The sequence below is a fragment of the Microcaecilia unicolor genome, chromosome 2, assembly GCF_901765095.1.
Source record: "Microcaecilia unicolor chromosome 2, aMicUni1.1, whole genome shotgun sequence".
In the NCBI taxonomy this organism is placed as follows: Eukaryota; Metazoa; Chordata; class Amphibia; order Gymnophiona; family Siphonopidae; genus Microcaecilia; species Microcaecilia unicolor.
The window spans coordinates 107,103,069-107,671,060 of NC_044032.1; the positions used below are offsets into that span (position 1 = coordinate 107,103,069).

The 567,992-nt window shown below is 43.0% G+C and overlaps 2 protein-coding genes across 2 annotated transcripts; one reads left to right on the forward strand and one right to left on the reverse strand.

The window, feature by feature from the left end:
• Positions 1 to 16,848: 16,848 nt before the first annotated feature.
• SREK1IP1 (SREK1 interacting protein 1) lies at positions 16,849 to 80,071 on the reverse strand. Its single transcript, XM_030193181.1, has 5 exons — positions 79,692 to 80,071; positions 53,608 to 53,655; positions 45,952 to 46,098; positions 25,070 to 25,148; positions 16,849 to 17,544 (listed from the first exon to the last, which is right to left on the reverse strand). The coding sequence occupies exons 1-5, from the start codon at positions 79,702 to 79,704 to the stop codon at positions 17,340 to 17,342; spliced, it is 492 nt and encodes a 163-aa protein (XP_030049041.1). The 5' UTR covers positions 79,705 to 80,071; the 3' UTR covers positions 16,849 to 17,339.
• Positions 80,072 to 80,158: 87 nt separating this feature from the next.
• On the forward strand, positions 80,159 to 445,537 carry CWC27 (CWC27 spliceosome associated cyclophilin). Its single transcript, XM_030193180.1, has 14 exons — positions 80,159 to 80,359; positions 94,186 to 94,282; positions 100,497 to 100,609; positions 105,409 to 105,552; positions 131,814 to 131,912; positions 132,361 to 132,461; positions 142,057 to 142,126; positions 168,874 to 168,953; positions 173,377 to 173,407; positions 198,524 to 198,699; positions 269,665 to 269,768; positions 295,803 to 295,912; positions 333,440 to 333,543; positions 445,075 to 445,537. The coding sequence occupies exons 1-14, from the start codon at positions 80,318 to 80,320 to the stop codon at positions 445,235 to 445,237; spliced, it is 1,434 nt and encodes a 477-aa protein (XP_030049040.1). The 5' UTR covers positions 80,159 to 80,317; the 3' UTR covers positions 445,238 to 445,537.
• Positions 445,538 to 567,992: the final 122,455 nt, after the last annotated feature.

Here is a 567,992-nt window from a genome sequence, read left to right on the forward strand (position 1 = left end):
AAGATGTGATGGTGAGACTACATACCAGGCTTTATGACAGCTTCAGACATGATGGTCATTCTTGTTAGAGCAGCAGGCAGATCCCAGGAATAGCCTTTTGGTTGGTGCACTGGACTCTAGAGAAGAGGACCCAGGGCCATATCCCACTCTAACTGGTACACTTGTGGTGGAATGTGTGAGCCATCCAAAAACCACTAAATACCTAATGTACCTACGTATAGGTGAAACCTGCAGGCTTGAGGGCCATAGTAGTGGTGTACAGCGAGGTACAGTAGATTTTTCTCTGTTCCTGGAGAGCTCACCATACAATTAAAGGAGTTACATTGAGATGCGTACCTGGGACCTTTTATGTGAAGTCTACTGCAGTACTCCCTAGACTGCTCCTCTGCTGGGACATCTGTGTGGCCAGTCTACTAAGAACGATAGCCTCCAGACATCCCAATGGCTAGTTTGGGGGTATTTTTGTCTTGGACATTTTTTTCCCCAAAATGGTCCCAAAAGAAAAATGCACTGAGCTTAAAACGTCTAGAAAAAGACGATTTTCAAACAAAAAAGACAGACATTTTTCCGATTTGAAAATGGCTATGTTTGCCACTTGATTTTTGGATGATATTAGCAAAATGTTCAAAATCGGACTTAGACGGTTTATCAAAACTGCCCCTCTAATTCTACTACTACTACTTAACATTTATAAAGCGCTACCAGGGTTACGCAGCGCTGTACAATTTAACACAGAGGACAGTCCCTGCTCGAAGGAGCTTACAATCTAAAGGGCAAAAATGTGCACTCAATCAAATTGGGGCAGTCTAGATTTCATGAATAGATGAATAATGGTTAGGTGCCGAAAGCGACATTGAAGAGGTGGGCTTTGAGCAAGGATTTGAAGAATCTAGCAAAAATAATATAGTGGTTGATCATCTGGCCCAATCCACTTATGCTTTTCAAAAATATCACAAATGAATCTATCTTTTAAAATAACTGAAATACAATAGAACAATTTCCCCCCTGTTTACAAAGCCTCGCTAGTGGCTTTGTAAACATGGGGGTCTATATTTGAAGGCCTATTATCCCAAAATTCCCAATTTTTAGAAGAATTGTAGCCACTGGGTCATGTTCCATTATCCAGAAGCATTTATATTTTCCAGAATTTGATACTACTCAGATTTCATAACCCTAAGTGTCAGCTTAGTGGGTCTTCTAGCCCTTGAACACTCCTAATATCAGATAGCTTCCTCTTTCATTTCTTCAGTCTTTCCTCTTCTATGAAATACCAATCTGAGAGGTAAATCTGAACTTGGGGTGCTCAAACATTCGAGGTACCCAATCAGCTGGCCCTTATGGTCATAATTTAGCATGTCCCACCTCCTAGAGCTTCATTTGCCCCTCTCCCACAGCCTGATCCAAACTTCTAAGCCCTATCATCCTTGTGTATTTTGCCCATGCACCTCTCTCTCATATGCTTTGTAATCTCCAATGAACTGCTTGAGCTGAACAATACTCCATAAATTTCTATGCAATTTGAGAAGATACCAAAAAACTGATCTGAGATTGTGAACCATGTTGGAGGGACAAACCTTGGCCAATGGAGAAATGGGTTACAGAAGTGCCAAACTGAGCTGGATCAAATTGGTTTACAGAAAGGAGATGGAGATAGAAAGAAACAGACAAGTATTAAAAGGGAGAATTCCTATTATCTGATACCCCAACTGAACTTTCAAACATATGGTGATTTTTGTTACTATGATATTTATTTATTTATTTATTAGGATTTATTTACTGCCTTTTTGAAAGAATTAACTCAAGGCGGTGTACTGCAAGAATAAGTCAAACATAAGCAACAGACAATTACAGCAGTAAAAATATTCAAACAATACAAAGTATGGCATAGTATACTACATTACAATGTCAACACAACACATAATAAATCATTTTGATATACGGCATAGGGTGTAAGCAAAGATGGAACATATACATAGATAAGATAGAGTAAAAGGAGTAAGAAAATAAGAGACTAGTTTAAAGAGAGTTACAAATGAAGTCAGAAATGTGTTTGAACATTATCTTGGCTAGATTAGGTGTGGCTCACTGATCTCATCTCATGGTTTTCAGTATCATCTTTATGCTGATGACACCCAGCTATATCTCTCCACACCAGACATCACCACGGAGACCCAGGCCAAGGTATCGGCCTGCTTATCCGACATTGCTGCCTGGATGTCTAACCGCCACCTGAAGCTAAACATGTCCAAAACCGAGCTCCTCGTCTTTCCACCTAAACCCACTTCTCCTCTTCCTCCACTCTCTATCTCAGTTGACAACACCCTCATCCTCCCCGTCCCATCTGCCCGCAACCTCGGAGTCATCTTCGACTCCTCCCTCTCCTTCTCTGCGCATATCCAACAGACTGCCGAAACCTGTCGCTTCTACCTCTTCAACATCAGCAAAATTCGCCCTTTCCTTTCTGAGCACACCACACGAACTCTCGTCCACGCTCTCATTACCTCTCGCCTTGACTACTGCAACTTACTCCTCACTGGCCTCCCACTTAGCCATAACGCTGCCGCACGTCTTATATTCCGCCAGAACCGATATACTCATATCACCCCTCTCTTCAAGTCACTTCACTGGCTTCCAATCAGTTACCGCATACAATTCAAGCTTCTCCTCCTTACCTACAAATGCACCCGGTCTGCGGCTCCTCACTACCTCTCTACCCTCATCTCCCCCTATGTTCCCACCCGTAACCTCCGCTCACAGGACAAATCCCTCCTTTCTGTACCCTTCTCCACCACTGCCAACTCCAGGCTCCACTCATTCTGCCTTGCCTCACCCTATGCCTGGAACAATCTTCCTCAACCCCTACGCCAAGCCCCCTCCCTACCCATCTTCAAATCTCTGCTTAAAACTCACCTCTTCAATGCTGCTTTCGGCACCTAACCTTTCAAGAAATATAGTATGCCCTATCAGATCGACTCTACACTTGTCTTTTAGATTGTACACCTGTCTTTTAGATTGTAAGCTCCTTGAGCAGGGACTGTCCTTCCATGTTAAATTGTACAGCGCTGCGTAACCCTAGTAGCTCTTTAGAAATGTTAAGTAGTAGTAGTAGTAGTAGGATAAACATGTCTTGCTATAATATGTGCAGCAGGTGTCAGTTACTTCTGTCAAAGGCCTGGTTGAAGAGCCAAGCTTTCACCTGCTTCCTGAAGTAGAGATAGTCTTGTGTTAAGCGAAGCCCTTTGGGGAGTGCAGATTAGATACAGGAACATTAGATTGTTAGCCCACAAGGGACAGGGAAATAGCTACTGTACCTAAATCTAACTCACCTTGAATCACTAATAAAAAGGTGTGAGATAAATCCCAAATAAATACAATGTACAAAGCCATGTAGCTGCAAAGATCTGGATGACTGTATTACATAAAGAATACTGTTTCTTAACAGACAAAATGCATTATGATGACTTGACTTTAATCATTTATCAAGACAGTACTATATAAAATAATTGTAGTATAAATGCAATTTTATCTGTATAATTGTTTTGTTGCCTTTGTCACCACTGTTGTGCATTCTGTTTGTTTTGTTTTGCTAAAAAATGCCACCTTAAGGTGAAACTACGAAGAAGAAATGTTTATTTTTTTCTGTTTGGTTCTTTCTTGAAAGTTATGATGTAGGGGGGGCATTACAGTTGCACAGCTGTATTCATCCATGTGAAGGATCTGGGTTAGATAGATTCCTGCTCCTCAGGCTAGCTGGAGGCAGAGATGAGGTGGAGACAGCACCCACAGCCCTGGTAGAAGGAAAGCTCTACTTACCAGTCAGTGATGACACCCGGTAGTCAGACTAAGGATTTTAAGGGAACCACAAGCTTTGTGGCCTGTAGTTATTCACTGCAACAACAGGCTAAGCTGTGAGGGGTATTACATAAGGGGAAAAGAGAGAAATGTGAATGAAGTGTAACGCTCTCATAACTCTATCATGGAGGCCAGTTCAGACTGAGTTAGAAGTTCAGATTACAAAAGGAAAATGTCTATCAACTGCCCCCCCCCCCCACCCACACACACACACACACGCAAAAAGTAAACAGTAATGTAAAATTCCAGTGCATCTAGATACCTTTTAAATGGTACACAGGACTACTTATGTAGATTAAACATAAACAAACAAAAACAACAAAACCGTGGAAGATCTATTCGTAGAATTGATGAGACATACCCAACGTCTGATGCAGCTTGAGGGTACTTTCAGTCTGATGCAGGTGAACGTGGATCAGATTTGGTTGAACTCAACAGCCTTTCTTTCTGTTGTTCAAAGTCAGAAAGATCTCTTCATTTCACCTGTAAGCACAAATGACATTTAGATGCCTCGTAATTTGGGCCCAGGTACTGCAAACTCCAGTTCTGGATATCTGCAGTGGACATGGTCTTGCTGCACAGCTCATACTTGCAAGGAGCTTTCTTTTGGGCCTTAGTGCTAAAAGAAACAAAAAAGAAAAGAAAAGAAAAACTACAGCTAGAGCAAAATGAAATGACTCAGGTTATGGGGAGCAAAGATATTTGACGTAATTGCCAAGAGCACAAGAAAAATGATGAATTATACACAAAAACAGAAAGAAAACTTTCAAAATGTTCAAAATACATAACATCTTGAGTTATTAATTGTGCTACCTCCTGTACATGCTATTTTATCACAGGTCCCATACCTAGTTACTAATAATGCATGTTCATGGTATAAGAAAACTAAGGGGTCCTTTTACTAAGTTGTACTAAAAAGTGGCTGGTGGTATTTTTAGCACATGGGTTTCCTGCACGCTCGGGTCATCTTTAAGCGTGACTCTAAAATGGCAGTACAGGCTCACGCGCTACTCATGCAGTAATCGGGCAGCGTGCATCAATGTGCCCACTCTGCCCAATTACTGCCAGGAATGCCTACTCCCCACCCCCTGCACTAGAAAACAAAAATTATTTTCTAGCACGAGAAATGACATGCAGCAAAAGCAGAACTACCACAGGATGCCCTACTGCGCCTTCGTAAAAGGGCCCCTAAGAAGGGAAAAAGGTGACCCATGTGTGAGAACATAGGAAAATTAATCTCTAAAAGAACTAGAAAAGACCACAAAGAGATGCATCCATTTGGTTCCACAGAAAGAAAGAACAGAGGCATCCCTATGCAACAATGCAGTGCAAGAACCAGGGCTAATATTGGAGCCTAGAGCTGAATTATGGGAGGGGGCCCAAAAGTCGCCACCAGGCTCTTGCTTCTTCAGTTTCACACAGGTGAGACGGTGTGGTTGGCATTCTTCCCTGGGAGACATACTAATATATGCTGTAGGCGTAGCCAGACCTCAATTTATTTTTTTTGGGGGGGGGGGGGGGGCACAAGTTGCACCACCTTCTCACCGCTCTCAACCCCCACTGCAACCCCACATTCCTGGGCTGGCAGGAGGTCCAAGCCCCAGTCAGTAGAATCCTTCCTTCAGCGATATTTGACACCGCACTGTGTGCCCTGCTTACCCCCTCCCCCACCAGCCAAACCAGCAGACCTTGGGGGCTTGAACCCTAAATTGGGGGGGGGGGGGCTGAGGCCCCCCTGTGGCTATACCACAGGTCTAGGATAGAGAGGGAGAAAGCAGCTAAGCAGTTCCTGACCTTAGCTGCATGGCCAGACAGTTCAGAGATACAAGACATAGCTGAAAGCCAAGGCCCTGAGAAGGATAGACTTCAAAAATCTAAATTGTTAAAGGTCACCCTTTTTTGTTTGGCTGGAAGAATGGATTTTTTGTTTTGTTTTGTATTGTTTTAAGAAAGCCTGAAGAGCAGTAAGCAATAAATGTGTTGCGGTAGGAGGAACCTTTCCCCTGGCTATTTCACAGAGCAAATGAGAGCAAGGTGATTTTTCCTTTTGCTTTCTACTAACTGTTTTATGTATATTACAGTGTCAAACTCAAGGGGAGCTGAGCTCTGGAAAACTGACTGGGATGTTTTGTCCTTTTTGTGGTTAAATTGTGCAAATGGGAAATTGAACTGTGCTGAATGGACTGAACTGAGAGCCCAAAAGAGCTCAAGCCCTTACAGGCAAAGTAAGAGGAAAGCAGATAAGTTAAAGAGAGACTGCTGGAGTTTACAGAGGGCTGACAGAAAGGCAGGCTACATAACAGCCAGCTGGCTGGTGTTTTCTCTAAGAGAAGTGGGATCTCTTATTGTAGTACAGACTGACCAATGAGAAAGAAAGTCATCAGCAGTGCCCCTGTAGGAGCTGGGGTGGGGCTTGGCCAGCCATAAGAGATAACAGGGGCACACAAGAGGAGCCTTGCTATATTTGGAGAACTGTAAGGAGATTGTGTGAACACAAGGAGGGAAATCCTATATAAGGCGCACCTGCATTTAGGCATGTCTGATGCGTGTAAGTACAGAATAGGTGTCACTTTCGTGCATGTTTGCTCAAAGTGCTATTTTTTAAGCTTGTGCCTAAGTGGCATAGGAGAGAATTCAATAAATGGTGCCAAAGATTTGGCACCGAAATACTTGAGTGCTAAGCATTATTCTAAACCCTTTATAAAATAGCATTTGGCGTGGATTCTGCACCTAAATTTTGGGTGCTGTACTTATGCCTGTTAAAAGCGGTCATAAATGCTGGCATCCAATTTAGGTACGCACAACCTTTTGGAATGCCCCTGACACGACCCTGGCCATATCCACTTTTCAGATACATGCAATTGAAGTTAGGCACTATGTTTTATACAATAGCACGCACTGAGATGTGCACAAATTTATAAGACTGCCAATTAACATCAATAATTGGTTGTTAGCATCCTATTATTGATGTTTTCAAACTCATTTGTCAATTTATTTGCACACGCATCTCTGATGCACACACAAAGCTGGGTGTGGAAATTTGGGCACAATATATAGAATCCAGGGGATAGTGCACAACTGAAAATGGGGTGTACTTGCGGGAGGAGAATGGGTAAAAAGTGGGAGTGTCACCTATCAACATGCACATCTTAAAGAATCCTATACGATGAATGTGTTGACTGACAGATCTAGGCATGCCCTTCTATGTCTGACACTGATTTGGCATAAGTGGGCACGCCTCCTTTTTGGTACAGCAGTGCAAATTTGTTTTAGTATTCTGTATTGGTATCAGAGTGCTTTGATGCCATTATAGAACTGGCACTGCATCAAGGTGACAAAAAGGAGGTGCCAATTTCCAGAATTGCTGCCATAGTATTCTGAACTTAATTAAAAAAAAAAAAAAAAAAGACCCTCAGCCTTTAAATGGCCATTAGATTCTCCTCCCAGGAGAGGACCATAAAATAATGGTACACCGCAGATCTGTACTGGGATGGCAGAGTCAGCCCTAGCTGCACATCCAACCCTGTCAACAACAACAGACAATGTAATAATGGTTTGGACAGGTGGGATTGACACATAGGCGTGTTACTCACTTTCCATACAAAAAAGCCATGGGATCCATCCAGGAACAGAAAAAATGCCTACTATACCTCTATGTACATCACTTCAATAGCCTTCAGGCATGCAGGTGTTTTATATCTTTAGGTACAGTAAGTATTTTTCTGTTTTGTAGGGATTATCAGGGAAAAAAAGAGTTACAGTGGGATTTGAACCTGAATCCCTTTGTTTACAGTTGACTGCACACTAGGCTACTCCTCTGATCTATTTGCTGCTTTGTTCAGAATGGCCATAATACCTGCAGCTGACACAGAGCCTAGTTTTCCTGTTTCACTTTCAGGGAAGAGGGAGGGGGGGACAGCAACCACTGAGGGGATTAAGGAGGAGTCATGCCTTAATCCCTCCAGTGGTCAGCTGCTCAACCAGAGCAACGTTTTGTAACTTGAACATGTCCGTAACAGGACTAAATAAAAATGCCCTTTTTTTTTTTAAGACGTGGACATTTCTTCCCATTAGAAAAATACTGTTGGACGTCCTACTTTTGAGCCCTCCCTAATCTGGCCCAAAACATGCTCCCTTGTTATTTGGATGAACTGCAGTGTGAAACATCCAAATTCTGTTTTTCCAAAACCAGGATTTGGATGTTTTAAGAAGACAGACGTTTTTAAAAGCGTTTTGAGGTGTCCATCCTCTTTGAAAATGAGCAACAAAGGGTCAAGTGGTATATTAAAATCTCCAAGCACACATAACTGCTCTGCATCCAAAAGCAAGGGCGCTAAAATAAAAACCCTATCAAAATAGAAAAATCTACCCCTGATGGTAAATAAACACAAAAAGATACAGCCCCACTTTTAAAAACCATACATTCAATTCCTCCCCCCCCCCCCCCCCCCCCCCACTATCTCAATATCCAATACTCTAACATAGTAACATAGTAGATGACGGCAGAAAAAGGCCTGCATGGTCCATCCAGTCTGCCCAACAAGATAAACTCATATGTGCTACTTTTTGTGTATACCTTACCTTGATTTGTACCTGTCCTTTTCAGGGCACAGACTGTATAAGTCTGCCCATCACTATCCCTGCCTCCCAACCACCAGCCCTGCGTCCCACCACCAGTTCTGGCACAGACCGTATAAGTCTGCCCAGCACTATCCCCGCCTCCCAACCACCAGTCCCGCCTCCCACCACCGGCTCTGGCACCCAATCTCGGCTAAGCTCGTTAGGATCCATTCCTTCTGAACAGGATTCCTTTATGTTTATCCCACGCATGTTTGAATTCCGTTACCGTTTTCATTTCCAATACTCTAAAATCCAAATCTTCTTTATAAAACACAATTCCACCACCCCTCTCACCTTATGATATACCCCTGCCCAACTATACCCACTGGTAGAGCACTGTCTCACTACAACCATATCTAACTTCAGCATCCCAGACTCGGTCAAACATAACACATCATGGGCTACATTCTATATATGGCAACTGAAAATTATGTGTGTAAAAAAATACACCTAAGCGTATTCTCTATAGTATGCCTACATTTTTTTAGAATAGGCTTAAATTTTTGTGCGGTATATAGAATTATGCAGAGTACCTCTCCATGTGACCAAATCTAGTCATGGCTATTTACGCCATGTTTTTACCTAGCATAAATCCTGATGCCTAAATTAGACACAGAGTGGGTGTCTTTTGTAACAACATACAGAGATAGAAACGACCATACCCCGCCCATGACCATGCCTCCTTTTCAACTATGCAACTTAGAATTTACGTGCACTAAGTTACAGAACATGCTTAGCAAGTTGTGCGCTAAATCTTAATGCCAATTAATGCTGATAATTAGCTAATTAAGTTACACGTATTGTTATAAAATACACTTCAATTTCCAAACAGAAATTAAGGCACAATATGTAGAATCCTATAGCATATTTCTCGCTAACAATCAGATTAAAAATTAAGGGGGTCTTTTACTAAGGTGCACTTTTTAGCATGTCCTAATCATTAGCACATGCTAAAAACGCTAACATGCCTTAGTAAAAGACCCCCTAAGAGACTTATTTCTCACTGACCGCACATTAACAACAACCACCTTCATCAACCGCACTCCCAATTCCCCCTCTGACAATGTAGTCAGCTGATACATTGCACTCGTTACCTTCCAAGATTCTTATCTGAACTGGGATAAAGATGTTAAAGACATGTATCTCCCCAATCCCAACACACCTCAATATTAGTCACTGTCCTTAACAGATGTATAAAACAAGTTACCAGAAATGATAAAATACAAAACTATATCATCCCCTCCCCCCTAAGTCTGCCCACAGGAGCGCCATAAGGGGCTTCTTAGTTGCTTTCCTTTGTTGGTGCGACATAGGCAGCACTTGCATCTCCAGCACGTCATGCCTCTGGAGCTCCTCTGCCCTTCGTGCTGGTGAGTGAGGTCACTCTGGGCAGAGCTAGCAAATGCCCGGGCAGCAGGTAATCCACAGCCAGAGGGTCTCCCGTTAAGATGGCACCATGGGGGGGGGGGGGGGGGGGGGGGAGAGCAGGTAGCACACAATGAAACAGCAAGACAGGTCCCAGAGCAGACTTCCCCCTCCTTCAGTGCTCCTCTGCCCTTCTTCACCCCGCACCAGGGTGAGAGTTTCTGTTAAATGGTTTTAATTATTTTATAGATATCAATGTATGCGCTTGATACATTGGTAGCCAAAATGTAGCCATGTTGGGCTGCCTCTCAATAAAGTGATTTTTACCATACTACTGCGCCTTTTCTTTTCTCCCAACCTTTTTCATCCATGACCTGTGGTATGTTTGGGATTAGCCTGTTTTTCATCTAGCTACACAGGAACTGCATATGGAGTATTGAAGACCCAGTGCCACCACTTCAAAATTCTGCTTCAGTGGCATTTGAACCACGTAGTCCTGAAGATCCCTGAGGTTGGCACCACCTTTTATCAGGAAAATGGTCCTCCTCACGACTGTTGGAACTAGAGCATTCACCTTGGCTGGCTGAAATTTTCCCATTCATCCAAAAGGAAAGAGTTTGCCCATATCTTCTCCCACCTTAAACCCTGCCTTGGGAGGGTCTCCCATTCAGCCAAAACCTTAGCCTGGATGGTGTAATGATCAGGAAAGGCATGAGGCAGCTTCTGAGAACCCTCCATGATGGAATCCCTAGGTGAAGAAGAGTCTGGTGGCATGAGTGAACAAGCAAGGTCTCCAAGGATTTCAAAATAAGAGATGACAGCTCATCCTTGTGAAAATCAGCACACAGAAGGGATAATCTCCTTCCTCTACTGGCAATTCTCCTTCTAAGTGCTCCTTAAAGGAGGAGGACTGGGAAGCTAGGGACTAGGCCTGCTCAGATACAGTAGAACAGATGGATTTTGATTTCCAGGAATCCACTTGTTTGAAGTGGAGCCACGCTGTAGATGCAACTACTGCAGACACATTGCGGGGGGGGGGGGGGGGGGGGGAGGGGGGGGAGGGGGGGGGGCTGATCTTGGTCACACTTTGCCCTCTTCAGCAAACTAACTCCATGGAGAAGGAAGAATTCCCTGCTGGATGCCCAGGCTGACCAAGGAGCACCACTACACCCCATGATTATGCCATACTCTGCAGTCTGTAAGAGAAGTGTCCCCTAAGGTCCAGAATCAGAAGAGACATGAGAAGACAAGATGGCTTCCATTCCCATATTTTGTGGGCCCCTCCCTGGAGACTGGGACTATTCTCCTGCAGGCTGAGGGGACATGTTCCGAAGTTAAAATAGGATCCTCTGGCATCAAACCTGAAAAACTGAGGTCTCCCACTGAAGCTGCAGGGTAACAGGCAAGAGGGGCAATGTCTTGACTTGGCTTGGCACTTTGCTGTTTCAGCTGGTGCTGCTATCAACAAGCTGCTGCAGAAAATCTGAACTGCCCAAAGGAAAAGGGCAAAGGAGGAAAACAACAGCGTCAGCCATAGCTCTCAACCAGCCAAGACCCAATATGCTTCTGGGTACATAGAAGAGAGGCTTACTAGCAGCTTGCTTTCAAATCAACTCCTTCCTTTCAAAATCTTCAGAAGCTGTTTGGATTTGATTTAATAATTTGATATACCAGATACACACAAGTGGTTTACAATAACAAAAAAAAAAATAGCATAATACAATAAACAGATAAGACAACTGAAATTAAATCCCACCCAGCAATACTCATAATAAAACCTCAAAAAAGGATACAATTAAAACTCAACTAAACACAATGTGAATCTCCTATGCACACTTAAAAAACCACTGCGTCTATGCGCATATATTGAAAATGAGAGGAAAAAACCTCATACTACTGTGGCTAAACTCGGTTACCTTGACAGGAAAAGCAACCAAAAAAAGCTATTAGCTCACAGTGAAAAAGTAATCATTGGCAAAAAAAAACCTCTCGTTACTCTCTTTGAGCAATGCAATAAGACAATCAAAACCACTTATCTGTGTTTTTGCTGTGCTCTGTAAATGTTCTTGCAAGGAGTGAGGTCTTGATGGACCCGTTTCGCTTATGCTTTTTCAAGAGTTCTCATCATCTGACCTGGAACAGTGACAAAACACATGATGAGTGCTAGAAAACTAGACCACAATTGTTTGGTGCGTAGATACTGAGTCCTCCTGTACCCTGAGAGCTGCAAATTCAAAACCATACCAAGCCAGGCAAGCCAGCTGGCAAAATGGTGCCTCTGAAATTTAAAGCTATGCTTCTCCATAAAGCGCATGCGTGGGTCATTGCGTCGTGACGTTCTCACGCCTGACGTCATTCGGCTCCAAACGCCCACAAACTTCAAAACCAAAATCAAAATCCGGAAAACTCCAAACCAATGCAAGAAGTCCTGTCTTTTTGAACCCGATCATGAAAAAACTGCTCATGAAAACCGAGGCTGTGTCGAACCTGGCCCCCAAATATTCTAGAGATTGCGAGGGGGTCAGGTAACTTTTGGCCATATTGACGACCCAGCCCAGAGAATGAAGGACTGAAACCACTCTGGCTGTAGCTAGATGACTCTCTTTTTCTGAGTCTGCTCTGATGAGCCAGTCGTCTAGGTACGGGTGAACCCGGATACCCTCTCGCCTGAGAAAGGCAGCTACTACCACCATTACCTTGGAGAAGGTTCGGGGAGCTATGGTGAGGCAAGGCCCGAAACTGGAAATGTTTTCCCAACACCGCAGTAAACCGCAGAAACTTCTGGTGCGGGGGTCAAATTGGTATGTGCAAGTAAGCTTCTTTCAGGTCCAGAGACGTGAGAAACTCTCTTGGCTGTACCGCCGCAATGACGGAATGCAGGGTTTCCATGAGAAAAACCGCACTCTTAAGGACTTGTTTAGCTCTTTTAAGTCCAGGATCGGGCGAAAAGATCTGCCTTTTCGTGGCACAACAAAGTAAATGGAGTAGCGGCCTAGACCTTGTTCGGCGGGAGGCACCGGGGTCACAGCCCCTATCTGGCACAGACTGTTCAAAGTCTCCTCTACCGCCGCCCGTTTGGCGGCAGAACCGCATCGGGACTTCACAAACACGTCTCTCACCGGGGCATCGAATTCTATTCGGTATCCATCTCTGATCAGGTCCAAGACCCACTGATCTGCGGAGATTTTGGCCCACTCCTCGAAAAAGAGGGAAAGTCTTCCTCCGATGACAGGAAACGAGGAGGGGGCTGGCGCACCATCATTGAGAGGGTCGCCCCTGAACTCCAGGCCTTGAACTGGCAGCTGCAGAACGTTTGTCCGAGCGAAAGAAGTTTCTCTGCTGAAAGCGGGCACAAGAAGTGAACCCAGCAGCACGCCCCGGGCGGTACCTTCTAGCTTCACGGAAGCGAGGTCTGTTAAGAGGAGCGGACCGCCTGACCCTTAGAGGAAGGCTTCGACCTATCTTCGGGCAAGCGCTGAGGTTTGGAATCCCCCAGGCCTTTAACAATGTTTTCCAGCTCCTCACCAAACAGGAGAAGGCCTTGAAAGGGCAACTTCACCAACCTTTGCTTAGAGGCCATGTCCGCCGCCCAATGTCGTAGCCAAAGAGTGCGGCGAGCCGCCACTGCTACAGCCATTTGTTTAGCCGAAGCTCTGACCATATCATAAAGGGCGTCAGCCAAAAAGGACAAGGCCGACTCCATCCGCGGAGCCACTTCAGATAAGGTCTCCGCTCCATCACCGGGCTGTTCCACTGCCTGCTGTAACCAAGCCAGGCAGGCTCGGGGTCAGCCCACTGAGCTGAAATAAGCTCTTGGATGGAGTCATGCAAAGGAAAGGCTCGAGCAGGCTTTCTGGTACTAGCCATCCTTGGATTAACAGAGGAGGCTGTGCCACTCCCAGGATCTTCAATCGAGAGGGCTTGTAAGGCATCTGAAATAAGCGCTGGCAGCTCCTCGCGGTGGAAAATCCTCACCGCAGACGGATCATCAAGCTCCTGTGGCAATTCTGCACCCGACTCTGGCTCCTCAGCCCAAGAAGTTCTGCCAGACCCCTCAGAATCCTCATAGCTCGACCACAGGGGGGGGGGGGGGTGCGCCACACTCAGAAGGGGAATTAGCCCTTCTGCGTTTATCAGGAGGATAAGAAACAGGCAAAGCCAACTCCAAAAGGCCAGGATCTACCGGGGGGGGGGGGGGGGGGGGCAGGCAGAGGGCCCGAAGATCCTTGTGGAAGAGCTCTTTTAAGCATGTATGCCCTATGCAGCATTAAAACAAAATCAGGGGAGAAAACCGCTCCCTGACCACCCGGATCCTGCCCAGGGCTATCAGCTCTATTATTAGCCTCACTCAGAGGACCCCCCCCCCCCCCCGGATTCAGGGCTCTCCTTTGCAACGGAGGCCGTGCCATGTGGAAAATCCAAAATGGCGTCCGCTGCCAGCTCAGAGCGTGAAAGATCGCCACTCGCCATGCTTGGGCCGGCTCTACTGTGTGTATAGCACGAATTACAGAGCCCTGCTGCTGATTTGCACTTGCAACATTTAGAACAGCGCTTTACAGTCTCCGCAGCCATCGCCGAAAACGGTAAAATTAAAAAATGGTGGTTCGCGCCAAAAACGTCCCGATCGCGGGCCCACCCCAGTGGAGTCAGAAAACACTCTTACCTGACTAGACCGACTATCACAGCTCCGGTCCTGCAGAAGAATCTCAAGAAAAAAACCTCTTTTCCAAGATCACTGCGCTAAAGCGCGACGCGACTTTAATTATTTATTTTTAATGCTGTGAGGAAAGAAGAGGCAAAAGAGGTAAATAAAATCACTCCAGAGGCTCAGATAAGTGGGAAAGGCCAGGGAAAAGCAAGCTAATATGTCCACATCCACGGGGGCATGGGTAAGGCAGGGAAAGGGCTGACCTATGTGCCTTCAAAGTGAAGCTGCTATAGCCTCTAACACCCCGGCTAACAACTGGCAAGCCAGGAGCCACCCCCAGGCAGATTTTTGATGGAGCTCGAAGAAGCTGCAGCCACCCTGCTTGGGGAGATAGAGAATACTGAAGAGGCAGTGGAGCTAGCTGGCCATCAGGCACTGTGAAATGTTGAGTGCTCTCTATCTCCCCCTGCTGGTTAATAGACACAACCCATACGTAATGGCTTCATCTGCTTGATGACAAGGAAGAAGTTTTTTTCCTCTCATTTTCAATATATACGCATAGACGCAGTGGTTTGTAAGTGTGCATAGGAGATTCACATTGTGTTTAGTTGTAGAACAGAGGTAACTGTGAATCGGATCTATTTTTGAAGTACAATTAAAACTCACCAAAGGTATTTTGAAGTATCCAAGTTTTCAAGGCTTTTTGTAAACTTTCTACCAATCGACTGAAATCTCCTCATTTGTTTCTGGTTAGCCTGGCCTATTCCCACTCCTTGTGTACTTCTGTAAACTGTAGCCACTTAAACTGCTAACCACATCAGATAACGAATTCCATAAGTGACAGTTTTTAAAGATGGAAGTTGTCGTAAAGATCTTGAACACTCTCGAGGAGCCAATTTTTCAGAAAGATATTGTGGTACACCAATACAAAAAGCCTTAAAAACCAGGCATAAAAGTGTGAAACACATTCTAGCAGAGACCGGAAGTTAGTGTAGTTATTGCAGTATAAGAGCAATGTGGTCAAATTTCTTTCCATTAACTATCAATCGCAATTTAAAATGCCCCAAAAATTACAAAACTTGTACTGTGAGTCAAATAAATAAAAGAACCCAGCTCAGTTAGCACATGAACATAGGTAGGAGTCTGATAATCTGTGAATGGAGACCTCGGCAGTGACTCGTTTCATGCTGGGAGTACTGCCTGAAAACTCACTAATCTCATCATCAGTCTCCAAATTTTAAAAAAAAATATATATATATATGAATTTAAAATTAATTCAAGCATTTATCTTCAAACAACTTAATCAATCTTCTGTCTTGGGAAAGTGCCAATGTCATGTTTCACAAAGCTGTGTCAGGGCCCGGTCCTATGTTAACGCTGCCAATTTCCCAGCATCTAAAATGATTTTTAAAAATTTGAAGACCGATGATGAGCTGGGTGAATTGTCGGGCAGTGCTTCCGGCATGAAATGAGTTACTGCTAAGGTTTCCAGACTCCTACCTATGTTCATGCACTAACTGCTCTGGGTTCATTTATATATTTGACTATTGACTATCAGTCGTGCAGCCGTATTCTGAATTAACTGCAGTCTCTTGAGACTTATTTTTGTCAAACCATGAAACAGCGAATTGCAATAATCGAATCTGCTAGTTACAAGTGCATGAACAATTTTGACTAGACTGTCTTAGAAAAGGTTTCAACTGATGAAGCAGCTGTAAGTGAAAATAGCATGAACTTACAACTCTACTATTGTCTGTCAAACTTCAGGGCATTATCACAATGAAATCTAAGAGTAATAATTTCTATGAGAGGTATCAATTTATCCTGCATCACTGGCTGAGTAACAAGTGGTTCTGTTTTCAAAAGTCACATAGCAACAGATTTATCAACATTACTGATTTGCAATGCTTGGATCACCGTTTCACTACTCCTTCCCCCACCCCCTAATATGCTTCTCTCTGGTTTTATATACGTGTGTGTGTGTGTGTGTGTGTGTATCTATCTACAGTCTTGAAGATACAAATTAATACCAGCTGGGGGGAGGGCAGGGGGCCAGACAACCGTGTGTACTCTCTGTAACTAATAGCTCTAGACACCCTCAGCTCAACTAGAAGCCAGCTAGGCAATGGATAAGGAGCTGGCCTCAACCCTCAGTCCAGGAACTGCACTGCAGACCACCTTCCACTTGCTGGAGATAGAAAATACTTTAATGTGGGAGTCTCCTTATGAAGCAGACCACACTTCTGTACCTTTTATCTCTACCTGCTGGCTGATGGACACAACACCTGCAGCTTCTGGACTGACCGGATTAGAATGCTAAGGAACTACTCCTTATCCATGCTATTAAAAAAAAGTCTGAACAATTGAACATCCGGCTAGATTTATTAAAACACGACAACAAAAGGATTTCAGAGACAATGTCTTTCATAATTCCATTTCAACCAGATCATTATTATAATTGAAAACAATGCAGTTCCCCACATTTGCTACTTAATAGAGGGATAACATATGACCAAATATCCACATGTTTTACATTAATGGAAGGTATTTACAAAATTGAAAAAATATCAGGTTTATGTAGGTACATACAAAGGGAGAACATGTGATTTAAGCATTTTACTGCAAAAAAAATTAACCTCCTCCCCACCCACCATTATTTACCAGGTAAGTATGGAAAAGTTAACCTGAGTAAAAATGAAAACACTCAAAATCTGGTGTTTATGTAAATTGATAAGGTTTTTTTCCTTATAAAGTCAGTTGTAATTACTATACTATAAGAAATGTAAATAGAAAATGTTTCAAAGTTTAATGATTGTAATTGGCAGACAGTAGGAAAGCGAAGCACTTAAAATACTCAGTCACTATCAGAAGATTCAGAGCTGCTAGATGATGATGATGATGATGAAGAGGAAGAATATTTTTCCTGCTTTTTACTCTGTCTTTTTTTGTGGTGCTTTCCTTTCTTGGATTTAACCTTTTTTTTCCTTTTCTTCTCCTTCCTCTGGTATTTTTTCTTTTTGGCTTTTTGATCTTCCTCCTCAGTGTCACTCGAATGAGACCTACAATAAGAAACAGTTATGTTCATTGCAAGTATGTAATACCAAAAATATACATCTACCCATAAGTGGGAATCAGGAGCTGTGTTTGAAGCCAACTGGAGTGAAGAGGGTGCTCAGAGGTCAAACACAATTTTAAATGGATTTTAATGATGGAAAACTGACAGGAGCTGTGAGAAAAAAAAACAGAGAGAGAAGACACACATTCTTGAGCCATTTTCTTTAATAGAACAGAGAGCTAAGCACATGTAGATGAAAGAGTAGACACAAACAGACTGAAGGGATTTGAAAAGCTGCTCGATCCAGAGGACAGTGCAGTTGAGGACACCCATCCAAAAAATCAGATGAGCTCACACTTGTTGCACCACTCCTGTAGCCTCTTGGGACTGTGACGCAATTCTCACTTTTATAAGCAACTCCTATACTTCAATCAGAGTGTTCACCTTTTTTTGGATACCATTGATTGTGACTAGTAGTCAAAATAGGAATGTCCATCTATGTCGCAGATTCGTTTGCATCATAGCTTTAGTGACCTCCTTGAAAGCTTTGCATTACTGAAGCGTGCTATAAGATAACTACTGGAACAGTTCCACTTTAAATCCATTCCATTGCAGAGTCCCCATAGCCCTGTGCTTTCTAGATTAACCTCTTTTATGTTTAAATCTGTTTTATTGGAAACAATCATAATCTACAGTACATGTACATAGTTCTTCCATTTGTACTTAAAACCAAATATTTGACAAGTCTTTCATCATATGATTATATATATTATAGGTGAATGTTATCGCCTTGTCTCTTAAACTGTTAGTAACAAAACATCCGTATTAACAACTTACATTGTACATTTAAGATTGGTTTTCTTTTGTCCTTTTAGGAATTTTTATCTCCTTTCTCCCCCCCATTCTAACTCCCCCCTCCCCCACCTCCCTTCCCTCCCCCCCATTCATTGTAAGTCATAGCCGCTTTGTCAGTAATTTAGTATGTGACTGCGTGCTGCAGATGTCATTGAATCCCAAAATGGACTCCAACGTTGTTGGAATTTCTCTCCAGTCCTTGACTCCAAGTCGCTTATGGACATGCGCTCCATACGTAATAGGGACACCATACGAGCGTGCCACTGCTGCCAGGTAGGGTATTGATAGGATAGCCACTCTGCAAGAATCGCTTGTTTACCAACAATTATTACTCTCTGTATAAATGCAGCATATCCTCTTTTTTTTGAGGACACCCCCAAGTTTGGTTGTCCAAATAGCAACAGTGGTTCATAATGCCATATCTGTCTCCATATCTTGGTGACCCAGGCTATAATTTGTTTCCAAAATTGCTGTATACCTACGCAAGTCCAAAACATATGGCCTAGAGTGGCTCCTGGGGCACCACATTTTACACAGTCTCCCCAGGGTGATAACCCCATGTAAAATGCTCTTTTTGGTGGGCTATTTTATATTGTAATTCCCAGTGAGTCGCAAAATCTGTGATTCGTCTTATTTGTTGAACATGGGATTTCAGTTGTTGCTCCAAGACTGTCATTTGTAAATCCCCAGTCCACAAGTGTGCCAATCTGCGGTATTCCAGTTCTGGAGTTGTATCCCGTATATGCCTGTGATGATACGACATCGGTACCCTCTGCTGTGACTCCAAGGTAAAAGCCGAGGAGAGTTCTTCTTGAACATCTTCTGTCATTGATGTCCATGGCAATGTAGAAATATAGTGGCTCAACTGTCCATAGTGAAATTTATCTCTGTCCGACAGCGTATATTCGCTTTGCAAGTCTGAAAACGTTCGTATATGACCTTCTCTAGTCACCACTTGCAATAAATATACTATTCCTTTTTGTTTCCATTTTTGAAAAACAGAGTACATTTGACCTGGTACAAAAGCAAAGTTATCACAAATTTGTAGATATGGTGTCACTTTTATATCAAAATGGTGTAACCGGCACACCCATCTCCATATTGCTCTAGCCGTTGGCATAATCCCAGAATGTTTTAGAGTATATGGCATGGGTGCGCCTGTAGCGTGTAGATAATTGCTAAAATGTAGTTTCGGGGTAAGGCTCAATTCTAGGGCTGTATTTGTGTAATCACTGGTATTCCTATACCAGTCATTTATGTGCCTCATTCCGCTAGCAACATTAAGATAGCGAAGGTTTAAGAGTCCCAACCCTCCATATTCCACTGGTATACTTAAAGAATTAACAGATAAACGGGCCTTTTTCCCTTTCCAAAGAAATGTCTGTAGCTGTTGATTCAAGATTTGTTCATCTTTTCTCCTCAAATACAGTGGCATAGTTTGAAAACAATAAATCCATCTGGGGGCTATGATCATGTTAAATAATGCTATTCTCCCCAGTAATGATACCGGAAGTGTACTCCAAGTTTGTAAACTTAACTTTGTGTCTGTAAGTAATTTTTGTATATTAAGTTCATATAGCTGTGACAGCTGATCTGGAATGCGAATTCCCAAATACTTAATAAATCTCTTCTCCCAAGTAAGTGGGAATTTATTCTTCCAATCTTGGTTGTCTCCTTTAACTACCTCTAACGCTGACGATTTAGACATATTTAGCTTAAGACCTGATAGTTGTCCATATCTATTTATTTCAGCTAATAGAACTCGCATTGATCTAGGTGGGTCAGTGACAGTCAACAGCAAGTCATCAGCGAAAGCCAATACCTTCACCTGCTGTCCTGCTACAGATATTCCTGTGATGTTTCTTTGTTTCAGGAGTGTACGGATAAGTGGTTCTAATGATATCACAAAGAGGGAAGGCGAAAGAGGGCAACCTTGCCTAGTACCCCTCATAATCTCAAACTCTTTCCCTCGCAATCCATTGACCAACACTTGTGCTCCCGGCTTGTGGTAAAGAGCCTGCGTCGCCCACAGAAACCAGCCTGTAATTCCCATAGCTTCCATAGTATGAAATAGGTATTCCCACCCTACCCTGTCAAATGCTTTATCTGCATCTAGGCTCATTATTACTGATGGGATCTCCCCCTCTTGGCTGGATGCAATCGCCAATAATAGGCGGCGTACATTGTGTGTGGCTTGTCTATTTCGAACAAAGCCCACTTGCTCCATTCCAATTAGTTTGGGCAAATATTGTGCAAGTCTTTCCGCCAATATTCCTGCCAATAGTTTTGTGTCTACGTTCAATAGAGATATTGGTCGGAAATCTTCTGCTCTATTATGCGGTCTTCCCGGCTTTGGTATTAATGTAATTAAAGCTGAGTTGGCATAACGAGGGAGACCCCTCCTCTCTATCACCTCCTCAAAATATTCTAGCAGTGCCAGCTGTGCTTCTAGGGGCAAGCTTTTATAGTATTCCCCGGAATATCCATCGGGTCCTGGTGCTTTGCGTAATTTAAGTTTCCTGATCGCCTGTTGCAGTTCTCTCAGGGTTAATGGTGCATTCAGCACAGTCAATTCCTCATTCGTCAACTTTGTGAGCCCTGCCTTATCTAAGTATTCGTGTACCAAGCTTGGTTCTGGTGGGGCACTGGCCGAGTAAAGTGAGGCGAAATGCTTAGTAAAAGCCTGCCCAATTTCATTTTGTGTGACTATAATTTTACCTGTATCCTCCTTTAACGCAGTCACCACTCGAGGTGCACCCCAATTTTTGATAACTCTAGTTAATAACCTCCCTGTTTTATTACCAAAACGTTGCAATCTATATTTGTAATAAATTGAGGATCTGGTCTCTTGTTCATGTAATAAAGTGTTTAGAGTTATTTGGATTGTTTTCATATTCTCTAAAGCAGTTAATGTGTGCTTATGTGCATAAATTCTCTTAGCCTTCGCTAATTGTTTTTCTAGGTGTAGAATGTTTGCCACCCGTCGTTTTTTCCTGATATTACAATGTGCTATGAGGTCACCTCTCAGGACTGCTTTCGAGGCAGACCAAAATAATATTGGGTCTGTTTGTGCATGTTCCTTATTATTAATGGCGTAATCCTCCCACTTATTTGCCAAGTATTTCTGAAATTGGGGGTCGTTATGTAAATATGCCGGGTATCTCCATCCTGCTCCTCCAACACCCCCGCCCGTAACCTCGAGATCTAACCACACTGATGCGTGGTCTGATATTTCTTCCGGTCCTATATGGGCTGCTTTTACCTGGGAGAACATAGATCTTTCTAGGAATATATAATCTAACCTCGCTAAAGTGCCATGTGCCCTGGATCTATGTGTGTAATCTTTTTCCCCAGGATGCATCACTCTCCAGGTATCTACTAAATTTAGAGCTTTCATGAACATTTTCAATCCTTTCGCCCTCTGACCTAAATAATGTGATGAAATGGGGTTTGAGGTATCTTCTCTTGGATTAGATACTAAATTAAAATCACCCAATACTAACAATTTAGTTATTTTATGTTGAATACAACTGTTTTCTAGTGATCTGAAAAACCCTGGGTCATATTCATTTGGGCCATATACCCCCACTAATAAAAATTCAGTGCCCTGTATCCATACCTTTAAGAGGAGGGTACGCCCGTGTTCTCCTTTCTCCACTACCGTTATTTTACATGCTAATCCTTTTCGAGTTAACACCGCCACTCCACCTCGGCGCCCTTTGGCTGCCACTGCATAGCATTCTCCTACCCATGTTCTCTGTAACTTTGCGTGTTCCACATCATTAAGTCTCGTTTCCTGAAGGCAGACTATATCAGCCTTATACCTCTTTAAGGCCGTTAAGATTTTATTTCGCTTTATAGGGGACGTTATACCCCCCACATTCCAAGATATTATTCTAATTGGCATACCATGAAAATAATATTATTATTCCCACCATCACCTCTACACAAGGGCATCCCCTTGTTCATTGAGCACACATTGGAGTTTATCAGATGTCTCATAATCTGTGCACATACATATTCTATTGATAGATTTCTAAATAAACATTTCCTACTGACCATCTGCCAAATATTTCCCCCTGATCCATGTCCCCTTCCCCCCTCCCATCCCTTTATCCCATCAGCCCCACATATACCCTTCCTCATCCACCTAAACTAGTCAGGTGTCGAGATTAGGACTTCAGTGAACAGTAGAGACCCCAAACTCCACAATTTAACCAAATATGCATACATATACCTATCTGAAAGTTCCATACAGTGTAACTCCCACAGAGCGCTGTTGCACAAAGGAAATAAACTTATGTTCAAACAGCATCAATGATGTTATTTTCGACGAGATATTTTTTCGCCTCTGATACTGTAGGAAATATTTTCCATTGGTCCCGTATGAGCACTTTTAGTTGAGCTGGATATTGCAATACAAAGCGGATTTTCTTAAGTACTAAGGTTGAGCAAATCGCATGATATTGCCTCCTTTTTTCCTGAACTAGCGTAGAAAAGTCTTGAAAAATCAACACATTCTTTTTGTTATATTTCAACGTATCTCTTTTATGCTTGAAACCCTGAAGGATTTCTAGTTTGTGGCGATAGTTCAGTATTTTCGCGACGACCACGCGTGGGCGGTTATTATGGCGATCCTCTGTTCGGCGGCCCACGCGGTGTGCTCTTTCCACAATAAGCGGTCCCATCGTATCTGTAACCGCTAACTCTTTTGAGAGCCATGTTTCCAACCACGTGTCAAGGTTTCTTTCTGGAAGTGCCTCGTCTAGCCCGACAATCCGTATATTATTTCGACGTGCTCGATTTTCAAAGTCATCCAACAAGTTTCTCTGATCTGCGAGCTGACGTCGTAGGGCTACAATATCTGGGCTAAATCCACGTGTATCGTCTTCAACGGCTGAGACTCTGGCCTCCAAATCTCCGACCCGGATTCCCATCCCGTCTAATGTGGTTTGGTAAGCTTCTATTTTAGTATTCAGCGCTTCCCATTTCGGCTCCCATGCTTTCGTGATTGCCTGGGTAAGCTGCAGGAGTTGATTTTCAGTAAACGCAGGCTCCACAATCGCGGGTGCCTCCGCCATCTTGGTATCCCCGCTGCTTGTTTTAAGCTTATCTTTTTTTGCGGATTTTTGTGCCATGTCTTTCGGAAGCACTTTGTAGTATTTTTCCATACAGTGAAGTCGCTCCGTAGGGTTTTTTGTTCAAGATTTAGGTTTTAGTGGAGTCGGGGGTCTCAGAGCTTCGACAGCACGCTGCTCCCTAGCTCATGACGTCACCGGAAGTCCGATTAACCTCTTTTATGCAGAAAGCTTTGAAAACATATGATGATGACACATGGCCGCTCCAGACTTTGTTGGCCCACAGATTTGTGTGCTCACTTAGTGCTGGGGTCAAAATTGTCATCTTGCATGAGCCAGTGTGCCAAATATATCACTACCACCTGAGTTCTTACAGTCTGCTCTTGGGAATTCCTCTCACTCTCAAATTATTTTGCCAGGTGCGATTCTCAGTGTCCTCTAACTTCTCAACCAGCCTTGATATTCTGCCCAAAGGTCTTCCAGCAACCTTTGTACTTCTGTTGCCACCTCCTCGCAGCTATCCATCTGGATCTCCACGCCCCCGTATCTGCCAAGTCTGCTTTCAGGTCCTGTACTGCATCCTGAACCTGTGTCTTCTTGGAAGAGATTTCAGACTTCATTTCATCGATCCAGCCATGCAAATCTGCTTTTGTAACCCCCTCAGCATGACCAGTCACTACTACATCAAACTCCTCCATCTCTGATCCAATCTTCATATTAGTTGTGGCTCTGCCACGATCCTCCAACGTGCTTGTGCCACGTGGGCCACGAGCTGATAATTGTTGCCTAGTTATAGATGCTATCTTTCCTTCATTGGGCTTCTTTTTTGATGCCATAGCTAACCGCAACATACAATCCGCTTCAGGTCCTAGGTCAAGTAAATGCAAAACCAACGACAAAAGCATCTATGCAGACTTGCTCAGGCTTACAACAGAGCATCAGACACAGGCATCCATCTTTCCGGGTAACCCTGTGATCCTCTTCTTGTGTTCTTTTGTATTTCATGAATGCCATTTTTTTTTGCCTTTGTCAGCTACCTATTTTGAGAACCATATCAGTTTCGTTTTCCTTAGTACACTTTCATGCTAGTCTTTCCCTCCTGCTAAAGACATTTTTACTGCAGATGAAAAGTGGCTGATTTTCTATATTTTGGTATTAATGCCCATGCACTAATGTTGCCATTAACACACGGCCATTTTTAAAAATTACATGGGCGCATACCACTACCCATTTTGTAGGCAGTAAGGGCTCACATGGAATTCTTGTGCCAACCAACTACCGATCGCTAATGTAGATGTGCTGTTTAGCATAGGAACATCCACTCTTCATCCCCTGAAAAAAAATATTTTTTTAACATGTAGTTATTGTGTCCTACAGTATGCCATTTTAAGCTGTGTCAAGCGTGCTTTAGTGCCTAGTGCAGCTTAGTAAAAGGGCCCCTATTTTACCATCATAATTGTGAAAATTAGAATTAGCCTTAATTTTCGGGGCACTCCAACCATCCCACTTTAAGATAATAATTGTAATTTTCTTTTGCAAAGCAGCAGGAGCCAGTCCAGGAGAGATCTTCATTAGGCGCTAACAAAAAAGAAATACCTTTTTCTTTGTTTCTTCAATTTTTTTTCTTTGATTTTTCTTTTTGGCTTCTTCTTTGCTTCTTCACTGTTCGTACCTGCTGGAATTCAAGGTCAATGTCAACAAACATCCTTTTAGGTTTTGCCACACCAATATACTCATCTACCTTCAATGAAAATCTATTAACACTTGTGCACTGCCAAAAAAAAAAAAAGTTACTAGTCCTTTAAATTTAATATTAATATATTTAATTTTACAGGATGCAATATGCAGAATCATAAGTAAAATGTTTTGATGCAGAAAATGAAATGTGTATTGTAAAAGATGATAAATAATTGCATAAGAAAAGTAAATCTCATTCATATATCAAATTTGGTTTCTTGGTAGCGCACTGTCATGGGGCTGGAGCATTGAACCAACCGACATGGCCTGTGCCAGGCATTGTTGGTTTGTTAATCATTAATAAACTGATTTTGGACTGTTTTCATCTGTTCTGCTCCTTTTTTTTGCCTTCATTTTCAATGTGACAGAACTTGCCCATGACTGCAGACAATCCAGCACCTGTTTAAACTTAGATGTTATTCATGAAGTATCTCCATCTAGACGGACAAAAGTTCTTATATTGTCCATATAAAGGGGTGCAACCCCAATTGTCCCAAAGACACCATCAGAATATTAAAAAGAGTTGGAGACAATGGGGAGCCCTGTGTACCATCACATACTGGTAACCATTCTTGGAAGAAAATCCCTGATATTTCCTATTAGTGAGAAAGCCTCTAAACCATTCCAGTACTACTCCAGCTGTACTAAACTCACTTATTATATTCATCATGATATTGTGGTCAACCAAATCAAAAGCACTGGACATATCAAACTGAAGCAGCAGAATTTGTCTACCCAAACTAATTTCTCTTCTGATATTAGATATCAATGCTGTTAGTACAGGTTCAGTACTATAACCACTTCAAAATCTCGATTTAGAATGATGTAAAATATCATACTGATCTAGAAACTTGGCTAATTGTGCAAGACTTTCACTAATAACCTCTTTAACATAGCAAACAAATTTAGAAAAGGCTAACCTTATTATTGAGGGTGGACATGCATCAAGCATACAGTACAAGCATTAATTTTTCCTAATACAGGCAGACACTGTTTAAATTGTATGTGATGCAACAGAGGACCAAATCTGCTACTATACTTAGGCAGTCTCCACCCTCTATTATCTACCACATGTATTTCATCAGCATTGAAAGGGAGAATCTCTGTTCTGATCTTTTCTATTTTGGTTCTAAAATAATATGCCAATTATTCTGTTTTTGGAGTGTTCTGAGCAATAGTACTACTACTACTACTACTACTATTTAGCATTTCTATAGCGCTACAAGGCGTATGCAGCGCTGCACAAACATAGAAAAAAGAAGACAGTCCCTGCTCAAAGAGCTTACAATCTAATATGCAGTTCCAGCACTTTATAGTTTGTTCACCAGCCTGTACAGACTTATAAAATCCAATCTATCTTGTCCAATTTATTCAGAATAAAAAGACATTTCACCTGCTTTACCTTTAGTTTATGAATGTTAATGGCAATCTACTCAGTTTGATATTTCAACCCCATTCCTTTCCAATTTTCTACAATTTCTTTTCTCACTCATCAAATCTAGAGAGTACCACTCTTCTCTTTTCTGCCCCTATATTTATACAATTTTAATGGTGCAATTTCATCCAATATACCTTCACTCAATTTATTCCAATCCGAGAGTAATCACTGAAATCTCTCCTCTCTTTATCTCTGTTATATGTATAACCCCACTTTTGGTACCTTTTTGCTCAGTGGGTCACAAAGGAAATCTGAAAATAAATTTATGGTCAGGAGAAATATATATAATAATTAACAAATCATTGACACAACATTTAGGAAAAAAAAGATGACTAAAATGGTATGGAGTCTGTGACAAAAGACATTTGAGAAGAGAATTGAAGACTTTTATATGTAAACCCAAGAGGAGAGACACGTGATAAGATACAGGCATTTTAAGTATTTAAAAGAAATTAATGAACAAACAAATCATTTCTGAAGACAGGACATGAAATGAAGCTGCAAGAAGATAAGCTTAAAAGCAACATGAGGAAATACTTTTCACAGAAAGGGTAGTGGATGCTTGAAACATCCTACCAGTGGGGATGGTGGGGACAAACACAATGACTGAATTCAAAAGGGTGTGGGATAAACACAGAGGGTGGGATCAAAGCATAACAAATGATTTTCACACTTCAAAAAAAAAAAAAAAAAGGACAGAGGGGTGTAACCTATTTACAAAATAGAAGGTTAAGCCCCCCCCCCACAAAAATAAATAAATAAATACACCCTTAAATGGCTGAAGGGGGGTGGATGTGTGAGTGACGCTTGGATGGCTACTCCAGCTGTAAAGAACTAAGGGCCAGATGCACTAAACAATCGTTAGAGCCCTTCCCTTACCGATCGGTAAGGAACGGGCATGCATTAAGGAAAGGGAATGCAAATGAGCTGCTCGTTGTACCTCACTTGCATTCTCTATGCCATCGTTAAACAGTCAGCCAATCGGCCGGTCGAGCATGCGCAGAGCAGCCAAGCGTTATGCTGGCTGCTCTGCGCATGCCAAATACGCCTCCCTGTGCCGCCCGAAGACGCCGCGCCGCTCACCCCCTCCGATGTGGCTCGACAGTGCAGTTGAGGATGCCGATCCCAAAAACAAAACAAAACGTCCCTTTTGGCCGACATTCTCCCCCCCCGCCCGAAGACGCCGCGCTGCTCACCCCTTCCGATGCGGCTCGCTCCAGAAGACAGTGCAGTTGAGGACGCCCATCCAAAAAAACCCCACCCATTTTGGCCGTTATTCCCCCCCGCAATAATAAAAACATCTTTTTTGGCAGTGCGTCACTCAGCTGAGAGACCTGGAAGTCTCTGAGCCAATCATAAAGTTTAAACAGGATGTGAGGTCTTGAATGAAATGAGGGGCGGCTTTTAGTAGGTAATTAGGACATGTATCCAATTTGCAGAAGGAGTTTGAGAATTTAGAAATTGCTTTGGTGAGGTAGACTGAAGGTGATTAAAAATCCATCAATGTCAGAGTTTTGTAAGGTGAGGGAGTTGCGCAGTTTTAGGATTTTTTCTTTGAAATAGTTGGTCAGTGAATCCGCCGATGGGGAAGCTGAGCTTGTAGAGGAGACTAAATTTGTATCAAAAAGATTGTTGACAAGTTGGAATAATTTTTTTGGATTTGAATAGTCATATCAGATTTTTGATTTGTAATATTGCTTTCGTGCTTGTTTTGTAGTATATTTATATTTTCTAAGGGTATGTTTCCATTCTGTAAGGGTGTATTCATTTTTATTTTTTCTCCATTTACGTTCCAATTTTCTGGTTAGTGATTTTAATGATTTTAGTTCTTCACTATACTAAGGTGTAGTAATTAATCTTTTTATCTTCTTATTTTTTAAAGAAGCTAGTTCATCTAAAATATTGTTGCATCTTTTATCCCACTCAACAAGGAAGTGATTAGAGTTCGTGTTAGTACACCACTTGTTGTCATACATCATATATGTTGTCATATATCACATTCATTGTTGATTTAATCATGAATTGATAAGAAGTGTGACTGTTGGGCAGACTGGATGGACTGTTCAGGTCTTTATCTGCCATCATTTACTATGTTACTATGTATAATCTACATGGAGTAGCAAGTACAATCTTAAAGGCATGAAGGAGGCAACCTGCACATTCTGCAAAGAGTGGTAAATAAGACTCTAGCCACCTTGCTGGGCAGACTAGAAGGACTATGCTGATTACATAGTAGATGACGGCAGGGAAAGACCTGTACGGTCCATCCAGTCTGCCCAACAAGATAAACTCATATGTGCTGCTTTATGTGTATACCTGACTTTGATCTGTGTCTGCCATTATCTGCCATTTTCAGGACACAGACTGTAGAAGTCTACCCAGCACTAGCCCCGCCTCCCAACCTCTAGCCCCGCCTCCCACCACCGGCTCTGCCACCCAATCTCTGCTAAGCTTATTATCTGCCGTTTGTTATAATGAATCAGTTGCTTGCAAACATTATCATTTGTCATCTCATTGTTTACAGCTAAACACATTTACTATAAAAACCAGACACTGTTTTTGTCTATAGTCGTCATCTTCACATTTAAATAAATTACTAACAGTCCCAGGCAATTTTCTCCTGAAAGACCAGTAATTTTCACTTGTTATTAAGCTATATAAAAAAAAAAAACACTAGGCAAATTAAATTTGATAATATATTTGAGGAAATGGACTCTGGTGCTTGAAAGCTCATGCCTCAATAAATTGGTTGGTGCCTGCTACTTCTGTCAGAGTTTGATGATGTAATCACATTAGCTACCACTCGCTATGTGAACTATTGTCCTTGGTGGGCAAGGCAGAAACCATTATCAGCCAAAGGACAAGAGATCAGATGCTTTAACGGGAAGCTAATTGCTCAAATGGATATCCTAGCACTGGATATAAATTAAAAAAACAAAATGTGAAAAAGTGCAAGTCGTGCTGATTTTACGGAATGACACAGAAATAAAAGTAAATCAAATAAAAAATAAATAATGCAATACCTTTTCACTGGACTCATTTACATATATTTGTTAGATTTCGAGATTTAACACTTTACTCCAGGTGGAAACAGAGGAAGAGAGTACCAACTCTGGAAAGCTAGTCAAGCAATATATTATGTTAGTCCAAAAAAGTAGTTTACTTAACATAAGAACATAAGAATTGCCATACTGGGACAGATCAAAAGTCCATCAAACCCAGCAGTGGCCAATCCAGGTCACAAGTACCTGGCAAGATCCCAAAACAGTACAATATATATTATGCTGTTTATTCTAGAAATTAGCAGTGGATTTTCCAAGTCCACCTTAATAATGACTTATGGACTTTTCTTTTAGGAAGCTATAACCCCGCTAAGCTAACTGCTTTTGCCACATTTTCCAGCAATGAATTCCAGAGTTTAATTCTCCGATTTGTTTTAAATTTACCACTTTGTAGCTTCATTGCATGCCCCCTAGACCTAGTATATTTGGAAAGAGTAAACAAGCGATTCATGTCTACACATTCAACTCCACTTAGTATTTTATATATCTCTATCATATCTGCCCCTCAGCTGTCTTTTCTCCAAGCTAATGAGCCCTAGCCACTTCAGCCTTTACGCACAGGGAAGTCATCCCATCCCCTTTATCATTTTCGTCGCCCTTCTCTGTTCCTTTTCTAATTCCACTATATCCTTTATGGTGACCAGAATTGCACACAGTATTCAAGGTGAGGTTGCACCATGGAGCGACAGTAAGGTATTATAACATCCTCATTTTTGTTTTCCATTCCTTTCCTAACAATACCTAACATTTTATTCACTTTCTTCACTGCCGCCGCACACTGAGCAAAAGGTTTCAACATATCATCAACGATGACACCTAGATCCATTTCCTGGTCGACCACTCCTAATATAGAACCTTGCACCACGCAGTTATAGTTCGGGTTCCTCTTTCCCATATGCATTACTTTGCAGCTGCAACTTTGAATACGTTTGTATCAGCAAATTTAATTACCTTACTGATCATTTATAAATGTGTTAAAAAAAAACAGCAGTCCCAGCACCGACCCCTGCGGAATCCCACTATCAACCCTTCTCCATTGAGAATACTGACCATTTAACCCTACTCTCTGTTTTCTATCTTTTAACCAGTTTTTAATCCACAATAAAACACTACTTCCTATCCCATGACTTACCAATTTCATCTGGAGTCTTTCATGAGGTACTTTGTTAAATGCCTTTTGTAACAGGTATTCTCCAAGTACAGCAGAATATCAGCCTTCACACATGGAAGGCATCATCTGAAGTCCAGGGTCAAAGCAATGAAATGCAAGCTACTTGAATTTTCTAAAATGCACAACTGAGCTTGTGAGAGATGTTCCACGCCAGGGCTGTTATATATGAACTGAGGTGAACTTGAAATAAATAAAAGACGTCAAGTGACAATATTAATACTTCATGTCCCTGTCTAAGGTGGTATGAATGAAATCAAGCATACCAAGCAGAGTGGTGTAGTCTGAACCTATTTTGTCTGGGATGTAAAGCATTAATTTTATCCATTTAGGAGAATAATTGAGTAGTTTTCTGTAACTTTGGAGATAAATGGTAAGTTAGATATTGGGTGATAATTTTAATAGTGTCAGAGGGATCTAATTTCATATCCTAGAACCATGGATAAAAAAAATAACTTCCACTGTTACTACTACTACTTATCATTTCTATAGCGCTACTAGACGTACGCAGTGCTGTACACTTGAACATGAAGAGACAGTCCCTGCTCGACAGAGCTTACAATCTAATTAGGACAGACAAACAAGACAAACAAGAGATAAGGGAACATTAAAGTGAGGATGATAAAATAAGGGTTCTGAACAAGTGAACAAGGGTTAGGAGTTAAAAGCAGCATCAAAAAGGTGGGCTTTTAGCTTAGATTTGAAGACGGTCAGAGATGGAGCTTGACGTACCGGCTCAGGAAGTCTATTCTAGGCATATGGTGCAGCAAGATAAAAGGAACGGAGTCTGGAGTTAGCAGTGGAGGAGAAGGGTGCAGATGAGAGATTTACCCAGTGAACGGAGTCCCCGGGGAGGAATGTAGGGAGAGATAAGAGTGGAAAGGTACTGGGGAGCTGCAGAGTGAGTGCACTTATAGGTCAATAAGAGGAGTTTGAACTGTATGCGGAAATGGATAGGAAGCCAGTGAAGTGACTTGAGGAGAGGGCTAATATGAGCATAACGACCCTGGCGGAATATTAGTTGTGCAGCAGAATTTTGAACAGATTGACGAGGAGAGAGATGGCTAAGTGGGAGACCTGTGAGAAGCAAGTTGCAATAGTCTAAGCGAGAGGTGATAAGAGCGTGGATGAGGGTTCTGGTAGTGTGCTCAGAAAGGAAAGGGTGAATTTTGCTGATATTATAGAGAAAGAAACGACAGGTTTTAGCAGTCTGTTGAATATGTGCAGAGAAGGAGAAGGAGGAGTCGAAGATGACCCCAAGGTTACGAGCTGATGAGACAGGAAGGATGAGAGCGTTATCCACAGAAATAGAGAATGGGGGAGGAGGAGAGGTTGGTTTAGGGGGAAAGATAAGAAGCTCAGTCTTGGTCATGTTTAGTTTCAGATGGCGCTGAGACATCCAGGCAGCAATGTCAGACAGGCAGGCTGATACTTTGGCCTGGATTTCGGCTGAGATTTCTGGTGTGGAGAGGTAGATCTGGGAGTCATCAGCATAAAGATGATACTGAAAACCATGGGATGAGATCAGAGTACCAAGAGAAGAAGTATAGATGGAGAAGAGAAGAGGTCCCAGGACAGATCCCTGAGGTACACCAACTGACGGATAGAAATAGAAGAGGATCCACTAGAGTATACACTAAAGGTACGCTGGGAGAGATAAGAAGAAAACCAGGAAAGAACAGAGCCCTGAAATCCAAGTGAGGACAGCGTATCAAGAAGTAGGCTGCGATCAACAGTGTCAAAAGCAGCAGATAGATCGAGAAGGATGAGGACATAATAGAGACCTTTGGATCTGGCCAGGAACAGATCATTGGAGACTTTAGCAAGCACTGTTTCAGTTGAATGAAGGGGGCAAAAGCCAGATTGAAGTGGATCAAGAATAGCTTGAGATGAAAGAAAGTCAAGACAACAGCGGTGAACAGCATGTTCAAGTATCTTGGATAGAAAGGGGAGGAGGGAGATGGGTCGATAGTTGGAAGGACAGGTAGGGTCCAATGAAGGTTTTTTAAGGAGTGGTGTGACTACGGCATGTTTGAAGGCATCAGGAACAGTCGCAGTGGACAGTGAAAGATTGAGGATATGACAGATAAAGGGGATGGCAGTAGACAGTAGGAGAGATAGTGTTAAGTAGATGGGTGGGAATAGGATCAGAGGAACAGGTAGATAGTTTTGAGGAGGAAAGAAGATGTGTAGTTTCCTCTTCAGTGATTTCAGAAAAGGAAGAAAAGGAGGCAGGGGTTGGAGGGTTTGAGAGAATGGACTAAGGGAAGGAGAGGTGGAGGTGACCTGGTTGAGAATTCAAGTTTAATCTTGTGAACCTTATCATGAAAGAACTCAGCCAGAGTCTGGGGGGAAAGTGAAGGGGGGGGGGGGGGGGTTGGAGGTGAAGGCACTTTGAGGAGAGAGTTCAGTGTGGCAAAGAGATGACGAGGGTTTGAGCCAAGAGAATTTGTCAACTGGATGTAATAGTCCTGTTTGGCAAGTAAATGAGCAGACTGGAAGGAGGTCAGCAAGAATTTGAAATGTATGAAGTTGTGGAAAGATGCCAGACCAAAGAATAAATATAATGATAGAAAGCAAAACAAGCAATAAAGGATCAAGGTATGGTTTCAAGAAACAGGTGGGTATAGGTAGGGTCTGTGGGGGAAATAGAAGATTTAAGGGAATCAACCACCCAAGATATTTCTTATGTTGATGACAATGCAAAGTTGTAAAGTATCTTCTAGGGTTAGGAATTGGTAAATTTATAGATTCCACAGATATGACAACAGCTACAGAAGAATTAGACTGTGGAAGTATAGTTTGAATATGTGGTAATAATGACTAAAGTATGAATTTTCTGCACAAAGGCGGAAACAGTCAGCTGTCAAATCAGAGGAAGAGGTGGAGCCTGAATAAACAAGAGTCTATAGTGATTGGTGACTTTCTGAAAATGTTTAGAATAGTAGTCCTTCTTAGCTTTGTTAATGGCATTACTAGAAGCTTTGGATGAATGATTAAAAGCCATTAAAATTTGGGGGGGGGGGGGGGGGGGTGACACACATGTTACACCATAGGCACTCCCAGTAGTATATTTGTCTCTTCATAAGGCAAAGAGCTGAAGAAAATCAAGATTGACAGGATGAGGGGTGGGAAGTAGTAGTCTGAAGAGGTGGGGTGGGGCACCTTTTCAAGAGCAGTCTAAGATGGAATGCTAGACAGAGATTTGCTCAGAGAGTGATAGAGAAAAAAAAAAGTCATCTAGAGAGAAGTCACTACTTTCTTTTCCCATTGTGACATCAATTTTGAAGAATTTCCTAAAAATCAAGAAATTGTGTCTTACCTGATAATTTTCTATATGGGTTGTGCCTATCAACCAGCAGGTGGAGATAGACAGCACTGAGTTGAACTGTGCCTTATAGGACGACATGTTCCTTGGCCAGTCAGTATTTATTTATTTAGATTTTGCTCACACCTTTTTCAGTAGTAGCTCAAGGTGAGTTACACTCAGGTACACTGTGGATATTTCTCTGTCCCAGGAGGGCTCACATCTAAGGTTGTACCTGAGGCAATGGAGGGTTAAGTGACTTACCCAAGAACACAAGGAGTAGCAGTGGGATTTGAACCGGCCACCTCTGGATTGCAAGACCAGTGCTCTAACCACTAGGCCACTCCTCCACTCTCTCATAACAAAGCAGAAGGAAATCATGAAACATAACACATTTCCCCTTCCTCCCAGAAAGTGCATATGAAATTCCAACCTTCAAAATAAGAACCACATATAGAGGGAAAAAAAAAACCAAAACAAAAACTAGAAAGGGAACAAGAAAAGTGCAGTAAAACTTCTTCAAGACAAGATTCCGTGAGACGTCATAACAGAAAAGAAGGGTGGAGATCTGGATTCATCTGCTGCCACTAAAAGAAAGAAAATTATCAGGTAAGACATAATTTCTCATTCCTTACGAGCAGCAAATAAATCCAGAGATGTGTGGGATGCAGCAAAGTAGTCCTTAAGAAGGGTAGGAATCATAAAATAGCAGACTTGGAAAAACAGTTGGAACAATCTAAAACTTTTGAACAAACAATTATACTTGAAACAAATCAAATTAAAGAGAGTCAAATAACTTTAATAAAAGAAAATGTATACTTACAGAGGAAAATAGAAACTTTAGAAAATTTACAAAGGATGAAAACATTGAGATTTATAAATTTTCCTAAAGTTCCAGCAGTGGCTCCTTTAATAACATTCAAAAGATATCTTTCTGAAGTATTAAAAATTACTGAACAATTGTTTCCACCTGTAGCAAGGATTTATTATTTGGCTCCCTATGTTAAGAAACCAAGTGAGCGCATAATACCATCTATGGAAACCCCATTTGAGGAGCTAAATTTGAATTTATCACAAACAATTGAAGATGAACTATGTGGCGTACAACCTGCTACATTAATTATAGACTTTGTTCTACAGCCGGATCGGGACTGGATCTTGAAAACTTTCTTTAAACATAGACATGAAGTCTTTCTGAATTGCAAAGTCAAAGTATTTCCTGATATTGCTAGACAAACTCAGAAAAGAAGTCAGTCTTTTTTGAAACTTCGTGATTGTGTATTGTCACAGGGGGGAATTTTCTGGCTTAATTTTCTTTGCAAATGTGTTGTTAAATTTCAATCAATTAAATATGTTTTCTTTGAGAGTGATCAGTTAGCAAAATTCCTGGACTCCAGACAAGAACCAGCCGTAAACTCTCTTATGCTTCCTCCATTAGTATCTACTCCGTGATAGGATAAGTGGGAACATGTTCTACTCATTTTTTCCTATGTTAACCAATTTTTGAATTGTGCCTTGCCTATAATTGTGGACTTTAGCAGTAATTATCATTTAATAGATTCTCTTTATAAAATATTTTCTTGTATGGTATGATAATACTCCTTTTCTGTACTGTAATGGTATCAGTTTATTACTGAAATATGTAGCATGTTTGCTGGATTATATATACACCAATGTATTTGTGTATCTTTTGAAGATATATGTTTGTGCAGCTTTTGGAGAATAGTTTCATTTCAAGCCTCTCTCTCTCCATTCCTTTTTCTGGGAGCTTCTGAGAGCAGGAATAAGTTAACTACAAACACTTAACAAACACAAAAGAGCTTCCTCTGCCCTCCCACCTAACAAAAGATGGACTAAGGTGGACACCTGAATAAAACAAAGAAACTCAGGGGAACCATAAACAGGACATTTGCTTGTCAAAGGTATACCTGCCCCTCCCATCAGCTTCCAGACATGTGCAGAAAGGAAGGACTTGTAATGTGTATCTGCCCCAGAGACTGAACAGGACATCAAAAGACATTTGCCAGCAAACTCCAGACTGTAAGTCTCGTGATGTCATAAGACATGGGACCAGGACTCAGGGGTCGTGTGCAGACATGAGACTACATTAACCATAATGCCTTGCAAAATATCCAAGACATGCACACACCATGCTTCTCTGCTAACATTATAAAAGGCCTGGAAACAGCCCAGCTCGCTCTCTTGGAACCTGCTCCTCTTGGAACCTGCCTCCTCTGGAAACCTGCCTCTCTTGGAAACTGCTGCTCTCTTTGGGGTCTGCTGATGCCTCCTGTCCTCAACATGTGCTCATCAATCAGCTGGACCACAGCATGCTTGTAACAAGGACTTGTAAGTTGATCTAGCTGCTACTTTGTTCTATTTTATGCACAGATTACCTGTAAAAGATTCCCCTTTAAAACCTACCTCTCGTGTGCAATTGTATATTAAATCAACCTTTTTTGAAGCTAAAAATACGGTCTCTTTGTGTTCTGAGTATATTGAAGCTATATATATATTTAATTTATTTAATTTATTGCAATTATCACCTTTGGTGATTGGTGGAGAAATTAATATCCTAAAACTTATAAATACAGCGCTTGCTCTTAAATTATAAACAGTAGCGAGTTGCTCTCGAGCTATTTTCCCCAAAATAAATCATTTCTTCCAACATATTAATTGCTGGAGAAGTGGGTAGAATTTCTTGTAACATATTAATTTGTGGAGAATGTGGGCATGTGTAAGTGTATCTTGTAAAATTCATTAAAATTACAAAAAAAAAAAAAAAAAAGAAGGGTAGGAATCAGAAGCTCCCTCGAAGAGCCCCAATACCTGAAAAGTTGCATTTGCCAGAGCAGACTCTTCCAGACCAGAAAAAAACGTAGAAGGCCAACCTAGAACACTGACCATGCTGCCATTCGATCTATGCCCCCCCTCCCCGGTTCAAATACAAGTCACTGCTCCGGACGCTGTGACTGCCTGAGCCGTCGAGACCTGGTCGGTAGGGAGAGACCAGGAAGGAAATAAGAGAACTGAGAGCTCCCGGGACTCGCAGCTATGGAAACCACTGTACCCGACAAGGCCTTGAGCAGACCACAAAGCAATGCACCTACCGAGAGAAATTTGTGGCCCCCTCCAGGTGGTGCGATAGAGCCAAAAATGAACAGCCATCAAGCAGGAATACAATATCATCTGATAGAGATGAACAGAAAAACCACTGTAAGAAGGACAGGACTGCATTCCCCATCTCCTCTATAGAAGAAAACCGTGAGACCTCGAAGGAGCAAAGCCTGGAGGGTCGAACATCTGTCCAAATGTATACTTAGGCTGCCCAGCAAAAGCAGACTGCCCAGGATGAAAGAACCCAGTATCTTGACAGGGAAGGCAAATCCAAACTGACCAGACAGAAAGTTTGGACTTGTGCCCAGCCAGATGCTACGATTCACTGAACAATCTCTCCTGAAAGAGAGATGCAGCCACTGCTTGAAGCTGCGGCCTGGCAGTGCAACCACAGCTAAAAGGACAGACGGAGCCCCCAACCCAAAGTCCGAAAAAACAAACAAACCAGGAATTCGCCAAAATACCAGCCCAGACCTCCACGCTGACAAGTCAGGTGGATGCTGACCATCGGACTCTTGGAGGAATCCGAAATTTGAACTGTCCAGTAAAGACATACCCCAGCAGCAAATTTACTGCAGAAGGATGTCTATGGATAGGGATTCTCTCTGCATCACAGAAGAAAGAAGTCTGCCTGGAATCCACCAGGCTGGACTGAGACAGGCACGAAGGATCCAAGAGTGAGAGATGTACTGCAGAAAGGAACTGCTGAAGTTGCCCTAAAGGAAAACCGGTGCGTAGAACATTCATCCAAGACCGAGACCACTAAACTCAAAACGGAAACATAATCCCAGGACGGAAGGGATATAGACTCAGGCCTGAGTGGGAAGCTCTCTTGTGAAGTAACAGGAAGGAAGTCATCCCTAAACCATTTCGGATATCCTGCCCAGAAGCTCCCAGAAGTGCTGGAAACACCACTTGGGTGTAGTAAAATGGAATTTAAGCCTAAAAACTGAAGAAGCACATCATTCTGGATGTAAAGTGCAGTTAGCAGCTTGCAATTCTGCCTGAGAGGTAACGCTGAATCTAAAGACCCTCCACCTAAAGATCTTACTACATTGACTAAAGAGTTAGCAGAGACTTCTGGCGTTTGACACATCCTGTACAGAGGTTAATTGAAAATGCTTTAAGAGAGAGGCTAATGCACATGCTTATGCTCTGGCTCTGTATGAACCATTACGTGCCAATCCAGATGAAGATAATATGTACGTGCAAATACGAACTCCCTCGCAAGGGAGTGTTGATGTTGAAAATCCTGACACTGCTCTTTGAATTTTACCTATGCTACAATTTAAGTCATCCTTCTTGGGAATTTTGGGGTGTACGTCTGGTAAATTCAGCTATAAGTAACACCAAGGGGTGGTTGTTTAAGGGCTACCCATTATCCATCATATTCAGTTTGTCTTGTAATACAATCACCCTACGTTGCCCAAACTTTGATGTCAACTTTTGTCACATCCCTCTTGTACATGATCTCCCCATGCTTCCTTATGCTTTTGGTAGTCTTTCAATGCTCATACATGAGGTCTTGTAGCCATGACGGGTAAGACAGACCCTTTCCAGTACAAGGAATCTAAGTGGTCTGCAACCTAAGATAGCCTGCGGCCGGGGCATTGACAATGTCTTCAATTTGTGAAGCCCTTATTCTCAAAGGCCTTCAAGGGGGGAGATGTAGAAAATGATCTATGAACCATCCTAGATGAGCCATGGTTCAGGCCTGGAGAACTAAAGAAAAGATCTAGGCCTCAGTGATTTCAGTTTGACATCTATATGACTCAAGGACTCATGATCTGTTGAGACACTCTTGTGGGTAAGCAAAATGAGGAATGGGCGAGGGTGCAAGAACTGGACAAACTGGTTTAGTAACATAAAGGGAAACAGATGGCTGAATTGGGGAACAGAGTAGTTACCTAAGAGGGATGACAAGGTCTTCCAAGAAAAGGTTGGCCTCTTCCAAGAAATGATAACCAGCTTATTATCATATAAACTGTCCAGCTTATTATCATAAGATCTGCCAACAAGCTACTGCATAAATGGGAAAATTAGGTTCTTACCTTGATAATTTTCTTTCCTTTAGTCACAGCAGATGAATCCATTAACTGATTGGTTGTATCCGCCTACCAGCAGGTGGAGATAGAGAACACTGAAAGCACATGGTGTTCCAGGATGCCCAACCCCCTCTGCCTTCAGTATATGAAATTTCCAAAACAGAGTGAATAAAAAAGGCAATATAACATAAACTTTCCTCACAGAGAACAAACGCCCCAGAACCGGGGCAATAACCAAACAAAGGAGGGACGTTATCAACCTCCTGCAATAAAAACAGCATGTAGAAACTCTGATAGCTTGTCTTCAAGTACTCCTGTTGAGGCACAATGTCTGTATGCAACATCTGTACAAAAACTAAAGTCAGTCAGGGAGGGATCATGGATTCATCTGCTGTGACTAAAGGAAAGAAAATTATCAAGGTAAGAACCTAATTTTCCCTTCTTTGTCATCAACAGCAGATGAATCCATTAACTGATGGGATGTACCAAAGCACTCCCTAAGTAGGGTGGGAACAGGCAACTCCGCGAGCAAGCACTTGCGCTCCAAAATGCGCATCCTGCCACGCTTTCACATCCAGCCTGTAATGCCGCATGAAAGAGAGCTGAGAAGCCCAGGTAACCGCACGACGGATCTCCTGAAGAGAAAAAAACACCCGTTTCAGCCCACGAAGAGGACATTGCCCTCGTAGAGTGCACTTTAAACGCTTCAGGTGGCGACCGCCCTGAAAGCAGATAAGCCGAAAAAATGAGTTCCTTAAGCCATCGGGCTATAGTGGCCTTAGACGCCGGATACCCCAGTCGGGGACCTGCCAACAGAACAAATAAATGATCAGAATTCCTAAACTCATTTGACATCTGCAGATACTGCCACAGAGCCCTGCGGACATCCAAAAGGCGCAATTGCCCAAAGGAGTCCAGAAACTCCACCTTAGAGAAGGAAGGAAGAAAGATAGGCTGGTTGAGGTGAAAAGCTGAAACCACCTTAGGCAGAAAAGAAGGCACCATACGAACAGTTACCCCAGATTCCGAGAACTGCAGAAAAGGATCCAGACAGGAAAGAGCCTGAAGCTCAGACACTCTTCTAGCTGACGTCATTGCCACTAAAAAAACTGTCTTGAGAGTCACATCCTTCTCAGAAGCCCATTTAAGAGGCTCAAACGGAGATCGCTGGAGCGCCTTCAACACGAGCCCCAGGTTCCAATCCGGACAAGGTGACTACAAAGGAGGATGGAGATGAAGCGCCCCTCTGAGAAAACGGAGAATATCCGGATGAGCAGCAAGGGACAATCCGGAGACTTTCCCACAGAAGCAGGCCAACGCTGCCACTTGAACTCAAAGGGAATTGTAGGCCAGGCCCTTTTGTAGCCCGTCCTGCAAAAAGTCCAGCAAGAGCGAGACTGTCGCCAGAGTCGGCAAGATAGACTTTGGCGTATACCACGCCTCAAAAGTGCGCCAGATCCGAGCATAAGTCGCAGAGGTAGACTGTGTGCGAGCCTGCAAGAGCGTGGCAAAAACCTTAGTAGAATAGAATAGCCTTGTCCCTCAATTGCGCCCTCTCAAGAGCCAGGCCGTAAGACCAAAGCGGCAAGGATCTTCCAAAGTCACCAGATCCTGAGCTAATAGGTTCGGAACCCGTGGCAAAGGAAGAGGCGTATCCACTAGCATCCACCGGAGATCCGCGTACCACTGACACCTTGGCCAATCCGGGGCGATGAGAATCACCAATCCTCAGTGCAGACGAATCCGAAGTAGAACTCGCCCTATTAAGGTCCAAGGAGGGAACACATACAGGAGGCCCGAGGGCCAAGGTTGAGCCAGAGCATCCAACCCCGCCGAGCGAGGATCTCTCCTGCTGAAAAAGCAAGGGACTTTGGCGTTTACGCTTGACGCCATGAGATCCAAGCCTGGAGTCCCCCATTTGGCACAAATCTGAAGAAAAAATTTGTCTGCCAGTTCCCATTCCGCCGGGTCGATTTGATGTCTGCTGAGGAAATCGGCTTGCACGTTGCTCTGACCGGATATGTGAGCCGCGGACAGCAGCTCTAGGTGGCGCTTGGCCCAGTCGCAGATCTGAGACGCCTCTGCAGCCATGGCCCTGCACTGACTGCTGCCCTGGTGATTGATATAGGCCACTGCTGTCGTGTTGTCCAACAGAACTCAAACAGGAAGTCCCTTCAGCGTCCTGTGGAAGGCCAGTAGAGCCTGAAATATCGCTCTCAGTTCCAAGCGATTGATGGACCATCCCGCTTCCATGGTGGACCACAGACCCTGAGCATAGCGTCCCCGGCAATGAGCTCCCCAGCCCGAAAGGCTGGCATCCGTTATTACTAGACACCAAAAAGGAAGAGCCAGTGGCACCCCCTGCCGCAGCCTGCTGTCAGAAAGCCACCAACCCATACTGCGGTGGGCCGCAGGAAGCCACCGTAGTCTGCGTTGGTATTCTTGGGAAATCGGAGACCATTGCTGAAGCAGAGCAAGCTGCAGCGGTCTCATGTGAGCTCTCGCCCAGGGAACCACCTCTATGTTGGCCATCATCGATCCCAGGAGCTGAATAAAGTCCCAAGCTCGAGGGCGAGGCATCCGCATGAGCAGGCGGACCTGATTCTGAAACTTGAGCCGCCTGCTGTCGAGAAGAAAAACGAACCCCGAAGCCGTGTCAAACCGGATCCCCAAATACTCGAGAGACTGAGAGGGGGTCAGGTGACTTATGGGCATATTGACAACCCAGCCCACAGTCTGAAGAACTGTAACACCTCTGGCTGTGGCAAGTCAACTCTCGTCTGCCGAATCCGCTCTGATGAGCCAGTCGTCGAGATAACGGTGAACTCTGATACCCTCTCGCCTGAGAAAGGCAGCCACTACCACCATGACCTTGGAAAAAGTCAGAGGGGCAGTCGCCAGGCCGAAAGGCAAGGCGTGAAACTGGAAATGTTGGCTCAATACCGCAAACTGGAGAAACCGCTGATGCGGTGGCCAGATGGGAATATGCAAGTACGCTTCCTTGAGGTCCAGAGACATGAGAAACTCTCCTGGCTGTATCGCCACAATGACGCAGCGCAGGGTTTCCATGCAGAAGTGTCGCACTCCTAAGGCCTCGTTGACTCTGCGTAAGTCGAGGATAGGTCTGAACGACCTGCCTTTTCGAGGCACCACAAAATAGATGGAGTAGCGACCACAGCCATGTTCGGCGGGAGGAACCAGAACCACCGCTCCGAGCTTCAGCAACACCTGCAAGGTCTCGTATACTGCCGCCCGCTTGACGGCAGTGCCGCATTGGGACTCCAAAAACACGTCTCCTACTGGGACTGCAAATTCTAGCCGGTAACCTTCTCTGATCAGGTCTAGGACCCACTGAGCTGAAGTAATCTTGGTCCACTCCTCGAAAAAGAGGGAGAGACGACCCCCTACTGCCGGAACCGACGAGTGGAATGGCGCCCCATCATTGTGGAGGACGACTCTGAACGTTGCCCGGACGCCGCCGCGCATTTGTCCGAACGAAAGGAGTTCCTCTGCTGGAAACGGGTACGTTGACCAAACCCCCGCAGAGCGCCCCAGGCGATACCTGCGAGCTTCGCGAAAACGTGACCTGGAAGAGGAGGGAAAAGAAGGACTTTTGGAAGAAAGCCTCGGCCTATCCTCAGGCAGCCGTTGGGACGTAAGTCCCCTAGGTCCTTAACAATCTTCTCCAAATCCTCCCCAAATAAAAGAAGGCCCCGAAAGGGTAACCTCACCAGCCTTTGTTTAGAGGCCACGTCAGCCGCCCAATGCTGGAGCCAAAGAAGGCGGCAGGCAGCAACCGCCATAGACATCTGCTTAGCCAAAGCTCTGACCAGATCATAAAGGGCATCAGCCAAAAAAGACAGGGCAGACTCCATACGTGGGCCGACCTCAGTGAGGGAACCCGCTCCATTGGCGGGCTGCTCAACCGCCTGCTGCAACCAGGAAACGCAGGCCCAGGTTGCATAGGAACTGTAAATAGCCGCCCGTAAGGAAAGGCCCGAGATATCAAAGGACTGCTTCAGCGCGGATTCTAGCCGCCAGTCCTGCATATCTTTCAAAGCAACCCCTCCCTCCACCGGGAGAGTAGTCTTTTTTAGTCACAGCCGTGACTAAAGCATCCACTTCAGGCATCCCAAAGAGGGTCAACTGACTTTCCCTCAGGGGGTAAAGGTGACACATAGCCCTGGTCACCTTCAAGGGACCCTCAGGGTCAGACCATTGAGCTGAAATAAGCTCTTGGATGGAAGCATGCACGGGAAAAGCCCGAGAAGGCTTCTTAGTGCTAGCCATCCTAGGATTAATAGAAGAGGCAGTGCCCTAGTCAGAATCTTCAATACAAAGGGCCTGTAAGGCATCAGAAATGAGAGCTGGTAGCTCATCACAGTGGAAAATCCGAAGCCTTTTAGGGTCATCCATCTCCTGTGGCAAGCAGCCACCCTCATCTGGATCATCAGTCCGTGAGGGCCTGCCAGACCCCTCAGACTTCCCGAAACTAGACCACGGGGGAGAACAGAGTGAAGAGTCCCCTTCAGACGGGGTATTCACTCGTCTACGCATAGCGTCAGCCAAAAGCTCGGGGGAAGAAATAAAGTCTCCAGCAGACGCTGGGCTATCAAAGAACTGGAGGCAACCCAGTCCGAAAGGAACTGTCAGGAGCCTCAGGCAGTGCTCTTTTTAATATAAAAGCATTATGCATCAGCAGTACAAATTCAGGGGAGAAAAACTCACCCTGTACATCCGCCCCCACATTGGGGGAAGCGGAGGCAAAAGCTCCTCTAGAAACCTCGAAATGAGGCATCCCCCTGCACTCAGACCCCTCCGCAACCGCGAGGGTCGAATCACGTGGCGCCTCCAAGATGGTGGCCGCTGCCAATTCCGGCGGGCGGGAAGAATCACCACCTGCCATGCTCGTGCCAGCATTGGCATCTAGGCAGCATGTGCTGCAAAGCCCCGCTGCTGATCTGCATTTCCCACAGTGAGAGCAACGCTTAACCCCCTCAGCAGTCATCAAATAAAGAAAACAAAATGGCACCTTCGCGCCAAAACTTACCTCGCACAGAGCGCTGTCAGCGGGAACCTCCCCGGAGGAGCTGGGCACCACTCTCACCTCAGGAGGCCGAGTCAAACGAGCTGCGGTCAAGCTGCACCGAACAAGGAGCTCAGGATAAAGCCTCTCTTTTTTTTTTTTTTTTTACTGTGAGAAAAGTTAGAGGCAGGCAGCCACAGAGGATCTCCGGGAGAAGGGGGAATGGGGTAAGGCAGGGACAGGGAAAACCAAGTATGCCTTTAAAGTGGGCACCACCAGCCACAACACCCCCTTCTCTACTGGCAAAGCACAGGAGCCACCCCAGGCAGAAATCCAGGAGCTGAGAAGCGACGTCCACACCTGCTGGGAGATAGAGATATACTGAAGGCAGCGGGGGTTGGGCATCCTGGAACACCATGTGCTTTCAGTGTTCTCTATCTCCACCTACTGGTAGGCGGATACAACCCATCAGTTAATGGATTCACCTGCTGTTGATGACAAGGAACAAACATTATATAAGTGATTGTATGTATTATGTACTTTGGAGATTCAGTACAGCAAACACTGATGTGTAGTAGTCTGTTCTCCCATGAGAAACTATCAATTGTAATCTGTAGTTGGTAAGTAAAATAAAATTGCTTTTCTCATATGTGGCCTTGGGTCTTTCTATCATTCCGGATTGTGGGTGGCTGGTACATAGTAATCTTGGGGTGGCAGAAGGGACCCTAAAAACAATAAGGAAGAAATTCAGCTTCTGGTTCTTCCCCAGGCCATCCATCCTGTTATTTTGGGCCTGCCCTGGTTACGACAACACTCACCTAATATCAGCTGGACCAATTTCAGAAGAACCACAGAAAAGGGGGAAGGGGTGAAAAAGTTTACATTACTAATTCTCTTTAATGTTAAAAGAGTGTCATATCTAACACTAACCTCTGGGCGGTCCCATGACTAACCGAGTAATACCCTGTAAATACTGTTAGTGTTATACTGTTGAGGATAGTATTGTAGTCCCTTGTTGGTTTTTGTTAAGTGTGCACTGTCCAGTTGATTGCTAAACCATTTCTGAAGCAACATTTTGACCAAGATCCTTTGTTTAAAATTATAGGTAAGATGCCTTAAGTTTCATTCACACAAATACTATCCTCTTCAATCTTTTTCAGAGTCCTTTGGTTGACTACCTTTGTAACACTCCCCTTATTCTATTCTGATCTCAGAAAGCAAAATATGACAATCTAAGTGAATACTTTGGCCATTATGTTCTGATCTAAGGATCTAAGGAAGAATGTTATCTCCTGAAAACTAGTCAAGATATGTATTAAGTTAATCCAATAAAAAGGAAAATCTCCTTTATATATGTGTGGTTTTGTTTTTAATAACTTCTGTTTCTGTGTATTTGAGTGGTCTGGCATAGCAGCCACACTATTTTTAAGTGCATATTTTAGAAACAAAAAAATTATATCTCTATATAGATACAGATATAAAAAATATAAAGGGTACACTCCCTTTTTTACATTAAAATGCATATAAAAAAATTAATCCAGAGTTTAATACTGTGTCGGTGTGACTGCTATAACTTACTCTTATTATCAGTTACGGCCTGCAATCTTGCCAATTCTTCATTCTCTTCTTCACTGTCTTCACTGCTTGTACTGCTGACATCCAGAACAATGTCTCTCTTGGGGTCTACCCGTAAAAAATTTCGGCATTCAAATGTTAGATGGCCAGCTAAAGAACAACAAAACATTTGAATGATTAATGATGAGGAAAAGATAACTCTTTAATAACAAAGATTAGTATGACATCTCCAAACTCTTGACTGTATGTACAACTTTGCTAAAGACATACTTTGGAAATGATGGGGGAAGCAGCCAAGAAGGCAATGGTGCAGATTATGTTTGCTGTTTATACACCTTGCATGCAGCATCGGTGAGTCATTGTTTTCTACAGTATTTGATGGACAGACTAAAAGTGGTACAAATACAACAGGTTACTGACAAGCACAACCAATTCCTTTACCACCTTGGACGTTCCATTCAGTGAAATTTACTGAGTTCTTGTAAATCATGAGCAAAGTGATTTTGTTGTGAGTGGACAGAACCACTGATCAGTATTCCATGATTTACCCACATAAAAATTTTCCTACACTGACATTGTCATCTAGCATGCTTTCTCACTTATTCCCAGAACAAAGCCTCCCAAGAGTGTGGGGAAGGTTTCTAATTTCTAACCACAGGGGCATGTAGAAACATTCAACAGAATGATTGTAATGAACAGTAACTTCTGACATGTTTTGTTGATTGACAGAAAAGCAAATATCTTGAATACAAAATTATTTAATTTTACATTTCCATATTTTTCATTATTTTTTGCAAATTGTGGGCTCCTAATAGAAGTCAACATACCACAATTATCATAAAGAAATTTGCTGCTTTCAAAGATTTTCACAAGTGCTGTCGATACATGTGAATAAAAGTGATCTTACTAATATAGCGTATATGGATCACAGGGTGTTTCAGCATCCTTCATTACATTACATAAGGCTCTTATATTCGGCCTACACCATTTATTTATTTGGATTTATTTACTGCCTTTTTGAAAGAATTCAGGTGATGTACAGTAAGAATAAATCAAACATAAGCAATAGACAATTACAGCAGTAAAAATATTCAAATAACAATAAAAAGTATGGTACAGTATACTACTTACAATGTCAACACAATATGTGATAGAACATTTTAATAGACAGAGTAGGATATAGGCAAAGATAGAACATATAGATAGGTAAGAGAGTAAGAGAAGTTAGAAAACAAGGTGACCAATTTAAAGAAAGTTGCACATGAGGTCATGTTGATTCTATACGAATTCTAGAGATTTAAGAGAGACAGACATCTTCTGGGATAATACATTACAAGCACATTTTTAAGAACTATCCTCAAACAGCCAAATATTTTTTTAATAATCATTAAGCAACGTTCTAAATAACAAATAATTCTGTAGCTCCCATTCATTACAGACCACTGAGAACATTTTTAAAAGTCATACGATAGAAAGCAATGGTCTAGCATGGATTGGGATCTGGCTAAAAGAGAGGATAAAGAGTAGTACTAAAAGGTAAGTTTCTCAAAAGAGTAAAGTGAACCGTGGAGTATACTTTTTAAAATATTTATAAATGACTCAGAAAAGGGAAAAAGTGAGGTGAAAAAAGTTTCAGATGATATAAAATGAATAAAGTCGTTAAATCACAAGTGGATTGAGAGACATTGCAAGACTGGAAGACCTAAACATTCAAATGATGGTGCAGGGATGAGGGTTTTAGATTTGTTAAAAAGGGGAAGCCTATTCCAAAAGAGGCAAAAAATCATAGTAATAACTTTTTCAGGTATATTCCCCTTTGAGGGAATCAGTGGGATCTGAATCTAAGGGTGGGGTGAAGTCTCACTTTTAAAGGAAATACTCCCTGAAGAAGCTGTTGATGACAAAACTTGGATCCTTGTTGGTATGAACTTAATGTACTTATTCTGCTGAGGCACCTCTCTAATATGAAGCACAGAGATTATTGAAGTATTGCCCCTGAAGAATATTAAGGATTTATTTAGAGTCTGAAGATGGATCATGGACAATCACTTACAGATAAGTTATTCATACTTGTGAAGAACAGACTAAGAAGATTGTGTTTGAACAAAGTGCACTGATAGAAATGAGGTTCCTCGGTTTTTGCGGACTCTTTTGGCACAATTTGATTCCTAAGTACATTGTTCCATAATTTTTGAAACTGATAATTTGAGATAAGTTGAGACACGATAGTGATTGATGAAAATATATTAAATAGTATGTTTATATAACAGTTTTGAGGATATGAAAATTATTATTTCGGAACCTAGACCGTGGACTATAGAATTTGAAAATCCAATTCTTCACATATCTCCCTTTCAGTGACAATTCCATATCCTTAAACTCCACTCCCCCCTCCCTTTTCATTGAAGCCTTACTTCCTTACCCTGACCATTCTTCATGAGATGTATTAATTTATACCAAGGCTACTCAAATGGCAGTCTACAATCCAGACTGCCAATTTTTTTGGCCCTGTTGCTGCATCCAGAAATGATGGTATATCACCATCTCCCTTTCCTCTAGTCCAGGTCAGCCTCCCATGTCCATTCACTATCTCTCCTGTACCTCACCAGCACTTCAAGTTTATTTTATTCTTGATATACTGCCCTGGGAAGTACCATCTGAGTGGTTCACAATATAATAAAATGTGGAGAAAAGAGAATGAAAAGAACCACAAATGTAGACAGAAGAGAGACAGGCAGAACAGAGAAGGAGGGAGAACAAAGGAGGCGCACCGATATAAGCAGGCAGCTTCTAGCTGGATCTGAGGTGTTCCCTCAGCTACATCCCTTCTCCTCTGATGAAACTTTTTGTTTCCTGCCAGAAGCTGCCTGCTTGAATTGCTGAACCTGCCGATCGCCTGAGATGAGAGGGGCTGAAGAGGTACAGAAGGTGAGAGACTCGATGGACCTGGAGAGTGGAGGGGGGACCAGGATATGGAGAAGAGAGAGCAATAACTGACCTAATCATTTACTGAAATGCACTGGAAAGTAAAAACTAATTGCAAGGAACAATTAGTTTGGCTTGCCAAGAAGGAAAGAAAGTCAGATAATCAGAGAGTGTCAGAAAGCATCATCCTTTACACAAGTGACTTTTATGATGCTGTGGGAATGAAACCTTTGGGTTGTCTGTGTGTGGTTTCACTTACTATGTCTTTTTAAATACCCAGATTCTTCAGAAGGGGGGAAAATGTATCCTTTCTGTAGATTAAGTCAGACAGATAACTAATGTGAAGGGGGGAGGGAGAGAGAGAGGGAAGATAGGACGATGGACATGAGATACAATGTGCATGTGGATGTTTGTGGACTCTGGGTTTCAGACAGCCAAAGATTCTGGAACCCCATTCAAAACATTTGAGTAGCTCTGATTTACACGATTTCTTTCTGGTGAAATACCATTGAAGGTGGCAGACAACTGGTAAATAACCAACAGCAAGATCCAAGGCACATAAAATAAATGGACTCCAGAGAAAAATGTCTGAATATTATATTAATTTTATTATTGACTATGGAGATAAGACAAAACTAAAGGCTACAACTTATTACAAGCTAAGAATATAAATACAAGCCAGTTTGACAATAAATCCCCAAACATTCCTAAATGGAAAAAAAAATGGAAAAAAAAATGAAAAAAAAGAGAAAGAACACAACACAACTAAAATATAACATCTAAAAGGTAGGAATTAATTCCACCTTTGAAATGTTTTAAACTGCTAATTTACTTTCCACAAGTCCTGCAACACCAGGCCAGACAGATGAGTTATGATCCTACCAGTAGAGGAAGACAAAGAATCTGAGCTGTCCACTGACATCATTCATATAAGGAGTGGTGCACTATGGAACTTGCCAGTATGCCAGTGACAAACCAGATAACTAAATGGCACAACCAGTGGCGAAGCAGGGGGGGGCTGCCACCCAGGGCGGGGTGGTTCACCGTTGCATCCCCCCCCTCCCGGGTGCAGCACGATGACACCGCCCCCCCCCCCCCCCCGACGACCAGCTCCCGCACCCTACCTTAAAAAAGAATACCGGGAGTCGCGCCTGCCCTGCACGTACAAGAAAAGTGCACCGTCGGCTCTTCTCTCGCTCTGTCCCGCCCTTGCGGAAATAGGAAGTTGCATCAGCGGAGGGTGGGACAGAGCGAGGGAAGAGCCGATGGTGCACATTTCTTGTACGTGCAGGGCAGGCGCGACTCCCGATATTCTTTTTAAAGGTGGGGGGTGTTGATTCGCCGAGGGGGGGGGAGCTGGCAGGGAGCACCCCCTCCCGAGCAGACACCCGGGGCGGACCGCCCCTCCCGCCCCCCCTTGCTACGCCACTGGGCACAACAAACCAACAAACAAAACCGCTTAACCGAGATCTTCCAAAAGGGAACCCTCAACAAGGGTAAATTGTGTGGAGAGAGATAGAATCTATCACAAAAGACAAGTATGGATATCAGCAAGAAAGAACTAGCAATTCTACGAGGACAAGCAGGCCTACTTACTTTTCCCAAGTGGGTGACGTGAACCCGCGTTGCCTGGTCCTGGACTTATGACTAGTATAAGTAGAGTTTTGTGGCGCGCACGACATGCTCCACCGCACATGTGCAAGTGCCTTCCTGCCCAAATCGAGAGCGCAGTCTCCTCAGTTCTTTTTCTACCGCAGTGAGGAAAGGGTGTGCTTTTTTTTTTTTTTTTTTTTACAGTCTCCTCATTTTACTTGGTCCAAAGAGCTTTTTTTTTGTGCCTTTCAGCAATGTTTTCGTCCTTTTTTGTGTTCCTGTTTGTGGAACCCCCTCCCCCCCCCCTTCCCTTTATTTCTTCGTTTATTTTGCCCGGTTTTAAGTTTCTTTTCTTTTCCACTGTCAACCGGTTGTTTTTAGGCCCTGACTTTGGCTGGGTTTTTCCCTTCCTTTTATTTGTGCCTTGCCCCTTTTTCAGACACCATTGCTTTATTTAATTTAGTCGAGAAAGTTTTTCCTTCCATGTCCACGAAGGTTTCCAGTGGCTTTAAGCGCTATACCTGGTGCAACCGAATGATCTCTGCGTACTCTGCCTTTGTATGAAGAAAAGGACCCAGGTTTCCAGAGAGGTTCAACAAGAAAGGATTTTTGCCAAGTCCGGTTCCTCAATGTCAGTATTGGCATCGGGAATCGAGAATAGCACTGGCAGTGGGAGCATCGGTAAGCATGGATGCTGCTAGACCCTCAGACACTGGAAGTAGTGAAGCATTGAGTGGGTCTCCGCCTGCCAGGGAGGCCTCCTGCTGTGCAGGGCCCCCCGGTACTGTCCGTTGGACCTGAGCCCAAGGCGACATGTGGACTGACGTCGTCCTCATCGGCATCAAGAAGCCTCGATGACAAGCTTCGGGCGAAGGCCAAGAAGAATTTGTATCAATCACTTTCGACACACTGTATTGGGAGTTCCAGGGCGTCGAAGGATTTGGCACCCAAGAAGCGCTGGAGCCAGGAGGACCGCTCCCCCTCCATAGAGGTGCCACCAAAGCACTGGTCTCCCAGCAGCCAAGACCTAGCTCCCACATCAAACTCAGCAGCTCTGCAAACTGCGCCTGAACCAGCACCCCAGCTTTTCCCGGAGTCAGCCCTCGATGAACGCACCTGGGCCTTGCTCCCTGACATTGATAAGTCATTACAAGAGTCTTGAATTGAACTCTGTACATTACAGGAAGCCATTGTAATTTTTATGATGTTGGGGTAATGAGTTCAGACCTTGAGATTCCAGTGATCAATCGTGCAGCTGCAATTTGGATGACCTGCAGAACTTGGATTCAGGAAGAAGATACACCCAGAAATAGAGAGTTACTATTTTTGGCAGTATCAAGCTCTCGACAATCGTCTGAAAATCGTATGGTGTTACCATCTCTTTCAACGAGCTCAGCACGCAAAGTTGAAAAAAATGAAGCAGAGATCACATGGTCTCTGTTTTTGCATTCTCAAATTAGTATTTAGGAAAACTCTCAGACTATAGACAAAGGACTTCATAATCACTTTTTCACCCTGACATTCAAACATTGTTGGCAGAAATGAGTAGAGTCCTACCTACATACATTATTTGTCTTTGCAACATTTATTATTATTATTAACATTTGTATAGAGCTACCAGACGCACGCAGTGCTGAACACCTGACACAGAGAGACAGTCCCTGCTCAATAGAGCTTACAATCTAAAAATAATACAAACAGACAAGACAATTAAGGGCGAGGGAAGTACAGGGTGAGAAGGAACAAGGGGACACTAGCACCCAACCTCCCAGTCCGCCCCACCCTCTCTCACTTTCACACACACACAAACTCTCTCTGTGACACACACATTCTGTGTCACACACACAGTGAAGCAGACTTACAGATTGCAAAACACGCCCCCTCCCCAACATATGCCCCCCACCCCCAAGCCCACCAAACTAACAAGACACCTGTACCTCTAAGACAAAAACAGTAAAACCCAACAGCCGACCCCTCCCAGTTCACCAGACACCCCCCCCAACATTGTTACACACACACACAACAGGGGCGTAGCCATGGGCGGGCCTGGGCCCACCCAATTTTGGGTCAGGCCCGCCCAGCAGCAAAGTTCCTGCAGGAGAGACTTCCGGGTTAGCGCTTAGTAGCGCACAGAGATTGTTGAGCGGCAGCCAGCAGGCAGCGTGTGGGAATCGCTGCGACTGCGAGCGGAGCCTGCGAGTAGAATCGCCGTCAGGAACACTGCTGCTGGGCGGGCCCGCAAGGAGGGTGAGATGCTGCAGCTGCACGGGGGGGGGGGGGGGGAGGGATGATGGGGGAAAAATGTCACATGGGGGAGGAAAGACGGGAGACAGCAGCTGCACAGGGGGAAGGGAAGATGGAAAGAAAGATGCTGCACAGGGGGGAGGAAGATGGAAAGATGAGGCTTGGTTGGTGGGTGAGGGAGATGCACGGGGAAAAAGGGAGAGATGCAGCAAAGGGGTGAAGGGGTGAGGAAGGGAGAAGTCTTGGCTGTGTATGAGGTGAAGGGGAGGGACACATGCTGCATACAGAGGGGATAGGTGGGGAGGGGGAGAAATGGTAGGCATAGGGGTGGAGAGGAGGGAGAAATGGTGGGTATAGTGGTGGAGGGAGGGTGGAGCTGAGAAAATTTTGTGCCCACCCACTTTGGGCTCAGGCCCAGCCAAAACTGGCTGTCTGGCTACGCCACTGACACACAACAAACACCACACACACACACTGATACTCACCCCCGCACTCCAAATTTGCCCCACCCTCTTTCACTTCCACACACACAATCTTTGTGACGCATGATTCTTTGTCTCTCACACTCACACACACAACTACCGCCCCCCCCCCCCAAAAAAAAACACACTCACACAGATGCACAACATGGAGAGATGGACACTCACTATCACTCCCCGCCACACCCTCACAGTTCACCACCCCCGCCCCCCTAGATACTGCACATAATACAACAATGTAAATTATTTATTACCAACACAACACAATTATCCTAAAAATCCCTTTCACAACATTCATTGCAGAAAACAAATACCTTGCTAGCACCCGTTTCATTGCTCTCAGAAACGGGCCTTTTTTTTACTAGTATATATATATAAACAGGTAATGCACAATAAAAGTCATGTAGTATGTACTTACGGTAGCCACACTTTTTACATCCTGCTCTGATATTGTCCTTGTTTCCACCTAACAAGCAAAATGTAAGATTAGATTTTGGAACCTCCATACGTAATGATGTGCCAATTCAATTTAAGAAGAACCACAATACAATATATAGGCCTTTAGAGTATTTTTCCTTATTGCAATGCTCAAGTATGACATATAACAGGCAATTAGAAGTGATGATAGTTAAATTGTTATTTACAACAAATTTGAAAAAGATTTTCTTCCATTAATCACTTTCAATACAAACTAATGGGCCATGACGACAGATAGCGCATGCTAATGCCATTATGCATTAGGCATTAACAAAAAGGACCTTTAGTGAAAACACACTTTCCTTCAGTATTTAATACTCTTTTTTTAACCTAATAGGCTGCATTTAGAGAGCACCATGGAATGCTGATGACAAGCTTATCTTTTTTGTTCTTTTCACTAACTTTCCAACTAATTGATGCCCACCCAACTGTCTGTGAGCACAACTACTCTTCAAAATGAGCTGGAGATAAATCAGATTCAGCATACAGTGACAAAAATGTGAATATCTTACAAATTTTGAGAACCAGAAATACCAGGTCAGCATTTCAGAGAACAAAGCCTCCAAAAATACCCCAAATTCCCATTGTTTTCTATGTGAAGCTGTTAAAAGATGTAGAATGCTTACATATGTCATTCTAAAAGACACCTTCCTCCCAGTGCAGAGGCAGAGAAAAATAACTGAAGCAGCTGGAAAAGTAGTGTCAAAAAGCATCTTCAAAACCACGTCCTCATACTTACAAAGCCACTATACTTACATATAAATCATATTACTCTGCCCAAACATATACCCCAAATCCTTACACATCCACCCCCTAACTTCACAAACACAATTGCACATCACATATGTACACATTCCTTACAACTCTCCCCTTCATATACCTACAGATTCTCAAACAAGCTGAACCCCAACACACACTCATCATGTAAACATGCGCTACCCACACAATTCCATGCCTATATCATTCCCCTACTCCTCCTGAGGTAGAGAAAAATAACTGACACATATGGCTTATTTACTTGATATACTACCTTTTGCTCAAATGTTAAGGTAGTTACTTCAGAAAAGCGAAGGATACATACCTGTAGCAGGTGTTCTCCGAGGACAACAGGCTGATTGTTCTCACACTTGGGTCGATGTCCACGGCGGCCCCAGGAATGGCAATTTTTCAAAGCAAAAATCTTCAAAGTTTTGTCAGAGCCTTCTGGAGCACGGGGTGCGTGCACCGCGCATGCGTGGCCATCTTCTCGCCCGTTGCGTGAATGCTCCCGCTTAGTTATATCCAAAAGCAAGAAACAACAACAACTCCAAAGGGGAAGTGGGCGAGTTTGTGAGAACAATCAGCCTGCTGTCCTTGGAGAACACCTGCTACAGGTATGTATCCTTCGCTTTCTCAGAGGACAAGCAGGCTCCTTGTTCTCACACTTGGGGTATCCCTAGCACCCAGGTTCACTCAAAACAACAAAGAGAGGTCAATTGGGCCTCGCAACGGCGAGGACATAACAAGGATTGACCTAAAAACCAGAACATCTGAGAGTGCAGCCTGGAACAGAACAAAAATGGACCTAGGGGGGTGGAGTTGGATTCTAAACCCCAAACAGATTCTGCAGCACTGACTGCCCAAACCAACTGTCGCGTCGGGTATCCTGCTGAAGGCAGTAGTGAAATGTGAATGTGTGGATTGATGACCACGTCGCAGCCTTGCAAATCTCTTCTATAGTGGCTGACTTCAAGTGAGCCACCGACGCCGCCATGGCTCTAATGCTATGAGCCGTGACATGACCCTCAAGAGTCAGCCCAGCTTGGGCATAAGTGAAGGAAATGCAATCTGCTAGCCAACTGGAAATGGTGCATTTCCCGACTGTTCTGTTGGGATCAAAAGAAACAAACATTTGGGCGGACAGTCTGAAGGGGCTTGTCCGCTTCACATAAAAGGCCAATGCTCTCTTGCAGTCCAAGGTGTGCAACTGACGTTCAGCAGGGCGGGTATGAAGACGGGGAAAAATGTTGACAAGACAATTGACTGGTTCAGATGGAACTCCGACACCACCTTAGGCAAGAACTTAGGGTGAGTGCAGAGGACTACTCTGTTGTGATGAAACTTGAGATAAGGAGCATGCACTACCAAGGCTTGAAGCTCACTGACTCTACGAGCTGAAGTAACAGCCACCAAGAAAATGACCTTCCAGGTCAAGCACTTCAGATGGCAGGAATTCAGTGGCTCAAAAGGAGGCTTCATCAGCTGGATGAGAACGACATTGAGATCCCATGACACCGGTGGAGGTTTGACAGGGGGCTTTGACAAAAGCAAACCTCTCATGAAGCGAACAACTAAAGGCTGTCCAGAGATAGCCTTACCTTCTACACAACAATGAAAAGCACTAATTGCACTAAGATGAATCCTTACGGAGTTGGTCTTGAGACCAGACTCTGATAAGTGTAGAAGATATTCAAGCAGGGTCTGTGTAGGACAAGAGCGAGGATCTAGGGACTTGCTATCACACCAGACAGCAAACTTCCTCCATTTGAAAAAATAACACCGCTTTGTGGAATCTTTCCTGGAAGCAAGCAAAACCCGGGAGACACCCTCAGAAAGACCCAAGGAAGCGAATTCTACGCTCTCAACATCCAGGCCGTGAGAGCTAGAGACTGGAGGTTGGGATGCAGAAGCGCCCCCTTGTTCTGAGTTTGAGGGTTGGAAAACACTCCAATCTCCATGGTTCTTTGGAGGACAAAAGAGGGAACCAAATCTGACGTGGCCATAAGGGAGCAATCAGAATCATGGTTCTGTGGTCTTGTTCGAGTTTCAGCAAAGTCTTCCCCACCAGAGGTATGGGAGGATATGCATACAGAAGGCCCATTCCCCAATGAAGGAGAAAGGCATCTGACGCTAGTATGTTGTGGGCCTGAAGTCTAGAACAGAACTGAGGGACCTTGTGATTGAGTTGAGTGGCAAAAAGATCCACCGAGGGGGTGCCCCACTCTCGGAAGATCTTGCGTACAACGCCCATGTTCAGTGACCACTCGTGAGGTTGCATTATCCTGCTCAACCTGTCGGCCAGACTGTTGTTTACACCTGCCAGATACATGGCTTGGAGAAACATGCCATGATGGCGAGCCCAAAGCCACATCTGGACAGCTTCCCGACACAAGGTGCGAGATCCGGTGTCCCCTGCTTGTTGATGTAGAACACCGCAACCTGTCTGTCTGAATTAGGATGATTTGATTGGATAACCAATCTCTGAAAGCCTTTAGTGCGTTCCAGATAGCTCGTAACTCCAGGAGATTGATCTGAAGACCTTTTTCCTGGAGGGACCAAACTCCCTGAGTGTGAAGCCCATCAACATGAGCTCCCCACCCCAGGAGGGATGCATCCGTTGTCAGCACTTTTTGTGGCTGAGGAATTTGAAAGGGACGTCCCAAGACCAAATTGGGTCGAATTGTCCACCACTGAAGGGAATTGTGAAAATCGGTGGACAGCTGGATTGCATCCTCTAGATCCCCTGCAGCTTGATATCACTGGGAAGCTAGGGTCCATTGAGCTGATCTCATGTGACGACGCACCACGGGAGTCTCATGAACTGTGGAGGCCATATGGCCTAGAAGTCTCAACATCTACTGAGCTGTGATCCGCTGAGACGCTCTGACCATGGAAACTAGAGACAGAAGATTGTCTGCTCTTGCTTCAGGAAGATAGGCGCGAGCCGTCTGTGAGTCCAGCAGAGCTCCTATAAATTCCAGTTGCTGAACAGGGAAAAGATGGGACTTGGGGTAATTTATAACAAACCCGAGTAGCTCCAGCAGTTGAATAGTCATCTGCATGGACTGTAGAGCCCCTGCCTCTGAGGTGTTCTTCACCAGGCAATCGTCGAGATAAGGGAACACATGTACTCCCAGTCTGCGTTGCGATGCTGCAACTACAAAGTTTGTTCATCTATAAAGGTACTATTAGGCCTCTCTGTCAGTTATGTTCCTACAGAAAGCACAGTTACTCTCCAAGAAGCATTAAATCCTAGAAGTATGTGTCAGGGACTCGCATAAAATCTAGAGTTTCTCATGTCCCATCAGACTCCTGGAGAATCTATAAGAACCCATAATCTGTAATTTCTGTAATCAATCAGTTTATTTGCAAAGAAAAATAAGAAGCAATGGGAAGGAGAGTGAATTCTACATTAAGCAAACTAATAATTGGAAAGAGTAAATGGATTTCACAGCATAAACATTGCTGTACTAGGACAGACTGAAGGTCCATCGAGCCCAGTATCCTGTTTCCAGCAGCAGCCAATCCAGGTCACAAATATAGAATATGATCCCAAATTAGCAATAGATCCCATGGTGCTTATCCCTGGAATAAGCAGTAGATTTTTAATGTCCAACTTAATAGTAACATATAGAAACTTAGTAGATGACGATAGATAAGACCTGTACAGCCCATCCAGTCTGCCCAACAAGAAAAACTGATAGCATAAGGTTTTATGCAATACTACATATTAGGGCTGTACCGAATTTGTATTTGATTCGATACTGAATACTTTATTCGTATGCGTCCAAATAGTGATTAAATTTGAATACGAGTAATCTGGAGCTATACTGTGCTAAATCCTACTGGAATAGATATTCGATCTCCGATTTCATGTTGCTTCTTTTATTTATGTTAAAGCTCAATGCTCATTCATATTTGGCTGAATAATATTTTTCATTATTTGTATTCAGCCGAATAGTAAAATATGCTATTTGGTACAGCTCTACTACATACTGTATGCATACTTGATCTTGATTTGTCCTTGCCATTTTCAGGGCACAGACCGTAGAAGTCTATCTGCCACTTGCCTTCTTTGTCAACTATTGAAGCTGTCATCGAAGCCCCATTCCAGCCCACCCAGATCCATGCAGTCATGATGAGGGCACATATCATATAAGTCTGCTTTGTTTCCCAATTACTGGAGTTGCCATCTAAGCAGTACTAAATTTGTCTGGTTCCATTCTCTTTCCATACAGGATTCCTTTGCATTTATCCCACATATTTTTGAATTCCGTTACCGTTTTCATCTCAATCGTCTCCTGCGGGACAGCATTCCAAATATCTACTACCCTCTCTGTGAAAAAGTACTTCCTGATGTTATTCCTGAGTCAGACCCTCTGTGACCTGAATTCATGTCCTCTAGTTCTACCGCCTTCCTGTCTCTGGAAGAGGTTTGACTGCATATTAATACCTTTCAAATATTTGAATGTTTGTATCTTCTCTCTCTACATCTTCAGGTTTATGGACTTTTCTTCCAGAAACTTATCCAAACCTTTTTTAAGTCATGCTAGCTGATTTTTTTTTTTACCACATTCCTTGGCAACAAATTCCAGATTTTAAATTATACATTGTGTGAAGAAACATTTTATCGGACTTGTTTTAAATGTATGACTTATTGCATGCCACCTAGTACTTGTGCTTTTGGAAAGAGTAAACAAGCGATTCATGTCTATGTTGATACTTTAGATTGTGCTTTGTTTTCAGTTGGTCCAAGTTTATGGAATAAATTACCAGATACTATCCGGATGATTTCATCAATATTTGATTTCAAAAGGAAGCTGAAAATGGTGTTTGTACACGCTTATGCATGATGTTAGTTAAGACTGATGCTGCAACTATTAATTTTCTTTAATTTTGCATAATTTTTATGTATGTTTTTAATTGTAACCCGCTTAGCTAATAGGTGAACTATAAATTAATACAATCAAATCAAAATACCTGTTCCACACCACTCATTTTATAGACCTCTATCACATCTCCCCTCATCCATCTCTTCTCTAAGCTGAAGAGCCCTAACCTCTTTAGCCTTTTTCTGTACCTTCTCTTTCTTCCCTCAATAAAATGGGTGAATGCAAGAACAATGAAAAAAAAAAGACAGAGTGCATCCATTACAGACAAAAAAAGGAGCTATAATGGCAAAAGAAAATGGTTTGTATGCAGCAGAATGATAATGGTCTCTAATATGTTGAATTCAGATACAACTTCAGAGAAAACAGAACAGACCTGATCTGAAAATAGTAACTTACCATGGGAACAGAGAGTGGAATTCAGAATGAGTGTCAGAAATGTTTCCATTTCACGGACCGATATAATAGTCAAGGAAGCTGGAGACTAAGCAGTGTCAAAATATATGAAAACAGAGAACAGGGAGAGCACTCAGTATTATAATACAGGGTTAATTCACTCAGGGGTCCTTTTACAAAGGCACAGTAGCATTTTAGCTCATGCTTATTTTTAGTGTGCGCTAAACATGCTAGCGTGCCTTTGTAAAAGGACCCCTCAGTTTTAGACCAGAAAAAGGGAAAAACAGAATTCAAAGGATGAACAGCGACAAACTAGCTGATAATGAATGTATAATCAGCTACTTCCATTTCTATGGTGCTACTAAACACACACAGTGCTCTGCCCATCTGGGGGCTAAGTCTGTTCTAAGCCAAGAAATGCATTATCAGGCTTGTTATTCTTTCTCTAACATTCAAAGATGCTCATGTGATCTTGGTATCCATAGATTAAAGGTAAGGAACTATACTGCACATACACAAGAAATGACAGACTTACAACTAGAGCGTGGGTAAGTCAGCCTCATTTTCTTAGTCTGCAACACAAGAATAAAAAAAGAAAACCCAAGCACACATATACTTATAAAAATGATTATTACAACAACTGGGTAAAAGGCTTAGCAAATAGCAGTGCATAAGGAACTGTTGGCATGCAAGGCTAGATGTATCAATATAATAAGAACATAAGAATAGCCATACTGGATGACCATTTAGCCCAGTATACTGCTTCTAGCAGTGGGCAATCCAGGCCACAAGTACCTCGTAGAAACCCAATTAGTAGCACCATTCCACGCTACCAGTCCCAGGGCAAGCAGTGGCATGTCCATCTCAATAACAGACTATGGACTTTTCCTCCAGGAACTTATCCAAATCTTTTTTCAAAGCCAGATATGCTAACCGCCGTTACCACATCCTCTGGCAGCGAGTTCCAAAGCTTAACTGTTCTTTGATTTAAAACAAATAAGAGGAAATATTTGTCAAAGTATTCCCATGCAATTTCATTGAGTGTCCCCTGGTCTTTATACGTTTTGAATGAGTGAAAAATCAATTCACCTCCACCCACTTTTTTGCCCCACTTAGGAATAGTTTTAGCTCCCATCCTTGAACAATATCTGTGGCGTTCTTAAGACTGAATTTATAGGACCTTGGTCAGACACTCCTCCAATGGGCTGGTCTCAATAGGATACAGCAGTTGGATTTGGTTCACACCTTTTCAGTTGTAGATCAAGGCGAGTTATATTCCGGTATAGTCGGTATTTTCCTGTCCCAGGAAAGTTTAAAAATCAAATGCTGGGGTTTACTAAGCCACTAACATGGCTGGCAGTGCGCTAGAGAAGACAGCCCATTTACTTTGAATGGGCTGTGTCAGCAATGCTGTGCAGTTTAGCAAACAGACCCCTAAGTCTGCACCTGAGGCAATGGCAGGATAAGTGATCTGCCCAGGGTCACAAGGAATCACAGTGGGATTTAAACCAGGCTTCCCTAGGTCTTACCATACAAAACAACTTCACTAAACTTGTGTGTTCAGAGATTTAAAATCACCAATTGGAAGAAACAGTGTATCATGAAGGAAAAAGCCTCAGTTATAGCATGGATTTTTAAATTTATACATGCAAAATATCAATCATAGGAAAAAAAAAACCTTCAAACTGTACAATCACATCATAGTAACATAGTAGATGACGGCAGATAAAGACCTGTATAGTCCATCCAGTCTGCCCAACAAGATAAACTCACAGTGAGCTCAAACTTTTCAGCCAAAAAATGTGACATTTAGCTTTTTCTAGGCTCAGTTGGTCACAAAAGTATTTAACCTAACATTGGCCACCGTTTCAAAGTCTTTACTGCTGCTTCAGGGGGGTAATATAACCTTGCTCCAATATGTCCAAAAAAAAGCAAAATTTGAAGTGTATTCCAAAAGCCAAAAACATTCCTTAGAAATGGATAATACTCACTGTGCACACAGTCTCAACCCATTTTCTGAGCACTTAAAATGGTGGCCTGGAGTATCTACTGGTACTTAAAGCAAAATCTGACCAGACATAAGAGAAAAATTAGGCAGATAAAGACCATGCATGTCATCTAACTCTCTCTATTAATCCCTTACAGATCCTATGTACTTGTCCCAAGCTCTCTTGAAATTCACATACTGTTTTTGTCTCCACCACTTCCACCGGGAGGCTGTTCCACGAATTCACCACCCTTTCCATGAAGTAGTATTTCCTCAGGTTACTTCTGAGTCTATCCCCTGTCACCTTCATCCCATGCCCCCTCGCTCCAGAGATTCCTTTCAATTGAAACACTCACCACCTAAGCATTTATGCTGCATGGATATTTAAATGTCTCTATCATATCTTCCCTCTCCTGCATTTCTTCCAAAGAATACATACTGACTAAGTCTGTCCCCATATGCTTTATGACAAAGACCACGGACCATTTTAGTAGCCACCCTCTGGACAAATTCCATAATTGTACACAATATTCTAAATGAGCTCTTATAGAACATTTGCTTAAAACAAATTTATAGAAAATGGTGCTATTCAATGCTGGACTTTAAACCTTTAGGCTGTATTGTGTCAGGTTTAAATATCCATTGTAGTTCTTTTCACAGAAGCTGCAAACATCTGTCACCACCTCTATTGTCCACAGGAACTGAATCAAACAGAAAACATTTTAAATCCCAAAAAGGAATGATAATAAATCAACGAATAATGATGAATCAAACAATGTTCTACTATGGGTGCCTCACATTTACTACGATTAAGGGCACTCCGATGTTCTGCTAACCTAATTTGTAATTTTCTTGATGTTTGACTGATATATATGTAACCCCAGGCACACTCCTCCGGCTCAGCTCCTCATCTCGGGGTTACTTCAATCCTTACCCAGGATCACAAAAACAGATATTTCTCTCTCTGCCATACACAGAGCTCTCACTGGCAGATTCACACAAGCTGGGTGGAGGCCAGGGCTGGACTTATTTGGGTAGGCACTCACTCGATAATTAGCAGTCTCGGTTGCAATAAACTTCAACTTGCTTTACTAACACAACTTGAAAAGCAATTCATAAACTTGATAACTTGGTCTGTACAATGCAGGTAGGGCCTTTCAGGGTGATCAGCACAGCTGAAACAGGTTCTCTCATACAGCCAAAGCACATAAAGCGAAGATACTTAGCTGTAGCAGGTATTCTCCGAGGACAACAGGCTTCATATACTCACAAGTGAGTAGACGCCAATCTGTATCACCTGGTCCGGCATTTATGCCAAAGTAAAAAAAAGTCAGACCTTTGTGAAGCGCGAGCCGAGCTCCACTGCGCATGAGCGAGTGCCTTCCCTCCTGCCGCGAGAACGTGGTTCCCTCAGTTTAATTTTAAAGCAAAAACAAATTTAAATAAAAAAATTTCGATGTAAACCAGCCAGTGCTCAGGCCTTCAGAGCTGAAAAAAATAAAGAAAACAAACTCTAAGAAAATATATAGGAAGGGACAACTTGGTAAAAGGAAAGAAAATTGAAGGAAAAAGGATTAAAAAACCCACAAGGGAAGGAACCTTATAAGCAAAAAACGAGCATGCTGAAGAGAACCGCTAACAGAAGAGACCTCTCTTCACTATAGAAGAAAGGCTGTTGGTCACACACTCACAACTCGGGCAGGAAGGCACCCACGCATGTGCGGTAGGAGCGCTGCCTCAAACTCTTAAAGGGAAAGCATGCTAGGCATTTTTTACGCACTGGGCTCTGTGGATGACATTACCCACATGCGAGACCGATATGGCCAGCTTGCCCTTGGGGAAAAATATTTTCACTGATTTGTTTTAAATTTACTGCTTAGTAGCTTCATTGCATACTCCCTAGTTCTTGTATTTTTGCAAACAGTAAACAAGCATTTCATGTCTACCCGTTCCACTTCACTCAGAATTTTATAAACCTCTATCATATCTCCACTCAGCCATCTCATCTCCAAGTAGAACAGCCCTAGACACTTTAGCCTTTTATTATAGGGAAATTGTCCCACCCCCCCTCTATCGTTTTTGATGCCCTTCTCTGTACCTTTTCTAATTCCGTTGTATCTTTTTTTGCGACCTCCTCGAGTATTGCCGTATGTGAAAAAAAGATATGGTGTTATTAGAAAAGGTTCAAAGAACATCAACCAGAATGATAAAGGGGATGGGACTCCTCCTATATGATGAAAGGGCTAAAGAGGTTAGGACTCTATAGCTTGGAAAAGAGACAGCTGAGGGGGGATATAATTGAGGTCCATAAAATCTTGGGTGGTGTAGAACAAGTAGAAGTGAATTGATTTTTCACTCTTTCAAAAAGTACAAAGACCAGGGGACACTCAATGAAAATACTTTAAAAACAAATAGGAGGAAATATTTTTTCAGTCAGTGAATAGTTAAGCTCTGGAACTCTTTGCTGGAGGATGTAGCAACAGCGGTTGGTGTATCTGGGTTTAAAAAAAAGTTTGGACAAGTTCCTGGAGGAAAAGTCTACAGTCTGTTATTGAGATGGACATGGGGGAAGCTACTGCTTGCCCTGGGATTGGTAGAATGGAATGTTGCTACTAATTGGGTTTCTGCCAGGTACTTATGACCTGGATTGGAACCATTGGAAGCAGGATACTGGGCTAGATGGACCATTGGTTTGACCCAGTATGGCTATTCTTATGTTCTTATGAGATGTGGTGACCCAAACTGCACACGATATTTGAGGTGAGGCCTTGGGTGTATATATATATATATATATTTTTTTTTTTGTGTGTGTGTGTGTGTGTGTGTGTGTGTTCTTGGGTGGTGGTTGTTCCTTTCCTATCCGGTTTAGTCCCCACAGATCAATCCAGAGACAAATGGGTTATGTCCACCTAACAGCAGATGGAGCTAGAGAAAACACCAGAAACAACAGATTTCTGCCATATAGGATCCTGTGTGGCAGATTCCCTTTCAGTATGAGGGATACCAAAGCAGAGAGGCACCCAAAATATCAGAACCAAAAAAAAAAAAAAAACTTCCCTGCTTCCCAACAACCAGGCAACAAGCCCAAAACCTAGCCAACACGCTAGAAACTGCCAGCCAGCTAAAGCCATGGCACCACAAGCAAAAGACAGCCAGAGACGGAGAGAGGGGATATGATAGAGGCGTTTAAATACCTCAGTGGAGTTAATGTACAGGAGTTGAGCCTTTTTGAAATGAAGGAAAACTCTGGAATGAGGGGGCATATAATGAAAAGAGGAAACAGGCTTATGAGGAATCTAAGAAAATACTCTTTCACATAAAGGGTGGTGGATTCGTGGAATAGCCTCCTGGTGGAAGTCGTGGAGACCGGGACTGTGGCAGAGTTTAAGAAAGTGTGGGACAGGCATGTGGGATCCCTTAGGAAAGAAAGAGTTAGTGGTTACTGAGGATGTTTCTATGTTTCCAACTTAACAACAGGAAGGGTCCATCATGAAATGTCCATCTTGGACGTTTGTGACTGAAGCAAAATGTAACGTGCAGTGTGGTGGGGTGAGTAGTCTTTTCTCTTTCTTCTTGTGTTTTGTTTTTATTTAAATGTGTAACACACCTGAAATTCCAGGTGCAGCAAAAGGATTCTTCATGTGGTGCATCCATCGAAAGCCACCTTCCAAAAACAGAACCGAGATCAACAGGGCAGGCCTCTGGAGTGATCTGTGGGGACTAATGGAAAGAAAATTATCAGGTAAGAAACTAATTTTTCCTTCCACAGCATCTCCCACATCAATCCAGAGACGAATGGGACGTAAAAAAGCAGTTCTCAAGAGGGATGGGATTCTTCAACCCCAACTGACAACATCGCTGCTCCAAATGCTGCGCCAGAATGTTCAACCTGTAATGCCTTGAAAAAGTATGAACAGAGAACCTTGTAGCCAAGCAATATCATCAACTGAGACAGTCTGTGCCTCCGAAAAAAAACAGCCATGGCCCTGATCGAATGGGTCTTCAACTGGAACTGCAGAGACTTCCCTGCCAGGATGTAGGCTGCTGAGATGGCCTCCCAAAGCCAGCGGGCAATCGTAGCTTTGGACGCAAGATTCCCCCTTCTTATGACTAGAAAACAAGACAAAGAGATGATTAGATCTCAGGAAATCGTTGGTAACCTCAAAGTACCATAGCAGCACTCAATGAATGTCCAGAAAGTAGAGCACGAAAGTCGGCAGGGTAGTCTTCCCGACGGAATGAAGGGAGAGAAATAGGCAGATCCAAATGGAAACTGGAGAGGGTACCGTCCAAAGTGTGACACACGCCTCCCTAAAATGGATGAAGGGGCCCCGACACAAAAGCACCTGCAACTGAAACTCGACGAGCCGACACCATTGCCACAAGAAACACCAACTTCAAGGTAAGATCCTTAAGAGAAGTATGATCCAACAGCTCAAAAGACACTTTCTGCAATGCTCGAAGAACAACATTTAAGTTGCCACTCAGGGTAAATTGAGCGATGAGAACTAAGATGGGTAATCCTGAAGAAAACAGACCACGTCCAGATGGAAAGCCAAGGAATAACCCTGGATCTGGCCCTTGAAGCAGGTCAACGCCACAACCTGCACCTTCAGCGACCCCAGTGCCAAACCTCTTGCAAGGCCATCCTGCAGGAATGAAAGCAGCTGGCCCAACGATGTGGAAGTTGAAACCACATTCCGCTCCTTGCACCAGGCATCAAAGACCCTCCAAACGCAGGTATAAGCCACAGATGTGGACATCTTCCACACATGCTACAAGGTCACCAGATTCGAACAGCCCCGTTTCCTCAAGGTTGCCCTCTCAAGAGCCAAGCCATAAGACCAAAGGGGGAGGGATCCTCCATCACAACTGGTCTTTGGAGTAGGAGACCGGTCTCTCCTGGCAGTCGAAGAGGCTCGTCAATTAGAAGGTGGACAAAGTCCGCATACCACGGCCATCAGGTCCAGTCTGAGGCTACCAGAATCACTGCCCTCAGATTACAAAAAAATGCGACCTTGGAGCCTGCCGATCAAAGGCCATGGAGGAAAGGCATACAGGAGGCCAGATGGCCATTGCTGAAGAAGGGAGTCCAGCGCCACCAGCCCTCCATTTCATCTGCGGCTGAAGAATCAGGGCAACTTGGCGTTTAGACTGGAAGCCATTAAAACTGAGATCTGGAACCCCCCCCCCCCCCCCACCCCATGCTCTGTCACCAGAGAGAATGCTGCCCAGGAGAGTTCCCATTCCCCCGGATCCAGCAGGTGACGGCTGAGAAAATTTGCCTCCACGTTGAGGTCGCCCGCAATGTGCGCCGCTGAGAGGCGAGCCAAGTGAGCATCCATCCACTGGAGGAGAGATGCTTCCGCCAGAAGGGAGCACTCTTGGTGCCACCCAGCCTGTTGATATATGCTACCACTGACGCATTGTCAGACAGGACACGGAGCTCCCAGCCCCTGATGAGGCCAAGGAAGGCCTTCAACTCCAACCAGTTTATCGACCACCGTGCCTCCAGGGGAGAACACAGTTCGCATTTGTAGTCACCACCACCCAGTCCAGAGCTGCCAGGGAGGAGCCCTGGGCTAGGCTGACTGAACTGAGCCACCAACACCTAGCCAGCACCATCCAAGGCAGCCGACGATGATACCCGTCCATCAATGGCGACTAATGCTGGAGCAATGAGAGAGCTGAAGCGGCCACATGCGAGCCCAAGTCCACGGTAGAACCTCCAATGTGGATACCATCGACCCCAAGACCTGAATGTAGTCTTAGGCCTGAGGGGACGGCACAAAAGCAGATTAGAAACCTGGGTCTGCAGCTTCTGCTGGTGGGCCTCCAGGAGGAATACCATCCTCCATTGTGTGTCCAGAACCACCCCGAGGTACTCGAGGGACTGAGAGGGCTTCAGCCTGCTCTTGCTGAAGTTGACCACCCAGTCCGGGAACTGAAGAACACCTACCACCCAGGATGTAGCCTGCATGCTTTCCACATGAGAGGACGCCCTGATCAACTAGTCGTCCCAGTAAGGGTGTATCAACACCCTCCTTTCCTAGAAAGGCTGCTGCCACCACCACCATGACTTTGGAGACGGTCCGCAGCGCTGTGGCCAGACTGAACAGCATGGCCCAAAACTGGTAATGCTCGCCCAGAACCACAAAGTGATGGTGTGGTGGCTACATGGGAATATGCAGGTACGCCTTCTTGAGGTAAAAGGACGTGAGGACAGAACGCAAGGTCTCCATTACAAAAATGCTGGACGTTCAGACCCCTTGAGATCGAGAATGGGCCGGCAAGAGCTGTCCTTCTTGGGCACCACAAAATAAATGGAATAGCGACCCTGATGTGCCTCTGCTGGAGGCACAGGAATCACAGCCACGAGCCGAATGATATTTTCCCTCCATAGCTATATATTATTACTATTAATATTTATTAAAATTTGATATACTTCCATCTTCTAAATAGAAAGTTGATGCAGTTTACAATTCAATAAAAACAAGAAAAAAATAAGAAAAGGAGATATATAAATTATAGGAAAGAGAAATCAATACATAACAAATAATAGATATTACAAAATAGGGCCATGAACCATCTATGGCCCTAAAGCTCCAAGCGCAGCTCCCTGAAAGCTCTTTGGAAAGCAATTATACTTACAAAATTACATAGAAGGGTATTTTTGATAGGATGTCTAAGTCCGACTTTGGACATTTTGCTCAAAATGTCCAGAATCCAGGTGGCAAATATAGAGGCATATTTTCAAAGCACTTAGCCTTCCAAAGTTCCATAGGTTTCAATGGAACTTTGGAAGGCTAAGTGCTTTGAAAATATGCCTGATAGTGATTTTTTAAATAGCAAAATGCTTATCTTTTTCTTTTAAATTGCCACTTGCTAGATATTTTTGTGCTCTGTGCATTTATCGTTTTGGTCCATTTTCGAAAGAAAAAAAAAAAAAACACCCAAAAAAAGATCCAAGTGAAAAATGCACAAAATGAAGCCATTGTAGGAGGAACCAGCACTCTTAGTACACTGCCACACAGAGAACCCAGCAGAGTTGTGGAGCACCTTAGGAGGCACTGCAGTAGACTTCACATAAAAGGTCCCAGGTACACATCTCACCCTTACCCTCTTAAATTATATGGTGAGCCCTCCAAAAGCCACCAAAAACTTATTGTACCCAATTGTACTTATGGCTGCAAGTGTCACCTATATTTGGGTATAGTAGGTTTTTGGGGGCTCACACATTCTACCACAAATGTAACTGCTAAGAGTGGACTATGAGCCTGGGTCCTCTTTTCCACAGTGCACTGCACCTACCACTAAGAGACTCCAGGGACCTACTTGCTGCTCCAATAGGACTGGCTATAACATCAGAGGCTGTCATAGAGGCTGTCATGTACTGTTTCTTTCACATCTTGGGGGGTGGTGTGATAATCCTACTGAGACAAGCATGGTGGCAACAGGGTCTTGGTCCTGATTGGCTGTGTTAGGGATTGGGCTGACATCTGAGGCAGATTCCAGACCCTATTTAAAACTACCTCTGCTTGTATAGGACATTCTGAGGCATATTTTCAAAGCACTTAGCCTTCCAAAGTCCCATAGGTTTCTATGGAACTTTGGAAGGCTAAGTGCTTTGAAAATATGCCTCTCTAGCGTTAATTCCCTCAGCTGTGAGCTTACCTTGTGATTCTCCATTTGTCTGTGTGTGTGGCACAGTGTGCGTTCTCTCTCTGTGTGGCTTCGAGCTGCCTCTTTGTGTAGTTACCCTTTACTTGCTGTTTCTGCTGTTTGAGCCTGTGTGAGTTGCTCTTTTGCACGACTGTGCTTTTAGGCACAGTGTGAACTACCTCTTTGCGTGTTGTTGCCTTTAACCCTCTAGCTATTGTTTGTGCCTGCGTGAATAGTCTTTGCACCTTTCATTTGTGGCTGTATTCTGCAGCGTGTGCTGCCTGGTTAGTATTCTCTTAGGGGACCTTGTTCTGTTTCTTTCCCCTTTCTTCCTGTGTGTTTGGGTTCTAGTTCGGCCTTGTGGCCTACCCCAACGACCCTATGTAAACCCTTCACCCAAAGAATAGCATGCCTAATGAGTGCACTGGACAACATACAACCTTCAACCCTTCCGACCCTCCACACATACCTCATTCGACCACTATACAACCTTGTATTTGTTATCAACCGACTGGGCAAACGCCCAATGGTACTATGTAAGCCACATTGAGTCTGCAAATAGGTGGGAAAATGTGGGATACAAATGCAATAAATAAATAAAATAAATATGAGTGTTCTGTCTTTCCTTCCTGGTGGTGCTCTCTGGTTTCTCCGAGTGTGCTGGGCTTTGTATCCTTTTAGTCTCTGTACTAGCGTGGGCTCAGTCTGCCCTAGGCCTCTGCCTAGGTCCAAGGTCTCACAACCAAACACAACAGGTGGAAGGGGGTCAGTGACTACTGGGGGAGTAATGAGGGCCACTCCTTTAGTCCTCCAGTGGACATCTGGTCATTTAGGGCACTTTTTTGTAGCTTAGTCATTATTAAAACACGTCTAACTCAAAACATCATAGTTTTAATCCTGGATGTTTTTGTTTTGTTCCGTTATGGCAGAAAAATATCCAAGTGTTAGGAACACCCAAATCCCACCCTTAACACACCCTCTTCTGATCTGAATGCACTGTGGATGAACAGCATAGAAAAGAGTTTAGCAAATGTGTGTTGAAAATAGCGATTTGAACATTTTAGCAAGCAAAATGTCCAAATGCTGCTTTATGCCACTTTTTAAACATTTTGTCTCATTCGAAATGAGTCCAATAGTAACATAAGGAACTTTGTAAGTCTAAGCGCTTTGAAAATGAGCCCCAAAGTCATTTCTTATATTCATAAGTTTTCTCCTATGGCCTGCTCCTATAGCCCACAACATATACTAATCTGCTGCTTCAAAAGGCAGCACAAACCGCTTGCTTCTGTCCTGGATTCCCCAAAGTTCAAGTTCTGTCTTTCAATACTCAGCATAGTTGTGCTCAGCTTGGACCTGACTTCCAAAGTCACAAGGTCAACCAGATTCCAAGATACTAGGTTTACCTTAAATAAATTTCCGCTTCTGCCACATATAGGGAAGCAAGGTCTGTTGTGATGCTGCTCCTCTTCCTGGGCTCCTCTTAGGAATGGCAGCTAACAAAAACACCCTGGGAGAATTCCTTCATTCAGGGACTCCCTGATCTGTTCTGCCAGAGGGCTTATGACTTCCTGCTCTACCCATGAGCCCTATCTTGGTGCTTGGTGGCCACACAGGCTAACATACTTATTCTTAAGGTGGCTCCATTTCAGTGAGGGAGTGTTCCTATAGTAACAGAGCCATATACCACCCATTCCCACACAGATACTTTACAGGTCTTAAAATACAATTCCCCTCATATGTGTAAAGGCAAACAGTTCTAGAGTACTGGTGCCAAGCAAAAAAGGATGAGTGTCTAGTAGATTCAAGATAGGAACGGGAAAATTAAGCAATGATCATTGAGAGGGTCTTTTACAAAGGCGTGCTAGCATTTTTAGCGTGCGCTAATGATTAGTGTGCGCTGCCTCTGTAAATGGGGCCCTGAAAGAGCAAACAACACAGAGGCATATAAGTTTCAATCAGAGAGGCAAGGTAAGAAGGACAGTCATTAGAAAAGGCTTTGACTGATAATGCCCTGGGAGCCGATGTTTGTGAACGAAAAGTGGAGTAATATGATCAAGGTTTTTTAGAATGACATAGGAAGCAGATTGCTGCATTCTGCAAAGTTTGAAGTCTTTTGATGTTAGATGTAAGAATATCTGCATAAATCACAAGGCAATAATCAATGCATGAAATTAAAAGTGCATACAACAGAGTGTAAATGAATCCATCATCAAAACAGTTGTGTAATGTATATAACTGATGGAGAACTGAAAAAAACTTTCTGAACTATTGAAGAAATCTGCAGGTCAAAAGTCAATTGATAATAAAATATAACACCTAGATGTTTAAATGAATACACTATCCGAACGTGGTTGAAGTAGTCAGTGTGATACCTAGAATTGTCCACAGTGCAGAGCTACAGGAGTGTCATTTCTTTACAGAGTGTATTTCTCTCAAAGCAGAGCTTACTTAGCAGGCTATGCAGACACTCCCTGCTGCTTAAGAGTAAGGTGGGCCACAACTCTTTTTATCATGGTCTTTGGCAACGTACAAATGTTATATTGTGAGAAGCCGAGCTGAACAGCCAGACTGGAGTGAGCTTGTGTTTCATGGACCCTGATGAAGGTTGGCTGTGGAACAGAAATATATGGAGAAATGAGGGGTCAGTGCATCTCCAAAAGCTAAGTAAAAGTTCGTTTGGACTTCATATATAAAATAAATAAGTTTTTGAAAGGTTTGTAGCCAATGATGACTGCATGAACTCCCAGAATTGATCGGCTTTGTAGCCAAGGAGTCAGTTGAGGCTTTTCTTCCCGTTTTTATTAAAACTGATAGTAAAATTGATAAAACTTGATAAGTTTGATTAGGTTAAAAAGTTGACAAACTCATTGGAAGAGGATTATTTTGAAGTTGTATAACATACACACGTTGCCAGGTTCTGGAGAAACCTATTCCAATATTTATCTTTAGTGTTGGGCTATCCTCTTAGTCTCCTTTGTGGGAGCTCTTTTTGGTTCCACAGGGCAGCTGGGTTTACAGAGAAGAGGAGATAAATTGTTTGTTCTCAAATCTTGTATTTTGGGGAAAAATGCATCCTTAATCACTGGTTGTTGGACTACCCCCCTTCTATTTGGTACTGGAGAAATAAACTTCATACCTTAATGCTCTGGGAATCTTTTGGTGCACATTTGTCTCTTAAAAGCGCTTATAAGTCTGGAGTACATATTTGCAACAGATATCTCCTACAGCACTTAGTCAAGTATTGAATTTTCTGTTACTCAGTTCTGTACCTTGTTCTTTCCAGTCAGCATTAGGGGGAGGGGGGGGGGGGGGAGGATAGGTTATGGAGAGTTTCAGGTGTGTGTGTGGGGGTGGGGGTTACTGAACTTTTCTGATTGTGGTTCAGGGTTTGAAGGATAAGGCACTGACTTGTGTTTGGTTTTCTAACATGTATTAATATCTTTGATTAATCTGCTTTATGATTGTCTGGGGGAGGTGGGTTTGGGATTCCTTTATTTTATGGGGATATTGTTGTATGTGTTCCTGACTTAATAAAAGATTTCAGTAATAAATGAATGCACTATCAGAACTGTTCTCCAAAACAAATTGGGTTTTATAATCAGACTTTAAATGACCAGAGGATCTACCATACTATAGTATGTCTAGGTTTAGAACCAAGCAGTAAGTCATGGGTCATGGATCTGATATATCGCCTTCTATATCCAAGAGGCTACCTTCTCTAAAAACTCATACAGATGCTGTTACACAGGGTTGGCCAGGCAATGTACTAGATTAAAAAAATAGTCTGCATATTTGAAGTCTAAAAGTAATGCTTCCACTTCCAATATTCATCAACAGATGGCAGCACTGAAACACTACATACACTCACTTATTATTATTATTATTAGCATTTGTATAGCGCTACCAGACGCACGTAGCGCTGAACACCTGATACAAAGAGCTTACAATCTAAGTAATACAGACAAACAAGACAGTTACGGGTGAGGGAAGTAATGGGTGAGAAGGGAGGAAGGGACAAGGGGAGGGCAATTGTGGCTAGGAGCTAAAAGCAGCAGTGAAAAGGTGGGTTTTCAGCATATATTTGAAAACAGGAAGAGGTGGAGCTAGCCGTATAGGTCCAGGAAGTCTATTCCAGGCATAAGGTGCCGTGAGAGAAAAGAAGCGAAGCCTGGAGTTAGCAATGGAGGAGAAGGAGGACGACAAGAGAGATTTGTCAAGCGAGCGGAGTTCACGGGGAGGAATGTAGGGAGAGATGAGAGCGGAGAGGTAATGGGGGGCTGCAGAGCGGATGCATTTAAAGGTCAGTACGAGAAGTTTAAACTGAATGCGGAAGCGGTCAGGGAGCCAGTGAAGTGTCTTGAGGAGCGGGCTAGTATGGGTATAACAATTCTGGCGGAAACAAGTCGTGCCGCAGGATTTTGTTCTTTGAAATCAATTTTTTCACCTTAGCTGGTGAGAGGTGTCTATATTAAAAGGCTGTTTTGCTTTTGCTTGTGAAATGGAACAATGTGGTGAGCACTCATTGCTGTGATTTAAGCAATGTGCTGTAATAGAAATTTTATCCGTTAAAGGAGTCCCTCCAATTGAAATTCACTGCCGCATGCAAGTTGCTTATGTTGATGACTGTACTGAAATGACTACTATGCTTCACTGGGTCAAAAAATGTAAAGACCGTGGATCTGAACGGGCTGATTTGTGCGAAATGAAGTGGACAACCCATGATTGCTACGGATGAGTCTCACAGAGAAAGGTTGATGATCCTATAAAGGACAATTTGACAATCACTCACAGCATTACACTGCAACCCTGAAAACTTTGAAAGAACGAATGAAAAGGGTTCTGGAGATGGAAATTTTGTTGCAACATGACAACGCTAGGCCTCACACTGCATGACACACCTCAGAGACAATTGCAAAGATGGGCCTCACAGTCTTAGCCAATTCACCATACAGCCTAGACTTAACGCCATGGGATTTCCATCTTTTTCTACAACTGAAGGAATAACTTTGGGGGCATCTGTTTGATTCACATGAGGAGTGGAAAGGACTGTGAGCAACTGGTTGAGGAGAAAAGATGTGCAGTTCTTTTGCGATGGTTTTCAAAAACTTGTAAATCCTTGGCAGAAATGTGTGGCAACTAGGTAGAAAATCAAATACATGTAATAACAAGTTTCAAGCATTATTTTTTTAAATTAATTAAAAGATTTTCTTTTAAACAAAAGTTATGGAATTGGAGGCAATACTTCATTTAACCCTCATATATATGTGTGAATATATATATATATATATATATATATATATATATATATATATATATATATATATATATATATGAACTAATGCCAAAATCTTGAAAGAAATAGGCTAACGGACTCAAAAAAATGTTAAATAGTGGAAAGGAAAAAAAAATAAAACCTAGGTACACACTGGTTCAGAGTAGATATATAAAAAGAGCAATCACTAAGAACTGATCTGAACAAGAGATCTGAACGAGAGGCAAATAGACCAACTAACATTCTGGCAACAATTCTACACCGAAGAATGGACAACACCTACAGACTCGCTCCAATTTCTCCAAGAATGGGACAACAGATGCAGAACACTACTAGACAACATAGCCCCACTTCAAACCAGAACCTCACATAGAAAAAACTCGATACCATGGTTTAATGAAGAATTAAAAGAACTGAAAACACAGTACCATGGTTTAATGAAGAATTAAAAGAACTGAAAACACAGATCAGAAGATTGGAAAGAGCCTGGAAGAAGAAAAAAGACGAATACACACTCAAAGACTGGAAACAGTTACAAAGAAAATACAAATACACCATCAGACAAACTAAAAGAACGCACTACAAAACCATAATAGGACCAAACTACAAGGATACACACAAACTCTTCTCACTCGTAAACAAACTCCTAAATACTACACCGGTTACCTCTAATAATACAGACACCCCATCCGCAACCAATCTTGCGAATTACTTCAATGAAAAAATTATAAAGCTCCGACGCATGATACCTACCAATAGCATTGAATACACAAGCATCCTTGAATGTCTAGACCCAAAACCTGGGGAATGTCCAGCAGACCGAACATGGAGCAACTTTGACACGATTTTGTTAGATGAACTCTCACAATGGCTTGGAAAATACGCCAAGTCACAATGCAAACTAGACACTTGCCCTACTAGCCTCATAAGATCCGCACCCAAACAATTCAAAATAGACCTCATGAATCATGTAAACCACAGGCTTCAAAATGGCCTCTTTCCCACGCTGCCAAAAGATGCTAAGAAAAGTACAATGGACCTAACCAATTATCGCCCAGTAGCTTCTATTCCGCTCATAACCAAACTCACGGAGGGAATAGCAACGAAACAACTCACTGAATACCTAAATAAACACTCAATCTTGCATGAGTCTCAATCTGGATTTCGGACAAATCACAGCACCGAAACTGTACTAGTGTCCGCAATGAACTCATTCAAACAAGCAATAGCAACTGGCAACAACATACTCCGCCTACAATTCGACATGTCCAGCGCCTTCGATATGGTTAATCATGGAATATTATTACACATACTAGAATACTTCGGAGTAGGAGGTACAGTTCTCAAATGGCTAAAAGGATTCTTGACCACAAGATCATATCAAGTAACAACGAATGCGGACATATCAACCCCATGGATGCCTGAATGCGGAGTTCCTCAGGGATCCCCCCTCTCACCAACTCTCTTCAATTTAATGATGATACCTTTGGCCAAACTTCTAGCCAATCAAAACCTCAACCCTTACATATATGCAGACGATGTCACGATCTACATTCCGTTCAAACATGATCTAAACAAAATCACCAACGAAATCAACCAAAGCCTCCAAATCATGCACTCCTGGGCGGATGCATTCCAGCAAAAACTCAACGCAGAAAAAACACAATGTCTTGTACTCACCTCTCAACACAACACAAACAAATACTCCACCATAACCACACCATACTGTTCTCTCCCCGTCTCACAAACCCTGAAAATTCTTGGAGTTACCATTGATCGAAACCTCACACTCGATACCCACGTGAAGAATACAACGAAAAAGATGTTCCATGCCATGTGGAAACTCAAAAGAGTAAAACCTTTCTTCCCGAGATATATCTTCCGTACCCTGGTACAGTCAATGGTAATAAGTCATCAGGATTACTGCAACGCACTGTTTGCTGGCTGTAAAGTACAGACCATCAAAAAAACTCCAAACAGCCCAGAATACCGCAGGAGGAGTGGCCTAGTGGTTAGGGTGGTGGACTTTGGTCCTGGGGAACTGAGTTCGATTCCCAGCACAGGCAGCTCCTTGTGATTCTGGGTAAGTCACTTAACCCTTCATTGCCCCATGTAAGCCGCATTGAGCCTGCCATGAGTGGGCAAGCGCGGGGTACAAATGTAACAAAAAAAAAAAAAATCTCTATATATAAAAGGCAACACCAACGTTCTGAAGCCTCCAGCCGGAAGTGTGAAGCGCCAGAGATATCCGGTTTCCCCATGAGTGAAGGAAAACAGCACAGCACGAAATCCCTCTCTGTAACAGTGAAGGACTCAGAGGGGGGGAGGGGACAGAGACGCCCTCACTCTCTCTGTAACACAAACACAGTACAGCAGGAAACTTAACACAGAAGGACTGGACTCGGAGGGGGGAGGGAGAGAGAGAGGGCAGAGGGCAGGGACACACACACTCCCACATGCACACTCTGAAGAAAACCTTGCTAGCCCCCGTTTCATTTGCATCAGAAACGGGGCTTTTTTTTACTAGTATATATATTTTTGGAAAAGCTAAATATGAAAGTGCTAAACCCTTAAGAGAGAAACTTCACTGGCTCCCACTAAAGGAACACATTACGTTCAAGATCTGCACGACTGTTCACAAGATCATTCACACAGATGCCCCAATCTATATGCTAAACCTCGTGGACTTGCCTCCCAGAAACGCTATAAGATCAGCCCGCAAATTTCTTGATCTGCACTTCCCCAGCTGTAAAGGACTAAAATACAAGCTGACACAAGAGGCCACCTTCTCCTACGTGAGCAGGCAGTTGTGGAACGCATTACCTACAGCCTTGAAAAATATTGACGAATTAACTAACTTTCGCAAATCTCTGAAGACACATCTCTTCAACAAGGCCTACAAAGAGAACCCATAACCTCACATAACTACCTCTCTAAACCACCCAGTTACTATAATCCACCTTCTATATTATCCTGCAATACACCTTCCTTCTCTCTTCCCTTACTAAAGCTTTGTACATTACCAATTATATCTGATACCTTGTAATGTCTATGTCATAACAAAACTCTGTAAGCCACATTGAGCCTGCAAATAGGTGGGATAATGTGGAATACAAATGCAATAAATAAATAAACCAGTTTTTTCTATTACTTAATTGTATTTTGAATTTCATTTGTAAAATAATGCCGATTGCATATTTACACTTTGTAGTGAAAATTGAATTTATTAATAAAGATTAAAAAAAATAAATAAATAAACCAGTTCAAAACATGTCCCTGAATTCTAATTTCCATTAATTAAGTAATTAGCAAATGATGATTCACAAAGAAAAAAGGCGGTCAAAGGCTGCCAAAAAATCCGGAGATACTACTAAGGCACTCATCCACTATCTAATGCATTATGAACTTTACTAAGAAAGGATGTGATAGTCTCAGTATTGTAACCTATGTGAAATCCAGACTGTTTAGGATGTAGAATTTTTCTATCTCCACAAACAGGAGAAAACCATACAATTCCCACAAAAGGAGCAGGTAAAGTACAGATTGTAGATAAAGTAAATGGGGCTTGTGACAGAGCTAAAACCAGGTCTAATGTATGGCCTGCAACATATATATCTCTGGAAGTGTCACTCTGAGCAAAAATGGCTTCTCTTAAAATTGCCTGGGCTACATACAGGTAAAAGTACGATAAATCAGCTTCAGTAGGCCCACATGAATCTCTCAATTGCAGTAGATAGAGGCAGGATAAACACATAGCAGTCTCATATAGCCCAGCATCTTATACTTCCAAGAACCAGAATTAAAGCAGTTTTTTTTTAAGGTAAAAATTCACAGACCTCAGTGGTGACTCGTTTCTTAAGCCAGATCAACTCTTAGCTCGCCTTGCCTCTTCACTGGTCTATAATGACTTTTAAAGCCTAAATTTGGACTCACTTTTGCTATTTTATTATAATTTATTTTCATTTTTTTACTTTTTTATGACTTTAAAATGGGTTGACATCCAAACATTACATTGCTTAGCTCATATCTCATAAAGCATTACAATGATATGCTACTTAGCTTTTGTTTCCTGTTATAGATGATAGGACTGCTGGCCAACACATGGCAAGTTTGGCTGTGTCAGGGTCCGGTCCACACAATGCTTGCCATGATATACATCTCTTTAAATAATACAATAGCAAAAGTGAGTCCAAGTTTAGGCTTTATGTCATTATAGACCAGTGAAGAGGCAAGGCAAACTAAGAGTTGATCTGGCTCTTATGAAACGAGTCGCCACTGAGGTCTATGACTTTTTACCTTAAAAAACCTGTTCCAATTCTGGTTCTTGGAAATATAAGACGCTGGGTTATACGAGACTGCTATCTGTTTATCTTGCCCCCCCGTCTATTGCAATTGAGACATACATGTAAAAGTATGCACACACAGCATTTTTATTTCAACTGAATAGGGGCAGAGTATGTAAGTATAATTTAAAGTTAAGTGTTAAACTAGGAATTTTTCTCATATTAAAAAGAACATATGTTAAATGTGGGCAAGCACTTTTCGTGGGGTAACTTTCAAAGAGAATCTAAATGCATACTTTCCCCTTGAAATCTGGTGTGACATGTCCATATTGGCGCTGGCCACAAAAGTTAAATGATCTACTATATAAAATTACCCTCTTGGCTTATGGAGGCGACGGAAAAGAACACTTAAATCTTATTCAAAGGGAGTAAAAGGGTCATGGATTTGATATACCGACTTTCTGCGGGTACAGTCAAAGCGGTTTACATATACTAATTGAAGGAACTTAGCAAAAAGTGATGTGTATTGCAGGTACTTATTTACAGGTTTTAGTTCTAAAGTATTTAGGCATCCGGCATCCAGTTGGGGTATAACCAGTTTTTTTTTTCTCCTACTTGGGAAAATGCTGTGATGGAACGACCATATGTTCTTTAATCCTGTAACAGTACCAGAAAATTTAAACGAGTCTTTAACTCTCTATACATACGCTGACAACCTGGCTTTCCACATAGAGTTGAAAGCAGATTTAACAGGAGGTAAAGCACCATAACAATCACCTGAGACAGCCATGGGAAACAGTGTAGTAAAAACGTAAACCTGCTTGGCGGCTCCTGCTGCAACACAGTATTACTAGTACACCCTCACTCCTCTCTCCCCGAGGAGCAGGAGGACTCGGAGGCCGGAACACCATCAACGTGACACCAGGATGCTACCATTGTCTGCCATCAGGCGGGGGTGGAAAAGAAAATACACTATAAATCTATTGCCAGGAACCGGCAACGATTCTGTTTGTTAAATTTTGTCTAGTATGTTTTCCGTATTTTTATATGAGTATATATATCTCGGTCTGGATAAGGGCGGGATATGAATAATAAAATGTAAATCTAAACTGTGCAGGGAAAGGGTCTGGGCAGGCTCCACAAGCGTTGAGCAATTGAAACCGGCTCCGAGAAGCCTGTGTTCTCCGCACCCACCCCCCTTGCCCCGCACTATATTTGCGTCCCCACTCTCGCCAGGCGCTGGCAGTTTCTCAATGACGTAATTGTCCGCGCGACGGTGGTTCAGGGCTGGCGAAGAGTAGCTGAGCTGCTGCTTCTTCAGAGGAGGACGGAGGTTAGATTGAGAAGTTTGGCTGTTGCGAAGGTGCATCTGGTGTTAATGAGCGTACGGCACCCGCTGCAAAATGAGTAATATCTACATACAGGAGCCGCCGACTAACGGCAAGGTGAGAGGTGACCGACAGCCGCCTGTGCTCCAGATATATTCTGATGTTTTTCATGGATAGAGCCTGTGAAAGAAGTAGGACTATAAATATTGTAATACACTGTGTTGAAAGATCTTAAAAGTGGGACTCGAGAAAGTAAACTGGGCATATGACGGTCTGTGCTTTTTAATGATGTCTAAAACTGAAGTGTATTGCTGTTCAGAATCAGAAGCATACCCTGGTTCCAGAAAATGTGTACTTGAAGTAAAGGGGAAAGGGAAGTAGGCAGGATAAGGTGTGCTCAGATTTCTTCCTACTGGTTGGACCATTTGGTTTACTTCTCTAAAAAAGCTTCCCTCTCATGAAAGCAATGATCAAAATCAGTGTACTGGTAAAGTGTTGATGAGTGAGAAATTAGGCTGAGAGAGTGAGCTTTCAAATGAGTGTGACACACTCCTAATCAGTGAATCTTGGCATCACTGCTGGCATGTCAGGAGATATTTTTTATTTGGTGTAGCATTTGTATCCCACATTTTCCCACCTATTGGCAGGCTCAATGTGGCTTACATTATGCCGTGATGGCGATTGCAATTTCACTGCCCCTGGAGGAAGACCCCAGAGGAGCGCAGTGATGTGACAGGCGAGAGGAGGAGCGGCTGCAGAGACTGCGTTTTAAGAGTCGGGCATTTGCGAATGATTTGGGCTGTTTTTAAAAACGTTATTTGCTTTTCTTTTTGTAGCGGCTGCTGCTGCTCAACAGGAGAAACAGCAGTGGCCGGACGTTACTACTGGAATCTGCGGGTGGCGAGGGAGTTTGATGCGCCGGGGGTGTTTGATGTGCTTCGGGGGGGGGGGGGGGGGGATGTTTGAGGGGTGGGGGGGGGGGGCTTGGGTGATGCGCCGAGGGGGGGGGGGGGGGTTCTGTGGTGCCGCACTTGGACTGGAGGAGTAGGGAAACACGTTGGTTGGTTGCCTTGCCTCGCACTGTTCCGCCCTCAACGTCATCACGTTTTGACGTGAGGGCGGGACAGAGAGAGATGGTGGCAGACTGACGAACCACCCTTCACTTCAGTGAAGCCACGGAGTCAACGTCAGTGAAGCCACAGAGTCAGCTTCAAAACGTTGGCGGTGGAAATTATTATAGTAGATTATGCGATCATACTCAACAGGTCAAGCGACTCTTAAAGACTCATCGGTTTTTAAAGGCCTTTCTAGAGGAATGAAGGATGCTGACGTGACTGACATGAGTCTTTGCACTGTCTAGGGAGGGACATATATCATTTATATTTTGTTTTGATTATTTTTAGGATGATTGTTGGTTCATTTTTTTGTTTGATTATATATGTTTTATTGTTACCCACTTTGGGTTGAGGCAGGATACAAATGTAAAAATAAATAAATAAACTGGATTATAGAACATCACTTACTCCAGGGGGAATTCTGTGCAAAACAATTTGAAAATTCTGCACACTTTGTAAAATGTGTGTGCAGAATTCCTCTATTATAAAGGCTGGTATCTCCCCTAGGCATGAAATGCATCCCCCACCACTATTTCCCATGCGCTTTCATGCAGACCTCCACTCCATATTCTCACACACATACCTCATCCACCTTTTTTTCCAACCCCTTCCTTGCACCTGCATTCCAGGCCCCCCTCCCTGCACCCACACTTCATCCTCCTTTTTTCTAGTACCCTTCTTGCATCCACACCATATCCATATTTTTTCCAGTCCTCCTTGCACCCACCCTCTGCATACATTTTTACAGACCTGCCCACTCCCCTACAAACTCGCTGGCCTAGTGCAGTAGGAGGAGTTGCAGAGCTGTACATCGGGCTGCTTTCTGCCCCTCTTCCATCCCGGGCCAGACTGTTCCTTTGAGCCATGTGGGCTGCTGTACAGCCACGTGAACCGCTACAGCAGAGGAGGAAGCAGCCTGACCTGCGACTGTGCAGCTCCTGCTCCTACATGCTGGATTGATGTGTAAGGAAGGTGGGAGTCGCTTTCCTGCTACCAGTATCTGTGTCACTCTGCCTGCAAAGGCAGACTGCACAGAATTCTGCGCTACTGGGCAACAGGCGTAGAATTTCCCCAGGGGTAATCACTATGAGAAGACTCTGAACTCTTGAACCAAAATCTTTTTTAATGCAGTAATCAAACAGTTCAGATGTGCTGGACAAGAGTTTTTGCCTTGCAAACTGGGAGTCTGTTCTCAACCACCTCTTCCTCCATTCAAGAGAAGCTGGGAGGATTTCAGCAATATGCTGTAGTAATTCTGTATGTACTTTATATTGGTAAAATCTTGATGGAATCGCAATGGCTTGAAGGGATCATTCAACAAAAATACAGCATAGGCAGTTTCAGTTCACAGAGAAAGCATGTTGCAGACTAGCTTTTACAGACCTGATGGAGAGAGAAAAAGGGAGGGGGGCTTCTTCTCCAGCATGCTTAGAGAAGAAGGCAAGCCAATAGAAAAAGGCCCATAAGGCACAAGGCTTTGGGTCATGTAGTTTCCTGTCATAGACTGTTCCAGAGCATAAGACTACAGAGACTTGTAGTCCTGTTACACAACCCTATTACCTGCTTCCATGCAAATAGGGTCATTTTTAGAATATAATTTCATAGAAATAAAACACCCATATAAAACAAATAAAATGCATTAATAAATATGTAGATAAAATAAACAAATCATCACATCTCTTAACATAAAAAATGTTTAAACTGTTAAAAAAATTGTGTATGTTTTTTTTTATATATTTTATTTTTTTATGTGTATTAACAGCAAAGAAAGGGCAGTGGTGTTTTAATTTATTTCTATGAAATTATATTCTAAAAATGACTCTTTGTTGATAATTCATGTCTATGTTGTACATGTACATTTTATAGTTCATATTTTAGTATTGTAAATCATTTATTTGTTTATATTGTATAATTTGATATGTTTATTTTAGTCCATGCAAATAGGGGCAGAACAGTCTCTGTAAAAACAGCAACTGTTGAGAGCACTGTGTGAAGTGCAGCTAAAAAAGAAGTCAGTTGTGCAGGCTGAAAAAATGTATTTCATTAACTTATATTGACTTAACAATACACTTGCTCAGGAACTTGAGGAGGAAAAGGGCCCCAAATTGCAACACACTAAGGGTTCCTTTTACTAAGGTACGGTAATGGATTTAGCATGCGCTAAATGCTAAGAAGCCCATAGGAATGTAATGGGCTGCGTGGCATTTAGTGTGCAATATATCCATTAGTTCACCTTGGTAAAAGGAGCCCTAAGTCTCAATAACAAATGTTCTTTCCTATGCTTTTGTGTCTCTTTTGTTACATCTGGAAAAATCCTGATTTTACTATTCAGAAATAAATTCTCCTTATGCCTGAAAAGGCGTAGCAACCAGTCTCTCTCAGACCTTAAATCAAAGGATACTGTCACTAAATCTCCAAAGTATCTGAAACATTTAAAGTGGGAAGCTCAGAAGATCTAGACTGATCTTCATTAGATTTTCACTTAATAGTTGGAAGGTAGTAAATCTGTACTATAGGAGGCATTAATTCAGGAGAAACCTTTGGTACATCAGTTAAATACTGAATAACTACGTCTTTAGGTAATCTCGGAGGTAACTTATGAAAATTCAGTATTCTTCAGATGAGTAGCTCTAGCATGATTTTCCAATTTATTAATTTGGATTTTGCTCACACCTTTTCTGTAGTAGCTCAAGGGGGCTCATTTTCAAAGCACTTAGCCATCCAAAGTTCCATAGAAACCTATGGAACTTTGGAAGGCTAAGTGCTTTGAAAATATAAGGTGAGTTACATTCAGGTACACTAGGTATTTTCCTGTCCCCGGAGGGCCCACCAATGCCACCGTCTTCACATTTAATATAGTATTATTCTTAAAGCATTATCTGTGTTTTGCAAAACCATCATTTTTGTTTTAACATCTGCCAAAGAGTCTTTCAAAATAGTCAAATCCTTCTCAATATTTTTGATCTTTTTATCTTGCCTCTGATTTTTCAAATGCAAAGCTGTTATTTTGGGACAAATAGCCAGCCCTAATCCAGTTATCACATTCCAAATGAAACTGTTCAGGTCTGTCAGTGAAAATTTAGTCAACCTGGAGGCCATAAGCTACTGACCTTCATCTGGCAAAGGAGGAGAAACAATATCTACTGAATTAATAGCAATCTCATTTCTTCCTGTCCCTGTTAGCAATTTCACAACACTGGTTTCCTGTTCCTTTAACATGGACTGCATTTACCTCATTCAGAGGTTCTACTCGGATCCCCAGTCTTTGAGCTGGACCTGAATCTGAACCTGGTACCCCAACCATTTTGGTATGAAATAGCATAGCATGCTTCATCATCGGAAAAGGCGCTTCAGGCTGCAGTACTAAAAGTCATTAATCAGGACTTAGTGTGATATCAGATGCTGATAGGGTGCCTGGTCTTCCTGTCTCTGGTCCTCCTCCTGCTGGCCTTTCTCCAGATGCCTCCAGTAGAGGCCTCCAGATGCCTCTACACTCCATAAATGTGTCCTTGGGACCTGCCTCAGGGGCACTAGGGCTTTCCGAGAGATAGACCCTCACTTTACCTCTGCGCTTATCAATTGAAAAGAAGAAAAACAGACCAAAAGGAGCAGCTGGAGCAGGTAATACAGCTGTCTGCCATATTGGCCCTCCCTCCATTTTCCCTAGTTGATGCAGTTAAGTATATAATGGACAAGAGGGAAGCTTACATTTTGGTCTAGTTAGGCCCCCATTGTTGTTTATGATAAAGTAGATTATGGTATTTTGGGGGTGATGGCTGCTGGTTTGGGTATATGAGGTAAGGATCCTTGGATGCAGGCATTTTTGGAGGAGGAGTGGTGAGGTCTGTGGGTGGGTAGCCAGATATGAACATTTATGGAAGCTAAATGGAGAGTACCACAAGGATCTACACTTTGCTGTTCAATATGTATATGGAGCCTTTGACTCATAGACTGCAAGTGCCTAATGTGTACCATCATTCTTAAGCCGATATCTGTTTCTGGTAGGAAAACACTTGGAACAGTTTGTGGAGTAGATTAATAGTTGTTTAATGAATGCTTCTGTTGGTTAGTGGTTAGTACATCGAAATTAAATATTCAATAGAAGGCAGTTTAGACGACTGGCCCAGCATCACCTTATTTGACCAGTGCGTTGTTTAGTGTATAAAACTGGAGAGCATGCTTAGTATGGAGGCATTTATGTCTGAAACTGTGATGAAATTGATGTTGAAGCTCTGTATTGTGCACCAGCTGCACCCTTTTCAAGTTGATGCCCTAAGGAGAGTGGTCCTTGCCCTTTTCATCACCCACATGTATTATTACAGTGTTCTTGTGGGCATCCCAGGATCGATAATAAGGTCACAATGTTCTTGTTTCAAAAAAGGAAAAATAAAGCTTTTTATCTGGCTCTAAACCTGTGCATTGCATTTTAAAACCTGTTAGTTGTGATATCTGTTTACCTGAGCAGTACATTTCAAAACTGTTAAATCCCTGATATTTTTAGCACTAGTCTTGGGAGAAATAAGATATTTATCTGTAGTTTTCTTGCTTGCTTTTATTCCTTAAAGCATTAGACCCCTGCCCTTCCCCCACCTTTTCTGTACCCATAGCTAAGTCACCTGGTGTCTTGTAGTCAGGTTTGAAAGCAGAGGAGGGGCTAGCCTCCTGTAATAAGGAAGCTAAAGGCCAGCACATGGTCCTTTGAGATCTACCTTTGTGGTTGGAACATCACTATCTGGAGATATGCCAAATTTGTTCATTCCCTACTCCTATCTACCTGGATAATCTTACCCTTGTGCTTTGATTTGATTTCTCTGTTTTTTTTCTCTAAACTGTGTCTGTTCTTGTAGGCTGCTTTGTAGAATAGCAGAGGTAATGAGATGTTTGGAGATTGGTTTCACAGCTAGTACAGTCCACAGATCTTTGGTTCTTTAGGCCTACCCACCTCAAGGTGATACTTCTAAATCCACTGCCTATCCCCTTCAAACAAGTCTATCTCAATTACAGCCAGTTTTGAGATGATTTCTGATTGTATTTACTTTTAGCTGTCTGCTTCCTATCAGGTGCAGTTACTGATTTGATATTAACAGGGGTTCTTGTAGTACAAATATACATACTATATATAAAATCAGGTTTACTGTTCCCTCTTATATTCATCTAAGAGAAGGATATTTTTACCTTTACTTTTCCTTTAAAATAAACTCATCAGTTTACTCTAGGCTTCTTTTTCCTCACTTTAAAAAGGGAAGAAGTTATTTATATATATATATATATATATATATATTTATTTTTTCCAAAGAACCAGCCCTATTGAAACTTACAGGCACAGGATAAAATAGGATCAGGTCTTTGGGACCTCTTCTTTCTGGTACAAAAAGCATTTGCAGTTGAAGTATGGCTAAACACTGAGCCCCCAAAGCTGCTACTCTCCTTACAGCTTCTTCTTCGTTCCAGCCTGAATGTAGGATCCAAGGCGAGGGTCTGACTTCTTGTGCTAAGTGTGTGCACATGGAATCTCTAATGAAAGAAGTACAAGAACTAAGAGAGGAGGTGGCAAGACTAAGAAGCATCTGTGACAACCAGAAATCAAATCCAGAAATACAACTCAAGGCCTTGGGCATCTCCAACAAAGGGATAGGAAGTCTTGTACAGAAAGAGGAAAACTGGACACAGATCACCATCCTGCCAAATCAACCCCCGAACTCCATCTTCTGTTGAAATGAAGAACCTGTTTACAGCCCTGGAGGTAGAAGAGTTGAAAATATCTCAAGAACAAGAGGAAACAAAGCTCAACAATTCCAAAGCTGCCAGATCGAAGGTCTATAAGAAGCAAAAGGTAGTTGTAGTTGGTGATTCTCTTCTGAGGGGTACAGAGGCGCCCATCTTCCACCCAGACATTATGTCCAGGGAGGTGTGCTGTCTACCTGGTGCAAAGATTTGGGATGTTGAAGAAAGTTTATTGAGACTCATCAAACCTACTAACCATCCTATGCTGCTCATTCATATTGGCACAAATGATCTGCTATGTATTCGGCTGAACATATCAAATATGACTTCATGGTTCTAGGACAGAGGGTGAAACAGGTGCACAGGTGGTGTTCTCATCCATCCTTCCTGTTGAGGGTGAAGGCCGAATAAGGGAAGTTCACATTCTGGAGCTGAATGTGTGGCTGCGGCAATGGTGCCAGCAAGAGTGCTTTGGTTTCTTCGACTGTGAGATGCTTTTCCAAAATTTACTGAGCAGTGATGGTGTCCATCTATCAAAGAAGGGGCGAAGTGTGTTCTGTAACAGACTGGCTAATGTATTAAAGAGGGTTTTAAACTAGATTCAGTGGGGATGGGTGAGAAAAGCCCCAAAGTCATTAACAACTCTCTGGAATGTAAGATATCTAAATCTATTATAGAATCGGGAAAAAAGAGCAATATCTGGAGTGCCTTGTATACCAATGCCCATAGTATGGGAAACAAAATTTATGGATCTGGAGGTAGTAATGGTAGAAGTCAACTTGGATTTAGCAGCAATCACGGACACGTGGTTCAAAGGCAGCCATGACTGGGATATAGTTGTATAGGGCTATAATCTATTCAGGAAACGTAGGGCAGTTAAAAAGGGTGGAGGAGTGGCATTATATGTTAGGAATAATATTAAAGTGACAGAATTGCAGGACATAAGGGGTAAGGAAGAAGCACTATGGGTTAATCTAGGAAGAGGGAATGGGAAAAGTATTTACATTGGTGTGATATACAGTCCTCTCACACAATCAGAAGAAATGGACAGAGATTTAATCAACCACATTTTACAAGATTGCTAGAAAGGGGAATTACTACTGATGATTTCAATATGCTGGATGTTGATTGGGGTATCCCTGCTGCGGGATCGTCTAGAAGCAAGGGGATCTTGGATTCTGTACAGGAAGAATTGTTCCAGCAGTTGATATTGGAGCCTATGAGGAACAAAGCTATTCTGGACCTAGTGCTTACACATGGGGAGAGTGTTTCTGATGTTACAGTGGTTGGTCATTGGCATCTAGTGATCATGTGATGGTGTGGTTCAATATTAAGACACAGGAAGAGAGGGCTTATTCAGGTTTGAAGGTTCTAGACTTTAAAAGAACTAACTTTGCCAAGATGGGGGAATGTCTAAAGGGGAGTTAGTTGGCTGGGAACAACTGAAGGAAGTAGAACAGCAGTGGGCGATCTGAAAGGTGCTGTTATATAGGCGACAAACCTTCATGTTAGAAAAGTACGTAAAAGTAAGAGGAAAAGAAGGCCGTTTTGGTTCTCAAATGTAGTAGCTGAAAAGGTAAGGAAAAAAGGTTAGCATAGAATAGTAACGTAGTAGGTGACAGCAGAAAAAAAGACCTGTACAGTCCATCCGGTCTGCTCAACAAGATAAACTCATATGTGCTACTTTATATGTATACCTGACCTTGATTTATATCTGCCATTTTCAGGGCACAGACTGTAGAAGTCTGCCCAGCACTAGCCCCGCCTCCCAACCACCGATGTTGCCACCCAATAAGTTACAAGTTGACACAGAAAGTGGAAGACAGGCAAAATAACCTAGAACAGCTAAGAGGAGCTGGAAAAGCTGTCAGGAAAGCAAAGATACAAATGGAAGAAAAAAGAGCCTGTATGGTAAAACTGAGGAACAAGACATTTTTTTAGATATGTAAGTGATAGGAGGAAGTGCCAAAATGGCATAATGAGATTCAAGAGTGAAGGGGAGGAATATGCAGAAGCTGATAAGGACAAAGCTGAACTGCTTAACAGCTATTTCTGTTCTGTGTTCACAGATGAAAGACTGGAAACAGGGCCACAGAAAAGAATTGCTAAGGGTAATGGATGGTAGACCAGGACTGATTTTCAGAAAACTCTGTTAGCGAGTAGCTAACTAAACTAAGAACAGATAAAGCAATGGGACCTGATGGGATACATCCGAGGATGCTCAAGGGAAGTTTTGGAGTCTCTGTTGTGTAGGAAGTACTTAGGCTGGCAGAAAATTACTAGATAACAATTATTCTGGACTCATATGCAAAGGGATATGACAGTACCTCTTATTTGGCCCTAAGCTCGGCTGCTAGGCTGTACCAATGAAAGGAACAATGTAGATGTATAAATAACAATATAGCAAAATGCAAAGCAAGTTACAAAAATATACTTGTACTACCAAAAATATTGATTATTACCAATAGATATATAAAACTATGTGTGAATGATTACACAACTATAATATATATCCCGAGTAGATGACACACTTAGCAGTGAGACTACTGACCAGTAATCCTGGGACAAACTAGTCCTTCACCAGCAAAAACCATAGACTGACTGTACCCTAAACCATAGGTATAAAATCCGTAGTTTGCAGACTTCTGGTGTGGTGAACAATCAGGATTTTTTCGTTGAGACTCTAGTAGAATTTTCTACGAGTCTATCCCAGTTCAGGAATAAAATCTAAGGTCTTTGCTCAGTGCCCTGATTCACAGTCTTGTGGGAACCTACAGAGCTGCAGTGGAACTGACCTTATCAACTTTTATCACAAGGAATTCAGTTCACTGGTGTTTAGGAAAATCAGTCTTTCTAGTTTCTCTGAGAGAGATGATGACTAGGCAAATCTTCTCTTCTGATCTTATTTCTTTCTCTTCTGTCCAACATTGGCATCCCTCTTGCTCAGGTGATACTTATGGGCCAATCACAAACTGTGTACTTCTGTCCAGCAGAATTTACGAAGAATGACCACTGGGGTGGAGAAACCAGATGCAATGAACAAAGTGTAAAAACAAAAAAAGTAGCGTGATCAACAAAACTTTTTCAAAAATCCGACGAGATGTGATGAAGAAGTATGCACTCTCATGGCACCGTGTTTTGGCAAAGTGCCTGCCTAAGGATTCTTGTATAATAGTGATTGGAAGGAGGATGATGAAAATATGCAAATCAGAAATGAACAGAATCGAGTCTTACTAATGATTCTAGTATGCAGTTAAAGCTGCATCAGCAACAAAAAAGTAAATGAGCTTCACATCTACCCGTTCAACTCCACTCATTATTTTATAGACCTCTATCATATCTCCCCTCAGTCACCTTTTCTCCAAGCTGAAGAGCCCTAGCTGCTTTAGCCTTTCCTCATAGGGAAGTCGTCCCATTCCCTTTATCATTTTTGTCGCCCTTCCTCACCTTTTCTAATTCCAATCTTTTTTGAGATGTGGCGACCAGAATTGAACACAGTATTCGAGGTGCGGTCGCACCATGGAGCGATACAAGGGTATTATAACATCCTCATTTTTGTTTTCCATTCCTTTCCTAATAATACCTAACATTCTATTTGCTTTCTTAGCCGCAGCAGCACACTGAGCAGAAGGTTTCAATGTATCATCAACGACGACACCTAGATCCCTTTCTTGGTGTGCGACTCCTAACGTGGAACCGTGCATGATGTAGCTATAATTCGGGTTCCTCTTTCCCACATGCATCACTTTGCACTTGCTCACATTAAACATCACCTGCCATTTAGACGCCCAGTCTCCCAGTCTTGTAAGGTCCTCTTGTAATTTTTCACAATCTTCTCGCGATTTAACGACTTTGAATAACTTTGTGTCATCAGCAAATATAATTACCTCACTAGTTACTCCCATCTCTAGGTCATTTATAAATATGTTAAAAAGCAGCGGTCCCAGCACAGAGCCCTGGGGAGCCCCACTAACTACCCTTCTCCATTGAGAATACTGACCATTTAACCCTACTCTCTGTTTTCTATCTTTTAACCAGTTTTTAATCCACAGGAGAACACTACCTCCTATCCCATGACTCTCCAATTTCCTCTGGAGTCTTTCATGAGGTACTTTGTCAAGCGCCTTCTAAAAATCCAGATACACAATCGGCTCACCTTTATCCACATGTTTGTTCACCCCTTCAAAGAAATGTAGTAGATTGGTGAGGCAAGATTTCCCTTCACTAAATCCATGTTGACTTTGTCTCATTAATCCATGCTTTTGAATATGCTCTGTAATTTTGTTCTTAATAATAGTCTCTACCATTTTCCCCGGCACCGACTTCAGACTCCCCGGTCTATAATTTCCTAGATCTCCTCTGGAACCTTTTTTTTTTTAAATTGGCCACCCTCCAATCTTCTGGTACCATGCTCGATTTTAAGGATAAATTACATATTTCTAACAATAGCTCCACATGCTTATTTTCATTTCTATTAGTACTCTGGGATGAATACCATCCAGTCCAGGAGATTTGCTACTCTTCAGTTTGTAGAACTGCCCCATTACATCCGCCAGGTTTACAGAGAATTCATTAAGTTTCTCTGATTCGTCAGCTTCGAATACCATTTCCGGCACCAGTATCCCACCCAAATCTTCCTCAGTGAAGACCGAAGCAAAGATGGATGAAGTATGCCAAGCAGTAGTATTCTATTGTAGAAAGCTGGTTTCTGATGTATTCAGGCCACAGGCTGTAGAATCCATATTACAACAGGAAAAGATGTTCAGGCTTACCTGGCCTCTGACCAGCAAAGGTGAGATGGCAGGAAAATATCCCTACAGTCTGACCTCTTCAATGCTTCCTTAGTGTCTGGAGTGGTCCCAGAGGACTGGAGAAGGATGGATGTGGTTCCTCTGCAGAAAAGTTGGAAGTAAGGAGGTGGTTGAGAATTACAGACCTGTTAGTTTGACCTTGGTGGTGAGAAAACTAATGGAGATGCTTCTAAAGAGGAGGATTGTGAGGTTTCTAGAACTGAATAGACTGCAGGACCCAAGGCAGCATGGTTTCACTAGAGGGAGGTCTTGCCAGACTAATCTGATTGATTTTTTTGACTTGGTGATCAAACAGTTGGATATAGGGGGGCGCTAGATATGGTGTACTTTGATTTTAGCAAAGCCTTTGACACGGTTCTTCACAGGTGACTGATAAGTAAACTGGGTGCCCTCAGGATGGGTCCTAAAGTGATTGACTGGGAGCTATGTAGTGGTGCTCAGTTCTGTATTTTCTATCTGCACCTGCTAGTTGATGGACATAACTACCCACTTGTCCTGGAATAGTGTGAAGAACTAATGGAAAGAAAATTATCAGTAAGTCCTAATTTCTCCTTCTGCCACTGATGTTCTTTGTGTCTTTGGGCAAGTCATTTTATCTCCAATTGCCTCAAGTTCCCACTAGGATTGTAAACTCTTTGGGGAGGGGACATATACTTGAATGAGTAACGTATCACCACTGTGCAGTGTTGCTTATGTCCAGTAGCACTATAAAAGTTTCCCCAAAGGGTGTTTTAATAAATTATTCCTGTAGTAGAAAATTAGGTGAAAAATCTACCATTGCCAGGAAGAGGCAGTGATTTCTGGAAACTTGCAATTCTTCCATCTTTCACCCCCCCCCCCCCCCCCAAAAAAAAAGGAATGAAAAGTAACAGCATTCTATATTGTTTGTGTTCCAGTTGCTGTGACTTTAAACTGATGATTTGTATATGCTCAATTGTCATAAAAAGTGCTTATATATTGGTGCAAAACATCAGTTTGCCAGTGATATGAAAATACTTCAATGGTGACTTCTATTTCCTACATGTTGCATATAATTCTTGGTATTTGAACATTAAGTTCCAATATAACTGTTTTGAAGGAAACTATCATGATGTTGCATGATATTCCTCCGAGGAGGTGGAAATGTAGATCAGGATTTTTGATAGCAGTACTTGCAATAAAATAGCATTGTTAATAAAAATGGCTATATGCAGCCTCTTAAACCCAAGTTGTAAATATTTATTGGCATTTATTAATTATGAGAAGTTTAAAAATTATGCAAATGCAGTTCTGTTTACATTTGTTATTAAAAAATCTATCTTACATTTCAAGTAGCTGAATATGGTTATCCACTAAAATTGTGACCTTGATGCAACTGTAAAAGTAGGTCATAGGAAGAATAATATTTTACAGTGGGTGTGAGGGGGTTTATAGAACACTGCTCCTCACCCTTAAGAGAAGTCCCTCTCTAACTAGCTTGGGCCACCTTAAAAGACAGGACCAGTCTGAGTGAGGTTAAGGAGGCCCAGGGAAGGAAGATTAGGAGCCCCAGCAGATACGGCTGCAGTGGTTGTACACAATTTGTGACCTGGCTGAGATAAGCCAAGTTTGCTTCTTGTTAAGACTTACAAACCTTCTGAGATTTGGCTAGATCCATACCCGAGTTCCCAGAAGACCTGAGAACTAGCAGGCTGTGTTTGGGGTGGGGCAGTCCCACCAGCCATAGACTGCTTGGCCTGCTTACCAGAGGCCTACTCAAGACAGTTACTAAACCAGAGAAACTGTTGCATCTGAGGTTCCTCTTACATTTATATACCTTGTCTGGCTGAGTTATTCCCAGGGCTACCCCTTAACCCTTGCCCGGGGTCTCACAATGGGCTTATGCACTAAGTATGCACATATGTTACACCAATTTTCAGAGGGACAGTATGCATATACCTTCCCTTTGACAATTCCCCCATGGAACGTACATACACATATTTACAAATTTTACTTTTGTACACAAAAATTTGCCAGCTCATTTTGTGCCCATATTTTATAAAGAATGCAAATAAGCACTGACATCATGCTGACTCTGGTCCTGGTAAACATCACTACTCGGGGTTGAATAAACTTATTTGCATACAAGCTGTATTTGCATACTTTTATCTGCACATAGTCAATGATATTTTAAAAGAAGCGATTTCTGTACTTAAACTTTGTTTTATATTATGATTGGTTTTAAAATTAATCCCATAACACCTGCCATTCTTGTGAGGCTTGTTAAACGGTTTTTCTAAATTTAGAACACTGACTATCAAAAATGTTTTTGCAGGTTCTACTGAAGACAACAGCTGGTGATATTGATATCGAGCTTTGGTCTAAGGAAGCACCGAAAGCTTGCAGAAACTTTATTCAGCTGTGTTTGGAAGGTAATGATTTTCCAGATGTTCATATATTTGAAGCATTTTTATTATCTAATTCAAGAAAATAACTTACAGCATGAGATTGACAAATAATTGTGGTAGCTGAAGTGTTTATAATGGTGGAAACTATTATAAAGAATAAAATTGTGGAACACAGAGACAAACAAACATGGTTTAATGAGGCAGAGACAGCATGGGTTCAGCTAAGGGAAATCTTGCCTCAACAATTTCTTTGGAAGCGTAAATAAACATGTGAATAAAGGTGAGCTGGTTGATGTAGTGTATATACCGTATTTTTCGGACTATGACGCCCTTTTCCCCCCCCCAAATTTGGGAGGAAAATGGGGTGTGCGTCTTATAGTCCGAACGTAGAGAAATTCGACTTCCGGGATCCCCAGCCCGCCCTCCCTCTGAGTTCCGAGATTGCCCGCCCTCCCGAGCTCCGAGATCCCCTTCCCTCCCTCCCTCTGAGTTCTAAGTAATTTTACCTAGTCGGGGCAGCAGCAGAAGCGAAAACCATTCAGCCTCGGCACGTCACTCTTCCCTGTTTTTCTCAGCTCTGGTCCCGCCCACTGAGGGCAGGACCAGAGCTGAGAAAAACAGAACAGGGAAGAGTAACGTGCCGAGGCTGCATGGTTTTCGCTTCTGCTGCTGCTCCGACTAGGTAAAATTACTTAGAACTCAGAGGGAGGGAAGGGGATCTCGGAGAGAGGGCGGGTGATCTTGGAGGGAGGGTGGGTTGGGGATCCCGGAACTCGGGAGGGAGGGAGGGACACGGACGGACCCTGGAAACAGGAGACATTCGGACAAGACGCACCGGAGCACCTAGGTTGTAGAGGAGGAAAAAGGTGCGTCCTATAGTCCAAAATGTTTTTCCTATTTCCCTCCTCTAAAACCTAGGTGTGTCTTATAGTCCGAAAAATATGGTAGATTTTCATAAAGCTTTTGGCAAAAGTTCCTCATGAGAGACACCAGAGAAAATTTAAAAGTCATGGGATAGGAGGCAGTGTCCTGTGAATTAGGAATTGATTATTGGACAGAAAAACAGGGTAAGCTAAATGGCCATTTTTCTCAGTGGAGGAAGGTGAATAGTGGAGTACTGCAAAGATCTGTACTAGGACTGGTGCTATTTAACACATATATAAATAATCTGTAAAATGGATGATAAATTTTGCAGGTGACAGAAAACTATTCAAATTTGTCAAAATATATGCGGATTGTGAAAAATTGCAGGAAGACCTTAGGAAATTGGAAGACTGGGCATCCCAACGGCAGATGAAATTTAATGTAGACAAATGCAAAGTGATGCAGATTGGGAAGCATAATCCGTATCATAGTTACCTGATGCTATGGTCCACCTTAGGAGTCGGCATTCAAGAAAATGAGCTAAGGGCTCTGTTTATCAATGTGCACTAGCGTTTTTAGCGCATGCTAAATGCTAGAGACACCCATATATTGCTATAGGTGTGTTTAGCGTTAGCATGTGCTAATTTTTAGCTCATGCTAAAAACGCTAGCGTGCCTATAGTACAGTTTAGTAAACACGTCCCTAAGTGTCATTGTAGACAATGCACTGAAATCTTCTCCCTAGTGTGCGGCGGCGGCAGTCAAAGAAGCAAACAAGATGCTAGTAGTTATTAGGAAAAAGATGCAAAATAAGACTAAGAATATTATAATGCCTCTGTATCGCTCCATGGTGCGACCTCATCTTGAATACTATGTTCAATTCTGGTCACCATATCCTAAAAAAGGTATAGCAGAATTAGAAAAGGTTCAAAGAAGAGTGACCAAAATGATAAAGTGGATGGAACTTCTCCCATGTGAAGAAAGGCTGAAGCAGTTAGGGCTCATCAGCTTGGAAAAGAGACGGCTGAGGGGGATATGATTGAGGTCTATAAAATCTCATATGGTGTAGAATGGGTAAAAGTGAATCGATTTTTCACTTTTTCAAAATTACAAAGACCAGGTGATTGACACTCGATGAAATTATATGCAAATACTTTAAAAACAAATAGGAGGAAATATGTTTTCACTTAAAGAATAGTTAAGCTCTGGAACTCTTTGCCAGAGGATGTGTGTAACAGCAGTTAGCGTATCTGAGTTTAAAAAAAGTTTTGAACAGATTCCTGGAGGGAAAAGTCCATAGACTGTTATTGAGATGGACATGGGGGAAGCCACTGCTTGCCCCAGGATTGATAGCATGGAATGTTGCTACTAATTGGGTTTCTACCAGGTATTTATGAACCTGGATTGGCTGCTGTTGGAAGCAGGATACTGTGCTAAATGGACAATTGGTCTGACCCAGTATGGCTATTCTTATCCTCCTGCAGTAGTGGCTGGACTCTCTCAGTGGTTTTCTTTTCTTTGTACTTTAATAGGTTTTCTCTGGATATTTTAAGGGAAGAGGGCAATATTCTTGGAGACTATTGTAGAGTTGTAGCCTTTTCGTTTGAAGGTTTTAGTCAGGTTTTTGACGTGTTTATCTTTGTCTCTTAGGTTAGATCTGATACGATGGTATCATGTGGCCTGGCTGTGTGTAATGGATTTATTTATTTATTTTTTGTATGTGAAGGGTGGAAGCTGCAGTTGTGGAGGTAGCTGCATATATCCTTAGGTTTCCGGTATATAGATGTTTTATATAGCCATTGTTGATGGAAACTGTGATGTCTAGAAAGTTGACTTTTTCTGGGGAATAATCAATTTTGAATTTGATTATAGGATGGTATGTGGTGAAAGAACTGTAAAATTGTTTGAGAATCTGTTCTCCTTCGGCCAAAATCATAAAAATGTCATCAGTATACAGGTAGTATCTTAGGGGTTTAGTCTCTGTATTCAAAAATGTCTCTTCTAGTTCTGTCATGTAGAGTTAGTATATTGTGGTGCCATTCTGGTGCCCATTCCAGTACCCATGATTTGGTGATTGATATCATTGTTAAAGCGGAAATAGTTGTGAGTTGGTATAAATTTGATTAATTTTGTAATAGGTTCCTGTGAGTATTGGTGGTCCAGGGTGGATGGTTTTAGGAATTTATCACATGCATCTAGGCATAGATGCATCTGCATGGGGAATGTGGCTGTATAGTGATTCTACATCCACTGAGACCAGAAGAGCACCCAGTGGTAGCTGCATAATGTTTTTTTAAATTTGTTCAGAAAGTCTGTAGTGTCTTTTATGAAGCTGCTTGTCTATATAAGTCCAGATATTTCCTGTATAAGTGTGCCAGTACCAGATATGATTGGTCTGCCAGGGTTTCCAGGTTGCTGTCTCATATGAGAATTAATTATGTATTCTAATTGTAGTCCTGATTGGTAAGTGAAATAAACAATTACTGAGTATTGTCATATTACTAAGGCCTTCTGTGTCTTTCTGTCTCTCCACCTGGTGGCATTAGGACCATAATCTCTAGAGTCCTGGACATTCCAGGTTACAGGTAACTAGAACCTTTATACCTTGGAGAAGGCAGAAAGATAAACAACTGTGAACTGTTAGGCCACAGTAAATATGAATTATACTGTGACTTAGGTCCCCCTATTGCATAAAATGGGACCAAAGATAAATAATGCATGTTAGTCCTTGGTAGCAAGGTAGCACTTTCTAGTAAATTTAACACTAAGGGACCGATGCACAATGGTTGCCGTTAAATATGGCAGCTGCGGGTGAACTTACTGACAAACAGTGTCCGATGCATGAAGGGGATGGCATGCAAATAAGGTGCACGGAAATTTAACTTTGACCTTTTTGCATCGGCCCCTGTAAGCACCTAGCACATGCACAGAACAGTTGTTTCCATGACATGGGGTGGGGGGGATGGGAGGGGAGAGAGCTCCTGCGCTGAAACGAGCTCACTTTCATCTTTGGGACAAACTTGGAGCTCCTGAGATTTCCTGCATAGCCATCCAGTTTGTAAAGATGGTGACAGGAGCTTGGGTGCGTCTTGAAGCTGAAGCTCTTGTGTACGAGCAGCTTGCAGGGTACCGAGAAGGGGAACCAGGAGAAATAAAGGTCAGTAGAACCCCAGAAGGAGGGGAGGGCTACCTGCACCAGGCCTCGGGGGGTGATCAGGAGGCAGAGCCTGAAGAGAGATGGGAATTGGACAAGGGGTCAGCCCCGGAGTAGCCGGTGTGGATGAGGAAGGCTCCTTTTTGACAGATCCTGACCTGCCGTAAAATCTAGCAGGTTTAAGGTAGGCTTTCCTTTCTGTGCATCGCACAGAATGCTCATTTTTATACTGATGGGCTTGTTGTAATACATTTTAATAAGGTTATCGGTAGCTGCTACTGCGAACAGTACAAGGAATGCGAGCCCCTTTGTGTATTAGATGCTAAATAACGTTTGGTTTAGACCAGCTACAACCAGTCTAAAGCAAGCGTTGAGTGGAGGAGTAGCCTAATGATTAGTACAGTGGGCTTTGATTCTGGTGACCTGGGTTCTCCACTGCAGCTCTTTGTGACCTTGGGCAAGTTCCTTAACCCTCCATTGCCCCAGATACAAAAACTTTAGATTGTGAGCCCTCTAGTGACAGAGAAAGTACCAGCTTATAAGTGTACAGTGCTGTGTATGTCTAGTAGCGCTATAGAAATGATTAGTAGTAGTAAGCATGGTAAGCTTTGTGCATCAGCCCCTAAGACTTTAGTTAAGAGACTATGGATGACATGACATGACTCAACTTCGTACAATTTTGGGGGCCCTTTTACTAAAACTTAGCAAGCGCTAAATGCTAAGAAGCTCATAGGTATAAAATTGGCTTTATAGAATTTAGCATGTGCTAAACTTTAGTAAAAGGGCTTCATTGAGATTTGTAGGATAGTAATACACCGTTTTAAAAAAACTTTTATTTTGGTCAGTTCTGGGTAAGATCTTCTTTGTGTTCTGGTAAACTAATACATTGTTTTCATAACTACCAGAAAACAGTTCTAGAGTTATTTTTGAGGCTATCAATATCTACTAGTTTTTTTTTCCTCGGGCTTTGTTAGCTTGTAGCCATTTCTTCAATGATACTGCAGATAGAAAAATAAGTTTAGAATTATTTTAGATGCCTTGAGCCACATAAAAAAGCATTGCAACATGAAGCATAATGGGACTAGCCAAGGACTGTAATGTTTAAAATTACAAAAAAAAAAAAATCTGAGGAAAGATATTAAATTTTTTTTTAGTATGAGGAAAAATGTTTTAATATTTCTTGCTAAAGGCAGCTGCTTTAAAACATTGGAAGTTTGCTCTTTTGGTGGACATAAAAAGTTGCCCCCACTTTAGAGAGCATCATACTTTGGTAAAGGAGTGAAGTGAGTCATATTTAACTAGAAGATGTCTCAGTCGCACTGTTGATTTCGAAGTACCACAGTATTTACAATTTATTTGAGTCCCAACAGCATATATATATCTGATAATTAATTTTCCTCACAGATGGCAACTTGATAGCTCTTTAAAATGGAGAATACCAGATAATTTTCTAATAGACATAGTGCATATTCATGACTGGAGGGTTTCCATTACCAACTTGTGAAAGAGTATCAGGGGTCAAATCCCATTTCTCTTACTGGTGCTGCTTGTGTACAAGTCCCATTATCCTCCATTTCCTTAGATAAAAATTTTAGGCCTAGAATAAGGGGATGGGATTTGATATACTTCTTTTCTGTGATTACAGTCAAAGCAGTTTACATATTATATGCAGGTATTTATTTTGTGTCTGGGGCAGTGGAGGGTTATATTACTTGCTTAGAGGAGCTGCAGTGGGAATCTTGGACTCACTGCAGTAACCATTAGGGTACTCCTCCACTAGACATTCATAGAGTTACTTATGAGTATTGTGCTACTAGTTTTGCTTTTACAATATGTTAGTACTCGTGCCTGAAATGTGACTTTCCTTGAGCTTAGACTTACAAAGACAAGTCATCAAATCTAAAATCCAAATCCAGTCATGATCTTGGAGAAAGAGAATGACATTTATAAAACTATCAGTTACCGATTTCATTCCTCCAACTTCTCTATAGCCATTTCTGTGTTCTGAATTTCATTGCATAATTTTCCAGTTTGAATTAATTTTGACAGCTGCCTTACCTTGTAAAATTTATGCAAAAGTTTCAGCAAAAGATAGCTTATGTATGAGTAATTTCTTGGATTCTATCGTTACCTTTATTCCATGACTTATAGCTTCAGTTCCCTGTACTTTAAACTACAGAACTTTATAGAAAACAATCTTATTTTCTTTTATTTCTTCCAGGATACTACAATAACACAATATTTCACAGAGTTGTGCCAGGATTTATAGTACAGGGAGGTGATCCCACTGGTACTGGGTCAGGTGGCGATTCTGTTTATGGACATCCCTTTAAGGTTAGAATCTGTTTTTGAATATCTATTGCCATTTTTTCCAATGAATAAATAATACTTGGGTGTTTTCAGTCACACTAGTCCTCTTCATTTCCAGTGCTGGGAGATTTCAGGCAGTAGGCTGTTTTTGAAGCAGATCTTTACTTTTCTTACAGGACCCACAGTTTTGAAAGTTCTGAGCATGATTTGTGTGAGTCTGAAAAATGTGTGGTTTCTTATTTTGCAGTGGCAAATATGTATTAACAAAAATTGCCTATTGATGTGTGCACTTGCTTTGAGTCACCTGTAAGTGCCAACTCATTTGAAACTATACTTTGGAGGAATGATTGAGAGAGCAGTTCTGGTCACCTCCTACGGTGTTTAAAACTATCTCAAAAAATCCAAAAAAAAAATAGATTTTTGGTACAAGGCTCTTAGTTGCAAAAAAACCACAGAAAGGCAGTATATCAAGTCCCATTCCTTTTCCTGTTTCCCTTAATTGGCTCCCCTTGAATGTCTAGTTTTGTGAAATATGGCACAGATATGAATAGATGTAGAATATTTGCCAGTTACATATATGTGAAGAAACAGTGTGTTTTAAGCCTGTAAAATGTATTGGATATTTTCCTATTTTAATTATGTCTTGAAGTGTATTTCTCCTATTTGGCCAGCAGGTGGTGGTTTTTTGTGATAGAGCTGTTATAGTGAACTGAATGTTTTCTTTAACACAAGCAGGAAGCAAGCAGCAGTATACTTTCAAATCTTGTTGCCTGGGCTCTGATTGGCTCAGGAGCTCATTTCCCTTAGAGACTACTGATTTTGCCTTCAGGCTTAGCCAGGAAGAAAAAGAGACAAATCTCTTTGCTGAGGCTCGTGAATTACATGTCTTGATCTTCCCAGGTACTGTTTAGCCAGTATTCAAATGTTTAGTTTTATAATTGATCCATATTTCAATTTCGGTTACCTGTTATTGTTTGCTAATCACATTTTTGTCCATTGTTCCAAGTTCTGAGAATAAACATAATTGTTCGTTCTGCCTGTCTGGACTGATAAAGAATCCTGGTGGTTTGTGTGTTGGGTCTGTGAGTTCTTTCTGGGAATTGTGGGACCACTGGGAGTGTGGCCTCCATTATCCTAGAAATCACTGGGGATAATTTGAGAGCGGGAGCCTCGCCCAGAGGGGGGTTGTGACCCAGCCGATGGGAGGAGGTTGTAACAAGGACATAGTGTTACTGATATTCGTTGGAGAGTAATCAATTAGGTTATAGCAGGGAGGGAGGTGATTTAAAAAGACTTTTACATTTTAAAGGGCAAGAATGGATTTTCACTTTAAATATGGTGAATCCCCATGGAGATTGAATGGATAACGTTAATTTAATCTGGGGTCCTGTGATTGGTGGGAGGGTTGTCATCTAAGACTGTAAATACAAATATGAAAGACGCGTCTGCCATCTGGGCCACATTAGAGCACGTCAGCAGGATAAACTGGGGCTAGTATGAGGTATATCTTTGGTAAATCTGAAAATTTTGGAACTCTTTTAATAATAGTTCACTAATGTGATTTTTTTCTTTTGGGGAAATCCTTGAGAAAGCGATCAGCGAAACATGTGCAATGTCAGATCATAAATTCCCCTAGGCTAACATTTCAGCAAAAGCCAATCCATTCAGATGAGTAAAAGTTATTCTTATAAAACAGTATCAAAATAATTTACATTCTTAAATATTATAAGGTTGGAAGGTGGTGTTGACCAGTAATGATCTTAGTTTGTAAATCACTGTGGGAAAAGTGTATACCACAACGTGACACCTTTGAGGTCATTACACCCCATTCCTTTCTGTAGATTACTGGATATTGTTGAAGTTTGTATGATATATGATCCAGATAACGAAGAGCCGACAGTGATTAGCCTTATTAGTGTGACCTAATTAAAAAGAATACAAATACTATTAAAACTCTATCCAGGACATAATCTTCTGCCTCTTCTTCTTAAAGAAGATTTGCAGGAGGGTTTCAGCGCTCTCATTACTGCACATCTAACCATTGCACTCCTACTCCTCTTCCACCGCAAAAGACTACACCCCAGTGCTTATGTCCACAACAGTAATGGGGACAGAAGTCATAGACCCCTTTTCAGTCTAAAAAAACAACCCAATGTTTGACTCCTTATTCTTTGTACAAACTTAGTATACCGCTTCAGCTGCCATGCTGAATATAGCGGTTAACATGCTACAACGAGAGGGGGGGGACAAATTGGAATAGGAACTACAATGTCAGATGGGATAGAGGGAACAAGACCACAGCACACACCACACAAACAACTTAAAGATGAAGAAAGAAGAGGAGCAAAAGAAGAAGAGGGAAAGAAGTAAGGAGGGGAAGGATGAAAGAGGTAAGGAGTAGAAACTGAGGTCACTGCCTCACTGACCAAAGGCTTGTCTAAATAGCGATGTCTTGACAACTTAAATTTGAGGAGGAATAATTCACCACAAATTTCTAGGGGGAGATGTTCCATGTTGCAGGGGCTAGGAAGTATAAGGTGCTATGCTGTGTATGCTCATATTTTGCCATTTTAGGGCCTGATAGAATTAGTCGATCATTGATGGAGCGAAGCAATTGTGGGGGAGAGTAGGGTATTAAAGAGGATAAATAAGGTGGGAACCTTCCTAGAGATCATTGCCTCTGTCCAGTTGTCTATGCCAAGCAACCTGCTTGTAGGAGGCAGACTCCATCTCTTTCAACAGAGATGGCTTTTTATAACCTTTGATCATTGGGTGCTACATGTCATCCATCACAATTGCGTTCTGTTTTGGGAGGGGGGGGGGAAGGCTTCCCAACTTCCTTTTTACATGAGAGTGGGACAGTTGCCCAGACAGTTTGCTATGACTGCTGCTGATGGCGAAGAAGGGAAGTTGTGACCACTCAGGAAGGGCGATGGCCAAGGAGAGGCGCTGGAGTCACCGGGGGGGGGGGGGGGGGGGGTTCGGCGGTCAGAAGTAGGCAATGTCTGGATCAGCTAGCGGAGGGAAGAGGAAGGAAAAGAAAGTGAAGAGAGACCCTGCAATAAAAAAGAAAAACAAAATACACAGTTTAGTGTGCTGGCACCACAACACATCTTCCGGGTGTTCACAACACACACCTGTTGAGAAATGCTGTCCTACAGGAAAGAAGGAACACGGAAGAAATGATACAGATATTTAAATACTAGAAAGGTTTTAATGAACAAATCTTTTTCAAAGACAAAGAAGATGTAGACCCAGACAACATGAAATGGAGCTGCAAGCAGGTAAAATTAACAGCAAAATCAGGAAATATTTTTTACTGGAAAGGGTGGTGGGATGCCTGGCATGCCCTTTCCAGTGGAAGTAATGGGAAAAATAACAGTGACAGAACTCAATAAGGCATGAAATAATCATAGAGGATCACTAGATAGCAAGAGGAAGGAGTCAAAGCAAAACTTTAAATGACTTTCACACTTCAAAAAAAGGTGTATAAGGGTGCAGAGCAGCAGGTACAGCCCAAAGGGTTGTCTAGATTGTCTAGGCAGGAAAAGCGTATACAAGTTGGGAAGCTGAAAACGTACAAGTTATGTTACACAGTGCTCACTGAATGCAAACCTTGCGTAAAGCAAAGATACTTACCTGTAGCAGGTGTTCTCCGAGGACAGCAGGCATATATTCTCAGATGAGGGTGATGTCATACAAATATAATAAATGAACTTGATAATATAGGAGAAAGTGAGCCTAGTGGAAAAAAAGGGTCAGAGGGTGGAGTTGAAATTCTAATAGCAAAAAGATTTTGCAGTACCACTTGTCCAAACTGGCTATCCCGCCTAGAATGGTGATTAGACAAGTAGTGAGCAGTAAAGGTGTGGATGGAAGACCACGTTGACGCTTTACAAATTTCTTCAATGGAGGAAGAGTGGAAATGGGCTACCAAAGCCACCATGGCTTTTATAGGAGTGGTGGAGAGAGAGGGACAGGGAGATGCTGAGCTACAAGTGTGGATGAAGAGTGAGAGAAGAGATGCTGGGCTACAAGGATGTGGGAAGGGGAAGGGAGGAGAGATGTTTGTTATGCTGGAACCATTTGGGAGAGGCCATGGGGATTCTAAAGGAGATTAGTGGCGAGTACAAAGGATAATGGTGTAGTAATAGGGAGTGAGTGAAAGAGAAGGGAATAGGAAGCCAGGGAAGGAGTGAGTCAGGAGAGCTAGGGAGAGAGAGAAGGAGATGGAAAGTTGATAGGTAAGTGAAATATAGCTGGAGGACTGAAGAGTGAAAGGGTGAAATCTGAGTAGGCAGATAAAAAGAGAGGAAATATGTCAGAGACAGATATATTGAGGGAATGGAAGAAGATAGGAGGAAAGTGGAGAAAGGACAAATGGATAGCACCCACTGGAAAGAGAGCAGAAGACAGACAGGAAAGTAGAAGAGAGAAATTGGGACCAACATGCTTTGAAAAATAAAATGTTGTTATCTAAGTCATTTTACTTGTGTGGTTGGAAAAGCAAAATATAATGAGGTGTATTTTGAAAGCACTTAGACTTACAAAGTTACCTGGAAGTGTATTTTCAAAGCACTTAGACTTACAAAGTTCCATAGTAACCTATGGAACTTTGTAAGTCTAAGTGCTTTGAAAATGAGCCCCTATAGCTCTTAATACTAAGTTTAGAGCTAGATGGTAAATTGCAAATTCTTGCTTTGTATTATTCTTTTCTATGACTCTGTAGCTTTTATTATAAATCGCTTTGATATATATGAAGGAAGGCTATACGTAAAAATCATAAAATTAAATGAGAAACTTGCATCTTTTGTGTTTTGCAGGATGAATTTCACTCGCGCTTGCAGTTTAAAAGGAGAGGGCTGGTTGCTATGGCGAATGCTGGCCCTCATGATAATGGCAGCCAATTTTTCTTTACTTTGGGTCCTGCTGATGAGCTCAATAACAAGCATACCATCTTTGGAAAGGTTAGACGATCATCATTCAGAAAGAAATACTTGCAATCATAAACTGGAGAGATGCGAGCTATATACGTGCTAATTGCAGGTTTTCATGCTCTCTTCTTCCATTTACTTGCTTCATTATTTCTCTTATGCCTGGCAGTTTTCTTCTGTTACTCCCAAAAATTGTTAAAATCAAAATATTTGTTTTTTTCATTTCTTGTGTCATGTAGTACTCAGGGTTTTACTTAAAACTTTGATTCCCAATATATATATATATATATTTTGTATCCAGACGTACTGGGCTTTATATGAACATAACTGTTTTCCTGTTGATTTCTAGGTGGTACTGTGAATTTGGATTAATTTTATTTTTAGAAGAAATTAATGGGCAGATATGGTATATTCTGCATAAATTATTGTAATGAATGAAAATTACTACTAAATTGTCAATTTAAATGTCTTTTTGATTGATACTGAAGAGGTCACTTGAGAAGGAATCATTGAAATAGACCTCATTTTGATGTCAAGACTGAGCTTATGTATGCACTTCCCTTTATAAATAATTTTTAAATGTATAACTTATTTTTAGAAGGGGAGGGCTGTGTGGTTTGCAATTGATGTATCTTTAGACAACTGAGCTATTTATAGCTTACAGACCCTATCATAATCTGTAGAATTTCTCATAACCTAACAAAATAATTCAGCTTCCCCATGCTAAGGTTTGATGTACATTATTTAGGCAGTTAATTTAAAAGAAGAACACCATGAAAGATGTGCAGAGAATATGAGAGGTGTTACCTCAATTGGTGAGAAATTTATTTAACTACAAAAATTGATATTTTATACAAGGGCTTAAGGTATACTCGAAAGACGTGGGAGCTCCTGAGCCCAATCAAGATGGTCGTATAACTACTACTATTATAAATCACTTTTATAGCAAATTATTCTAGCTGAGATGGAATAACTACCCACATCATATTTACTGTAGCTATTCTTTCATCATTCAGTTCTTATCTTTTCTCCCAGTATATTTTGACATAGGCAGAACTTCCAGCATTAGGGAGATTTAAATGGCCAAAGGCAGGATTCTCCAAGTCTGCAAACTTAGCTCCCATGATAGTTGAAGTACTAGCTGAGTGCTTAAATGAATCTGTAGAACAGCACTGAAGAACCCTTAGGGATCCTTTAACCAAGCTGTGGTAAAAGAACCTCTGCAGTGGTGTCTGTGTGTGGGTTTGCTGTGCACCTAGGCCCTCTTTTACCACAGTGGGTAAAAAGTTAAAAAAAATTAAAAATAAAGGAAATGGCCAAATGATAAGTGAAACACTTGCCGCGTGGTCATTTCCTGGGGGATCCCTTACCGCCATGTATTTAGAAAGCGGTAAGGGCTCCCATGCTAACCTGGCGGTAACTGGGCATTGCATGGGGCTGCCTGGGTAAGCCCTCAGTACTAAAAAAAAAAAAAAAAAAAGTAAGTATTTTTTGAGTGCCGGAAATGGCATGCCATGGGGGCAGGCAGTACCACTTGGCTCCTGCAGTAGCCCGGTGGTACTGCCGAATTGGCACATGGCAAGCCTACAGTGGACTTCCCGCACCTTTGTAAAAGGGCCCCTTAGTTTATAAGGAATTCCTTCTTTCTTTTTTCCTCTGCATGTTTTGTGGAACCTGTATTCTTACCTCTCGCTATGGAAGCCGACTTTTTTTTTTTTTTTGCATTTTTTGCAATTAATGTCCATTTGTCTTTATATAAAATCAGTATGCTTGATTTTTTTCTTTTAATTTTAAGAAAGAAGTTTATTAAAATTAACAGATGTAGTTACAAAAGCAAACTACAACCACTCTTTATTTATTTATTTACTAGCCTTTGAGCCCGTAAAAACGGGCTATTATAGGAAGGGGGGGTTGAAGGGCCCGCCCCCGCCGCCGAGTTTGCCGCTGCACCCCCCCCCCCCCCGAGCCGTCACCACCCACCTTCCACCCAGCCGGACCCTCGCTCCGCTATTGAAACAGCGAGGGTCCTGGAACGCAGCACTGAGCTCTGCTGAGCTGCCGACATCGCCCTTCCTTCTTCTTCTCTGCCTGTCCCGCCCTCGTGTGACGTAACGTCGTCGAGGGCGAGGCAGAGAAGAAGGAAGGGCGATGTCGGCAGCTCAGCAGAGCTCAGTGCTGCGTTCCCGGACCCTCGCTGTTTCAATAACGGAGCGAAGGCCCGACCGGGTAGAAGGTGGGTGGCGGCGGCGACTCGGGTGGGGGGAGCGTTAGACGGCGGTGTCCCTCCCTCAGAAATGCGCAGTACAGACCCTCTGTGTTCCGCCCCCCCCCCCCCCGTCATCACGTATTGACGCGGGGGCGGGGCAGAGAAGGTCTCTACTGCACATTTGCGAGTGAGTACGGTCACTCGCCGTTTATATGTTTGATTAGGATTTATTTACCGCCTTTTTGAAGGAGTTCACTCAAGGCGGTGTACAGTAAGAATAGAACAAACATGAGCAATAGGCAATTACAGCAGTCTTGAACCAACCAAAAGCTAAATAAACTTCCATATTTAAAGTATTTTACCTTTATGCTCATGTAACCCAGGCTCCCCCGCCCCCCCCCCCCCCCCCCCCCACACACACACACACTATAAACACCTCATCTATACAGCAAAACAGAATTCCTGTATGAGAACAAATTAACCACAATCATCATTCAACCACAGTTGAATCAGTGGTTGCCAAATCTTTGGCCACTTTTGGACAGTATGCCTCTTTTCATCTAACAACTTTTCCATATCATAAATGTACCACAGTCTTGAAAGCCATTATAGACTCAAAATCCAAATTCTTTCTTTTTTAAAATATTGTTTCTCTGAGGACAAGCAGGTAAAATCCCCAATGTGGATTACGCCATCCACATTGCCTGGCACGGAACGCTTATAAAGCATAATACAGCTTTAAATCCATGCAACAATGTCCCCACCACGTATGCATGGGTGCCTTCCTGCCCATTGCGAGAGCATGGGACCAACAGTCATCTATCCCCTGTGAGGAGAAGACACGCTGCTTCACAGCTCTCTCACTGTGTCTGGTGTGGTTTCAATTTTGAGACAGCTTTTTGTGCCTTCACTGTGGATTTTTTTTCCTGGGTCTTCTTTGTTTTTCCCCAGTTGGGGTTTTTTTTTTTTTTTTTGCTCTTCCCACTTTTAAGTGTTTTCATTTTTTCACGCTCAGTAGGCCCTCTTAGACCTGAGCTCTGATCGGTCTTTTCCTCCTTATTTTTCTTGGTGATTTGTCCCATTTTAAGGTCAAAATCAAGTCATTTGATTTGGCCACCGATGTTTTCCCTTTCATGTCACTGAAGATTCCCAGTAGCTTTATGCACTATGCCCAGTGCAGTTGCACCATTCTTGGTGCCTCCAGTGTTTGGGACTTGAACATACCCCTTTCAGTTGTGTTCTTTGCCGTTGTATGAAGAAAAGGACTCAGCTGGCCAGAGAGACTCAAAGAGAAAACATTTTGAGAACCCAGTCTGAATTCTTTATGTCAGCATCGGCATTGAGGTTGAGCCTTTGACCAGTATCGGGTGCATCGGTCCCTATGGCTGCTAGGTCCTTATCAGACACTGGGAGTGGTCATGCATCAAGCAGGTTTCCACCTGCCTCAACGTCAACTGTTGTTCAGGGCCCCCAGGACTGGTCAGCATCAGACCAGACACTGAGGAGGCTTGGGGATTCAATATTGTCCTTTGTGGTTCTCCATATATATTTTAGTTTTCCTTTCAGACTGATACAAGCCCAGTGGAACATGCATGCTTAGTGGATTCGGACTACACAGAACTTGAGAGCACTAAACTTTTACTGGACACTGTCTTGCTAGATGGGTCATTCAAAACCAGAAAAAAAGAATCGTCTTTCAGATTCTTCCCATATAAATTGTGCTCATTGTGAATGTATCAGAGCTGGGCTGGGGAGCCTAGGTAGATAAGTTTCATACTCAGGTCTTTAGTCTGCTCAGGAAAAACAGCAGATAAATTATCTGAAGTTAGGGGCTAAGTTAAACATTCTAAATGCTTTCAGAGATCAGTTGCCCACAAAATACTCCTAGATCAAATGGACAACCAGGTACATGAACATGCTGCAAGGGACAGGCAAAGCTGGTAAAATGACAGGTGGGGTATTTGGAATTGGTGGATGTGTGGCAATGGAGGAAACCCCTTGAGAGATAGTGTGTTCTTTTTATTCATCTCCCTAAGGTTCCTACTCTCGACTCGATATCATGGTGGCTGGAAGTTGAGAATTTGTGGAGGGTGAGAAGATGCAAGATAGGATCTATTACTATTTTAAACCATGCTGGGAGGGGAAGGGTTGTAATAAAGGTAGATGTGAGCCGGGGGGGGGGGGGGGGGGGGGGGTAGTAATAAAGAGAGGTAGAAGCTGAGTGTATCCATTTTGAAGGAGGAGATGATTTCTATATACCGGAAAAATGGGCAGAGGACCTTGGATTCAATGATATGTCTAGGACTGAGGTGGAGATCCTTTGAGATGAAGGTAAAGCCACTTTATGAGGGCACTTAATTGCATTATGATTGCACTGTGCATGCAAAGGCACAGGGAGTAGGAGTGAGAGAGAATTCAACTGGTGGAGCGAATCAGAGCTATGGAGAGAGTATATAAATTAGAACAGAGAGCAGTTATTGTATGTGCTGACGGGGCTGCTGAATGTGCCTAATGCAGGAGATAATAGTGTATTAAATGAAGCAGAAGAGGCAGCTATATTTTGAGAAAGGAGATAAAATGATAGACTGGAGATGTTGGTGAAGCAGGTTCAGGGTAGGTGAAAGTAGGGTAAAAATGATTACGTGTGGAGCAAATAAATTGGAGGTGCTGAAAGAGGTAGTGAATGCCTTCAAAGAGCTCTGTAAGGAACTATATACATCTCAGGGCCTGGTGGAGCAGTCAGTGATGGAGGTTTTTTTTTTTTTAGGGTGGATTATGGGATAGGGGTTCAAGTGATCTCAGAGGAGGTGAGGGAGTATTTGAGATGGACATGGGGGAAGCCACTGCTTGCCCTGGGATTGGTAGTATGGAATGGTGCTACTAATTGGATTTTCTGCCAGGTACTTATGACCTGGATTGGAACCATTGGAAGCAAGATACAGGGCTAGATGGACCATTGGTCTGGCACAGTTTGACTGTTCTTATGTTCTTTTGAACAGACTGGTGGGTTGGTTTGATATACTTAAAGCCATAAATCAATTGAAAGTAGAGAAGGCCTGTGATGTAGATGGGTTTGGTATTGTAGTTTATCAAGCCCTATGAGATGTGGTAGCTCTGGAGTTGGTGAGGATGTTTTAAAGCATTCAGATAACCCAAACATTACAATAATCTTTTTATGAATTGTATATTACAGTCATACATAAGGAGGGACACATAGCAGAGAGTTCTGCTTCTTACAGCCTTATGTCCTTACTAAATACTTGTGCTAGAATTTGTGTTAAAGTCATAGCAAATAGGTTGGAGACTCTGATGCCTCTCTTTGTGCATAGAGACCTAGTGGAATTTATAACAGGGCACTGGGCATATGATAATCTGTGTATAGGATGTTAGGGATTTGTCAAAGCTTGGGGGGGGGGGGGGGGGAAGGTAAGAAATTACTGATAACTCTAGATGCCAAGAAAGTGTTTGATAGAGTTAACCCTCTTTATTACTAACATTTTGTGGACATGTGGATTGGATGAGGGTTTTTTTAGGTGGATTTAGGCATTATATAAGGGGCCACTGGCAATGGTGGGGGCTAATAATTGTATGTCAGACTTTTTTAGGCTTTCCCAGGGAATGAGGCAAGAGTGTCCACTTTTCCCACTCCTCTTTGCCATAGACATAGAGTGGTTAGCAGAATGGGTTTGGTGGGAGGAGCTAATCAATAGGATAAGGCTGGGGCAGAAAGAGCATAAAATTGCCCAGTATGAGAAGGATAATTGTTTATATGTGTCTGAGGTGATGACATCTGTGTTTGCACTGTTGGTGGATTATGGAGTGCTATCTTGGCTATAAGGTAATATAGAAAAGTCAAAGATTGTCACTTGGAACTGATTATGCCGAGGCAGCAGGTGAGGTGTCCTTTTAGATGGGCAGATGGATATATTAAATATTTGGGAGTTAAGCTCTTTGGGAGAGTGGAAGAGCTGTTTTAGAATAATTTGTTGCCCCTTCTTAGGGTTTTCAGGAGGAATTGGAGGAGAGTGATATGAAGTTGAATTAGGAGGACAAATATGATTAAAATGAACTGGCTCCCATGAGTCTTATTCTTATTTACTATGATACCGATAAAGGATGTCTTACACCTACTTTAGGGCATTACATAAATTGATGTCATAGCTGATTTAGGCGTATAGGAGACCTAAAATGAGTCTTAAGATCCTGCAAAGAGATAAGAAAGATGGGTGAATGAATCTTGGCTATTTCTCCTACCGTGTCCCAGAAAATGTCCAGTGATTTTAAGAAGTGCTCCAGATGTAACAGGACCATGTCCCTCACAGATAGCCATAACTGGTGCCTGAGGCCCAATCATAATCCCTTTTCTTATAAACTCTGTTCACTGTCAAGAAGAGGTATTAAAGGTCAAGAGAAGCAGCACAAATAGATTTTTGGTGCCGAGAAGTCTAGCCTCTTGTCTTTGGCAAAGCATCAGCCTCTGTGGCTTCAGGGGCTGCATTGTACACTGGGGATGCATCGACATTGAGAGGGATTTCATCTTTCTTGACGTTGAGTGTCAATAATTTCCACGTTGAGATGTTCCACTGAATGTGGAAATTAAAAAGAATACGACCTTTCTTCCCAAGGAGTGTTTTCCGCAACCTGGTACAATCAATGGTGCTCAGTCATCTAGACTATTGCAACGCACTATATGCCGGATGCAAAGAACAAATAATCAAGAAACTCCAAATGGCCCAAAACACTGCAGCTAGACTTATATTCGGCAAACCAAAATTTGAAAGTGCTAAGCCCTTACGAGAAAAACTACACTGGCTCCCACTTAAGGAACATATCGCTTTCCAGGTATGCTCATTAGTTCACAAAATTATCCATGGAGACGCACCAGCTTACATGTCAGACCTGATCGACTTACCACCTAGGAATACCAAAAGATCATCCCGCACATTCCTTGATCTGCACTTCCCCAGCTGCAAAGGAATGAAATACAAACTAATGCATGCATCAAACTTCACCTACCTGAGCACGCAGCTATGGAATGCACTACCGCGCAGCTTGAAATCGGTCTACGAAAGAACGAACTTCCGCTCTTTACTGAAGACCCACCTCTTTAATAAAGCCTATCACAAAGATCAACCAATGTGAACATGTACAAATCGCCTATCTATATTTAGAATTGTCTCTTAATATATGCTTGTACACTATTATTCTGTCTTATTATCATCATGCTGACCAAAACCCTGCAATACTAAATGTTAATTAACTAACATTCTTCCACTATTCATGATGTATTGTAAGCCACGTTGAGTCTGCAAAGAGGTGGGATACAAATAAATAAATAAAATAAATAAATAGCAGCTGCTAGTTTGGCATCTTCTGATACCCTTCCGAGGGCGAAGAAGGATTTGTCATTAGCCTTGTCTATGCTGAGAGATTCCAATACTATGCATCGGGTGGAGGCCAAGAATCATTGGCATCGATCCCCCTTGAGGTATGGAATTGAGAGCAGCAAGGCACTGATGTCCTTGAAGTGCTCCTTATGTGAGGGCCACTCACCTTCCCAGGAACCAAATGAAGAGCATTAGCCTCCATCAAGCCAAGACTAGTCACCAATGCTTCCCCAATATCATCAAAAGATATGACCTAATTCGACTGAGCTCCAACCTTCATCTGGCATGACTCCAGGTCATGGTCAGGAAGAGATGGAGTGCCTGTTTGCTCGACAGAAAGCCATAGCATCAAAGGCATTGGTGACAGCAATTCAGGCATTTTAGCTCGTTCTGAGGCCTCGAGGGGCATTGAAACTGATGTGCACCAAACCTGTGTCAATTTCCAGTCCCTCAGTGGGGGAAGGGGAAGCCTTAATGCCTTATTTTCTAGGCCTGACTATGGTATCGGTCATGCAAAGCAGGCAGAGACTCAAATGTCTCCAGGGCAGTACTTTTATATCTGATTCAGACAGCTCCTCTGTGTCTGAGGAGGCACCAGAGGCCTTCTCAGAGGGTCCCTGGGTCTTCCCTCTGGCTTCTCCCTTTCATATGAAAGAAAGTCACCTCTAGAGAGAGCTGTCCTTCTATGACTTTGCTAGGGAGATGGCTAAGTTATCCCATTTGATTTGGAGACTCAGGATGAGCCCAGGGCTGAGACAGTGGACATCCTTTAGCTTGTTGACCCCTACCCACCAAGTAGCTGTGACAGTGCTCATGCACAGAATGCTTAAGTTTGTACAGATGAAGTAGTGGAAGACCCCCTGTTCTGTACAGAAAATTTACTAAGAAGGTTGACTCTATGTGTAGAGTCCAGAAGGCTGTGATATTTTAAAATTTCAGCTTCCTTACCATTTCATGGTGGTCAAATCTGCTGCCAAGACCCAGAAGCTCTGAGACTTGCTCTTCAGCCTCCCCGGGAAGGAGGCTTGGATCTTGGAGTCTTTTGGGAAGAAATATTACCAGAACACTTTGCTAACTTCCTGTATAGCTTCATACCAGCTCATTTGCAAAATATTGTGCGCATTGTGGTGGAGTTTTCAGACACTCTTACTTGGGAGAAAGCTGAGGAGTTCCGTCAGCTAGTAGCCAAAGAGGGAGAGTATGGAAAATACACAGGCCGGGCGCCTATGATGCTTTGGATACTGCATCTAGAGCCTTTAATATGGGTAGAGTGGCTCTGGCTGTGTGCCTGAGACCTGGAATCAATGATTTAGGAGAAGATGGTGAATGTTCCATGCTAGGGAGACAATTGTTTTTGTGAAAAAATGAAGGAGGTCACAGATTTCATCAAAAAGCATTCTGAGCACATCAAGCCACTATCCCGGTCTGCCCCTATCTCAACGTCCACATCTAGGAGGTATTTTGGCAGAGGGCAGTGGAGGACCTACTACTCTCAGATGCTTAGTTTCCCTCCTCCCTTGACCCTCCCAGAATAGTTACAGATCTTGCTCCCAACCACAGCAGCAGAGAACCCAGAAGTCCCAGCCATCTCCCCGGTCAAAGCAAGGGGTCAAGCTTTTGGATGGCTCCACGAGAGCATAGCCCCAATACTTGTAGCTGTTCCTGATAACCTTCAGTAGGAGAGAAACTGAATTTTTTTTACAAGAAAGGTGGCTGCTTGTGAACTCAGACTGGTGGGTTCTCAAAAGAGTCTGAGCAGGCTATACACCAGTTGGGAAGGTTTCCTCCAAACTGCCTACTGAGAACATCAAAATTAAGTTGTAGGCACCAGGAATTGCTTATAAAGAACTCTCTTCCCTTTTACAGGCTAATGCAGTTGAGCCCATCTTACCAGGGAAAAAAGAAAATGGATTTTCTCCGAGGACAAGCAGGCTGCTTGTTCTCACATGTGGGTCGACGTCCGCGTCGGCCCAGGAGTCGTCATTTTGCAAGCAAAATATTTAAAAAGTTTTGCCAGAGTCTTCTGTCGCATGTGCAGCGTGTACCGCGCATGCGCTGACTGATTTACTGCCCGTCGCATGAGCACGTCTCTTCAGTTTTTCTTTCTCCGCGTTGAGGTGCGGCAGCATTCGTTTCTGCTCCTCTTCAGGCCTAGGAAAAGTCTTCACTGATTGCAAGTTTGTTCGCTTCTATTTCTTTAATTTTTTTCTTACAAGATAAAAAAAATTAATAAGGTTCCCATAGTTTCCTTTTAGTTTTTTCACCTATTTCAAGTTTTCTTTCTTTTTCGTCTTGGCCAGCCTTTAGGCCGCGAGGCCGGGTTCTCCCCTTTTCTCTTTTGTGCCTTTTTCTGTTTTTTAGACACAATCGCGTCTTTTCATTTCGCCGAAGCCGTTTTTCCTTCCATGTTATCGAAGACTCCCAGCGGCTTCAAGCATTGTACACGGTGCAACCGGACTATCTCAGGTATCCCACGCCTGGTGTATTCAGTGCCTTGGGCCGGACAATAGCCCAGCCACTTGTAGTCTGTGTCTTCGTATGAAGAAACGGACCCAAGCGGCTTGAGAGGCCCAACGAGAAAACCTTTTTAGGGCTCAGTCCGGTCCTTCGACATCGGTACCGAGGGCGTCAGCGTCGACTTCGAAGGGAGCATCGACGTCGGGGAGAGAGGTAATGGTTGCTATGAGACCAACTCGTGAATGGGAGCAGTGAGGTGTCCAGTGAGTCTCCACCTGCCTCGAGGCCTCCTGTTATACAGGCCCCCCGGGACCGGCCTTTGTCGGACCTGGCCCTGAGGAGGCGTGAGGATTCCACGTCCTCCTCATTGGTACCGAGGAGTCTCGATGATGGGCATCGAGCGAAGGCTAAGAAGCACCATCATCGTTCTCCTTCGACGCACGGTACCGGGAGCTTTGGGACGTCGAGAGTCAGCACCTGAGAAGCCTTGGCGCCGAGAGGATCGCTCTCCCTCGATACAGGAGGTGCCGGTGCGTCGATCTACTGGCAGCCCGATGCCTGCTCCCGAGCCTCCACGGATTCTAACACCGCCTGTCCCACCGACCTCGCAGCCTTCTCCGATGGCGGCTCTCGATGAGCGCATCCGGGCCTTGTTTCCAGAACTTCTGGAGGGACTGCTACGTCAGTCAGCTTCAGTGTCAGGGGTGCTTGCACCTTCTGTACCATCTGCTGCAGCGGTGTCTGGCCCTTTACCTGTGGTGAGGTCCCCGACTGTGATGCCACCTGCGGCATCGACATCGGTGGAGGGAGCTTCGCCGAAGTCGGACAGGGCATTGACCTCTCAACATCGCCATAGAGGACATCGATCCTCGGCGTTGAAGCACCTTAACTCAGGTTTCATCCGTCACTGAGCAGGAGCGTTCGTGGGAGTCAGATGATGATCCCAGGTACTTCTCTTCTGATGAGTCCTTTGGGATGCCCTCTGATCCTTCCCCTCCGCTAGAAAGGAGACTGTCTCCACCGGAGAGTCTGTCCTTTTCCGCTTTTGTCCGGGAAATGGCTATGGCTAGTCCCTTCCCTGTGGAGGTTGAGGATGAGCCCAGGAGTGAGATGCTCGAGGTCTTCAATTATTCTTCTCCACCTAAAGAGGCTGTGACAGTTCCTCTGCATAAGGTACTGAAGGAAGTCCTTATGCAAAACTGGTCAGCCCCTCTGTCTGGCTCCGTGGTCCCGAAAAAAGCTGAATTCCAGTATCGGATCCACGGTGAACCTGGGTTGATGAGGTCTCAGTTACCCCACAGTTCTATGGTGGTGGACTCCGCCCTCAAGAGAGCCAGGAGTAGTAGAGGCTATGCTTCAGCGCCCCCAGGCAGAGAAGCTAGCACTCTTGATTCTTTTGGGAGGAAGACGTATCAGGCCACTATGCTCGCTGCCAAGATCCAGTCATACCAGCTCTTCACGAGCGTACACTTGCGGGACTCGTTACGTCAACTGTCCAGCTTGGTTGATGCACTCCCTATGGATCTGGCCGAGCCTGTTCGCCAGGTGATCAGGCAGCAGAAGGCGTGTCGCAAGTTCCTGGCTAGGGGTACTTTTGACACTTTTGATGTGACATCCAGAATCGCTGCTCAAGGTATAGGCATGCGCAGACTCCATGGCTGCGCGTCTCTGACCTGGATCATTCTGTCCAACAGCGGATGGCGCATGTTCCTTGCCGGGGGGACAATCTTTTTGGAGAAAATGTAGAGGATCTAGTTGATCAAATCAAGAAGCATAATGATGCTATGGATTCTCTCTCCCACCAGGCGCCTTCTGCGTACTGCCTCCTCATCTAGGAGGTTTTTTGGAGGGAGGAGGAGTGCCCCATATACCTACCTAGGTGTAGGTACACTCCTGCTTCTCAGCAGCCTATCCAGGCTTAACCCCAGCGCGCTCGTTCTCGTCAACAGCGTGCGACTAAGGCCCATTCTGCTCCCCAGCAAAAGCAAGGGACGGGCTTTTGACTGGCTCCAGTTCAGCATAGCCTCAGTAAAAGTGTCCATTCTGGACGACTTACCGGTAGGGGGGAGGTTGATATTTTTTCACCAAAGGTGGCCTCTCATAACCTCTGACCGGTGGGTTTTTCAAAAGTCTGGTTAGGATACACTCTCAATCTGGAATCCAAACCTCCAAATTGCCCACCGGGAGCTCAATCTTACAGTTCCCAGCACAAGCAGGTACTTCCAGAGGAACTCTCCGCCCTTCTAAAGGCCAGTGCGGTCGAATCCATTCCACCAGAAGAAGAAGGGCTTGGATACTATTCCAGGTACTTCCTTGTGCAAAAGAAAACAGGGGGGGATGCTTCCCATCCTAGACCTAAGGGGCCTGAACAAATTTCTAGTTCGAGAAAAGTTAAGGATGGTTTCCCTTGGCACCCTTCTTCCCATGATTCAAGAGAACGATTGGCTATGCTCTCTGGACTTAAAGGATGCTTACACACACATCTTGATACTTCCAGCTCACAGGAAATATCTTCGATTTCGGCTGGGAACTCAGCACTTTCAGTACTGTGTGCTATCTTTTTGTCTGGCGTCTGCACCCAGAGTATTCACAAAGTGCCTAGTGGTAGTCGCAGCGTCTCTACACAGACTGGGGGTGTATGTGTTCCCTTATCACGATGATTAGCTGGTGAAGAGCACCTCAAAGGCAGGCGCTCAGCAGTCCATACATATGACTATTCAGGTGCTAGAACTACTGGGGTTTGTGATCAATTACCACAAGTCCCATCTCACTCCAGTCCAAAAGTTGGAATTCATTGGAGCCCTGTTGAACACAATGACAGTTTGAGCTTATCTTCTCGAGACAAGGGCAGACAACCTCCTGTCCCTGGTGTCCATAGCTCGAGTGTCTCAACAGGTTACTGCTTGGCAGATGCTGAGGCTTCTGGGCCACATGGCCTCCATAGTTCATGTGACTCCCATGGCACGCCTACACATGAGATTGGCTCAATGGACCCTAGCTTCCCAGTGGTACCAAGCTGCGGGGAGTCTAGAGGATGTAATCCAACTGTCCGCCGACTTTCGGAATTCGCTGCAGTGGTGGATGATTCAATCCAATTTGACCTTGGGACGTCCATTCCAAATTCCTCAGCCACAAAAAGTGCTGACGACGGATGCATCCTTCCTGGGGTGGGGAGATGGGCTTCACACTCAAGGAGCCTGGTCCTTTCAAGAAAAAGGACTTCAGATCAATCTCCTGGAATTACGAGCGATCTGGAACGCTCTGAAGGCTTTACTGGCTGTCCAACCAAATCATATTGATTCAGACAGACAATCAGGTTGCCATGTATTACACCAACAAGCAGGAGGGCACTGTTTCTCGCCCTCTGTGTCAGGAAGCCATCCAGATGTGACTGTGGGCGCGCCATCATTGCATGTTTCTACAAGCCACTTATCTGGCAGTTGTAAACAACAGTTTGGCCGACAGGTTGAGCAGGATAATGCAATCTCACGAGTGGTCACTGAACATGGGTGTAGTCCGCAAAATCTTCCAAGCGTGGGGCACCCCCTCGGTGGATCTTTTCACCACTCAGATCAGTCACAAGGTCCCTCAGTTCTTTTCCAGGCTTCAGGCTCACGACAGACTAGCGTTGGATGCCTTTCTCCTACATTGGGGACAGGCCTTCTGTATGCATATCTTCCCATACCTCTTGTAGGGAAGACTTTGCTGAAACTCATGCAAGACCGCGGAACCATGATTCTGATTGCTCCCTTCTGGCCGCGTCAGATTTGGTTCCCTCTTCTCCTGGAGTTGTCCTCCGAGGAACCATGGAGATTGGAGTGTTTTCCAACCCTCATCACCCAGAATGAGGGGTCGCTTCTACATCCCAATCTCCAGTCTCTGGCTCTCACGGCCTGGATGTTGAGAGCTTAGAATTCGCCTTCTTGGGTCTTTCAGAGGGTGTCTTCCGAGTCTTGCTTGTTTTCAGGAAAGATTCCATGAAGAGGTGTTACTCTTCCAAATGGAGGAGGTTTGCCATCTGGTGTGACAGCAAGGCCCTAGATCCTCTTTCTTGTCCTACATAGACCCTGCTTGAATACCTTCTACATTTATCAGAGACTGGTCTCAAGACCAACTCCGTAAGGGTTCATCTTAGGGCGATCAGTGTGTAGAGGGTAAGCCTATCTCTGGACAGCCTTTAGTTCGCTTCATGAGAGGTTTGCTTTTCTCAAAGCCCCCGGTCAAACCTCCACCAGTGTCATGGGATCTCAACGTCATTCTCACCCAGCTGATGAAAGCTCCTTTTGAGCCACTGAATTCCTGCCATCTGAAGTACTTGACCTGGAAGGTCATTTTCTTGGTGGCGGTTACTTCAGCTCGTAGAGTCAGTGAGCTTCAGGCCTTGGTAGTTCATGCACCTTATATCAAGTTCCATCACAACAGAGTAGTCCTCCGCACGCACCCTAAGTTCTTGCCGAAGGTGGACCATCTGAACCAGTCTATCATCTTGCCAGCATTTTCCCCCGTCCTCATACCTGCCCTGGTGAAAGCAGTTTACATACCTTGGACTGCAAGAGAGCATTGGCCTTCTATGTGGAGCGGACAAACCCCTTCAGACAGTCCGCCCAAATGTTTGTTTCTTTTGATCCCAACAGAAGGGGAGTTGCTGTTGGGAAATGCACCATTTCCAATTGGCTAGCAGATTGCATTTCCTTCACTTATGCCCAAACTGGGCTGACTCTTGTGGGTCATGTCACGGCTCATAGTGTTAGAGCCATGGCAGTGTCAGTGGCTCACTTAGTCAGCCTCCATTGAGGAGATTTGCAAAGCTGCAATGTGGTCATCAGTCCACACATTCACATCTCACTACTGCCTTCAGCAGGATATCCGACGCGACAGTCGGTTTGGGCAGTCGGTGCTGCAGAATCTGTTCGGGGTTTAGGATCCAACTCCACCACCCTAGACCCATTTTTGTTCTGTTCCATGCTGCACTCTTAGTTAGTTGTTTATGGTTTCAGGTCAATCTACATTAGGTCCTCGCCGTTGTGAGGCCCAATTGACTAGTGTTCATTGTTTTGAGTGAGCCTGGGTGCTAGGGATACCCCACATGTGAGAACAAGCAGCCTGCTTGTTCTCGGAGAAAGTGAAGAAACTTACCATTAGCAGGTATTCTCCAAGGACAGCAGGCTGATTGTTCTCACAAACCCGCCCACCTCCCCTTTGGAGTTATTTTTTTCTCTATATGCTCTTTGATTTAACTGAAGAGAAGTGCTCATGCGATGGGTGGGAAATCAGTCCACGCATGAGCGGTGCGCGCTGCACGTGCTCCAGAAGACTCTGGCAAAATGCCAATTCCTGGGCTGACGCGGAAGTCGAGCCACATGTGAGAATAATCATCCTGCTGTCCTTGGAAAATACCTGCTACAGGTAAGTATCTTCGCTTTATTCCAAAAACATCTGGGCACCGTCACAGACCTAAGGGCCCTGAAGAAATTTCTGGCCAAACAGAAGTTCAGGATGATTTCCCTGGGCAGCCTACTTCCCATGATTCAGGAAAAAGATTGGTTATGCTCTCTGGACTTGAAGGATGCCCATACTCACCTACAGATACATCTCAGGAAGTATCTGAGATTTCAAGATAGGAAAACACCACTGCCAGTACCACGTTTTGCCATTTTGCCTTGCGTCAGCATAGAAGGTCTTCATTGGCTGGTTAAGAGCACTTCAGAGGAAGGTATAAAAGAATTGATGTGCAGAACTGTTTGGGTATTGGAGCTACTAGAGTTTATAATAAACTATCAGTGCCTTCCTCCTAACCTAACATATAAAGGCTCTCACTTCTGTTGTTCAGGAGGTTCACCAGAATTTCAATTGTCAGGTCGGCAGATATTGAGTTTGCTAGATCACATGTCCTCCACTGTGAATGTTGCTCCCGTGGTACACCTCAAATTGAGAACAGCTCGGTAAATTCAGCCTTTCCAGTGGACTCAAACCTTCGGGATGTCATCACTATCATGCCTTCTCTGAAGGAATCTCTGTCTTTGTGACTAATTCACAGCAGTTTGGGCAAAAGACTTCCATTTCAAATTAGTCAGTGCCACAAGACATTAATGACAGATGCATCCAACCGGGGGTGGGGGGGGGGGGGGGGGCTTTTCTGGATAGACTCTACATACAAGGTCAGTGGTTTGCTCAGTAGGAGTATACCCAAGGTAAGTAGTCTGCTCAGTAGAGGCAGTACCAGATAAATCTCCTAGAACTAAGAGCTATCTGGAAAGGCTTTAAGGTATCGGCCAGCAAAACAGTACACCCAAGGTCAGTAGTCTGTCCAGTAGAGGCAGTACCAGATAAATCTCATAGAACTAAGAACTGTCTGCAAAGGCTTTAAGGTATCGGCCAGCAAAACACATTATCTTGCTCCCAATGGACAATCAGGTTGCAGTGTGCTATGCCGACAAGCAGGGAGGCACGGGGCCATACTTCCTCTGTCAGAAAACAGTCAGGATGGTGCTCAGCCACTTACCTGGCAGGGAAAAACTTCTGTCTGGTAGACAGACTGAGTCAGATCATACAACCACACAAGTGGTTCTTAATGATGATAATGATAAGCTATTTATATACCATCTAAACCTTTTAGCTCTAGAATAGTTTACAATATAAGAGCCTTAAAAAGATAAATAAAATCAGAGTTTCATAGAAACAATAATAAAAAATTCCTTTCTAGAAATCCACCTCAAGTATTGATAAACAATCAATATAACATGGTATATTACAGCAGGGGTCTTCAAGGTCCACAACCCAGCCTGATTTTAAGGATTTCTAAAGTGAATATGTGTGAAATCTATTTGCATTCTGTTCTTCATTGCATGCGAATAGATCTCATACATATTCATTGTGGAAATCCTGAAAGCCAGGCTGGGTTGGGATCCTTGAAGACTGGATTTGAGGACCCGCTGCATTATAGCAATCTAATCAAGATACTTAATCACTAACCAAGATTTCAAAAATTTTCTGAATCTTAAATAATCAGGTTCACATCTGATATTCATAGGCAATGAGTTCCAGATTATAGGGGCTGTTCTACTAAAAAGCTTCTTACATAGTAAGGCTAGACCAATAGATACAACTAGTGGGAGCTCAAATTTATTAATATGTGTGGAATGCTTAGATACCTGACAAGGTCTAACTCTTAACAGATTCACTAAATAAGAAGGGCTGCTCCCATACTGCGATCTAAAAGCAAAACAACATTTTAAAATCTATTTGGACTGCCATTGGCAAGTAATGATGCTCTCTTTAATAATGGAGTTAGTCATTCATACTTGGATTTTTGTAAAATAAACTTCACTGCAGTGTTTTGTAATAATTGTAGGCAAGATAATAATGCTCTAGAGATGCCTATATAAAAAGAGTTGCAATAGTCTTTAATTCTTACTGCCCTGCCCACCTCCCCTTAGAGTTTAATTCTGTCATCTGTTGTATTACATTGAGTTAGTCCAGAACAACAATGGGACCCATCATCAGTAAGAATATTCATCGTGTTCTCCTCAGACAATGCCTGCTACAGATGAGTAATTCACTTTATTCTCGCCTTCATAAAAATGTAGCAGATTGGTGAAACAACACTTCCCTTAAATTAATCCGTCCATGTTGACTGTGCCTCGGTAAACCAGGACTATCTATTTGTTCAGTAATTTTGTTATACATTATAGATTTTGCCATTTTGGCTGGCATTAATGTTAGGTTTTACTGCTCTGTATTTTTCTAGTTCACCCCAGGACTTTTTTTGAAAACTGGTGTAACATTGGCTACCCTCCAATTTTCACTTCCTTCAGACAATTTTTTGTGATTTATGAACATGGATGTAATTCATCTAAAAATGATGATAGACAAATATAAATATTTTAATAATATTTCTTTTAATCTCGCCTATCAATTATTATGGGGTCAGTTTTGAATCAGCATGGCAAATGTATTAATTTAAGTATTGGTGTTCAAATTAATACATAATAATAATAATAATAATACATGACACTTGTATGCACACTTACCTCAAAAGTTCAGTGTGACTCACAAAAGAGTAAACTGGACCAACTCCAGGAATATTACACATGATAGTCAATTAACTGTCAAGAAAAATACAACAGTCACATTAAAAATTTCTTAAGAAGGTTTTCAACAGCTTTCAAAAAACCATGTAATCAGAATGCCTTCTTAGATTAATAGGTAATTGATTCCAGTGGCTAGCTGCCAAATAAGTAAATGTGTCAGAGAAAGCCTGATTATAAACTACCTGTTTTGGATCTGGATATTGTAAAAGTAGAAAACATCTAGATCTAGGTGTAATATTTCTATGCGATAATCGTATCAGACTTACTATACTCTGCTACTTCACACTTGGTGTGCACAATTCATAAAACAAAGCAACAAAGCTTGAAGACAACTCGAGCTTACATTGGCAATCATTGCAACCTTATCAATAGTGGGGAAATTCTGTTAAATCTAGAAACTCTAAATATTAATTGCGCAGTGGTATTTAATAAAGTTTGAAGTTTTTTTTAACACTACATCCTTATAACCTAGGTAAATGTTATAATAATCGATATGTGACAGGACAATTGTTTGCGCAATCGATCTAAACACTTTTGATGTAAAATTTGATCTTATATGAATTAGTTTCCACAGCACAATAAACACCTTATGGGTTTACTGTCTTCACCTGCTCTTCAAATGAAAGATATTTATCAAAAATTACTCCTAAAATTTTAAAGGAAGACTCCAGTAGAAAATCAATAATATCAAGACATAGGTTTTTCTCACTTCCCATATTGAATTTGCTACCAAACACTATAAACTTTGTTTTATCCTTATTCATTTAAAGTCTAAAGGTAGCTGCCCATTCTTTTATTATATTAACTAGTAAAAGAGGCCCATTTCTGACAGAAATGAAACGGGCACTAGCAAGGTTCCACGCCCCCCTCCCTCCCTCCCCTCTCAGTTCTAGTCCCCCTCCTCTCCGAGTTCCATGCCCCCCTACCTCCCTCCCCTTCGAGTTCCAGGACCGCCCCCTCCCCTTCGAGTTCCAGGACCGTCCCCCTCTCTCTCTCTCTCTGCCCTCCGAGTGCAAGCATGACCTGTCCTCCGCCTGGTCCTCACCTTCCTAAGTGCTGGCTGTAATTTAAAACTTGTTACCTCATGGTCCAGCGTCAGCAGTAAAGTTGAGCAGGCATGGCTCTTCAGCCTGCCTTCCCTTCTGTCTCAGCTCTTCCTCTGGTCCTGCCCTCATTTCCTGTTTCCGGAAGGGCGGGACCAGAGGCAGAGCTGAGACAGATGGGAAAGCAGTCTGAAGCGCTGCTCGCCTTCACTGCTGACGCCGGACCCCGAGGTAAGAATTTTTAAATTACAGCCGGCACGCAGGAAGGCGAGGGGCAGGTCGAGCTTGCACTCGGAGGGAAGAGAGGGAGGAAGCCGCGGGGTGTGGAACTCGGAGGAGGGGGGGCATGGAACTTGGAGGGGAGGAGAGGGACGGAGGGAAGGAGGGGGGCCTGCAACTCAAAGGGGAGAGTGGCGTCCTACAACCTTAAATCCTCATAATAATCAGCTTGGACTAAAAAATAGTCAATAAATCAACCTCTTTTTTTCCAATGCTGCTTAAGCTACTGTGCAAAGACACGCGCTTTAGGCAGCGAGCTGAGTGGCGGCACGTTGCTATCTCTTGTCACCTAAATAGGCATGGCGTCTGATGACACAGGTAGGTGGCACGACCTCCCACACCTACCTTGCTGCTACACCCAGAGGGAGATGGAACAGATGAGACAGAGACAAGGTAACAAACAGTCCACTGAGAGTCCAGCACAGAAATGCCAAGCAGAGCTGGTAGTGCTTTAAGATATTTCTCTTGAGTAAAGCACAGCTTCTGATTTCAGTATACAGGGTGGAGCAAGCTCCCACTTCCTGAGAGATACGGAACAAGTGAGCAGTTCTGCATATTTATTTTATTTTTTTTATTTTTGTTACATTTGTACCCTGCGCTTTCCCACTCATGGCAGGCTCAATGCGGTTTACATGGGGCAATGGAGGGTTAAGTGACTTGCCCAGAGTCACAAGGAGTTGCCTGTGCCGGGAATCGAACTCAGTTCCCCAGGTCCAAAGTCCACCACCCTAACCACTAGGCTACTCCTCCACTCATTATATATGTATAATGCAGTCACCATATATTTAATTTAGCCCTGCTATTTAGCAAGCCTAAACTAAATGTATAACATCCAAATAGTTGTTGGATATTGCTGCTAACCAGATAATTTCTTGATAGTCCTCACTTCACCCTCCCTCCGCCCCCTTTCTTATTTAGATATTATTATTTATTGCATTTGTATCCCACATTTTCCCACCTATTTGCGGGTTAAGTGTGGCTTACAATACATTTTGAATGATGGAAATACAATGTGCTACAGTACAATTATGGGTTAAATTATGAGGAGTTGTGGGAAGACAAGTCAAGTCAAAACAACATTTAGAGCGTATAAACAGTGGAATGTTACAATGGGGAAAAGATAGGGGGATATAACAATAGCACAAGAACCTTAGGGTGTAGCAATTTTATAAGTGGGTGGGGTATTAATTGTGGTGAAGATACGGGTAGGAGAATTCAGAAGAGAGTGTGTTGATGCATTTCTGTTAGTGTGTGTGGACTTCATGTGTTTTGATCCTTGCAGTAAAGTTTCTCAAAGAGATAAGTCTTTAATCGTTTGCGGAAGTCCGTTAGTTCGTAGATCGTTTTCAGGTTGCATGGTAGTGTATTCCAGAGTTGCGTGCTCATATAAGAGAAGGTTGACGCGTGCAGTACTTTGTATTTTATGCCTTTGCAGTTAGGGAAGTGGAGATTGAGGAAAGTTCGGGATGATCTTTTAGCGTTTCTGGGTGGCAGGTCTATTAAGTCCGACATGTATGCAGGGGCTTCACCGTGGATTATTTTGTGGACTAAGGTGCATACTTTAAAGGTGATACGTTCCTTGAGTGGGAGCCAGTGCAGTTTCTCACGTAAGGGTTTTGCACTTTCGTATTTTGGTTTTCCGAAGATGAGTCTGGCTGCTGTATTCTGGGCTGTTTGAAGTTTCCTCAGTATTTGTTCTTTGCAGCCTGCGTATAGTGAGTTACAGTAGTCTAGATGACTGAGTACGAGTGATTGCACTAGGTTGCGGAAGACGGATCTTGGAAAGAATGGTCTTATTCTTTTCAGTTTCCACATGGAGTAGAACATCTTTTTGGTTGTGTTGTTTGCGTGAGTCTCAAGTGTTAGGTGGCGGTCGATAGTGACTCCAAGGCTTTTTAACGTTTCGGAGATTGGCAGTTGTAGTTTAGGTGTGCTGATAGCGGTACATTTTTTCGTGTTGTATTGGGAGGTGAGTATGAGGCATTGAGTTTTTTTCTGCATTCAGTTTCAGTCAGAATGCATCTGCACAAGTATTCATGATGTGTAGACTTTGGTTGATTTCGTTGGAGATTTCGTTAATGTCTTGTTTGAAAGGAATATATATCGTTACATCATCTGCGTATATGTAAGGGTGAAGGTTATGATTTGATAATAGTTTTGCCAAGGGGATCATCATTAGGTTGAAGATAGTTGGTGAGAGGGGGGATCCCTGCGGTACTCCACATTCCGGTGTCCATGCAGCAGATGTTGTTGAATTTGATGTGACTTGGTATGAGCGCAAGGGTAGGAATCCCTTGAACCAGTTTAGGACGTTGCCTCCGATGCCAAAATATTCAAGTATGTGTAATAGAATTCCGTGGTCAACCATATCAAAGGCGCTTGACATGTCAAATTGTAGGAGGAGTATGTTGGTGCCTGTAGCAATCATTTGTTTGAATTTGTTCATAAGGGTGATTAGTACTGTTTCTGTGCTGTGATTTGACCGGAATCCTGATTGGGCATCATGCAGTATTGAGAACTTGTTGAGATAATTTGTGAGTTGTTTTGTTACCATCCCTTCGGTTATTTTGGTTATTAGTGGAATAGATGCTACTGGTCTGTAATTTCTTATTTCGCTTGCGGTTTTTTTTTGTGTCTTTGGGTATTGGGGTGAGTAAAATTTTCCCTTTTTCCTTTGGGAAAAGTCCGTTTTGTAGCATGAAATTCATGTGGTTCGTTAGGTCTATTATGAATTGTTGAGGAGCTGATTTCATGAGGTTGTTTGGGCAGATATCTAGTTTGCAATGGGATTTGGCGAATCTTTTGAGCGTTTTAGAGATGAGGTCCTCTGACAGTGGTTCGAATTCTGTCCAGATCCTGTCTGCTGGGTATATTCCGTCTTCTGGATCTAGACAGTTTAGGAGTGTGGCGTATTCAGTAGGGCTGGTGGGTATTGGGCTGTTCAGACATATTTTCAATCTAATACTATTTGTGTAAGTCTTAAAATTATATGGATAACAAATTTACATATTCACCAGCTACACGTGATTGTAGAACCTTGAATATTGATCCTTATTTGAACACATCAATAGAACCATACAAGCAAAAACATCAAAACAATAAACATTGAATTGATTTAAATAATCCTATCCTATACAATAAAACACACCTCCAACGTTCTGAAGCTGAGAAAGTGAAGCCTTGAAGCATACGTGCTCTCTCTAAGGCTGTATCCATCTCCTGAATTGGCGTCAACGCAGCACTGACCAACCACAGATGGGAGGGCGGGCGCACAGCGGCGATTGGCTCTACCATTCAGTGGGTGTGCACGCTGAGCTGTGCACGGCAGCGGAGAGCAGCAAAGGAGAGTGCAGTGAAGTGAAACTGTCAGGAGCCATGAAATTATATGCAAATTTAAAGGCAGAGAAACAAAAGTGGCAAGTGAGCAGTTCAAATGGAGACATTAAAATGTAAACGAGCAAAGCGGTGAAGTGGAAGAACGGTGTAGGAGAGAAACGTGGACAAATAAAAGCTGAAGTCGGGTGTGGATGTGAATGCTGAGAACAAAGTGATGTGCGAGAGGAACAGCTGAGAAATACGATGTGTGAATGAAGAAACGGAAAAAGATGTGCGCGGTGTGAACACCGTGGCACTGTGAAAGAAGAGAAGAAATATATATAAGAATACCTGAAAGGAGAATCGTGTCCACAAAAATATCGCTGTGTCAGCAATGAGGAAACTAGATCTGAGTCAGGATATTTAAATGAAAAAAAGGGCGGCAAAAGAGGGGGTGTGGTGAATACATGATGTCAGTGACGTCAACGGGAGACTTGGGATAGTGCAGAAAATGATGAATGATTACTGTTTGCAGAACATAAACTAGGACTAATAAAATGTGAGAGAGAACATAAAATATAGGGAAGGACATGATATGATTGTGAACTATTGAGCAGAGAAATGACAGATGTGTATGGGAAAATGATGATAGAATCGCTGGGTGGCTGGAAGGGGGGCAGGGGAGAGAGGAGAATCGCTGGATGGCTGGAGGGGGGGCAGGGGAGAGAGGAGAATCGCTGGGTGGCTGGAAGGGGGGCAGGGGAGAGAGGAGAATCTTTGATTAGGAGAGTCTTTGATTAGGAGAAGTTCTCGGGGTCTTTCTCCTGATTGAGTTGAGATTCCGGGGACAGAATTTCCCAGTTCTCTGGGAATCTGGGACCCCAAATTTTGATCTATGAGGTTGATAGATAAAATTCATCTATAAAGTTGATATATACCATTGATCTCTACTGTTAAAACCCTTTAGTGTCCAATGTTCCTGTAATAAGCCATATGGGAACAGATTATTTATTTATTTATTTATTTTTATTTGTTACATTTCTATCCTACATTTTCCCACCTATTTGCAGGCTCAATGTGGCTTACATATTATCGGAGAGGCGATTGCCGCTTCCGGTAAGAAAACAAATACAAAGTAGTGTCCTGTGAGAAAAACAAATACAAAATAATGTTGGATAGTATAGATTGGAGTAGAACAAACACAGTTATGGCATCTCTGAGCGGAAGAGTTATGTCCATTTCGTGGTTTAGGTTTGTTGTGTTGCAGAGTCTGGGCAATTAGGTTGGGTCGATAGGGTAGGCCTTTTTGAACAGGTTGGTTTTTAGTGATTTCCGGAAATTTAAGTGGTCATACGTTGTTTTCACGGCGTTTGGTAGTGCGTTCCACAATTGTGTACTTAAGTATGAAAAGCTGGACGCATAGGTAGATTTATATTTAAGTCCTTTGCAGCTTGGGTAGTGGAGGTTTAGGTATGTTCGTGTGGATCTGGATATGTTTCTGATTGGTAGGTCTATGAGGTCAAGATTGATGGGAACATTGGACACTAAAGGGTTAATCTATAACAGTGTTTCCCAAGTCTGGTCCTGGAGTACCCCTTGCCAGTCAGGTTTTCGGGATATCCACAATGAATATGCATGATAGAGATTTGCATATAATGGAGGCAGTGTATTGAAATCAAGTTCATTCATATTCATTATAGATATCCTGAAAACCTGACTGGCAAGGGGTAACTGGACTTGGGGAAACACTGATCTATAATAGCGGACCATAATGATGACTCATAAAGTTGTTTGATAATGGTAACATAATATTTGTTTGTTTGTTTATTTATTATGTGGAGTTTGCGCACACCATTTTCCAATAGTAGCTCAAGGTGAGTTACATTCTGGTACACTAGGTATTCAGCTATAATGTTCAGCCATGAGATTGATCTATAATGTTGTTCATGTGTTTCAGGTCTGCTTTGGCAATAATATACTCTTAAGTTCCAGGGCCGCATCACTCCTTATACTGGTGATAACGCTGCTGAAATGACATTCTTCTCTACCTCCATCTGCTGTAGGACATAACCCACTCATCTGTACTGGTTTAGCAGGACAGATAGAAAGGAAATTAGCAGATGAGAAAAAATTTCACTATTCAAGAACACTGTAAATATCTTATAGCCTTCCTCCATCTGTACTTTAAACTTTATCCTGGAGTTTGTTCAGCAACTCTTTGCTCAGCATGTTTTGACCTTTGCTTCAAATTCATTTCATGCAATAGAGACAGTTTGATGTACAGTGTATCAGCCAGGAGTATTGGAATGAGCTCAACTACTGTGATTTTTAAATTTGTTATAGGCCTTGTGAAGGCAGTTTTTGGAAATGGAGTTAATTTGAGTTTGCTAGAACAAAGGATATGAAGACTTTTGCAATGAAGACTTGTTATTTTAGTTACTTTTTGAATATTCTGTAATTGTTTTTTTTGTGTGTCTTTTTTTTTTTTTGCGTTTTGTAGAATCTGTTGTGTAGATAAGTGAAACATAGCTTAAACCAGTAGTCAAACATCATAACATATACAATCAAATAAAACAAGCATCATAATTAACTATTTCAAGGAGATCCATGAAAAGCTTGCAAAAACAAATAAGATTTCAGCTGCCTCAGAACAACAAGAAGTCCTTAATTCTTTGTATCTCCTCAGGTAGCTAATTCCATGATGCATGAACACTTAAAGGAAAGCTGGACACACACTCTCCGTCTCATTCCTCCACCTTCCACACATACACTGATGGCAATACTAATGTATGCTGCAGGCATTGGCAGGTTGTCAGAGATGATTTATATACCAGAACTAGAGGCAAAAGGCAGCTAGAATTCACCCCTATGGAATAAAAAAAAACCCAAACAAACCCAGCAACAACAATATAAAATGAATCCAAAACTCAAAAGGAAGCCAATGAAACACTTTCAGACAGTGCAATGTGATTGAACTTTGGTTTATTCAATACAATATTTATACAATATTGATTTTTCTTCTTTGTTTACTATATATTGATGTTTATTTGATTTTATTATGTACTTTTATAGTGTACTCTGCTTAGATTTCGTGATAAGTGGATTACAAATGCTTTGAAGAAAATACATAATTTGCGCCTGGGGCAGTGGAGAGTGAAGTGGTATGTCCAATGAGATAAGGAGCTTTAGCATGGGCTGCTCTACCCACTAGTCTGATTATCTTTTTATTATGGAGATGTCCCTATTTGAGGTTTTTTTCCTGCCCAATAAACAGAGAATGTGAAAAAACCTTCAATAGATGTGCTGCTGAAGATGGTATTTCCAGCAATACCTTTCATGTAAATTAAGACTTCCTTTATATTTTGAACTAAATGTCTGATATCCTATAGAAATATTCTTCTTACCTATTTCAGATTTAATTTAGCAAAGTTTGACTTCTATTAGAATTCATTTATAAAAGTTAATTTTACGTTTTCCATTAATACTGCTAATAGTTTTTATTTTATTAATATCATAGATAACTGGGGATACAGTATATAATATGTTACGGCTATCAGAAGTAGAAACAGATGCAGAGGAGAGAGCTGTTGATCCACACAAAATAAAGACTTGTGAGGTAAGGCTTTTTTTGTTATTAAGAAATGTTTTGTTTTCCTGAAATACTAACAATTAAAAAGCTAAAGCAACATATTTTATAAATTGAAATGAAGTATTTTTATTCATCTGCGAATTTAGCTACTGTTCCATTTGAAAGATTAGTACAGTTTTCAGTTGTTAATATGCTTGGTACAAATATAAATAAATGAAGCAATTTTGGTTGTTTTTGTCTGTTCATGTCGTCACTGTAAAATTAAGGATATGGATTTTATTTCAGGAAGCAGCTCTACTCAACAGGCTCCTCCTGCTGTGATTTGTTATACTCTGGTATTTAATCGGGTATTCTTTTTTTGTTTTGTTTTTTTGGTCTTTGTATTGTATTTTTTGTAATTTTCCAAAACCATTTTGAAGCCTTTTTCAGGAAAAGCAGTGTAAGCCCACTAAATAAAAACATTTCTTCTTTATAGGTTTTGTTTAATCCCTTTGATGACATAATCCCAAGAGTAATTAAAAAGCTGAAGGAGAAGAAAGAGGAAGATATGAAAAAGCCGAAGTCCAAAGGCACTAAGTAATTTTTATTTTGCGATAATGCTAACAGCAGAAGGATGCATAGAAATTTACTACTATGTTTATCAGAAAATACATTTTTTAATAAATTACTCAGCTACCTTGCTGGTTTATTTGAGGTAATATCTGAACTGAGGAAGGGACTTTGTGCTTTCTTTATGACATCTATCTTGTCACTTGTTTAAGTTCATCTTTTATAGTATTTAAAATGTAAAATTGAATAAATTGGTAAGAGGTCCTCCCTAGCCCTGCACAACTAAATGTTATATGTGGAAGTAAAATAATTGGCTTGTTGCAGTTCAAACAGTTTGGTAAGGAAAGGAGTAGTTTACCGTATAGAAAATCCTTCTAAATATTATCTATATTAATAAATCGCACCTTGAACGTTCTGAAGCTCACTCCAAGGCAGAGAAGCACAAAAATCCTGTAGTCTTCATAGGCTAGGACCAGTCACCCTCACTCATAGACCCGCCCTCAGCCACGCCCCATCTGTACATAAAACGCTACCTCAACATTCTGAAGACAACCTGCTGAAGCCATCTGCAAAATCCCTAAACAGTTCGTAAGTTCATGGTGGTGAAGCCATCCAACTCACCATGTCTCTCTGCCCCGCCCTCGAGGGCGGAACACAGAGAGTAAAGGGATCCATAAAGGCACCCCTACCAACTGGCAACCCCCTCCAACAAACAACGACCCAGGCAGAGGGAGTGTTTCCGTACTCCTCCCCCTGCCTAGGAATCGCTACAGACTGCTGGCAAACTCGCTAACCACACGACCACAAAAGCCACCCGCAACCCCACACACACACATAAACATATACACACACACACACACACATAAACATATACACACACACACATAAACATATACACACACACACACACACACACACACACACACACACATACACACATAAACATACATACACACATACACACATAAACATACACACAAACATACACACACACATACACACATAAACATACATACACACACATACACACAAACACAAACATACATACACACACATACACACAAACACAAACATACATACACACACACATACACACAAACATACACACACATACACACAAACATACATACACACACACATACACACAAACATACACACACATACACACAAACATACATACACACACACATACACACAAACATATACACACAAACATACACACACCCACACACATAAACACAAACATACATACACACACATACACACAAACACAAACATACATACACACACACATACACACACACAAACATACACACACATACACACAAACATACATACACACACACATACACACAAACATACACACACACATACACACAAACATACACACACCCACACACATAAACACAAACATACATACACACACATACACACAAACATACACACACATAAACACACACATACACACAAACATACACACACCCACACACATAAACACAAACATACATACACACACATACACACAAACATACACACACATAAACACACACATACACACAAACATACACACACCCACACACATAAACACAAACATACATACACACACATACACACAAACATACACACACATAAACACAAACATACACACACACATACACACAAACATACACACACATAAACACAAACATACACACACACATACACACAAACATACACACACCCACACACATAAACACATACATACACACACACATACATACACAAACATACACACACATACACACAAACATACACACACCCACACACATAAACACAAACATACATACACACACACATACATACACACACATACACACAAACATACACACAAACACATACATACACACACATACACACAAACATACACACAAACACAAACATACACACAAACACAAACATACACACACATACACACAAACATACACACAAACATACACACAAACACAAACATACATACACATACATACACACACACAAACATACACATACACACACATAAACATACACATACACACACACACATAAACATACACATACATACACACACACAAACATACACACACACACATAAACATACACACATACACACACACAAACATACACATACACACACATAAACATACACATACACACACACACATAAACATACACATACACACACATAAACATACACATACACACACAAACACACACACATACATAAACATACACACATAAACATACACATACACACTAAAACACAAACATACACACACACAAACATATACACACACACACAAACATACACATACACACACATAAACATACACATACACACACACAAACATACTCATACACACACATAAACATACATAAACATACACATACACACACATAAACATACATAAACATACACATACACACACACAAACATACTCATACACACACATAAACATACATAAACATACACATACACACACAAACATACTCATACACACACATAAACATACACATACACACACACAAACATAAACATACACATACATACACACATAAACATACACATACATACACACACACATACATACACACACGCATAAACATACACACGCATAAACATACACACACGCATACATACACACACATAAATATACATACACACGCATAAACATAAACATATACACACACACACACACACAAACAGCCTCAACGGTGCACCTCTAAGTGCCCCCCCCGCCGCATCGCCACAACAACCCGTGCAACGGGGCATCAGAAAGCCCCTACCCCCTTCCCTCCTCGCTGCATCACCCAACCCCTCCCCCGCCGCTTCACCAAGCCCCCCCCCCCCCCCCCCCCCCCCACATCGACCGCCTCGCCACCCGCGACCGCTAATACAAACTCTGTCCGGCGGCTGCTGCTGCTTCTATTCAGCAGCAGCAGCCCGTACATAAAGAAAACAAACAAAAAAACAACCTCCTAAAACGCACCTCCGTGGAGAACCAACTCACATTGGCTGACGTCTCTGCAGCCGCTCCTCCTCTCCCCTCAACGTCAGTGCCCCTGCCGGAAGACCCCGGAGAAACGCCGAGACGTCAGAGGGGAGAGGAGGAGCGCATGCTGAGACTTCAGCCAATATGAGATGCTTCTCAACGGAGATGTGTTTTAGGAGGATTTTTTTGGTTTGTTTTCTTTATGTACGGGCTGCTGCTGCTGAATAGCAGAAGCAGCAGCCCCTGGACACAGTTTGTATTAGCGGTTGCGGGTGGCGAGGGGGTTGATGGGGGGAGGGACTTGGTGATGTGCCATGGTGGGGGGGTCGGGTGATGCGCGAAGGGGGGGGGGACAAGGGGCTTTCTTTGGGTGCTGCGCCGGCTGGGGGGGGAAGGGGGGTCTCGCTGGACATGGGTGGCTGGAAGGAAGCAGGGGGAGGGGAGGGTCGCTGCACATGGGTGGCTGCAGGGGGGGCAGGGAACAGGGAGATAGGGATGGGGCTCCACACACCACATGGGTGCCTGCAAGGGGGACAGGGGATACAGGATGGACACTGCAGGGCGGGCAGGGGGACAGAAGGGTTGGTGGTCATCAGGGGGGACAGGTGGGTCGATGGACATGGCTGGCCACAGGGGAGGAACAGGGAAAAAGGAGAGGAGTGTCCTCAGACATGGGTGGCTGCACAGGAGAGGAGGGTCGCTGGACATGGGTAGCTGCAGGGGGGGCAAGGGGACAGAAGGGTCGCTGGACATGGCTGGGGACAGGGGAGAGAGGAGGGACTCTGCACATGCGTGCCTGCAGGGGGACAGGAGGGATGCTGAGGGGGGGGGGGCTGAGACCACATGGGTGGCTGCAGGGGGAGCAGGGTAGACAGGAAGGACGCAGCAGGGGGAGAGGAGGGTTGATGGGCATGGGTGGCTGCAGGGGGATGCTGGACATGGGTGGCTGCAGGGGGAACACGCGGAGAGGAGGGTCGCTGCACATGCCTGGCTGCAAGGGGGCAGGGGAGAGGGAGGGGGTGAGGGGGTTCCTCACACCACACACGCAGTCACTCATTCTCTGTCTGCCACATACACTCTCACTCACACACTCACTGTCTTTGTCCCTCTCTCTCACACAGTGTCACACAGAAACACAAACACTGTCTCTCACACACTCTCTCTCTCGCACAAACACATACACTCTGTCTCTCTCTCTCTCTCTCACATTCTCTCTCTGACACACACGCTCCATCTCTCACACACACTCTTTCTGAAACATACACTCCAAGGAAAACCTTGCTAGCGCCCGTTTCATTTCTAACAGAAATGAGCCTTTTTTTACTAGTGTTTATATATTCTTTAATGCTAGTTGAAATTAGCTAATTCATGCTTTTGCTACATGAAAATCATCAAGACATACTAAGATATTCATTTCAGCAAAGATCTTGTTCCTTAGCTTCCCAGTCATACTAGTCTGGACAAGTGGAATTGTGTCCTCTTTCTTACCAGCAGATGCAGGTAAAGAGCTAAACTTCTAGTGACATCAATGGCATATAGGCTGGTGCTTTCCTGGAACTTTCTAGTATTTTTCTACCTTCAGCAGGCTGGTGCTGATCCTAGGCCTAGCTTCCCAGTCCACTGATCCTTTGACCTAGCTCAATGACTGAGCCTAACCGCCTCACTCCTGCCCACGGTCCATCAGCTAAGGCCAGTTGATCATGAAACTAGGGCTTTGCAGCCACCAGACAGCACTTACAGGTGCCTGTTAGGTGGTGATCAGGCTCGATCCCCACAGGGTCCTTGCCTACAGGATTCTGGGTCCCAATACCCCTTCCCAGGGGCACCCTTCATCTCTGGGTAGCCTAGGTCCTTAGGGGAAAAAAAAGGTTGGAGGATATGGGCTTTCCAGCTTTATTTACCTATGTGTGGTCAGAAGTGTGCTGGCCTGAGCATGCTGACTGGCAGATACTGCACTGCTGGTGGGAGCCGGCAGCTCAGCATAGCTGCCAGTTCCCTTTGCCTGGTTTGTGATAGGCCATTTTATTTTATGTATTTATGTATTTAATTTTAATATAAATAACTAAATATATTAATGATGTTTTATAATTAAAATTACAATTAAAACACATAATTAACTGAATAACACAGCATATAATTTTTACCATAATACAAAATTAAATGAGAGCTTTGTCTAAGTTTCAAAACCTGAATCATATTAGTTATTCTGCATTGAAATAAAAGCATCATGAGTATGCATTTTGAAAGAGATAGGTCTTGAGTTGTTTCCTAAAAGGCATGAGGGAGTCAATTTTACGTAAATCCAAAGGTGGTGGATTCCATAATCTTGGGCCAGTAACCTGAGAAGTAGAAGAACGAAGGTCAAGGAGACTAACTGTACGAAAAATAGGAACTTCAAGTAGGCGTTTATGCATGGACCAGAAGCTTCGTGTTGATTTATGCAGCTTATGCATAGTAGATAAAATAGAAGGGATTTCATTATTAATCACTTTAAAGACAAGAGTCAATACCTTAAATTGTATCTTTGTCATTCATCAGCTAGTGAAGAAATTTCAATACTGGCAATATGTGATCATATTTCGGAGTACGTGAAATCAGACATGCAGCTTCATTGCATTCCCCCCTAGTCCTACTATTTTGAAAAGAGTAAACAAACGATTCACGTGTACCCATTCCACTCTACTCATTATTTTATAGACCTCTATCATATCTCTCCTCAGCTGTCTTTTCTCTAAGATGAAGAGCCCTAGCCGCTTTAGCCTTTCCTCATAGGGATGTCGTCCCATCCCCTTTATCATTTTCGTCGCCCTTCTCTGTACCTTTTCTAATTCCACCATATCTTTTTTGAGATGCGGTGACCAGAATTGCACACAGTATTCGAGGTGTGGTCGCATCAAGGAGAGATACAAAGGCATTATAACGTCCTCATTTTTGTTTTCCATTCTTTTCCTAATAATACCTAATATTCTATTTGCTTTCTTAGCTGCTGCTGCACATTGAGCAGAGGGTTTCAACGTAAAAGGACCAGGAAACCCAGGAGTAAATGTAAGAAAATATAAATAGAAATTATAAAAGAGTGAAGAAGATTCCATAAACCACCTTCCAAGCCCTTAAGTCACAATTGCAGAGGTTGAAGCAAGTGTTTGAAAAACAGTTATCGGGAGGACTCATAAGTACATAAGTATTGCCATACTGGGACAGACGAAAGGTCCATCAAGCCCAGCATCCTGTTTCCAACAGTGGCCAATCCAGGTCACAAATACCTGGCAAGATCCCAAAAAATACAAAACATTTTATGCTGCTTATCCCAGAAATAAGCAGTGGATTTTCCCCAAGTCCATTTTAATAATGGTCTATGGACATTTCCTTTAGAAAGCCGCCCAAACCTTTTTAAAATCCCATTAAGCTAACTGTATTTACCACATTCTCTGGCAACGAATTCCAGAGTTTATTACATGTTGATTGAAGAAATATTTTCTCCGATTCGTTTAAAAATGTACTACTTTGTAGCTTCATCGAATGCCCCCTAGTATTTTTGGAAAGAGTAAACAGACGCTTCACATCTAACCTTTCCATTCCACTCATTATTTTATAGACCTCTATCATATCTTCCCTAAGCCGTCTCTTCTCTAAGCTGAAGAGCCCTAGACGCTTCAGCCTTTCCTCATAGGGAATTCGTCCCATTCCCTTTATCATTTTCATAGAAAACATATTTAACAATATTCAATCTCATTAGGCATTTGCAAGGATAACTTAAAATAAAAGCATTCCCTGATTGCATATAGACAAAATCTTCTTTGCTTCCCATAAAAAGTATATTTTTATGTTGAAAAAAAGAGCAAAGAACTCGATCACAGTCTAAAGAAATACACAAGTTAAAAGCACCTTCTCTGCAGATTTTCTACTTTTGATTTCTTCAGAAATAAAGTTAGATCCAAACTATCCACAGATTGCTGTCCCACCAGTCCCTGCAAACATTCCTCAAAGTGTGATAACAAATGATACACTTTACTTCTTGGAGGAAAAGCATTTTCAGATATTTTATAAATATCCTTCATATATCTGAAACATAGCAGTAGGAGACATCAAACATGTAATTGGAGAATTTCTGTCCTTAAGTTGAGGGACCTTGCATAATTCTCTAAGTTCTCAGTCTTTCTTGTAGCCAAAAGAGTCTGAGGCCCTGATGTTCAAAAGTAAACGCGGATGCTAGAGGCCATTAGTGCCAGACTAGCAACTGTGTTTACTGGTGCAGGATGTTCAGAGGCCCAGAGCAAGGGATGGAATAGCGCAGTAGGCATGCAAATGCATGCTGATGAGTTCATTCGCTATTTTCTCCCCAATGCTCAGTGGGCAGTGCACCAAAGAAGGGCGCTCCTCCAATTGCAAACCTTACGCTATCTCAGAGCTGTTATTAGGGCTTGTGAAGCAGCCCATTCGTCACTCAATCCCTGGTGGTCCGATGGACCCCAGACCCCCCACTCCTCCAAAGACTCAAGCCCTAGTGGTCCAGTGGACCCCAGACTCCCCATCCCACGAAAAAAGGTAAAACCCTGGTGGTCCAGTGGGACCCCTGGCCACCCCCCCCCCCCCCCCCCAAAGACTACTCCTGTGGTCTACCTTGAAGGAGGAAGGAGGGAATCCTATTCCATCCTCCTGCTGGGTGCATTATCAAAATGGTGGCACTCTACCTAGTACATCTTGGTATAGACTGGACAAGGCCTAACTACCATATAAGGGAATTTTTCCCCCTTATATGGTAGTCAAGTCCCACCCAGTGTGTCGCCATTTTGATGATGCACCTAGCACATCAGATGTCTTAGCATGTAGGAGTTTTGGAATTGTTGGTTGGCTTTCAGGGGATCCTCTATAAGTTGTCAATGGATAAATCCAGATTGCCCCTTCCTCTTGCTCATCCAAAGAAAATAACATGGAGGTGAAAAACACAGGAAACATTTGTTTATTGAAATTTTGATATACTGCCCAATTAGGCTTTCTGAGCAGTTTACATTATAAAACAACATCAAAAGAGTAGGAAGGAAATACAATGATCAATAGGTGTGAAATGCAGGCAGAGTCATGAAGTACACCATTTTCCCCTCTCCCACTCCCTAAAACTTACAGCCTACAGGCTTTGGTCTTCGAGGATGAAGACTTCGGTCCATAGCGGACCCACCTAGGGCTGTGTGCAGTAAGTATGGTTCCTTGGGGGACTCCTCCCATCCATTCCTTTTATGTTTGCCTTCTCCCCCCACCTTCCCCCCCATTTTTCTCCTCTGCATACATTTTAACCATGATTTTGACAGGCTTTGAATGTTGCTCTACTATTGCTAAGGGTCTCTTCATTATCATTTTGCTAGACCAATCCAGATGAGTGGGTTATACCCCCCAACTAGCAGATGGAGGAAATGAACATTAACCGTTTAGTGACATCATGATCAATATAAGGAGTGGTACAGCACTGGAACTTGTTGGTACTTTTCTGCCTCTGGTAGACAATTCAGGATGGTCTGGTGCAGCAGGGTGTTGAAAAGAAGGCTACGGCCTATCGTCTCATGATTCAGTCCCTTGGTTGGCGACGGCTCTCAGGAGTTGGTCCAGGGGCCTTGCCCTGATTGAGCTTAGGAAGGCTTTAGCCCACTCTTAAGGTAGTCTTACCCTTGGTGCAAGGGATTTATTTCATAACTGGGTTAGTTAGTCTTACCCTTGGTGCACGGGATTTATTTCATAACTGGGTTAGTGACCATGAAAAGCTGATTTTGACTGCATCAGGTTTGGTTTTTTAAAATTGGAAACCCAAAACATAACAATTGCCTTAAGTTGTCTTAGCTTACTGAGGAACTAAAGGGAGCACCAGCCCACTATAAGAGGAGTAAAGTGAACTGTGAGCTGTTTTTCTCTGGCTTCATCTGCTGGCAGGGAAGCATAACACACTTGTCTGGACTGGCCTGGCAGGACTTAACAAAAGGAAATTAACAGGTAAATCAAATCTCATCTTTCTAAGGACAGCTTTGTCCTTATGAGTAATGCTTCATATATCTTGCAATTGATAGATAAATATACCAGAAATCATATCTCATGCTCTCAGTCTTCATTTGTTTTCTTGTCTACTTGTTTCTGAAAATCCATTTCCTGTAGCCTACTTATCTCACTGTTCACAAAGAAATGTCATCATGTAACATCGCTTTGAAGTCTGCAAGCACACAATGTAGCGAAAAAATTACTTTAAAAGCAAAATTTCCAGAATTTTCAGTTAAAGGGTATACTACTGTGTGTGTGGTCATAGTACAGTTCACCTCTTATAGGGAAAATGTTAAGCATACTGTACATATTTTTTCCTTTTACTAAGATGAATAACTGCCTTAGAATTTGTTGATAAAGTGAATTTATACAGAAAAATGAATTTATACAGAAAAAGCAATGTGACTGATCCTGTAGCAATAATGAACACAAAAGCTTGGACGTAAATATTTTGCCATATGAATTTAGAAAAGACACAAAGAATAGCCCTTGTGTATAGGAATGATCTTGTTGCGTTACATGTGGCCTTTCAGTCTTAGTCATCTTCTTTATCTCCACATTAATCAGTTAATTTATCCATTTCTTTGAAATAGAAATTTTAGCTTGCTGTCATTTGGAGAGGAAGCAGAAGAGGAAGAAGTAGAAGTCATTAAAGCTAGTCAGGTACAATTTAAAATGCCTTTCCTATTAATATGCTCATTTTCAAAACATTTCTGGTTTGTCATTGTTCTTTAATAGGTTACTATGGAGTATTCATCTATTAATGCTGTATAGTAAAATATCTGACCTTCCTTCATCCTTGAATGTATAGTGTGATAGCTTTTTTTTTTGTTTTAATGTATACAGTGTATCAGCAGATCTGCACGGGGGCACTCTTCCATAATTGTGTGACTGCCCTATTTGTCATGCCAGTATTTGATCATGACGGAGTGTAAACTGCACAGAGTGACATTTGTGGCTCTGGCCACCTTATTGGGCAGACTAGATGAACCAAGCACGTCTTTATCTGCTGTCATATACTGTGTTACCATGTATGTTACTATTTAGATCCTTCAGCTATAAACCAAAGCAGTAGAACCCTTTGTATATCAAGAGAAGAATAAGGTGTTCTGTTTCAAGTGTTTCCTAATTCGGGACTTCCGGTGACGTCACGCTCTGCAATGGTGGTCTGATTGCGGAGCTCCCGTCTTCCAGCCCGAAAACAAGCTAAAAAAATAGAACAAGCGATCCACAAAACGAGGTGGAAGTTGCGAAAGTGAGAGGGGAATGGCTCGCGACTCGAAAGATGGCGGATACAAAACTTAAGGCAGATTTGGCGAACTTTGCTTACTGCCAACGAGAACGTGCGCCAGAACTGCAGGCCGGAGAACAGGACGGCCAAGAGAGCTTGCCAAGCCCTCGATTGCCGGCTAGCCAGAGAGAGCGGGAAGCTGACGGAGAGAATGAGGTCCCGCAGGACAAATGGGATCAGCTAAGCACATGGCTCCAGGATATAAAAAAGGACATAAAAGAGATGCGGCGTGATTTTGCACAACTAAGTGCAGACCTGAGGGAAGAAATCAAGGACCTGGGGAATCGGGTCAACGAGGTAGAAATGGGGCTAGAAGAACACGCAGAAGCCCTAACAGCGATTGAGCAGCATACGGCAGAACGCCAATCGGACATGAAATTCCTAACTGATAAGGTGGAAGACCTTGAAAACAGAAGTCGGCGCTCCAACATTAGAGTGTGGGGCCTACCGGAGCTGCCAGAATGTAATAACTGTGAAAAAGTCGTAGAAGCAATAGCGGCCCATCTTCTCTCCACACCTGACCGCGCAATAGCCCCAGAAAATATCCTATTAGAACGAGCTCATCGGGCGCTGGGGTCAAGAAAGGCAAATGTGCCAAGAGACATAGTGGCCTGCTTCTCGGAGTTTAAAGTGAAAGAAGAAGTTATGCACCAAGCCAGAGCAGCTAGCCCAATTACATGGGAGACATATCCCATTGAACTGTTTCAAGACCTAGCGGCCACCACCTTAAAACGGCGTGGAGAACTGCGCCCACTGACGGAGAAGCTTAGAGCAGAAGGAATAAAATACAGATGGCAACACCCGTTTGCCCTAGTATTCTATAAAGAAGGCAAACAACGCAAGGTGGTATCGCTAGAAGAGGCTCATGAGTATTTGGGTCCGGAAAAGATGGATAAAGCGCCATCACCGAAGCCAGCATCTGGATTCCAAAGAAATGGCAAACAGAAGTGGCAGCGAGTATCGAAAGGTCGAGGAAGGCTACGGAGACAAGCATCAGACCATGCAATAATACCGGGAAGAGGCCCGTGAAAGAGCATCTATTTTTGGAATACAAAAGTACCATATGATGCGCTAATAGCGTGATAAACTGGAACTGGCTAGAGTATACTAATCAACAAAGATGGGTCAGATAAACTGGGCAGGCTGGAAAAGTAAACGGGACCGGAAGTCCACACCAACATAGGCATGATCTCGGGAAAAACAGAGACCTGCTGTATCAGGTCATGGGGAAGGGAGGGAGGGGAGGGAGAGGTGGTGTATATACAGTGACTTATTGTTAGATGTTGGGTGATAAAGTGTTTAAATGTGTAACACTCAATGTGCGGGGCCTTAACTCGCCTATGAAGCGCCAATTAACATTCAAAGAAATGGTACGCTTGAACGCCGATGTGGTACTCTTGCAAGAGAAACACCTGAAAAAATGTTATGAGAAATTGGTGTGTCATAGGCGATACCCCACTATTTATTTCTCATCTTGTGCAAACAATTCAAAACAAAGGGGGGTGTTAATAGCGCTGTGTGGCGCACTCCCTTGGGAGATCCTTCAAATTATAAATGATGTAGAAGGTAGGTTTTTGATAGTGTTGGTATCATTGTATAATGTTCAATATACAATTGTTAATATTTATGCACCAAACACAGGACAGGGATTGTTTATAGAAAAAATAGAGCAACAACTACAAAGACATCTGCAAGGCCATCTAATAGTGGGCGGAGATTTTAATCTCACGATCCACCCACACTTGGATAACTCCACAGGCCAGGCAGTATATGCTAAATCAGATAGGAAAATATGGAAAAGGTTCATGGCTAGGTGGGGTCTGACAGATTTATGGAGGGCCAAACATGGGCAAGAAAGAGACTACACATATTATTCTTCTCAATATAGGACATACTCCAGAATAGATGGATGGATGGGAGATGCGATAGTTGCAAATAGCGTGCGGGAGACATATATTGAACCCAGCACCTGGTCTGATCATGCCCCAGTGGTGCTTGAGTTATTTGCAGGGACCCGACAGGTGGGTACCAGATATTGGTGGATGGATGAGACTCTCTTATTAGATACCAAAAATATTCCAGTGATAGAAAAATATATTCTGGAGTACCTGGAATATAATGATGTGGGAGGGATCCACCCAGAATTTCTAAGGGAGGGTCTCAAGGCGGTACTCCGAGGGAAACTAATAGCTTTTAGAGCCCATCTGGCAAAAACTCGAGCAGAACAGGAGGATAACATCAGAATAGAATTACGACATCTTGAACAACAACATAAGAAAGACCCCAAAGATACTAAAGGATTAGCAAAAATATAGGAATTGAGACTAAAACTTAATGAGCTACAGATGGTGGAATTGGCCGCTAAATTGCAAATAGCACAGCAGGAGTATTTTGAATTTGGAGACAAGGCGGGTAGGCTACTAGCGTGCAAACTTAAAAAAATGTCTCAACGTAATTATATAGGGGGCATACAAACGGCAGAAGGGGACTATGTCTCACAAATAGAACGCATACATGAGGTATTTTTTGATCACTTCACCAACCTATATGAGCCAGAACAAATCCCGGAGTTGGCTGAAATAGAGCAATACCTACAGGAGGCAGAGCTGCCTCAGATAGGGAGAGGGGGGTCGACTCAACTATCCACACCCAACACATCGGAGGAGATAATGTGGGCAATAACAGATATGGCAAATGGTAAAGCTCCTGGCCCCGATGGGTTTCCCACAAGATTCTATAAACTGTTTAGTAAACACCTTACACCAGTATTACAGAAACTATTTAATGCACTAGAAGACTCACAAAAGCTTCCAGACACCTGGAGACTGGCGGCAATAACCTTGATACTAAAACCAGGGAAAAATCCGAGGTTATGCAGCTTATACAGGCCAATATCACTTTTAAATGTGGATTATAAGATATTCACAAAAATTTTGGCTCGAAGGCTGCAGAAGCAGCTGCCAGGTGTAATACATGCAGACCAGGCGGGTTTTATAGCGGGGCGCCAGACCTTTGACAATATAAGGTGTTTAATGCATGTTATCCAACAGGTGAGAGACGACCAGACACCGGCAGTATTGCTATCGATAGACGCAGAAAAAGCATTTGACCGTGTGGACTGGTCGTTTCTATTCGCAGCATTACAGTGAGTAGGAATTGATGGGAGGTTTCTGGGCTGGCTACGACTGCTTTATCAGGCTCCATTGGCCACCATAAAGATCAATGGGACACATACAAAAACATTTAGCCTTCAGCGGGTAACCAGACAGGGATGTGCAATATCACCACTACTATTTGCCCTGTCATTAGAACCATTGGCCAATATGATTAGGAAAGTTGGGGAGGTGACAGGAGTGGTGAGGGGCTTGAGGGAACATAAACTTATGCTGTTTGCCGATGATGTTCTGTTGACAATCTCGAACCCAATGAAATCGGTAGAGAGGATAGTAGAGCCTTTAGTGTGATATGGGCAATTATCTGGATTTAAACCCAATCTAGACAAGTCGATTCTTCTTAATCTTACGGTACCACCCGAAGAACTAGAGGTCCTTAAGGCCGCTTTCCCTTTTGTATGGGCGACAAAATCCATACGATACTTGGGAATACAGGTGACAACACAAATAGAGGAATTGTTCGCAGCTAATTTCCCTCAAAAAGTTGAAGAACTATTTAGGGAATTAGATAGATGGGAAGGTCTTAATGTTTCCTGGAAGGGGCGCATTAATGCTATTAAAATGATGCTGCTTCCGAAATTGCTGTATCTGTTCATGGCAATTCCGATCCCAATCCCCAATAGCTTTTTTGCAAAACTCAATCGCAAAATGTTTGCATATATATGGAAAAAACGCCCCCAAGAGTAAGGCTTGTTATGATGTACCAATCATGGGAGAGAGGAGGAATGGGGGTCCCCAGTTTTTACTTGTATTATCAGGCAGCACAAATTCGAATTTTGGCGGAATGGTCCCCTGGAGCATCCAAGAAATAGTTACATTGGGAAAGAGCATGGTTGGGTAGGAGAGCAATTGAGGATATCTTGTGGATACCAGGTGAGGAATTGGTCCCTATAATTAAGCAGATGCCCATTGGGCTAAAACATCCAATGTGGACGTGGTACCAAGTGAGGAAGAAGCTGTTCCCTGAGAGGAGCTATTATCGGCAATAAGGTGGGCAACAGGATTTCCACTGGGGAGATCGGAGAAGGTATTTGATGTATGGGCCCAAGCTGGGTTGTGCACATTGGGTCAACTATGGAAAGAGGGAAAAATGCTCAGATTCAGTGAGCTTCAGGAAGAGTATGGTTTAAAAGAAAGAGATCTCACCTATTACTGTAACTTACGTAGCTTCCTAAAAAAGAAAGCACAGGACGAGTTAGACCTAGCTGAAACAGCCATGGAAATAGCCATTAGCAGAGGGGGAGGCAGGGGAGGTATAACTTGCATATACTTGGCCTTGCTAGGGCGTACCAACCCACAGGTGCATTATCAAGCCAGTGGGAGGAAGCATTACAGACCACATACTCCAAAGCAGAATGGAAAGCAAATTATAAATACTTAAACCATCTTTGGCACAATCAGTGAATGAAAATGGATTTAAAATGTTGTATTGGTGGTACTATACGCCTGACCGGCTACATAAAATGTATCCGGGAGTGTCGGGGCAATGTTGGAGGGAATGTGGGCATAGGGGTACATTCTATCACATTTGGTGGACATGCGAGAAAGTAACTACATATTGGAAGGCTGTGGTAGACTTGGTTAACGGAGTATTACAGAGGACATATTCATGGAAAGCGGAACATTGCTTGCTTCATTTTCGACCGGCATCCATACCAAGCTGGCAGCACTGGTTGGCGATTCAATACTTTGTGGCTGCAAAACTAGGATTGGCTCAAGCGTAGAAACAAGTAGAGACACGTACAAGACTTGAGGCTTCTTCTTCATCCTGGATCTCACGAATCTAAATATGTTCCTCTATAAAGAGAAGTTCAAGATGAACACCCTTCCCACTATCCTCCTCTGCCTAATCACATTACATTACATTTCAGACTTGTATCCTGCTCTAACCTCACAGTTCTGAGCGGGTTACAAAAAGTAAGAAGGCAGAACAGTCACTGGGAATTACAGCAATTCTAAATCCATATAACACAACCTAAAATATTTAGTGTTTTTGTAGAACAAATTTTTTAAATGAACAGTTTTAACCTTCCTTCTAAATGTCAGATAATGCTGAGGAACAGAAAAAAAGCATTGAAAGTTCTTCTAGATCCTTGCTGCTTGGAAGGCCAGTAAAGTTTCAAAGATTTGTACTCTTAACTTAGGAAAAAGCAAATATTGTAAAAAAAATACCAAGCCTTCTATTCTAATTCTGGAACCAACACTGAAATAAAAACAAGGCAAAAAATAATCCGGAACAAGGCCCTATAATGTTTTATATAAAAATACAAACATGTTTAAAAATTATTCTCCAAGGACAAGCAGGCTGCTTGTTCTCACTGATGGGTGACGTCCACGGCAGCCCCTCCAATCGGAAATTTCACTAGCAAAGGCCTTTGCTAGTCCTCGCGCGCCCATGCGCGGCCGTCTTCCTGCCCGAACCGGCTCGTGTTCGTCAGTCTTCTTTTGTCCGCGCTCGGGACGGTCGTGTTTTGCGCCGTTTCGCGCCCCTCAAAGTTGACCCTCGCGCGTCTTCGCGATTTCGCTAAAAAAAAAAAAAAAGAGAAGACCTCAGTCTTGTCCCTTCCCGTGTGTCCAGTTTGTTTCCCTGACGTAAGTTTCCTTTCGCTTTCGGGGTAGGCCTTTTTTGGGGCCTCGGTACGGGTTTTTCTCTCTCCCTATTTTTGGTGCCCTTAGTCGCCATTACGAATTTTGATTTCGCCGGCGTGATTTTTCCGCCCATGTCATCGAAGTCTCCCAGCGGCTTCAAGAAGTGCACCCAGTGCGCCCGGGTAATCTCGCTCACTGATAGGCACGCTTCGTGTCTGGGGGCTGGGCACCGCCCGCAGGCATGTAGTCTTTGTGCTCTTTTACAGAAGAGGACTCAGGTTGCGAGATTGGCCCAGTGGAACGTGTTGTTCTCGGGCTCTTCGTCGACAACAGCACCGGAGTCATCGAGTGCATCGACGTCGGCAGCATCAAGACCTTCGACCTTGGCTTCGACTGCATCGAGGTATCAACCCTCTGCATCGTCGGTACCGAGACATCGAAAGGCTACGTCGGCGTCAGTGGTACCGGGACCTCCACTGTTGCTGATGTCGTCGGACGGTGGTGCTTCGACTGGAGTGCAGATGAGGGCTGTCCATTCCCCTGCTGGTGGCGGTGAGCCTTCGGGTGGGTCTCCCCCTACCCTGAGGGCTCCTGCGGTACAGCCCCCCCGAGACCGACCTTCTTCGGACTCGGCCCCGAGGAAGAGACGGCTGGATTCTACGTCCTCATCGGTACCGGGAAGCTCCGGTGACATGCTTCGTTTGAAAAAATCAAAGAAGCATCGACACCGGTCTCCTTCCCGCATCGGTACCGAGAGCTCTGGGTCGCCGAGGGAGTCGGCACCCAGTAGGCATCGGCACCGGGAGGACCGCTCACCCTCTGTTCAGGAGGTGTCGATGCGCTCCACCTTGGACAGCCCGGAACAGCCTCCACGCCCGGAACAGACTCTGACCTCGACGCCTGCATCGGCTTCCATGTCTTTCTCCACAGCCGCTCTGCACGAGAGTCTCCGGGCCATTCTCCCGGAAATCCTGGGAGAGCTGTTGCGCCCGGGGTGAGGTCTCCGACATCGGTGCCGCTTGCGGTACCGACTGTGGCCGCCTCCCAGGAAGGCTCCCCGACGGCGTCGGCGGAGGGAGCTTCGCCGGTGCGGGCGAGGGAGTCTACCTCTCGACGATCTCACCGTGGCCGTGTTTCCACGGAGTCGAGTCGGGCACGGCTTCAGACACAGGTTCATGAACTTGTGTCTGATACCGATGGTGAGGCCTCGTGGGAGGAGGAGGAGGAGGACATCAGATATTTCTCTGACGAGGAGTCTGATGGCCTTCCTTCTGATCCCACTCCCTCCCCTGAAAGACAGCTTTCTCCTCCCGAGAGTCTGTCTTTTGCGGCCTTTGTCCGGGAGATGTCTACGGCCATCCCCTTCCCGGTGGTCGTGGAGGATGAGCCCAGGGCTGAAATGTTTGAGCTCTTGGACTATCCTTCTCCACCTAAGGAAGCGTCCACAGTACCCATGCATCATGTCCTAAAAAAGACATTGCTGGCGAACTGGACCAAGCCTCTAAGTAATCCCTACATTCCCAAGAAGATCGAGTCCCAGTACCGGATCCATGGGGATCCAGAGCTGATGCGCACTCAGTTGCCTCATGACTCTGGTGTGGTGGATCTGGCCCTAAAGAAGGCTAAGAGTTCTAGGGAGCATGCTTCGGCGCCCCCGGGCAAAGACTCTAGAACCTTAGACTCCTTTGGGAGGAAGGCCTACCATTATTCTATGCTCGTGGCCAAAATTCAGTCTTACCAGCTCTACACGAGCATCCATATGCGGAACAATGTGCGGCAGTTGGCCAAGCCATTTCAGGAGGTGGTCAGGCAGCTGAAGGCGTGCAGAAAATTCCTGGCCAGAGGGGTATATGATACCTTTGATGTTGCATCCAGGGCCGCTGCTCAAGGTGTGGTGATGCGCAGACTCTCATGGCTGCGTGCCTCCGACCTGGAGAATAGGATCCAGCAGCGGATTGCGGACTCCCCTTGCCGAGCGGACAACATTTTTGGAGAGAAAGTCGAGCAGGTGGTAGAGCAGCTCCACCAGCGGGATACCGCTTTCGACAAGTTTTCCCGCTGGCAGCCTTCAGCATCTACCTCCTCAGGTAGACGTTTTTATGGGGGAAGGAAGACTGTTCCCTACTCTTCTGGTAAGCGTAGGTACAATTCTCCTTCTCGACAGCCTGCGGCCCAGGCTAAGCCCCAGCGCGCTCGCTCTCGTCAGCAGCGTGTGCCTCAGCAAGGCCCCGCGGCTCCCCAGCAAAAGCAGGGGGCGAGCTTTTGACTGGCTCCAGCAGAGCATAGCCGACATCAACGTATCAGTGCCGGGCGGCCTGCCGGTCGGGGGGAGGTTGAAAGTTTTTCACCAAAGGTGGCCTCTCATAACCTCCGACTGTTGGGTTCTTCAAATAGTCCGGCAAGGATACACCCTCAATTTGGCCTCGAAACCTTCAAATTGCCCACCGGGAGCTCAATCCTACAGCTTCCAGCACAAGCAGGTACTTACAGAGGAACTCTCCGCCCTTCTCAGCGCCAATGCGGTCGAGCCCGTGCCATCCGGGCAAGAAGGGCTGGGATTCTATTCCAGGTACTTCCTTGTGGAAAAGAAAACAGGATGGGACACATCCCCCCTAGACCTAAGGTCCCTGAACAAATATCTGGTCAAGGAAAAGTTCAGGATGCTTTCCCTGGGCACCCTCCTCCCCATGATTCAGGAAAACGACTGGCTATGCTCTCTGGACTTCAAGGACGCCTACACGTCCCGATACTGCCAGCTCACAGGCAGTATCTGCGATTTCAACTGGGCACACGTCACTTCCAGTACTGTGTGCTACCCTTTGGGCTCACCTCTGCGCCCAGAGTGTTCACGAAGTGCCTGGCTGTAGTAGCAGCGGCGCTTCGCAGGCTGGGGGTACACGTGTTCCCCTGTCTCGACAATTGGCTGGTGAAGAACACATCCGAGGCAGGAGCTCTATAGTCCATGCAGATGACTGTTCGACTCCTGGAGCTACTGGGGTTTGTGATAAATTATCCAAAGTCCCATCTTCTCCCAGTACAGAGACTCAAATTTATAGGAGCTCTGCTGGATTCTCGGACGGCTCGTGCCTATCTCCCAGAGACGAGAGCCAACAACTTGTTGTCCCTCGTCTCTCGGGTGCGAGCGTCCCAGCAGATCACAGCTCGGCAGATGTTGAGATTGCTGGGCCACATGGCCTCCACAGTTCATGTGACTCCCATGGCCCGCCTTCACATGCGATCTGCTCAATGGACCCTAGCTTCCCAGTGGTTTCAGGCTGCTGGGGATCTAGAAGACGTGATCCACCTGTCCACGAGTTTTCTCAAATCCCTGTATTGGTGGACGATTTGGTCCAATTTGACTCTGGGACGTCGTTTCCAAATTCCTCAGCCACAAAAAGTGCTGACTACGGATGCGTCTCTCCTGGGGTGGGGAGCTCATGTCATTGGGCTTCACACCCAGGGAAGCTGGTCCCTCCAGGAACGCGATCTGCAGATCAATCTCCTGGAGTTACGAGCGGTCTGGAACGCTCTGAAGGCTTTCAGAGATCGGCTGTCCCACCAAATTATCCAAATTCAGACAGACAACCAGGTTGCCATGTATTACATCAACAAGCAGGGGGGCACCGGATCTCGTCCCCTGTGTCAGGAAGCCGTCAGTATGTGGGTGTGGGCTCGCCGTCACGGCATGGTGCTCCAAGCCACATATCTGGCAGGCGTAAACAGCAGTCTGGCCGACAGGTTGAGCAGGATTATGCAACCTCACGAGTGGTCGCTCAGCTCCAGAGTAGTGCGCCAGATCTTCCAGGTGTGGGGCACCCCCTTGGTAGATCTCTTTGCATCTCGAGCCAACCACAAAGTCCCTCAGTTCTGTTCCAGACTTCAGGCCCAAGGCAGACTGGCATTGGATGCCTTCCTCCTGGACTGGGGGGAAGGTCTGCTGTATGCTTATCCTCCCATACCTCTGGTGGGGAAGACTTTGTTGAAACTCAAGCAAGACCACGGCACCATGATTCTGATTGCTCCTTTTTGACCGCGTCAGATCTGATTCCCTCTTCTTCTGGAGTTGTCCTCCGAAGAACCGTGGAGATTGGAGTGTTTTCCGACCCTCATCACACAGGACGAAGGGGTGCTTCTGCATCCCAACCTCCGGTCTCTGGCTCTCACGGCCTGGATGTTGAGAGCGTAGACTTTGCCTCTTTGGGTCTGTCAGAGGGTGTCTCCCGTATCTTGCTTGCTTCCAGGAAAGATTCCACTAAGAGGAGTTACTTCTTTTTACGGAGGAGGTTTGCCGTCTGGTGTGACAGCAAGGCCCTAGATCCTCGCTCTTGTCCTACACAGACCCTGCTTGAATACCTTCTGCACTTGTCTGAGTCTGGTCTCAAGACCAACTCTGTAAGGGTTCATCTTAGTGCAATCAGTGCATACCATTACCATGTGGAAGGTAAGCCGATCTCAGGACAGCCTTTAGTTGTTCGCTTCATGAGAGGTTTGCTTTTGTCAAAGCCCCCTGTCAAGCCTCCTACAGTGTCATGGGATCTCAATTTCGTTCTCACCCAGCTGATGAAACCTCCTTTTGAGCCACTGAACTCCTGCCATCTGAAGTACTTGACCTGGAAGGTCATTTTCTTGGTGGCAGTTACTTCAGCTCGTAGAGTCAGTGAGCTTCAGGCCCTGGTAGCCCAGGCCCCTTACACCAAATTTCATCATAACAGAGTAGTCCTCCGCACTTACCCTAAGTTCTTGCTGAAGGTGGTGTCAGAGTTCCATCTGAACCAGTCAATTGTCTTGCCAACATTCTTTCCCCGTCCTCATTCCTGCCCTGCTGAACGTCAGCTGCACACATTGGACTGCAAAAGAGCATTGCCCTTCTATCTGGAGCGGACACAGCCCAACAGACAGTCCGCCCAATTGTTTGTTTCTTTTGATCCCAACAGGAGGGGAGTGGCTGTGGGGAAACGCACCATATCCAGTTGGGTAGCAGATTGCATTTCCTTCACTTACACCCAGGCTGGGCTGGCTCTTGAGGGTCATGTCTCGGCTCACAATGTCAGAGCCATGGCTGCGCCAGTGGCCCACTTGAAGTCAGCCACTATTGAAGAGATCTGCAAAGCTGCGACGTGGTCATCTGTCCACACATTCACATCTCATTACTGCCTGCAACAGGATACCCGACGCGACAGTCGGTTCGGGCAGTCAGTGCTTCAGAATCTGTTCGGGGTTCAGAATCCAACTCCACCCCCCTAGGCCCATGTTTATTCTGTTCCAGGCTACACTCTCAGTTAGTTGGATAAGTTTTAGGTCAATCTCAGTTATGCCCTCGCCGTTGCGAGGCCCAATTGACCATGTTTGTTGTTTTGAGTGAGCCTGGGGGCTAGGGATACCCCATCAGTGAGAACAAGCAGCCTGCTTGTCCTCGGAGAAAGCGAATGCTACATACCTGTAGAAGGTATTCTCCGTGGACAGCAGGCTGATTGTTCTCACAGACCCGCCCGCCTCCCCTTTGGAGTTGTGTCTTTCCTTATTTTTGTCTTGCTACATATGGGACTGACGAACACGAGCCGGTTCAGGCGGAAAGACGGCCGCGCATGGGCGCGCGAGGACTAGCAAAGGCCTTTGCTAGTGAAGATTCCGATTGGAGAGGCTGCCGTGGACGTCACCCATCAGTGAGAACAATCAGCCTGCTGTCCTCGGAGAATACCTTCTACAGGTATGTAGCATTCGCTTTCTGGTCTCAATTGGCAACCAGTGTAACCTATCATAATAAGGTGATATACGCTCACATTTAGAGAGGCCAAATATTAAACGAATCGCTGTATTCGGCACCGTTTGCGATCTCTTCAGCAGCTTCTTAATACAACCTAGGTATATCAGATTATATTATTCAAGATAAGATAATATAAGAGCATGTGTTAAATACCCAATATGATGCCTATCAAAGTATTTTCTTATCATTTGCAACTTCCTCATCTTAATAAAACACTTTTTGACTAGTGTATTTACCTGATCTTCCAGTGACACCATACTGTCAATCTGAACTCCTAAAATGCTAATAACTTTTGAAATAGTAAAATCACATGAACTCACTTTAATCAATTTTGGAATGTTCTCTGGTTTTATATCAAAACATAAAATCTTAGCTTTTTCTGAATTCAGTTTCAACTTATGATATCCACGTGTCCAATAAATTAATTCAGAGAGAAATTCTAGCCATATCAGTTGATAAATATCAGTTGATAAATAATGGAATGGGGATTAATATGTCTAAAGCATAAAACATGTCAAAAATAACCTGGTGAACTGGTGGCAATGTGCATATGTATAAAAAAATACAAAGCAATTTTTAAAAAACGTAAAATTGGCAAGCGGTAAATTTTTTAATTTATTTTTGTTACATTTGTACCCCGCGCTTTCCCACTCATGGCAGGCTCAATGCGGCAGGCAATGGAGGGTTAAGTGACTTGCCCAGAGTCACAAGGAGCAGCCTGTGCCGGGAATCGAACTCAGTTCTTCAGTTCCCCAAGACCAAAGTCCACCACCCTAACCACTAGGCCACTCCTCCACTGTCCAATTGTAAATATACACAAAGGTCGAAATAGGATTGCTTTAAAAAAAAAAAAACTTACATTTAATGTCAGCAGAGCACAAAGGGAATCTAAAGGTGTGTTTGGAGTGGATTGAGAGTTCCAAATGTGGGTAGATGGTAAGCCAGGACGTATGTAAATTAACCTAAATGGTGTAATCTCCTATGTAAACATTGTCTACTGATATACCACAACAAATGCCAACATAAAAAAGTATATAAATAAACAAAGAAAATCTTGAATGTTGGTGTATTTACAGAGCAATACAGGGCATCAGCTATAATATAAAATAAAAAAAACAACTTACTGAGGGTAAAACATAAAGAAACATGGTGACATAAGTGTTGACATAAAGCTGCAGTTATATTTTCAGACCAGGGTCCAGATAATGTTATGGGCCCTGTTTACTAAGCCGCGCTAACTTTTTAGCGTGCACTAATGATAGAGACAACCATAGGAATATAATGGGTGTCTCTATCATTAGTGCAAGCTAATTTTTAGCTCACGCTAAAAAGTTAGCATCCCTACACTATGGCTTAGTAAACAGGGCCCTATATCTTAAGACATATTGTCGTTAGACTTGGATACTACCAAATGATGTACTAGAGTGAAATGGAAAAATAAAATTCTGAGTATAAATGGAAAAATACTAAATTATAAAAACAGACAGAAATCAATATCACTGTTCAGTCCACTAGGTATCAATGTGTGAAAGTCAAAAATTAGTTTGTTTTTCCTGAAGGAGGAGATTGTCCAGATTGCCTCTTCTCCAGTTTGGTTTGAAGACTCTGAATACCAAAAACTTTAGATCAGAAACAGTGTGATTTGCTGACCGCCGATGGCTGACTAGTGGAGCACTCTCTACATTTATATTGTTACAGCTTTTGTGCTCTATGATCCTGGTTTTGATAGCCTTGGAGCTTTTGCCAATGAACACGGACATTGAATAATATAAATGACATGAGATGTGTTGCAATATGATGTGTGGTGCAAACTGTATATTTCAGTGTTGTCAGATGGGTAAAAACTGAAGTGTCCAAAGAGAGACTGCACATTCTATATTTCCCACATGATGATGCCCCAAATGGACAGGTGGTAGTTCTGCTCGAGGTTCAGGTAATGCAGATGATACTAGCCGTTCAAGTTCCTTTCCCTAGAATAGGCGATGACAAGTTATTATTGAAGCATTCTAGGCCTTCTAGGATATGTCAGTGTCGCTTAGTAGTCTTCTGTATGTGTTTAGCCAAAAAAGAATATCTCAGGGTACAGACAATGTCTGGTGTAGTTCTGGAGTTTGCTTGCTGAAGTAAGGCTTGTCTATCTTCAGCCAATGCACGTGAGCAACCTGTTTGAACACATTCAACCAGATATCCTCTAATAAGGAATCTATGACTGATAGTCCCTGCTTGTTTTTTTTTGTTTTGTTTTGTTACATTTGTACCCCGCGCTTTCCCACTTATGGCAGGCTCAATGCGGCTTACATGGGGCAATGGAGAGTTAAGTGTTGAAATCTTCAAAACTAGAGCAGATGTGGCAGAGATGGAGGAACTGACACAAAGGTAGATTTCTCTTCAAACTGGGATTATGATAACTTGTATAGTGCAAAAATGCATTCCTGTCAGTTGGTTTTCAATAAATTAGTAGTTTCAAAAAAATATTTGTTTTTGGTGATAGTAAGGTCTAAGAAATGAACCTTATCAGCACTATAGTCCATCTTGAATTTCAGATTGGAATCCTTTGTGTTGAGCCAATTGTGAAATGCTATGAGTGTCCGCGTCCCCTTGCCATAAAATAAAGACGTCATCAATATATCTTTTGTAGATTTTAATGTGATGTGAAAAAGGTTGGGATTCAAGATGTTCATGTTCAAAATCTCCAGTGTACAAATTGGCAAGATCTGGAGCCATGGAGGACCCCATTGCTGTGCCCTTTTATCTGTTGATAAAATGTATTCTGAAAACTGAAATAATTCTTGGTTAAAGCGAGGGTAGCACAGGTCAAAATAAGATGATTTGGATTTCTTCTATGTGTTGTTCTTCTTTGAAGTGTTCTTTCTATTATGGTTAAAGCTTCAATTTGTGGGATGTTAGTGTAGAGAGAGTCGATATTCATTGTAACTCTGAGAGTGTTTGAAAGTGAACCATCATAATCTTGTATAATGATGATCATCTGTGTGGTGTCTCGAACATAAGATGGGATGAGCAGAACAAAGTGTCTGAGAAAGTAATCAACGAATATGGAGAGTGGTTCTAGGACCAATCCATTGCCTGAAATTATCGGTCTACCTGGTGGGTTTTCAAGGGATTGTATCTTGGGTAACACATACAGTATTGGGACCACTGGATGTGTGAATTGAAGAAATGCTTTTTCTGTATTGGTAAGGAAATTCATTCTGGAAGAAATGTGAATCAATCCTGCAACACCTTTTTGTATACTTTCTGTTGGATCTTGTAATAAGGGGATGTAGAATTCTCAGTCTTTGAGTTGTCTCTTGATTTCATTGGTGTACTCCGTTCAATCCATTATGACAACCCCATCCACCCTTATCGGCAGGCTTGATGACGATATTCCGATTTTGAGCAAGACTCCTAATGGCTTCCTGTTCAATCTTGGTGGTGTTGTAATAACAAGGTTGTTTTCTTTTTTTCTAACTTATTCAAATCCACCAAAAATATCGCTGTGTCAGCAATGAGGAAACTAGATCTGAGTCAGGATATTTAAATGAAAAAAGGGCGGCAAAAGAGGGGGTGTGGTAATAATCAGGTTGTTTTCTTTTTTTCTAACTTATTCAAATCTCTCTCTATACGAGCTTGTATCAATGGATTAGCAGGTCCAGGAGGGATCCATGATGATGGTTTTTTTGACAACAGAGATGTCCATGTGAGGGGTATTGTTTTGAGAATATGCATGTATGATTTGTAATTTGCAATTGAATTTAAATAAACCCACTCTAGTTTGGAAGGCATTGTGTCTCACTGTGGCAACAAACGATAAACCTTTCTGTAAAACACTGACTTCTGCTTCCGTCAAAGATGAGTTGACAAGATGAAGATAGGAATGGTTATTTCCAGTTGTTTTTGTGGTATCGTTCCTTGCAGTAATGCTGCTGGAATACATATGTGCCTCTGCTCCTCCCCCTCTGGGGAAATCTGTCCCTGGAGTTTTGGTGATGATGACAATATGCTCCCCTGCTGTATGGGGGCAGGGAGCATTGGCTCTTGATTGTTGTGGTACACCTGGTGAAGAGTTCTCTTTCTCAGCTGAGGTCCCTGAAGGCAGAGGTGGATTGGGCGGTGTCACATGACTTCCTAAAGAAGATGTATAGAGATCTCCAGAGTCACTCCTAACTCTTTTACTTCTTTGTTCGGTCGGAGTCATATCTCTCTTACGTCTTTGTTCAGTAAGAGACCCATAATTCGGTAGTATCCAAGTCTAAGATCAAAGATACAATGTTATCTGGACCCTGGTCTAAAAATATAACTGCAGCTTTATGTCAACACTTATGACACCATGGGGTTCTTTTATGAAGGTGTGCTGAAAAATGGCTTGCGGTAGAGTAGGCGCGGGTTTTGGGTGTGTGCCGATCCATTTTTTTAGTGTGCCTGTAAAAAAGGCTTTTTTTTGCCAAAAATGAACGTTCGGCAAAATAAAAATTGCCGCTCGTCCATTTTGGGTCTGAGACCTTACAGCCAACTATTGACCTAGCGGTAAAGACTCACGCAATAACCAGGCAGTAATGACCTACGTGCACCAAATGCCACTTGGCACACGTCTGTTATGTGCTCCCGAAAATAAAAAATATTTTTCAGATGCACGTATCGGACGCGCGCCAAAAATGAAATTACCACAAGAGCCATGCGGTAGTCAGGCGATAACTCCATTTAGGTGTGCGTTGAGTGCGCGTAGACGCTTACGTGGCTTAGTAAAAGGGTCCCCATGTTTCTTTGTTTTTCATCTTTTGTAGTAATTTTTTTCTTGAACACCATCAGAGTATATGCAGGTCCAACGTTTCCTTTTTAGAAGTATCTTTTAAGGTACAGTCTTACACTAGAAAATTTGATTGTACTAATATAACACTGTTTGTATCATGAGAAATAATGTGCTTTACCTTTGCAATACTTGAACCTCTCATTTGAATTTATCATACTTGTCTACTTAGAGTTTTTTAGTGACACTGTTACATCCCTCAGTCTTCGCATGCCCATTTATAAGCACTATTCCATACATGCACTCTTATTTGATTTTCTTGTTGTACTGTTTTATGATAGCCTCTACATTTTTACATGCAGGTAACAGATACACTTAATGTTTGATTTTTATATCAATATATTTCATACACATGATTTATGATCATGAAATAATATCGTTCCTTTCTTATTCTTGGCAAGTCGTTTCTTTTTACACACTCATAGTTTACGTTTATGAAATATTTCTTTTTACCCTCGGCAATCTTTTTTATATTTTTATTTTATAGCTGATGCCCTGACCATAAGCGATCCATACATGTAACCTTTTCATTGTTCTTTAAATACTCCAACATTCAAGATTTTCTTTGTTTATTTGTGTACTTTTTTATGTTGGCACTTGCCGTAGTATACCTGTAGACAGTGTTTACATAGGAGATTACATCATTTAGGTTAATTTGCATACGTCATGGCTTATCGTCCACCCATATTTTTGGAACTCTCAATCCACTCCATACACACCTTTAGATTCACTTTGCGCTCTGCTGACATTAAACATAAGGTTTTTTTTTGTTTTTTTTTAAGTAATCCTCTTTCGACCTTTGTGTATATTTACCGCTTGCCACTTTTACGTTTTTTAAAAATTGCTTTGCATTTTTTACATATATGCACATTGCCACCAGTTTAGTTTTGACACATTTTATGCTCTAGTTATATGTTCTCAGACAGCAGTATTGTCATCATGTTGGTATGTTTCATGTTTGTAATTCCTAGATCAATTTCACAAATGCTTACTCAGATTCCAATGTGACACGACTGCATCTTTTTGTATATACATTTGTATTAATTTTAATTCACTGGTCTTGATGCACTGGTTTTACAATATTGCCTGCATTGTTATATGCAAGAGACATATGTCCATGCATTTAATATTGGAATTTATAGCCATATACTTTCAAACATTTATGACTCATGATTATGGGATGTTGCATTTTTTTTGTATCACAACCAACACCAGGCGCATAAGAGGATCCTCCTATGTAACCTTTATATTTCATTGCAAATGCGCCGAGATGTTAGATCATTCTTATTCCTTATTTCTTTACTTTTTTATGTTGGCACTTGCTGCGCTGCACTAGTAGGCAGTATTTACATAAGACATCACGTAATTTATGTTAATTTCCAATACGTCACGGCTTACCATCTTCGCACCGTTTTGTAACTTTTAAATGTACCTCATACTTTCATCCCATTCCATTTTGCGCTTTGTCACTTGATTAGAGATACAAAATTTCAGCATTTATGCTGTACTCGACAAGGGTCTTTTTAAAGATAAGCATCTCTCTATTTTTTTGCAATTTTCTGCTCCACATTTAGGTTCAGTTTTATTTGTCGTTCTGCCGTTTAGTCATCATTTATGTACATGCCATGGTTTGTAAACTTTTGCCACATTTCTCCAGTTAGTTTTAAATTTACTATATTGTAGCTTCATTGCATGCCCCCTAGTCCTGGTATTTTTGGAAAGCGTAAACAGACGCTTCACATCTACCCGTTCAACTCCACTCACATTACATATTCCACGTATTTTGGAATTATTCCTTTAAGCGGACAGTTTATATTTACATTTATGATAATCAGTTTTCATGTACAATTTTATAGACCAACCTTTTGCTTTACTACTCAAGGAATACCTTTCATTGAAGAATCTTATTTGTCCAAGCTAATAAGGTTAGTTCAAGTCTTGATTTGTTTTAACTTGTTTATTATTCCAGTCTTTGTATTTTTCTGTTAGTCTATATTTTGTATTTTTCTGAGTGTTAGTCTATACTTTGTTTCTTGTATTATTACTTTTTATCATTTTTAAATTATTGTTTCAACTTTTTGATTTTAGTACGATCTGGAGTACCAGTACGTTCTAAGATTTGTCTGCTAGTTTTAACTTTGTAAACTTAAAAATCCAGATACCATTCTAATTACTGATCTATGTTTTTTTTAGTCCCCAATAGACTGGCTAGATCTCTGCAATATACATATAGATGTACATTGTTCAGTATGTACATTAAATTATACATGTTTTATTATTTGATCAGATATGTATTCTTTATCAAAAAGGGGAAATTCAAACTACTAATAAAAAAACAGTTTGAATCTGATATACTATATAATGGATTTCTCAAACACTCCCACTACTTTCGAAATGAAAATGGTACGTAAATACTAGCACACAGACCCTCAAACTTCCCAGTAGGGAAAGTACCAAAAGGCACAAGCAAATCCACTACTTTTCAAAGGGAACAGGATATGTATTGCAATTATTGCATGCAGGTATTCTTACCATTTGCATTTCATTGATTTTCATCATTTTTTTTATTATTGTGATGTATCATCATTTATAGTCAGATATAATACATTTTTGTATATGTCAGTTATTACGATTTTATACGCTCTTACTATTTATATTTCATTGTTTTTTTACTATTGTGATGTATTATCATTTATATTCAGATATAATACATGCGCTTAACATCTTATATTTTATATGTTTATATTTTCAGCTAATCAACACTTATTAATGCTTGTTTTTCTAGACTCCTGAGGCAGTCCTGTGATTGAAACAGAGATCTGTGTCGAGTCTTTAACAATAAAATTATTTAAGATAACAGACTGTTGTCCTGGTTTCTCAAGTCAGCAGTCCACTTCCCACTGTCTCTGTGCTTCTGTTCTCTTCGTGGGATTTTGGCGTTCTTCTACCCCTGGCGTATTTTTGCTGCTGTTACTCTAAGGCATCCTGGGTTAGGCCATCAAATATAGTTCTTTTTTTTTTTTTTTTTTTAAATGTTTTTATTATGAAGAGAAACAAACCATACAAGAGTATAAGGAAAGCACACATTACCAAAGGTACAGACAGCAAAATCAATTTCCATATTCCAAATACACAAATGCAAAACTGTGGTATACATTGGTAAATACCTCTTACTGTAAACAAACCTAACCAGAATGCTCTGCTTGTGTGCACTCCTTCCCGTTTGCGGACCAGGTACCTGTCCTGAGACTGAAACAGGCTGCCTCTCCTCTTCTTTTTTTTGTGTTTATCCCTCCCCCTTCCAGGAACCCACCCTCCCTCCCTTCCCTCCCCCCCTGCCCTTGTCCCTCCCCCCTACCTATCCCCCTCTCCTCTGATCTGGTACTAGATCTACTAGAATTGTGCAATGTTAGTAACGATGCTCCAATTAGTGAGCGAGTAATGTGCGAGCACGATAGAGTGGGTGTCTATGATATCAGCATCCTCCATTTCCTCCATAATTCTACATAGCCAGCATCCCTTACACGATGTATATCCGTATCCATGTCCCCCTGTTCCCATCCTGCCATCTGTGTCATGCTAGCCTGCCATTTAGCTAGTGGGGGCGGTGTTGCGTCAATCCAGTGTTGTAAAATAACTCTTTTTGCTAGCACTAAAGCCAGAAGGACAAACTTACATTGAGATGCCGATAACCCCTGTTCCACAAGGTCGGCATCAGAGCCTAACATTAATATGTCATAGGACCATTCTAATTGAGCCTGAAGAGTTCCCTCCAGCCGCGCCAGCACACCCTTCCAAAAGTCTCGCAGTACCCAACATTCTAAAAAATGATGTATGATTGTACCTTTGCCCCTGTGGCATTTCACACAACCATCTGAATCCCAGAGACCCAGCCTCTTGCCCTTGCATCTGGTGACATAGGCAATATGGAGAATTTTAAATTGTGTTTCATGGAGTCCCACATTGGGTGTGATTTTGAAAGCCAAATAGAAACACCTGGAGAGTGCCCGCTCTGATATCTCCTTCCCTATAAGTGCGCTCCATTGCTGTGCCAACTGAACATAGAAAGGCACTGGGCGCCAAGCCAACCCCAACCCATACCAGTAAGACAACCTATTAGTTTCTGACGGGAGTTGCATAAATTCCTTGTCTAGCTTAGTAAAAGTCGGATACACATTGCCTGGACTTTTCAAAGAATGCATATAATGGACAAGTTGCAGGTGAGAGAAAGTTAACTGTGAAGGCAGCCCCCACCTAGATTGACACACCGAGAAGGAAGGAGGTCCACCATCTCCCACTTCTATGAACTGACCTACATACCGGCACCCCAATTGAACCCATTTTGACATGTGCGATTTCCCCTGCCCTGCAGGAAACCTAGGATTATTCTGCACCTCTAGGAAGGGGGAGGGTCCTCCCGCCCCACCTACCCTCCCCCTCCACCACTGCCAAGCCAAACGTAGCGGCCTCATAAGCGGAGATATCTTAACAGATGCTCCTAAATTATGGAGAACCGAAAAAAACGAAAACGGCGCAGCCTCATTCTCCCACACGTCTTCAGAGGCAAACACTCGTACCCCCGTGTGCATTTCATGTATCCATCTCATTAATGATGCAACATTATAGAGCCGAAGGTCCGGTAGCTTGACCCCTCCCTCTTTTCTAGTCCTTGTTAACTTATGATACCCAATACGCGCTCTCCTGTGACCCCAAATAAAGGAAGAAATTACTCCCCGGAATGTACTTTCATCCCTGCTCTTGATCCATAGAGGCATCATCTGAAGCGGATACAAAACCTTAGGAAAGAGCACCATCTTCACCAGTGCCACTCTGCCTAGAAAAGATATAGGATAATCCCTCCACCTACCACATAATTGGCGAATAGCCTCCAGCCTATCGGTAACGTTTCTTCTATACATTAAGTTGAAATCCAGGTTTAAGTATACTCCCAGATACTTCAAGGTTCCTGTAGACCACGCAAGAGGGAAGTTTGAAATCTGCCTGCAAGCACAATCTGAAGATAGTGCCATCGCCTCTGACTTTTCGAAGTTGATCTGTAGTCCCGAAAAAGACCCAAATTGCTTTATTAAATCAATAAGTAGGGGAAGGCCCTTAGACGCACAGCCCAGAAAAATGAGCATGTCGTCTGCAAAGAGGTTGACCTTATAAACTTGTTTCCCCACTTGGATCCCCTGTAATGCTCCTAACTGCCGAATTTTACAGGCCAGTGGCTCAAGAGCTAAAACAAAAAGCATAGGTGACAAAGGACAGCCCTGTCTGGTCCCCCTTTCCAGGGCAAATGATTGAGACAAGATACCATTGATCAAAATCTGGGCTGTAGGCCTGCTATAGAGAGCACGCACTCCGGATAAGAATTCCCCAAAGATGCCAAACTGCGGTAGGATCCAAAACAAATGATCCCACAGTATTTTATCAAATGCTTTCTCCGCATCTAGACTTGCAATAATGGCATCTCCAGGTTTCCCTCCCGTATTCTTCATGACACTCAGTGCCCTCAGGATGTTCGTAGATGCATATCTACCAGGGACAAAACCAGTCTGATCGCTATGAATCAATGAGGGAAGAACTCGTCCCAGTCTAGCGGCCAGGATGCTGGCAAACATCTTAATATCTTGATTTAAAAGAGAAATTGGCCTATATGACCCCAGCTGCTCTTTGTCCCGTCCTGGCTTGGGTAACACTACTATAGTGGCATGAGTCAGGTCACCCACTGCTTGCCCTGGTGACATCAGCGCCTGCCCTAAGTCTCTGAAAGGACCCATCATATATTCCCCCAAAATCTTATAGAATTCGGGTCCCAGCCCATCTGGCCCAGGAGCCTTCGCTAGTTTAAGTCTCTTAAGGGCGACTTGAATTTCCTCTCCCTGGATGGGTGCATTCAGAGCAGCTAGGTGATCCGGAGCCAAGAATGGGAGGTGCAGACCCTTAAAAAACTCCTCACGCTGGGCTGCGTTGCAAGCTCCCGCATCATACAGCGATTGATAGAAGTCCACAAATGCCGCTTGAATTTCTGCTTCAATTTCGCACACCCTTCCTGTCCTCATCTTGATACGAGAGATTACTTGCTTCGCAGGCCTATTGCGTGCTAAGCTTGCTAACAGCTTCCCCGCCTTATTTCCCCATCTATGAAGCTTGTGTTTGTAAAGTTGAATATCCCTCATGGCTCTTTGGTGCAAAATGAAGTTAATTTTGTCTTTTAAGTCTTGAAAGCTATCTCTCGACGCCTGGTCCCCTCTTAGAGCCGCAACCCGAGCATTCTGTAGTTGTTTAAGCTTAGAGAGGAGCTCCCCATCCTGTTGTTTCCTCATTCGGGAAGTGTATTCTATGATTTTACCCCTCATTACTGCTTTCCCCGCTTCCCAAAATACTACGGGGTCCGTATCTTGCGGATTATTGTCCACCAAATAATTCTGCCACTCTTTAATTAGAAAGGGCCTAAACTCTTTGTCCAAATACAACGTAGGATTCATTCTCCATCCGGACACTACCCTTCCCTTTAAACTACCTAGGTCAGCCCATACCATACTGTGATCAGATACTGCCTCCGCCTCAATGTCTACCTTGCGAGTTTGCGAGAAAAGGGAAGGAGATATCAGTAAGTAGTCCAATCGCGCCCGGACTCCATGCACATGAGAGTAAAAAGTATAGTTCCTATCATCCGGATGCATGGCTCTCCATATGTCCACCAATCCCAGCTCATTTTGCAGTATTCCCACCCCCTTCCCATCGAAATCCTTGGGTCTTTTCTTTGGGGGGTTACAATCCACTAGAGGGTCTGCTGTAATATTGAAATCTCCCCCCACTATCAGTTGATAATCACTAACTGTAACCAGAGCCGCCAGTAGAGAAGCAAAGAATTTCTGTGAGTAAACATTGGGCGCATACACCGAACACAGAGCTACTTTGCTACCTTGAAGAACTCCTGCCCAAATAACAAACCTCCCTTCTGGGTCTTGTATGATCTGGTGTCGGCTGGAGTCTAAACCTTTATCAATGAGTATAGCCACCCCCCTTTGCCGGCTATTGAAGGATGCAGACACCAGTTCTCCGACCCACCTCTGTTTTAATTTTAAATGCTCCGAGGACGATAAGTGTGTTTCCTGTACTAATAATACGTCCACTTTCATATGTTTACTATATTGGAGGATTTTAGATCTTTTGATAGGCGAATGAATGCCGTCTACATTCAATGTAGCCACCCTTAAGCTAGTCATTTGGCCCCACCCATCGTGCCATTGCAATAATAGATCTGTCCACCTGTCCCCCTGGCGGCTCCCAGCTGACCGCCTCAGGAACACTTGCTAGCAACATCATTACAAAAATTGTCTCCCCCGCACTCCTCACTCCATACTGCTCAGGTTCAGTATCGTTCAGCACCAATTCCGCTTGTTCCCTTCCCTTTTCCATCCCCTTATTTCCACTGACATTACAATGATAATCCTTCAACCATCTCCCCTCTTCCCTCATGTCCCCTCCCACGACTTTCCCCTCATACTCTCCCTCCCCCCTATCCCTCCCTCCCCCCTCCCCCTCCAGTCTGTCCTCCTCCTCCTTCATCCACCCACGCATTCAACCCCCCTTGCACACTTGCCCCCCTTTCGCTCCCCCTTCACACTCATCCTCTGTCCCACCCAGCCCCCTTATGGATACCCACTAACACAGTGCCCCCGCCCCCTCCCCCCCCACAGCACCTCAGTTAAATCACTTTTCCGCCTGACATTGGTTTATAATCGTTTTTGGTTTCCCCCCCACAGGTTATAAGAACAACAGACTAATTAACAAATCATTAAACAGCATATCCCCAACATGCCTAACTGAACTGCACTGCACAGCGGGGAAACCTCCTCTGCCCATCTCTTTGTACTCTCCTCGTCCGATTGACAATGAGTTTTTTTTTTTTTTTTTTTCCCCCCCACAGGCTAGAGAAATAACAAATTAACTAACGGACCATTAAACAGCATATCCCCAACCTGCATATCTTAACTTCACTGCACAGCAGGAACCGCTTCTGCCCAGCTCTCTGTTCTCTTCTCATATGCAGAGAATCCAGCCGACCATCTGCAACTCTTCCCACCTCTTGTTCAATTAGTTCAGCATTGTAAACAACTTGCAGCTCGTTAAGTGTAGTGTCAGAGATAAGGGTGCCAGTCTTGTGATCATTTATGAGAAAACCAAGAGAACAGAGTAATGAAAGGTATAGGACTAAAGACACAAGGCCGTCCACACGCTTGCCGAGCCCTGCTTGCAATTTACGTCTCTTGCTGAGGCCCCGCTGCTCCTCCTCCATACCTCCACGCTGCCTCCATTCCTCGATGCTCCTCGCGCATAAATTTGGTTCCCCGCCGCATCTGACAACTAAGCAGTTTTTCTTAGCTTAAATCTGAACAGTTTCAAAATCGCCACAGCGCTGTCCCACGCACCCACCGTGCCTCCAACACATTAGCGTCTGGTTTCCATTGAGCACGAGACCGCAGGCCGCCCACATCAGCTCCTATGGATCTGGAGGTAGCTTGTCCAGGAACGCTTGCAGCTCTTCCGGCTTAGTGAGAGTGATCGTGCGGTTGTCATGCGTAACTCTCACCCTGGCTGGGTACTGGAAAGCAAACTTAATTCCTTTATTGTATAATTTGGAGCAATATGGTGCCAAACGTTTCCTCTGCTCCGTTACTCTTACCGAGAAATCCTGAAAGAGTAGAATCTTAGCTCCTTTATATTCCAACATTTTCTGCTTTTTGAAAAGCTCCAAGATCCTAGCTTTGATCGCATAATTTAAGTACCTGGCAATAACAGGTCTCGCTCTTCCAGATTCCTCTCTGCGATTACCAATTCTGTGCACTCTTTCTACTTGAACACCTCCCGCCTCCGATGATAACCCTAGAGCCTTCGGTAACCAACTTTCGGTCAGCTCACGTAGGTCACTCTCAGGCACTGTTTCAGGGATTCCTATAATGCGCAAATTATTTCTGCGGCCCCTGTTGTCTTGATCTTCTACCCGGTCAAGGAGAATTTTAACCTGTGCCTCCAGCGTTCCTATCCGGGTTTCCGCTGCTGACAAAAGATCTTCCTGTGCCGAGATGCGCTCCTCCGCGTGTTGAATCCGCACCGCGTGTCCCGCGACGCTCTCTTTGATTTCTTCTACTCCCTCATGGAGTTTAGCCAGTTTGTCGTCCAAAAGCTGGGACAAATGCCTCATAGAAACTTGTACCATGTCCTCTTGTATTCCTATTAGTGGTCCCGTTGGTGAGGGAGCCATGCTGGTGGGGGAAGCGGAGGAAGAAGAAGCCGAGGTCGCCATTTTCTTTGCAGCCACACTCAACTTTTCGCGTCTCTCTCGCAACGATTTCACCGGCATTCCCTCTCCTCTTCCCTCTCGATCTTTAAGTCCCTGCCGTTCCACACCACTCACCCGCAATTTGGTTTATTTTTCAGCGCGGAATGTCTGCATAAAACGTGCTTTTTGTAAAAGGGGAGAGGAGCCGAGCCAACAGGCGTCCGCTCAGGCTCTTACCATCACGTGACCCCCCCATCAAATATAGTTCTAATCATTGGCTTATTTAATGCTGGTGCCAAAATAATTACTATCTGTTACATTTTATTGTTTATTTCATTGATATTTCTTGCAAACCAGTTGCTAATGCCTATGTGTATTACCAGAGTTCATCTTGCTTATACTTTTTTTTTCCTGTTTTGTAAACTTTTTCTTGCTCTCGCGTTCGCCCCATTTGCTCTCTCTCTACTAAATGCTGTGTTTTTTCATTGTTTTTATAGAGTATGAAGGGGAAAAGTAAAAGCAGTCATGATTTGTTGAAGGATGATCCACATCTCAGCGCAGTTCCAGCTGTTGATAGGTTAGTATGGTGTATGCATGCATATGTGGCAGAGTATTTAAAATATAGGTTAAGATGTCTATACATTTTCAATTCTCAGATTATTTCACAAAAACTCTGCTGAACTCGAAGTCTTTTGTAAAATAAATATGAGAATGCAGGCAAAAAAACATTAATTTGTTGGAATGACTAGTGGGTATATCAGTTTCACCATTGACATGTTCAAAAAATAAAGCAGCATTCCTCATGGCTTTACACATGTAAGTGCCAATTATTCAACATTTAGTGTGTTGTAACATGTATCTAATTATATAAAAGTGGACATAACTGTAGGGGCTAATTAAAATACCACAGAGATGAACACAATTGTCTCCTCAATGCTGGAGATCCCAGGTCTCAACAAGGTGGCAACAGGCATGTGTGTCTCTGAACAACTGTTAATGTCGAAAGAGAAATTTTTTAAATTCTGCGTCAGATAGGTGAATACAGTGGTGGAAATAAGTATTTGATCCCTTGCTGATTTTGTAAGTTTGCCCACTGACAAAGACATGAGCAGCCCATAATTGAAGGGTAGGTTATTGGTAACAGTGAGAGATAGCACATCACAAATTAAATCCGGAAAATCACATTGTGGAAAGTATATGAATTTATTTGCATTCTGCAGAGGGAAATAAGTATTTGATCCCCCACCAACCAGTAAGAGATCTGGCCCCTACAGACCAGGTAGATGCTCCAAATCAACTCGTTACCTGCATGACAGACAGCTGTCGGCAATGGTCACCTGTATGAAAGACACCTGTCCACAGACTCAGTGAATCAGTCAGACTCTAACCTCTACAAAATGGCCAAGAGCAAGGAGCTGTCTAAGGATGTCAGGGACAAGATCATACACCTGCACAAGGCTGGAATGGGCTACAAAACCATCAGTAAGACGCTGGGCGAGAAGGAGACAACTGTTGGTGCCATAGTAAGAAAATGGAAGAAGTACAAAATGACTGTCAATCGACAAAGATCTGGGGCTCCACGCAAAATCTCACCTCGTGGGGTATCCTTGATCATGAGGAAGGTTAGAAATCAGCCTACAACTACAAGGGGGGAACTTGTCAATGATCTCAAGGCAGCTGGGACCACTGTCACCACGAAAACCATTGGTAACACATTACGACATAACGGATTGCAATCCTGCAGTGCCCGCAAGGTCCCCCTGCTCCGGAAGGCACATGTGACGGCCCGTCTGAAGTTTGCCAGTGAACACCTGGATGATGCCGAGAGTGATTGGGAGAAGGTGCTGTGGTCAGATGAGACAAAAATTGAGCTCTTTGGCATGAACTCAACTCGCCGTGTTTGGAGGAAGAGAAATGCTGCCTATGACCCAAAGAACACCGTCCCCACTGTCAAGCATGGAGGTGGAAATGTTATGTTTTGGGGGTGTTTCTCTGCTAAGGGCACAGGACTACTTCACCGCATCAATGGGAGAATGGATGGGGCCATGTACCGTACAATTCTGAGTGACAACCTCCTTCCCTCCGCCAGGGCCTTAAAAATGGGTCGTGGCTGGGTCTTCCAGCACGACAATGACCCAAAACATACAGCCAAGGCAACAAAGGAGTGGCTCAGGAAGAAGCACATTAGGGTCATGGAGTGGCCTAGCCAGTCACCAGACCTTAATCCCATTGAAAACTTATGGAGGGAGCTGAAGCTGCGAGTTGCCAAGCGACAGCCCAGAACTCTTAATGATTTAGAGATGATCTGCAAAGAGGAGTGGACCAAAATTCCTCCTGACATGTGTGCAAACCTCATCATCAACTACAGAAGACGTCTGACCGCTGTGCTTGCCAACAAGGGTTTTGCCACCAAGTATTAGGTCTTGTTTGCCAGAGGGATTAAATACTTATTTCCCTCTGCAGAATGCAAATAAATTCATATACTTTCCACAATGTGATTTTCCGGATTTAATTTGTGATGTGCTATCTCTCACTGTTACCAATAACCTACCCTTCAATTATGGGCTGCTCATGTCTTTGTCAGTGGGCAAACTTACAAAATCAGCAAGGGATCAAATACTTATTTCCACCACTGTATATATTAATAGAAATTAGAAAAGCTAGCAAACTTGGCAACGTTATAATATGGGTGATTTCAATTACCAATAATGAAACAAGGGGGAAGCAGATCAAAATCAATATTCAAAATAATAATCCACTTCCTTCAATGCAAAGCCAGGAATTAACAACCTGAAAAAAATTGTTCTTGGAAAAAAGAGTGGGGAAAGACCAGTCAATGCAAGAGCTACTCCCTTTACAGCTAATGCTAATTACTAGGGGAGCTTACAATCATTGATAAGGAAAAAAAAAACTCCACTTATAAAAATATTCAGAAAACAATTTTTATCCATAATTCCTCAACTTTAAATTAAGTATATTCATAACAATTGTTTTGCACATAGAGTAAGTCAGTAACTAGTCTTAATACACACAGCATTCAATCGGCCATCGGTCCCCAATTATAAATTTACCCATATGATTTTGGACAGTGACGTGCCAGATAATGCTGATAAAAGTCCTGATTTATAGACATAGTTGTCCTCAAATTTACCAACATAGAAGGATGCCACAATTGGCTGATCATTCTGAGAAGATTTGGCTAGTAGCTCTAAATGTGACCTCTTTTTTCTGTACTAAGATCCCTCAGGATGGTGCATTGGAGGTAGTTGCGCAAGCTTTGCAATCACGCCCTCAACCACAGAGAATATCATCTGAATTTCTAATAGAGCTAGCTGAATTGGTGATTTGTGAAAATTACTTTTGGTATGGAGTAGACTGGTATAAACAGACTCAGGGTGTTGCCATGGAGGTGACTTTGAGGGGCATAATCGAACGACGCCAGCGAAAATCGATGGACGGCCATCTTTGGGGCCGGCACCGTAAGCGGGCGGAGCCAAGCGTATTTTCAAAATACGCTTGGCGCCGGCCAAATCGCTCGCCGGGTTTGTAACAGGATCACTGGGTTTAGATGAGATGTCCGGCTCCGATTTTCAGCCATAATGGAAACCGGACCCGGCCATCTCAAACCCAGCGAAATGCAAAGCATTTGGCCATGGGAGACACCACCATTTGTAGTGCACTGGCCCCCTTGACACGCCAGGACACCAACCGGGCACCCTAGGGGGCACTTAAAAAATCAGAAAAAAAAATTATCTTCCAGGTGCTTAGCACCCTTCCCTTGTGTGCTGAGCCTCCCAAATCCCCCCCCAAAACCCACTGCCCACAAGTCTACACCATTACCATAGCCCTAAGGGGTGAAGGAGGGCACCTACATGTGGGTACAGTGGGTTTTGGGGGGTTTTGGAGGGCTCAACATTAACCACCACAAGTGTAACAGGTAGGGGGGGATGGGCCTGGGTCCACTTGCCTGAAGTGCAGTGCACCCACTAAAAACTGCTCCAGGGACCTGCATACTGCTGTCAGGGAGCTGGGTATGACATTTGAGGCTGGCATACAGGCTGGCAAAAAATGTTTTAATTATTTTTTTTTTGTGTGTTTGAGGGGGTTGGTGACCACTGGGGGAGTAAGGGGAGGTGATCCCCGCTTCCCTCCGGTGGTCATCTGGTCAGTTGGGGCTCTTTTTTGGGACTTGGTCCTAAAAATACATGGACCAAGTCCAGCCGGCGAAATGCTCATTCGAGCCGGCCTTTTTTTTTTTCATAATAAGGTGAAGCTGGCCATCTCGTAACCCTGCCCCGCCTCCTTCCCGCCTTTGCTACCCTACCAACACGCCCCCTTGAAGGTTGGCCGGCGCCACAACGAAAAAGCAATTGGGGCTGCCAAAATAGGCTTTCGATAATACGAGATCGCCAGCGATCTCCCGATTTGTGGTGGAAGTTCACCAGCGATCCCTTTCGAAAATAAGCCTGTTTGGAATCTTTGGTGGCAGCCCTCTATGCTGGTAGATTTGAGGAGAACTATGTCTATAAATCATCTTTTTTTCAGATGATTCTCCTTTGAAAACTCCTTCTTGATGATATCAAGTTGATCAAAATTAGATTCATTACCACCCTGAGGCTCAATAGACTACTATAATCTATAGTTTAGAGTCCAGCCCAATTTGGGTTGTTCATGTTGAGTTTCTTTACAATTAAGAGGTAAGTGTTAAAAGAACTACTCCATTTGTTAAGTTTGTCTTGATATACTTTAGCTGTGTTTTACTTCTGATTTTTCTTAGTCTTAAAGGTGTTTCATTTTGTGAACCAACTTCTGTTCTTATGCTTATATACTACCTTATTCCTTCACAAGTGGACCAAAGCAATTATATGTCTTTAGTGCTTTATACTAGTTTCTCCTTGCTTTTCACTTTAAATGATGCTTGATTGCCTATATTTTTCTCTTGATTTTAAGTGTGCTGTTTTACAAGCTCCTGTTTTATACTGGGTTCTTTTTCCTTATAGAAACAAAGTGAAAAAAGGGGAGTCAGATGAGGTAAATTTTAACTGCTGATGCTTTCCAGCAGTGTTTCCTATTTTAAAGAATCTTTTTATATAGCTATTGTGGTTTGTAAATTCCTTTTTTCTTTTAAATAGTAGCATCACTGCACAAACCTCAGTATTATCTTTTATATAATATTTTGTTAAATACCAATCTAGTTTTTTTAATTAAAAAAAAAGAAGCCTCACAAAAATGTTACATCCAGTATCATTTTGCTTCTACAAAATGTTTGGAAGACTGCTGTATGTGCATTGATCACCCTTTGGGGCCTGTATAATGACTTACAGTAAAGGTTTGCTATTTCTGCAGGTTAATAATGAAATTTATGGTACAGTAATGTAATAGTAAGATCTCTCCGTTAATTATTAGGGGTTTTTCCAACAATTTGTCATTCAGTTAAGGGAGAAAAAAGTTCTTTACTATGCTTTAACTGAACAGTAGATAGCACGATGCAGTTAGCTAAATCTGTTAAGGTGCTATTACCTACCTGCACTGCATTAGCATGGCAGCTAATGTGATGATGTGAACATTTCATGCATGATTACTGCCTCTGCATTAATGTTTCCCATCCTGTTCCACAGTAGATAGGTATTAATTAATTTATTTAATTAGATTTTGCTCACACCTTTTTCAGTAGTAGCTCAAGGTGAGTTACCTCTGGATTGCAAGACCAGTGCTCTAACCACTAGCCACTCCTCCAATAGCTAAGGTGACATGTTAACTATTTGCATGTATACCCTAGAGGAGGGGATATGATACAGACCTTTAAATACTTTTCTAGAGACGGGGAAGAGGTAGAACTAGGGGTAATGAGTTGAGGTTGCAGGGTGGGAAACATAGGAGCAACGTCAGGAAATGCTTTTTCACAGACAGGGTGGTGGATGCCCTGAATGTCCTCTCGTGGGAGGCTATGAAGACAAAAATGATGACTAAATTCAAGACTTTGAGAGTCTGATCACAGAGACTTGTTTTCTGTTTTTCTTTTTTCTTGGCATGTTTACTACTGGGTTTGTTTCTTGTTACCATATTACTCCATTTCTGGTGGTTGGGAGGCGGGGATAGGGCTGGGCAGACTTATACGGTCTGTGCCAGAGCCGGTGGTGGGGAGGTGAGGATAGTGCTGGGCAGACTTATACGGTCTGTGCCTGTGCCAGAGCCGGTGGTTGGGAGGTGGGGCTGGTGGTTGGGAGGCGGGGATAGTGCGGGGCAAACTTATACGGTCTGTGTCCTGAAGAGCACAGGTACAAATCAAAGTAGGGTATACACAAAAAGCAGCAAATATGAGTTATCTTGTTGGGCAGACTGGATGGACCGTGCAGGTCTTTTTCTGCCGTCATCTACTATGTTACTATATAACAAAACAGTGTGATAATGTTTATGGTTAATTATATCAACCTGTTTTTGCTTTCTAAACTCAATAAATAAAATGAACAACAAAAAAAAGAAGAGTGAGATAAACACAGAGGATCACTATATAGAAAAAGGATGGAATCCAATTAAAGGAAAGCTTAATTGACCTCATAGCTGGAGTGAACTTTGACAGCAGCTTCGGAGGTTGAGAAGTAAGACAGGACCCAGACCATAGAAGTCTGCCCATTGGCTAGAATAGGCTTCGACGGAAAATTTAGTAGTTGGGGGGTAGGACCATTTCTGGGCAGATTTCTACAGTCTGTACCCCAAAATTGTCAGAGAGAGAAAGAGATTAAGCATACTAATGTTTAGTCATGAAGATGTGGAACCTGTGTATAGTGTCAGATTCAACTCTGGCCATGTTATTGGCTAGACATGATGGACTGTGCAGGTTTTTATCTGCTGACCTTTACTATGTTACTCATCTGTTTTTATGCATTTTATTCAACTATGTTATAGTAGTGATGAGCTTGAATTCTGAGAATAGGCTTCCGTGATTTAAGTACATATTGTATATGCAATGGATTGGTTCAAGCAAAAAGAAAATGTCTATTTGCCTTCCTTTCTCTTTTGTTGCTAGGAATTGACTGGTATATATTTTTGTAGTGAACCAAAACCCTCTCTGCATCACCCTAGGTGAACCCAACCCTATTTCATCTCGGAAAGTACACCTGGTTAGGCTTGGATATGTTTTAGTAGGAGGCTAACTTGGAAGACAAGGTATTATGTACAACCTAACACAATGGCAAACCATGGCAGTATCCAGCCAAGAAGATTAATGGTCACATCTGTAACAGAGAAAACACTACACAATGAACCAAATTCTGTGATTCAGGAAGTTTTACTATGAATAGCCGTAGTATTCCACTGTGTAGTATGTGTTCACATTGATTGATTGTGTTTTTTTTTTCTTTTTTGGCAGTAGGGTATGAAGGAGAATTATTTTCCTTTGCATACCATTAGCCAGATACCCTTTTTCACAAATCTCATTTATATGCTAGTTAGGATGAATCTTTTATTTTAAAATGAGATATAGTGATTTGCAGTTGTTGTGTAGTGTGTTTAGAGTGTTGGAGGATTTGTATTTATATGTTGTATTTCCTTAGCATCAGCTATAGATGAACCCTGAGACCTGTGGGTTGTGACCATCTACCAGCAGGTGGAGAGAGACAGCGCTGAATTGAACTGTTTTATAGGACGGAATTCTCCTTGATCAGTCAGTAGTTTCTGTCTCCAGCAGGCGGATGGACAATCTCTCACGAGCTGCTGGTCTCACTTGTTAGCAGCTCCTATTCTGGGTCTCTTAGTTCAGTAGAGCTATGAGGTGTGTGGCTGAGTGGTACTGCCTTTAGGGGGCACACCTTGTCACCCCAGGTCCCTCCTCCACCCTTCTGCCCTCTCCAGCCCTTCTCTATTCTCCTTCCTCAGTGCTGTGGAAAGCTAGATTTCTTACCACACCCCCCCCCCCCTAAAATAAATAAATAAAGAGTTTTGCTGCCAAGTATTTGAGCATTCTACCTTCAGCCCACAAATGACTCCAGGAGAGGAACTGGTGCTCCCAGTATCAAGGCTGTGAGATAAGAGAGTAGATGTGTGCCTCCAGCAAACTTGAATCAGCAGGCAGGCCTCCCGACAACACCCCAGAGTGAATATTAAGTTGCATTTAATTTCTCTGCAGCTTCCCGTGGTTATGGTTTTATTTTCCTTTTTGGTAGGATGGCTGCTGCTCCCACTGTCTGAAGCAATGATCGAGACAGAATCTGTGGGCAGGTTGTGCAGGTTCTCCTCGGTATACAGGGACCACGTTTGGGGCAGCCTCACCTTTTTCCTGTGTGAGTAATGTTTTTCATGGTGCTGACAGGGTTTCAGCGGCCATCTTGTTAGTGTGCACGCCGAGGGTGGCATTGCCGGTGTTGCTCTCCCTGACTCTTCTTTGGCGCGTCTCTCCTCCATTTCAGCTAGTACGGGGGCTGCTGTGCCGTTCCTCCCCACCCCCGGGTTTCTTTTGCTGCTGTGCACTGTTTTCCTTTGCAAAAAAAAAGTTGAATTCCTTCTGGTGGCTATTCTCCGTGGACAGGGGAGCCTTCTGAGTTGCTTTCTGCCTCCCAGACTCTCCCATCGGCTCCTGCCTCAAAACGGAGTTGGGTTCAGTCAAGCCCAGATGGAGGGGTCTGTGACCCTTCTTTCGCTAACCCTTTCTAAAGGGTCATTTTGGGGCAGCCTGGATATGATTAACTGCAGGAGGGCTTGAAGGATGGGGAGCTCTTCCCAGAAGCACCCGGTGTTTCCCCTGTGGCTCGCTGTTTCGTATAGCAGAGTTGCCTGGTTTTCTCACCAAGGCCTTTCAAATGCTTGTTTCCTCTTCTGAACCTGCTTCTTCTGCCTCAGGGATGCCTCAGGTGGCAAGCACTGGGCAGATACCTAGTTTGTTTCCGATGCTGAGGGTGCTGCAGGAGGTAATCTCGGCTGTATGACTTGATGACGTCATTTTTAGGCGTTTTTACACTGTATCCATACCTGCTTCTGTTGTGCTTTTGTGCCTATTCCTTGTATTGGACAGCTAGAGATATTACAGAGCTGCTTCACTGTGCTACAAAAGTGAGTCCTGGTGTATTTGGACGAAATTCTCCAAGATGCTGGCCCAACACCAGGAACAAGTCAAACAAGTCCTGCAGTGCCTGTGTGAGAATTATCTAAATGCTAAATTAGAGAAGTGTATCTTTGAGCGGAATAAACTACCATTTTTGGCTTACATTATATCTAAACAGGGCCTGAAGATGGATCCTGCAAAGCTCTCTGCCATTCATGACTGGGGCAACCAGCCTTACAACGGTTTCTGGGTTTTGTGAATTATTATTGCCAGTTTATCCAGAATTATTCCTCTGTTGCCTTGCCTTTTTCTGCTTTGACCCAGAAAGAAACTAACACCCGAGACTGGCCAGAAGAGGCAATAGCTGCCTTCGACCTCTTGAAACATGCCTTCACAACAGCCCTGATACTCCATCATCCTGATCCAGATAGGCCCTTCTTTGTTGAAGTCGATGCATCTTTCATAGGGTCTGGCACCATATTGTCCTAGTCTGACGTCAAGGGCAAATTGTTACGTTGTGCCTTCTTTTCTAAGAAGTTCTCGCCTGCTGAGAAAAATTATACTATCGGAGATCATTAGAGGAATGGCGCCATCTCCTTGAGGGAGCCAAACACCCATTTACTGTGACTACAGATCATAAGAACCTTCTATATCTGCAGGAGGCCCGTAGATGTAACACATGCCAGGCCCATTGTTCTCTGTTCTTTGTTGATTTGACTTTTGGGAGGTCTTCCACCCAACCGAAAATAACGTATGTACTGATGCCCTCTCTCGAGCTCAGGAGACCACCGAAAAGAGTCCCGAGCTTCAGACCTTCTTGTACCCTGCTAAGATTCAGACAGCGGTTTCTGTGGTGGTTCCTTCAGGCAAGACTGTGGTGCCCAAGCATCTCCGGGACTCGGTACTGAAGTGGGGGCATGAATCCAAGATTGCTGGTCATCTGGGAATCCGAGGCACATTGGAACTCCTTTCTCAAGTTTACTGATGTCCAGTGGCGTAGGAAGGGAGGGGGGCGTGGTCCGCCCCGGGTGCACGCCGCTGGGGGGTGTCGGCTCCGTGCTGGTGCACTGCCCTCTGTGCCCCGGAACAGGTTACTTCCTGTTCCGGGACAGAGAGAGCAGTGAACCAGCGCGGAGCCGACACACCCCAGCAACGTGCAGTCGGGGCGGATCGGCCGTCCCTCGCCGCAGGTATGCGCTCCGGGGGGGGGGGGGGGGTGCGCTCCAGCGGGAGGAGGGTGCGCCGTGCTGCACCCGGGGGGGGTGCGCAGCGGCGACCCACCCCGGGTGTCAGCTCCCCTCGCTACGGCTCTGCTGGTGTCCACAGCTGAGAAGCATATGGGACTACGTGACATCTTGCCCCGTCTGTGCCCATCACAAGTCTTCTCACTCACGCTCATGGGGGCTCTTCCAACTGCTTCTGGTACCCAAGGTACCATGAGCCCCATATAGCTATGGACTGCATCACAGACCTCCCAGAGTTGGTGGATTCACCACCATATGGTTCGATTCTCCGAGATGGCTCATTTCATCCCTTTGACCAGATTACCTTCCGCACCCATACTGGCCCACCACTTCTTCAAGGAAGTGTTCTGCCTTCATGGTCTACCGTAGCCCATTATCTCAGACCGGGGAGTGCAGTTAGACTATTCCTCATGATACCACCCCCAAACTTAACAAACAGACTGAGAGGGTTAATCAGATATTGAAGTCCTTCCTTCGCAGCTTTGGTTCTTCTCAACAAAATGATTGGTCCCAGCTGGACTGAATTATGCTATAACAATCATGTGAGTGAACCTCTGGGGCATCACCATTCAAGATAGTATTCAGGTTACACCTGTATCCCAAACTCCTACTGTTCCAGTCGCAGAGACTGCCGCCGAGTCCCTTTCTTACCTCTGGGGAAACTACGCGGGAGCTCTTGATTTGGGCCGCCCAGCAGTACAAGAAGCAAGCAGATAAGAAGAGACGCCCTGCTCTCCATTTCCATCCTGGAGATCTGGTCTGGCTATCCACCTGGAACTTGTGCCTCAAGTGACTCTCCACCAAATTTATCCCCAGTTTATTGGGCCATATCCCATTGTCTGACAGGTGGGACTTGTTACTTACCAACTGAAGCTACCTGCTGCTCTATGAATCCATGACACATTACACGTATCCCTTCTGAAACCCCTCGTACTGAGGCGAAGTGGCAGGGTACCTCCAGCACACAGTCCTACTGATGTCGATCCGGAGTTTGAAGTCCAGAGCATGCTAGACTGTCAGCAGTTACGAGGAAAACACCAGTGCCTCTTTGCCTGGAGGGGTTATGGACCTGAACTCCTGCGAACCTGCAAACAAGGTTCACACATCAATACTACCCAGAAGGTTCCACTGTATGTTTTCCTACAAGCCTAAACCTGTACGTCAAGGAGGAGGGCTACTGGGGAGTTTACTTTCATGGCCCTGATCATACCTTGAGCTCCAGTCTCTGCACAGCCTCATGGGGCATCAGGGTGTGGATCTGCGGCATACTCCATTGTCCCCAGGTGGTAGATGGGTGGTCTGCACTGCTGCCTTTGGAACTCCAAGATGTCTCATGAATGGGTAGGTCATTCTTGTTCGGATCCTGACGGGGGTGGTGTTACATCTGGGAAAGTGAGCCCTTGTGCCCCGGCTGAGCACGGCGAAGATGGAGCAGCACCGCGCTTGGTCAGGCAGCCAGACAACCCCTAGCTTCACCTGGGAAGCGACCGCCGTTCCACGGGAGTTGAGCCCCCAGGTGCAGGCGGCCACCAGGACTTCCAGAACCAGCGGGGTGAACGGCCACCAACCAGACAGGCGGGAAAGCTGACAAAGTCCAGGAACCAGGGAGGCAGCAACACAGCAGAGGAGTCAGTCCAAAGTCTGGGCAGGCAGCAATACAGCAGAGTAGTCAAGAGTCAGTCCAAAGTCTGGGCAGGCAGCAAAACAGCAGAGTAGTCAGAAAACAATCCAAGGGTCAAAACACAGGAACACAGGATCATAAGCTAACCGGCAGTAGAACACAGACGAGGACCACGACCTCTACAGCAATAGAAGCCGAAGCATGGAAGGACTGGTGGCAGGGCTTTAAATAGTGCAGGAATTAGGCTCAAACATGTGCAGCTGTTCCAAGATGGCTGCCTCCATCAGAGGAGATGTCCTACGTCCAAATATGGGCTTCCTTCCTGAAGTCGCCCAACTCCAAGATGGCTGCCACAGCCTAAGACGCCCATCTCCAAGATGGCCGCCACATCCTCGAATGCCCATACCCTGCGCAAGCAGGGTGTACACCTGGAGGAGTGTAACAGAGTGTAACAGGTGGGGTGTGCGTGCACACCAGGAGCAATTTTTTTTTTTACCCGCAGGGGGAGGGCTTCTTAGGGAGGCTGCGTTCCTCCTCCCATTACCTTCGCAACTGGTCGCCCCGCTTGCCTTAGCTTCCGGTTCTGCTGGGGCTGCCCTGAAGGGCTTTTTTGAGAGCCATCCTAGGTCTCTGTTCTGCCAGACCTGCCTCCAAGGGCTCTTTTCAGGGCCACCCCAGGTGCTGGCCCTGCCAGGCCTGCCCCGAAGGGCAATTTTCAGAGTCTCTATTCTACTTGGAGTGACTTGCCTGCTATCAAATGGGACCCTCCAGACCATCGGGCACCCAGCAACGTCCAAGGGCACACCAGTCTAGAAACATGACGTGGTCCTTCCCTCTTATGCTAACGAGGCTTTGATGAACTTTAATTCCCAAGCCCAGTAAGCGTCACAATAAGCCAGAGTCCTACAAACCCATCTTCTTATTAAATGTTGACATCAAGATTTTGACTTGTGTACTGGCGGACAGACCGGCTGTTCATATTCCCACATTGGTGGGAGATCATCAGGGGAGCTTTGTCCGGGGCTGCCAATTGGTTCTAAATGTCAGAAGGGTGTTTCTTTTCATAGTCCCGATCAGACCACCCAGGATCCTCCGCTGTTGGTTAGCTTAGATGCTGAAAAAAGTATTTGACTAGGTATGGTGGGATTAAGTTTGTGGGTTTGAATGGATTTTTTTCAAGCAATACAGATCTTGTATCATACTTTTTTGGGGATCTTGCCAGGTATTTGTGATCTGGATTGGCCACTGTTGGAAACAGGATGCTGGGCTTGATGGACCTTTGGTCTGTCCCAGTATGGCAATACTTATGTACTCCCACTGTGGTGTTGATGATGAATGGTGGGTGCACTCAGTCCTTTGTTATTTAGACGGGTGTTCATCTTGGGTACAATCTCTCCTCTTTTTTATTCTTACTGTATTTGGAGCCTCTGTTGCACTCTATACAAATTGATCCTGAAGTTACAGGCGTCACTCTACTGGGCTTAACTGTTAAAGTGAGTATGATGGATGAGTTTAACTTTTTTTTTCAAGATTTCCTCAGCTATTCGAGGGAGTGGGTGGGTGATTTTCCTATCCAGTGGATGACCGATAGTTTCAGATACTTGGGGGTGCAAATTTTACTGGAGCTGTCTCAATTATATGCTATTAATATAACCTCACTGTGCACAGCCACCAGAAGAATTTTGCAGGAATGCCCTCTTTTTTTTTTTGTTCCCTCCATGTTTCTCCCTTGGTCCTAAGCCAACTATTCCACCAGCAAAATTGTACAATTTGGGGAGCATTGGCCACTCGATGACTTAGTAGATATCATAAGAAAGTTGATGTCTCACACCATGTGGCATCCGGGGGCCAGAGTGCCACATGTGGCCATAGCACCATTGAACTAGGGGGGCGCTGGTGGCTTCCTGCGCTTGGGCTGCGCGTTGTGTGCTCTGCTCTCCTCTGCGGCTCTGTGTGGCCATCAGGCGCTGTTGGTTGTTGGCGGCAGAGTGCTACTCCTGCCTGCCCTCTCGGGGCACTTGGGTCTCCTGTCCGGCAGTGGGGCGGATCCTCCGGCTGACGTCGGACACCTTCACTGCAGTGAGAAGGATCTTCCACGCTACCGGCTGATTACCAGTCTCCCGGAGGCGGGACTTCCATTTTCCAGCTGACGACTGGACTTCCCGTGATGTCGGACGCATTCACTTCATAAGCAGAGCCAGCTTTGGTCTCCAGTGCCTCAGCTACAACTTTGGTTGTACTCCTGGTGTATTTGTGTGAATCTGACGTCTGATAGCCACCTGTCTGGTCCTGAAGCCTGAACTTGACGTTGCCTTTGCTAGCCGCCAGCCTGATCCTGACATTGCCTTCGCTAGCTGCCTGCCTGGACCTGAAGCCTGAACCTGACATTGCCTTTGCTAGCCGCCTGCCTGAACTGTAAGCCTGAACCTGACGTTGCCTTTGCTAGCCGCCTGCCTGAACTGTAAGCCTGAACCTGACGTTGCCTTTGCTAGCCACCTGTCTGGACCTGAAGCCTGAACCTGACGTTGCCTTCGCTAGTCGCCTGTCTGGACCTGAAGCCTGAACCTGATGTTGCCTTTGCTAGCCACCTGCCTGAACCTGTAAGCCTGAACCTGACGTTGCCTTTGCTGCTACTACTACTACTACTACTTAGCATTTCTATAATGCTACTAGATGTACGCAGCGCTGTACACCTGAATATGAAGAGACAGTCCCTGCTCGACAGTGCTTACAATCTACCTGAAGTCTGAACCTGATGTTGCCTTTGCTAGCCGCCGGCAGGACCTGAAGCCTGAACCTGACGTTGCCTTTGCTAGCCGGGTGCCTGGACCTGAAGCCTGAACCTGACGTTGCCTTTGCTAGCCGCCTGCCTGGACCTGAAGCCTGAACCTGACATTGCCTTTGCTAGCCTCCTGCCTGAACCTCTAAGCCTGAACCTGACGTTGCCTTTGCTAGCCACGTGCCTGAACCTCTAAGCCTGAACCTGACGTTGCTCCTGCTATATCCAAATTCATTCCTGACTCCTGTTCCTCCTACAGACAAGTCTGTTCCTGTCTCCTGTTCCTACTACAGCCAAGGCTGTTCTTGGCTCTTATTCGTGCCAATCCAAGTCTGTCCCTGACCCCTACAAAGGCCAGTCTGTTCCTGATTCCTGTTCCGGCTTAACTAAGTCCTGTCTGCTGCCAGCGCCTAAGGGCTCAACCACTGGAGAATGGCAGTCATCACAGATGAAGAACCAGGTTTGTCGACTGCTTCTCCTGGAACAGAGGCTGCCTGCTGGCCTATACGTCTGCTCTTGGAACAGCACAAAGGCTCATCTTACCCAAATCTGTGACAGATAGCTGAGGCCGTGAGCTCGTTGGATAAACCCAAGCTTCCTGACTTGGCACAGGTTATCCAGCAGCAACAGTACCAGCTTCATCATTTATCTGACGCTCTTCAGGATGTCTGTTCTCAGCTTTCTACGCTGCGCTGCCAACCGCGATAAGGAATTTCTTCACAGGCAGAAGCCTTGGCTTCTATACTGGAGAGGTCATCCTTCCGAGTTCCGGAACCTCCTAGATTTGATGGATCCGCCTCGTATGCTGCAGATTTCTGAATCAATGTCTAATGCATTTTGAGCTCCAGCCTGCCTCTTTTACCTCTGAACGTACCAAAGTGATATACATTATTTCGTTATTGTCCGATCAAGCCTTGGCCTGGGCCTACCTGCTGTGGGAACAGCAAGATCCCATTTTGTCCGATTTTTGTGAATTTCTTCGATGTTTCAAGATGGTTTTTGATGTGCCGCTACGGCCCTGTTCAGCCGCCAGCGAGCTTCTTCACATTGGGCAAGGTGATCTCACTATGGGATTGTATGCCATCTGGTTTCAGACCCTGGCCTCTGAACTACGTTGGAACCAGGAATCCATAACTGTCATTTTTTGGCAGGTCTTGCCGACCAAATTAAGGATGAATTGGTGGGCCGAGAGGTTCCTTCTCCCTAGATGAATTGATCGCCTTGTGCATTTATATTGACATTCAATTTTCAGGATTGAACCCATGAGTGTGCTGATCGGCGGCAAGCTTCTCGCATTCCTTCTCATTCACATCGCTGTTCAACCCATACAGGAGAGTCCGGGTCCCCTTTTGGCAGAACCGAAGAGCCGATGGTGCTTGGGCAATATTTTCTGTCAGAAAAGGAAAGGGAATACAGCCGCAAGAATAAGCTGTGTCTTTACTGTGGAGGTCCGGGAAAAGTCTAGGCCCGGGAAGTACGGGGAGACTTACCCTGGGCCTATGTGGCAAATTCCCCAATTTCCTGTTAACAATATTGGTTACCCTTAATCGGTCTGGTGGCATGGCCTCCACTGTTGCCTTCATTGAATCTGGAGCTGCAGGAAATTTTATTACTGCCAATCTCCTACAGCAGTTGGGTATCCCACTCAACCTCTTGATGCAATCTTACAGATCACCTCCATTCAAGGTGAGGTGCTCCCTGGCAGGGTTCACATTATTTTTATTCCCATTCAGCTGCAAATGGAAATTCTTCATCTCGAGAATTTTCAGCTCCTCGTGCTCCCTCAATCTGTTCATCCACTTGTCCTGGGAATCCCCTGGCTCCATCTACACTAACCCTGGATCAACTGGAGCGAGAACACCATTGAAAAATAGGGTCTTAAGTGCTTTTCCAAGTGTCTGGATTCCGTCTCTTCCATCTTATGATAGGGGCTACTTCTCTCTTGCCTTCTTTACCTCCTGAGTGTGTGGACTACTAAGATGTCTTCAGTAAGAAGGAAGCAGGTGTTTTACCTGACTGTCCGATTGACCTTATGCCCGGGAAGACGCCTCCTTGAGGACACCTTTATACCCCTCCCGAGAAGAGTCTCGGGCTTTGAGGGACTATGTCAAAGAAAACCTTAAGAAGTGTTTTATTAGATCTTCTACCTCTCCTGCTGGAGCCGGGTTCTTCTTCATCTCCAAGAAAGATGGTACTCTTTCCCTGCATTGATTACCAGGGTTTAAATGACATCACCGTCAAGACTCTGTATCCTCTGCCTCTTATATCTGAACTGTTTGACCGCCTGCAAGGGGCAGCGATCTTCACCAAGCTCGATCTCCGAGGAGCTTATAAACTTATCTGTATTCTCAAAGGGGATGAGTGGAAGATGGCCTTCAACACTCACGAAGGACACTTTGAGTATCGGGTTATGCCCTTCGGGTTGTGTAATGCCCCAGCTGTATTCCAGGACTTCATGAATTACATCTTCAGAGACCTCCTATACTCTTCAGTAATAGTCTATTTAGATGACATTCTTGTCTTCTCCAGCTCACCACAGGATCATCCTACGCATGTATGAATGGTCCTCCAACGTCTGCGAGAGACTCATCTCTATGTGAAACTTGAGAAATGCGCTTTTCACCAGACTGCTGTTCTGTTCCTAGGATATATCATCTCTTCAAGAGGGCTACAAATGGATCTGGACAAACTGCGAGCTATCCAAGATTGGCCCCTGCCTCAGGGGCTTCAAGCCCTGCAGCATTTGCTGGGATTTGCAAACTAGTATAGACAATTTATAGGTCACTATTCTATTGTCACTGCTTCATTAACGGCCCTCACCAGGAAGGGAGCAAACGTCAAGAACTGGTCCACCGAGGCAGTACAGGCTTTTAATAGATTAAAGCATTTGTTCCTGTCCGCCCCTGTGTTATGGAGTCCGGACGTGTCCAAACCTTTTATCCTAGAAGTTGACACGTCTCAAACTTCTGAGATGGGGAAATGCCTTCCCTGTTTCTTTTTCTCCAAGAAGTTTACTCCTGCTGAATGCAACTATACCATTGGAGATAGGGAACTCCTAGTTCTTACAAGAGTGGAGACATCTACTGGTGGGGGCTATCCACTCCTTTACTGTCATAACAGACCATGAGAAACTCCTTTATCTGCATAACACCTTAACCCTCGACAGGCCCGTTGGTCTCTCTACTTTGCTCGCTTTACCGTTCGACTTACTTTTAGACCAGCAGAAAAGAACGTCCAAGCTGATGCACTATCTAGAACCTTTGAATCTCCTGAAGAACCAGAGGTGCGCCGGCCCATGCTAAACCCTGTCTGTATACTTACTGCTATGGGGGTTTCTCCATCGGACACTGCTCTTCCGGTGCCACCTCAACTTCAGCAGACTATCCTCAGATGGGGGCATTCCTCTCGTTTGGCTGGACACCCAGGGTTCCGTAAAACCAAGGTCCACAATTCTCCTCCCGGTTTTGGAGGTTTCTCTGCTCCACACTGGGTGTCATCACCCATTTTTCCTCGGCCTACAACCCTCAGACCAGTGGTCAAGTTGAATGAATTAACCTGACACTCAAGAATTTTCTCCGCATGTATGTAAACAACTGTCAAGACGACTGGGCCTCCCTACTGCCCTGGGTAGAGTTCTCCTACAATAATCATTTTCACGAATCTTCTCGTATGTCGTCCTTTTTCATTGTCTATGGACAACATCCCCGAATACCTCTGCCCATCCTAGTCATTGTGCAGCCACCAGCTACTCATCGCACTCTTGAGGACATTCATAACATCTGGAGTACGGTTCAGAATAACCTTCAGTGAGCCTCAGCCCGGTATACACACTTTGCCGATAGCAAGAGAAGAGCAGTGCCCCTCTTACAACCCGGACAGAAAGTCTGGCTCAGTACCAAACATTTACGACTTCGTCTACCGTCTTATAAATTTGCCCCCAAATTCAACGGACCCTTTTCTGTACTGTCTCAAGTGGGGGCTGTCACATCAGCTACTCTTACCCTGTAACCTCAAGATACACAATGCCTGCCATGTATCTCTCCTGAAACCTTTTGTTTCCTCCAAATGGCATTCTATACCCACGCAGGCCGTAGTTCTCTAGACCCAGAGTATGAGATAGATGAAGTTCTGGATTCCAAGCGACGCTCCAGAAGGCTCTATTATTTACTATCTTGGAAACACTTTGGTCCTGTAGACAACTCTTTGGAGCCTGCCACTAATATTCATGCTCCAGAATTAATCAACAACTTCCATTCTCGTTATTTCAAACTGGGTCCGGGTCAGAAGGGGGTCAATGAGGAAGGGGATACTGTCACACTTACCGCGTGGTGTCTGGGGGCTTTTGTGCCGTGTGCATCTGTGGCACCATTGAAATGAGAGGGCTATGGTGGCTTGCTGCACGTTGTGTGCTCTGCTCTCTGCCGTGGCTCCATCTGATCGTCGGGCACTGTTGGTTGTCAGCGGCTGTGTGGTTTCCTCGCCTGCCCTCTCGGGGGCACTCGGTTTTCCTGTCCAGCGGTGGGATGGATCATCCGGCTGACGTCAGACGCCTTCACTGCAGTGGGGTAGATCTTTCATGCCACCAGCCGATTACCAGGCTTCCAAAGGTGGGACTTCCATTTTCCAGCTGACTCCCGGACTTCTCGTGACATCAGATGCCTTCATTTCATAAACAGAGCTGGCATTAGTCTCCAGTGCCTCAGCTGCAACTTCGGTTGTACTCCTGGTGTGTTTGTGTGAACCTGACGTTGCCTTTGCTAGCCACCTATCTGAACCCGTAGGCCTGAACCTGACATTGCCTTTGCTAGCTGGCTGCCTGTACCTGTAAGCCTGAACCTGACGTTGCCTTTGCTAGCCGCCTGCCTGAACATGTAAGCCTGAACCTGACGTTGCCTTTGCTAGCCACCTGCCTGAACCTGACGTTGCCTTTGCTAGCCGCCTGCCTGGCCCTGAAGCCTGAACCTGACGTTGCCTTTGCTAGCCACCTACCTAAACCTGACGTTGCTCCTGCTACGGCCGAGTCTGTTCCCGACTCCTGCTCCTGCTACGACAAGTCTGTTCCCGACTCCTGCTCCTGCTACGACAAGTCTGTTCCCGACTCCTGTTCCTCCTACAGACTAGTCTGTTCCCGACTCCTGTTCCTCCTACAGACTAGTCTGTTCCCGACTCCTGTTCCTCCTACAGACTAGTCTGTTCCCGACTCCTGTTCCTCCTACAGACTAGTCTGTTCCCGACTCCTGTTCCTCCTACAGACTAGGCTGTTCCCGACTCCTGTTCCTCCTACAGACTAGGCTGTTCCCGACTCCTGTTCCTCCTACAGACTAGGCTGTTCCCGACTCCTGTTCCTCCTACAGCCTAGGCTGTTCCCGACTCCTGTTCCTCCTACAGCCTAGGCTGTTCCCGACTCCTGTTCCTCCTACAGCCTAGGCTGTTCCCGACTCCTGTTCCTCCTACAGCCTAGGCTGTTCCCGACTCCTGTTCCTCCTACAGCCTAGGCTGTTCCCGACTCCTGTTCCTCCTACAGCCAAGGCTGTTCCCGACTCCTGTTCCTCCTACAGCCAAGGCTGTTCTTTGGCTCTAAGCTGTTCTTGGCTCTTGTTTGTGCCAAACAAAGTCTGTCCCTGACCCTTACCAAGGCCAGTCTGTTCCTGATTTCTGTTCCGGCTTCCCGACTCCTGTTCCTCCTACAGACTAGTCTGTTCCCGACTCCTGTTCCTGCTACAGCCAAGGCTGTTCTTTGGCTCTAAGCTGTTCTTGGCTTTTGTTTGTGCCAAACCAAGTCTGTCCCTGACCCTTACCAAGGCCAGTCTGTTCCTGATTTCTGTTCCGGCTTCACAAAGTTCTGTCACTAAATTCACCAGTGGTTCAGCACCCAGGGGCTGAACCACTGGTGAACAATAGTCATCACAGATGAAGAACCAGGTTTGTCGACTGCTTCTCCTGAAACAGAGGCTGCCTGCTGGCCTATACTTCTGCTCTTGGAACAGCACAAGGACTCACCTTATCGGATTCCGTGACAGTTGAGTGCTGTAAATTTCTGTAACTGAAGCTGAGACTTTCTCTATCAAGTCCACCTTTCTGGTTTGAACCTCTGTCTTTTCCTCTAGAGCAACCACAAATCTCTGTAATGGCGCAGTATGCTGAAAGAACCCCAATTGTGAACTCACCACATGCTCAAGAGAAGTTATTGCTTGCCAAATAAATTCCAGTGTGATGTTCTCAGGGTGTGCCAAAAGTAAAGATGTTTGAGATCTGGGCTGCCGCAGGAGGCCTACAGAAACCTCTGCCTACACTATGCTCTTAACTGCACCACCCTTTCTTGCTATCTCCACTCTAACCTCCATGGGTTAGCCCACTAACAGTACAACTGCTGTCCTATCTGACTCTGTCCCTTCTGCTGAAGAACCTCCTCTGTTGGAATGTTAGCTCTCCACTGATACAGACATCCTTGGCAGACCTAGTCCTTGGGGCTGAGAGAAACATCTCCCATAAAGTGTACCGGTGTTCTCTCCCCTTGTGCACTAGTAAGGGAATGCCCCCAAATCACAAGTGTAGCTGCAAATTCACAGACATTGCAAGTATAGATTTGTTTTTTTGTTTTTTGCATAACAATAGTAAAATGACGAAATATAAACACAAATACAATCAATGAGGTAAACTTGGAAATGGCAAACTGAACTCTAGTAATAGGCCTAACATGAAACAGTATCAGAAATTAACAGATTTCACAGCACTGAAAAATCATATACAGTGGTGGAAATAAGTATTTGATCCCTTGCTGATTTTGTAAGTTTGCCCACTGACAAAGACATGAGCAGCCATAATTGAAGGGTAGGTTATTGGTAACAGTGAGAGATAGCACATCACAAATTAAATCCGGAAAATCACATTGTGGAAAGTATATGAATTTATTTGCATTCTGCAGAGGGAAATAAGTATTTGATCCCCACCAACCAGTAAGAGATCTGGCCCCTACAGACCAGGTAGATGCTCCAAATCAACTCGTTACCTGCATTACAGACAGCTGGCGCATGGTCACCTGTATGAAAGACACCTGTCCACAGACTCAGTGAATCAGTCAGACTCTAACCTCTACAAAATGGCCAAGAGCAAGGAGCTGTCTAAGGATGTCAGGGACAAGATCATACACCTGCACAAGGCTGGAATGGGCTACAAAACCATCGTAAGACGCTGGGCGAGAAGGAGACAACTGTTGGTGCCATAGTAAGAAAATGGAAGAAGTACAAAATGACTGTCAATCGACAAAGATCTGGGCTCCACGCAAAATCTCACCTCGTGGGTATCCTTGATCATGAGGAAGGTAGAATCAGCCTACAACTACAAGGGGGAACTTGTCAATGATCTCAAGGCAGCTGGGACCACTGTCACCACGAAAACCATTGGTAACACATTACACATAACGGATTGCAATCCTGCAGTGCCGCAAGGTCCCCCTGCTCCGGAAGGCACATGTGAGGCCCGTCTGAAGTTTGCCAGTGAACACCTGGATGATGCCGAGAGTGATTGGGAGAAGGTGCTGTGGTCAGATGAGACAAAAATTGAGCTCTTTGGCATGAACTCAACTCGCCGTGTTTGGAGGAAGAGAAATGCTGCCTATGACCCAAAGAACACCGTCCCACTGTCAAGCATGGAGGTGGAAATGTTATGTTTTGGGGTGTTTCTCTGCTAAGGCACAGGACTACTTCACCGCATCAATGGGAGAATGGATGGGGCCATGTACCGTACAATTCTGAGTGACAACCTCCTTCCCTCCGCCAGGGCCTTAAATGGGTCGTGGCTGGGTCTTCCAGCATGACATGACCCAAAACATACAGCCAAGGCAACAAAGGAGTGGCTCAGGAAGAAGCACATTAGGGTCATGGAGTGCCTAGCCAGTCACCAGACCTTAATCCCATTGAAAACTTATGGAGGAGCTGAAGCTGCGAGTTGCCAAGCGACAGCCCAGAACTCTTAATGATTTAGAGATGATCTGCAAAGAGAAGTGGACCAAAATTCCTCCTGACATGTGTGCAAACCTCATCATCAACTACAGAAGACGTCTGACCGCTGTGCTTGCCAACAAGGGTTTTGCCACCAAGTATTAGGTACTGTTTGCCAGAGGGATTAAATACTTATTTCCCTCTGCAGAATGCAAATACATTCATATACTTTCCACAATGTGATTTTCCGGATTTAATTTGTGATGTGCTATCTCTCACTGTTACCAATAACCTACCCTTCAATTATGGGCTGCTCATGTCTTTGTCAGTGGGCAAACTTACAAAATCAGCAAGGGATCAAATACTTATTTCCACCACTGTAATAGAAATATGGTAAATGTCAGTACAATATAAGTGATACCATAATAGACATTCCTTCACCTGCTTTCTGAAGTAGAGGTAGTCTCAAGTTATATGTAGACCCTCTGGGAATAAGTTCCAGAGTTCAGGGGCTACGCCTGAGAAAGCTCACTGGTGGGTATGACATTCTGTAATTCTTACCTAATTGTGTAATTTTTACCTAAAATTATATACATCTTGAAAAAAAGGGAAATGATTTTTTCTTTTTCTACTGAAATTTTTTCAGATATGTGGTACACACTATCATTGGGGGAAAATAGAAATTCACCCTGATGATATGTTTAAAAAAAAAAGGGGGGGGGGTTCTTTGTAATAATATTCTCCACCCCCCACCCCATTTGTAAGCCATATTACACCTAGAAAGAGTTTTCATTTGTGAAGAATTTTATTTTTAGAATATCTTTAAATATTTGCCATGGATTATGGATGTAGTCATCCCCTTGGATTATTCACAAGCTATTGGAAAACCCATGAAGTGCAGAATGGGGAATTCACAATAGGGAGAGGCATACAGAAGGGTTACCGATTTAGTCATCGGCGGTCTGGACTTGGAGTCGAGGCACAGCCACGGGAGACGATTTCTAGTGCAGCGGAGCTACGGGCGAGGTGACCAGATCCTGCCAGATGAGCAGCAGAAAGCTCCAACCAGAGCCAAAGGGAACAAATGGCCTCATCGGTGGAGTTGAGCACGATTAGACTGGCACAGTTGGAACGGCGACTACAAGCGGCAGAGACTCTAAGGCTCAGAGCTTCGGAAGGAAACCAAAGACCACAATCAATCACACCACTAAGCGAATCCTCCTGTGAGGGAAACTGAGGTGACAGAGAGGAAGAAAATCTGCAGCCCAGGTAGAAAAGCAATTGTATAAGCGTACCTCTGTTCAAGGGTACTACTACCGCAATGTGATGAACGCCTAAATTGTTACAGCATCTGGGCACTAGGATTCCATTACAGACTGGTAATATAACCAGGTATATGTACCTCATACCTACACTGCCATAGACCTGTTGTAACTGCAGTTACATAATTATGGCAAAGATGCACTGGGGTCATCCAAGAGTGAGAGGGAGAAAGACGGGAAAGGCAACTCCAGGTAAAAAATGAAACCGAGCGCCATAATCCAAGACTGAGGCGGGAGATAGATGGGAAGTCGACTCCTGGTAAAGAATATAACCAAACGCTGCCTGAACTCACACAAGCACACATACTCACTCACATACATATAAAATAAAAAGCAGGAAGAGGAACAACAGCCTCCAGAATGAGTAATTTGCAGTGCTTGGACAAAACATAATAAGTGAGAGACTGTGTGACTTTTCATATTCATCTTACCCTTTTCATCTCACAATGAGATGGTTGCTAATACTCTGCTTAGCTCTCTTGGGCTTCTTGATGGGCAACCTACCTGAAGGCACTGGCACTATACAAATTCCAGTAATCTTCGACTTACCCAGAAAACCCAATACCTATAAACAATCAAGACCCACTAACAGATACCTTTTAGAGAGCTTTGACACAGAGCTCCATGCCCACAACTGTCCATAGACCACTCACCAAACCCAGTGCTCAACCCAAAACACGATCTCTTCTGAACCTGACCAAATAACCCTCATGCTCAGATCACATGGTCCATCCAAGTCCTGCCCAGCAATCTATTTCAATGCAAGATCCGTGGTGAACAGTACCTTATTAATAGAGGAATTATTAGAATCGTCCGATCTAGGCTATTTTGTTTATCTCTGAAACATGGCTCACAGAATTCAAGAACCCGATACTACCCTACCTATACCCAACCGGATACAACATTCTCCAAGACTAAACAAAAAAGGGAGAGGTCTGGCACTCGTTATAGGAGCTTTCTACATGTATCCTTAGTTAGTATAGGCCTGTTCCCAGAACTGGAATATATGCTACGTAAACTCCATGACAACTCCAGAGGAGCCAGTCAGATCACTTCACTCCTAATCTATCATCAACCAGGAGCCTGGACTAAGGCCGAACACACAATATTGGAGATCATCTCGTCCGCTATGTCCCAATTTCCCAGAGTAGTCATCCTGGGAGATCTTTACTTACATCCAGAGAATGATGCGGATACCAATGTTCCTAACTTTAAATCATTCTTGAGAACAACTGATCTCGCTATACATGGGAGAGGTCCGACCCATAAGCAAGGCCATACTTTAGATTTCCTTACTACCTATCCCACCAACCTGATTGGATCTTCCACATGGAAGCCTATACCATGGTTCGATCACGTCTAACTAGACTTTACCATTAATATCTGTCTTATCAAACCACCCCAACCATCACCCTGTTAAGCTAAAAAATCACCAGAGGGAAAATTGACAAATCCAGCTTCTGGAATGAGCTAAAAAAAAAACTCCCTTACCCTTGAAAGCCTCACACAAGAATCTGTAAAATCCTACTGGGACACTAAAGTCAAAACAGTCTTATATAAAAGAGCACAAATTACTACCAAAGAGGTCAAAGCAACTTGAAAATCACCCTAGTTCTTGGAAGAGCTGTTACAACTAAATCAAAAATGTAGAAACCTCAAAAAGAAATGGAAAAAAAAGCAAAGCTACTGATGACAGATCCAAATAGAAATTCTCCTTTCGTCTCTACAAACAAAAAGTAACTGACTCCAAGTGAAAATACTACAGCACCCTAATGGGCCAGGATACCCTTGATAATAAAAAAAAAACTATTCACCCTATTAGGAGCCTAACTTCCATCCATTCTCCTGGTAAAGAGTAACAAACATGTCCCTCTGCTCAAAATCCAGCTGACTACTTTGAAAGCAAGGTCAATCAAATTAGAGTTGACTTAGCCAAATATAATTCAAAAGAAAAAAAACTTAAGGCTATGACTCAGGAGTCAACTCCACCCTAGATTAAAGTCAGGAAATTAAAGCAAACCAAGTACTCCTGTAGCCAGGACCTGCCCACCAGGGGATGTACTATCCTCTCGCATCGAGGATATGTCTCCAAGTGCTGCCCGGGAGGGAAGGATTAGGACAGCTGTTGTAGTTGGTGATTCAATCATTAGGCATATAGATAGCTGGTGGACGTGAGGATTGCCTGGTGACTTACCTGCCTGGTGCGAAGGTGGTGGACCTCACGCGTCACCTAGATAGGATTTTAGATAGTGCTGGGGAGGAGTCGGCTGTCTTTGGTACATGTGGGTACCAATGACATAGGAAAATGTGGGAGAGAGGTTCAAGAAGCCAAATTTAGGCTTTTAGGGCCAGATGCACTAAACTTAACGAGCCATTAACGAGCAAGTAGTAAACCCTGGCATGCACTAAAGGCCATTTTCCGATCACAGTAGCAGCTAACGAAAACAGAATGCAAATGATCTAAAGGAGCTGCACTACGTTGCAAGGCTATTATAATGAGATGCACTAACATTTACCAATTCCCCTTACCGTGGAAAACCTAACGTGAGGTCTGCACCTCGTTAGGCTGGGGCTGCTGTGATCGGACCCATGGAGACCAGTGGGAAAGCACCTAACACCCATGTAAAAAAAAAAAAAAAAAAAAAAACAAGCTGCGTGTCTCAAGTGCTCGTCAGGGACGTCCTTCTAAAGTGCCTAACATGGACGTCCGTCAAGGATGTCCCTGACGTGCAATTGGCTTTTTTTTTCCCTTCCGCCACCGCCGCCCCCCGAGGGCGCCGCTGCCGCTTCCCCTTCCCCCCTGCATTGAAATAACTGTTTCCCGCAGCCCCGGCCTCCCTGCCATCCTCCGCACCTCCGTGGCCCCGCCCCCCTTGAGGTCGTCGCCGCTCCCCCCTCCGTCTGCTACCAGGCCGGGCCCTCACTGAACCTCTCACCTCCGTGTGAAGGCGCTGCAGCAGGCAATAGCTGATCGCCTCCCTTTGGACTTCCCTCCTTTCCTCTCTGGCCCACCCTGGTCTGATGGAGGATGGCGGGGAGGCTGGGGCTGCGGGAAGCTGTCATTTCAATGCAGGAGGAGCGGCAGCGACCTTGCGGGGGGGGGGGGGGGCCAAGGACGTCCATAAAGGACGTCCATAGGCATAGCTCATTGTTTTTATAGTGAAGGACGTCCATAACTGGCGTCCTTGGCATGCGCAGAGCAGCCAGCATAACGCTTGGCTGCTCTGCGCATGCTCGACCGGCCGACTGTTTAACGATGGAATAGAGAATGCAAGTGAGCTACAACGAGCAGCGCATTTGCATTCCTATTCCTTGATGCATGCCCGTTCCTTACCGATTCGCTAAGGGAATCGGTAAGGGAAGGGCATTAATGATTTTTTAGTGCATCTTGGCCTTAGGTAGAAAGCTCAAATCCAGAACCTCTAGGGTAGCATTTTCTGAAATGCTACCTGTTCCGCACGCAGGGCCCAAGAGACAGGCAGAGCTCCGGAGACTCAATGCGTGGATGAGACGATGGTGCAGGGAAGAGGGTTTTAGATTTGTTAGGACCTGGCCAACATTCTGGGGAAGGGGGAGCCTATTCCGAAAGGATGGGATTCACCTTAACCAGGGTGGGACCAGGCTGCTGGCATTGGCATTTAAAAAGGAGATAGAGCAGCTTTTAAACTAGAAACAGGGGGAAGGCCGACAGTCGCTCAAAAGCGCATGATTTGGCATAAGGTATCTTTCAAAGATATCACCAAAACAGGGAAGATAGGGTATCCTGATAGTGAGGTTGCAAAAGAGACTGTAGTAGATCAGGTGTCCTTAAATAAAAATAAAAATCAGACAAAAGATTGCAAATTAATACTGTCAAGTACTGAGCATGATGTAAATAGGAACAACAAATATGAAATGTCTATATGCGAATGCCAGGAGCCTAAGAAATCAGATGGGAGAGTTAGAATATATTGCAGTAAATGAAAAATTAGATATAATAGGCATCTCTGAGACCTGGTGTAAGGAGGATAACCAGTGGGACACTGTCATACCGGGGTAGAAATTATATCGTAGTGATAGGGTGGATCAAATTGGTGGAGGGGTCGCATTGTACATTAACGAGAGCCTTGAATCAAATAGATTGAAAATTCTGCAGGAAACAAACCACTTCTTGGAATCACTGTGGATTGAAATTCCATGTGTAAAAGGGAAAAGGATAGTGATAGGAATGTACTACCGTCCACCTGGCCAGGATGAATAGATGGATGCAGAAATGTTAAAGGAAATTAGGGACGCAAACAAACTGGGCAACACAATAATAATGGGTGATTTCAATTACCCCGATATAGACTGGGTAAATGTAACATCGGGACACGCTAGGGAGGTAAAATTCCTTGATGAAATCAAGGACAGCTTTATGGAGCAGCTGGTACAGGAGCCGACGACAGAAGGAAAAATTCTAGACCTAGTCCTTAGTGGAGTGCATGTTCTGGTGCGGGAGGTAATCTGGGTCCGCTTGATAACAGTGATCATAACATGATCGGATTTGATATTAGCTTTGAAGTAAGTATGCTTAGGAAATCAAATACGTTAGCGTTTAACTTTAAAAAAGGAGACTATGATAAAATGAGAAGAACGGTGGAAAAAAAACTTAGAGGAGCGGCTGCGAATGTCAAAAATTTACATCAGTCGTGGATGCTGTTCAAAAACACCATCCTGGAAGCCCAGGCCAAATATATTCTGAATAATAAAAAAGGAGGACGGAAGACCAAACAGCCAGCATGGTTAAAAAGTGAGGTAAAGGAAGCTGATTGGAATAACCGGACCAGTCCTTAAATGGTTCAACGAATTCCTCTGAAACCGAAGCTACTCAGTGAAACAAAACAAAAACCTTTCCAAAATGTGGGGTTCCTCAAGGGTCCCTGCTGTCCCCTGTCTTGTTCAACTTCATGTCCTCTCTTAGCTCTATTCACTTGGGTTCAGGAGTAGTAGTAGAGCTATTACTATCATACATGGATGACATCATGCTGCTCCTACTGCTGACATCCTCACACCAAGATCCAACCCGATTGGCAATAATCGGGATGCACACCATTCAGACCCGGACCCTGGCAAACAAACTGAAATTGAACACCCAAAAGATGAAGATTCTCTAGTTCCGGAATCAAGGAGCTGAGGCCCCAACTTCAATAACACTACCCAACAGCATCACCTTCCCAGCAGAATCAGAAGCCAGAGAGCTTGGAGTCATGCTTGACTCCTCTCTATTATTCACACCCCATATCAACCAACAATGGAAGAAAACAATGTTTAAAATGAGACAACGTTGTCTAATCAGGTCACTCTGATCAAAAAGCCTTTGTGCTACTGGTACAAATGCTTATCCTACCGCACCTGGAGTACTGCAATGCCCTAATTCTTGGCATTAAGAGCAAACATTACAAAAAACAAAAAAAACCTACAGATCATACAGAACACAGTGGCAAGATTAATTTTCAAACTGAATAGTTTCACTTCTGTTTCACCTAACCTTACAAAACTACACTGGTTATCAATAGCTGAAGGAACTAAGTTTAAAGTTGTCTGCCTAGTCTTTCAGATTCTTCAAGGTACTACCTCTGCACTCCAGATTAACATCTCATCTATTTTCATTGTTCACTCTAACAGACTAAAAGAACAATTGATCCTAGCCCCATCTTTCACAAGGGAGTACAATCTCAGAAGATCTTTAACTCGCTCTTCTCAGTGGCAGGGATCACATTATGGAACTCACTTCCTCTGACTATCAGAGCAGAAAATAATTGCCTCAGCTTCCGGAAGAAACTAAAAACCTTCTTCCCAAAGACTGCAATATAATACTTACTGATCATCGATCCCCTAACAAACTTTAGAAATATCTAATTTAACACAGCCTATAATCATACCATAACATTATATCTAACCAATAAGAATGTATTTACCCAATATCCTGCCTATAAATCTGTAACACTTGTTCCACTAATGTTGTAAACCACACTGAACCCCAAACAGGGGATATTAGCGATATGTGAGACAAATTGAATTAAACCACCAAACATTCTGAGAGTTGCTTTAGCCAACTAAAATAAAATTTAAAATTATATTAAAACATAAATCTTATCACTTCCTGGCTATCTACTGCTTTTTAAATTTAAAAGGTAAAGTTGTTTTGTATGTGATTCTCCAACTATTTCAATTTCTTCATAGGAAGATGAGGATGATAGTGATAATGATGGAAATCACGAAGAGAATGAGAGTGATAAGGAAGAAAGAAATCGAATGAAAGAGCAAATTGCCAAAAAGTTGAAAAAGAATGAGAGTGAGGCTGTCAAACCTCCAAGCAAACAAGAAAAAAAGGAATCTACTAAAGAAATGACTCGCAGGTAAGTAAATCATTCGAAACAGTTTAGAAAGAGATTTATTTGTAATGCATTTGTTTACAGTTTTTTTGGTAAGCAAAACATCACAACTAAATTGTTATGGGATGTGGTTTTTGTTTTCAGATGAAATTTGTAAGTATGTAGCATTCTGTTTGTAATAAACAAAGCACACTATCTTGTTCTATGGGATGGTTGGATACAGATATGTTTGAGACATGTTATGACAGTGTTATATATGTCTGTTTTTTAATACATCTTCATTTAATTGAGAGGTTACAATTCAAATAAAAACAAATTGCAAGCATGCAAAACAATACATAAACTTAAGTCCAAAATTGTGATATCCAGAAAATAAAAATAAATTAACATTTACAGATAAATCGCATTGAGTTTTTTTGTGCTGCATCAATTACATAGTGCTTAAAATCATCCTTCATAAAGCAGCCTTACACACCTTAATTTATGTTCTTTAGTATTGCAAATTGATTACAGCGGTGATTCTCAAACCTGGTCCTGGAGACACTCCAACCAGTCAGGTTTCCAGGCTATCCACAATGAATATTCATATCTGTATGCAGTAGAGGCAGTGCATGCAGATCTCTCTTATAAGTATTGTGGATAGCCTGAAAGCCTGACTGGCTGAGGCTCCCTCCAGGACCAGATTTGGGAACCACTGAATTACGGTAAAGAAAGAGGCAGACCCCACTAGGGGATACCGCCCACAAACGGGCGGAAGGCCAGCTAGGACAGAAGGGGAAGGGAGGGAGGGGACGAGGGGTCCAGAAAGGACTAGGGAAAGAGAATAGCTACAGGGAGAAAGTAGGGAAAGAGTTAAAGAGGGAAAAAGGACGGGTGGGGAGGAGTGGCGACAGACACAAAAGGGACAGGTGAGGGAGCAAAAGGTCCTTTTGAGATAGCCAGCACAGGAAGAGCAGTGCTGATTCCAATGAGGCTGAGTCCTGCATTAGGTGCTGAGAGGAGTAGCGCTAATTTCTGTCCGCAGCACCATTGGTCAGCACGCATCTTAAAGGAGCCGAGTCCGGAAGAGCGTTCCGCTTCTCCCCCATTATATTCATCTGGGAAGCAAGCAAGGATATGTGAAGGGGATTTTTTCAACCCCCCCAAAAAAACCAGAAAAGGAAGCGAAGGGAGCTGAGCTAGGAACACGCGAGACTGGGGATGACCATGTGGCGCCGGACCGCACGGCACAGTGCAAGTGGGACCGCACGTGTACTGACCACGGATGTGGAGCGGCGTGTTTAAGTTACCGCATTTCAACTCGGGACGGGGCGTCATACTGTGCACGCTACCCTGCTTGTTTCAATGTGGATCGCTCATGCCGCTGCCCAGGGAGATAGTAGAATCTCCAGCCGTCTCCTTATAAGAACGAGGAGCGACTGAGTGGGGTCGCCGGCGTGAGCGTGTGCTGCGGGAACGAGCGCCGCGGGAGGACATGTTTCCAGGCCAGTCGCATCGCCGGCTGTGTGGATCGGTGGCGCCTTGTGTTCGCAGTAGCGATGGGTGTGTCAGCAGGGAAATTCTAAGTTTTAAAGGCGCCGGCGTCTCAAATAGCCACGACGCGGCTGGGTGGCAGGGCCCCGTTTAGCGAGGGACAGTCCTGGGAGGATGGCGTGACTGGGTTCGAGCGGCCACGCGTACACCACAGATAAACCTTGCTTTCTCTACCTCACCAGCTCTCCCTCCACTAGTCCGTTCCCCTCTCTCTCCTTCCCCTCATTCCCTTTCCTCCTTTCCTGAAGTTACTATTGAGGAAACTACACTTCTCCTTTCTTCCTCAAAATGTACCACCTGTTCCTCTGATCCCATTCCCACCCACCTTCTTAATGCCATCTCTCCTACTCTTATTCCTTTTATCAGTCACATTCTCAACCTCTCACTTTCCACTGCGACTGTCCCTGCTGCCTTTAAACATGCTGTGGTCACACCTCTCCTTAAGAAGCCTTCACTTGACCCTACTTGTCCCTCTAATTACCGACCCATCTCCCTCCTTCCTTTTCTCTCCAAATTACTTGAGCGTGCTGTTCACCGCCGCTGCCTTGAATTTCTCTCCTCACATGCTATTCTTGACCCATTACAATCTGGTTTTCGCCCTCTCCACTCAACCGAAACTGCGCTTACTAAAGTCTCCAATGACCTATTACTGGCTAAATCCAGAGGTCAATATTCCATCCTCATTCTTCTTGATCTTTCCGCTGCTTTTGACACTGTCGATCACAGCATACTTCTCGATACCCTGTCCTCACTTGGATTCCAGGGCTCTGTCCTTTCCTGGTTCTCTTCCTACCTCTCCCTCCGCACCTTTAGTGTTCACTCTGGTGGATCCTCTTCTACTTCTATCCCTCTGCCTGTCGGCGTACCTCAGGGTTCTGTTCTTGGTCCCCTCCTCTTTTCTATCTACACTTCTTCCCTTGGTTCATTAATCTCATCCCATGGCTTTTCCTACCATCTCTATGCTGATGACTCCCAAATCTACCTTTCTACCCCTGATATGTCACCTTGCATTCAAACCAAAGTTTCAGCGTGCTTGTCTGACATTGCTGCCTGGATGTCTCAACGCCACCTGAAATTAAATATGACCAAAACCGAGCTTCTCATTTTCCCCCCCAAACCCACCTCCCCGCTCCCCCCCGTTTTCTATTTCTGTTGATGGCTCTCTCATTCTCCCTGTCTCCTCAGCTCGAAACCTTGGGGTCATCTTTGACTCTTCTCTCTCTTTCTCTGCTCATATCCAGCAGACCGCCAAGACCTGTCGTTTCTTTCTTTACAACATCCGTAAAATCCGCCCCTTTCTTTCCGAGCACTCTACCAAAACCCTCATCCACACCCTTGTCACCTCTCGTTTAGACTACTGCAATCTGCTTCTTGCTGGCCTCCCACTTAGTCACCTCTCCCCTCTCCAGTCGGTTCAAAACTCTGCTGCCCGTCTCAACTTCCGCCAGGGTCGCTTTACTCATACTACCCCTCTCCTCAAGACCCTTCACTGGCTCCCTATCCGTTTTCGCATCCTGTTCAAACTTCTTCTACTAACCTATAAATGTATTCACTCTGCTGCTCCCCAGTATCTCTCCACACTCGTCCTTCCCTACACCCCTTCCCGTGCACTCCGCTCCATGGATAAATCCTTCTTATCTGTTCCCTTCTCCACTACTGCCAACTCCAGACTTTGCGCCTTCTGTCTCGCTGCACCCTACGCCTGGAATAAACTTCCTGAGCCCATCCTTGGCCACCTTTAAATCTAGACTGAAAGCCCACCTCTTTAACATTGCCTTTGACTCGTAACCACTTGTAACCACTCGCCTCCACCTACCCTCCTCTCTTCCTTCCCGTTCACATTAATTGATTTGATTTGCTTACTTTTTATTTTTTGTCTATTAGATTGTAAGCTCTTTGAGCAGGGACTGTCTTTCTTCTATGTTTGTGCAGCGCTGCGTATGCCTTGTAGCGCTATAGAAATGCTAAATAGTAATAGTAGTAGTAGTGGTCGGCAACCGGTGCTAGCAGGCAGCTGCAGCCATGAGATTGCATTAGAATCAACAAACGGATTATGCCTTATATTGAATGAGACTGCCATGAGTCTTCTGCATTGCTGTGTTTTTCAAAGTAGGGGTGATCCCAGAAGTAGTAAAATACAATAAATAGAAATCCCAGAAATAAAACATGCAAACCAAAGAAGGAGATAAATCACAAGGGCAGACAAAACTAGCCCTCGTGCTCACCGATAGGAAAACATTTAGGATATGCTTCTTATAGATATAGTGCTTGAGAAGCACAGTACCCAACAAGAACCAGCAGATGGCAGCAGAGCAATAGCACAGAGAAACAGAAAAATATTGTCTGGTTGGGTTTTTTGTGTCCGCTCTTTCTTTCTCTCTCCTCCTCTCTTTCTTGACACATTTGGAATTCAGTAGCAGTTCACACCATTCCCTTGACGACGGCAGCATATGGTAACTCAGCAGGAATAAAAAAAAAAAAAAAATTCTTGACGTGTAGGATTAGTTTACTTACCGGTCGGTCTATGTGTAAGTAATGCAGGCAAGTTTAAATAATGATCAATTCTTTTAGTCTCTGCATTGCAGAAATGCCATCTCAAAGGAAAAGAAGGCAATCGTCAGCGGTCGAGGCAGCCAGACAGGGGAAAAAGACGACCGCGAACAAACAGAATGCAGCCAAGCAGAAGAAAGTCACGCGGGAACCCAGAACCAATGCTAGAGCGGGACAGAGATCGGAAGTAGCGCAAAGACAACCAGCCCCAGACCTCAGAGCTCTTATGATGGAGCTGAGCAAACTGGTAGAGCAGCACGGCGTATCGTCAGTAACCGAGCAGCTGCAATCCTTGGGAAACATAAAAACGACGCCAGCACCGCAAATACCCAATTCAGCTCTGGTACCAGTGCTAGGGGCGAACACAACTACCCACGAGTCTACAGGGGGTAAGTCGGCAGACACGGCTGTAGCCACTCCACAAATATCATATACTTGTACACAGAGCCATGACACATCAGTAGCTTTGGGAATTAAGTGCGCGCTCCATGATTATGAGTTGAGTTGAGGCAAGCTGCAAGCTCTACTACGGGGCAAGCAGATAAGGGGCCCATCAACATGCCAACGCAAACAGGCAACATGGAGCAGCAGTTAGCAAACAGTGGGGGTACTGGTGAAGGAGTATGTAACCCTAGAAGTGATGTATTATATGGAGTATTCACGCTGTCTAGTGATGAAAGAGAAAATCCTGAGAAAAGAGTTTATAGATATATTCTCACTCCTTTTATGGGAGCAAGGACAGAAATTGTAGGGACAGAATTTTCTCACCATTTGAGCGTGATAGAAGATCCAAGATATTTAAATCCATTACAAATTGGATGTCTGCATTTCACATTTTTATAACAGTTATAATGGAGAAAGAGCCGGAGATGGGCCCCTATATGATCAGGTACATGGACACTATCATTAGAGCACATAAGCGTTATGGGGGATGGGCATGGCTGAATTATGATATCAAATTTAGAAAGAGTATGGCGGACAACCCATCCATATAATGGAAGCATAGGGTGGTAGATTTCTGGCTAGATGAAATGTCGGCTCACAGGCCTCTCATGCAGGACAGGAATTATAACCAGGCAGACCCGATAGGGCACAGAGCGCTGCAAACATTTCAGACACCAGCAATAGGGCATAAGCACTCTGGGGCAAAAGCGGGAAAATGACCATGCAGGCAGTACAATCAAGGACAGTGTACTTGGCAGCCGTGCAAGTTTCGCCATTCCTGTTCATTGTGTGGAGGTGGACACTCGGCGGCACAATGTAGACATCCTAGGGACAGGAGACAGGCAAACGGTCAGTCAGGACAGAGCTCGGGGGGAATTGGCCCCCTCACCCATCAGGTATAAAGCCATGGCACAGTGGTTAGCTAGGTACCCTGATCGATTAGCGGCAGCATCCATCGTCGCGGGTTTTGAAAGTGGGTACTCCATCCCGTTCACAGGACCTCAACACGATCCATTGAACTACCCTAAAAATGCAGTTTCTATTCGCATACACATACAAGTTGCAAGGGATAAAATTAGCAAGGAATTACAATTGGGAAGAATAGCGGGCCCGTTTGCAGAACCACCGTTCGCGTCTATGATAATTTCTCCAGTCGAACTAATACCAAAGAAAGATCCAGGGAAATTCCGTCTCATTCATAATCTTTTCTACCCAGTTGAAAATTCTGTGAATGTCTACATAGACCCACAATGCTGTTCAGTACAATATACTTCATTCGATCAGGCGATAGAAGTCATATGAAATCACGGCATACACGCACACTTAGCGAATGACGATGTCGAGTCCGCATTTCGACTCCTACCAGTTCACCCAGATTCATTTCCACTATTAGGTTTTAGGTTCGAGGAGCAATTTTATTATGACAAATGCATGCCCATGGGCTGCGCAATTTCTTGTGCATATTTTGAGCAGTTTAGTTCATTTATTCATTGGGTAATTGAACAAGTAGCACCAGCAGGAGTGTTGATTCACTACCTAGATGACTTTTTGTTTATAGGTTGGACTGCTCACGAATGCGCAATCATGCTAGAGGCCTTCAATAAGGTTGCAGAGGAATTTGGAATTCCATTAGCTGCGGATAAAACAGTTGGGCTTTGCACTGTGATTATTTTTCTAGACATAGAGTTGGATGTTAGGAAGCAATATGCTAGGTTGCCAGAGGACAAAATACACAGACTAACCAGAGCAGTCAGTCAGATGATACAGAAGAGGAAAGCAACCTTAAAACAGTTTCAGGAGCTATTGGGTCTCCTGTGCTTCGCCACCAGAGTCATACCCATGGGGTGCATTTTTGCTAGGAAGTTAGCTTTAGCAACCAAAGGGATAACGAAATCATACTATCATATCAGAGTTACTAAGGACATAAGGGCGTGCAAGTGGCAGATGAAGTTCAATGTTGACAAGTGCAAAGTGATGCATGTGGGTAAGAGGAACCCGAATTATAGCTACGTCTTGCAAGGTTCCGCGTTAGGAGTTACGGATCAAGAAAGGGATCTGGGTGTCGTCGTCGATGATACGCTGAAACCTTCTGCTCAGTGTGCTGCTGCGGCTAGGAAAGCGAATAGAATGTTGGGTGTTATTAGGAAGGGTATGGAGTCCAGGTGTGCGGATGTTATAATGCCGTTGTATCGCTCCATGGTGCGACCGCACCTGGAGTATTGTGTTCAGTACTGGTCTCCGTATCTCAAAAAAGATATAGTAGAATTGGAAAAGGTACAGCGAAGGGCGACGAAAATGATAGTGGGGATGGGACGACTTTCCTATGAAGAGAGGCTGAGAAGGCTAGGGCTTTTCAGCTTGGAGAAGAGACGGCTGAGGGGAGATATGATAGAAGTGTATAAAATAATGAGTGGAATGGATCGGGTGGATGTGAAGCGACTGTTCACGCTATCCAAAAATACTAGGACTAGAGGGCATGAGTTGAAGCTACAGTGTGGTAAATTTAAAACGAATCGGAGAAAATTTTTCTTCACCCAACGTGTAATTAGACTCTGGAATTCGTTGCCGGAGAACGTGGTACGGGCGGTTAGCTTGACGGAGTTTAAAAAGGGGTTAGATAGATTCCTAAAGGACAAGTCCATAGACCGCTATTAAATGGACTTGGAAAAATTCCGCATTTTTAGGTATAACTTGTCTGGAATGTTTTTACGTTTGGGGAGCATGCCAGGTGCCCTTGACCTGGATTGGCCACTGTCGGTGACAGGATGCTGGGCCAGATGGACCTTTGGTCTTTCCCAGTATGGCACTACTTATGTACTTATGTACTTATGTAAAAGAAGACCTGCTAGTGTGGGCCCAGTTCCTAAAAAACTTTAATGGAATATCATTTTGGCAAGACACCCCATTAGAGGCCAGTGCTCTACAATTATATACTGATGCAGCTGGGGGAGAGGGTTTCAGGATGTATTGCCAGGGAGCATGGTGTGCAGCTCGTTGGCCAAAAACCTGGAAAGAAGCAGGTACCACGAGAGATATTACATTTTTGGAGCTGTTCCCTATCATGGCAGCTTTCCATGTTTGGGGCCATTGCTTGGCGGATAGGGCAATTATCTTCCGCTTTGACAACATGGCGGTGGTGGAGGCCATTAATAAATTGTCAGCCAACACACTCCCGACAATTAACCTGCTTAGAGAAATAGTTTTGCAGTGTCTTGTCCTCAACATTACTATTAGAGCTAAACACATTCCGGGAAAAGAGAATTCTATAGCAGACGCTCTCTCTCGTTTTAAGTTCACAGAGTTCAAGGCCATTGCCCCAAGAGTGGACGAGACGCAGACCCCGCTTCCAGACAGCGTTTGGCAATTTGGCCCATAGAGTATTGGGACCTGGTGCTACAATCCTTGTTAGAGGCAACACGGAGAAGATACTCGGCGACTTTCCTATCATTCATTCACTACATGGAAGAGCAGGGTCATACAGACATATTCAGCGTACATGTCATAGTCCACTTTATGCTTAGGTCTCGTAGAGCAGGAGTTAGCAGAGCATGTATAACAACCACGATAGCCAGTATCAGTGTCTTTATGAAAGCAGTAGGAATAGACAACCCGACAAGAAAATTCCCCATCACTAGAATGATGAGAGGATGGACCAAGGCAACGGTGACACAGCCAGATAGCAGACATCCCATTACACTAGACGAGCTGACACACCTATTTGGTACAATAGGAGAGGTATGTAACAGTGCCTACGAGACCCGCTTATTCAAGTGCGCTTTCTCCTTGGCATTCCATGGGGCCCTACGAATTAGCGAATTGGTAGCAAAATCAAAAACAGCCACACTGGACTTGGGCTTACTGATATGTGATGTGACCATAAAAGGCACAGCTACTGACTTATTCGGAAATCCAAAACAGACCAATTGGCCAAGGGAACCCACATCCTGCTAAGTCAGATTGTGGAGGACCCCACATGCCCTATAAGCAACCTTAAAGCATATTTGCGCAAAAGGCTGCAAGCATCAGGTTGGCTACTAATCCATGCAAACAATACCCCCTTAACTCAATTTCCATTTTCTAGGGTGCTGCACATGTGTGTCTAGCAGGCAGGCATGCAGGCTAGGATGTACAGCACGGACTCATTTAGAATCAGGGTGGCCACTACAGCGGCAGCTCAGGGATTGCCCACTGAGAGAATCAAGGAGCTAGGGCGATGGAAATCGAAGGCATATAAGCATTACATTAGGCCACCTCGCTAATTGGCCATTGAGGGCGACCTAATGCACTATTCCTTACTAACTTGATAACATCCTACTTCACATGAATTGCAGGTCGCCAAGACGAACAGAGGCGAATTTGGATATGCGGACACTCGTACGTTCAGTGGGCACATAGGAGGGCGGCTATCAGACCAGCAGGGGAGAACTTCAGTATGCATGCAAGAAAGGTATCAATCATTTGGATAAGTATTAGAGGGATGACATGGCCACAGCTAATGCCGACCTTACAGTGGAAGATACAGACCCTGCCCCCGCCTGATACGATAATAGTACATTTGGGAGGCAACGATCTGGCACGGGTCAACAGCAGATCACTCATAAAACACATACAAAATGATTTTCTAAAATTAGCCTGCTTGCTACCAAGGTTCCGCTTAGCGTGGTCTAATATCATCCCTAGACGGGTGTGGAGGGGCGAGAGATCACACCAAGCAATAGATAAGACCAGAAAGAAAGTCAATAGATGGAAAAGTTTATGCCCAGCATAGGAGGACATGTTATCAAGCATGATCTAATAACGGAATCTTGTGAGGGCATGTACCGGGCGGATGGGGCGCATTTATCAGATGTAGGCCTAGATATTTTTAATTCAGATTTTCAAGATTACATCGAGGCAATAACTTTCTGCAAGGGCCGCAGTCAGGAGTAAGGGGAGCCCGCGGCAAGCGAGGAGTCACTACCGCGGGCAGTGGTGTTAGGTTGCACCAGTTATACAGTAACAGTGACGGGTACACAGCGGACGAACAGAGAAAGTGATAAGGGACGTGGAAGGCGTTATGTGAAAACAGTTGATTGTAAAGTTGAAATGTAAGCAACAGTCAGATGGCTGCATCGTAGCTGATTCACAGCTTGTCTCCTGGCTTTGATGGCCAGGATGCCCAGAGCAGCAGAGCCGGAACGATCGTGAGTGCATCCTTCAACGGGATGCACCGGAGAGAGACAATCATAGGTGTAGACTTCAACGCGTTACACCGGAGAGACAACGGGTGCTGCAAGAGGCAGCACGGCAGGAGAACATGCTGTTTCAACGACACAATCTGTGGGACAAAAGAAGCTGTGTACCCATACATATGTAATGTTAACAGTGATGATGTCAAGTAATGGAATATTTATGTGTGAAGATTAGAAATGTAAATTTAGATGTACCTGGCTGTGGCCAAATAAACTCCAATTTATATCAGAAGTAGACTGCAGTGTATTAATGGTTGATACAGGAAGTATGTCTGAGCATGTGCCGAGTGCCCGCGTTGTATGGTATATGCAGGCTTTTATCTACACTACAAAATGCTGCCAGTTGACTTTTGGATGGTGCCTGTAGGTACAATAGGGTTACTTCTTTGTCTATATGCTACTGTTAACTTCCTAGTCACTGTAGGTTCTAGTTTAAATTATTAGTGTTGGCTTATAGAACTTACTACGAGCAAGTGCCCTCATATTTGGCCTCTATGGCTGTACCTTATATACCAGGCAGACCTCTGTGATCCCTGACAGAATATAGGATGGTGATATCCTCTGTATCTAAAGCCTTCTGAGAAATCACATGCGAGAGTGCCTTTTTTCTTGGTTAGTGCCTGGTTTATGAAACCAGTTCCCAATTTCACTACGGACTGAAGTCTCTTTAAAAAAAAAAAAAAAAAAGTTTAAAGTAATGATTAAAAATATTTTGTTCAGGCGTTTAGGTCACAGGTATCAGGAACTGTAGAAACACACTTAATCATATCTGCATGACTGTTTATGAATTGTATTAAATGTTAAATACCTCCTTTCGCTGTGGATTTACACCCCTCTTTACTAAGTAGCGCTAAGGACGTATTAACGTTTTTAGCGCACATTAACCATTAGCATGTGCTAACCGTGTAGCCTCCCATACTATTCCTAAGGGCGCCTACACAGTTAGCATGCACTAATTTTAGGCATGTACTAACGCAGCTTAGTAAACATACCCCTTAGTGTTTAGGTATGTCCTATCATAAATGGCGGTCCTTTTCTTTTTATATATTTTTATATTGTGAACCGTTATGACCTGTAAACGTAAGCAGTATAGCAAATTTTAATAACACATCCACACCCACAAGCCCCTCAACAAATTTTAACAATCCAGTGACAAACTGGAATTAGACTTTTCCAAAACAGACTGCTGTAGACATGAAGCCCAAAACTCATTCATTGGCTCAGGTTCTATGAAAATATATCCCTTCTGCTGATAAATAACCTTACAAGAATAATTGAAAAAAATAAGAAGCACCCATTGCCAGAACTCATGATTTCAATGCCCAAAATGTCTTCCTGTGAATTTGGGTTTCTGAGGTAGTATCTAGACAGATTCTGATGGCATGTCCTAAAAACTTATCACGTTTAAGAAAAATGATTGAAATATCCAATCTCGATCCAGCTCCAATAGGAAAGGCACCAACAATGTAACAGAGTCTGGCAACAAACTCATACTAATCTGACTTTGATAATTCTTCATCCACTCTTTCCGGATTCTTATGCGCCTTATTTTTTGGATTAGAATTCCCCCTACCAAAGAATTTACCTTTTTAGGCAAATAATATGCAGTAACTATTGGTGGAAAAGAACAAGGCAGACCCAATAAGGGGAGGCCGCCCACAAACAGGATGAAGGCCAACGAGGATTAAGGAAAAGGGGGGGGTTAGGGGAGAGCAGGGACAGAACAGCCACTGGGGAATCAGATAAGAAAAGGGTTAAAGAAAGGGGGAGGGACCAGAAAGGGAGGGACGACAGGAAAGTCGCAGAGAGGTATTCATTTAGGGACCAGTGAGCACAGGAGGAGCATCGCTGATCTCCAGTTCCCAATTTTTTGCCATACGCCGCTTCGGCTGAGCCGTACTCACCTCATCGGGACCGAATTCGGGAACTGAGGGTGTGCAAAGCAGAGCAATCCCCCCCCCCCCCCCCCCCCCCCACTTTCAGCAGGGTATGTTCACAAATTTCCAAAAAAAAGGGAGAGATAGGAGCCCGGGACATGTTCGTTCCGGGGGAGGGGGGGGTGAGAAATGTGCGGTCCCGGCACTGCGCGGCATGATGCATAGCGTCCGTGGCTCGGATGGTCAGCTGACTGGCTGGGGTCCATCTAGAACCAGAAATCGGCGAAGGAGCGGGAGTCGCTGTTGGCCCTCGGCATTGGCTGCCCCAGTTTGTCCCAGGGTGTCCTTGGTCTCTCCTCTCCTGCGGGGCACGGGGGTGCCGGCCACGCCCAGCGACAAAGTTGGAAGTTTAAAAATATATATATATACTAGTAAAAAAGGCCCGTTTCTTAACGCAATGAAACGGGCGCTAGCAATGTAATGAGTTCCTGCCATTAATGTTTCCACGGTTGTATTCTGAATATAATTGTTGTTTACATGTGAAAGATTTCTTTATATACAATTTTTTTTGTGTAAACTGTGTTACAATGTGGTAAAAGTTTTCCTTGTTCAGGCCCTTCAATCAGTTTAACAATCATATCAGAAGAGCTCCTTACTCGTGAGAATGCAACATACAGTTGCCCATGTGAGAGACGGAGAGTGACAGTGTGTTTTACAGACAGTGTAAGAGAGAGATACACAGAGTGATTGAGTGTGTGTGTGTGTGATGTATGTGTGTGAGTGACAAAGTGTTTAAATGTTTGTCTTCCTTTCCGTTCTGTGCACTTGCCTCCACTGATGTTCGTACTTCCCTGTATATGATTGCTTGTTAGAGATTCAATCCACTCCACTTCCCTCCTCCAAGTTCCGTTCTGTCTGATTGGTTCTTCATTCCTGTGACGTCACGTTTGTTTGCTTGGCAACTATGCAGCATTCGTTTCCTCAACGTGAGGGCGGGGACAGTGAGAGCCAATGAAACGCTGAACTACAGACTTACGAACCCTACAGTGCCAGAGAGTCAGCTTCAGAATGTTGGAGGAGCATTTTATTATATAGGATGGTGGCGTAGGCATGCGTGATCGCTCTTCGTCCGAGTGGCCACGTGGGTTCGCTGGGGACAGGGTGTCGGTGGCTCTCTCTATCGCGGTGCGGGGGTGCCGGCCACGCCCAGCCACCAAGTTGGAAATTGAAATTTAGATTATGGAGGCGTTGGCCTGATTGGTTGCTCTTCGGCCAGCAGGCCACCGGTGTTCCATTCGGCCAAGGGGCCACGGGGTGGAATTGCCCATGGCTTCGCTAGATGCGGTGCAGCTGTGTCCCGTCGGGTCCTCCAGTGGGGCTTGGCCCTGTCGATATGCTTGGGTCCCGAAGCGCGTGTTAGTAAAAAAAAATGAAAGAAGGGAGAGGCCACGCTGTCCGGGACTTGCGTTTCCCGCCGCTGCAGCGGAGGCGGGTTTCGTCAGGCGTCGTGAGGGCAAGAGAGTCTGGAGTGCAGAACACACACAAAAAAAGCGGACGATGCAGTAGCTGTGAGCGGAGCAACTACTTTGGGTGGTAGTAATAGTTTGCCTGGGCCGCGCCATTTTGTTTGGCCTTCAGGGACCACGCCATGCTTGCTGATCACATGTTGGCCCATTGCTGCAGTTTTTCCTTTGCCAAGGAGGTAACAGGGGCTGCAGTACTAACCATTGCCCTGCAGTGGGCAGCAGAGCACTAACATTACTGCAAATCACTGAAGGGCTCACTTCTACAGGTTTCCCTTTACTTAGCAGACAACAAGGGCTGCGCTACTAAGCACTGACCTGCAGATGGCAGCAACAAAAAAAAAAAAAACCTCTACGAACTACAGTTCTATACTGTACATACGTATATTAAACCCTACTGAACCCAAGAAGAGTCATTATAAATAAATAATAAATTGCAGTCCACGAAATAAGTGCGTATCACTCATAAACTCATTATAGTACCACGGTCAAGATAGCATGTATGCGGGCTTTGTCTAACTGTATATTCCTTCAGTGTCTCCATTACAGGAATGCCACTGCAGCGCAGCAAAAAACAGATGGCAACAGCAAAAAGCAGCGGACGGGCAGTCAAAACTACAGCATCCAAGCAGGGGAAGAGCAGTGCCGCGCATGAGCCCAGAGCCAATAGGAGAGCGGCAAGAAGAATTGAACAAGCACAAGGACAATCATCTCAAGACCTTGATGCTCTTATGATGGAGCTCAGGAAACAAATCGAGCAGCATGGTGTGACATCCGTAACGCAACAGCTTCAATCAATGGGATCCAGCACGGCCACAACTAGCACCCCAGCATTAGAGTATGCAACGCAGGTACCGGTACCAGAGACATCCAGTACTACCAATGTACCTGCAGGGGGTAAGTCACATGATACAGACACATCCATGGCGCTGATAGCACACTATAACACACGCAGTCATGACATCTCATTAGCAGAAGTTATCAGGAATGCGATTCACGATTTTGAGTTGAAAAAAAATTCACAATTCCAGGAATAACATGTATAGAATGGTTGTACGTTTGGGAAGCTTGCCAGGTGCCCTTGGCCTGGATTGGCCGCTGTCGTGGACAGGATTCTGGGCTCGATGGACCCTTGGTCTTTTCCCAGTGTGGCATTACTTATGTAAGTACTATTGTAGAGCACACAGATAGCGTATCAGCCATTACACCAATACAAACCCATACTAGAGACCCGCAGACCACCAGCTCCTCGGCGAACAGCGAAGGAGTAGTTAACCTCAGAAGTGATGTATTATGTGGGGTTTTTACGCTCTCTAGATGTGTGTCTAGAACAACAAAAGAAAAAATTTAGAAAAAAGAATTTATAGATGTATTCTCACTACTCTTGTGGGATCAAGATGATGACAGTAATAGTGTCAGGGACAAATTTATGTTACCATTTGAACGGGAAAGATAACCCAAAATATTTAAATCAATAGCGAATTGGATATCAGCATTCCATATTTTTATGACTGTCATAGTCGAGAAAGAGCCAGATATGAGCCCTTATCTAGTTAGGTACATGGACTCCATCATTAGAGCGCACAAGCATTATGGGGGGTGGGCATGGCTTAATTACGATATTAAATTCAGGAAGATCATGGCTGACGACCCGTCTATATCATGGAAACATAGGGTCGTAGATTTATGGCTGGATGAGATGTCTGTTCACAGGGCTTTCTTACAGGATAAGGAGTATAATCACATGGACACCATAGGGCACAGACAGTGGCAATTCTTTCATCAGGGCAAAATCACTAAGGGGCACAAAGGGGAAAAAGACCATGCAGGCAGTATAACAATGGCCAATGCACATGGTACCCATGTAAGTTTCGGCATGCCTGCTCAGGGTGTGGAGGAAGACACCCTGCTACACAGTGTAGATCACCCAAAGATAAGAGACCAGTTTGCACGCAGGACCAAGTTCAGATGGCATTAGCTCCTTCCCCCATCAAGCTTAAGGCCATGTCGCCATGGCTAGCACAGTACCCAGATAGAATAGCTGCAGAAGCGATTGCCACAGGCTTCGAACACGGTTACACTATTCCGTACACAGGGCCACAACAAGATTCAAAGCACTACCTACACCACACATACACCACCAAGTAGCGAGGGAAATATTAAGCAAAGAACTGCGGTTAGGCAGAATAGCAGGCCCGGTTGTTGAACCCCCATTCAGGCCAATGATATTTTCCCCGATTGGTGTAATACCAAAAAAAGAACCTGGAAAACTCAGTCTCATTCATAACCTTTCCTACCCGGAAGGAAAGTCTGTGAATGATTACATTGACCCGCAAAGATGTTCGGTCCAGTATGCCTCATTCGACCAGGCCATACAAATCATATGAAAGCACAGCTGCCGGACAAACTTGGCAAAAGCCGACGTCGAGTCCACTTTCTGCCTTTTACCAGTACACCTGAATTCCTTTCACTAATTAGGCTTTAGGTTTGCAGGACAATGTTACTTCGACAAATGCATCCCTATGGGCTGCGCAATTTCATGCGCGTATTTTGAGCAATTCAGTTCTTTTGTCCACTGGGTAGTAGAGCAAGTAGCGCCGTATGGAGCGCTAATTCACTACCTGGACGATTTTTTGTTCATGGGCCAGGATACCTGGGAGTGCGCGGCCATTTGCTAGGAAGTTAGCTTTAGCGACCACAGGGGTACGAAAAGCGCACTATCATATCAGAGTCACAAAAGATATTAAAGAGGATTTATTAGTGTGGGAAAAATTCTTAAGCGAATTCAACGGAATATCTTTCTGGCAAGACACACCGACAGAGGCTAATGCGCTACAGCTATTAACAGATGCGGCAGGAGGCGAGGGCTTTGGCATTTATTTTCAGAGTGCTTGGTATGCTGCTTGCTGGCTGTAGACTTGGCTGGGTTCAGGGATAACAAGGGATATAACATTCCTAGAACTATTCCCTATTATGGCCGTGTTCCGTATCTGGGGTCAGCGTTCATGGGGTGTATTTGCTGACAAATTGTTAAGGGCTTGTACGACCGCCAGGTTGTCTGAGTGAAATTTGTCAGCAAATACACCCCACACTGTTAACCTACTAAGAGAGATAGTATTACAGTGTCTTTTTCTCAATGTGACTATTAGAGCTAAATACATACCGGGAAAAGAAAATACTATAGCAGACGCTGTCTCTCGTTTTAAGTTCTCAGAGTTCATGGCACATGCACCCATGGTGGACAGGACACAGACAGCGTTTGGCAATTTGGCCCATTGAAGTTTGGGACTTGATTCTACAATCATTGTCCTGCTCAACACAAAGAAGATACACAGCAGCATTCCTATCCTTCATCCGTCACATGGAAAAGCAGGGGCGTGCAGACATCTTCAGTGTAAATGCCCTAGTCCAATTCATATTAATGTCTCCGGGAATGGGAGTTAGTAGGGCTCGGGTAACAACCACAATAGCCAGCATCAGTTTCTTCACGAAAGCACTAATAAATCTGACTAAAAAATTTATAATCACTAGAATGATGCAGGGATGGAGCAGGGGTACGGTGACGCAGGTGGACAAGAGACAACCCATTACACATAACAAATTGACCCGCCTATTTAGTACAGTCGGCGAGGTATGTACCAGTGCTTACGAGACCCGCCTCTTCAAATGTGCTTTCTCCTTGGCCTTCCATGGGGCCCTACGTATTAGTGAATTAGTAGCAAAATCCAAGCTAGCCGGTCCAGACATGGGCCTGCTAATTCGAGATGTGACCATAAAAGGGACACACATGGATTTATACATCCGCAAATCTAAAACCGATCAATTGGCCAAAGGAACACACCTCCTGCTACACCATAAGGTGAAGGACCTCACATGCCCCATTAATAATCTCAAAAATTACTTGAAAGAAAGGCCACAGGGGACGGGTTGGCTGCTGATTCATGCCAACAATACCCCGTTAAACCGTTACCAATTTTCCAAGGTACTGCACCTTTGTGTCCAACGAGCAGGCATGCAGACAAGTTGTTATAGCACACATTCGTTCAGAATTGGTGCAGCTACGACTGCAGCAGAACAAGGGCTACCCATTGATCAAATAAAGGAGGTAGGACGATGGAGATCTAATGTATATAAACAATACATTAGATCTAGGAACGTAGCAACAGGACACCACGACGGCCCTTAGCCATCCTAATGATGTTGATACAATGTTCCTCATTATAGTATACCTTACCTGTATAGCTTTATAACTTGATGATCTCCCACTTAACATATGAATTACAGGTCCCACAGAAGAGCAGAGGCGAATTTGGATATGTGGACACTCGTACATATACTGGGCACATAGAAGGGCAGCATTAAGACCGGCCGGGAAGAATTTTGGTATGCACACTGCTTAAGGTATCAGTAAGATGGATAGACATTAGAGCGATGACTTGGGTACAGCTTCTGCCGACTGTCTTATGGACGCTGCAGACACGACCAGTTCCGTATGCGATAATCATTCATTTGGGAGGTAATGATCTGACAGTGGTTAACAACGTACTATTACTAAAAAAACATTCAGAATGATCTGCTCAAATTGGCATGCTTAGTCCCACATTTGCGCTTGGCTTGGTCCAATATCATCCCAAGGCAGATTTGGAGAGGTGAGAGATCCCACCGGTCAGTCGATAAGACCAGAAAAAAGATCAATGGATGGAAAAATTCATGCACACGATAAAAGGACACGTTATTACACATGAGTTAATAACAGAATCTTGCGATGGCCTCTATAGAACAGACGGGGTACACGTATCAGATATAGGGCTGGACATTTTGAATTCGAACTTTCAGGACTACATTGAGGTGATAACTCTGGGTAGTGGCCGCAGTCAGGCTTAGAGGGAGCTCACGGCAAGCGTGGTGTCACTGCTGAGAGCAGTGACGTCAGCCTACAGCGGTTATACTGGGACAGCGACGGGTATACATCAGTTTAACAGATAATAAGCCTACGTTATGTGGTAAATCGTTGTTTGAAAATTGCAGTTGGAAAAGTTGAAACTTAAGCAAAGGAATATATTGCCTGCATGGTAGCAAACTTATTGAGAGAATGTACAGAGACGCATCTTGTCTCCTGGCTTGTACGGCCAGGAGGCCCAGAACAGAATGTACAGAGACGCATCTTGTCTCCTGGCTTGTATGGCCAGGAGGCCCAGAACAGAATGTACAGAGACGCAGCTTGTCTCCTGGCTTGTACGGCCAGGAGGCCCAGAACATCGGGTTTGAAAAGATGGTAGGTGCATCCTTCAACGGGATGCACCGGAACAACAACGGGTGCTATGAGAGACAGCACAGAGAAGAGGCACAGGGTTCTTGGATGGCACAACCTGTGAGGCAATAAAGACAGTGTTTTGAGTGAAGCTGTGTACCCAGGCTGGAGCAAAATGCAGAGAATATGACAAGTAATGAATATGTTATGTATTATGTTTAGAAATACAATGTTAGATGTTCACAGCCGTTGCCTTGATTTTCTCTCCTCTCATGCCATCCTCGATCCGCTTCAATCCGGCTTTCGCCCCCTACACTCGACAGAAACAGCACTATCTAAAGTCTGCAATGACCTATTCCTTGCCAAATCCAAAGGTCACTACTCCATCCTCATCCTCCTCGACCTATCCGCCGCTTTTGACACTGTCAATCACAATTTACTTCTTGCCACACTGTCCTCATTTGGGTTCCAGGGCTCTGTCCTCTCCTGGTTCTCCTCTTATCTCTCCCACTGCACCTTCAGAGTACATTCTCATGGCTCTTCCTCCACCCCCATCCCGCTGTCTGTTGGAGTTCCTCAGGGATCTGTTCTTGGACCCCTTCTTTTTTTAATCTACACCTCTTCCCTGGGCTCCCTGATCTCATCTCAAGGTTTCCACTATCATCTTTATGCTGATGGCACCCAGCTTTATCTCTCCACACCAGACATCACTGCGGAAACCCAGGCCACAGTATCGGCCTGCTTATCCGACATTGCTGCCTGGATGTCCAACCGCCACCTGAAACTGAACATGGCCAAGACCGAGCTTATTGTCTTCCCACCTAAACCCACTTCTCCTCTCCCTCCACTCTCTATCTCAGTTGATAACACCCTCATCGTCCCCGTCTCATCTGCCCGCTACCTCGGAGTCATCTTCGACTCCTCCCTCTCCTTCTCTGCGCATATCCAGCAGATAGCCAAGACCTGTCGCTTCTTCCTCTATAACATCAGCAAAATTCGCCCTTTCCTTTCTGAGCACACCACCTGAACTCTCATCCACTCTCTCATTACCTCTCGCCTCAACTACTGCAACCTGCTCCTCACTGGCCTCCCACTTTGCCATCAATCTCCCCTTCAGTCCGTTCAGAACTTTGCCGCACGTCTTATCTTCTGCCTGGACCGATATACTCATATCACCCCTCTCCTCAAATCACTTCACTGGCTTTCGATCAAGTACCGCATACAGTTCAAGCTTCTCCTACTAACCTACAAATGCACTCGATCTGCAGCCCCTCCTTACCTCTCTACCCTCATCTCCCCTTACGTTCCTACCCGTAACCTCCGCTCTCAAGACAAATCCCTCCTTTCAGTACCCTTCTCCACCACCGCCAACTCCAGGCTCCGCCCTTTCTGCCTTGCCTCACCCCATGCTTGGAATAAACTCCCTGAGCCCATACGCCAGGCCCCCTCCCTGCCCATCTTCAAATCCTTAATCAAAGGCCACCTCTTCAATGTTGCCTTCGGCACCTAACCACTATACCTCTATTTAAGAAATCTCAACTGCCCCAACTTGACATTTCATCCTTTAGATTGTAAGCTCCTTTGAGCAGAGACTGTCCTTCTTGGTTAAACTGTACAGCGCTGCGTAACCCTAGTAGTGCTCTAGAAATGTTAAGTAGTAGTAGTAAATAAATTCCAATTTATGTCAAAAAGCGGACTCCAGTGTATTATTACGGGATACAAGGGGGTAAAGAATCTGAAGGTGTGCCGAGTGCCCGAGTTGTGGTTATTCTGTAACTTCTAAAAATTATTTTAGATAACCTATAAAGGTCTCTAGGTAAATTCATATTTCTTCTTTTTAATGACTTTTCAGTGTTCTTCATTTTACATGTAAGTTAATTTAAAACATTCATCTTGAAGTGTAGTAATCATTGTCTCTGGATTATTGCAATGCCATTTATTCGGGGAGTAAGGAATAGGTCTTAAAAGGACTCCAAACTGTAGAAAACACAGCTGCTCATTTTATCTTCAAACTCCCTTGTTTTAAGCGAGCCACTCCTTTATTGATGAAATTACATTGGCTCCTCATTAAAGCCAGGCTCTCATTTAAGCTGTGTACCTTTATTTATCAAGTCCTTCATGGAATGACTCCAGATTATATGAACCATTTAATAGAGACATCTTCACGTAAAACTTCCTTTGAAGTCAGAAAACTCCCTTCTACTTCATCCACCAAACTTTAAAAACATAGTATACAACTCAGTTCTATCTGCTGATTTCACTTATATTGGAACTAAATGTTGGAACTCTGTTCCTAAATCTGTTAGATCTCATCTAGACTACTTACAATTCCGTAAACTGCTTGGCATCCTATTTTTTCTCATATTCATTTCAAAATTGATCTCATTAGTCTGTACTATAACGAATGACTGACAACTCCGGTTTTCTGTTCTTATTACGTCTGCAGAGACGAGGGAATATCGTGATCAACAGGACACTTCTAAGCAAAACCAAGGAGACGAAAGATGACAAAATATTCTTTAATAGTAGATAACATCACGGCACCATGTTTCGGCGAACACTGTCTGCCTCAGGAGTCTGTGTATGGAACGTGTGTGCCAGCGTTTTTTTTTTTTTGTTGTTGTTTTGTTTTTTTGCTTGGTTCTCATTGGACTTCATCTCACTCTAAGCTTTGTTGATGCTTTTAGCCACACTACTCGCACATTTACCATTCATTAGTCTTTTTAAAGGCTTTATTTGGTTTGCTTGCTCTTTGGCTGCATCTACAAGTGATCTCCATAGACATATATACTATTAAAGCGATAACAGATCTGAAGAAGCAGGAGAGACCACGACACAGCCACTCATCGAAAAGGACAACAACCCAAAAACACTTTAAGCTGCGGCTGAGCATACTATGGGACTGTGCTCAGCGATGCTCTCACCTCCCTCGTGGCTGCGGCAATGGTCTGGCAGCAGCCTGGCCTGAACACTGTGGTGGCGTGAGAGGAAACCTAACGCACCTTCAGAGCCACCAACCTGGATGGAACTAGCAGGAGGGAACAGGTATATGGTGGGAGTATGACGAAAATCGGGATGACAACGAGACCCTCTATCCGAGGGGAGTAACTCACACCAGAAACTGGAAGACACCCCAGACCTTAGCTGGGTTGAAGAGGAGCCTCCGGTAAATGAAACAGGAAATAGGGAGGATCGGTGCACAGCAACGATACTACTTCACAATGCAACACAGCCAGCAGCGGATCGACTCCAGCCTGGACCCACATTTATAAGTAAGCCTTGGAACCGATACCATCAGACCAGGACCTAAAGATTTAACACTATTACATAACCAAATCAAGCAGAATCTCTTCAGTGCAGGGCAACTGCATAGGAAATTATTATCCTGAGACACAACAAGAATTGCAGGAAAAACCTGAACAGTACATATTGCAGAAGCCCTGGTATATCCAAAGAAAGAGAAGCAAAGTAAGCCAGGGTCCCTCCGCGCACACAATCATGAATTTAAACACCCTCATCCTTAACACTGTCACATTCTTACACACACATTCCACCTCACTAGCATATCTTAGAAAAACCTCACCTCATAAGCAACATTACATCTAATAACACTCTACACTCCTCCACGAGCTTAACCAAAAGAGTCTATCGCAACAAATCCATGCAATAGATCACAGCAGATTCCTCCGGAAAGAGCACAACTGAAGTCAGTCACCACTACGCAAAGGAACCATAATGAACACAATAAAATTATTCCTAGGAATTTACTCCTTAACCTTGATTCAAACATTAATAGCCACACCTCATGACGAAAATAACATCATACCAATACTACACAACTAATTCAGGACATTCAAATACACCAACTTCCAGCAAACCTGCAACAGAACCTACAATAGCAAAGCATCATCTTACGAACAAACAATGCAATCTGCAAAAAAGGGTTCTAACAAAGCCAAACTATTACACAAACGACAACTAGTAAAGGTCACTACTCTCTCTAATACAGAAGATCCACATCATTCAATTAAAGCGGGTTACATTAATGCCAGATCTACAGTAGACGAAACATTTTTTCCCCATTCTAAGTTTCCGAAGGAGGACTGGCTGTGCAATTGGGATCTTAAAGATTCTTGTATTGTACTCTCATTCCAATCTGTCCTCATTGCAGACAATATCTCCAGTTTCAACTCTGCAAGACCAACATCCTTCCTTTTTGAGCCCTAAGTTTCCCCCAGAGTTTTCATCAAAAGCCTTGAGGTTGCCACTGCATTTTTTCCAAGCAGGTCCATCTGTCCGAGAACCATTCAAGAATGAGACAGTTCACCTGTTCCAAAGTTTGGACTTTTTCATAAACTTTAAGCATTCAACCTTGTACCCTACAAATTGTCTTCCATTCAAGAGAGGTCATTTTAGTCCATACAAGCAACATTTCTTCATACACTAGAAACCATCCCTATTAAGCAAATTTATTTTTTAAGGTGAACTTCAAGTATGTAATGAAGGCGACCAGCCTGAAAGGTAGTCTCTATTGCTGCTGCCGGGTAGACCGCACTCATATCAGCCATCTACAGACTTCTAGGAAAGTCACAACCAGACATATTTAAAAATGTTGTCATATTGCTGGTGCAATATACATAGTTACCTTTACTCATCTAAAAATGGAGACTTCTCAATGGGATCTCAAGTTTCAGTCAAGTCTGTATATCTAGTCTCTATGTACCATACTTCATCTTTCACTTCAGTTATGAAATAGGCTGCAGTGGTGGATGTCCTACAGTGACATCACATAAGCATTTCCTTTGCTGCACAGGAATACAATGAAGTTACATGGAAATTCTTTTAAAACAAATAGGAGGAAATATTTTTTCACTCAGCAAATAGTTAAGCTCTGTAACTCTTTGCCAGAACAGGTAATAACAGCAGTTAGTGTATCTGGGTTTAAAAAAAAGGCTTGGACAAGTTCCTGGAGGAAAGTCCATAGTCTGCTATTGAGACAGACATGGGGAAGCCGCTGCTTTCTCTGGGATTGGTAGCTTGGAATGTTGCTGCTATTTTGGGTTTCTGCCAGATACTTGTGATCTGGATGACCAGTGTTGGAAACAGGATACCGGACTTGGTGGACCATTGGTCTGACCCAGTATGGCGGACAACTGATACCTCTAATACTCAGGGTACCTGGTCAAAGTCCCAACAGTTTGTCTACATCACTTAACTGGCGCTCCAAGCCATACATTATGCCCTTTGAGTCTTTGCCCAGCCTCTTTGTGACTAGTTTTCTTTGTTCAAATGGAACACCATTTGGCCAAGGTTTATAGCAATAAACAAGGAGCAACAAGATTTCTCCACCTCTGCCAGGAAGCAGCAAAGATTTGGGATTTTGTCATAGCAAATCACAATCTGTGGTTTAAGAAATATTTTGTAGTTAGTCGGGGCCCTACTTAAGCCAGTGGCTTTAGCCTTGGGGGAAAGGCAGGGCTCTGAGCTAATTAGGTTAGAATTCAACAGAGGAGGGGGTTATTGAAAACTGAGGCTTGAGGTGAGTCTTGTTTGAGTTGAATGAAGGGCTGAAAGGATATTGTATAACATAGAGCGGCTAGTGCAAGCTACAAAGTCCAGTCCTGCCTGAAGGAAGAAGAGCTGTAATTACTTGTGGAAAATAGGGCAAAAATAGTTATTAAAACTTGATATACCACTTGGCTTTGGTAGGTCTCAGTGGTTTACAAAAATAAAAATATATAATAAACACATCCTAGTAAGAGCTCCATATATGGATAGGAAAGACCTCACCACTTACAATGAAGGCGGTAATCATATTACATTCAAATATCCAACAAAGTTTATTATTTTTTTATATTCTGCTATATCTACAATCCTAAGCAAATTCCAATAAAACACACCTTTAAATTTAAACATAAACAAAACTTAACAATCTGCTGTGCATTTTGTTCTTACTGATATCATAAAACATAGAATTTTATATATCCTGTTCCCACTGAACATCATCTGCAAATAACTGATGACAGCATAACAGTCCACTCAAACTGTGATGAGGTTAAATGCCTGTTGAAACAACACAAGCTTCAGACTTTTTTAAAAATTCTACAGAGTCTTCAAGACTCTCACATGATTAGGTAGGGCCTACAACATAAAATATGGAGTTTCTGTACTCATCTAAGGGCCCTGTTTACTAAGAAGCGCTAGGTGCACGTTAGCATTTTTAATGTGCATAAACGCTGTCGCCCATAGGAACATATGGGAAACTCTAACATTTAGCTTGGGCTAAAAATGCTATAATGGTTTAGTAAACAGGGCCCTAACTGAATTGTTTTAAAGGAAGGAATATCTAAAACAACCAAGGCAGATCTTAACAACCTTGCTGAGTGATGTAAATGCAAAGTAAAGGCAATCACTGGATATACCTTATTTAACACCTTAAAAACAAGCAGCAAAATTTGTATATTTCTGATGTAGTGTGTTCAAATTTAGATAGGCCGAGCAGAACACAAGTAACCGCATTCTGCACAATCTGTGAAGACCTCATTATGTGTTTAGGTAATCCAGACAACCCATTACAATAATCAGTGAGTTACAACTACACTTTGAATCACTGTTCAAACATTCTCTGACGTCAAATAATTCTTCAAACGTCTTATTAATTTCAGTTTACATAAGATAGTACTAAAAGTCTCCTCCAAAAGCTGAAGTGGCTTGCCGCAGAGACAGCACTGAAAGCTACCTCTCTGGCCAGCAGGACCTTTCCTCTGACATGTCCCACCCACAGGAAGTTGCATCAGAGTGGCAGGATATGGCAGAGGAAAGGTCCCACTGACCAGAGAGGCAGCTTTCTTTCTTTTCTTTTTTTTTTTTTAATTTTTTTATTTATTCAATTGTCAAATACATATCTCAGAAATATCAGAGATAATCGGAAAACATAGAAAAAGAAAAAAAACACACAAATACATTTTTAAGCAAATAGACATTAATCTTTTGTCCACAAGTCAGGAAAATAAGGACCCAAGATATAAGAAATATATTGTTTCCAGAAAAAGTATCATTCCTAGATGCTCCCTCTACTATCTCTAGCCTGCCTCTAATAGGATGCTTTCAGGATTTAGTTATGGCATTCAATTCCTCTTTAGCTTCTAGAAAATCAATTAGCAGTTTTGGGTCAAAAAATTTAAATTGTTTACCCTCATAAAATACAAAACATAAACAAGGAAATCGTAACACAAAATTGGCTCCTAAACCTAATATTCTAGGCCGTAGGGCTAAGAAAGCCTTACGCCTCATCTGCATCTCTCTTGAAAGATCTGGAAATATACAAACTTTTGATCCAAAAAAATGCGTCTCCAAATGTCTAAAGGAAAGTTTCAAAACTGCATTTCGATCAGGTTCCAAGGCAAAAGTAACCAACATAGTAGTTCTCTGTGTAATTACATCCAAAGAGGTTTCCTAAAACATAGTAACATAGTAGATGACGGCAGAAAAAGACCTGCACAGTCCATCCAGTCTGCCCAACAAGATAACTTATATTTGCTACTTTTTGTGTATACCCTACTTTGATTTGTACCTGTGCTCTTCAGGGCACAGACCGTTTAAGTCTGCCCAGCACTATCCTTGCCTCCCAACCACCAGCTCTGCCTCCCAACCACCGGCTCCAAAAAGGAGGTAAGATTCAGATTGTCCACCTCTCGCCTTTGAGAGGAGTCTCCCACAGATCTTCCTGAGCTTCAAATATATTGAGCTCATGTAATGGGAGGCAGTGAATCACCAGCCATCCCCAGGACCTCAATTAAATATTTCTTAACCATATCCAAAGGAGAAATCAAAGGTGAGCAGGGGAAGTTGAGGAATTTCAAATTATGTGTTCTAACCTGGTTTTCCAGGTATTCCAGTCGTCGATGTAGAAAATTCTTATTCTTATACTTAATTGAGACAACCCCAAATTCTCCAAAGTCTATATTTTTGATTCCAAGCATTCAACCTTCGAGGTTTCTGGGCAGTTGCCTGTTCCTGAATCAAGACCGCCTCAGAAATAACTTTAATATCTTTAAAGTTCCTAATTATCAAGGATTGTAAAGAAGAATGCGTGTCACAAACAATGTCCCAAAGTATCTATGGCCAGTTTAATAATCACCCAAGATGGTATAACAGAGGGAGGTAGATTTTCCACCTGAGAGAGAGTACTCACAGTTTCTGGAGGCAATATCTTTAAAGCTGACTGAATAAGAATCTCTCGCCCAGGTTCCACAGTCTCCTTTGCTGTCGGTGCTTTCCCTCTCTGCAAACCCGGTTCTTCAGCCTCTGCTTCTGAGAGAGGCAGCTTTCAGTGCCGCCTCTCTGGTGACCAACTGCAGCCTTTTGAGAACCCAGGGGGCAAGTGAGGAGCTGGGCGGGAGAGATGTCAGACCCAGGACCAGGCTTTCATCTTTTCTTGCCTTCATTGCCATATTTCCAAGGAGAGACAGTATGCTGTTCTGTGGATCATCAAACAAACTAAGTCAGGATGGCCCTTTGACCCACAGCCCATGTGAAAATGCACAAAATATATATTTTTAAGAAATATGAATTATTTAACAGTGAGCATCTTCAATTGTTTTATTTAAGATATAGGTTTGTGAGACAGGGTTGGAGGTTGCGAGCCTACGTGAGGTACTTTGAGAAAGAGACCCAGATTGCACCAAGCCTGAAGCAGCTGGAAGCTTAGTCCCTGTGCCTTGTTAGAGGCTCCATACATTCACTCAAGTCAAGTGAATAGTGGAATTAGCAGACTTTTGAATTTGCCAGATATTTTTTTGTCCTTTTTTTTAAAGCATGTTCTACTAATGAATAATTTTTGTAACCATGGAATAGATATCTTTGTGTGTATGTATGGTAGGGGCAGGCCTGCCATAGCAGCTTTTATTTTGTGTACATTTGATTTAAATATACATAGTGCTTAAAATTGGATCAGTACGATAAAATTGTACAAAGTGAGCAAACTGAGGTTTTGTGCTTGCCCATCTCCAACTGCTTCTCCAGTGTTTCTGAGTTTTGGCAAGCTCACATGGATTATTACATTGTCTGTCAAATTTTAAGGGAGATGTTATTTTCCCTGACATAGCAGACCCCTGACACACTTGGGAGTAACAGGTAATGCTATTTCCAAATTTTGAGCTGCAGTCCTTATTAAAATCTAAAATCATAATTTTTTTGGGAGAGTGGTAAGATGGCGACCTGAAGTTCGTATGCCCAATGGCCCAGCTGCCCTCTGAAGTTTCGTATTCTTTACGTAAATTTCCTCTCTGCAATTGCAGTTACTTTAACTGAGAGGAAGGGGACAATCGGCGGTCAGCCGCCTATGGCCAGCGTTTTGTCCCCTGAGCAGCAAGTGCAGGACTGCTGCACGACGAACTGCCCACAGATGAAAGGGTTGGCGAGTCCTTTGATTACCGCCGGCGAAGGAGCGTCGACGCTCTTGGACTTGGAAAAAACAACTCTATCGCTCCTGAATTATTCAACCACCATGTCCAAAGGAGTGGAGGAGTGAGTTAGAGGCATATGCTGAAACGGAGGACGTTTACAGCAGAACCTGAATCGGCGGAACCACTCCTAAACACCTAAGAGAAATCAACTTGGAGTTTTTGGCTCCCGTGGAGGTTACATTGAATACCATCTGGAAGGCGCCTCAGGACCTAACGGTAGCAGTAAATAATTTTGTTTCAGATATAATTTTATTAGAGAGTTACATGGACAATTTAACTGAAACCTTTGAGAGTGAAAAATTGATATAACAAGTGATTCTACACGAGCAAGAAGTGGTTATGATTTTGAAAATGATAATAGACCAGAAATTTTTAATAATAAAATGAATATTATTAAAGATGATTAATATCGAGATTATTGTTTTTTTCAGAGTTCCGGGTATGACTCCTAAAGTTTTCCTCAGAAATATTTCCTCAATTATTGCTTTAAAAGGAGTCTGTGAAAACTGGGATTACTTTAATCAGTGGGATTTGAATTAGAGACTTAACTATATGTATTGTTAAATAACTTCTGGTTTTTAAAAGAGAAAGAATGTAATCAGATGTATTAAGCCTCATTGAGCCTGCAAATAGGTGGGGGAATGTGGGATACAAATGCAATAAATAATAATAATATTATTTCTAACTAATATTGGACAATAAGTATGTTTTCAATGAAATGATTTGACTGTACACCGTATTGGTCGTGAAGAAGCCAATCAAATGATCAATGTGGAATAATGAATTAGATGAGTAATATCTGGGGATAATCAGGTTAATACCACTTTTTTTTCTGTTTACTGTTTAATTGATCTTGTCTTGTTTCACTTTCCCTATTTAGTGGTCTAAGGAAGAGAATAGAATTACCTGACTGAAATAATTCCTATTTCTTACTTTCTCTGTATTTCCGGCAAGTTGTTTTATCACTTGTAAAAATTTAAATGGTTATAAATAAAAAATTTAAATAAAATCATAATTTTTTAGTCATTTAAGATCAGTTCACAGATTTTCATAATATACTTTTTCTATATTTTTGTATGTATTGTGCTAAATGTTAAGGTAGATAAATATTTATAACTGGGGGCAGGGGGTGTGAAAAATGATTTATAAAAATTTACCAACCATTACATTTCGAAAAATATTGGAGAGAAGGAAAAGACAATTGTACAAAATATGTATGATCAAATTGTTTAAATCAGAGAAGTTTTAGGGGTATTTTTTATATTGTGAAATTCATATGGTTTATAACTGCTGTAATTCCCAGTTTCAGGCATTCCAGTTGGTTAATGCCATTGAACTGGCCTGACCTAGCATAGGTATGAAGATGGCCTTTGCAGGGCACAGTGTTAAATGGTGCAACTCAGAGGAAGATAGCCATCCAAAATATATTTTTTTTATTTTTCAAAGAATGCTGCCTCTTAAAGGATCCTTTCAGGTAATTATCAGTCTTACCGTTCAGTAGCTATCAGGCTTGTCAGTGTGCTGTGAGTTGAAAAGGTTGAAAATTACTATTTTATAGAATCAAATCTTAAATGTGCATATCAAAGTCCATGTTGTTTGGCTGAAAGCAATATTAGTAGCCTCTTTTGGAAGAAATTTAGAATACTACAACATGGAGTTCAGTCTATGTATTCATCAGACATTGCCTTGATTCTTTTGTCATGACTCATGAGTTGGCCTTTCAGCATTACATGGTTTATTCTTGAAGTAAATCTGAACTCCCGTCTTCCTAAGGTTCATTTTTGTTGCTTTCCAGGGTTGTTTATCGCCTCTTTTTTTCCCCTTGATTGTTGAGTCCAAGGAATAACTGGACATATGTGAGAAGCCTAGAGACTTTCCTAAATAATAGATTTTTCCACGTGGCAGAGAGTTTCCTAGAGTGAGAGTTCATCCAAGATTCTCGATTGAGCAAACAGAGCTAGTATCGGTCAGTTATTGCCCTTAAATTATGGAGTTTGGAGCAGGAGAGAGACAGCCCCTGGACTAAATATGAACTGGAAAACAATCAGAAGTCAGGATCCTAGATAGGTACACAAATCAGGAACTTTAAAATAAAAAGAACTGAAGCAGAACTAGTGTTGGAGCAGGGCTGCAGGCCTAGAACTGAAGTCAGCAGGCCAGGTACAGGACTGGAGCAGGAACTGGAAATATACCAGGAGTTGAAGGCCTGGACCTCAAGTTAGAAAGCAGGTAACAGTAGCAACTAGAACAGATTCCTTGAGTAGAAAAAAATGGCAATAAAGCAGGGCCGGCACAACCCGGTAAGAGGGGTGAGTACCGCAGGGGGGCGCCGGCCTTCAAGGGCACTGCCGTACTGTACCAGACTCAATGTTCTGTGACCTGTTCTTGCTGTTCTGTGGCACCTCCGCCTTCTGCCGCCATGCCTTCGCTAAGATGCTGAGTGAGTTTGCTGACGCCCCGCCCGCCATTGATACTGATGCCCCACCCACCACCGATACTGATGCCCTGCCTGCCATAGCTTCTCCTCAGTCTATCTCCCAGTCCCTTCTCCAATCTCCTGCCGCCCTGCCTCCTCCTATGTGTACTTCCTGTGAGCCGGTTTTCGCTGTAGAAGGAGGGGACGTGGCGAGTCAGTCACGTGGCACGGCAGCCAGCAGGAAGGACTGGAGTGGAGTTAATTTGTTAACTAATTTAACTTGGTAAACGCGGCGTCCCCTGGCAGCTGGACCAGACAGGCTTAAAGGTAAGAATTAAATCTGGGGAGCAGACAGTCAGGCTGCGTGTATTTGAAGCAGCAGCGGTAGATGGTGGTGGTGGTGGCGATGATGTGGGGGGGATGGGGGACAGCGGTGGTGGCGATGAGGGGGCGCCGCCGCCAGTGAAAGGAGAGTTTAAATTTACTTCCATTAATTTCAACGCTGCGTGCAGGTGGTGGCGACGGGGGGGTGGGGTGGGGGGGGGGGGTGAAAATGTGATTCCATGTCATGTGCCCAGGCCCCAGTGAAAGGAGAGTTTACATTTACTTCCATTTAATTTCAATATATTCCATCTTTATTTCACCAGGCTTCCCAAGGCAGATTACAAAAACAGTTAAGATAAACTCACTGAAATTTGGCCATATATTACTGTATTGCATAGAACAGTGTAGAAAAAGGAACACAAAATACAGCCTTTTATTAGAGCTGATTCCACCAGCTACAATAACTTTTAAGCAGTTTTAATGATATTCAAGTTTATTTCATGATATTTATATCTACATATGGGAAGCTTTCAAATAAAAGTAAAAGGCTGTCGATTTTAACCCCCCCCCCCCCCCCCCCCCCTTTTTGTTAATGATTGAAAGTGGGCTCGAGATAACCACTCCTGGGAGATTTAAGGTTTCCTTTGTTTTTTGAATAATTATTGTCTAGGGCAACATACAGTTCTTCCATCTGAATTATAAGAGCAAAAAATATATTCTTTTTTCAGTGTTCATAATGACATTTTTTGCATGTTTTAGGTATATTCCTTTGTGTATTGAGAAACATACCTGGTATATATCTGAAATTATGAGTTCAATAGGACATTCCTATCTTGGTAGAAAATATGTTTTAGTAACTATGGCATACCCTCCTTAAATACAATAATTGAATGAAAGATGAACCAGCTTCATTAACAAGAGTTTTATCATAACTGCAGTTAAGGTGCAGTAGTCAAGTACTGTGGAGTTCATTATATAAAGAGTATGCTGTTTGAATATGTGAAGGATAGCTAAATCAGACCAATTTGGAACCAGTTTGACTTGGTAGCTCTGTTTATTTGGGTATTCTATAGGAGAAGCACTGCACAGGGATTGCTAAACTGAATATTTTAATTGAAGTGAGCAATCATCTGAGGTCCAGTTAAAGATCTATTAATCTAACCAAATCAAACCCTGAACCATTCAAACTGGTTACAGAACCCGAACTTGGGTGAATGGTTGAACCTCTTCTAGATTTGTTCATATCATCATCACTGGCGGTCATTCTCTCCTCCCTACCCCCCCCCCCCCCCCCCCCACCAAAAAAAACTTATGAAATATTGGCTCATATATAGCCTCTCTTTCTCAGAGGATGACTGTGAGTGACTACGTTCTTTTTGAATTATGCTCTGTATAATATGCAACCTTTGTCATTGCTCTAGTTCTGCTGAGAAAATGCAGGCAAGGTGTTCTCATAACAAAGCAGACATTGAGTCAGCTTTTCAGCTGCTTCCTGTCTACCTAGACAACTTTGTTTCAGATTTTTATAGTTTACCTTCCTGAAACACTAGGATTACTCAAAGCGGTATGGAATTAAACTTATTTGTCATAGTAGAAGGCGCCGTCTTGAGTTGAATCATTTCATATGTATCGCCCTTTGTGGAGCCAACACAGCAGTTCACAATTAAAATACAATAAAATAAGATAAAATAAACTAGGATTAAAAAACAGTTATCCCAAAATCAACATACAAGACAAATGCATTCAAATGGATTGTCCATCTCATGTGCTTACTTTCACACATTCATGCATTGAATTGAGAAGCAATCCTGATCCTCATGTATTGCTTATAACCTTGATGTCTGTTTTTGTTGACTCTTGAGGAACTCTAGACTGAACATTTATTTTTAATCTTTCACCAAGTGTTTGCCAAATTTGGCATTCTCTTACTTGCTGACAAGACACAGCACTACCATATCTGTTACAGTTCTGGGCATGGAGCTGGGCTCCGTATGTATGATGTCCTGAGTGGCATTTGAAAAACTGATAACTTTGTCCTCTTTGCCCCATGACAAGTAAACAAAGTTACCTTTAAGCATATGCATAATTGGGAGCTTGACCTTTAGAGTCCACAATGTATTTGTGGGCAGGGTTTGCCTTTGATTAATCACATCAGTTGTTGGCATCTGTTATGAACATCTGACTCGAAGAGTGTTGATGGAAAACTTCACTCTGGCACAATTTTCTGCTCCTTATTAATAGCATCAGAGATGCTAAAGCCATCCTAGCATAGCAGCTGCCTTATATCCAGATGTATTTATTTATTGGGATTTATTACAGCCAAAAGAATGTCCTTCAAAAAATGGAAAAAGGACCCAAATGAAGAAAATAAGAAGCAACATAAGCACTGGCAAGTCAGATGCAAAGCATTGATAAAGAAAGCTAAAAGAGAATATGAAGAGAAACTGCAGAGGCTAAAACTCACAGTATCAACTTTTTCAGGTACATCAGAAACAGCCTACAAGAGAAGCTGTGGGACCATTAGATCATGAAGGAGCAAAGGAGGCATTAAGGGAGGACAAGGCCATAGCAGAGAAACTGAATGAATTCTTTGCTTCGGTCTTTATGGAAGAAGATGTAAGAGATCTACCTGAAGCGGAAATGGTTTTCAAGAGTGATGATGCGGAAGAACTGAAAGAAATCTCAGTGAACCTGGAAGATGTACTAAGCCAAATCGATACATTAAAGAGTAGTAAATCACCTGGACCGGATGGCATACATCCAAGGGTACTCAAAGAACTCAAGCATGAAATTGATGATCTGCTTGTAAACTGTCGTTAAAATCGTCCATAGTAACATGAAGAAAATCAGTTGACTGTTGCCTCTTAAAGATGATTATTATGTTATATTGTTTTAGGATAGAATAAGCGTATAATGCTTTTTCCCTATATTTCAAGTATTCTTTTTTTTATAACAGTTACTTAGAGACTCTCCCCCCACAAATAGTGGTCTAAAGAAGAGTAATCATTGTTAACTGAAAGTAATTTTCTTTATAATTGAAATTTCTCTCTGTATTTCCTGTCAAGTGGAATACTTGTTAAATGATATAAAATGAATAAAGAATAAATAAATAAAAATAAAAAAAATCGTCCATAGTACCTGAAGATTGGAGGGTGGCCAATATGACGCCAATTTTTTAAAAGGGTTCCAGGGGTGATCTGGGAAATTACAGACTGGTAAGCCTGACGTTAATGCCGGGTAAAATAGTGGAATTTATTATAAAGAATAAAATTACAGAACAAATAAATAAACATGGTTTAATGGGACAAAGGCAGCATGGTTTCAGCCAAGGGAAGTCTTGCCTCACCAATCTGCCTCATTTCTTTGAAGGCATGAATGAACACATGGATAAAGGTGAGCCGGTTGATGTAGTTTATCTAGATTTTCAGACAATGTTTGATAAAGTTCCTCATGAGAGACTCCAGAGAAAATTAAAGAGTCATGGGATAGGAGGCAAGGATCTGGTGTGGATTAGGAGTTGGTTATTGGACATAAGACAGAGGATAGGATTAAATGATCATTTTTCTCAATGAAGGAGGGTGAATAGTGGAGTGCCGCACAGATCAGAACTGGGACTGGTGCTATTTAACATATTTTTAAATGATATGGAAATTGGAGCAACGAGTGATGTGATTAAGTTTGCAGATGACACAAAACTATTCAAGGTTGTTAAACCACATGCGGACTATGAAAAATTGCAGGAAGACCTTAGGAAATTGGAAGACTGGGCATCCAAATGGCAGACGAAATTTAATATGGACAAATGCAAAGTGATGCACGTTGGAAAGAATAATCCAAATCATAGTTACGTGATGCTAGGGTCTACTTGGGGGTCAGCACCCAAGAAAATGATCTAAGTGTCATTGTAGATAACATGCTGAAATCTTCTGCTTATTAGGAAAGGGATGGTAAATCAGACCGAAAATACTATAATGCCTCTGTATCACTCCATGGTACAACCTCACCTTGAGTATGGTGTTCAGTTCTGGTCGCTGTATCTCAAAAAATATATAGCGGAATTAGAAAAGGTTCAAGGAAGAGTAACCAAAATGATAAAGGGATGGAACTCCTTTCATATGTGGAAAGGCTAAGGAGGTTGGGGCTCTTCAGCTTGGAAAAGAGACGGATGAGGGGAGATATGATGAAGTCTACAAAATCCTGAGTGGTGTAGAAAAAGTAGAAGTGAATTGATTTTTTACTCGTTTCAAAATTACGAAGACTAGAGGACACTCAATGAGTTACATGGAAATACTTTTAAAACAAATGGGAGGGAATATTTTTTCACTCAGTGAATAGTTAAGCTCTGGAACTCTTTGCCAGAGGATGTAATAACAGTGGTTAGTGTATCTGGATTTAAAAAAGGGTTGGACAAGTTCCTGGAGGAAAAGTCCATAGTCTGCTTCTGAGACAAACATGGGGAAGCTACTGCTTGCCTTGGGATTGGTAGCATGGAATGTTGCCAGTATTTGGGTTTCTGCCAGGTACTTGTGACCTGGCTCGGCCATAGTTGGAAAACAGCATACTGGGCTAGATGGACCATTAGTCTGACCCAGTAAGGCTGTTCTTATATTATGTTCAAATATTTGTACGTCAATGATCATTCCTTTGTCACTGGTTCACCTGCAGGAGATTGTAGAAGAGGAAACATGCTAAGATAAATAGGCAGATCAATAAAGTGGTTTGCCTACAAGATAGATGACTTTTTTTTAACATGATTAGTTGGGAGTTTCTTGCCCTAGTGTGTTTTTGTATCAGATGAGGTATAGCTTTTAGGCATAGACAGCAGTCTGTTCTTAAACACTTTGTCAAACACAGTATTTTCTAGTGATTGGCAGTCAAAGCGATATGTGCCACTGGCATTTAGTTAAGGGATAGGGCTACATCTTTGACTGCTCCTGTTTCTTTCGGGATGGTTGATGTTTTCATCCCCTTCTTGCTTCGACCCCCACAGGTAGGATGATCAAGCCTTATAGTAGAGAGATTGAAACTGGCAACTTTCAAAAAGGCCTCATAGGAGGAAGCAGTGTCTGGAGTTTCAAGTGAGCAGAAGGACTATGAGGTACTCTAGTGAATGAGCCCAAAAGAGAATGGGGTATGAAAGCACACAGTGTGCATTTGTGCACATATATTTAAAATACAGACATCCGCTTGTAAAATAACCTAGAGAATTTATGCATGCAAAGAGCAAGTGTAAATGTAAGTGCATGTTCGTTGGGGTAATTCTCAAAATTGAAGCATGCGTATACTTTTTGTTTGAAAATTGGCCGGTACCCACAAGGTATGCCTTTACTGTTTACATGTGTGCTTAGGTTGAAACCTATCCTCTAAAGAACTTAGTCTGCATGCTGAGTTTTTTGCATAGTCTTCATGCTATTTCACAACATTTATGACAGAATGTTGTAAAATAACTCGAGTCGAATCACTTGAAATGCAAATTTAAAAAATGCCGAAATGTAAAAATTCTAATGAAGTATATAGAACACAGCGTAGAAATTTATTTTAATTATGAATATACAATAAGTGCTATAATGAGCATATCTGCACCTGATGGCCTAGTACGTAGTGTTGTGTGGATTGAATATTTATACTCGGAAGGCATAGATCAGAGTTGCAGAATGCAGAAAAGAATGAAATCTGAATCTTCATTTCTTTTCTCACCTCTAGATGGAGCTCAGTTCCTGCAGAGGGTATAATATCAATCTTTATCTTTGATACATTTATTAAATTAAATTGACAGAAATGTTATTCAAATGTTTTTGGTAGTGAGAACCCTAGTTTTATGATTAGATTACTAAACTTAGTTTCTTCTAATCTAAATTATATAACCTAATCATAATTGAAAAGACAAAAATTTAGTAAATGTTCTGTGCACTCTCCAGTAGTTCTTTTTCTATTAGCTTTTACATGGAAGAAACACCCTCCCCTCAGTTAGGGCCTACTGTGATGTGCTGACATCTTTCATTTTTCTAAGTGATGTGTTTTAAACAGGATAGTTTTTACAGAAAATTGTTGCAGACCTCAGTTTTTTGTCATGTGATCTTGTTAATGATCAATATTTTTATAAGTTGGGTTGTGAAGTGCTCTGCCAAGTCAATACTTTATAATATGCACAAACGTCAGAAAACTCAATAGACGCAGAGAGTTAAAGGAGAGTGACTTAACTTTCCTGAGCCATGGAAAAGTGAAGGATTATTTGTAGTGTATGAGAAGATCCAGTTCCTTATCAGGAGTTAGATTCATGGCTTCGCCCTTCAGAGTTGGAATGAAGTATAGATTAAACCATACAGTTTCTTCAGCTAGTTTGCTGTCTCCAGATAGCAAAATTTTAGCTGTATGTTTAAAAGAAACACATATGGTTTAAGAATAATTATATGATACAGAGGTAGGCAAAATTTATACACAGAGGGCCATATGAATGTCAGTACTATCCCTAGCAGGCTACAGTATTACATAATGTCGGGAACCAGAATTTCACAGAACTCCATAGACCTTCTGTGATAAATAAGTAAAACTTTAACTAAAAATGATGGCAACAAATTGCCAAAATGGCTGTTCTGAAAAAATTTACAAAATACTTTATTTAAAATCAACAAAACTTGGTTAACAATGTTTTCTGAGTATACTTCCCATAGTCTTGCCAGCTTCATAAAATTTAATGGCAGGCACAGAGAAGAATAGTACAAATCCACTTGTACTCCAAACAAGATGCTGCAAGAGTCATGGTGGACTTACTTATAATAGTGTCATCGGTATATGATGTAATTGATATGTCTGTAGGTTTTCTTTTTTTTTTTTTTTCTTTTAATTTACAAGTTATGTACTAAAAGGCTGACTGTATATCCTAAGTTCCATTTTATAACTTGGACAATAATATTTTTCAGTTGAAAGAAAGTTTTTGAACAAGGTCATAGTAAGAGGTTCTTCAAGAGTAGATTCAGGAGCAGTCCCTCCTTTTTTTCTCTCTTCTCTGCACTTTCTCCTTTGCACACATTCAAAATGCTGCTAGAATGTGTGCTTTCGTTGTAATATCAACAACATCTATTACTTCCTTTCTGAGCACACTGAAAATTCTTACTCACTCTCATTGCTTCCCACTTAGACTTTGTAGACTTTGCAGCCTGCTGCTCATCTGTCATCACTACAGTCTTCAAAATTCAGTTGCATAATTCCTCCTCGGTTGTTGTCTTGGATCACGTTCTTTCCATTCTTAAGCCATACATTGCCTCCCTATCCACTTTTGTATGTTGTTCAAGCTTTTCATTACCTCTCCTTTTTTTTATTCTCAACCCCCCCCCCCCCCCCCCCCCCACCCATGTCTTCCAATAGGCATTTGTGTCCTCCTCCATTACTAATGCCCAATTCTGCATTTTTCAGCTTACTATACCACATAGTTGGAATTAAGAAAAAGAAATAAACATCTTTAAAGCATCAAGGATTCATAGTTGCACTAAAAAGAACACTTGATAATAACTGGGTTTTATAGCATTACACTAGGAAATAAACTGGGTAGACTAAATGGGCTGAATTGTTCTCATTTGTTCTAATATTCTAGTTCTATGAAGTGAGATGAGAGAGATGAGAAACAGGTGAGATGTTAATAGAACTTACACAGAACAGAAGAAAAATATATTTAAAATTGTTTTCTGTTCACAGTGGAAGTGTAATCATTTGAACTCATCATTTAGGACGATCAATTGAACACAGCTTTACATTATTTAAACAGATTAACTCTAAAAACAAGTGACCTGGCCTAAGTAAGGCTTGAGGCTATATAACATGGCCTGTTGTGTTAGGATAGCTGCAGGAGAAATATTTGAAATACTGTCTGGCAACCATTTGTATTTAAATGAAAGAGGAATGAGGGAAAGGAGTTCAAATTCCTGCTAGATCTGGCATGAAAACAATAGGAAAAATGGCAGCACGAATGATTTTCCAAAACCAAACCAATCTAAAGCCTGAAATACATATTCCCACTTCATCCTATCAAAAGTGTTTTTAGCATCTAGTAAAAATGCTACACCCAGCTGGAACTTCTGCCGCTTCATCTTTGTGGAGGATGCTACAAAATATTGCATTATCTGTGGTATAATAACTTAAAAGAAACTTGACTGATTAATGTTGACTGGATTAATAGTATAAATTTATAGTCCTTGTTAATCAGTGAGATTGGTCTGTAATTTTAAGTAAGCAGTAGGTGTTCACCTTTATTTTTTCAGTGTTACTACAATGACCCTAACAAAAGAATCCTCCATTTTTCTCTGGGACATGAAACCATCATATAATTTGTTTGGGTTTAGGTTTGCTATTAAGTGATTGATTAAACTTCACATTAGGTCATCCATTCTAAGTGAATCCTTTTTATTGGACTACCTTAACAAATCTGTGACTAGCTTAGAGTTACAAATGTGTGGAACATTAACAAAAGGAAAGGCCGGTGTTACAACACCAGCAGCAAAACAAAAGAGAACAGCACCAAGATTCCAGAAAAACAGAGATAGCTCGAACAAAGTTTATTCAGTTTCACCTAAATGGGCTGCATCATGGGTCATATAACTTCAAAATGAATACTGTTTACTCAGATCACAGAAATACAACTGTCACTTCCTCACAGCAATGTTATTGAGCTCCTTTTCACAGGCAGACGGCCGTCGCAATGCTTATATGGCAGCCATGTCAGATACAACTTCTAAGTTGAATAAATTGTTCATTACCTCTGGTTCTTTGGATTCTTAGTGCTGTTCTCTCTTGTTTTTGTGGTGGAGTTATAGATGTGTTACATTAGTCCAATAGAAAGGTATTATTGATTAGGATTTATTTACTTCCTTTTTGAAGAAATTCACCTAAGGCGGTGTACATTGAGAATAATCTAGATGTTTGGCAATAGACAATTACAGTAGTAAAAATATCAAATGATAGTATGTTGCTTGCAGTGTCAACACAATACACATTAAAACATCTTAATAGCATAGTATGTAAGCAAATAAAGCAGATGATAAAGAATAACAGGAGTTAGATAGAAAATAAGGATGACTGCCTTAAGGATAACTACTACTACTACTACTACTATTTAGCATTTCTATAGCGCTGCAAGGCATACGCAGCGCTGCACAAACATAGAAGAAAGACAGTCCCTGCTCAAAGAGCTTACAATCTAATAGACGAAAAAAAAAAATAAAGTAAGCAAATCAAGTCAATTAATGTGAACGGGAAGGAAGAGAGGAGGGTAGGTGGAGGCGAGTGGTTACAAGTGGTTACGAGTCAAAAGCAATGTTAAAGAGGTGGGCTTTCAGTCTAGATTTAAAGATGGCCAAGGATGGGGCAAGATGTAGGGGCTCAGGAAGTTTATTCCAGGCGTAGGGTGCAGCGAGACAGAAGGCGCGAAGTCTGGAGTTGGCAGTAGTGGAGAAGGGAACAGATAAGGATTTATCCATGGAGCGGAGTGCATGGGAAGGGGTGTAGGGAAGGACGAGTGTGGAAAGATACTGGGGAGCAGCAGAGTGAGTACATTTATAGGTTAGTAGAAGAAGTTTGAACAGGATGCGAAAACGGATAGGGAGCCAGTGAAGGGTCTTGAGGAGAGGGGGTAGTATGAGTAAAGCGACCCTGGTGGAAGACGAGACGGGCAGCAGAGTTTTGAACCGACTGGAGAGGGGAGAGGTGACTAAGTGGGAGGCCAGCAAGAAGCAGATTGCAGTAGTCTAAACGAGAGGTGACAAGGGTGTGGATGAGGGTTTTGGTAGAGTGCTCGGAAAGAAAGGGGCGGATTTTACGGATGTTGTAAAGAAAGAAACGACAGGTCTTGGCAGTCTGCTGGATATGAGCAGAGGAGGAGAGAGAAGAGTCAAAGATGGTTTCGAGCTGAGGAGACAGGGAGAATGAGAGAGCCATCAACAGAAATAGAAAACGGGGGGAGCGGGGAGGTGGGTTTGGGGGGGAAATGAGAAGCTCGGTTTTGGTCGTATTTAATTTCAGGTGGCATTGAGACATCCAGACAGCAATGTCAGACAAGCACGCTGAAACTTTGGTTTGGATGCAAGGTGAGATATCAGGGGTAGAAAGGTAGATTTGGGAGTCATCAGCATAGAGATGGTAGGAAAAGCCATGGGATGAGATTAATGAACCAAGGGAAGAAGTGTAGATAGAAAAGAGGAGGGGACCAAGAACAGAACCCTGAGGTACGCCGACAGGCAGAGGGATAGAAGTAGAAGAGGATCCACCAGAGTGAACACTAAATGTGCGGAGGGAGAGGTAGGAAGAGAACCAGGAAAGGACAGAGCCCTGGAATCCAAGTGAGGACAGGGTATCGAGAAGTATGCTGTGATCGACAGTGTCAAAAGCAGCGGAAAGATCAAGAAGAATGAGGATGGAATGTTGACCTCTGGATTTAGCCAGTAATAGGTCATTGGAGACTTTAGTAAGCGCAGTTTCGGTTGAGTGGAGAGGGCGAAAACCAGATTGTAGTGGGTCAAGAATAGCATGTGAGGAGAGAAAATCAAGGCAACGGCGGTGAACAGCACGCTCAAGTAATTTGGAGAGAAAAGGAAGGAGGGAGATGGGTCGGTAATTAGAGGGACAAGTAGGGTCGAGTGAAGGCTTCTTAAGGAGAGGTGTGACCACAGCATGTTTAAAGGCAGCAGGGACAGTCGCAGTGGAAAGTGAGAGGTTGAGAATGTGACAGATAAAAGGAATAAGAGCAGGAGAGATGGCATTAAGAAGGTGGGTGGGAATGGGATAAGAGGAACAGGTGGTACATTTTGAGGAAGAAAGGAGAAGTGTAATTTCCTCAATAGTAACTTCAGGAAAGGAGGAAAGGGAATGAGGGGAAGGAGAGAGAGGGGAACGGACTAGTGGAGGGAGAGGTGGTGAGGTAAAGAAAGCAAGGTTTATCTTTTGAACCTTGTCGTGAAAGAATTCAGCAAGGGTCTGAGGAGATAATGAAGGGGGAGTTGGGGGAGGGGGCACCTTGAGGAGAGAGTTCAATATGGTGAAGAGAAGTCGAGGGTTTGAGCCAAGAGAGTTGGTCAGTTGGATATAATAATCCTGTTTGGCACGTAAAAGAGCAGATTGGAAGGAGGTCAGCATGAACTTAAGTGTAAGAAATCAGCAAGGGCCCGAGATTTCCGCCAGAGGCGTTCGGCGGAGCAGGTACAGGAACGTAGGTAGCGGATATTAGAAGTCAGCCAAGGTTGGGGTTTTGTACGCCTTACAGGGCGGGTCATCAAAGGTGCAAGAGTGTCTAAGGCAGAGGATAGAGTATTGTTGTAGGAAGAAACAGCCTCATTGACAGACGTGGATGGTGCCACAGTAGAGAGGAGGTTTGAAACATGGGAGGATAGAGATGAAGGGTCAATATCGTGAAGATTCCTAGATAAATTAGATAAGATAGGACGGGACTGGGAGGGAGGAGATTTAAGTGTGAAAGTTATAAGATGGTGATCAGAGGAGGGAAGATCAGAGGCAAGGAAACTAGAGGGTGAACAGTTGGAGGAGAAGATGAGATCAAGACAGTGACCATTTTGATGAGTGGGGGAGGTGGAGCATAGTTGGAGATTAAAGGAGGACGTTAAAGCGAGTAACTTGGAAATATAAGAGTTGGAAGGATCATTAGCAGGAATATTAAAGTCACCAAGGATGAGAGAGGGGGAGGAAGGATCATGGAAGAAGGCAAGCCAGGCATCAAAGTCACTGAGAAAGGATGAAAGGGACTTATTAGGGGGACGATAAATGACCGCTATTCGAAGAGGCAGAGGAGAGAAAAGGCGGTTAGAGTGGACTTCAAAGGAGGAAAAACAGTGAGATTGAGGTGGAAGAAGGGGTTGAAATCTGGAGGAGGGAGAGAGAAGTAGTCCAACACTGCCCCCACGGCCAGCAGGGCGAGGAGTATGTGAAAATAGATAACCGCCATGGCACAGGGCTGTGACTGAAGCAGAGTCATCAGGGCAGAGCCAGGTTTCTGTTATGGCGAGCAGATGGAGGTGATGCGAGATAAAGAGGTCCTGGATATAGGCGAGTTTGTTACAGATAGAGCGGGCATTCCATAGGGCGCAAGAGAAGGGCAGAGAAGAGGAGGGGAGTAGAGAAATAGAGATGGTTAGAGAGGTCACGGTGAGATCTGTAGAGTTGGGATAATAGTTGGTGAGGGGGGCCAGGATTAGGATTGATGTCACCGGCTGAGAGTAAGAGAAGGAGTAAAAGAGAGCGGAGGAGAGTAGGAGAGGTGTGGCCTCGAAGGCGAGAGGTATTTAGGTGGAATGGGGAAGGCAAAATGGAGGGAAGAAAGAGGCGGAGATTAAAAGCCAAGAGGGAGGAAGAGGGTAGGAGAGAAGGTGAGGTGATGAAGTTGATGGATGGGCAGTGAGTTCCTGTAGCGGAGAGAGGTAGGGGGTGAGGGAAAAGATTAGGAAGGGACAGGGCTAGGAAGAGAATGTGAATAGGGGCCATAAATGACTGAGGTACTTTAGCAACTGGGAAGAAGATTAGATGTAAAGAGAAAAATGCACCCAGAGCGGAGGCCCTGAGTGGATCGGAGTGGACCTGGGTGTCACCCCGGAGAAGGCTGTAAGGATATGCAGATGAGCTGCAAGTCCTCCACAGCACCTGTAGAGCTGGGCACCTCTCAGCTGAGGAAAGGCTTACCAGGGGTTAGGCCGAAGCCAACATTCCTCCCTCTGAGGAGTCTGATAAAATGCGTGAAGAAGATCTCAGCTAAAGTAGAAATGAATAAGCAAGTTCTGCCACAACATGTGCAGCTAGTGTTAGTCCTTATGTATATCACTAGCTAGTTGGTTGCTTCTTCCATTAAAGGAAGAAGAGCCAAGCTTTCATTGCTTCCTAAAGTCTTGCATTAAGTGAAACTTTTCTGTGACTGCATTCTAGAATGTGCATACTACTACAGAGAAGGCTCATTGGCTGGTGTCACATTGCATAATTTCTTTTGGAGAGGGTGTGGTTATGGATATTCTTTAGGAGGACCTTAGTGACCTGAGGTACATAGCGGGAGAACCTGTTGTTCAAGTACTCGGGCCTGATAACTTTAAAGACCTTGAATATCAGACATAGAATTTTAAATTTAGCCCTGTGTTGTACTGGTAGCCAGTGAAGTTTTTGCAGAAATAGTGTGATGTGATTATGTTGCTTATAACCTATCAGTCATGCTGTGGCATTCTGAATCAATTGGAATTGGTGCACAACTAGGGTAAAACTTCAACGCTTAAGATATGGCAGTATACAACTGTCACCATAAGTCTGCTTCAGCAATGCAACTTACTTTATACAGGAGTGCCCATTTTATATTTGCTGTGTATTTCATCCATCTTGTGTGCTATTACTTTGCTTAGTAACCAGTGCAATCTTTACGAAACAGTGTGAACCATTTAAATTGCCCTATGTCTAAAGGTGTCTGCCTTTGCAGTCCAGGTGAGATTTCTACATAACTGCTAAGCAAACCAAATCTAATATACATGTTCCCATGACGATGCAAACTCGTGCTGATTAGTTTCCATTTTCAAGATGTTCTCCTAGGCCCTCTTTTATCTGTATATCATTTTCACACTTTCAAGCCTGGTAAAATCCTAAACGTAATACTTTTTTTATATATGTTAACTAAAATGAGACAGTACATTCACTGTGCATCGTGGGGGTGTAGATAAGTTCTCTACTTTAGCAGACCATTATGTAGCTGATTTTAGATCTGCATCAGCGATTTCTGCTACATAATATAGAAATGTTCTCATTATAGGATTCACCGTACTAACAAGCCCAGCTCCAATAATTATTTTTCACCAGCAAACATTTCAGACATACTTTATAGAATTACTGTTGGATCTGTCAGATACACATGCTTCAACCATTAGGCTAAATTATTTGAGCCTAGCATGAATAAGGACGGGCATGTAATCGTCATTGATCATTATAGGATTGTCATATCTCCCGTTCACCCTGTGTGATAATAACACACAGTTCTTTCATGCAGGCTAGCTAAGAATTATTTGCATATATACCAGGATCGCCTTATGAATGTGCATCTAGATCCTGTCTTTTAGACCTTTGGATAAACTACTTCAGACACCACCATTACACTATGTTTGCTTGAAATATTAATAATATCCAGTTTTTTGCCCCACAGTATTGTCTTCCATATAGTTACCTTGTAGAACTTTCTCCCTTAGGCACTGCACCTTCTCTGTGTATGATCAATGTTCAATTGTTTTACCCCCCACAAAATGGTGAGCATGTTAGACTGTAATGAATACAAATTATTTTATTTTGGTCTCCATCCTGGCAGACTTCCTTGGGACTACTCTCCAAAGCTCGGTCAAATAGCATTTGTTAAGTGTTTTTGTTTTTCTAACAGGTTTGTGGCTGTGTTATTACTATTTTATTATTATTTCTGCATTTGTACCCCACATTTTCCAGTCGAAATTGGTGGTTCAATGTGGCTTACATTTTACATCAGTTAAATAAATTACATATTGCATTGTTGTTGGAAGTGTCTGTATGTCCTTATCCGGCTTCTGATCGTAGTTCATTCTTTGTGGTATTTTGTGGATTTTTTATTATTATTCGGTGATATCGAATAACGATTTGCTGGAAAATGTGCCTTCCAGGTGTTTTCAGAAAGTTAGGTAGTTGATCATGTGTTTTAGGACTTTCGGTAGTGTATTTCATGTCTTGTGGCAGATGTATGTGAAGTTGGTTGAGCATGTAAATTTGTATTTTATGCCTTGACATTTTGGAAGTGTAGGGTAAGATAGGTTCTTGTGCCTAGGTGTTGCATATAGGCAGGTCTACTAGGTTAGTCATGTATTCAGGTGCAAGGCCAAAAAATATTCTGTAGGTTAGGGTGCAGATCTTAAAGGATATATGTGCTTTGATGGGTAGCCAGTGAAGTTTTTGGAGTGATGGTTTTACACTTTTGAATCGATTTGTTCCAGATATTAGTCTAGCCTCTGTATTTTGTGCTATTTGCAGTTTCTTTAGTAGTTGTTCCCTGCATCCTACATAAATACTGTTGCAGTAGTCTGCGTGGGCTAAGACCATGGCTTGGACTAAGGTACATAACACATCTCTCGGGAAGTATTTTTTATGCGCTTCAGTTTCCACATGGGTTGGAACATTTTCTTTGTTGTGGTTGAGATTTGGTTGTCGAATGATAGATAGCGGTCAGTGGTGATTCCTAGGACTTTTAGGTTGTCCAATATTGGGAGGCGTGTACCCATGGCATTGATGTTTGTGAAGCGTTCAATGTTGTGTGATGATGTGAGTACCAGGCAGTGTGTTTTTTTCCTTGTTCAGTTTGAGCTTAAACGATGATGCCCAGGATTCCATTATGTTTGTTTGCACTAATCCTGGTTGCAATTTCATGCAGGTTCTTTTTAAATGGTATGTATATTGACAGGTCATCTGCGTATATGAGGGGGTTGAATCCTTGTTTGGCCAGGGGGGGGGCATCATCAGGTTGAAAAGCATTGGTGAGAGCAGCGTTCCTTGGGGGGGGACACCACATTCCGCCTTCTATGGGGGAGAGAGAGAGGAAGCTGTCTTCACTTGGTAGGATTGTTTGGTGAGGAAGCCTAATATCCAGTCAAACACCCTTCCACCAATGCCAATTTTATCAAATATTCTTTTGAGGATTTGATGGTCGACCGTGTCAAACTCGCTTGACGTGTCAAATTGTAGTAGGAGGATGTTTTTACCGGTGGAAATTTCTTTTTTGAAGTTAGCTAGTAATGTAGTAAGTACTGTTTCAGTACTGTAGTGGGGTTTGAAACCTAATTGGGATTCATGTAATATTGAGAATTAGTTAATGTAGTCAGCTAGTTGATTGGCCACTATTTCTTCCATTATTTTGGTTGTTAAAGGTATGGATGCAACTGGTCTATAGTTTGAGGTGTCGTAGATTTTTTTCTTCATGTCCTTTGGTATTGATATGAGTAGTATATTGCCTTTTTTCTGTGGGAAACAGCCTTCGTGGAACATGTAGTGTAGATGTGCGATAAGTTGGTTAATGAATTGTTTTGGGGCTACTTTTAGTATGTGGTTAGGACATACGTCTAGCTTACAGTAAGTGGAGGATAATTTTTTTAGCGCTTGTGCTACTGTCTCATATGTGGGTTGTGTGAAAGTGGAGCTTCTTCTGGAGAGAGGTCTAGTTTGTCAATAAGTGTTTCAAAGTTTGTGTCATTCTGTGTTAGATTCTTTCTTAGGTTAAGGATCTTATCTTCGAAGAATCTGGAAGGTCAGTTGCTGAGGGGGGATCTTTGGTAGCCGTCGTCAAGTGTTTGGTGTTTAAGATATTATTGATGTTTGATCTGTTTGCCAATGTACCTCTACAGTGAGACCGATTTCTGTAGCTTTTTAGACTTAACTTGTAAGCATTGTAAATTTCTATCCCTGAATATTAAAGGGTTAAACAATCCCATCAAAAGAAAAAAATATATTGTGCATTAAAAAGGAGAATACTGATATAGTTTACCTACAAGAGACACCTTAACCTCCTAGAATCCTTAAAAGTTAATTCTTGTGGCTAATCTGTCTTCAATCCAACATGTGGTAGAAGAAGTGGAATAGGTATTCTTGATATCTAGACTGCCCCAACTTGACATTTGTCCTTTAGATTGTAAGCTCCTTTGAGCAGAGACTATCCTTCTTTGTTAAACTGTACAGCGCTGCGTAACCCTAGTAGCGCTTTAGAAACGTTAAGTAGTAGTAGTAGCTGTTCATGTAAAGAAAGCCCTGAATTACATTATCCTCACCCATAAATCCAATCAGGAAAGTAACTTGATTTAGGCTCACATTTCTATAATGGTCTTTCCCCTCGTGTTGCTTAATGTCTATGCACCTATGATTGATTCTTTGATATGTTAGCTGAGATGATTGTCGGCCATCAAGGTTTACCAATTAGCTCCGATTCTGTCCTTGACTACCAGTCGAAAACGTGTTTCCAAATAACCAGAAATTGGCGCAAGTGAACATTCGTGTTTTCTGATTTAGGTCTCCTTTCTACTCATACTTTCTAAACGCATTCAAATGGTTCTTAAGTCTAGTTGACTGTGCTGGAAGGACATAAGTTTGGCTAGTTTTAGGAATCATATGTGTGAATTTAGGGCCTAAACATCTCACTGATAAAAGATTTTACTTTTTCTCCTTACCCCACCACACACACTCCAAGCTGGATTACTTTTTTTTTTTGTTTGTTACATTTGTACCCCGCGCTTTCCCATTCATGGCAGGCTCAATGCGGCTTACATATTGTATACAGGTACTTATTTGTACCTGGGGCAATGGAGGGTTAAGTGACTTGCCCAGAGTCACAAGGAGCTGCCTGTGCCTGAAGTGGGAATTGAACTCAGTTCCTCAGTTCTCCAGGACCAAAGTCCACCACCCTAACCACTACTTTTTATCACTGCCTTGCTATCCATGCTTCTTACTAACATTTTACCCATCACAGTTTTAGACCATGAATGTATTTTATTGTAACTAGAGATTCCTTGGCATGCACTGAACATGGACATTTACCGAGAGACTGTTCTGCACATGTGCTAGGCGCTTTCCCTACCAAGCTGTTTGCTGAATTTACATGAATCTCATTTGCATGTGATTTTCTTTTAGCATCGCTCACTATTTCAAAATTGATAACTTCTACTGTAGATCTAAATGCACACAGTTTTTAACGGGGACTTTTGAGCAATGGTGCTTCAGATTACCTATTTAACTCTGTCTACTTTTACCCAAGTTTTAAAGCAATTTCCCTGCAGGTAAAATAAAATACTCACCAGTGAAGTTCTCTCCCTTCCTGGAAGCCCTCTAAAAGCACATTTAGGTTGGGACAGTATATTTGTCCTGACTTATGGGCAGATGATCAAAAGCCTCACGCTGTTCCAAACAGCGCTCTAAAAATAGCGCTGGAACAGTTTGGGGCTTTACTGTCCCTATGATCAGAGATAACAGCATGCAAATTTATGCACGCTATTATCTTTGATCATAGGGTAAAGTGCGGGAGAGTTGTGCTTGAGTATGCTCTCAGGCACAATCGTCCCGCACTTCTTTGACAAGTCAAGGCTGTCAAAAGCTGAACCTGTCAAACATAAGGGTTGGAGGTCTGTGGCACCCCCATACTCCCCTGCAACTACAAGGCCCCCCCAAAGAGTGGTGGACTTGAGGTAAGCTTTGAGTTCATCGTACATTTTTGAATGACAGGCAATGTTTGTCAAAAGTCACCAGAAAAGACTGTAACAATTCTGCCCATCAAATTCTCATTACTTCCGTGGACTGCTTCTAGAGCATGCTTATGAGCCATGGTGCATGGTGTAATAATTTGGTTAGGCCTGTTCCTTTGTTTATTTGACAAACTGAGTTCTCAGTATGACTTAAGAGGCAATTTAAAAGTTGAGTGAGCAGTAATGTTGACAGCTATACCAGAAAAAGCAACTCTTAGTTTAGCCTGCCTTTTTCACTGATCTTCAAGCCGTTATTTCATTTTCCACCGCCCTGGACAGAAAAACTATTTAGTATCTGGATCCATGATTGGCCCCAAAACTATGGTGTTTTAAATATATTCTACTTTAAGTGAGCCTCAAACATCGACAGTGCTGAGAAGTGTGTGAACATGGATGATTGGGGGTGTACTGCTGAGAGTGAGTGTGAATGGGTATGTTAGTATGGGTGAGGGTGTGCTACTGAATTATATTGTTGAGGGAAGGTATGAGAATGGGTGAGTGTGAATGGGGGTGTGGTACTGAGGGGGGTGAGAATGTGTGAGTGGGGGTGTACTACTGAGAGAAACAAAACACATCTTGGAATCCCTGTGGATTGAAATTCCATATGTAAAGGGGAAAAGGATAGTGATAGGAGTGTACTACCGTCCACCTGGCCAGGATGAACAGACGGATGTAGAAATATTATCAGAAATTAGGGAGGCTAACAAACTGAGCAACACAATAATAATGGGTGATTTCAATTACCCTGATATTGACTGGGTAAATGTAACAGCAGAGCATGCTAGGGAGGTAAAATTCCTTGATGAAATCAAGAACTGCTTTATAGAGCAGCTGGTACAGGATCCAACAAGAGAAGAAAAAAATTCTAGACCTAGTCCTTAGTGATCTGTTGCAGGAGATGGCATTGAATGAAGTTAAGAGGAAACAGACTTAGGAAAAATCTAAGAAAATACTCTTTTCACGGAAAGGGTGGTGGATGCGTGGAATGGCCTCCCAGTGGAGATCGTGGAGATGAAGACTGTGTCGGAATTTAAGAAAGAGTAGGACAGACACGTGGGATCCCCTAGGAAAAGGAGGAGTTAGTGGTTACTGTGGAAGTACAGACTGGACGGGCCATTTGGCCCTTATCTGCTATCATGTTTCTGTGGCTCCCGGCACTGAATATCTATGTATGTCTGCCAACCTGAAGTTAACTGGGCATTGGCCATTATTCAGACTGGTACCCAGTTAACCCTGCACATAAGGTTAAGACAGCTTTTTTGCTGTCTTAAATTTGTTTATTTACTTTGCTGGTTAGCAGATTGAATATTGCAACTTAATGGCTATGTTGCTGCTGTGCCCTAATTCTGCTCCGGCCCGCCACTGCTAACCTAGCTAGTTAGGGAATGGCCAGTTAGCACTGATATTCATTAGTACTAATCACTTCTGGCACTGAATAAACAAGGTATGTATGCTGACCTGAAGTTAACTGGGCAGTAGCCGATATTTAGACCAGTGACCAGTTAACCTGGCACATAAAGCTAGGATAGCCTTTTTGTTGTCCGACTGAATATAGCTGCTAAGTTGCCACTCCGCTCTGGCCTGCCCCTATCCTAGCTGGTTAGGGATTGGCTGGTTAGCAGTGATGTTTAGCGGCACTAACCAGTTAAGTGCTGCTGAATATCAGTGACTGGCTAGCTCAGTGGGGGTTTAACTGGCCATGTGTCTCTCCTGCGCAGTTAAACCCTTTTGAATATCAACCCTTAGTAACTACAGTTGAACAAAACCTCACTGGCAAAAGTTGCATATTTAAAGGCCTATTTATCTCTCTCTAAAATCAACCAGCCAGAGAAACTAATGAGTCTACAGCAGGGGTTCTCAACCCAGTCCTCAGGTTTATTGTTGAGCTACCAAACATGTTTGGAATATGTTTTATTTGTATTAGCTGTATCTAATGCAGAGCAATAGTCTAAGAACCAGGAAAGCCAGGATTCAAATCCTACTGCCACTCCTTGAGATCTTGGACAAGGCACTTAACTTTCCATTGCCTTGTGTACAGACAGATTGAAAGCCTTCCAGAGACAGAAAAACACCTACTGGACCAGAATATAACTCACACTGAGCTACAAACTAAAAGACACAATCTGAATCCAAAATCCAGTACCAGGCATATTGTGAATCAAATACAAAAGTGGCACAGGACAAATAAAGCAATTTTACCATACCATAACAGCACTAACATCCAGGGGTCACACAACAAAGGCTTTCCTAGGAAAAGACAGCATTGTAAAAATTTCAGTGAACAGCAGATCACCAGTACACCTTTGGAAACCTAAACCAGCTGGATTAGTACAGATCAATCCTACACAGAAATTCAGTGCCACCAGAATACCCAGCCTTTTTCACATGCGAACACAGGGGACAAAAAATGAAACTCCCAGAAAGCTAGATTGTGCATACAGTGTAACACCAGAGAAATAGAAACAATCATGTATGTCCCTCTGTACTATGCAAAATATAAAGATAGCATATATAAATTTTTAAAAAACTGACATATATAATTGTAACAAATAAAACAAAAATGGAAGTTAAGATAATACGTTTTTTATTGCACTGACTTATTGCACTTTTGATTACCTTTCAGAGGCCAAAACCTCCTTCCCTAATGGGTTGATGATCAGAAGGAAAAGCGGGTGCCTGAGACTATTAGCACAATACTAGCTCCCACATTTGCTACCACCACCCCATGATCAGAGACCCCGAACGCATGACCGCAAGTAGCAGGCAACTGTACATTACCACACCGAAATCCCACTCCTCTTTCATGCACAAAAAGTTCTGTACCTTTCTCTTGGGCTTTTACAACCCAAATGCATGACTCCTGCATTTTTAGCATTAAATCTTAGCTGCCAAATTCCAGATCATTCCTTTAGCTTCACTAAGTCCTTCCTCATGTTATCCAAACCATCAAACCCACAAACATTAACACCCCAGGATACACCCTCTCTATCTCAGACAGCCTGAAAGTTCTCGGAGTAACAATCGACTGTAACCTCTCACTAGAGTCCCAAGCGAACTCCACCATAAAGAAAATGTTTTTCTCAATGTGGAAACTCAAACGCGTGAAACCATTCTTCCCGAGGGAAATATTTTGTAACCGGATACAATCAATGGTACTAAGCCACACAGACTACTGTAATGGAATCTATGCGGGATGCAAGGATCAAATCATAAAAAAAACTTGAGACCGCCCAAAACACAGCAGCCAGGCTTATATCTGGAAAAATGCATTTTGATAGCGCCAAACCACTCAGAGAAAAACTGCATTGGCTACCAATCAAAGAACGTATCACTTTCAAAATCTGCACAACTGTTCACAAAATCATTTACGGCAAGGCACCTGGATACATGACAGACCTTATTGACCTGCCAACCAGAAACACTACAAAATCTGCACGATCATACCTAAACCTCCACTACCCAAGCAACAAAGGACTCAAATACAAATCCACCTATGCATCCAGCTTTTCCTACTTAAGTGCACAACTATGGAACGCACTGCCAAAAACAGTAAAAACTATGCTACACCACCTAAATTTCCGAAAGCACTAAAGACAGACCTGTTCAGAAGAGCATACCCCACCGACCCAACATAAAAATACCTGGACACCTGCGACACAATGTAAGACCGTAATGGACATTACCTGACTCTTCCTCCCCCTCTCCCTCTCTAAGTTTCCCCCAATTTGTACCCACTATACATGTACCTTATCTACCACAATATCACCTTGTATTCATTCATACCTTGTATTTGTTCAGACCGGAATTGGCTAACGCCGTTAATTGTAATATGTAGGCCACATTGACCCTGCAAAAAGATAGAAAATGTGGGATACAAATGTAACAAATAAAATAAATAAATACCCTATTGCAGATTTTTAGCATTATCACTTAGAAAAATGTTAAAAAGAACCGGCCCTAGAACCAAACCTGGCGGCACGCCATTTGTAACATCCTTTTCTTCAGAATGAGTTCCATTTACCACTACCCTCTGTCGCCCTTCCCTCAACCAGTTCCTAACCCAGTCAATTACTTTAGGGCCCATACTGAAGGCACTCAGTTTATTTATTGTCATCTACACGGAACCATGTCAAAGGCTTTGCTAAACTCTAAATACACCACTTCTAGTGCTCTCCCTCAATCCAACTTTCTGGTCACTTTGAGGCATATTTTCAAAGCACTTAGCCTTCCAAAGTTTCATAGGTTTCTATGGAACTTTGGAAGGCTAAGTGCTTTGAAAATATGCCTCCTAGTCAAAGAAATTAATCAGATTTGTCTGATAAGACCTGCCTCTGGTGAAAACATGTTACCTCAGGTCCTGTAATCCATTGGATTACAAAATCATTTCCATTAATTTATTTACCACAGAAGTCAGACTTATGGTCTCTATTTCCCAACCCCTTCCTACTTTCACTTCTGTAGAGAAGGGACCACACCTGCTCTTCTCTAGCTCTCCAGGACCACGACTCTAGAGAAACTTTAAAAAGGTCAGCCAGCAGAACCACTAGAATTTCCCCGTTTCTTCAGTACCCTCTGATGCATGCCATCCAGCCCCGTTGCTTTATCCATCTTTAGTATAGCCAGCTATTCACGAACACAGTCCTCTGAAAATTATTCAGGGACTACCAACCCTCCATTCCTATTTGTATTTGTCTTCTGCTGTCTTGCTGCCAGCTCTTCAGCTATGAACACAGAACAGAAATATTTGTTAAACAGATACTCCTTATCTTTATCAACTTCTGCATAATCCTCCACTTGCAGTGCCACTTCTACATAACCCTCCCCTTTCAATGCCACTTTTGCATTTCCTCCTATCACTAACATATCTAAAAAAAATTCTTGTCCCCACCATTTTACCCCTATTGTCTTTTTTTCTTCTATTTTAATCTTTGCTTTCCTGACTATGCAACTGGCTTCTCTTAGCTTTTTCAGGTATTGTCACCTGTCTTTCTCTTTCTGTGATCTCCTGTAGTTTATAAAGGCTAACCTCTTTTTCCTTACCTTTTCAGCTATTACTTTTGAGAACCAAAGTGGCCTCCTATTCCTCTTACTTTTATTTATTTTCCATACAAAAAGGTATATTGCCCTTACAATACCTCTTTTCAGTTTTGCTGACAGCTTTCCAACTTCTTCCAGATGTTCCCAACCAGACAGCAATTCCTTGAGGTGGTCTGCCATTTGAATAAAGTTTGTTGGTTGAAGTGTAGAACCTTCACTTTTGAATGAACCCTCTCCACACCTATCTTAACATTAAACCTTACCCTCTGGTGATCACTGGATTTCAAACGATCACTACTACTACTAATACTACTTAGCATTTCTAGAGCGCTACTAGGGTTACGCAGCGCTGTACAAATTAATAACTAAGGACGGTCCCTGCTCAGAAGAGCTTACAATCTAAAGGACGAAATGTCAAGTTGGGGTAGTCTAGATTTCCTGAATAGAGGTGTTGTGATTAGGTGCCGAAAGCGACATTGAAGAGGTGGGCTTTGAGCAATGATTTGAAGATGGGTAGGGAGGGGGCCTGGCGTATGGGCTCAGGGAGTTTGTTCCAAGCATGGGGTGAGGCGAGGCAGAAAGGGCGGAGCCTAGAGTTGGCGGTGGTGGAGAAGGGTACTGAAAGGAGGGATTTGTCTTGAGTGCGGAGGTTACGGGTAGGGACGTAAGGGGAGATGAGGGTAGAGAGGTAAGGAGGGGCTGCAGATCGAGGTCATTTGTAGGTTACTAGGAGAAGCTTGAACTGTATGCGGTACTTGATCGGAAGCCAATGAAGTGACTTGAGGAGAGGGGTGATATGAGTATATCGGTCAAGGTGGAAGATAAGACGTGCGGCAGAGTTCTGGATGGACTAAAGGGGGGCTAGGTGGCTAAGTGGGAGGCCGGTGAGGAGTAGGTTGCAGTAGTCAAGGCGAGAGGTAATGAGAGAGTGGATGAGAGTTCGGGTGGTGTGCTCAGAGAGGAAGGGGCGAATTTTGCTAATGTTGTAGAGGAAGAAGCGACAGGTCTTGGCTATCTGCTGGATATGCACAGAGAAGGAGAGGGAGGAGTCAAAGATGACACCGAGGTTGCGGGCAGATGAGACGGGGATGATGAGGGTGTTATCAACTGAGATAGAGAGTGAAGGGAGAGGAAAAGTGGGTTTGGGTGGGAAAACAATAAGTTCAGTCTTGGCCATGTTGTTTCAGGTGGCGGTTGGACATCCAGGCAGCAATGTCAGATAAGCAGGCCGATACTTTGGCCTGGGTTTCCGCAGTGATGTCTGGCGTGGAGAGATACAGCTGAGTGTCATCAGCATAAAGATGATAGTGGAAACCATGAGATGAGATCAGGGAGCCTAAGGAAGAGGTGTAGATTGAAAAAAGGAGGGGCCCAAGGACAGATCCCTGAGGAACTTCAACAGAGAGCGGGATAGGGGAGGAGGACGAACCATGAGAGTGTACTCTGAAGGTACTATGGGAGAGATAAGAGGAGAACCAGGAGAGGACAGAGCCATGGAACCCAAAGGAGGACAGTGTGTCAAGAAGTAGGTTGTGATTGACAGTGTCAAAAGCGGCGGATAGGTCGAGGAGGATGAGGATGGAGTAGTGACCTTTGGATTTGGCGAGGAACAGGTCATTGCAGACTTTAGATAGTGCCGTTTCTGTCGAGTGTAGGGGGCGAAAGCCGGATTGAAGCGGATCACCAACTATAACATCAGAAACACTATCCCCGTTAGTAAGCACTAAGTCCAGTATGGCCCCATCCCACTTGGAATAGTTCCTCCTGTACAGAATCTAGGATCTCCCTTCTTCTAACAGACCCTGCAAGAGGGATGCCCTAATCAACATTTGACATATTAAAATCACCTATTAATAATAGTTCCCCTTTCACAACTATATTTTGAATGTCTTTAATTAAATCTCAGTCCATTTCTGTCTGTGAAGGAGGCCTATATATCACACCAATGTAAATACATTTGCTATTTCCTCTTTCCAGATTGACCCACAGTTCCTCTTCCTTACCCTGTAAGTCCTCAGGTTGTGTGGCTTTAATATTATCTTTAACATATAATGCCACTCCCCCTTCCTTTCTTCTTACTCTGTCTTTCCTGAACAGATTATAGCCTGATATAACTACTTCCCAGTCTTGGTTTCCTGTGAACCATATCTCTGTGATCTCAACTAAATCCAAATCAGCCTCTTCCATCAGAGCCTCAAGATCTAAAACCTTATTTCCCATGCTTCAGGCATTAGTATATACTACTTTCCAGATGTTACTCTGTTTTCCGATTTGTGTAGGGGTATTTAATGCGTCCCATACCTGAGGGCTTATACTTAGCTGAGAGTTTTGATCATCCTGCCCCAGTGATTCTAGTTTAAAGCCCTCTTAAGTGGGTTAGCAGTCTGCTGCTGAAAACACTTCTTCCCTTCTTTGATAGATATCATCTCTATTTAGCAGCCCTTAGAGCAGCATCCCATGGTCCAGGAATCCAAAATGCTTTTGATGACACCATATGTGCAGCCACATATACATCTCCAGGATGCAAGCTTCTCTGCCTTGGCTTTACCCTCTACAGGGAGGATCAACGAGAACACCACCTATAATTGGGATCATTTTATAATCTGAAAATCTGTTTCTGACATAATTATAGTACCTTAGTATTTTTTTTTTACAAAATTAGTTGTATTAACCCAATCAATACTTATTAAGGCATTAATTGTTGATGCACAGATACTAACAGTTTATTCAAGACAGTGGGGGGAAAGTTTAAACATAATCATAGTAACTATAAACTTGGCAAGTGGTGCAAGTGATCTCATATGTATTTGTGTACATTGTAGTAAAGCAAATAATGGAAAAAAAAGGAACTCAGAAATAATCCTACACTTAATAAACTGTTTTTGACTTGAATGCAGGCTATGTTTACAAAGCACATTATCCCTTGAAAGAGGGTGGCATTACATTTGTCATAATGATCAAATTGTTCAGCTGTCACCTGTTATTTTGTGAAGAATAGCTGCTGTCAAGGAAGGGAATATGAAGTTCTTTTCATTATGTTGAACAGAGATGAATGAAAATATGATAAATAAGTCTTTTGTTCTTAACCCTGATTTTTCTTTCCAGGTCGGTGATACTGATAAGCTTTTATGCATGAAGATAGCATAAACAATAAAACACTAAAATACTGAATAGCATGGGTACAGTAATGGATTAATTGTACTGTGAGCGTAATATAAATATTATGCATCATACTATGCATGTCTCAAGTTTAATGTGCAGGATAATTTTCTTGAATGACCCAGCATCAAGAACCAGATAGAGGATGTCCTTTTAGGAAGGTCTGAGTATATCGTCTCCAACTGTGGGCAGGTAGTTAAATTACTGTACTTCATTTAAATATACTCAAGCACTTATGCAGCCATACTTCATTATGATTAATGAGGAAATCAGGGCAAATAAAAGTAGAAATCTTGCGCTTGTTCATCTAATAAACACTTTTTGTTTTTATAGTGAAATAAAAAGTAATGTGTTATATGCTTGGAAAACATCTGAAGTATGTTGAAATAAGAAATGGGGAAAATCTGCACGTTGTATACTGTGGTAGGATTCAGCAGCAAAACCATAGAGTTGAGTTCATGAAACGAAAGTGAGTTTCAGAAGGCAAAACAAGGTTTGTGTGCAATAACGTTCCTGAGGGACACTATAGGGGTTATTTTATAAAGCTTTTTCTGCAAGCCAAGCCTGTTTTACATGCAGAAAAGTGTATTCATTATGTGGCCACATACACTTGTAGAAAGTATAAGCACATAAACCAACTTATAATCGAAAGAGAAAAACGCCTATATTTCGACCCAAATCGGGAGATGGACGTTTTTCTCGCAAAGGCGCCCAAATCGGAAAGCCGATTTTGGGCATTTCCAACTGCACTCCGTCGCGGAAACGAATAAAGTTGACGGGGGCGTGTCGGAGGCGAGACTGGGGCGTGGTTATCAGCTGAGGAGAGATGGGCGTCTGTAGCTGATAATTTAAAAAAAAAAAGGCGTTTTTACCGCGATTTTGGGTCACTTTTTTTGGACCCTTTTTTTCACGAACAAGTCCCAAAAGAGTGCCCCAACTGCCCAGATGACCACTGGAGGGAATCGGGGATGACCTCCCCGGACTCCCCCAGTGGTCACTAACCCCCTCCCACTAAAAAAAACCCCACTTTAAAAACTTTTTTCCCAGCCTGTATGCCAGCCTCAAATGCTGTACCCACCTCCATGACAGCAGAATGTGTTCGATCCTCTCACAGCCTTTCCCTGGGTCAGATGTGGCTCTCGGGTGCACTACAGGGTCACATCAGCATTGCATTGTGGTGGGTGTAGGGTATTGGGCTCTGTGATTTCATTAGCTTGTGTTACAGTCTCACGATGTTGGTAGTTGGTAGGCTCTTCTCCCATGGTGCTTTTCCCCCTGCCTACTGGGTCAGAGTGTGCCCTGTTGTGTTTCCTGTTGTAGTCCATGCGGTAGTGGCCATTTTTGTAAGCCAGTTTTAGTTCCCTTTCCTGTGTTAGCCACGTTAGAGAACTTAGTTCTTCCCTTGAATGTGGCTGAAAGAGGGCATTGTACAGCATTCTGCCAGCTCGTACCTACTGCTAATCTCAGTACTAGGGAGACTCGTTGCCAGTGGGGCACAACCTCTGCAGTTAACTGTGAGTAAACGTGCTTATTCCAATAAAGGACGTTTTCGGAGAGATTAGTCTTCAGGTGTCAACTGGTGTGCCAGTGTTATACAGCAGCAACAAGACCTAGAGGCCTGTGTGTATGCAGGTCCCTGGAGCACTTTTAGTGGGTACGGCAGTGCACTTCAGCCAGGTGGACCCAGGCCCATCCCCTCCACCTGCAACACTTGTGCTGGTAAATAGGAGGCCTCCAAAACCCACTGTACCCACATGTAGGTGCCCCCTTCACCCCTAGGAGCTATGGTAGTGTTGTACATTTGTGGGTAGTGGGTTTTGGGGGAGGGGGTTGGGAGCTCAGCACCCGTGGTAAGGGAGCTATGCATGTGGGAGCTTTTTCTGAAGTCCACCGCACTGACCTGGGGTGCCCAGTTGGTGTCCTGGCATATCAGGGGGGCCAGTGTACTACCAATCCTGGCCCCTCCCACGACCAAATGGCTCGGATTAGGACGTTTTTGAGCTGGGCGTTTTTAGTTTCCATTATCGCTAAAAAAAACAAACACCCAGCTCAAAAACGTCCATTTTTTTGAAAATACGGTTCGGCCCACCCCTTCACGAACCCGTTCTCGGAGATGAACGCCCATGGAGATAGGCGTTCGCGTTCGATTATGCCCCTCAAAGTGTATTCTTGTTTTCATGCATTTTCATGGAGGTGTTCCCAGGGGTGTAGTTTGGGTGGAGTGGACAGAGTTGCCAGCTATGTGTGGATTTTTATTAAAATGTGCCTGACCAAAAAGAGATAAGATAGGCAGTCACACAAAAAAACCCTTCAAAAATCCAAGCTTCAAATAATGAATCCTTATGTTTGTGAGAGAAGTACAACATGAAAACTCTAAGCCATACCTTCCTAGTGTGTCTGTAAATACTATTTTCACCAATTTTCTGGCATAAAAAAGCACTACAGAAAAGCTTGATTTTATAACAGGACACCTATTTGAGAAAACCAAAAAGGTACGTATTTTAGGTCTGTTTTATGATGACACTAGGAAAAAATGCCCGTTTCTGAACGGAATGAAACGGGCGCTAGCAAGGGGCCCCCTCCCTCCGTCCCTCGAAGCTACTTGCCTTGTTCGCTGTGGGCCGTTTCGGCCCTCGAGTGTCAATAGCTCCGCCCTCGATGTCATGACGTTTTGACGCGTCATGACGTTTTGACGCGAGGGCGGTGCAGACACTCCAGGGCACACCGGATATCTCGGGCGCCTCAACTTCCGTGGAGGCTTCAGAACGTTGGGGTTGCCTTTTATATATATAGATTATGGGGCACCATTGTGCCTTTATAAACCAGACCCGATGGCATCCAAATGACAATGCACAAATTTACACCATCTGAAAAGAAGGTGTAAAACCCTCAAAAACCAAACTTTCAATAATAGGTACACATTTGTTGTTTGGAGAGCTATAAAGAAACAGAGAAAAAGTTGTCACTTTTGTTCAAAAAGAAATACACTGGTGGAGATGGTCCAAAAGACCCTTTTCAAGGGGTCAGAAAATGAGGGTGAAAGATTGTAGTAATCTAGGGAAATAGTATTTACAGAAAATGTTGTAGACACATGGAAGGGCCACCCAGTGGTCATGGTAGAGAAAAGGACAGCATCAGCATTCAAGAAAGCATGGAACAAACACTTAAGGATTTCTGAGGGAGAAGAGGGGGTTATAGAGGCTGGGCTTTTGGTTTGGATGGGCAGATTGGATAAGTGGTATGGTCTTTTTGTGTATTTATATGGTTTTAAGTGAAGGAGCTTTGCTTTGTGATGTGACAGAAAAAACAAACTGGTGTACTGAGGCTTCATCAAATGTGCTGGAATGTTATGGAGAATAAATTGCATTTTTAGGAAGTTCTATTTCATTAAAAGATTTGTATATACTACTACTACTTATTTCTATAGCACTACAAGGCATACGCAGCGCTGTACACCATACACAAAAAGACAGCCCCCGCTCAAAGAGCTTACAATCTAGATAAGACAGGCAGACAGACAAAACAATTAAGGGTAAGGGAATAAAGAGGTGAGGATAAAAGGACAGGGCAAGTGAGGGTTAGGAGTCAAAAGCAGTGGTAAAGAGGTGGGCTTTAAGTTTGGACTTGAAAACGGCCAAAGAGGGGGCTAGACGTACAGGCTCGGGAAGTCTATTCCAGGCGTGAGGTGCAGCAAGATAAAAGGAACGGAGTCTGCAATTAGCAGAAGAGCAGAAGGGGACAGATAAGAGAGATTTATCAAGAGAACGGAGTATGACAAGAGTGGAGAGAGATACTGGGGAACGGCAGAGTGAATGCACTTATAGGTCAATAAGAAAAGTTTGAATTGAATGCGGAAACGGATAGGGAGCCAGTGAAGTGACTTAAGGAGAGGGCTAATGTGAGCATAGCGGCTTTGGCGGAAAATGAGTCGCGCAGCAAAGTTTTGGACTGATTGAAGGGGAGAGAGATGGATAAGAGGGAGGCCGGTGAGAAGCAGGTTACAATAATCATAGTATATGGTGGTCTATGAACTTTCCAAACAAAAAAGCAACACTGGGCCTTCAAGACTGAGACAACAGGAGTCCTTTATTAACAGGTGGCCTGACACGGGCCGTGTTTCGGCGCTAAACAACGCCTGCCTCAGGGGTCAGTGTTTAATTATGAAGTATGCAAAATGTACAAGTCCAATGCTTCAAGAGATGAACAGGTTCTTCAAAAATGAGTGTGTCTGTCGAAAATTACAGCCGCGATGTTAAGATAAAGCTCCTGTAGTAACCTTGTCGTTTGCATAAACAACTGGTACTATTGTTTGGGCATCATTGTTGCAAAGAAACAAAGAGAACAGGTTATGTTTTTGCCACAACTCAATTGCTGAGTTCTTCTATTGTAAGTGTATTGCCAAAATCTCTCAGAACAAATATTTATGCTTATTTATTATTGCTCTTCAACTGTCCTGTCTTAAAAGAAACCATCGTTTTGTACAAAGAATCTAGCTTTGACATAATGCAATTCTGGGGCACACCTACTGTTTTTGCATGACACAGCATGAAATCGTTAGTCAAGTTTTATTGTAGGACATGCACTAATGTCAGTCAGAGTAAGATAGGTGGCACTGCCTTAAGGGCAAGAAACATAAGCTACTAGCTAAGAACACTGCAACAATATTTCAAGATTTCACAATTGAAGTGTGGCTATAAGACATGAGGGCATAGCATATTAATGCATGAGCTTCTTTCAAACTGTCAAAACATTTTAAGCTGCCATATGATCATAAATTCTGTTATTTCTATATAAAGGTGAAGAACATAATAGTACACATAATTATATACTCTGAAACTGTACATTTGAATTGGATGAGGGACTCCAACCATCATGATGCTACCTAATAGCTCAACTTGAGATACATCCAGACATACTGTTTATTTGCATAGTCAGTTCTATTTATACCTTACCACTTCCAACAAATGCACATCACACAACAACAAAAATGCCCATCCTTATAACTGCAATCAACTCAACTAGTCCATCAACCAAACCACCAACCAGTCCACCACACCTGGACCTCAACCCAAATATGTAAGTCTTCAGTATTTTTCAAACCTGCATGTCCATGCCCTTCATTTACAGCTCCTATGGAAAGATCATGCCACTAAAGTGGAGCTACTACAGAAAAAGCTCAGATGCTGATTTTTTTTATATCAATTTTCAGTATACATCCAATAATTACACTTGTATAGAAAAGGAAAAGTGATCAGGAAAATAACCCATATCCATATATAAAAAGGACAATACACTCTTCTCACTTTTTCACTGAAATCTACTAAGTTGGGGAAGGCAGATTTTAAGCAATTTACCAAAAAATATAAACATCTCCATAAGGCAAACATTATCTAGCCAAAACAAATAGAATGGCTACTAACATAAATAAGGCTAACCTTCATCTTGACCAAATTACAGGAGGAGAATGAGCAACAAAGAGGTTGCTTCAAAGTTATGAAACATGTCAGATGGGTAGCTTCAAAGAAGATATAACGCACCAACTGGTACTTAATCATACATTTGCATGTGAACTTTAAAAATAATAATGCTCCCAAATGCAGAACTCCAGTCTTCAATAAAAGAAATTCTTTCCTTCTTTTCTGTGTTTCCCTTGTAACATCAGGAAATGTTTAAAAAACGATGTTTACAAAAACAACTTACCTGTAACCAGAACGAATATAACCAATATAATAGCATGTCAGAAACATCCAAAGCATCCATCTCCATAGGACATCAGTCTGTAACTGTTAGCTTTGTTTCTTTCCAGTTGGCAGATAGTATATTGAAACTACTGGTGGTAATAACTGAGATGACACCTGTGACACTTCAAATGTATGTCTCTTCAACATCTCTCGAGCTGAAACATGAGGCAATTTAGGGAATTTCCAAAATCATAAGTTCACTGCTTTAATCATATTTTCCAGAATTTCTACTTTCGTCCTAATATTCATTGAATCCTTCATAAGATCTTTCTCAACCTGATCAACTTTAGTTGAAATATGTGTTAAATCCAGAGTACGTTTATCAACTTTGCTCTCAACTCTCTTTATTTCTTGGGCCAAAGCATTAATATGAGGAATAAGCAGCTTACCGAGTTCACTCAGTGTGTCCCAGATGACCTAGGGGTATGTTTACTAAGGTGTGTTAGCATTTTTAATGCACCTGTAAATTTAAGGTGTGTTAAATGCTAATGCGCCTATACATTTTTATGGGTGCATTAGCGTTTAATGTGCGTAAACCATTTACGAGCGTTAAAACCGCTAATGTGCCCATAGTGCCACTTAGTAAACATGTGTCTTAGAGTGTAACTTGAGCAGGACGATGAAGATGAAATTGAGGTATCTTAACTCCTGAGGTTACTTCATCTGTAGACTGCAAAGAGGATATACCTGGCACAACAGCCACCATATTTCCTCCTGCAGTGGACTCAGAAGTACTTCCCAGCTCCAAAGTGCCAACAGGAGCTTATGCTGCTTCTCGCCGCATTTCTAGGAAGAGACTTACTCAGGTTTTACCACCTCCTCTGTCCTCTGAAGCAGCAACAAAGCTATCAAAAAGCACCTGAGGAGGTGGGTGCCTTAATTTCAAGGTTAACAAAGGTGTCTTATCCAGGAGAGATTACTATAGCTCCTGCTTCCGTGGAGCTCTCAAGTGAGTGTTTCACTCCCAGTTCTGGCTCTCCTGTTCGCCACACAAATGAATGAATTGGTCCTGTGAAAGGCATAGAAACTCTGGGCTTGGAGAAAGGTTAGCCCAGTTTTTCCCTGGGCATTTGCACTTAAGTAAATATCAACGGAAGAAAATCAGCAAACACAGGTCAGACTAGTGTTGCCATCTCAACTCTACCTCTCAATAATCAGCTTCTAAAATTCTGCAGATGTAAAGCTTTCACTGTAGAATACCAACTAAATTTGCTGTTTATGACCATAACTCATACTCCAGTACATAAACGTCCAACTTCATTTAGAATTAAACAAGCCTAAGATCCACCCTGGTCTTAAATGCCAAGATCTCCCTGACTTCAGACTTAATTTCAGTTAGACCGGAAGGCATTGAATTTGTTTAAGCATTTGGAGTACTGCAAGCAGTTCTGGAGACCGCACCTACGGAAAGATATGAACAGGATGGAGTCGGTCCAGAGGGCGGCTACGAAATTAGTAAGCGGTCTTGAATGCAAAACTTATAGGGACAGGCTTATGAACCTCAACATGTATATGCTGGAAGAGAGGAGACATAATAGAAACATTTCAATATCTCAAGGGCATTTATGTACAGGAAGAGAGCCTTTTTCAAATGAAGGAGAGCTCTGCAACGAGGGGGCATACGACAAAGTTAAGAGGGAATAGGCTTAGGAGTAACCTAAGGAAGTATTATTTCACAAAAAGGGTGGTGGAGGCGTGGAATGGCCTCCCGGTGGAGGTGGTGGAGTCGAGGTCTGTTCCAGAATTTAAAAAGGCATGGGATGAGTATGTGGGATCGCTTAGGAACAGGAAAAATTAGGGGTTACAGAGGATGGGCAGACTGGATGGGTCATATGGCCTTTATCTGCCATCATGTTTCTATTACAGACATATCTGGTCAATATTCAGCCTGCAGTGCAGTCGCAGTGGCTGTTTTGTGAAAGGAGCCACAACAGGTGGAAGTGAGTGGGTATCACTCCTACCCGAATGAAACCTCCAGACCACCATGAAGCTACAAGCTAGTCCTGGTGAGAGAGAGCCTATGGGGATGGGAGGGGGTTAAGCAGGGAGTCTGCCAAACTTTCTATTGTAGGGAATGGGAGAGGGAATACCAGTAAGCCTGATGCAGCTACTCAGAAGTTAACCAGGCATCAGCCAGTATTCAGCCTTTTTGCTGTCCTAACTTTAGCTGTTTACATAACTAGATACCAGTCTCAACTATCACCACTAACCAGTTAAATACCGGCTTTGCCTAGGCTCCACCCAAGCAGCACCTTCAGACTGCCCCTGCTCTAACCAGACAGTGCAGGAGCAGTTAGAGCTTATTTATTTATTTTACAAAATTCTGTGCCGCAAAATCTTCCATTCTTAGCGGTAACATAGTAGATGACGGCAGAAAAAGACCTGCACGGTCCATCCAGTCTGCCCAACAAGATAAACTCATATGTGCTACTTTTTGTGTATACCCTACCTTGATTTGTACCTGGGTGTACAAAATAACATACAGATAAGTGCACTGGGGGTTGGAACCCCATGAGCCGAATATGATGTGTACAGTTGGAGTATCAGATCAGGAAGGATGTAACCTGATGGATACTGAAAAGGATGGTCGGTCTGACACTCCATAGGCTGATTCATGGAATGATTTCATGATGTAAGGTATATCAGGGAGATGACAGCAATGCTGGAGAGAGAAGGACACACATCACTGCAGGAAGTGGCTGTCCCCTGAGCTGAGTTCTGATACAGCAAGGCCATTTGTGTGACTGGGTCCAATGGCTGCTGTGCTTATTGTGTGTGCCCTGTCCACTTGTAGACAGGAATGGTGCCTGTCTGGGATGGGTGTCTGGGTTTGTCCTGAGGACAGCTTGGTGGTCCCAGGGTGTTAGTAGGAGCCCCAGATACCCTATTTTGAGTGCTACCCTCCACCCCTAGGTGGGGTACCCCAGGTAGTGGCAAGTGCTCAATCTGGTAGGGTTGATTTGAGGGGGAGGGTATGTGAGGGAGTGGATAGTATAATGAAGAGCACTCTCTCATGGATGATGCAGTTCAGCCTCGCAGCAGGGGGTACTAGTCTGCTGAGGCAGTGCTGAGTCAGAGGGGTGGGGCTCAGGTCAGGATGGAGCTAAAAGCCCTGAAGCTGAATAGGTCAGGGAGGCCCCAATACAGAGGCCCTAAGAGGAGAGAAGCTGCCCTATTGTGTAAGGGTTCCTCTACTGATGTACAGTAATCATGCCCAGGTTGATATGAAAAATTACGCTAAGTAATGTGGTGGGAGAAAAATAATATTTGGGACTGATGAAGTGGATTTAGATGTGCGGTCCCCAGCAAGCGATTTATATTTGTTACTGCCTATATATTACTGGTTGAGGTAGGCCACTTTTGCTATTTGAGTGAGACTTGCAAGTTCTGTTTTGAGGTCTGGATGAAGCCAGACCTGGGGCTTTGAGAAGAACCAAGAACTTTTACAGGCTGTCTTTGGGGTGTGGCAGCCCCACCAGCCACAGACTGTTTGGGCCTATCAGCCAAAGGCCTCTTGAGACTGTTTATTGAATGGAGGAACATTTTCCAACTTATGCTCGTGGCCCTATTAAGTAACAGGCCTCAGGATTTGGATAAATAAATACTTCTTTTTGCTTTTATCCTGTTGTCCAGCTGAGTTGTTCCACCAGCCCACCTTTAATCATTGCTCAGGGTATTACACCACTTATAAGCATAAATGGCCTGTCATCAAATTCCTGTTGGTGTAAAAATACACATGTTGAAAAGACAATGTGTACTCTACTGGTAGGCATGTAGAAAAGTAGAGTTTGCAAGTACATGTGTAGATTATAAAATATTTTAATGTATGCATGTGCTTAAATAGTCTAGGTGAAGGCATTTACATCTTCTGTCAACCTATAAATGGCCCTACCTGCAACCTAGACATCAGTTGTGCTATTTATTAGTATTTCTAATATCTTATAATGATACATATGCCCCATGTGTGTTGGGGGGGGGGGGGGTTGTTTTTGTTTATTTGGTTTTGGGGTTTTTTTTTTCTGTAAAATAGTCCCTAAGTAAGGCCTATAAACTGCCCTCATAACCTAGGCTTCTCCTGATAAAATTGCCTTTGTTGTAATCGCTATTGCCTAGAAGTTTCACCAAGTCCTGTACCAGGTCATGCATACTACTAAAGATTAGATCTAAAGTTGGTTCCTGGACCAACTGGTCCATGAAGTGTTTATGGCATCTCAAAATTATATTTCCCTGGCATGTCCCAGTAGACATTTACCCAATCATTATTGGAGTAGTTGAAATTGCTCATTATTACTATGTTACCAAAGATAGCATTTCACTGTCCACCTCTTCATTCTGTCCAGGTGGACAATAGTATAATCCCATCAATATGCTACTCCCCATCACACATGTAATTTTTATCCATAAAGATTTCCCATTTCATTTCGTTACCTTCAGAACTTTTATCCTGTTTGATTCTATGCCATCCTAACGTATATGAGGTAATTTTATAACTATGTGCCACCATTTAGGTGCCCCAAGGCAGTGCAGTAGGAGTATATTTTGTGATGGAATCAAGGTGCTTAGGTTCCGTAACAGAATACTAACAAAACCCTGAATTAGTGTGCCTAACTTCTAGGCACCTATACTGATGCTAGGTGATGAGTATCTAATTGTGGCAGTGACACTTGTAATTTACAGCAGTCTGTAAATTAAATGCCTGTGCCCCCTCCCCCCATGTGTATGAGCTATCCACTATAGGGGTGAATTTACAGAATACAATTAAGGTGATATACTGCCATATACCCACTTATGTGCTTGCATATATGCTAGAAGTCTAAACATTTTTGCGAGTAACGTGTGTAAATTGTAGCACCTAGTTTATAGACTTGCCTTTATAGTGCCACCCCTCTACCAATTTAATCCAACCTGTCGTTTCAATATACAATTTGTACCTTGGTATCAGTTTATCCCATTGGTTGTCCTCCTTCCACAAGGTCTCTGAGATAACTATTATGTCTGACTCCTAATTTACTTCTCTACTCCCGTGTTGTTTTTAGACTTGTGGCATTCAAATATAGACATTCACAAATAGACAAAAAATTGCAGTTAATGGGGTATTCTGTCCTTTATTCAAAATCTTCTGGGTTACTTTAGATTTTATCATAATCTCTGTATTAGGAAAATTTTAAGGTCAGCATTTTGCAAGTATGTCTTGAAGATACCTTACTCTTGTTTCATGAACTCCTGAGTGATTATCAGTTTTCCCCAGGTTGTAGTTTAAAAGCTGCTCTGTCTTTTTTTTTTGTTTTGTTCATTTTTAACATCAGTGCCAACATCCTAGTTCCACCCCAGTTAAAGTGGAGCCCATCCTTTTGAAATAACCTCCCCCCCCCCCCCCCCCCCCCCAGACATGGCCCAGTTGTTACATCAAAATCCCTCTTCCCTCCACTAGTCTAAGCATTGAGACTCTGGAGCTCTGCCTGCCTTCTGTGTCCTGGATATGGAATAGGGAGCTTTGCTAAGAATGCTACCCTGGAGGTTCTGGATTTCAACTTTCTATATAGAAGCCTAAATTTGGCTTTCAGAATTTCTCTCCAGGCAGGGGCTAGGCTTAGCAATTGTAGGACCCTTGCGGACCAATATTGTGGGGCTGCCTTGCCAGGGACTTAAGATTTCAAATGAGATGTCAGGGATTTATTTATTTAAACATAATTTTTTTAATTGTTGAAAAGGATGGAGGAGCTGTAAGTTCTGGCTGGCAGTGTGGTGGAAGGAGTATAGAACATTAGTACTTAGGAGCATGATTCCCAAGGGGAAGGGAGAGAGAAGGAGAGGGAAAGGGAAAAGAAGCTTTAACTTTTGGTCAGCCATCAAATGCAAAGCTAACATAGTTAAGTGTGGGGCCCTGTACAGCTGCCGCTACCTCCTGTACTCTCATATGTTCATAACTGCATGTGCCAAGACAGCTGGCTCCTTCCCTACACTGTTAAAATCCTATCTAAGTAGTGGGGGAAGTCCACCACCAGACAGGCAGGTTAATAAGCAATCCTGTTGCCTACCCAGCTATTTATGTGCATCATGATTGAATTGTTAGCTATAACAGACATCCTAATCCTTCCCTCTTAAGCACATGCACCTAGAAACACATTCTTGGTACAAGACGATATTCCATCACTGGGAAGGCCAGTCCTGACTGCAAGATCACTTCCTGCCTCACCAAGGTTATACTTTCTTTCCAGGTGACCTTTCGATTCCAAGGTAGGAGAAGTATCTGTTTATGCATTTCAGAACCACACTGTACTAGTAGCCAGAACCAGGTGAGCAACAGGTGAACAAACTCTCACCACTCTTCAGGGAATTGTAGTACTCAGCTGAACAGGTGAGAGAAGAGGACAGATGCTGAGGCCAGGGTTAGGAGGAAGGATCTGGTGGGTGAAAAACAGGAGCAGTGGATGCTTGAGAAGGGGCGAGAAGGTGACGGTGACAGTTGAGAAAGGGAGGAAATGGGGATAATAAAAATTGAAATGGAAGCCTGGATAAGGGGTGAGACATAAGAGGATGTGAGGTGGAGAGGGGATAAGTGACTGAAGGAGCTGGGGTTGGTCAGGGGATGAGAAGCAGAGGAAGGTAGGTGAAGTTCCAAGGGGATCCCAGGATACAAGTTAATAACAGGATGCTAGATGTAGTATGCATGATGAAAAGGTAAGATACTGGAGGGATGGGGAGGAGAGAGAGAGAGAAGATGATACTTGAAGGAGAAATTCTGGGTATGCTGGAATCATGTGGTTGAGGCCGGGGAATGGATTGGCAAAGCTGAGTGAAAGGAGAATTCACATAGAGCTGGGGAGGTAATGAAAGAGGGTAATTAGAGACTGGCTGTGACTGAAAGTAGGAAGGAGATGGCTGATGTGGAAAGAATACAGTCGGTGAGGGGACAAGAGGCAGAGGATGTAGATAAGGGCTTGGAAGGGAGTGGGTACAGAGAGTGAAAAGGGGGAGTTGGTGATGGTCAGGGAGGAGGAAGTTTAGGGGAAGAGTGTGAAGATGGGCTAGGAAGGAGGTAACAAGTAGATGGAAAGCTGGTAGTAAAAAGTGAAACAGGAATGGAGGGTGAGAAGAAGGGGTGAAATTTGAGTGAATAGAGAGGCAGAAAAGAAAGAAATGCAGCAAGAGGCTAAAAGGGCAAGCTCAAGATGAGAGACAGAGGTAGTGGAGCAATAGAAATAGGCAGAAGAAGAAAGAAGAAATGGCAAATGGATAGCCGAATTTGGAAGGAGAGCTAGATGAAAGCAGAAAAGGGAGACTGGGACTAACACAACTAGAAAAATATAATGGCCATCGTAACATAGGACTGCTGGGAAGGTTCGGGCCCGAGGCGATTGCTGAAGAGGCCGAGGTGGTGTTGGCCGTAACTTGGGATTGGATTCCGTATTATTGACCCCTGAGGAAGGCTTTACAGCCAAAACACGGACCGTGTAGGGTCCAAATAAACTGTATTTTTTGGTGCTCTTACCACTTGGGTTTCAGGACTGGTCTTCTGGACTTGGTTTTCTTCCACGCTTGTGTACTTTCCCTTTGGCTTGTTTGTGGACGTTTTGGACCCTTTTCTTTGTAAAAATTTGCAGAGCACAAGGCAGGTAAAATAGCTGATCTGGGTTGTGAGCAGAAGAGACACTAGTAAAGTGAAGTGCGGGTTAGAGAAGCAATAGGCCTGATGCACCACTAGCTGTGCTCTTCTGGTGTCAGCTAGGATTGGACCTCCTGGGAGAGGACAGGGGGCTGTAGGTGATAAGTATGGTGTACATAAATGTAAAGATTGGCCCCTGGTCATTGCCTTTTGGACTTCAGCAAACTGATTTTCTGATGCCACTAGCGTTCTCTCAGCTTAAAGGTTCATGATTGCTCTTCCCTTCCATTTCCTGTTGAGCTGCTGATATCATACATAGGATTTGGGAGAAATGAGACATGGGTAGGCTTCCCCAAACATTCTATATTGGTGATGCTACAAAAGAAATTCTTCCAATTGCTAGATATGGCTACCATGAAAGAAAAAGAAACATACCCAGTGCCTTCCATTTCATTTGCTTTGTTTAAAGGTACAAAAAGTGAAAATGCTCTCATTTGTCACATTTTATCATTTTTATAATGAATGCACATTTTCTGCATGTTGTGCACTCATATGAACATTTCTCTTTTTTAGCGAAGAATTGCGGAAAGAAGTGCGACAGCTGAAACGTGAATTAATAGCAGCAAAGCATAAAAAGGAAGAAAATGACACAAAACAAACAGAAAAAATAATTGAAGGTAAGATCTCATCCTGGCAAAAGCAGGTGATAAATGTGTATTTCTTCATAATATGGTAGGTTCCAGTGACTTTGGGGGCTCTTATATTACCATTTAAGTCCTATCCATGGTTACTTTGATTTACTTCTATGAGACAACTGCGCAACTGATACAGACTATTATAGGTTGTATGATCAAAGAAGCAAATGAATAGGAAGTAGAAGATGAGACGCTCTAAATTCTGTTCTCCCTCACACATGGATTTCTATCATGAACACAAAGTTGCTTATCACCTATTTACCCCCTTAATTTCTTGTATATAAAGTTTGGAGTCTAGTCACGACAAAGATACAGAATGAATGACGTTTAGGAATTTGATTTATTAAGAAATTGGTTAAAATCACTAATGTGGTCTGGAAAAACAGTTTTTAAACTGGATTTGAATAAAGCCAGAAACAGAGCATGATGAACTAAACTAGAGAAACAGAGCGTGATGAACTAAACTAGAGAAGTTTATTCTAAGCAAAAGGTGCAGCAAACTGGAAGGCAGAGATGATCAAATGCCCCGCGCTGTTCCAAACAGCGCTCTAAAAATAGCGCTGGAACAGCACTGGGCTTTACCGCACCTATGATCAGAGATAACTGTATGCAAATTTAAGCACGCAGTTCTTTCTGATCATGGAGTAGAAGTGCGGGAGGATTGTGCATGAGCATGCGCTTAGGCATAGTCCTTCTGCACTTGTTTGATAGGTCTGGGCTGTCAAAAACCCAGACCTGTCAAACACAGGGGCTGGAGGTCCATGGGACCACCAGACCCCAACTACTCCTGCCCCAAGCAAGGCAAAAAGGGGACTGAAGGTCCAACAGACCTCTGCCCCCCCCCCCCCCCCCCGACACAGGTTTAGGGGGGCTGGAGATCCGGTGGGTCTCAGCCCCCCCCCCCCCCCCCCCCCCAGCATTTGTAAGAATTCCCTGGTGGCCCAGTGGGCCGCAGTCAATCTCCCCACCCCCTGCCTTAGGTTGGAGGAGGGAGGTGTCCTCCCTTCTCTTCCTTCAGCGCTGCTTGCAAAATGGCGGCGCCCAGCCCTGCCCAGTGTATCCTGGGATGCACTGGGCGGGGCTTCACACCATAGGGAAGTGGGGGGATTGACTGCGGCCCACTGGGCTACCAGGGCTTTCTTACGAATGCTGGGGGGGAGGGGGGGTTATCGGTCGGGTTGTCAGTTCTGGGGGGAGGGGGGGTCATCGGTCGGATCGTCGGTTCCTCTGGGGGGGAGGGGTTACTGCATTGGGAGAAAAGGGGGCTTGCTAGCATGCAAGTGCATGCTGTACAGGGCTCACCATTCCTCCCCAATGGTCTGCAAACCCTAATGCCAGCTCCGAGCTGGCGTAGGGTTTGCCACGGCCAGCGAGCTAATCATTGGCGCGCTGGTCACTGATCATTGGGGATGAATAGGTTTAGCATGCATTTGCATGCTACTTGCTTTAAGAGCCCTGTTTTGCATGTATTTGCATGCTAGTTGCGTTCAGAGCCCGCGAGCATGTTGTTTCACGCGCTTGGGGGCTCTGATCATGGGGCGGTAGCAAACGCAGGTGCTAGTATAGCACTAACAGCCTCTAGCGCCTGCGTTTGCTTCTGATTATCGGGCCGAGAGTTGGGAGTTGATAGTGAAAGATAAGGTCAGAGGGTTATAGGAAAAGAGGAAGAATTAGTGAGAAACTGCAGAAGGAATGCATTTGTAGGTGAGCAAGAGAAGCCTGAACAGCTTGCAGAAGCTGATAAGAAGCCAATATAGTGAGTTGAGAAGAGGAGTTATATTAGTGTAGCAGTATTGGCAGAAAATGAATTTTATATATATTGCAGTTGAAGAGTGAATCTACCTATGACAACCAAGTTGCTGCAGCCTGAACAGTAGTCGATCAATGTATAAGGATTATCATCGATCAGCAGGATTGAGTCAGGCTGAGGGACAGAATTGCTGTCCTGTAGCTCAGACCTTCCGTTCAAAGTTCTGAGCATGTGTACTAGATGGTGTTTAAAAAGAAAAGATTTGATCATGCGATTCCACGTTTGGTTAGTCTGTGTTGATTTCCTATAGATGTTTGAATTTCATTTAAATTGGCCTGTTGGGTTTATGAAATATTTGATAGTTAATGTGCAGAATATTTGATAAAACTCTCTTTCTTTCCTTCAACTCCTACTTTCTCTAGAGCTGAAGATCATCTCCTTTATTTCCCATCTTTTACTGGTGTAAAATATAAAGACACCTTACAAATATCTTTTCCTTATCAAGCTGTTCAGTTTTGTTTAACTATTTCATTGAGGACAGCGCCTGCTTCTCTTTCAAAAAGCTTTGAAGACTTCTGTTTCAGAAATCTAATTTATAATTAGTTAATTTTTTAACTGTACTTGGAATCTCCTTTCAACCTAATTAGGGAGTTGGCAGAATAGAATTACCATATCAAATATGTGACATACATAAATACATATTTTGTTTACCTAGTATGCCATTTGTTCAGTCTCCTGCAAGGCCCACACATAATACTACCATGTTATCTGTCATCCTAAGTCCATTTCACACAGACCTCACATGTCCATAAGTAAAAAGTATTTTCATGCTGTAATGCACCCATCTTCTGTAACACCATCCATAGACTTGACCACATTGGCCAATTCAGATAGTCTTTAGGCTGCACGGTTTTGGGACGTTATCACCTGGAAAACTGTGGAAACATCTATGCTAAAGAAATCCATCAGCATACTCAAGTACTGTCTGCACAACGTCCATCCAGTGTATTACATATCCACTCACATGAACCATGGTACCAATTCATATGCAGCAATACTGTTGCCAAGGGACAAAGTGCAGCTGTTAAGCTGAAAGTTTCTTTTGCATAGCGAAAGGGGTGCTGGGATAGTCCACTTGATAGCAGTGTTCAGAACATGGCAGCCCTGAGTGGAGGTATAGCCTAATGGTTAGCACAGCGGACTGTGAGAGCCAGGGAAGCATGCTTCAAATTCTGCTGCGGCTGCTTGTAGTCTTGAGCAAGTCACTTAGCCCTCCATTGCTTCGGGTACAAATTTAGATTATATTCCCTCTGTGGACAGAAAAATACCTTTTTTTTTTTTTTTGTTACATTTGTACCCCGCGCTTTCCCACTCATAGCAGGTTCAATGTGGCTTACATATTATATACAAGTACTTATTTGTACCTGGGGCAATGGAGGGTTAAGTGACTTGCCCAGAGTCACAAGGAGCTGCCTGTGCCTGCAGTGGGAATCGAACCCAGTTCCCCAGGACCAAAGTCCACCACGCTAACCACTAGGCCACTCCTCCATCTGAATTAACCTGCCTTGGGCTATAACTGAAAAGGGCATGAGCTAAATCGAAAAATCCCTTCCTTTCCATAAATACTTGCCCCAGAGATAACCTCTTCTACCTCTTTCTGTGTGGTCCATAGCCCCTAAAGTAGTAATGTATCCAAGCAAGCCATATCCAATCATGCAGCACACCTCCTGACTACTCCACAGTTGGCAACATTGTATTGTGTACTACCCTTGGTCCTCATGCTCCATCTACAGAGACAGAAAACTGCTGGTGTTAATTATGTAACTGATACATGGTAAATACATCCCTGAAATACTTTTCTCACCTATTGGCCAGGCATCCAACTTTCCGTCAAGCCCATGCGCAACCTGCCTGCGGCACCCAGCATGCTGATATGTTTACGGCCGTTTACTGAAACTGAGGGAGACGAAGTGAAATGGCTGGCATATTCCCCAGTGGGGGATCCTTGGTAGCTGATAGTTGAAGCCATTCACTATGTATCACCACGTATATAGGTTATAAAATGGGCCCCATCCACATTCATATGAGCTACACGTGTACTGCAACTATTGATCTCAAAAGGAAACACTTCTTAAGAAGTTGAGTGACCTACCATTTTTAGTTGTTTAAAAGCCCAATTTCCACATGTAGTACTCCACCTTAGACGCCTACAGAGCTTGATGAGAAAGACCAACGTCTTACCTGCTGAATTGGATGTAGTGGTGAGGGAGAGATTTAAACATCAAAGGACACTGTTTGGCTCTGCAGGCCAGAGTCAGTGCACACACTAAGCAGAAAATCCAGATGGGGATCTGCCACATAGTGAATGGCATCTTTCACAATAATCAAGATGCAGAACATCTCAAGATAAAGTGAAGGAAATTGAGGTAAAATATGAAGTGGCAGATCCCAGTTTGGCCAATTGGAATCACTGACAGAGACAGAGTGGACGGTTCTGTAAACAGTGAATGAAGATATCTTGCTGAAGAGGGGGGAGATGATTGGGTACATCACGCTTTTGAGAGATAAACCAGTAAGTAGTGATTACACAGCTCTGCTCCAGTGCCCCCTAACTTACTCTTTGTTGGCCAGATACTTACATATATGCACTGTAATGATATCTCTAGAACTCTGGGCATATCCTTTGTTTCCCTCTGGCCAGGTTTTTTGAGCCCCTCACTGCCCTTCAAGAGCTGTGAAGTGATAGTTTTTAAGGTCCCTTGGAGATGTGTCCTCTCTTTAGACAAGTGAACCACATTCTTTCCCTGTTGTCCAATAGTGTGTGTTGTATGAATGTGCCTGTAGTGCACATCATGCCCTGTGGCATGAATGGTGTACTTACTGGTAAACATAGACCTGTGGCCATGTGGACTGGGGTGACCTTGAATGTGTAAGGCACTCATTACAGTAAAGTCCTGACCACCAGGCAGCAGAGCTTTTACATACTGTAATAGATACATCAGACATCACACCCTCTGGATACTCTGGCAGGGAAGAGAATTGGCATTAGGACACCTGTGCAGTCATTGTATGTATACATGACTGTGACAACAAGGTATCAATTATGAGCTATTGTTTCCTATCTGCAGCAGATGCTACTGTTTCTGATGGTGGACATCCAGGGTGCAACCATGACATGCCAAGAGGAGACCAGGCTACCAAGAAGACCTACAGGGAGGTTGGAACACAAAGTAAGCTAAGTAGCTGAGGAGGAGCAACATGATGAGGAGGCTGCTGAAGAGCTAGAAGAGGATCCCCTCCCATCATCCTATCTTGACCATCCAAACCAGGTGAAGATTCTCCGTGTGCTGATCCACATGGTGGCTGTTGGGCAGCAAGGAGGGTAATGACAGTTTGCTTACTGTGGTGATTGCCTTCTGGCACAGACCAAGAGACCCCTCACCTGGAGGAGTGGCAAACTGACCCTGCAAGAAGGATAAACGGAACTGACATAGAGACTGGTGACTGAGTTGGAGTCCCTGTCACATGAGGCAACATCTCTGTAGCAGGAGGTGAGGGAGCTATGAAGTGACCTTGCCCAACAGCATGCCAGCAACCTCACCATCATGACACTTCTGTGAATACCAATACTAATACCGCCACCATCTGTAGCCTCTCTGCCAAAGGGCCTTATGAGGTCACCATCCTCTCTGTCACTGTGACATACGTCCTCAACCAGACTGCATTCTGTGCATATGGTCATGCCATTCCTGACACAAGCAGCATAACAAGTACCTGCTCAGGCAATTGGAACAGAGAGACCCATGATATTTTGTGATTTTAATGGGGCTGCTTAACATGCATGGATGCATAATGAGGAGTCAGTTGCTTCTTCTAAGACCAGTGGCACTTCATTCAACACTCGTGTACATCCTAACAGCTGGTTTGGCAGGAAGATAAGGGGACAGGGAAGGGGAAATGTTGTAATTATGGGAGGGAAAATGCAGTTAAATTAGTTCACATTCACTGTTAAATGAACACTGGGTTAAATGGTCATTTCTTTCAGTGGAGTAGGGTGAACAGTGGAGTGCTACAGGTATCTGTACGTGGACCAGTGCTATTTAACATATTTATAAATGATATAGAAATCAGAATGACGAGTGAGGTGATTAAATTTGCAGATGATATAAAACTATTCAAGGTTGTTCAAACACATGAGGGCTGGGAAATATTGCAGGAAGACCTTAGGAAATTGAAACACTGGGCTTCCAAATGGCAGATGAAATTTAATGTGGACAAATACAAGGTGATGCACATTGGAAAGAATAATTCAAATCATATTTACCTGATGCTAGGGTCCACCTTGGGGGTCAGCACTCAAGAAAACAATCTAGGTGTTGTCATACATAATATGCTGAAATTTTCTGCTCAGTTTGCGGCGGCGGCCATTAGGAACAGGATGGTGAATAAGACCGAAGATACTATACAGTGAAATCTCGGTTTTCATTGACTTCAGATTTTGTCGGTTTCGGTTATCGTCGATTTTTTTCGCGAAAATTTCATCTCGGTTTTCGTTGATCGCCTCGGATTTTGTCGGCGTGCCCACGCAGCTAATCTTGCGTTCTCATGTGTCGTTCTTCTGGGGCGTTGTTTCCGGTTGTAGGATCACACTGCTGCTGTTTTCACACCCAAATTTTGTCATTTTGCCACACTACTGCTGCTGCTGGTTGAGTTCCTGCATCAAAGTCCCTGCAGGTATTAGGACCCAAATCTTGTCGTTTTGCCACACTACTACTACAGCTGGTTGACTGCCTGTATCAAAGTCCTTGCAGGTATTAGGACCCAAATTTCGTCGTTTTGCCACACTACTGCTGCTGCTGGTTGAGTGCCTGCATCAAAGTCCCTGCAGATATTAGGACCCAAATTTCGTCGTTTTGCCACACTACTGCTGCTGCTGGTTGAGTGCCTGCATCAAAGTCCCTGCAGATATTAGGACCCAAATTTCGTCATTTTGCCACACTACTACTACAGCTGGTTGAGTGCCTGTATCAAAGTCCCTGCTCCCATCATGGGACCGAAAAAAGTTTCTAAGGGTAGCAGTCCTTCAAAGAAGAAGGACAGGATCACGATTTTGTTGAAGAAGGAAATCATTGAAAAATACGAGAGTGGCATTAAGATTGCTGAAATCGCCCGCATGTACGGGAAGTCACCATCCACGATAAGTTCAATCGTTGCAATAAAGGAGGCAAAAGTAGCAAAAGGTGTGAATGCGATAACAAAACAGAGATCACAAACAATTGAAGATGTGGAACAGTTATTATTCATTTCGATCAATCAAAAACAGTTAGATGGCGATTCTGTTTCTGAGGCTATCATATGTGAAAAGGCCAGATTACTGTATGCCGATCTCATAAAGAAAATGCCCGGGATGAGTACTACTTCACTAAGTGATTTTAAGGCCAGCAGAGGCTGGTTCGAAAAATTCAAGAGGCTCACTGGCATACACAGTGTTACTAGGCACGGAGAAGCTGCGAGTTCGGACAAGTCTGGTGCTGAAAAATTTGTGTCTGAATTCAAAGATTACGTAGAGGCTGAAGGATTCATCCCCCAACAAGTCTTCAGCTGTGATGAAACTGGCCTGTTTTGGAAGAAAATGCCAAAGAAGAACGTTCATTACACAGGAGGAAACGGCACTGCCAGGACATAAGCCTATGAAAGATAGGCTTACTCTTCTGTTGTGTGGTAATGCTAGTGGTGATTGTAAAGTGAAGCCCTTACTGGTGTACCATTCAGAAACTCCTAGAGTATTTAGCAGAAACAATGTGATCAAAAGTAAACTGTGTGTGATGTGGAGAGCAAACAAGAAAGCATGGGTCACGAGGGCAATTTTCATTGAGTGGATGAAGAAGTGTTTGGCCCGAGTGTGAAAAAATACCTCCAGGAAGATCATTTGCCCCTTAAGTGCCTCCTGTTAATGGACAATGCTCCTGCACATCCTCCAGGTTTGGAAGATGCACTGTTGGAGCAGTTCAGTTTTATCACTGTGAAGTTCTTGCCCCCTAATACCACACCCATGGACCAGAATGTCATTTTCAATTTCAAGAAACTGTACACAAAAGCATTGTTTTAAAGGTGCTTTGAGGTGACATCAGATACAGAATTGTCCATAAGAGAGTTCTGGAAAAACCATTTCAACATTCTCAACTGCATCAGCCTCGTAGATAAGGTTTGGCAGGGAGTGACATCCAGAACAATAAACTGTGAATGGAAGAAATAATGGCCAGGATGTGTGCATGAGAGAGATTTAGAAGGGTTAGATCCTTCACCTGATGACCCTACACATGTTGTGCAGTCAATTGTTCATTTAGGTAATTCCATGGCAGTGGCGTACTAAGGGGGGGGGCGGTTGGGGCGGTCTGCCCCGGGTGCACGCCGCTGGGGTGGTGCCGCGCGTCTGTCGGCAACTCTCGTTCTCTGCTCCCTCTGGCCCCGGAACGGGTTATTTCCTGTAACGGGGCAGAGGGAGCAAGGAACGAGCGTTGCTGACAGACGCGCGCCGCCCCCCCCCCCCCCTAGCAGGTAAAGATGCATCAGGGGGGTGTCATTTCGCTGGGGGGGAACTGCCTCTTTCTCGTCCCCTGTCCCGCCCCTTCCACGCCCTCACCTCCCCCCTGTCATCTCTCCTCCCCTTCCCCTCCCCTCCCCTTACTCTGCTATCCCAATCCCTGGTGGTCTAGAGGTACCTCTTCGGGGCAGGAAAGAGCCCCCTCTTTCCTGCCCGGAGCTGCTAGCTGCCCTGCATCCTCCTGTCCTGTGGTGAGTCTGGCTCTCGGCGTTTCAAAATGGCCACCGAGAGTTGAAGTCTGTTTCCTGCCCCGAAGAGGTACCTCTAGACCACCAGGGATTGGGATAGCAGAGTAAGGGGAAGGGGGATAGTCGCATTTTGCCGAGGGGTGTCGCGTTGCACCCGGGTGGGCGCTGCACCCGGGGGGGGGCATCGGCGATCCGCCCCGGGTGTCAGCCCCCCTAGGGACGCCACTGTTCCATGGGTTTGGAGGTGAGTGGTGAGGATGTGGAAGAGTTGGTGGATGACCACAGTGAAGAACTCACCACTGAAAAGCTGCAAGACCTTCAACTAGAAGTGCAACAGAAGGCAGATGAAGTTGCTTCGGATAATGAGGAAGAAACAGTGGAGAATGTGCTTTCTTCAGAGATTAAGGACATCCTCTCCATGTGGAGTAAAGTACAGGTGTTTGTGGAGAAAAATCACCCAGACAAAGCTGTTGCAAGCCATGTCTGCAACTTGTTCAATGATAATGTGTTGCCCCATTTTTGGCAAATCTTAAAGAGGCGACAGAAACAAACCTCTTTGGACAGGATTCTTGTGCGCCATGGGTCCACAGACTCTGAAGCTGGTCCTAGTGGCAAAAGAACAAGAAGGGAAGTGACCCCTCCAGAAGCTGGTCCTAGTGGCAAAAGAACAAGAAGGGAAGTGACCCCTCCAGAAGCTGGTCCTAGTGGCAAAAGAACAAGAAAGGAAGTGACCCCCCCCCCCTCCAGAAGCTGGTCCTAGTGGCAAAAGAACAAGAAAGGAAGTGACCCCCCCCCCCCCCAGAAGCTGGTCCTAGTGGCAAAAGAACAAGAAGGGAAGTGACCCCCCCAAGAAGCTGGTCCTAGTGGCAAAAGAACAAGAAGGGAAGTGACCCCCCCCCCCCAGATAGTGTCCTTATGGAGGGGGGATCCCCCTTCCAAACAATAATCTCTGCTCCTCTCTCTCCATCTTCCATACACCAAGAAAAGTCTTCAGAAAGGTAAATGCCATGTTAAATGCTCATTTATTCTATACACTAGTCTTTTTTATTCATTTAAAAGAAAAATTGCTTGTTGCCTCAGTTTTCGTCGGTAGTTTTCGGATGAATTATCGATGAAAACCGAGGTTCCACTGTAATGCCTTTGTATTGCTCCATGGTGAGTCCGCACCTTAAGTATTGTGTTCAATTCTGGTCACCGTATCTCAAAAAAGATATAGCGGAATTAGAAAAGGTTAATAGAAGAGCGACCAAAATGATAAAGGGGACAGATCTCCTCTCGTATGAGAAAAGGCTAAAGAGGTTGGGGCTCTTCAGCTTTGAAAAGAGGCTGATGAGGGGAGATAGAATGAGTAGAAGTAAATTGATTTTTTACTTGTTCCAAAAGTAAAGACTAAGGACACTCAAGGAAGTTAAATGGAAATACTTTAAAAACAAATAGGAGGAAATGTTTTTCACTCAATGGAACTCTTTGCTAGAAGATGTAGTGTGACAAGGCAAGCCCCAGAGATTCCCCAGTGAAGCAGTTGAGCCCAGAACTACGGGTCCCAGAAGTCCTTGTAAGAATGAGAGAAGAGAGTAGTCCTAAAAAAATGGAATGGATTCCCAGCCCCAGCAGGGGGAGCAATGGCTCGAGGCAGGGGGAGCCTGTTACTACCTTCCCCACTAGAGGGAGATGGAAGGGTGAAGCTCAGTTTCCCTGGCTTCGCCATCAGTATATAAGTCCCCCCAGCTGTTAGAAGGGGAAAGCAGATTTCCTGGAGGCTCTCAGACAACAGGAGAGAGGGGAGACGAATGGAGAGAGAGATTCCATGGAATATTTGGAGGAAGGAAGTAGCCTGCCACTAGAGCTGCCTAAGGGAGAGGCAAGCTACCATGGAGTGGGAGAATTCAAAGGTTGCCCTGCCCAGCACTTGAAGGCAGTGGAGGAGGCCACACCGGGCGTGGTGCTGAGAGGTGGGAGAAACTGCCAACTCTGCTCCTTACAGGGTTCCCTCTGTGCTGTGAAAAGGCAGGTGATTTGTGGTATTGGTTTGATGTGCAAAGACTGTCCATGAAGATTTGTTCTGAACTGTTGTGCTATATTGGAAGTGTGCTGAACTCTTACTAAACCCTTCTGAAAGAGGGGGACGGGACAGCTAATGCCCTAATAGAAGACCTGAGCGTTTGCTGAGGGATTTTGGGACCTGGACTGTACCTTTTTTTCTTTTGAAGATTATTTTATGAGGACTGTACCTTTTTCTTTTGAAGACTATATTAAGAGAGCTGTACCTTTTTGTTTTGAAGAATATATTATGATTTTTGGTATGAAATTGCCTTGATAATAAAATACTTTGGCCCTGAGTCGCAGTATCAGCAGCATTCTACCCTGGGAGCCCTGCAGGCTTTCTGGCTCCACCCAAGAGGAGGAAGCCGTCCCCCCTTTACAGTAGCAACAGCGGTTAGCGTATCTGGGTTTAAAAAAGGTTTGGACAAATTCCTGGAGAAAAAATCCATAGTTTGCTATTTTTTTTGTTACATTTGTACCCTGCGCTTTCCCACTCATGGCAGGCTCAATGCGGCTTACATATACAGGTACTTATTTGTACCTGGGACAATGGAGGGTTAAGTGACTTGCCCAGAGTCACAAGGAGCTGCCTCTGCCTGAAGTGGGAATTGAACTCAGTTCCCCAGGACCAGAGTCCACCACCCTAACCACTAGGCCACTCCTCCACTCCACTATTGAGACACACATGGGAAGCAACTGCTTGCCCTGGGATTTGTAGTATGGAATGTTGCCACAATTTGGGTTTCTGACAGGTATTTGTGACCTGGCTTGGCCACTGTTTGGAAAACAGAATACAGGGCTAGATGGACCATTGGTCTGACCCAGTATGGCCATTCTTATGCTCTTATGATCATTTGAAATGTTTCTGGATTCTATTCTATTTGATTCTGGGGTTTCTATCCCGTTAATCAAAGCAGGTTACAACATGTAATCATTTCACTACAACATCATTCGCACTTCAAAATATTTCTTGAATAAAAAAGTTTTTAAAGACTTCCTAAACTGATAGTAGTTTGAAATCAAATTGGAATTGAATTCCACAATTTGACTGCAGAATAGCAAATGGAACTATTAAAAAAATGTATACTAAATTTTGTTCACTGAAGAAAGAGCTAGATTTAAAGAATAATGGCTACAAGTAGATCGATCCACAAAATGAGAGTGGGTCAGAATAATGTGGTCAGATGGACTAGAGCCTTAGAAGATCTTATAAATTAAACAAACCATCTTAAATTCAACCCTTGTAGCCAATGAAGATCTCTAAGGAAAGGTGTCGCATGTTCATGTTTTTTGCAGCTAAAGATCATCCTCGCTGGACAGTTTTGAGTTTGTTTCTTCCTGACAGACCCTTCTGGTGGGGATGAGCTGGTTCCTCCTCTGCTGAAGATTCTATATCATCCTTGGTGACTGGCTGCTTCACGTCGTCACCTTCTGAAAGGAGAAGTCTGTGGTGTAGGGGTGGATTGTGTAGTATGCAAGTACCAAGAAGATGCTGCACACTTTGGGGGACTGATAGAGTAGCTCCCCCTGTCCCTACACAGGCACTGAAAGTGGGTATTGAGGAGGCCAAAGATTCTGTCTATTATTGCCCTGATTTGGCAGTAGGTCTGTTGTCCCACTCTGTCAAGGGTGCTACTGTGGAGATCATCAGTCACCACCTCTGTGAGAAACCTGTTTCACCTGTGTGGGAAAGATAGTCATGCAATGAGAGACAGCCTGGGAGCCGTGATGAGCAGGAACTGCACTAGTAGAGGAGTCGCATAATGGATAGAGCACCAGGCTAACAACCAAGGAAGCCCAGTTCAAATCTTACCACTACTACTTGTGATCTTAGGCAAGTCACTTTACCCTCCATTGCCTCAGGTAGAAACTTAGATTGTAAGCTCTCTGGGGACAGAGAAATACCTAGTTTACCTGAATGTAACTCACTGTGAGCTACATCTGAAAAGGTGTGAGCTAAATCCAAATAAATCCAAACTTTGATGAGAACTGGGAAGGGGCAGCTGGAATTTACTGCATCTGTATGCAACAGTATGTGAATTGAATAATGCAGGGCTTACCTAGCAGCCATTCCCCGGAGATCCTACCACTCTCAAAACTGTCATGGTTTTTTTCATGAATGTTTTCAGCAGTGAAATTATTCTGTACTTACAGAAACCTATTTAACAATGAGAAATAGCATAGCACACATATTTCAGGAGGTACATAAACATACCTAAGTGTTAAGGAAGTCAACACATTTGTATAATTAACTTTTGAAATATATTGCATCTCCTGGACATCCATTACAGCATGCATTGAATCAAACTGCTGTAGCTGAAGTCAGACATACTGCTTAAAGCATAGTGAAGAAAAAAAAACTCCTACTGTTCCAAAAATGTGATTTATCAGAAAGCCCAGGAGATCTGCTATATTTATATTAAACTAGTAAAAAAGGCCCGTTTCTGTTTGTAAGGAAACGGGCGCTAGCAATGGTTTTTTTTTTTTTTTTTTTTTTTGGTATCTGTAGAGTTCTTAGTAAAGTGTGTGTGTTTGAGTGTGTGTCACAGTGACAGAGAGTGGAAAAGACTGTGTGTGTGTGTGTGTGTGACACAGAGCTACAGTGTGCCAGAGTATGTGTCTGCGTGTGTGCATGACCCCCTCATTCTGTCAGATGTGCAGTTACCCCCACCTTTTGTGTTTGAAGTTCTGGGACCACAGGGGCGAGCAGTGAGTCTGAGTGTGAGTGTGTGTGAGAGTGTGTCTGTCTCTGTGTGTGTGTATTTGTGTGTGTGCATGACCCTTCCTTCTGTCCGTGTTGCAGGGTCGTCCCTTCCCCCCCATGTGTTTGTATTTTCAGTAACTTTTCCTTGTTTTAATCCTGCGATTGTGCTCTTTTGTCCATGCCCTCCATCCATCCATGTGTAACATTTGTCCTCTCCCCTTTCCCTCTCATTCTGTTCTCTTCCCCCTCTCCATGTGTTTTTGTCTGTCTCCCCTTGAAGTTCCAGGCCCCTCTCTTTTCCTCCCCCCTCCCTGCATGTGAGAGAGAACATGTGTGTGTGTCAGACAGAGAGTGTGTGTGTTTGAGAGTGTGTGTCACACAAAGAGTGAAAGACTGTGTGTTGTGTGTGTGTGTGTATGACCCCTTCCTTCTGTCTGAGGTGCAGGGTAGTTCCCCCCCCCCCCCCCCCCCCTGGTTTTTCAGTTCCTTTTCTTTTCTTTTTTTTAATCTCGTGATTGTGCTCTTTTTTTTTTCCTGCCCTTTCTCTCCCATAAGTGTACCTGCTGTTAGGAAAGTTGGTCCGTCTGCTAGGCTTCAATCAGCTTGTGTTATAGTCGACCCCTGCTGATACGCTGGAGGCTGTGTCTTCACCTTTGTTTTTGTTTTGTTAGTGCGGGTCCAGAGGGCTGTTCAGCTTCCTGCTGCTTGCTGAGGTGCCCCGGAGCCTGTGTATTCCCTTTTTTTTTTTTTTTTTTTGGTTAGTGCAGGACTGGAGGGCGATTCAGCTTCCTGCAGCTTGCAGTGTGGTCGAGGGCCCCTGCTGAGTTGCCCGGAGGCTCTCTCTTCAACCTTTTGGTTGTTTTTTTTTTTTTTTGTTACTGTGGGTCTGGTGCCTTTTTTTTTCTTTTTTTTTGCACGTGCCAGCAGCCAGTTCCTGCGTTCAGCTGTGTTTGTTGACGTCATTGAGTTCGATGCTGCCTAGTAGACCACCTGCTGAGGGAGCCACGGTCCCAAGCATTAGAACGTTGGAGGTGAGTTTTATTATATAGGATTCTTAACATGTTGCCTCGTTCCTTTAAAAAAAAAAAAAAAAGGTGTGTGTGTGTCAGGAGCCTGATGCCACACATCTCTGATGTGCTCTTGGGCATTGCACACCATTTGCATGTTGAGAAAGTGAAAGGACACTAGATCCTCTCCCTCCCTCATGTTAAACAGGTAGCCACATTTGTGTGATCTGTGGACCCCAGCACAAATAGGAAACAATCTGTTTTATAAACTGGACCAAGTTTGCTGTCTGAGCTGGTTGAAGCCCACAGTGGCTGCCCTCTACAAGGGATGTAGTGATACTCTCGGGCATAGAAGAGGGTCAAGCTACTCGTAGAGATAACAAATAGCAAAGTGGAACCTACTGAGGCAGTACTTATCAGTGAAATCCAGTCACTGGGTTCTGGGCCTATATATCCCCTGATAAGAATGCCTTCTTGTCCTACTGTAGCATGGCCTGCACAGCCCAGTTATTGAAGTCATTCATATTGAGTTCTCTGTTCCACTACCAGCACCGTGTGTGGCCCTTCACTAGCACCATAGAAAAGAAAGACCTTGCGAAGAAAAACAGTCTTTTATTGGTTGTTCAAAGACCCCAGGACATGCAAACAAGTGCCCGACATTGCCACGTTTCACCAGGCTGCTTCAGAGGCAATGAAACTGCAACATTGAACAGAAAAACAAAATGATAAAAAATACAATAAAATAGATACAAATCTATGAACACTGACTAACATAACATATATAAATAGTACCTAAAACACATCTAAGTGCATGAATAATTAAGACACAATGCAAATAAATATATAAACCAATCAATAGAACACAGACACATAAAATGCCTAGCTTAGTGCAACCAGTAAAAAAGAGGATGGCTTACCTAGCTGGTTTAAAACTGCAAACTTCACCAACTCTGATTACAGCTAAAAAGCAGTAAACTGTTAGTATAGCTTGAAGAAAATGTGCATTTCTGCTGACTTACATGTATCTCTTCTTGGATCTGTTTGAAACCATAAAAACAAACTTGCTGTGCCAGGCTACCTTAAATACTGTAATCATGTAAATATGTATGATCTGCTTCTAAAAAAAATAGAAAAAGGGTAAAAAATATATATATCCAAACTCTTCAAAACATTCTAAAATGCTGTCACCAAAGCATAAAAATTGTGAACGATAAAAATGACTTTAAAAGATATATTCAAAACTGAAACTAAGTAGCAAACATTAGTCTTGAGAAGTTTGCCTTTCCATACTCACCAAAAATGATATCTAAAAAGATCTCAAAACAGCTTAAAACGTTTTGAAATGTGTTGGAATGCATTGAGACCGATTTCATATGTTTTAATGATGTCGCTGCATTCCAGTGATGGCATCCATACGTTCCAATCACAGAAGAAACCTCAGCAACCTTAAACTTCCATTAAAAATGTAAGGAATCTCAAAAATATTCTAGAATCGATTAGAAACATCTCCAAAATGTTGAAATTAAAACTTGCACATCCACCAAGTGTAAAAAACTTACATTTGAATCCTGATAAAGAATCCACGTAAACATCCAATTAGTTAACTAATCCTCCATTAATTATGGTTTTAGGGCTTCTTTTACAAAGCTGCACTAGTGATTCCCATGTGGCAAATGAGAGGAAGCCCATAGGAATTGAATGGGCTCATTTACTGCACCCTTAGTTTGTAAAGCAACTTCTCTCATGTTTTAAAAGGAGGTACTTTTTGTTTTAATAGGATGGTTTACCTGGATTATTTATCGTGATTCAAATGTGTGTGTATATATATATATATATATATTTTTTTTTTTTTTTTACACTTTGTGGATGTGCAAGTTTTAATTTTAACATTTTTTATATGTTTTGAGATGTTTCCAATCGACTTTAGAACATTTTATGAGGTTCCTCACTCTTTTTATGGAAGTTTAAGGTAGACTGTCACACAGCAAGTTTGTTTTTATGGTTTCAGACGGACCCAGGAAAAGACACATGTAATTCAACAGGTTTGTCTTTGTTTTCTTGTCCATTTTATGTATTATGAACCTAGAGTGGTATCACCACTGTTTTTAAATGCACATTTTCTTCAAGAGGTACTAATCTAGTGACATTTCACATCTTTTTAGCTGTAATCAGGGTGGTGAAGTTTGTAGTTTTACACCAGCTGGGTAAGCCATCCTCTGTTTTACTGGTTGCACTAAGCTAGACCTTTTATGTGTCTGTGTTTTATTGATTGGTTTATATTATTTGCATTGTCTTTAATCAATTAAACATCAATTTATTTATGTATTTAGATGTGTTTTAGGTACTGTTCAGTGTTCATAGATTTATTTGTATTTTATTAGATTTTTTATCATTTTGTTTTTATGGTAAATGTTGCAGTTTCATTGCCCCTGATGCAACCTGTACTTCTGGTGAAATCCCATGTCAGGCACTTGTTCGTGAGTCCTGGAAGCTTTGAACAACCAATAAAAATCCTGTTTTTCTTCACAAGGTCTGCTTTCATTTCTGTTCCATGTTGGATCTAGTGGACCGGTTACCTTCTTGTTTTCTTACTCAAGCACAATTGGTAGTCCATTCACACTGATATGCTCAAAGGCATTCACTGAGAGATAAATGGACAGTCAAGGATATTAGCATGCACGTGTGCACACACACGTACACACAAAGAAGTATGATCACTTGCTCAACAGATTTAGCCACAGAGAGACCCAATGGCAAGGTGACAAAAACAGGCAATCAGAGGAGCCTGGTGGAGGAATGGGTGTGTGTGTGGGTGGGGGGGGGACAGGAAATTTGAGTAGAGCCTTTCAGAAGGGGGGAGGTGGGGGGGGATGAGGCTTCAAGGTTCAAATTCCATTTTTATTTGCTATACCACCCTACAGAGATGTGCCATCAAGACATTTTACAATACAAATTAAATTTATAATAAGGAATGCAAATGAGTAGAAAAATGTATTCCAATTTCAAAGAAAAGAGAACAAGGAAGAGAGGTTGCTCCACTTGAGTGTTCACATTAGTTGGCTTCTCCAGTGCCATACCTCATTTGCATCCACCATTAACTTCGAGATTCATAAAATCAGCATTCATACACTTTCTGAAATAGGTACATTTTAAGGAACTTTTTAAATTTCTGATGCGAATCTTCATGACATAGTAAAATTGGAAGCTGGTTCTATAATGTGGGCCTCTGATACTAAACATGGAATAATAAAGACATGACAAAATGATGGAGCTACCAGAAAATTTTGTTGTGATGAGCAAAGGTCACACAAGGTAGAATGAGGGACCAGATAATGAGATAAGAAAAATGGTAGTCCTGTTTGGCGGCTACTGTGTACCAGTGTTAGTACCTTGTAAATAATGCAAGACTCAGTGGGTAGCTAGTGCTCGGCTTTCAGTAGCGGAGTGACATGATCAAATATTTTCACACTAATTATCATCTTGATGGCAATGTTTTGCATCAGTACAGCCTTCTAATGTCTTTCTTACATAGTCCTTTATATAAGGCATTGCAGTAATCTAAGAGGTATGTTTACTAAGGTTCGTTAACGTTTTTAACACGCTTGTAAATTTAAGGAGCATTAAACGCTAACACGCCTATACATTGCTATGGACGCATTAGCGTTTAATGCGTGTAAACCATTTACGTACGATAAAAACGCTAATGCACCCATAGCGCCGCTTAATAAACCTAGCCCTAAATGTATAAGAACTAAGGAGTGTGAGAATGCGGACAGCTTTAGGTTCCAGTAATTGTTAAATAGAACGGATTTACTGTAATGTAAAGAAACACTTCCCTGTCACTGAGGAAAGTACGTGGGTGAAAAGAATTCAGAATCTGTAATGACACGCAACATTTTTATAGTCTGACTTATTGGGATAATCATACCTGCAAAGGTGATGAATTTTTGTGTCTTTTTTAATAAGTCTTTAGTCTTACTTTGGTTCAATTGCATTTTATTATTTTTTAACCAGTTAACAGTGGTGGTTAGTTTGCAGGTAAGGGCAGCAATGTCTTATGAGTTGCTGGGGTTTAAGACTGATAGAATTTGTACATCGTCTGCATAAATGTAAGGTATCGGTTCCAGGGTCTGTATTAAAGTGGCTAATGAATATATTGAATAATATAGGGGCCAGTTCCCCACATGTACGGGAGTAGGTTTGAGAATTTGTATCTTGCCATGATGACTCTATATGTCCTATTGGTGAGGAAGGCTGCAAACAGAACAGGAAAATGTTAGGTAACCGGAGACCCACCTACGATTACACGGACAACAATCAGCAATCAAGCAGATCTCATTTCTCCTCTAGGAACCACCAGGTTCAAAAGACAAGTGAGGCTAATGTTGGTACGTAATTTAGGTGCTAGCGTTTAGATTTTCCACCCTCATTGTATAGGCTTTGTGCTTTGTGAAGTACATCATTAACGTGCATACCTCAGTGCCACACGTGCCTAGGCTTTGGGCTTTGTGAAGTACATCATAAATATGTATACCTCAGTGCCCCCATGCCATGCCTCACACATCTCTTTTCAAAATGTGGAAATTTCAGTGACACTAGCACATTCATGTGTAGATCGTGGCTGTCCTAAAACTGCTGTTTCCATGTGGCTTGAAAATGCCAGCATTTTCATATGGAAATCGTGTATATGACTTCTAATGTAATAGCTGTAGTAACATAAGAAATGATGGTAGATAAACAGTAGCCTGGTCCATCCAGTCTTGGTCAGGATTGTAACTACAAATGCATTCAAGTTACCCCTCCCCTTCCAATGCCTTTGTTTAGGATTGTACCTACTGCTCCATGCAGGTTAATCCCCCATACTTTTGTTTATGATTGTAACTGCTGCTCTTTGGAGGGTGTTGAAACTGGTTCCATTTAAGTCCCCCTCCAGCTGAGGATGTTTCATGACTTGCAGCTACTTTTGCCATTGACTTTCTACTAGTGCAAGCTCTGCTCCCCTCCATGGTGTCATCTGTGGCAGACCATAAAAAGAAGTTCTTATTCTATTAGATACTATAGCTCCTTTACAAACAAACAATGTTCTAGACCTCGTCATGAACCCAGGTTTTCTGATAATTTATTGGAATTGAAACGAGAATGCCGAAGATTGGAAAGAACTTGGCGCAAGTCAATAAATACTCCTGTAAAAGATCACTGGAAACAGCATTTGATTTTATATAAACAATAAATAAGAGAGGGTAAGAAGACGTATTATTCCAGTTTGGTAGGGATTTGGTTATCAATAGAAATCAAAGAAAATAAAACATGGAAAAGAAAATAAGATGATACCTTTTTTATTGGACATAACGTAATGCATTTCTTGATTAGCTTTCGAAGGTTGCCCTTCTTCCTCAGATCGGAAATAAGCAAATGTGGTAGCAGATAGTATATATAAGAGAAACATCAAAGCATTACTTTGGCAGTCTGACAGAGTGGGAGGGTGGGGGTATGCATGGGGACATCAAAGCATTTCATTGATATTCTAACAGAATGGGTGTTGGTAGGTGAGAGGAGGGTAATAGAGAAATAAACAGAGAAATACAGCTTTATGTTTTATAATGGGTTAGAAAACCCAGATCCTTATTAAGTCCTATTTGTTGGGTGTCAAAATATTCAATCATTCTTATTTCAAAGGTCTTACGTTCCTGGATTGTTTTAAAATTACCTTTCAGTATTCTTACTGTGAAATCACTGGTGCAGTGTTCTGGTCTTGTGAAGTGTTGGCCCACAGGGGTGGGGGCTTGACTGGCACCGGCTATTTTCATGTGATGTCTGTGCAGATTGAATCTTGTCTTAAGCATCTGGCCTGTTTCTCCAATATAGCATCCTTCGTTAAATTTTTTACACTGAATGATATATACCACATTGGAAGATGAGCATGTAAAATAGTCCTTTATGTTGAATATTTTTCCTTTGTGAATGACACTGGGGTCTTGTGAAATGTTTTGGCATGGTTTGCAGCTGGCTGTGTAACACGGAAACGTGCCCTTTTCTTTTTCCGTCTGTGTTGGAAGTTTACTTCTGATCAACTTGTGTTTTAAATTTGGTGGCTGTCGGAAGGCCAGCATCTTCCTGGAGTAGTGGCTGTAAGTCTCTTATGATTTTCCTCAGTTTCTCCAGCTCTGGGTTGTATGTCACTACAAGGGGAATTCTGTTTGATTGTTTTTTGTACTGTAGCAGATTTTCCCTGGGTTTTTGAGGGAGGAGGCAATATTCTTGGAGATTATTTTGGGGTTGTAGCCTTTCTGTTTGAAGGATGCAGTCAGGGTTTCAAGGTGTCTGTCTCTGTCCTCTTGGTCCGAGCAGATACGGTGGTATCTTGTGGCTTGGCTGTAAATAATGGATCTTTTTGTATGTGAAGGGTGGAAGCTAGAGTTGTGGAGGTAGCTGCATCTGTCTGTGGGTTTCTTGTATATAGATGTTTGTATACAGCCATCACTGATTGAGACTGTGGTGTCCAAAAAATTGACTTTTTCTGGCGAGTAGTCAATTTTGAATCTGATTGTAGGATGGTATGTATTGAAGGAATAGTAAAATTGTTTCAGAGTTTCTTCCCCCTCCGTCCAAATCATAAAAATGTAATCGATGTACCGGTAGTATTTTAGAGGTTTGGTCTGGTATGTATTCAGAAATGTCTCTTCCAGCTCAGCCATAAAAAGGTTGGCATATTGAGGTGCTGTCCTGGTGCCCATTGCAGTGCCCATTATTTGTAGATAGATATCATTGTTAAAGCGGAAGTAGTTGTGAGTTAAAATGAATTTGATTAATTTTGTAATAGTTTCTGGTGAGTATTGATGGTCCAGTGTGGATTTTTTTAGGAGTCTTGTAGGGATTTGGGAAAGATATTCAAATTGATAAACCACCTTATTACATCTACTATTACCACCTCTTTGTCTGTTTACTCTCAGCCCTTTGCTAATGCTCTTGCTTATTTTTCTAATAAAGTAAAATTAATTCATCAGCCCTTCACAGGGGTATCAAATGGTATCTAGTGTTGGGAGGATAATAGTATGAACTTAACCTCTGGGATTCCTGCAGATAGAAGATGGTCTAACTTCTCTCCAATTACTGACAATGATATAAAACCTTTTTGTGAAGAAGCTTTCTACTATCTGCTGTCTATTGGATAAAGTCCTCCTTTTCTTTTGGACAATCCTCTTTTGGCAGTACCTAATTGGTTGGTTAATTTTATAAATCTGACCATGAGTCTTGGTTGGTTCTCTTCAGCCATGAGCAGTATTGTGTTGACGCCAATTCCTAAAGCAGCTGGCCTAGATCTAACCCAGGTAGCTAATTTTCGACCAATAGCAAATATACCTTTTTCTTTCAAAATTGATTGAATTTTTGATAGGCCTTCAACTGTCTGATTACCTTGAGAAATTAAATTTACATCAAGTTTCTCAATATGGATTCAGACGTTTTCATAGTACTGAGACCCTTCTACTTGCTTTGACCTCTGAAGTAAAAAGAATTCTTAATAAAGGTGGTCAAATGTCTTTGCTATAATTTGACAACTTGGCAACGTGATACAGTAGACTATAACATTCTGTTCAAACTAGGGTTTACTAATGTTGTTTTAACTGGTCCAATTCCTTTCTGAAAAACAGATGTTACCATGTTTTCAAAGTTGGAGAATCCTCTCTTACTTTGGTTCCTCCTTGCAGTGTCACTCAAGGATCTCCTATTTCCCTCTTGCTGTTTAATATATACATGAGCTTTTTAGGATCTATTGTTTTGGGAATAGGAGAAACAATATATTTCCTCCAGGAACTTGTCCAAACCTTTTTTAAATGCAGATATGCTCACCGCTGTAACCACATCCTCTGGCAACGAGTTCCAGAGCTTACCTACTCATTGAGTGAAAAAATATTTCCTCCTATTCATTTTAAAGGTATTACCATGTAACTTTCATTGAGTGCCCCCTAATCTTTGTACCAGTGGCGTAGCCACAGATGGGCCTGAGTGGACCGGGGCCCACCCAACAGTAGCACATGTTTATCGGTAGCTGGTGGGGATCCCAAGCTCTGCCAGCTGAAGACTTCCCCCTGATGGTAATGAAAATGCTGCTCTCCACGATACTGGCACCTGTGAATGCTCAATTTTCAGCGCATGCCTGCTGCAGGCTACCAAGTTGGAGAGAAGCATTTTCCCACCAGCTGAGATTTTTTTTTGGTGAGGGGGGGGAGAACATTTGGTGCCCACCTGCTTCTTGCCTAGGCCCACCCAAAATCTGCTGTCTGGCTACGCCCCTGCTTTGTACTTTGTGAAAGAGTAAAAAATTGATTCATTTTTACCTGTTCTACACCACTCGGGATTTGATGTTGCAGTTTCATTGCCCCTGTTGCAGCCTGTACTTCCCCATGTCAGGCACTTGTTCGTGAGTCCTGGAAGCTTTGAACAACCAATAAAAAACCTGTTTTTCTTCACAAGGTCTGCTTTCATTTCTGTCATATCCCCCCTCATCCGTCTCTTTTCCAAGCTGAAGAGCCCTAACTTGTTTAGTCGTTCCCCTTTATCATTTTGACCTCCTTTGAACCTTTTTTTAATTCAGCTGTATCTTTTTTGAGATATGGTGACCAGAATTGTTTAAATTATGTTATTTAGTTTTCAGAGCTTTAGAGGAATATTCTCCTGTGCCTCTGTTGTCTTGTATATACTAATTGAGCTCTAGTGGTTCTCGTCATAATGCAGACCGTTGTCTTCTGTGTTTCCCTCCAGTAAATGTACTGAGATTTAAGGCCTTGCGTGAGAACTCATTTTTATATCAGTCTGTAAAGACGTGAAACTCCTTACCCCAGGAAATACAATCTAATCATTCTTATCTTCTTTTGCAAGTTTGAACTAAGTTATTTTGATCACACTTTCATTGTGTATTATCCCGATTGTTACTTTTGATTGGTCATCTTATGTACTTTCGCTCTGAACACTGATTTGGAGATATAGCAGGCTGTAAGAGTATAACGTAACATAGCATTACATCAGAAGAGAGAGCCTGCTAGCCTGCTGTCTAGAGGTGACACTGTAGGATGGAGAGACCACTTTCTTCTGGGTACCACTGTCACGTGAGATTTTCTATGTTCCACAGATGCTCTTAATGATCTCAAGTTGGTTGCCAGTGCTAGATCAATCCCTTCCATAATGCTTTTTGCAACAAACCAAAAAAGGAGGACCACTATCGGTGACTGGGCATCATCAAAGTGGCCTATCAAATGGGGTTGGCCTTTTGTGAGCTCCTTCAGAAGCAAATGGGAATGTTGCACTTTATTCTTCAACTTTGGAAAATATGGTTATTATTTTTTCCATGGCATACATAGGAATAACTCAGCAATTTGATTACCATGAGTCTTGCCTACTATTATGTGACTATGATTTTATTTTTGTGCTATTGTTGCGTTTGTTGCTGGGAAAGATAGAGTTAACTTTCTCCTATCTTTCTGTAAGAGAGGTGTTATGGTAATTATGTATATGATAATTTGCTGCTTGTTGATTGTTTTTGGAATTTCATTGTATTTGATGTGATGTTATGTTGCTTATGTATTATTTTGATATTTTAGTTGCTTCATGCCCTTTTTTTAAGAAGATGGGGCAATATATGAGAATGTAATCTTAGCTTTCTAATGATAAATCATATTTTTGGAATAATAGGAATTTTTAAAGCGGTATGACTGACTTTAGCTACATCAGTTTGATTGAATGCTTAAATGCATGTTGTAATGGAAAAGGCCAGGAGATGTCATATATTTCATAAGTAAATTATAATAATGCTTTTACTTATCTAAGACTTCAGTGTGATTATGTACCTTCTGAAATATGTGTTTTATGATGTTATTTCTCACTGTTAAGTATTCTTCTATAGGTACAGAATAATTTTGCTCAAGAACATTCATGAAAAAAGGTAATATTCATCCAGTGTTTATATTTGTTCTCAACAATGAATTCATTAAACAGCAGAAATGTTGTAACCAGAAACAGTGCTAATCTGAAGCATCAGTTGACACTTACTCTTCAAGAAACTACTTAAATACTGTAATTATTGAAATGATGGCCCAAAGCAGTCCATGACAACTGCATTATTTCTTCAGCAGGTTCCCCATTTGACAGCATATATTTTTTCATTGTTGCTACAACATTTAGTTACCTCAACCTATGTGACAAGATAGAGCAGGAATGCTGTCAGAGTGGATATCAAACAGAATAGTAGTTATAACTGCTTGGAGTGGTAAGAATTGTATCCTTTGGAGATGCCTAGGGATTAACATCATTCAACATACCATATGTTACAGTCTTGTGTTCCAAATGAGAGAGTGGCATAAGATAAAGGTGTAGAAGCTGGCTGAAAACGGGAAAGTAGAGTCCTTAAGGAAAAAAAACAAAGAAACTGTCATCACTAGTCATTTCTGTGAGGCAACTTAGAAGTATTTCTCAGTCTTCTGAGTTTGTGACATTTCTCAGTTCCTCCTCCTCCTCCTCCTTAAGGGCCTCTTTTATCAAGCTGTGCTATTGGCTCCCGGTGCAGTAATGCCGACAAAGCCCATTCACTTTGAATGGGCTATGTTGGCATTGCTGCACGGGAACAGCTGGCATGGCTTGATAAGAGGCCCTAAATTCACAAAGATGATTCCTAAAACTAGCCAAACTTATGTCCTTCCAGACTTAAGAACCATTTGAATGCATTTAGAAAGTATGAGTAGAAAGGAGAACTTGTAATTTTCTGAGTGGGTATGATACAGACGTTCAAATATTTGAAAGGTATTAATCCGCAAACGAACCTTTTCCGGAGATGGGAAGGCGGCAGAACTAGAGGGCATGAAATGAGATTGAAGGGGGGGCAGACTAAAAAAAAAATGTCAGGAAGTATTTTTTCACGGAGAGAGTGGTGGATGCTTGGAATGCCCTCCCACGGGAGGTGGTGGAGAGGAAAACGGTAACGGAATTCAAACATGCATGGGATAAACATAAAGGAATCCTGTTCAGAAGAAATGGATCCTCAGGAGCTTAGCCGAGATTGGATGGCAGAGCTGGTGGTTGAGAGGCGGGGCTGGTGGTTGGGAGGCGGGGATAGTGCTGGGCAGACTTATACGGTCTGTGCCAGAGCCAGTGGTGGGAGGCAGGGATAGTGCTGGGCAGACGGTCTGTGCCAGAGCCGGTGGGAGGTGGGGATAGTGCTGGGCAGACTTGTACGGTCTGTGCCCTGAAAATGACAGTTACAAATCAAGGTAAGATATACACAAATACTAGCACATATGAGTTTGTCTTGTTGGGCAGACTGGATGGACCATGCAGGTCTTTTTCTGCCGTCATCTACTATGTTACTATGTTACTAAATGCTTTCAAATACATACACAGTGCCTACCTACATAGGAGCATTTCTCATGTAATCCGCTGACACACCTCCCCTTTTATCTCAGCTTCTGATCCCCCTATACCACTGTTTGCCCTCTTCTTTCCTTGCAACATCACCTGTTGCAAGTCCCTTCTTTTAGTGAAATCTGTATTTAAAAATTTAGGGTCTCTGTTTGTAGTAGTCAGACATACACTTTGTAACAAACTCCTTCAAGTCGTGCCTAGAACTTTAAATGGATAGCATCAGAGGGTTTTCTATAGTTAATACAGTGTTTTCCTTAAAACTAATCTCATTATTAGCTGCATTTTATTAAATTTAATCTTTTGTCATCTAGAGAAAGAAACAATTACAGATATCGCTGTTATAGAATACCTGAAAGAAAAGAAAAAGTATGAAGAATTGAAGAAACAGGCTCCAAAGAAAGGTGCTTCTCGAGAAGAACAGGTATTCATTTTTGTTGAAAATTGCCTGTTTTGCATAGATTGGAATTGAGATGTCCAAGTCGGGATATGCTAAATTACAGCAGTACTTACAACTCCTTTTCTACAATAACTGTGGGAGTGCATGTGTATTTACCGGCACTCACAACAGGAGCAGCCATTTTAGAAATATAGATGTGGATGAAATGAGTGGCACATGCCCAGCTGTTTCCACTTGTATCTGCGCCATTTTACAGAACCAGTTAAAATAGTGAGGCTGCAATTTTAATTTGGTTTCATCTTGGAGACAGAAGTAAACAACTGGGGATTAAGGAGAATGACTTCCTTAATGCGTCATGTAATCCCTGGCCAAAGCAAGTACTTTTAAAATCTATGCATGACTCTGAGCTAGTGTAAAATCCAATGGGGATATTTTCCCCAATAGACATGTAGTCCCTCTATGAAATGGGGAACATATGTGTAGATTTTTGCCCTGCCCAAACTATACTTTCACCACACTCCCTTGAAATATGTGTATAAATGGGAGAATTCTGAAGTCACTATTTACACATGCATGAAATCTGTGTGTGTAAATTTTGTTCTCCGAGGACAAGCAGGCTGCTTGTTCTCACGACTGGGGTGACGTCCGCGGCAGCCCCCACCAACCGGAAGAAGCTTCGCGGGCGGTCCGCACGCAGGGCACGCCCACCGCGCATGCGCGGCCGTCTTCCCGCCCGTGCGCGACCGTTCCCGCCAGTCTTTTCTTTTCCGCGCTGGAGAGAGTCGTGCGTCGCCGCTCTCTCTTAGTCAGCCCCGGAAAACTGTCACGTTGTCCACGAATTCGCTAATTTTCTGTTTTTTGTTGCTGCGCGCTTCAAACCTTTTTTCCTTTTCTCTAAAAAAAAAAAAAAAGGAAGAGAACGCGCTGATTTTTCCCTCGTTTTCTAGTGAGGGCGTCGCGTTGCGGCCTTGTGGCCGCGCGGTTGCTTTATTTTTCGAGGTGTGATTTACCGCCACCATCGACGACTTTAACTTCGCCAGCGCGATTTTTCCGTCGATGTCCTCGAAGGTCCCGAGTGGATTTAAGAACTGTGGTCGGTGCGGCCGGCCTATCTCGCAGACCGACACCCACGCTTGGTGCCTCCAGTGCCTCGGGCCGGAGCACAATATCAAGTCGTGTTCTTTGTGTCTTGGTCTCCGGAAACGGACTCAGGTTGCGAGGCAAGTTCTTCGGGACCGTCTTTTTGGAACTTGCGCCGGCCCCTCGACGTCGACCTCGACGGCATCGGTATCGACGGCCGGTTCTTCGGTACCGGTATCGGTGCCCGCGAAATCGGCACCGATGGCATCGACCCCAGGAGTACAGGTCCCGTCGGCCCGCCGGTCCTCCGGTGACGGTAGGGGTGAGAGGCCACGTGGGCAATCGGCCCCGGTCACTCCCTCTGCTCATGGCCCTCGGGACCGAACCCTGTCCGACCCGGCCCCTCGAGACCGAGGGGGATCGACCTCCTCCTCCTCCGTTCCACCTGGCGCCGATGATGGGCACCGCAAAAAACAGAAGAAGCACCGTTATCGGTCCCCATCGGTGCGCCCGGCCCTCGGTGCCGGAGAGGAGTCAACGCCGAAGCGTCCGCGTCGAGAGGAAAGGTCCCCCTCGGTAGTGGAGGTAACGACACGTCAGGGTCCCAGCACTGCGGTGCAGTCTCCTGGACCCGAACAGCTTCCGGCACCGACGCCTCTACCGGCCCCCCCGTCTTTTCCGACAGCGGGCCTGGACGAGTGCCTCCGAGCCATCCTTCCGGGGATCCTGGAAGGGCTGATGCGCCAGTCTCGACCGCCACGCAGGTAGAGTCCCCGTCGACGTCGATGGAGGGATCTTCGTCCCCGCCGGCGCGGGAGTCCACCGCTCGACGACACCGAGGCCTCGGTGCCTCGACGTCGAGCCGGGCCCGGTTGAGGACTCAGCTGCATGAGCTTATGTCCGATACCGAGGAAGAGGCCTCGTGGGAGGAAGAGGAGGACCCCAGATATTTCTCCTCAGAGGAGTCTGTGGGCCTTCCCTCTGACCCCACACCTTCACCAGAGAGAAAGCTCTCGCCTCCTGAGAGCCTCTCCTTTGCCTCCTTTGTTAGGGACATGTCTATATGCATTCCCTTCCCCGTGGTCTCTGTGGATGAGCCGAGGGCTGAGATGCTCGAGGTCCTCGACTATCCATCACCACCTAGAGAGTCCTCCACGGTACCCGTTGCACAATGTCCTTAAGGAGACACTGCTTCGGAACTGGATGCGACCATTATCTAATCCCACCATCCCCAAGAAAGCAGAGTCCCAGTATAGAATCCATTCGGACCCAGAGTTAATGCGGCCCCAATTGCCTCATGACTCGGCGGTCGTGGATTCTGCTCTCAAGAGGGCACGGAGTTCGAGGGATACCGCCTCGGCACCCCTGGGGCGGGAGTCTCGCACTCTGGACTCGTTTGGGAGGAAGGCCTACCAATCTTCCATGCTCGTGACCCGCATCCAGTCTTACCAGCTCTACACGAGCATCCACATGCGGAACACTGTGAAGCAACTGGCGGACCTGGTTGACAAGCACCCGCCGGAGTAGTCCAGGCCTTATCAGGAGGTGGTCAGGCAACTGAAGGCGTGCAGAAAGTTCCTGTCCAGGGGTATCTATGACACCTGTGACGTGGCATCTCGTGCTGCGGCCCAAGGTATAGTGATGCGCAGGCTCTCATGGCTGCGTGCCTCTGACCTGGACAACCGCACCCAGCAGAGACTGGCCGACGTCCCTTGCCGGGGGGATAATATTTTTGGTGAGAAGGTCGAGCAGCTGGTGGACCAACTGCATCAGCGGGAAACCGCCCTCGACAAACTCTCCCACCGGGCGCCTTCAGCACCCACCTCAGCAGGTGGACGTTTTTCCCGGGCCCGGCAGGCTGCGCCCTATTCTTTTGCCAAGCGTAGGTACACCCAGCCGGCCCGAAGGCCTCGTCAGACACAGGGACAGCCCCAGCGCGCTCGTTCTCGTCAACAGCGTGCGCCTAAGCAGCCCCCTGCGCCTCCACAGCAAAAGCTGGGGACGGGCTTTTGACTGGATCCACGGGAACATAGCCGCCCTCAAAGTGCCCGTACCGGACGATCTGCTGGTCGGAGGGAGGTTAAAATTTTTTCACCAAAGGTGGCCTCTCATAACCTCCAACCAGTGGGTTCTCCAAATAGTGCGGTGCGGATACGCCCTGAATTTGGCCTCCCTGCCACCAAATTGTCCTCCGGGAGCTCAATCCTTCAGCTCCCATCACAAGCAGGTACTTGCAGAGGAACTCTCCGCCCTTCTCAGCGCCAATGCGGTCGAGCCCGTACCACCCGGGCAGGAAGGGCAGGGATTCTATTCCAGGTACTTCCTTGTGGAAAAGAAAACAGGGGGGATGCGTCCCATCCTAGACCTGAGAGGCCTGAACAAATTCCTGGTCAAAGAAAAGTTCAGGATGCTTTCCTTGGGCACCCTTCTGCCAATGATTCAGAAAAACGATTGGCTATGTTCCCTGGATTTGAAGGACGCATACACTCACATCCCGATACTGCCAGCTCACAGACAGTATCTCAGATTCCGCCTGGGTGCACGGCACTTTCAGTATTGTGTGCTGCCCTTTGGGCTCGCCTCTGCCCCACGAGTGTTTACAAAGTGCCTCGTGGTGGTAGTGGCGTATCTACGCAAGCTGGGAGTGCACGTGTTCCCATATCTCGAAGATTGGCTGGTCAAGAACACCTCGGAGGCGGGAGCCCTCCGGTCTATGCAGTGCACTATTCAACTCCTGGAGCTGCTGGGGTTTGTCATAAATTACCCAAAGTCCCATCTCCAGCCAACACAGTCTCTGGAATTCATAGGAGCTCTGCTGAATACCCAGACGGCTCGGGCCTTCCTTCCCGAAGCGAGGGCCAACAACCTCCTGTCCCTGGCTTCGCAGACCAGAGCGTCTCAGCAGGTCACAGCTCAGCAGATGTTGAGACTTCTGGGTCATATGGCCTCCACAGTCCATGTGACTCCCATGGCTCGTCTTCACATGAGATCTGCTCAATGGACCCTAGCTTCCCAGTGGTTTCAAGCCACCGGGAATCTAGAAGATGTCATCCGCCTCTCCACCAGTTGCCGCACTTCACTGCTCTGGTGGACCATTCGGACCAATTTGACCCTGGGACGTCCATTCCAAATTCCTCAGCCCACGAAAGTGCTGACGACGGATGCATCTCGCCTGGGGTGGGGAGCTCATGTCGATGGGCTTCACACCCAGGGTCTGTGGTCCCTCCAGGAAAAGGATTTGCAGATCAACCTCCTGGAGCTCCGAGCGATCTGGAACGCACTGAAGGCTTTCAGAGATCGGCTGTCCTACCAAATTATTCAAATTCGGACAGACAATCAGGTTGCAATGTATTACACCAACAAGCAGGGGGGCACCGGATCTCGCCCCTTGTGTCAGGAAGCCGTCGGGATGTGGTGTTGGGCTTGCCAGTTCGGCATGCTCCTCCAAGCCACATACCTGGCAGGTGTAAACAACAGTCTGGCCGACAGACTGAGCAGAATCATGCAACCGCACGAGTGGTCGCTCCATTCCAGAGTGGTACGCAAGATCTTCCGGGAGTGGGGCACCCCCTCGGTGGACCTTTTCGCCTCTCAGACCAACCACAAGCTGCCTCTGTTCTGTTCCAGACTTCAGGCACACGGCAGGCTAGCGTCGGATGCCTTTCTCCTTCATTGGGGGACCGGCCTCCTGTATGCTTATCCTCCCATACCTTTGGTGGGGAAGACCTTACTGAAGCTCAAGCAAGACCGCGGCACCATGATTCTGATTGCGCCCTTTTGGCCCCGTCAGATCTGGTTCCCTCTTCTTCTGGAGTTGTCCTCAGAAGAACCGTGGAGATTGGAGTGTTTTCCGACTCTCATTTCGCAGAACGACGGAGCGTTGCTGCACCCCAACCTTCAGTCTCTGGCTCTCACGGCCTGGATGTTGAGGGCGTAGACTTCGCTGCGTTGGGTCTGTCTGAGGGTGTCTCCAGTGTCTTGCTTGCCTCTAGGAAGGATTCCACTAAAAAGAGTTACTTTTTCAAGTGCAAGAGGTTTGTCGTTTGGTGTGAGAGCAGGGCCCTAGAACCTCGTTCTTGCCCTGCAGAGAACCCGCTTGAATACCTTCTGCACTTATCAGAGTCTGGCCTCAAGACCAACTCAGTAAGGAATCACCTTAGTGCGATTAGTGCTTACCATTATCGTGTGGAAGGTAAAGCCATCTCTGGAGAGCCTTTAGTCGTTCGATTCATGAGAGGCTTGCTTTTGTCAAAGCCCCCTATCAAGCCTCCTGCAGTGTCATGGGATCTCAACGTCGTCCTCACCCAGCTGATGAAACCTCCTTTTGAGCCACTGAATACCTGCCATCTGAAGTACTTGACCTGGAAGGTCATTTTCTTGGTGGCAGTTACTTCAGCTCGTAGGGTCAGTGAGCTTCAAGCCCTGGTAGCTCATGCTCCATATACCAAATTTCATCACAACAGAGTAGTGCTCCGCACCCACCCAAAGTTCCTGCCGAAGGTGGTGTCTGAGTTCCATCTTAACCAGTCAATTGTCTTGCCAACATTCTTCCCCAGGCCTCATACCCGCCCTGCTGAACGTCAGTTGCACACATTGGACTGCAAGAGAGCATTGGCCTTCTACTTGGAGCGCGGACACAGCCCCACAGACAGTCCGCCCAATTGTTTGTTTCTTTCGACCCTAACAGGCTAGGGGTCGCTGTCGGGAAACGCACCATCTCCAATTGGCTAGCAGATTGCATTTCCTTCACTTACGCCCAGGCTGGGCTGACTCTTGAGGGTCATGTCACGGCTCATAGTGTCAGAGCCATGGCAGCGTCGGTGGCTCACTTGAAGTCAGCCACTATTGAAGAGATTTGCAAGGCTGCAACGTGGTCATCTGTCCACACATTCACATCACATTACTGCCTCCAGCAGGATACCCGACGCGACAGTCGGTTCGGGCAGTCGGTGCTGCAGAATCTGTTTGGGGTGTAAATCCAACTCCACCCTCCAGGACCCAAATTTATTCTGGTCAGGCTGCACTCTCAGTTAGTTGTTCTTCGTAGGTCAATTTCTGTTATACCCTCGCCGTTGCGAGGTTCAATTGACCTGGGTTCTTGTTTTGAGTGAGCCTGAGAGCTAGGGATACCCCAGTCGTGAGAACAAGCAGCCTGCTTGTCCTCGGAGAAAGTGAATGATACATACCTGTAGCAGGTGTTCTCCGAGGACAGCAGGCTGATTGTTCTCACCTACCCTCCCTCCTCCCCTTTGGAGTTGCGTTTTCATCTTTTTTGCTTGTCATTCAACTGGCGGGAACGGTCGCGCACGGGCGGGAAGACGGCCGCGCATGCGCGGTGGGCGTGCCCTGCATGCGGACCGCCCGCAAAGCTTCTTCCGGTTGGTGGGGGCTGCCGCGGACGTCACCCCAGTCGTGAGAACAATCAGCCTGCTGTCCTCGGAGAACACCTGCTACAGGTATGTATCATTCACTCTATTTACATGTAGAGATGCTTCTAAAATAACCCCAGAAGTCTACTGTATGAAATAATTAAAACAAAAATCATTGTAGTCACGTATTTTATTCTTTTAGTTACATTTCACTGAAAAATCTGTTGCAGAGATTGTGTGCTGCCATGTTTTCGGCATAGTTATTTTCTTAGTCTGTATATGGAATCCCAATTAGACTTTTTTTCATCTAGGTGCCCCTGCTGTGTCTTATGAAATCCTTACTACCGCAGACCTACTCAGCAGCTTTAATCCTCTTTTTCCCCTGTCCCAGGTGCCCCAGAGATTGCATCTGCAAAAGTATATGATGAAATTTTTGTAGAGCAACATAATAAAGCAAGCATTTGCAATCTACTGTCTGAGTTCTCTCTAAGCCTTTAGCAAGATTGACTCTCTTCAAATTAAGTGGCTTCTGTGCTAGTGTACTGGTTAAAGCAATCCCTGAGCTATTCTTTTTACCAAACTAGGTCTGATAATTGCCCTCTTTAGCCAAGCATAATAGGGCAGACTCAAAACCTCTATAAGATTTGTCTGAACACTGCAGACATACAGACCATCGTGCTGTTCTATTTCTCTTGTCCTTCAGTTCTGTATTTCAATTACACCAAAAATATCAGATATTGCTTTACATAACTAAGGTTTAATCCCAAAAAATGCAGGGTCATGCACTTGGGTCGCAAAAATCCGAGGTAACGGTACAGTATAGGGGGTGAGGTGCTTCAGTGTACGAAGGAAGAGCGGGACTGGGGGTGATTGTGTCTGATGACCTTAAAGCTTCCAAACAGAAAAAGCGACGGTCAAAGCCAGAAGGATGCTTGGGTGCATAAAGAGAGGCATGACAAGCAGGAAAAAGGAGGCGATAGTGCCGTTGTATAAGTCTCTAGTGAGGCCCCATTTGGAGTACTGCGTGCAGTTCTGGAGACCGCACCTATGGAAAGATATAAAGAGGATGGAGTCAGTCCAGAGAGCGGCTACAAATTAGTAAGCGGTCTTGAATGTAAAAATTATAGGGACAGACTTATGAACCTCAACATGTATATGCTGGGAGAGAGGAGACATGATAGAAATGTTTAAATATCTCATGGGCATTTATGTACAGGAAGAGAGCCTTTTCCAAATGAAGGAGAGCTCTGGAATGAGGGGGGCATATGACAAAGTTAAGAGGGAATAGGCTTAGGAGTAACCTAAGGAAGTACTATTTCACAGAAAGGATGATGGAGGCATGGAATGGCCTCCCGGTGGAGGTGGTAGAGTCTAGGACTGTTCCAGAATTTTAAAAGGCATGGGATAAGCATGTGGGATCGCTTAGGAACAGGAAGAATTAGGAGTTACAGAGGATGGGCAGACTGGATGGGTCATATGGCCTTTATCTGCCGTCATGTTTCTATAACCAAGCACACACACCTCCAACTGCTTGGTTTTTGTGGTTATAATGAGGGCGATTCTATAATAGGACGCCCAGTAGGAGCCTGTTCTACAAAGGAATGTCAGCACCCACTTCCCTTAATAAAACACTGACTTAACTGGGTATATGCAAGCTCTTCTCTGAGGACAGGTAGGACATTATCTTTTCACATACAGTGGTGGAAATAAGTATTTGATCCCTTGCTGATTTTGTAAGTTTGCCCACTGACAAAGACATGAGCAGCCCATAATTGAAGGGTAGGTTATTGGTAACAGTGAGAGATAGCACATCACAAATTAAATCCGGAAAATCACATTGTGGAAAGTATATGAATTTATTTGCATTCTGCAGAGGGAAATAAGTATTTAATCCCTCTGGCAAACAAGACCTAATACTTGGTGGCAAAACCCTTGTTGGCAAGCACAGCGGTCAGACGTCTTCTGTAGTTGATGATGAGGTTTGCACACATGTCAGGAGGAATTTTGGTCCACTCCTCTTTGCAGATCATCTCTAAATCATTAAGAGTTCTGGGCTGTCGCTTGGCAACTCGCAGCTTCAGCTCCCTCCATAAGTTTTCAATGGGATTAAGGTCTGGTGACTGGCTAGGCCACTCCATGACCCTAATGTGCTTCTTCCTGAGCCACTCCTTTGTTGCCTTGGCTGTATGTTTTGGGTCATTGTCATGCTGGAAGACCCAGCCACGACCCATTTTTAAGGCCCTGGCGGAGGGAAGGAGGTTGTCACTCAGAATTGTACGGTACATGGCCCCATCCATTCTCCCATTGACGCGGTGAAGTAGTCCTGTGCCCTTAGCAGAGAAACACCCCCAAAACATAACATTTCCACCTCCATGCTTGACAGTGTGGACGGTGTTCTTTGGGTCATAGGCAGCATTTCTCTTCCTCCAAACACGGCGAGTTGAGTTCATGCCAAAGAGCTCAATTTTTGTCTCATCTGACCACAGCACCTTCTCCCAATCACTCTCGGCATCATCCAGGTGTTCACTGGCAAACTTCAGACGGGCCGTCACATGTGCCTTCCGGAGCAGGGGGACCTTGCGGGCACTGCAGGATTGCAATCCGTTATGTCGTAATGTGTTACCAATGGTTTTCGTGGTGACAGTGGTCCCAGCTGCCTTGAGATCATTGACAAGTTCCCCCCTTGTAGTTGTAGGCTGATTTCTAACCTTCCTCATGATCAAGGATACCCCACGAGGTGAGATTTTGCGTGGAGCCCCAGATCTTTGTCGATTGACAGTCATTTTGTACTTCTTCCATTTTCTTACTATGGCACCAACAGTTGTCTCCTTCTCGCCCAGCGTCTTACTGATGGTTTTGTAGCCCATTCCAGCCTTGTGCAGGTGTATGATCTTGTCCCTGACATCCTTAGACAGCTCCTTGCTCTTGGCCATTTTGTAGAGGTTAGAGTCTGACTGATTCACTGAGTCTGTGGACAGGTGTCTTTCATACAGGTGACCATTGCCGACAGCTGTCTGTAATGCAGGTAACGAGTTGATTTGGAGCATCTACCTGGTCTGTAGGGGCCAGATCTCTTACTGGTTGGTGGGGGATCAAATACTTATTTCCCTCTGCAGAATGCAAATAAATTCATATACTTTCCACAATGTGATTTTCCGGATTTAATTTGTGATGTGCTATCTCTCACTGTTACCAATAACCTACCCTTCAATTATGGGCTGCTCATGTCTTTGTCAGTGGGCAAACTTACAAAATCAGCAAGGGATCAAATACTTATTTCCACCACTGTATGTCATCTGATAGAGCCCTGGTGCAGACATTACCCAGCATTCAAGAATTGAGCAGTCACATTTGTCAGCTCTCCTAGCACGTGTCTCATTCAGTGTTTTGGTGATTTCTTGAACGGTACATGGGACCTTCTTTCATTTCTTTCTTCAGTTTCTCCCCTTTTTTTTTCTTAGTAATTTTTAGTCTCTGATTGAAGAGCACTTTTCCAAAACTCAATCAGTTCACTTTTTTGGTCAGTTTTGAGCTATAAAATTAATTTCATTCATCAAGGCAAGATTCATTTACTGTAGCTTATTTCTGTACCAAAACTCATGGGAGTAAGGTACAGTAAATTAATCTCGGCTTGATGAATGAAATTAATTGCATTAACATAAATATGTATGCCTACTTTCCCTAAGACAGTTTTCTAAAGACAAACGGGTTTATATGTTGCCTTCATAGAATACAGAGGAAATAAAACCACCAAAGTGGAAGAACAAAAGGAGCCTTACAAAGTATAGAAAACAATAGCACAACACTAAAGTCCAGTACATTGACTTCAGCATCAGTCCCTCTGGCTGTCGGAGCTGCATTAAACACTGGGGGTGCACCCTCATCGAGAAAGCCTTCCATTGTCTTGATGTCAGGCCGACCTCCATCGGACCTTACACAGAGTATGCGTCAGGATTTAGTATCGTCCTCATTGGCCCTGAAGGATCCCGACTTGCAACAAGCAAAGGCGAAGGAACATCAACATTGTCTCACTGAAAGCCTGGTACCAGGAGCTTTAGGTCATCGGTGCCACCAGTACCTAAGTACATAAGTAATGCCACACTGGGAAAAGACCAAGGGTCCATCGAGCCCAGCATCCTGTCCACGACAGCGGCCAATCCAGGCCAAGGGCACCTGGCAAGCTTCCCAAACGCACAAACATTCTACACATGCCACTCCCAGAACTGTGGACCTTTCCCAAGTCCACCCAGTAGCGGCCCATGGTCTTATCCCCTAGGAAACCGTCCATCCCCTTTCCAAACTCTGCCGAGCTAACCGCCTTCACCACATCCTCCGGCAACAAATTCCAGAGTTTAATTACGCGTTGGGTGAAGAAATATTTTCTCCGATTTGTTTTAAATTTACTACACTGTAGTTTCATCGCACTCCCCCTAGTCCTAGTATTTTTGGAAAGCGTGAACAGACGCTTCACATCCACCTGAAACACTTTGACACCAGGAGGACCCCTCCTTTCCATGGAGTCATTGCCGATGTGCCAGTCTCCTAGAGACCAGAATAAGCCTTCTTAGTCTGCTTCGACATCTTTGCAGGCTGTCACCAACCCAGCACTGGCCCCATCTTTACCAATGTCTATCCCCAAGGAACCAAGCCATGCTGCAGGAGGAGTTGGAGCGAATCTTGACGTAACGTGATGCTGAAGCCTCAAGGACGTCAATGCTGACTGTGGCTCTGCCCCAACCAATCCTCGAGGCCTATGCCTTGTTTGTCACCTGTGCACTGACACCAGTGCCTTAACAGGGGCTGACATCAGCCTCGGAAGAGGCAGTGCGCCTCTTTACCCATCAGGAGAGGAAATCCACTAGTATTCATTACAGGAGACATAAATAGTCTCTTACTCAACACCCTCACTTATCACCCCTACCACTGCAATTTCCCCACCCCTAGCTGTCTGTTCGTCTGTCCAATTTAGATTGTAAGCTCTGTTGAGCAGGGACTGTCTTTTCATGTTAATTTGTACAGCGCTGCGTAAGTTTAGTAGCGCTATAGAAATGTTTAATAGTAGTAGTAGTAGAATCAGCTTATGCAGGAGAAGTACTTTGCTGAATCTAATTCAGACGGTTCCTGGGCGTCTCAGGTTGAGCCAGAAGAAGTCTTGGAGATGGACTCCCTTGGTTTACCATCAGATCCCTCCCCAACTCAGAAAGGGAGAAAGCAGAGTTTAAAAAAGGTTTGGACGGCTTCCTAAAGGAAAGGTCCATAGACCATTATTAAATTGGACTTGGGGAAAATCCACTATTTCTGGGATAAGCAGTATAAAATGTTTTGTACTTTTTGCGATCTTGCCAGTTTTTGTGACCTGGATTGGCCACTGTTGGAAGCAGGATGCTGGGCTTGATGGACCTTTGGTCTGTCCCAGTATGGCAATACTTATGTACTTATGTCCCCACCAGAGGAGCTCTCCTTTGTGATATGGCTAAGTCCATCTCATTTGATTTATAGGTTGAAGATGAGTCCAGTGCTGAAATACTGGATGTCCTTGACTACGATTATCCCCTTAAGGAGGCCATGACAGTACCCATGTATGGCATTCTTCAGCAGGCACAGATAAAGAATTGGGAGGCCCTGTCTCTCTGCAGCCAGTTCCTAGGAAAGTGGATTGTATGTACAGAGTCCAAAAGGCTCCAGAATTTGAGAAGGAACAGCTGCCCCACCGCTCTATTGTGGTTGAATCTACTCTCAATAAAGCTAAGAGTTCTAGAACCTATGCTTTGGTGCCCTTGGGGTGAGACACTAGGACCTTCATGCCTTTTGGGAGAAAGATTTATATGCTTGTCTCCTGCTTACAGTCCTACCAGTTCTACTTGAGCATCTACTTGCGGAACACGGTGCATAGTCTGGCAGAGTTTGCAGATTCTCTGACATCTGAAAAGCTGCAAAACTCCTTTCATTAGTAGCCAAGCAGAAGGAGTGCCGAAAGCACTGTACCCAGGTAACCTTCGATGTTTTCAGTGTGGCATCTAAGATTTCTGCATTGAGTATTGGCATGTACAGACTTGCCTGGCTGTGTCTCAGACCTAGAACCAGCAGTTTAGGAAAAACTAGTGGGTGTACCTTGCCAAAATGACAATCTTTTTGGGTACAAAGTGGAGGAAGTCACGGACCTCATCAAGAAGAGAACTGATACCATGATGTCCCTCTGTTTGCCCAGTCCTCCTGCGACCTCAACTTCTCAGAGGTTTTCCAGTGGAAGCCAGAGGAGATCCTGCTACTCTCAAAGGTGCAGATATATTCCTCCAGCCTCCTTTCCCAACAGTCCCAGGGGGTCCACTCAAGACCACCGAATGCCCAGCCAGCTCCTCGGTGAAGGCAAGGGATGAGCATTTGGCTCCAGTAGAGCATAACCATAATAAAAGGGATTGCTCTAGTTGGCCTTCCGATAGGAGGGAGTCTAATTTTTTTTCCACGAAAGATGACCCCTTATAACATCTGATTGGTAGGTTCTTAAAATAGTCTGGAGGGGGTTACACCCTAAATTGGCATCAAGTAACTCCAAATTGTCAACCAAGAGTGTCAAAGTATGCTTGCAGAGGAACTGTAATCTCTTCTACAGGCATATGCTGTCAAGCCCATACCACCAGAGAAAGAAGGGAAGAGATTCTATTCCAACTATTCCTTTTGCCCAAAAAGACAGGAGGATTTCATCTCCCATCCTAGACTTAAGGGCCCTGAACAAATATCTGGTCAAAGAAAAGTTCAGGATGCTTTCCCTGGGCTCCCTACTCCCCATGATTCCTGTGATAGAATTGTGCATATTTGAATTAGTTTTTCTGTACAAGTTTTGCTTGATTTGTCTTTATTTGAAATAAAAAAAAAATGTTTAAAACACATCTTGACAACAAGGGGCGGGGGGTCCACCGAACTGGTCTGCACAGGGCACCGCAATTACTAAGACCGGCCTTGCCTACAGCAGTTGAGTAACTTCAAACACAAGCAGGACATTATTTTCTCACATATGGGAATCCCTGGCTACCAGGTTCACTGAAAACAACAACCAGAGGAAAACAGGGACTTGTATACTTATTTATTTTACTTATTTGTTGCATTTGTATCCCACATTTTCCCACCAATTTGCAGGCTCAGTGTGGCTTACATTATGCCATAATGGTGATCGCCATTTCTGGATAGAGAATTACAGGTGGTATTGCATTAAGGCGCATAAATGGTAAAGTAGAATACAAAGTGGTATTGCATTGAAGTTCCTGAATGATAGAGTGAATTATAAAATAAGTTAGATAAACAACTATAGAAAGTTCATTTCCAGCATGAGAAATAAAGTGGTAGTGCGTATTATGTAACTTTCATTAGTAGCAACGAAGGTTATCAGTTTAGTGTAAAGAGTTCGGTTTTGTCTAGTTCATGTAAAGTCTAGTTGTCTAGTATTTAGGATGGATCATTATGGTATGCCTTCTTGAACAGGTTGGGCTTCAGTAGTTTTCAGAAGATTGTTAGGTCGTGCATTGTTTTTATGGCCTTTGGTAGTGCGTTTCATAGTTGCGCGCTTATGTAGGAGAAGCTGGATGCATATGTGGATTTATATTTAAGTCCTTTGCAGCTGGGGTAGTGGAGGTTCAAGAATGTGTGTGCTGATCTTTTTGTGTTCCTAGTTGGCAGGTCTATGAGGTCTGACATATAGAATGGGGCTTCACCGTGAATGATTTTGTGGACTAGGGTGCAAGCTTTGAATGCAATTCGTTCTTTTAGTGGAAGCCAGTGTAGTTTTTCTCTTAGGGATTTGGCGCTTTCGTATTTCGTTCTTCCAAATATGAGTCTGGCTGCTGTTGTGAGGGTGCATCCCGGAAGAGAACAAAAATTGGCCTAGGTGGGTGATCCTGGATTCTAGACACTAAACTAATTCCGCAGAGCTGTCTGAGCAATACCAACTGCTGCATCGGGAATCTTGTTCAAGGCAGTAATAAGATGTGAATGTGTGCACTGAAGACCACATTGCACCCTTGCAAATCTCCTGAATGGTGGCTGATCTCAAATGGGTTACCGACGCAGTCATGGCGCCGACCTTGTGAGCTGTGACATGACTCTTGACATAAGTAAAGGAGGTGCAATCTGCTAGCCAATTGGATATAGTGCGTTTACCGATGGCTGACTCCATCTTATTTGGGTCAAAAGAAACAAAATGCTGGGTGGACTACCTATGAGTTTTAGTCCACTGCAGATAGAAGGCTAAGGCTCACTTGCAGTCCAAGGTGTGCTTTGTGCTTTCGCCAGGATGGGCATGGAATTTTGGAAAAATGATGATAGAACAATTAACTTGTAAAGGTGGAATTCTGACACCACCTTCAAAAGGAACTTAGGATGGATGCAGAGAACCACTCTAATATGATCAAACTTTGTGTAAGGTAAAATCAGCTACTAGGGCCTGAAGCTTGGTACCCTGCATTCTGATGTGACCATCATCAGAATGGGACTTTCCACGTCAAAAACTTCATGCGGCAGGTGTCTAGTGGCTTAAAAGGAGCTTTCTTCAGCTGAGTGAAGATGATGTTGAACTCCTATTTTTACACCTTGGTGTTTTTTGTTTTTTTTAAAGTATCCTTCCTCCTCCCCGTTCCCCCGAGCCGAAGGATGCCTTCCTGGCATATACCTGAAGCCACCCTGGTGGTCTAGTGGAGTCTTCGGGGCAGAAAAGATCCCCAGTCTTTCCTTGCCGCTGCCAGCGCTGACACTCTTGCTGCCACATCTTCTTTAAAATGACTGCCGAGACTTCCACAGGCAGCCTTGCAAGACTTCAGTGGAAGTCTCGCAAGGCCGCCACTGGAAGCCTCTGCAGCCATTTTTAAAGAGCGATGCGGCTATCAGCACCAGCAGCGGGCAGAAAAAACTGGATATCTTTCCTGCCCCAAAGACTTCACTAGACCATCAGGGTGGCTTCAGGTATGTGCCATGAGGGCACCCTTCGGCTCGGGGGTGGAGAGGCAGAGAGTCATTGCAGCAATAGCAGGGAGCACGGCGGGGCCCCTGGAAGCGTGAGGCCCTGTGCAACCACCCCTGTCACCCCAGCCTAAGACTGGCCCTGGTTGTAGCTGTTCTCTAAGGGCAGCAGGTCATATATTCTTACATACCCTTCCACTTCCCCAAGGAGTTGCATTTCTTCAACTTTTTTTACATACTGTTGGCCCTGTGCGCTGATGTGGGGAAGAAGGCACTCGCACATGCACTGTGCGGTGCGGTGCTGCCAAAGGCTTCAAGAAAATTCTTGAACACTGGTTAGTATATGTGTCTGGTCTCCATCAGATGATATCACCCATATGTGAGAATATATGTCCTGTCCTTAGAGAACATCTGCAACAGGTGAGTAACTTCTTTATGCCAGCCATAGAGCTGATGAAAATGATATTAGCACTTAATGCAGATACTGTTCTATAAAGACACACAGATATGTCTTTGTAAAATACTAACACAAATCCTGTAGAAATCACACCTGGATTGAAGGCACACACATTACACCTTCTCGAGAGCAGGTGTACATGTGCACATGAACAATATATGCAGTCATGCGTACTTTATAAAATACATGTATAAATTGCAACTCTTTCCATGGTTCACCTAAACTCCCCCCCATTGTACAAGTATGTGCCAACTTGTACCAAGCATAGTTTTTGGTGTGACCTAATTTTATGAGCCCATTTATGTCTCAAACTACCCAGCCACAACTACTCCCCCCACTAACCCCCAGCTCCAAAATGTCACCCGTATCTTACCTTACCCACCAACTATGTCACTCCCCCAAACTAACTGTCCACTTAACCCACTCCCATTTGCTCTCACTACCCCCAGATTTATCTGCACCTCCCCAAAACTAATTCACCTCTCATGAACAAAGCTGCCCCTTCTCTTTCTCCTAAGTGAATGCACTCAAACGGCACAGCTACACACACACACACACGTGGAAGGATTGGAAAGAATTCCACGAGCCATTCTCTGCATACTTTACCCATTTGTTATCTCTCCAACCCAAAGGAAGAAACAGTGGAGGCGACAAAGATATTGGGTGCAGTCCTTTAATACATTTTTTCAAAGGAATACAGCGACTTGACACGGGCTGTGTTTTGGCTAAGGGCCTTCCTCAGGAGTCTATTGATGTTCACACAGTCTTTGTGGCACCAATGTTCACAGTCTGCAAAAATCTACACAGTAACCAAAAAAGGCAAATCCAACAGATTTCTTTGCCTTACTAAAGCTTGCGGTTAGTGTATCCATGTGCAGTAAGAAGCAAGGGGTTACAACTGCCACGAGTGCACACCACTAAAACACAGTGTTGGAAAAATATATGCATGAAGGGTTGAAAAAATGTTTGGGGGCCAAATAACTTTTTGTAAACTTAACAGAGCATGACTAGATTTGGCATGGGTGGAAAGCTTGTGAAAAGGCACACTGAATTAGCAAGATTGGACTAGAGATTCCAAAAAAATAAGCCCCTGAAAAATGACCCAAATGCATTTGTATTGGAGAGGGAGTTCAGCAGCTGCAGCATAAATATTTATACATTGAACAAAGTGGTTAGAGAATTTGTTTCTTTGAAACTGTGCTTCATCATCTCCTGGTCACGAACACATACATAGCCAACACAGATACACATACGCACAGTCACAAAAAGTCAACACATACAGAGGAATTGGATATTATTCCATGAGACATGCTCTCCCTGTAGGAAACCCTCCTTGTTTTGAGCCCTATCCCTGCTGGACTGGCCCTTAGTGATTAGGATGTATATTTCATTTTCTGACCACTAATTATATAGCGTTCTTAATGGTTACTATGTATGGTAAGACATAATGATTGTGACTGTGCCATGTAGTTTAATACTGGATGCTGTATATAAGGCCTCCTTCTGAAGGAGAAGCACTGCAATATCTGTTAACATGCTACAGTGATATCCTTACAAATCTTTCAAATTGAAAGTGACATCTAATGGTTAGATACATTAACTCCCTTGATTTAATTTTTTTTTCTAAACCTATGGAATATTTTGAAACCACTCCATTTAAACCACCTGTGCCCCTCTGTCAGACATACTCACACAGGGACAACAGAGATACATACACATCCACAGTACACAGTTTGGAAAGAATTCCATGAGCCATGCATATTTTTCCCAATTATTATATTAATACAGTGCAGAGTTCTAGAAGCAATATTGATTCTAGAGAAAACAAAATTCTTTGTAGGTACTGTTATTAGGGTTATATCGAGGAATGTCAGTGCTGCAGCTACACAGGGTTCAAGGGACGCAGAAGCGTCAAAATTGCTCCCAATCCATTCTCTCCTCTTTCTGATCACGGCTCAGTGGATAGGGTGGGGTGCGATTCCAGCTCAGTATGGTCCTGAGTGTTATCTTTTATTAGACTGATAGCACAACTGGCTAAGTAAGCTGGATATTAAACTGTATATATTTCTTCACATGTATCTCAAAAGAGACTTATACAACTCAAAAGCTCATGTATATGGTTATTTTAGAATAATTATTATCATTGTCATTTGTATAACACAACAAGATATATGCAGTGCTTTATAGAAACACACAAGGGACAGTCCTTGCTCCTTGGAGCTTACAATCTAGACAAGATGTTAATTAATGTCTGCATTCAGTCGAATTTCACCTCTTAAACATATGCTGGTTATCTTATCCATATACAGTGATGTTAAAAAGTATTTACTCCCTCTTGGTTTCACTTATTATTGCATATATACAGTGGGGGAAATAAGTATTTGATCCCTTGCTGATTTTGTAAGTTTGCCCACTGACAAAGACATGAGCAGCCCATAATTGAAGGGTAGGTTATTGGTAACAGTGAGAGATAGCACATCACAAATTAAATCCGGAAAATCACATTGTGGAAAGTATATGAATTTATTTGCATTCTGCAGAGGGAAATAAGTATTTGATCCCTCTGGCAAACAAGACCTAATACTTGGTGGCAAAACCCTTGTTGGCAAGCACAGCGGTCAGACGTCTTCTGTAGTTGATGATGAGGTTTGCACACATGTCAGGAGGAATTTTGGTCCACTCCTCTTTGCAGATCATCTCTAAATCATTAAGAGTTCTGGGCTGTCGCTTGGCAACTCGCAGCTTCAGCTCCCTCCATAAGTTTTCAATGGGATTAAGGTCTGGTGACTGGCTAGGCCACTCCATGACCCTAATGTGCTTCTTCCTGAGCCACTCCTTTGTTGCCTTGGCTGTATGTTTTGGGTCATTGTCGTGCTGGAAGACCCAGCCACGACCCATTTTTAAGGCCCTGGCGGAGGGAAGGAGGTTGTCACTCAGAATTGTACGGTACATGGCCCCATCCATTCTCCCATTGATGCGGTGAAGTAGTCCTGTGCCCTTAGCAGAGAAACACCCCCAAAACATAACATTTCCACCTCCATGCTTGACAGTGGGGACGGTGTTCTTTGGGTCATAGGCAGCATTTCTCTTCCTCCAAACACGGCGAGTTGAGTTCATGCCAAAGAGCTCAATTTTTGTCTCATCTGACCACAGCACCTTCTCCCAATCACTCTCGGCATCATCCAGGTGTTCACTGGCAAACTTCAGACGGGCCGTCACATGTGCCTTCCGGAGCAGGGGGACCTTGCGGGCACTGCAGGATTGCAATCCGTTATGTCGTAATGTGTTACCAATGGTTTTCGTGGTGACACTGGTCCCAGCTGCCTTGAGATCATTGACAAGTTCCCCCCTTGTAGTTGTAGGCTGATTTCTAACCTTCCTCATGATCAAGGATACCCCACGAGGTGAGATTTTGCGTGGAGCCCCAGATCTTTGTCGATTGACAGTCATTTTGTACTTCTTCCATTTTCTTACTATGGCACCAACAGTTGTCTCCTTCTCGCCCAGCGTCTTACTGATGGTTTTGTAGCCCATTCCAGCCTTGTGCAGGTGTATGATCTTGTCCCTGACATCCTTAGACAGCTCCTTGCTCTTGGCCATTTTGTAGAGGTTAGAGTCTGACTGATTCACTGAGTCTGTGGACAGGTGTCTTTCATACAGGTGACCATTGCCGACAGCTGTCTGTCATGCAGGTAACGAGTTGATTTGGAGCATCAACCTGGTCTGTAGGGGCCAGATCTCTTACTGGTTGGTGGGGGATCAAATACTTATTTCCCTCTGCAGAATGCAAATAAATTCATATACTTTCCACAATGTGATTTTCCGGATTTAATTTGTGATGTGCTATCTCTCACTGTTACCAATAACCTACCCTTCAATTATGGGCTGCTCATGTCTTTGTCAGTGGGCAAACTTACAAAATCAGCAAGGGATCAAATACTTATTTCCCCCACTGTATCACACTGAATGGTTTCTGATCTTTAAACAAAATGTTTTATTAGACAAGGGGAACCTGAGTAAATATAACAGTTTTAAAATTATTACCTCATTTATTTAAGGAACAAGTTGTCCAACACTCATATCACCCATGTGACAAAGTAACTGCCTTCTTAGTTAATCAACCAATTGACCTAAATGTAATTGGTAATTAGTCAGCTGATGGTTTGTTTTCAGCCAGCCCTGTTGAATTTGCACCATACCATATATTGAATCTTACCATGAGAGTGAAGTAGTTGCCTCAAAAATTTCTACAAGAATGCAATGCCATGATCAAAGGAAATTTCAGAAGAGATGAGAAAAAAATGTTGTTGTAATATATCAGTCTAAAAAAGCAATTTCTAAACCACAATAAGAGCCACTATCTACAAATGGTTTATAGTTGATAAGGGTCAGGCAGCAATTTTGATGCAGTTGGATCTTTCATTGGCTTTCGACTTGGTGGATCATGATTTGTTTCTAGAAAAGTTGAATTCTTTCAGAATAACTAGACCAGTTTTGTCACTGTTGTCTGCATTCTTGAAACATCACCAATGTAGAGTATCTAGAAATGGGATCACCTCTACATTTTGGTTGGCCAGTTGTGGAGTATGTCTTTTTCAGTTCTCTTGGGTCAGAACTTAAATTACTGAGACTGACTATATTTACACAGACGATGGACAAATAATTTTTCCTGTGACATCCACAAAATACTTTTGGATTTGAGTTCTTATTTTCAGCGCATTTCAAATTGGATGTCAGTACATTGTCTTAAACTAAATGCAGAAAAGACAACTCTGCTCTGGGAGTCCAGGAATGAGTTTAATTTTCCTACATCAACTCCAGTACTGAGAAGAATATTGCTTTCTAGTCACTTCAGAGTTTGGGTTTTTGGTTGAATTCATCTTTAAAGGAATACTGTCAGATTAAACAAATGACTTCATCTGTACTCTTGCAACTGCATTTTTTACATCAGATTTGTTCTTACTTCACATTAGATGATTTACAAAAAATTGTTTATCCAATAATTTTGTTCTCATTTAGACTCTTGTAATTCTTTGTGTGTAGGCATTGCTATGAACTCATTAAAGACGTTACAACTACTTCAAAATACAGCGATGAGAATAATTTTTTTTCAAATCCATATTTGATAATGTTACACTGTTGCTGAAATCATTATACTGGCTCCCGATAGTAGCCCATGTGGAATTTAAACTATTATTTTTGGTATTTAAGATTCATTATGGTTACAGTCTATTCTACATATCCTTGCTAATACAATTAAGAACTGGTCAGTGGCTACTTGGTTTGATTTACAAAAAGAAGCTTGCATTACCACTGGCTTTGACTCTTATGATTGAAAGCAACCTGTAAGAAAGTATTCTTTACCTTTAGACATTAGATTGGAACAAAAGTTCTATACAATGCTAAATATTTGAGCTAGGTTTACCTTATTTTGTATCTGTATTATATAATTCATTTTTAGTTTTGTAAGATTAGATCTTAAATTTTGTAAACCATTCTGAGCTACCAGTTGTAGTGATATATAAACATAGTAACATAGTAGATGACGGCAGAAAAAGACCTGCACGGTCCATCCAGTCTGCCCAACAAGACAAACTCATATGTGCTAGTTTTTGTGTATATCTTACCTTGATTTGTAACTGTCATTTTCAGGGCACAGACCGTACAAGTCTGCCCAGCACTATCCCCGCCTCCCAACCACCAGCCCTGCCTCCCACCACCGGCTCTGGCACAGACCGTATAAGTCTTGGCCAGCACTATCCCCGCCTCCCAACCACCAGCCCCGCCTCCCACCACCTGCTCTGCCACCCAATCTCAGCTAAGCTCCTGAGGATCCATTTCTTCTGAACAGGATTCCTTTATGTTTATCCCACGCATGTTTGAATTCCGTTGCCATTTTCTTCTCCACCACCTCCCGCAGGAGGGCATTCCAAGCATCCACCACTCTCTCTGTGAAAAAATACTTCCTGACATTTTTTTTTTTAGTCTGCCCCCCTTCAATCTCATTTCATGCCATTTAGTTCTGTCGCCTTCCCATCTCCAGAAGTCATATGTTATTTTAAATAAATGGGGAATACTTGAAACAGTGGTGATTCTTCCCAGGAATGACCGGCCTGCCAAAATTACACGTAGAGCTCAGCAACAACTCATCCAGGAAGTCACAAAACATTTCAGAAGAACATCCAAATGAACTGCAGGCCTCGATAGCCTCAGTTGAGGTCAGTGTTCATAACACCATAGTAAGTGACTGGGCAAAACTTAGATTCATGGGAAAGTTACAAGGTAGAAACTACTGCAATCCAAGAGTAACATCAGTGTTCGCCTCACATTTGCAAAAACACACCTGTATGATCCCCAAGCCTTTTGAGTTAACATCCTATGGACAGGCAAGTTAAAAGTGGAACTCTTTGGACAACACAGATCTCATTATGTCTGGCGTAAAGCAAATACAACATTCCGTACGAAGAACATACCAGCTGTCAAATGTGGTGGTGGTGGTGGTAGTGTGATGGTGTGGGGATGCTCTGCTACCTCAAGACCTGGATAACTTGCCATTGTTGAAGGTACCAGAAAATTCTTAAGGAGAATGTCCAGTCATCTGTCCATGACCTGAAGCTGAAGTGTAATTGCTTTATTTTGCGAGACAGTGATCCAAAACATAAATGCAAGTCTACGTCTGAATTGCTTAGAAGAAAAAAATTTACCTGATCAATATTCAGCCCACAGCAGTGAGCAGCTTACAAGACACTTTCGGCTGTTGGCTAACTTAACCCCAGATATTCAGTGCCGGGGTATGCATCAGTCCAAGAATTGAATATCCAGGTAAGACCACCGACCTAGAAGTTAATCGAACACCAGCCAGTATTCAGACCAGTGCCTGGTTAAATCGTTGCATAAAGTTAGGACAGCACTTTTGCTGTCCTAACTTTATGCAGTTACTTAGCCTATTAGCGGACTGAAAACCACCACTAACCAACTGTTTCTGCTCTGCCCTGTCTCTGCTCCTGGATAGTTAGAGAGTAGGTGCCGCTGAATATTCCTGGATAGCCCTGCACAAGCGATTTAAATGACCAGGAGCCTCTCCTGGCCATTTAAATCACTTTGAATATTGACCCCTAAAGTTTTGGATTGGCCTAGTCAAAGTCTTGATTTTAACCCAATAGAGATTCTGTGCAGGACCTGAAATGAGCAGTTCATTCACAAAAACCTATGAATGTATCTGAATTAAAGCAGTTTTGCAAAGAAGAGTGGACTAAAATTGCTCCACAGTGATCTGAAAGACTGATACTAAATTATAGGAAGCATTTGGTTGCAATTATTTCTGCTAGGGTTGGTGCAACCAGTTATTAGTTTTAGGGGGCAGTTACTTTTTCACATGGGTAATGTGGGTGTAGTTGGATTATTTTGTTTTTTAAATAAATGAGGTAATTTAAAAACTGTTTTGTTTACTCCAATTCCTTTTGTCTAATTTTACATTTTGTTGAAAGATCAGAAACCATTCAGTGTGGTACATATATGCAATAATAGAGGAAATGGGAGGGGGGAGATACTTTTTCACATCACTGTATCTTTATGCGGATTTTCTGTAAGTTATCAGGCTGATATGCAAAGCACTTTTCTAATTAGCAGCAGTCACTATAGGTGTCATTCTATAACAATGCACTTATGTAATCGTGCCTACTTCTTTCATAGAATGCTAGCGTAACAAGTAAGGAGAATGGATTTGATATACCGTCTTCCTGTGGTTACAGTCAAAGCAGTTTACACATTATATACAGGTACTTATTTTGTACCTGGGGCAATGGAGAGTTAAGTGACTTGCCCAGAGTCACACAGAGCTACAGTTGGAATTGAATCCAGTTCTCCTGGTTCTCAGGCCACTGCACTAACAATTAGGATAATCCTCCACTGCCTATACTTTATGCATGAGCATTCACGCCAGCTTACAACTGGTGTAAATGCTCAGGCCTAAATGCTGGCAATATAGATTACCATAAGTTACACACACAAGTGCAATTCTGCCCTGACTTTGCCTTTCTGTACACCCATCTGTCAAATACATGCTGTAAGTTATTCACATATTTACCAAAATAGCACTTAGGTGGAATTTTGTTATAAGCATACATTTGTGTGCATGTGTGCTTTTATTCAAATGATCTATGCACTTATTCAGCACACTAGCAGCCACTTTATAGATTTACCTCCTTTATGGACACTATTCAGATAACCTGTTAGTGGATTCCCTTGGGGTTCTCTCCTCTTACATAAGTACATGCCACACTGGGAAAAGACCAAGGGTCCATCGAGCCCAGCATCCTGTCCACGACAGCGGCCAATCCAGGCCAAGGGCAGCTGGCAAGCTTCCCAAACGTACAAACATTCTATACATGTTATTCCTGGAATTGTGGATTTTTCTTACCATTAATCTTCAACATCTACCTGAGTTCTATTGTAAGAGAACTAATTGCATTGGGTATGTTTATGTATATATTCCTATACAGATAATAATTATATTTCTAATACCTTGTTTGACAGATTTGAATCAAACCATGAATTTTTTCAGTGAATGTATGGAATAGGTAGAAAGCTGGTGTGCAGCTTATTTTCTGAAACTGAATAGGGAAAAGTCAAAACTGTTATAGTTAAATAACTCTAATAATAATATTCCAAATGTTGACTATCTGGCTTCAGGTATTCCTTTATCATTTGATAAACAGATTAAGATTCTTGCTGGATTCTGTGCTTTCTCTAGATTCTCAGGTAAATGCAGTGGTTAAAAAAGTATTCTTAAAATTGTGTCGGTTACCCATACTTAGGTCACCTTTCTATGAGAAACAATTTTGTATACTGGTTCAGCCCGTCATTCTTTCACACTTGAATTATTGCAATGCATTCTACTCTGGGCTTCCAGCTAGGTTAAAAGCTAAGCTGCAACTATTACAGTATACAGCTGCTAAGGATGATATTTTTTTAAATATTTTTTTGTATTTTCAACACATTTAGAAACAAGGGGTACAAATGAGTCCACATTGACACAACAACAATTACTAATAACAATGTTTATTTGCATCCTTTTTCACATTACCCCCTTTGCCCACCTTATCCACAAATACTTTCACACAGCACTTGCAAAACTTCACTTTTAACAGTTATGTAACATCTGGATGCCAGTTGTTCCTTCTTCAAGCCAGCCTGAGATATCCATTGTTGAACTCTGTTGGATTTCCCCCGCCCCTTGGGTGACCTCTTTAAATGTCCTTCAAGATACCAAAGCAGAACCACCTATGATTTCTCAAACTTTTCGTTCATCTTATGTTTAATAGCAGTCGTCTGTTTCATGATTCATCCCCAGTGGATGCTTTTACTTCCAACAAAAGGCAAGCTCTCAATGTGCATCCACCAGGCAGGCTTCTCTTCTATTTATGCAGGCTCCCAACTGGCTATTAGCCTAGCAGAAATAGTTTAGGGTCAAGCTGGATTTCTTGTTTAATTTGTTCTCAAGCCCACTTTATAATAGGAGAAGTTCACCAGATATGAAACAGCATTCCCACCTCGCCATATCCTCTCCAAAAAGGATTTGAAACAAGTGAAAACTTCTGATCCAGGCGTGCAGGTATAGATTCCTTCAGAGCAAAACTTGTAGTGATTTTCTTTAGTAGCCACTGAAATATAAAATTTCTTAACCCTTTCCCAAATAGATGGCCATTGTTTCTGTCCCAGCTATTCTCACAAAGCACCCCCCACACCCCCCATTGTTCCGTATATCTAAATTTCACAAAATTATTTTCCCTAATTATATGATATAATTCAGAAATTAATCCTTTGGCCCACAGCAGGAATTGAATAAAGTAGCCTGTGTGATCTGTAGAATCTTTGAATGTTCTGGACCTAAATATTTAACAAACCTATTATTCTGCTCAGTATCTAGTACAAGTTGTCATAGGGAGAAACTATTATTACATTTTCCTGATAACTTTTTCCCAATATCAAAGCCATATGCTACAAAATAATTTTGATGCCATCTTTACTTAGCAGGCTGCTATACTGTGAAACAGCTTACCTAGGCTTCTTAGGCAAAGTTTATTTATTTATTTATAGCATTTGTATCCCACATTTTCCCACCTATTTGCAGGCTCAATGTGGCTTACAATATTCCGCTCTGGTTATTGCCATAGCAGAGTGAAGATACAATTAATAATTACAGAAGAATATATGTAACAAATGAGATAAAGCATTAGTTATAATGGGATCAATAATAAAATGACAGTTAAAGTTGTAATGTACTAAAGTTCAGGTGATGGGTCATTGTGGTATGTTCTATTGAAGAGAGAAGTTTTTCAGTGATTTCCAAAAGTTGATTAGGTTGGTTATTATTTTCACATCAAGTGGTAATGCATTCCAAAGCTGCTTTCCTATGTAGGAAAACTGGATGCATGTATTAATTTATATTTTAGACCTTTGCAGCTAGGGAAGTGAAGATTTAGGAATGTGCACGAAGATCTTTTAGTATTCCTGGGTGGTAGGTCAATAAGGTCTGACATGTAGACTGGAGCATCTCCATAAATAACTTTATGAATCAGGGTGCAAACCTTGAACGCGATACGTTCCCTAAGTGGAACCAATGCAATTTTTCTGTTAAGGGTGTGGCACTTTCGAATTTTGTTTTTACAAATATGAGTCTGGCTGCAGTGTTTTGGGCTGTTTGAAGTTTCTTGATGATTTGTTCTTTACAGCCAGCGTAAATTGCATTCAGTTCATCAATTGAAGTCTTTTGCAAAATAAAACATTTTTATTCTGTAAATTTTTAGGTTTAATCTCGAGTTCTAATCTTAGCCAATGCTGAACCAATCTATTAATTTTTATAATTAGCCCTAACTGATGTTAATCAACAACATACTGTATTTTATAATTTATATATTCTGATTTTACCTGTTATTATTATTAAAATCTTAATATATCGCCTTTCAAAGTGGTTTACTTATTACATACATACTTTCTCTGTCCTAGTGGGCTCACAATCTAATGGGACATTTTACAAAGCTGCTGCAAAAATTGGCCATAGCACACCCTTCCACAGGTCTTTCCCATGCGCTAAGGCCACTTTTTACCATGGTCAGAAGATGGCCAGTTTTCAGCATTAATGGCCAAGCACTAATGTTACAATCTCAAAAATCCTCTTCAGGAAATAGCGATTTTAACAGTTGGCTTCATATTACATGCTTATTTTTTTTAAAACAGCAAAAAAACACAAAAAAGGAATGAATGGAGGAAAAAAAGACTCCTTGTGTTTGTGGCACAGCCTACTTCATCGAGACGTTTATTGTCATCATTGGCAAAAAACCTCCATCCACCTTTAAATTTTATTTTAGATTCAATTTACAAAAATACTCTTTAACTGAACATACCTGTGGATGGTTTTCCTGTGTTGTCCAAACTCCACAGCCGACTATGGCCAGAGTTTCGAACCTTCCTCAGGGTCCGTGGCGGATTGCACTGTGAGATAAAAGATAGCACATCAGCATTTCTAATTTGAAAGACATCTTAAACACAACATCTTATTCAACAAACATCGCTTTTCTCACTTCACTGATCTGTCATCCGGTACACTATCGGGAATTTTCGGAAGAGAAGGGCGCCCATTTTCCGACACAAATTGGGAGATGGGCGTCCAACTCTCAGGGTCGCCCAAATCGGCATAATCGCAAGCCGATTTTGGGCGCCCTCAACTGCTTTCCGTCGCAGAGACGACCAAAGTTCAGGGGGGCGTGTCGGCACCGTACCGAAGGCGGGACTGGGGCGTGATTAAGAAATGGGCGTCCTCAGCCAATAATGGAAAAAAGAAGGGCGTCCCTGACAAGCATTTGGCCGACTTTACTTGGTCCCTTTTTTTCACGACCAAGCCTCGAAAAGGTGCGCGAACTGACCTCCCCTTACTCTCCTAGTGGTCACTAAACCCCTTCCCACCCAAAAAAAAAATGTAAAACATTTTTTCCAGCCTCAAATGTCATACCCAGCTCCCTGACAGCAGTATGCAGGTCCCTGGATCAGTTTTTAGTGGGTGCAGTGCACTTGAGGCAGGCGGACCCAGGCCCATCCCCCCCTACCTGTTACACTTGTGGTGGTAAATGTGAGCCCTTCAAAACCCATCCGAAACTCACTGTACCCACATGTAGGTGCCCCCCTTCACCCCTTAGGGCTATTGGTAGTGGTGTACAGTTGTGGGGAGTGGGTTTTGGGGGGGGGGGGTTGGGGGGCTCAGCACCGAAGGTAAGGGAGCAATTTGTGAAGTCCACTGCAGTGCCCCCTAGGGTGTCCGGTTGGTGTCCTGGCATGTCAGGGGGACCAGTACACTTCGAATGCTGGCTCCTCCCACGACCAAATGCCTTGGATTTGGTCGTTTTTAAGATGGGCGTCCTCAGTTTCCATTATGGCCAAAAACCGGGGACGACCATCTCTAAGGTTGACTTAAATGTTGAGATTTGGGCGGCCCCGACCGTATTATCGAAACGAAAGATGGACGCCCTGTATAAGTCGTTGGTGAGGCCCCATCTAGAGTATTGTGTTCAGTTTTGGAGGCCGTACCTTGCGAAGGATGTAAAAAGAATTGAAGCGGTGCAAAGAAAAGCTACGAGAATGGTAAGGGATTTGCGTTACAAGACGTATGAAGAGAGACTTGTTGACCTCAACATGTATACCCTGGAGGAAAGGAGAAACAGGGGTGATATGATACAGACGTTCAAATATTTTAAAGGTATTAATCCGCAAACGAACCTTTTCAGGAGAGGGGAAGGCGGTAGAACGAGAGGACATGAAATGAGATTGAAGGGGGCAGACTCAAGAAAAATGTCAGGAAGTATTTTTTCACGGAGAGAGTAGTGGATGCTTGGAATGCCCTCCCGCGGGAGGTGGTGGAAATGAAAACGGTAACAGAATTCAAACACGCGTGGGATAAACATAATGGAATCCTGTTCAGAAGGAATGGATCCTAAGGAGCTTAGCCGAGATTGGGTGGCAGAGCCAGCCGGTGGTTGGAGGCGAGGATAGTGCTGGGCAGACTTATACGGTCTGTGCCAGAGCCAGTGGTGGGAGGCGGGGATAGTGCTGGGCAGGCTTAATACGGTCTGTGCCCTGAAGAGGACAGGTACAAATCAAAGTAGGGTATACACAAAAAGTAGCACATATGAATTTGTCTTGTTGGGCAGACTGGATGGACCATGCCGGTCTTTTTCTGCCGTCATTTACTATATTAATACGAGTTTTCCCGCCCCTTCGCCGGGACGTCCTTAGAGATGGGTGCCCCCGTTCGAAAATGCCCCTCTATGGTTCTCATGTAGTGCACTAGTAAGACTCTCTGGAGTATGGTGCATCTACTTATAGGCTGTCTTGATGTGACCATTCATCAAACAGGGCATTTTATAGGTAAAGCCTTTTAGAAAAGGTACACTTACAAAAGGATACATTCTTAGAAGAAATGGCTCCATTTTGAATTCAAACCTGTTAGTTGCAATGTCTGTAGCCAAAAAAATCCATTTTTGTTCCAATTGGGCAAGGTGGCGTTTGTCATCACCTCCTCTTTCATTTAACTTCAGTTGCTGCAGGACAATGCACCATCATACACACTCTCTTCCGTGAACGGTGCTATATCCACTCCATTCTCACATGTACTTTTGCCAGTCCATTGCGGTCCTGCTCCTGTTTGAGAGCTGTATAACTGTGTGCTTGCAATATAGGTACAATTTCTGCCACATTTGCTAGTATTTTATAAAGACAGGTAGACATCTGTGGGCCTCTTGAAAAGAATTGGCGAAATATAAAATATGCAAATTGAATAGAATTACCCTTTTAAAAATTCTTACCGATAGTGCCAGTGCAAAAGTGAGGGCAATGCATGGGAATTCCGCTTAACTCGATAGATAATCAGTGATGTTCAACTATTAGTCATATAGCTATGTAGACTAACAGGCCAGCAAAAACGCTGTCCTAACTTAGATTCAAATGATCTATGCACGTATTCAGCACTACTTAATATCCGATTCACAATGCTAAATAAATGCAGTATATTTAAGCGTCACAGCCAGTGTTTTAAAAAAATGCTGACTATGGTGTTTGAATATTGACCTGTATATGTTTAAGGCTAGGATTGCTGTTTCTGCATTTAGACTTAAAAAGATAAATTATGCCGATATCAGCTGAATATAGATGCTGTCTGCAAAGGTTTTGGTCCTGGCCCCTTCTCAAGTTGTATAGATAAATTTTGGCCATATATCAATTTATATAAATGTGGATGATTGTCAAACAAAAGCATAGTACTATTGACCCTATTATGTTGGTTTAATCAATGATAACACAACCTGAAACAAATCCTTAAAAGTTTGAAGAAAATATGTAAAATAAGGCTTACCTTTAAGAAAGAGCATGCAGAAACCTCTTATACTTGTTTTAGTTTGCCAACATATTGAGTAGTTTTACAATCAAGTTGTTACATCATTTACAACTTTGGTCTGTGTTTTGCAAAATGTTCCAAGAAACAGATGATTGTAGTCATCCATATTAAACACATGGTTTCAGCTTGATTCACAGTCATACCACTAACCTTGCTGAACTTGTGCTGCATAGTCAATCCAAAGAATTCATACTGAAATTAAAACCGAGTTAATGCATCAACGTTTTCTTACCTTTTCCATCTCATGCCACCTTTTAGAAATCATTACAGCTTGCACCGTGGCCTAGCATCAGCATTATAAACAGATGTTCCAAAACCTAGATGTAATGGTCAGACCCAACTTCTGTTCCTTAGACGATCATAGACAAAGAATACTGGAAATAGGAGGTGGAGAATACCATTCATGGCATAATAGTGACCACTACTGATTCCAGAACACATCTGTGTCAACTTCTAGAGGCAGTCATAAGATGCCTCTTAATTGTTATTTGGATTTGGCTCATGCCTTCCTCAGAAATTCATGGTGCGCTACATTCAGGTATAGTAGGCAATAGTGTTTAATGATTTGCCCATGATCACAAAGAACAGCAGTAGGATTTGAACCTGGCTTCCCTGGTTCTCAGTCCACTGCTCTAGTCATCAAGCTCTTTGTCCAGAGAATAGAAAATAACAATGGGTAAAAACTAATGTTCCCTCTAAGCTGTGTGGGAGTTGTCCAACTGCATTGCTGCCAGTGGGGGAGGGGCAGTGCTTCAGTATTGTGTTTTCAATCATTAGGGACAGGTAGGTCTTCTGTAGAACTTTTGTCCAACACAATGGAAAATGTGATAGAAACAGCACCCCCACTGGCAGGAAAATAGATGAAGGACTTCTGCACAGCTTAGAAGGAACATTGGTAAAAACCACAGATATCTTCCTATAGACTTATGGCACTGTAGTCTCAGGACATGTTCCAATTAAATTGGAAATCCAAAAAAGGAGCAGGAGGAAGCCACCAGTCAGTACATAAGAACATAAAAATAGCAATACTGGGTCAGTATCATGTTTCCAACAATGGCCAATCCAGGTCACAAGAACCTGGCAGAAACCCAATTAGTAGCAGCATTCCATGCTACCAGTCCAAGGGCAAACAATGGCTTCCCCGTGTCTGTCTCAATAGCAGACTATAGACTTTTCCTCCAGAAACTTGTCCAAACCTCTTTTAAACCCAGATACACTAACCACTGTTACTACATCCAGAGCTTAACTATCCTTTGTGAGAAACAATATTTCCTCCTATTTGTTTTAAAAGTATTTCTATTTAATTTCATTGAGTGTCCCCTAGTCTTTTTAATAGAGTAAAAATCGATTCACTTCTACTCATTCTACACCACTCAGGATTTTGTAGACCTCAATCATATTTCCCCTCAGCTGTCTCTTTTCCAAGCTGAAGAGCCCCAACCTCTTTAACCTTTTCTCATATACGTGGAATTCCATCCCCTTTATCATTTTGGTTGCTCTTCTTTGGACCTTTTCTAATTTCACTATATCATTTTTGAGATATGGCGACCACCACTGAACATAGTACTCAAAATTAGGTCACACCATAGAGTGATAGAGACGTTCTTGGTCTTATTTACCATTCCTTTCCTAATAATTCCTAGCATTCTGTTTGCTTTTTTGGGCACCACCGCATACTGAGCAGAAGATTTCAGTGTATTATCTAGAATGACACCTACATCTTTTTCTTGGGTGATGACCCCCAAGGTGTGGACCCTAACAACTATGATTCAAATTATTTCTTCCCAGTGTGCATTGCGCTGCATTTGTCCACATTAAAATTCCATATTTATTTATTTATAGCATTTATATCCCATATTATCTCACCCACGGGCAGGCCCAATGTGGGTTACAGTAATTTACAGAAATCATACATCAATTCTACAACAAACAGTCAACGACATTGTAGTGAAAGAGGCTAGAGAGTAATAGCAGAGGTGGGGAAATGCGGAAAGAGAAATGGAATTCAATAGGAAGAGATGCGGGGTGGGTCTTCAGCGTAAGGTTTTCCAAATAAGAAGGTCTTAAGATATTTTTTGCCACTTGGATGCCCAGTCTTCCAATTTCCTAAGGTCTTCCTGCAACTTTTCATAGTCCACATGTGTTTTAAGCACTTTGAATAGTTTTGTGTCATCTGCAAATTTAATCACCTCGCTTGTTCCGATTTCCAAATTATTTATAAATATTTTAAATAGTACCAGTCCCAGTACAGGTCCCTGTGGGTGTGGCATGCCACTATTCACATTCCTCCATTGAGAGTAATGGCCATTTAACCCTACCCTCTGTTTTCTGTTCAATAACAAATTCCTAACCCACAACAGAACAGGTGTTTTTATGGGGGCAATGTTCACACTCTCCACTTACTTGCAAAGTCCGCAGACATTGGACACAATGTTCATAAGGAAAATATGTGCATACTTTGCTTTTGAAAATTATTCATGAATACAAAGTTTCTGAAGACTTTGCTCCTGATTTTTGTACATGCTTACTATCAATGGAAATTATCAAGTAAATTTGAAAATAAAATCTGGCAGTCTTTTCACCTCTGCAAGGCATTAACTTTGGTTCTGTATATCCAGAGACTTAACCTGGAGCTGTTTGTTGCCAAGAATTGACTCTCATCTTTGATCGCTTTGATGACAAGATAAACAACTCAATCACTTACAGTTGCGTTGAGACAGATTAGGATTCTGTACATACAAACTGAGTCTGTGATCAGCCCCTCTCCAGAAGGGAAAACTGTCAGTGATTGAAATACTGAAACACAGCACTAACGGTACCACAGCACAGGTAACCGCACAGCCACACAGTGATAACCACACAGCAGCCACACAGGTAAAAATTCACTATGAATTGCTACCCAGAGAGGTAAAAACAAGCAGTAATTTACTGCCTTAGCATGGAAAGGTTCAGGTCTGTCAATATGCTGGATCTATAACCTATTTGAATAGACCTATATTTTTCTAGTTTGGGGATTCAATATAATATATACGCTACAGGCTATCCCAAACACTCTTTCATATCACAATTTCACAAGGTATTCCCACAATGCACTACTTCATATATCATTTTATATCAAACGGGGATCTTCAGAATTTCAAGTACTTCCACCATCCGGGGACTAAGCCTCAGTAATTTTAGTGGTGTTGCTTACATCGTCATCGATCAACCCGTGATTTTCTATTTTTCTCCAAAAAAATTTTTGTTTCTTTTCACATTTTCATTATAACTTCTCATAACTGTAACTCCAATATGCTTCTGAAATCCATTCTTCATTATAATTTATATAATAAACGTTGCTTTTCAATGTGTTACAGCAGTACTTTTCCTCCCAGTTCAAACCTCCGCCGACATGGCCAGGTTTCGAAAATCTTCTTCAGGGAAGAGGCATGCTGAGAAGAAAAATACAATATCATATAAAACAGTTGTCCATCAGAGCATATCGTTATCTAAACCAAAAAAAGTTTGGGATCCTACCATTACTGTGTATGTTCCTACATACAAAGAGAAAAATGGCTGTGGCATCTTCAACAGCCGCTCTATTTTAAATAGGCCACAGCTGATTGTAAAACTCACATCCTGATTGGGCCGCGCTCTCCTTGCAGCTACCAATCAGATCAACGACCACCAGTCCACTTCTAAATTCAATCCTTGAGGTTGCAGCATATGTAGCTGAAAAATCCACCTCTGTTCTTTATAGTTTAACAAAGATCCAGCGTTACCACCCTCCCATCCCAACTGAATGTGATCCAAAATACGCCATTGAATATCATCTACACAATGGTTCATATCCAACCAATGTTGAACTACAGGAGCTGATAGTACCCTGTTCTTAATGTGGGACTTGTGTTCAGTAAGCCTAATTTTAATCGGACGACACGAGCGCCCTATGTACATCTTTTGGCACGGACACAAGATAACATATACAACATTGCATGAATTGCAATTTGTTCGTGAACGTGCCAATATATAGAGCGAGAGGATCCAGAAGGTGTCCATGTCATACCCTCAATAGTATGTTTGCTTTGTTGAGCACCCTATCTGTGCGTTTAAGAGAGGTAAAACTATAGGGGAGATGTTGTCATATAAAAGATTGGACTATGTTATGGAATCCCCTGAACTACTGGGACACTTTAAGTGTGAGTCTTTCCAATGGTGTAAACATACTATTGAGGGTATGACATGGACATCTCCTGGATCCTCTCACTCTATATTGGCACGTTCACGAACAAATTGCAATTCATGCAATGTTGTATATGTTATCTTGTGTCCGTGCCAAAAGATGTACATAGGGCGCTCGTGTCGTCCGATTAAAATTAGGCTTACTGAACACAAGTCCCACATTAAGAACAGGGTACTATCAGCTCCTATAGTTCAACATTGGTTGGATATGAACCATTGTGTAGATGATATTCAATGGCGTATTTTGGATCACATTCAGTTGGGGTGGGAGGGTGGTAACGCTGGATCTTTGTTAAACTATAAAGAACAGAGGTGGATTTTTCAGCTACATACGCTGCAAACTCAAGGATTGAATTTAGAAGTGGACTGGTGGTCGTTGATCTGATTGGGCCACTCTCTCCTTGCAACTACCACATCAGGATGTGAGTTTTACAATCAGCTGTGGCCTATTTAAAATAGAGCGGCTGTTGAAGATGCCACAGCCATTTTTCTCTTTGTATGTAGGAACATACACAGTAATGGTAGGATTCCAAACTTTTTTTGGTTTAGATAACGATATGCTCTGATGGACAACTGTTTTATATGATATTGTATTTTTCTTCTCAGCATGCCTCTTCCCTGAAGAAGATTTTCGAAACCTGGCCATGTCGGCGGAGGTTTGAACTGGGAGGAAAAGTGCTGCTGTAACACATTGAAAAGCTAAGTTTTAGTATATAAATTATAATGAAGTATGGATTTCAGAAGCATATTGGAGTTAGTTATGAGAAGTTATAATGAAAATGTGAAAAGAAACAAAAAAAATTTTTGTAGAAAAATAGAAAATCACGGGTTGATCGATGACGATGTAAGCAACACCACTAAAACTACTGAGGCTTAGTCCCCGGATGGTGGAAGTACTTGGAATTCTGAAGATCCCCGTTTGATATAAAATGATATATGAAGTAGTGCATTGTGGGAATACCTTGTGAAATTGCGATATGAAAAAGTGTTTGGGATAGTCTGGAGCGGATCTATAACCTAGGCACAGCTTTCATCTCTCTCCTCAAGAGAGCAATTGAAGGGAATTCTGCTCCTCCCAGCATGTCCTGAGGCGTGCAGTAACTACAAAGCTCCAAAAGGCATTGAGAGCAAAAATGGTGTTCATATGGGTTAATCACAGAGGACCGCAGAAATGCCGGCATCTGATATATATATATATAATCTTAATAAATGTATAAACATATAATCTATCACACGCATATAGCATAAGCTGCTCCATGCAGTGGGGGCAGAACAGACGGAGTAGCAAGGGGGGGGGGCAGGAGGGGCGGTCCGCCCTGGGTGTCAGCTTGGGGGGGGTGCTCCCTGCCAGCGCCCCCCCCCCCACAGGTGCAGCACGATGACACCCTCCCCCCCCTGACCCAGTGCCTACCCTCCTCAGCTCCCTCCAACTAGCTGAGCACCCTACCTTTAAAGAAATTTCGGAAGCCGTGGAGAGGCGAGGCGCAGCACCTCGCGCCTGCAAGTAAAAGAAGCGAGGATCGTCATCGGGCCTTCCCTCACGCTGTCTGTCCCGCCCTTCGCTGACACACTTCCTATTTCCGCAAGGGCGGGACAGACAGCGTGAGGGAAGGCCCGATGATGATCCTCACTTCTTTTACTTGCAGGCGCAAAGCGCTGCGCCTCGCCTCTCCACGGCTTCCGAAATGTCTTTAAAGGTAGGGTGCTCAGCTGGTTGGAGGGAGCTGAGGAGGGTAGGCACTGGGTCGGGGGGGGTGTCATCGTGCTGCACCCGGGGGGGGGGGGTGCAACGGCGAACCGCCCCGGGTGGCAGCCCTCCTTGCTACGCCACTGAGACCAGACAACCTGCTGTTGAAAGCGAGTTCTGTTTGTTGGCTGTAACGAAAACCCAACTTGTCTATCCAGTATATTCAGAAATTATCAAAATAGCATTGGGGCACAGTTAGTGCTGGAGAGTATCCATTTAGAAGTGATATTCAACCACTAAACAGATACGTTACCCTTTTAGATTGGTTTTGCTGAATAGCAGGCCTAAACTAAACAACAGTGCTGTTGCAGTCACCACTGAATACGTATATTCAGTGTTGCTAAATATATGGATAACGAGGCTGAATACATTAAGCAACGGTGCAGGCACATGTGGTGGTTGCATCGACTGAAAATTTATCCCTACCACTTTTTTTCTCCACTGACTTAAGTGCTGCTGGGAATGCCTCATTGTATTCCAGATTAAAACACAATAGAAGATTGCATGCATTTTTTACTTTTGTCAACTGCCCTAAGCCTATTTATTAAAGTTAAGCTGTTTGTAGAGAATCAGTTTTCCTAGATTAATAGCAAAAGAAAAAAAGTGCAACAGGGCCTTCAAGACTGTAACGATCGAGTCGTTTATTCGTAAAGACCCAACATGGACCATGTTTCGGCGTAACAGTGGTTGCTTCAGAGGTCCAATGATTTAAATGCTCTCGAATGCAAACACAAAGAAGGAAGATAAACTCACTTAAACAGCTCTAAGAGATTTAAGTAGATGATATAAAAACACTATAGCGTATCTATAGAGTCAAACCTTCTTATTTAGTTACTTATATAAAAATGAGGACGAATCCAAATATAAAAACTGCCAGGTCAAAAAGACCTCATAAACAAATCGACAATTGCCAAAGTGTTAGTACTAGCAACCTAGAATACAATGAGGCATTCCCAGCAGTACTTAAGTCTGTTAGAGCTATTTAAGGGAGTTTATCTTCCTTCTTTGTGTTTGCCTTTGAGAGCATTTAAATTATTGGACCCCTGAAGCAGGCGTTGTTACAGCAAATCAGCCCGTGTCGGGTCTTTACAAATAAAGGACTCTCGATTGTTCTAGTCTTGAAGGCCCTGTTCTGCTTTTTTTCTTTTGCTGTTTGTGTTTGTGTACTCTTGAACCCTCTCTTTTGTTTCTTAGATTCATTACCATTTGAACACAAAAATGGCTTTGAAAATTGTCCTCAGTATGGAAAATCTAATTTAAAAAAATAAATGAATGTATTTAATTTTAGACTCTGGCACTTTTGGATCAATTTAAGTCAAAGCTTACCCAAGCGATATCAGAACCCCCAGAAGAAGTACTTTCAGAAAGTGAGGCAGAAGATGACACAGGATGGTAAGACATTTTTCCTACATTAATAGGTTCATTGTGGAGGGTGAAGGTTTTATAGTGATATTAAATGTTTATATTTCTGATTATATCATGTAAGTCCTGTTACTTTGATTTGTCATCTCCAAGTTTATGTCATTGATTCTGTTTATGCTTATATGTGGTAATTTTCTATTGTTAAGCTGTTAACAAAATTGTAAGCTTATGTCAAGCTGTACCTAGTGTACACCACCTTGGGTGAATCTGTTCATAAAGGTGGTTAATAAATCCCAATAAATATTTGTGAGCATTTGCTATACTGTTATTCATGGGACACCATAGTGGTTTACAAAATATTAAAACAAAACAGAAAATAAAAACAAATAATTAAGACAAATACAAACTAAATACAACAAAACCCAAAATCAAACCAATAACAAAAGGAATGGAATTATGAATAGCACCGTAGAATTCCAAAACTATCACATCAGAATTGCACATTTAGCAAGCCACATAAAGGAGGAAATACTGCATACCCAAAAAACCATAATGTAGAAAATAATCAGGTATCAAAAATTTAAAAAATATGTTGGGGGGGGGGGGGGCACAAGGCCACCTTAATTTTTTTTCTACAGTTATAGTTGCAAACAAAGGAGGGAGGACATTCCAAAGTAGATGGCCAGTACAACAAAAAGCTCACTCTTGAAATGAATCTAGACATATCTTTGTAAACGAGGGGGATTTAAAGAAAGTTTTTACTTGCAGATTTTAGCGTCTCTGTAGGAGTTTGTGGTGGTGGGGGAGGGGGTTAGTAATGAAGATAAATAGGATGGAACACCTGCAAAATAAGCACAATGAATAAGCAGCAAAACGTTATACTTAATTCTGCTAGCAGTAGGTAACCATGTTGCTCTTTCAATAGTGGAGTAGCATGATCCATATGCTTAGCATTATACATAATAACTTTGCCAACACTTGTAAGAGTCTACTATAATAAGTACGGAGTCCAAAGAGCAGGGGGATACAATAATCCATTTGACTTACCATAAAAGCATGCAGCAAGGTTTTCAATGCTCTAGAATCTAAAGGGTTTCAGTGACCATACCTGTCTCAAAGCAAAGAAAGTAATTTGAATCATGAGAGAAACATGAGGCGTAAATGTAAGTGAACGATCAATCCACACCTAATGACAGTCATATCCATAAATGGGATAGGGACAGAATTTAGAATAGATTGAAAGGGAAATATTGTAGAACTAGTAGAAATCCAAAGGCACTTTGATCTGCCCATATTAAAAAGAACTTTATGATTAAATATTCACCGAGTAATAATCCACTGAGTTAATTTTGTCTAAATATTAAACTGTCATACTTCAAGAAACAAACCTCCATTTGAGTTTGCTGTTTTTCTGTGTAGCAAGCAGCAAATTCAAGGATCAAAGTATGGAAGAGGCCAGCTGCAGCATGTAGACTTTCAGAAGAGGCATCTATTTATTATTGGGGGAGGGGGACGTCATGGTCTCCCATCCACCTGATCCCTTTTGGCTGACAGACATTCTGTATCTACCTCCTTCACCAGTGGCTTTATTCCCTGATTTGTATGTGTGGTGTCAATAGATACTGCAAAAGTAACAGACCCCATGCATTCAGACTGTTATCCTTCTCTGTATTCTGTTCAGTTCTGTCTTTTTTAAAGATGGAATAAACAGAACTACACACAATTCTCAAGGTGGAGTCATGCTGTGGATCTATGTAGAGACGTGATGATTATTTTCATTGCATTCCTCATTATGTCTAAATAATTCTTAATATTCTATTTGCTTTTTTGACTACTACCTTCACCTTCTGATCCAAGGATTTGAATATATATTCTTAGTTTTAATAGTTTTAATTGTGGGTGGGTTTATGTTTCAACATTTTTTATTGAAGGATCAACCAGGTGTTTACATCCATAAAACTTCAAATACAATGTTTCAATGCTTTCAACAAACATTGGTGTAGACTGAGTAAAAACTACCATCAGCAAGTTTTTCATGTTTTCTCCCCACCCCCTCTTCCCCCCCTCCCTTTTTACTCCTCCCCCTTGCCTTCTGGTTATGGGTTAGGCGGGTTAGCCGTCCATGGCTGTTGTCAGCAGGCTTCTCAGGGCTTCATACGGCTTTCCGAACCCCTGTCTTGGTCCAGGCCTACCCGCTTTCACATCCTCTATTGACTCGGTGGCCTCCTACTGTCCTGAGCAGGAGCCCTTACTCTTGTGGCTCCCACACCTCGGTTTTGAATATATATTCTTTTACTTGGCTGATGACTCCTAATATAGAACCCAATATTGTGTGTCTATAACTTGGACTGTTTTTCCCTATGCGTATCACTTTGCACTTATGTGTTTCATTTGCCACTTAGATGCCTTATTCTCCAGTCTGGTATGGTCCTTCTGCATTTCCTTAGTCTGCTTGCATTTTAAGCACTTTGAATGTTTTTTTATCAGTCTTCAAATGTGATCAATTTGCTTGTTACCTTTTTTTTCAGATCCTTAATAGATATATTAAACACCATTCCATTGCGTCCCACAGATGAATCCAGAAACGAGGTTATGTCCCTCTACCAGCAGGTGGAGATAGAGGGAACTTCAGAGGTTTGCAATATGTGGACCTGTTCATCCATCTTACCTCAGTATTCTCTTTATCTCAGCAGGTGGATGGACATCTCCTGTGCAGCTCTGGTGTACTGTTTGCTCCTAACCTGTTCCCACAGATTTAGTTGACCTGGGGGCTTGGCATGGCTTTGCCAGTCAGTTGGGGTACACATGGTGGTGCAAGGTCCCTCCCATTTTCTCCCTCAGGGGACTTCTTATAAACCTAGGCCTTTCCTGTGTCTTGTGGCTCTGTTTCCTCCTGCCTCCATGTTGATCTGCTGTTACTGTAAGTCAGATATCTGCAACCCTTTTGAGTACTAAAACTGTCAGGTATTTTTGGCTAATACTGCTACTTGTGCATCTTTTTCTCCATGATTCGCTGTCTTCCCTGTCACTTTCTGGCAGGTTGATTGTCTGTTCCGCTGCTGCTCGGCTTTGGAGGGCCTTTCCACATTTCTCAGCAGTCTCGTCAGCGGTGGTTTCTTTTGGCAGGCTCTGTGTCTCTCGTACTTTATCCGCCATTTTGTTTGGTTCTCAACGTAGTGCATGAGGCTTCCCACATTGTCACTATGCTACTGCCGGCCTTCCTTAGCGCCCTACCCGTGGTGGTGTGTGAGAGGCGAGTGCAGGAGCCTTTCGGTTCTGCCTCGGGGCGGCGTAGTCGGCTGTCTGACTGGGCTAACGGCGGGAGGGAGACTAATTTTAATTTTTCCTCTCTCCTTGTGTGCCGTCTTCTTCGGGTTCTGGTTTCTGCAGTCCCTTCTCTTACTCTGGTAACCGTGCTCTTTATTTGTGGTGCCTCCTGATTTAAAAAAAAAGAAAAGTCTGCCGTGCCCCGAGAGGACAGCCGCGGCTCTCCTCGTTCATGTTTGGCCGACTCTCCCCTCTTGTTTTCAGCCGCCCTGTTCCCCCCCCCCCCCTCCCCCTTTCTTGCTGTTATTCTCTTGGAAGTTGCAGCACTGGTCTCAGGGACTCCCTCCAGAATGTGTTGTCATGCCATGCTCCTGGAGTATGGCTAGGGCTGCAGGAGCTTGTCCTGATTTGTGCTTTCCTTGTCAGCCCTCACTATCTTAGAAGCTCCTGGCCCTGGCTCCTTGGGGTCCCTGCAGAACCTGGGGTGGTACCGAGGTGGGCTTGCTGGGGGGATTCTAGCGGCTACCACAGGGACTTCTTGGGGCTCTTAATTCCCTAGGATCTTATCAGAGCCTTCTTTTTCACCATCCCCATTGGTGGACTTTTCTCTCTTACCACCTTCCGGGATTTGCCATCCCCTCTGGCTAGTCTACCTAGGCCTGATTTTTGATGGGACTGAGGCTGATTCCTGTCTCTGGTTCTCCTGGCCAAGGGTTTTGTGCTCTGGCTTGGGCAGCCTCCTTCTTCGACTGATTCCTGCTTTTCAGCTTGGCTGGGATTTTTATGCACATGCAGGGTAGGCTGTGAGTTTGGTCCCTGCAGCAATATTCGTCTTGCCACCTCAGCCGGGCTGTCTTTTTTTTTTTTTTTTTTTTAATTATTTATTTATAATTTCAAATTTACAATTCAAGCCAAAAACGCTTGTTTAGAAAAGCAGTTTGAATACAGTAATCTTTTACAATAGGAAAACAATATAATAAAATATGAATACCCAATCCTAAGCATCCTTATTTATATATTCCACTGCACAAGTCCACAAATGTGATTCAAGACTTACATATATGGAGAACACAAGAAAATTACATCACTTAGATAAAAGAAAAAAGGAAAAAGTGAATGGAACCTGTGTAGCTACTAAAATTTCCTTCCTTCAGGACTTTTTGAGTCTCTTGTCCAATTCTCTTGGTAGCTAGGAATTCAGTGAGATGTGTAGGTTCAAAGAATACATATTTAGTTGCCTGATATCTAACTATACATTTACATGGATAGTGCAGAAAAAAGGTAGCACCCAACTGTTGGACTCCAGGTCTATGCAAAAGAAATTGACGCCTCCTTTTTTTTGGTCTCTTTTGACACATCAGGAAAAATCCTTACTTTCAATCCAAAAAAGTCTTTATTTCTATTTTTAAAGAAAAGTTTCATCATCCACCCCTTATCAGGTGCCAAAACTACAGTGGCTAACAATGTTGAGGAAATTACTTTTTCTGAGTCCGAGGACTCTAATATAGCTGACACATCCAAGGAGGAATCTGAAGACTCATGTATTTCTCCTGGCTTTCCTGATAGGTAATATACCTGTAGCAAAGGCGGAGTAGATTGTTCAGGGATTAAAAGTATGTCCTTCATATACTTCAACAACATTTCTTTTGGGGAAACTGTTTTAATCTTTGAAAAGTTAATGAAACGAAGATTATTACTTCTCTAATTATTTTCAAGCGCTTCTATTTTTCTACGCATATTTGTTAAATCTTTAACCATTATAACTTGAGTTTCTTGCACTTGTTTTCCTTTCTGATCTTGATTCATTATTTTCTAATTTATTTATTTAACGTCCTCTGTAACTTTGGTCAAACTTTCAGTTATCGTTTGAGTTTTTATTTCCAATTGGTTAATTTGAGGACACAAAGCTTTACCCAAAGAGGTTATCAAGGCCCACAGAGAGTCAAGAGTCACTTCAGTGGGCTTTTCCATAGAGGAAAATATTTGCAAAGGCAGAGTAGGTTGTAAGGGATTACTTATCTCACTTTCCTTGACCCAGCGATTTCCCACCGGCAAAGATGTCTGACTCACAGCGCTTACAACATCCACCTCAGTGGATTCTCCCAAAACGAGCCCCTGCTGTTCCTGTGCCTCTTGTCGCGCCGACTTCTTCGTAAGCGACACCAACAAAGGGGAACTCGTTCGCTGTGGTTGCGGAGGGGGAGTCCTTCGGTCTGGGCTTAAGGTTGTTTCAAGCGCAGGCATCGAGGCTTCCATTTGCTCCGGTCGGTGCAATCGCGCCACTCTCAGACCGCGTTTCCTGTTGGCTCTGAATGAATGAGTCCATAGGTCCAATCGTCGGGACGGCTTGTCTACCGGAGGTCACTGTGCTGGTTAATTTGCCCCTTCGCTTAGGCATCGCGAAGGCTTGGATTCAAACTCAATCAGAGCTCTGCTAACACAGGTCCACTCACGTCGGCCATCTTGAATCTTTTCGCACAGCTGCACTTATCCAGCCGGGCTGTCTTCTTGCTAGGCAACACTGCGGCCGGTTGTTTTGAAATAGCAGCTGAGAGGCATTTCAGGGTGCTTCGTTCCCTTTGAGGTGGTGCTCCTGCTGGTCCTTGGGTGGCCATTTCTTTGGGCAGAGCGCGAATCCCGTACTTCAGGTAGCTTCTACGCTGGAGGACGGGGTCCCTTTCTCTTCCAGGCCACTGGTGTGTTCTTGTCTGTAGGTGATATGGCCTTTTATTTTCCTGTATGAAACAATCACAATGGCTTCCTTCTCTGTATAATCACTGTGGAGCTTCAAACAACTCGCATTAAAATATTATGTTTGCTCCCACAGTCCCTCAGTTCTTAAATTCTCAAATCCAACCCTTCATTTCAATAATTTTTATCTCTTAGTGTCCTCAGTTGTGCACATTACCAAGATTTACTGAATGGCAATGGTTCCTGCACACCTTTCTTCATCGGTACACTTTATCCACCCTTTTTTTTTTTTTTACTTATTTAGCACTATTCTTCACTTTTATATTTTTTAATTATCAATACTCATCTTTGAAAAATACATCAAGCTCAGGGGTTGATGTTACTGCCCGACATGCATGTTTCGCCCTTAACAGGACTGCTTCAAGGACTGCCCCCCTTTGCCGTTTAGCGCCAGCTGTGCTCTACAGTTCAAGGAAGATCCTTTTTTTTTGGACATGGGGCATCTTTGTTTCGCTGTCTCAAGGCCATGTTGCTCTAACTGCAGTTCAGGGCAAATTCCCCTGTCAGTGGGCGTTGGGCTGCCTTTGCCTAACATACGATGTGGTTTTGCCTATGTCTATTAGCATTTCCTCTTTTTCTTTCTGGTGGTGGGACCTCGTTCCAGCGAGGTCGTCCTGTACCTCTGGGAAGTTGGTGTCTACCTCGTTCTCAGGCAGTCTTCCTTCCTCTTGCCTTTGCGATCTTTCCTTTACAGCTGGCAGTATGGCTTCATCTAGAAACTTTAGGGATGGCTCTGTCTCAGGCTATAGGATCTTGCTCTGTCCCTGTACGCTGAGTCTTACTGTGTCTCTGTACACCGAGGCTTGCTCCGTTTTGGTACGTCAAGCTTTTCTCCGCCTCTGTGCATCCAGCCCTGCTCCACCTCTCTCTGTCGAGTTTGCTCCATCTCTGTTCTCGAGCGCTGCTCCATCTATGCTGGTCTGGACGCTGCTTTTTACCTTGTATGGAGCCTATTCCGTCTCTACTGGTTGAGTTACTCCGTCTCCGGCTGTTGTGGCCTTGCCCTGTCTATGAGTCTCAGATCATTCTCCATTTTTCTGATACTCAAGCTTCCCTTTTTTATTTCTGGATGTCGGCCCTTACTCAGGCTCTGGTCCTTTAGCCTTGCTTTGTCTCTGGGTGGTTAACCTGCTCCAGTCTAGGGGCATCGTCCCTTCCTCTGCCTCTGCAAGTAGGGACTTGTGCTGCCTCTGCAGCTTGAGATGTGCTCCGCCTCTGCTCCTCGGGCCTTGCTCCAGTATGGTGCAGTGACATGGATTCTGACTTGGGAACCCTGGACTTGCTCCGCTTTGTTGATCTCTGCTGTGCCTCTGGGCAGCTCCATCTATGCACAATGATCCAGGTTGTGCTGTCTTGGTGCGGCGCACCTTGTTCTGTTTCTTAGCATCGTGCCTTGTCGAGCCTCGAGCCTAGTTCAGTTTTCTTCAGTCTCTAGACATTGAGCCTGGTCGAGCCTTGCCCTGGCTCTGGCTGTCGGGCCTGGTTGAGCCTGGTTTGGCCTTGCTTGGCGCTGGGTGTCGAGCCTGGCTGACCCTTGCTCTGACTCTGGGCGTCGAGTGTTGTTGAGTCGTGCTCCATTCCTGGATGTTGAGTACTGTCGGACTTTGCCCTGTCTCTGGACGTCGGGCTTTGTCAACCCTTGCTCCATTTCTGGATGTGGAGCCTTTCTCCATGCTGGTACGTCGAGCCTGGTTGGTCCTTGTGCCGGCTTGGGGCATTGAGCATTACTATGTCTGTGGGCAACAAGTCTTGTTCCATTTCTGGATGACAGGTCTTGCTCCCTCTCTGGATGTCGAGCCTTGTTACGTCTTTGGTCAGCGTGCCTTGCTCCGTCTCTGGACTTTCGGGCCTTGCCAGGAGTCACCTTGTTGCTGGTTACTTAAAGTTCCTCCTTGTGAGCTGTAGCAGTTTTTTATCTGCCGCCGACTTCCAGGCTTCTTTCTGATATTGGCAGCCTCTTTCTCATGATGGCTCTTTCTCATGTGTCTAGTTTGTCCTGCTTCTCTTCCCTCCTGGAGGGAAGTTCCTTTTGTCTTCTGCCACCATGTCTGGAGTCTAGCTTCAGTATTATTCAGCGGAGTTGGTTTTGCCTTTGAGATCCCACCCTGCTTGGGGACTGCTTTGGTATATCCCACTCGTCTCTGGATTGATCTGTGGGACGCAATGGAAGGTAAAATTAGTTCATACCTGATAATTTCTTTCCATTAGTCCCAACAGATCATTCCAGAGGCCCGCCCTTTGTTGAATTTGGATTTTATGGGTTCCTTGAAAAAAGAATAGCAAGTATCAGATGGCAGTTTCCACTTCAGATATTTACCTCCCGCAGGAGCAGTGGAAAAAGAGCCAACGTTGGCCTTCTAGAGACAAGAGGGGATTTCCATGTTGGATTTACTTGTATTCTAACTCTGCTTTGGTATCAACAATACTGAGGTAAGATGGATGCACATGTCCACATATAGCAAACCTCTGAAGTTCTCTATGTCTCCACCTGCTGGTAGAGGGACATAACCCACTCGTCTCTGGATTGAGCTGTTGGGACTAATGGAAAGAAAATTATCAGGTAAGAACTAATTTTATTGTCCCCAGCACAGATCCCTGAGGAACTCTGTTACCTCTTTCCACTAGGAAACCCAAATTAGTTTGTCACTACTCTTTACATCCTATCTTTTATACAGTTATTAAGCCACAGTAAAGCATCCCTTCTGATTCAAATGAAATGTTGGAAGTCCTAGCAGAAACACAGACGACCACATGGTAATATTTGTCTGGCAGGCTGGGATGGTAAAATCAACTAGCAGCCTGCAAATACTATAATAACTAGAAATCCTAGCAAAAATACTGGCAGAAAGCCTAATAGTCTGATTGGCTTTACAAAGGATCTAGAAGTTACACTGATATTGGTAGCTGTTTAGTTCAGGCTGTGAAGTTGGAATCATACTAGTAGCTGAATCTGTCTGGCAGGCTGCAAATAGAAAAGTACGTATTGAGAGTGGCCAAAGGTCTATCAAACCCAGCATTCTGTTTCGAACAGTGGCTGATCCAGATTATAAGTACCTACTGATCCCAAAAGAGTAAAATAGATGAGCAGTAGATTTTCCCAAGTCCACCTTAATAATGATTTATGGACTTTTCTTTTAGGAACTTTCGCTTTTACCATATTCTCTGGCAGTGAACTCCAGAGTTTTACACATCTCTGATTTGTTCTAAAAGAATTACTTAGGGGCCCTTTTACAGATCAACAGTAAGCCCAACGTGGGCTTACCACTCGTTAAAAAGGAAGTACCACCGGGCTACCACAGCAACTTGGTGGTAGTTCCCTCCCCCAGCACGTACCATTTCCGACGCTGCAAAAATATTTATATTTTTGTAGTGCCGATGTATACCCAGCACTGCCCGATTACTGCCGGCTTAGTGCAGGAACCCTTACTGCCACCTCAATGAGTGGCGGTACGTATTCCCCCCAAAATGGCTGCGCGGCAACTGCTTCACTTGCTGCACGGTCATTTCTTTAAAAAAAAAAAAAAAGACCTGCCTTTTACCCTCTGTGGTAAAAGGGGGCCTCAACATGCGTTAAAAACACTCGCAGACACCAGCGCAGGACCTCCTTTTTCTGCATCTTCGTAAAAGGACCCCTCAGTAATATCATTGCGTGTGCCCCTTAGTCTTTCTACTTTTTGAAAGAGTAAACAAGTGATTGACTCATTTTTAGACCTTTATCATTTCTCCTCTAAGCCTCTTCTTCTACAAGCCAAAGAGCTCTAGCCTCTGTAGCCTTTCCTTTAGTTCCTTCCCCTTTATCATCTTGGTCACCCTTCTCTGTAATGGAAACACAGTTACTTCTGTAGCTGAGTCTGTCTGGCAGGCTACATGGAGATTTAGAAGGCTGGAGTTTTTATTGCCAACTATTCTGATTATTGCAGTGTTTTTTTAGCTAGACGTTGGAAAGATGGAGTGAAGGTGAAGTCAAATAAAGACAGTACAAGATGGAGAGAGATCTTATAAATAGTCACTCTTGGTGACTGACATTTGGGTTGACATTTCTATAGACAAGAATAACTAGGAATACTGACTAGGCTGGTTAGTCTCTCTTGCTGTTATTTGCTATGCTGCTACGCAGTGTTTTTTATTACAGCAGTGTGCCAAATTTACCTCGACACAAGCAATACCTCACATTTGTTAGACAAAACTGTATTCCATGTTTCCACTGTTTGCCTCATAAACATTATTTTATTATGCTATACTGGACTTTATTCATGTTTGCACCTGGATCTGTTGAATTCATCTTTCACATAGCAGCCAAAACATATTTAAGCAATCTTATTGGCAATGTTTTAGCCTTACCTACTAATGCTATCAAGAATAAGCCAACTTGAAATTTTCTAGAGGTTGTAGTAGTGCTTTGGTACTGAAGACCAGACCTAAAAAATAAAATAAGTGATATACAAGACAGATAAGATGGGGTGATCATGATATTCCAGGGAGAAAACAGGCAAAGTAGAAAAAGTGTAAACATTTTCTTGAACAAACTTCACTATTCATATAAGATTAATTGATAAACATATTAGATACTGTGCCATTTTCTTGCATAGGTCACAACATTGTACTGTTACTTTAAAGGCTGTTTCCCAAATTTAGATCTTGGCAGGTTAAGAACTAGAAGCAGACAGTACTTGAAAATGATGAGAGCAATTTGGCAGACAATTAAGTTGGGCTTTGTAGTATTTTCCTCCTGTGCTAACATTTATTTTAATTTCTTTGAAAAGTGCCCTTGACATGCTGCATGAAGGCTGATATACAAAATCGGCAAATTGATTGATTGATGTATTAATCAATTCAACCTTGATTCAAATACCATTCTTTTTTTTTTTTTAGTTCTGGTGCTTATCCTTTCTTGTTTGTTTTGGCTCGCTTACTTTGAGATTTACAGATTTGTACTGTGTGTTTTAGTTAAATATTTTCCCTGCAGAGAGTTTGTACTTTACCACCATATGCTTATGTAGTATGCATCGCACCTAAAACAGAATTAGTGCTCTACAATCTCTAGTATCTCCTGAAAGATATATTTAGTTTTCCTTGTAAATCAGCCTTAAACTATAATTTAAATAAAGTAGTCTGGTTTGCCATGTTAGCCAATGTTAAAGGTAATAAATAGAAATAGAACAAAAAATAGAAAAGAAAATAATATATTGAACTAACTTAATACATTTTTGACTAGCTTTTGAAGGCTAGAGCCTTCTTCATAAGGTCAGGACAATATAAGGGGAATTCTATAATCTAGGTGCCCACACTTACAGACACTTTGCACATGTAACTGTCTAGAATGCTAGCATTTATGTGTATATGTGTGCCTAGGCAGCATTCTACAAATACCTACTTAACTTCATTGTGTATTTGCAAGGGGACGTACACAGGGGTAGAAGCATGGGCAGTGTTCTTTTTTACAGGTGGAACTTACAGAATACTGTAAGATACGTTCATCCCTGCCACTTTTATGTGCCTGTACTTGGCCTACTCTGTTGCAGTTGCTTAAATGTTAGGCATACCAGCAATGACTCATGCTAGTATTCTGTAACAGAATTGCCCCCCTGTGAGCAGATGAGGACAAATTCAGAATAAATAAGTGAAACATCAGTGACACTTTCAAAGGGAAAGATAGGGGTGGGGGCATGAGAAACAAAGAGACATGGATGGGTAATCAGAAGGTGACAAAACCATTATAGTTGTATGATTTATATTGTGATAGGAAACCAAGATCTCTCTTACATTAGTGCCAAAATATTTTATCATCTTAACTTGAAAGTTTTAGATTCCTGGATTGGTTTGAAATGTCCTCTCAGTATTCTGACCATAAAATGCAGTACTCTGGTCCTGCATAGTGCTGTCCCAGAGAGGTGTCACTTTCTGGTATTTGATGTGGTGACCAAGGTGATTCCTATATTTAGTATCTGGCCCATCTCTCCAGTATAATGCCTTGTTCACATTTTCTGCAAGAAATCTACTATAATAAAAAGCACCTCCAACGTTCTGAAGCTGACTCCGTGGCTTCAGTGAAGGGTTCGTAACATTCGTAAGTCCGTCACATCTCTCTCTGCCCCGCCCTCGCGTCAAAATGTGATGACGTCGAGGGCGGGTAATCAGAAGGCAGGATTGAGGGAATGAACTCACCTCACCTCCAGCATTCTGAAGCTGACTCCGTGGACGGCCAGGGCTTTCAATAACGCCGCCGCTTCGACGGAGCTAATCTAGGGACACAGTACAATCGCTGGAGGGGGGGGCAGGGGACAGGAGAATCGCAGGGTGACTGGAGGGGGGCAGGGGACACAGGACAATCGCTGGGTGGCTGGAGGGGGGGGCAGGGGAGAGAGGAGAATCGCTGGGTGGCTGGAGGGGGGCAAGGGAGAGAGGACAATCACACACACTCTCTCACAGACACACTTGCACCCAGTCTCACTCTCTGTCACACACACACTCACACGGTGCTGCCAACCACGCAGAGGTGGGGAGAGGCAGGTGGTCCTGAGACAACAGGGGAGGGGGGGGAACGCAGCGGGGGGGAGGGGTCCTCAGACCTGAGAGGGGGGGAGGGGATCCTAAGACTAGAGGGGGGAGGGGTCCTCAGACCAGAGGGGGAGGGTGTCCTGAGACCACAGAGGGAGGGGGAGGTATCTCTGTCACACACACACACTCTCTCACAGTCACTGTCTTTCTCTCTCTCACTCTCACACAGTCTCTCACACTATGTCTCACACTGTATCACATTCACTCTCTGTGTGTCACACAGTCACTCACACACTCTCGGTCTCACACACTCGGTCGGTCTCACAGAGTCTGTGTTATCACACACATACTCTCTCACACTCTGTCTCACACACACTCTCTCTCACACACAGTGTATCTGTGTGAAACACACTCTCTCTCACAGTCACTGTGTCTCAGATACACACTCGCACACACTCTCATTCAAACACATACACTCTCATTCTCACACACACACACACTCTCTCACACACACACTCTCACACACACACACACACACACTCTCACAGACACACTGGCACTCAGACTCACTCTCTCTGTCACACACACATACTCGCACATTACCTCTCTCTCACACAGTAACTCTCACACACACTCTCTCAAACATACACACTCCGAGGAAAACCTTGCTAGCGCCCGTTTCATTTGTGTCAGAAACGGGCCTTATTTACTAGTAATATATACTACATTTAAGGAAGAACATGAATAGGATCCCTTTATGTTGAATTATTTTCCCATGTGAGTAACTGTAGGTTCCTGTGATATGATTCTGTGGGTTCCTAACCCAAATGGACATGTACCTGACTTAAAATACCATTTGGGAAGTATGAACTCCCCCTAAAATCACAGGTGAAGGATCTCGGGATACTGCTAAACTTATCACTTTTATCTCGCAAATTCAAACACCTTTAAAAACCTTTTATCATTTGTGGCAACGAAGAAGTCTCTCCATATATAGAAAAGACAAGTCCGATAACAGTGTTCCATGCTGTGATAATATCTCCCTGTTAATTGATCAAACATAAGAGTTTGCACCAGCTCCAGCTAATTCAGAATGCTGCAACATGATTGATAGAAAACTACAGCTGGCATGACCACATCACACTATGGCTGGAGAAACTGCACTGGTTACTAGTACCTTACAGCAGTGTTTCTCAAATCGGTTTGGGAAGGGATGCATACCAACCAATAAATCATCTATGCAAAATTATTTTTCAGCGCACCTACAAAGAATTCCCTTTTTTAATTTTTTCTCAAAATGGACATGCGGCAAAATCAAAATTGCCGTGCATCCATTTTGGGTCTCTGACCTTACCGCCAGCCATAGACCTAGCAGTAAAGAATTTGGGTGGTAAGGACCTACATGTGTCAGGTGCTACTTGGAGCGCGTCTGCTACGTGCGTCAGAAAATAAATATTTTTCAGACACGCATAGCAGACACGTGCCAAAAATGAAATTACCGCAAGAGGCACGCGATAGCAGGGCGGTAAGTCCATTTTGACGCATGTTGGGCGTGCATAGAGCCTTATCCGGATTATTAAAAGGGGCCCTAAGTTACCAAGCATAGAATAAAATAATGTCACACCCACAGAGATGTCCTCTTGTCTCAGAAATTCTACATCTTTCTCTTCATCCTGGCTAGGTGGATAGTAGTACACTCCTATCACTATCCTTTTCTGCTTTACACATGGAATTTCAATCCATAGGGATTCCAAGATGTGTTTCGTGTCCTGTAGAATTTTCAGTCTATTTGATTCAAGGCCTTCTTAACATACAATTCTAAAAACTTATTTTAGGAATAAAAAAAATGCTACATTACGGTCAAAGGATTCAAATCTTTCCTAATGTGGCTTGTTCAACCCAGCTGAGGAGGAAACAATTTTTTGGTTAAAAATCACGTGTGTTCCCTATGGAGGCTGCTTTTTTTTTTTTTTTTTTGTTAATACCCCTGTAAGTGTTTGCTCAGCTTCAAGGGAAAGATTGTCTTTTTTGACTCAACACAATTGGATAGTTTTCCAGGAGATAGAAAGTAGTAATCTCGGTTTATTATCTTTTTAGGCAGTTTTGGGGTTTTGTCCTTCATTTTATGATGTACTCCTTAGATAGTTTTGGAAACCTAGTTTGATGTAGTACTCTTCTAATGGTTTACCTTCTTTTGATCTCTTTATTATTTGTAGCTCACATGTCCCTCAACATGGACTAAGGCACTTACTTTGGTTTAAAAAGATTCGATTTTACTTGTGTAGTATGGTGGATTTTCTATACATTTTTGTTTATAAAAAATTTTGAAATTTCAGTAATAATAAAAAATTAATAATAATGTATATGTTTATGATCATGTTACTCCCATTTCTAGGATTCTGATTGAAATCTGTAAATTTAATACAATGATGGTATTTGTTTGATCATTTCACTATTGTTATGCTGTTAACAAAATTGAACGTTTTATGTCAAGCTGTACACTGCCTTGGGTGAATCTTTTCATAAAGGCAGTTAATAAATCCTAATAAATAAATGTGTTAGCATAATTTGCAACTTGATATATTACATGAACCTGTGTGGTTCTTTTTGGACTTCTCTTGGTAGTTTTGCATTCAATTTGGTGGTTGTTGAAAGGCCAGAATTGGTCAAGCTGGAAATATCTCTTTTCAGTAATCCATCCTCCTGGAGTTGTGGCTATAGATCTTTTGTGATTTTTCTCAGTTTTTCCAGCTCTGGATTGTATATCACTTCAAGTAGGGCTGAGATTTCCTTTTCTTTGTACTGCAGTGGGTTTCCCTGGGAGTTTTAAGTGAAGAGGCAGTATTCCTGGAAATTATGTTGGGGATGTAGGCATTCTGTTTGAAGGATTCAGTCTGGATTTTGAGGTGTTCATTTTCTTTCACTCTCTCTCGGGTAAGAGCATATAAGATGGTACCATGTGGCTTGGCAGTGTATATATTGGACTTTTTTATTTGAAGGGTTGTAGGGGTATTTTCCTGCTATCTCACCTTTGCTGGTCTGGGACCTATACAAGCCTGAATCATTCTTTTATAACCAATGTGGATTCAACAGCCTGTGCCCTGAATACATCTGAAACCATCAGGAACCAGCTTTTCACAAAGGAAAAATTACTGCTGAGCATACCATGATGACTTCATCCAAGGACACGTTGTTTACTACAAACTAGCCTCCAGTTATCTCCTGGGAAGAGCGGATGAGCTTACTTTACAGACCATGGCTCCAGGTTTGTAATGAGAATTAAGAGGGAGTTTCTTTGCTAACAAGGCCTCACTTCAACTATGAATTCTGCTGTACAAAATTACACCATTTGTGATTGGTCTATAGGTATAATCTGACCCAAAAAGATGCCAATGTTGGACTGAAGAGAGAAGAGAAATGAGAAGAACAGAAGACTTGTTGGTGGATAGATGACTCTGAGAGGAGCAAGAGACTGATTTTCTAAACACTCCAGTGAACTGGCAAGGTCAGCTAAGCTACAATACTAGGTCTCACCCGAAAGGCTATGCTATCAGTATCAGAGTACAAACCTTGGATTTTATTCCTGGACTGAGAGACTCTCTGGGGCTTCAGCTTGAGTCTCAATGGAGGAATCCGATTCTTTACCATTGGAAGTCTGCAATAAAGACAGTGAGGTGAGAATAGGATTTATTACCTACAGTCGGAATAGTTAGTCCACTGTTTTATCTGTGACAGACTGGTTTTTCAGTACTTGTGGTCAGTGAATTACTAGCTGCTAAGTGTATTTTGCACAAGGCATTATTAGTTGTGTCAGTTCTCATAATAATCTTTAGGGTATTAGTGGTGTGATTAGTTGTATTATTTCTTATTCATACAGAGTTATTTGGCTAATCATATATCTTTGTGTGTGTATATATGTATACAGTGGGGGAAATAAGTATTTGATCCCTTGCTGATTTTGTAAGTTTGCCCACTGACAAAGACATGAGCAGCCCATAATTGAAGGGTAGGTTATTGGTAACAGTGAGAGATAGCACATCACAAATTAAATCCGGAAAATCACATTGTGGAAAGTATATGAATTTATTTGCATTCTGCAGAGGGAAATAAGTATTTAATCCCTCTGGCAAACAAGACCTAATACTTGGTGGCAAAACCCTTGTTGGCAAGCACAGCGGTCAGACGTCTTCTGTAGTTGATGATGAGGTTTGCACACATGTCAGGATGAAATTTGGTCCACTCCTCTTTGCAGATCATCTCTAAATCATTAAGAGTTCTGGGCTGTCGCTTGGCAACTCGCAGCTTCAGCTCCCTCCATAAGTTTTCAATGGGATTAAGGTCTGGTGACTGGCTAGGCCACTCCATGACCCTAATGTGCTTCTTCCTGAGCCACTCCTTTGTTGCCTTGGCTGTATGTTTTGGGTCATTGTCGTGCTGGAAGACCCAGCCACGACCCATTTTTAAGGCCCTGGCGGAGGGAAGGAGGTTGTCACTCAGAATTGTACGGTACATGGCCCCATCCATTCTCCCATTGATGCGGTGAAGTAGTCCTGTGCCCTTAGCAGAGAAACACCCCCAAAACATAACATTTCCACCTCCATGCTTGACAGTGGGGACGGTGTTCTTTGGGTCATAGGCAGCATTTCTCTTCCTCCAAACACGGCGAGTTGAGTTCATGCCAAAGAGCTCAATTTTTGTCTCATCTGACCACAGCACCTTCTCCCAATCACTCTCGGCATCATCCAGGTGTTCACTGGCAAACTTCAGACGGGCCGTCACATGTGCCTTCCGGAGCAGGGGGACCTTGCGGGCACTGCAGGATTGCAATCCGTTATGTCGTAATGTGTTACCAATGGTTTTCGTGGTGACACTGGTCCCAGCTGCCTTGAGATCATTGACAAGTTCCCCCCTTGTAGTTGTAGGCTGATTTCTAACCTTCCTCATGATCAAGGATACCCCACGAGGTGAGATTTTGCGTGGAGCCCCAGATCTTTGTCGATTGACAGTCATTTTGTACTTCTTCCATTTTCTTACTATGGCACCAACAGTTGTCTCCTTCTCGCCCAGCGTCTTACTGATGGTTTTGTAGCCCATTCCAGCCTTGTGCAGGTGTATGATCTTGTCCCTGACATCCTTAGACAGCTCCTTGCTCTTGGCCATTTTGTAGAGGTTAGAGTCTGACTGATTCACTGAGTCTGTGGACAGGTGTCTTTCATACAGGTGACCATTGCCGACAGCTGTCTGTCATGCAGGTAACGAGTTGATTTGGAGCATCTACCTGGTCTGTAGGGGCCAGATCTCTTACTGGTTGGTGGGGGATCAAATACTTATTTCCCTCTGCAGAATGCAAATAAATTCATATACTTTCCACAATGTGATTTTCCGGATTTAATTTGTGATGTGCTATCTCTTACTGTTACCAATAACCTACCCTTCAATTATGGGCTGCTCATGTCTTTGTCAGTGGGCAAACTTACAAAATCAGCAAGGGATCAAATACTTATTTCCCCCACTGTATATATATAGAGAGAGAGAGAGAGCTTGTTGATAATATATATTTTTGGTACTACTAGTTTATTTTTACAATTTGCCACATATAAATTTTTATATTTATAATAAACAATAATTTATTCCATCTCTGTCATTGTTCCTTTCATTGGTACAGCTAGCTAGTCAAGAGTCTAAGGGCCAATTAGGTACTGTCATATCCCTGAGCAAACGAGTCCAGAATAATTGCTTTTGTGTGATTATCTGATATAGAAGTACCTACAGGTGGAAGCTGGAATTATGGAGGCAGCTGCATCAGTCAGTTGATTTCCTATATATAGATGTTTGTATATAGCCATTGTTGATAGTAACTGTAGTGTCTAGAAAGTTAACTTTATTCATAGAGTAGCTAATTTTCAATCTGATTGAAGAATAGGATGGATTAAAAGAATTTTAAAAATTGCTTGAACCTCTCTTCCTCCTCATTCCAAATCACAGTACTGTTAATTTTCAAAAGGTTTAGTCTGAGATATATTCAAAATTGTCTGTTCAATTTGTGACATGAAAAAGTTGACATATTTTGGTGTCATCCTGGTGCACATAGCAGTGCTTCTGATCTGTAGATGGATGTCATTATTGAAGTGAAAAACAAAAATGGTACTATTCTTACCTTTTCTTTTTCATTTTATTATTTATTTATTTATTTATTTACTTATTTATTTTTGAACATTTATACCCCACTTTTTTCCACAGTCGTGCAGACTCAAAGTGGCTTACAATGTGCAAAGTAGGCCAAATTACATTGGGAGAATTACAAATCTCAAAAGAAGAATAGACGGAAGAGGGATGAAGAAAAGTGGAAAGGAAGATGAGGTGATAAAGAAGTAGGCTATCCAAGACCGGCCAGTCAAAGGTGGAGTCCAGGCGCTGAAACGACTACAACAGCTTCCAGCAAGGCAATCCAAAAGAGTGCAGATGAGATATCACAGCTCGACCAGGAAAAAGAAGCAGCATGCCACGAGCAGGACCGTGTGGGGCAGGATGTGATGAGAGTTGAAACAGCAGGCTGCAGAAAGCGCCGAAAGCAGCTCGTCAGCCATCCACTCCAGCTCCTCAGATGATGCCTGCAGCAGCCAGGAGATGCAGTTCCAAACAGCCCAACGGCCCAGCCGCAACGGTCCACACTGGAGATAGCGCTTGGCCGCACAGCCGACCGCACTCAACGAAGGCGGGGCCCAAGATGCCGACGGGCCCGGCAACATCAATACAAAGCAGTAGGGACATTAGTTCGCCAAGATCGAAGGCTGTCGCTTCCCCGTAGGATCCGGATCCGGCAAGGCAGGCTAAGACTTCCTGCAAGCTAGCATGCTACGAACGACCCAAGCGGGCAGTTGGTGGTGGCCGGCGGCAGGCACACGAAGACAGCGGAAACTTGCCAACACTGGCAACTGGACATAGCCTAACAGGCCCACCACGGCACCCCCGGATCAACAGAGGCGCAGGATCAGCGATGCTGAGCCAATTCGCGGCCAAATACCGGCGGACCACGGGAGCCAATGATTCCCCGTCCCCCTACGTTGCAGCCATGTTAGACCTTTTGGCTTATCTGTTCAGTTACATTTAAGTTGGACTAACTTGTTATATGTCTAAACTTCATGTTGGTTCAGTTTGACGATTTCTATGCTTCTTTTATTTCCCTTTTTATTGTTTAGATTTGTAATACGTATGTGCATGCAGTTTACAATGGTATGTGTTGTTTTTATTAGAAACATTTCTTATCTGTTATCACTTATGTACCTCTCCTTTTTGTTTATTTGTTATTGATGTTTTAATATTTAATTGTTTATATATTTATATATTATATATTTTTAGATACTTGACTCCTGGGGCATACAATATCTTTCACTAGAACACGGTCCATGTTGAATCCATATGTATCAGGGTACTTATTAAATTTTGCTGCAGTCATCCTTTAGCATAGATGATTTATTGGTTGGTCTGCATCCTTTCCCTACTTATACTTTTTCTGGTTTCATTATTGTGGTGTATGATTGAAGTAGAAGCAGTTGTGGGTTAGGATGTAAGAATTCTAAGATAAGTGTCCTAGCTAATTCGTACTTCTCAGTGAGAAAAGTCAATGTGTAGTTGAATTATGAAGATATTTTAAAATTGATATAAAAAATTTAAAATCTTTAAAACATTTTTTTAAATAGTGCAATAATAAAGAAATGATTGGGAGGTTTCTTGAGACTAATGAGGAAGCTCGCTCAACTGAAAGTTTGTCTTTAATTAGGGACAGTAGGATGAGCCTCTGAAGTCTTTTTTTCCTGCCTTCTTTTTTTATCAAAGGACTTGGTTATAAAGGGGCCCTTTTACTAAGCAGCGGAAAAAAGTGGCCTGCAGCACTGCAAGTGCATCTTTTGGGCGCGCGCTGGGCCAGTTTTTGCCTCGTCCTGAAAAAAGGGCCTTTTTTTAAGGGTCCAGAAAATGGATATGCAGCAAAATAAAATCCAGCGTGTGTCCATTTTCGGCTTGAGACCTTACCATCACCCGTTGACTTAATGGTAAGGTCTGATTCACTACCCGGGTGATAGGCATGCAGCACACTTCCAATGCCATTTACCGCCAGGTAAGCACCACACGGTAGAAAATAGAAAATATTTTGTACCACGTGTTTTCGGTGTGTGCCAAATTCAGAATTACCGCTCAGGGCATGCGGTAGCTAGGCGGTAAGGCCGATTTGGCACACACTGGACGAGCATAGGCCCTTACGTACCTTTGCAAAAGGGCCCCTCAATAACTTGTATGATGTTCACATGCAGGTATGCCATCTGCATGGGGAATGTTGATATATAGTAATTCTACATCCATTGTAATCAAGAGGATGCCAGGTGGGAGCTGTTTGTTTATTATTATTTTTTTTTTTCAGAACGCCTGTGGTATCTTTTATGAAGCTGTTTGTGTATTAGAGGTTTAAGGATTATTATTTATTGCATTTCTACCCCACATTTTCCCACCTTTTTGCAGGCTCAATGTGGCTTACAGAGTAAGGTTATGATAAAGTCAATACATGATTTAAATACAGTTGATCAAAGGCTAAGGTAGAAGAGGATTTAGATGTTGGGTAGGTTGTGTGAGAGGTGGTTTTGGTGTGCTTGGGTAGTTTAAGGGATGATATGTATCATTGAGGTTGACTTTTGTAAGCTTTGTTGAAGAGGTGTGTTTTCAAAGTTTTGCGGAAGCTGGTTAGAGATTGTTCATGGTTTTCAGGGTCTTGGGTAACGCATTCTTTCTATAAGTCCAGATATTTCCTTGAATATGCCAATACCAGATATGATTTGGTCTGCCAGGGTTTCCAGGGATATGGATCTTAGGTAGCATTTTAAGTGTGGCTTTACTTCCTTTGGAAATGTGTTGAAAGAGTTTTTAGGTGTTTTGTATAGTCCTGTGTGGGTTCCTTAGTCAGTTTCGTATAGTATGTACTGTTTGAGAGCTGGATATACCCTTTAATGTACTTTTGTATGTTCTTATTTACTACAGAGCCCCCTTTGGATACTGGCCTCATGATAATATCTTGGTTAATTTGTAGGTATTTTATGGCAGCTCATTCTAGTGGAGAGAGATTTACAGAATTTTTTGTTTGCTGGAAAGTTGTGATTTCATCCTGTGTCTGAAACTCTCTATGTAGTTGTCTAATGTTTTGTCCATCTTGTGGAGTGAAATATATATTCTTTTGTTTAAAATTATATCATATTATTATAATTTTGGTAATAACCATATGTTTAATAATAGCGTACATGTTGGCAACCAAAGTCCCAGGTTTAATCAATTTAACCCATTGTTAATGTGCCACACAAACCATACTAAGTTATTATTTATTACATTTGTATCCCACATTTTCCCACCTATTTATAGGCTCAATATGGCTTACATAGTACCGGAGAGGCGTTTGGAGACTCCGGTGTAAACAAATACAAAGTGGTGATGTGGTAAGATAAAGTTCATGTGGCACGGCCACATTAGGGAATTGTACAACGGAGGAGTTGTGTTATGTCCATTACGTACTTTAGTTTTGTTGTGTTGCAGAGATCAGGCATTTATGTTGGATTGGTAGGGTATGCCTTTTTAAACAGGTTAGTTTTTTCCGGAAGTTTAGGTGGTCGTACGTAGTTTTCAAGCAGTGGCGTAGCCAGACTGCCAATTTTGGATGGGCCTGAACCTAAAGTGGGTGGGCACAAAATTTTCTCTCTACCCCCCTCCCCCCTTCCCCAGCAAAATTTAGTCACAGTTATCAGATGCATTTGTCACACAGGGGTAAAGTGCTGCTTTTCAGTGCATCAGGTTTCAGAAAATAATTTATTTCATAGCCTAACACCCTTTTCAATGAGCTTTCAGAGGCCAAAACCTCCTGCCTCGGGTCAGTATAAAGCTGTTATGGTATCCTCTCCTGACCTAAGGAAGGAAGTATTGGTCTCTGAAACTTTATTAACACAGGTACCATATTACTAGACATGTTGAATTGGAGGAGGAGGATGGTTTTGCCTATTGCTATTTCCTGCTTGAATTTGGCTAGGAGAGTGAGTAGTACTGTTTCTGTGCTATGGAGGGGGCGAAAACCTGACTGTGACTCGTGTAATATTGAGAATTTGTTTATATAATCTGTAAGTTGTTTGGCTACCATGCTTTCCATCAGTTTGACTGACAACAGGATGGATGCTACTGGACGATAGTGATTTCATTTGTTTTTTTCTTGGTGTCTTTTGGTATCGGGGTGAGTAGGATATTGCCATTTTCCTTAGGGAAGAGACCTTGCTGTAGCATGTAATTTAGATGGGATGTGAGGTCTACTATGACGCAGTCAGGGGTAGATTTCATTAGGTAGTTGGGCAGGTATCTAGTTTACAGTGAGTGTTGGAGAACCTGCTGATTGCCCTGCAACTGTATTGACGGTGAGGAGGGCAAAATTTGACCAGGTTCGGTCAGCCGGGTATTCTCCAGTGGTTGGGTCCAACTCATTAAGGAAGTTTTCAATGTCAGTGTTGTCCTAAGGTAGTGTGTTGTGTAGGTTTACAATTTTTTCGTTGAAATACTTAGCAAGTTTATCTGCAGATGGGATGTCTGTATTCGATGTAGTGACCAGGTTGGTGTCTAGGAGTTTGTTCACGGTTTGGTATAATTTCTTCATGTCTTTATAGTCTGTCCCTATTTTAGTTTTATAGTATGCTCTTTTTGGCCTGTCTTATAGCGTATTTGTACTTTCTTTGTGATTGTTTCCATGTGTTGAGTGTGTGTTCATCTTTTGTTTTTTTCCATTCTCGTTCAGGTTTCTGGATTTTGTTTTTAGCTTTTTCAGTGCATCGTTGAACCATGGTATCGAGTTATGCTTACGTGAAGAACTTGTTCTTAAGGGTGCTATTTCATCTAGTATGCATTTGCATCTTGTATCCCATTCCATAAGGTAGTATATGGAGTCTGTTTGTGCTGTCCATTCATTGTTATACATCTGTTGCCAGAATGTTTTCGTGTCTACGTAACCTCTTTTTCTGTAGGATGTGTGTTCTTGTATTTGGTGTAATCCCTTCTTCCGCCAGTGTAGTGATAAGTTTAGTTTGTAGTGATCAGTCCAGGGTGTTTCTGTCCATTTAATATTTGTTATTATTAAGTTCTGATCTGTTGAAAGAGACCTATAGTTAGATTTAAGACGGTTCAAAGAAAGCGGTTTGGGATCTGCAACAGATAAAGCCTAGAAATCTCAATTGATATACCTTAGATGAGAGATATGATAGAGACATTCAGATGTTGAAAGTTGTTAATAATTCACAAGAAGTAAAACTGTTTAATCATATAAGGTTCTGAAGGATAGAATGAGATGAAATGTCAGAAGATAATTTTTCATCAAAAGATCGATAAGCATGAAATGCTTTCCCAGGCTGAGCAGTGGCAGTTAAAACAGTACAGAGGTTATAAGGACATGAGATAAGCACAGAGGTTGCTTAATTTGAAAGATTAGTAGTCCCAAGGTAGCAGACATTTTAATGACCAGGTTGTTGAACAGGTTGTGATAGTAAAATTATCTCAGTGCTGGATCTGTCAGAAAGTTGCCAGTTCCGTAATTAGCTAGAAGTCCTAGCACAAATGCAGGTGTTCATATAACCAGGACCAGTAGTGTAGCCAGACATAGCATTCTGGGTGGGCCTGAGCCCAAACTAGGTAGGCATACAATCCCCCCTCCTCCCCCTGCCAGCTGAAAATGTCCTTCGGCAGCCAGAACAAGTGATTTTCGTACCTGCTACAGCCGGCGGCACTTTCTACCTGTTGCCGCCATGCTGGTCTCTCCCCTCCTTCACATGCTCAGTTTTCAGGCATGTGCAAAAAACAAGCATTCGCATGAGGTGGGAGGGGTTGGTACTGCAGCAATGGGTGGAAAGCACTACCAGCCAAAACAGGTAGGAAAATCACTTGTTCTGACTGCCGAAGGAAATCTTCTGCTGGTGGGGCTTGGGGATCCCCACCAGCCATAAGGTTGTCAGAATTTTCGAATGGGCCTGAGCCGAGACTAGGTAGGCCCAGGGCCACCCGTGACTACGCCCCTGACAGGACTCTCCTGAAGGCTTCAAGGGGAATATAGGCGGCAAGATGGTGCTGCCTATTTAGATTATTACAGAACTCTGTGTTTTAGCCATTTGAAAAATAAGAGTCCTGAAGAGAACTTGTATAGAATTTTAGCCAGGATGGCAAAAGTACAGAACAGAAAGCTAAAAAGGCTATCCTGGATTTGGAGAAGTCTTGCATCTGGTCACATTTTGTGGCTGTCAGAAGTTATCCTTATTGGTTGGAACATAATAACTCTGCTGACTGGATGAGTCAGATTGTGCTTTTTTGCTGTTGTGGTTGGTTTTCAGGGTAGCAGAATACAGATGAGTTAAATGTGCATTTGCTGGATCTCCAGTATATACAGGTACCTCTTTGGCACATTTATTATAGATATCCTTAAAAAATAGGCTAGCTTTGGGATCAGTAGGACAGGTTTGGGATCTACTGGACTAAAGTGATGGATCCAGCACCTTAAGGTTTCTATATTTTGGTGTGTGTGTTTTTTTTTTATTGTTGTATGGAGAATATTTTTTTTAACCAAGGGCTTGATTTTTATTAAGCTGTGGTAGAAACTGGCCTTAGTGTGCCCTCACACTGTGTTTTCCCACATGCTAAGGGCCATGTTTACTACAGCAGTAAAATGGCCCAATTTGTTTTTCAATTAATGGCCATTTGCTGATATCGCTATTAGTGCATGGCCATTAAACACAATTACTGTGTGAGCACTAACCATCACTCATTGTGTAGGCACTAAGAGCTCATGCGGTAATCCTGTGCTAATCAGTTAGTGTACAGTAATGTAGATGCGCTGATCAGCAAAGACATGCCCCCTCAACTAAAAAATGTTTAAAAAAAAATTTTTAGCATGTGCCAATTTGTTGCTTACTGCAGGACACCTCAGCACATCCTGCAGTAAAGCCCTTTTAAGTTGTGGTAGGCATGCGCTAGCACTTAGTGCAGCTTGGTGAAAGGACCCCTAAGACTTTTCTCCCATTCTGAATTAATAGGGTGGGGAAAAAACTGTCGTAAATCAGGTCCTTTGAGCCAAAAGGATGAATTGTTTTAAAAAAAATGGATTTCTTGTAGATGAATTTGACTGCTATATCAAATGCTGTACAGAAATTAATTTAGATAATGTGGCTTTAGTTTATTATAATAAACTTTTATTTATATATTATTGAAGTTTTCCCTTTAAACAGCCTCTACCACAGTACATCCCACCCATCAAAAAGCAGGATTTACTTGCATGATTTATAATAAATGTTATGAGTACATTTTGGTGTGTGTGATATTCATAAATTGTCATTTGCCATTGCCAGATCATTTTGTAGGTCACAATTATTGTTTTTAAGAAAAGCAAAAGTCAGCCAAAATGCTGTGTTCTACTGTCAGGGTATGTTATCTGGGGTAAAATGATTGCCTCAAAGAGATTTTTATGTGTCCATGAGTGGCCACACATTGAGGTATAATTTTCATTTTCTGTCAAGATAGAAGCCATTACAAATTTGTTATGTTCTCTTTTACTTGGCAAAGGTTTGCTTTGCATTTTTGGCTAGTTGCTGTATTGGCATGGTTCACAGCAGACACTTGGGTACTTTTCAACAACATTCTACTTTTTAAGCATAAAAAAGAATAGAAATATGATTCCATTGTAAATACTGTGTATAGTGTTTGATAATCATTACCAGATTTTACTAACAAGGCACTTGGAGTATTATTAGCAGCTCTTAAAAAAAGGAGTGTTTGGGGACTAGGTCTAACCCAAAATGTCTGAATTTTTATAAGGCTACTACAGGGTTATCTGGAATTCTGTGCCAATTCTGCAGTAATGATTACGTATACCCATTTAGAGGGCTGTAGAAATACCCATTTAGAGGGCTGTAGAAACCCATCGTTAGACTGAAGCATCCTGTGGAATTGTTTTTTTTGCCATAGAATTACTCCGAACTTAAGTCATTAGAATTACCTGTCTGTTTTAGGGCATTTGAATGTGTTATGCATGTTAATAAGCTCCGAACAGCTCAAACAACTCAGTCATGTGCACTGTGATTCTTACCAGTTGCGTTGCTACTAGGTATACAGGACAGTACGTACTCATTCTGAATCTGTTTTTACATTGATGATTTGAAGCTGTGTGTTTGAGGGTTCTCAAATATCAGGACTTTATTTTTTAACATGGGGAGTAATTTTGAAAGCAATTCCCACAAGTCATCGTGGTTTGCCCATAGAAATTTAATTTTAGAAATGTGTCCACTTTTTATGAGAGTAAAATTAAGTGTGGTGCCAAGTGACATGACCACATCACACCATTTTTGCAAAACCTTCATTGGCTACCAGTACAATACAGGGGTAAATTTAAAACTCGATGTCTGATCTTCAAGGCCCTGAAAGGAAATGGCCCTGAGAACCTGAAAAATAGGATGATCCTCCACACACCGCCAAGGACACTAAGGTCCTCCCAAGGACTTTCACTAACCACACCCTCTCCAAAAGACATTACATGATGTGATACCCACAAGCGAGCCTTCTCCAGAGTAGCCCCACACTCTGGAATGCACTGCCTAAAAGGCTGCGCTTAACACAAGACTATCTCTACTTCAGGAAGCAGGTGAAAGCTTGGCTCTTCAATCAGGCCTTTAATGGAAGAAGTAACTAACTTGTTAGTCTCGCTCAGACACACAAGGAGTGACTCGGGCTGCATATTTATCCATTCCTACCCTAGCTGAGATAATATTTAACCATCTTTCTGACCTCATGTGCAACTTTCTTTAAATCAATCCCTTTACTTTCTAATTCTTCGTACTTTACCTATCTATATGTTACATCTTTGCTTTACCCTTCATTATCAATTATAATGTTCTGTTACGTATTGTGTTGATGGTAACGGAATTCAAACATGCGTGGGATATACATAAAGGAATCCTGTGCAGAAGGAATGGATCCTCAGAAGCTTAGCCGAAATTGGGTGGCGGAGCAGATGGGGGGAAGAGGGGTTGGTGGTTGGGAGGCGAGGATAGTGGAGGGCAGATTTATACGGTCTGTGCCAGAGCCGGTGATGGGAGGAGGGACTGGTGGTTGGGAGGCGGGGAATCCTGCTGAGCAGACTTATACGGTCTATGCCCTGAAAAAGACAGGTACAAATCAAGGTAAGGTATACACATATGAATTTATCTTGTTGGGCAGACTGGATGGACCATGGTCTTTTTCTGCCGTCATCTACTATGACGTTGTAAGTAGTATACCATTTCATACTTTGTATTGTTTTTGAATATTTTTACTGCTGTAATTGCCTATTGCTCATGTGTGATCTATTCTGACTGTTCACCGCCTTGAGTGAATTCCTTCAAAAAGGTGGTAAATAAATCCTAATAAATAAATAATAAATAAGTTAAGGTTTTCTTACTGTAATTTCTGGCAAGGGTCTAACATAGTAGGAAGGTGATGCTGCCATGCTTTGGAAGGACAGATAGTGCTAGGAAAAATAAGCACACAAGTTTTTTTTTTAATGCTGAATAAAGCTGAATATTATTTTGAAAGAATCTAACAAAATTACATGAGTCCAATGACATTCTTTATTTTTTTAAATGGCTTCCTATATGTGGGTGGTTGGAAAGAATTATTTTTTGATTATTTTATTTTATTTGTTACATTTGTATCCCACATTTTCCCACCTTTTTGCAGGCTCAATGTGACTTACATATTACCATTAACGGCGTTAGCCGGTACCGGTCTGAACAAATACAAGGTATGAATGAATACAAGGTGATATTATGGTAGATAAGGTACATGTATGGTAGGTACAATTGGGGGGAACTTAGAGGGAGGAGGGGGAGGAAGAGTCAGGTAATGTCCATTACGGTCTTTGGTTATATTGTGTCGCAAGTGTCCAGGTGTTTTTCTGTTGGGTCGGTAGGGTATGCTCTTCTGAACAGGACTGTTTAGTGCTTTCCGGATATTTAGGTGGTCTAGCATAGTTTTTACTGCTTTTGGCAGTGTGTTCCATAATTGTGCGCTTAAGTAGGAAAAGCTGGATGCATAGGTGGATTTGTATTTGAGTCCTTTGCTATTTGGGTAATGGAGGTTTAGGTAAGATCGTGCAGATCTTGTGGTATTTCTGGTTGGCATGTCGATAAGGTCAGTCATGTATACAGGTGTGTCGCCGTAAATAATTTTATGAACAGTTGTGCAGATTTTGAAAGTGATACGTTCTTTGATTGGTAGCCAGTGCAGTTTTTCTCGGAGTGGTTTGGTGCTTTCAAAACGCTTTCTTTCCAAATATAAGCCTGGCTGCTGTGTTTTGAGCTGTCTGGAGTTTTTTTTATGATTTGATCCTTGCATCCTGCATAGATTCCATTACAGTAGTCTGCGTGGCTTAGTACCATTGATTGTATCAGATTACGAAATATTTCTCTAGGGAAGAATGGTTTCACGCGTTTGAGTTTCTACATTGAGAAAAACATTTTCTTTATGGTGGATTTCGCTTGGGTCTCTAGTGAGAGGTTACGATCGATTGTTACTCCGAGAATTTTCAGGTTGTCTGAGATAGGGAGGGTGTATCCTGGGGTGTTAATGTTTGTGAGTTTGTATGTATTGTATTGGAATGGGATGAGATGATGAGGCAGTGTGTTTTTTCTGTATTGAGTTTTAATTGGAATGCATTTGCCCATGAGTTTGTGATGTTTAAGCTGAGCTCGATTTGGTTGGTGATTTCTACCAAATCATGTTTGTAGGGGATATATAGTGTAACATCATCAGCCTAGATAAATGAGTTAAGGCCTTGGGTGGATAAGGTCTTGGCTAGTGGAGTCATCATAAGGTTGAAAAGGATCGGTGATAGTGGTGATTCTTGCGGTACTCCGCAGTCTGGTTTCCACGGTAATGATATGTTTGTTTTTGATTTCACTTGATATGTTCTTGTGGTTAGAAAACCCTTGATTCAATTGAGAGTGCCACCACCGATTCTGAAGTATTCTAGAAGTCTTAGCAGTATGTAATGGTTAACCATGTCAAATGCACTTGACATGTCAAATTGGAGGAGGAGAATGCTCTTGCCTATTGCTATTTCCTGCTTGAATTTGGTTAGGAGAGTAAGTAGTACTGTTTCGGTGCTGTGTAGGGGTCGAAATCCTGATTGTGACTCATGTAGTATAGTGAATTTGCTTATGCAGTCATTGAGTTGTTTGGTCACCAGTCCTTCCATTAGTTTGACTTCTAATGGGATAGATGCTACTGGGCGGTAGTTGGTAATGCCGTTTGTATTTTTCTTGGTGTCTTTTGGTAATGGGGTGAGCAGGATGTTGCCTTTTTCTTTAGGGTAGATACCATGCTGAAGCATGAAGTTTAAGTGGGATGTGAAATCTATTATGAAGCGATGGGGGGCAGATTGTATTAGGTAGCTGGGGCAGGTGTCCAGTTGACAGTGGCTGTTGGAGTACTTTTTTAATCACTTGAGTAACTGTGTCAGCGCTGAGGAGCGCGAAATTTGACCATATTCGATCAGCAGGGTATTCACCAGGGGTTGGGTCTAGGCCATTCAAGAAGTTATCTATGTCCATGAGGTTCTGAGGTAGGGTTTTGCGTTGGTTTACGATTTTTTCATTGAAATATTTAGCAAGGTTATCTGCAGATGGGATGTCAGTGTTAGCTGTGGTGACCGGCGTTGTGTCTTGTAGTTTGTTCACGAGATGGTATCATTTCTTCTTGTTTTTGTAGTCCAGTCCAATTTTGGTTTTGTAGTACGACCTTTTGGTCTGCCTTATTGCGTATTTGTATTTCCTTTGTAGTTGTTTCCATGCGTTGAGCGTGTGTTCGTTTTTTATTTTTTTTTCCATGTGCGTTCCAGTTTCCTAGATTATGTTTTTAGTTTTTTTAGTTCTTCATTGAACCACAGTATCGAGTTGTGAAGTTCTTGTTTGTAAGGGTGCTATTTCGTCTAGAATGTGTCTGCATCTTTTGTCCCATTCTGAGAGGTAATATATGGATTTCGTTTGTGCTGTCCAATCGTTATTGTATATCTGTTGCCAGAAAGTGTCCTGGTCTATTTGGCCTCTCGTGGTGTGAGTTGTGTGTTCTCGTGTGTGGAGAGCGCCCCTTTTTCGCCATTTTAGGGATAGGTTTAGTTTGTAATGGTCAGTCCATGGTGTTTCTGTCCATCTAGTTTGTGTTATGGTTAGGTTTTGATCATTGGACAGTTTGTGTGAGAAGAGGTCGAGTGTATGACCCTTTGCGTGGGTTGTTTGCATATGTGGCCATGTAAGGTCACATAGATGAAGGAAGTCCTTGCATTCTCGTGTGTTGGTAGAGTTTGGGTCTTCAATATGAAGGTTAATGTCTCCTAATACTTAATTTTGTAAGAAAAGCCTGTCTCACTCTCTCTGTGTTATCCATCCAAAGGCAAAATAACTCATCACACAAAGCACAAAATGTCAAATTTGAGTTTCAGGAAGAAAATAGAAATATTTTGAGCAAGTTTGAAAACGAGAAACCTTAGGACTGTATTTTTGGAAAACAGTCCTCCAAAGAAACTTCATTGCTTTACTTTGAGTAATAGTAAGAGGCTGCAGGATGTTGACTGCTCCATTCCAAGAGCTCCCCCTGCCTATCAGCAGTTTGGACCAAAGCAAGAAGACAGACTGAGAAAGACAAGTAATAAAAATAAAAATAAAAAAACAGCATCTACATAAGTACATAAGTAATGTACTTATGTAGATGCTGGCAAAGGATGACAAACACCTCTCACACATCTACATAAACCATTATGCCCATATTTTCATTCAAACAAACCCATATACATACACAACACAGCTCCCACATCTACTCACTGTACATCACCACATGCAAAGATTTAACCAAACGTTTTTCTTAGATTTATTGTTTTTCATGTCTCTATATATACGTGTATGTATAGCTTACTTTTTTTTGTATCTGCATTTATACCAGAATGTTCTGTAATAGCTAAGCAAATTGGGAAAATGATTCAGTTTTGCTTTGACTCAACTGCTTGGGCATTTGGAAAGGGACATTACCAATATTCTTCAGACTCTGCTACCTTTCATAAGCACTGTAATCCTGTTTAAAGACTCCACTTCCTCCAAACATATTCACAAAGGCCCCTTTTAAACCAGTGGTTTTCAACTCAGTCCTCAGTGACCACCCAGCCATTTGGGATTTCAGGATACCCATAATGAATTAGGGAGTGCATGCTAATACATCTCATGCGTATTCATTGCTGATATCCTGAAAACCCGACTGACCAGGTGGCCCCTGAAGACTGGGTTGAAAATCATATGTACACTATGGCGCCCTTTTACAAAGGCACGTTAGGCTCTACATGTGTGCAGTGTGTGCCAAAACGAGACTGCCGCCAGACTACCACGCCCCCCTTGTGGTAATTTGATTTGCTACACACCCGTAATGCCTGGATGATTTATTTCCTCCCACACACGACGTTTCCAGTGGTAATCAGCAGTTGGCGCTCGCTGATCGGTCACCGCATGTGTAGCATGTGAGCCCACCTTGGCCAAATTTGTTAACCCTCCATAGCTTCAGTTACAAAACTTAGAATGTAAGCTATGTGATCTAGAGATCTACTTAGTGTACCTGAATTGTAACTCACTTTTGAGCATGGGTTTGAAAAGGCAAGTAATTAAATTTAAATTCAGACTTGCCTGTTTGCTGATAGCCTAAACCCACATAAGATCCAAACCATATAGTATCAAACCATGATTAATTTTCAGTTTATTTAGATCTTGATATACCACTAATGAGCAAACTTTCTGAGCGGTGTATAAGTGCTATATATATATTTTGGGGAAGGAGAGGGAATTTTTAATTTATCTCACACCTTTCCAGTAGTAGCTCAAGGTGAATTCATTCAGGTGCAGCATTTCCCTTACCCAGACTTATCCAAGATGACAAAGGGTGTCAGTGGGATTTGAACCCCAACTGCCTTGGTTCTCAGACTTTTATGATTGATTAAGTCAAGGCTTTTCCAGAGTAGTATCTTCCCCCACTTTGTATCCTTTTAAAAGATGCATGTAAGGTTTGTTTGTTTTGGGGTTGCTTTTTTAGTGTGTTTTGGGGATTGTCCAAGGTACATGTTTTTGCATTTTAACTTTTCTAATACAAATAGGAATAGAATATTGCATAATGTTAAAACCACATCTTGGGTGTTAGATTCTTATCATCCAAGTATTGTTAAATCCTTGAAAGAGGTTGCTTTTGAAGCCATAGAGATTGTTGTAAATAAGCCTTTTTTGAATTGGAGAATGCCTGATAATTTGAAAACAGCTATAGTGAGACCATTGTTGAAAAACTCAATGTTAGAATTATAGACGTATTTCATTTTTGCCTTATTTAGCCAAGATTATTGAAAGGTTGGTTTACAAGCAACTATTGGAGTTTCTTGAAAAGATGATGTTTTAGATCCTTTTCAGTTTGGCTTCAAAAGAAACCATGATACTGAGATTCTTAATATCTTTATCAGATATGGTGAAAACAAGATTTGATAAAGTAAGTTGTTTTTTGTTGGTCATGTTGAACATATCTGCTGCATTTGATGTGGTGAACCATTAGATTTTACTTGGAAGGTTGAGGTCTATTGGAATCAGTGATTGGTTTACTAAGCTGGATCCACACTTTTCTAGAAAATAGGAAAATTTGTGTGACAGTAAATGGTATTAAAGTTCCTTTTTTTATCAGGTGTTACTCAAGGAAGAACGTTATCTGTTCTGTTTAATATTTTTTATTGCCTCTTTGTCAGTTATTGAATTGTTTATGCTTGTCATACAAATTATATGAGGATGATATCCAGTTTATTATTTAGATTCATCAAGGAGCAAACTTTCCTGCTTATAATCGAAAGAGAAAAACGCCTATATTGTGACCCAAATCGGGAGATGGGCGTCTTTCTCCCGTGGGCGCCCAAATCGGTATAATTGAAAGCCGATTTTGGGCGTTTCCAACTGCAATCCGTCGCGGAAACGTGTAAAGTTGACGGGGGCGTGTCGGAGGCATGGTGAAGGCGGAACTGGGGCGTGGTTATCGGCCGAGGAAAGATGGGCGTCTTTAGCTAATAATCGGGAAAAAAAAGGTGTTTTTACCGCGATTTTGGGTCTTTTTTTTTTTTACCCTTTTTTTCCACGAACAAGTCCCAAAAAAGTGCCCCAACTGACCAGATGACCACTGGAGGGAATCGGGGATGACCTCTCCGGACTCCCCCAGTGGCCACTAACCCCTTCCCACCAAAAAAAACCCCACTTTAAAAACTTTTTTCCAGCCTCTATGCCAGTCTCAAATGCCGTACCCACCTCCATGACAGCAGAATGTGTTCTATCCTATGACAGCCTTTCCCTGGTTCTGATGTGGCTCTCGGGTGAGTGTGACACCTTTTCTGTTATGCGCACTGCAGAGTCACATCAGCAATGCATTGTGGTGGGTGTAGGATATTGGGCTCCGTGATTCCAGTAGCTTGTGGCAAATGCTCACGATGTTGGTAGTTGGTAGGTTCTACTCCCATGGTGCTTTTCCCCCTGCTTACTGGGTCAGAGTGTGCCCTGTTTTGTTTCCGGTAGTCCATGAGGTAGTGACCATTTTTGTAAGCCAGTTTTAGATCCCTTTCACGTGTTAGCCACGTTACAGAACTTAGTTCTTACCTTGAATGTGGCTGAAAGAGGGCATTGTACACCATTCTGCCAGCTCCGACCTACTGCTAATCTCAGTACCAGGGAGACTCGTTGCCAGTGGGGCACAACCTCTGATCTGCAGTTAACTGTGAGTAAGCGTGCTTATTCCAATAAAGGGCATTTTCGGAGAGATTAGTCTTCAGGTGTCAACTAGTGTGCCAATATTATATAGCAGCAACAAGTCCTAGAGGCCTGCATGTATGTAGGTCCCTGGAGCACTTTTAGTGGGTACCGCAGTGCACTTTAGCCAGGTGGACCCAGGCCCATCCCCCCTACCTGTAACACTTGTGCTGATAAATGGGAGGTCTCCAAAACCCACTGTACCCACATGTAGGTGCCCCCTTCACCCCTAAGCGCTATGGTAGTGTTGTACATTTGTGGGTAGTGGGTTTTGGGGGAGGGGGTTGGGTGCTCAGCACCCGTGGTAAGGGAGCTATGTGGAAGCGATGTCTAAAGTCCACCGCACTGACCTCTAGGGTGCCCAGTTGGTGTCCTGGCATGTCAGGGGGGCGAGTGTACTACGAATCGTGGCCCCTCCCATGACCAAATGGCTCGGATTAGCACATTTTTGAGCTGGGCGTTTTTAGTTTCCATTATCGCTAAAAAAAAAAAAAAAACAAACGCCCAGCTGAAAAACGTCCATTTTTTTTGAAAATATGGTCTGTCCCGCCTCTTCACATACCCGTTTTCGGACATAGACGCCCATGGAGATAGGCGTTCGCGTTCGATTATGCCCCTCTTTGCTTTCTATCGGTTGTCAATGAGTTTAACTGCCATTTAGCAATGAATGAAACTGAATATGGGTAAAACTTTCTTTTGCTATATAGCTATTTATCGGGAAATATTCCTAATTGTTTCCAGATGGGTGATGTTTCAATTCCAATTCTGCGCCAGGGTCAGAATCTGGGAGTTATTTTGGATTCCTCATTGAGTATGAATTTTCAAGTTTTAAACATAATACAGACGTGTTCATAGACTGAGAGAATTGTTACATAAGTACATAAGTAATGCCACACTGGGAAAAGACCAAGGGTCCATTGAGCCCAGCATCCTGTCCACGACAGCGGCCAATCCAGGCCAAGGGCACCTGGCAAGCTTCCCAAACATACAAACATTCTATACATGTTATTCTTGGAATTGTGGATTTTTCCTAAGTCTATTTAGAAGCGGTTTATGGACTTGCCCTTTAGGAAACCGTCTAACCCCTTTTTAAACTCTGCCAAGCTAACCGCCTTCACCACTTTCTCCGGCAACGAATTCCAGAGTTTAATTACGCGTTGGGTGAAGAAACATTTTCTCCGATTTGTTTTAAATTTACTACACTGTAGTTTCATCGCATGCCCCCTAGTCCTAGTATTTTTGGAAAGCGTGAACAGACGCTTCACATCCACCTGTTCCACGCCACTCATTATTTTATACACCTCTATCATGTCTCCCCTCAGCCGTCTCTTCTCCAAGCTGAAAAGCCCTAGCCTCCTTAGTCTTTCTTCATAGGGAAGTCATCCCATCCCCGCTATCATTTTATTCGCCCTTTGCTGCACCTTTTCCAATTCCACTATATCTTTCTTGAGATGCAGCGACCAGAATTGAACACAATACTCAAGGTGCGGTCGCACCATGGAGCGATACAACGGCATTATAACATCCTCACACCTGTTTTCCATACCTTTCCTAATAATACCCAACATTCTATTCGCTTTCCTAGTCGCAGCAGCACACTGAGCAGAAGGTTTCAGCGTGTTATCGACGACGACACCCAGATCCCTTTCTTGGTGCGTAACACCTAACGTGGAACCTTGCATGACGTAGCTATAATTTGGGTTCTTTTTTCCCACATGCATCACCTTGCACTTGCTCACATTAAACGTCATCTGCCATCTAGCCGCCCAGTCTCCCTGTCTCGTAAGGTCCTTCTGTAATTTTTCACAATCCTGTCGCGAGTTAACGACTTTGAATAACTTTGTGTCATCAGCGAAGGGCGACGAAAATGATAGTGGGGATGGGACGACTTTCCTATGAAGAGAGGCTGAGAAGGCTAGGGCTTTTTAGCTTGGAGAAGAGACGGCTGAGGGGAGATATGATAGAAGTGTATAAAATAATGAGTGGCATGGATCGGGTGGATGTGAAGCGACTGTTCACGCTATCCAAAAATACTAGGACTAGAGGGCATGAGTTGAAGCTACAGTGTGGTAAATTTAAAACGAATCGGAGAAAATTTTTCTTCACCCAACGTGTAATTAGACTCTGGAATTCGTTGCCGGAGAACGTGGTACGGGCGGTTAGCTTGACGGAGTTTAAAAAGGGGTTAGATAGATTCCTAAAGGACAAGTCCATAGACCGCTATTAAATGGACTTGGAAAAATTCCGCATTTTTAGGTATAACTTGTCTGGAATGTTTTTACGTTTGGGGAGCGTGCCAGGTGCCCTTGACCTGGATTGGCCACTGTCGGTGACAGGATGCTGGGCTAGATGGACCTTTGGTCTTTCCCAGTATGGCACTACTTATGTACTTATGTACTTATGTACCTCGCTAGTTACTCCCATCTCTAAATCATTTATAAATATATTAAAAAGCAGCGGTCCTAGCACAGACCCCTGAGGAACCCCACTAACTACCCTTCTCCATTGTGAATACTGCCCATTTAACCCCACTCTCTGTTTCCTATCCTTCAACCAGTTTTTAATCAACAATAGGACTTTTCCTCCTATCCCATGATCCTCCAATTTCCTCTGTAGCCTTTCATGAGGTACCTTGTCAAACGCCTTTTGAAAATCCAGATGTACAATATCAACCGGCTCCCCTTTGTCCACATGTTTGTTTACTCCTTCTTAGTTAGGGGTCATGTTATTTGAATCATGGGATTTAGTGCTACTGTTGTATGATATTTTTGATTTAGGATTTTTTTCAGGCGTTGTATATCACAACGTGCCTGGCGGTAGAGAGATTTATTTTGCTATTACTCAGATGGCGTAAGAATCAGATTTTTTTAAATTTATTTCATTTTTTGTATGGTAACTTACATAGAGAAAATGTGGTAGTTATGATGTGCACCTTTTATTGGGAGAGGATAGGGTTTTTGTGGATGTAGAGCATGTTTACCTTTAATTCATAAGAACTGCAAACTGTATCAGACCAAAGGTTTAGAACCACTGCTCTAAGAAAGCAAATAAATAATTACACGTCTGCAGGGCATTAGTGCCCAGAAGCATCTCTAGTGCAGTTGTAAGAGAGGAGAACTGCTACAGGTGCTCCACAGATTTAGGGAAGAGCCATTGCAGAAAATTAAAAGGATTGGTAAACACACCTAGCTCTAAATGTTTGGGGATCTTTATATTGTTTTGTTTTCTTTTTTAAAGATGTTTTACTGCAAGCATGCTGAAGTCAGTCCCCACTCCTTTGCCACCTTTTCAGTCTTCAAGAACAATGACTCAGTTTACACTCCCTGTAGAGTGAAGCATCCTGTGCCTGCAAGCTGTGTTTTCAAATGCCTTCTTGGTGGCTTGAATACCCTAGTGGCAGCCTTCTCACAGTTGCAGCTGAATACAAAGAGGGGTTGTAGGAACTTGTAGAAGAGATTTAACAAAGCAAAGCTTTGATTTGCAGATTGCTTAAAAAAAAAAAAAAAAAGAATAAAGCACCAGTGTGCTGAGCTGTTAGCAATATGAGATCAGGAAGCAGATATCAAATGGAAGGGATTTTCACCCACTTCCTTCTAATTGGGAGTATGAACTGTGAGCCAGAGACCATTCAAACTGCCTTTTAGAACTATTCAGCTTCCTGCTTTGAACATGACAATTGGGGAAGTTTTCTCTTCTCATCCCTTTTGTAAATTTTACAGATATGTAGTACACAAGTTTACATAGCCTATGCTACAAAGAGCTTCAGGGGCACCATGGTAAATCCTGCCCTTGTTCATAAAATTTTAAAGAACGGAAACTTAATTTTTGATACCACAAATTTGTCATCTTTACACCACACAGTACTGCTGATGGAATTTTCACTTCTATTCCAACTAAAAACATTACTATAGCTTACAGCACAATACAAATTTGCACGTACCAACATTGTTAATAGAACATACCAAGGGACATACCAGGGGATTACTTTACTGCCTTTAACCCCAGTCAACAATTAAAAAAAAAAAAAAAGGAACCCCCTTAGCTTGCCATTACTTTTGCTTATGTTCTGCTCCTTTCACCACTATGATCAGTCATGCAGTGATAATTTGCATGTATAACTAATTAAATCATGATTCTTTACACACACAAAAAATGAAGTTCTGTCTTTTTGACACCCACCAATTTTTATCAGACTTGTGAGGAAGAATTAGCTATATTTATGGTAAAAATGCCAAAATAAACAATATTGAAGTAAAACCAAATTTTTAGAAGCAGGAAAGTTACCTTGTAGTTAATTATAAATACTATTACAGCTGGAAAAGAGCAGTTATAGAAAAGAGCAATCATATTTTAAAAAAACAATACCAATTTGGAAGCCAAAAGAGTCAATTTCATTATGTTGTTATAAACTACATTTATAACTATTTGGTATGGAAAAATGAATATGTACATTTGCTCTATTCCTGTGTTGGGAATCACTAGAGTTTATATGCATGCTGAAAGAAAGATTTTACAGGCGAACAATGTTTACAATCTTAGCTTTACCTTGCAGATTTCATGAATACGATCATGATGAAGCGGGGGGGGGGGGGGGGGGGGAGGCAGTATCAGATTGGTCTTCACCTGAAATGTCTCCATAGTTTCCTTGTCCTGGGTAGTAATTTTATCCTTTGTAGTTAGTATGCATTAGTATGCATGTCTGTCACAGGTGATATAGAAAAGGTAGGCAATTGCTGGACGTTTCCTCTGAACTTTACCACAAAGAATTGTATTGTCTTCACTAGTACCCTTGTTTCTTAAATTTTTGGAACACCAGAAAAAGAAAATCATGGCCTTGCATCTTTCTACAGAATATCAGTTTTTAGAGTCACTGACATTCCAATACTTTAGATCCAGAACAAAAAAATGTAAAGCTTATCAGTAGGAGTCTAAGTCAAACAGTAGAAAAGTAGAGGAGGAGGAGTCGATAATTTGGTGTACCAATTCCACAGCCCTGTACAGAAGTTAGCATGAATCTGACCTGCATCATTGTAAGCATGCAGTGTGTCCACAGCCATGTCCAGAGTAGCCCCCACACTTGGGAATGCATTCCCAGAAAGGCTTCACTTAACGTAAGATGATCAAAGACAGGTGAAAGCTTGGCTCTTCTCAAGCTTTTATTTGAAAAAGTAACAAACTAGTTAGTCATATACACAAAACTACCACCGGTTGCACATACTGAACCGGGAGTTGCTTATTCACTCTTAACTCCAGCTGAGATCATTTCCATGCACCTTTTCTGACTCAAGTTCAATTATATTTGTTTTTTCTTCTGTTTTCTTTTTGAATGTTTGATTCAGTATTATGAGGAGTGGTAAAGTAAGATTTTGAATACACATAAACATCAATTTGTCTTTGTCCCTTGTTTTCTAACTCCTGTAACTCTGTCTTATCTGTCTATGGGTCCCACCTCTGTCTATTTGAGATGCTTTAATGTGTTTTGTGTTAACACTGTAAGTAGCATACTATGCCATAATATATACTGTTGTTTGAATATTTTTACAACTATAATTATCTATTGTGTATGCCCAGCTTATTCACGCTACACACTGTCCTAGGTGAATTTCTTCAAAAAGAAGGTAAATAAATCCTCCTAAATAAATATGTTAAACTTGATATTTCTCAATCTGGCCAGCAGGTCTGAGCAGTGTACATTTTATAAAACCACGAAATAAGGAACATAAAAGAAAAGAACTCCAAGTTTCAAAAGGAAAGGTTAGAATCGCACATGGTCAGTATTCGCAATGGAGAAGGGTAGACAGTAGGGTTTCCCAGGGGTCTGTGCTGGGACCACTGCTTTTTTAACATATTAATAAATGATCTAGAAATGGGAGTAACTAGTAAGGTAATTAAATTTGCTGACTACACAAAGTTACTCAAAGTTGTTAAATCGCAAGAGGATTGTGAAAAATTGCAATAGGACCTTACGAGACTGGGAGACTGAACATCCAAATGGCAGATGACGTTTAATGTGAGCAAGGGCAACGTGATGCATGTGGGAAAGAGGAACCCGAACTATAGTTATGTGATGCAAGGTTCCGTATTAGGAGTCACCAGCTAGGAAAGGGATCTAGGTGTCATCGTTGATGATATGTTGAAACCCTCTGCTCAGTGTGCTGCAGCGGCTAAGAAAGCAAATAGAATGTTAGGTATTGCTAGGAAAGGATTGGAAAACAAAAATGAGGACGTTACAATGCGTTTGTATTGCTCCATAGTGCAACCACACCTCGAATACTGTGTGCAATTCTGGTCACCGCATCCCAAAAAAGATATAGTGGAATTAGAAAAGGTACAGAGAAGGGCAACAAAAATGATAAAGGGGATGGGATGACTTCCCTATGAGGAAAGGCTAAAGCAGCTAGGGCTCTTCAGCTTGGAGAAAAGATTGCTGTGGGGAGATGTGATAGAGGTCTATAAAATAATGAGTGGAGTGGAACGGGTAGACGTGACTCTCTTGTTTACTTTTTCCAAAGATACTAGGACTAGGGGGCACACAATGAAGCTAAAAAATAGTAAATTTAAAAGAAATCGGAGAAAATATTTCTTCACTCAATGTATAATTAAACTCTGGAAATCGTTGACAGAGAATGTGGTAAAAGCAGTTATCTTAGTGGGGTTAAAAAAAAAGGTATTTCTAAGATAAGCAGCATAAAATGTACTGTTTTGGGATCTTGACAGGTACTTGTAACTTGCATTGGCCTTCTGGAAACAGGATGCTGGGCTTGATGGACTTCGTCTGTCCCAGTATGGCAACACTTATGTGTGTATGTACTTATTAAATGTAATTCATTATATCCATTGCGCCATGTCACCCCACATCAATTAATAAAGCTAAGCAAAGATGATGGAAGGAATTGTTTCATCCCAGCTGACTAGCAACCTCTCCTTTTTGCTTCCTTCATGCATCCCAGTCTGACTTCAGGCCGCGTTATAGTACTGAGACTGTCCTAGCCACTTTAGTCTCTGACTTTAGGAAAGACATTTGCTTAGGGTACAAGGTTCTGCTTATGCAATTTGACATTTCAAGTGCCTTTGATATGGTGGCTCATGATCTCCTGTTAAGTTTGTTAGACCAATTTGGGCGTTGTGGGAAAGGCATGTCCTGGTTCCAGGGTTTCTTGAAGTCAAGATCTTACAGAGTAAGGTACCTTATCACTACCTTGGTCTCCTGACTGTGGTGTACCGCAAGGCTCTCCTCTGTCACCATAACTATTTAATGTCATAATGTCTCCACTAGGGGGGAGACTCAAGTCTATGGGATTCCATCTTTCTATTTATGCTGACAATGTCACTATTTACATCCCCTTTCAAGGTGGCATCCATGGAATTTTGCATAGAATTAAATCAGGCCTTGACTTAGTGGATTCCTAGGCCTCTGAATTTAGTCTAAAATTAAATTGGGATAAAACTATATTTTTGGTATTAACCAGTCTGTTTGACCTTGATCCCTGCAGCAATTTTAGCATTGACTACGTTACTTATCCCTTGGAAACCACTCTTAAAATATTAGGGGTTCTTGTTGATCAGCACTTTTCCTTTGAATCTCAGATGTCTTCCGTAGTCACTAATGCTCTGCTTTACACGGCCCATTCGCCTGGACAACCGCTAGTACTGCTTCGTAAAGACACCCCGAAACATTTTAAGGTACTTTGGAAGCTGACACGAATTAGTCCCTTTTTTTTTTTTCAATAGACATTTTCAGGTTACTTGTCTAATCTCTAGTCTTGACCCAATTTGATTTTTGTAATTCTATCTATGCTGATTGCAAGGAATGGGTTTTAAGGAAAATTCAAACTGCCCAGAATACAGCTGCCGGGTTAGCCCTGTATGTGCCACACTTTGGAAGGGCTTCTCCACTTCTGATTCAATTGTATTGGCTTCCTATTAAGGCCAGGGTTTTTAAGTTCTCTGCTGTCATATTTTAGACTTTATATGACACTGCCCATGATTATATGCTGCCCCTTGTTACTTTGCCTTCTCGCAATGCAGCATTTGTGCAGAGATTACCTGCATCTTTATTTTCCTACCTGTAAGAAAGTAGTCTATGCATCAATTTCTTATGTTATTATGTATTCTGCTAGTTTTTCTTGCCAAGGTACTATGGAATTCCTTGCCAAATTTCATCCCAGCATGGTTACTTAGTTTTTCACAAGTTTTTTGAAATCTTTCCTTTTAAAAAAAAATTCTGTTCATGCTGATGCCAAGTTTTTTTTTCTCCTCCCACCTTCCATTTTATCTGTATTTATGATTCTTTCTTTTATTGATATGTGTGGGATTATGAATTTATTTAATATTTTGTAATGTCTCCTTGTAGGTTGTTAGCCACATTGAACTCAAAATTGTGCAGGAAAATGTGGGGTATAAAGGTCATAAATAAATAAATCCAGCAAAAGGTTCCTTACAGATCACTGAAGGAGACTGTCTGACCTGATCTGACTCATTTGTTTCCTAATTGAAAAACATGATGCCATTTACCACAGCAGAAGGAAATAAGACAGAAATGCTTATTCATTGCCATCTGAAGTTTTGCTTAGATTGCTAACATCCTGAGTGGGCTGTAGATCTTAATCAGAGGCATGCGAAATCATGCAAAATTTTTAAAATAACTCAGTCTTCTTACAGAATTGTGGCAGTGGACTAAATAGTATGCTAGCTATTATCATCTAGGTTACGCCCATTTTCTAATGTGCAAGACCACTTGGTGATCTGCTGCTGTCATATTGATAAACTGATTGTTCAATGACGACAAAAAGTTATTCAAAGTTGTTCAATCGCATGAGAATTGTGAAAAATTACGAGACTGGGAGACTGGGCGTCTAAATGGCAGATGACATTTAATGTGAGCAAGTGCAAAGTGATGTATGTGGGAATGAGAATCCCGAATTATAGCTACGTAATGCAAGGTTTCATGTTAGGAGTCACCGACCAAAAAAGAGATCTAGGTGCCGTCATTGATGATACGTTGAAACCTTCTGCTCAGTGTGCTGCGGCAGCTAAGAAAGCAAATAGAATGTTAGGTATTATTAGGAAAGGAATGGAAAACAAAAATTAGGACATTATAATACCTTTGTATCGCTCCATGGTGTGACCGCACCTCGAATATTGTGTTCAATTCAGATCACCGCATCTGAAAAAAGATATAGTGGAATTAGAAAAGGTACAGAGAAGGGCTACGAAAATGATAAATAAAGGGGGTGGGACGACTTCCCTATGAGGAAAGGCTAAAGCGGCTAGGGCTCTTGGAGAAAAGACGGCTGAGGGGAGATATGATAGAGGTCTATAAAATAATGAGTGGAGTGCATTGGAAAGGGTAGACGTGAATTGTTTACTCTTTCCAAAAATACTAGGACTAGGGGGCATGCAATAAAGCTACAGAGTAGTAAATTGAAAACAAACCAGAGAAAATGTTTCTTCACTCAACGTGTAATTAAACTCTGGAATTTGTTGCCAGAGAATATGGTAAAGGCAGTTAGCTTAGTGGGGTTTAAAAAAGGTTTAGACGGCTTCCTAAAGGAAAAGTCCATAGACCATTATTAAAAAGGACTTGGGGAAAATCCACTGCTTATTTCTGGGATAAGCTGGATAAAATGTTCTGTACTTTTTTGGGATCTTGCCAGGCTCTTCACCTCCCTTCCTCCCACATTTTTCAAACATAGTGGGTGTGACTTGTTCTTACTGGGCAGTGCCTACCTGCCTGCTGCCTACCATTCCAGTTTTAAGCCTCTAGTCTAGCTTTCCCGCTCTATCTATTGCTTAACACCTCAGTCACTACATATACACCCTTAACACCTCAGTTACTACTTATGGCCCCTTTACACATTCTCTTCCTTGCCCTGTCCCTTCCTAATCGTTTTCCCCTGCCCCTACCGCTGTCTACCACTGGAACTCACTCCCCACCCATGTCCTCTCCCATCTTGCTCACTACTGCAATACCCTACTCACCCCCGTCCCTCACCACCTCACCATCTCTCCTGTCCCCCTCCTCCTTCCTAGCTCTCAACCTTCAACACTTCCTTCCTGCCATTAACCCATCCCCATTCCTCCTAAGCGCATCCCGTCTTCGTCGCCTTCATCGCCCTACCTCCCCCACCCTCCTCCGCACTCTCTTGCTCCTCCTCCTGCTATCCGCAGGAGACGTCAATCCCAATCCAGGTCCCCCACACCTGTCCTCGTCCTATCCATGCAAATGTTTCCGGGATGTCTCCAATCTCATATCTATTCCCCTCCTCCCCCCCCCCCTCTTCCCTCCCCTTCTCATGTGCACTGTGGAATGCCCACTCTGTCTGCAACAAACTTCTCTTCACCCACGATCTCTTCATCTCTCATTCCCTTCACCTGCTTGCCCTAACTGAAACCTGGCTCTCCCCTGATGACTCTGCCTCAGTTGCGGCTCTATGCCATGGAGGCTATCTCTTCTCCCACACTCCCCGCCTAGTTGGCCACGGAGGAGGCATCGGGTTACTACTCTCGCCCTCCTGTAGTTTCCAACCCCTCCTCCTACCACAGTCTCACTGCGTCTCATCCTTTGAAGTCCACTCCATCCGTCTATTCTACCCGTTGCCACTCAGAGTGGCAGTCATTTACCGCCCCCCTGATAAATCCCTCTCTTCCTTCCTCACCAACTTCGATGCCTGGCTTTCTGTTTTTCTTGAACCCTCATCTCCATCCCTCATTCTCTGAGACTTTAACATACACGTTGATGACCCGTCCAACTCTCACGCTTCTCAGTTCCTCACTCTAACATCCTCCTTCAACCTCCAGCTGTGTTCCACCACCCCTACTCACCGTGATGGCCATTGCCTTGACCTCGTCCTCTCCTCTTCCGGCTCACCCTCCAATTTCCACGCCTCAGCTCTTCCTCTCTCTGATCATCACCTGATCACCTTCACACTTCTTCACCCTCCCCCTCAGTCCCGCCCAACATTAACCACTACTTCCAGGAATCTCCAGGCTATTGACCCTCCCACCTTATCATCTAGTATTTCTAGTCTCCTCCCCTCCATCATGTCCTCCGAGTCTGTCGACGAGGCTGTCTCCGCTTACAATGCCACTCTCTCCTGTGCTCTGGACACCCTTGCACCATCCACCTCCCGTCCCACAAGGCGTACTAATCCCCAGCCCTGGCTGACCCCTTGCATCCGTTACCTTCGCTCCTGCGCCCGATCTGCTGAACGCCTCTGGAGGAAATCTCGCACCCATTCAGATTTCCTTCACTACAAATTCATGCTATCCTCCTTCCAGTCCTCACTATTCCTTGCCAAACAGGACTATTACACCCAATTGACTAATTCTCTCAGCTCTAACCCTCGTCGTCTCTTCGCCACCCTTAACTCCCTCCTCAAAGTGCCCTCCGCTCCCACCCCCCTCGCTCTCTCCTCAATCACTGGCTGACTACTTCCGCGACAAGGTGCAAAAGATCAACCTTGAGTTCACTACCAAGCCACCTCCTCCTCTTCACCCTTCAACCCTCTCTCTCAACCAACCAAGCCAGACCTCCTTCTCCTCCTTTCCTGATATGTCTCAGAGGAGGAAACCGCCCGCCTTCTTTCCTCCTCAAAATGCACCACTTGTTCCTCTGATCCCTTCCCCACCAACTTACTTAACACCATCTCTCCTACTATCACCTCCTCCATCTGTCATATCCTCAACCTCTCTCTCTCCACTGCAACTGTCCCCGACACCTTCAAGCATGCCGTAGTCACGCCACTCCTCAAAAAACCATCACTAGACCCTACCTGTCCCTCCAACTACCGCCCCATCTCCCTCCTACCCTTCCTCTCCAAGATACTTGAGCGCGCAGTCCACAGCCGCTGCCTTGATTTTCTCTCCTCTCATGCCATCCTCGATCCGCTTCAATCCGGTTTTCGCCCTCTTCACTCGACAGAAACAGCACTCTCTAAAGTCTGTAATGACCTGTTCCTTGCCAAATCCAGAGGCCACTACTCCATCCTCATCCTCCTCGATCTATCCGCCGCTTTTGACACTGTCAATCATGACTTACTTCTTGCCACACTGTCCTCATTTGGGTTCCATGGCTCTGTCCTCTCCTGGTTCTCCTCCTATCTCTCCCACCGCACCTTCAAAGTTCACTCTCATGGATCTTTCTCCACCCCCATCCCCTTATCTGTTGGTATTCCCCAGGGATCTGTCCTTGGACCCCTTCTCTTCTCAATCTACACCTCTTCCCTGGGCTCCCTGATCTCATCTCATGGTTCTAAGAAACAAGATGGCAAGCGATCCGCAAAATCCAACGTGGAGACAAACAAAGCAGATCAATCAATGATATGGTTCAAAACTTTATTTTCAGAGATTTGCCCGACACAGACTGTGTTTCGCCCACAAGGGCTGCGTCAGGGGCTCTACAAAAGCAAATAAAATCAAATACAATTAAAACATATATATTTGTATAATACTATATCATAAAACGTTAATAATGAAAAAGAAACCATATCAGATATATAAAATCAATCAAACACTTGGAAGGAGAAATCAAATATCGTCGAGGAAATAAACATAAATACTTGCATAAACCTATGTTTACAAACATACAAATTTGAGTAACACAAATAAGACATAACCATAAATTCTCTGTTATGCATATGATAATAATCTGAAATAGAGATAACTGATTTAGATAGCATAAAAATAATAGTCCAAACAATAATTAGCATAATGGAATATCATTTATACTTACATATATAAAGTATCAGACTCACAACAATTATAACAAAATACCTCATACAATTTTATCACTCAATAAAACTCACAAAAAAAAAAATATATATATATATGGCGATATATATTTATAATATATTTAAAATGTCAATTATAATTATATATATATACAAAAAAGGTAAAATAAAATATTAAAAGGACCAAAATAAATCATATGATTCAACAAGACAACGGCCACACAGAAAAGATTCTATGGCAGTACTTATTTAAAATGTCATTTGTTATCAGTTATCTCTTTCAGAAAGGAATGGCATATATGTTGGATGAATACCTTAATATGAGAAGTCTATTACTATAATGTTACTTGAAAACGTACATAATCAAAATAATAAAAACACAGATAACTCACAATAGTTTGGTCCTTTTAATATTTTATTTTACCTTTTTTGTATATATATAATTATAATTGACATTTTAAATATATTATAAATATATATCGCCATATATATATATTTTTTTTTTGTGAGTTTTATTGAGTGATAAAATTGTATGAGGTATTTTGTTATAATTGTTGTGAGTCTGATACTTTATATATGTAAGTATAAATGATATTTCATTATGCTAATTATTGTTTGGACTATTATTTTTATGCTATCTAAATCAGTTATCTCTATTTCAGATTATTATCATATGCATAACAGAGAATTTATGGTTATGTCTTATTTGTGTTACTCAAATTTGTATGTTTGTAAACATAGGTTTATGCAAGTATTTATGTTTATTTCCTCGACGATATTTGATTTCTCCTTCCAAGTGTTTGATTGATTTTATATATCTGATATGGTTTCTTTTTCATTATTAACGTTTTATGATATAGTATTATACAAATATATATGTTTTAATTGTATTTGATTTTATTTGCTTTTGTAGAGCCCCTGACGCAGCCCTTGTGGGCGAAACACAGTCTGTGTCGGGCGAATCTCTGAAAATAAAGTTTTGAACCATATCACTGATTGATCTGCTTTGTTTGTCTCCTCATCTCATGGTTTCCAGTATCATCTCTATGCTGATGACACCCAACTGTACCTCTTCACACCAAACATCACCGCGGAGACCCAGGCAAAGGTATCGGCCTGCTTATCCGACATTGCTGCCTGGATGTCCAACCGCCACCTGAAACTGAACATGTCCAAGACCGAGCTTATCGTCTTTCCACCAAAACCCACTTCTCCTCTTCCTCCACTTTCTATCTCAGTTGATAACACCCTCATCCTCCCCGTCTCATCTGCCCGCAACCTCGGAGTCATCTTTGACTCCTCTCTCTCCTTCTCTGCGCATATCCAGCAGATAGCCAAGACCTGTCGCTTCTTCCTGTTTAACATCAGCAAAATTCGCCCTTTACTCTCTGAACACACCACCCGAACTCTCGTCCACGCTCTCATTACCTCTCGCCTGGACTACTGCAACTTACTCCTCACCGGCCTCCCACTTAGCCATCTACCCCCCTTCAATCTGTTCAGAACTCTGCTGCATGTCTCATATTCCACCAGAACCGATATACTCATATCACCCCTCTCCTCAGGTCACTTCATTGGCTTCCGATCAGATACCGCATTCAATTCAAGCTTCTCCTTCTTACCTACAAATGCACTCAGTCTGCTGCCCCTCACTATCTTTCTACCCTTATCTCCCCTTACGTTCCCGCCCGTAACCTCCGTTCACAGGATAAATCCCTCCTCTCAGTACCCTTCTCCACCACTGCCAACTCCAGGCTCCGCTCATTCTGCCTCACCTCACCCTATGCTTGGAACAACCTTCCTGAGCCCTTACGCCAAGCCCCCCTCCCTGCCCGTCTTCATGTCTTTGCTTAAAGCCCACCTCTTCAATGCTGCGTTCGGCACTTAACCCTTACCGTTCAGTGAATCCAGACTGCCCCGATTTGACTGCCCCTATCGGACCGACCGTTCACTTGTCTATTAGATTGTAAGCTCTTTGAGCAGGGACTGTCTCTCTTTGTTAAATTGTACAGCGCTACGTAACCCTAGTAGCGCTCTAGAAATGTTAAGTAGTAGTAGTATTTGTGACCTGGATTGGCCATTGTTGGAAACAGGATGCTAGGCTTGATGGACCTTTTGTCTGTCCCAGTATGGCACTACTTATGTACTAATAAATGTTAAGTACATAAGTACATAAGTAGTGCCATACTGGGAAAGACCAAAGGTCCATCTAGCCCAGCATCCTGTCACCGACAGTGGCCAATCCAGGTCAAGGGCACCTGGCACGCTCCCCAAACGTAAAAACATTCCAGACAAGTTGTACCTAAAAATGAGGAATTTTTCCAGTCCATTTAATAGCGGTCTATGGACTTGTCCTTTAGGAATCTATCTAACCCCTTTTTAAACTCCGTCAAGCTAACCGCCCGTACCACGTTCTCCGGCAATGAATTCCAGAGTCTAATTACACGTTGGGTGAAGAAAAATTTTCTCCGATTCGTTTTAAATTTACCACACTGTAGCTTCAACTCATGCCCTCTAGTCCTAGTATTTTTGGATAGCGTGAACAGTCGCTTCACATCCACCCGATCCATTCCACTCATTATTTTATACACTTCTATCATATCTCCCCTCAGCCGTCTCTTCTCCAAGCTGAAAAGCCCTAGCCTTCTCAGCCTCTCTTCATAGGAAAGTCGTCCCATCCCCACTATCATTTTCGTCGCCCTTCGCTGTACCTTTTCCAATTCTACTATATCTTTTTTGAGATACGGAGACCAGTACTGAACACAATACTCCAGGTGCGGTCGCACCATGGAGCGATACAACGGCATTATAACATCCGCACACCTGGACTCCATACCCTTCTTAATAACACCCAACATTCTATTCGCTTTCCTAGCCGCAGCAGCACACTGAGCAGAAGGTTTCAGCGTATCATCGACGACGACACCCAGATCCCTTTCTTGATCCGTAACTCCTAACGCGGAACCTTGCAAGACGTAGCTATAATTCGGGTTCCTCTTACCCACATGCATCACTTTGCACTTGTCAACATTGAACTTCATCTGCCACTTGCACGCCCATTCTCCCAGTCTCGCAAGGTCCTCCTGTAATCGTTCACATTCCTCCTGCGACTTGACGACCCTGAATAATTTTGTGTCATCGGCGAATTTAATTACCTCACTAGTTATTCCCATCTCTAGGTCATTTATAAATACATTAAAAAGCAACGGACCCAGCACAGACCCCTGCGGGACCCCACTAACTACCCTCCTCCACTGAGAATACTGGCCACGCAATCCTACTCTCTGCTTCCTATCTTTCAACCAGTTCTTAATCCATAATAATACCCTACCTCCGATTCCATGACTCTGCAATTTCTTCAGGAGTCTTTCGTGCGGCACTTTGTCAAACGCCTTCTGAAAATCCAGATATACAATATCAACCGGCTCCCCATTGTCCACATGTTTGCTTACCCCCTCAAAAAAATGCATTAGATTGTTGCATAAGTCCTGAATATTTTGCTCTCCAATGGCAGGCAAAACAGATTGGTTTTGATAATGAAGAAATCAAGTTGCTTGTGCAAAAATAACAGGAGCATATGGAACGTATTTTAACATCACTGAGCACTAATCTTACAAGCAAGTTACTTCATTTTCATGCAGCCCTGTGGTTCATAGATGATATGACTGTGTTAAGCAATCTCTGCACAGGCATAACACTTTTGAAGAAGTATATAGGAATGGATATCAGCTGTAGCTAGAAATCTACAGACTTTTGGTAGCTGAATAAATTATTTTAAAGAAAACTACAATTTGTTCTGAATTTTCCTCGTAAGTTGTTTTATTTTGTGCAAGGTTTGTCATAAGCTTCAGTACAGGAGCCTCAGTCACCCAATATAGGTGCCTAGAAACTTGCTGATTTCTTCTTTCTAAAAGTAGTTCGTATTTGTTCATGTTGCAAATATCGGTCCCATTTTCCCCTGTCCCTAGTTGTTTAGAACACATTTATTTATCCAAATCCCAAATAAGAGGAAATATTTTTTCACTCAACGAATAATTAAGCTCTGGAACTTGTCAGAGGATGTGGTATCAGCGGTTAGTGTATCAGAGTTTAAAAAAAGGTTTGGACAAGTTCCTGGAGGAAAGGTCCGTAGTCTTCTATTGAGATAGACATAGGGATTGCGACTGCTTGCCGTGGGATTGGTAACATGGAATCTTGCTACTATTTGGGTTTCTGCCATGTGTTTGTGACTAGATTGGCCACTGTTGGAAACAGGATACTGGTCTAGATGGATCATTGGTCTGACCAAATATGGCTATTCTTACGCTCTTAAAATTGTACATCTGATTCAGAAAATGTCCACAACCACTAACTAGTTAGTTGGACAGTTGCCCAGTTTGGCTAATTACATCATTAGACACTTTGGGTGAGTTTTTAAGAAAGGTTGTAATATCTTCACTGACTGCGGGTGTATTACCCACCCTGCTTAGTAAGACAAGATTGTGTCCAGTTTTTTAAAAAGCCCACAGTAAAAAGTTCCCAGTATCTTTCTGCTGATATCTAGTCTTCTGTTTTTAGGCAAACTGGTCAAGCAAGTTGTCATGTTCCAGAACTTCTAGACAATAATTTTCTGTTCGTTGACAACCAAAATGGTTTTCATTCAAAACATAGTGTGGAAACCCATATTCTTTCCAAGTTGGATATGACGAGTAGGGTTTGTAAGATGATTTCTTCACGTATCTGATGGTTTTGACTGTTCTGTTCCAGTGGTTACTCTGCCCCAATTAGTCCTTGAAGGGCCCTTTTACAAAGGTGCGGGAGGTTTTTCAGGTAGTGCATTCCCAATGGGCACGACCACCGAGGAAGTGCTTGCACCTGGCAGTAATTCCGAGTTTGGTATGCACCAAAACCCACAGTACAAAATAATTTTCTGTTTTCTACCACGGGGGCGTTCCCGGAGTTAACCGGCATCGCATCCATGTTGGTGCACATTGCATGGCTACCGAGTGGGTAGCATGTGATTCCTTACCACTAGATCAATGGGTGGCTGCGGTGAGGGCTCAGGACGTAAATAAGCGCACGCTAGTTTACTATTAGCGTAGGCCCATTTCCCGGCCCATTAAAAAATAGCTTTTTTCCCAGCCACGGTAAAAAAATGGCCCAGTGCACACCTGTAGACGGGCCCACACTACCACAGACCACTTTTTACCAAGGCTTTATAAAAGGACCCATCAGTCCTATGTTTTGGATTATTTTTGCTCATGTTTAGCTCAGCAATCATAAGTTAGTATAGTCCACAGTATCTCCAAATGGGTACCTTTGGATGCTGGAGTTCCTCGGGACTGCAACCCTAGCATACATGCCTTTTAATATTTATATCAGACCTCTTTGTGATGGTATTTTGTAAGGATACATAAGCATCGCCATCGCCATGCTGGGACAGACCAAGGGTCCATCGAGCCCAGCACCCTGTCACCAACAGCGGCCAAAAGAACAAGCAATTTGTCCCGCCCATCCTAGAAATACTGTATTATTCCCTCGAACAAGCAAACTGTCCCGCCTATCCTAGAAATACTGTATTATTCCCTAGTCCATTCAATAATATTCTATGGCTTTTTCCTCCAGGAAGTCGTGCAGCCCTTTTTTGAAGTCCGCTAAGTTAACCGCCTTAACCACCTTTTCCAGCAGCGAATTCCAGAGTTTAACTACGAGTTGAGTGAAGAAAAATTTCCTCCAATTCGTTTTAAATTTACCACACTGCAGCTTCATCACATGCCCTCTTGTCCTAGTATTTTTGGAAAGCGTAAACAGACGCTGCACATCAACCCGTTCCATTCCACTCATTATCTTATAGACCTCTATCATATCTCCCCTCAGCCACCTTTTCTTCAAGCTGAAGAGCTCCAGCCTCTTCAGCCTATCCTGATAGGGAAGTCGTCCCATCCCCTGTATCATCTTTGTCGCCCTTCTCTGCACCTTTTTCAATTCCAAATCATTCCCCCCACTTTCACTACAGTATGTTTCTTCTCCAAATAGGGATTGCAACTGCTTCTTGTTCCTTTTCTTCTATGTCTGATGATATAAGTACGGGGTTATTGTTTAGGCCTCTAAGACTTGTAGCTTCTAAGTCTTATATTCTGATGTATAACCTTGGTACACCAGTTCACACCTGAAGACTCTATCTCTCTGAAAGTCCTTTATTTGAATAGCACAATGTTTACTCACAGTCAGCTGTAGATCAGAGGTTCTGCCCCAATGGCAAAGAGTCTCCATGATTCTGAAAACAACATTAGCTAAGAGCTGGTTGAATGGAGTACAATATCTTTTGTGTAAGATATATTCAAGGTAAAAATTAAGTACTCTAACAGAGGGTAACACAGGAAAGGGTTCTGTACTATCTAACAAATGGAGCCTACCTCAGACTAAAGGGAACAGAAAAAGGGCACACTCTGACCCAGAGAGCAGGGGAAAACCACCAATGGGAACAGACCCTACCAACTAGCAACAGCATAACCAATCATATAACAGTTCTATGCAGACAGGCTAGTGAAGTCACGTTGCCTGATAACTACACCCTCCACAATGCAACGCTCATGTGACTCTGCAGTGAGAATGACAGAAAAAGTGTCACACCCACCCCAGAGCCACATTACAATCAGGGAAATGCTGTCAGAGGACAGAACAGTTATTGTCTTGGTCAGTTTTTCAATTACAAATTGTAGAGTCCCTTCGGAAAACTCTCGCTATGCATAGGCCTACGTACTGCTCTCTTGATCCTTTTCCCTCTTGACTTTCTTTCTTCTCTATTGTTGATCATCAATCATGGTCTCACGGTTGGACAGGTATTGGTACTTTGGAAATCTGCACTTGTCCGCCCAATCCTGAAGAAACCATCGTTAGACCCCTCATACCAGTGCACTATCGGCCTGTATCAAACGTGTGTTTTCTGTCTAAATTATTGGAAAAGATTGTGTTTACACAGCTCACTTCCTTTGCTGAAAAAACATTAGTATTACATCCCAGGCAGTCAGGCGTTCGGTTAGACTTTAGTATGAGACATTCTTATAGCTTTATTAAGCAAAATACACGTGCATTTAGACAAACATCAAATTGTTTTGACGGTATCACTTGACCTATCGGCTGCTTTAGATTTAGTTCATCCCTCACGTCTTCTCTCGCAGTTATCCTCTCTGGGACTGTCTGAAACTAGTTTTTCTCTTTTTTGTCAAATCAAACCTATAGAGTTATCTCTGCCCATGTGTCACAACTGTCAGGAATAGTGAGCTCTTGGACCAAAGCTGGAGCTTTGGCAGACAAATCACCTGGGCTGGCACAGGCAGGAATCAGAACAGACTGGACTATGATAAACTAACAGACTCAACACAGGCAGGACCGAGGTAACTAAACACAATGCACTAACAGACTCAAGACAGGGCAGGACAGAGGTAACTAAACACAATGGGCAAAACAAGAACCAGATCCAGATGAGACAAGGAAAAGAAGGCAAAGGAGCCAGAACTGGAACCCAGACAGGACAAGGCAAAACTCGGAACTGCATTGAAACTGGGACTGGGACCCAGAAATGCAAGACAAGGCAACACAAGGAAGTAGATTAAGGGGAAGACAAGGACAAGGCAAGAACTGGATCCGGACAGGACTAGACCGAAAGACAAGACAAAGCACAACTAGACAGGCAAGACAGAGTAGGAGCTAGGCAACAAGAATAACAGAAGCAAGACAATAAAGCAGGAACAGGATTCTTGAACAGGCTGGGCTGGAACATGATTAAGGATTCTCAAACAGGCTGAGCTGGAACAAGATTCAAGATTCTCAAACAGGATTCAGGATTCTCAAACAGGCTGAGCTGGAACAAGATTCAGGATTCTCAAACAGGATTCGGGATTCTTGAACAGGCTAGGCTGGGCTGGAACAGGATTCTGGAACGGGCTTGGCCTGGCTCAACTGGAACTGGATTCTGGAATGGACTTGGCTGAAACTGGATTCTGGAACTGGCTTGGCTGGAACCGGATTCTGGAACGGGCTTGGCTTGACTGGAACAGGAATCTGAAAGGGACTAGGCTTGGCTTGGCTTGGCTGGAGCAGGATACTGAAAGGGACTAGCTTGGCTGGAACAGGATACTGAAAGGGACTTGGCTTAGTAGGGAACTGGGACACAACTAGCTCAAACATAGAACGGGAGCAGAACCTGGCTCAAACAAACACAGGAACAGAATTTGGCAGAAACAGAGCTCAAGAGCCAGGAAGCAAACATGGCAGGCAAAGGATTAAGCAGGCTAAGGGAAGACAAACAAACAAAGAAGCAATGTGCTTACCAGCACCCACCGCTGGATAGCAGTGAAGTAATCAGGTATGATGCTGGCTTCTACAGACTCAGAATAAACAGACAAGAACCACACACACAGGGAATACAGAAACAGGGGTTGGCTTAACTATATCAAGAGTGAAAAGCAGGGCTAGACTAAAAGCAGGAGCCAAGGGTAGAATCAAACAGATACAGACACCAAGGGCAGGGTGTGGCTATACAGCCAGGCTTTCAGGAAACGAGATTCAAAAGCAAACTCACAGAAACAAAGGAAAGCATTGAATCACAAGACTCAGAGAAACACAGGACAGACCTTTAGGAGCAGAACACTCAGGAACAACGCCAAGCATGGATATGATCTAAACAGGTAACACAAGATTAAGAGGCCTCTTGCAAAGGCCACGTAGGAAAGCTCCCTGGGTCCTTATAAAGGAGTAGGCTGCTGATGTCACAAGTAGGAAATGAAGCAGAAGCAGGGAGACCAAAGCGAGGCTTGGCTAACAGGAAGAACAACAACAGGAAATAAAGCAGAAGCAGGGAGACCAAAGCAAGGCTTGGCTTATAGGAAGGAACAACAATATGGAAAAGGGCAGACTGGAGAGGTCACAGAGCTAGATACAGAGAAACAGTAGGTCTGAAAATAAGGGCACGGCCACAACCGTGACACCATGCTTCTTCAGATATCCAGTCTTTGAACTGTGGGGTCCCTCAGGGCTCCTCTTCTATTCAATCTGTTCTTAAGTCTGTTGGCTTCCCTCACTCAATAAGAAGACATATCTGTACACTTCTATGCCGATGGCATTTTACTGGTCTGTCCAATTAACCCTTTAAGCTCCATCATTAGGCCTCCTTCAAAAGTGTCTGAATGCTGTATTGGATTGGCTTTTTGAACATCGGTTGGTCTTGGATGAGGAAAAAGCAATAGCTTGTTGGATTACTGGTCATCTTTCACAGCCAGTACTATCTCCTTATTTGGAACTTTGATTAAACCAGTCAACTCTTTTAAGTATTTGGGGGTCTGGCTGGACTCCAAGCTTTCATTTGTCCCACAAATATAGAAACATGACGGCAGATAAAGGCCAAATGGCCCATCCAGTCTGCCCATCCTCCGTAACCACTAAGAGGCATATTTTCAAAGCACTTAGGCTTCCAAAGTAACTTTGGAAGGCTAGGTGCTTTGAAAATATGCCTCTAACTCTCCTTTTCCTAAAGGGTTCCATGAGCTTGTCTCTCACTTTCTTAAATTCTGACATAGTCCTCGACTCCACGACCTTCACCAGTAGGCCATTCCACACTTCCACCACTCTTTCCATGAACGAATACTTTCTTAGATTCCTCCTAAGCCTATTTCCTCTTAACTTTACCATACCCCCTTATTCCAGAGTTTTCCTTCATTTTAAAAAGGCTCACTTTCACAGTTTTGCAAAAACTGGGGGGGGGGGGGGGGGTTGCACTTTGTCAGTTGCGTTCTGTGAGCCATTTGTTTGATCAGAATATTTTTCACAGCCTTATTCTCTCTCTTCTCATTACCAAAATTGGATATTGTAGTATTATCTACTCCGGTTTACCCTGTACATTGCTCAAGAAATTACAATCTATCCAGAATCCTATATAATAAAACGCACCTCCAACGTTCTGAAGCCGAGAATGCTTCAAGCCTTGAAGCATTCCTGCAACATTCCTGAACTACGTGTCGTCAATTGAGGAGATGGAGCCTTACAGAGCGCACGAATGCTTCAAGACTTTCTCACACACACACACACACACACACTCTCTCTCTCTCTCTCTCTGACACAAACACACACACTCTGTCTCTCACTCATTCTCTCTCACACACACTCACACACACATACACTCTGTCTCTCACACACACACACACACACACTCTCTCTCTCTCTCTCACACACACACACTCTGTCACTCATTCTCTCTCTCTCTCTCTCACACACACACACACACACTCTGTCACTCATTCTCTCTCTCTCTCTCTCTCTCTCACACACACACTCTGTCACTCATTCTCTCTCTCTCTCTCACACACACAGTCACTCATTCTCTCTCTGTCTCACACACACAGTCACTCATTCTCTCTCTCACTCACACACACACTCCATCTCTCACACACACTTTCTCTCTCTCACACACTCTCTCTCTCTCTCTCTCTCAAACATACACACTCCGAGGAAAACCTTGCTAGCGCCTGTTTCATTTCTGTCAGAAACGGGCCTGTTTTACTAGTATAGCAATAAAATTATTATATCATTCAAATAAGTCAGACCATGTTACCCCCTTGTTTAAAGAAAAACATTGGTTACCTTGTAGCGCTATAGAAATGCTAAATAGTAGTAGTAGTAGTAGGTTACCTGTTGAACAAAGGATCATCTATACAATATTATTACTCACTTTTAAAGTGTTTAAGTTCAGTGCTCCAGATTATTTGGCTGTACTCACTAATCATTAGACCCCAGCACGGGTCCTCCGATGATACCTCTTCAAGAAACATTATGGTTAACCACTTGTGATACAAATGTCCGACACTGAATGTCATATAACAATGATAATTACAATGACTGTAATACAATGCTAAATACAAAAGAATGTAACATCCATTACATGAAAATTGTAAGCCATATTGAACCAAAACCTGTTTTTGGATAATTGTGGGATATAAGAATGAATGAATGAATGAATGAATAAATAAACAGCTGTCGATTAGTTCTTCCTAGACCAAAACAGGCATACTTTGAATCTATACAGCACAATGCATTTTACTTTACTGCCCCTGTTTCTTGGAATAGTTTACCACTTTGTATATGTTCTGTATCCTCCATTAAGGAATTCAAGACAGCTATAAAAACATAGCTATTCGAGCAAGCATTTGGCCTTTCAGCCCTTGGGGTGTGATGCCGGTCTCTCTCCCGGACATATTTCCTAAATTTTAAGATGCACTATTTACTAATGTCTTTTTGTTGTAATATTGATTGGTTCTGTCCTCTTGTGTAGCTGTTTCTCTTTTTTTTATGATATTGTGGTTCCTTTTCTGTTTTGGGGTTTATATTATTATTATTAGTAGTAGTACCGCCCAGTTTTGTGTGTCAGTATAGGCCGTATAGAAAGTCTAAATAAACTGTAAACCACTTTGGATTGAACTTTTGCTCAAGAAAGGTGGTCTGTATGTCTCAGTGGCGTAGCAAGGGCGGGGCGGTGGGGGCGGTCTGCCCGGGTGTCCGCGGGTGGGGGGAGCTCCGTCGCGTTTCTTCTCCTGCCACTGCCTGCCTTTTTCTTTTTTTTATTTTAAATCCGTGCAGCCAAGCAGGCAGCGCTTCGCGTCTGCCCTGCGTGTGCTGTGAAAGAAGTAAATCGCCAGCGCTGGCGTCGGGCTTTCCCTTGATGACCCGCCCCCTTGTGAGGTAACTTCCTATTTCCTCGAGGGCGGGACATCGAGGGAAGGCCCGACGCCAGCGCTGGCGATTTACTTCTTTCACAGCACACGCAGGGCAGACGCGAAGCGCTGCCTGCGTGGCTGCACGTATTTAAAAAGAAAAAGGCAGGCAGTGGCAGGAGAAGAGGGCTCTCTGGCTCTCAATGGAGGGGGGATGGGACTGGGTCAGGCGGGGGGAGCTCAGAGGGAAGAAGGGGATTGGACGGGGGGAAGTTCAGAGGAGGGGTGCTCAGAGGGGAAATTGGGGAGGGGAGGGGTGGGGGTGCTCAGAGGGGATTGGGGAGGGTGGGGGAGCTCAGAAGGGTACTCAGAGGGGAGAAGGGGATTGGGGAGGGGTGCTCAGAGGTGAGAAAGGGATTGGGGAGGGTGGGGGTGCTCAGAGGGGAGAATGGGGATTGGGGAGGGGTGGGGTGCTCAGAGGGGATTGGGGAGGGTGGGGGAGCTCAGAAGGGTACTCAGAGGGGAGAAGGGGATTGGGGAGGGGTGCTCAGAGGTGAGAAGGGGATTGGGGAGGGGTGGGGGTGCTCAGAGGGGATAAGGGGACTGGGCAGGGAAGTGCTCATGGGAGAAGGGGTCTGAAACTTGAACTGGGGGCTGAAAAGGGGCAGGGGCTGAAACTGTGGGGACTGGGGGCTTTAAAGGGGACAGGGAGAACTGGCTGGGGCTGAAGCTCGGGACTGGTGAGAGAAAAAGGCTGGGGTTGAAACTAAGGGCTGAAAAGGGGACAGGGAGAAGTGGCTGGGGGCTGAAGCCCAGGACTGATGGGAGAAAAGGGCTGGGGACTGGTGGGATAGTGGGGCTGAAAAGGGTGGCAGGTGGGAGATGTGGGCTGGAACTAGGTGCAGGTGGAAAGAGGGGGCAGAGAGAGGGGACATACCCTGGATGGAAGGGGGGGGGGAGCGTGAGGGAGGGCAGACCCTGGATGGATGGGAGAGGGAGGGCAGACGGATCGAAGGGGCAGAGAGAAAGGGCAGATGCTGGGTGGAAGGGAGAGAGAGAAAGAGGGCAGATGGTGGATGGAAGGGGCAGAGAGAGAGGGCAGACACTGGATTTCAGAGAAAGAGCGAAGACAGATGCTGGATGGAAGGAAGACAGTGAAAAGAAGATGAGGAAAGCAGAAACCAGAGACAACAAACTGTAAATAAAATATGTATTTTTTATTTTTTTGCTTTAGGGTATAGTATTGTATCTGTGTTTATGTGTTAATAAATGTTTATAAATAGAATATATAAATAAGGTAATCATTTTATTGGACTAATTTTTAATACATTTTGACTTAACTTTCAGAGAACAAAACCCCCTTCCTCAGGTCAGGATAGGATACTATAACAGCACTATACTGTATTGACCTGAGGAAGGAGGTTTTGGCCTCTGAAAGCTAAATGTATTAGTCCAATAAAATGGTATTTTATTTTCTATATTTATTTTATTTCTATTTGTTAATTTGTAAAGTGGTGATCGGATTTGTTAGTTTTTTCAAATTTACATCCACTGTCTTTATATTTTGCACAGTACTAGGGGACATTTTCTGTTTCTGTGGTGTTGCATTGTATGCAGAGTCTGGCATCGGGGGTTCAGTTTAATTTTTGTCTAAATAGAAAGTTTATGATTACTTATTCTATAGTGGATTAGGATGTATCTGTGTTTGTGAAAAAGACATGGCTTTCAGTTGGCATTGACTGTGCAGGATCGACGATCTGTACTAATCTGTCTGTTTTCGTTTTACAATAGGTGAATTGATGTTCTAGTGCTCACTGTAGTGTTGAAGATGCTTGTGTGACTTGTAGAAATGACTGCTTATGGTATGGTAGAATTGTGCTATAGGTCCTGAGTGTTTTGTATTCTCGGTATGCCTAGTACTGGATTTGGGGGGGGGGGGGTTAAAAAATGACCGGCCCCGGGTGTCAACTACCCTAGCTACGCCACTGGTATGTCTATAGCATTTAACAGATGAATAAAAAAAAAGGAAATATAAATACAAGTTGGAGGGAAAATATAACAAACAAGTAGACAAAATGGGCAAAGAAGCGAAGGCAGAAATGAAATGGAGAACAGAAAGCAAAATGCCAGACAATTTGCAAAAGTGTTCAGTAATTTTCTGTCAGTTTATCTTTGCCACACAGCTGGAATTCTTCTTGTGTAGGAGTTACTACAGCACCAAAATTTCTGTATAAATTTTGTTAAAAATAAAAAAAAGAGAGAGACGTGCAGCTAATTCAGCTCAAGTGGGCCACCCCAGTGATGTGCTAGTCAGATTTAGTTTGGGTGTTCTGTTTTCCTAGTTTAGGCAAGTTGTCATCAAAAAATGTCAGCACTTTCAGAGACTATGCCCAACATACTTTGGTATATGTTACTAACAGATGTATGATTTTTTTTTTGTCACTGGTTCTTAGATCAGGGTTGTTACACAGTTGGATGTGGGATTTATTCAAGGATATTTCCTTAAAGCAGTAAAAGTTGACTTGTCAGCCTTTTAAAAAAGTAAAGGCAGAAAACATCTGAGCAAGAGCTGTAATCTAAAGATCTATATCCAATGTATAAAGATCCAATTATTTAAAACTTGGCTTCATATGCAGTGTCATTGAGGTGATGCAGTAGATCCCCAAACACAGTAACTTCTAAAAATAATGGAACTGATATGATCACTAACCTTCTTTTCCACAGTGTTCAGAGTGATGGTTTAGAATATGGTTCAATATGTGCCTCATTTTGAAGATCTTAACTAATTTCTTGATGAAGTACATTGTTTTCCTTTGTTTTCTGTTTGCAGAAATAATTCCAGTCGTATACATTCAGCAGATTTCTTTTTTTTCTGCCTTTTTCTTTTTTATTCTTTTGATCTTTTACTTTGTTAGTTTTTCTTTCTTGCTTCTGCCATAAGTAAATAAATAAGGCAGTGGTTCCCAAAGTTGTTCAGCTCACGGCACTTTTCGTATCCGTGCAATTTTTCGTGGCCTCTCACCAGCCGGCCACACGATATTTGCATCCCTCCCCCTCCCGACCACACATGGAAGGGAAACAGACTGACCTGTTGGCTTCAACTTTTTGACTTCATCCTGTCTCCTGTTTTCATCCATCCTCCTTGACAGTCGCTTCTGTGAGTCCTGAAGGCCATCTGCTCCCTGTCCCCAGTGGCCGTACCAAAAAAATAAACGTGGGGCCGCAACAGCCTTCAGACATGCGCTGTCGGCTCTGCTGGTCCTCTGACCCCGCTGACGTCAACTTCCAGTTCCAGGGGCAGAGGACCGGCAGAACTGATAGCACATGCTTGAAGGCTGCTGCAGTCCTGCACTTGCTTCTTTTTGTTTGTTTTTCTGCCGCTGCTGTCTGCAGTAGGGATTCGGGCGGAAGGGAGGTTGGGATTTGCCACGGCACCCCAGAGACTTCGATGTGGTGCACCAGGGTGCCTCGGCACACAGTTTGCGTATCCATCCTCCCTAATTGAAGTAGTATGGTTGGTGTCTCAGTTCACCCTTATAGTACTTCTGCTGAATATTCCCTCTAATTGCTATTGTGTGGGCAGTCCAGGGATCGGGATAAATGTTAACATTCATCCCATAACCAGTTAAATTAACCAGCCAAATAGAGCTGAGTGTTGGCATTTTCCACCATTCCCAGATATATTATGCCGGTACCCAGACGTGGTCCAGCATTGAATATCTGTGCATAATTTAGGAGTATGTTTACTAAGATGTGTTAGCGTTTTTAACGCACCTGTAAATTTAAGGTGTGTTAAACGCTAATGCGCCTTTACATTTCTGTGGGCGCGTTAGTGTTTATTGCGCGAACACCATTTACGCATGTTAAAAACGCTAACACATAGCCTTTAGACAGCTATGGTCAGCGTTTAAAAATTATGCAAACTACTGAAAATGTATGCAATTTGGGGGTAATTTTATGAAGCTTATATGTCAAATACAAATGTGAAAAGATCACATACATGTGCAAGCAAGGTTTATGCATTAATTTATTAATTAGGATTTATTTACTACCTTTTTGAAGGAATTCACTCAAGGCAGTATACAGCAAGAATATTTAGAACGGCATTTAGAAATATACACCTAGAAAAAAAAGCATGTACTAGACAGGACACTTTGGAGTCCTTTTACTAAGCTGTGGTAAAAAAGTGGCCTTAGCACAACCTTTCATGGGTCTTTCCTGTGCACTAAGACCATTTTTACCACAGCCAGAAAAGGTAAAATGCAACCAAAGACATTTAACACACTTTTGAAAACACTATGAAAATGCATAATGAGCTCATACCATTGTAGTTTCATTTTTTAAATAAGAGATTGTTTTGATAATCAATGTATTTTTAATACAGCAGTTTTTAGAGCTGCTGTCATGTTAGAATATGGGCCTGAAGGAAGTGATGTCATCGACTGCAATGGTCGCTTGAAAAATTAGCTCCTGCTCCCCTTCGAGTTAATTTATACTTTTACTCCAGCCTATGCTCCCAGCAGTACAGCAATCGAGTGAACTAAGTTAAGATATATCAAGGAATCCATATTTCTCTTTTGGGAGATGAATCGGCTAGCAGATCTTTCCCAGTTTGGGTTCGCAAGCGCAGCCGCGAACCACGTGGCGAGCCCGCAGTTGGAGGCCACGCAGCAAGACCAACAACCAGGGGCATCGTCCCCGCCAGACCTGTTCGGATCTCCTGTGGATATTGCTAAGTTGACTGCTGTGCCTTTAGATGAGTTTAAAAAGTGGCTAAGGGAGATCAGTGGAGAACTTAAAGCAGTACGAGCGGACTTGCGGGGGGGGGGGGAAATTTGAGAGCTCAGGACAAGAATGGAGGAAGTAGAGACTCGAATGGATGATCAGGCGGAGGAGTTAAGTTTGATTCATCGGCGATGCGATGAAGCGCAAGCAGCAGTTCAACAACTTGCGGAAAAGATTGAGGACCTCAAGAATAGGGGCCGTAGGCGCAACTTGCGTTTTCGAGGATTACCCGAGGTTCTGTTGTATCAGGATTGTGAAGCGACGGTGCAGCAAATTGTCAGCTCATGGCTAGCGGAGACGGGTGCAATGATTGAGCCTGCGGGAATCCTGTTGGAGCGTTCTCATAGAGCCCTGGGTCCCACGCGAGGAAATCTCTCCAAAGATATTATAGCCTGCTTCCAGGACTTTAAGCTAAAGGAGCAGGTGTTGCAGGCGGCTCGCAAAGCTCATAACTTTAAATGGGACACCTATGCTATCAAAATCTATCAGGATTTGGCTGCAGCAACCCTGAAATGAAGAGCTGCACTGAAACCAGTTAATTCTAAGCTACGAGAACTGGGGATTAAATATTTATTTTATTTTTGTTACATTTGTACCCCGCTTTTTCCCACTCATGGCAGGCTCAATGCGGCTTACATGGGGCAATGGAGGGTTAAGTGACTTGCCCAGAGTCACAAGGAGCTGCCTGTGCCTGAAGTGGGAATCGAACTCAGTTCCTCAGTTCCCCAGGACCAAAGTCCACCACCCTAACCACTAGGCCACTCCTCCACTATCGTTGGCGGCATCCGTTTGCCCTGGTTTTGTACAGGGATGGCCGCATGCAGCAAATCAAATCGATAGAGGATGTTTGGGTGATTCTACCGGAGGGAAGTACCGCGGAGCCTGCGACAACAGTAAGAAGATCAAGAGCTACCTCTCTGCCTGCACGTCCACAGTGGCAGCGAGTTGAAAAAGGTCACAAGCGTCTGCAGCGGCAAAAATCTGATCGACAGCTGGCCTGACTTCATTAAGTGTGCTGGCTATTAGTCAATCCACCCGGTTTGTTTGGTGTATGTGTGTAACTAGGCCTGAGAAGTTTAACCTGTTTATGCTGTTGGGTAGTCTACTGTTGGGAATAAGACGCGTAGCTTAATTTAAATTTTGAAGCGGGAGGGGAGCAGTGAGACCATGTCAATTCTTTTCATTTGATACCTCTCTGTTGTGATCTTAGGGAGGATCTCAATGCTGTGGGTGTGGTGGGAGGGAAGGGAGGGATTGGGGATGGGGTTGGGGTTGGGGGACCAAGATATTAGAGAGTGTCTGATTGTTCAATGTAATCCTGTTGACCAGAGGGAGAGGCAGGAGGAATTTTGGTATGTTAAAGATAATGGGTATCCTGATATTGTATTTCTCTTAATAGATCATAAATGTCTGATATAATTTTGGTAAGTTTAAATGTGAGAGGCCTTAATATTCCTGTGATGCGTCAATTGATGTTTAGGGAGTTGCTACGGTTGAGGGCAGATATTGCTTTCATTCAAGAGACCCACTTAAAACCTGCTCATGAGTCACCGTGTAGGCATCGACAATATCCTTATCAATATTTTGCTTCTAATAAGTAGGGTGGTAAAACTAGAGGGGTTCTCATAATGATTCGCGACTTTGGAATGTGGATAAAGTTGTCAGAGATAAAGAGGGACGATTTTTATTAGTAATTACTTCACTAGGGGTTCACAAATATACTCTATTGAACGTATATGGGCCAAATGCTGGTCATAGAAACTTTTTCCATCAGCTAGACCAAACACTTTTGAAGCATAAAGTAGGTCAGCTGCTCATTGGGGGGGACTTTAATGTAACTCTCGATCCCCATTTAGACAACTCCACTAGAGCGGTACTATATGCGAAGCGTGACTGCGAGTTCCACGCTTTTTTGGAGCACTGGGAGATATCAGACTTTTGGAAGCAGAGTAATCCTGTTGTTCGGGAATACACTTATTTTTCACTGGTCCACCAGTCTTTCTCACGCATTGACTTCTGGCCTGGGGGATGTTGAGCTGATTCATGTAGTTCTGGAACATCAAATCGTCTGCCGCACGTGGTCAGATCATAGCCCTGTAGTATTAAAGCTGAGTTTCCTGGTGGCGCAGAGAGTCCGGCCTGAATGGCGTCTGGACGATTCCATCTTATCAGAGCTGCCGTATGTTGTGCAAATAGAGAATCATATTTATTTATTTATTTGTTGCATTTGTATCCCACATTTTCCCACCTGTTTGCAGGCTCAATGTGACTTACATTATGCCATAGTGGCGATCGCCATTATCGGAATGAGAAATACAGAATATTAAGGAGTACATTCAGTTCAATGATAATGGGGAAGTTTCATTGGGTGTTATGTGGGATAGGTTGAAGGCGGTACTGCGTGGACTTTTCATAGCTTTAAAGTCCCATATACAACGAGAGCATAGAGCAGCGGAGCATGACCTGAGGAGGAAAATGTTAGCAGTAGAAAAGACATTGCATCGGCAGGCCCTGCAACATTCACCCAAAGAGTTAGAGCAATTACATAAGTTGCGAAATGAATTACAAGAGCTGCAGTTAGCTGACATAGCTGAGCAATTGCAACGTGTTCGTCAGTGTCAATTTGAGTTTAGAAATAAATCTAGTAAACGTCTAGCCCACAAGCGTAAAAAGCAAGCCACTTGCAATCATGTATCTAGCCTTAAAACTGAGGGTGGCACAATAACATCTGAGCTATCACAGATACAAAGGTTGTTTCAGAGGTTCTATGAAAATCTTTATACTCCAGATGTGCATCCCTCAGGGGAGGGTATCTGGGGTTTTTTGGATCAGGTTACGTTGCCGGTGCTTTCTGCAGGGGCTGAATTACAACTATCTCATCCTGTTGATCTAGAGGAGATCCTCCAGGCGATTCGTACTCTCTCCCCCAGCAAGGCACCAGGGCCGGATGGTTTCACCAACAAATTCTATAAAACCTTTACTAAAAGCTTGGGTCCATTGCTATTGCGTCTATTCAATTCCTTTAGTGAGGGTCAGCCCATACCAGCAACATGGAATTTGGCGACTATCTCAGTTATATTAAAACCAGGTAAGGACCCCATTAACTCCGGCTCCTATTGCCCCATTTCACTGTTAGGGGTTGATTATACATATTTACCAAGATTTTAGCCACACGTTTACAGAACTATCTTCCGGCTTTGATACATGAAGATCAAGCGGGCTTCATCAGTGGCCGGCAGACTTTTTATAATATACGGCGGGCACTGCGTCTCATATTATGCTAGGGTGACTAAAGTCCCTATGAGTTTATCTTTAGACACGAAAAAGCGTTTGATAGAGTGCACTGGCCGTTTATGTTTGCAGTTCTAGAAAAAGTGGGCATCGGGGACCGCAACTTGAGTATTGTGTTCAATTCTGGTCGCCGCATCTCAAGAAAGATATAGTAGAATTGGAAAAGGTGCAGAGAAGGGCGACTAAAATGATAGCGGGGATGGGACGACTTCCCTATGAAGAAAGATTAAGGAGGCTAGGGCTATTCAGCTTGGAGAAGAGACAGCTGAGGGGAGACATGATAGAGGCATATAAAATAATGAGTGGAGTGGAACAGGTGGATGTGAAGCGTCTGTTCACGCTTTCCAAAAATACTAGGACTAGGGGGCATGCGATGAAACTACAGTGTAGTAAATTTAAAACAAATCAGAGAAAATTTTTCTTCATCCAACGTATAATTAAACTCTGGAATTCGTTGCCGGAGAAAGTGGTGAAGGCGGTTAGCTTAGCAGAGTTTAAAAAGGGGTTGGACGGTTTCCTAAAGGACAAGTCCATAAACCGCTACTAAATAGACTTAGGAAAAATCCACAGTTCCAGGAATAATATGTATAGAATGTTTGAATATTTGGGAAGCTTGCCAGGTGCCCTTGGCCTGGATTGGCCGCTGTCATGGACAGGATGCTGGGCTCGATGGACCCTTGGTCTTTTCCCAGTATGGCATTACTTATGTACTTATGTACTAATTTTTATCTTGGCTGCATCTCTTGTATGAGTCGCCCTGTGCTTCAATGAACATTAATGGACAGAGTTCTCCCTCCTTTTGCCGGAAAAGGGGCATGAGGCAGGGATGTGCCTTGTCGCCTCTGCTTTTTGCACTGGCGGTGGAGCCCTTGGCCTGTTGTATTTGAGATCATCCAGAGGTCATGGGGTTGTCTATCCAGGGTTTGGAGTTGCGAATCTTGCTATTCGCGAATGATATCTTATTAACATTGACCGATCCGGACACCTCCTTTCCCGCAGTGACATCTATTTTACAACGATATGACCGGGTTTCGGGCTTTAGAATTAACATGGTGAAGTCGGAAGCCTTGACTAGTAGTCTCCCAGAGGCTCAGGTGATAAGGCTGCAGTCTAAGTTCCCTTTTCGCTGGGCAAAACAATTCATTCAATACCTAGGAGTTAATTTGACACGTGATTTAAGTGAATTATTTTATTTATTTATTTATTTATTTATTTATTTATTTATTTATTTATGACATTTATATCTCACAATATTCCCGCTCGTGGGCAGGCTCAATGTGGCGTACAATAATTAATAAGCAAACAATAGTACAAAGTACAGTGGACAAGGTCACAGGAGAAAGAGAGAAAAAAGAAAGGAGGGAGAGAAAGAGAGGGGAGGAGATAAGTTTTCACAGAGGGAGCCGCAGACTAAAAGGGTATGGCACCTGTAGGGGTCTTAGTGTATGCACTGCCAAAAAGGAAGGTCTTGAGCCGCTTCTTAAAGGTCGGGTGATCTGAAGTGAATTTGACCTCTCGAGGCAACCCGTTCCACAATTGAGTGCTGAAATAAGGGAAAGATGAACCATAGATGGTCTTATATTTGAGGCCATGAGGAACAGGGTAGTGGAGGTTGAGGTACGAGCGGGCCAACCTTTGGGAGTTCCTGGGCGGCAGGTTAATGAGAGTGTCCATGTAGGAAGGGGCATCACCATAGATGATTTTGTGCACCAATGCGCAGGTTTTGAAGGCGATGCGTTCCTTCACTTGAAGCCAGTGTAGCTGCTCACGTAACGGTCTCGAACTGTCAAATCTAGATTTGCCGAAGATAAGACGAGCTGCTGTATTCTGAGCTGTTTGCAATTTTTTTAGGAGCATACTATATTATATTATATTCATATCATATGAAGCAAACGTCCCAGAGAAAATACGAGAGCTATTCTTAGAGCTGGAGCACTGGGAGGGATTGACAATTTTTTGGATGGGTCGCATTAATGCAGTTAAAATGATTATTATCCCCAAATTGCTTTACTTATTCTTGGCTCTTCCTATTTCTCTGCCGGATTGGTTTTTTCAAGGCCTAAAGAGAAGGATATTCTCTTTTATCTGGAAAAAGAGACCACCAAGAGTGCGAGCAGTGGTGATGTTCCAGAGGCGTGAGCATGGAGGAATGGGTGTGCCTTGCTTTGCCGACTACCATCAGGCTGCTGAGCTTCATGTTTTAGCGGAGTGGCTTCATGGGTCGGGTAAGATCTGGCAGCTTTATAAGCAAGGAGAGCTTGCTTCTTATCCCTTAAGAGCTATTCCCTGGTTGCTGAGTCGGTTAATGAGAAAGATTGCTCTTGAGGGCCCCCCACTTCTTCGCTGGCCCCTGTTAACTTGGGTGGGTATCTGAAACAGGTTTTTCCCAGGGCGCAGGTATTTTACTCGTATGTATATTCGATTTGCTCCACAGTTTCTGCCTGGGAGTATTGATCCATGCTTTCGGTCCTGGGAAAGATTGGGTTTGTGTACATTGGGTCAAATATGGGAAATTCAGGAGGAGTATGGTCTCCCGGCTGGTCGTGCATTTCAATACCAGCAGTTGAGAGACTTTAAAGGGGCTCATTTTCAAAGCACTTAGCCTTCCAGTTCCATAGGTTTCTATGGAACTTTGGAAGGCTAAGTGCTTTGAAAATATGCTTGTTTGTGATCAGGAGTTAGCGTCAGCCGGAATACCTTTGGAGTGGGCAGTGGTGAGTGGGGCAAATAAGGGGTGTGTTTCCAGAATCTATAGAGCTCTTCTAGGTTATCGAAAACCAGTTACATACTACTTGTCAAAATGGGAGCGGGTAATGGGTGTTTCTCATGATTTTAATCAGTAGGAGTGTATATTTAAATCCTTGCTTAAAGTGTCAATTTCTAGTAATTTGATGGAAAATGGGCATAAGATTTTATATGGCTGGTATTATACACCTAAATGGTTGTCCAAAATATTTTCCACAAATTCAGCTTTATGTTGGAGGCAATGTGGGATGGAGGGAGATATGGTGCATGTTTGGTGGGCGTGCCCGCATGCTCAAAAGTTTTGGACTGCAGTACTGGACTTTGTGTTTAAACTTACTGGAGTCCGATACCCCTTGAAGATGGACCACTGCCTTTCACATGTCAGACCTCAAAGGGTGTCCTCTACACACCATCTTGTGGCTTATGTGTTTGTTGCTAGTAAGCTGACACTTGCAGCTGCTTGGAAGCAACCAACCCTGCCGGGGCTTCGTCAGATTTTACAAAAGATGGACTATATTCATTTAGTGTCTAAGGTAACAGCTTTACATACAGATCAGTTAATGACTTACCATCGTATTTGGGACCTTATGTACAATGGTCTTCAAATCCCACTGCCTCTCTGGTGTGAAAACAACTGAGACTCTGAGAATATTCAAGAAAAGTTTGGGAGGGGGTGAGGGGTTGTGCTATAATTGTACTATGGTTTATGTGGTTGTTTTTTGTATTCATATGCGACTATCAGAATTATTGTATAAGCTGAAAAAAAATATGGGCCCTGTTTACTAAGCTAAGCTAGTGTTTTTAGCGTGCGCTAATGCTAGAGACACAAACAGGAATATATGGGTGTCTAGCATTTAGCGTGCACTACAAAACATTAGCACACCTTAATAAACAGGGCCCTATGTATATTAACATACGTTTTATTTATTTAGATTTTGATCACACCTTTTTCAGTAGTAGCTCAAGGTGAGTTGCATTCAGGTACACTGGATATTTCTCTGTCCCAGGAGGGCTCACAATCTAAGTTTGTTCCTGAGGCAATGGAGGGTTAAGTGACTTGCCCAAGATCACAAGGAGCAGCAGTGGAATTTGAACTGGCCACCTCTGGATTGCAAGACCGGTGCTCTAACCATTAGGCCACTCCTCCACTCGTTAGATGTAATGCTCAGGTATATAGACCTCTATTACTGTAGGAGCATGACATCGCATGGCATGTGTAATGGTTTATTTCCTTGTCATCAAGCAGATGCAGCCATTACAGATGGGTTGTGTCCATCAACCAGCAGAGGGAGATAGAGAGCACACTTTTTTCAGTGCCTCATACCAGCTTGCTCCACTGCCTCTCTTCAGTATTCTCTATCTCTCCTAGCAGAGTGGCTGCAGCTTCTTCGAGCTCCATCTAAAATCTGCCTGGAGGTTGCTCCTGTGCTTTTGCCAGTTGTTAGCAGGGGTGTTGGAGGCTATAGCAGCTTCACTTTAAAGGCACATAGGTTCGCCCTTTCCCTGCCTTACCCATACCTCCGTGGATGTGGACACATTGCTTAGCTTTCCCTGTCCTTCCCCACCGGAGTTCTATTTACCTCTGCTTTCCTCACAGCGTTAAAAAAAAAAAAAGAAACAGAGGTTTTTCCTTGCCTTTTTCTGTGGGACCGGAGCTGTGATACTCAGTCCAGTGAGGTAAGAGTGTTTTCTGACTCCTCCGGGGTCGGCCCGCGATCGGGGCGATTTGGCGCGAACCGCCATTTTGAATTTTACCGCTGTTTTCGGCGATGGCTGCGGAGTCAGTAAAGCGCTGTTCCAAGTGTGACAAGCGCAGATCAGCAGCGGGGCTCTGTAAATCGTGCTATACAGACGTTAGAGCCGGCCCGAGCATGGCGAGCGATGATTCTTCGCGCTCTGAGCTGGCAGCGAGCGCCATTTTGAATTTACCACATGGCGCGACCTCCGCTGAGACGGAGATTCCTGAGCCCGGGGGGAGGCCTCGGAGTGAGGCTGATATGGGAGCTACTAGCCCCGGCAGAGATCCAGGTGCCCAGGGTGAGTTTTTCTCCCCTGATTTTGTCTTATTAATGCATAAAGCATACATGCTTAAAAGAGCTCTCCCACAAAGCCCGGCATGGGCCTCTTCTAATGCCCCCCCCCCCCCCCCCCCCCCCCCCCCCGTTGGTGGATTCTAGCCTGGGAATGCCCTCTGAGGCATTATTCCCTGATAATTGGCAGAATATGAAGCGCAGAAGGGCTCATTCCCCTTCAGAGAGTGCTGCACGTCCATTCCCCCCCCCCCCCCAGCGAGGATTTGGAGGACTCTGGCAGGCCTTCATGGTCTGAGGAGCCAGAGTCTGGTGCAGAAGTGACTCAGGATCTGGACGATCCCTCCGCGGTGAGGATTTTCCACCGTGATGAGCTGCCAGAGTGGAGGAGTGGCCTAATGGTTAGGGTGGTGGACTTTGGTCCTGGGAAACTGAGGAACTGAGTTTGATTCCTGGCACAGGCAGCTCCTTGTGACTCTGGGCAAGTCACTTAACCCTCCATTGCCCCATGTAAGCCACATTGAGCCTGCCATGAGTGGGAAAGCGCGGGGTACAAATGTAATAAAAAATAAAAAAATTATTTCTGATGCCCTGCAGGCTCTCTCTATTGAGGACCCTGCCAGTGGCACAGCCTCCTCTGTGAATCCTAGGATGGCTAGTACCAAAAAGCCTGCTCGAGCCTTTCCTTTGCATGACTCCATCCAAGAGCTTATTTCGGCTCAATGGGCTGACCCCGAGGGACCTTTGAAAGTTTCCAGGGCTATGGGACAATTATACCCTCTAAGTGAGGAGCATATGGCTCGCTTTGCTATGCCTAAAGTGGATGCCCTAGTCACAGCTGTGACAGAGAACTACCCTTCCTGTTGAAGGAGGTGTTGCCCTGAAGGATATTCAAGACCGTAGACTGGAATCAGCACTTGAACGGTCATTTGACACTGCAGGTCTCACTATTCGGGCATCTGCATGCAGTTGTTATGCTGTTAGAGCCTGCCTGGCTTGGTTGCAACAGGCAGTGGAACAGCCCGGTGATGGAGCGGAGCCCTTTTCAGATGTGGCTCCGCGGATGGAGTCGGCCTTGTCCTTTCTTGCTGACGCCCTTTATGATATTGTCAGACCTTCGGCTAAACACATGGCAATAGCAGTGGCGGCTCGCCATCTTCTTTGGACCATGGAGGATGCCGGCCGATTTGGTAGTATGGCCTGGCGATTGAGAGGGCGCAATTGAGAGGCAGAGGCTATTCCAGTAAAGTAATTACCACTCTCCTGCAAGCCCGCAAGCGTTCCACTTCCGTGGCTTATGCCAGGATTTGGCGCCAGTTTGAAATCTGGTGTGCTTCCAGAGAGATCACACCCCTGCGGGCTCCTGTCTCGCCGATTCTGGACTTTTTGCAGGATGGTGTTCAAAAAGGCTTGGCCTATAATTCCCTGCGGGTGCAAGTGGCAGCGTTGGCCTCCCTGCGTGGCAAGGTTGAAGGCGTGTCTTTAGCTGCTCATCCGGATGTGGCACGGTTTCTTAGAGGGGTGCTTCGGCTCCGTCCTCCCGTGCGTGCACCTTGTCCAGCTTGGAACCTGGGGCTAGTGCTGAAGGCCCTTCAGGGTGCTCCCTTTGAATCGCTTCGGCGTGCTTCAGATAAAGATTTGACACTGAAGGCCGTCTTGTTAGTGGCCATTACTTCGGCGAGACGGGTGTCAGAGCTCCAGGCGCTGTCCTGTAGAGACCCATTTCTGCAGTTTTCAGAGTCCGGGGTCACGGTTCGGACCGTGCCTTCCTTCTTGCCTAAGGTGGTTTCAGCGTTTCACCTAAACCAACCTATTTTCTTGCCCTCCTTTGTCGAGGAGGAGTTTCCAGAATCTTTTGGGCAATTGCACCTGTTGGACGTGCGCAGGACTCTGCTGCAGTATCTGCGAGTTACTAACTCTTTCAGGACATCTGATCATCTGTTTGTTTTGCTATCAGGTCCTCACAGAGGGTCTCCAGCGTCTAAAGCCACTATTGCCCGCTGGCTTAAAGAATCTATCTTTTCAGCTTATTTGCTTGCCGGCCGGCCTCCGCCTGATGCCTTTAAGGCGCATTCCACTAGAGGAATTTCCTCTTCTTGGGCTGAAACTGGAGCACTCTCTCTTCAAGAGATTTGTAGTGCAGCAACAGGGGCTTCTAAGCTCTCTTTTGCCCGACATTACAGGCTGGATGTGGCTGCCAGGAGGGACGCACATTTTGGAGCGCAAGTGCTGGCGCGTGGTGTGGCTTGTTCCCACCCTATCTAGGGATTGCTTTGATACATCCCATCTGTAATGGCTGCATCTGCTTGATGACAAGGAAGGGAAAATTAGGTTCTTACCGTGATAATTTTCTTTCCTTTAGTCATAGCAGATGCAGCCATGATCCCTCCCTGTCTGATGCTATCTGCTGTAAATCTATTTCAGGTTCTGTTCAGGTTTCCTGGAGATTCCGTCCTTGGGAGAAAGTCGGAAAACAGTCTTCAGGATTCTTGTTCAATTAAAGGAGGATGACTTAATTCCCTCCAGTTTCATGTTTTGGAGGATGAGTTTATTCCCTCCGGGAGGATGAGTTTATTCCCTCCAGTTATGTCTCAGTGGAGGATGAGTTTATGCCCTCCGGGAGGATGTTTCATTCCCTCCATTCTGAGTTAATGCCCTTTGTTGTAGGGCCATCGTTTGCTGTGAGGAAAGCTCATGTTATTCCCATTGCGGTTTGCCATACTGCTTTGGAAGCTTCAAATACTGAAGAGAGGCAGTGGAGCAAGCTGGTATGAGACACTGAAAAAAGTGTGCTCTCTATCTCCCTCTGCTGGTTGATGGACACAACCCATCTGTAATGGCTGCATCTGCTATGACTAAAGGAAAGAAAATTATCACGGTAAGAACCTAATTTTTCCATAGTATTAAATCCTGGTAAAGTTAGCTTTGAGGGGTGTTGCTCAGAAGTATTTTTTTTTCACTGTTCTGTATGTAAAGGCCCATTTAACATTTAGAAGGGAATTGAGATATCCAGGTGAAGATATTCCCAATCCCCCCTGTATTTTACAAAAGACTTATTTTGTAAAATACCAAGAAAGATACCAGCGAACACATCCGGGGGGGACATCAAGGGTTCTTCTGTTTGTGTTGCTACAGCCAGGAATAATCACTGATTCCTGACTAGAGAAACAGAATAACAGACCTGAATTCTAGTTGGCTGTCTCTAAAACAGGCCAGTGGGGGGGGGGGGGAACCAAGATAACCTCCCTCTAAATTTCTCTCTGGTAAGAGCCATACCCCCCCCCCCCCCAACAAAAAAAATCTCCATACATCCCACAACAATAGCCATATACCTACTGATAAGCCCTCTCCAGGTGTTACCAGGTGTCTCCCTGGTGTCTGGTGGAAGGCAGGAGCAATTTCCCAGTTGCTCCTCCCGTCAGGCACCTAGGTTTAAATTGGTACCTCTAACCCCTAGCAATAGTCTTGCAGTACTACTACTAAGGGACGAGCTGCCAACTAAGCTGCTGACTTATGGCTCTACGGATTGCCTCTGACCCCATTTGACACCAGAGAGATCACTGTGAAGACTCAGGTGAGATATGGATGTTTGTCAAGCGGGTCAGCTCTTGTCAGGGGAGGTGTGGAGGTGGATATGACTCTTGTCAGGGGTAGGATCCTGGGAGGGGAAGATTGGTGGGTGGGGGTTGTCAACCTTTGCATGTGCTACTTCCTTTAAACTGGAAGCTGGCGCTTGAGCATTCCCTAGGACAGGCGCAGAAACCAATACAGATATTTTTAAATTCAAATGAGGCTTCTCACTATGAAATAGAGAATACATATCTATTTTTTTAGGCATTCTCCCATCACACCACCTTTAAATCTCTGTGTCCTGGGTGGTCCTACATGTGCAAATAACAATCATCTAAAGTTACTATTTATTTGCACCTATATGCAATCTTGTTATGTCGTTTACACATTTAGATTTTCTGAAAATAATCATTATCTTTTAATATTCCTTTTAACATAATAATTGTGTTGGTGTACAAAGAAGATCATGATGTGATTATTCAGTATCATGTGTCAATCAGTAGCACATTGCTTCTAATCACTGGTAGAAGAATTATAAACAATAGCAGAAATGGTTCTGCCTTAACAAAGCCTATCATAGAAGTCAAAGCATTAAAATATAAAGATTCATCAAAATGTGTTTTATCATACTTTTGTAAGTAGCTGCAAGAAAGTTCAACTTTTTAAAAACAAAACAGCTGTTTTGTGTTTTTTTAAATTAATGATAGGGTAAACCAAAATGCAAACATAAAAAAGTACAGCAGTGATATTTTGTCATTAATTCCATTGATACATTTTGTAATAACATATATCATGGTTAACTATTAATTTGGCCTTAGAAATCATTTTTAAAGTTTGGATGTTCACCATTAGGTCAGTGTTCAGTAAGCCACTGAGCAGCAAGATATGTTTTAATTTCTGTGTTTAGATTTAGATCTTAAATGAGCATGCATGTAAGACGCTAAGTCTGAATATCTGGACATATGCAGCTAAGAAGATATCACCACAGACTGGGTTATGCAGCTAAACTGAATATCTGTCTATATCTAATTATGTTAAGTTTAATCAGACATCTTTAGGATAGCCAAAGATACTTATCCAGATATTTTATATAATATGTTCATCATCGACCCCTCTATTGTTAAATACTTGCCATTAATAAAAAGGTTTCCTGCTTTATGCAGTAAACCAAAGTATGGAGAAGAGTCTTCTGCTGATTCAAAATGGTACTCATATACTTGTTCTGTCAAAAAATGCCAATTGTTGAATACAGAAAGGGTCAATACTCCTTTTCGATACCACAGTTGAATCAATATTTAAATGTTCCACCTCAAACCAAGTTTTGGCAATAAAACCTGGCTCAGAAAATAGATCCTTTCCATATGCAACAAATTGTACAAATAACTAGAATATTAAATCAAAACCTCCCAGACTTGCCAATGGGGAAACTTTTTTTGGCATTGGATAGCCAATTGCCAAATGGTTTGCTAAAAATATGTTTAAAAATATTTCCTGTTCTACTTAGATTTTCTTTCATAAATTGTTTTTGAAATAATTATGCAACATTATGGATGGCATTTTAGAAGGATTGCATGGCATCTACATATGTAAATAGTATGTATGTGTAATTCCTCTTTCTTCATGCCAGACCAGTGGTATTTGCTCTCTCCTCAAGTGGTAGAGACAGGACAAATCTGTTTGATTTTCCTATATAGATGCTGGTACAGCCAGGAATTAGATCAGTATTGTCCTGTCTCCCAGCAGATGGAAGATGTGTCTAGTGCAGCAAGGCCAAAGCAGTTTTGGCAGGGCAGGCTGACTGTCATGCCAGCTCTGTAGTTCCAGGGGCTTGGACCCTTAGCAGATTCTTTCTGGAAGTCAGACAGCATAGGGACCATGGAAATCCTTCAGCTTTAGATTGTGCCCCATAGTGTCTATTTAAAATAATTTAAAAAAGAGGCTGCAGATATCCAGAGAGTGTTAAAACAGGGAAGGCAACAAGCACTGCAGGCCCCAGCGAATCCAGATGCATCGCCTCCTCCACAGTCCAACAGCAGAAAGAGCCACCATGGCAGGAGACAAGCACTCAACACTGCTGAAGGCACTGTACTGAAAGTACAATTTTTGGTATGTAGTACTTTTAGGAGAGATAAAAGCTTTTTTTGAGAGGCGCCCTTCTTTTTTTTTTTTTTTTAAATAATTTTCACATATTTATCAAGAATACTCTTGATAAAGAAAAGATACAGAGAAGAAAAATAAGCATATTATCATCATATTATTATACAGAAAATAAGTAATCTATCCAATCTCTAGTCCACTAATAGGAGAGAGAACAAGGCACAATTTCATGAAATCAGTTTTACTTAAATAAGTAAAGGAAATAGAAGAGAAACTAGACCAGTCACACTATACTACGGAGTAGATGGCGATATTGTTACGGGTTGCGCGGGTGGAGACACCACAGTCCTTGAATCTAAAAAGATGGTTAAATGTGTTGGATCAAAAAAAATACATATTTAACCGAATTAACTTTCAGTACACATTTACAAGGAAAATTCAACCAAAACAGATCATCCATTTGTAAAACCCTAGGGCGAAGCTTGAGAAAGAGTTGACGCCGCTTTAGGGCTATTCTAGCAACATTCTAATCTTATAGTTCATAAAAAGTTCTTCCCTATGTCGGAAGAATTGCTTTAATACCCAATATCGGTCAGGTTGTAGAACAAATGTTACTATTAAAGTTGCTGGTCCTCTTCAATCAATTGTGTGAGATTTAAAATATCAAAGGAAACATCAGCTCCATCCACAATGGTTTGATTTTTAACTTTCTTTTTATATGGTAACAAGTAATATATCTTGGAGACTGGCGGATATGTTCGTTCAGGAATCTTCAATATCTCCTGTAAATATTTTTTAAAGGTAATGAGAGGAGCTTATTTTGGCAACGTTTATCAAACATAGGGTGTTAGCTCTCTGTTTCTTTTTCCAAATTTTCAATTTTGTATTGCAACAGTTTATTTTCCTTTATAAGACTCATACAAGCTTGTTGAAGATTCTCTATTTTACCCATATTAGTTTCAATATTTTTTTCCACAGATACAACTTTTGTTTCCAACTCAGTTATTTTTTCTAAAGGAGCCTTAGAACACTGGCTCACTGAAATCAGTTTTTGTGAGAAAGAAGTTTCCAGTCCCAAAAGCGCTTCCCATATAGTTTCAAGAATGATCTTTTGAGGTTTTTCAGGCAAATAGGACTTACTCGTTCTACTGCCTTCCCCGGAGATGGGAAGGCGGTAGAATGAGAGGACATGAAATGAGATTGAAGGGGGGCAGACTCAGGAAGTATTTTTTCACAGAGAGGGTGGTATACGCTTGGAATGCCCTCCCGCGGGAGGTGGTGGAGATGAAAACGGTAACGGAATTCAAACATGCGTGGAATATGCATAAAGGAATCCTGTGCAGAAGGAATGGATCCTCAGAAGCTTAGCTGAAATTGGGTGGCGGAGCAGGTGGGGGAAGAGGGGTTGGTGGTTGGGAGGCTAGGATAGGGGAGGGCAGCCTTATACGGTCTGTGCCAGAGCCGGTGATGGGAGGCGGGACTGGTGGTTGGGAGGCGGGAAATACTGCTGGGCAGACTTATACGGTCTGTGCCCTGAAAAAGACAGGTACAAATTCAAGGTAAGGTATACACATATGAGTTTATATTGGGCAGACTAGACGGACCATGCAGGTCTTTTTCTGCCGTCATCTACTATGTTACTGAAATCCGCAATTTCAGTCTCCTTCCCTTCCAAGGGCTGTCCCTCTCCTGCCGCTTTGGAGTCCCACAAAACACTGGCTCCTACCGGTACCTCCGCCTCCTAGCTGGAAAAAGTCGGCGCTCCTACACCGCGACCTGCCCCCGCAGAAGAAGACCCTCCTTGAGCGTCATCACATGGGACCTTCAACACACGTCGCACCATGCTAGTAGTAAGACAGCTGTTGATCAGCTGGAAGATATCAATGTTGAAGGTGCTAGGGGAGGTAGCACTTTCAATTGTTGGTTCCCTTGGGACAGTTAAATAGCTATCAATACTAATAGCACTGAAGGTATTCGAACACTCAATCCCCTAGATATAAGCCAAGCTCATCAGTTTGCTTGTTTGACTCATGACTCATCTGGGTGGTAGTGTCAAATCATCAAGGTCAAGGCAAAATAACAGCAATGCTGATCAATGACAGTGCTGATGATTGTGCTGGACAAAGGTAGGGTTTATCAATCCTGCTGGATCAGTACCCATCAATTGGTAAAGCCAGCAGTAATCACACTTTGTCGCCTTATGGGAAACGCTAAGCAAGATGGATGACTCTTTCCAGGTACAGTTGGTGAATATTTCTCATAGAATGAATGATTTTGCAATTCAAAAGTGTGAAATTTTTTCATGTGAAAGAACAATAAACTGCTAGACTTGGAAGGTCTGGAGACTCAGATGTGAGTTATACATGTAACACAGATGAAGGAAAGGAATGCATTACAGTGAAGAATGGAATATATAGAGAACCAATCTAAGAAAAACAATTTTAGATTTTTGAATTTTCCCAGGGACCCATTGGTTTCAGCAAACTAAGATGTTAAGAAGGTATTTCAGAGAAATTTAATTTTGAGGTTACCCGAGGATATTTGTGAGAGTTGTATATTTATCTGTTTCAGCCACCTGATGCACGAAGCCCCAACACATTCATAGAACAAATCTGATCTCACATACGATATGTACTATCCAAAGGCAGAATGACTCTTAACATCAATACCAATGAACACACAGAACAGCAAAAGCGACATCACCAACTACAGACCAGTGGCCTCCATACCTCTCATGGCCAAGGTCATGGAAAGCCTGGTAACCAAACAGCTCATGGAATACCTCAACAACTTTTCCATTCTCCCTGACTCACAATCAGGATTCCAGCCACAATACAGTACAGAAACAGTACTAATTATGCTACTAACCAACTTCTAAAGAGAAATCGGCAAGGAAAAGAAAATTCTCCTCCTACAATTCGACATGTCAAATGTCTTTGACATGATTGACCACCAGATCCTGATAAAAATAATATACAAAATTGGCATAGGTGGAGAAGTACTAGAATGGTTTAAGAGATTCTCGACATCCAGATCCTACCAAGTCAAGATGGGTAACGCTCTCTCCTCTGCTTGGACGGCAAAATGCAGAGTCCCACAAAGATCGCCGATATCAACTATTTATTTATTTATTTTCTGCATTTATATCCCACATTTTCCCACCTCTTTGCAGGCTCAATGTGACAAATACCGTAGTGGCGATCGCCATTTCCGGAATAAGAAATACAGAAGAATGTTCCAATCAGAGTATATAGAGTACACAGTAAATTAGAATAAAATCGGTAATCAATACATTTCAGGTGCTGAAATCAAGGCTAGTGAAAAGCGTTCAATAATGACAATGTGATGAAGTAACCAAAATCAGAATAATTCAATGTTAACTAATTCTGGTACAGTTCTGATCTCCTGTTTTTAAGAAGGGTCCTTTTGATAAGTCTCTCTGAACAGGTTAGTCTTTAATAGTTTCCAGAAGGCTGCCAAATCGTGTGTTGTTTTTATGGCATTCGGCAGTGCAGTCCAACGTTGTGTACAAATGTAGGAGAAACTAGATGCATATATTGATTTAAATTTAAGTCCTCTGCAATTGGGATAATGGAGATTCAAGAAAGTACGTGACAAACCTTTTGTATTCCTTGCTGGTAAATCGACGCGGTCAAACATATATGTCGGGGCCTCACCATGAATAATTTTGTGGACCAGGGTACAGATTTTGAATGTAATTCGATCTTTTAATGGTAGCCAGTGTAATTTTTCTCTGAGGGGTTTGGCACTTTCATATTTCGCCTTTCCAAATATGAGTCTGGCTGCAGTGTTTTGGGCTGTCTGAAGTCTCTTAATGATTTGTGCTTTACATCCGGCATAAATGGAATTGCAATAGTCCAAATGGCTTAACACCATTGACTTCACCAGGTTGCGAAAAACCTCCCTTGGGAAGAAAGGTTTAACTCTTAAGTTTCCACATTGCATGGAACATTTTCTTTGTTACATTTTTTGCGTGGCTTTCTAGGGTAAGATTTCGATCAATTGTGACTCCCAGGAGTTTCAAGGTATCCGAGACAGGAAGAGCGTGGTTTGGAGTGTTAATATTAGCATAATTGACCTTGTTATATTGCGATGAAAGGATAAGGCATTGAGTCTTATCAGCATTAAGCTTTCGTCGGAATGCATCGGCCCATGAATTCTTTATTTGGAAGCTGTGATTGATTTTCTTTGTGATTTCTGTTAAATCATTTCTGAACGGGATATATATTTTTTTATTTTTGTTACATTTGTACCCCGCGCTTTCCCACTCATGGCAGGCTCAATGCGGCTTACATGGGGCAATGGAGGGTTAAGTGACTTGCCCAGAGTCACAAGGAGCTGCCTGTGCCTGAAGTGGGAATCGAACTCAGTCCCTCAGTTACCTAGGACCAAAGTCCACCACCCTAACCACTAGGCCACTCCTCCACATATCGTGACATCATCAGCATAGATGTAAGGATTGAGTCCTTGATTGGATAATGATTCTGCCAGTGGTGTCATCATTAAGTTGAAGGGAGTCGGTGAAAGCGGCAATCCCTGAGGCACTCCACATTCAGGTTTCCATGGAGAAGATGTAATAGAATTTGAAAGCACTTGGTAATTTCTAGCGGGTAGGAAGCCTTTAAACCAGTTCAATACATTTCCTCCAATTCCAAAATATTCTAGGATGTTCAATAGAATATTATGGCTAACCATATCGAACGCGCTAGACATGTCAAATTGTAAGAGGGAGAACATTGTTGCCAGCTGCAATAATTTGTTTAAATTTTGTTAAGAGTGTTAATAGCACTGTTTCGGTGCTATGATTAGATCAATACTTTTCAATATAATAATGACCCCATTTGCTAACATATTAGCAAATCATGGCCTTAACCTGTATATCTACACAAATAATGTGTCAATCTACTTACCATTTGGCAAGAACACGACAAAAATTGCAACCAAAATAACACAAGGAGTGAATATCCTAGAATCCTGGGCAACTGTGTTCAAATTAAGAGAAAGCACAATTCCTAATCCTCACATCCACCTACTGCAAGAACACCTTCCCCAGCATCACTCTAAATGGATATACCCACCTCAAAGTCCTAGGGATAACACTAGACAGAAACCTGGCCTTCGAACTACAGACAAAAAATGTTGCAACGAAAATGTTCCAAACAATGTGGAAACTAAGACGCATAAAAGGCTACTTTCCAAGAACAGTCTTCCACATGCTTGTGCAAACACTAACCTTAGCACGACTAGACTATTGCAATGGAATCTATTCCAGGTACAAAGATCAGATCTTAAGAAAATTACAGACAGCACAAAACACCACTGCATAGCAAATTCATGGAAAATCTCGCTACGACATAGCCACACCATCACTACATTCCTTACATTGGCTTCCCATTAAATCAAGATTAACCTTCAAGTTATGTATACTGGTCTTCAAAATCATATTTGGTGTAGCTCCAAAATACATGGCGGAACTAATAACCTTTCCAATGCACAATATAAACACGGAATCAAAAAACTATCTTACACTCCACTTCCCCAACTGTAAGGGACTACGATACAAATCAGCTTACAGAATTGGAACACACACTCAAAATCATTAAAATTTATGAACAACTAGAACTTCCGAAAACATCTCAAAACATTCTTCTTTAAAAAATTCTTCTACAAAGACTCAGGGGAACTCTAAAACAGACCTGTTACTCAGATAAATTCTTGTTAACGTGATTCTCGTCTCTAATCTGCATTCCACCTCTTTCCTATCACCAACACAGATCATCCCATTAAATGTAGCTGCTCTATTTGGTTTGTAAGTCACATTGAAACAATGTCAATTGGAAAATTTGGGATATAAATGCCGAAATAAATAAATTGATTCTGGTGGAGCAGCTGGTGATCAGGGAATTTGGCAAGGAGAATTTTTTGAATCTGACTTTCTTGGAGACATCTTTGGAATTGATAGCATTTAGAACCACTCTTTTGGTACCTTCCCACTTGAGTCAGACTACAACATTATACTAAAACTTTACCTTTGATATATCTCAGCAGTTTTTGGGACCAATAATTTGTGTTTCCTGATATATCTAGGGTAACCCAGACCAGGCACAAGGGAGTTCTTGGGATTAACACCAAGGGTCCTTGCTCTTTAGGTGACATTTGTATTAAAATTCCCTTGTAGATGTTTTGATTCATTTTCTGATTGCGAACCCTATGAACACTACACGGCTTCACTGCCACACTGCCACAGAGTCAGCTTCAGAACATTGGAGGTGCAAATTATTATATTAGAAGATTTGTTACATTTGTATCCCACCGTTTCCCACTTATTAGTAGGCTCAAAGTGGCTTACAGTTCCGGAGATGTGGCTACAGACTCCAGTGTGAACAAATACAGTATAGGGGTACTATTACAGTGACAAGTATAGTAAAGAAGTATCGGTAAATAGGTTGGGATGATTCAGACAAAATGTTAGGGTGTGATCATGTGTTGGGGTTGAAAACTGTCCGTTTCCTGATTAAAATGCCATATTTCATTATTCAGTGTTGTCAGATACTGTGGGGTATGCCTTCTTGAACGGTGAGTTTTTAGGTTTGTTCGGAATTCTAGATGATTATTCGTAGATTTCAGGCGTTTTGGTGGAGAATTCCAGAGCTGTGTGCATATGTAAGAGAAGTATGTTGATTTATACTTCAGGCTTTTACAACTTGGGAAGTGAAGAGTTAAGTACGTTCTGGCTGATTCAATTGTGTTTCTAATTGGTAAGTCGATTAGTTCAGACATATAGCTCAGAGCTAGACCATGTATTATTCTGTGAACAAAGGTACAAATCTTGAAGGCGATACGTTCCTTGATTGGTAACCAGTGTAGTTTTTCCCAAAGGGATTTTGCACTTTCAAATTCTCTTCAAGATTCTCTTTTTAAAAAATTAGCTACAAAATACTTGCGATAAAAGTACCCATGTACTATGCGCCTATATGGGCAACTCAAAATTGCTCATATGAAATCTAAATGTGACTTTGGATATTTTGCTGAAAATGTCCAAAAATGAAGTGGTGAACATGGCCATTTTCGAACCTGAAAAACATCTATCTTTTTGTTTCAGAAATGGCCATTTCCTAGACATTTTCTGGACATTTTATGCTTAATGTGTCTATCTTTTTGGACCATTAAAAAAAAATCCAAATGAAAAACGCAATAAGACTGGCCATAGAGGCTGGTATGTACTGTTTCATTCCTATCTTTGGGGGGTGGGAGGGGGTCAGTGACCACTGGGGGAATAAGGGGGTGTCATTCCTTTATTCCCCGAGTGGTTATCTGGTCATATAGGGCACTTTTTCGTGACTTAGTCATTATTAATACAGGTGTAGACCAAAATATCCAACATCTTAGCCCTGGACATTTTGTTTTGTTCCATTATGGTAGAAAAACATCCAAGTGTTAGGAACACCCAAATCCAGCCCTTAACATTCCTCAACATGCCCCCTTGTGATTTGGATGAACAGCGTAGAAATACGTCTTTTTAAAAAAATGGGTTTCAAAATAGTGATGATCTGGTTTATGCCACTTTTTGGGCATTTTTCTCGTTCAAAAATGAGCCCAAAGTCAACTAAAACGGTTCTGTGAAGTTGAAATACTTTTATTTTTACTTACAAGTTATACAACTTTATTGAGTAACGTTCAAAATGGATGGTTATAGTACATGTTTGCTCTGTTTTAAAGATATCTAGGAAAACAGAATGTCTGGAGTACACAGATTGGAAACAGCTAGAGCTTCATGTAGTGTGGTCAAGGCTATGTTACAAATATGTGTATTCTCATAGGACCCAGTACCATTTAGGTTTGCATCAGTTCACTACAATTTGTGATTAATGAAAGAACACAGGTCAGGAGTTGATTGTGCTGATAATCACAATGACTTTTTTGTTTAAAAATGAAGTGACTCCAAACATGTTGAAAGATAAACAGATGAAGAATTTTGAAAAGCTTCTGGAACTATTTTTGTTTGTTTAAAAGAAAAAAATAAGAAAGCACTATGATGCAAATTCTGGGCATTAATCCATAATAATTATGCTTCAGGTATAAGTCTCACTCTTTGGCTTAGTTTTCTGTTTAATATACCAAATATCTAAAAGATTAACTACTACATGAAACACTTAGCATGTACTTTTTTATGTAATATATAGAACTGTATGCTACTTTATCTTCTGAACTGAAGTTTCAGGATTCATTAATAACCAAGTAGTCAAGTTACCAGCTCAACAAGGGATGGGAAAGGACTATATTGTACAGACAAGAGAGACATTATTTGTGCAACTTTCTCATTTAATTACCTATCTCGGCGATACCTGTGTATAAACAATGAAAAACCCCCTCATTAGAAACGGGCATTGTTTTATATGTACCATCTTTTTCTTTTTGTTCAGCAGTTATGTTAGCAGGTAAGTGCACCAACATAAATGATCTCATTTATAAGATTTCACTGTCAGGAAAGAAAGAAATGCAAAGAAATGCTCATGTAAAATGTTGCAGCTGTGCTGTATAGCACTTATACTGTGAACGACCTTAAGTACCAGATGTTAAACAAAACCAGATCCACTTTGGTATGCTGTGGTATGGAAATGTGTCAAATTCATCAGTGTAAAGGATAGTCTACTACCAAGCAATAGCTGCCATAATTGGTCTTTGTTTAGTTGAACAATTGTTGAAAAATTGAACTTCTTTATTTTAAGGTTTTCTTTGGCTAGACCAAAATGTCATGTTCCCTGAAATCTCCCATACTAATCCGCACTGCAATGACACCTACAAATGAGGCAGTGCTGATCATCTGCAGGCTTCCATCCTGCTGTTAGTACAGCCAATAAGCTGCTCACAGCCCCTGCAGATGGTGATGTTTTAGACTACTGGGAATTGTACAGAATATAACAAATGCCAGTATAGTCAAGATTTATAATCAACATTAGAAACGAACTGTTAATTGGGAAACTGGAAGAGTTTTATCCTACATCTGATCCTACAGATCACCATTTATTTTAGATATCATCAGTACCTTTCTCCTTTCCCCATTTATTTTCTATCAGGAAGAAAATTGTGTCCCTTCTTATTACACTATGAAGAAATAAGGAAAATCATCATATATCAAAAAAAAATAACAGCTATTTAATAATTCAAACCCTATTATTTGGCAAGTTAAATGCAGTTCAAAATTGAGTAAGGCAGCAATGCTATAATAGTAGAACAAAAAAGTCAAGTGTGCTTGTCACAAACAATCAGGAATCATACATTTGTTTATTGTTTTTATTATTATTTTGTTTAATTTCATTTATACAACCTGCAAGCCCAAAGTTATCAAAGTGGTATATATTCAGATACAATGGGTAGTTTTCTGTCCCTGAAGGGCTCATAATCTAAACTCCCATTCACTCGTTAAAGTCTTGAAGATTCCATTTGTTTTGCTGTTGTACAGCAAAGTTATGTATCTGGTATTCTCCCTTTGGATTGATTACCCTTTAAGATATGAGTACCACATATTCAGTCCCATTGAATTTTAAACTATTCAGTTTGATAAACTACTTCTGAATTAACAAACAGTAGTTTTTCTGGTGTCTCACAAAGCCTTTTTTGCATTCTGTTTATATGAGGATGTGGGAATGGGGTTTGTGATGTTCTTTTTTTTTTTTTTAATATGTTTGGAGGTATGATCAATGGAAATTTGTGTATATGTATGACGTGCTTATTATATTGGATTGGGGGTTAAAAGGGAGGGTTGGAAGCTGAACTGTAAATCAACTTTGGGTTGCTTAATAGAGGCAAAGTATACATTGGAGTGAATAAATAAATATATTACAATGATACCAGAGTTTATATGTTCAGTTTCTACACAACATTTCTCTCCCTTTAGCTCCTTCCACCTTTTTATTCTTTTAGGATGCTTTCCTATCTTGGTTCTATTGTTACCTCTCCTCTGTTAAATCATATTTTATCACAATCTCGTTATCAGTGCACCCCAAGATGTTTTCCTGAGCCCTAATCACTCTTTCTGCACTCATACCCTTTCAGTTATGATATCTTCTTAGAGCTTCTAGTACTATCTTTATGCCCACGCTTCCTAGATCTGCCTTTCTTCTCTAGAACTTTCACCCAGAATCCAATAATAAATTTAATAAAGTCTCAACGAGGTTTGATGTGTGCAATCATATTAGTGTTCCTGCCCATTCTGCATGAACAATCTATATCCATTTCTTCCACCCTATTCCATATATTGCACAGGGGCGTAGCCATGGGTGGGCCTGGGCCCATCCACTTTGAGCTCAGGCCCCCACTCATCAGCAGTGCACACCATAGGCACCCAGAATATAAAGATTGGGGAGGTGGTTTTTCCCACCGGCTACTGCTTCACTGATATTGCCCCCACCCCTGGCTGACATTCTGCAGGTTTTGTTCCCTCCCTCGCTTACTATCACTTCTGGGCCCCGTTTTTTATTCTACAGCAAAGCCGCGCCGGACCGGGACTCTTTGCATGCTGCGGCTGCTTCCTTCGGGCCAGCCCCACCTTTTCAGATATAACTTCCTCTTTTGAAGGCAGCAGGGAGCCAATATCTGAGAAGGGGCCAGCCTGAAGGAAGCAGCTGCAGCATGCAAAGCGTCCCGGTCTGGCATGGCTTTCCTGTGGAATAAAAATCACAGCCCAGAAGTGATAGCGAGGGAGGGAACAAAACTTGCAGAATACCGGGTGGGGGCAATACCAGTGAAGTAGCAGCCAGCGGAGAAAGCCGCTTCCCCGGGCCTTATATTCTGCAGCATGCTTTGTTGGGTGGCTTTGGGGAGGGTTTGAGGGAGTAAAAGCAATGCTAGGCAGGGTGGAGAAATAATTGTTGGACATGCAGGGGGTGGGGGAGTGAGATGCTGAACGGCGAGAAGAGGGAGTAGGAGGGAAAATTGCTTTACATGGGTAGGAGAGGCACAGAAGTGGTGAAGGGCCAGAGAGGGAAAACAATGCTGGACAAGGCAGTAGAGGGGAGGGAGGGTGAGATGAGAGGGGGAAATGTTGGAACATGGTGCAGTGGGGTGGGGAGGGAGGAAGAAAAGGAGAGATGCTGCATTGGGAGAGGAAGAAATGTTAGGGTGCGAGAAAGAGAGAAATGGTGGACAATGGCAGAGGATGAGGGAAGAGAGGAGACATGGGGTTGGAGGAGAGGGAAGGAGAGATACTGTGTAAGAGGGGATAGGAGAGAAAGAGAGAAATGTTGGATTGGTGGGAGGGAAGAGAGTGGGAGAAATGCTGGATCATGGGGAGTGGGCAGGAGGGAAGAAAGAAGGGAGAGGAAGATATTGGTGGGGGAGGAATGGAAGGTACAGGGAGATGTCAGACTATGAGGGTAGGGAAGGGAGAAAGAGGGATCAGCTGCTAGGCTAGAAAGGTGGAGGGTGGGAGACACTAGGAATGGTGGAAACCCTGTGGGAGAGGGTGAGGGGTAGGGGGTGGCAAGAAAATGAATGAGCAGATAGTGATTACAGGGGGTAGAAATATGATAATGGTGAGTAAAATGAAGATGAAAGGGAATGGAAGGCTGGGAAAGATGAGGAATAGGAATGCTAGTGGGTGAAAGAAGGAGATGAAAATGCGGTAGGTTATCTGAAAATTAAAAAGAAGGAAAAGGGTTAGGAAGAGGGTGAAATTTGAGTGGACAGAGAGCAATATGTCAGAGGCATGTGAAGTGAGGAAATGGAACAAGAAGGCAGAAAAGAGAAATAGACATCAGCTGATTGAAGGAAAATTAGCAGAAGACACAGGAAAGCAGGAAAGAGAAACTGAAACCAGCGTGATGGAATAATAAAATGTCCAGACAACAAAGGTAGAAAAAGCATTTTATTTTAAATGTTTTAAATGGAATATACTAGCTTTGGAAAATGTGCATAGCGGATTTCCTTTTACTGTGTTATAGAAAAGGAAATACATTTCTATTTTTATTTATTTAGTGTTGTAGTGCATGCCAAGGTTCCCTGTTCAATGTTTGTGTACATATTTTTATTTTTAATTTGTGATCCCTTGTTCTGTATTTGGTGAGGGTCGGTTGGTGTGATTATAATGGCAGATGAGGAGATTAGAGAGAATTGGTGGGGGAGAACTTTTTTATTTTCTACCCAGGACCCCAGCATGGCTAACACCAGCCCTGACCCTTCTGTTAGCTGGTGGGGATCGCCAAGCCATGCCAGCTGAGGACCTCCTCTGAAGGTAACCAGAACTCCCTTTGACTAAGCTCAGCAGTCAAGGCAATATCCTTGAGCCACCGATAACTAAGCATGCATGAGGTGCTGGCATCAGGGGCTCAAGGAGTCGCTGTTGCTTGCCAAGCTTGGTAAAAGGGAGTTCTAGCCTTCTTTGGATGAAGTCTTCAGCTGATACAGCTTGGGGATCCTCATCAGCTAAAGTATTTATATTTGAGTTGGGAGGTGCTGGGGGGGGGGGGGGGCACAGAGAAAACTTAGTGCCCACCCACTTTAGGCTCAGGCCTACCCAAAATTGGCTGTCTGGCTACACCACTGATATTGCAAATGGAAAAAGGCATCTTTCTATTTCCAAACAGGAATAATAAGCAGGGAGGATTAAACCTTTGGTAAGACCAAGGCAAACAAGGACATTGATCTCCCCCCTTTCCAGTTATAATATAAATATATTGAAGTTTAATATATATTAAAACTTCAACAAATGAGGCATTGTGTGGTTCATGGCTTTGATTCTTCATGGCAGAAGAAAACTGGCAGAGGCCAAAGTATATTTATCTGTGGCACTCCTACTTAATGTTATTTCTTTTAAAGTATTTTGCACTAGTTCTCCTACCTCCTCCCCCACCTTTTCTCTACCCATAGCTGTAGCAGTCACCTGGTGTAGTAGGCAGGGTTTGTTCCAAAGCAGATGTGTAGTAAGGTATTTTAATACAGCATTGGAGAGTGGTTTCACAACTAACTTAGTCCACAAATCTTTGATTCTATAGGCCCTCCCACCCTAAGGGTAGCACTTCCCGTATAGTCGGCCTAATCCACTATCTGTCTCTTTCAATTAATTCTACCTGAATTGCAACCAATATTAAGGAGAAATTATTTCTGATTGCGGTCACATTTGAGTTGTCAGCTTTTTATCAGGTGCTCTTCCTGATTTATATGAAATGGGTTTTTCTTTCTTTGAGATAGATATAGATATTTTTTAAAATGCATGTATATCCCACTTTAGCCAAAACTGTTACTTTATTTTATATACCTTTAATAGAAGGCTGTTTACTTTTTTTCCTTTACAAAACTTGCTATCATAGTAACATAGTAGATGGCGGCAGAAAAAGACCTGCAATGTCCATCTAGTCTGCCCACGATAAACTCATATGTGTATACTTTACCTTGATTTGTACCTGTCTTTTTCAGGGCACAGACCATGTAAGTCTGTCCAGCAGTATTTCCCGCCTCCCAACCACCAGTCCCGCCTCCCATCACCGGCTCTGGCACAGACCCCGTATAAGTCTGCCCTCCCCTATCCTAGCCTCTCAACCACCAACCCCTCTTTCCCCTGCCACCCAATTTCAGCTAAGCTTCTGTGGATCCATTCCTTCTGCACAGGATTCCTTTATGCCTATCCCACGCATGTTTGAATTCCGTTACCGTTTTCATCTCCACCACCTCCCGCGGAAGGGCATTCCAAGCGTTCACCACCCTCTCTGTGAAGAAATACTTCCTGACATCTTTCCTGAGTCTGCCCCCCTTCAATCTCATTTCATGTCCTCTCGTTCTACCGCCTTCCCATCTCCGGAAAAGATTCGTTTGCGGATTAATACCTTTCAAATATTTGAACGTCTGTATCATATCACCCCTGTTCCTCCTTTCCTCCAGAGTATACATGTTCAGGTCAGCAAGTCTCTCTTCATACGTCTTGGAACGCAACTCCCATACCATCCTCGTAGCTTTTCTTTGCACCGCTTCCATTTTTTTTAACATCCTTCGCAAGGTACGGCCTCCAAAACTGAACACAATACTCCAGGTGGGGCCTCACCAATGTCTTATACAGGGGCATTAAAACCTCCTTTCTTCTGCTAGTCACACCTCTCTCTATACAGCCTAGCAACCTTCTCGCTACGGCCACCGCCTTGTCGCACTGTTTCATCGCCTTCAGGTCCTCAGATACTATCACCCCAAGATCCCTCTCCCCGTCCGTGTCTATCAGGCTCTCCCCACCTAACACGTACGCCTCCCTTGGATTTCTACTCCCTAAGTGCATCACTTTGCATTTCTTTGCATTGAATTTTAATTGCCAAATGTTAGACCATTCTTCCAGCTTCTTCAGACGTATGAAGAGAGGCTTGCTGACCTGAACATGTATACTCTGGAGGAAAGGAGGAACAGGGGTGATATGATACAGACGTTCAAATATTTGAAAGGTATTAATCCGCAAACGAATCTTTTCCGGAGATGGGAAGGCAGTAGAACGAGAGGACATGAAATGAGATTGAAGGGGGGCAGACTCAGGAAAGATGTCAGGAAGTATTTCTTCACGGAGAGGGTGGTGAACGCTTGGAATGCCCTCCCGCGGGAGGTGGTGGAGATGAAAACGGTAACGGAATTCAAGCATGCGTGGGACAGGCATAAAGGAATCCTGTGCAGAAGGAATGGATCCACAGAAGCTTAACTGAAATTGGGTGGCAGGGGGAAGAGGGGTTGGTGGTTGAGAGGCTAGGATGGGGGAGGGCAGACTTTTTATACGGGGTCTGTGCCGGAGCCGGTGATGGGAGGAGGGACTGGTGGTTGGGAGATGGGAAATACTGCTGCACAGATTTATACGGCTGTGCCCTGAAAAAGACAGGTACAAATCAGGGTAAGGTATACACATATGAGTTTATCGTGGGCAGACTAGATGGACCGTGCAGGTCTTTTTCTGCCGTCATCTACTATGTTACTATGTTACTATGTTAGATCTTTTTTCATGTTTTCCACTCCCTCCGGGGTGTCCACTCTGTTGCAAATCTTGGTGTCATCCGCAAAAAGGCAAACTTTACCTTGTAACCCTTCGGCAATGTCACTCACAAATATATTGAACAGAATGGGCCCCAGCACCGATCCCTGAGGCACTCCACTACTCACCTTTCCCTCCTCCGAGCGAACTCCATTTACCACCACCCTCTGGCGTCTGCCCGTCAACCAGTTCCTAATCCAGTTCACCACTTCGGGTCCTATCTTCAGCCCTTCTAGTTTATTCAAGAGCCTCCTGAGGGGAACCGTGTCAAAAGCCTTGCTGAAATCTAAGTAGATGACGTCCATAGCATGTCCTTGATTTAATTCTCCTGTCACCCAGTCAAAGAATTCAATGAGATTCGTTTGGCACGATTTCCCTTTGGTGAAACCATGTTGTCTCGGATCTTGCAACTTATTGGCTTCCAGGAAATTCACTATCCTTTCCTTCAGCATGGCTTCCATTACTTTTCCAATAACCGAAGTGAGGCTTACCGGCCTGTAGTTTCCAGCTTCTTCCCTTTCACCACTTTTGTGAAGAGGGACCACCTCCGCCGTTCTCCAATCCCTCGGAACCTCTCCCGTCTCCAAGGATTTATTAAACAAATCTTTAAGAGGACCCGCCAGAACCTCTCTGAGCTCCCTCAGTATTCTGGGGTGGATCCTGTCCGGCCCCATGGCTTTGTCCACCTTTAGCTTTCCAAGTTGTTCATACACACACTCTTCCGTGAACGGTGCTCTATCCACTTCATTCTCAGGTGTACTTTTGCCAGTCCCTCTCGGTCCTTCCCCAGGATTTTCTTCAGTGAAAACAGAACAAAAGTATCTATTTAGCAAATTGGCTTTTTCTTCATCATTTTCTATCATTTATCATCTTACTGTAAGCTCTTTTTTTTTTTTTTACCTCCACTTCCAAAAGGGGAAACAAGTTATACTCTTTATATATACTGTATAGAGATCTGACTCTACTGAAACTGATAGCACCATTAGTACTGTTTAGAAGAATTATCAAAGAAGTCATTAAGTTACATATTAGTTAATAGAGATCAGTTTTATTTCTGGGTCCCTAATTAGTAAGATTAATCCCTTGAATTAAGCCTAGAAAGCAAACACACTATACATCAGATACATAAAACACAATTCTAAAGCCTGAAAGGATAAGCTAAATCACTGTATATCCCAATAATAGAAGAGAATAACACCAAAGCAGACAGTATCCAGCTTATTTTCGAAGGAGATCGCAGGCCATCTTCCAACACAAATCGGGAGATGGCCGGCGATCTGAACCCGGCCAAATCGGTATAATTGAAAGCCAATTTTGGGCGTCCCCAACTGCTGTCCGTCGCCGGGACAGCCAAAGTTCCCGGGGGCGTGTCGGAAGGGTAGCAAAGGCTGGACAGGGGCATGCTGAGGCGTGCTTAAGAGATGGCACCCTCGGCCGATAATGGAAAAAAGAAGGGCATCCCTGGCGAGAATTTGGTCCACTTTATTTGGTCCCTTTTTTTCAGGTCTAAGTCCCAAAAAAGTGCCCGAACTGACCAGATGACCACTGGAGAGAATCAAGGATCACCTCCCCTGACTCCCCCAGTGGTCACTAACCCCCTCCCACCCTCAAAAAAATTTTAAAAACTTTTTTTGCCAGCCTCAAATGTCATACTCAGGACCATCGCAGCAGTAAGCCACACTGAGCCCGCAAATAGGTGGGAAAATGTGGGATACAAATGCAATAAATAAATAAAGTATACAGGTCCCTGGAGCAGTTTTAGTGGGTGCAGTGCACTTCTGGCAGGCGGACCCAGGCCCATCCCCCCTACCTGTTACACTTGTGGTGGAAAATGGGAGCCCTTCAAAACCCACCCGAAACCCACTGTACCCACATGTAGGTGCCCCCCTTCACCCCTTAGGGCTATGGTAGTGTTGTATAGTTTTGGGGAGTGGGTTTTGGGGGGCTCAGCACCCAAGGTAAGGGAGATATGCACCTGGGACCAATTTGCGAAGTCCACTGTAGTGCCGCCTAGGGTGTCCAGTTGGTGCCCTGGCACGTGAGGACGACCAGTGCAGTACGAATACTGGCCCATTTCACGACCAAATGCCTTGGATTTGTTCGTTTTTCAGATGGGCACCATTGGTTTCCATTATCAGTGAAAACCGAGGGCGCCCATCTCAAAATCTGGCGATCTCAGCATTTAGATCGACCGTCTTTAATGTTGACCTAAATGTTGAGATTTGGGCGCCCCGAGATGGACGCCCATCTCGTTCGATAATACTGTCAGCCCCGCCCCTTCGCAGCACTGTCCTCAAAGATGGGCGTCCCCGGTCGAAAATGCCCCTCCATGAAGTCCAAAAAATCTTTATTCAAACAATCCCGATGTGGCCACGTTTCACCAAATAGGCTGCATCAGGGATAAAACATAAACAACTAGCAAAAAAATGTATATAAAAAAAAACAATTAGAACCTTGATACTTTCAGTATTCTTTGATATCAAAGTCTGTAAGGCAGAGAGAGTGGAAGAATTCAGTTCCCAAAGTGACTCTAACGTCACTACAGCAGGTTTTTCTTTCCCCTCGAAAACCAGTTGAGGTGCTCTAGCAGTTTGTTCCAGGATACTCACAATTGTAGTAGAAACTACAGGAGCAGAACTACCCTCTGATATATTCAAGCTGGCAGCATTTGTTCCGGCTTCGTGTAGGTTCCCTCCCTGAATGCTCTCTTCTCCCATCGGGGTTAGAACAGCAGGACTCATCACGAAGCACTCCCTTCCTGGTTGAGGGGGCGCTGCACGTAGAACAGGGCTCAGGGAACCCCCGTTAACACTGTCGGCCAGCTCTGAAACGCTGGCGCCAGCAGCAGGAGTAGATGTCACATCTGAACCGGAGGCAATTCCAAACCGCTCAAGCGTCGACTGTTGGAGCGGGGGTTTGTTTCCAGGGAGAGAGGGAGTCTCCCTGACCTTCCCCCGTCTCTTACCCATCCTAAACGGAAGGTAAGGCTCTCTTTCCAGCGTCTGCTAGAGCTGGATCGTAACGCATCCGTTGACGGCAATCAAACCGCGGCCATCTTGGATCCCCATTTGCTTATATTAAGTGAAAACATCTATTTAAGAAATCTTTAATAAATAAATAAAAATAACCTAATTAAAAAACCACATGTGCATTTGACACATAAAACCATGTCTTTAAACGATGCCACAAGCTAAAAGATAAAGAGCAAACTAGCTTCCCCCTTTTTATTCACAAGGACTATTTTTACAGATGTTTGAGATCTTAATTTTTAAGGGCCCTTTTACTAAGCCGTATAAGTATCTACGCATGCCCAAAGTGCCCCAAAATGGAGTTACCACACGGCTACCGCATGGCCTTTACTGTAATTTCATTTTTGGTGCACATCCGCTATGCGCCTAAAAATATTTTTTATTTTCTGGTGTGCGTCAGCTACGCACACCAAGTAGCATTTGGCACGCGTGGGTCATTACCACCCGGTTACCATGTGAGAGTTTACCGCTAGGTCAATGGCTGGCAGTATGGTCTCAGACCCAAAATGGATGCACGGTAATTTTCATTTTGCTGCATGTCCATTTTCGGTAAAAATTTTGAAAAGGCATTTTGTGCAGGTGCACTGAAAAATGATTCTGCGCGCACCCAAAACATGCGTCTACACTACTGCAGGCCATTTTTCAGCGTATCTTAGTAAAAGGACCCCTTTATTAAGAAAGGAGTAATGTAGTACTATAAATAGTGGTCAGGATTCAAGATGGAGGACTCCTGTACAGACGTATGAAGCTGTTGCTCTTCCATCTGTGACTAAGGAAGTGCTGAAGTAAGTTCAATTTTCTGTTTTACTTTATCTCTCCAGCACTGCTCAGGGGTTGTATTATCTGCTGTTCACATCTATCCTATTTAAGCATAGAGCTTTTAATTTATGTTTTTATGCTATTCCTTCAGGTCATCTTGGATGATCAGTTTTACTACCAGGGCTAAGTCTTGTGTGTCCCTGGTTAGGTATGTCACTTTGATTTTATTTGAACATATATTTGATGAGTTATGGTGCTTTGGATACCTTTTATCTTTTTGTGTGGTTTTTAATTAAGTTCTTTATGTGTTATATTTCCTTTTTTTAATTTTATATTTATTAAGATTTGAAATAACATATCAAACAACACAGTTGACTACAGAAAACAGGAATCTATAAAGTAAAGAAGATTAAAAAAAAAAGGTAATTGGCTACACCATTACAGAGTTACCACAAAAAGAAATACAATATGTCCCTTAGCCCCCAATTCAGGAGGAGACAGCTAAAGAACAAAAGCAGGAGGAATCAATAAAGAAAGGAACAAATAAAGTAAATGGTGCCTAGACATTATCCCTAATCCATACATGTTCGTCATGTATATATAAGTTTGTTTGTGTGTGTGTGTGTTTATGATTAAAAATACGTTTTGATTTGGTTTCAGTTATTTATCCCTGAAGCAGCCCCTGTGAGAGTGAAACATGGTCCACGTCAGGTTATTTTTAATAAAGATATTGCTACGAATGCCACTCTCTGACCCGCTGTGTGTATGCTATATATAGGTCCTGGTGAGACCCCATTTAGAATACTTTATGCAGTTCTGGAGACCACACCTTCAAAAAGGTATAAACAGGATGAAGTCCATCTGGAGGGCAGCTACAAAATTGGTCAGTGGTCTCTGTCATAAAGCTTATGGGGACAGACTTACAGACCTCAATATGTATACTCTGGAAGAAAGGCGGGAGAAGGAATATATAATAGAGATGTTTAAATATCTCTCTGGTGTTAATGTATAGGAGAAGATCCTTTTTCAAATGAAGGAAAACTCTGGAATGAGAGGGCATAGAATGAATTCAAGAGGTTATAGGCTCAGGAGTAATCTTAAGGAAATACATTCTTATGGAAAGGGTGGTGGACGTGTGGAATAGCCTCCAGGTGGAGACAAGCACTGTGTTTTTTGCCTGTCTGATTGCATAGTTGTACTTCCTGTGAGACTGCTTCCACGCAATTAGGTGTTGAATGTCCTGGTGAGCACGCCAGGCCCTTTCAAGTCTTCTGGTTTTTGCTTTAAGCGTTCTAAGGTGTTCATTAAACCAAGGGGCGGCAACCTTCCTCTTTATAGAACACATCTTAAGAGGCGCTGTGGCGTCCAAAGTAAGTCTGCAACGGCTGTCCCAATTGGGGAGGAAGCTGTCTGAGTCTACTGGGTCAGGCCAGTCCGACTCATATATAGACTGCCAGAACGCTGCAGGGTCAGTATACCCCCTCGTCGTGTACGATGTTGGAGAATGCATGTGCCGCGGACCTTTAGACAGCCACAAAATTGAGCAAGTGAGCTTGAAATGGTCAGACCAAGGGACTGCTGACCAGTGGGCTGTGGCTATGCGCAGATTGTTTAGGTACAGTGGGTTTTTATCTGTTCCTGGAGGTCTCACAATAACATATAAAGGAATTAAGGTAAGATTTGTTCTGGGTCCCATTGTTTAAAATCCATTGTACTGATCACTAGGCTGCTTTTTTTATCTCTAGGGGTCATTTTTATACAAAGGGAAAGGGAAATGGGACTTGATATACCACCTTTCTGAGGTTTTTGCAACTACATTCAAAGCAGTTTACATATATTCAGGTACTTATTTTGTACCAGGGGCAATGGAGGGTTAACTGACTTGGCCAGAGTCATAAGGAGCTGCAGTGGGAATTGAACTCAGTTCCCCCGGATCAAAGTCCACTGCACTAACCACTAGGCTACTCCTCCACTCCACAAAGGATGCCAAACAGGTTTTTGTGCCTGCTTTTTTGGCATTCATATTTTGGAGATTTCATTTTGGAAAATGGCTGTTCATTTTGGACTTTTTCAGTGCAAGACATCCTTGTCCTATATTTTCAAGCAGGAAATCCCGTTTTTCCTGTTTGAAAATGGCTGTGAGGTGGACGTTGGGTTTTTTTTTTTTTTTCCGATGTTATGAGCAGGACGTCCCAATTCTGATTTGGATGTTCTTTCAAAAATGCCCTTCCATGTGTCATATTGAATTATAACCATGAAATTCATTTGGAAAAGAGGAGAAAAATATGATTGCTTGTTTGGAGCTACCGTTAATTGCTAAGAATGTAATAGTGTTTAAATTGTCAGTGTGTTCCTGTTCATGGGTTCTGCATGTTAAAGTCTAAAAAATGTTATTCCACTGCCAAGCTTTTGGAGCCGAGTCCCTAGCTGATGTTATCCAGGCTGAATATCTGAATGTTTTCAATGAAATGATTTTATCTTGAGTATATTAGTTTTCTTGTCTAGGTATTATGCCCCAGCTTTGTTGTATTATTTTCTTTTTCATTTTGTATTGTAACCTAAAATCGAAGTTTTCTGTTTTTGGCATTTATATTCTGCTTTTACTTCTAAGAGGTTTAAAGCAGATTACAATATATATCACATAATAAAATAATTCATACAGAATAATTAACCTATCACAAACTATTGCATTTCCAGCAAACAAGATCAGTAGCCTAAAAATAAAACAATTTTAAAATGTCATAAACTTTTTTCATTCCCACAGTAAGAACTACTGTATCTGTTCAAAAAAGCATGGCCTCATATTAGAGACCACAAAAGGATGCGCTTAGCGCCAGTTCTATAATGGTTTACAAGCATGTCTAAAAATATTAGTTGCTGACGTACAACAGAAGAACCAACCCTTGCAGTCAATCAGACGAACACAAATACAGCGAAGGTGACTACAAAATAGCCAGACGATGAGAGATATCAACTGTTTATTAACATCCTGGAGTCAACACGGGCTGTGTCGGCCAAAAGGGCCTGCATCAGGAGTCTTAAAATGATGCAAGTAAAAAGATCTGTCTGGTAACAATTGTATCACATAATTGGAAACGCATTACACATAAAATGGAACCTCGCCGGAAGGCTGGTTTCCACTGAAAAAGGATGACAATGCTCACTGTGAGAACCTAGATTCTACAGAATCAAGCAGTACTTTATCACTCTGTGTGTTTAGGGTATAAATAAGAAGGAACATATACTGTTTGGAGTTTGTAATACTTTCCTTTACAGAATACAAGCATAACATGAGGACTGTATCTGAATTCAAGAAGGTGAGACAAGCACTGGGATCTCTAAGGGAGAGGAAGGGATAGAAGATGATATGGATGGGCAGACTGGATAGGTCATATGGCTTTTATCTGCTGTCATTTTCACTGTTTCTGTACATGTATTTCTCCGAGGACAAGCAGGCTGCTTGTTCTCACTGATGGGTGACGTCCACGGCAGCCCCTCCAATCGGAAACTTCACTAGCAAAGTCCTTTGCTAGCCCTCGCGCGCCCGCGCGCACCGCGCATGCGCGGCCGTCTTCCCGCCCGAAACCGGCTCGAGCCGGCCAGTCTTCTTTTGTCCGCACTCGGTACGGTCGTGTTTTCGCCGTGTCGAGCCCCGGAAAGTCGACCTCGCGCGTCCAATTTGTTTGAACGTGTTTTTTTCCTTCGGGAAAGCTTTGTCCTAGTCGGGAAGTGCTCCGGAAACCCCCCGCCGGGTTTCGTGTAAATCCTCCCCGTACTTCCAGCTTTTTTGCCCCGGTAAGTTTTCTTTCGTCGTCGGGGTAGGCCTCTTTTCGGCCTCGGTCGAGATTTTTTCTCCCTCTAAATTTGGTGCTTCAAATTTCGCCATTTCGGCTTTTGATTTCGCCGGCGTGATTTTTCCGCCCATGACATCGAAGCCTTCCAGCGGCTTCAAGAAGTGCACCCAGTGCGCCCGGGTTATCTCGCTCACTGATCGACACTCGTCGTGTCTTCAGTGTCTGGGGGCCGAGCACCGCCCTCAGAACTGCAGTCTGTGTTCCCTGCTTCAAAGGCGGACTCAGGTAGCGAGACTAGCCCAGTGGAACGTGTTGTTCTCGGGCTCTTCGTCGGCATCGGCACCGGGATCTTCGAGTGCATCGACGTCGTCAGCGTCCAGACCATCTTCCTCGGCCGCCCCTGCATCGAGTGCATCGAGGCATCGGGCCTCTGCATCGGCGCCGAGACATCGGATAGCTGCATCGACGTCGGTGGTACCAGGACCTCGTCTGCTGATGTCGTCGGACGGTGGTGCATCGGGTGGAGTGCAGGTGAGGGCTGTCCATTCCCCTGCTGGTGGCGGTGAGCCCTCGGGTGGGTCTCCGCCTACCCTGAGGGCTCCTGCGGTACAGCCCCCCCGAGATCGACCTTCTTCAGTCTCGGCCCCGAGGAAGCGACGGGTGGATTCGACGTCCTCCTCGTCGGTGCCGGGGAGCTCCGGTGACATGCTTCGGAAGAAATCGAAGAAGCATCGACACCGGTCTCCTCCCCGTGTCGGCACCGAGAGCTCTGGGTCGCCGAGGGATTCGGCACCCAGCAGGCATCGGCACCGAGAGGACCGCTCACCCTCTGTTCAGGAGGTGTCGATGCGCTCCGCTCTGGACAGCCCGGAACAGCCTCCACGCCCGGAACAGGTACTGACGTCGACGCCTGCATCGACCTCTCAGCCTTTCTCTGCAGCCGCTCTAAATGAGAGCCTCCGGGCCGTTCTCCCAGAGATTCTGGGAGAGCTGTTGCGCCCTACCCCTCCGGTACCGGCGGTGCTTGCGCCACCGGTACCGTCGAGCGTGGCGCCGGCTGGCCCATCGCCCAGGTTGAGGTCCCCGACGTCGGTACCGGCGTGCGGTACCGACCGCGGCCACCTCCCAGGAAGGCTCCCCGACTACGTCGGCGGAGGGAGCTTCGCCGATGCGGGCGAGGGAGTCTACCTCTCGACGCCCCCATCGTGGACGGGGTTCCACGGAGTCGAGCAGGGCGAGGTTGCAGACACAGGTCCGTGAACTTGTGTCTGACACCGAGGGTGAGGCCTCGTGGGAGGAAGAGGAAGATCCCAGATATTTCTCTGACGAGGAGTCTGGGGGTCTTCCGTCTGATCCCACTCCCTCTCCTGAGAGACAGCTTTCTCCTCCCGAGAGTCTGTCTTTTGCCTCCTTTGTCCGGGAGATGTCTACGGCCATCCCCTTCCCGGTGGTTGTGGAGGACGAGCCCAGGGCTGAAATGTTTGAGCTCCTGGACTATCCTTCTCCACCTAAGGAAGCGTCCACTGTTCCCTTGCACCATGTCCTGAAGAAGACATTGCTTGCGAACTGGACCAAACCATTAACTAATCCCCACATTCCCAAGAAGATCGAGTCCCAGTACCGGATCCATGGGGACCCAGAGCTGATGCGCACTCAGTTGCCTCATGACTCTGGAGTTGTGGATTTGGCCCTAAAGAAGGCTAAGAGTTCTAGGGAACATGCTTCGGCGCCCCCGGGCAAGGACGCTAGAACCTTAGACTCCTTTGGGAGGAAGGCCTACCATTCCTCTATGCTCGTGTCCAAGATCCAGTCTTACCAGCTCTACACGAGCATACACATGCGGAATAATGTGCGGCAGTTGGCGGGCTTGGTTGATGCTCTTCCCCCTGAGCAAGCCAAGCCTTTTCAGGAGGTGGTCAGGCAGCTGAAGGCGTGCAGAAAATTCCTGGCCAGAGGAGTTTATGACACTTTTGATGTTGCGTCCAGGGCCGCTGCTCAAGGTGTGGTGATGCGCAGGCTCTCATGGCTGCGTGCCGCCGACCTGGAGAATAGAATCCAGCAGCGGATTACGGACTTGCCTTGCCGTGCGGATAACATTTTTGGCGAAAAAGTCGAGCAGGTGGTAGAGTCTCTCCACCAGCGGGACACCGCATTCGACAAGTTCGCCCGCCGGCAGCCTTCAGCTTCTACCTCTACAGGTAGACGATTTTTCGGGGGAAGGAAGACTGTTCCCTATACTTCTGGCAAGCGTAGGTACAATCCTCCTTCCCGACAGCCTGCGGCCCAGGCTAAGCCCCAGCGCGCTCGCTCTCGTCAGCAGCGTGCGAATCAGCAAGGCCCCGCGGCTCCCCAGCAAAAGCAAGGGGCGAGCTTTTGACTGGCTCCAGCAGAGCATAGCCGACATCCAAGTGTCAGTGCCGGGCGACCTGCCTGTCGGAGGGAGGTTGAAAGCTTTTCACCAAAGGTGGCCTCTTATAACCTCCGATCAGTGGGTTCTCCAAATAGTCCGGCAAGGATACACCCTCAATTTGGCCTCTCAACCTCCAAATTGTCCACCGGGAGCTCAGTCCTACAGCTTCCAGCACAAGCAGGTACTTGCAGAGGAACTCTCCGCCCTTCTCAGCGCCAATGCGGTCGAGCCCGTGCCATCCGGGCAAGAAGGGCTGGGGTTCTATTCCAGGTACTTCCTTGTGGAAAAGAAAACAGGGGGGATGCGTCCCATCCTAGACCTAAGGGCCCTGAACAAATATCTCGTAAAAGAAAAGTTCAGGATGCTTTCCCTGGGCACCCTTCTCCCCATGATTCAGCAAAACGATTGGCTATGCTCTCTGGACTTGAAGGATGCCTACACACACATCCCGATACTGCCAGCTCACAGACAGTATCTGCGATTTCAGCTGGGCGCACGCCACTTCCAGTACTGTGTGCTACCCTTTGGGCTCGCCTCTGCGCCCAGGGTGTTCACAAAGTGCCTAGCTGTGGTAGCAGCGGCGCTTCGCAGGCTGGGGGTGCACGTGTTCCCATATCTCGACGATTGGCTGGTGAAGAACACATCCGAGGCAGGAGCCCTGCAGTCCATGCAGATGACTATTCGCCTCCTGGAGCTACTGGGGTTTGTGATAAATTACCCAAAGTCCCATCTTCTCCCAGTGCAGAAACTCGAATTCATCGGAGCCCTGCTGGATTCTCGGACGGCTCGCGCCTATCTCCCAGAGGCGAGGGCCAACAACTTGTTGTCCCTCGTCTCGCGGGTGCGAGCGTCCCAGCAGATCACAGCTCGGCAGATGTTGAGATTGCTGGGCCACATGGCTTCCACAGTTCATGTGACTCCCATGGCCCGCCTTCACATGAGATCTGCTCAATGGACCCTAGCCTCCCAGTGGTATCAGGCCGCCGGGGGTCTAGAGGACGTGATCCACCTGTCCACGAGTTTTCTCGAATCCCTGTATTGGTGGACGATTTGCTCCAATTTGACTCTGGGACGTCCCTTCCAAATTCCTCAGCCTCAAAAAGTGCTGACCACGGATGCGTCTCTCCTGGGATGGGGAGCTCATGTCGATGGGCTTCACACCCAAGGAAGGTGGTCCCTCCAAGAAAGCGATCTACAGATCAATCTTCTGGAGTTGCGAGCGATCTGGAACGCTCTGAAGGCTTTCAGAGATCGGCTGTCCCACCAAATTATCCAAATTCAGACAGACAATCAGGTTGCCATGTACTATGTCAACAAGCAGGGGGGCACCGGATCTCGCCCACTGTGTCAGGAAGCCGTCAGCATGTGGCTCTGGGCTCGCCGTCAAGGCATGGTGCTCCAAGCCACATATCTGGCAGGCGTAAACAACAGTCTGGCCGACAGGTTGAGCAGGATTATGCAACCTCACGAGTGGTCGCTCAATTCCCGTGTGGTGCGACAGATCTTCCGGGCGTGGGGCACCCCCCTGGTGGATCTCTTCGCATCTCAAGTGAACCACAAGGTCCCTCAGTTCTGTTCCAGGCTTCAGGCCCACGGCAGACTGGCGTCGGATGCCTTCCTCCTGGATTGGGGGGAAGGTCTGCTGTATGCTTATCCTCCCATTCCTCTGGTGGGGAAGACTTTGTTGAAACTCAAGCAAGACCGAGGCACCATGATTCTGATTGCTCCCTTTTGGCCGCGTCAGATCTGGTTCCCTCTTCTTCTGGAGTTATCCTCCGAAGAACCGTGGAGATTGGAGTGTTTTCCGACCCTCATCACGCAGGACGAAGGGGCTCTGCTGCATCCCAACCTCCAGTCCCTGGCTCTCACGGCCTGGATGTTGAGGGCGTAGACTTTGCCTCTTTGGGTCTGCCAGAGGGTGTCTCCCGCATCTTGCTTGCTTCCAGGAAAGACTCCACTAAGAGAAGTTACTTCTTTCATTGGAGGAGGTTTGCCGTCTGGTGTGACAGCAATGCCCTAGATCCTCGCTCTTGTCCTACACAGACCCTGCTTGAATACCTTCTCCACTTGTCTGAGTCTGGTCTGAAGACCAACTCCGTAAGGGTTCACCTTAGTGCAATCAGTGCATACCATTACCAAGTGGAAGGTAAGCCGATCTCAGGACAGCCTTTAGTTGTTCGCTTCATGAGAGGTTTGCTTTTGTCAAAGCCCCCTGTCAAGCCTCCTACAGTGTCATGGGATCTCAATGTCGTTCTCACCCAGCTGATGAAACCTCCTTTCGAGCCACTGAATTCCTGCCATCCGAAGTACTTGACCTGGAAGGTCATTTTCTTGGTGGCAGTTACCTCGGCTCGTAGAGTCAGTGAGCTTCAGGCCCTGGTAGCCCAGGCCCCTTACACCAAATTTCATCACAACAGAGTAGTCCTCCGCACTCACCCTAAGTTTCTGCCAAAGGTTGTGTCGGAGTTCCATCTGAACCAGTCAATTGTCTTGCCAACATTCTTTCCCCGTCCTCATTCCTGCCCTGCTGAACGTCAGCTGCACACATTGGACTGCAAGAGAGCATTGGCCTTCTATCTGGAGCGGACACAGCCCCACAGACAGTCCGCCCAATTGTTTGTTTCTTTTGATCCCAACAAGAGGGGAGTGGCTGTAGGGAAACGCACCATATCCAATTGGCTAGCAGATTGCATTTCCTTCACTTACGCCCAGGCTGGGCTGGCTCTTGAGGGTCATGTCACGGCTCATAATGTTAGAGCCATGGCAGCGTCGGTAGCCCACTTGAAGTCAGCCACCATGGAGGAAATTTGCAAAGCTGCGACGTGGTCATCTGTCCACACATTCACATCTCATTACTGCCTGCAGCAGGATACCCGACGTGACAGTCGGTTCGGGCAGTCAGTTCTTCAGAACCTGTTTGGGCTTTAGGATCCAACTCCACCCCCCGAGGGCCCTGTTTGTTCTGTTCCAGGCTACACTCTCAGTTAGTTGGTAAATTTTTTAGGTCAATCTCAGTTATGTCCTCGCCGTTGCGAGGCCCAATTGACCAATGTTGTTGTTTTGAGTGAGCCTGGGGGCTAGGGATACCCCATCAGTGAGAACAAGCAGCCTGCTTGTCCTCGGAGAAAGCGAATGCTACATACCTGTAGAAGGTATTCTCCGAGGACAGCAGGCTGATTGTTCTCACAAACCCGCCCGCCTCCCCTTTGGAGTTGTGTCTTCCCTTGAAGTGTATTGTCTTGCTACATACTGGACTGGCCGGCTCGAGCCGGTTTCGGGCGGGAAGACGGCCGCGCATGCGCGGTGCGCGCGGGCGCGCGAGGGCTAGCAAAGGACTTTGCTAGTGAAGTTTCCGATTGGAGGGGCTGCCGTGGACGTCACCCATCAGTGAGAACAATCAGCCTGCTGTCCTCGGAGAATACCTTCTACAGGTATGTAGCATTCGCTATATGGTTAGGTGAAATATTGTTTTACTCAATGAATAGTTAAGCTCTAGAACTTGTTGCCAGAGGATGTGGTAACAGCAGTTACTATATCTGGGTTTATAAAAGGATTGGACAAGTTTCTGGAGGAAAAGTCCTTAGTCTGCTTTTAGATAAACTTGGGGAAGCCATTGATTGCCCTGGGATCAGAAGCATTAATCTTGCTACTTTTTAGGATTCTGTTTAGGTACTTGTGACCTGGATTGGTCACTGTTGGAAACAGGATACTGGGCTAGATGGACCACTGATCTGACCCAGTATGGCTATTCTTATGTTCTTATGCCAGCCTCATACCTAAATGTTGGAGATATATGCACAATATTTACACAGAAGAAACAAATCCTTGCAGGATAGGAAATATGGAACACAACAGCAAAGATGACTCAAGAATAAGCAGACGATGCTTCAGTCTAAAAGTTTATTATGGAACAAATGAGGTTCGACACAGCTGTGTTTCAGCTGACAAGGCCTGCATCAGGAGTCTCTTGGATTGCACTGAACCGTCCACTTGAAATAATGTCTGTAGTAAGTATGAAAAAGCAACAAACAAAGCGCTCCATGCGCTAAAACAATCGAAAGTATCTGTGGAAGCAACTAACCAAGTGCACTGCGTGCCAAGGTAGTCACAAGCTTGCAAACATCTTGGACTTTTGCATCACAAATACATGACCCTGCATTTTTTAGCATTAACTATTAGCTGCCAAATTCTGGATCATTCCTCAGCTTTGCTAGATTCTTCTTTATGTTATCCATACCTTCCAGAGTGTTTGCACTTTTGCAAATTTTAATATATGAAAATGGTTTTTTTAAAAACCTATAGCAAAGCCTATAGCACACAGCCATTCTCAGAGTGAACTCCATTTATCACTACCATAGTACTTTGTTGCCTTCCATTCAACCATATTTAACCCAGTCAGTCACTTCAGGGCCTATATCAAGAGTGTTATGGAATGCATTGTCTTGTCAGCTCCGCCAGTGTGTTAGCGGGACACATTTTAGGAAGTTATTGAAAACTCAATTATTTATGTCCGTATTTTAATTATACGAAAAACAGAAAGCAGACACTGGAGGTCCAAACAATTCCTTTATTCTTACCCGACTTGGCCACGTTTAGCCAATTAAGGCTGCATCAAGGGGTATTAATATAAAACAGCTAGCCAGGGACAAAAAAAGGCTTAGCTCAGATAGCACAACTGATCATCCAAGATGACTTCAGCAGTGGTTTCTTCACAGAAATGGAGCAGCAGCTTCAAAACTCAGTGAAGGAACCACTGCTGAAGTCATCTTGGATGATCAGTTGTGGTATCTGGGCTAAGCCTTTTTTTGTCCCTGGCTAGCTGTTTTATATTAATACCCCTGATGCAGCCTTTATTGGCGAAACGTGGCCACGTCGGGTCTGTAAGAATAAAGGAACTGTTTGGACCTCCAGTGTTTGCTTTCTGTTTTTCTTGTGTTGCTGCTAGACACTCAGCGCCTCCTTGCTATTCCAATCCGTATTTTTATGATTACATGAAGACAGAACTTTTTATAAGCAGTCTGAATATGTTTATGTTGTATGGAAAATGTGTATGTTTCTTTGTATACCACGTAGTTAAAATAAATAAATAAAATAATGGTAATGTTAATGATGCTTATAGTCTGCCAACTCCTATATTTTCAAAGCAGATAACATCAAGATTGAATTATACAGTGATAGCAGATGAAAAGAGGAGCATCAATAAAACAACCAGCCTACTAAACAAATTTTTTAAACAAATATGCCTTCAGTTGTTTGCGAAAAAGCAAATAAGAGGGAATCTTTTTAAGATCAGCAGGTAAATACCATGCAGGAACTGCTTGATAAGGAAATGAAGTTTATGAAGACTTTTTGAACTTAATTTTTAAAAAGATAGAAAGTAAATAAGACAAGAATCAATAGCTCAAGACAAAGAAGGTGACAATGGAAATGAAAATAGGAAAATAAATATTCTAGACATGTGCCATAAAACATTTTAAACACCCAACATAATAATTTAAAAATAATTTGTGTTTTAATAGGTAATAATGTAATTTCATCAACATAGGCATAACATGATCTGATCTCAACATATTGAACTTCCTTATACAAAATGATTTCTGCAATAAATGCACCTGTAAAGAATCCTGTATTGGTATAAAAAAAAAACATGTCATCAGCATATGAAAGGAATTTGGCCCCAAGAGATGTAAAATTATAACAAAAAGATGTCATGTATATGTTAAATAACACTAGCGATAGTGAAAAACCTTGAGGTACTCCACAAGGCAGGATCCAGCCGGTTGAAATTTGATCAGTCATTTTAACTCTATAATGACTAAGAGAAAGAAATTATCTAATCCAAGACAGAACCTAACCTGAAATACCTAATGCACTTTGTTTATACAATGATATGTCATAATCAACAGTGTCAAATGCTGCAGTAAGATCACACTGCAAAAGAATGACAGATTTATCATAAGCAAACATTGTTTTTCTCTCAGAGACAATAGCTAATAAAACTGATTCTGTAGCGGGTTATGGTCTAAAACCAAATTGTATCAGATATAAACAATCAAATTTCATAAAAAATTCAGATAATAACTCTGCCACATAAGCCTCTGCCAGTTTAGCAACTAATGGAATACTTGTCACTGATCTATAATTCGGTGGGAGGCTTGCATCCAAGAAGCATTTTTAACAAGGCGCGTCAAAATAATTCTTCCCAAAATAGATGGAAAATGCCCGTCTTGGAGATAATTATTCTGCATCCTCATAAGCAAGTGGGCTATCAAGGGTTGTGGATCCACCATTAAATATGCAGGACAACTGTCTAATAAGCAAGAAGATTTAGACAATTTTGTAATAAAGATTTAATCTTATTAATAGCTGTAGGTGGAAAAAATGCCCAGTGTCTATCTGCTGAACACATCTCAGGAAATGTACTGTTCCGAAAATTAACTACCTTCTCTAGGGGGTATAGTTGATCTGATTTTCATAATCTTATCTGAAAAGTATTGTGCTAAAGCTTCAGCAGAAAGGCATGGACCCTCAATACTGATTTGTTTGGAAGTTGCAGTTGTGAATGAATAAAAAAAAATATGGCTCAATTTCCTTCGATCTAAATAATTGCCTTCTATTTGTAAAGAATAATACTTCTGTTTAGCTAACTGATAGCCACTTTATACCATTTGAATGCAGTCTTCCATTGTAATTTTGCATCAATATCCTGACATTTCCTGCAAATATGGCCTAACATATGACCAATTCTCTATTATACCATGGTACCTGATGTCTACTTGGTCTAAAGTTAGAGGAAAAAATATTATGCCATTTATCTAAATGATTAGAAATATTATTGAAATCCAACTGAGAAAGAACCAGTTCCCGAAACACAGAAGGATCCATTTTTTTCTAACTGTAGTAATAACACTAGTAGATGAAGGTGGAGCTATAGACCTGTATAAATTAATAAATCTAATAAATGTCCCTTCTCATGTGTTGATAGTGAAGTAAGCAAAGAAAGTGAGTAAGAATGCATTATTGAAAGAAAATCAATAGTCTCCTGGTTGCAATTATCTTCTGTTTATTTCTGAATTGTCTGTGTGGAACCATGTCAAAAGCCGTACTGAAATCTAAATACACCACTTCTAGTACTTTCCCTTGATCCAGTTTTCTTGTCACCCAATCAAAGAAACTGATCAGATTTCTCTGAGAACATCTACTTTTCTGCCTTGGATTCCAGAAACTTCACAGTCCTGTTTTAGCAGCATTTCCATTAATTTACTCACTACAGAGGTCAGATTAACCAGCCTGTGGTTCCCAGCCCCCTCCAGGACAACTGCTAAGAAACGTGGAAAAGGTGAGACAGTGGAGCCACCAAAACTTTCCTAAGTTCTCTCAGTATCCTTGGATCGATCCCATCTGGCCTCATCTCCTTGTCTATTTTTGGTTTATCTAGATCCTCATCAACACAGCCTTCTGAAAATCATTCATAGTCTATGCCATTTCCATTCTTCTTTGTGTTTGTTTTTCAGTCCTACTCCTGTCCCTTCATCTGTGAACACGCCAATTCTGCTTATCCTCATCCCCTGCATGTTTCTCAACTTCATTCATGAGTCTGACAAATTCCATTTTTGTACTTCCTCCTGTCGCTAACATATGTAAAAACTGCTTTGTCCCTCCACTTTGCTGTATTAGCTATTTTTTCTTCCATTTGCATCTTTGCTTTCTTGATATTTTCCCAGCTTCTCTTAGCTTTTCTAGACATTGCTGTGTTTCTTCTTCTTTATGAAAGCTGACATTTGTTTCGTACATTATCAGCTACTTCTTTTGAAAGTTGTAATAGCCTCTTTTTACCTCTTAATTTTGTTTGCAAACAGAATGCTAGGAATTACTAGGAAAGGGGTGGTAAATAAGACCAAGAATACTGTAGTGCCTCTATATCACTCCGTGCTGCGACCTCACCTTGAGTATTGCGTTCAGTTCTGGTCGCCGTTTCAAAAAAGATATAGCAGAATTAGGAAAGATTCAAAGAAGAGCAACCAAAATAATAAAAGAGATGGAATTCCTCTCATATGAAGAAAGACTAAAGAGGTTAAGGCTCTTCAGCTTGGAAAAGAGAAGGCTGAGGAGAGATATGATTGAGGTCTACAAAATCCTGAGTGGTATAGAATGAGGAGACGTAAGTCGATTTTTTTACTCTTTCAAAAAGTACAAAGCCAGGGGACACTCAATGAAGTTATTTGGAAATACTTTTAAAACAAATAGGAGGAAATACTTTTTTCACTCATTGGATTTAATGGGTTTAAAAGAGGTTTAGACCAGTTTCTGGATGAAAAGTCCATAATCTGCTATTGAGACAGATATGGGAAGCTACTACTTGCCCTGGGATCAGTAGCATGGAATGTTTTACTATTTGGGTTTCTGCCAGGTACTTGAGACCTGGATTGGCCGCTATTGGAAACAAGATACTGGGCTAGATGGACCATTGGTCTGACCCAGTATAGCTATTGTTATGTTCTAAAATATCTCTTTTTAGGTTTTTCCATTACTTTCTACTTTCCCCAGATGTTCCCATCCAATTAACAGCTCCTTGAAGTATTTTATCTTTTTGACAAAGCTAGTTTTCCTGATTTCTTGGACCTTCACTTTTGAATGAACCATCTTCTCCTGTATCCTAATACTGAACCTTACCATCTGGTTATCCCCATTCTACAATTATCATTTACCACTATGTGGGCTCCGTTGCCATTTGTTGGAAAACATTCTCTCTATAGAGTATGATGGATGTGCCTATTTCTAGACAACACCATAACTGGAATGTCCCATTTAACATCTGTCAAATTTAAATCATGGTGCATGGGAAGACAGGGGGAGGATTATGTTAATTATTTGAATGAAAGGGAATGATTATATATGGAGATGTTAGTTTCCTTAATTGTTTTTGCATATATTAACAATATGTAAATAAACAACTAAAATATCATGGGGTATGTTTACTAAGTCGTGTTAGCATTTTTAACGCACCTTTAAAGTTAAGGCGCATTAAACACTAACACACCTATACATTCCTATTGGTGCATTAGTGTTTAATGCACATCCACCATTTACGTGCATTAAAACTGCTAATGCGCTTATAGCACTCCTTAGTAAACATAGGCGCATGTGTGATAAGAATTTACAACAACTGCAATTCAGTGATGTCTTCGGAATTCACTATAAAATATCTATTTCTTATTTTTAGGATGTCTCATGTTCTTCATTTTGATGACCAGAGTAGAAAGGTGAAAGACGCAAATGTCCAGGATGAAGATACATTTGAAATATATGATCCTCGGAATCCAGTCAATAAGAGACGAAGAGAAGAAAGTAAAAACATCATGAGAAAGAAGAAAGAAAGAAGGTAACTGGTCAGCAAAAAGGACAAATGGGAAGTTATCTAAAACTGCTTTGAAATATGATGTCGAATGTTACTGGCATTCCAGCAGCTGTGGTCCCTGATAGTGGCAATGAAAAATTGCAAAGGTATCTTGCCCTAATTTTCTACAATGTTAAAATGGTAGTACTTCATGTATTAATTCTTTTAATGAAATATGCAAATAATAATGGCATCTAATATGTGATGTATTGTACTAAAAGCCTCATTTTACAAAGCTGCCATAACCCCCCTGTTTACAAAACCGTGCTAGCGGCTGCCACATGGCATTGCTGACACAGCCCATTCAAAGTGAATGGGCTGTGTCAGCAGTACCGTACCACCAGCCACTAGCACAGCTTTGTAAACAGGGGCCTAAGTTCTTTTTTGTTTCTGTGTGGTGCCACAATAAACATGCAGTAATTGCAAAATTTCTGTGTTAATTCTTGGGAGCGGGCATTTCTAGAATGTTGTCATGCAATTAACGCAGGGAAAATTTCATTGCTACATTCTAACTGCACTGCAGATCACATGATACAGTTAACCCACCTTAAGAGGTGCAGCTAACTGCTCCATCTATCTGCAGCATTACTAGTTAACCTTATTATTAATGTCTACATTAACTGTAAGGCGCAGTCCATGCCCCCTTCCACTTTTGCTCTTTAAATGTGAGAATTAGCATACACTAAGATACTATGGTAACAGAGTATGGTAATTACTGCGTTAAAAACAGCTAACACAGGTTAGTAACTAAGTCCCTACGTTTTTTTATGGCAAAATGTTTAACTTTTTAAATTTTTAACCAGTTTACATAGAAATAAGATTCAACATATATTTCCTTGAACATCCATAACTCGTTAATGACTAACCTTCAAGAACTTAACGGACATTATCTGACTTTTCTTCCCCATTTCCCTCGCTAACTTCCCCCCAACTGTACCTACCATACATGTAACTACCATATATGTACCTCATTCTACTACAATATCACTTTGTATTCGTTCATACCATGTATTTGTTCAGACTGTAATCGGCTAACGCCGTTAACGGTTATATGTAAATATGTAAGCCACATTGAGCCTGCAAAAGGTGGGAAAATGTGGGATACAAATGTAACAAATAATAATAATAATATGCATCCTTCATCAGGTCAATGCAAAATGAACAAAGGATTTTGTCACCTGAATATTCAGGTTAATTGTAGGTTGGATTAATGTTTGTTTTTCTAAGTTGCTAAGAGTTGTAAAGTAAAAAATAATAATAATAAAAATGCAGTGGATATGGGAATATGGAAAGTGTTTAAAAATAGATGATAACATTTAAGGTGAAACACCAAACTTTATAGCTAAATGAAGACTAGTAGTGAGTGAGGAACCTAGTGTCATTATTAAGTCCCTGTTTATTTGTTTTAAAGTGTTTCATTTCAAATATCTTCAGTCCTGGCTAATTTTGGCATTTTATTTTAGCATTCTGGTTTTGAGGTCAGTGTTGAAATAGTGTAGTCTGGAAATATTATTTCTTCCTTCCCCCTGTCTCCCCAGAATGTCACCTTGTTTTTCCCTCTGTTGATCTTGCATTTCTGAAAACTTATTTTTGCTTTTAGTTCTGTTTCATTAATATAGCATTCCTTTTAAAAATTTGATGCATTAGGTAATAATTACAACATGAATGAAAGAGCATAACAAAGGACCTGCTACTCATATGGAAAAACATTCATAAGAGAACCCTTTCATGATCTATGATAAATGTAGGCTATATTATCCAAAGTAAAACAGTAAAAGAAGGATGCTACCTTAATGACATGAGTGAGAAGTTAAAGTCAGGAAGAAACATTCACAAATGCAAGATGATAAATCACAGAAAAGAATGTGGTGATAGCTAGTGGGGGAAGAGAGCACCAATGACTGATCAGGTTACTAAAAGGGAAGGTCAGAACTATGTAGGATAGTAAAATATTTTAAATTAAAATGCTCAAACACCTTCATTTACTTTACAATTTACTTTGTAGGTTTGAAAACAAACACTGATGCTGTAACTGAACCTAAAATTTACTTGTGCATTCAGCTAACATCATCTTATTTCATTTTGCAGTAACCTAAGTAGAGCAGAGCTGCTGAAAGCCTGTAACAAATATTTTAAATTAGATTATTAGTCTAAGTTTATTAATCCAATAAATAAAATGCATCTCATATTATTTGGTTAGCCATTATTTTTACATATCTAAGGGGTCCTTTTATTAGAGCTTGGCAGACACTAATAGAATTAGCATGCTTAAGTGCCACGTGGCCGATAGGTATAAAATAGGACACGCAGCATTTAACGCATGCTGATTCTGTTAGTACCTGTTAAGATTTAGGAAAAGGGCCCATAAGTGAACATGTCAACCATAACAACTATTTCTACGATACATTATTTTTACCACTCTAGCACAAAAGAAATATTTATAACAAACAATCTGAATGAGAGAACACCAGAATAGCATGCGGTCAGAGACTACAATAAATACTATCTTTCTGTATTGTTGAATATAGTGTACAAAAAAATATTCAGAAATGCTACATATTAATTTGCTGAAAAAATGAACTATTTCATTGTGTAAACTGAGTTCAAAGATTTAATAAAGATTATCTTAAATAAGCCCTGATGTTTGTCTTTCTTCTTTTTTTTTTTTTTTTTATTAATGCTTTTATAATACATTTACAAGACAAACATAAACTTGCATTGGTAATGCGGACCAGAATATGTAAAGAACATTAATAAATTACTGATGTTTGTCTTTCCTTTTACACTATATAAAGTTCTCTGTATCATATAGCAATGGAAATGTGTAAAAGCACAGAAATATTACAATATCTCTTGCTGTAAAATTTAACATATTGGATAGATGTTAGATATTCAGCCGATAGCAGTGAGCGGTGTTGTTTTAAGCCGCCGCTGGTGTTATCCCCACATATTCAATGCCAGGCTATGTGCAAGCACTGGCTTTGAATATCCAGGTTTATGCGCCCGTCTGTCTCTTATGTGATTAAGTGCAATATTCAGCACCACATAAATGCCTTTTTTGCAGGCGTGCTGAAAAATGGACCTGCGCGCACCCAATACACGTGTCTACACCAGCGCAGGCCATTTTTCGGCGCACCTTAGTAAACGGACCCCTTAAAGGAGTAATGTGATCCGACCTTGAGATTCCAGTGATCAGTCTTGCAGTTGCGTTTTGGATGGCCTGCAGAACTTGGATTTGAGATGATATTCCCAGAAATAGGACGTTGCAATAATCAATCTTTGTCAGTATCAAGCTCTGTACAACCGTCTGAAAGAAATCACATGGTCTATATGTTTTTGCATTGTCAGATTGGTATCTTGGAAAACACCTAAACTATAGATAAAGGGCTTCATAATCACTTTTTCACCCTGATATTCAAACATTGCTGTAGAGATGAGTCCAAAGTCTTACCTACATACATTATTTCTGTCTTTGCAACATTTAGTGACATTTTGGCCTCTCCTATCCACTGAACAATTTTGTCAAACACATTCTTTAGTTGTAATGATAGATTCTGGTCTTGTTTGTTAACATGGATAATGAATTGTACATCATCTGCATATATTCTATACAATATGTGTAAATCTTGGAATCTTGGAAAACATCACCTAGGGATGCCATAAATAAGTTAAACAGTACTGCCGAGAGGGCAGAACCTTGCGGTTCACTACGTGTGATTGGAAAGCTGGTGGAAAACGTGTCTTGTATTTTAACATGGAACCTTCTTCTCTGTAAGTACAAGAGAAACCAGAATAAGACTTGCCCACCAACACCAAAGTCTGACAACTTGTTGAGCAGGAGTTAATGGTCAATAGTGTCAAATGCTGATGCGATATCAAGTGTGATAACACAGAAATTGGTGTTATGGTCCATTCCAATCCTTAATTCATCCAGCATTGATAGCAGGAGAAGTTCCACACTATGGTTCGTTCTAAAGCCATATTGAAAGTCATTTAACAAATGATTTTCTTCTACAAACTCCATTATTTGGTTCAACACAGTTTTCTCTATATTTTTTGCTTGGAATGGTATAACTGAAATAGGTCTGTAGTTATTCATTATACTTCCATCAAGTGATGATTTTTTTTAGTAATGGTTTAACTGTTGCTTCTTTAAGCGAGTCTACCAGTACACCTTCCTGTAGTGATTTATTCTCTAGATTACTTAAAAAAGGAGTAATTATCTCCAGCATTGATCTAAATATTATCGAAGAGCAGGGGTCTACATGAGCTCTGGTGGGCAATAGGCTCATCACCAATTTCTCTATCATGTTGTCATCTACCATGTGGAATGAATTCCAAGCATTATCCGCTACTTCTTTCTTGATGTGGGCAGAACTAGAGCAACAGATTCTGAGTTTGAATTTTTTGTATTAAGTTTCTGATGTAGTCAAATTGCAATCCTGTGGATCAACATATTGGGCTGACTCTTCTTTCCTTTCCTCGATTAAGTAGTTCACTGTGTGGAGTAGTTCTCTGGGTTTATTTAGGAAAGTTTTAATCTTATCCTTGAAATACATATTCATTTCTTCTTCCCACATCATTTATATTCACCCATTTTAATCTTATATATCTCCAGTTATCGTTGGTCTTTGTTTTTTTTTTCCATATTCTCTCTGCAGCTCTTAGATCTTTTCTTTCTTGTTTTAGTATAGGTGTAAGGCAACACCAGGTCTCTCCTGAGGTTTTCATTTTTACTGTCTTTTTTTGGTGCTACCTCATCTAAGGCATCTGTCCAGTGATTTAATCCAGTGATCAAGCATATCATTTTGACTCTTGTCCATATTGACTGAGAATTTATCTGCTAGACAAGCTTTTAGATCTGCCAGTGGTTAGGGTGGTGGACTTTGGTCCTGAGTAACTGAGTTCGATTCCCGGCACAGGCAGCTCCTTGTGACTCTGGGCAAGTCACTTAACCCTCCATTGCCCGCCGCATTGAGCCTGCCATGAGTGGGAAAGCGCGGGGTATAAATGTAATAAAAAAAATAAAAATAAATTAAAAAAAACATTCTATGTCCTTTTTCACTCTTTAAAGCTTTCCTTGAGAATTCGAATATTACTAAAGCATGATCTGACCATGGAATTTCTTGAACAACAAGGGATACAATCAGTGATTGAAATCAGTCAGTTGATAAATATACTAGATCTAAAATGTGATCTGAGTGTGTAGAGTCTTTCACGATTTGTCTAAATTGCAATTGCTCTAGTATTATTTTCCATGATCTTTGTTATTGCAATATCGTATCAACAGATAGTTCACCTAGCACATTAAAATCACCTAATATGCATACTTTCTGTAGATCAGTGGGTAAAGTCGATAAAAATTCTAAGAATGGAGTCCCTGGAATAAGGATCCAAGATGGCGGTTGGGAAGGACGTGTGAGCAGCAGTTCCTGACCAGCTATTGTTTTCTGCGAGTGAAAACTTCTCCATAACATTATGGGGAAGCGAAAAGGGAAATCCAATTTGCCTACCTCCACAGGCAAGGTGAATCCCTCTTCCACCCGACAGTTGACTCTAGAAGAGTCGGGTATGCTGCCTCCGGGGACTCGAGTTGACGCTTCGAGGGGCCCTCTGGAAACATTGGACCTCAGCGTAGAGGGGATAACATTGAGCCCCCCTCTCACGACAACACCCCCAAGGCCGGGAGGAGAGACGATGGCGCGGCGGGAGCAGCTGGTTGTGGATCCCGGAAGTGGTGCCCCAGCAACTGTTCGTGGAGACCCCGTAGCCACGCCTTCGCCGGTGGAAACATCGAGTCGGGCAGATATGGCGGTTCGACTGCCTCTTCCTGTGGGCGAAACCTCTACGAGTCTTGAGGAGATGATAAGATCTTCTGTTGTTACTACGAATTCCATATGGGAAAAGATTCAGGGTTTGGATGTCTCGTTACAACAAATTGCAATTTCTTTTGCCGGAAAAGTGGTGGAACTATCACAAGAACATAACGTTTTATCGGGAAAAGTGACGGAGCAGACTACCAGGATGGACCCCATAGAAAACGAGGTACTATCAGTTAAAACTACAGCGACAGGTCTTATTAAGGATAATAACCTCCAAAAAAGAAAAATTGAGTATATGGAGAACCAATTGAGAAGATGTAACTTGCGCTTTTTGAATTTTCCTAAATCTCCTTTAGTACCTGCCAAAGAAATGTTAAGAAAATATCTTGTTGAAATACTGGGGATATCCCCAGATAATTTTCCTCCATTAACTAAGGTTGTGTACATCTCAAATACAAGAACGGGAAGATCAGTTCAAGTAACTCAACCTGATTTAAATTTGACTCAATTTCTTGAAAGTTCATTGGAGGTTATTACTGAAAGGACAACGTTGCTGGTATCATTTGCTCTAGAGCTAGACCGAAATAATATATTTAGACTTTTTTTCCGCCACATTGGTACTCCTTTCCTGGGTTCTAAAATACAAGTTTTTCCTGATCTCTCAAGAGATACACAAAAACAAAGAAAAGACTTCTTAGCGATGAAGGGAAGGGTCCTCCAGTTGGGAGGGACCTTCATACTTAAATTTCCTTGTAAATGTTATATTTCGTTGCAATCCAATAATTATATGTTTCTTGAACCGGGAAAGTTGCTTGAATTTATTGTGAGTAAAGAGTGACTTGACATTTAACCCTGGCTCTAACGCTAAATCGGCTGCGCTAACTCTAATCCCTTCCATCCCTTAGATATTTTTTTCTCTTTATTAAATTGTGATATTCTTAGTTCCTATTTCTTGGATCTTCTTTAATGTGGACTAAATTGAAATTATATAACATTGCTTAGATATTATAATTGTTACTAATGTTTTTTGTTCATGTAAGTTCTATGATTTATGTATTTGCATAAATGTAAACTTAAAATTCATAAATAAAAAATTAAAAAAAAAATTCTAAGAATGGTGAACAGTCTGCGGTTATTTTTCCTGGAAGACAACAGAATAACCAAAAGACTATAGATGTGCATTCTATAATTAGGAGTTCTGCAAATTCGGATGATTCTGTGCCAAACAGTTTAAGTGGCAGTGTTTTTGTTTTTTAATATTACCACTCCTCCTTCTCTTTTGTATGACCTACGTGACCATTCCCATTTATATTCTTTAGGGCAGCTTTCTCTAACCACTACTAAGTCTGATTTTAGAAGCCATGATTCTGTAACACAGAACACGTTGAAATTATGCTGCGCAATTAGGTCATGTATCAGTAGCCTCTTATTATGAACAGATCAGGCATTTAGTAGGCCTGCTTTCAAATCTGAAGTTTTGTCTACGTGAATATTCACTTTTCTCGAGGCTTGCATAACACCATTTCTTCTGTATTTACATAGGTTATGAAGAGACCCATAACAGCCTCTGTTCGATATAACCTCAATAGGCCTATAAAGACATGTGTTGGACAATAGGCAAAGAAGAAGAAAGGAAGAGTAAGGAAGTCAATGATTTTGCTTAGGTTCTGTGTAGAGTCTAAAGTATTAATAATAAGTATTATTTCCATGTCAATCAGGTAGACTGAGATTTCATCTTTTCATTCCTCAGGTACTAACCCAAATTTGATATTCACTATTGTAAATGCCTAATTGTAGTGTACATTACAGTTTGCATGTAACCCGCTGGAATATCAAAAGGTTTATGTTTCAGGAGTGCTCTTCACCCACTTTTCCAGCGGTCATCTCCTCTCCCACAGCACCAGCAGGATGCTAACTGGATGGGTTATAGTTGACTTGAATTTCCTGAGTTATTAACAATCAATACTGGCCTGTCTCATGACACTCCCATTATGCGTGCATGCACTGCATATCTAGGTGGCTGCACCTATGCTCCAGCCTATAGGGCTGCACTATGCCAGCACTGTCGGCTTGCGTCAGAGAGACTTAAGACAATACTTCAAGGGCTGCTTGTTGCAGCAGCTGTGGTTTCAGAGTGGCTGTTGGCCATCTGCCATGGTGGTACCTGAGGAGGTCTCTGCTGGTTTCATTGGCCATCTGCACTTATGTCAGGTCCTCCGCTGCTCTAGCACTCCTGCCCTGTCCCAGACCAGCCCTGGGAACCGGGAAGAGCATATGCTGCAGGTTTCTGCTCCTTGAAGTGATCTCTGGCAGCGCCCACCCCTTCGCCGCTGCCTCTGCTGCCAAACTCTCCAGGTCCCTGAGCAAGGCGGTCACGTCGCTGCCACCATGTGCATCGGCAGCGTGCTTCCTGTGCTCCCGCCCAGTGGGGAAGATCTCACGCCTCCTTGATGCATTGTGGGGTTTTCTCGTTCTTGGTCAACCTTCCCTCCTGCCAAGTGTACCATCTGGGGCCGGAATACAGTGGACTCAATCTCGGTGAATACGTGCATTGGTTGCCACACTTCCACCGCTCTGGCTTCGCTTGGCCCAGCAGAGGAGGTCCCAGATGTTCTTTTCCTTCTGGGCACTGCGGGAGTCTCAGACAACTCTCTTGACTCCCAATGGCTCTGCTTAGGGAGCCAAGAATGTGATCGGGGTGTTCAGGGCCGGCCCGGGTTCCAGGAACTCGTCACAGAGCTACTGGCTAGTCTACCATCTTGTGTACTCTTTTTCTGATCTGCACCTTTAAAGAAATTCACATATCTGACAAAATATAGCATTCTAGAGAATTCTTAAAATTACATAACTGCTATGTATGTTTCTTAATGGCCAATTGCCATATGTGCATATTTGTCACTTCAGTGTCATATGCTATAAGACCTATCTACATTGATACAGGAACGTATGCTTTACACTCAACAAAGAAGCTTTCAATGCAACTCAAAAAGGGGGCATAATAAAGCAAGGTCATTGAATAGTATGAGTGGATGCATGTTTGCAGAAGTTGTTTTTAGAACAAGTTCAATAAGGTATGGTGTCCTTATCAGACTGCCTCTACCAACTTTCTTGATAGGGTCTGACGTGTGAGGTACATAAACCTGTCTTGCTCTTTTATTGTTGTCCACATGGTACAGTTCAAAGTAAGGGAAATGACTGACTAAATGTGTGGCATAATCTCCAAGATAACAAGAAAATGAAGGTGTGAAATGAATTGCTGTAGAAATCTGTCACTATCTTCAACTTGGTATGAGTAATGTACATGTTCAAAAGTGTAACAGTTAAGAAGGCTGCATTCTCAAACACTGTCATATACAAAAAAATATGCCTAGAAGATTTCTCATATCTTGAGTCTTCTCACAGTATCTGATATTTTTTTTCCTCTGGCAGACTTTGCTATTACATAAAGAGAACCCCACAGGTCCACTTATCACACAATATCATATTGTAGGGAGAAAAAAGGACCTCAGGCATCGCAAGATATTTTAACATCCACCTTTCAATGTGGCTACGAGCCATCAATTATTACGTTGCCCGAGTCTGTACATACATAAAATAGATGCTAGGAAAACATACTTGGTAATATTGAGGTAGTAGTAGTCAGCATTTTATTCCAGCATTGTCTATCCAAGGCCCTGTAGGCATGCACTGACTGCGAGATCTTATGCAGATCCCAGCTGATATTCAGCCGGTGCTCTTTCACCTCCCTTCTGTCCCTTCTGCAACATTGGCCACTTCTGGCCCCATTTCCTAGCTGATGAGGTATTCCCTCACCTGCCCCAGGACCTCTTGGACATCCCAGACCACCTCCTCCTGCAGCAACTCCTCCTCCACCTTTTCCTCCAAGTCTGCTTATCCAACTGCTACTGGACCTCCTCCTGCCCTTCACTACTGACAACGTAAGCCATCTGAAAAACTGCTTGTAATGAGACATCAGCAGCGTTTACTGCCAAAAACATGTTAATATGGCAGTATCAATAACGCCAACTTCGTCATCGGTACACTCGATTTCTGTAACTTGCATATACTTTTCTATTCTACTTTTACATAAATATGTTATTAAACTTATCTTCAACTATCAGATCCAGGGGCTCTGCTGCCCAACATGCATGTTTCGCTCGAGTACGAGCTGTCTCAAGGACCTCCCCTGCAAACAAAAGCAAAAAATCATGCATAAATTTCTCTCCCTGCTTCCAAAAATCACCCTTAACATCTTCAGCAGCACAGGATATTTTAAAACGTAATTTTACCCCATTCTCTTACCTAAGATCTAATCTAGCGCCAGCTCTGACATTTAAACTCTTATTCAAAGATGGCGCCAGCGTTTTTTCAACACCTTTAAATATCCTCATCATCAATGACGATTTGGTACCACCCCCTGACTCCTATAGGGCAGAGCAAAAAGCAACCTTAAAATCAGCTATGTCCACTCTAGCTCGGCATTTAAACCGGCTGGCATCACTCTCTAAAGTGAAAATATAGAACTGTTCCCTGTAGTTTAATAGCTTTTTTATGGAACCACCCTCCACACCCGGCCTCACATGCTCAACAATCCTCCATCTAATATCCTCAGCTGTATGATGATACTGCACCCAATGGTCTACCAGAGGTGCTTGGGCATTTTGAGTAGTGATCCTAGATTTATGTTCTGTCAATCAGATCTTAATGGGTCTAGCGCTCCTCCCAACATATATCAGTCCACAAGGACATATAATACTTTATACTACATTACTCGTGTCACAAGTCACTCTCTCTAAGCTTCACAGTTTTCCCCTTCCCCGGGACCTCCCAAGATTGCCCCGTAATACTCATTTTACACCATTGACAGTGCCCACATTCTACCTGACCCCCACCCAAATCACTCTCTCTAGATCTAAAAAAAAATTTTGGAGACAAACGTTCTCCCACAGTTTTCCCTCTTGTGTATGATATACGCGGGAACTCCTGAAAGCAAGGGTACAGTTGCATGATATGCCAGTGAGTTCTAATGCTCCGCACAACCTTTTGACTCATCTCAGAAAAAGGAAGTACACACGTCAAGCATTCAATTTCAGCCTGCACCTCACTAGGCATAACATGTTCTTGCAACAGCAGGGGACGCTGGGACTAGCGGGCACATAGGTAAGCTTTTCTAATAGATGACTGGGGATACCCTCTGGAAGCAAAACGCTGTTTCAACTCCACAGCTTGATTTTTAAAATCTTGTAGGGAGGAGCATACTCGTCGCACTCGCAAAAATTGGCTAATAGGTAGATTGTACTTCAAATGATAAGGATGAAAACTCCCAAACTGTAGCAGTGTATTACGACTGACAGGGTTACGATACAGAGATGTCAAAAGTTCATTGCCACTTTTGTATATCCACAGATCCAGAAACTCAATAGCCCTTTGATTAGCTGACATAGTAAATGAAATGGTGTAAAATGAGTATTACGGGGCAATCTTTGGGAGGTCCCGGGGAAGGGGAAAACTGTGAAGCTTAGAGAGAGAGTGACTTGTGACACGAGTAATGTAGTATACAGTATTGTATGTCCTTGTGGACTGATATTTGTTGGGAGGAGTGCTAGACCCATTAAGATCCGATTGACAGAACATAAATCTAGGATCACTACTCAAAATGCCCAAGCACCTCTGGTAGACCATTGGGTGCAGTATCATCATATGGCTGAGGATATTAGATGGAGGATTATTGAACATGTGAGGCCGGGTGTGGAGGGTGGTTCGATAAAAAAAGCTATTAAACTACAGGGAACAGTTCTATATTTTCACTTTACAGAGAGTGATGCCAGCCGGTTTAAATGCCGAGCTGGAGTGGACATAGCTGATTTTAAGGTTGCTTTTTGCTCTGCCCCATAGGAGTCAGAGGGTGGTACCAAATCGTCATTGATGATGAGGATATTTAAAGGGGGTGAAAACATCCTGCCCAAAGAGTTATCAGAAGCGATTAAAGGGTTAAAAGCATATTCAGCACCAGGGATGGATGGGTATTCCAGGGAATTTTATAAAATGTTGCAACCCCAATTGATACGGCCCCTATTTGAATATCATCAAGCGGTAATTCAAGAAGGGAGATTCCCAATACATGAAAATACTGCATGCATATCATTATTGCTGAAACCAGGGAAGGCCGTGGAGGAACCAGAGTCTTACAGGCCCATATCGTTAATTAACGTTGATATTAAACTGCTTGCGAAAATTTTGGCCACACGACTCAATAAGTGCTTACCTAACGTGATCGAGCCTGCGCAGGTGGGTTTTCTACCTAATAGACACTCCGTGTTACATACCCGGAGAGTCTTGCTCGCAATGGCACGATGCCGAACCGAGAAGATTCCTGGGATCTTAGTAAGCTTAGATGCTACCAAGGCTTTTGACAGGGTAGGATGGGACTTTCTATTCTATATGTTAGACTGGATTGGGATTCCTTTAGGAGTAAAACTAGCAATTGAGGCTTTATACACTAATATGGATGCACAAATAGCAGCGAACGGGGGGCTCTCGTCAAGATTTCAGATAGGCAGGGGAACAAGACAGGGATGCCCTTTATCACCACTACTGTTCGATTTAACGTTAGAGCCACTATTACGTCATTTAAATTATGACCCTAGAATCAGCAGTGTGCAGTTGGGAGAACAGGAGGTTCGCGCGCTGGCATATGCTGATGACATCCTCCTGGTGCTGACTAACCCACAAAAGTCCTTTAAAATAGCTTTGACTCTGATAGAGGAGTATGGAGCGTTATCGGGGTTTAGTCTCAATCTTTCCAAGTCTTGTGCGATGCATATGGACACCGGGATTAATTTAAAATGGAAAGGGGAAGCCCCACTTAGATGGGAGGCAGTGAAAATGAAATATCTGGGGGTATACATTACTTGTGATAGAAGCTCCCTGTATAAAGAAAACATTTCTCCATTGTTGGAAATGACCAGGAGTAAATTATTAATGTGGAGGGAACTACCGCTCTCTATCTGGGGAAGAATAGCGTTATTCAACATGATGATAGCCCCCAGGTGGCTTTATGTCTTCCAACAGTTACCACTTTACTTGAAAAATAGAGACGATAGGCTGTTACAGCGTTTAATACAAGCATACCTGTGGCAGGGTAAAAAGCCTAGAATACCTTACCACCAGATAGCAGCCCCGAGAGAGGGGGGCGGCATGGGACTCTTAAATATAAAATTGTTGGCAATTGCGAGCTCCATGCGGCACATAAACGATTGGTATCGGGGAACATCGGATTTTTCTGTTACATCAGTGGAGACCTCGATGTTTAGGGGTATTCACTTTAGTCACTTACTACACTCTGGAACCCCTCTACCGACCATGGCATTTCAGACACACCCATTATTGAGATCCCTCAGGGAAACTTGGAGATGGGTGTGTAGACGTCGTCGCTTCTCCCCCCGAGTGTCTCCTTGGATGTCAATTTGCGATAATCCTGCTTTCCCCCCAGGTCAAGGGTCCAGTATATTTAGCAGATGGGCAAAAAAGGGGATCATATACCTGGCACATATAGTTACAGAGGAGGGGCACATATACACGTACCAGGAACTCCAGTCACGATATGGGATTCCCAAGACACATCAGTTTGCATATTATCAGTTACACCATTATGTAGCCTCCCTAGACTGGACAGACCTCACGGAAGATGTGGTGGAAGTTCTATCAGAGGAGTTCACCCTGGGAGCACAGCTTAGGGTGCCACTGAAATTCCATCATCAGCAACTCAAAGATTCCACAGAGGAGATAGACTTCCGGCGACTAGCGCAGGAGTGGTCAAAGGACTTAGGGTGTATACTTACTGAGGAAGAGTATAGGGCGCATATGAAATCTATTTACAAACAGAGACTTTCTGTTCCGCAGAGGGAACGGCTATATCGGTGGACGCTCAGAACACACATTTCGCCCCATAGAGCGCAGAAAGCGGGATTTAACACTACAGGGGCATGCCCTAAATGTAGCCATGAGGCGGCCTCACTTGGCCATATGTTCTGGAGTTGTCCCTGTATTGAACTATTCTGGAAACAAGTTATAGTGGGGATAGACCAATTATGGCACTGCACCCTTGTGCGGGAACCTACAATCTTATTCAATATCTTTAGGTATACCACAGACCCCACAGAGGGATTCAGGGCATTTGCAAAGATAGCAATATATTTTGGAATAACAGCCATATTGCAATATTGGAGAGCGAAAGAAGCTCCCCCTTTGCAGGTATGGCGATCCCAATTAGTAAAGCAAATGAGAATTGACAGGTGCGGAGTGCAGGATCTGGACAGTACAGCAGGCCATAGGTATAGGGCGCAATGGGAGCCATTGTGGGACACTCTCCCGCCTAGAGCGCGAAGTTTACTGTTAAATTTCTGACTCTTATCTGGTACTCTTCGGCACCACATTAGTCGGGGAACCTGGGGACAGGGTGACAAGCAGAGCAGTACTTTACGGCAAGGAGAGACCTGGATCATATTCTGATGTACAGACAGTCAATGAGGGTAGATAAGCTGTTATGATAGACAATACCCCATCTGATATTAGTGAGAGACCCAGTTATTCCTTATTGTTGGACTTAAAGGGAACTCCAAGGGAAGGGTGGAGGGAAGGATTAGTAGGACAGGCGGGCAATAGCAGAGACGCAGTTTACAGACAGCATGGTACTAAACAAGTTCTACATGCTACCTTGGAAATTAAAGGAACTGTGACACTGCCCAAGAATGTTAGTTGATAATAACAGGGTGGGAGGGAGGGAGATCGAGGGAAATAAAAATGCAGAATTGTAACTCATTTGTTGAAGACATGACATTGGAGGACGTCTTGTTGTAATGTAATTTCTTTGATAAGTATTTGTAAACGGTTCATTACATCTGTTAATAAACAAGATTTAAACTAAAGGGGGTGAAAAAACGCTGGCGCCATCTTTGAATAAGAGTTTAAATGTCAGAGCTGGCGCTAGATTAGATCTTAGGTCAGAGAATGGGGTAAAATTACGTTTTAAAATATCCTGTGCTGCTGAAGATGTTAAGGGTGATTTTTGGAAGCAGGGAGAGAAATTTATGCATGATTTTTTGCTTTTGTTTGCAGAGGAAGTCCTTGAGACAGCTCGTACTCAAGCGAAACATGCATGTTAGGCAGCAGAGCCAATGGATCTGATAGTTGAAGATAAGTTTAATAACATATTTATGTAAAAGTAGAATAGAAAAGTATATGCAAGTTACAGTAATCAGGTGTACCGATGACGAAGTTGGCGTTATTGATACTGCCATATTAACATGTTTTTGGCAGTAAACGCTGCTGAGGTCCCCAAAAAGTGAATAAATTGTTTAGTTGTGAAGACACTAGAAGAAGGAATGTGTGGTGTTAAATATGCTATTTGAAAGAACGTTGTGGACATATGAGTGATAAGTTGGGTCCCAGAAAAATTTCCTTCATTTGTAAGAAAGCGAGACTTTTTGGAAGACTGTTTGAAATAGCCATTGAATAGGTGTAATGAGACATGGCATGTCAGTCATTGTCCAGCCATAGTGATTGATTGATTTGGTCTTTGAGGGAGTCTATAGGAACAGCCACTTCCCTTTAAGGGCAGTCCCTCACAGAGTCAGATTCACGTTAAATCATAGTCCCTCCCACAGGGGTAAGTGGCACAGGAGGGGTGGAACACAGCATACAAGAGCAACCAAACAAACAAACAAAGCAAACACTGGGCCTTCAGGACCAAACAAACAAATAAAGCAAACATTATAAATAAAGAACTACATTTTTCTCAATCCTAAAGGCCCAGTGTTTGCTTTGTTTGTTTGACAGGAGGGGTGGAGCCAGGAGGGTATGTCCAGGAAGTATAAAAGCTCAGGGCACAGCTAGGTTAAGGAGGCCCAGAGCAAAGCAGCAAAGGCCCACTGCGTATGCCTCCACCCTGTGTCTATGTACTGCAACTATGACCACCAGGTAGGCCAAGTTTAATTTGATACATTTCATAACTGTATTCTTGCCCCAGCTGGAGGCAGGCTGGTGAATAATGTTGACTAGTGATCGTAGTGCATTCCGTGACCTGCAGGAGAAGGACCATGGGAGGACTTTGCTGCAAAGGACTAGTTTGTTATTTTCACCTTGCCTGTGATGCTAATAGTACCCCTCATACCTGGCGTTTTTAGTAAAGTATTGTTTTTCGGCTCACGTTACCCCATGGTCTAAGGGGTTGTGATGTGCTGTGACGTGTCTTATGCTGGCCATGGCTGTGGAGGCATTATATGTTTTGATTTACATGTGGCATGCAGGGCTACAGGCTACAATGGCATCAGATCAGCCTACTAGGTGAACATATAAACACTGCGGTGCTTTGTTGCCAGCAGGGGGAGCCTTGGGTTAGCAGGGGTCATCTTTGCAAATGATGTTACGCCCTTCTGTGCAGAAAGGGTATGTTACCCAATCAGGTAGGGATGTTTGACATGGTCATGTGATAGCTTATGGGGTGGCAGAGAGAGGCTAAAGTGCCAGGCATCTGGATGCTTCCTGATTGGGAGCCATTTGTGCATTGCAGGTTAGGACCCTGTGTAGAGGACAAGCCTGAAACCATCAGGGTTCTGTTTATATTCGGTGACTAAGGAGGATAGAATGAGGCGTATCAAGAGAAAACACTCTCACACTTTATACATGTTAGCATGCATCTGATGTGAACTCTGTGGACAGGATTGCACTTCATGGACTTGGTTGTTATATACATGGCATACTATATTGTGTGGTGTTGCCCTTATGGAGACAGCCCATGTCAGTGACCAGTGCATCACTCTGTTTTCTTCATTAATTTCTCTGTGGTTTGCCAGCACTATTGATAGACAGGTGTGGGGGATAGTGATCAGTGGATTTGTTTAGTTACAAAGCTTATAACCCACCAAATCACCAGGGGTCAAGGCAGGGTGCTATCAAATATTTACAATAAACAACAAAAAGAAACAGAAAATAATAATAAAACTTTATTTATAACCCGCTATATCTATAAAAGTCTAAGCGGGGAATAAATCACATACAAAATATAAAAGGACAGAACAATAAAAATTATTTCTTAAACAATAAACTATACAAAAATTACTAAAATTAAAACATACAGCAGATTAAAAATTTACATGTTATTAAAATAATATCATACATCAGAAGAACCAAAAGCACAAACTCAGAAGGGACAGAAAATTACAAAAAAAGGCACGTCTAAATAAATAAGCCTTTAAAAACCTACAAAAATTACAAATGTCATCTGAGGATGATGGATGAGGGCTATCATCTTGGATGTTGATAGTACTAACATCATTATCACATAGAGCTGGGGAGAGTGGATATGGGACTACATGCTACATTCTTCAGTAATCCACTGCTTTATTCTGCATATCAAATGTATATCCTCCTATATATTGCTACCTGCCTTCACTGTGATCTTATAAGTATGTGCTCCTTCAATAGTATGTGTGGACAGCCATAAGTGGGATTTTGATGGGGAGATAGGATTAGTAGATGGTTTTAGACTCAGGTAGCAGTGGCTGAGGAATGAAGGAAGGGGTTCTGTAGAATGAAGCTATTTAATTGGAGGTGGAAAGGCACGAAGGTGATTGGAGGAATGGAAAGTAGCTCAGAGATTTTTGACAGGCTGTTGGGCATTTTAGTTAGGCGGAACAGAGGGAAAAGAGTGGGTTGTGTGTGGTGAGGAAGGAGGAATTTTCCCACCCTTTCCTGTTTGCTTAGGCTGGGGGGGGAGGGGCTTTGCTGGGGAATAAGGGCTAGACCTGAGGTGATTTGGGAGGATTTAGTTTAGAAAGTGGACAACTAGGAATGGTAGTGAATCAGTTACAGCTTGGTTCTTGGGTGGAAAGACCAGGGGAAAGGGAAGGTGTTAGACTCAGATACATCTGAGGAAAAAGGAGGAGGAAGGGTGGATATGGCTTGTGTGCGACACCACCATGAAGTGAGACGTGACTGCATTATCTGTGGAGATGTATTTTCAGATAGAGACTAATTCATCATCAACTAGCTATATTTGGGTAGGGAAAAGACTGCACTTGGGAAGGGTATGCTGGGGGCATGTTTTTGAAGTTGTTTAAATATGTTTGTCTTGAGTAATAAAGCTACAGCTAATTATTTGCCACATAAGTAGGGGGGAGTTAATGATGAAGGATCAGTGTGAATCTCAATGTGATTGTCAGATAGGGACCATGATTTACTTATACGGATCGGTATTTTTTTGTGGTATGGACGTTTTATTTGTTGTGTGCCCTTTTTACATCTTCTGATATTCATTTCAAGGGATGGATAACGGCCGATTTTGTATAGCTTTTGGACATCCATTCATTGGTTTCAGCAATATACCACCATGTGTCTACAGTAAGGATTTTTTATTTTATTTTATTTTGGATGTCCTTTCTAAAATGCATTTCCATGCATAAGTTTCTGTGCTTCAGAAGCTAGAACTCCTTATGCCATAGAAATATATTGGGTCATTTGGGTGGGGGGGGGGGATTTTTCTCTGGAATCCCCATTCAAATTTGGCACATTTTTGAACTTGTGGGGAAGGTTTACCATTTTCCCCACATAACTTTCATCCCATGTTATAATTTTCTGTTATTTTGCCCCCAGACAAACATACTCAACTCCTATTGAGACAGACATGGGAAGCAACTGCTTGCCCTGGGATTTGTAGTATGGAGTGTTGCCACGATTTGGGTTTCTGCCAGGTACTTGTGACCTGGCTTGGCCAGTGTTTGGAAAACAGGATACTGGGCTAGATCGACTATTGGTCAGACCCAGTATGGCTACTCTTATGTTCTTATGTTCCTTGTGTATTATTCTTTCCAACTTCTGTTGGGTTTGAAACAGTGGCATAGGCACAAGAGTGCTTCAGGGCCTGGACTCCTTCACTTTGGGTTCAAGCCCCCTCCAAAACTGTGGTACCCATGGAGTGGCTAGTGGGATACTCAAGCCCCCCCCTCGCCAGCCTCCAGCCAAAGAGGTCTGCTGCCTGAGCCCCCTCTCATGCTACATGAGCAACAAAGAAGTTGATGGCATGCTTTAGGTAATGAAGCCAACACTCCCACATATGCTTTGCTCAGCAGCATGAACTGAGTATGTGCAGAAGTGCCAGTCTCAGCGAATGAAGTACACCATTGAATTCTTCACTGCTGAGGAGCCAGCATGGGAGAGGGGAGCTCAGGCAGTGGACCTCTTCAGTTGGTGAGGCTTGAGCATCCCCGCCAGCAAAGCTAGGACTTAACACCAAAGTGGGGAAGGGAGGGGGAAGAAGAGCTTAGAAGAAATATGTAGCCCCTCCCCCTCCAAAATAAACGGACTTCTGCCTACCCCCGGTTTGCAAGAATAATAAAACTGATTTCATCAGTGCCAACCTAATCCCGGCTGATGTAGGTAGAGGCAGCAATTTGTCTTCAGTGATGTGTAAGGAATAATGAAAACGCTCCAGATTAATGTAGTAAAGCAGTGGAACATACATGAAATGCATCATTGTTTTTAAATTTCACTCTTGCTACAATTGGAAGGTAATGCTCTACTTTAAAAAAATAAAAAAAACTGTCACTTCCTGCATGATGTATTATTAGTGAGAGCAAGAATGGGAGCACAGCCCAAATCATTCTAGTTCACGTTCATCTTTATTTGATACACCGCCGTAGGGATTAAACATAGTTTTCTTAATTACAAAAGAAATCTGGCTGTAAAAGCAGCTGATTATCTAAACAATGCCATGAAAAGTCATAAAATTCTTAAGCAGTAATTTTACCCTTGAAAAAATGGGTGCATTTGGTGAAGAATGTGGCTTCTTAGAAAACCATATAGCTTCTGCCTCTAAGAGATCAAGCTTAGATTGAAACAATTCTAACCACATTTCAATAGTCACTAAGCATAAGTCAAGACTCTGAAACAACTGTGCTTTGGTAAGATCAGAAACATAAAGAAACTATGTTAGCATACATGTGAATACTGACCCTAAAGCCCTGCACCAATGATGCCAAAGAGGCTATAAAGAAATTAAAAAGGAAAGGGGACAATACAGACCCTTGCTGAATGCCACATGCCAAACGTTTTTCAGAGAAATATCTCAAAAAGCTAAAACACACAGCTAGATAGGATTTATCTTGCTGCACCATATGACTGGAATAGACTTCCTGAGCCGGTACATCAAGCTCCATCTCTGGCCGTCTTCAAATCTAAGCTAAAAGCCCACCTTTTTAATGCTGCTTTTAACTCCTAACCCTTATTCACTTGTTCAGAACCCTTATTTTATCATCCTCACTTTAATATTCCCTTATCTCTTGTTTGTCCTGTTTGTCTGTCCTAATTAGATTGTAAGCTGTGTCAAGCAGGGACTCTCTCTTCATGTTCAAGCGTACAGCGTTGCGCACGTCTAGTAGCGCTTTAGAAATGATAAGTAGTAGTATTTAAACCCACAGAGTTCAATATCATTTTACTCTGTCCATCCAGTAGTAATGTATCACAAGGTGAAAGGTTGCCATCATGTAAATTTAATTATGCATTCTCATCAGGGCAGTCTCTGAGCTGTAGCCCTTTCTAAAATCAGATTGCTTTGGGTGGCGAATATTGTTTTACACAGGTAATCTGCCAACTGAAAATGAAGAACCCATTCGGTTATCTTAGGTACCAGTGGCAAAGTTGAAATAGGCCTGTAATTAGCAGGCAAAGCAGGATCAAGACTATCTGCCCCTAAAAAGAATATTCGGATGTTAATGGAGGGAATAAAAAATAGTTTGTGGTAACTTCATTAAACATTACTAAAACAAATTAATTAAATTAAATCTTGAATACTATGATTATATTTTTAACAAGTTAAAAATTACAAAAAAACAATTCATGAATAATGCAAAAAGGGTCATCAAATATCACATATGGGTAATAAAATATATATTATCTATGTAGCAAGAAACAAAAAGTAGTGGGCCAAAAGTAGCAGCACCTGCTATCCAGACAGTGCCACTAAAAATCTTTACTGACTTCCCCAGCATTATCTATATGGGGATAGAGCTGGAAGGGTGACGAAAATGGGACGACTTCTCTATGAGGAAAGGTTAGAGTGGCTAGGGCTCTTCAGCTTGGAGAAAAAAAAAACAGCTGAGGGGAGATATGATAGAGGTCTATAAAATATTGAATGGAGTGGAACGGGTAGACGTGAATCGCTTGTTTACTCTTTCCAAAAATACTAGGATTAGGGGGCACACAATGAAGTTTCAAAGTAGTAAATTTAAAACAAATCGGAGAAAATATTTCTTCACTCAACATGTAATTAAACTCTGGAATTTGTTGCCAGAAAATGTAGTAAAAGCACTTAGCTTATCGGGGTTTAAAAAAGGTTTGGATAGCTTCCTAAAAGAAAAGTCCATAAGCCATTATTAAAATGGTCTTTGGGAAAATCCACTGCTTATTTCTATGATAAACAGCATAAAATGTATTGTACTGTTTTGGGATCTGGCCACTTTTGGGCTTGATGGACCTTCAGTCTGTCCCAGTATGGTAATACTTATCTATAAAACTCACCCTCAACGTTCTGAAGACAGTGACGTCAGTGAAGCCAAGCCCTGACTTCCTTCAAAAAGGTTCAAAGGTTCGTGGTGGTGAAGCCACCAAAATTGCTCCGGGCCCCACCCTCGAGGGCGGAGCTATGGCAGAACAACGAAGGGGTTGGCAGGGAGGGAGGCAGGGAGGTGGGGGGTGGGAAATCACTACGGGCCCCGCCCTCGAGGGGTGAGCAATGGCAGAACAACGAAGGGGTTGGCAGGGGGGGGGGGTGTTGCCGACGAAAACCTTGCTAGCGCCCGTTTCATTTGCTCAGAAACGGGCCTCTTTTACTAGTGTTCTTATAAAGGTAGATGCTTAGCAACTAGGATCCAACAAATTCCACTTTCAATTGTGATCCTAATTTTGGTAAGATAATAAGATTTGGTAAGACCCAAGTCTCTCACTATATCACATAATTCCTTTTGATTTTGGAAAATGTGGTTGTTGGCAAATACTGATATCCTGTCCTTCCCAATCATCATCATGTTCTTCAATGTCCTCAGCAGTTTCTTCATCTTGTTCATTAACTGGAGGGAGTGCAATTGGTAAGTCCTCATTGGGAGGCACTGGACCAACTGAAGATAGAATATTTGGATATATATTTATTTGTTTATCTGTCAGCTTCTTGCACTTCCTTATATCTACCATGAAGAGGTAGCAGTAATCCATGGCATGTATTTTCTGTTTCCATTGAGTGTTGATCTGTATCAACCACAAATGACATAAGGCTCATATGATTTGTTCTGAAACAAAATAAACCCCCAAACCCTTGTTCTTCAAGAGTTTGTCGGTTTATTTTGGATTCTGAGCTGACTATGTAAAATCGGGTTAATAATTTGAGCAGGAAGGGTTTTTTTTTAATAAATTACATCAAGAACAATGAGGTCATTATTTTTTCAGGAGGATTTTTGGGTCCTGGTGCAGGCATCAATTTTGACCAAATATGATTATTGTAGTGTTCTATAAGCTGGATTACAGCGAAAATTTCTATATAAACTTCAAATTCTTCAGAACACAACGACTAAATTAATCTACAGATGTAAAACGTTTGGGTATTCCCTTTGCTTTGTAAATTACATTGGTTGACCGGGTGAAATTTAAGCTAGCATGTTGGGTATATAAAATTATTTTGGGAAACTGTCCATTATCGCTTACTGAATTGTTAACTTTCTCTTTCTTGAGATTGAGCTCTCGTTTTAGTTCTTTACGTAAATTGGGGTTTCTGTCGGTTAAGAATAAGTACATAAGTACATAAGTACATAAGTAGTGCCATACTGGGAAAGACCAAAGGTCCATCTAGCCCAGCATCCTGTCACCGACAGTGGCCAATCCAGGTCAAGGGCACCTGGCACGCTCCCCAAACGTAAAAACATTCCAGACAAGTTATACCTAAAAATGCGGAATTTTTCCAAGTCCATTTAATAGCGGTCTATGGACTTGTCCTTTAGGAATCTATCTAACCCCTTTTTAAACTCCGTCAAGCTAACCGCCCGTACCACGTTCTCCGGCAACGAATTCCAGAGTCTAATTACACGTTGGGTGAAGAAAAATTTTCTCCGATTCGTTTTAAATTTACCACACTGTAGCTTCAACTCATGCCCTCTAGTCCTAGTATTTTTGGATAGCGTGAACAGTCGCTTCACATCCACCTGATCCATTCCACTCATTATTTTATACACTTCTATCATATCTCCCCTCAGCCGTCTCTTCTCCAAGCTAAAAGCCCTAGCCTTCTCAGCCTCTCTTCATAGGAAAGTCGTCCCATCCCCACTATCATTTTCGTCGCCCTTCGCTGTACCTTTTCCAATTCTACTATATCTTTTTTGAGATACGGAGACCAGTACTGAACACAATACTCCAGGTGCGGTCGCACCATGGAGCGATACAACGGCATTATAACATCCGCACACCTGGACTCCATACCCTTCCTAATAACACCCAACATTCTATTCGCTTTCCTAGCCGCAGCAGCACACTGAGCAGAAGGTTTCAGCGTATCATCGACGACGACACCCAGATCCCTTTCTTGATCCGTAACTCCTAACGCGGAACCTTGCAAGACATAGCTATAATTCGGGTTCCTCTTACCCACATGCATCACTTTGCACTTGTCAACATTGAACTTCATCTGCCACTTGCACGCCCAATCTCCCAGTCTCGCAAGGTCCTCCTGTAATCGTTCACATTCCTCCTGCGACTTGACGACCCTGAATAATTTTGTGTCATCGGCGAATTTAATTACCTCACTAGTTATTCCCATCTCTAGGTCATTTATAAATACATTAAAAAGCAACGGACCCAGCACAGACCCCTGCGGGACCCCACTAACTACCCTCCTCCACTGAGAATACTGGCCACGCAATCCTACTCTCTGCTTCCTATCTTTCAACCAGTTCTTAATCCATAATAATACCCTACCTCCGATTCCATGACTCTGCAATTTCTTCAGGAGTCTTTCGTGCGGCACTTTGTCAAACGCCTTCTGAAAATCCAGATATACAATATCAACCGGCTCCCCATTGTCCACATGTTTGCTTACCCCCTCAAAAAAATGCATTAGATTGGTGAGGCAAGACTTCCCTTCACTAAATCCGTGCTGACTTTGTCTCATCAGTCCATGTTTTTGTATATGCTCTGCAATTTTATTCTTAATAATAGCCTCCACCATCTTGCCCGGCACCGACGTCAGACTCACCGGTCTATAATTTCCCGGATCTCCTCTGGAACCCTTCTTAAAAATAATTTCATGTAAGCTTTTTTTGCCATCTGTCTAGCAAGATTTGGAATATGGTACCTTTGCAGATTAGGTCTTTATTTAAATATTTTCAATTTCGTAAAGGTTTAAAGTTCTTTTTAGTAAATTGTATGATCTTAATTAGTAAATTTTAATTTTGAGTTCTGCTTCTCACTTAAGGGCAAGTTAGTTGTCTTTAAAAATTTGCTTTGCATTATCTGCGTTGATTCCAGAGTAGATATAAGTGGGATATAAGTAGCAGAATAGTATAGTATATGTGATGTGGAATTTCATGCCTTGACCTATCACATATTTCATTTGTTTTGATCCAATGTAATAACCACATAAATAACAAAAGCAGTAGAGCGATAATTTGCAGCCTCTAGTAACCATGGTTCTGGGAAAAATGCAAAGCAAGTTTAAGTCACTGCCTTCTATTTGCTAAATTTTGCTACTATGTCACTTCCAGAACCCACATGACACATTTCACTCAGCTTTGGGAACCTATTTAACTCCATCCATGGAACTGGCAATCTCATCAGAAACCATGTAAGTGTTTCTTTAGCCTAAGGGTATTTCTCTACAATACACATATGCAAAAACCTTTTGATCACAAGCATATATCAGGAAAACACATTTCTACTATTTCCTATGAAGATGTTGACAGTACAGAAAAATGAACAGCACCTTGAAATCATATTAAAAAGATAAACAAAAAAATCCCAAACTTTTTTTTGTTGTTACATAGTGTTAGCACTGGACCTAACAAAGCAGAGAAAAGAGCTTGCCTTGCAGATAAGGGGAGGACAGTACCCTGTCCCAGATGATGACATCAAGGGAGCAGAAAGTGAAACCTGAGTCTGGTACTTAATCAGTAACGGCTGCAATCTGCCATTCCATCTTCATCATCATCATCGGGCTTTATACCTTATATGAAATTAGATTTGGCATATTCCTCGGTTCTTGTGGTAGTTTATTCCAAAAATAAGGTCCTAATGCACTAAAAGCATAATGGTATGCAGCTTGAATGCTGAGAATGCAAGAGGTTACAGCTTCCCACACATGCTGAATTACAATGACAGGGTTGCTCTGATGATCTTTGTCACTATGGGGCAATTCTGTAAAGTGGGCACTAGCATTTATATGCTGATTGTGCATGTAAATAATTAGAATAATAGCATATATACACATATAGGTGCATAAATGCGAAGATTTGCCTAAACGCTATTCTGTAAATACAAGATGAGGACCAAATTCTATATATGGCACTAAACAAATAAGTACTAAGTGCTATTCTGTAAACAGCATACCTAGCGTCGAGATCCATGCCTAACTTTTAGGCAGAAGGATGTACATCAACTGAAACCTGGTATAAATCTGCATGCCTAAATTATTCACAGATCAGGTGTATTCTGTAACAGTTCATGCAAATTCTTGGAATGTCTATGACCCCCTCCTATGGCCACGCCGCTTTCAGATCCATGCAAAGGAATTTACACGCACATCATTATAGTATAGTATAGCCAATTAGTTCCGATAATTGATTATTAGCACCCAAATATTGGCACTAATCAGTTTGTTACTCAGTTAAATTGTGTGCGCAAATTGGGCATGCACCCAAATTTGCATGCAAAATTTTGTGCAGCATATATAGAATCCAGGGGATAGCGTACATAGCATATATTTGACAGGCAGGTATACACGTGGATGGAGTCTACATGAAACTTCCACATATTTTTCTTATTTATAGAATTCTACAGGAAATCTTGTCTCACCAATCTACTACATTTCTTTGTAGGGGTGAATAAGCTTGTGGATAAAGGTGAGCCGGTCAATATTGTGTATCTGGATTTTCAAAAGGCATTTGACTGAGGCATATTTTCAAAGCACTTAGCCTTCTAAAGTTCCATAGAAACCTATGGAACTTTGGAAGGTTAAGTGCTTTGAAAATATTATAGTACCTCATGGAAGACTCCTGAGGAAACTAGGAAGTCATAGGACAGGAGGCAATGTCCTATTGTGGATTAAAAACTGGTTAAAAGATGGAAAACAGAGAGTAGGGTTAAATTGTCAGTATTCTCAATGGAGAAGGGTAGATAGTGGGGTTCCCCAAGGGCCTATGCTGGAACTGCTGCTTTTTAACATATTTATAAATGGCCTAGAGATTGGAGTAACTAGTGAGGTAATTAAATTTGCTAATGACACAAAGTTATTCAAAGTTGTTAAATCTCAAGTGGATTGTAAAAAATTACAAGAGGACCTTACGAGACTGGGCATCCAAATAGCAGATAACTTTTAATATGAGCAAGTGCAAAGTGATGCATGTGGAAAAGAGGAACCCGAATTATAGCTATGTCATGCACGTTAGGAGTCACCGCCCAGGAAAAGGATCTAGGTGTCATTAATGCTACGTTGAAACCCTTTGCTCAATGTGCAGCAGCAGCTAAGAAAGCAAATAGAATGTTAGGAATTATTAGGAAAGGAATGGAAAACAAAACTTTTTTTATTCTTTGCATTAATGGTCATAAGCTTATGTTGCCATAGACAATCTAGTTGGAGATGATTTTCAGCTGGAATGTACAGTGGAATGAACTAGTTTTGAGAGTGTTAGTGAAAGTGAGTTGAGATTATTTCTGCAGATGTCTCTTCTTGTGATCACTGTTCTCCAAAATTATTGCAGGAAATAGATAAATTGGTAGTTCCTGCTGTGAAGACTATTGTGACCGTTTCATTAGAGTGGTGATTTTCCTAATGATTTGAAATTGGCAGCTGTGCCTCCATGCTTTAAAAATCCAGCTATGGATCCAAATGTCCTTTCTAACTTTAACCCTATATCTGTGCTGCTGGTATTAGCAAAAATGATAGAAAAGACAGTATATATCCAACTCGATGATTACCTACTCTGGACCTCGATATTGGATCTATTTCAATACGGTTTCTGCAAGGCCCTTATATAATATGGGATCACTTCTGGTGGCTACCTTGGATATGGTTCATCATGGGTTGGATCAGCATTGTAGGGTTGTTGTTTTTTTAGACATTTCAGCAGTATAAAATACTTTAGATTAGAGAATCTTGTTTGATCACTTAAGAGCGTTTGGCCTTGCGGGGACTATACTGACATGGTTTGGATCTTTCCTTACTGGGAGAAAACAGGAAGTGTGTGTGGGTTCTAAGTTCTCTGTGCCCAAATTGCTGTATACGGTAGTCCTGCACGGTTCTTCCCTGACAGAAGTCTTATTCATTTTTTATTTGGTACCATTTGTTATTTGCTTTGATCCCTTGGTGCGCTGTATTGGGTTTATATGGATGACATTCAGTTATTCTTCCTTTAGAGTCATCTATTCCTGATATAGTAAACCAGTTGCTAGGGATATTTGATAAGATTTCAGTTTGGCAAAGGAAAAATAAATTACTATTGACCATTGTTAAAACAGAGCTTTTGTTGATTATTCATGATCAGGATCTTGAATTCCCGCGACATGTGTGCCTATTAAGATCTCACATCAGGTGCAAAACCTGGGGGTGCACTTAAATTCTCAGGTTTCAAGCTGCACATACAGGCTGTTACTACTGCGTTTAAGTAAATTGAAACCATTTCTGTCTATCTGATTTTGGGTCTGTTTTGCAGTCCGTGGTTTTAAGTGGACTTGATTACTGGAACATTGTTTATTTAGGATTACCAGTTTCTTGTATTAAGTCCTTACAGGTCATGCAAAATTCAGCTGCACGTCTTCACATCTCTTCAGATTGCAATGGCTTCCTGTTGCCTTTCGTATTCAATTTAAGCTGTTGCTTCTGGTTCATTTTGGAATTTTTCATGCTTCTTTTTACTTCCATGATATTTTTCACCCATACATTCCAACTCAGTCTTCATAATACAGATACAAATGCAACAAATAAATAAATAAATAATCTGAGAGCACCCTTGCACTTGTTTGCATCAGCTAAGACTTGACGAGACAAGAAGTGCCTTTTCTGTGACTGTCCGGAGGGAATGGAACCAGTTACCCTTGGTGATTAAATAGCAGCATGACACAATCTCTTTTAAGAAAATGTTAAACTGGGGCTAAAGTGAGAGATGGCACTCGTCCAGTGTTTTATAGCAGTGACCTGTGTTATTTGAAGTTGTGTTGCTTGTTGTATTGGATCATTTTGTAGTATACCTTCTCCTGCTTTAGACTTAGCCTGGCCTCAGAATGACATCCTATAGTATATCTCCTATCAAACTGAGCTCTCTTTTTCATCAAGCACTGCCATTTCCTCCCCTCACCCTCCCTCAGACAGTTTGAACTTCGTGGGTGTGGCTTGGATCTCTTTCAGGGAGAGAAAACTAACAACTTATAGCAGCAGCTTCAGAGAGCATTTTCCATCTCACAGATAGGCTGCAGAGAATACCTTCTCCTGATTTAGACTTAGTCCCGCCCACCCTACCCCTGTACCCACCCACCCCTAGAGTGACATGTCTTATATAACCTCCCTATCAACCCACTCATTACTTTTACATCACCCATTTCTATTCTTCTATCACCTTCTCCCACTACTCCAACCAGAGTTACACCTAATCACACTGACCACCCTTCAACATCTTCAGTCCTTCTGTGACAGTTCTCTTGTGCTTGACTGCTTAAATAGTTTTAATTTAAATGCTTTACTTTTTGTCTATTAGATTGTAAGCTCTTTGAGCAGGCACTGTCTTTCTTCTGTGTTTGTACAGCGCTGCGTACACTTTGTAGCGCTCTAGAAATGTTAAATAGTAGTAGTAAATAGTATAATGTTTTAATTATATATGTTTTCCTGTTCTCCACCTTGGGTAAAGGTGGAATATAAGTAATAAACTAAATTAAGCAACCCCTCAAAAAAACATTAGAAAAATTATTTAGTGTGTGGTTAGCGTGCACAGATTTCCAAATTACTACAGGAAGCCTGAGTGCATCCCATGATATTCCATTTTTGCTGCATTAGGGGCATGTTAGCACCTAACGCCGCTTAGTAAAATGATCCCTAAGTTAACATATAATATAACATAATCCCCCAAATTCTATAAATGGTGCTTATAATTGAATGCACAAATTTAGGCATGCCCCCAATTTATGCATACAATTTAATTGATTAATGAGCCAATTAGTGTCTGTTTTTCAGTCTATGGTTTTAGTGAACTCGATTACTAGAACATTGTTTATTTAGGATTAGCGTTGCTAATTGGGTGCTAATCAATTGTCAGCACTAATTGGCCTTAATTGAAATTTACACATGCATTTTTAGTCATGCAACTCTGAAAGGGAGACACAGCCATGGGAGGGTCAGGGACGTTCCTAGAATTTATGCACACTGTTATAGAATAAGAGGGATCTGCTCCTAATTTAGACACAAGGATTTACACCAGGTGTAAATCCTTGCATCTAAAGTTAGGCACGAAGGGCTAGATTCTGTATATGGTGCCTGTAAAATCCACACAGAAAAAAAATACATCTAGGCATAATCTCTAAAGTACACCTACATTTTATAGAATAGGCTTAAATTTTCGTGCAGTATATAGAATATGCCGAGAGCCTCTCCACTTGACCAGATTTAAATGTGGCCATTTATGACATGTTTTACTTGGTGTAAATCCTGATGCCAAAATTAGGAGCAGAGCGGGTGTATTCTATAGCAATGTACATAGATTTTAGAAATGCCCACACCCCGCCCATGGTCACACCCCTTTTCAACTATGCGACTTAGAAGTTATGCGCACCACATTACAGAATATGCTGAGAGAGTTCTGTGTATAAACCTTAATGCCAATTAGTGCTGATAATTGCTTATTAACATCCAGTGGACAGCACTGATTAGCTAATTAACCAATTAAGTTGTGTGCATTGTTATAGAATACACTTTGATTTCTGTGCAGAAATTAAGGAGCTATATATAGAATTCAGTGCCATTTATAGAATAGCGTGTTGGGGGGCAAGATGGCGTCCGAGTAGGAAGCGTTAGAAACAGCTCTGGACTTACCCGCTCACTATTCCTGAAATTTGTAATTCCTTCGATCAAAAATAATGCCTAAGAGGAGCGGCAAACAGCGCGTCAGTCCTGCGACTCCTGTTCTGCCAGTAGTTGGAACAATAGACCGTTTCCTTTCTCCAGGTGCAATTGCGGGCCTGCCTTCGTTGCCGGAAAGTTTGAGGAGTGGTCTCCCACTCTTCCGGCTTGAACAAGAAACGAAGAATCCTCCTCCCATGCCGGCGATGGCATCGGGTGCGGCCAAGAGTACCCCGGATGTACAAAGAACGACGGGGTTTCCTGGCACGGGTGCCGAATCGCTGCTGGAGACACTGACTTACCCCACGGTGGAAACAGCGGATGCAAGTGGAGTAGATAATGTCCTTGGGGAAAATCATGAGGCATTTGGAATGCAATCAGTGTTGGCTCCTTCCTTTGACTTGGAATTACCAAGTAAGTCATATTTGCCAGATAGACCTCAAACAATAACGTTGGACAATATATGGGAGGCACTAGTAGGGTTGGAAGCCTCTTTTTCTCAAAAATTTACTTATTTTAATCAGAAATTCAACTCTTATTCTGAAAAAATATCAGTCATAGATAAAAAAAAATTAGTATCTTTGGGAAAAGAAACTGAAACTAATTCTAATATAATACAAAACTGTCAGCAGATTCAAATGAATCTTATTAAAGAAAATATTTTCCTGCAAAATAGAATTGAAATTTTAGAAAATTACCAATGTTCAAGTACCCTCAGATTGATACATTTTCCAAAGCAAATTTCAATTTCACCTTTGATAACTTTCAAACAATATCTAACTGAGGTGTTGAAAATTCCAGAAAAATCACATCCTCCAATTTCAAAAATCTACTATATAGAATATTTTCGGAAGAAGGAACTCAAACATGGAGAGAATGTGGTTGTTCCAACAGAAACTTTAGATATGAATTTGACTCAAATAATTGAAGATGATAAAGTGGGATTGATAACTGCTACACTTAAAGTGACATTTATATTACAACCTGATAGAGACTGGATACTTAATATTTTCTACATAGAGGACAAGATTTCTTGAATTGCAAAATAAGAATGTATCCTGATGTCTCTAGAACTACACAAAAGAAAAGACAAGAATTTCTGAAATTGCGGCTGAAGGCATTGCAACTCGGTTCTCTATTTTGGCTGAACTTTCCTTTCAAGTGTGTAATAAAGTTAAATTCTGTTAAATATGTATTTTTGAGGCTAAACAGCTAAATATTTTTCTGGAAGCTAAACTGATGGATACACCTTTGCCATTACCAAGGGCTATAACAACTTCAACTCTGTAATTAATATAAATACACCTGGTCGCTCTTATCAGCCGCCTTATTCTGGAATTAGAAGTTTAATTCTATTCTAATATTTCTAATTTCCTTAAAAATATTATGTTGCCCCGTAATTGTGGACTAAAGATGAGTAAATAGACAATAATTTGATTAACTATGTAATATATACTATTTTCCTCTTGATTATGTATTTTATTTATTTATTTATTTATTTATTGCATTTGTATCCCACATTTTCCCACCTCTTTGCAGGCTCAATGTGGCTTACAATACATCATGAATAATGGAAATACATGATAAGATAGATATTTAGTATTACAGACAGATCTTGGGTGACATGATTATGATAAGACAAGATAGTAGTCTAACAAGCAGATATACTAAGTCTTTTCTGGATATATGTAGAGAGGTTTACATTTGTTGGTCTTTGTGGTATGTCTTGTTAAAGAGATGGGTCTTCAGTAGTTTGCAGAAGTTAGTAAGTTCATAAATTGCGCGGCAGCGCGTTCCAAAATTGTGTGCTCAGGTAGGAAAAGGTTGACGCATGCGTTAGTTTGTATTTTAGACCTTTGCAGTTGGGGAAGTGAAGGTTGAGGAATGTGCGGGATGAGTTTTTGGCATTCCTGGGTGGTAGGTCTATCAGGTCTGACATGTAGGCTGGTGCATCCCCATGAATTATTTTGTGAACTAGGGAGCATATCTTGAACATGATGCGTTCTTTGATTGGGAGCTAGTGTAGCTTTTCTCGTAGGGGTTGAGCACTTTCATATTTTGTTTTACCGAATATGAGTCTGGCTGCAGTGTTCTGGGCTGTTTGGAGTTTCTTGATTATTTGCTCTTTGCAGCCAGCGTATAGTGCGTTGCAATAGCCTAGATGGCTGAGTACCATTGATTGCACCAGGTTACAGAAGACGATCCTTGGGAAGAAAGGTCTTACTCTTTTTTAATTTCCACATTGAGTGGAACATCTTCTTGGTTGTGTTTTTCGCATGGTTCTCAAGTGTTGGGTGTCAGTCAATTGTGACTCCAAGGGTTTTTAAGGTGTCTGAGATTGGAAGATTCAGTTTAGGTGTGTTTATGGTGGTGAATTTGTTCATGTTGTGCTGAGAGGTGAGTATTAGGCAGTGGGGGGTTTTCTGCATTGAGTTTCAGCTGAAATGCTAATAATCATCTTTTTCTGAACTCAAGATTTGTGATTGAAGTAAACTGTAAAAATTTAATAAATAAAATATATAAAAAAAAAAGAATAGTGTGTTATTTTTTCAGCACCAATTTTTCAGTTCTATTTATAGTCTAACTAGTAAGAAAGGCCCGTTTCTGAGGTCAATGAAACGGGCACTAGCAAGGCGCTTTCCTTACCATCCCCCTCCCCTTGTTGCTGGACTTACCCTCCATGTTGATTGCGGCAGATCAGCTGTTCGGACGGCACTCCGTGGGGGGGGGGGGGGGAGGATCTGCGGAGGTCGCTGTTTTTCTGTGTGCATCGGGGGGTGGAGCGTCGGAGGGTGGTGGAACTGGGGATTCGTTGTGTCATTGCCCCGCCCCGAACGTTATCACGTTGTGACGCATGGGCGGGGCAAGCACTCATGGTGGAAAACTGATCTGGACCATACCAACTTAACTTGGAATGCTGGGTAAGTTTGCCTCATAGAACGTTGGCGGTGTGTTTTATATAGAGAGAGAAGTGTTCTGTTGGAAGGAATCAGTTTAAAAATGAATTAGTGCTAAAACTCTTGAGATCAATGTGCAGTTAGTTTAATTTTCTACTGTTTAGCTATATAAAAAAACTGTGGTGCTAATTGTTCTGATCGCATAAAATCGCATTCCATTCCTTAACTAAAAACACCACAATAGTAGCTATATCACTTATTGCAGGGGCACTTAGAAATTGAGGGGCCCATTTACTAAGCTGCGTAGGTGCCTACGCACACCCAATGCGTGTCAATTCGGAGTTACCGCCTGGCTACCATGTGGCCTGGGTGGTAATTTCATTTTTTATGCGTGTCTGCTACGCGTGCCGGAAAATAATTTTTATTTTCTGGCGCACAGCAGAAACTGGGCGGTAATCATTATTCTACACATGTAGACGATTACTGCGTGAGACCTTACCGCTAAGTCAATGGGTGGGGGTAAGGTCTCAGACCTAAAATGTATGCGTGCCAATTTTTATTTTGCCGCACATCTATTTTGGCAAAATAAAAAAGGCCTTTTTTACAGGTGCGCTGAAAAATGGATCTGCGCGCGCCTAAAACATGCGCCTACACTAGCGCAGCCCATTTATCTGCACACCTTAGTAAAAGGACCTCTGAGTTGCAAGGGTTGTTTCCCTATGCTAAACAAGAGTAATGTTGTCTTGCTAAGGGGCTTTAACTGCAGACTACGGTTCCTTATCCAGTTCATAGTTTCAGTGACTCTCAGATGCCTGTATGAATCTACAAGTTCAGACCATTATGGTGATAATACTGACTCTTCTATACAAACAATGGCTGCAAACAAGTTCATATCATCACTTACTCAGATCAAACCAAGAAGAGCAAATGGACACAAAATCAGATGATCCTGTTAATTCCAGCAATTCCACTGAACTGAGCAGGTAAGCCTTCAGGAACAACAGGACTGTTAGAAAACCTATGATTGACAACTTTTCAAGATCACCCATGTGCATCACCTGGAGCAGATCGTTCATCACACATTCCAAAGCCAGTTCTTGTCATTCCACAGCACATAACTAGATTGGAGAATGTGGAATATTAGTCCTGCTGAAGAGAGAGGATTTATAAAACAAAAGCTATTGTTTTACTAAGGGGCCCTTTTACAAAGGCGCGCTGAAAAATGGCCTGCGGTAGTGTAGACGCGTAGTTAGGCGCATGCAGATCCACTTTTCAGTGCACTTTTGAAAAGATTTTAGCAGAAAATGGACATGTGGCAAAACGAAAATTGCCGTGCGTCCATTTTGGGTCCGAGACCTTACCACCAGTCATTGACCTAGCGGTAAGGTCTCACACAGTAACCGGACGGTAATGGTCTACGCACCTAGAATGACGATTACTACCCGCATGCCAGAAAATACAAATATTTTCTAGTGCACCTAGCGGATGCATATCAAAAACGAAATTATTGCAAGGGCCACGTGGTAGCCAGGTGGTACCTCAAAATTGATGCATGTTGGGTGCACGTAGCTGCCTATGGGGCTTAGTAAAAGGGCCCCTGAGTGATTTTAGATGTCATGTTTATGTGTTATGCTGGATGATGAATGCTACATATTTATTTACAAGCGCTTGACATTGTACCATTTACAAATATTGGGCTTCTTTTACAAAGCCACACGGCAAATGAGAGGAAGCCCATATGAAATTCCTCTCATTTACAGTTCAGGAATTTCTAGCGCGGCTTTGTAAAAGAGGCTCATTGTGATGGTGACATATATATTAATAATATGATTTTTAAAAGTTAATTGAAAAGAAATCTATCAAAGACTAGTTGACTGGGCGTGTAGTACTTGTTGCAAATGCACTAGGATGTCTATACTTCCTAGTTAAGCTCAACAAGACTGGTGAGTTCAAACCATATTTAGTACCTGAACAAATGCCTAATTTCCTGTGGTGGTTAGTTGAATACATTTTATTATGCAACTGCATTCTCACAGGCCTTGCAGGTATAAGTATGATAGTGTTATTCTGCTCTGAATGGATTCCTTTTAAAACTACTAGAAAAACATTTTTTTTACTTTAATTTTGTTGGTAACTTAAGTTCTCTAAAAGTTTAGCTGTAATCACTGTATATTGTTACATATATTATATGTAGGAGTAATTAGTTGAAAAGATTGGATTTTGGGAGAAGTGATCAGACATATCTATGTTGCTTAGGCTTGTAACATCTGTATATGCTTGAGATTCATGTCACAGCATGGTCCTATCATCTTTCTCTGGTAGCTAAAATAGTTTACTATGGGCTCATTAATCATGGTCTTTAGTCATAGGCAGGGGCGTAGCCAGACTTTAATGGGAGGGGGGTCCAGAGCCTGAGGTGAGGGGGCACATTTTAACCACCGGCACCGCCAACTTCCCCCTGCCATTTTTAACCCCCCACCATGACCACCATTTTTGACCTCCCACCGCCACCACCTTTGATGCCCCCAGCGCCAACCCTTTCGACCCCCTCTTCCAGCCGCCACCAACCCTCCCCCACCGTCGGGTACCTTTGCTGGCAGGGGAACTCAACCCCTGCCAGCCGAAGTCCTCTTCTCCGGCATGGCCGAGTTGCTGAACTGCAAGGGCAGGCTTCTGTTTCTGTGAGTCTGACGTCCTGCACGTATGTTAAGGGCGTCAGACTCACAGAAACAGAAGCCTGCCCTTGCAGATCAGCAACGCCGCCGCGCCAGAGAAGAAGACCTCGGCTGGCGGGGATTGTGGACCCCCGCCACCAAAGGTACCCGGCGGGGGAGCGTTGGCTGCAGGGGGGGCCAGGGTCAAATCTACGGTGGCCCATGCCCCCGTGGCCCCAAGTAGCTATGCCCCTGGTCATAGGCACAGAATGAGTCTACAAAGTTCTTGGAAAAAGATACTGTAAAACAGCAGGATTTTTATTAGGAAAGAGTATGACCTCATTTCAAACCAACTATCCTCTGGCTTGCAGTGTCACTAAGGAGGGAATTCATCAAGTGACATTATGGACATAGGGCCCCTTTTACTAAGCCGTGTTGGTGCCTATGCGCGCCAAATTGGAATTACCGCCCGGTTACTGCATCGCCCTTGTGGTAATTTCAATTTTGGCGAACGTCCGCAAAATATTTTTTATTTTCTGGTGCGCTTAGCGGACACACACCAAGTGGTATCTGACGCGCATAGGTCATTACCGCCCAAATTCTTTACCGCTAGATCTATATCTGGAGGTGAAGTCTCAGACCCAAAATGGATGTGCAGCAATTTTGATTTTGCCACGTCCATTTTTGGCAAAAAAAAGGCATTTTTTTACAGGTGCGCTGAAAAATGATTCTGCGTGCGTCCAAAACCCGTGCCTACACTACCGCAGGCCATTTTCAGTGCACCTTTGTAAAAGGACCCCTTAATGCATATTAAAGGAATTAATGCACACTAAATGATAAAAGGCCATTCTATACTTATAGGTTTTTAGCATTTAGTGCGCACTAATTTATTTAACGTGCATTAAGATGCATTAAGGCTATAACGCTGCTTGATGAATTCCACCCCCCCCCCTCCGTTATACTTCCTTTATTTGCTGTTCTGTCTCTGCTCTTGAAGAAGTGAAATATGGATTGTTTGAAATAGTACAGCTTTCCAACCTTATTCCTGCCACTGTCTTCTGTGTCTGTCTCCAGCGTTCTTGGATTCAGATACAGCACTGGTGTTGGGTTATATATTTGTATCAGTCTACCTGGTTTTAATACATCAAGATGTGGCAGAGGTATTTGAATGATGGGTTTTTTAAAATTGTATTATTAGGGCAAAAAATCCCCTAAATATTTTGAACACAACTGTGAACATGCCAAAACTGCTCTGCAATAAATCAACAATGAAAACAGCACTGATAATTCATATAAATAATAGGGACTGTCAGCAAAAACTTACCACTGCAACTACAGATAATTAAATACTGTCTTATGTGGTAAATGTAATCATTCATCAGCCTCCATGTAAGTTCATCAAATAAAGTGAGTATAATCTATTTTTTTCTTTTCTGTATGTATACAATTTATAACTATGAGTCCCAAAACAAAAAATGAAAACAAAGCTGAGGCAGCAAATACTGTAAAATCAACATTCATTTTCAAAAATACATCTGAGTTGCATTATCTCACAATTTGTTTGTTAGGACAAAGTGCCACTAAGTTTGCCCTAATTTATTTACATGAATTATCAGTGCTGTTTTCACTGTTGATTTTTTACAGAATGGTATTTTATTTGGATGACATCAAATGAAGACTTATCACAATCTGAAAGGTGTCAGAGCCAGTGAGGGGGGAATAGGGATAAACAATGGTTTAACAGAAAACAATATTGGATTTTTACAGTCAGGTTGGTTGAATTTGCAGGAATGGATGTGGAAGTACAATGGACTACATTATAGAAAGGGGATTGGTTAACAGCAGGCACATGTTAACCAATCCAAAACCTGGCCCGCCAAGAGCTTTTACCTGGCTCAGTGGGATTCTTGCTTCCCTCGCCGCAACTTGGCTATCTGCAAGATTGAGCCACTTGGTGCCAGAAGTTTGGGTTGGTCTCGTGTTTTCAAGTCTCAGTACTTGAAACCACGAGACCAACCTGAACTTCCCACACCGTATGGCTCAAGTTTGTAGACAGCCAAGTTATGGCGGAGGAAGAAATTATATTGTTGAGCTTCTGCCACTGGAGCCAGGTGAGTAGAAAAAGACTGGGCGGGGGCATGAGAAAGAGAGACAAAGATTGGGTGAAGGCTAAGGGGTGGGTGACATGAGAGAAGCAGATTTCGTGAAGCCTTAGGGGAGTGGACATGAGAAAAAATGAAAAAGATTGGATGAAGGCTTGGGCAGGGGGACATGAGAGAGAAAAAGAGAGACTGGGTGAAGACTGGGGTAGGGGGATATATGAGAGAGAAAAACAGGTTTCCAAACCTTCACTAAACTAATTTATTCAGAGCCCAATGCACAAAGGTAGTCAAAGACCTAGAGCAGTAGAACAGAAGCTAGCAAAACTACATGCTGGGGGGGAGGGTACACGACTGGGTGAAGGCTGGGGAGTACATGAGAGAGAGAGATGGGGTGAAGGCTGGGGGAGTACATGAGAGAGAGAGAGATGGGGTAAAGGCTGAGAGGAGTACATGAGAGAGAGAGGATGGGGTGAAGGCTAGGGGGAGTATATGAAAGAGAAAAAGACTGGGTGAAGGCTGGGGGAGTACATGAGACAAAGAGAGAGAAGGCTGGGGAGAGTACATGAGAGAGAGAGGGATGGGTTGAAGGCTGTGGGGGGGGGGGGGAGTATATGAGACAGAAAGAGATTGGATTTCCCCAGAGAGTATGTGAGTGTGTGATTCTCAAAAAGAGAGTGTGAGTGCACATGTGTGTGTGTATTTTGTCCCTCTGAACATAACAAAATCTATGTTTATGTTTATTAAGTATTTGATATACCACCTAATCCAAACTGGCCCCCGATAGAGAAAGGTTGGAGAAGCCTGGCATATAATGATTAGCATCACTGATGCCACTTTCTTTCATATTTTTTCATCCTAGGAGATATTTGAAATATAGTACTATCTTAGACTTGGAATTATGGATTAAGAGAACCAAGCAACATATTTCTCTCTCTCTCTCTCATATATATATATATATATATATATATATATATATATATATATATATATATATACAGTGCACTCCATTTAAATGCACGTCGGATAAGCGCATGCTCTGTTTAACTGCATGCCGTACTTCGGTCTCATTTTTGGCACCATCAATTTCTATGGGGACAAACTTCGGTTTAGCGCACCATTGATAAGTGCAAGATTCGCTTATATGCATGGTTTAAGACCACTCCTCTGCAGGAAAGACTCCGCATAAGCGCACGCGAGGAATATGGAAGCCGATTGGCGCGTGAGAAAGGGGCGGTAAATTTTAAATCTTGTTGGTTAACTGCCACAGGCAGAAGAAGCGAAAGAATGTTGTTAGAGTGTACACTGGAGTCGTCATCGTCGTCGCACAACTGTTAGACTTTAACACTGGCTGAACGAATAGAAGTTCTTAAAAAATAAGAAAACAAAGTCAAGCATCTATTGCTAAAGAATATGGTGTCAATCCCAGTCAAATTTCACGTATCTTGAAGCAGAAAGACCAGCTTCTGGAAGACTGGCAAAACAATACAAATCCACCCCAGAAACGTAAACGGGCGGGAAAAGCTGAGGATGTAGAAGATGCTCTTCTTCGGTGGTTTTCTCAAGTCAGGAGCAGACAGTTTCCTGTCAGTGGTCCACTGCTTATGGAGAAAGCTAATCAACTAGATGAAAGTCTTGGACTAACTGAATTCAAAGCCACTGTTGGATGGTTGGAAAGATGGAAGGAGAGGAACAACATAAAATTCAAGAAACAGCATGGTGAGAAACAAGACGCTGATGGCTTTGGTGCTGAAAATTGGGTTATTTCAGTTCTTCCTACCATCTTGAATGAGTTTGCACCTCATGACATTTTCATTGCTGACAAAAACGGTCTCTACTGGCGAGCGATTCCTGATGGAATGCTTGCATTCAAACATGCCGAAACTACTGGAGGTAAAACGTCAAAGGAACGACTGACGATCCTCCTTTGCTGCAAAATAGATGGGAGTGAGAAGTTGGAACCCCTCGTCATTGGAAAGAGCAAACAGTCCCGTTGCTTCAAGAAAGTTAAGCGACTTCCTGTGTCATACGAGGCTAACACAAATTCATGGATGACTGGGGAAATTTGGAAGCAGTGGCTAAAGAAGTTAGACACTAGAATGCGGTCACAAAAGCATCAGATGTTGTTGCTTTGTGATAATTGTGCTGCACACAGGGATGATGTTAGGTTGTCTAACGTCAAGGTGGTCTTCCTGCCACCAAACACTACCTCTCTGACCCAACCCATGGATCAGGGCATAATAGCCAATTTCAAACAACATTATCGGGCTCTTGTGCTACGTCATCTGATGAGCGTTATGGATGACCAGACTGGCAAGGATTAACGTGCTGTTGAACTGGCTCATAATCTATCACTGTTGGATTCCCTACATATGCAGAAAGAAGCCTGGAATCATGTTACACAGGCAACCATTGTGAACTGCTACAAGCAGGCAAGTTTTATTAAGGATGTGGAGAGGGACGAAACAGATGCAGCTGTTGCAAACGCGTCAGATGAACAGGTTATTGACATCCCAGCCGGTGTTACTGAAGAGGAGTTTCATTGCTATGTAGCTGTCGATTACGATCTACAAACAGCTGAAGACAGCACTGGTGTCAAGATATGCGCCTACACACAGGCAACAATGGCTGATGATGAAACAGATGATGAAATGAGCAGCGAGGCACATGCTGACGAAATTCAACAACCTTCTCCTGTCACTTTTGCAAGAGTGCTGGAGAGTCTCAACACTGTGCAGGCCTATTTGGAGGCCACTGGATGTCAGTGCTATGACAGTTTTTACCGTCTGGCAGACGTAGTCTATGGAGCTAACAGACCCAATAGTGTACAGAGGACTATAACTGATTACATCAAATAAGCCTAATGTCAGTTAACGGAGACTGTATACTGTATGAATAATAATAAACAGTACTGTACATATGTTTATCAGATGTCAAGCTTCTTTGGGTCACAAAGCTTCTTTGGGTCACAGCGGCTAAGCGCACGCTCCGGTTAACTGCATGCATTTCTTTGGTCCCAGACCCTTGCAGTTAAGCAGATTGCACTGTACTTGTATTTGACTGAAGCTGTGTCTACAGTTATGTTTGCATCAAAATAAGGTTATAGCATAAAGTTAGTTTAAATCCAGATACAGAGCACAGTTATATTTTTGGTGGTTAGGTTATGCCAGACATCTACTGTATCTCCCTTGGATATTTCAGAGAGATTCAACAATACACAAAGAAAGTATTCCTTATAACACAAGAAAAGATAATTGATCAGGGGGAGAAGCTGCTACTTTGTGGTATTACAGCCTTTTCAGTCAACATATTCAGTTCCTTTGTACCACTCTGAGAGAAGAAGCCATCCATGGGATCTTCTCTGAATACAAAGCGGCTCACTAAGGTGCATCAAATGAACTGTATGATGTACAGAGCTTTCAGAGCTGTTTTGTGAGAGACTACATCATACATCAAGAGCAATTTATTACCTTGAAATGTTTATTTGATGCACCAGGTTCAAACATCACCATCTGAAAACATGAACCCATGTCGGGTCATTCTACTGGTACTTTATAAATAAAGAAATTCTGAATAAATCATCCCAGGCTGGAAGCCATTTTGTCGCCCCTTGTTCCTGTGTTGTTTCTCTGTGACGTCTCGTGGAGGGTGTATCCCATCTCTGCTCTATAACACATTAATTTTTCCATTAGCACTGAGTTGCAAACATTGGGAAAGTACTGCCTCTTCCCCATTACGAAGGAGGGGAAGAGCAAAGAAGGACTGATTTAAGGAATCAGTTTATTAGGTAAACTGGGACCTGAGATGAGATACAATGTGGAGGGAAGGAGAGATTAGAGGAAGGGATACAAGGCAGAAGGGTACAGGGATGAGGAAAATGAACAGTTGAAAAGGAATGGTGTCCCCAAAAAGAAGGGATAGGGAAGGAAAGCATCATGAAAAGATAGAAAAGAAGAGATAAAAGACAGCGAACAAAAATCGTAGCATCAAATCACCTAAAAGAAGACCGGAAAATTTGAGAATGACAGCATGGTAATGAGAGTATAACTAGAGTTGCCCAGGAGTCACCCCTTAAAGTGCTTGCCCAAGGAGCACTGCCTCCTTGGGTGTACTCCTTCAGTGTGCATCCACAGCACTTGCCACTGGTGCAAGAACGCTGCTCTGATGGAACTAAAATAGATGGCATATGACATAACTTGGACAATAAGCTGTGCCAGGACAGCTGGGTCTAGTCTGGATCACAAATCTGCGGGTGGAAAGGAGAAAATTTTTAAAACAGATAAGGCACAGTCTAAAAGGCAGCTCTGAAAGCACTTACAAACATTACAGAAAGAGTTACAAGGCACGAATGCTGCTCTGATGGAACTAAACTAGGTGGCATGTGATGTCACCTGTGCAACAAGCTGGGCCGGGAAAGATGGGCGGAGTCTGGATCACAAATCTGGATAGCAATGCAAATATGTAAGGTATAGTCTAAAAAGCCAGCTCTGAAAGCACTAACAAACACTGCAGGAAGATTACTTCTGGAACTTGACTAAAGTTCAGCTATTAGGTGTCACAACTGAGACTCCCTCTGGGGGCACAGCATTCCCAGCCTTACTCATCCATGGAGCACAAGTTCTAACTTGAGAATCAAACCCAGGTTCTTTTGCATAGCATTGCCACTTGAAATACTATTCAGGGAAGCTGGTGTGGGCCACTGGAGATTTTGTTTCCCTGTTTTCCATTTTTCTGAAGTCATTATTATAAACTTTGGCTGTCTGAATCTAGTCATAAGTCCCAGTGTTGAATAGCAAAGAAATATTGTATCTTGTTTACATTATGTAGAACCATGAAAATCTGTCTTCTGAATGACATTACATGTTTAACTTCAGGTGATTTGCTGCCAAATGGAAGTAATCTAACAGAGCTGGTCAGTTTTACAGAATGAGCCAGATCCCCTGCTAACAGCTCATTGCTTTGGAAAAGTGGACCACTGTAAGAAAGAACTTTGAATATTAAACATGTTGAACCATGGTCTCCTTTGTTTGCCAAGGACTCTGAGCTCTCAGACACTCCAACTATTAGACTGACGCATAATATTTTTATATCTCACCACTTTGTCAGCCGCCAAGACACAGACTACCACATCCACATTCTTTCTAGACATGACTCCGACTCAGTGCTTGCAAGTCAGTCAAATTCATTATAGTTTTTCTTCTGTTCTCTGTCTATGTGAAGCCGACCCTATTTAAATTTGGCCACAGCTGTCATTTGGGAAATTGAGGTTCTTTTCCTAACCCTGGCTTGTGCCCTATTGACTGGCAGGGGGGAGAGGGGGAGAGCAGCGGACACAGCATTTACAGACCCTGATGGGACAGAAGTCATCTCAGGAATTGTTGAATAGCGAGACCTAGCTGCCATAATCAAAGGGCATGTATATCAGATTTTGAAAGGAGGCACTACTTGTAGTTATGCTCAAGGACTTCTGTAGTAGGTGGGACAGACTTTTAGGGGTGGTTTAGAAATGGGCAAAACCCATGCATTGTTCTGAATGGAAGCTCATACCACTGTCCATTTGATCTGGAAATTTCACGAAGCAGGATGAAGCAAACTGGTCAAAAATAAAAAAGATGGCTTCACACCCCCCCCCCCCCCCCCACCCTCTTGAAGTAGGCTATAATGGGCCTAATCACATTAAATACAAGAAAAGCTAAGAAAAAAGTAGAGAATTGAAAATAAAGGAAAAAATAAAAACTACGAAAACAAGAACCACATCATTCCCAATAAGTTCTCCCCACTCCCACAAGCCTCAGAGAGAGAGTGAGACTGATAAACAGACTAGGCTTCTATAGTGAAAAATAAAATAATAATAAAAATGAATTGCAGATTGGAAAGCTTGGACTATCCTTCTGCATTTCAGTCCCAGCCCTGCAAGTGACTGGAATCCTAAGCCAGTTGGGAAAGGCACTGGGAGCAAGAAAGTGAAACATTAATATGAATATATATAGAGGTTACCAGGACTTCCGGTCTGGTGACTTACCTGCATAGCCACCTAGAACTGAGGCTGCTGCAGTCAGTGTGAAAATGTCCCTGGTGTCAACCCTGTGAGCCCTGAGAACTCTGTGGAGTAGTGAGAGTGGAATACAAATATAAGAGGTTAAATGGATGTACAGATTCTATATATGGCGCCAGAAAATCAGCGCCGAAAAAAATACACCTAGTCGTAGTCTATAAAGTATGCCTAGATTTAGGCACAGTTTATAGAATATGCCTAGCGGCCATGCCTGCGCCTAATTCTAGGCACATCCATTTACACTAAGTAAAACTTTGTGTAAATGCCAGCACCTAAGTTAGGGGCAGAGCAGGTGTACTTTCTAACTGTGCGTGTAGATTTTCAGAATGCCTACGGTCCTCTCCACAATGGAAGGAGCTTATTTCCTTCACTCCCCTCTATTCTGTTCTGTTCCTTAGCTACCAGAATTGCAAACACATTTGAAACATGAAGTGGCGTACCAAGGGCGAGGCGGTGGGGGCGGTCCACCCCGGGTATAAGCACGAGGGGGGGGTGCTGTGCTCCCGCTGCTCACACCCAAAGGCCGCTGGCGCTGCAGTCCCCACCTGCCTACCCTCAACTCCCTCAACAGCTCCCTTCTCTCTGCCACCCGGCCCCTTGCATTTTAACAATCTCGGAATTGGCGGTGCAGCGCCTCGCGTCTGCCTGTAAAAGAAGTGGATTGCCTTGTCGAGCCTTCCCTCACTGTGTCCCGCTCTCCTCTGATGTAACTTCCTATTTCCGCGAGGGCGGGACACAGTGAGGGAAGGCCCGACGAGGTGATCTGGTTTTTTTACAGGCAGATGCTAGACGCTGGCGCTGCGCTGCTGATTGAGAGATTTTTAAAATGCAGAGGGCCGGGTGGCAGAGAGAGGGGAGCTGAGGGTAGGCAGGTGGGAACTGGGTCGGGGGGGCTTATACGGGAGAAGGGGGATGGAGCTGGAACTGGGGTCTGAGAAGGGGGCAGGTGGGAGAATGGGGCCATGGTAGGGGCAGGTGGGAGAATGGGGCTGGAGCTGAAAAGGGGGACCCTAATGCAAAGCAGGTACATGAAGGAGACTTGGGGCTGAAGAGGGTAGGTGGGATAAGGGGGCTAGTACTGGAACTGGGGCTGAAAAGGGGACAGGGAGAAGTGGTTGGGGCTAAAGCTCGGGACTGGTGGGAGAAAAGGGCTGGGGTTGAAACTGGGGACTGGTGGGATAGTGGGGCTGAACAGGGGGGGCAGGTGAGAGACATGGGTTAGGGTTGAAACTAGGGGCAGGTAGGATAATGGGGCTGGAACTGGGGGCCGAAAAGAGGGGGCAGAGAGAGAAGGGACATATCCTGGATGGAAGGAGGAGAGAGAGGGAGGGCAGACCCTGGATGGATGGGAGAGGGAGGGCAAATGGTGGATCAAAGGGGCAAAGAGAAAGGGCAGACAGTGGATGGAAGGGAGAGAAAGGGCAGCCAGTGGATGGAAGAGGGAGAGAGAGAGAGGGCAGACAGGGGAATATAGTGGATGGAAGGGGCAGAGATAGAGGGCAGACACTAGATTGAAGGGAGAGAGAGGGTAGACACTGGATGGCAGGGGCAGGGAGAGATAGAAAGCAGACACTGGATGGCAGGGAGAGAGCAAGGACAGAAGGGAGACAGTGAAAAGAAGATGAGGAAAGCAGAAACCAGAGACAACAAACTGTAAATTATATATATATATATATATATTTTTTTTTTTGCTTTAGGATAAAGTAGTATTGTAGCTATGTTAATAAATGTTTATAAATAGAACATGGAAATAAGGTAATCTTTTTATTGGACTAATTTTAATACATTTTGACTAATTTTCGGAGAACAAAACCCCCTTCCTCAGATTAGGATAGGATACTGTAACAGCACTATACTGTATTGACCTGAGGAAGGAGGTTTTGGCCTCTGAAAGCTAAATGTATTAGTACAATAAAATGGTATTTTATTTTTTATATTTGTTTTATTTCTATTTGTTAATTTGTAAAGTGGTTATTGGTATTTGATATTTTTTTCCAAATTTACATCTGCTGTCTTTATGTTTTGCACAGTACTAAGGGACATTTTCTGTTTCTGTGGTGTGTTGCATTGTATGCAGAATCTGGTATCTTGGGGGTTCAGTTTAATTTTTGTCTAAATAGAAAGTTTGATTACTTATTCTATAGTGGATTAGGGTGTATCTGTGTTTGTGAAAAAGACATGGCTTTCAGTTGGCATTGACTGTGCTGGATCGACGATCCGTACTATTCTGTCTGGTTTCGTTTTACAATAGGTGAATTGATGTTCTAGTGCTCACTGTAGTGTTTAAGATGCTTTCATTTTCCTTGTGTGACTCGTAGAAATTACTGCTTATGGTATGGTAGAATCGCTGTGTAGGTCCTGAGTGTTTTGTATTCTCGGTATGCCTAGTACTGGATTTTGGAGGGGAAAATGGCCTGCCCCGGGTGTCAAATACCCTAGGTACGCCACTGGAAACATGAGATACAGAAAGTGCATGCCTTCATGTTTCAAACCTGCTTATGGTATTGGCACTTGAGGAAGAGAATAGAGTTGCAGAGAATAAAGAGATACATTCACATAGCTGTAAACAACAGAAAATTTGGTCAGACATGGTCCTAAATAACTCACCAAAGATACAGAGGCAAAATGCCCTACTTAGAAATGCACAAAGAGCTTCTAGAGTAGGGATGGAAGAAAGAGGAGGCACTAGAGGTAAAAGCACCAATAATGTTTTAATGAAAATCCACAAAGAAAAACACTTCCATTAAACGATAGGCAAACAACATCAGTCCAATTGCTATAAAAATCCACAAAGGGACAGTACATGCACATGCAGAAGACCCGGCACAGATTCATGTTTCTGCACAAATGCCTGCTTCAGAGGTCATTGAATCTAAGCATAAAATATAGAAAAACAGATTACAAACAATAAAATTAGAAATTATATATAACAACTGACAATAGTACAACCAATAAATATAAAAACAAATAAACAATTATTCCATTGTGGAATACTAAAGTACTCTAGCATTTTGAGCGTGTGCTAAAAATTACCGCATGCTAACCGTGTAGCCGCCCATAGTACAGGCAGCTACAGAGTTAGCATGAGCTAAAAATGTTAGCGAGCCTCTACCACGGTTTAGTAAACAGGGCCCTTTCTTTGTGGATTTTCATTAAAACATTATTGGTGTCTTTACCTCTAGTACCTCCACTTTCTTTGTGGATACCCATGGACCATACCTACCTAATTAGCTCACATCTTTTGATGCTTTTTGCGTTCTGTGACAGAAGGGTCGATATTCAGCTGGTGGAATTCAGCATTTTGCTGACCACCGCCAGTGTTATACCTGGAAATTCAATGCCAGGCCATGTCTGGGCTCTGGCATTGAAGTTTTGGGTTTATGGAACCGGCAAAACTATAGCCGGTTAAGTGCAATATTCAGCATTCCACCAGCTATGGCGAACCACATAAAGATAGGACTGACCTTTAAACGCCAACAGCCATAGGCTGAATTAGGCCTGGATGTTCAACGTCATGTCACGTCTGTGAAGCATAACATAACAATATAACTTATATTCCGCCTATACCTCGTGGTTCAAGGCAGAGCACAATAAAAGAAGCTGGTCATATCCAGGTAGCAGCATTGAATATTTGGGCATGCTTGGCCACTGGCATTTATCCAGGCATCCAGGTCTTGGCCAATAGTCAGTGGGACCAGATAAGACACTAATTAGGTCCAGCTGAATATTAGCTGGTACCCAGACAAAGGGAACTGTCAAATGAAGTGCCTTAAAGCAATCATGACCTTCCCCCTTGATCCAAAATAAAGACTCTCCTACTCAGACCTCTCCCTCCTCTAATTTCTAATCCAACAGAAAGGCTTTCCTGCTCAAATCTCTCACTCCTCTCCCCCCTCCCCAGGGAGTTCCTGTTGAAACAGAATTTTCTGTTTTATTGAAAGGCTGTCAAAGCCTGGCTCTTTTCAAAGATATTTGGGTAGTGTTTGGGTGCCAGTTATAAGTGGAATGAGGGGCCAAAGCCTCTTTATCAATCTGCTGGTGAATCCTTAGTACACCCTCCCTTCATTGATATGGCTGCTTAGTTAATTAGGGTTTGTTTTGTTTTTTTTAAATATGGGTTTGTATATTACCTTCTGGATGGAATATTTTGTTTATGAGGAATGGGGAGGGGTAGGGTTGTGAGGAATATGTATAGGATAGTCATTTAATTATTGGATTGTTAATTGCTGTGAGTTTGTTCTGGAATAGTGGTTTATGAAATGCTATGAATAAATAAATAACTTTGCCTATAGCCTATGTGTTACCAGCTCCTTTTTGTCACCTAAGATACCCAAGTATCCTGTTACTTCTGACAGCCCTCTGCTGTGATTCTGAGATGTCTTCTTCCAAGCTCCCAGTCCTTATTCCCATGGGTTTCTTCTTCTAGGACCCCTAGCTTGTGGTTTCAAAAATGTGAGAAAGAATAGGGTGTAAGACATAGTGCTCAATATGTTTGTATAAAGCAGTTTTAACAGGATTTTAATTTTCCTTTCTTCCCTCAAGAAGTGCCAGTGATAATGATTTGCCTAGACATTGTGAACAGTTGAACAGGGCTGTTCAGGATGATTCCCACCAAGGCCACCAGTGTTTAGCAAGTGGTGATTAGACCGTATGGATGGTGAGGTGGATATAGTGTACAAATAAAAAAGAGTATTTCAGAAATATGTGCTGACTACTCTGTTTCTTACACGGCAAGGATGCTGCTGTGTCATGTGTAGGGCCTCCTCTGAGTCTGCTTCAGTATCATTAAACTCAGAGCTGGCATCCATATTGCATTACTCGGTGTATAGGAAGCAACATGCCACAAAGGTTTGGCAGCCTTTATCTGCTGGTAGAGTAAATGGCCCCCAGAGCATCCAGGCATCTGAAACATGCTGCCAAAGTGCCAAATGTTCCACCAAGGATTGCTCTAGTAATGTGTTGAATTTCTTTGTAACATTGCTCAGCTGGAATCTCTGGTTATGAGAAAGGAGTGAAGAGCCAGGTCTTAAGGAGACATTTTCAGTCATCTGTGGAGGTTAGAGGAGTCTGATAGAGTGGTATGAAAGTGAGTCAGCTGCACTGTGAGTGACAGCCTAGCTGTTCCATGAAGTTTCTTGATGTGTGAGAAGCCTTGCAATGGAGTTGCAAATTGTTAAAACAATGGGAAGGTGGGCAGTTTAAAAAACACTTGGAAAAAAACATTTATATATCAAGCAGCCATCCTATTTTTATTTGGCCATTCTTAAAGAGCTCACCAAGGTCAGGGTAAGTGTTAGAGGCCAAGCATGCCTGGATATTCAATTATACCAGGATGAAGTGATTGGCAAGAGCCAGGGCAGATTGTACAACTGTCTATTATAAATTTTTTGGCAGCGCAAATAACTTGTATATTGAGTGAGTGGAAAGATTTCCTAGTCTTATAGCGCCTCTCTTTCTTGGCAGGTGGCCTGATAGCTATATAAGTACAGTCTGTAGCTCCCAAAACTGAAAGGAAGCCAGCAATTTGGTAAAAGTCATATATGATTTGCTGCAGCTGCTGTGGCTGGCAAAGACAGTGAATATACTGGTTCTCTTGAGGAGATCCTGAATAAACTGTAATATATTGAGAAGTTGCTGCCTGGCTGATAGCTCTAAAAGCTGCTGGTAGCTAGGAAACCTAGAACAGTGGTGACTTTTAAATCCACAGACAAGGCATGGTACCTGCAGGTTGGAGTGTTGACTATATAATGACAGATTCCTACCCTTGAGTAGACTTTTGAGGGGTGCTGGCACTGAAATAAAACATTTTGGTAATGCACCCACCCCTTTAAACTGTGAGCTAAGGAACACATCAGGATAAAACAATAGAATTTATATTATTCCAGAAGCAAGGTACCTACAAGGTTAACCATTAGACATGTATACACGGCTATACAAAAACGCATATATGTTTTCAGTAATATTTTGCCATTAGGATAATACAAATAACATGTAACCTTATATTTACTGAAACCAAGACGTGGTAAAAATGATCAGTGAGTTCACTGCAACCATCATGGGCATATATATTTACACTAATTTCTAGGCCTAGTAATCTATATACATAAACAAAGAAATATAGAATGATGTGGGCTTTAAGATACTATCAGGCTCATTTTTGAAAGAAAAGGACACCCATCTTTCGACACAAATCGGAAGATGGGCGTCCTTCTCCCAGGGTCATCCAAATCGGTATAATCGAAAGCCGATTTTGGACATCCTCAACTGCTTTCTGTCGCAGGGACAGCCAAAGTTCAAGGGGGCATATTGGAGGCGGGACTTGGGCTTGCCTAACACATGGACATCCTCGACCCATAATGGAAAAAAAGGGCATCCCTGACGAGCACTTGGACAACTTTACCTGGTCCTGTTTTTCTTAAGACCAAGGCATGAAAAGGTGACCAAAATGACCAGATGACCACCAGAGAGAATCGGGGATGACCACCCCTTACTCCCCCAGTGGTCACCAACCCCCTCTCACCCTCAAAAAATGTCTTTTAAAATATTTTTTGCCAGCTTCAGATGTCATACTCGGGTCTATCACAGCAGTATGCAGGTACCTGGAGCAGTTTTAGTGGGTGCAGTGCACTTCAGACAGGCGGACCCAGACCCATCCCCCTCCCTACCTGTTATGTTTGTGGAGGAAACAGTGAGCCCTCCAAAACCCACCAGAAACCCACTGTACCCACATCTAGGTGCCCCCTTCACCTGTAAGGGCTATGGTAGTGGTGTACAGTAAGGGCTGTGGTAATGGTGTACAGTTATGGGTACTGGGTTTTAGGGGGGGTTGGGGGGCTCAGCAGACAAGGTAAGGGAGCTATGTTCCTGGGAGCATTTTATGAACTCCACTGCAGTGCCCCCTAGGGTGCCCGGTTGATGTCCTGGCATGTGAGGGAGACCAGTGCACTACAAATGCTGGCTCCTCCCATTACCAAAGGGCTTGCATTTGGTCGTTTCTGAGATGGGCGTCCTTGGTTTCCATTATCGCCGAAAATCAGAAACAACCAAGTCTAGGGATCACCATCTCTAAGGACGACCAAAATTTCAAGATTTGGGCGTCCCCGACCATATTATTGAAATGAAGATGGACGTCCATCTTGTTTCGATAATACGGGTTTCCCCGCCCCTCCATTGGGACGTTTTGTGAGGACGTCCTCAACAAAACATGGGCGTCCCTTTCGATTATGCCCCTCTTTTTCTTCATATTTCCTCTTAAATGGAATTATTTTACTTTAATGTTTAGTTCTGGATGTTTACCTATTCTATTATTTGGATGTTAATGTAGAGGAGTGTGGTAGCCGTGTTAGTCCACTCTTAAGGTTATCAATAGAAATAAAACAATGTTTTATTTTGTTTGATTTCTATTGAAACTTTCAATAAAAACTTTCAATAAAACCTTTCAATAAAAAAATATAGAAAATGTCAACAGATAAAAACCATATGGCCAAACCTGCCTGCCCGGCCATACTAACTAATAAGCTCTACAATCTATGCTTATCCCATGCTTTCTTGAATTCAGATTCAGTTCTGTCTCCACCACCTCCAGTGTGAAACTATTATATGCATCCACCACCCTTTTTTGTTTCAATCTTTTTACTTTAAAACATTAAGTTGCAAAGCATAACCAACAGTTAAGTAATAATAAAGCATTTCAGCCTTTCCCATTTTGCTAAATTTTTATCTCTAACAGGTACTGTACCCTTTTCTCTCACCAGTCCCGAGCTTCAGCCCCAGCCACTTCTCCCTGTCCCCTTTTCAGCCCCCAGTCCCCTCAGCTTCAGCCCCTACCCCTTTTCGGCCCCCAGTTCCAGTACTAGCCCCCTTATCCCACCTACCCTCCTTTTCAGCCCCCAGTTCCAGCCCCCTTCATTCACATGCCTTGCATTAGGGACCCCTTTTCAGCCCCAGACCCATTTTCCCACCAGCCTCAGGCATGGCTCCCATTTTCTCGCATGGCCCCTTCCCCACCCCCCTTCTCCCCACCCGTCCCCTTCTCCCCTCTTCTCCCATCTGAGATCCCCCTCCCCACCCCAGTCCCCTTTTCCCCTCTTCTCCCATCTGAGACCCCCCTCCCCACGTCCCCTTCTCCCATCTGAGACCCCCACCCCCTTCTCCCCAGCCCAGTCTCCTTCTCCCCTCTTCTCCCATCTGAGACCCCCCTCTCCAGTCCCCTTCTCCCATCTGAGACCCCACCCCCTTCTCCCCAGCCCAGTCCCCTCCTCCCATCTGAGACCCCCTCCCCACATCCCCTTCTCCCATCTGAGACCCCACCCCCTTCTCCCCAGCCCGGTCCCCTTCTCCCATCTGAGGCCCCGCTCTCCAGTCCCCTTCTCCCATCTGAAACTCTCCTCCCCAGTCCTCCTCGCCCATCTAAGCCCCCCCCCCAACTCGACCCTCATCTTCTGCCTCCATCCGGGGCTTTAAAAAAAATCTGAAAAGCAGCATGGCAGGCAGCGCTTCGTGTCTGCCCTGCCTGCTTGTAAAAGAAAGCGGCAAATCTCTTTGTCAACGTCACGATGTCGCGTCGGGTATTCCTTCACTGGGTCCCGCCCCCCGCGAGGGCGGGACCCAGTGAGGGAAGACCCGACGTGACGTCGACGAGGAGGTTTTGCCAGCATTTTCTTTTACAAGCAGGCAGGGCAGACACGAAGCGCTGCCTGCCATGCTGCTTTTCAGATTTTTTTTAAAGGCACAGGATGGAGAGGAGATGAGGGCTGACTGCAGTCAGCAATGGAGCACCCCCCACCCACTGACACCCGGGGCGGACCGCCCCCCCTTGGTACGCCACTGCTCTTACCCCTTAAGAGCTAGAATATTTTCATACTTCCACAAGAGATTGATCCAATTCCACCATGCCCCAAAATGTAATTTTGAACTATCCTTCCAATAATTAATTGCAAGTTTTAATATGGATGGTAAAAAAAATCAAATAAAAATGAATCAACTCGAGAAATCTTATTTGACACTACAATTTGCTTCCAAATTACTAATTTATAAGTTGGATATCTGGTTGTCATACATCTGAAATGTTCTGCCAACTGTCAAAAAGCCATATTGTCTGTGACATTGAACAGTAATAAAGTAAATGGAAGAGCATTCCAACATCTTGATTGCAACTCCAGCATAGCTAAGTAGCACCTTCGTAACTAGTTCGCATTTGCTTTGCTATTGTCCATTAAACTCTATGGCAGGGGTTCTCAGCCCAGTCCTCAGACACACCCAGTCATACCCACAACAAAAACGCATGAGAGCTATTTGCCTGCCTACTACCACCAATATATGCAAATAATCTCATGCATATTCAGTAAGGATATCTTGATAACCTGACTTGCTAGGTGTGTCCCAAGGACTGGATTGGAACCTCTGCTATGTGCTATAGAAAAACAATGATTGTTTTTTTTTGTTACATTTGTACCCCGCGCTTTCCCACTCATGGCAGGCTCAATGCGGCTTACATATTGTATACAGGTACTTATTTGTACCTGGGGCAATGGAGAGTTAAGTGACTTGCCCAGAGTCACAAGGAGCTGCCTGTGCCTGAAGTGGGAATCGAACTCAGTTCCTCAGTTCCCCAGGACCAAAGTTCACCACCCTAACCACTAGGCCACGTCATGGAGGCTGAAAGAGATGGTCTAGGACAAGGGCAGTGGCATTCCTAGGGGGGCGGTGGGGGCAGTCCGCCCCGGGTGCACACCGCTGGGGGGGGGGGTGCCACGCGCACCTGTCCGTCATTCGTTCCATGCTCCCTCTGCCCCGAAACATCCTGTTCCGGGGCAGAGGGAGCATGGAACAAACAACGGGCAGGCGCACGCGGCACCCCCCCCCCCCCAGCAGCATGCACCCATGCGGGGGGGGTCTTTTGCGGGGGGGGGTGTACTTTTGCCGGGGGGGTCACACTGCATCCGGGGGGGCGCTGTACCCGGGGGACGGGGTGCATCAGCGATCCGCCCCGGGTGTCAGCCCCCCTAGGAAGGTCACTGGACAAGGGTGAGCAACCGCGGTCCACAAGAACCACAACCCAGTCAGGTTTTCAGGATTTCCCCAATGAATATATATGAGATCTATTTGCATGCACTTCCTCCATTGTATGCAGATAGATCGCATACAATGGATTGGGGAAGTCCTGAAAACCCAAGTGAGATACGACCTTCAAGGATCGAGGTTACCCACTCCTGATCTAGGACCTTTGAGCAAGACCTCTTCCCATTTTTTTTCTTTTACACAGAATCATCAACTTCTTTTTCCCAGATCTTTTCCATCCTTATACACCTTATCTTGTTTCCTAGCCTGAGGAGAATATAGAAGTTTTTTGAAGGGATGTTATTTTAAAAATCACAGTTTCTAATTACCTCTTTTCAAATAGATCAGAAAAATCTGGTATAAGCTGCTTTATTCCATGCTGGAGCTGAAGCCAAGTATAAAATTGATTGGCTAGAAAATCAAATTCTTGTTGAAATGTTTGAAAAGATTTGAATCTTTCTTTATTGAACGAACCAGCAGCAATATAACAAATAATCAGCCCTGGTCCCAAAGTCCACAAGAAAATGTATATAGCTAGAGACTGTGAAAACTCAAAATATATTAAATGATTCCCTTATATCATCTGTCCAATGGGCAAATTTTTTTTATGTTGCCAAACATTCCAACTAATCAGATTTTTGTCTTATAATTTTTGGATTATTTCAAATTGACATTTTATGGGACAAGCACAGTTTTCTATGAGTCGTGCTCTCTGGTGTTCTAAAAGCAGAAAGAATCACAATGAAAAAAGTGAGTAATTTACTTTTTGATGAGATATTACTGGGAAGAGATATAACAGAAGAGGGAGGAGAAGGCAGCCCTCAAACATAAGCCAGGTGGGTTTCTCTGACTTTGGAAATCGGTGAAACCATAGTTCCCAATATCTTAACAGGAAGATCACATAAAAGCTGATGAAAATTAGATAACTGACTCCAGTTCATTGATTGCTTCAACTTCCATGCAGCTACACAGGAGAATTTGTACTTCCATAAAATCTTGATTATAATTCATTCTAATACTTTAAATACTGATGCTGGACTGTTGGGATCATGTTCAGGACAAAGTTAATTTTGGGGGCTACTTTTAATAGTCTCCAATCTACCCAACTAAATCAAGTTTAATGGTTACCAATGGAAAATAAGGTCTTTCGCATTGTTAAGGAGGACTGCCATGTTCTTATTTATTGTCTCTTATATTGCTCTTCTGAACCAAATTCCCAAGTATTTTATAAAAGATCTGAATGGGTATACTCATTAAGAGGGAAACACTCATGGGTCCTTTTACTAAGCGGCATTAAGCCCACCATAGGCTTACCGCACTTCAGATCGGAACTACTGCAGGCCCAAATGGTAGTTTCACCCCCAGCATGTATCATTTCTGGCTCTAGCGGAAATATTTGAAAAATATTTCTGCAGGGGATTACCTGGCGGTTACCACCAGGTTGGCACAGGAACCCTTACCACCATCTCAGTGGGTGACGGTAAGTGCTCTCCTCCCACATGGCCATGCGGTAAGTGCAATCTTACTGCATGGCCATTTTTTTGGCCTTTTTACCTTCTGTAGTAAAAAGGGCCTCAGTGCATGGCAAAAACTGCTGCCACCATTAGCGCAGGGCCCCTTTTACCACAGCTTAGTAAAAGGGCCCCTCAGTTTTTTTATCAACTAACTTTGTAGCCCAAAGTAGATGCAAAATCTTCTGTATGGGACAACAAAGCTAGGATCAATGGTACAGTGACATAAAGCATCACTGAATACCTTGAATGTCTGTAGACTGCTGAATGGTTATAACTAAGGGCTTTAATGCCAGGTTAAATAATTGGGGAGAAAGAGGATAGCTCTGATTTGTACCTCTAGATAAGATAAGTATTGATGATGTATTTCTATTGACATAAACGTGCGCATGGTTGAGAGTGTACTACTTTGGCATCTGTGAAAGTACTATTCACTCCAAAATTATTCTAAGACTTTAAACAAATACCACCATTCTACCCAATCAAAAGATTTATCAATGTCCAAAGCTATTCCCACCACTAGAGAAGTTTGGAATTCAGTTACAGCAAGAATATTATAGAACAGCCTAGAGTTATCCGTCATGGAGCAGAATTTCATAAAACTATTTTAATCTGGATGAATAATTATACCTAACACTTTGGATATCCAATAGGATAATATTTTTCTAAAATTTCACTCTCATCATTAATGAGTGAAATGGGCCTCCACCTCACAGATGTCAGGTCCTTGCCAGGTTTGGGAAATACAATAATCCTGGTTTCTATAAAGGAACTCGTGACAGGCAGACTCATTAAAAAGGCTTGAAAAACCCATTTCATATAGGCTGAAGATCATTGGGGAATGTTCTATGATACTTAGTCACAGTGCTTTTTTTGTGCCGGTACGCAACGGTACGGCGTACCGGCACCTTTTTTTTTTTGCTCCCCCCGCCCCGTGACGGACGCAGTGCCAGCCCCCATTTCCGGCCGCTGCTGCTTCTCCTGTTGAGCAGCAGCGGCCGCTACACAAAGAAAAAGATTAAACAAAAACTTCAAACCTGGCTGAAACGCAGCACCCTGGCACTGTAGACAGCCATTAGGCATTGGCTGTTGCCCCGCAGCCGCTCCTCCTCTTGCCTTACGTCACTGCGCTCCTCCGGGGTCTTCCTCCAGGGGCAGTGACGTAGAGGCAAGAGGAGGAGCGGCTGCGGGGCAACAGCCAATGCCTAATGGCTGTCTACAGTGCCAGGGTGCTGCGTTTCAGCCAGGTTTGAAGTTTTTTTTTAATCTTTTTCTTTGTGTAGCGGCCGCTGGGGGCTGGTGCCGCGGGAAACGTGGCAGGGAGAGGGAAACCAACAGAGGGAAGGATTGGGTAGAGAGGGGAAAACAGATGGAAGGATGGGGAGAGAGAGGGAAAAACAGATGGAAGGATGGGGAGAGAGAGAAAGAGGGAAAACAACAGAGGGAAGCATTGGGGAGAAAGAGAAAGAGGGAAAACAACAGAGGGAAGCATTGGGGAGAAAGAGGGAAGGATTGGGGAGAGAGAGAGAGAGGGAAAACAACAGAGGGAAGGATTGGGGGAGAGAGAGAAAGAGAGAGGGAAAACAACAGAGGGAAGGATTGGGGGAGAGAGAGAAAGAGAGAGAGGGAAAACAACAGAGGGAAGGATTGGGGAGAGAGAGGGAAAACAGATGGAAGGATGGGGAGAGAGGGAAAAACAGATGGAAGGATTGGGGAGAGAGGAGAAAAACAGAGGGAAAAACAGATGGAAGGATGGGGAGAGAGAGGGAAAAACAGATGGAAGGATTGGGGAGAGAGGAGGAAAAACAGATGGAAGGATTGGGGAGAGAGAGAAAGAGGGAAAACAACAAAGGGAAGGACTGGGGAGAGAGAGAAAGAGGGAAAACAACAGAGGGAAGGATTGGGGAGTGAGAGAAAGAGGGAAAAACAGATGGAAGGATTGGGGAGAAAGAGAAAGAGGGAAAACAACAGAGGGAAGCATTGGGGAGAAAGAGAAAGAGGGAAAACAACAGAGGGAAGCATTGGGGAGAAAGAGGGAAGGATTGGGGAGAGAGAGAGAGGGAAAACAACAGAGGGAAGGATTGGGGAGAGAGAGGGAAAACAGATGGAAGGATGGGGAGAGAGAGGGAAAAACAGATGGAAGGATTGGGGAGAGAGGAGAAAAACAGATGGAAGGATGGGGAGAGAGAGGGAAAAACAGATGGAAGGATTGGGGAGAGAGGAGAAAAACAGATGGAAGGATTGGGGAGAGAGAGAAAGAGGGGAAAACAACAAAGGGAAGGACTGGGGAGAGAGAGAAAGAGGGAAAACAACAGAGGGAAGGATTGGGGAGTGAGAGAAAGAGGGAAAAACAGATGGAAGGATTGGGGAGAGGGGAAAAACAGATGGAAGGATGGGGAGAGAGAGGGAAAAACACAGATGGAAGGATTGGGGAGAGAGGGAAAAACAGATGGAAGGATGAGGAAAGAGAGGGAAAACAGATGGAAGGATGGGGAGAGAGAGGGAAAACGGAAGGATAGGGAGAAAGAGGGAAGACGCTGGATGGAAGAATGCAGAAAGAAAGAAAGAGGGAAGACGCTGGATGGAAGAATGCAGAAAGAAATAGGGGAGACACTGGAAGGATGGGGAGAGAAAGCAGAGCTGCTGGATGGAAAAGGGGAATAGAGAAAGACTGGAGAATAAGAGGAAGGGGCATGGGGAGAACAAGGGTGAGGAAAAGATGAAAAGCCACAGGTAGATGAAGGAAATTAAAGAATGGATAGTAAGAATGAATTAAATCTGGACAGAGAGAGAGCCTGAAAAATATTGAAGAAAGCAAAGAAAAAGGAGACAAAAATGACAAATGGCACAGAAGAGTTAAGCGAAAACAAAGGAAAGGAGAATCACAGACTGGGACCAATATGGAAAGAAAAACAGTCACCAGACAACAAAGGTAGAAAAAAAATCATTTTATTTTCATTTTAGTGTTTTTAATATGGCCAATTTGAGAATTTACATTGGCTGTCTTATTTTGCACTGGGTATACTACTACTACTACTTAGCAAATCACGTTATTTTTTTCTCCTATAGTACTGTAATATTTTCAATGATGTCTGTTTATATGCGCCATGGCTGGTATAGGGGGTGTGGTTAATGTGGGTGTGGCTAACATAGGGGTGGAGCCATATGTGGTGACCCCGCCCATAATGAGTACCAGCACCTTTTTTTCTACAAAAAAAGCACTGCTTAGTCATAAAATGTGGTGAAGCACATACTGCTGTTAGTATCTCATCATCTGTAGTATCAGTACCTAAGAGTTATCAAGAAGGTATCAAGAGTCGGGTATTATCATTGTTAATAAACCAAGCTAACTAGCATGCAATGCTGTTCCAGCAGGCAATGGTGTCTCAAAACATGGGACAGTAGCAAAAGTGTGAATTAACAACAAAAGAAACTTTTAAAAATAAATCCATAAAGGTGCTCTACTATTTTTAGCATTACAAAGTAAAGGTACTACTATCTAGTCATATAAGACAAAACTGAAAATCTTATAGTCACATGGGATTTGTTAAGGTAATACCAAAATACTGGTTGCAGTTCATGATCTTCCACTGCTATTATAGGGTATGTGCTGCATTTACAACAAATGAGTGATGAATGTCATCAGTTCTGCAGACACAAATGAAACATCAAAAGCTAGAGTATAGTTGCCTTATCCCTTGGGGTGTTGTGAGGCATATATAGGTTGGCATTAAGAATAATATGAAATAATCTATCATTCAGGCAAAGCATTACCATCAGTGGAATGTTTATAAGTCAGGAGTGGGGTGATGCTAGTAGACTAGTGTGGAGTATATAGTCCATGGTTAATAATCATGGAGGAGATGTATCAGGTGGGGGGGGGGGGGAAGGGGCTGGGTCCGCCTGCCTGAACTGCACTGCATCCACTAAAACTGCTCCGGGGACCTGCATACTGCTGTCTTGGAGCTAGGTATGACATTTGAGATTGGCAAAAAAAAAAAAATTAAAGTTTTTTTTTTTAGGGTGGGAGGAGGCTGGTGACCACTGGGGGGAGTAAGGGGAGGTCATCCCCAATTCCCTCCGGTGGTCATCTGGTCAGTTTAGGCACCTTTTTGAGGCTTGGTCTCAAGAAAAAAACGGACCAAGTAAAGTCAGCCAAGTGCTCGTCAGGAAGGCCCTTCTTTTTTCCATTAATCGGCCAAGGATGCCCATGTGTTAGGCACGCCGCAGTCCCGCCTTCGCTACGCTGCCGACATGCCCCCCCCCCCCCCCCATGAACTTTGGTCTTCCCCACGACGGAAAGCAGTTGAGGGCGCTCACAATCAGCTTTCGATTATGCCGATTTGGGCGACCCTGAGAGAAGGACGTCCATCTCCCGATTTGTGTCGGAAGATGGGCGCCCTTCTCTTTCGAAAATAAGCCTGATAAGGGGCTCATTTTCGAAGTAGAAAAATGTCCAAAAAGCAGCACAAAGCAGCAGATAAACATTTTTTGGTCCAAAACGTCTAAATTGTTGTTTTTAAAACAGGTTTTAAAGACATTTTTATAGGCAGTTCATCTGCAGTTCATCCAAATCACAAAGGGGGTATGTCGGGGGCATGTTGAGGGCAATATTCAGATGTTCCCAAAACATGGATGTTTTTCTGCCATAATGGAACAAAGCCAAAACATCCAGGGTGAAAGTTATACCTGTTTCAAGATTACTCCCCCCCGTGGACACTGACCCCCTCCCACCCTCCAAGATGTGAAATAAACAGTACATTCCAGCTTCTATGACAGTATCAGATGTTATGGCCAATTCTATTAGAGCAGCAAGCAGGTCCCTGGAGTAGCCTCATGGTTGGTGCAGTGCGCTGTACAGAAGGGGACACAGGCCCATAGCTCACTCTAACTGTTCCACTTATGATAGAAAGCGTGAGCCCTCCAAAACCCACCAAAAACCTCCTGTGTACCCACATATAGATGACACCTGAAGCCATAAGGATAATTGTAGTGGTGTACTGTTGGGTACAGTAGGTTTTTGGTGGGTTTTAGAGGGCTCCCTATACAATATAAGGGGATAACAGTGAAATGTGTACCTAGGCCCTTTTATGTGAAGTCCACTGCAGTGTCCTCTAGGGTGTCCCACGCTGGGATGTCTGTGTGACCAGTCCATTAAGAATGCTGGCCCCCAAGACCCTCTGTTGCATTGCATTCATGATTGACTGAATTCCATTGTAATTCAGTCAATCATGTGAAGAATGCATCAATGGCTTTCAGTCTATCTGTATATCACTGACTTGGATCCATATCAAAAGCCTTACTGAAATCTAAGTGCACCTCTTCTAGCACTGTTTCCCATTCCAATTCCTTGGTCATCTAGTCCAAGCCTTCTCAACTCAGTCCTCAAGGCACACAAAGTCCCATCAATTTTTCTGGATGCCAAATTGGTTTCTTATTGAAATTTGTGGGGTGACTTGTAGGGCACTTTGCTTCCTTTGAATCCCCATTGATTAGTTATTGAAAGCTGTGGAGTGTGTAAGTATTTTTGTTCTTGTTTTTGATGCTGGATCCCAAACACTATATAAGACAGATCTGGCAGGCTGTTGTACAATGCTTTGGTGGAAAAGAAAATTGCATAGGTGAGGAGAAAGATGCAATGAGAAAAGGGGCAGATATGGCACCCTGACATAATAGCCCCGACAAAAAAGCCCCAATGAAACATGGATTAATGAGATAAAGCCAACATGGATTTAGTGAAGGGAAATCTTGCCTCACCAATCTATTACATTTTTTTGAAGGGGTGAACAAACATGTGGATAAAGATGAGCTGGCTGATATTGTGTATCTGGATTTTCAAAAGGTGTTTGACAAAGTACCTCATGAAAGACTCCAGAGGAAATTGGAGAGTCATGGGATAGGAGGAGGTGTCGTATTGTGGATTAAAAACTGGTTAAAGGATAGAAAACAGAGAGTAGGGTTAAATGGTCAGTATTCTCAATGGAGAAGTGTAGATAGTGGGGATCCTCAGGGGTCTGTGCTGGGACCACTGCTTTTAAACATATTTATAAATGACTTAGAGATGGGAGTAACTAGTGAGGTAATTACATTTGCTGATGACACAAAGTTATTCAAAGTTGTTAAATCGCAAGAGGATTGTGAAAAATTACAAGAGGACCTTACGAGACTGGGCGTCTAAATGGCATATGACATTTAATGTGAGCAAGTGTAAAGTGATGCATGTGGGAAAGAGGAACCCGATTTATAGCTAGGTAATGCAAGGTTCCACATTAGGAGTCACCGACCAAGAAATGGATCTAGCTGTCGTCGTTGATGATACTTTGAAACCTTTTGCTCAGTGTGCTGCGGCGGCTTAGAAAGCAAATAGAATGTTAGGTATTATTAGGAAAGAAATGGAAAACAAAAATGAGGATGTTATAATGCCTTTGTATTGCTCCATGGTGCGACCACACCTCAAATATTGTGTTCAATTCTGGTCACTGCATCTCAAAGGTGCAGAGAAGGGCGACGAAAATAATAAAGGGGATGGGACAACTTCCCTATGAGGAAAGGCTAAAGCGTTTAGGGCTCTTAAGCTTGGAGAAAAGATGACTGAGGGGAGATATGATAGAGGTCTATAAAATAATGAGTGGAGTGAAGCGTCTGTTTACGTTTTCCAAAAATACTAGGACTATGGGGAATGCAATGAACTACAAAGTAGTACATTTAAAATGAATCGGAGAAAATTTTTCTTCACTCAACGTCAATTAAACTCTGGAATTCGTTGCCATATAATGTGGTAAATGTGGTTATTTTAGCAGGGTTTAAGAATGGTTTTGCCGGCTTCCTAAAGGAAAAGTCCATAGACCATTTTTAAAATGGACTTCGAGAAACTCCACTGCTTATTTCTGGGATAAGCAGCATAAAATGTTTTGTACTTTTTTTGGGATCTTGCTAGGTTTTTGTGACCTGGATTGGCCACTGTTGGAAACAGGATGCTGGGCATGATGGACTTTTGGTCTGTCCCAGTATGGCAATACTTATGTACTTATGTAAACAGCCTTGTAACAAAATAACCCTTGACAAATTATTATTATTATTATTAGCATTTGTATAGCGCTATCAGACGCACGCAGCGCTGAACACCTGATACAAATCAGCCCCTAACAAAATAGCACTTGACAAAATAGCCCCTAGACAAAATAGCTCCCTTAACAAAATAGCCCCCTAGAAAAAAAATAACACATTACAAAAAAAGATGATAAACTACAAGTGTAATCTTCACTGATAAAGGCTCCTACCAGCATTGCATTGTATAAAGCATATATAAATAAACAGAATTCTATAGCTACCAACTGGTATTCATGATCTTTTCTGCTGTTTAAGAAAACTATTCTTCCATCAACATGCTAATCAAAAAAATCCCAATATTGTCATCATTTTCATAGTCTTACCAACTTTATCCTGTTTGGCAAGGTAAAATTATTAGGAAACAATTGCAGTGCCATATTCTGGGCAGCCTGATCGGGCCCTTTTTTTCGGGGGGGCTAATTTGTCAAGGTCTATATTGTGGGCAGACCGTTTTGACAGTGGCTGTTATGTCAGGGGCTATTATGTCTGGAGCTTTTATGTTTGGAGCTTTTTTGCCGGACTTATTTTGTCAGGGGCCATTTTGTTGGAGCTATTTTGAGCAGGTACCAGCAGATATCAAACATATAAATAGCAAGTGACCGACTCACTTGCAAATGCGCAGTAGAGACTTCCCTCTCTGTCCCGCCCCCGCGTCAAGACGTGATGACAGAACAGAGAGGGAAACTGCGCTGAGGACTGCACCACGAGGGAACCGCCGAGGTCGCTACCGCTCCCCCCCGGTGTCGCCGCCACCGCCCCCCCTCCACTCGGGCCGGGCCCTCTCTTCTCCATTGAACTTACAGTGCCGAAAGTGCAGCAGGCAGATCAGCTCCTGTCGGCCTTCCTTCCCTGCCTGTGTCCCGCCCTCGCTGACAAGAGGGCGGGACACAGGCAGGGAAGGAAGGCAGACGGGAGGCGATCTGCTATTCTGCTTGCTGCGGTTTCGGAGGTGAGGCGCTTTACGTTTAATGGAGAGAAGAGGGCCCGGCCTGGGTGGACGGGGGGAGGGCGGCGGTGACCCGGGGGGGGGGGGGGGGTGAGCGGCAGCGGCGACCTTGGGGGGGAGGGCAGGAGAAATGCTGGACATGGGAGGTCTCAGAAGGAGGGGGCCTTGGAGCTGGGAGGGATGGACAGAGGGGGGGCCCTTGGAGCTGGGAGGGCAGAGGCCCTTGGAGCTGGGAGGGAGGGCAGGGGGCCTTGGAGCTGGGAGGGGAGGGGGAGGGAAGAGGGCCTTGGAGCTGGGAGGGAGGGACAGAGGGCCTTGGAGCTGGCAGGGAAGGAGGGAGGATGCTGGACATTGGAGGTCAGAAGGAGGGGGGCCTTGGAGCTGGGAGGGATAGACAGAGGGGGCCTTGGAGCTGGATGGGAGGGAGGGACAGAGGGGGCCCCTTGGAGCTGGGAGGGAATGGGGCCTTGGAACTGGGAGGGAGGCAGGGGGCCTTGGAGCTGGGAGAGGGAGAGGGAGGGGAGGGAAGGGGGCATTGGAGCTGGGAGGGAGGGACAGAGGGCCTTGGAGCTGGGAGGGAGGGCGGGGGGCCTTGCAGCTGGGAGGGAGGGAAGACATCAAAATAGAACATACCAATACTCACCTGTTTTAACGGGCTTAATGGCTAGTATATATATATAGAGAGAGAGATATAGATGTAAAAAAGCAAGACAGATCAGAGTACTGTTTCACAGTGCTCAGTAAGTGAGTGAGTGACTGCTGGCAAGAGAGACAAGTCATAGTGAAGCGTGAGTGTGATCGATGGCTGATGTTTCAGGAGATCACGAATGAGTGTGCATATAAGATTTCTCCCTGAGTTAATAATAGCTTTTGCAAAATAGAAGTTTGTGCTCTCTCGGTGGTAAAGTCTTTAGACTGTGGTTGTACCAATGTTCAGGGGAATCATTAACAAATGCTTTGTGGAAGGTATGGTACCTGCTGCTTTAAAGAAAGGAGTGGTTAGGATTCTGTTAAAAAATGGTACTGTAGACGAGTTTGTGGTAACTAATTATTGACCAATCACCTTGTTGCCTTTTTTGACTAAATTGATGGAGAAACTGGTATATAATCAGCTGAATTCTTAGAACAGCATGCTATTTTAGATCTAAATCAATTTGGCATTTTAATAAATCATGACACCGAGACACTTTTAGTGTCCTTAGTTGATACAATTAGAGCAGGATTTGACAAGGGTCAACGATATTTGTTGGTAGCCTTGGATATCCCAACTGCCTTTGACACATTATGCTATAATATCCTGATTCAGGGATTGGATTCTATTGGGGTTGACAATACTGTTTTATGATGGTTTTCATCATTTGTACAGGGAAGACAATTTTGTGTTGTGCAAATCTCTGGGAAATCGGAATTTGTTAACACTCCTACTGGTGTACCACAGGGTTCATGTCTTCCAGCTGTTGTGTTTAATATCTTTCTTTTACCATCGTGTACGGTACTGCGCAGTCTGGGACTACAGTTAAGAATCTACACAGACGACATTCAATTTTTAGTCCCAATTACTGATGAGATCGACGAAGTGTTTGATAAGTTGAGAGGGGTCTTATCCATAATTCAGAAATGGATGTTAGTTAATCATCTAAAATTGAATGTCGCTAAAATGCAGATTCTGTTTTTAGCAAATGAGATTATTGAGGATTTGCCTATTGGGTACGAACTTGAGAATGATTTTATTCCTATAGTTACTAAAATGCAGAATTTAGGGGTAATGATGGACACAACCTAGTCGATGAAATTTCATGTATGAAATTTGTAAAGTGTTAAGAATATGTAAAGTGGTTAAGGATGTATTCGTCAAATTAAGAACTGTGAGATGGCTCAAAGGTTTGTTGAGCCAAGACAGTTTTCAAATGGTTGTACAAAGTGTGGTGTTAACAAATCTTGATTACTGCAATGGGCTGTTTCTAGGAATTAGAAGGCATCAACTTAAATCACTGCAAGTTGCCCAGAATGCTGTGGCGAGGGTATTAGGTGGATGTAATTGCTATTGTGCCCAAGCAACTACATTGGTTGCCTATGAAGTACAGAATACGATTTCAGATGCTGTATTTGACATTTAAGGTGTTGACAAGTAAGGCATCATTCATTCTCACCTCTAGATTCAGTGTTTACTAGCCAAGAAGATCATTGTGCTTGTTGGATAAAGAGTTATTGGATGTACCATCACGTAAGGATGTAAGACTGGAGGAATTTCGATAATCTATTTTTTATATTGCTGGGCCACAATTTTGGAATCAGCTGCACCAAGGTATTAGAGAGACTCAGGATATAGGTGCCTTTTAAAAGATGTTGACGACATGCAAGTTTCACAGGTATATGAAGGTGGATGAGGTGATATGTTTAAGAGACTATATAGAGGAGGACATTGTGAGGGGAGGGCTTTTTGTAGCTGTGAATTGAGGTATATGGTGTATTGTCTGTATTGTATGGTTTAGGTGTTTGTATGAGTATTAGCTATAAGGTGTTTTTGAATTAATTATGTTTGTAATTGCTTTACTCCACCTAGAAGTTTGTTAATAGAGTGGACTATAAGTTTGTAAATAAATAAATAAAATAGTGTGGGGGACTTGAGGCCTTCATTGACAGCTGGCAGGTCATCTCTGTGTCTGTATGAGTATCTGAGGGCTCTGGGCACACACCACAGGACCCAGGGGCAGATATAGCTATTTCGTTCTATAGGAGTGCAGTGCAAAGGGAGAGCGAAATAGATCAGAGTGCTTATTGTAGCTTAAAATGGCTTACCACAGGACACACTCAGGCATCCTGTAGTAAGGGGCTCTTTTGCAAAGGCGCACTGAAAAATGGCCTGTGGTGGTATAGATACGTGTTTTGGGCGCACGCAGAGTCATTTTTCAGTGCACCTGTAAAAACAAATGTTTAAATTTTGCCGAAAATGTACGTGCAGCAAAATGAAAATTGCCGCGCGCCAATTTACCACCAACCATTGACCTAGAGGTAAGGTCTCATGCAATAACCGGGCAGTAATGGCCTACACGCGTGAAATGCTGATTACCACCCATGCGCCAGAAAATAAAAATATTTTACAGTGTGCGTAGCAGATACGCATCAAAAATTACTGCAAGGACCATGTGGTAATCAGGCACTAACTCAAAACTGAAGCAGCTTAGTAAAAGGGCCTCTAAGTTCCAAATTGACATGCACTACCAGCACTCTAAAAAAAAAAAAAATTATTTTTTGTTGGCGGGGCATGCCTGGTGGCAGAGAGCAGGTGTTCCCGTGCAAATCAGTTAGCATATCCGTGTTAGGACAGGGTTACCATCTGAGCTTTTACCGCCTACAACATTGGTATCAGTAAGTGCTCCTATGGTAGTTCTTTTTAATGGCTGTGCACTAATTTAGCGCAAGGGCATTAATAAAAAAAATAGAAAATCGACCATTTTCCAGTTGTGGCAAAAATGGCCTTAATGCGTGGGAAAACCCCATGTAACGATGCACTAAGACCACTTTTTACCGCAGCTTAGTAAAAGGACCCCTGGGGGAGGAGTCAAGATGGCGCCCCGAGCTTGATCGCGTCTCAAATGGAGTTCGCCTCTGAGCCTTGTTTTTCCTGAATTCTAAAAACTTTCTATCAAATGCCGCATACCAAAAGGAAGGGGACGGTAAAGGGTTTACCACCGTCAACTCAAATGCCTACCCCGACTCAACAGACGATCCTTAGATAAGCGACAAGCACAACATTACATACCGGTGTGAGCCCTGCTGCTAGCCCTGCTGGAGGAGCGGCAGATCTACTGAGGCCTGAAACATCTTTATCTCCACCGGGCATTGATCCGCCACCTTGCCCAGCTGAGGTTCGTGGAGAGGGTGGAAATATCCGGGAACTGGAAGGCGGTGACTGGGGAAACTCCAACGGTGGTCCCCCACGACAGGACGCGGCAAAAGATAAGATCAAAGAGACGGTAATGGCGTCTCCCAAGCTGGCTTCACTACAATCCATCTGGGAATTAATACAGGAAATGTCTACAACGCTTACTAAAACTGCACAAGATACTTCTTCCCTAGTAAGTAAAGTGGAAACTATATCATTATCTTTGGAGACTCTTAGACAAGATACTGATTTAAAAGTTACGCAGCTGCAGACTGAAGTTGTAAATTTAAAAACGACAACGGAAACTCTTATAAAAGATAAACTGATTGTTTCAAGGAGATTGGAGCAGATAGAAAACTATAATCGTCGTTTAAACCTGAGGATGTTAAATTTTTCTGTTGCAACGGGGATTACCCCATTGGACTTCCTTAAGAAATATCTTATAGAAATACTCAGGAGGCAATTCCCCCTTTAAATAAAGTTTACTATCTACCTCCATCGAAAATAGCAAAAGAAAAATCTGAGACTTTACAGAATCCATTTTCTGATGGGATACAAGATTTATCTGCTTTATTAGAGGAATCTTTATCAGAGGTTGAATTAAGAAGAACTTTAATTGTTTCCTTTATTTTTGAACAGGACTTGAATGCTCTGCTGAGATTATACTTAAAAAATTCAACAAAGCTTTTCTGTGGTCAAAAGATATGGATATATCCGGATGTTGTTAAATCAACACAGGACAAGAGGAAAAAATTTTTAGCAGTTAGAGAAGAAGTTAAAAGTATTGTATTAAGTATTTAGGAAACAAATACGTTTTTCTAGACCCTGAACAATTTCAGAGTTTTCTGAAAGTAAAACGAATAATTAGCTAGATGGTAAATTGTAAATGATGGAACAACTGATTAAGATATAGTAAGGAACGGAACTTCTGGACAGGCCAATTTACCTTTAAACTTATATTAATTTGTTTATTTCCTCTTTTTCTCTCCTTCCCCCCATCATATTGTAGTCTATGAAGTATATATATTTTTTCCCCTTTGAAATTAATTTAATGATTTCAATGATTTTCTTTCATGTTTCTAATTCAAGTTGTCTTGTAATAAATGCAATAAATTAAAAAAAAAAAGAAAAAGGACCCCTAAGATTCAGGATAGTGAATGTAGCCTGCAAAATCTACATAAGTACAAAAGTATTGCCATACTGGGAAAGACCAAAGGTTCATCGAGCCCAGCATCCTGTATCCAACAGTGGCCAATCCAGGTCACAAATACCCGGCAAGATCCCAAAAATGTACAAAACATTTTATACTGCTTATCCCAGAAATAGTGGATTTTCCCCAAGTCCATTTAATAACGGTCCATGGACTTTTCCCCAGGAAGCCATCCAAACCTTTTTTAAACTCCACTAAGCTAACTGCCTTTACCACATTCTCTGGCAACAAATTCCAGAGTTTAATTACACGTTGAGTGAAGAAACCTTTTCTTTGATTCGTTTTAAATTTACTACATTGTAGCTTCATCGCATGCCCCCTAGTCCTAGTATTTTTGGAAAGCGTGAACAGACGCTTCACATCTACCTGTTCAACTCCACTCATTATTTTATAGGCCTCTATCATATCTCCCCTCAGCCGCCTTTTCTCCAAGCTGAAGAGCCCCAGCCACTTTAGCCTTTCCTCATAGGGAAGTCGTCCCATCCCCTTTATCATTTTCATCGCCCTTCTCTGCACCTTTTCTAATTCCACTATATCTGGTTTTTTTTTTACAGACACATATATTCTCAGAAATAAAATAAGAAATGAAGAAACTAAGGTCGTGTTACTGATTTTAATTGTCAATATTTTGCTAGATTTCCAGCTTTCAGGACTGAGATAAAAATGTTTTAGAATTGTGCCCTGGAGATGAATGTATTCTCTGAGCTACATTTAGTTCTGAGAGTATTAAAAGAACAATCATAATAAATTCATGTTTTTTGTTCACTTTTATTGTCTTAATTTCAAGGAGCTACAATGTGGTGTAATAAGAAAAGGAATGATTTGTATAGCAGAAAGTTTCTCCATCTGCTTTCTTTCCAGTAAAACTTGCAATATTTCTCTTACAGTATTAAGTCATTCTTTAAAAACTGATCTTAGAAATACACTGTAAAATATGTCAGAAAGGGGCTGATCAATTGAAAATATTACCTTCATTCTTTGCACTGGAATAATTCTTACAGTCAGCAGGAATACAAGGCCATTCCAGAGTAAGTTAAAACTTCTGTGTGTATTAAGGTATGTAATTAAGCTTGTGACCTTTTATGGACATCCTTTTCCAAGTTGTGTAACAGAGCTCAGATTCAGCTGTGATAAAATACAGAATACAGCTAAAGGAAATCTAAGCCACAGTTATACTCTCTGTATATAGACAAAATCTGCTTAAGTCTTAAAAAACACAAAGCCCCAAGGATTCTTGGCAAATATATATAATGGGAGAAATCCTTTCTGGACAGGGCCCTTAGTGCAAGGAGGAACACATTCTCTGTTTTTCTACTTCCAAAGGAAAAGGCAGACAGAAAAATATACACAGATACTATTACACCAGTGATGGAAAAAACCTTGCTGTGAGTGAAAATAGCCTTTTCTGAACTTTAAGTTAAAAGCATGGCACAGAGATGGATAAGTTGTCTTTTATTCTTGGCTCCCATCCCATAAAGAGCTACAGTAAATTGGTTTAGTTTAAAGTGAGCCTCTAGAGACAAAGGTGGCCTTCTAAAAATTAGGGATGAGCTGAAAAATTGCAACCTTGGATTGTGATTCCAAACCTTGCTCCTATCCAAGTTTTACTGATCTGATTTAAATACCTAGCCTCATCTGGTACCTTAATTAGCCAGACTTAACAGCATAATGGCTAATTACAGGAAGAATACATCTTCTTCCAAAGGACGATCCAAGTAACATTCCCAAAATTTACAGACCAATAACACAGCACAACAAAAAAACAATTTTCGTGTGCTACTGGGCAAAAACTATTTGTCCTATACTAAATTCAGTGTGCGTATTCCAAATCCGAAGTCAGAATTGTAACACGTCAGGAATGTTATACATAAGTTTGCCCAAATGAATTATGCACTTGGAAAGCATTGAATAATTTTTTACAGAACGAGTTTTACTCCCAACAGTATATGAAAATGTAATGGAATAACAAAATTTCAAAAAAGTCTCGTATTCCAGTTTAAAAGTCTTACTTCAGCAAGGCCCAGTACTGTTAAAAGTGCTTCAGGCATCTGTGACCGGTCATATTTTCCCGTTGCAAAAACCAGCAGTAGTCCCCCATCATGTTGGGATTCCAGCGGCCTTGATATCTGTTCTCCATTGTAGAAATGTCTTTATGGAACCTCTCTCCAAGTTCGTCACTTACGTGTCCCAAATTAGGTGGGAAAAAGTCAAGATGGGAATGTAAGAAATGCATTTTCAATGACATTCGGCAACCAAGTTGTTCATATGCTTTAAGCATGTTGTCTACTAGTTCAGCTCATCTGTTTTCAGCTCATCTGTTCCCAAGGAAGTTCTGCACTGCTAGCACAAATGCATGCCAAGCATTAATATTATAAGTGAGTAGGCTTTGCATGTATAACTTAAAATCTAGATGTGTCAGGCAAATTCGGAGTTCATATTTGGAATCGGCAGGTTCAATTTAGTATAAATCACATGTTTTTCTCTCAGTAGCAAAATCATTGTTGTGTAACTTGTCTATCTAAAATCTATAAGGGTGTGCATATTGATGCCTACCGTTGACCTGGCTTAAATGGTTATGCCTAAATTTAGGCACACCAATTCAGGTTTATAGAAGTATTGTATAATGGCACCTTGGTGCATAGATGCTGTTATAGAATTGTCTCTCAATGTGTGGCATCTGCACACCCAGCTGGAACTGTCAAGTTATAGAATTGGTGCCTAGGGGTCCCAGAGGGTATTAGGGCTCGATGCACAAAACCTAACAAGGCTGTAATGTGGTTTTAAACTAGTTATACAGATTTAGTGAGCATGGAGTTCAGCAAGACATGCACAAAGGGATTCTGCATTCTGTTTCCTGTCATGGTAGCAGCTAATGATAATTGAATGCTAAGATATTAAACTGAGCTACTTACCATTTAAATATGCATGCAAAGTGATGCATAGCCATTTTACGAGCAATGCACAGAAGCAGCCCCTACCTTTACCATGAAAAATTTAACAGGTGGTCAGGAGCTGCTGGTATTGCCTGGGATGACAAGAAACAGGAATTTTCAGTGGCTGGCGACAGATTCCATGTCTTAGCTCAAAGAGAGAACCGAACCTATCTGAAAGCAGCCCCACATCCACCAAAACCTGGTCCATGTCTTCAGGCAAGAAAACTATATGCAAGCAATAAGCGCACTTCTTCAAGAAGCCCTGGAAGAAAGAAATCTGCGCCGATGCAAACCACCAGCTGCTACTTCTGCATGGGGACGAACAACTCGATTGCTCGGCAGCTGCTCCCAGTACTTCCAGCAGCAGTTGGTGTGCTCCTCTTCTAGAAGTGGCAGCCAGCACTGGAGTTCCTTAGAAGTGGTAGTCCAATCTGGAGATGGGGGTCCCTCAGGAATGACCACAGCAGCCAGGACTCCCCTCTTGCGGGTGAATTGTGCTACTTGTTTTCTTTTGGGCGCAGTTTAATGTTAAGAGGGATCTTTAAAGCTGGTATTGGCACTCTGGACTGGTCCTATAACTCGTTCAGCAAGAGTCAGAGTTGTGAGCCACCTCTGGCTGTTACCTGCTGTACCCTCTTTGGTTTCTTTTTAAACTTGTTCACTTCCACACAAGGTGAAAGCTTGGCAAAAGCTTACACTTCTGTCTATAATTAAGTTTTACTTCAGGTATACTGCACTATTTTCCATCCCCCATCTCTCTTTTCCTATCAGCCACATGAAGGAATTTCTGGCTGGTCACATGCTCTGATGGTGAAAATGTTACTAAGGCAACTCAGATACCTGGTATATCCTGTTACAAAAGTGAGTTACTGAGAAAAGGTATGGCAAGGACCAATTGCAAGCCTCCAGCACATATGAAAGTCCCAATTACAAGTCTCCAGCCCATATGCAGCACCTATGATTGGCCCAGGGTAGAGGAGAGGTGGATGCTCACCACAGCCTATAAAACCATGCTGCAGACAAAGGAACTCTGAAATAGTCAGGATGGCAGGAGAGTTTCATATCCTTGCCACAGTCTATTTCCAGGGGGGGTACTCTTCCCCCCTTGATAGAAACTAATTTTCTATAGCTATGAATCTTTCTTTCTTTCACTACCTTCTCTCTGCTTTCTCTCTGTTCTGTGACCTTTGTATGAGGAACAAACTTTTCTTCCTTCTTCATATAATTAGTCTAATTACTTATAATTACCAGAGGTACTGATGTCTGTTGCTGTACTGGTGGGTGAGTAATTAAAAATTTCTTAATTTGTTTTAGCGAATAGCAGCCTAGTACACTTCCTGCTTGCAGACACACCAGGGGAATCCCAATGGGTAGTTTATGGTGGCGCCTTCATCTGCCAGGCCATGGGAGAAATTATGCTTTGGACACACCTAGCCATTCAGGTTTTCAGGACACCCACAATGAATATGCATGAGATAAATTTGCCCCCATTGTATTTAAATCTCTCAAGCATATTCATTGTGGATATCCTGAAAACCTGAATGGCATGGTGTGTCCTAAGGAGTAAAGAGTATGATAACTAAGATGAATAAGGCCATGACAACCAAAAGATATTACAGACATTAACCAAATACAGTACAGTGCAGCCAAAATTAATACCCAGAGTGTTCTACCAACATGGATCCAGGTCCAAGGGAAAAAAAAGAGACAACAACACTTCCTTGGAAAAATCATATTGAAGGAAAAATAAAATCATTATGAACAGAGAAATCATTGATAGATGGATATTTAAAAGGATCAAGATTATCAAAGATAATGAGGAAGATCCAAAACATCAAATTGAAGCATTGGAGCAAGAAGAAATTAGGGGAAAAGTGAAAGAATGTGGGAGAAAACTGCTGAGGACTGACTGGGGGAGGAAGAATTATGATGTGGATAGGCTGAAGGAGAAAGAAAGTATAATGTGGATTGGCTGTAGGGGTTGAGGGGAAGGAGAGATTACAGGACTTTGTGCACTTTCCTAGATTTTGATTTGGCCACATTTCCCCAAATCTGCATTATCTGCTCTATTCTTGACATTTAGATACTGACTAGTCATTCAAACTCACAATCAACCAACTTTGTTTTTCCTTTTTTTGCTGGTGAAGGAGAGATAAGATTTGTGTCAAGTTTGTGGGTTTAATACCCCTAGTCATTTTCAGAAGTTTGTTCCTTGGAGCGGTTTCTCCAAATGCATTAGTTTTGTGCATGCCATGATAGGAATGAATCTTACTTCTAAGCCAGGGTATGTGGAATATGATCTTAGTCTCTCAAATTTACTGTTAAAGCTCATTGTAGGACTTGCATTGTCTAAAAAAAAAAAGCTGCTTTCTGGAGTTCATAAGATGTAATATGTATAGGCAACTTATCCAGGTGCACTTTTAAGTTCTTTTTCATCAAGCCTGTGGCACCTATAACAATGGGAATATTTCTGTATTTATTTATTTTTTTTTTTTGCCATATTTTCTTGGTCTTGGACTGCATTTCCTGATACTTGAGGATTTTTCCTCTCTCCACGTGACACCTCTCTAATCAATGTCGTTTTGGTGTTTTTCTAACACTATAATCTGGTTTTCTGGCATCCAGCTTTTTATCAGTCAGGATAGGGATGTCCCAGGTGATCATAGCCTCTTTGTTTTCTACAGTTCTCTTAGGGCCAGATGCACTAAACCTTAACGACCCTCTAACAACCCTTTAACGAAGGAAATTCCTAACCGTTGCATGCATTAAAGGCCTTTTTCCAACGAAGCAAGCAGCTAATGAAAACGGAATACAAAAGAGTAACTACCATTGTAATGTGGGCGATTCGGGATGCACTAACAATACCGAAGATTACACTGAATCATTTACCGTGACATATTAAACGTATGGTCAGAGCAGTCGTAAAGGCCTGAGCTGTCATCTCCCCGCTTCCCCCTGCACCTTAAAATTCCATGTTGAAAAACAAAATAAACATCACAAACATGTGGCTCCCCGCTTCCCTCTGCATACAATACTAATGAAACGGATACAAAATTAAAAAAGGACTGGGAGGGGGCAAGGGCGCTTGTCAGGAGTGTCCTGTATGGATGGCCTTCCCTTGCCCCCCCCCCCCCCCCCCCCCCCCCCCGAGGTCGCGCTGCTCCCCGCTTCTCCCTGTATGAAATAAAAACTCATAAAAATCAAAACTTTTGCAGCGCCGGGCCCCCCTCCCTTCCTGTCTCTCTCTTCTCCTTCTCCCACCACTGCTCCGACTCCCGCCATCCTCCGCCCCGTGCCCCACCCCCCTGAGTTCGTTGCCGCCGCTCTCCCCCTCCACCGGACCCCCCCTCCGCCTTAATGGCCGGTGCAGCGCCTCTCACCTGTGTGTGAAGGCGCTGCACGGGATGGAACAGCTGATCGTTGATTGCTTCTGCCTTCACCGACGTCTCTCTCCTTCTTCCTGTGCCCGCCCTCCTCTGACGTCAGTTACCATAGCTCAACTACAGTAACTGATGTCAGAGGAGGGCGGGCACAGGAAAAAGGAGAGAGATGTCGGTGAAGGCAGAAGTGATTGCCGATCAGCTGTTCCATCCCGTGCAGCGCCTTCACACACAGGTGAGAGGCGCTGCACCAGCCATTAAGGTGGAGGTGGGTCCGGTGGAGGGGGGAGCGGTGCCGACGAACTCAGGGGAGCGGGGCAGGGGCGGAGGATGGCAGGAGGCGGAGCAGTGGTGGGAGAAGGAGAAGAGAGAGGCAGGAAGGGAGGGGGGCCCTGCGCTGCAAACGTTTTGGTTTTTATTTCATACAGGGAGAAGCGGGGAGCAGCGGTGACCTCGGGCGTGGGGGGCAAGGCCGTCCATACAGGACGCTCTTGATGAGCGCCTTTGCCCCCTCCCGATCCTTTTTAAATGTTTGTTTATATTTTATGCAGGGGAAAGCGGGGAGCCACGTGTTTGTGTTTTGTTTTGTTTTTTTGTTTTGACGTTTGTGGCATGCGCAGAGCAGCCAGCATAACGCTTGGCTGCTCTGCGCATGTCTTGGGGGCCAATTACCGACAGGGATTACACCAATTTAATGTATCTTTAATGCATGGTACTTTACAATACCGTACCGAGCATTAAAGACTTGTGTTTTTGGTGCATTCTTCGTTCTTTAAAATTCGTTAAGGACTTTTACATTTCACATTTTTTTTACGTTTGGTTGATGCATCTGGGCCTTAGGGTCATGATCCCAATTCTATTCCAGTACACTGATGTTGTAATGCTTACAGAGTTTCCAATGAAACCTTGTTTTGCCTTTCTATATAAAAATTTTCCGCCATCAAAACTTTGCAGCCTGTCACAAGATGAGTGACTATTTCCAGCTCTTTCATACGGAATCTACAGATGTCTGTTGCACCAGTTTTTTCAATGCTTGCTGTAAACCATCTTGTCCATAATCCACTACTATCAATCGCTCATCCTTAGGTTAAAACCTTTCATGTGTCTGATGTTGATCCATGAATGGTTCCAGAAGTAACATTTTGTATTTCCCGCTGTATGATCCAATTCCTTAAAGAGTTTTTCTCTTTTGCAAATTCTGTTGTTTCCTTCCCTTTTGGTACCGATGGATTTTCAACCGTTTCTTCTACTCTTCCATATGGGTGGTGAGACATACTTCCTACTAATTCTGGTCTTTTAATGCTCCTCCCCAGATTTTAAGGATATCACCATCAACCGGCCAGGGTCAGAGGCTCAGGCTGCACACACAGGCAAACTAATGAAGAATGAGAACAACTACACTGACTATAAGCTCATTGTGTGAATGATCATGCTGATTTTTTGTCTTGAGCCTCTGTCTGATTTCTGAAACACACTGGGACACCAGAGCCAAAATGAGCCCCCTGGAGCATTTCTCTGAAAATCAGTATAGATTGTCACTAGGTTGTGTCAACATGTGGTACCAAATCTATGTACATCCTCAACGGTTTTTTTGAATAATTAAAAATACTAAATTTCAGTTCGGCTATTTGGCGTAAAAAGATGCTTCCAGGGAGCAAACGGCTCTCAAAAAATTCCTCCAATTTAAATCTTTTAGCAATCCTTACTCTGCTTGTTTTTTTTTCCTATTGAATAACATGTGTGTTCATATTAATTTCATTCAGACAAGCTTTCCTATTTCTTATCAGTTCATATTCATTATATACACAATCAGAGCTGACAGCCCTTTTTTAAAAAAACATAATAATACCAGAATAATTATTTTCATAATAAATTCTACTTAGCTTGCTGGGGAGAAGAGCTTCAGACCTTTACTGCTTTATGTCAACACTTCTGTTGAAAACTACACAGTCATTTTTAGATTGCAAGAATCAAAGAATGACATCACATATAAGTTTGAACTTAAGGTGCTGAATTGGGGCAATGCCAGCATCTTGTGTTTGATGGCTCATGCAAACTCTTCTACTAACTCAACACATTCTGCTGTCCAGTCTTTACAAACCAGAAACAGTTACAGAGTGAAAAATGCAAATATAGAACTGCAGTTCTGTCAGTTTCTAAAATAGGAATTACTGTATTTATTTCCTTTTTAAAATGTGGTGCTGCATTCTCATTTAACTTCCTCCAAAATGGGTTTGGAATTCATTCAATGTGAATTGTAATCCTGAAATAATTATTCCTTTAATACATTTTAAATGCATTTAGGCATTGATTCATTCTTATTGAGGACTTATGAAAGTTTTTCAGCAAAATGAATTTGCCACCACAGGCAAATAAAGAATATTTATGTCTGGAGTTTGAATAAGGTTACTGAGAAGCTCCATGCAAACTTCTCCCTTTCCATCTAGGTCAGCCACTGCAACAACAGTTGTCCTGAGTAATCGAGTACATTGGTATCCTGTATCTGATCGCTAGATTAGAGAGCTGCATGGGAACGGGGTTAGCAGGAATCCCGCGAATATCTCCTCCAGGTCTATGGGACTCCCACAGGAATGGAGGCAGATCCTGTGGGAATCCCACAAGGATGGATGCAGGTCCTGCAGGGCTCCTGCGGAAGTGTAGTGCCATGTCAGCCTACCTACCCTTTCCTTGTGCCATGGCAACTATAATGGCACTAAAAAAATGAATGGATATGGTTGATAGCATTGAAATCCTCATAAACACTGAGAGGGGAAGTTATCAAAATGGGCTACTGTTAAGTTGAGTTATTTTATCACAAGTTGGGTTATTTTAGCACAGGGAACGGGCAGGGATGGAGGAGATTCCAGTGGAGACGGGTGGAGATGGGTTAGATTCCAGTGGGGATGGATGAAATTTCTGTTCCTGTGCAACTCTCTACTCTAGATGCTGAAATTGCGATGACAGAAACTGTCGTCTGAGCTGAGGCTATGAATATTGCCTATGTAATACTGTAACCTAATCATTCCTTGGAGCTAAAGATGGGGGTCAGAAATCAAACCCAAATCTTCTGAACAGCAATGTGAATAACTCCAAGTGAACCATTAGTCAACCCCAGCTCTCTACCTCATAATGTCTTCTCAAGTATAGACACCAACTCCATAGGAAAAAATAGATTAAAAAGTTTCCCCAAGAGATACACAGAAAATGTTGCATTTACTATGAAGATATATGCATGCAATTACCTTCAGAAGATATGAAGTACTCTAAACTTCAGTCATATGAGAACAGTATTTGTGAAAAGATTGGACATTAGTAGTATACCTCACCGGCTTTCATCAAAGCTAATGTGCATATTTTTGAGAGGTGTTTATGCTCCAGTCATGTCAGACAATTAGAAGTGAGAACATGCCAAGCCATGCCCACTCTTTATCCAAGCCCCACCTACTCCCTGTTGCTGGATATGACATCATAACCACACCCATAGTCCCACCCGTCTCCACATTATTTGCATAGCCACTCCACAAACCCTACCCTTTTTTTTTGTATAACTCTTTCCCGAACCCCATTCCTTTCAGTGGCATCACAGGAAATGACATCATAGTCATGCCCTTTTCCAAGATGGTGGTGAGCACTGGACACACCATGTCACTTCCTGTGTAACACTACCTGCTGCCATCTTGGATAGGGTCACATGACAAAAAGTGACATCAAATGACCCAGACACTGCCATCTACAATCTTGGAGGAATGTGTGCAGCTTAACCTATTTTTTTCTCACAGGAAAGAAAATAGGCATTTCAGACTTCAGACTACCTCTTTCTTTTTTTTTCTTTTCTTTCAAAAGGATACTGTACTGTTTAAACTACAGCGCTAACAATTTTAAGCCCTAAAGTGTTTGTTTGTTTGTTTTAAGCTGGATCGAGTTAGGTCCATTAGCTTTTAAGAATGACAGGCTCTTTGCTGATTACAGCCATTTGAGAGCATGCAGCCCCCTACCTTTCCAATCCCACATGTCTTTATAACCACACACTGTTTCACAGCTATCCTCTCTCAAGAGAAATTTGACTGGTGCAGGAAAAAAACAAAATTATATTTTAGGCTTTAAAGCAAACTAATGACTTTAGGGGTAGTACAATGCTGTGGGGGGGGGGGAGGGGGCGGTAGATGTTAGTTTCAGAACTCCCGGGCAGAATTTCACATAGCCATAGATGCATAGCCACAGTGCTAGTGGTTGAAATGTGCATTGTCCTATGAAATCATGTACAAAAAAAATCCTAAGCAGACTTTACTTTGATCTGGAGGCAGTCAGGAGTTTACATTTTATTTATTTATTTATTTATTACATTTGTATCCCGCGCTTTCCCACTCATTGGAGGCTCAATGCGGCTCACATAGTAACAAGAGAATACAATCTGTAGTATCAGACTCAACAAAGGAGGTGTGTGGTAGGACAAATGAACAAGGGGTAAATGGGATAAAAGAGGTATGAGAGAAAGGATAGGGATAGGTAAGGACGCAGAGCGATAAAGAAGAGGTAGGGGAAGAGTATGGAGGGTAAGAAGATTGGTAGGAGGTAATTTGTAAATCATTGTTGTTAATGATAAGATGAACCGGAAATGGATGGGTTGCTTATGTTTGCTTATGGTAGGTCAAGTCGTTCGGGTAAATCTCTTTGAATAGATGGGTTTTCAATAGTTTCCTAAAGGGAAGGTACTCACTAGTTGATCGAATGTATCTGGGTAGAGCATTCCAGAGTTGGGATCCCAGGTAGGGGAAGTTAGATGCATGATATGTTTTATACTTTAGTCCTTTGCAATTGGGAAGGTGCAGGTTATTAAGGTATGTTCGTGAAGATGTTGACCTGTTTCTGGATGGAAGATTTAAAAGATTGACCATGTAACTTGGTGATACTCCATGGATGATCTTGTGGATTAGTGTGATGGCCTTAAAGTTGACTCGTTCTCTGATAGGGAGCCAATGAAGTTTCATAAGGAGAGGTGTTGCACTTTCGAATCTAGGCTTCCCATAAATAAGTCTAGCTGCCGTGTTCTGGGCAGTTTGAAGTTTCTTCATGATTTGGGCCTTACATCCAACGAAGATACTATTACAGTAATCAGTGTGGGTGAGTACCGTGGATTGTACCAAATTGCGGAAGGTATTTTTATTTTAGTTACATTTGTATCCCGCACTTTCCCACTCATGGCAGGCTCAATGCGGCTTACATATACAGGTACTTATTTGTACCTGGGGCAATGTAGGGTTAAGTGACTTGCCCAGAGTCACAAGGAGCTGTGCCTGAAGTGGGAATTGAACTCAGTTCCCCAGGACCAGAGTCCACCACCCTAACCACTAGGCCACTCCTCGGCTTCAGACGTTTCAACATCCACATCATGTTGAACATTTTCTTGGCGATGGATGTTGCGTGGTCTTCAAGGGATAAGTATTTATCCAATGTAACTCCAAGGACTTTCAGATTGTTGGATATAGGAATTGTGATATCAGGAGTGGTGAGAGTAGTTGGATGGAATGTGGAATATTGGGAGGAGAGGATTAAGCATTGAATTTTGTCTTTGTTCAATTTCATTTTGAAAGCGTTGGCCCAAGAAGTTAGGATATTCATACCATTGGTTATTTTATCGGAAATTTCTGCCAGGTTAGATTTGAAGGGAATAAATATGGTGACGTCGTCAGTACAGATAAAAGGGTTGAGACCATGTTTGGAAAGGGATTTAGCCAAAGGAATCATCATAAGGTTGACTAGAATTGGGGATAGGGGAGAACCCTGAGGCACACCGCAATCTGATGACCAGGGAGATGATATTGCTGTAGATGACTTGACTCGATAGGATCTAGAGGTAATAAAGCCTTCAATCCATTTTATAACATTGCCACCAATTCCCAACTTATCAGAAGTCTAGTAAGAATACAATGGTCGACCATGTCAAATGCTCCAGACATATCAAACTGCAAAAGGAGTATGCTATTTCCGAATGATATTTCTTGCTTGAATCTGAATATTAAAGTAAGCAATACTGTTTCCGTACTATGGGTAGGACGGAAACCTGAATGAGATTCATGAAGGATGGAGAATTTCTGTATATACTCGTTGACTTGGAAGGTCACTCTGTTTTCCATTAATTTAATTAGTGGGGGATGGAAGCCACTGGTCAGTAGTTGGTAACATCACCTATAGGTTTTTTGCAGTTTTTGGGTATTGGTGTGAGTAATATGTTATCGTGTTCTGTAGGGAAGGAACCTTGTTGTAACAAGAAGTTAAGGTGGGCAGTGAGATCTGTGATGAAGCGTTCAGGGGCGTCTTTCATTAAGTGGCTGGGGCAGGAGTCAAGATGAGAATGGGATCTGGAGAGTTTAGAGATCGTCTTGGAAACGTCTTCGGTGGTGAGGAGGGTGAAACTTGTCCATGATCGGTCAACCGGAATTTCATTAATGTTGGGATCCAATTCATCGAGAAAGGTATCTATGTAGTTACCATCATGGGGAATTGAGTTACGAAGATTAGTAATTTTATTATAAAAGTGTTTAGCCAGTTGGTCTGCAGATGGGCAATTTAAAGGTGAGGAGGTAACTGGATTAGTGTTGAGGAGGCTCTTTATTAGTTGATATTGTTTCTTTATATCTATGCCATTGGTTGTGATTTTTTCAGTATAGTAGGTTCTTTTTGCTCTTTTTATGGCGTTTTTATAAGTTCGCTGTGACTGTTTAAGACATTAAAGGTGATGTTGTTTCTTGATCTACTCCATGCTTTTTCTAGTTTTCTGGTTTGTGATTTTAGTTTTTTTAGTAGGTCATTAAACCATGGTGATGGTTGACATTTACATAAAGTTCTGGATCGAAGGGGAGCAATTTCATCTAGGATGAGTTTGCATCTGGTGTTCCAAACTGTAAGGAAGGAGAGAGAGTTAGGTTATGCTGACCAATTGTTGTTATATATATGTTGCCAGAAACTGTCTTTGTCAATCTGTCCTCTAGAGGTGATTGTCGAGGGATTTTGAGTTAAAAGTATATCCTTTGTGCACCAATATAAGGTTAATGTTGGTTTATAATGATCAGACCAAGGGATATTAAACCATTTGATATCAGATATAGTTATGTTTTGCTTGGTGGAGAATTTGTAAGAAATTATGTCAAGCGAGTGACCTTTAATGTGAGTTGGTTGCACTAGAGGAAGGTCAATATTGCATAGCTGAAAGAATTCCATGCAATTGCGAGTATTTGGGGAGTGGGAGTCTTCTAAGTGTAGATTTAGGTCTCCAATTAATAATACATTGGAGTAATTAGTGCAGACGTCTGCAATAAAGTTCATAAAAATAGATTGACTGTTATTCCAGTTTATTGGAGGTCTGTAAAACAGAATGCAAGTTAGATGGTCGCTTAGTTTAAGATTATGGATTTTGAATGAAGCAATTTCTAGCTGAGGTGTGATTAACTCTGATATGGATTCGGGGACAAAGTATGATTTATAAATAAGTGCTATCCCTCCACCTCTTCTTTCTTTTCTTGGCCAGTGTATGATCTTATATTCAGGAGGGCATAAATCAATTATGATGGGGTCGTTTGGACTATGGATCCAAGTTTCTGTAATGAATAGTAGATCAAGTATGTCTGATTTAATCCAGTCTGTAAGGAATTTTGCTTTGGCTACTGATAAGTTTGATGCCTGCCTGCACCATTCTTTCTTATGCATTATAGCAGGACCTGAAATCACATGGTGTTACACTTGTTGACAACCTATGTATGAAAAATTGTCAAACAAACCCCAGAGCCATACATTTTACACTGGTTATTTTTAATCAATATGGCACAAGTCATGCAAAACACAGGAGTTCCAGAGTTTTTTCTTTTCTAAACGAAAATAGTTCCAGAACACTGCTTTATATACAGATTGCTTTGCTCTAACAATATTAACCTAAGAAGCATACAAAAGAGCAAGCATTAATTTTTTTCCTCCTCAATAGCATTAGGCCACTTGACCATCTAGCAGTAGTACCGTGCTGGGAGGGTGGGCAAAGATGCTATTTCCATTTCCCCCTCTCCAGCCCCTGCAGGTAGAAAGGAAAAGCTTGCAAACACCCAAAGCTCATGTACATATAGAGAGATGCAATGTCCAGCTATCCATATGCCTCCTCCCCCACTCCCATTACACAGTTCCCCCACCCCACCAGCACCAAGAACTTTAAAAAAATAAAACGCCTTCTTTTTTATGACACAGCGCTAGTAGTGAAATGTACATTGCCCTATGAAGTCATGTACAAAAAAATCCTAAGCAGAATTGACTCCGAGGCGATCAAGAGAGGCATCACGCCTCTGCTCAGTGCCTCTAGAAAACATAATAAAGCTCTCAAACGAAAACAGGTTGAAGAATGGCTCACACTGACCTGCTCGCATTTGTTTTCAAAGAAACAAAACCATAGTTTCAGAGGTGGAGGCTCAGTGGCAAGCGGACTTGGTGAATCTGTCAGCTCTGTCTTCTTTTAACTATGGCTATAAATACATACTGATGATTATCAACTACTAATGCTTGGACTGTGTGTCGAAACACAAAAAACAGTTGTGAAGTGGTTGAAGCCTTTGAAACACTTATCTTAGGCAGGTTGGTGAGCTCTTATACCCCGACAGGTCCCTGTTTCGTTTCACTTTGTCAAGGGGGAGTGTCACCAAATCAACTTATCAGCCTCAGCGTCTATGTGTGCTGAGGCTGATAAGTTGATTTGGTGGCGCTCCCCCTTGACAAAGTGAAACGAAATGGGGACCTGTCGGGGTATAAGAGCTCACCAACCTGCCTAAGATAAGTGTTGTGTGCATAGATAAGAAAACATGTAAGGAACCATAAGTAAACATATGAATTAGGTTATAATGCAATAATAAATGCATTATTTGGAGGCGGTGGATGAGTCTATGATTAATTTATGAGCACAAGTGAGTGATTCACCTTAGGGTGAACTGAGAACAGTCGTGCCAATTATATGAGACTCTACCCCATTTAGTTGATTTATAGAGCTAACTTGTTCAACACTTGGTTAGCAACTTTTTGATATTTGAAGATTATAGAGGACCAAGTGAGGCCTCAGGTGTTTGACAGTTGTATCCCAGAAATAAGCAGTGAATTTTCCCCAAGTCCATTTTAATAATGGTCTATGGACTTTTCCTTTAGGAAGCCATCCAAAACTTTTTTTTTTAATCATTTATTTATAATTTTTTCATTTTACAAGGATCACTTGCAAAACAGTAAAACAGAGATGATTGTACATTAAAACAATATTAGAAGAAAACAATCTCAACAAGATAAATGGATTTTATACAATCTTTCTCTTTCTTAGACCACAAAATAAATAGGGAGAGTGAAACAAGACAAGGAGATCAATTTAAGCAACAGCAAACAAAGAAAACGTGGTATTAACCCGATTATCCCCAGTTATTATTTATCTAAATCATTATTCCACATTGATCATCTGGTTGGTTTCTTCAAGACCATAACGGTGCATAGTCCATCAATTTCATTGGAAACATACTTATTGTCCAATATTAGTGAAAGTAATACATCTGATTTCATTTTTTTTTCCCTTTTAAAACCAGAAATTGTTTAACAATACAAACCCTTGAATCTCCAATCCAATTCCCGCTGATTAAAGTAATCCCAGTTTCACATGCTTCACTCCTTTTGAATTAATATATTAAGAGGAATAATTTCAGAGAAAAAAAAAACATCAGGAGTCATACCCGGAACTCTGGGAAAACAACAATCTCGATATTAATCATCTGCAACAATATTCATTTTGTTCAAATTTTTTCTGGTCTTTTATCATTTTCAAATCTTAACCGTTTCCTACTTCAGTAGAACTTCATTTGCTGTATATTCTCAAAGGATTCGATTAGATTATCCATGTGGCTCATTAACAAGACTATATCTGAAGCAAAGTCATTCTCTACCACCGTCAGGTCCTGGAGCACCCTCCAGATGACATTCAATGCAACCTCCACGGGAGCCAAAAACTCCAAGCTGATAACTCTTAAGGGTTTAGGAGTAGCACCGCCGACACGGGTTCAGCTGTAAACGACTTCCGTTTCAGCATACACTCCTGACTCACTCCTCCACTCCTTTGGGCATGGTGGTTAAATGATTTTTGAGCGATGAAGTTGTTCCAGGTCCAAGAGCATCGACGCTCCTTCGTCGGCGCTAATCAAAGGACTCATCAACCCAGTCATCTGTGGGCAGCTCGTCACACAGCGGTCCCACACTTGCTGCACAGGGGACAAAACGCTGGTCATCGGCGGCTGACCCCCCATTGTCCCCTTCCTCTGTTAAGGCAACTGCAATGCAGAGAGGGAATTTCAAGTGGACAAAAACTGAACTTCAGAGGACAGTTGGGCCGTTGAGTGTACGAGCTTCAGGTCACCATCTTTCCCCTCTCCCTAATTTGGGACACTCTTTGTCTGGTTTCTCCTCAGAGGCCTGTCTGATATGGGTAACCCTTCAGCATAGCCCTCTGAGTCATTGAAACACGGAAGCCCCTCCACCACTTACAAGGTGGTGTCCCTTCGGTGGGGTCAAAACTTTTTAAAAACCCGCTAAGCTAACCGCCTTTACCACATTCTCTGGCAACAAATTCCAGAGTTTAATTACACGTTAAGTGAAGTGATGTCATCTCTTGCTGCCCTTGGACCAGTCTTGCTGTGAGATTTTACAGTTCGTATCACGATACTGGTCTTGTGGTAAGTAGGGGATGATATTTTATCTCCTGTTCCCATTGGAGGTGGAGGCTTCCGAGTGGGAGTTCTTCACTCCCCAGCGGTAATGTGGAAGATGACCTGCGAAAGCAGGAGTCTCCTGCAGAATGGAGGAGACTTGGCAGGTCTTTCCTGGAACACAGGCAAGTCTGAGCACTTCTCTGACTGTCTTTCTGATTCTGCAGCATTGCACTGGCCTGGTTCTCTTTCTGGAGACACTCCACAGGTGCATCTCCTGCAGCTTTAAGCTCTCAGGACACCATACTGCTTCTTTAGCTCCACTCTCACTTTCACTCTTTGGCTATGGCTCTTCTGAGGAGGGAGAGATGAGGAGTCTGGTATTTCTTTCTGCCCTGATCCACCCCTGCTGTACCTGCTTTCTGGTCTTTCACTTGGAGCTCTATGATGGGCTGGCATGTGCTTTCAAACCCATCTGCATGAATCAAACCCATCTAGTTTATTTTGGAGAATTTAAATTACTGGCCAGGTTTCTGCAATGTATAACTTGAATATAAATCCTCGTTCAACCACTTCAGAGGATTAAAAAACAGCTATTGTATTGCTATCTTGGATTGGAATTATATTCTTTCCCATGAAGCAGCCTGGAATGGCGAAACAGGGAACCCCTGTTGGTATTTGAGTAGTCAGATTGGATCATGAACAGGAGTATACAGACACTTTTGTTTTCAAGATAAGTACGATGTGAAATGATTGTAGAATTTTTTTGACATAATTTTCAGCCTTTTTCTGTATCAGTAAGTTGGTTGCTGTTTTTTTATCCTCTTAAGTGGTTGAACGAGGATTTATATTCAAGTGGAGTTTTTTTTATGACTGATGATTATTGTGAGCCACCTATATAATGTAAGTTTGTCTTACAATTAGGTGTGTCTCCTTTTTTTACTGAGGTCTTTTTTCTCCACTTGATAGTGAATGATTTCTGGCAAGGTTTCTGATACAGAACATTATTGTAGAAGTTATTGTTTTGTATGTGTGATTTGAATTCTACAGATTCTTTACATTTGTGATTTCATTTACCCCAATATTGACTGGATAAATGTTATATCAGGGAGAAGCAGGGAGATAAAATTCCTACATGTAATAAATGACTGCTTCTTGGAGCAACTGGTCCAGGAACCAACAAGAGGGGGAGCCATTTTAGATCTAGTCGGTGGAATGCAGGGCATAGTACGAGAAGTAACGGTTTTGGGTCCAGTGGGAAACAATATCAAGTTTGAGCTAGTGTCTGAAATAAAGCCACAAAGCGAGGGAAAGTGCCCCAAACTGTTTTCCAAATTGTTGCTTTAACAAAATCATTCTTGATACCTCTCCATTATCACTAAGGACCAGGTATTCCTCAATTTAGTTCTAAATTGACTCTTGTGCTTGACTATTCATTATATTTTTTCAGTTTAACACAAGTTAGTTTCAAAATCTCTGTGGTAACTATTGGGAGGGGGAAGGAGTGCCACCCAGAGGAAGGGTCGCTGGCTTCTGTCAACTTCATGGCATATTACACAGAATCATTGGTGTAGTTTGGAGTCAGTATATGGGCTAGTGCTCACAAAATATTGCAGGTACTAATGCTGAGCTGATCCCTCTCCCCCTCTTTCCAATACGTCCTTCTGTCCCTTTGCCCTTCTCTGAAAATACAAGCAAACTACACTGAACCGAGAAATGGGGTTAAGTACAGTTCAAGAGATGTAGCTAACTACCACACAGTATCTGCCATGGTATTAGCTTCCATGTTAGCTACAAGGCACAGCCCATATCCTTTTTCTGCCCATTCCACACCCCTAAATTACATTTTCCAGGTTAGCTTTTTAATGTGGCAATTAGTGCATGCTCACAGTTAATGCACCATATTCATTGTTAACATGGCACTACACAGTGCATGGTAATTCCATCATTGAACAGATATCACAGCTAATTAAATAGATCTTAATGTGTTACTTGATTGCCTTTCAATTTATCACAGTATCTTTTTTAAATAAAGTTTTGTTTTATTTTCGCTCCCACTGTATTAATCTTTGGTTTGGTTTTGTTTCCTGAGTGTTTGATCTCTAACAATTCATAGTAACATAGTAACATTGTAGATGACGGCAGAAAAAGACCTGCACGTTCCATCCAGTCTGCCCAAGAAATGTGCCACTTTTTTGTGTATACCTTACCTTGATTTGTACCTGTCTTTTTCAGGGCACAGACCGTACAAGTCTGCCCAGCGCTATCCCCGCCTCCCACCATCGGCTCTGGCACAGACCGTATAAGTCTGCCCAGCACTATCCCCGCCTCCCAACCACCAGCCCCGCCTCCCACTACCGGTTCTGTTATCCAATCTCGGCTAAGCTCCTGAGGATCCATTTCTTCTGAACAGGATTCCTTTATGTTTATCCCACACGTTTAAATTCCGTTACCGTTTTCATCTCCACCACCTCCCGCGGGAGGGCATTCCAAGCATCCACCACTCTCTCCGTGAAAAAATACTTCCTGACATTTAGTACATATCTTATCTTATTTTGTTTTCATGAAGGATGATAAATCTGCTGTAATGACCAACTTTAACCAAAAGTCCTAAGTGATTAGCTTCAAAATAATGACTTGATTTTAAATATTGATAAATCCTCTGCTATGTGTGGCTCTTATGAAAAACGTAAATCTTTGGTCATTGAGGGGGAGATTCTGTATATGGCGCCTGGAAATCTGTGTGGAAATCATTTTTGCCTAAGTGTGTTCTATAAGATTTAGGCACGGTAAATAAAATATACTTAGTTCATATCCCAGCGCCTAAAAGTACACGCATCCATTTACACCAACAAAAATGTGGCGTAAATCCCTGTGCATAGATTTATGTGGACTAAGCCACATTCTATAACACACATAAATTTGGGAATGACCATTAAACACCCATTTCCCCACCCATAACCACACCCCTATTTGGATGTGCACATTAGAATTTAGGTGCAGTGAGTTACAGAATACATTTAGTGAGTTATGCGCGTAAATTCTAATTATTGCCAATTAGTGCTCATTATTGCTTGTAAAGTGCTATTAACAATGCTGATTGGCTTGTTAAGCCAATTAAGTTATGTACATTGTTATAAAATACATTTACATTTAGGCGTGGAATGCTAGGTTCGATATATAGAATCCGACAGTAAGCCTGTACTTAAAGGGAAGCCAGTGCTCCTGGCTGGTTAAATCATCTGTTCGGAGCTAACCAGTCATTTTCAGTGGTACTTAACTGATTAGTGCCACTGAAAATAACCAGTTAGTACTGAACTCAAAACCAGCTATTTTGTGGGCATTCAGGGGGCAGAGTCAGTACTTGGCTGGTTTAGTGCTGATATTCAGAATTTAACCGATCAGGTTAGCAGAATAAATAGGATCACATAAAAGTCAGTCCTATCTTTTTGTGGTAACCCATAGCCGGTTAGGGGCCATTTTACTAAGCTGCGGCAAAAAATGGCCTGCGGCAGTGCGAGCACGTCTTTCGGACATGTGCCAGGCCAGTTTTTACTGCATCCTGGAAAGGGCCTTTTTTTAAGGGGCCGGAAAATGGACAAGTGGCAAAATAAAAATCATCGCGTGTCCATTTTCTGCCTGAGACCTTACTGCCACCCATCGACTTAGTGGTAAGGTCTCACGTGCATGCAGCGTGTGTCCACTGCTGTTTACCACTGGGTAAGCACCATGTGGTAGATAATAGAAAATATTTTCTACCTTGTGTTTTTGGTATGTGCCAAATTCAGAATTACCGCCCAGGGCATGTGGTAGCCGGGTGGTAATGCTGATTTGGCCACGCTTGACACATGTAGGCCCTTACGCACCTTTGTAAAGGGCCCCTAAGTGCTGAATATCACACTTATCTGGCTATGTGTTAGCTGGCTCTGCAAACCCAGAAAGTCAATGCCAGTACCCAAACATGGCCAGGCATTGAATTTCCAGGTTTAGCTCCGGTAGCAGTCAGCAAAATGCTGATTACTGCCGGCTGAATATTGACCCTGTAAAGTCTAGTTTATAAAGCTTTTCACCTTTAACTCCAAAGTATCTTTCAGATACGCTGCAAAACATATGTGTCTCAACGAACATTATGCTCTTCCAAGAAATGTCTCATTCAGCTTCCTTCCCTAAGTGTTAATTCTGATCTACTCATCTAAAAATTCAGTATCATCAGTTGTTCAAAGATGTTTAACATTGATTAGGTCCTGGATGTTACACTATCGACTCAAGTTAAACACCAATAAGACCAAATTTGTACTTTTTGATAATAATCCTGACCTTTTGGTGGATCAAACTAGGTATTCACTTTCTTCTGTTATAAAGATACTGGGGGTTTATGATGACCAGAATTTATCCCTTGATTCTCAACTCTATGCTCTGACTAAGAGCTCTTTCTTTTGAGGAATTAAAGACACATAAGAAAGTATTTTGAACTTGAGCAGTTCAGATTGAATGGTTAGCTTAGTGGAGTTTTAAAAAGGTTTGGACAGTTTTGTTTTGTACCTTTTTGGGATTTGCCAGGTATTTGTAACCTGGTTTGGCCACTGTTGGAAACAAGATGCTGGGCTTGATGGCAGTGGCGTTCCTAGGGGGGCGGACACCCGGGGCGGCGCCCCGCCCCCCGGGTGCAGCACCCCCCCCCCCCCGATGCAGCGCGGACCCCCCCGGGTGCACGCCGCTGGGGGGGGTGCGCCACAGCACGCGCCTGCTCAAAGTTCCCTGACTTCGCGCGTTCGCTGCAGCTCCCTCTGACCCGGAACAGGAAGTAACCTGTTCCAGGGCAGAGGGAGCTGCAGCGAGCGCGTGAAGAAGTCAGTGAACTCAGAGCAGCGCGCGCCGTGGCACCCCCCAGCGGCGTGCACCCGGGGCGGACCACCCCCACCGCCCCCCCTTGGTACGCCACTGCTTGATGGACCTTTGGTCTTTCCCAGTATGGCAATACTTATGTACTTATGTAGATTATTGGTACAGGCATTGCTTTTGTCCAAATTGGACTATCGTAATCTTATTTATTTGGGTACGCCTAGATAAATTATCCGGCAGTTGCAAATAATCCAATTAATATTTTCACTAAAGAATCAGGATAAAATTTATTCAGATTTTGTTGAATTACATTGGTTGCCTATAGAGGCAAGGATTATGTTCAAATTCATTTGCTTTCTGTATAAGGTCCTAAATGGTGAATGCCTAATTTATATAATGGATCATATGGAATTTAGTTCCAATAATAGGCATAGAAGATCATTTCACAATTCACTTTTCGTCCTTCCATCTATTAAGAAAGTAAAGAGATTTAAAATGTTTGATAGACATCTTGCAGTTCAAGCATTGAGGTCTTGGAGTGATTTTAATATTTGTTTTGCCGCTCAGTTAACCTTTTTCTTACTCAAGAAAAATGTAAAAGCCTATCTTTTTAAGAAGTTTGTTAAAATTAGTTCTTGAATAAGATTCTCAGGGTCCTGTTTTCTAAGGTGCACTAGCATTTTTAACGTATGCTAAAAATTATCACGCGCTGTATAGACACCCATAGAAATGATTAGCATGTGCTAAAAACGCTAGTGCACCTCTAGAGCAGCTTAGTAAACAGGGCCCTATGTTTTTTGCTTCCCAAGAGACTGTCTTAGTTTTTTAATCATTGTAAGCTGTTAAGAACCTGACGGTATCAGTGGCATAGAAGTATATTGTAATGTAATGTACTAGAAATAGAGGTGCTCTTTTACTTAGGTGCGTAGGCGCCTATGCACATCTAATGTGCGTCAAATTGGAACTATCACCTGGCTACCATTTGCCTTGGATGGTAATTCCATTTTTGACGCAAGTCCAAAACACACGGTACAAAATACCACATGTTGCTTACCTGGCAGTAAACGGCAGTTTACGCGCGCTGACGCTTACTGCCTGGTTAGTGCATGAGACCTTACTGCCAAGTCAAAGGGTGGTGGTAAGGTCTCAGGCCGAAAATGTACACGCGCTGGTTTTAATTTTGCCGCACGTCCATTTTGTGCTACAAAAAAAGGCCTTTTTTCCAGGCGATCTGAAAAATGGGCCTGTGCACGTCCAAAACACGCGCCTATACCAGCACAGGCCATTTTGTGGCACACCTTAGTAAAAGGACCCCAGAGGTTTTTTTGCTATGCTGGATTGTTCCTGGCTTTTTGAGAAAAGTTATGGATTGTTCCTTACTTAATTGTATTGCAGCATCATGGAACTGTCTAGGCCAGTGTTTTTTAACTGGTATGCCACGGCTACTTCAAAGGTGTGCCATGGGAGTTGGGGGTAATTTATTGACAGAGCCAGCTTAATTTGTGCCGGAACTAAGTGTACCTTTTAAAGGTTTTCTTGTCTCTAGCAGTTGGTGGCAGCGAGCAGCAATTCATACAGTCTGCTCGTGCCAACCCCAGAGCCTTCTTTCTGACATAACTTCCTGTTTCCATATGTGTGGGGGTGGGGGGGGGGGGGGGAGAAAGTAAAATGCTGGACAATGTGGGGGAGGGGTCGAAGGTAATATGCTGAACCATGTATGAGGGTGTACCTTGACTATTTTAGCTCTGTAAGTGTGCTATGAGATGAAAAAGGTTGAAACTCTGTGGCCTAGGTGCAATATTTACTCTGTTGGCAACTATTTTCTCAGGGACCCTTTTACTAAACAGCGTAAGCGTCTACACGCGCCCAACGCCTGCCAAAATGGAGTTACCACCTGGCTACAGCGTGGCTCTAGCGGTAATGTCAGTTTTGGCGGGCATCCGATCAGTGGCGTAGCCAGACCTGACTTTTTGGGTGGGCCCAGAGCTAATATGGGTGGGCACTATGTATATAGGTATGAGTAGTGCAAAATAATGCCTTAGAATGCTGCCCTGCATCAATATAAACCACATACATACTTAAAAAAATGATATTTGTATATATAACTACATTATGCCATATCAAACTTGACCAGACATAAGTCTACTATAATGGCAAACATCTCAACACACATGACAGGATCCTGCATTATAATTACAGCAATGACATATAACCATGTATTCAAATTCTGGTAGCACCTCAATAATAGCAACGAACTCCCGTCACTGCCAGGTACTTTGTGAAATAACACTAAATCCTTCAAAGAGGCTTCTTAGAGCCTATATTGCAAACCATAACACCAGTTCCAATAACAGTACCTTTAAAAAGGCAGCAGTGAATATACATAACAGTAATATGCATCCCATTGGAAAAGCCAGACAAGTCAGACTCATAGGTCCCCATACAACCCACATGCCAGCAGAAACTCTCCCTTGCTCGGTCACATGCAGACCACAGACCAACCCTCATCAATTACAGAATATTACCAAAAATTAGAAATGTATTGATTTAATTTTCTAAATTTCTATGCCGATCTCTCCAGTTCTAAGCAAATCACAATTCAACACACATAATTTTAAAACATATAAAACATAAAGACCTTCCCTTCCCTAACCCCCCCCCCCCCTCAATCCATCCCAGCAGCATGGCATCAACCTTCTCTACCTTACCCCCACCCCACACATCCCTGTAGTCCAGTATCAATCCTTCCCTTCCCCACCATCCATCCCATAGCTAAGCACCAGCTCTATCCTACCACCCCACTCCTCCCTGTAGCCTACCATCAGCCTTCCCTATCCTCTCCCCATGGCATTAAATATAAGGCGTTTTTTTTTAATGTCCTGGGCACTGCAGAGCCCACCTCCACTGCATCAGTCCACCCTGAGAAAACTGCCTGCACTTTTTTTTTTTAATTTAACCTAGGTACTGCAGAGACCATCCCCACCAAAAAAAACCCACCAACATGAGAAATAGACAGCTTTTTAAAAATTAACCTGGGCACTATTAACATTTATTGTTGGTGAATGTCTGGGTGGGGATGGGCTCTTCATTGCCTAGAGCAAAAGAGATATATTTAATGATTAAAAATATCTTTTGTTTTTGCCCTAGGCAATGAACAGTCCACTCCCCACCCAGAAGCCCACCACCAGAGTCATCATTTTGATTACTTTTGTATATAAATATACCTTTTTTGCCCTGTAGGCAGTGAAGTGCTTACTCCACCCAGAAGCCCACCACCATCAGCCAGTATTTTAAGTACAATTACACGTTAAAAATTTGTTAAAAATAAATATACATTACCTGCTAGGCAGCTGCTTGTAGTTGCACATGGTACAGACTGCAGAGCACCCCCTGGCTCCAGTCCTGTACCAGTGTTGAGTGGCACTGGGCGGGGGAGTGTTGTTGCTGCTGCTGTGCCCTAGTAGCGCTTTAGAAATGTTAAGTAGTAGTAGTAGTGATGATGATGATGTGTGATGATCAACTGGAGAACTGCACCAGCACTGAGAGACTAAATCTAGAACTGGCCAGCAGGCAGGCACTGTGGAGGAGGTGAGCCTGTGGCATAGCTGGGCCAGCAGCACCATTTCCCATGCTGCACTGCGTGTGGCCGCATCACCATTGTGCCATGCGCATTGCAGGGAGTAGGCAGCATAGGCTGTCGGTGGCCCACCGGTTTGGGGAGGCTAAAGGGGGCAGGGGCAGGGCTTACATCCATAACTTATACAGCAGTGGCGTAGCCAGAAGTCAATTTTTGGGTGGGCCAACAGGTTGGATGGGTGGGCACTAGACAGTGGTGTGCTGGTAAATGTTTAACAACAGGCTCTCTCCCCGGTCCACCTCTGCGCCCGTCCACGTCCCCCCCCAACCCCCCCCCCCCCCACCTCCCCTTAAAAATTGCAGAGCTGGCTATAGCCGGGGAGAGAGCCTGGGGGGGGGGGGGCAATGCATTACTGTCTCCAGGAAAAAAAAAATTAAATGATCCCAGGTTCCAATTTAATTCATGTTTAATGTGGGATAAAATGCCATAAATAAGTAAATAAATATAAACTTTTAATGTTGAGCACCTGATTCTCAAAGTGGACATATTCCAAACACTATAATGAAAATAAAATGATTTTTTTCTACCTTTGTTGTCTGGTGACTGTTTTTCTGATCATGCTGGCCCAGTATCCGATTCTGCTGCTATCTGTCCTCTTAACTCCGTTTCCAGGGCTTCCTTTCCATTTATTTCTTTACTTTCCTCCTTTCTTCTTCATTTCTTGCTCTATATCCATAAGTAAAAGCTGGGTCCTCTGCAGACTTGACTGTCTAGTGGATCCAGCTTCTGCCTATTTTCTTCATCCATGTGCAGTTTTTCTCCTCTCTTCCTTTTCCCTCATCTCATCTCCTTCCTCTTCTTCCATCCCCTCCATCCATGTCCAGCATTTCTTCTCTCTCCCTTCCCTCTCATCCATCCATGTCCAGCAACCCTCCTCTCCCCTTCCCTCCATCCAGCAACCCTCCTCTCCCCTTCTTCCACCATGTCCAGCAACCCTCCTCTCCCCTTCACTTCATCCAGCAACCCTCCTCTCCCCTGCCCTCTCCTCTCCCCTTCTTCCACCATGTCCAGCAACCCTCCTCTCCCCTTCTTCCACCATGTACAGCAACCCTCCTCTCCCCTTCCCTTCATCCAGCAACCCTCCTCTCCCCTGCCCTCTCCTCTCCCTTTCTTCCACCATGTCCAGCAACCCTCCTCTCCCCTTCTTCCACCATGTCCAGCAACCCTCCTCTCCCCTTCCCTTCAACTTCTCCGATACTCTGAGAGGTGGGGCCAGCGCAGAGGACGCAATCGCAGGCAGCATACAGACAGCCCTGGCAGCGCGTGGATCCGTGCAGCAGAAGAACAGACAGAGATGACAACGGAGCCGGAGGTGCAGCAGCGTAGCGGCAGGATGAACCCGGTGCCGTGCAGCGCTGCCCGAAGGGGAGGGAGGGGAAAGGCCTGCGGCGTGCTGGTAGCGGATCTTCTAATTCTTTTGGCGTCTCTGCACCGTTGCTGAGTGGGCCTGAGCCCAAAGTGGGTGGGCCCAGGCCCGCCCGGGCCCACCCTTGGCTACGCCCCTGCATCCGATACGTGCATCCGAAAAATAATTTTTATTTTCAGATGCACGTATTGGATGTGCGCCAAGAAGCATTTGACACGCGTAGGTCATTACCGCCCAGTTACTGTGTGAGACTTTACCGCTAGGTCAATGGCTGGTGGTAAGGTCTCAGACACAAAATGGACACGTGGCAATTTTCATTTTGCCACATGTCCATTTTCAGCAAAAATGTTTAAAAAGGCATTTTTTACAGTTGCGCTGAAATGTGATTCTGCGCACATCCAAAACATGCGTTTACACTACCGCAGGCCATTTTTCAGCACACCTTTGTAAAAGGGCCCCTCAGTTGACAACTATTTTCTCAGTCTGAAGAAATTTTATCCTGATTCTTTAGTGAAAATATTAATCAGATTATTTGCAACTGCTGGATAATTTGTCTAGGCATACCCAAATAAATTGTTATTGAAATGGTGCTATATTTGTTCTATTTTAAATTTTTTTTTATTGTAAACCACTTTAAAAGCCTGGCTGTGTTAAGCAGTATACAAAATTAATAAATCAAACCAAATCATATTTACTTGGGATTTAGCTTGCACCTTTTTCTCTGGTAGGTCAAGGTGAGTTACATTCAGGTAAATGACCTTATTATCATGACTCTCTTGAGGCTGAATATTTCAATTTCAATTTATTTATTAGTCACAGTTCCAGGAAAGTGCATTGCAGCAGTACATTTCATAGAACATAAATAAGAAGACAGAATGTTCACCTGAATCTTATCTTTTTTTCTTCTTGATTAACTGACTTGGATACTGTGGTCCTTTTCTTATACCCTTACTAATAGGCAATGTTAAAGATTTCACAAGGAAAATTAATGATCTGCTATGAAGTGCATAGCCCATATATACAATACCAATAGTATGAAATGCCATGAGTTATAAGGTTAAAAGATATTCCCACGTGTTACAACCAAGAATGGCTTTGAAAGGGAGAACTTTACCAGTTTACATAGGTTAAACCTCAATCAGCGTATGTCTGCCTTAGTGCACTTCAGCTCAATTGGAGCCTGTATGAAAAGAAACACTTTAAAAATCTCCAAGCCCAATCCAGAACTGAAATGGGTTGGATTCAGTCACTGTATCATGTAACTGGGAGACTCTAAATTGTCCAAACACAGCTAATCCATCCAGTGTAGCTATTTCTTGGCTAGCCACAGCATATACAAATCTGATCCAACATATGGTCTACCTCATTTAACATAGAAGCAATATCTATTTCTTTTTGCCCCAGCAAATTCATCCTACTTCTAAGGGCTGCCATCTCACTCATAGCTACTTTTTTTCTCTTCCATATTTATCCTCTTTTCCAGTCTAGACTGGTCATTGCAGTAACAATTCTCCAATTAAGAGGCACATATTGCAGTTCCCTCAAGAGCCTGTAAAAGCACACTCTTGAACCAGCCATTATGTAGTACTCTAAGGCAATGCTCATCAACCCAGTCTTCAAGACACACCCAGCCCAGTCAGATTTTCAGGATATCCACAATGAATATGCATGACAGAAATTTGCATACCAAGGAAGCAGTGTGTGGAAATCTCTTTCATGCTTATTCATTGTTGATATCCTGAAAACCCAACTGGATGGGTATGCCCTGAGAGGACTGGTTGATAAGCATATATACATAGTAACATAGTAAATGATGGCAGATAAAGACCTGAACAGTTCATCAACAGTCTGTCCAACAAGATAAACTCATTTTACATGGTATGTGATACGTTATATGTATACCCGAGTTTGAATTGTCCTTGCCATTCTCAGGGCATAGACCGTAGAAGTCTGCCCAGCACTCTTCTTGCACTAAAAGTTCTGAAATTAACGTTGAAGCCCCTTAAAATTTACACTCCAGCCCATCCATATCTATTCAGTCACGATCAGGGCGTACACCATAGAAGTCTGCCCAGCACCAGTTTTGCTTCCTAATTACTGGTGTCACCACCCAATCTCCGCTAAGATTCCGTGGATCCATTCTTTCTAGACAGGATTCCTTTGTGTTTGTCCCACACATGTTTGAATTCCATTAATGTTTTCATCTCCACCACCTCCTGTGGGAGGGCATTCCATGTACCCACCACCTACTCTGTGAAAAAATACTTCCTGACATTACTCCTGAGACTGTCCCCCCCCCTTCAACCTCAATTCATGTCGTCTAGTTCTACCACCTTCCCATCTCCAGAAAAGGCTTGTTTGTGGATTAATACCTTTCAAATATTTGAATGTCTGTATCATGTCACCCCTGTTTCTTCTTTCCTCCAAGGTATACATGTTCAGGTCGGCAAGTCTCTTCTCATATGGTTTGCAACTCAAATCTCATACTATTATTGTAGCTTTTCTTTGCACCATTTCCAGTCTTTTTTACATCTTTAGCAAGATACAGCCTCCAAAACTGAACACTGCTCTAAAGCGATGGCTAGCACTGCCTTGCTCCCAAAAGGAGATACGAGTGCTATCTCCAATGTGTCCTCAGCTCCTGCTGGCAAGAGGGGTATTAAAAAGGTTCACGAATGTACATTAAACTGGATCTGCTGCTTGACAATACTTCCACTGGGCTTGCAATAATTAATAATAAGAAGAAGCTTTATTAGAAGGTTATTTTATGCCAGTGAAGTAACTGATCTACCAGTGGTGACATATATTACATATAAATGTCATGAGCAGACTCTGAGCCCTTTTTCTTCCAATGTGTTGATATTTGAAGTATATGATCTCTGCACTGACAAGGATATATTTTGTGTAGGAGAGTATTTTTGCTGTGTTATCCCAGTCTCCTACACATTTTTTAATTCTGCCACAGTTTTAATCCCCACTGCCTCCCATGGAAAAGCATTCTAGGCATCCACTGCCCTCTCTGTGAAAAAGTATTTCCTGATATTGCTTTTCATTTTCCCCGCTATCTCCTCTAACCCTCCTCTCCTCCAGGACATGTATATTCTTTTCAAGTCTCTTCTCATTCATCTTCTGGAGGAGACCCCATATCATTTTGGTCAGTGTCTTCTGAACCGCTTCCAGTCTTTTTATGCCCGACAAGATATGGCCTCCAAAACTGTACTCCAACGTGGTTTCACCAATGACTTGCACAGGGGCATTATCATTTCTTCCCTTCTACTGATTATGCCCCTTTCTACGTAGCCAAGCATCCTTTTGGCCTCAGCCACAGTCTTATCACATTATTTTGCCACCTTGAGATCCTCAGACACTATCATCCCAATGTCTCTTTCCTGTCCATGCATATCAGTCTCTAACTTACTATTTTACACAGCTCTTTTGGATTTCTACACTTCAAATGCATCACTCTATATTTCTTCACATTAAGTTTAACTGCCAAGCATTCATCCACACTTCTAAATTTTATAGATCATTTCTCATGCTTTCCATTCTGTCTGAGGCATCCACTCCATTGCCAAACTTCATGCAATCTGCAAAAAGGCATACTTCTTCTTCTAACCCATTGATAGTATTGCTCACAAAATTATTGAATAGAATCAGCTCCAGCATGTATCCCTGAGGCATTCCACTACTCACTTTTCTTTCTTCTAAGCAAATTCCATTTACCAGCATCTACTGTCAATCAACCAGTTTTTGACCCAATTATCCATTTTGGATCCCATCTTCAAGCTGCTCAGTTTATTCATGAACCCCATATGAGGTGCAGTATCAAAGGCCATATCCAGCACATATCCAGTTCTTTTGTCACCCAGTCAAAGAAATCAGATTTATTTGGCATGATCTACCTTTGATACAGCAGCAAACCAAGGAGTAGGGTGAAGAGTTGGCACTTCCAAAAACCACAAGGAAACGTATCAGTCCAATTAAATGGTGTTTATTGAAGGTACATCAAAAAGACTTGACACAGCATCTGTGTTTCAGGGATCTGGGCGCCTGCCTTAGGAGTCTATAAATTACATAGAAATAAATATAAATTACATTTAAAAAAGCAATAACACGTGAACAAGTAAAAAATGAAATCTTAAGGCAATACACTGAAACATAAAAAGAGCACACATAATAAATAAACCACAAACAGCTAAAATATTTATTGTATTTGCTCTTTTTATGTTTCAGTGTATTGCCTTAAGATTTTATTTTTTTACTTGTTCACATGTTCTTATTATTGCTTTTTTATGTAATTTATATTTATTTATTTATATGTAATTTATAGACTGCTGAGGCAAGCGACCAGACCGCCAAAACACTGCTGCTGTGTCGAGTCTTTTTTATGTACCTTCAATACACCATTTAATTGGACTGATATGTTTCCCTTGTGGTTTTTGGAAGTGCCTTCACCCTACTCCTTGGTTTGCTCTGCTATAATCATAGGAATTGGTGTTCCTGCACCTAGTGTGGTTGTTCTACATACCTTTGGTAAAGCCATGTTTATTTATTTAGTGCATCTTTACCCCACCTTTCCCCACAGGATGCGGGCTCAAAGTGGCATACAGTAGACTGGAATGGTGATCGCCAGACCAGTGGAATACAAATACAATAATTAAACAAATAAGTAATCAAATAAGTAGACAGAGAGAAGAGAGCAAAAAGAATAGAAAGTATGGAGTCCAAAACTGTTCGATCTGTTTTATCATTCCCACCTTAAGTAATTCCGTTATTTGTCATGTTTGTCTAGCTTGATTAGATTGTAAGCTCTGTTGAGCAGGTACTATCCCTTACATGTTTAGTGTACAGCGCTGTGTATGTCTAATAGCGCTATAGAAAATGATAAGTAGTGGTAGTAGTCAAAAATGCCAAACCTGGATAGCGTGCACTCCATTTAAGTGCAAGTCGGATAAGAGCACGCTCTGTTTACCTGCATGCCGTACTTCGATCCCTTTTTTGGCACCAGCAATTTCTATGGGGACAAACTTCATTTTAGCGCACCACTGATAAGTGTAAGATTCGCTTTTATGCATGGTTCAAGATCGCTCCTCTGCAGGAAAGACTCTGCATAAGCGCACGCATGTAATATGGAAGCCGATTGGCGCGTGACAACCAACGAGATTTCAAATTTACTGCCTCTTTAACTGCCACAGGCAGAATAAGCGAAAGAATGCTGTTAGTGCGTACACCGGGGTCATCGTCGCGGCGGAACTGTAAGACTTTAACACTGGCTGAGCGAATAGAAGTTCTTAAAAAATTAGAAAACAAAGTCAAGCATCTATTGCTAAAGAATATGGTGTCAATCCCAGTCAAGTTTCACGTGTCTTGAAGCAGAAAGACTGGCAAAACAATACAAATCCACACCGGAAACGAAAACCGGGCGGGAAAAGCTGAGGCAGTAGAAGATGCTCTTTGGTGGTTTTCTCGAGTCAGGAGCAGACAGTTTCCTGTCAGTGGGCCACTGCTTATGGAGAAAGCTAACCAACTAGCTGAAAGTCTTGGACTAACTGAATTCAAAGCCATTGTTGGATGGCTGGAAAAATGGAAGGCGAGGAACAGTATAAAATTCAAGAAACAGCATGGTGAGAAACAAGACGCTGATGACTTTGGTGCTGAAAATTGGGTTGTTTCAGTTCTTCCTACCATCTTGAACGAGTTTGCACCTCGTGACATTTTCAATGCTGACAAAAACGGTCTCTACTGGCGAGCGATTCCTGATAGAACACTTGCATTCAAACATGCCGAAACTAGGTTGCCTTGGATCTTGTAGAAAGTTCACTATTGTTTCCTTCAGCAGCATCTTCATTAGTGGATGAGTAGCCTAATGGTTAGTGCAGTGCACTGAGACCCTCTGTTGCCCCAGTACAAACAAAAAATTAAAATTTGAGCTCACTAAGGACAGAGAAAGTACCTGTATGTAATATATAAACCACTTTTGTTGTATCACAGAAAGTCAGGATATCAAAAATCTAATAAATATAAATATATTATCTTTCCTATCACCTAGGTTGGACTTACTGGCATATAGTTTCCCATCTCTTCTCCGTTCCCACTTTTGTGAAGAGGGACCATATCAGCTTTTCTCCAATCCTGCAGAACTTTCCCCATTTCTTTATATTTAGTATTTAGCTCACATCTTTCCAGTGGTAGTTCAAGGCAAGTTACATTCAGATACAGTATATATTTCCCAGAGGACTTATAATCTAATGCATAGGAACCAACTTTTCAAAATTAATAGGGGTGCTAAGCCCAATGGAAATAAACCCTCCTTGGACACATGCAAGGAATTTTCTCAATATTGGGGGTGCTCAAGCACCCACAGCACTGGCTCCTATGTGTAATTGAGGCAATCGAGTGTTAAGTAACTTGCCTACTTTTCTACTCTAAGGATCTATTAAACACATCTTTTAGAGGCAGGGCTGTGGAGTCCAAACACCAAACCTTGGACTTTGGCTTCTCTGTTTTTCTACTGCCTGACTCTGACTCCTACTGATACTATTTACCAGTACTTTAGATCCAAAACATGGTATATATGTATAATTTATTTATTTATAAAAATATTAAATTATACATTTTCTATATATTATAATATTGTAAGTTTTTTATTTTGAAGCTGCAGTAGGAGTTGGTACATTTTTACCATCTCTGACTCCACCCAGAGTTGCTACTGATTCTGACTCCACAGCCCTGCTTAGAGGACTCACAGATACCTCTCTGAGCATCTCCAGTATTCTGGAATGTATTTAATTGGGCCTCGTGGCTTTGTCAACTTTTAGTTTTACAAACTGTTCATAAACACTATCTTCAGTGAATGATTTGGTATCTATACCATCCCTATATGTATCTTTGTCAATTATCATCTGTGGACCTTCTCTAGATTTTTCTTCTCTGAACACTAAATAGAAGTATTCTTTTGGCATTTCCACTTTTGCCTCATCACTTTTCACACATTGACCCTCAGCACCTTTGAGTCTCATAATTCCACTTTTAGCCTTCCTCTTTTTCCCATTATATCCAAAAATGCCATCACCTTGTTTTAAATCTTTAGCCATCTTTATTTCCATCCATGTTTTTCCCTGCTGATTTCTTTCCTTGATTCTTTCAGCTTCGTGCAGTATTCTCAGTAGCGTTCCTCCTTTTGTGATCTTCTGTATTTTGTGAATGCTATTCTTTTGCCTTGATTTGGCGGACACTTCATTTACAAAATGTTGCATACAGATACTCACCATAGCGTGCTAGTACCAAGCTCATGGACTCAAATTGCACCAACCGTACCTATGAAAAGTCAGCACTGCAAATATTCTACAACAGTACATCTCCAGTTGGGAAAAGAGAACAAGCTGGACTGCTATGGATTCCAACACAGAATTTACATGTTAACAGAATCCCTCACTTCAGTTACACTGGAAAAGCACAGAACATCATCTAGTAATGAATAAGAGACTAAAAATTAGAAACAAATACGCAAACAAAAATGAAATGGAAAACCCAAACAGTGGAACATTGAAGAAAAATAACCAGAAATGGATTTCCTTCCAATCATCTTGTTCTTCCAACTGGATTGGTCCTGGTCACCCTTTACCATTTCCTCTTGCTGGTTTTCTCCTAGCCCTTTTCCAGGATCTCATTTCCATTTTCTGTTTCCTTCTCTTTCTCTGTTCTTCCCTTCCTTCCCTATATATGTCTTCAACACTGATCCTTCTGTTTAATTCCTTTTCTGCATCTCTCTCTCTTGCCTTTTTATCTTTTAGTTTTCCATCCAATCTACTTAAGTCCCTGCTCTCCTACATACCTTATTTTCCCAGCATCTACACTCCGTCCTCCTCCTTGTCTTCTACAGCACCTGCCCATCTACTTCCTTTTCAGTATCCATTGACCCTTCATTAACCCAGCATTCATCCTATGCTCCTCTCTCTCAACCTCCTCCTATATATGCTTGTGCTTCTTCCTCTCCCATTATCTGTTCCCTTTGCCTTCTCACTTCCCCAGCATCAACCCTGTTCGGCCCCTATTTGCATGGATCGTGTTTGCCAATTAGGCTGCATCAGGATATGGTCCTTTAATTCAGCTCACAGACTTCCACATTGTCAAAACATTCAAAATTGCACCATTTTGAAAGTTATGACAATGTGGAAGTCTATGAGCTCATTTGCAAGGAGGCAGGCTGTTTGTTGTTTATGAATATATGTTAAGCATGGTCTATAACAGATTTTTTGCCTGTACGTTTAATTTAAGGTTGTGTCTTGAACTACAAATCCGTGTCATCATGTCTCAGATCTCTGTGTTTTATGGGACTCTCCCTATTGGCTTACCTTGTTCTTCTGTGCATGCTGGGCTAGTTGCCCCCCCCCCCCCCCCCTCTCTCCATGGGGTATGTAAGGGTTAGTCTGCAGCATTATCTTCTATGAACTGAATCTGCCTATGCTGTACTTTGCTGTATGACTCCTTCAAGCGACTGTGACGCTATTAAGATTTCTAGTATAAAAGTATATACAGCATTCTCAGTGTGCTGTTGAAATTCCTCCCAGCTTCTCTCTTGCAGAGAGAGAGATAGAGCAGGTTGAGAACAGACTTCCAATCTGCAAAGCAAAAATTCTTGTCCGGCACATCTTAACTGTAAGTCATTTTTTTCTTGTTTGAATACTGCATTAAAGTAGATTTTGGTTCAAGAGTTCTGAGTCTAATTATAATGATGTTCTATATTCTGGTTTGAACTGCATGCCTTTCACACCTCATTCAAAGGCCAGATCAAACCCCCTTACAGTCCCTGCCCCCTTCCAATCCCATCTTTACAGCATCATCTCTATTCCAGTCCCAGCTCTCCCCTCCAAATCCCTGCCTCAGCATCAGGTTCCTTTCCATTCCCAGTTCCCTTTCTCACATTAATTCTTTACACAGTGACAGTAGTTTTGTCTTTGAAACATACCATGGTGCTGGCAACAGATGCAGCACAGCATAGAACAAGGAGTAAAGTAACATGGTTTAAACATGTAGGATTAAGTTTGGGTGCCATGAGCCAGTGCCGCACTGGCTTTCCCCTTAAGCCCTGATGCTATTTCATTTGACTGACGAACACTAGAGGCATTCTTATTCATATTTTAGTATGTTAATATTCATTCTCAGGAGGCAGTCTTTAAGAGATGAATTTTATCCTGCGCAAATGTGATCCTGAAAATTGTAACATAATAAATGTGCAAAGCTTTCAGTGAGCAAAATTTACATAAAGTACCATTCTTAGCTGATAGGATGTACTCCAAATAGAGAAGCCCAATAAGACAGCTAAAAATCTTATATTCATGACACTTTACAAAATAAGCAAAACTGCTGCCACATTACAAACTGTTTTTGCACACTGAAAGGGTGATTACCAGACAGCATATTGAGTGAATTTTTGAGCAAGTAAGTGGATTCTGTTGATGAGGGATATGCTTTAAACATGACCTTAATGCTAACAACAGGTGTACACTCACATACTTTCATTTTGTCTGGACACAGGGTTTATGAGGGTTGTCAAATTCTTGTTTTACTAAGTGCTGGTGAATTACTACTTGTTTCATGTCAGTTAACAGGAATGTAAATACAAATTTGATTTGCCACCTGAAAGAACTGATTATTTGCTTACATGCTTTGTGATTGGTCTGAACACCATATTTGTGAAAATGGATTATATTCTATCAACAGATGTTACTTGACAGCACGTAGGCCAACACCTGGTTAAAAGGAATGACCTCTCCCTCACCCCTCTTCAAGTACATCAGTTCATCCATATCGCAAGTCAGAAAGCAAAAAACTGAATAAAGCAGTAGAACTCATTTAAACTTTACGTCTGTCTTCAGTAAGGCAATGCAACTTGTAAGGTTGTGTAGGAAAAAGTTATTTTTGTGAGGAAGCAACTACGCTCACAAACATACACACTCCAACATACACACTCAGGATGCTATGGGAGCCATTATGTACCCCATGAAGCACCCCAGGGCTCTTCCAGGGGTGGAGAGAGAAAATTTGCTTCAAAGCACACTACTCATGAAAAAAAACGTGTAAACTAAATCCAAAAAATAAAATGGAGGTTGGGACACTCATAGTGGTACAGCAATCAAAACACATTCACTCCCATAGTTGTTGTTCCAATATTAAACTATATATGGATGTATTTGCTGAGTAGCAATTAATTGACAAATTGTGCATTCCCTGCAGGCTAAGTTCATAACAAATATCCAGTCACATGCAAAGTTTATCCAGCAACAGAGGAGCTTCCTCTAACTCCAAACCCTTGTCACATACTAATAGAGACTACTTATCTTATTGGGGGCTTCCCTTTAAGACACAGGCAACAGCTTAGTGGGTGCTTGAGCACTCCCAATATTTTTCCATGTTCTCCATAAATGGCTTATTTCCTTTTTGCACTCTATTGCAATCTCACATCTGAACTACAACTGTGTAAAGACTCCCGAGGAAGGCATTGTTGTGGAAACATGGTGCCGTGTCGAGTCCTACTTTATTACAAAATAAAGAACTTTTCTCTTTACGTCATTTTAGAAGAGTAATGTTGATCATGCCACTCTCCCTTTGTTGTGTTGCTCCTTTCATAGTGGATCCAGTTTCTCCGCCTCAGTGGTCCTTTCATTAATGGGGAAACAAAACTCTCCAATGCAAAGCCCCAGAGGGAAGAAGGTTGAGTGATCTAGACTACTACTCCTGCTTCTCCCTGGAGCTTATTGGCTGCCTAAAGAATGGGGGGGGGGGGGGAGAATGGCAGCAATGTAGGCCTCCTGCCTTTGGTTTGCCATAGAGATGGAAAAAAATGCTGATAGAGAAACTGAGAAAAGGAAGGAGAAAAACAGGGACAAAGTACAGAAAGGAAAGGCTGAGAGAGGAACAGAGGACCTATGAGGGGATGAGAGGTGCTGGAAGAGAGCAGATACAGGGGAAGAGGACATAATATAAGGATGAAAGTCAGGGCCGTGCCTAGGGTCTCTGGTGCCCCCCTGCAGACTATCAGTTGGCACCCCCCCCCCCCCATGTGGCATCTCCTTTCTCTCTTCTCCCTCTTCTCCCACCTGCCCCCTTTTTCAGCCCATTACCACAAAAGGTGAATGACAAGTTGAAGAACAGCAGGCAGAGGGAGCACAAGATGCAAAGGAAATAGGAGCTGAAAGATGGGAATGGGAGGCTATTTGATAGAACAAATTTTAGAGTTTCAAAAGGATTATGAAAATGGCACAATTCGGTCTTAAACAGATCTTTAAAGGCACATAGTTCATCATACAGTTCAGTTCCATTGATGTCCTTATTATTACCATCTGATAAACTCTATCAAAACTCCGAGGGGTCTAAGATCATCAAGATCCTACCTAAACCTACACTACCCAAAATGCAAACGACTGAAATAGCAATGAGCTTTTTACACATTTGATTACTTAATTTCTGTACATTATTGCAAAATGTTAATTACTTGAATTCAAGAGCTGCAGCATAAGCATTTCATCCAATTAATTAATGAAAATTGATTGTCTTAAATGAACAGAAACAACATAGGTTCTCAATACACATATAAAGTGATCATCCTACTAAACCAGCAAGACTTTCAAAAAACATTGTAAAACTGGACCAGATCAGTACGTATCGGTAGCTTCCTTGGATTTTCACAATTTTAAGAATTGCATATAACCCACTACCTTTGTAATTTTCTGTTCTTTTCCGTATGCTTTAATGACCTACATCAGTAAATCTAAAATATTCAGTATGCAACAGGTCAGCACCAATTCTTAAATGCATCCAGAAATAGCAAAACAAAAAGCAACAGCCCTATTTATGACTCAATTTAAAATACGGGAAACCAACTTGATTACTTAAATCGAATCTCAATGTTTTTCCCCTGCAGGTTTAAGACTGTCTGGCATTTGATATTAAGATTTCCCTAGTAGACAATAATATCGTTTTCCTCCTAGGAAAACACACCCAAAACAGACGGGATAGAGAATATAAGAGCAAGGGCGCTTTCAAAACTTTACATAACCTGTTAAGGAACCGACCAAGGTGTGAAAGGTGATCAAATGTACATTTTGGATGGGAAGGAAGCAGAAATAAAGTTAACACAGGGCATACTTTAGACTTACTTTTTAAAACAGCCGTGCATGTATCTAAGACTGAACTGAAGCCACCTAGGTTTTAATTCTGCTCTAGAAACACTACCAAATGGTAGCTTCTTTTTTAGGACATAATGGTATCCAGAGAAATGATGGATAACAAGAATTATCTGCTTGCAGTCACATCGATAGGGCTTCTATTCTTAAGTATTTCTACATTGTAAATTTAGGAGTTGATTTTCCAGCTAATTACGGGTTCATCCAGGGTACAAAAATTTGGTGTTTTCAAAACACAGGTTCTATTATCGGTTACTTTTTTTTTTCGCAAGTGGAATGAAATACTAGGTGTGTGTCCTTTAGGAGTCATCAGTGCAGGAAAGGACAAAAACTGAGTGGAGGATACAAGACAATCTAGGAGAGGGGAGAGAATATTAGGACAAGTGGTAGTTTTTTGGCGTTTACACTATTTTTTTTCTTTGGGGGGAGGGGTATTATGTAACTGTGGTAGCTTATTTGTGTTTATCGTTAAAACGTAATATCAGGAGGAGCCCTATATAGAGACCTCATTTCTGGTGGGTTTGAATTCTGCTACTGCTGATCTTGGTTGCGAGTATGCAGTTATAGTATCGTCAAAATACACCCCTGTTAATATTTTAGACAGAAGACCAGCACTGCGAAACCATTCCTAGGGTAACTACCTTCCGACTGTAATTGTGTGTTCTTCCCTGCGGCCGTTTTTTTCAGGCTAATTCCCCACTTCACTTACCCAGGTGTAGAGCTCACAGGCGGACATGTCTAGGCGCTGATAGGGAGGGAGGGAGGAGAGCCGAGTGCTGCGCGCGGGAAGGTAGCAGTGCATGCGCATAGGCGCCAACGTGGTACGGTATGATTTATTTTTTTAATTTTTAAATAGAATTTGACCGGCTGTGTAACATGTAGCTGCTCTCTGGTTATAGAATTTGGCGCATGGATATACTTCTTTTTAGCTTTCCGCAATTCCAGCTCTAAATGAAGTATAGCTTTAGAAAGCCTTTTATTGCGGGCAAGTACATTAGCTAGAATATCACCTCTCAGCACTACCTTAGCTGTCATCCAAAACAGGGTATAGCGCCCCAAATGTTGTTCATTAAATTTCGCAAAGTCCTTCTACAGGTTTGCAGAGGTGGGGGAGGGGGAGGAAGGCATACCAGACTATAGGCAGAAAAGCTGGTCATCAGGTGCCCTGCCATAACAATTTAGCATGGCGGGGCCCCTGATAACCTGCCAATTGAGAAGTGGTTAGTATTTAGGTGGTTAGTATTTAGGTCTTGGAGCTCTCAGGTTACTGATTCAACTCCTTCTGTGTCTGTCACTTTTGGGGGGGCCTTCATCCCCTCCCCCACCCCTTCAGCTGGTCACAAACCAGTGGCTATTCCTGCTTTCAAGGCATCTGTGGCCCTCTTGCTGTGCCCTCCAGACCACTCTCACTCTCTTTCCCTTTTACCCAACTAGGTGTGTGGCTGACTGGTTTTTGAGGTCCACGGTGCACTATACCCATGTCTCCTGCAGCGTGAAACGTGGAGGGATACATCGTATGGTGGCATGAAAATGGCAGTCCTCATCACCTATGGAACATGAGTACACATGGAGGGATAGGTTCAGGAAAGCTGCAACAGACATATTTTTTCTACTTTCCCTATACAAGCGAGAACTCTGTCAGAGGCAGAAGATGGAACCAGCATCCAGCACAGGCACCTCAGGCAGAGGAGGGTGAGTCAGTGGCAGCAGGTGGGGTCACAGGAGGGCACTGTGGCAGCAGAAGACACCAGCCAGGAGCGGCCTACAGGGGAGGAAGAGGAGGACCAATTACTGATTGAATGCAGACCCTCCCACCCGGATATACCAGATGCCCCTGTTGAGCTGAGGAGCCAGAAGAGGAGCCACAACTGGTCCGTTGGGGACCCTCCCACCACAGGTGGCAGGTTGTGCGGCTGGCCACCAAACTCCTGGCATAAAATGTGCAGCTGGCAGACTACCGGTGCCAGAAACTACAGCTGCTGCATGAGGGGGTGCAGGTTCTACTACAGAGGCTCCAGGACCAAGAGGACTGCATGCAGGTTCTGAGTACCATGCAACAGCAGAGCTGGGATGCTAGGCACAATATGTGGCAGCAGCTTCTGGGGATCCAGTAAGATCTCCACGATTACACTCAGGCCTTGTCCAGTACACTGCCCACCCAGCAGGCACCTGACCCTTCCACTGGAACCAGGGAGACCACCATTCCTCCAGCACTACCTTCCATATCAGCAGCAGCTGGCATCAGTGCCCATATCACCTAGCCCAGCTTCACAGCAACCGCCTCAGCTGTGGAGAAGCAACCGCCATCCAAGCAGCCATGGATGGGACTCATTGGACCCCAGGCCAGTGAGTCAACCTTAAGGCCAGTTCCCTCGGGACCATCATACACTGCTTTGCTTGGTGCTGGGTTCAGCAGCAGCTCAGCTACAGAGTCAACCAGGTGGCCAGATTTTCAAGGGGCAGCAGCAGCAGCATCTACTAGCAGTTCTGAGGGCAATGGCAGATTGTAAGCTCTGTCGAGCAGGGACTGTCTCTTCATGTTCAAGTGTACAGCGCTGCATACATCTACTAGTGCTTTAGAAATGAGAAGTAGTAGTAGACTCACAGGGGAGGAATCTGACACTATCCATACTCCTGCAAGGTCTGGACCATCCCCAACAACTACAGGGAGGAGTGGGAGAGGTGGCCCCCAGAGGGGATAGCGAGGGGGAGGGGAAGGATGAGGTAAGGCTCTGAACCAACTAATTACCATGCTGTGATTGTGTGTGCTGGGAGGAAGGGTGTGTGTTGGGGGAGAGGGTGGTTTGTGTGCTGGGGAGGGGGTAGGGTGTGTGTTGTGAGGCAGAGGGGAGGGGAGGATGGTGGTGGTGGGGTATAAAAAGATATGGTGAACACAAATAAATACTGCACTTACCCTTACTGAAAATTGGTCTGAATGAGTCTTTGTCTGGCACAGACCTCCAGCTGGTATGGTCCCTAGTCAGCTCTGTGGGCAGTGGGGGGAAGGGGTCATCCTCCTCTTGTCCTGGCTGCTGCTGCTGTGTGTCCTCTGGCAGGGGCTGTTTTCTTTACATTGCAGCATGCAGCAGGCATGAATATCTTGGCAATTTTTTCAGGACTGTAGAGGAGTCCCCCCCCATCCCCGGAACAGTCAGACATCTGAATCTGTAATTGAACCGGCCAAAGGTATTCTTACAGTTCTTGTTATATTCCTCCTCCACCTCATTTTGGGAGTGGACAATGGGAGTCATTAGCCAGGTTCGCTGGGGGAGCAGGAATCTATGTATTTGTTTGTGGATCTTGTGAAGTATGGATCAAGGGTGTGGGTTCTAAGGGGATCTAGAGTGAGGGAGGATGTTGATGTAAGGGAGGGAAGTGGGTATGGGGTTTAGGAATCCCAGTACTGCTTACTAGGAGCCAACTGCCGCTGATCTCCCCTCGGTCAAACCTGCAGTAGATTCCAGAATGCATCATTGGTGGACCCCAGGTACTGAGCACACACTCATCCACAATCTCCCCTTGGACATCACACATAACCTGCATGTTCACGGAATGATATGATTTTCTATTCCTATAGGTCTCCTCGGAGGTGTGGGTCGGAGTGCAACATGTCTGTAATCAATAATGCCAGTGACTGAGGGGAAGCAGTTTATGGCGTACAACTGAGCCATGTTGTTCTGGAGGGCCTGGGCAGTAGTGAGGAATGTCTATCCAGTTTGCCGAACAAGATAAACTCATAGCATATTGTATGATGCGATATTACATATGCATACTTCATCTTGATTTGTCCTTGCTTTTTTCAGAGCACAGACTGTAGAAGTTTGCGCAGCACTGACCTTGTTCCCCAACTACTGGAGCTGCCATCAAAGCCCCACTCCAGCCCATCAAGATTTATTTATTTATTTTCAAATTTTTATATTCTGCACTAACTTTGGGATTCTAGGCAGATTACAACATTATATCCATATCTAATACATTTAAAACAATACAGGCAAACCTTAAAATACCATAAACATTCAATTCAACACTGAAACATTCAAAATATTATTTCATAAAAGTCAAGCAATCTAACTGTAGGAATGACAAAATAAAAAAGTCTTAAGAGAAACTTTAAAATCTTTCAGATCTTTCAAAGAATGGACATCCAATGGTAACTCATTCCATATCTGGGGTCCTGCTACATAAAACATAGATAATCTGTTCTCTTCCAGATATATCACATGCAAATGCGAAGTTGATGAAACAACCGGAGAAATTTTGTTAACAATAGTATCTTGTAATGGATGCAGTATTGGCAACCGATTTAATGCCTTCAAAACGGGGGTGATATGCTAATAGCTAGAATGTCCGTAAATTAGTCTTGCAGTGACATTCTGCACAATTTGCAGGGATTTCAAAATTCATTTTATTTATTTTATTTATTTTGTTGCATTTGTACCCCACATTTCCCCACCTGTTTGCAGGCTCAATGTGGCTTACATAGTATTGTGAGGTGTTAGCCACCTCCGGTGATGAAACAAATACAGAGTGATGTTGTTACAGAACATTAGAGAATCAAGAGAAGAAGAGTGATATAATCTGCCCAGCCATAATCAGGGCACAGATTGTAGAAATCTGCCTGGCACTGGCTTTATTTCCCAATTACTGGAGTTGCCATCTAAGCACCACTAAGTGTTTGGCTCCATTCTCCCTTATGCCTCCTGCCCCACAGAGGTACTGTACTATCTATCATCTATGGCCTAATAAGTACTTGACAGTTGGTGATGAATCTGTGTCTTCGATCTACACATCCACCAACCACTTAAATAGATATCCATGAAGGAATGAACTGGAAGCTCCTAATCCTAGGATATTTGCTGGTAGCTGAATTCCAATGATTCATCCCTTCTCTACTCTTCATCAGAACAGTCTCCTCTCTTATCCTTTAAATATCTTTTTGGAATTGACTTCCTTTCATTCATGGTGTATAGAACCTTGACATCAGATACACTGACTGGACAATTCAGTCGGTTCAAGAGTCCTTTCTGGCAATACAGAAACAGAGCTCACTTGAGTTTAGAAATAGGACTCTGCTTTACTAAGAAAATCCTATGAGTGAGAGCTATCATCCACTCCTGAGAAACTCTGACTTCTCCTGCTCCAGAACCTTAGGAATTAAAATGGGACTGGAGAGCTTCAGGTTTGCTTTCCCTTCCTTAAATATTTTTGGAGAAAGGAAGAAGCCCTACAGACCCCCATTGTTTTTTTTTTTTTTTTTTTTGGGGGGGGGGGGGGGTCTGCAATGACTCCCTGCATGCGATAGTTCCTTAGTCCCTGTTTCTACTTTCTGCTCCAGGGGTCTTTGCTGCACATGTTAATTTATGCTGATGCCACCTAGTGGTGCATTATTGTATCTCACTTTTTACCTTTTCCCAGTTGTCACCTTTACCCTTTAGTTGTAATAAAGCATAGTTCCTGAGCACAGCTGCATTTAACGTGTCTGTATTTCTAACTTCAAAATAGTCTCCATAATTCACTCCATAATACAGCATAATTCACTCTGGCAGTCTACCAAAGGGGGTGATCTTACAAATGGGTCATACCAACTCCTTTCTATATCAAAAGATGTCCTTTGTTAAGCAGACATATATCAAAGGGGTCTCTAAACTAGCAACATGCATGATTTCTGAGACAGAGTATACACATTTCATATTTTCTAACTTGAAAAGCCCTTCCCCAGTCTTGGACTGCAAACAAAACCACAGCTGTTGTTTATTAAACTATTCATGTATAATGTCCGAAAGAGAATATCAAACTCTGTAGTCAGTCTTCTAAATGAGGTTTCCAACCAAACCTGGTCATTGAAGCAATTCAACAGAAGCACCAAATATATTGTTTTTCTTTTCTTTTTTTTTTTTCAATCAGTGCCCAGGAGTGGAAAGTTTATACAGGCCCAGCAACATCTTATGATCTGCTTTTTATTATTTAAGTATTTCATTTTCTCCTAGTTTGATTTTTTTTTTAATTATACCCATAGCCTGCAGATCCAGCCAGTTTAGCAAACAAGCCAAGTCAATGACTTTCTAGGCTTGCCACTTCTTGGCTCTAGTGTTAGCAAACCTTCCCTATCCAAGCAAGAAGAATGTTCATCTTAGCTTTTATTTCCTCCCAAGACACTGAAACAAAAGCCTCAGGTGGGTATCTGTGTCAGCCTTCAGTGAAATCTAAACACTTGATTTTCTGAAAGGAAGCTTGACCTCTTTGCAACCACATCCTGTCATTGGTGCAATATCTATCTTTATATATAAAACAACTTCTTTCCAAAGTCTCACATTGTTGCTGGGTTCTTATGACAAGGCAATAAAACATTCTAACACAGGATATTTATAATTTGTTCAGTTTCATGCTTAGCCTTGAAGCCCTGACTGTAATGGCTGACAGCTATGAAAACAGTGAGCTAACAGGGAGTAGCAGAGCAAAGACAAAACAAGCAACAATTGAAAACAGATAAATAGCACTTATATTATTGCCTTTATAAAGGTATCATGAAATTTTCATAATAGATTGTAGGCTGTGGTATCCTTACAGCTGCCAACTTGGTCCATTATTTTAGGATAAGTTGACCTAGGACCTTGTTTTATCCCACTGCATACTAGGGCTGGGCCTCCTTTTCAAACAGAAACGAGATCTATAATCTACGGCAGGCAAACGAGGAGAAACCAGGCCTAGGCAACCCGTCCTGAAAAAATGGAGTCCATTGGCAAACATAGTTCTCTTCAGAACCAGCGAACAATATAAATCTAGCTATCAATATTGCAGTCATGTATAAGTTAACCTATCTTTAAGAGGCTATTATAAGACTGGGTGAGACAAATTAGGAAGGGCAAGTGGTTTTGGGAGAGCAAACTGCTGACCCTTACCACATCTTAAAAAGCTTTTAGGAATTTAGGGGTTGGTTTACAAAAGCTCAAGGCTCCCGCCTAACTGTGAGTTGGCACTTAAAAGGCAATTCTCTAACTGAGCATCCGTATGTATGCACCACTTGGATGTGTAAATATTTGACCCGCTGAGCGAAAAGGTATCAAAAGTGGGGTATGTGACTTGTTTGTACCACAAAATAGAGGGATATCAAATGCATAATCCTGCAAAATTTCAGCCTCAGGTATGGAGTAATTATGTCTTTAAAAAATAAAAAACATTTACCAATGTAAAAGTATGTTTTCTGTAAAAATGCATTTAAATAATAACAAACTGAAAGCATCTTTATCTCTGTAGTCCAAAGTTGTGAGAAAATAATGCATAGTCCCTTTCTATAGACCCTATAGTACACTAAAGTAAACTTTCAAAAATGAAAGTTACCCAAATTTACCTTTCCAAACTTTATAACCTTTATGTTTTATTTCTAACTCCACTTTTACCTTTTTGCTCAGCAGGTCACATATACAGAATACCAGCACTTTCATGGGTAAGTATACACTTACGCACTAAGGGGGTCTTTTACTAAGGCACATTCACGTTTTTAGCACACACTGAAACTGGGCGTGCGCTAAATGTTAGAGACACCCATAGGAATGCATTGGCGTCTCTAACGTTTAGCGCGCGACCAATTTTAGCGCACACCAAAAAATGTGAGCATGCCTTAGTAAAAGACACCCTAAGGGGGGAAATCTATAAATGGCACTGAAAATTAACCACTTATAAAAATTGGCACTCAATGCTGTTCTATAGGGTGAGTAATCTTTATAGAATAACACTAAGCTCCGAATTCCACACTGAACTTTTAGTTGCAAGGACTTATGCCAGCTGAAACTTGGTGTAAATCCTGGCAGGCAAGTTGGGCACAGATCACTGCTACTCTGTAACATAACACTGTATAAATTTTTGGTGAATGCCTCTGACACACCCATGCCTCTCCCATGGCCTCACCCCTTTAGGAGCTGTGCATGATGCAATTCAAGCACCCATCCTATATAATAATTTGCACCTTCAACATTCCATTGCTGTCTGGCTGCCTGGGTTCGTAACATCTGATGACGTCAGCCAGCCTCCAGCGTTCCATTCCCCCTCACTGCCCTGCCCTCGTGTCAAAACGTAATTACATCAGAGCGGAAAAGTGAGAGGGAAGGGAACGCTGGAGGCGAGCTGATGTCAGGAGGGATGTTACGAACAGAACGGAAGCCAGCGCCAGCCAGCCAGAGAACGTTCAGGTACAGATTGAGGGGAGGGAGGAAGGGAGGAAGGGGAGGGCAGGGCAGAGGAGAATTGATGGACATGGATGGGATGGGAGGACAGTAGAGGAGAGAATTGCTTGACATGGAGGGGAGGGGAGAATCGCTGGACATGGAGGGGAGGGGAGGGAAGGGAAGAATCACTGGACATGGAGGGGAGGAGAGGGAAGAGGAGAATCGCTGAACACGGAGGGGAGGGGAAAATCGCTGGACATGGAGGGGATGGGAGGGGAGGGGATGGGAGGGAAGGGAAGAATCGCTGGACATGGAGGGGAGGGGAGGGCAGGGGAGAGACAAAAATTGCTTACAAAAGAGCCTTTCTAGGGCCCATTTCATTGTTGAGGAAATGGGCTGGGTTCCACTAGTTGTTACATAATAGATCCACACAGAAATCATAATTAGTGCCAATTAGGTGCTTGTTAACACCAATAATTTAATCATTGGAGCCCATTAGCTAATTATTTTGTGAGCGGATCTGGGATCAGTGCCCCATTTTGGGAATCCATATTTGGGTGACCTTTATAGAGTTTGGGGGTAAGTGACAGCACAGTGATTAAGTGCTGTTCTGTAAGGGTGTGCATAAGTGGCATAGCACATAAATGCAAAGGGACGTTCACATGGGTGGAGTATGGGAAAGGCATGGCTGGTGTAACTGCAGGCACCTAAATTTTAGGTGCACTGATGCCAGGTTACACTAGTATTCTATAAAGGAATCTGGGTGCCCAGATGACTTTATAGAATAGGCTTTCACCATGAGTCATCAGGGCACCTAAAAGGAGGTGCCCGTATATAGAATTGACCCATAGACTTCTGAATGTAAAACTTTGATGGCTCTGAATGCTTAAATTTAGGAACTTTAAATCACATGACTCCTAACCTGAGGTAACATTGTAACATAGTAAGTGACGGCAGATAAAGATCTGAATGGTCCATCCAGTCTACCTAACAGTCACATTCATTCTCAATAATAGATTAAATCAACAGTGAACATGATATTCTATAATAGATCATGGTCTTTCTTTGTTGTTTCTGGGACATAAACCATAGCAGTCCGCCCTGCTCTGTCCTTATGTTCCAATGTATATATCTGGGTGTTTCAAATGAGATGTGCCAGGGTATGTGAATGAAATTAGGCACCCTGCACTTATTTCTAATGCTGAGTACCTAACAGACACCTCTGTTTAAGGCACTTGAAGTTAAACTTACAAAAGGTAATTCTATAAAGAGGCGACTATTTGGAGCTTATTCTGTAAATTAAAGTATGCAACTGATTTACAGAGTGGAGGAGTAGCCTAGTGGTTAGTACAGTGGACTTTGATCCTGGGGAACTGAGTTAAATTCCACTGCAGCTCCTTGTGACTCTGGGCAAGTCACTTAACCCTCCATTGCCCCTGGTACAAAACAAGTACCTGAATATATGTAAACCACTTTGAATATAGTTGCAAAAACCTCAGAAAGGCAGTATATCAAGTCCCATTTCCATTTCCCTTTAGAGAAAACTAGTGTAATATTGGTCACACATGCAACTATATTTATGTGCAATCACTGACACTAGCCAAAGAGCTGGTATAAATGCTTGCACCTAGATTCCTACCAGTTACATGAAATATAATACATACTGACAGCTGTGTGCCCTACCCATTCTCCACCTAGACTCTGCCCATAGGTACACCCATCCTCAAACTACACGCTATCACATGGTGCATCATTTTATACAATAGCGTTTCATTGGAATATTGACATGTATGTAGGAATATATACATAAACATACCCAATGCAATTAGTTCTCTTACAATAGAACTCAGGTAGATGTTGAAGATTAATGGTAAGAAAAATCCACAATTCCAGGAATAACATGTATAGAATGTTTGTACGTTTGGGACGCTTGCCAGGTGCCCTTGGCCTGGATTGGTCGCTGTCATGGACAGGATGCTGGGCTCGATGGACCCTTGGTCTTTTCCCAGTGTGGCATTACTTATGGACTTTGTACACTGTATATATTTAGGTCAGACAGAGCAGGTAGTTGCAGCACTAATTCACTTTCAGTCTCTGAATCAGTCAGCACAGACATAGGATCTTCCCTAACCCTTGGCTGTTCATCCAAAGGACATAAATTATTAGCCCCCTCCACTTCTGACTCCTGCTGTCTCATAACCTCTGTGGCATTAAATGCAGGGAAGTCAGAAACTGTGTTTTCTTCTTGGGGCAAAACTATTTGCTCTACCTCCCTTTCAGAATTGCATTCTTCAGGCACAGAGGTAAACTTTATTGTTACAAGGCTAGGTTCCAGTTCTAGGCAACCATTTGTTTGCTGGCTAGATGATGGACTAAATGATTGCACTTTGTTTATTTCTACTGTGAAAGTCAGGATAGGCTCCATGATTAAACAGGAGTTCTTTTCCATGTCCACCTTCATAGGAGGGGCTGATTGAATATTACCCTCCAGCAGGGAAACTAGGTTCTGTGCAGCTTCAGAGTATCCAATGTCAATGTCCCACAGGTATTACGCTTAGATAAAATGCCCTTGTTAACTCTCCATAGTTGTTTCCCTGACCTAGAGTACTGCCAAGTTGTTGCACTATCATCACATCAAGAATCAACGGAGGTACATCGTTGGCTAGTGGGGAACTTTGAGCAGGTAAGTGTGACTTACATAAGTACCATGGCTTGACATCCTCCCTGGTAGCTAATCATGACAGCTGCTCTATACCCTCTGCCGAGTGTCTTTCTCTATATTTTTTTAACAAAAGTTCAAATTTTTGTGAGTGATCTCTCCTTCTTTGGTCCTCCTCCCTCACTCCCTGTAGAGAGAATTGTCTTTCCTCAGTTGTCTTCTTTCACAGAAAATTATCTTGCCTTACACCATAAACAATCAGGTTTCAGATCACATTACAGCATTGAAACTGTTATTGCTGCTGTACTCAATGAAGACTATACCTTGTTGATCATTCATTGCTCATTTCCTTGTCATCAAGCAGATGAAGCCATTACGTATGGGTTATGTCCATCAACCAGCAGGGGAGATAGAGAGCACTCAAACTTTCACAGTGCCCTCTTGGCCAGCTAGCTCCACTGCCTCTTCAGTATTCTCTATCTCCCTTAGCAGGGTGGCTGCAGCTTGTTCGAGCTCCAGAAAAATCTGCCGGGAGGTGGTTCCTGGTTTGCCAGTTGTTGACCGGGGTGTTGGAGGCTATAGCAGCCTCACTTTAAAGGCACATAGGTTAGCCCTTTCCCTGCCTTACCCATACCTCTGTGGATGTGGACATATTACCTTGCTTTCCCTGTCCTTACCCACCAACAGTGGATGCAGGCATATCCCCTTTCCCTGCCTTTCCCACTCATATGAGCCTCCGGAGTCTTCAATACCTCTGCTTTCCTCACAGCTTAAAAAAAAAAAAAAAAAAAGTCGCGTCGCGTTTTTAAACGCAGAGACGCTGGAACAGAGGTTTTTGACCTGATTTTCAGCAGGATCGTAGTTGTACACTAGATCCTTTGAGGTAAGAGTGTTTTCCAACTCCTCCGGGGTGGGCCCGCGATCGGGGCGATTTTGGCGCGAAACCACCATTTTGGATTTTACCGCCGTTTTTTCGGCGATGGCTGCGGACAATGTAAAGCGCTGTTCCACTTGTGGCAAGCGCAAATCAGCAGCAGGGCTCTGTAAATCGTGCTGTATTGGCATAGGAGCCGGCCCGAGCATGGCGAGTGATGTTTCTTCCCGCTCTGAGCTGGCAGCGGGCGCCATTTTGCTTATACCGCATGGCCTCCGTGGACACGGAGAGACCTGAGCCGGGTGGGGCACCTCGAGATGAGGTTATTTCAGGAGTGGCTAGCACCGGACAGGATTTGGGTGCCCAGGGTGAGATTTTCTCCCCAGATTTTGTGCTTTTGCTGCATAAAGCATACATGATGAAAAGAGCCCTTCCTCAAGGGTCACCTGAGGCTCCTCTGATTGCCCCCCCCCCCCCCCCCCGATGGATTCTGGCCTGGGACTGCCCAGTGAGGCTTTTTTCCCGGATGCTTGGCCTAAGGATAAGCGCAGAAGGGTTAATTCCCCTTCAGATTGTGGTGCACCTTTCACCCCCCCCCCCCCCCCCCCCCCCCGTGGTCGGGGTGTGAGGATTCGGAGAACTCTGACAGACGTTCTTGGTCTAAGGAACCAGAGTCAGGTGCGGATTTACCACAGGATCTGGATGATCCCTCCGCGGTGAGGATTTTCCACCGTGATGAGCTGCCAGCGCTTATTTCAGATACCCTGCAGGCCCTCTCGATTGAAGATCCTGACAGTGGCATGGCCTCCTCGGGTAATCCCAAGATGGCTAGTACCAAGAAAGCTGCTCGGGCCTTCCCTTTGCATGACTCCATCCTAGAGCTTGTTTCGGCTCAGTGGGCTGACCCCAAGGGACCTTTGAGAGTTTCCAGGGCTATGGGGCAGTTATACCCTCTGCGTGAGGGACATATGGCTCGTTTTCAAATGCCTACAGTGGATGCCCTAGTCACTGCGGTGACAAAGAGAACTACCCTCCCTGTTGAAGGAGGTGTTGCCCTGAAGGATGTTCAAGACCGTAGGCTGGAAACAGCGTTGAAACGGTCCTTTGAAATTGCAGGTCTCACTGTTCGGGCGTCTGCATGCAGCTGTTATGCTGTGAGAGCCTCCCTAGCTTGGCTGCAACAGGCAGTGGCTCAGCCCGGAGATGGAGCGGAGCCCTTCTTGGATGTCGCTCCGCGGATGGAGGTGGCCTTGTCCTTTCTGGCTGATGCCCTTTATGACCTTGTCAGAGCTTCGGCTAAACAAATGGCAGTAGCAGTGGCGGCTCGCCGTCGTCTGTGGCTACGACACTGGGCAGCGGACATGGCCTCTAAGCAAAGGTTGGTGAAGTTGCCTTTTCAAGGACTTCTCCTATTTGGTGAGGAGTTAGAGAAAATTGTGAAAGGCCTGGGTGATCCAAAACCCCAGCGCTTGCCCGAAGATAGGCAGAGGCCTTCCTCTAAGGGCCAGGCGGTCCACTCCTCATACAGACCTCGCTTCCGTGAAGCTAGAAGGTACCGCCCGGGGCGTTCTGCTGGGTTCACTTCACGTGCCCGTGGTCAGCAGAGGAACTCCTTTTGCTCGGACAAGCGTTCCGCAGCCGGTGGCTCAAGACCAGGAGTTCAGGGGCGACACTCTCAATGATGGTGCACCGGCCCTCTCCTCAATGCCTGTCATCGGAGGACGGCTTTCCCTCTTTGTCGAGGAGTGGGCCAAGATTTCCTCAGATCAGTGGGTTCTGGACCTGATCAGAGATGGATACAGAATAGAATTCAACACCCCAGTAAGAGACGTGTTTGTGGAGTCCCGATGCGGTTCTGCCGTCAAACGGGCGGCGGTGGAGGAGACTTTACAAGGTCTGATTCAGTTAGGGGCAGTGACCCCGGTGCCTCCCGCCGAGCAAGGCTGCGGCCGATACTCCATCTACTTTGTGGTGCCGCGAAAAGGTGGGTCTTTTCGCCCTATTCTGGACTTAAAAGAAGTGAACAAGTCCCTGAGAGTGCGGCGTTTCCACATGGAATCCCTGCGCTCCGTCATTGCGGCGGTTCAGCCAGGAGAGTTTCTCACGTCTCTAGACCTGAAAGAAGCTTACTTGCACATACCAATTTGGCCCCCGCACCAGAAGTTTCTGAGGTTTGCGGTGTTGGGAAAACATTTCCAGTTCAGGGCCTTGCCTTTTGGCCTCGCCACAGCTCCCCGAACCTTTTCGAAGGTAATGGTGGTAGTAGCTGCTTTTCTCAGGCGAGAAGGTATCAGGGTTCACCCGTACCTAGACGACTGGCTCATCAGAGCAGACTCTGCAACAGAGAGCTTACAAGCTACAGCCAGAGTGGTCTCAGTACTGCAATCTCTAGGCTGGGTCGTCAATATGGCCAAAAGTCACCTGTCCCCTTCACAATCTCTAGAGTTTTTGGGGGCCAGGTTCGACACAGTCTCGGGATATGTGTTCCTACCCGAGCTAAGGCGGTGCAAGCTTCAGAATCAGGTCCGTCTGCTCCTGAGGATGTCCCGCCCGCGAGCTTGGGACATTGTCCAGCTGCTGGGATCGATGACAGCCACGATGGAAGTGGTACCCTGGGCGAGAGCGCACCTGAGACCTCTACAATATTCCCTACTCCGGAGATGGTCTCCTATTTCTCAGGATTACCAATGCAGACTTACTTGACTCCCTGCGGCCCGTCATGGAGTGGTGGCTGTCGGACAGCATGCTGCGGCGAGGAATGCCGCTGACGCTCCCCATTTGGTGCCTAGTGGTAACAGATGCCAGCCTGAAGGGCTGGGGCGCACACTGCAAGGGGAAGCATGCCCAGGGTCTATGGACACCCGAGGAGTCGGAGTGGTCCATCAACCGCCTAGAGTTGAAAGCGGTGTTTCAGGCGCTTCTGGCCTTTCAAGTGACCCTGGAAGGATTGGCTGTCAGAGTGATGTCGGACAACACGACAACGGTGGCCTATATAAATCGACAAGGCGGAACAAGGTGCAGAGCACTAGCCGCGCAGGCCGAACTGATTTGCCACTGGGCCGAGCTGCATCTTCAGTGTCTGTCGGCAGCTCATATTGCAGGTCAGAGCAATGTGCAGGCCGATTATCTGAGCAGGCATCAGATCGATCCAGCAGAATGGAATCTGGCAGACGAAGTATTCCTGCAGATCTGTGCCAAATGGGGCAAGCCCGTGATGGATCTAATGGCGACAAGTGCCAATACCAAAGTCCCCTGCTTCTTCAGCAGACGGAGAGATCCTCGCTCGGCGGGGTTGGATGCCTTGGCTCAACCCTGGCCTCCGGGTCTACTTTATGTGTTTCCCCCATGGCCCTTGATAGGGCGCCTGCTCTTGCGGATTCGGCTGCACCCAGGAGAAGTGGT

Coding starts and splice junctions, on each gene's coding strand:
- SREK1IP1 (XM_030193181.1), bottom strand. Junction 25,149..45,951: donor GGCCGTAACTGATAATAAGA/GTAAGTTATAGC, acceptor CTTGAATTCCAG/CAGGTACGAACAGTGAAGAA. Junction 17,545..25,069: donor TTGAAGAAACAAAGAAAAAG/GTATTTCTTTTT, acceptor TTCTTATTGTAG/GTCTCATTCGAGTGACACTG.
- CWC27 (XM_030193180.1), top strand. CDS start 80,318: ATGAGTAATATCTACATACAGGAGCCGCCGACTAACGGCAAG. Junction 80,360..94,185: donor AGCCGCCGACTAACGGCAAG/GTGAGAGGTGAC, acceptor ATGTTTTTGCAG/GTTCTACTGAAGACAACAGC. Junction 295,913..333,439: donor GTGCTTCTCGAGAAGAACAG/GTATTCATTTTT, acceptor ATTTAATTTTAG/ACTCTGGCACTTTTGGATCA.